Here is a 576,716-nt window from a genome sequence, read left to right as displayed (position 1 = left end):
CTAGGGGGTTGAGCTTTTCCTGGAAAATAACCACAACCAAGGGATGAGTAAAAAAATTCAGTTCCAAAGAGGGAGACTCACAAGAGAACAGATGCATCATCCACCATTCTACCAGATAGCCCTCCGGGTATAATTTAAAAGGTTTTGATTTTTTGAGAGTGCATGTGTGTGTGTGTGTGTCATTTGTTTAAAGCACTGGGCAAAATTTAATTTGCTCCTGGAATTCCAGCTCATCTTATGCATGCTTAAGTTGACATTTTTATCTGGCATGCTTAATTTATAAAACGTGTGTTTGTGTGTGTGTGTGTCTGTGTGTGTGTGTCTGTGTGTGTGTGTGTGTCTGTGTGTGTCTGTGTCTGTGTGTGGATGTGTAAGCATCTTCAAAATGGTTCTTAAACTGCTGTTATAAGCTTAATGTGATATTCAAGGTAACAAAAAAAAACAGGGTGTTTGTTTTAAAGACCTCTGTTAGAAACTGCTTAAGCTTTTTACATATGAATATGTAAACATCTTGAGGATGATTCTTATTATAGAGTCAATGTAAAAAAACTATTACTCTGTTCTACTGCTACTATTAAGAAAACCAGTTTTCAAACTTATTTCCATCAAATCTCACTAGGATACAGGCATTCAGGGGTTAACACTCTGTCTCAGCCCAGAGGAGAAAACAAAAAAACAAAGAGGGGCCACAGCCTGCAGCAGAAATTTTAAAATTTGGGTAGTTAAAAAAATGACCTCAGCCTATTTCATTCTATCATAAATACAATCTGAGATTTAATTCTGTCTTATAATACATGGGTCTATTAACAAATGGCTTTCTATAAGTTGTTTTTATACAAAAAATAATTTTAAGGTTGCTTTCTTTCTGTTTTTTTATACAAATATAAGGCTTTAAGTTAAAAGGTTTTAGGAGTTATTTTCAACAAGAAATAAAAAAAACATAAGGTATTAAGGATACAGTTATTAAAAATACTTTTAAATTAAAAAAAAAAGGATAAAGACAAGCTCCCTTGCAGGATACAGAATACGTTATCATAAAGGTACAGATTAAGTTGTCATAAAAAGATGCTGCTTATAAATGCTTATGTAAGTGATTGAGTTGACTAAAATCCAGCTACATTAAAGGATTTGTAAACTCAAATTTTAATGTACTGATGTTAAACTAAAACTTAATTCTCTAAACTCAAAACAACAAGGCTATCTTTAAAATATTATATTGTTTGTGATAACATTTATAAAAAAACTGTCTTGAAAATGGTTTTTGTTTTGTCAAGATAACTGCCAGAAATTTTTGGTGCTACAGGTTAATCCACAAATTAATGAAGACAACAAGAGTTTTATTTAAACACAGAGCTGCAAGAGGCAGCTGAGCACAGGGAGTGTTGCTGCACTGATGTGAGGGTTAAGACAGATTTATTTATGTAAAGCAAAATTTAAAAAAAGCCAAAGTGCACCCTCCACATAGGATAAAGAAAAAAGAAACTAAAAAATGAGCACTACACTGTAGGTCAAGACCTCCAGTTTTTATTGGAGTGAACAGAACAGAGATCCTACTGCTTTCACATGTCAGGTGGAGGGAAATTTTGGCCTGGGATGACCAGATTGGGCCTGTTATTTTAGGCTCCATTGACTACAGGTTGGTGAGATCCTGTTGTATGTCATGACCCATGTGTTAATGTCAACAATCTGGGATGTGATCCCTTATCAACATCTGAGCCATGATTCTTGGCCACTATGTTTCCTAACTCCATACTTAGTCCCCATAAACATTTACCTGTGTTCTCTGGTGATTTTTGGCAGGGTTTTGACTACTAAGGAAACTGAGTCATAACTAAATAAAAGTTCACTTAAGAGTTTGTTTATGTAAAATTTTCTAGATGACCTCATGAATCTGTTGTCTTGGGTTGATTCTAGCTTTTTAGATGTCTGATTTTGTTTTATATTGTCCTTGTTGAGAAGCCCACTGCCTAAGGGCCACTCCTTCTAAGCCTCTTTGTTGCTTAAATTTGGCCAAAAGGGTCTAGTTGACACTGACTCCCACCTGATCTGCTCATTACTTACCCCCTGACATGGTACCAAAACCAAACAAACAAACAAAACTCCAGAAATCCAGAAAACAGCAAATCCTCAAGATGAGGGGAAAAAAATGGCCAATCAAGAAAGATCTTCAGTCTATGTCCACACCACCCAGAATGTACCCAATCTCATCTGGTCTCAGAAGCTAAGCAGGGTTGGGCTTGGTTAGTACTTGGATGGGAAAAACATCTTCAGAGAAGACTGCTCAGAGACAAGCAGTTTGGAGACAAGGGGGAAATGCCATCAAAGTTCAAATGGAGTCACTCATGCCAGACCTCTCAAAAATAACCAAGGCTGTGCCCTCCTCTATACACTTGGACTCTTACCTTTTGGGTTGGCCCTTGCCAACCAAATGTACTGAATGTACAGTTCACCCATGTACTGAATGTTACAAGAGAGCCATTGTTGGGACCTCTGCACAGCCATACTTTGTATCATGCACCCACCAACAGGTCAGGTTGGGTGTTACATTGGCTCATATACTTCCCAGCTTTGCAAGGTTGCCAGTAAGCAATACTAAAAGTCCCAGAGTAAAGAAAACAATACACCTGGGAAAAGTGGTTATCAGCCTGCAGAAAACTGAAACTAGATCCATACCTATCACCCTGTATGAGTATCAACTCAAAGTGGATTAAAGACCTTAATATCAGACCAGAAACTCCGAAGTTAGTACAAGAAAGAGCAGGGGAAACTCTGGAAGCAATAGGTATAGGCAAAGAACTCCTCAATAGAACTCCAGCAGCCCAGCAACTAAGAGAAAGGATGAACAAATGGGACTACATGAAATTACAAAGCTTCTGCACAACAAAAGAAATGGCCTCTAAACTGAGGAGACCACCCACAGAGTGGGAGAAAATCTTTGCTAACTATACATCAGGCAAAGGACTGATAACCAGAATATACAGGGAGCTCAAAAAAATAAACTCCCCAAAAATCAATGAACCAATAAAGAAGTGGGCAACTGAACTAAACAGAACTTTTTCAAAGGAAGCAATCCAAATGGCAAAAATACACATGAAAAATGCTCACCATCCCTGGCCATAAAGGAAATGCAAATCAATACCACACTAAGATTCTACCTCATTCCTGTTAGAATAGCTATCATCAAAAACACCACCAACAACAAATGTTGGTGAGGATGCAGGGGAAAAAGGAACCCTCACACACTGCTGGTAGGAATGTAAGCTAGTACAACCACTTTGGAAAACAATATGGAGGCTTCTTCAAAACTAAACATAGATCTGCCATATGATCCAGATATCCCACTCCTAGGGATATACCCAAAGGAATGTGACTCAGGTTATTCCAAAGGCATCTGCACACCCATGTTTATTGCAGCACTATTCACAATAGCCAAGGTATGGAAACAGCCAAGATGACCCACTACCAACAAATGAATTAAGAAAATGTGGTATTTATATACAATGGAATTTACTCAGCTACAAAGAAGAGTGATATCTTATCATTTGCAAGTAAATGGATGGAACTGGAGGACATCATCTTAAGCAAAGTTAGCTAGGCTCAGAAAGCCAAAAATCGTATGTTCTCCCTCATATGTGGATTATAACCCTAAAACAAATGCAGTAATATTATTGGATATGGGTCACACACTAAGGGGAGAACATGTACAGGAGGAATAGGGAAAGAGAAGGAAACCTAAAATTTGAAAGTGTTTGATGTGCTCACTGTAGAAGATTGAATAAAGTAATCTTAAAGGCCACTATGGGAAGGGGACCAGGAAGTAGTGAAGAGGTCTGGTAGAGATGAATGAATATGGGTTGCAATACACAAGTACATGGAAGCTATGTTAGGAATCCGTCTGTATAGCTATCTTTATCTCAAACTAGCAAAAATGCTATGTCTTTCTTATTATCTCTTATGCTTTCTCTTCAACAAAATTGGAGAAGAGTGTGGAACAGGTTCTGCCTGGAAGCAAAGGGAGTGATGGGAGAAGGGGGGAGGGGAGAGATATGGCCCAAACAATGTATACACACATGAATAAATGTATAAACAATTAAAAATAAATAAAGATGAGCATGCTAAAAAAATAAAGAAAATAATACAGGTTACATTTGTCATGGAAAGTGGGGCAATGGGTCTTGTCTTGGGAGTATGTTTGATGCTACCCTGTCTGGTTCCCTTAGTATTGCAGCCCATCAGGACCATTATAGAGGCCAAAAAACAGCCACCCATGTAATGATGCTATGAAAATACAAACCCGTAAATCAAGATGATGCTCTTTGACCCTAGGTGGGTCCAAGCGTCAAAGGGGAGAATAATGTAGCATGGAGGAGGGCCAAGAAAAGAAACAAGCAAGTCTGTGTTCTGATAATGTAGCAGGGGAGGGGACAGCATAGCAGGGAGATAGAACTTAAAAAATCTGAACATGAAGAAGGTCACATAGCACTGGGGTTGAAGTAGCCGATAGAGTTACATGAAAACCATATATGGGTTAAACCTTGACTTTTGCTTCTGTAACCTGCTTGCAAGGGTATATAAGGGGAGACCCCTTTGTTTTGGGGCTCAGCCTTTGGATGTGAAACCACTGAGCTGCTGCCAGCACACTAATAAATATTGCTTCCTGAAAAGCCTTGGTGTCCCCTGTCTCTGTTCGAGATTCCCATAACAAGTTCATTAAGGAGACTGGCCTGTAATTTTCTTTTTTTTTTTTGTTGTGTCCCTGTCCATTTTTGGATTGACTGTAATACTGGCTTCATAGAATGAGTTTGGCAGTGTTTCTTGCCTTTCTATTTCATGAAAAAAAAGTTTGAGGAGTGTTGGTGGTATTAGTCCTTTAAATTTCTGGTAGAATTTAGTAGTGAGTCCATCAGGTCGTGGACTCTTCCTTTTAGTGGACTCTTAATTGCTGTTTCAATTTCATTGCTTGTTATACATCTATTTAGGGTATTTATATCCTTTTTGTTCAATTTTGGACGGTCATGTATATCTAGAAATTGGTCCATTTCTTCAAGGTTTTCCAATTTATTTGCATACAGGTTTTCAAAGTAGTTCCTAAACATTCCCTAGATTTCCTTGATGATGTTGTGATCTCCCCTTTTTCATTTCCAATTTTATTAATTTGGGTCTTTTCCTTCCTCATTTTAGTCAGATTTGCTAGGGGTTTATCAATCTTATCTATCTTTTCAAATAACCAGCATATTGTTTTGCTGATTCTTTGGGTTTTTTGTTGTTGTTCTTTGTTTGATTTTTGGTTTCTATTTCATTGATTTTGGCTCATGTTTTTATTATTTCTCTCCTGCTAGTTTTGGATTTAGCTTGTTTTTGTTTTTCTAGGAGTTTGAGGTGTGGCATTAGGTCATTTACTTGAGAACTTTCTATGTTTAATATATGCATTCATGGTTATAAACTTTCCCCTTAGCACTGCCTTTGCTGTGTCCTATAGGTTCTGATTGGTTGTGCTTTATTTTCTGTTAAATTCCAGGAACTTTTTGATTTCTTCCCTTATTTCTCTGATGACTGCACCGATCATGGAGCAATGTGTTCTTCAGTCTCCAGGTGGTTGAGTATTTTCTTCTGTCTCCATTGTTGTTGAGTTCTAGTTTTATTGTATTGTGGTCAGACAGCATGCAGGAAGTTATTTCAATTTTCTTATATTTGTGAAGATTTGTTTTGTGACCTAAAATATGATCTATTTTGGTGAAATTTCCATGCACTGCTGAGAAGAATGCATATTGTGCTGTTGCAGGATGGTATATTCTGTAGCTGTCTGTCAGGTCCATTTGATCTATGGTGTCATTCAATTCTAGAGTTTTTCGTTGATTTTTTTTTGTCTTGATGACATATCTATTGGTGACAGAGGAGTATTGAAGTCTCCCACTACCACTGTGTTGGAGTATCTGTGTTTTTAAGTCCAGAGTGTATGTTTAATGAAGTTGGGTGCACCAACATTGGGTACATATGTGTTAACAATTGTTATTGCTTCCTTATGTATTGTTTCTTTTATTAGTATGAAGTGATCTTCTTGGTCTCTTCTGACTAATTTAGGCTTGAAGCCTACTTTACCTGATATAAATATAGCTACTCCTGCTTGTTTTCTGGGGCCATTCGCTTGGTAAATCTTTTTCCACCCTTTTACCCTTAAGCAATGTTTATTTCTGTCAGTAGGTTAAGTTTCTTGTAAACAAATTGTTGGGTCTTTCTTTTTAAATGAGTTAGGCAATTGACATCTTTTGATAGGGAAGTTGAGGCCATTAACTTTTAGTGTTCATATTGAGAGGTATGTGAAGATTCCTACCATTTAGTTGTTTTTGTTGTGTGAGGGTTTGTGTGTGTGCAACTAATCCTATCTCTGATCACTTGTCTGCTCTTCTCTTGAGATTTAATAATTCCTATCCTTTCATGGCTATGTGTATTTTCATCTTCTAGGTGTAGGATTCCTTTTTAAATCCTCTGAAGTGGTCATGTATTGTTTTAGTTTTTCTTTACCATGGAAGGTTTTTATTCCTCCTTCTATTTTGAATGATAGTTTAGTGTCCTAGCTTTGAAATTGTTTTCTTTCAGTGCTTGAAATATCTCACTCTATACCCTTCTTGCTTTTAAGGCTCCTGTTGAGAAATCTGCTGTTATTTTGACAGGTTTACCTTTATGTTATTGGATTTTTCTCTCTTAGAGCCTTCCACATTCTTCCTTTGTTCTGTGTACTAATTGTCTTAATTATATATAATATAATATTATATATATACATATATATATACACATATATATGTACATATAAAATATGCTATGGAGAGGTTCTATTTTGGTTATGTCTGTTTGGTGTCCTAGAGGCTTTCTGTACCTGGGTGGGCATCTCTTTGTCAAAATTTGGGAAGTTTTTTGCTATTATTTTATTGAATATGTATATATATTGGCAGTACTGGGGCTTGAACTCAGGGCCTTCACTTTGAGCCACTCCACCAGCCAAATTTTTTGCGATAGGTATTTTGGAGATAGGATCTCAAGAACTATTTGCCCAGGATGGCTTCAATCTGTGATCCTCCTGATCTCTACCTCCTGAGTAGCTAGGATTACAGGTGTGATCCACTGGTGCCCAGCTGTTGAATATATTTCTTACACCTTTGGCTTGTACCTCTTCTTCTTCGATGGTCTTTTCATGGAGTCTCAGAGTTCTTGCATATTTCTTTCACAGCTCTTCAGTCTTTTGTCTATGTATTCTTTATTTAATCTTTTATCTTGTATTTGAGCCTTGAAATTCTGTCTTCCACTCATTCTAGTCTGCTGGAGTGGCTTTCAAATGTATTTTTTATTTGACTTAAGGATATTTTTTCTTCCAGGGTTTCTGTTTGATTCTTTTCTTCCTCTTTTTTTTTTTTTTGAGATCTTTTCATATCTTTGTTAAGCTCCTCTTTCACATCTTATACTGACTTCTTCACTTAATTTATCTCTTTTTTTTTTTTTTACAATTTCCTTGGTTTTGTTTAGAAGTTTATCGACATCCTTTTTTATTTCATTTAGTTGTTTCTGTGTTTTCTCGATTTTTTTATCCCTGTTCTCTTGGGATTCATTGAGTTGTTTTTGCGTGTCCTCTGTAAGCTCAACTTTAAGCTCATTAAACATTCTTATCATCATCCTTCTGACCTTAGCAAATGGAGATTCATTCCCTTCACTGTCTATCAAACCCTTGATTGTGTGATTATAGGCCCTTTTAGGAGTCATATTCCCCTGCCTTCTTTTTCTTCTCATGTTTCTAGTTTGAACTTTGCTCATGTGTTGTTGATTAGTTAGTTGGGGGTTTTATTCCAACTGTTATCTTTTCCTTGACTTAATTTTTATGCTTGGGCTAGTTCAGTTGTTATCTAGGTCATTGAATATTTCTGTTTACTGACCTGGATGTATAACTTACAAGTAACATATTCACAGATTCAATGCTGAACCAGTTATTTACATGGTATATAAAACCCTTAGTAATATTATACAGCAGGTATTGGGGAGATAACAGTTACATAGAAATTGAAATTTAAGTACTTAAAATGATGGCATTAGAAAAGAAGATGGGAAGTAGGGAGAATGGGATGAGGAGGAGAAGAGGTATATGAGGTGTGGGAGCTGTGGAGTAATAGGTGCCTAATGTGGGTATAGGTGTACTGGAGGGTGCTGTTGTCAGGAATTGCAGAAGGATAGAAAGGATGGGGGTAATACATAAAGTTGGTATAATAGACTATTTTGTGAATAGTCATTGTAGAGGAGGTAGGGGTAGTGGGGTGGGTGAAGGAGAGGCAGATAAGAAAAGAGAAAGAAGAAAAAGAAGAGAAAGAAAAAAATTAAAAACAATCAGGGGGTAGAAAAGAATATCAAAAAAGGGAGGACTAAGCAAATTGAAATTACAACAGAATAGAAAAAGGAGATAGGTAACAAAAGCAAAAACAAAAGAGAAAAAATTTTAAAAAGAAAGCTAAAATAGAGAATATTTATTTATTTATTTACTTATTTATATAGAAGGGCACTCCCTTCAATTTCTTATCTGGGTGCTATCCCTTCTTGGGGTTGATACACTGGACTGTATGGCAGTTGAAGGTATCCCTCTGTACCCAGAAGGTTTGGGGGTGATCCACTCAAGATGTTTAAGACCAGATTCTTCTTTGGGGGTGGGCTGTGAGGGTCTGCTAATTTCAGTAGGTATGTCCAAAGTGGTCTTGCGAGGAGCTGGTATGTGAGCAGTGATCAGCCTCTTCTACCCACTGGGCAACCTGGGAGCTGGGATTGATCACTTTTCTCTGGGAGCCAGTGATGTTAGTTTTAGCACACTGCCAGTTTCTCCAAGGTGGTCAAATGTGCTATTATTTTCCTCAGACTAGGGGTGACCTGCTCTGCCCCCCAAAGGCTGGATCAGCTCAGTGCTCCACCCCACCTCCACTAGGCAGAGGTGAAATTTTCCCTTCATTTATTAGGTTACCAGTTTTGTCCAGGAGGGGTGCAATCTGCCCACAAGCTGTGCTGGAATATGTGGTTTTCTCCAGAGTGCATGATATGGCATGCTTACCTGGAATGGCTGCACTTTGTCTCAGTGGTTACAGGAGTCAGCAGCCAGGTCACACCTAGCAGGCAAGGAGGAGCAGTCACAGTCAGACCTTCTGTGTCACAAATCTTGGTAGGTGCAGGACAGTCCGGGCACATTCAGAACTTGTTCTGCAGTTCTTTTTGTTGAGTTCTTACTCTTCAGAGAGAAGACAAAAAAAGAGAAAAAAACAGAAGAGGCTACTCTCCAAGCAGGCCAGTGAAGCAGCATGGTCTTCTGGGTTGTTATGTTTTAAAAGATGTTTTAAAGGTCAGTCATTGTACATTATGTACCACCTACATATCAGCAGTATCTTACTTGGTGGAAAAGTCACGTTGCCTAATCCTTGTAGACAGGAATCTGGAGTTTTCTTTCAGGTTGTGAGAATGCAGAGATCCTGGGTCTGTCAGCTATCCACCATCATGGTCCCTCCACCAGCTTTTTGATTTGATACATTTGTCAGATCTTGCTATTGTCTCCTGAGCTGTCAGAGTCCAGAAAAGTATTGCCTATGCTTCTATCTTCAAGTGTTTTCCCCTAGTTAATTTCAAAGTTTCAGAACTTGCATTAAGGTCTTTGATCCATTTTGAGTTGACTTTTTAGAGTGAGAAAGAGGGATTTCATTTAAGTCTTCTACATGTGGATATCCAGTTTTCCCAGTACCATTTTTGAATAGGCTGTCTTTTCCCTAACATGTTTTTGGCATCTTTGTCAAGAATTAGATGGCTGTAACTGTGTGCATCTATTTCTGGGTCCTCTATTCTATTTTATTGGTATACGTAACTGTTTTTATGCTTAGTATGGAAGAGATATCTTTTGAAGGAAGGAAAATCAAATTTTAGACATACTTTAAAACCACAGCAAGCTTCGACTATAGCAATATATGACAATGTATTATATAAAAATATAGGCTGAAAAACATTAAAATGTTTTTAAAAATTAAATGTTAAAAAATCAATTGCTTTTATGTTTTAGAATGAATATTTCTTCTTATTTTTGAGACAAGCTAGCCTGAAACTCTTCATTCCCCTGCCTCAGTCTCCTGGGTGCTGGGATTACAGGCATGCACCACCATGCCTGGCAGAACTGAACATTTACATTCTCTACTCTACTTTTTAATATTTCCACACAAGGGAGCATCCACTTTCCTCTAGTCCCAGATTGAAGCATACTTACATGCAGCCAGGTGCGATGCTCTTTTAAAAATTACAAATACTATCTTTTATTCAAGAATTTCCTAATGTTTAACAGGAGAATTTCCTCTTTCCATTTAATGATTCTTCCTTCCAAAAAATGATTAAATTCATGATATTTTAAATTACAAACTCTCAGCCTAAAACACATAGCAAAACAGATACTCCTGCTCCTTGCCTGATAGTGGGAGGAGCTCCTACACCCATTCCACAAGGGATCTTATTATGATCATGAGACTCCTGTCAGGCTGCTGGGAGAAGACAAAACACATATGATGAAGGGCATTTGCAGGCCAGGTCTCTGAGTCCAAGCAAGGTGTACAGCTGATCCCAGAGAGCAATTTCTGAACTGAGAGTCTGAAAGCAGGCCTCTGTGCCAGGGTGGGTCCTGTGAACTCCTACAGTTGCTGCCTCCTAGCCACCCAGCTAAAGACTTTCCAGAAATCTCACCTGCAAAGAACAATGCTCATATATGAGAGGCAAGGATCAGTCAGTTCCATCCACCCTTCTCCTTCTCACAGACAGCCTCCCTGTTCCATTCATGTTCCCATTCAGACTCCATAGTACCACTCTGTGCTCCACCTAAGACCACTGGAAGCATCTTTATTAGTTCTGAGCATCCATCTCCCAGCTTCTGGGTGTTTGTCTCTAAAAGCTTACACTGGTAACATGGTTCCGAGATTCCTTTTGAACTACTGGAGTACTTTGGCTGCAATCAAGAAAGCTGAAAGTGCTTGGAGTTTATTACTTCACTAAGCCACACACCAAACACCTTCACTGTCACAACACACACAGACACACCCCCACAGACACACACACACACACACACACACACATACACACACACACACAAAGGCATAATAAGAACAGCCTCACACACCTGCAGTCTCTTGAAAAATGGTCAGGGCAAGTGAGAGAGGGTGATTTTTCCAAAGTGATTTCTTCCTTCACTGTCTCCTATGGCCTGTGCTGATGTACCACTCAAGTATTTCAAGAGAGAACTTGGTGCAAGAAATGTAGTTCACTGACTGTCTTGGGCTACTATGTCTTTGTTACCCATCCCAGTACGCACACTGAGGCCGTCCTCATCGCGGGAGGCTCTTAGCCAATGTCAGCTCAGCATTGCTACCAGTGCTTAGAGGATTCCTGCCCAACACCAGATTCCTGAATTCCTGGCAGTTACTCTAAGCTCCCTACCGGCCTGGCCTAGACTCTCAGAGCTGCATTGTAAACTAAGGTTCTTCCTCCACTTTCTAACTGCCCCCTGTTCTTGCACTGCCCACACCTACAGCATGGCCTGAAGGTTCTCTCTAACTCTTCTGTGACCCTCTCCCTTTGTTGCTGTTCACAGATATTTTCTACAATAAATCTCTTGCATTTCTAATTCTGCCTTGAACTCTGTTCCTGGAGGACACAAATCAACACAAATTCCTTTACCTCTGGAGATCCAGAACATAGCCCAAAATTGAGATCTTGTCAGCTTTCTGGTTTCTGTCTTGATTTTACATGTGTAGTGTCTTTTCAATTTCAAAGCCTTGGCATGTACAGAAATATTAAATTAAACTTTCAAGAAGGAGATGATTAATAAATTGTTGTTATTACTGATTGCTATGTTAGGTTTATAAATGATTGCTATAACTTCTGAAAGATCTGGCACCAATTTATATCTATCCATTTCCTACTGAATAGGCAGTGAACTCTATTGAACTATAGATTATTGTTCTTGTTGTTTATTCTTTTTCTAACAAAGAAATCACAGTGCACAGTTGCCAAATGAAGAGACTGGAATAAATTCAGCAAAGAATGCCACCCAGGCATTCAGTATCTATGGGGTTCTTGATTGATTGTAAGCTCTAGCTAAACTTAAGAGCAGGGAATTTAATTTATCAATGTGATATAGGGTGAAAAGAAGGGGACTGATAGAATCAACCAGAAGCAAACCTGGGAATGGATTGAAAGAGCCAAGAAGCCTGTGGTCTCTGAGGGCTACAAAGCAACAAACAGGACTCAACAATCACGTCATGACTGGAAAATCCTGGCCAGAACTGAGCCACCATTGCTGTCATTGCTTACAAAGTAACCTGCCACCATCTCTGTCATTCATGTGTCCAACTGCCTGGGCCCCAGTCAAACAGCTACTGTCTGTCTGCACAAGAAGAGGGAGAAAAGAGATTCATGATCACTTTAAGTGGCAGGAGGATAGGTGTCTCTACTACCAAGACTATAAACAAAAGGGAGAAGGCATTCCTTCAAAGGAGGTTAAAGATATATTATGAAGGTGTTAGGTACTAGAAAGACAAAATTTTTAAATATAAATTCTGTCACACATTTATAGGCCTAAAATCAGCCTTTTTCTATTATTCAAAAACAAATGGAAAATTTTAGCATAGTGGTTCTTAGTCATGGGTGACAGAAGTGTCACCTAGGGAGCTTGTATGAATCTTAGCCCTGATGTCAAAACCCAATCAAATTAAATAAAAATATTGATTGGCCCTGACATGGTGGCATACGTTTGTCATCCCAGCTTGGGAGTATTGCCGTCCAGGTCAGTCCTGGGCAAAAAGCATGGGACCCCGACCCCAAATAACTCAAGCACAAAGGGATGGGAATGTGGCTCAAGTGGTAGAGTGTCTATCTAGCAAGCAAGTGAGGCCCTGAGTTCAAACCCCAGTACTAGAAAAAAAAAAAAATTGGGTGGATGGTGAGACTCAGGTACCAACACTTTTTAAAGTTCCGTCCGTGATTCCGACATGCAAAGTTGAGAACAACTGTGTCAACAGAAAGCCAATACATAAACCAAAACAGTCACTCCCGCTGGGTAGGGGAAGTGGCACTTCTCCCTGGGCCCTGGGGCATCTCTAAGGAGATGGATTGCGAATATACATTTCTTGGCTCCTGTTTTTCTCATGACTTTTCAGTTTTGAATCCCACCACCTTTCTGCTCCTCCCCTATTACCATTCTGGTCCAAGCCGCCTCCATCTCTTGCTTGGATTGTTTTGATAGCTTCCTAACTGTACTTCCTGCTTCTATCCTTGACCCATCCCCCCCAAAAAAATCTTTTCTCAACACAGCAGCAGGAATAATTCTAACACAAGATAAAACAGGTCATGTCCCTCCCCTGTCATGGAATGTATAAAAAGACAAAGAACAAATAAACAAACAAAATCAAAGGATGAATGGAAGAATCACTGGCCTAATCTCTCATTATTCCCTTTAGCAGCCCCACAATGTCCTCAATTGTTTACTAACAAAAGAACCAGGAATGCATGATAAATTAAGTCCTTTTGGGTACAAATGTAGCTAAATCAAACTAGATATCTCAAAGATATTTGTATACTTTGTACATGTGCATTTATGTTGATTAGAAACTCTTTTATGTTGATTCTACAAACTTATTCATAGTAACATTCAAAATATAATAAATCAAGGTCATTAAGGAAATTGCATAGATGCTAACTGATATGAACTTGTTATTTAAAATCTTTTTATAGGGTAACTATGTCACATAACATTATTTTACCCATTGAGTGATAGTGCATAAAGTAAAAACTATTCAGTTAATAAGTAAACCAACAATGAAAAAATTGATAACATAAAAATATTTTATCTGGCATTAAAGCACATTATATAACTTTTTTACAACAAATTACTAATTGTACTGCTTTTAAACTAGTACTAAAAGGAGTGTGCTTTTCCCAGCACCTGTTTATATGAAGGAAAGATATTCTAAACTTTGTCCCTGATAACTTACAAAGTAAAAAATAGATAGGAAAAATAATCCAGACTTCACCTTCTTCAAACAGAGAATTGAACATTCTGTGAATACAATAGACAACAGAGGACAAAGAGCAACACTGTACATTTCTGACAGGCTTACAGCAGGGAAAAGAAATTCCTAGGAAATCCCAACGCACTGCCACATTTATTCTGAGCCAAGGTCAAATTCAGGAGGGAGGTAAATGATACACCCTTAAATACTTCTTGACATTTATTTCTCAGAACAAAGATACAGACTTTCTCTAGACAACACCCCTGAGAACAAGCCCTTATTATGTAAAAAATAGTCTGATATGTGTGCTATGATAAAGCCAAGGGTAAAAAAAATACTACAACCACCAGAGTTTGAGATAAATTGATCCTGGAATAAGTCAAATCCAAAATAAACCTATCTAGAATGTTCCTGTGTCTGTTTTGATCTCAATCTCATTCATTTAAGAGTTTCTGGGATTAACTCTTCAAACTGTCTTTACTGGTTTTCCACTCAATCTAACATGACTGGAAGCAGACAACTTTGGTGTTGTTTACAACACAAAACCACTCTCTATTCTTCAGCAAATTTCCTGGCAATCTTAAGGCAGACTGTTTTTTCATGGGGAAACAGCTCTGCTCAGCAGCGAGATTGAAACAGTGAAACCTCTGAAAGTCAACAGTGTGGCTTGGTGTTAAGTAGCCATTTTAAGGGGATCAATTTGCAATCAATTTTCTGTGAATAAAAAGCCTGAGTAGTTTAATTCAATGAATCATGTAAGTCCAGTAGAATAAAGTGGAAAAATTAAGAAAGAGTCAATTAGCCTGGCACAGGGGCCTCATGCCTGTAATCGTGGCCACTTGGGAGGCCGAGATCAGGTCCAGGCCAGTCAAGGCAAAAAAAAGCTTGCATGACCCCCTTTCAGTGGAAAAAAGCTGGGCATGGTGTATACACTTTTCATCCCACCCATGTTGGGAAGCATAAAATAGGAGGACTGTGGTCCAGGCTGGCCTAGGCAAAAAGTGAGACCCTTTCTCCAAAATAACCAGAGCAAAAAGGGCTGGTATGTGGCTCAAGTAGTAGAGTACCCACCTAGCAAGTGTGAAGCCCTGAGTATCGCCAGAAAAAAAAAAAAAAGTCAATTACACTACTATGGAGGTTGGGGGAGAATGAACGTTTTATATACTGAGTTAGATTTAACTCTTACTGAGTTAAATTAATTGCTAACAAACAGAAATAGAAGAGACACATTGTTCCTTCCAATCTGTTGACTCTAGGGTCCTACTTTGTGGTAAAAGGTGCCTGTCTGCCCTCAGAATGCCCATCACTGCCTAAACACATGATCTAAGAATTCTTGCTCAGGGGATCTTCCCTAACCCGTTATGCTTGAAATAATAATACTTACATGGAAGTAATGAACTTGACCTCCACTTTGCAATAATAACTTTCTTAAGCATAAAGGGAACAGAAAGTTCCACTTTGCCCTCCTGAATTTTATGCTTTACCCAGTGGAAGGAGGAAGTGACTTCAGTTCCTCTAAGTCCTCTTGCTCCCCATTTCTCCAACTTCTTACTACGTCTGTGGAGAGAGTCCTATACCCATCCAGCAAACATTTGTAAGCATTCACTGTGTGTCATGCACTTTGAACAAGTATATATAACCTACCCTGCCAAATTTATAATTAGCTATGTTTCTTTCAAATTTTGTTTCTGACATGTTCCTGCACTTTCAAACCATATTTGCAAGAATTTTTTAAATTTAATTTATATATAACTTGTGCTTAGTGCAAGCCCTTTTGCAAAGTGACTGCCCTATCACCGAGTACTTTCATTAGGTCAGCCAAAGATCACCTTCCAGCTGTATAATTTTGCTGCAATAAAATTCCTGCCCCATTCTTTGTGCTATCTCTCCCCATGCTCTTTTAACTTTTAATATTGCTGAGAAGATATCACGAGAAAACATGGTCCTCCCACCTGATTATCCCCAGGATGGTTTGAAGTATTTGAAATGTTAAAATATCACCAGGATGTGTCTGAGTGATAGATGCTGCAGGAAGCATTTCTATAGAAAAACTCAAATCTCCCATAGCTTAGGCAAGTTTTTTCTATTGTATATTTAAATATCACTCCCATCCTTTCTGCTCTGGTCAACCTTTTAGAAACCCCAATTATCTTCCTTTAATCGCTACCTTCTGCTCCTAAGCTATCCACTTGTCATTATTTTTAATTACTTCTCCTTTTCCTCTAAATCCTGGAGAGTGTGTTCTCCATTTTTCTGCTTCAGAATCTTTTTTATCAGCTCCTCTGGTATTTTTCTCCCAGTCATCCTGGGGTAATGCAAGGTACATGCTGCCTTCATGTTTCCTCCACTCTGCAAGGCGGGGTCACTTATTTCTCCTGATTGTCCTTGGAATCCTCCTCTTGGATTATGATCCAGAGGCTGGGTGATGCAAATATCTGTTTCCTATTCAGTCTGGAGTAAATGCTTTGCAGGGGAAGTCAAGGGCATTCCCAGCAAAGAAATGTCTTTGCACAGCTTCTTCCCAGTGTCAGTGATGCTGCAAACCCTCCAGCTCTCTGTTTTTACCTGTTGTCTGCCAGGTCCCTATGCCAGGTAACAGCTGTGCCTCTAACCACCCCTTTCTTGGTCCTTCTGCCAGTCAAATCAGGCACAAGCCTTACCACCCTGCTGGAGACCTTCCCTGTAGATGCTGTGTGAAACCAGCTGCTTCCCAGCAGAGCTAATTTCAGCTCTCTAGGCTGCAGGAGTGAAGGATAAACCCAACACTGTATTGTATCTGAGCCCATAATCCAGCCAATTCTGGATAGATTGGTGGTGTTCATGAAGTGGCCCAAGGCCTACGCTGACTTGGCCTCCAAATGCAGCTCCCCCTGACATGCTGTGGACATCTCCTCTTAGAAAAGGGGACAGCACTTAGAAACCCTGGAGATTTCTCTTGCCACTAGTCAATGCTGGCCAACAGCTACAAAAAGAAATCCTCCATATATATTTCAAATCCTGTATCCAGTCTGTCAATAACCACCCACTATCACCTAGAAGCCACAATAGAGCCCCATCTTGCAATTGTGTTGGTTCTTTTGGTACAGATGGAAAGTCTCTCCTAAGAACATGTGACAAAGCTGAAAAATCATCTAACCTCTTTCTTTACTCAAGCAATCTTGTCACTTTTTATCTACTTCTGAATCCAACTGAGATGTTGTAGGTACACAATGTACACAAACACATATGATGCTTTGTAATAAAATTCTCACCTTCAGGTTTGAAAAAGAGCCTTGCACATAGACTATTTCACTTGCTCTGCATGAGATCATGTGAGGGAAAAATCATTATCACCTCTAGAATGGATGGCAGCAAGCTCATGGTACCTTTGCAGCTCCCCCACCACCAGCATCCTCTGCCCTGGATGTCCTCTGATAAGTTCTCACTGCTTGAGTTTCCCCAGATTCTGGAAATTTTTCTAGCCTGCCTCCCAAACTTGCTTGCTCAGTCTTGCAGGTTCTCTATTACCAATCCTTCACTTTGCATGGTTGGACAAGGACTGGGCATGTCAGACCTCCCCTGCTTCCTGCCCTGCCCTCTCATGGCCTGCATTTCTGGCTCCTGTCACATTTTGCTCCATGTCCTCAGCTGTGAGCCAGCCCCTTTCACGCCTACTCCAACTCTGAGAACTCAGTCTGGGCAGGTCCCTGGAATCCCCAGTTACCTAGGAGAGGAAGACAAATATAGATGAGGAAATGCAGCCAGAGAAGAGGCAGAATGTACTGTGCATCTGTGCTCTGCCAGGCCAGACAGCCAAAGTCTGAAATTCAGAGAAGTCACCTAAGAGGGTGACCTTCGACTTAGCTTTTTTTAAAATCTCCATTTCCCAACTATAAAAAGGATGTAATGAGAATGCATCCCCCTCTAAAGTTTGGCAAATATTAAACGGAATGGGTATAAGTTATGAGCTAAGCATAATGCTTGGTAAGCTGTCATAAATACTAACTGTCCTTATTACTATTATAAGATCAAAGAGTGAGCTGCAGACTGACTCCTCTTCTTTTCATTTCATTTATAATACCATATAATTATAGAAAGTTAGTATACAGTGGTAGACAGAAATGAACACTAAATGGTTTTTGACCAAATATTGAAAAGTTTAATTAAGAGCTTCCTAGAGTTCAGAAAAATATTATTTGCCCTCGATAAATAATACTTAGCAATTTCTGTTAGAATTTCTGTTTATTAGGCATATGTGATGGGGAGATTTAAAGAAAAGATCACTACCGATTGGTGGGGTGAAACAAATTATATTGGTCTTTGTTGTTATAAAGAAACACACATTATTAAATCCGGTGGTTTTCTCTGTGGACTTGCAATAGCACACTACTGAAAGTATCCTGGGAGGAATTTTTCCCTCTTTCAGGTAAATTTTGGAATCACTACACAGTTCTGGAATCACTGTGCAATTAACACAGGCAATTTTGCAGTAGCTTCCTGGGAAGCTGAGTATGAGCTAAAGGGGAAATTGTATGTGTGCTGGCGCTGGAATTAAAGGTTACTTCACCCCATCAGAGTGTGTGATGCAGATGAAGGCTTTCAAAGCAGCCCACAACACATGTGTAGAAGGTCATAAGGTGATTAATTACATGTGTCCCAATTGGAATCATGTTAGCACGTCCAGTTTTCCTCACTAACATGTCTGTAGAAGATTTTTTATTTGATTTGATGGACAAATTGCCCAAAGTGTTTATTGTGAACCAAAGTCTTTATGAATTTTGACAGATTATCTTTGAGAGTTTCCAGCAGTTGCAGCCTCAGGAGAGGAGACATGTTATGCTCAAATGACACACTTATCTTATACTTTGCAAGATTTTAAGGCATGCATCCAGATTTTCTGGCAAGGAGATAAACTCTGCAGCTCTGAATGGATTCAGATCACCTCTCTATTAAAAAAAGAAGAAGAAGCTTAGTTATGGCTCCTCTGAGTTTACCCATCTCCTGATGGTATGTATTTCATTGTTCCAAGGTTCAGCTGGGTGCAATTTTATCCTGTTCATTCTGACAAGGTCCCTGAAAAGACATAAAATCCACGGCAAATTGAACATTAGGCAAACAAACCTCATCTAAATGAAAGAATAGCTACTCTGGGCCAGCGACACATTCATGAGTTCATTTCATTCTGATTACAATCCTGTCATGTGGGTGCTATGAGAAAGTCCATTTAAAGATGAGAAAACTAAGATTCAAAAAGATTAAATAACTTGCTTAAGGCCAAACTGCAAGTGTGAAGAGGAAGAGGACTTGACCAGACTTCCTGATTGTAGAGTCTTGGCTATCTGCTAACCAGGGCCCAGCCATAACTGCCCTTCGTGTCTGAGTGTGGAATATGCAGAACAATTGCACATTAGGGTCTTGTCCAACCTGGTGCCTCAGCAGTGGACACTCTTGATGGATGATTGCTATCATTCTCAACCCAGAGTAAATGCGCCCTGCTTGGACATGGCCTCTCTGTTACATGGCAGGTTCAGAGTTGTTACAAGCAGAGGACAAGAAAGCTGAGGTAGCTGGTCCTCCGAACATCACTGTTCATGGACAGCTCCTGGGGGCTCTCTGACCTGCTCTGTGCACAAAAGGCCATAGATGCTGTGGTCTGCACAGGAATGGTGACCACCCAAGAGCAGACTTTCACGATCAGAGAGTCTAGGGATTCACTGATGTCCAAGAGAACCTGACGATTTCCTTTGCTACACTCATCTATCCTCAGGTTAAAGACGCATTCTTAAACACAGAGGCTATCTACAGAATACTGGACTTACAATAATACATTGCCAGAAGTGTTCTGGTAAATTCTAGAATCACTGCAGAGTCATCTGTGTGATTAACACAGGCAATTTTGCAGTAGCTTCTTGGGAAGCTGAGTATGGGCTAAAGAGGTGGCCATATGGGAGGTGGCAGTATGGGTGGTGGCCCTGAACACAGGGCTACTTCAGGATCTTCCTGCAGTAAAGAGTTCCCTCAGCGTTCCTGGTCCAGAAGCAGACTTTCAAGACAACCCACCATGCATCCTTCAAGGTTCATCAGGTACTGAGTTACGTGTGTTCCAGCGGAACCATCTCAGCACCTACAGTTTCTCTCAATACCAAGTCTGTAGTAGATTTCCTCCCAGGAGTGTTTGCCTCCAGGTCCTAGGCCAGCTGCTAGGAACAACTGGGACTACTTGCTTCCTTGTTCCCATCTAGGGAGACAAACCGTCTCTTCCCATCAAAAGCACAAAATTCCCCTGCACCTCATTAGCCGAAATTGGAGCATGTGCCCATTCCTGAACCAATCATTATTGACTGTCTGTGGATTGGCTTAGGCCCATTTTCTTAGACCAAGCACTGGTGAGGATGATGCTGTGACTAGGTCAAGACTTAAAGCATTCCCTGAACCAATGGACACTTGAGAAGTGGTTGGTTTAGAAAAGAACAAGGGGAAAAGTGAATGGCAATTGCCGTGGTGCTTCCACTGAACTTAATAACCTTGGAGCAATTTCAAGATTTTTCCAGGCCTTTGCTACTTTTATTTGCATAGACAAACAACCACACCTTCTCAGTCAATATCTCAGGCCCTCGTTTATTTCTGTCACAGCATTTATTACTCGCTCTCATACACTTCTTTATTCACTTAGTTCATTTTCTCCACCAGAAAACAACTCCAAAAGAATAAGACCATTGTCTGTCTGTCTCATGCACTGCTATATCCCTCATCTATAAAGTAATGACTAGAACAGAGTAGATACTAAATCAGTGTTTGCTGAGTGAATGCATGAACTAGTAAACCAGCAATAATGGGGTTTTGCAGCACAAAGTCAAAAGAAAGGTATGTCGAAGCCACTGATGGGTGTCCATTAGTCTCTGGCAGTTCTAGGTAAGACCAAGTGACTGAGAGAGGCCTAAAGAGACAGAAATCCTACTTCCCTGCTCCCCTGGTTCCCAGAATGGAGTGAAGGCAAGATACAACAAATCATCTCATTCCTATTGATCATCTGGGTGAAGTATGGCTAGAGCTAATGTAAGGCAGGATACAAGTGGTTCCTCCTCCTTTCTGAGCAGAGGTAAGTACTTAAAAGTCTTGATAACCCAGACTAGAGAAATAGTCCTAGGGCAGAGGGAATCCAAGTCCCAGAGTGCCACGCAAAAGCCATAAATGTCCTCAGACCACTTCCTTCCTAAAAATGCTAATTTTCATCTAAGCCTAGACAAGATACCAGAGAAATGTAAACAGTGGGCCAGACAAACTGACCACCACGGACACACTGAAGACCACACAGTCTAATGACACTCAACACGCCAGTCATTTCAGATATCCCGCCACTCTAGACAGAATAATCTCATTCAGAATAAGACCTTCTGGGAATGTGCAGACCACACTGGGTAAACCGAGGCTTCAGATAGCAGCAGTGGTCTCCAAATCTCCACACAGGGGTCTAGACGTGGGAATAAGAACTGTCACGAAACACAGCGTGCACACCTTTTGATGCCAGATCTGTCAGTATTCCAGTGAGCACTCTAGATTTCTGCCTGTTCCGCACACATGTCAAGCCTGGCTCAATGCATGCTGCCTGCTCACTGTTACTTTTTCTGGATACAATGCTTTACTTGTTTGGACTTTGTTCCCCAAAACAATGAGCCATTGCTGGCTCTTTGCATCCTCCCCCCAGCCCAGAGTTTTCTAGAACATCACTCTCCAGATTTAGAATTGGTGTCACTAGGGGCACAGAGAACTCTCTGCCTTTCAAAGCAGTACCTGTGCAGTAGGAGACGAGCCACAGCAAGTGCTGGTGACCATGATCCTGGCATTGTAGGAGGTAGATAGTGAGCAGAGTTTCTCCTCCCCAGCTTCCTCGCAAGCAGGCACCATCTGTTTCTGCTGGCACAGCTTGGGCAGAGTATCTACTGCATTTTTCAAGCAGATCCATTATGCTTGTAGTTTGCTGAAATATCTCCAAGATTCTGGCAGTAGACTGAATAATAACAGCCTCAGCTTTTAATGCTAATTTTCCCTTTGCTCCATGGGCTATATGAGAATGCATTAGCTTCCCAAACTGGACTCTTCAACACAAGCACACGCAAATGTTTGCTTTTGAGGGGTTTGGGGAGTTCAGTTGTTGGTTGTTGTTGAGTTTGGGTGGTAGGATTAGAACTGGAGACTGAACTCAAAGCTTTGCCACTTGCTAGATAAGCCCTCTATCATTTGAGCCATGTCCTGAATTCTTTTTGACTTTTGTTTTGTTTTTCAGATAGGATCTTCCACTAACTGTTCACAGACTGGCCTCTGACCTGATCCTTCTACCTCTGCTTCCCATGTAGCTGGGATTATAGTCACGAACCACCTTTCTCAGCCAAATGTTTGTATCTCTTAATATATAGATATGTTTTCCCCATCAATTTTCAGGCTCTTCACCTTTTTTCAGTTTAATCTGCCCCTGTTGAGATCTCTTTCTCATGAACATTTCTTGTGTTGTTTATTGAGGCATAATTTTAGTACCATGAAGTGCACAAACTTAACAGTTTAGCTCAATGATTTTTTTTTTTTTTTTTTTTAGAGTGGTGGCTGCAGTTTGAACTAAGAGTTTCACACTTGCAAAACAGGCACTCTGCATCTTGGGCCACACTGCCAGTCCATTTTTCTCTCGTTATTTTGGAGATAGGCCTCAAGAACAATTTGCCCAGGTTGGCAAACCATGATTCTGCTGATCTCAACCTCCAAGTAGCTAGGATTACAGGCATGAACCACCGGTGGCCTGCCAACAAATTTTAGTATGTGTAAAACTGAGATTTATATCAAGACACAAGAGTATTTATATCACCAGAAAACTCTCCTTTGTGTTCCCTCTCTGTGAATAGATCCTGCCTCAAAGGTAACAATCAATGTAATTTCTAGCATCATAGATGAATTTTGGTCCTAAGTCTCTTTCTTAATTCTTTTTAGGAATAAGGACCCTCAGGCTTCAGGACATTGTGAACTGTTTTCTTTGCCTTCTTTTTTTTAAAACTTCAATTATTCATATTTGCATGCATTGTTTGGGTCATTTCTCCCCCATGTCCCCCACCCCCACCCCCACCCTCTTCCTCCCACCCACCCCCCACTTCCAGGCAGAACCTGTTCTGCCCTTATCTTTAATTTTGTTGAAGAGAAGACATAAGCATAATAAGAAAGACAAAGCGTTTTGCTAGTTGAGTTAAGGATAGCTATACAGAGAGATTCCTAGCATTGCTTCCATGTACAAATGTGTTACAACCCAAGTTGATCTTTGCCTTCTTGTCATAAAAAAAAAAAAATTAAAAGAGAGGGTCCATCCAAATTGTGACAAAAGAGAGATGGGTTAGAGAGGAATCTCCAAATTCTGGTTACTCTGGTCATTTATGGCAGTGGTTCTAGACTGGGGGCTGGTTTTCCCTCATGGAATATGTGAAAATATCTGGAGACAGTTTCAGTTATCACCTCTGGGGTTGAAAATGTGATAGCATTTAGGGTAGAGACCAAGAGACTGCTAGCATCTGAAACACAAAGGACAGAACCCATACCAAAGAACTCTCTAGTCAACAGTGGTAAATGTCAACAGTGTCAAGGTGAAGAAATTCTGATTTAGTAGCTGGCTGCCTTGTAAGAGGGGTGACATAGGGTCTCTTCCTATCATCTTTGAACCTCTTTATTTAGCAAGATGTAGAAAGTGGGCAGGTGGTGTGTAGTCCAAGCATAGGCTTCTCAATCCATTTTCAATGATAGTTACTAGAAATTCCATTCAAAATTTGACATTCTTTCTTTTTATTTCCTCCTTGGTTGCCAGTTTGACTCTTTTCCATGTATCTTTTCAGGGTGCTGTAACAGAGGCTGGGAGAAGGGGTATCAGACAGAGTTAGACTTGCTACAATATTGCCCAGAAGTCTCCATGTGTTACTTATATATGTAAAATGCAATGAACATCAACATTATTATTTGAAGCAAAATATTTCTGTGACTATGAAATAGAGAGTGATTTTAACTGATGGGAATTCCAGGAGAGAAGATGGAATTGAACAAACTGTTTTCTTGACTGTCGACTTCAGCTTTTCCTAAGGAAAGGCTGTTGTTAGCAAGGTCCTTTCTAATAGTGTGTTATTGATTAGGCTCCCAAGGAAATTTGCTAGCGCTGCAATGTAGGTCAGACTCACAATGTGTAAGTGATCACTGATGCTTTTCCCTCTGAAATAACAAATGCTGCAGTCAAGGGCAATGCATTCAATTCCCTCCCCTAGATTTTAAGAGCATCTCTTCAGTCTCATTTTCATTAAGGTATAAATTGTGCAAGTGTGCAAGAAACACAATTAGAAAGAAAAAGCTTACAGAACCAATGACACTTCTGGTTTAGTTCCATTTCATTTAATTGAACAAAAAAATTTTTATAGGAAAAATCCATATTCCCTCCCACCCCTATAGCAAATTCTTTACAAAGTACATCTCCATTATTGGTCATTATTAAGAAATGAGATATTTCATGTAAGCAAACTTTCCAGATAGATGACACTTAATCTTATATGGATGGAAACTGTTAATTTCTTAAAAGCATGGAATTCTCTCCTATTTCACCAGTTGCAATTCTACTCATGCTTTAAGACCACTTCTCTTTCTTCATGAGAAGTTTATTTATTCTCTTTATTCTGACATAATCAGAAATAATCATCATAAGCCCCAAATAAGCATGACTTATTATTTTATTATTTGTTGCAATCGTTGATTTTGTTATTGGAATTTGATTGCTTCTAAAGAATAATACTTGATTGTAGTGGAAAATAATGTATCCTTCAGACGGACAACTGTGCATCCCAGAAAGTCCAGAAAAGAGAGAATGCTAGAGACAAGTGTTGGCTGGACCATCCCAGTATGTCTATGGACTGAACTTTTGTGCCTCCCAAAATTCATCCTTTAGGAGGTCATTAGGTCATGAGGGTGGAACCCTGTTGAATAGGATTAGTGCCATCCTAGAAGACATCCCAAAGAGCTCCCTAGCCTCTTCCACATGTGAGTATGCACTGAGATGTCTATGAACCAGAAAAAGGGGCCTCACCAGACACTGAATCTGCTGGCACCTTGATCTTGGACTTCCCAGCTTCCAGAATGGCCAGAAATCGATGTTGTTAATGCCATCCAATTTAGGTATTTTTGTTGCAGCAGCCCAAACTAAGACATCATTGCTTATGCATCCATTTTACTTTCATACTCATGTACTGTTACCCATTCTACACATTAAAATAAAGTAGAGCCACAGACACTTTTACACACTGGGGTAAGATTACAAGGTAGTTGAGCAGCTTATTGATCAAAATTGAACACAGCATTCCTTACAATCCAGCAATTTTGCTTCCAGTGTAGTCCTAAAAGAAATAAATGCACTTGCTTAGCAAAACTGCTTTACACATTGTTGCACAAATCCTTGTATGAACACATTTTTACTTTCTCTCGGGTAGAGATTCCTTTTGGGAGGAGTAGAATTGCTGAGTTGTTTGGTAAATTTATTTCCAAAGTCTTGAAATAAAACCAGAACAACCTATGCCATCGCTTTATTCATTTATTTATTCATCTTGGGTTTTTTGAGACAGGGTCTTGCTATGTAGCTCAGACTGGGCCTTGAACTCTTGACCTTCTTGTCTCAGCCTCTCAAGTGCTGGGATTATAGACATGAACCAACATGCCAGGCCATAATTTTATTTTGATAAATTGCCATCACCAAGTAATTATAATTATTTTGCAAGTAAGCATAAACTTCCAAAACTAGCTTTTATGATATTCCTGATATTTTAATGTACTGAAATAAGGAATATCTTTGCATTTCATAATGTCTCAAATATTAAGGAATAATTTCTAGGTACATATAAGGTTTTTTTCTTTGATGCTCATTTGTGGTTTGATTAAAAGAGCCTGTAGAATGATTATGTCTCTAAATTACTGTTAACACACTTAACATGTGGAGTTATTTCTCCATCTTTAAAATAATCTTCTAACATGAGGTCTGAAAATCACAGAGTGAATATCTTTCTTCTTTGTTATTTTAGCTGCTGACATTTTTAATTCAATTTAGCAGTGGCCTTATATTTTTAAAGTTAATGAAGTGGATTTCAGGTTCAGTTAGCAGTAATTTAAGATGACAATTCAATCATTAGTGAAGCTAATTATTAAATGGAAAACTCACTGTCATACTCAAGCTCATAATGAAATAAAATCTTGGGTCCAAGTGCAATGCAAAGACAGTGCTGGACTATGTGCAGCTCTTTTAACAAATCAGCACAACAGCGAGGTTGAAGATGACGCTCCTACATACACTAGTATTTTCAGCATGCTCAGCCTTAATATTTAGGTCCACTGTTTGTCAGGATTTTTTTTTCTCTACATCATGTAGCATGTAAAGCACTTCATTCCCAGCATCTCCAGTAGTATTTCTAAATATAAATATCTCCATTATGTTTATCTCATTTATCTGCAGCTCATTTGACAGGTGTAGTAATTGCCATGTTTATTGTAATAAAAATAAACTGGGATTGATGCTGTTAGAAATGTTCTTGCAGCTTCATTTTGGTAAGCAAGTGCATAGATTCCTTTTGGGTATATTCCTGGAGCAATAAACTCATATGTCCCTCAGTCAATACTAACAAGCAAGAATACCTGTAGCATATTCACACATAGAATACTGCTCACCAACAGAAAGCAAGGTGGTGCTGGACACATGAAAGTGTGGATGAACCTCAGACACATTATTCCAAGTGAAAGAAGGGAGACACGAATGGCCACACACCATATGACTCCATCTACATGAAATGTCCAGAAAAGGCACATTCATAAAGACAGAAAGTTATTATTGGCTACCCAGGGTGGGAGATAAGCTTAAAGTGACTGCTAAGGGAACAAGATTCTTACTGGAGTGATGAGAATGTCCTAAAATTAGGAAGTGCTTATGGTTGCATAAGCCTGCAAAAATGCTAAAGTCACTGAGTTATTCAGGTAAACTGGGGAAGCTTATGGTTTATAAATTGTGCCTCAAAAAAGTTGTTTTAGAAAGCTTGAATTTTGAAAATGACTTGGGCCATTATGGATTGGTCGTAGCCAGGCATCAGTACATAAGATTCCTGTTTGTCTTCTCAAAAATTCTAATGCTACATCATCTGGAATTTTAAAGATACAAGCTCACTCTACAAGAAAATAGTAAAACATAATATAAAACATAAATAATCCAATAGCTAATATAACAGGGAGTCTAGGAGTTATTTATAAACTGCTATAACTTTTTCAAACCCCTACCCCACAAGAAACAGAATTATTTCATGAGGATTTTTTTTTAATATGAGGAGTGATTCTTAATATACCTCCTTCTTTACCTTCACAAAGTTCCTTCTCCATCTAGGATCCAGAGAAAATACACACCAGCCACACTTGTCTTGATATCATCCTTCCAAAACCCCCAATGTGTCCCAGCTGCAGTGTCTTTCCAATGGTTGTACCTTGAAAGGCAGCAAAGGACATTGATGAAGTGTGCAGACTCCAGCTCCACACTGCCCGGCTCTCTGCTTGTGTTTAGGTACTGGCTGTGATACTTTAGCTAAATTACCTCACTTCCTGTGCCTCACTTTCCTCCCCTATTATTACGGAATAACTTTACCCACAGAGTTGGGCTGCTAGAGGATAAAATGAATCAGTGTTTGAAAGTATTTAGAAGAACTTTTCATTTATTTTATTTTATTTTTTATAATTGTATGAGCATATCATAATTGCACAGTCGTTACCTTGTGATATTTATATATATCTTACTTAGACTTACCCTCTTCACTGCTCTCCCTCCTCCCCTTTCTTAGAACAATTTCAACAGGTCTCATTCTTCCATTTTCATGTATGGATACCAAATACATCCACCATATTCACCCTTATTCCCCCTTTCCTTGTGTCCACCCGCCTCCCACTGGTCCCCACCTCTGGAAAAGACCTATTTTCCCTCTTTCCCTTCATTTTTTAAAAGTGTATATTGATAATCCAAGGGGTTTTGCCTTGGTATTTCAAGCCTGTATATATCATGCTTTAATCAAATTAACCCCTCTCCTCTGTTACTTACTCTTTCTCTATCATCATGCTCCCATAATATTCAGCAGCTTACAATACAGTGCATTATATTATATTCATATATAGATGCGTTGCTTCAATATTTTTCATTCTGTAACATTTTTTCCCCTCTCAGTTCTCTTTCTATATATATATGTAAAATCTTCCTTTTAGTGTCTACCTGAAATGATCTTTCCAGAAGAGACCTCCTAGCATTCAGAGCTCAAGTCAGACACCCACACCTCAACCTCCTCGTTAAACTATTCTTAAACCCATTCATACAATACACACTTACTAGACACTTGCTCTTGCAAGCTCTATTTGGGGTGCTGAGCACGCATCTGGAAGGAAACAAAACCCCTTGCCCCCAAGGCCTTTACTTTCTAGTGAGTTGAAACAGGTGATGGTTAAAAATCCCAGCAAATACAGCTTGTTGGAAACAATCCTTGCTGTGGAAGAAACAGAGGAGGGAAGGCAAGTACAGGCTCAGGGTGGGGAAAGCAATTTGCCTCATTGCATGGGGTCTTCACATAAACAAGGCGGGCAAAGCAGAGAAAGAGTTAGTCAGAGGTCAAGGGCAAGATTAGAGCTTACCACAGTGAGAAAAGTCAGAGCAGAGGCCCCAGGGACAGAGTGAGCCTGGCCTGTTTGAGGTCATATGAGAGGCCATTGGGCCACAATGAAGGGAGAGGATAGGGTAGTGGAGCTGTGTCAGAGAGGTAAGAAGGGCAGGGTTGGATTACATGGAGCCTCCAGGGCCACTTAAGTGTTTTGCCTCCTTATCTCAGTGATGTGGGGGACAGGGAGTGGCTGATAGACTCAGAAGGCACTCAATTACCCCACCTCCTGACCCCCAGTAATTGTGCAATAACAAATGCATGTTGTTTTAAGTCACTGGCTTGTAGTGATTTGTTACCCACCATAGATAAGGAAGAGAGACCCACAGAAGGGTTTTGAGAGCAGCAATGTGACCTGCCTGTGGCTACAAGGAGAACGGACTAAGAGGGCAGGAACTGGACTGCCAAGTGCCATCAAGAAACCAAGGCAACAATCCAGTAAGAGGCAATGGTGACAAGGGCTGGAGTATATGGTCCTAAAAGCCATCATATTTGCCATCAGATTTTCTCTTCCTCACAGATTTGCTGCCTAAAATGTTCATCTCTTTTTCTTAACCACTAATGCAAGATTTTAATAATAGAAGAAACTGGAGGAGGGGAATATATGAGAACTCTGTACTTTCTGCAAACTTGAAACTGCTCAAACAAAAAAAGTCTGTTAATGAAAACAAAATCATTGTTTCCCCTTTTATTTTTTTTTTTTTGGTGGTGGTACTGGGATTTGAACTCAGGGCAGGTGCTCTACCGCTTGAGCCACACCCCAGCCCATTGTTTCCTGTGTAACTAATACATAGTCAAGGCATCAGAAGACAATGAAGATGATTAAGTCACAACACACTATTTACCAGGATGCATATCCATCACTCTATAGCCACCATTTGTCTTAGCAGAGATGGGAGGAGAGGGATTTTAGTCAATGTATGTCCTTTCTTTGGGACCACAGTGAGAGAACCGAAAGCTTTTCTTTGTCCACCTCTTCTCAGTTGCCTCCTGATCAAAACAATACATTAGCACTGTTTAAGGTGGCATATTTTGAGTTGGTATATTCTGGTCTTCTACAATGTGTTGGTTTTTCCTCTCCCATCATAAATAATTTTTTAATATTTTCTTGTTACTTTTAACACATTAGGGGCAAAAACATCTCATCTTCTAGTCCTGGAGATAGGCTGATGGAGGAAACGAGGAGTCGTCCTCTTGAGACTGTCATGGAGCCAGGTGTGACCTGCATGAAACTGCAGGTCAACCCAGCCTGTTCCATCCGCAGAGAGCGGTGCACTGTGGGCCACATGCGACCTGACACCACAGGCTTGCAGCAAAACTGGCCTCCATGAAGAAGGTGTGGAACATGAATTCACAGCCTTGAGCTCAATGGCTCTTGGAGAAAATCTTGCTCAGATGCCAAAAGGGGCTCCTGAGCTGAAGTTATCACTTCAACTTCATTAGCCTCATTCATACTCTTAACTATGACTTTTCTGAAGGCTGTGCCCTTGGCTGCCACCTTCCGTTTCCTCAAACATGGCCACAGTTGGGCCTCCTGTGATGCTTTAGGAATACCATATTTTTGTTTGGGATACACATGCCTCTGAACTCTCAAATAAGCCTCTGCTTTCTGGGCACTGGCATTCAAATGAAATTCTTGGCACCAGTTCCACAAAGCATCTCGAGATACCTTAATGAATCAGAGACAAATTGGTTGGCAAGGGAAGGGTTGAGACTTTGCAGTTAGGTCTGGGAGAAGCTTTGAATTGTTCATTTGTGGACAACGGACACAGGTAGTCCAGGTGAGATTTCGGGTGAGTGTTGTATAGTTAGACGACAGGAAAAAAAACCTTCCTTTCCCTGGGCTTCCCAGAGGTTCTAACAAAGCAATCCCAGTCCTCATACCTAGGCTTCTTGGGTTTGATACCTGGATGTTTGATATCTGTGACTGGAGAGACACTTGGTTCCATTAGACGGGTTCCTCTGTAACTAGATCAATGTTAAAACTCATATTTTCCTTGTCTAATTCCTCCTCAAAGAAATTCTTCTCACTTCATATGCTTTATGTATTTTCTATAACCTTCCCTTCCCCAACCCACCCCTTAAAGAATGAAACTCCAATGAGGACAGACGCCTTATCTATCGTGTGCACTAGGTCAGTCACTTCATCTAAAGCACATACTGGATGCCACAGTGAGTGAATGAAGAATGAAGAACTGATGAATGGATATAAATATAAGTCAAATCCATTTTTATCATTTGTGCTGTACACAAGACTTTAACACATGATAAATGGGACGTCCAGTGTAATGAAAAGGGCTTTATTTTTAATAGCTGTTGCTGGGATAGCTACCAATTTAGAATGAAAATTAAATAAGATGCTCATATAATAACATATAGTAAGATAAATAGCAGATGGCTGAAGAGTTTAATACCAAAAAAAGAAATCCTAAAAGAACAAAAAGGAAATACAATTTAATTACCTCAGTGTAGAATAAGACTCTCCAAAGAGAGTCCTTAAGTACTTAGTACTTAAAAAAGATTGATAGGTTTGATAACACAAAAATTCCTTAATTTTTATGGAGCAAAATCATCATAAACAAAATTAAAACCGAAATGAGCATGTGTAAAATGTTACAGGGGGCGGTGCAGTAATAGCCTTCACACATAAAGGACACTTATAAATAAACAAAGGGAAAACTCCCCCATGGAGAAATTTGGCTAAAGTATAGGAGGAAAAAATTTATAAGAAGGATGTATAAATATTTAAAAGCATAAATAGTCAACCTACTAGGAATTAAATATATGCAAATTAAAGCACAATAAAATAACATTTTTTATCTATCAACTAGGAATTGATTTCTTTCAATACTCGCTGGTTAACGAATATCACTATTCATTTTGGCTCATGTAAGTGTAAACTGATACATCTCAAGAGATGACTGGGTATGTAGCAAAACCTTTAAAATATCTGTAGCCATTGGCCACCTAATTCTATCTCTCTTAAAGAAATTGTTAGACACACACAAAAGTGAATGTTTATTCAGTGAAATACTAGACCAACATAAAAAATGTATCATTGTGGGAGAAACAATGAGATGTTCTCTCTATAGTACACTGATAAATGGAAAAAAATTATGGAACAGATTAGACAGCACATACACATGTGATAAAAAATGACAGAACTATACACACATATATGTATATATATACACATACATGCAGATACATGCATTGTTCCAATGTCAATATCCTGGCTTTTGATATTGCATTGTGATTATGCAAAATATAACCACTGAGTACCACTGAATGAAGAGTACACAGGACAACCTTTTGCTGTGTTTGTATCTTCCTATTTATAATGGTCTCAAAATTTAAAAAAGTTTTCTCTATACATATATGGCTTAGAAAATAGAGAAATTCAATAAAATGCTAATAGTCATTGGCATAAGTTTATTAGATTTGAGTGATTTTTATTTTCATCACACTTTTAAACTTCCTTTCAATGAGAAAACTGTTTATAATCAGAAAATGTTACATTATTTTAAATAATGTAAAAACCTAAAGATGCCCCAAGAATCAAACCATTTTGAGTATATATATATTTATACATATATGAATATGCATTTATATATATTAAATATACCTATGAGGAAAGATAGATGCATAGATACATGATTGATAGGTGGGTAGATAGAGATGGATAAAAAGATGATAGATGATTAGATAGACAGAGGGATAGAGCTAAAGAGAGAGAGAGAGAGATACTGGAATGAATTATCATAAAAAATGCTTTGGTAATGCAAAGAGTACGGGTATGTAAGAAACAGACAGCATATTAATTAGTGGTTAACCACCATGTAATCAGCTCTTTACATGTAAATCACATCTTATATGTCTATATTATATGTTATATTGTGATCAATTACAGATGTAGATGTCAACACTAATATCACAAAATAGTTTTTTCTCTTCTCCCCCTCCCTTTATCTCAACACCCTTTGCCTCCTTCCCTCTTGTCTTATAGTGACACAGTTTGAAGTGGAATGAATCCCAGTTTCCATCTTGCTTCTCATATTTAGCATCTGTACTGTGGGCAGAACTCTTACCCTTTAACTGTGCCTCAGCGAACTTCTCTGTAAGATAGAAATATTAACATCTACTTACAGAGTGATGTGATTGGGGGAATTAACTGAAGGTTATTTACAAAGTAGTACTAGTAAGTTCCCTTTTTTGAAGACAGAGTCTTGCTACTTACCAGGCTGGCCTGGAACTCATGATCCTCTTGCCTCAGCCTCCCATGCATTAAGAGTATAAGCATGCACTGTCATACCCAACTACCTGTACTTTCTGTTTTTCTTTTTTTTTTTTCTTTCATGTTGATACATGTTCTGCTAAAATTATGATTGTTTCATTCTTTTTTTAATTTATTTATTTATTTTTCTTTTATTATTCATATGTGCATACAAGGCTTGGGTCATTTCTCCCCCCTGCCCCCACCCCCTCCCTTACCACCCACTCCGACCCCTCCCTCTCCCTCCCACACCCTCAATACCCAGCAGAAACTATTTTGCCCTTATTTCTAATTTTGTTGTAGAGAGATTATAAGCAATAATAGGAAGGAACAAGGGTTTTTGCTGGTTGAGATAAGGATAGCTATACAGGGCATTGACTCACATTGATTTCCTGTGCGTGGGTGTTACCTTCTAGGTTAATTCTTTTTGATCTCACCTTTTCTCTAGTTCCTGGTCCCCTTTTCCTATTGGCCTCAGTTGCTTTTAAGGTATCTGCTTTAGTTTCTCTGCGTTAAGGGCAACAAATGCTAGCTAATTTTTTAGGTGTCTTACCTATCCTCACCCCTCCCTTGTGTGCTCTCGCTTTTATCATGTGCTCAAAGTCCAATCCCATTGTTGTGTTTGCCCTTGATCTAATGCCCACATATGAGGGAGAACATACGATTTTTGGTCTTTTGGGCCAGGCTAACCTCACTCAGAATGATGTTCTCCAATTCCATCCACTTACCAGCAAATGATAACATTTTGTTCTTCTTCATGGCTGCATAAAATTCCGTTGTGTATAGATACCACATTTTCTTAATCCATTCGTCAGTGGTGGGGCATCTTGGCTGTTTCCATAACTTGGCTATTGTACATAGTGCCACAATAAACATGGGTGCGCAGGTGCCTCTGGAGTAACCTGTGTCACAGTCTTTTGGGTATATCCCCAAGAGTGGTATTGCTGGATCAAATGGTAGATCGATGTCTAGCTTTTTAAGTAGCCTCCAATTTTTTTTCCAGAGTGGTTGTATTAGTTTACATTCCCACCAACAGTGTAAGAGGGTTCCTTTTTCCCCCGCATCCTCGCCAACACCTGTTGGTGGTGGTGTTGCTGATGATGGCTATTCTAACAGTGGTGAGGTGGAATCTTAGTGTGGTTTTAATTTGCATTTCCTTTATTGCTAGAGATGGTGAGCATTTTTCATGTGTTTTTTGGCCAATTGAATTTCTTCTTTTGAGAAAGTTCTGTTTAGTTCACTTGCCCATTTCTTTATTGGTTCATTAGTTTTGGGAGAATTTAGTTTTTTAAGTTCCCTGTATATTCTGGTTATCAGTCCTTTGTCTGATGTATAGTTGGCAAATATTTTCTCCCACTCTGTGGGTGTTCTCTTCAGTTTAGAGACCATTTCTTTTGATAAACAGAAGCTTTTTAGCTTTATGAGGTCCCATTTATCTATGCTATCTCTTAGTTGCTGTGCTGCTAGGGTTTCATTGAGAAAGTTCTTACCTATACCTACTAACTCCAGAGTATTTCCTACTCTTTCCTGTATCAACTTTAGAGTTTGGGATCTGATATTAAGATCCTTGATCCATTTTGAGTTAATCTTGGTGTAGGGTGATATACATGGATCTAGTTTCAGTTTTTTGCAGACTGCTAACCAGTTTTCCCAGCAGTTTTTGTTGAACAGGCTGCTATTTCTCCATCGTATATTTTTAGCTCCTTTGTCAAAGACAAGTTGGTTATAGTTGTCTGGCTTCATATCTGGGTCCTCTATTCTGTTCCACTGGTCTTCATGTCTGTTTTTGTGCCAGTGCCATGCTGTTTTTATTGTTATTGCTTTGTAATATAGTTTGAAGTCAGGTATTGTGATACCTCCTGCATTGTTCTTTTGACTGAGTATTGTCTTGACTATTCATGGCCTCTTGTGTTTCCACATAAATTTAACAGTAGATTTTTCGATCTCTTTAATGAATGTCATTGGAATTTTGATGGGAATTGCATTAAACATGTAGATTACTTTTGGGAGTATAGACATTTTCACTATGTTGATTCTACCAATCCATGAGCATGGGAGATCTCTCCACTTTCTATAGTCTTCCTCAATCTCTTTCTTCAGAAGTGTATAGTTTTCCTTGTAGAGGTCTTTCACATCTTTTGGTAGGTTTACACCTAGGTATTTGATTTTGTTTTTGAGGCTATTGTAAATGGAATTGTTTTCATACATTCTTTTTCCGTTTGCTCATTGTTAGTGTATAGAAATGCTAATGATTTTTTTATGTTGATTTTATATCCTGCTACCTTGCTATAGCTATTGATGATGTCCAGAAGCTTCTGAGTTGAGGTTTTTGGGTCTTTAAGGTATAGGATCATGTCATCTGCAAATAGGGATATTTTGACAGTTTCTTTACCTATTTGTATTCCTTTTATTCCTTCTTCTTGCCTAACTGCTCTGGCTAGGAATTCCAGTACTATGTTGAATAGGAGTGGAGATAGTGGGCATCCTTGTCTGGTTCCTGATTTTAGAGGGAATGGTTTCAGTTTTTCTCCATTAAGTATAATGCTGGCTGTAGGTTTGTCATATATACCATTTATAATGTTGAGGAACTTTCCTTCTATTCCTAGTTTTCTTAGAGCTTTTATCATGAAATGATGTTGGATCTTATCAAAGGCTTTTTCTGCATCTATTGAGATGATCAAGTGGTTTTTGTCTTTGCTTCTGTTAATGTGGTTTATTACATTTATTGATTTTCGTATGTTGAACCACCCCTGCATCCCTGGGATGAAGCCTACTTGGTCGTGGTGAATAATCTTTTTGATGTGTTGCTGAATTCGGTTTGCCATTATTTTATTGAGGATTTTTGCATCAATGTTCATTAAGGAGAATGGCCTATAGTTCTCCTTTTTGGAGGTGTCTTTGCCTGGTTTTGGGATAAGTGTAATACTGGCTTCATAAAATGTGTTTGGCAGTTTTCCTTCCTTTCTATTTCGTGGAACAGTTTAAGGAGGGTTGATATCAGTTCTTCTTTAAAGGTCTGATAGAATTCAGCAGAGAATCCATCAGGTCCTGGACTTTTCTTTTTGGGGAGACCCTTGATTGCTGCTTCAATTTCATTTTGTGTTATAGGTCTATTCAGGTGATTAATTTCCTCTTGGTTCAGTTTTGGATGATCATATGTATCTACAAATCTGTCCATTTCTTTTAGATTTTCAAATTTATTTGAATATAGGTTCTCAAAGTAGTCTCTGATGATTTCCTGGACTTCCATGGTGTTTGTTGTTATCTCCCCTTTTGCATTTCTAATTCTACTAATTTGGGTTTTTTATCTCCTCATTTTAGTCAGGTTTGCCAGGGGTCTATCAATCTTGTTTATTTTTTCAAAGAACCAACTTTTTGTTTCATTAATTCTTTGTATGGTTTTTTTGGTTTCTATTTCGTTGATCTCAGCTCTTATTTTTATTATTTCTCTCCTTCTATTTGTTTTGGGATTTGCTTGTTCTTGTTTTTCTAGGAGTTTGAGATGTATCATTAGGTCATTGATTTGGGATCTTTCAGTCTTTTTAATATATGCACTCATGGCTATAAACTTTCCTCTCAGAACTGCCTTAGCTGTGTCCCATAGGTTCCGGTAGGTTGTGTTTTCATTTTCATTGACTTCCAGGAACCTTTTAATTTCCTCTTTTATTTCATCAATGATCCATTCTTCATTAAGTAATGAGTTATTTAGTTTCCAGCTGTTTGCATGTTTTTTGTCTTTACTTTTGTTGTTGAGTTCTACTTTTACTGCATTGTGATCAGATAGTATGCACAGCATTATTTCTATTTTCTTATATTTGCTGAGGCTTGCTTTGTGCCCTAGGATATGATCTATTTTGGAGAAGGTTCCATGGGCTGCTGAGAAGAATGTATATTGTGTAGAGGTTGGATGAAATGTTCTGTAGACATCAACTAGGTCCATTTGATCTATTGCGTATTTCAGATCTTGGATTTCTTTGTTGATTTTTTGTTTGGATGACCTATCTATTGATGATAATGGGGTGTTAAAGTCTCCCACAACCACTGTGTTGGCATTAATATATGCTTTTAGGTCTTTCAGGGTATGTTTGATGAAATTGGGTGCATTGACATTGGGTGCATACAGATTGATGATTATTATTTCCTTTTGGTCTATTTCCCCTTTTATTAGTATGGAATGTCCTTCTTTATCTCGTTTGATCAATGTAGGCTTGAAGTCTACTTTGTCAGAGATAAGTATTGCTACTCCTGCCTGTTTTCGGGGGCCATTGGCTTGGTAAATCTTCTTCCAGCCTTTCATCCTAAGCATATGCTTATTTCTATCAGTGAGATGGGTCTCCTGTAAGCAACAAATTGTTGGATCTTCCTTTTTAATCCGTTTTGTCAAACAGTGCCTTTTGAGGGGTGAATTAAGTCTGTTAACATTAAGCGTTAGTACTGATAGGTATGTGGTGATTCCTGCCATTTAGTTATCTTAGTTGTTTGAAGGTTTGATTGTGTGTACCTAAGTTGAGGTTACTCTCTACTGTCTTGCTTTTTCTTTTCCTGTGGTTTGGTGCTGCCTGTCTTTTCATGGTTAAGTTGGGTTTCACTTTCTGTGTGCAGAATCCCTTGAAGAATCTTTTGTAGTGGTGGCTTTGTGGTCACATATTGTTTTAGTTTCTGCTTATCATGGAAGACTTTTATTGCCCCATCTATTTTGAATGATAGTTTTGCTGGGTAGAGTATCCTGGGGTTGAAGTTATTTTCGTTCAATGCCCGGAAGATCTCACCCCACGCTCTTCTTGCTTTTAATGTTTCTGTTGAGAAGTCTGCTGTGATTTTAATGGGTTTACCTTTGTATGTTACTTGTTTTTTCTCTCTTACAGCCTTCAATATTCTTTCCTTAGTTTCTGAACTTGTTGTTTTAATGATGATATGTCGTGGAGTAGTTCTATTTTGATCTGGTCTGTTTGGTGTCCTGGAGGCCTCTTGCATCTGTATGGGAATATCTTTCTCTAGATTTGGGAAATTTTCCGTTATTATTTTGTTGAAAAGATTACGCATTCCCTTCGCTTGCACCTCTTCTCCTTCTTCGATGCCCATGATTCTGAAGTTTGGTCTTTTGATGGAGTCGGTGAGTTCTTGCATTTTCTTTTCACAGGTCTTGAGTTGTTTAATTAATAGTTCTTCAGCTTTTCCTTTAATTACCATTTCATCTTCAAGTTCTGAGATTCTGTCTTCTGTTTATTCTATTCTGGATATTCTATTCTGGATTGGCCTTCCGTTTTGTTTTGCAGTTCTGTTTCGTTCCTTTTTCTGAGGTTTTCCATATCCTGGCTGTTTTCCTCTTTAATGCTGTCAATTTTTGTCCTGAGTTCATTTATCCATTTAGTCATCATGTTCTCTGTTTCACTTTGGTGTTTATACAGTGCTTCTATGGTTTCCTTTATCTTTTGCTTTTTCAAATTCTCTATTTTTGTTGTCTTGGAATTTCTTGAGTGTCTCCTGTACATTTTGGTTAACCCTATCCAGTATCATCTCTATAAAATTCTCATTGAGTACTTGTAGTATGTCTTCTTTTAAATTATTCTTGTGGGCTTCATTGGGTCCTTTGGCATAGTTTATCTTCATTTTATTGGAGTCTGGATCTGAGTTTCTGTTCTCTTCATTCCCCTCTGGTTCCTGTACTAATTTTTTGCTGTGGGGAAACTGGTTTCCCTATTTTTTCTGTCTTCCCGTTATTGTCTTTGGTGTTGTTACTGTCCCTGTACTGTGTGCAATTAAGTATTTTCTAGCTTGTAATAATAACAATGGTAATATTTAGAATGGAAGGGTGAGCTGAGATGGAAAGCAAGAAGTTAAAGAGAAGGGGAAAACAAATATACAGACAAGAGGGAGAAAGCAGAACAAGGTTTCAGATAAGAAAGTTTCAAAGGTATAAACAGGGAGCTTTAGTGTACTAATTGACAGTAAGCTGAACAGACATTAGAGAGACAGAAAGGATTGAAAATCAAAGATAAAAAAATAAAAAATAAGTAAATGAAAGAAATATCTATATATAAAAATGAATTAAAATAAAATGGAAAATAGTAAATTAAAAAAAAAAAAAACCAAAAAGCCTCCAAGTTTATATGCAATGAAGTTTCAGTCTTAATAATTTGGGTGTCCAACTCAGTCTCTAGTCCTGGAGGTGGTGCCTCAGATGTTGTTCTGTAGTTGTCTCATCAAAGGGGATGCATAAAGTAGAACAAAACTATACACACACACACACACAAAAAAAAAAAAAAAAGCCCCACCAAGTGTCCCAAGTTCAAATGCAGTACAGTTTCAGTAAGTTTTTTGGTTTGCAGGTGTAATTTGGTTGTTCTCGTATCAAAGGTAGGGAGAAAAAGAAAAAAAAAGAGTCTGGAGACAGTTCTGAGAATGGTATCTGTGGCTGTGGCTTGCCTGCCTGCTGTTTTCAGCCTGCTGTAGCTGGAGGCATTATTTATGCAGATCTCTGGGGTGAGCTTAGCCCTCACCTGGTCCCACAGGCTTTGTTTGTTCAGAGTTCTCCTGTGCGGGAGCCTCTGCTACAGGCTTTCCCCTTTCCAAGCACTGGGAAAGGTGACACTGCACCTGTGTTCTCAGTCCTGCCTGTTTATTTACAGTTCATGTGGGAGGTGGGACTTCCCCCCTCTCCTGTGGAGTTTTCCTCCCACCGCCACTTTCACAAGTTTTCCTGCTCCTGATTACTGGGCGGTGCTGCTGCTCCTGCCGGCCGCCATGTTTATTTACAGTTCACATGGGAAGTGGGTCTTCCCTCCTCTCCTGTCGAGTTTTCCTCCCTCCACCACTCTCACAAGCTTTCCCACTCCTGGTTGCTTGGCGCGCACCCCTCTCCCACCACAGGCTCTCCGGCCCGCCCGGCTTATTTATTTACAGTCCCGGGAAGGATTCCCTTCCCCCAATCTTCAGCGCTCAGGGCGCCCCACCCTCTTTCCTGCATGTCTTAACTGTTCTTATTGCTTATTACTCAGTTTCTCTTTTTTCCCCGGGTGGAGGTCAGTCTGTCCAGGGGGCTATGCTGCTCTGGCCCAGGCTTGTCTGTGGGAGTACCGCGGTACCACGAAGCTCACCTGGTCTGCATCTTCCCAAGCCGTCTGGGCGCCGGCCACTGGCGGCCCAGGGGCCCTCCTCGTTTCTCTGTTTAACATGAAGTGGAGATTCTCTGCACTGGCTAGAGATGTGGAGGGGTCAAAGTTATGCCTTTTCTCAGTGATTATGCCTGCAAAGTGTGTCTCTGGCGTCTCTCTAAGATTTTACTATAGGAGGCTCGCTTTCTGCTTCCTACCTCTAGCCGCCATCTTGGAATCTTCTCTGTTTTTCTTTTTGTGTGTGTGTGGCGGTACTGGAATTTGAACTCAAGGACTCACACTTGCTACCACTTGAGCCACTCCAGCAGTCCAGTGTTGGGTATGTTAAGATAGGGCCTTGCGAACTGTTTCCCAGGGCTAGTCTCAAATGGCGATCCTGCAGATCTCTGCCTTCCAAGTAGCCAGGATTACAGATGTAAGCCACCATGCCCAGCTATAGGTCCTTAATAGACCTGAATCCCTTCCCTTTTCTTTCTGCATTTACTTTTCATTCTTGGACCTTTCTTTATTGCCAAGTCTTTTTTTTTTTTTTTTCAGAAAATGTAAGAACTAAAATTTTTTAATGTTTTGCATAGGCATAGACTGGGAAACTAATCTTTTTTTTTTTTTTTGCAAAGTCCCATTTTAAGAATTAAGCATCTATAAGGGCTCTTTCCTCTTGAGAGAGGGGGAGAGTGCAGTGGAGGCAGAGGAGACTAACATTTGCTGTCAGCACTAGGAGCCCAGGACTGCGGGGAGAATAGCTTTTCCCAATGAGAAAAAGGCCACTGGAGCTCGTTTTACTGAATTGACAAAGAGTGTATTCCTCTGGACGAAGTCCTCAGCTCTGAAGATTGCTCGGAGCAACTCTACTTCCACAGAAGCACTATTCTCATGTCACTTTTTATGCTGCCTAATGGCATTGCACAATGATTTTAGTAGAAGACAGCTTTTCAAAACAGCATCTTTTCTCACCCAAAAATTCATCCCACATTTCAGGTGGCCTACTTTCAAGCTTTTACATCAGTCAGACTAACACACAGTCTCAGACTTAGCAATTCAGGGAAGGAGAAGTCAGTTGGGGTGAGCAGGCTTGATCTGCTTCTGTGACACAGCATTGCCCTAAATCTTTAGGATTCCTTCACGTCCCAGATTTGCCTCCTGTGTTGTTCCATATGGACACAGATGTTACATTTTGTTATCAGTGTGTGAACAGTCTCTAATCAGAAGATTTCCAAATTTTTTGTGTCCCAGGTGGAAGCATCCAGGCAGGACACATGGGTTTAGTAATGGAGTTTATTAAAAGTTAGGGAGGGGAGTTACAAAGGCCATGGTGGTGCCAGGTAGAAGGTGGAAGCAGAGAGAGCATCTTCCTCTTTCCAAGAGCTTTTAAAACTCCTGCTAATCTACAGGAAGGGAAGAACCTGGTGATTCCTACCCAACAATAACAGATGAGCGGGGAGGGGCACAGCTGGTCCCTGAGGTAGGTGGGAGTGGTTTGAGTTGTCCTTTAGCCAGCGTGTGAATAACCTACATGCATTTGTAGTTGAAAAGAAGGCTCAGGGAAAGAGCCTTGAAATAAGATATCAAGTCACGTATGTTCTAAGAGTCCTGAACATTCCCTAAGTCTTGCCTCAGTTTCACGTGTAGGCTAGCACTTATTTCCAGCCCATGTTTATAATTCTCAGGGAAGTCAACTTATAGTCATTCCTGTTCTTCAAATGAATACGAAGCCTATATCCCATAAACAGCAATATGTGGAAAACACCAGCCTGCCCATCCTACCTGTGACTTTGTGCAGTACACCAGGAAATGTTTAGAATGGTATAGTAATCTCATGCTAAAATAACCCTGCTATGACAACCTCTGCTTCCAAGCTGCAGAGTCTGCCCAGTTTATATCAGTCTCTGTGTTGTTCATCCTTTACCATTTTGGCCTCCAGCCCATGTCTATTTTCTTTTAGCTGTAATCTAAGTGGATGGAATTGATTCAGTAGTCTCATGGGTAGTTCTAATTTTTAAATGTGCACATATTTAGGTAGAATATCCTAGTGTTTCCTTATAGTGGGCATTTGTTTTCCATTTTCTGAGCCTAGTTAGCCTGTCTTCACACCATTCTAGATCTGCCAATACTTCAATAAACTCCTTTTGCATGAAATTTAGCCAGAGACATGGTCCGTTATTTGCAACCAAGAACTCTGAGTGATATGACCTTCAAGTCATTATAATACATATTCAAAATCTAAGATAATGACAATGAAAATATTTGGGGAACTTTAGATAAAGTGAGTACTAATAAAATGTACAATTGAGAGAAAGATGTTTATGAAAAACTGTTGAAAAACAGCGCATACAAAACATAAAAATATATGCAGATATTTACATGTCAAAAAGACTGGAAGGATGTTCATCAAAATATTAATTGACTCCTAATCTTAAGAGACAAACTCACCTGGGATTTTTATTTCTTTTTGCTGTTTTATATTTTCTATAGTCTCTACCACGAATGTGTGTTCCTTTTGCAATATGAAAAAAATGAGAAGTGTTATTTAAGGAATGCATGCTCAAGGGTGAACTTTCAGAATAATTAGGGGTTAGCTACTGATTGAAAACTATGTGCGCAATTAATGAAATGTTATTCCAAGGACCCGCCTTGGTAGCAGCTCTTGAATCTTAATGATACCCCTGGAATACATCACCTATTGTTCCCCAGTCTTCAAAAACTAAACATGGATAAATAGGTCATGTTAACCATGGATCACAAAGATGAGTCATGACATATAATGCCTGCTGCCTAAAGGCTGTAGCTAAACATGTTATCAGTCTACATATAAAATTATCCCCTCATTTTGAGAACCCAAGTATTTTTTTTTAAATAATTAACACATTGGCTTGGCTTTTGACCAGCTATTTGTTCTTGGATCAATTAAAACAACACATTATCATTGCCAGCACACATAACAAAGAAAAACATTAATAAAGGGAATTAACTAAGCTTTAGTTAATTTAGTGCTATGGATAAAATGTCTGTGTCCCTTCAAAATATGTTTGTTGAATTCCCAACAAATTGGGAGTGGGCTCTTTGGAAGGTGATCAGGTCTTGAGGGTTGAGCCCCTCTGAATGGGATTCCTAGTCGTTATAAAAAGAAGCAGGAGAGCTGACTGGCTCTCTTTCCTTCATTTGAGGGAACTATGGGATGCGGGCAGTCTGTCACCCAGAGGAGGGCCCTCCCCAGAAGGTGACCAGACTGGCACATTGCCTTCTGACTCCCGACCTCCAGAACTGTGAAGAGTAAATTTCTCTCGTTAATAAACCACCAAGTCTAACCGCACTTGTTATAGTAGCCCAGGCTGGTGGAGACATTCAGCTACATTGCAATGTCAGAAAAAAATTCCCCTTTTTAATAAAGAAAATTAAAATGTGATTTTTTTTTTTTACATTTCAAAGCTCCTAGTCAAGTTCACACTTTTCCCATTTAAGCAGGGTGTGGTGGCTCACACCTGTCATCCCAACTACACAAGAAGCATGAATAAATAGAAAGGGAGGTCCAGGCCAGCCCAGCATGAAAGCAAGGCCCTATTCAAAAATAACTAAAGCATTAAGAAGGTGAATATGGTTGAGTACTTCCTATACAAAAATGAATACAGAATTTTTAAACTGGTTGAAACCACCATAAGAAATGAACTAATGTAGAAAGAAGAAAAATAAAGATGAACATATTTGGGTTATAATACATGTATATATGGAAGTGCCACAAGGAAACTCCCTGTGTAGCTATCTTAAACAAACAAAAATGTCATTTTTCTTCTTTTTTTTTTCCTTATACAAAATCAGAGAACAGGAGGTCTGAACAGGTCCGGGGTGGGGGGGCATGTTAGTACTGGTGGGAATGGGGAGGAGATGGGGAAAGGCCTGGGAGGGTGAATATAGGGGAAAAGTGTGAACTTGACTAGGAGCTTTGAAATGTAAACTCTGTGTACACATGTACATAAATGAAAAAATGATACTTGTTGAAACTCTTCCAAGAAGGAGGGGAGAGGGGAATAAAGGAGAATGGTGAGGGGGTGCATTCAAGTATGATATATTTGACACATTGTAAGAACTTTTGTAAATGCCACAATGTATCCCCACCCAGCAAAACAATAATTAAAAAAAAAAAAAAAGCATAACTCAAGTGGTACAGTGCCTGCCTAATAAGAGCAAGGCCCTGAGTTCAAATCCCAGTACCACTAAAAAATAAAGCAACAGTAACAAAAACCTTTTTTCATTTATTTTTAAGATTGTACCATTACATAGGCATGGCAGTTTAATCACCTCACATCAATCCCTCTTTTACTACAATTTTTTAGGAACGTGTTTTTTTTTTCTTTTCAATAATTATTGAGCATTGTGTCTGGTTTTGCTTCCAAGCCTGAAGGAAAATGTTTAAGTGTTTAAGGGTATACTTATTCTCCTTGTGTTGGAAATAAAATATCCATAATAATAAAATCTATTGAATACTAATTGGTCATTAAAAACTCAACATCTCTTGAGGGTAGAAATATCATTTCTAGGATTCAGTCCAAGCTCTCTTCTGTATCATCGGTTCTCAAATTTTTTTGTCTTTGGGCCTCTTTATATTTTTAAACATTACCAAGGCCCCCTGAGAGTTTTGTTTGTTTGTTTACATGTGTTATATATCTCGATATTTAAGCATATTTGAAATTAAAACAAAATGTTTAAGTATTTATTGAATACATTTATAAATAATAAATTAGTTATATGTTAGCATACTTTATTTTAAAAAAAAAACCTACACTCCCCCCTAAGAAAGAATGAGTGAGAGAGTAGCATTCCTTTACATTTTTGCTTATCTCTAATGCGTGGGTTAATAGATGACAATTGACCATCCTATCCGCTTCTGCATTCACTCAGCTGCAATATCACACATCGTTGAGCTTCCAGAAAACTCCAGTGAACACCCCTGAGAATATGAGAGTGAAAGGGGCAAAAAATATCTTGGTGATGGTATGAAAATAATTTTTGTTTCATGGAACCCTGACAGGGTCTCTGTGTACTCTCTCCCCATGGTTCCTCAGGCCACAGACTGAGAACCACTGCTCTGCATAAAGCTATGTAAGACATAAATGAATTGATGTCATCTCACAGTTGCTCAGGGACTAAATCAGATATCTAACGCATGGCAATAAATGATTTCTGGGTCAAGGAAAACATTCTTAAGGATGGGGGTCATGGCTCACTCCTGTAATCCCAGCCCTCAGAACCATGAAGGAGGAGGAGCTGAAGTTCAAGGCCAGCCTGGGTTATGTACCAAGATCCTGTCTTAAAAATTAAAAATAAATAATTTTTTTAAAAAAAGGAATACTTTCTCTATGACAATTGTTGGCCTTATATGTCACAACACTGGAGGAGATCACCTTGTACCCTTCACAAGACATAAAGAGCATTGCCTTGCCTTCCCAGTGTCCAGCTAGGCCAGGAATGAGTACTGCAAGTTGGAGAGACCCCTCCCAATGCTCTCCATGTCCATTTGTCCCTAAATAACCAAAAGATCCCAAGTGTCCCTCAGGAAAAGAATAGACTTCCTTCTCTGCACAGACAACCCCAAAGACAGCCCCGGAGGCTGCTTTAACTTTCTCAGGAGCTTTCAGAGAACATTGTCACTGGGTCAAACATACACAAATGATGGGTGGTCATGTGTGATGCACGCTGTACTAACCACTTCATGTATTTTGTTAGTTATGCAAGGAGGACTCTGACCTTCCTCTATCACACATCCCCTGTTAGATGGAAACACTTAGTGGCCATTCTTTACGGCAATAATTGTTTCACAATTCATCATGATCCAACAATCACCTAAGCTACAAGACTGAAATGAAAAAATGAATATAGAAAGTTGAGATGGAAGGAGCCCTTATAACACTCTTCCACTCACACAGCCTATCACAGATCAACTGATGCTCTCCCAGTCGTCCAGAAGTACTAACTGAGGCATTGAGCAATGTGACCAGTGCATACAGGCATGCCCTACTTAATAATGGGGATTATACATGTTGAGCTATATTTTAGCCAGAAACAGTTAAGTTTGTCTGCAAATTATTAACACCAGTTGTACTTGTTACTATAATTACTCAATTTAATTGAATATTCTATAAACTGAAGTATGAGGATAAAAACAAAAGTTTCTATGAAATCAACTTTGGAAAATTACAGTAAGGACAAATCCCTTCAGGATACTATAGTTGAATCATGTGTAGCTATAACAACTTTTGAAGGTAAAATGCTGGCAGGATTTTGTTCTCAACAAAAATTTCTCTACAGAACGTCTTTAGCACCTTGCTTCAGAAGTTGAAGATTATAAGGTTGAGTGTGGTGGTGTATGCCTGTTATACTAGCACTCAGAGGACAGAGACAGGGAGGATAACAACTCTGAGGCCAGTCTGAGCTACATAGTGAATCCAGCAAAGGCTGGATTTGAGAACTTGTCTCCAAAAAGTATTCTTCTAAAAATTATAAATGATTCATAATGGTTAAATTTTCTACAGGAAAGACAAGATGGCACTTCAATCAACAAACTCATACTCCAAGAAAAGAATTTTACCTTATAAGGAAAAAAAATAACAAATGAATGGCCATTTGCATTTCAAATAAATACAAATTTTTTAAGGTATGCATTTAACTTTTTTTTAAAAATGATTTTCCTTTTCAACAAATGTTTGAGCACTTTCTATATGGTCATGGCTCTTGAGCCCAAGGAATATATAAAGAATACATAACTTTCATTTGGAAAAAGTTTCAATCATAAAACAATTAGAAAATGAGCCAAATCAAGTGCTAGTATTGATTGCAGCATTATAAATGACAGTTTATTATAAATGCTATGAAAATTTAGAAAGCTAACACCAACTGTGCTGGAAGACCTAGGAGGAAGTGGGCCATGGGCCAGGTCTTGAGGAATCATGAGGATTGGTCCTTGCTTTGCAAACATGAGAGCAGATGAATTCAGAAAGGTGGCATACTTCACAGTCGCACCATACCCTCCCATTTCTCTAGACATCTAGTTCACCAAAATCTAGTAACTAATAACACACCTTTTGGTTACTGCTTGTTCATTTCCATCTTTGACTTCTCAAATTCCCACTGAAAATTTACTTTCCTGACATTTTCAACAAGATTCCTTTGTCAAATTCCAGAGACCCAACCTTTGGTCATTTTGCATTTGGTATCTTTTTCCTATTTTTCACTGGTATTTTTTAACTGATTGCAAATATATATACACATATATATCTATATATATAAATAGCAGAATGACTATGCTAAAGATTTTATGATGGAAATATTTTAAAAATCACAAACTCTCTCTAGTATATTCTGGTTTAAAAAAAAAAAAAAAAAACCTGTTCCTTGACCCTCATACTTGTTAGGCAGGTGCTCTACCACTTGAACCACTCCATCAGCCGTCATCTTCATGCCTCTATACTCTCCCTCCAGAGTGGGCAAAGACTGACTCCTTCCCTTCTTCCAAAGACAGGTCAAATCTCACCTCCCAGAGATGTTCTACTCATCCCGGTGGTATCAAAGCAGCCCCCTGTCACTGTCCTGTCCCACAGTATCCTTATAACCTGCTAGTCTCCTGAGCACTGTCAGTATCTAATTGTTTGTACTTGCAAAGCCTTTCTTTTTTCCTCTTAGAATTTAAATGTCTGAGAGCAGGGAGCATATCTGTTTTATTTAACAATTCCTACTCAGAGTCTGGCATAGTGTGTGCTATGTCACAGATGTTCAATAAACATTGAATGAATAATAATTATTCAATGTGTATAATTTTTCTAAGAAGTAACCACTTTTAAGTCTTTGGTGAGTATATTTTCAGAATTTTCTTATGAGGGTACATATGTATTTTTTCTTTACCAAAAATATATGAGGATCATACTATATATATTGTTTTGCTATCAATTTTTGCTTCCCTAAAATATCTCATAAACATCCTTCTGTGGTAGAAATTGCTTATCTTCATCTTCATTTGAGTTTAGGAAGATTTCTGATATGTGGAAGCTAACCAATTGTCTATTTTTGAACAGTGATTTTTTTTTAACTAATTCAAATATGTAGAACCTGTTTTCTCAATGTGAAAGTATTGTCTTTTCATTTTGAGACTGCTCATTCATTTACTATAGTCAGTTTCTTATTTTTTACATTATGTCATCTAAGAACTCTTGTTTTCTATTCTTCCTACTTATAAAAATTATTGTAATTCTATTTTAGTATAGCTCTTTTATGTGCTATATCATCTCACTTATTATTTCAACAGGGGAAGGAAAAATTAGTCAGTTTTCCTCTCAAACTGCAAGTTTCTACTAAAACTGCAACCTCTTCTCTACCCAAACAGCAACACTTCACATTGACATTTATTCTGCATGCCTCTATTTATTCTATATTAAGCATTAAATTTTCTTCACATTTCAACACTCTTCTGGAGGCTTTTGACTCTCATACAGTATTCTTCTCCCTTGCCTGGCTTCTCATAAGTATAACAAGGTGAACATCATTTTTATAATAATTTTCCTCCTCATTATGATATGATAAGATACGACCAGTATCGTTATCTTTCTAAATATAGCCAATTTTCCCACTTATGTACTGTATCAATTTATCAATTACCACTTAAGTCAATATCTCTAAGTCTCAGATAAACAATTCATTAACGTTCTTAAACGTTCAATTTAACCCTTTGACATCTCTCTGCTCCAGACTTTCTCCTTTATGACTCTGTTCTCCACATATTTTTAGGTTTTTTAAAATGTCACTTCTATAATTAGAAAGAACACTGAGGTTAGAAAATGTGGTCTTTAAACACCCAAAGGGCAAAAGCAGACATTCCATGAGAACCAAATAGAAACTGAAGCACCAGAAAAAGAATGATGACTTATCTGCATTAAATCCCCCCAGGACATTATTTAAACTGTTGTGAATGTGTTTTATAGGAAGACATGGTAACAGCAAAAACAGATATTCTGCTGTGAACTTTTTCTAGTAAGTAGGTAGCGGCCAATTACAGACAACTAGACAATTGATTATCAATATCAGAGATGTCATTATCCCCAAGAGCATGCAGGATTCTGGCCAATGGGAATGCAAAATGCATTTGGTACAATAGAGCATTGTGCATATTATCCTGTTGAGCAAGGGTGTGTTTGAACTGAGGAAGGTGATGCTTTCACATACCCAAAGGTGATGGGAAAATCACCTACTGTGGAACAAGGAAGACAGTTAAGAAGAAGGAGGCAAAGACTGCTCCCTCCCAAGAAAGCTTCCCTCCACTAAGAAATACTTACTTAGAATTGCTCAAAGGCAGCTTTTCTCTTTTCTGTGTATAACTTCCCCATTTTGACCAACACAAAAAATGTACCTAAAATTTTTGCTTTTTTCAACAGATCTTTTCTCATTAAATACTAAATGTCTACATTTATTCTAATTTTACAGTTAATTATATATGAGTATGATATTTATTCAAGCAGCTACCATTTTTTGAACAGCTACTATGTACCAGACAACAGTGAGCATTATCCACACGCAATATTTCTTTTCCACAGAACAACTACATAAAGCAGGCCTTATCTTGATTCTACAGAGAAAAAAAATAAGGTTTAGGTAAAGTAACTTCCCAAGGCCTCCCAGTTGTTGAGGGACAGAAGAAAAATTGGAACTCGGGTCTGACTTCCAACTGATAGTTTGCATGTTATTCTCTCTTGTTGAGAACAGTGGTATTTTGACAGCATGTAAGCCACGCATTTATTCATTCATTAATGTGCAAATGTAGACTAAGTCCACTTTGTAATCACTGAACCAGTTCAAAACAATTATATATAATCGAGCTGAACTTGTAAGGGCAATATAAAATTTCTGAAGAGTGATTTCTACCTTTGGAATGGATAGTGTACAGATAATGATTCATTGTTATCTGCCTATAATTTTGCCATTTTTCTGTCTGAATCATTTGGCAAGCAGGCAGAAGTTCACACCAAATTTTATTGGTCCCTAGGGCACCTGGAATTTTCCCTTCCCATTGTCCATTGTGGGTTTTAAAAAACATTTTCTCTTCTACTATATCAAAATAGATCGAGCCATGCCCAGCAGTTAAGCACTCTGCAGTAGGCCTGCACTCCTGTGTGCCCATCTGGATGTAGATGAAATTCACAGGCATGGTGTAGAGATACTGCCTTCATTTATAGTTAATTTAATGTGAAAAGTGCTAAGCTACACCCTGTCAAAGGCAGTCCTGTCAAACTGCCTTCTCACAATAGACAGAAACTTTCTTAACCAGCCAAATGATTTTACCACCTACTGGAAAGTCTCTAGTAAAATTATTTCTCTTAGTGATCACAGAGCTGGAGCTCTGAAATGATAGCATAATAACCTGGCAGAAAAATGGTTGCACAAAGTTTGCTTTTATGAAGTAACACAAAAGTAAAACTTCTTCAAACAAAACCATTGCCAAGTTCCCATTATCACCAGTCACAGAAATATTCATAACAACTATTTTCACTAACTTTAAATTGGTAAAATTCCTTTCTCTACTTAGATTAGCTAAACTATTCCTAAATCAGCATTAAACCGTCTATTTAAAAGTTAAATAACAGCCACACTCAGACACGCTAAAAAAGGCATCTCAATTACTTAATGTATTCTATCCTACTCAAATAAAAACCAGGAAAATCATCCTTTTTGCATATTACATTTTTTCAAAGAGCATTTAATGTGGTTACATAAAGAATCACAAGAGGAGGAAATACTTGAGTGTATATCAAATGTTTGTTGAAAAATCAGTTTCACCCTTTTCCCAAATAAAATTAGTAGTGAAACCTACAAATTTATCTGCACGTATTTAATTTTGAGATATTAGGTCAACTCTGGCTAATATGAGCATTCAACAGTGAAAAAATACTAGAAACCACCACTCACCTCTACAAACCCTTCTGATGTGTAAGAATAGAACTGGTCAGGCACCATAAGACACACAAACACAAAACATCCCATCTGCCATCAAGGTGTCCTATGTTAAGTCCAAGAATTCATAGGCATGTGCACTGAAAGTGTCAAGCATATAAAAGAGGCACAGCAAAAATGTCATAAAAAATTAAGTGTTCATATTAGGTGAGGAAAACCAACAAAATACAATAAAAAGGACAGTGCTGGAGCTTTTATTGAGAGTTTAGTACAGTTTCAAAAGATGGAGAGAAGGGTGAAATGAGGAGGCACAACAGGAATATGGGAGAAAATGATAGGTTAGAGAAAACCCTCAGGATACAAAAGGGACAGACATGGGGATGCCAAATGCAAATTAGACACCGTGGGTTCACCCCATACACCAAAAGCAGCTTTGCAGGTTCTCATTTCCCTTTGAATCCCTTAAGGAAGAGGGACAGGCTCTGACTTGTCCTTGAAGAAGTTCACTGCACAAATGGCCAAGATCAACAGTTTGGAGAGAGGACAGACTAGAAGGGAGACACTTGTAATTGCAGAAGTCAAAGGTCTAAGGAACCTGAACCAAGGCAATAACCAAACACATAATCAAAGGAACCACTTACTCTTCTTGTATCTCAGTCTTGTATATAACCAATTTGTTATATACAGACAGAACATTCCATCCCGCAGAACACTGAAACATTACCAATAAAAAGAACTCCATCAACTAAATTCAGGAATTCAAAGCAATGCATACAAATTTTAGGTACAAGGTAGAATGCTTAACAAACTGTTCAGAAATTTAGTTTGAGTATCTCTAAGGATTTTTGATATGAATAATGGTCTAAAACAATGCTAATCTTGATTTGAAAGTGAATTAGAGGTAATTTTTTAAGTAATAAAGTGTGATAACTAAGGTTCAGTATTCATTTTACTATAGTAAAAATTAGAGTTTTGAAAAATCTGGAGCTATTCAAACAAGGCACACGACTTGTCTCTCTCAGCATTGCCATTGCTTTCCTAACAATGTATGTATTTTTAAAGGTAATTAATTTGTATATATGGATTGCTTCCCTCTTCAGGTTATTGTGTGATGTCACAATGTTTGGTAAGACTTAAAGTATAAATATTAAGGTACAGCATGGCCTTAGAAGGGGAAGCCTATTAAACATTTATGCATTAACTATTATACTATATAATACTATATAATATATAACTATTGATTATGTGAAAATGCTGGTTCAGTTTCTATGAGTAAACATATGACATGCTTTGCAATGACATGCTTAGCTTATAATGAACTTGAATTTCAATTTGCTAGTGATTTTTTCAAAGCATGAATAGGAATTATTGTCTCTCCCACACCATATACTTTCAAAACAAGAATAAAAATTCCATAATGGCAACTTTTTTAAAGTGTAAGAATAGGTAAGAATTATATAAAACACGTGTGAAGCAATTTTACTGAGACATTCAAACACGTAAGTAAATACAGATTAACCATATTTTGGATTAGAGCATTGAAACTCGAAAAGACAGCAGTTTTCTACAACATAATATATGAATATAAAACAATACCAAATGAAATTCTAATACTACTTTGGAGAAATGGGGTCCTAAAATAATTCCTTGTTTGTTTGGAAGAATAAACATGAATATTGAAAACTTTCTGAAAAAGGGTGATGTGATAAAATTCTACCAGATTTTAAAATGTATTCCAAGGTTACAAAAATGAAAAAGGTTTGACAAGGCTGCCAGGACAGACATAAAAATCACTGAAGAGCTGGGCATCTGTGTCTCATACCTGCAACTCTAGCAACCTGGGAGGCTAAGATTAGAGAATTGATTTTCCATGCCACCCTGAGCAAATAGTTCTCAAGACCCCATCTCAGTCGATACCGAGGCACAGTGGTATATACCTGTCCCAGCTATATGAGAGCCTGAGATCCAGAGGATCATTGGTTCCAGTCCAGCCCCTGCAAAAAAAAAAAAAAAAAGTTGAGTGTAGTGGCATGTGCCTGTAATCCCACCCACAGTGGAAGCATATAATAGGAGGATCACAGCCAGGCCTGGGAAAAAATCAAGACCCTGTCTCCACAATAACCACAGTGAAAAGGGCCGGAGGCATGGTTCAAGAGGTAGAGCACCTGCCTAGCAAGTGTGAAGCCTTGAGTACTGCCAAGAAGAAAAAAAAAAATCAATGAAGAGCAGAATAAATAAGTGGTTAATGATGAAAAAAGGAGCACTTTGAATCAATGGGAAATGGTAGCTATTTAGTAAGTGTTGCTAGGAAAATGGAGAAAAACTTGTTGTTAAGTAAAAATGTTACCCCTCATTCATACTTACATTCAGAATAAAATCCAGATAAAGTTACAAATATTTCTATGTAATTGTGAGCACACAAGAAGAAAATTCCCCATAATCAAGGTAGGGAAAAACTTTCTAAATATGACATATCCTGGAAAAGGGCAATAAATCTAACTACAGGAAGCCATTTAACATTGACCTGCTAAAATACCAAAAACAAGGTTAAATTTAAAAATGGAGCCAGGGAAAATTATAAAATATAAGGTATTTATTGTTACATGGTAACAATAAATATTACCATAAAAATGAGATACTATTTTTCAAATCTATTAGTCAGGGTCCAAGCAGGGTAATAATGGAGGAGTTTAATAAGTGGACTTTTTACAAAGATATGAACAAGCTAAGAGATATCAGCCCAAATTGGCAAAGGACCCAAGGCTAGCCAGTGCCCAGGAGGGATCCACTTCCCACCCTCAGTCAGTAAGGACAAAGAACAGAAGAGTTACTGGAACCCAAAATGAGTAGAAACCACCAGATGGGAACTGAAGCCTTTGTTAGAAGGATACAGCCCACCCATCAGGATACAGCCTGGCAGAGAGGGACCAGAAGCATAAAGGTCCTGAGCTCCCTCTGCTCTTCTCCACCCATCTCTTGCCAGTGTCTCCAAAGGCTGACACATAAGGAAGCCAGAAGGCAATGAGCCCACTAAGACTCCACAGAGCAGGGAGAGGAAGGGTGGAGTGAATCTGGAGGTAGAAGTGGAAAAGATGTCACTGACAGATATTAAAGTGATTAATATCAGTGCTGAGGAGGGTGTGGAGAACTAGAGATTCAAATACATATTTGTGGCTGTGTAAACATTTCCACCTTTGGAGGTCATGTTGACAACATAAAATGTGAATATCCTGCTATCCAGAAGTTCTGCTTCAAAGGCCCTATCATATGGAAATACATATATGTGTGTGTGTGTGTACATATGCATATACACACATGAATATTTGTCACAGCATTGTTTGTTATAATGCAAACTTTGTAACAACCTAAATACCCATTAATAGGGAATAGATTATATATATTATTCTATTTACAAAATAAAATAATATGCTGACATTAAAGTTGAGTATTTAGGCTTATATCTCTTAATAAGGAAAGATGGTGATAAGCCATTAGGTGACAAAATTAATACAGATGAGCATATATTCACAGAAAATAAATCAAGAAGGACATATACCAAGAGGAAATGAAATTATGGATGACTTTTATTGGTTACTTTTATTTCTATATGTGTTTTCTAAGTTTTCAAACACTAAAATGAATTATTAGTAGTAGTAGTCATCTTAGGAAAAAATTTTAACGTAAAATTAATTCTAACATCAGATATTTTGGTCTCTTTTCAATTTGGCTTCTTACTGGTTTCAAAAGAAAAATGAGCATCCTTTATTAACCAAAAAAACTAGACAGAGTGCTGCATCAGTATAAATGAGGGACTCTGTAATAAAAAGCTTGGGGAATGGAGAAATATAAATATTTATGAGAGAATTGTATTTGGTGAGAAAAGGAGATGTTTTTAATGATAGAAAAAGGTACATTATAGAGTTTCTTCAGCCACAAAAGTGACAGGATCAACAGTCATCTGACTCATCTTTTTTCTCCAGTTTCTACAGTATGTCAACCTCAGAACATGTAGCCCATTATAAATTACAGTCCTGATTTTACATTAATATCAAAATAAAACTAACAAAATTTAAGTTGTCAAGCAGCATGCTGAACATAGTATTATTTGTGTCTTATAGATGAAATGAAGTTTTTTTAAAATCCCTCAATGTCAGTTAGACTAACTAATAGTTCTTAGCTATTTATTAGGGGAAGGCAATTTATCCATAGAGATAATCAGAAAATTAGTCTATGAAATAAAATTATGTCCTATTTTAAAAGCTGCATTTCAGAACACAATTTCTAGCTTCAAGTAAAAAAATGGTAAGACTGATCAAATACAGTTCTGTCTTCTTTCTTCTAGGACTCTACTAGTGATAGTAACAAGAAAGAAAACCAGAGGGAGTCCACTGGCAAAAAGGAGCTTTCTTTTTTTTTTTTTTCCATTTTTCTTTTATTATTCATATGTGCATACAAGGCTTGGGTCATTTCTCCCCCTGCCCCCACCCCCTCCCTTACCACCCACTCCGCCCCCTCCCTCTCCCCGCCTTCCCCAATACCCAGCAGAAACTATTTTGCCCTTATTTCTAATTTTGTTGTACAGAGAGTATAAGCAATAATAGGAAGGAACAAGGGTTTTTGCTGGTTGAGATAAGGATAGCTATACAGGGCATTCACTCACATTGATTTCCTGTGCGTGGGTGTTACCTTCTAGGTTAATTCTTTTTGATCTCACCTTTTCTCTAGTACCTGTTCCCCTTTTCCTATTGGCCTCAGTTGCTTTAAGGTATCTGCTTTAGTTTCTCTGTGTTAAGGGCAACAAATGCTAGCTAGTTTTTTAGGTGTCTCACCTATCCTCACCCCTTCCTTGTGTGCTCTCGCTTTTATCATGTGCTCAAAGTCCAATCCCCTTGTTGTGTTTGCCCTTGATCTAATGTCCACATATGAAGGAGAACATAAGATTTTTGGTCTTTTGGGCCAGGCTAACCTCACTCAGAATGATGTTCTCCAATTCCATCCATTTACCAGCGAATGATAACATTTTGTTCTTCTTCATGGCTGCATAAAATTCCATTGTGTATAGGTACCACATTTTCTTAATCCATTCATCAGTGGTGGGGCATCTTGGCTGTTTCCATAACTTGGCTATTGTGAATAGTGCCGCAATAAACATGGATGTGCAGGTGCCTCTGGAGTAACAGTCTTTTGGGTATATCCCCAAGAGTGGTATTGCTGGGTCAAATGGTAGATTGATGTCCAGCTTTTAAAGTAGCCTCCAAATTTTTTTCCATAGTTGTTGTACTAGTCTACATTCCCACCAACAGTGTAAGAGGGTTCCTTTTTCCCTGCATCCTCGCCAACACCTGTTGGTGGTGGTGTTGCTGATGATGGCTATTCTAACAGGGGTGAGGTGGAATCTTAGCGTGGTTTTAATTTGCATTTCCTTTATTGCTAGAGATGGTGAGCATTTTTTCATGTGTTTTCTGGCCATTTGAATTTCTTCTTTTGAGAAAGTTCTGTTTAGTTCACGTGCCCATTTCTTTATTGGTTCATTAGTTTTGGGAGAATTTAGTTTTTTAAGTTCCCTGTATATTCTGGTTATCAGTCCTTTGTCTGATGTATAGTTGGCAAATATTTTCTCCCACTCTGTGGGTGTTCTCTTCAGTTTAGAGACCATTTCTTTTGATGAACAGAAGCTTTTTAGTTTTATGAGGTCCCATTTATCTATGCTATCTCGTAGTTGCTGTGCTGCTGGGGTTTCATTGAGAAAATTCTTACCTATACCTACTAACTCCAGAGTATTTCCTACTCTTTCTTGTATCAACTTAAGAGTTTGGGGTCTGATATTAAGATCCTTGATCCATTTTGAGTTAATCTTGGTGTAGGGTGATATACATGGATCTAGTTTCAGTTTTTTGCAGACTGCTAACCAGTTTTCCCAGCAGTTTTTGTTGAAGAGGCTGCTATTTCTCCATCGAAAGAGGAGCTTTCAAGGAAATTCTAGAAAAGGAAAGACAGGTGCTAGGGAAGAAAGCTACGAAGAGGTAGCTCTGGAAACAAGAGCACAAAGTTGCCTGATTTCTTGACAGAACTTCAGAAAGACCTAGAAATGGAAAATGAATTGCCTTAGAAACTAGTAATAAAGTATAAAGCTAAAAACAGGAAGATGAATTGCAAGTCACTGTGACAGCCATTTTCCAAAATTGCTCCAATGATCCTTACACTATCATAATCCCTTGTTTGGTTCCCTCCCATATTAAATAAGGCATGGCCCTATGTGACCCATAGAACGTAGGGTTAATGAGTGGTTTCTGAGGTATGGTCTTAAGGCTCCTCCATGTTTTCTTGGCTTGCTCACTCTAGAGAAGCCAGTGGCCATACTGTAAGGATGCCAAAGGCTTCCCAAGAGATCAGGAAAGGAGAGGTTATGGGAGAGTAAGGCAGAAAAACAGATCATATGTGAAACAACAGTAATGTGAACTGAACCCAATCGTGTCAAAAGCAAGCAATGCCAGATATTAGATACAGTGGAGGAATGCCTACACAATATGGAGAGAAAGATGGTGTGGTTATGAACATGGACTCCGGAGTCTGACCACCTGATTTGAATTCCTTGTATTTCCACTTATTAGCTGTTAGACCTTGTTTTAACTACTTTCACCTGCCTCCAGGAAAAAGTCAATGGCCAGAGGCCATCAGAACCATGATGGATAAAACAGAAAGAATGATTAGGACTTCTGGGTCAGATTAGATGAGATGGTTAACAGGAGTAAGGCCCAGCCTGGTGCTGACAGCCACCAGGACAAAGGCCTAGGTCTTCAATCTACCACCTGAAATAGAGGCCAAGAGAACTAAAACTAATTCTGTGGGATAATGGCCAAGAGGGACCAGGAAATCGAAGGGGATCTGTAGCCCCCTCCTCCAAGAGAGAATTGGCATAAAAACCAAACAGCAGGGTAGGACAGGACCAGATTGGCAGATCAGCCACATGAGTGGGAGTTAGATTACAAAGCTGATGTAACACCAGACCAGATGCAGGGACACCAGATGAAGACTGCCTACCCCTCGCTTCCTAGAAAGAAGGTCAGGATTGTCACTTTCAAGACCAGGTCAAATGAACCAAGAGGGATCACCCTATTATATCCACTAATTTATAATGTATGTCTCTTCCCTAAATGATGAGGGTTCCAGAGACAGAGATGCATCTTGTTCATCCTTATACCCAGAGTTGGGACCTGGTCAATGCTTGAGAAATAAAGGAAAGAATGCATATCATATTCATGTATAATTCTATAAGTGAAAGCTGATTTTCAGTGTTAAAGCAAATTACAATGGAGAGTAGGCCTGGAGAATCCTTAATCAGACAAGGCCAGCGAGACTACATAAGTGACCTTAACCTGGCTCAATCGTAAACATAAGCAACACTTAACTTGGGCTATTTTAGATGCCTATATTCAAGAAAAATGAAACTCTGATTAGCTCACCAATCAAAAGCCACCAACTAACTTATAGGTGTATAACTATGCATTTTCCCATAGGACAGATCGAATAAGGCAAGTGTATGACTAACCAATTAATGATTTTTTTTGGCTGCTTCTGCATTTATCCTACAACAGACTTCTCCTTGCCCTCCCCTTAAGAGAACCCCTGAACCATTTCTGGTTTGATACTTCTCCTTGGAGGCTCTATGGCCCTTCCCATTGTGTTTTCTGCCCTTACAATGATTATGCCCCGTCTGGTGGCTGCTGACCACTCCAGCTCATACCCTCTGCAGTGCCTAAAGATGCCTGCCCTGTACAAGGACATGAATGGCTAGCCATTTGCTCTGACCCAGCCCATCAAGATAGCTGAGACTGTCCAAGGTCCCTCAGCGTCTTTGCCTCAGACATGGGATTACTTCCACTGAAGGTGAAACACAAAACTCCAGTTCTCTTGATTTGCCCCTGACTGCCTCTCTTCTTAGGTACACTTGTCTTTCCTTTCACTTTTAGGTATCCAGGCCAAATTCACTACCTGGCAACTTTAGGGAGAGATTTTCTCAGTGACAAGGAAAGTAAGTATCAGAAAGGATGGGCAACTTGTCCTGGGTCATGAAGGTGTCAAAAATAAGATCAAAATGAAACTGTCTCAGACTCAGCAGTCCCTGCATGCCACCAAATCTCCAAAACTCTTTGATCTTCTAGAGCAGGCTCTCTAATTAGCTCACAGCCTGTCCTTCCATCACCAAGCAGATAGAAACAACCCCAGACCCACACCCCGACCTCCAAGTGCACTTTGCTTGCAAGGGAGGAAGCTTTCCTTCCATCAGAAGCTCTCTGCCCTATAAATCCTTGACTACACTTTTGTTTCCTAAGGTCACATCCAAGCACGTCGCAGAAACACTTGAGTTTTTGCATTTATCCTGAAAATATGTCCTTTGCTTCAAGGGGAAAAGCAAAATACCAGGAATTTGAAACAAGTTCAAGGGACAAGCCGGTTTGGAAAGGAGCAAAGTAATGTAATCACGGTAAACTACTTTCAAGGAAACAAGGCTTTGCCGGGTTCATGGTTGTGAGCTAACTAGAACTGGGCACAACACTCATACTTGGGGGAGGACCCTAATTTAATGAATAAATCAAAATTACTTGAACTAACAAATCAGAGCATCAACCTAAGCAGTCACAAGGCCCAGTTTACAGAGTCATTTCTTTCTGTCAATGTAAGCTCAACTACTGAAGTTCATTAACTTATTTTCCAAAGTGTATAAACATCTTTTTTTTTTTTTTCAAGACTGGGGTTTGAACTTGGGGCTTCACGCTTGCTAGGCAGGCACTCATCCTTTTTGCACTGGTCATTTTTGAGATAGAGGCTCACTTTTTGCCCAGGGCCAGCCTGGACTGAGATCCCCCTTTTCGTGCTTCCTGCAGTAGCTGGGATGACAGATGTGTACAACCATGCCCAGATTTTTACTAGTTGAGATGGGGCTTATGAACTTTTTTGGCCAGGCTGGCCTGGAACCACAATCTTACCAATCTCAGCATGCCATATAGCTGAGATGAGAGCTAACCAATAAATTATTATTATTATTATTATTATTATGGCTACTTTTTGCATTCACCCTACACAAGGCTTCTCCTTGTACCACCTTAAAACAGTACCTCTGAATCATTTCTGGTTTGTTACTTTTTTCTTGGAGGCACCATGGTCCCTCCTATCCTAGTTTCTGCCCTTACAATGATCATGGTCCCTCTGGCTGCTACCCATTGCTTATCATTCCAGCTCATACCCTCTGAAGCCTACAGTGCCTAAAGATGCCTGCCCTGTGTACCCTAATGCACAGTTATTGGTTGATATGGGGTCTCATGAACTTTTTTCCCAATTGGCCTTGATCCACAATCCTCCTGATTTCAGTCTCCCAAGTAGCTAGGATTATAGTTGTAAACCACAGGCACCCAACCAAAGTATATAAACATATTTTCCTATACTCTTACTTGCATTATTTCCCATTTTAGAAATAGTCTTTTTTCCCTCAGTATAGCAAAGAGAACCTTAAACTCCTTTCTGAATTATAAAATTTTAAATTGGCAATACCAAGGTTAATGAAATTTTAACACAATGCCTAAATTATCTTAAAATTTAAAAATAAAAGTAACATTTTTTAACATTTTATTAGCATATATTAGTTGTACAGAGGGTTTCATTGTGACATTTATATATATGCTTACGATATACCTCAGTTATGTTCCTCCCCTCCATCATTCTCCCTCATCCCCCTCTCCTCCCTACTTAAAATGATCAAAATCATTTCAAACAGCTTTCATGGTTCTATTTTCATACAAACATCTATTCACCCTCCTTCATCCTCTCCATTCACCCCCTCCAGACACACACTCATCCTCTAACAGAACCTGTTTTACATTCCTGTCCATTTTTTAATTACACAGAGGGTTTTTGCCATGGTATTCACCTGTAAATATGTTGTACTTTAATCAGTCTAACCCACTCTATTACTCTTCCTTACCCTTTATCCCTACCCCTATTATTCCACAGCTTTCAGTGAGTTTTGTTTTAGCTTTTTTTTTTGTGGTACTGGGATTTGAACTCGGGGCCTCACACTTGCCAGGCAGGCGCTCTACCACTTGAGCCACCCCTTCAACCTTGTGCCACTGCCCGGGTCCGCAGGCCCATGAAACCTGGAGAAGGGCTAAGTGGAAAGACAAATGGAAGAAAGTAAGTTCTTTGTAAGGGTCATGAGATTTTTTAAATTTTTGCTATTGCTGTTATAATGTTGGGTTTTCTGTAAATTAAGTGAAAATTGTATTCAGTTGGCAACATATCCTTAGGTAACATATAGCAAAATAAACTTTGTCTTAACAAGGTGAATATTTTCTGAACCCCTGAAAATAGGAACCCCTAGGTTTCTTGGTGTCAGTCCTGGAAGAGCACCAACATCTTCTGCACAGCTATATCCATTCCTAGCGTCCACCCCTCCCTCCTAGAGATTTTGAAACATCTGGCCTGAAACAAAGCAGTCATGTTGCTTTTTAATTGCCTCTTCCAACAGAAGAGTTGGTTTTGGTCTTTAGGATCTTATTCACTTTGAAGAATAACAAATTTTTCGTGACTTAATCATTACTACATGTCCTGTAGTGGGGAAGGGTACTAGTTTGTGATTTTTTAGACTTTTTGCTCTGTTTTTGGTTGTTTTGTATATTTTTACTCACTGAACCTGGATGTTCACTCTTGGCTAGCTTTCAAAATAGGAAGTGTAGAAGCTATGTAATCTTATGGTCAAATAATATCATGTATCTGTAAGAAGACCATAGTTTAGATACAGAGACTAAGAAGTCTGTTGAAAGAATTGTTGAGATTTGGTTTCAGGTATCCTCAAGATAAGAGCTGGAATGACTTTACATGGGGTTTATCGTGGCCAACCACAAAGCTTACTAGTAAGAAAGTATGCCAGATAACAGGTAATCAATCAAAGATATGTGGAAGATATCTTGATCCAGGTAAATGTAAGTGTACCACGCAATTCTTAGCACAGGTTTTTTGCCCAGCAATGCTTGTTACGGGTACTGGCAGATCAGAACCATTTTTTGAGGAGTTTCTCGCTCTCAGGTACTGACCATGAACTTATTCAACCCTAGGAGCAGGTGCCTCTTCCAACGTTGTACACTGGGCACCTCACGAGGGTCTGGAATTTATAGCATCTGTGATTTATCTCTGTATTCTTGGCTCTAGAACCAAATAACAATTTTTCCTTGACAGTTTTTTCAGAGAAATTCTCAATCATCAGCAAGTAATTGTTTGAATTTGATGGCAATCTGACTTCCAAATATCCATTAACAATATGTCAAAGAATGCCTAATTAAATCCCTGGATGACATAAATAGAACTTCTGTACTATTTATTCTGTACCATCAAAGCCTAAAATGACCTTTAAAGAAAATGGGACCCAGTACACCCCTGTTCTAAAGGAGATGAGAGCCAGTAGCTCTATGTAGAACTACTAGGTGTACTTCACAATGTTGTCCTCATCAATCCAGGAGGTAAAAAAGAGCAGGGAAAGATGGAGGGGATGAGCTAGTTTGGATTATAATACATATATACATGGAACTATCACAATGAAACCCCCATATGACTATCTTACACAGACAAAAACAGAGAACAGGAAGGCAAAACAGGTTTTGTTGGGGGTTAGTACCAGGAGTGGGGAGGATATATGGAAAGGGTGAAGGAGGGTGAATGCAGTGGAAATATCATGTAGTCATGTATGAAAATGGAAAAATAAGACCTGTTGAAACTATTCCAGGTATGGGGGGAAGAGGGATAAAGAATGATAGAGGGGATGAATTCAACTATGACGTGTTGTAAGAACTTTGGTAAATGTCACAGTGTACCCCCAGTACAATAATTTGATAATAAAAATGAAAAATAAATAAAAAGAAAGAAAAACTCTTGAAGAGGGGAAAGAAAGGTTTGGATGGTGCTTTCTGCCCCTGGCTGCCCTCAGCTTATCTCAGTTTATCTCACTGATCTTTTCAGACTGCATCCCAGCAACACCAAAACAAGCACTTTACCTCCTGCTCCTCAAGAGTTGGTGGAGCAAACTGATTGCAGCAGCAGCAGCAGGAGCATAGCCTGAGAGCTGGAAATGCAGAATCTCAAATACCTCCCACCCACACAGACCTGCCACATAGGTATCTACATTCTAACAAGATCCTGGTGATCTGCAAACCCAGTCACATTTGAAAGACTTGCTGTATTCCAGCCCATCCCTCCCCCAGCAAGGTTTGAAATAGCTTCTCAGTCAAGCCAAGGACCCAGCTGTGTGTCAGAAGGAGTCCAGACTGACCTTTCTTTAAGCAGCTATAGTCTACCCTAACTCTTTTTATGTCTGCCCAACCTCTAATTAGCCATAATTGCTAATTAGCAGGCTGAAATTAGCACTCTGCCTTGATTTACACTCTGTGAATTCCAAATTCTGCCTCAGAGCACTTGAGAAACTTGCCGGGGCATATTTTTGTTGTCACAGTAATTTAGGTATGCTATAGATAGGACTCAAAGATACTAAATGTCCTGAACTCCATGAGATAGTCCTGCATACAAAGAGAGGACTAACCTTCAATGAAAATTTCAAGTATTTCACTAGACATTCCTATAGGTGGAAAAATCATCTATAATTTAACCTGAGTCCTAAATTTAACCTCATTTCACACATGAACACAAGACAATTTTACAGGAATGCAACTACGTGCAAATCAAGCAGAAAGCAGACTTCATTTTGATCAAAATCTTATCAAGAATTGTTTATGAATTTCCTAAAAAGTCACATTCATAATAGCAACACCAGTCCTGATAATTCAACTGCCAGACTACATTTGCAAGCTTTCTTTTTTGCAACACAAAGTTCTGACTCTTTGTTGTTTTCTGGACCAAGTTACCCAGAATGTATTCCACCATAACCTGGCAGCTGGTGAGAAATGCAGGTTCTCAGGGCCAGCCCCATGCCTACAGTCTTAGGTTTCTGTTACTGTAACACACCTGAACTAAATCAACTCAATAAGAGGAAAGGTTTATTTTGGTTTACACTTTTGGAACTTTCAGTCCATGGTCAGTCTACCTATTACTTTTGTGCCTATGGCAAAGCAGAACATTATGGCAGGAGCTCAGGGCAGAGAAAGAGCAAATCACCTCACACCAGCAGGAAGCAATAGAGAGACAGGAAGGGGCAGGATCTCAATATTCCCTTCAAGGGCACACTCCCCCAGCACCTAACTTCCTCCAACTAGGCTCCACCTCTTAAATGTGCCATCTCTTAACAGCACCAACAACTGGAGACCAAACCTTCAATATGTGGGTCTTTGATGGACATCCAAGATCCAAACTATAGTATACTGAAAGGGCATCTGCTTTTTAGCAACATTCTAGGAGATTTGTAGACAAGAGTTGAGTTTGGGAAGCCCTGTGTAAGGTATTGCCGAATAAAGACCACACCATGTGTGGAAAAGAAAGATTTATTGGAACTAGACCACAGGACAGTCACTCTTTCGGGTTCAGAGTGCAGCAGCTTGGCTGAAATGGGTAGTGGGCTTTATAGGAGGGGCCAAGCCATGGGGGAAGGAGAGAGCCTCTGGTCTCCGATTATCTGTGATCACCAGATGGAACAAGTCGACATGCCTGGCTAGTTGAGTAACTGGAAGTTCCTGAGGTGTTTTTCAAGCAGAGAAACATGCAGGGGAGTTGGGCAAGCAGTCATAAATCAGGGGGTCTGGTTTTGGTGCTAGCCTCAGGAACTTCCGCCTGCCCCAAGAATGCCAGGGACCTAACACCCTGCTTCAGTGTAGTTGTGAGTAAGCATTCTCTACCTAAATAAATATTATCTTTTTATTCCTTTTCTGTTATAAAGCACACTACTTTTTAAATTAGGTTTGTAGGTGGATTATTTTATCAATGAATATGAAGTAAGTAGGTGTAACAATATATTTATTTGAAATAGAGGAAATTGGATGGGACAGGGTTGAGAACCACTTAGTCATGCACTAATCATTTGCCTGGGCATGAATGATCCACTTACTCTCTTTAACTGGCCACAACCTGCAGCCTTGGACCCACCCAAATTATGGTATCACCATTGACTGAACCTCCTGTAGCTGCCATTGATTTACCAGATGGATCCCCTAAATTGTCATGTCAAACCCAATCAAGACCAAATTTCAGGGTTTTTGGAGGTAGAAACTGTCTTTTGGAGACTGAACAGCCTCCTTTTCTGGAAGATCAGATCCATTGTCAAGTTAGACCCACCCTGCTATAAAATTTTCTCCCATACCCATGTAAGTTTCTCAAGCCTTAATAAGCTTTGCAGAACATCCCACCAGAGTGATGAAAAAAGTGCAAACATGATCCAGTTGCTTCAAAATTGGGGATCCTTTTTGAAATGTTCTGAACTTCCAAAAAGTTGCATATACCCACATCCAACTGAATACAAAAATGTATTTCCAAGGCAAACTGTGAATGGTGGGGGTAATTGTGGTTGGCACTGACACTTGTATGATACACAAGAGTATTTATGATATCAACACTCAAAGAATTATTTTACAGAAACTGAATATTGTAATCTTGGTTTGAATTTTGCCACTAGAGAGAGAGTTAAGGACTGAATCATCCAAGATTCAGAAATTATCTAGGGACATCTAATCATTTCCAATATTTGACATTGTGTATATGAAGCATGCTAAAATTATCACGTAGGCAAACTTGGGGAGAATTATATGATGTTAATATATTTATAATACTCATAGCTTTCTTGTGCCTTTCATGTCATTGAAAGAAATGTACCAAACTTACCAGTTGTATTTCCTGGTTAAGCACTTTTCCAAGTCATTTACATGGACACCACATGTAAATTCTTCTTCATTGTGTACTAGAAATAAATTTTTAATCTTTTTTATTGTACTGGGGGTACATGATGACATTTACCAAAGTTCTTCCAATATTTCATAGTTGAATTCACCCCCTCCTTTATTCTTCCTCCCCCCATTCCTGGAACAGTTTCAACTTTTCCATTTGCATACATAAGTACATACTAATTCCACCACATTCACCCTCCTACACCCTTTCCCTATGTCCTCCCCCCTCCCACTAGTGCCAACCTCCAGACAGGACCTGTTTAGAAATAATTTTTTATTCCAACCTTCCTACTCTGAGTCACTACCTCCAGGCTTGTAGTTTAACTAGAAACAGAGCTTGTTCCACAGCATAGCCTAAAGACTTTTTAGATAATAGAGATGAGAAACAGGAATGAGCACTTTAAAAGTGAGAAAACCAGTGCTCAGCCCTGGCTCTGCTAGTCAGCAGCGTGTGATTTCATTGAATACATCAAACCCTGCAAGTCACAGTTTCCACTTCTACAGCAGAAAAGAAGAGGGCGGACCAAATGTCTCTAACTTTCTTTCCAGCTTCACCATTTTGTGATTGTATCTGAAGATCAAATATGCAAATGTGTTCTGTAAGCTGTAAGCAATGTTGTAGCATCTTCAATTCAACCTTGACATTGAATCACTTGACTGTTTTCCAAAATATCTGTCAGTTCTTGGTTATGTACATTCACGGAAGGAAGCAAAGTAGTGCTTGATATTTTGAAGGTAGTATTTTAACTTTTTTACTCTCCTGACAAAAATTAGTTAAATTCTCTGACTAAATGGAGTTCGGAGAGGTAGGTTAGAAACCCCAGTGCAAAGGGCAGGTACAGAATAGGTTAAGAGTTGTTGGTAAACTCGAGGTAGGTGTGGGTCAAGTGGTGGTTCACCTGCTTAGTATCACAAAAAGAAAAAAGCTAACAAAGTTAAAAGTCATTCTTTGGAGTTGAGGGCATGGCTGAAGTGGTAGACTGCCTGCCTAACAAGCACAAGGCCCTGAGTTCAAACCCCATGACCACCAAATAAATAAAGAGTTGGTTAAACTCCTAAATTCTATCAGTTTGAAATCATATCTGTACTGGTTAGGATCTAGCATTTTGTAAAAACTTTCTCACAATTTTGAAATCATATAAAATAGATTGTAGGTGCTTACCAAACAGTCTTTGGCAACTTGACAAAATCTACCAAATGTGAAATGCTCATGACCCTTGATTCAACAGTTCTGCTTCTTCAGCTCTACTCAACAACAGCACTGGCTCATGTACAGAACGATATGTGTACAAGGGTGCTCTCCGTAGGACTGTTAGAGAGAAAAAGGGGAGGTGACATAAATAAATGGCCACAGCAAGCTGGTGGCTCCATGCATCTGGGTTATGAAACACTGTACAATTATTGTGTTAACTTTCTGTTTCAAAATAATTTCAGACTTACAGAAAAGTTGCAATGATAGTGCAACAAATGCCTGTATACTCCTTATGCAGAGTTCCAAAGTTAACATTTCATTATAATTATTCTCTCTCCCCCTCCATCCCTCTGCCTCTCTCTCTCTTTCTTGCTCACTCTCTCTCTCTCTCTCTCTCTCTCTCTCTCTCTCTCTGTGCCTGCACACATGCATGCCCATGCACACACACACTTATTTGTATACATTTGTCATTTATAGCAAAATTTATAAGCATTTTTCCTCTTGGTCCAGGTCCAGACATTTCATTTAATTTCATGTCTCTTGACTCTCCTTTAATCTGTAAGAGTCCCTCTGTCTTTCACGTTCTTGACATTTTTGAAAAGTACAATCCAGTTATTTTATAGAATGCTCAATTTAGGTATGTGTGATAGTTCCCCATGATTAGATATAGATCCATTTTCATTTAAGTACATATATATGTAATAACACGGAAGACCTCCAGAACATTTTGCTAACTGAATAAGGGATCACATTTGTCCTAGTCACAGTAGGAAACGGCTGGTACCCTCAAAGGATTTAACTGAAGTAATTTTAACAAAGAGACTCTTTTCACAGTGTGGACAGGGTTAAAGGAGCAACATGGGGTTGAGAGAAACCACTTGGGATGGGAAAGCAACCAGGGACTGTCAAAAGTGGGAGCTTTGCCAGTCTTAAACTGAAGGAAGGTGAGGAGAGAATAGTTACAGCTGGGACTAAGGATCATTGGCCAGCAGGCAGCAGCTGGAGCCACAGAGAACAGGAGTTGGGACAAAGGGCCAGAGTTAAATCATCCCAACTCCTCTCTTCACCACTCAGCAGTCTCCTACCAGTGCCTTCCATTAGTCAAAGCCAACCAGAGAGGACAAGGGCGCCAAAGGTGACACAGCCCACAGAAGTCAGCTTTCTGTGCCGCACTGCAGAACGGGACAGGTGGAGAACACATCTTGGGCAGAGGACAAATAAAGAACAACCAGGACAGGGACCAAGTTCTGGTGTTCAAGTATGTGAAGTAAGATGTCAGTTGGATTTTTCATCATGGTGCAGACTTTCAGCTGTGGGTTAGGGTTGAAGACGGAAGGCATTAAGAACTACATGTTTTAAGAGCCGACATTAGGCCACCTTCTTCCCCACTGCCTTTAAAGCAACAACACTGCAGAACCAATCATACTACCACCCAGCACCGCATGACCCTTTTCCGGTCTACGGAAAAGAGGGCTGAGAAGCAAAGGGCCACCATCCCCAATATAGAAGTTCGTGGGAAGAGTCTAGTCTCTCCAGTCCCCACTCAGGAGGGGAGTTGCCGTCTCTCCTTAAGATAAAGTAGACAGTCTCCACGGAGGCAGTAAGAGAATAGTTTTGTATTGTAACCTCTGGGGTAATTGCACAAAGAAAAGGTATTTCTTTCTCTATCTGATGTCTCCATGGCCAGCAGATGTAACGATCTGCTCTATGTTACCTGTGTAGAAGGGAGCAGGAGAGATGTGGCGGTTGAGAGTAGGAAGGTACCAGGTGAAAATAAAGTCAGAATTGGCTTAATCCCTTCACTTTCTTGATTTCTGACAATCGTGGAAGGTGGGTTCTTACCTATGTCTGCCAGCCCTAGAGACAGGTAGTTTCAATAAGCACGAAGAACTCTTGGAACCACCACAGTAAAAAATATGGCAGAGGGAAAAGATTAAAGAATTAGAATGGATCCCAACCTTGGCTGGAAACAAAATATAACACAGGGCTACCAATGAGGACCAGCACCAAATGAGGACCAAACATTCTTGGAATAGCAGATACAGCCAACCAAGAAAAAGCTGCACTCACACTGCAGACCCAAGTAGCAAGAGCCACACTCAGGTACAGCCTTCACTGGGGCTGAACTGTATTTAAGGCTGAAATTTTAAAACATTAAGTTAAATACTGAAATGAAACCATTTTAATAACTAAAAATAATAGGAAAGCTATAGAAAAGGGCTGAGAGTTCTTTCAGGAACCTACACACCATCCAACAAAAAAGGGAAGTTTAGCCAGGTGCTAATGGATCACACCTGTAATCCTAGCTACTCAGGAGGCAGAGATCAGGAAGATTAAGGTTCTAAGCCAGGCTGGCAAATAGTTCTCGAGACCCTATCTTGAAAATATCCAACACGAAAAAGGGCTGATAGAGTAGCTCAAGTGGTAGAGCGCCTGCCTAGCAAGCATGAGGCCTTGAGTTCAAACTTCACTACTGCAAAAAATAAATAAATAAAAAGGAAAGTTTAAGCTGGGAATGGTGGGTTGCACCTGCCATTCCAAGCTATGTAGGAGGCTGAGATGGGGAAGGTCATGGTTCAAGGCCAGCCTGAGCAAAAGGAGTTCACAAGATGGCATCTCAATGGAAAAAAGCTGGGCATAGTGGTGTACTTGGGAGAAAGTCATTTAAAAAAAAAATCACTTCATATTTATGTTCCAATGAATTGTGTGCCTCAATAATTGCCTGCATATTTTAAAAGTTAACTATGCACCTAATTATAATACATATAAATAGTCAGAAGTCCACAGTCACACTGTTAATGGTAATTATACATATGAAGGAAAGAGATAATAGAAAGAAGAATTGAAGGTAAATTTTCCTGTCTTCTTTGGCTCTTGAAATTTATAATAGCCTTGTATTTGTGTGTTATTTATAGAATTATGATAAAGAAAAAAACAAGGGTTTTCTTATATCTTCTCTATGAGGCATTGTATGCATCTCAAGCATTGGTAATTTATTGTGATTGTCCAAGGGGAGACCTGCAAAACCCTAATCATAAGGCACAGAAGACATCCATTTAGATTCCTCTCCTTGCCTCCCCCCAGCAATTACAACTTCTGTCATTTCTGTCTTATACCAAGTGCACTCATTCCTTTAATTTGCATTTTCTTTTTACAGATAAGCATGGAATAGTTTCTTAATAATGACTTAGTAGTTTTTGTGTTCTTATGCTTACTATGTTCTTCCTAGGTCCTTTGCATTCCCTGCTTGGTTTTAACATGCCTTCATCTAGGTCACCATCTCCTGTGCAGCCTGTCTGATGTGCTGCTCAGTGAAATCCTGTCTGATGTGCTGCTCAGTGAAATCCTGAAAGCCAAGAGAATATCAGCAGCAGACTGCACCAGAAAACCTTAGCCACTCCCCCGTGTTCCGTCTCCCATGACTTCATCTACTTTCACCTGCTTCCTTTCCTGGCTCGCATCTCATCACACATCTCATGTTTTCCCTGACAGCTGGCAGTGCCACTAAGACAACTCCTAGCATTCCACTCTGTGCTCATCCTATAAATGTTTACAGAGGGCTTGTGGCATGTCAGGGCTAGATTAGGGGTGGGAGTGTTTCAGCTCTGCGGGACACACATTTCAACCATGACACACGTCCCAAGCCAACCAGGTCCTGTCTTCCTCACTTCACATGAAAAGCATCCCTCTAATTCTTAGTAATTTTCAAAAGTGGCTGCCATGGTTGATGCTAGTGGTTAATATTATCTTATTAGAATTTTATATTGATAGGCCAAAAGGAAAAGAAATCCAAGCTACCGTTCATTTTCTTTCTTTTTTTTTTTCCCTAGGATAGCCTCTGTCTCCCGATCATAAAATGTTAACAAAGTGATCATAATTTCATGAGCAGAGAAAGCTGTTAACTGTGACTTTTAAAGGATGTTTAATATAAAACCAGATTGGACATGATTGTGGTCATGGGCCTTGATCCAGAAGGAGGCTGACATGGTTCTTCAAATCCTGTCACAATTGCCACTAAGCACTGAGCAAGTTCAAGTCAGTTTTGTAAGTTGAACTTCTTTGGCACAGAGAGACTCTTGTGGGAGCTGAGTGGGACAAGGAGTTTGCCTTTCTTTTAACTATACTGCTTGGAACTCCATCCTCCCCAGAAGACTGCAAAATAGTTTAGGGACATTAGTTTGAAATAAATGGTCCCAGCACTCTGCTAATTTGTGCTTTTGAACAAAGTTCAAAATTAATCTAGATATGAGCACAACTTTAATTAACTTCTAATTAATCCATCTATCAAAATGAATTTTCTGATAGAATTGTTTTTCTACACTAAATTTCTTTTATTTGAGAAAACTTCAGAGAAAACAGAATTTTAAGGGTTGGAAAAGAAGGGAAATAAATAAACTCTTGACATGAAGAATTTACCTCTGATTCTCACTATGGGGATGGAATCCAATATTGAGTCTGTTGAAAGATATCAGTAGGTCATCTTTAAATTGTGCTTGGGATGAACAGTCTTGCTTTGGTGTTTCAAAATTTCTCATTAGGATGTTTTCTTAACTTTCTGTCTGTCTTTTTTTGTGGTACTGGGATTTGAACTCAGGCTTGTGCTTGCTAGGCAAGCACTCTACCACTTGAGTCATGCCCACAGCCTTTCTTGAATTTTTTTGTTATAAAAAAAGTATCTTTTTACTTTTTTATTAATATATATTACTTACACAAAGCTGTTCTGTTGTGATATTTCCATGCATGCATATAAAGTACCCTGATCAAATTCACCCTCTTGTTCTTAGCAATAAAGTATAAGTAACTGACCCTGCTCTCATGTGGTCTCACAGCTAAAATGAAAGATCTTGTATTTAGGCAGGCTGGAGCTATGGCAAGTGACTTTGATTTGTTGTTTTTAAACTACTGCTCCCTTTGCTTCTTTAAAAATCTGCTCCTTCCCTTCCCCAAGCAGCTGAAGCTGACTTCTTACCCTCCTGTCATTCCCTCCCTCTCAAGTCACATTCCTTTTAAGTATGAACTCACTCAATTCTTGCCCCTCAAGCAACTTCTCGCCAAACTATGCTTTAACAGTATTTCAATCCAGCCAGAACAAAATTCCAAGAGAAAGAATGTGACTGCAAGCCAGAACCTTATCTTTTTATAGAATGGCATATTTAATCCACAGCTATTTGACTTGAACTGGATATACCCAATGTCCTGTGCAAAAGTGCTTTATAAGACAAGTTAATGATAATATCCCTGGGCAAGAAAGCCACGAGGAAATTCCATAGAAAGCAACAAGGTCAAATCCTGCAACAAAGTTAATTTAGCCCACCAAATCACAACACGTAATTGCTAATAGCAGTGAACAAAAGAAAAAAAGCACAAAAGTTAATCCTTAGGCACCATGGAAATATATATAATAAAATATACCAGGAGAATAATGCTTATAAAACTGCTAGCCTTTTCAACACCTATTGCACTTAATCCTCATATGTGTAGTGAAGCATAAAATAGAGGTCTTAGTTGATGTGTAGTTCAAGTTACAAACCTAACCTTCTGCAAAATGAGGCATTTCTGGGCATGGTTTGCATGCCTATAATCCCAGTGCTCAGGAGTCTGAGGCAGAACAGTATGGGCTTCAAAGTGAGACCCCGTCTTGAAAAAGTAAAAATAGTCATTAACAAATATGAATGTCATGTTACCATGGTCATGTAGTTAGTGTCTATAAGTGCTGCTTCTTTGACCCTAGTAAAGAAGCTCCCTAGTTTGATACTACTCATAGCATCACTGATAATAATCCTTAAAATCATAGAAAATTAAATAAGTGGCAAAGGAAGATTGCCCTAATGTTTTAATGTAGAAAGAGTTAAATTCCATAAACGCTAGGCAAGTGCCAGCCAATGGAACTATCATAGCCACATTATAAAATGTTAAAGGAATTGGGTAAAATTAATTTTAATAGTATATTTTATTTAACTCAATATGTCCAAATATAATTTCTTCATGTAATAAATATTTTAAAATGCTAATGAAAAGCCAGCACTGTGACATGAACCTGTAGTTCCAGCTCTTAGGAAGCTAAAACAGGAGGACTGCTTCAGCCTAGGAGTTTAGGGCCACCCTGGGCAACATGGCAAGACCCTGTCTCTTTAAAAAATGTTAATGAGGCCAGGTATAGTGACTCAAGCCTATAATCCTAGCTACTTGGGAAGTGGAGATTGGGAGGATCACAATTTGAGGCCGGCCCTGGCCAAAAAGTTCAGGAGACCACAACTCAATCAACAGTTGGGAGCCTGTCATCCTAATTAAGAAGAGAAGCACAAATAGGAGAGATGCCAAACAAGTGAACTTGGGCACTGAGACCCTATCTCAAAAATAACTATGCAAAGGATTGATAGAATGACTCAAATTAGATAGAGTGTCTGCCTAGCCCTGAGTTTAAACCCCAGTACCACCAAAAAAATGTTCATGAGCCATTTTCCATCTTCTGTTCTTTAATATTTGCTAAGTATTTTATGTTTACACCACATCTTAATTAGGATTGGCCACATTTTGAGTGCTTTACAGCCACATGTGTCTCTTGCCTAATATTGAGCTATAAGTCACTGACCCCAGCACAATCCTAAAAATGATCATGAGATCTTAGCCAAGCCTGAGGCAATAGCTACATGCTACTGCTTTATTAAATGTGCAATCCTGAGGAAGTAGAAAGAAAGCAGAGGGGGGAAAATGGCAGAGAAGAAAGCAGAGTTCTCTGAAAGGGAGTATTACTGACTTGACCTCTGCCAGGAACAAGTACAACTGTTAACTCCATCCTGTACTCCCATCGTCTGAGGTAGATGGAATTGTAGAAGCTCAGCAGGAAGAAGGAAGAATTCCTGGTTAGCTTCCACCTCCTCATATGGACCAGAGAGCACTTCGAAGCATGTTAACTCCCCCACACTTTCAGATCGTGTCTACATGAGGCCAGTCCTGGTCCCACAGCATCTCAAACACTGTAAGAAAAGTTTAGGACAGCAAACATGAAATGCACAGGGACAGGAGACAGGACACTATTGGGATGTGCCCATGGGAAGCCAGTTACCATAGCCTCTGGGAAACAAATGGCCAAGAACTTTACAGATCAACAAAATTAGAGATAAGGGCAAAATAGTTTCTGCCTGGTAATGGGGGTGGGTAGGTAAGGGAGGGGGTCAGGGGAAGGGTGGAGAAATGACCCAAACATTATATGCACATATAAATAAAAGAAAAAAAAACTGAAAAAAAGAGAAAAGAACTTTAAAACAGGAATGTTAGTGAGGATGAGTTAGTGAGGATGGAAAGTGATATATAAGAAATGTCTGATTCAAGTGAGAAAAGGATGCAGAAATGACCGAGAGTTATCATAGAATCTATAGACTAAGTCATATCAAATTAATTTCATGCTATACTTTAAGTCACCAACAGGTATATCACATTACAACATGCCTGGGTCTCTATTCATCCATCACCTGTTTAATATCTAAATCTGATGTACCTTAATTCCTTCCTACACACCAAGACTTGCTCTAGGCACTCCTCAAAGTGAGGTGTACATAAGTGATTGAAAGTCCACCAGACCAATAAGACAACATCCAGAGAACCTTTTCTGGATTCTCCTCTGATCCAATTCTGGTGACTGATTATTGCATTGTTACTTAGTTCTTTACTCTTTTTATTTTATTTTATTTTTTCCCATACTGGGGTTTGAACTCAGGGCCTTGTGCTTGCTAGGCAGGCGCTCTACCACTTGAGTCACTCTACCAGTCCTAATTCTTATTCTTTTTTTTTAATAGCTATATGTGCCTACATTTATTTTTTGTTTGTTTTATTTTTTAAATTATTCATTTATTCACATGTGCATACATTGTTTAGGTCATTTCTCCCCCTCTAATTCTTATCATTTTTTCCTCTGCTTCTCTTGCTGCTAGACAGCAGTCTGCCAGGGTACATCCTCGTGATGCTGGGGCTGCTCTCCCTGCCTCCCTTCTGTTCTTCATTCATATTCCTAATATCTCTGCTTCTCAGAGCATTGTTCTGCCTGGAAATCACACTTGCCTTATTGGTTATTCCAAGCAGAGGTGACCCCTGGACTTCCATTGACTCCTACAACTTGATCTATCCCAAAACAGCTCCACCCTTTCCCCACTGGTCATTTTACTTTAGAAGGACATATGGTCTCCAGGATGCCAGGATTTGATGTTTTGGGTCTTTCCCAGCAGGGGCCCTGGCCCAGGGTTTCTGCTAGCTATCATGTCATTTGCACCTCTTGCTCAGGACAGACACAGTCCTGTGCTGGGTTCACAACTGGAGAGCAGGGCATCTTGTGCAAGTTACCAGCCACCCATGTTCACTCTGGCTTCACTTTTGCTGCCCAGCACATATTCCCCGACACTCTTCCAGAAAGACTTTCTTCTTATCCTTCCATTCTCTGCTTAAATGCTCATCCTGAAGTAGGTTCTTGTTACTGTCTCAAAGCACTTGTCATAATTTATATATCATATACCAATTTGTTTTTATTTATTTGTTTTCCCTTTCATTCTCTAAGCTCTAATAAAGCAAAAATTGCCAACATACATCCACCCCACCTCATAGTGCCAAAATAAATATTTCTCAAGTGAAAAAAGAATGAGTGAAGGACTTATTTATCTATACTAAAAAATCAAGGGAATAACATAGATTAGGGATCAGGTAACATAGTTATATAAACCACTGGTTATGACATTAGAAAGTGGCAGAATTTGGAAAAAACTACAAAAATGTCCACACTTCCTAAAGACCTTCTAATTCAAACTTCAAATATATTCTACTGGCCCGAAAGAACTCACCTGCTTCTACATGTTGCTTATCACCAACTCTGTGGACTTCCAACTCCTACAGCTTGGTAGTAGTTTGTGAACCAGGAATTCATGACCCAATGAACATGGTACTATCTTTAATTCTGATGCAATAGTCTTGTTAGGAAGTTCATAGGAAATCTTTTTCCTTTTTCTTCCAGGTACTGAGAGTTGAACTCAGGGCCTCACACTTGCTAGGCAGGTGCTCTACCACTTGAGCCACTCTACCAGCCCTTTTTTCATTGGTTATTTTTAAGATAGGGTCTCACTTTATGCCTGGAGCTAACCTATACTGCGATCCTATTTATGCTTCCCCATGTAGCTGGTGGATGCCACTGTGCTCAGACATTGACTGAGATGGGGGTCTCATGAACTTCTTGCCCACGGTGGCCTCAAATTGTGATCCTGCTGATCTCTGCCTCCCAAGTAGCTAGGATTATAGGCTTGAGGCACTGCACCTGGCTAATAGGAAATCTTACCTCCAGGACTTCGTGTATGTACTTCCCTCAATTCCTTTCACCTCTGTCCTCCCCAACTCCACTTTGCTAATTCCCACTCACCCTTTGACCTCCGTGGACTATGCTCCACCCACTACTAATTATCCAAAGATACTCCACACTCCTGTTTACCTGTTTGTGTTCACAAAGATGTCCCTTTCTTTATCTCCAAAGCCTAGCATTGTGCTTGGCATAGGATAGAAGCTCAAAATATTTACTGAATGAACAAGTGACCCCACTCTAGAGCTTGCCTGCTGATTGAATCCACTCCACATATGAATTAACGTCTCTAATGCTGTGCTTTCCAAGCTCCATCCTATTCAATGTCTTTATGAATGACTTGGCTGAGGACCAGCTCTGTTCTGACGTGCAAAGCAAGGAAGGAGAGTCAATCAATTTGGGAGGAGATAACAGATTGTGGCTTTGGTAAGAGATTGTGACTATGATGAATGTGGAGTCACGCCTTTTGAAGCCCTGATTTTTTTTTTTTTTTAACATCAAGTCTGAATATTTCTGTGAGCCTCGTGCATGAGGTTTGTAGAAGAGCATTTGTTTACCGGATTCTCTTCTTGGTAGTTTTACAAGCACAGGGCTGGAGCAGCTCCAGCTGTTTCACTTTTATTTTGCCAGAAGTCTGTAAGTGCTATTTAAAAGTAGCATCTCTGACAGGATTCTATAAATCAATCTGTGTGTACCTTTCTCGCCCAAGTTCTCAGCTGATAACACTCTCAGAATACAGCTCCCTCATTTCATGCACACAAATACAGCTAGCTGCTTCTCCTGTTTTTACATTAACTTACTGATTTTTGCTTTGTTCTCGGGCTTGATTCAAGGACTGATCAATATGTCAGGAACTACAAGAAGAGTTAATATAAATGGGGTCACAGAATTCATATATTTTAGATAGGCAAACTTCTAACACGGTCTCTAAAACCCCCAGTGCAATGGTCAGAATACTGGTCTTGCCTAACATACATCAAGTTTGTTGAATGCCTTCCTCCGGGAAACAAGTAACTCGTAGGTTGCTATTTATGCGGCTCTAGGGAACATTATAAAATTTGTGTTATGATACATAGGTAACCTTACTTAGTACAAAAATCAACTGAAACTCATAGCAGACAATGTATGTACCCTTCCTGTCTACTACACCTGTGGCTATCAGCACTTCATGTGTGGATAGTGCAAATCAAGATACACTGAGAGCTGGGGTGTGGCTCAAGTGGTACAGTGCCTGCTTAGCAAGCATGAGGCCCTGAGTTCAAATCCCAGTACCACCAAAAAAAAAAAAATATATGCTACAAGTGCCAAATGCACACTGGATTTTGAAAACTTGTTTAAAAAAAATATATAAAGTATGTCATTAATCATTTTATATTGATTACTTATTGCAATAATAGTATATTGATACATTGGATCAAAAAGATATTATAAAAATTAATTCTATCCGATCATCTATACTTGTATAATATGGCTAGTAAAAAATCTAAATCATGTTTGAGGCATGAATTTGTGGCTTGTGTTATGTTTCTTTTGGACAGTGCTACATTCAGTATTCATTTCTATACTCTGAAAGCAGTTTCTCATGAGCATATGTGATTTTCTCTCCAAAGGCTTTTTCCTGGCACCGGATGCATGATCGCCCCATGCAAAAGAACTCAGAAATGCTGAAGCAGAAGCAGCTCTCAACCAATGATAAAAGAGGAGTTGGAGAATAAAACCCCAGATTCCTTTTTCTTCAGCTGGAATAACCCTAAGGTACATGTTCTACACTGACACCTGGGATTCAACAGCAGGACTGAGCCCTAGCTGCCCATGGTGGTGACTGCCCGATAATACAACCTTGACTAGTTCCATTCCCTCTCTTTTCTCATTCTCTCACTTCCCTTCTGGTGGTTCCTGGTATCACCTCCTTAACTATTTGCACCCAAATCCTTTTAGCTTCTGGAGGAGCACAAACTGAGGGAGTTCTGGAATTATTTTTATCTATTTTTAAAACCTCAGTCTTAGAGAAGTTGAAAAAAATTGTCCAAGGTCATACAGCTAATAAATAGTTAAATATTCCAGCCCAAGTCTTCCTGACCCCAAAGTCCTTGGTCCTGGTGTACTGTCTTGTAGGATTTCCATCCTCAGTGGAATCAGTCACTTTAATAGCGCAGTCAAGAGCTAACTTACCCAGGGACAAGCTAACTTGCTCATGGGACAAGAAAGGAGAACAAAAACTGCTTCTGTACATAGTGGAGTAGCATAGGCAGCTTCTAAGATAATCCCTCAATGCTTTTTACCTTCGAATATTCACACTCTTAGTCCTCTCCTCTTGAACATGGCCTAAAGTTACTGACCCACTTCCAAATTAAAAGAATATGGCAGAGATGATGGGATATCACTTCAAAGATTAGGTTACATAAGGACCATAGTTTCCACCTTGAGTGGTCTTTCTTGTTTGCTTCTGAATCTCACCATGTATCATAGACTAAATTCTGTTCACCTGCCCCAAAATTTGTTTGGTGAAGGCCTAACTCCCAATGTTATTATATTTGGAGAAAAGATCTCTAGGAAGATTATTAAGGTTAAATGAGGTTATAAAGGTGAGACCCTAATCTGATAAGTCTGAAGACTAGAGGTGTGGCTCAGTGGTAGAGCATTTGCTGAGCATGCATGAGGTCCTGAATTTTATCCCCAGGGCCATCAAAAAAAAAAGGAAGAGACACCAGAGAGAGCTTTCTCTGTCAACACTCACACAGAGGAAAAGGTAATATGGGATGCAAGTAGAAGGTAATACTCTACAAGTCAAGCAGAGTGATCCCATCAAACATCAAAGTCACCAACATCTTGATTGTGGACTTCTAGTCATCAGAACTTTGTGTACATAATTGTCTGTTATTTAAACTACAGTATGCTATTTTGTTATGGCAAAATAATACATTGTTATCAGAGAGACCTATAGTGAAGCCTATTTGACAAGAGACCACAGCATATAAACAAGCAAATGAATGAGTTCAGAAGCAGAGCCTCCTCAGTCAGGCCTTCAAATGAGACCAAGCCCTGGCTAGCAGATTGATTGCCTCTCATGAGAGATCTTGAGGCAGAGGTAGCCTGCTAAGCAACATTCAGATTCCTGAGCCACAGAAACTGTGAGAAAATAAATGTTTGTTGTAATAAGTTGCTAAATTTTGCTGTGGTTTGCTAATGTAACAATAGAGAATTAATACATGGAAGCAACAGGGAATGACAAGAGAACAGGTGGGTAAAGTGGCTGACAAGTGTCAACCCCAAATGCTTGTAACTAAAAAAAGAACCAGAGTAGGGACAGGAGAATTCCAGGATGAAGCCCAGTGAAATAAAGATCAGGCAGTCAAGGCAAGGAACAGCTTGCTGGTCAGGTAGAAGGAGACCTTCTTTGTAAATCCCAGAACTAGAGACTGTAACCTGGACTGGCTTTCTACATGCTACGAGGAAGGCTTTGCTTCAAAATATCCATAACCAGGGCTGGTGGAATGACTCAAGTGGTAGAGTACCTGCCTGGGAAGCTTGAGGCCCTGATTTCAAACCCCAGTACCTCCAAAAAATATATCTATAACCAATGGGTAATATGGTGTCTTCTTTTGGGTTACGTCAGAAGCAGATTCACATAAAGAGGCATGTGATTGTAGTTAATTTAGAGGAGATAAAAGAAAGTATCACTAAAGGAGAAGGAAAATGAGGCAAGAAGAGAAGAAAGACAATAAAGAATGTGTTAAGGTGCAAATGATGAATGTGGACTACTGGGGAATGCTGGGAGCCTGGATAGAACATGGGAACTGGGGCATTTAAACTTCAACTCCTATCATTGTTGTGGGAGAGCGTTAATTCCCAGCACCTGTACCTTTGATGACATACAGATGGCAGCAATTAGAAGTTAGACTGTGTGCCTAGATACAGTGAGTGCCATGGGGACAAGAGTGAGACCCCAAGAGCATCTGCTACATACAGAACTCCTGAACCTATAATTATTTAGGAGGCAACTGTGCACAATGTAACTAAATGGAATCACTGAAAATTATTGTTATGGAAACCTATTGACACAAAGCAGTTTTTTCTGCTTTTGAAAAGATATAGATACTGTTCCAATTCAAATGCACTCAGCCTCATTCTTGCTTTAAGTCTAGGTTTGAGTCAGAATCCTTTGAACAGTTACTTAGTTTCTCCAAGCCTTGGTTTTCCTATCTGTAAGATGGACACAATAATTCCTATTACACTAATTAATTGTGACATAAAGTTGTGTAAAAATAGGAAGTAAACAGGTAGATCATCAGTTTTTAAAAGCATTTTAAAATTGTAATGATAATTTGATGGTCACAACTTTGTACACAAAGGATTGCTCAAAGAAAAGTAGTAACACTACTTAAAAGTCAGTATTAGTATACTTAGGATAAAAGGTCACTAATACCTTTAAATACTAAAATACTTATGCTATAAAACAGTATATAGGCAAATATTTCTTGACACCTTCATGTGACAATGTTTAAATAACATTAAAAGTCCACTATTGCTTTCAGGCATACCCAACCAAAATTTTATTATTCCTTCAAGCTTTCTTTTTCTATAAAACTTTCTTTATTAAAGCTGTTATATATAAAAGAAATATACAGTCAAGATGGTAAAAATTTAAATAAGTTCACATTGTTAAATAAAAATGCACTATGAATTGTAAAAAGCAAAATAGATAAGATGGAAAAATAGTGCTCCAAAGTTGGTATTTTTAAATTGTAGAAATCATGCTACCATCCACAAAATTAACCAGTAAATGACCTGGTGGCCCAGAGCACCCGCTTCTTATGACTTTGCTTCTGGAAAACACAGAGCTAGAGACTAAACGAATGAAATTCATGAAAGACATCCAAATAAGCTAAGCAGACTTACTTTGGCCAAAAATAAACAAACACACTCCAAATATCTGAGAAATGAACAGAAATACTGCATGTTCTTGTCCATATCTGAGACCTATCTCATAAAAACAGTTCAAAACCCCTAAAAATCTCTGATAAAACACACATTTTTAAAGTCACATAAAAATGAACCGCACTATCACTGTGATGCATGAAATTAACAATATATGACCAACTTCTACGATCAAAAATATTTATTTTTGACCAGTTTGTTTCAGCCAACTCCCCTGGAGTTCCCAGCAGTCTCACATGAATCTGAGAAATGTTAGTTCTCTTCTGTTTATCAGTGTGCCTGCCATATTGCTAAAAGAAGAAAAACCTGACAAAGATTCCAAGCTCAAACCATCACCAAATAGGGTCTATTGAAAAGGCCCAATCATGGGCAAGCAAGTGGGACGGTTGCGGTAAGTATTTTGGGATTGTTTATGGAAGAAAAGCGTAATAAAAAGACAACAACTAGGCACTAAGAAAGAGACAACCAATACCTCACACTGGACTGTGGTCCAATGGTCTAGGTTTTATCCCCAAAACTAAAAATAAGAAGGTCTGGAGGTTCCAAAAGCAGAGCTTGGAAAAGCAGGCAAAATAGAATGGCTTAGAAGCAAAGTCTGTGATTCATCTTTTCACTAAAGCAAACAAAACAAGAGAGGAAGTCTCATGTGTGTGTGTGTGTGTGTGTGTGTTACTAGGAATTGAAGTCAGGGCCTCTCGCTTGCTAGGCAAGTGCTCTACCACTTGATCAATGCCCCCGTTCTTTTACTTTTAGTTCATTTTTCAAATAGGATCACAATAACTTTGCCTGGGCTGGCCTCAGTCCATGATCCTCTTACCTCTGCCCCCTAAGTAGCTGGAATCACAGGCACATGTCCCCATGCCTGGCCCAAGGAATTGCTAATGTAATCCTAAAAGACTAGGCAAAGTCCACCAGCAGCTTCTGATGCGTATCACATGTATAATCCTGCTGTGGAAAAGGATGGCTTGACGGTAGCACATAACTCAACAGAAATATGGCTTCAGGAAGACCCAATTTTTTTATGTGAATTTTGTATTCATCAGACTTTGATTATTAACCTTTCCTGAGATCTCATCAGTAAGAATGAGAGACACTGACCAGTGAACAGAAATATTCTGGTTTTAGTAGCCTCAATATACAAAACTGTAAGGTCCAACATTGCGTGCCAACTTTCTGCCCAGTTACGGAGTTTTTGGCCACAGCTGAGTTACAGCCCCTGTGCAAGCACATTTAAAGGAATAGGATGCTTATCCTCCACTTTGAGTATCCTTCCCCAAGGCTCAATCCCAGCCTCAGTCTGAAACTCCTTGCCCACTTCACACCTCTGCAAGTATATTCCATGCTTGGATGTCAGTGATGACCGCCAAACTCTAGAATCCAACACTCACATTCTTTCCACATGGTTATAGAACCAACTCTGTTTGGGGAGTTGCTAAGCAGCTTTGTCTCCCTCCTAGAGACCCATGACAAACTGTTAGATGTCTTGATCCAGTTGACTTCCTAGTTGCTAGGGTGGTAAGCTGCACATTGTCTGTGAAGCAACAGCTCTGGTCCAGGCAACAGCTGTGCCATCTTTATTTGAGAAACCCTGTTGCCAAAGGTTTTTGCTAGATGTGAAAACTAGAAGACATTACTAATTTGGCTCAGTGCTTCCCTTGGTCCGAATGATTTTATTTGCAAAGTTTTGATCTAGATTTAGAGAAGGTTACTGCCTTAGTATAAAGTAAGCAATGACCTTATCCGGCAGCCCCATGCCATCATGTCAGAACTTGAGTAAGTGAGGCAAGAGTGTGGACAGAGTGGCTGATTCACATTGTGCTCATTCAGTAGCATCAACAGTGCCAGCCAGGCTAACCGTTTGTTAATAGCAGAGGTCAGTCTGCAGAGTGATTAGTTCTATTTGTTTTGGGTGGTGACAAGGAAAAGCTTCTAGTCAAAATGTATGATTTGTGGCCAAAATATTCATATGATCTTGATGCTGACTACCTTAGTGCAAATGAATAACAGAGAATATAAAAATATTATCCAATTCCTCAGGACTGGATATTATTTTAAACCACTACACAATAACTAGGGAATCGGATAGATGCCTTTAAGTCCAGTTTACCACCTGTGATCTCTTGAGATATTGAGCAAGTCACAAATTCCTGTGAGCTTCAGTTTTATTATTTGTAAAACTGGGATGACTCATTTAACAAGTAGTTATTGAGTGCCTAATATATACCAGTCACTCTTTGATGTGGGGATAGAGAAGGGAAAAAATGCATATAGAAAATTTCAGTTATTATGAAGCTTAGATTTTTCTACTCCTCGAGATTATTTGGAAGAACACAGGCGATAACAAAACACATATAAAGTTATGAGCATATAGTAGTTTCTTAAAGGTTATCTCCCCCAGCTGATCTCTTAATTTGTTTCATAGTGGTAAAAGCTATGGAGAGGGTAGAAGAAAATGTAATATTACACTTCTGACTTGTGTTTGCAAATCAAAAACAATAAACTCACCTAGGTGATCTTGTTCTCAACTTCAGATTGTGACATGCTGGTGAGTTGCAAAATCAATTTAGTAGGCTACGGCCAGCATTTTTCTAAGGAATAAAATGGAAAGGGATGGAATAGAACCAGAACAGGGAGGGACACATGAACTGGAAAGGAACAGAATGGAATAAGAGTGTAGTAAGGTTAAGCCTTGATTCCTGAATTTTCGTTTCAGTTTTAAGTGGGGGTGGGGAAGCACACCAGTGCATTTGTGTGCACACACCCAGGACACCCTTGCATTCTGAGTCAGAATACAGAATGTAGTTCTGACTGTAGATCATAGTTTTTAAAATAAAGAATTTTTCTGCTTTTCCTATAATCCTTAAATACCTAATTTCTTACCTAATGTTTACAGTGATGACTACAATAAGCACATACATAAGAATAACTTCATTGTTTAAGAAAATGAAAAACATTTTGATGCCTAGCAAGCATCAGACCCAAGTTCAAACTCAAGCACCACCAACTAAAAATACATATAATAAAAACATTTTGAAAGTCATTTTCTAATGTCCCTTAGACTATATTTCCCAGAATGTCAAAAACAGAAGTGAAGAGATGGAGGAAGGATAGACATGACATAACTTTTCCAAAGTGACTCTGTCTCAATAACTTCTAAGCTAATACATTCATATGATGTCATTTGAAACTATTATGAACAAAATTAGAAGATGAGACAATAAGATGACATGGAAGGAAGACAAAGTAGATGCATCATTTTGTCTTCCCTCCAACCAATGGGAAAGGTCTTGCCCAACCTTACAGATCAGATGCTGCCCTGATTTTAGTCTAGCCAAGTTGCTAAGTCAACTTAGAGCTACCTTAGCTGGGAAAAGCATTGTGGCTCAAACCCATGACCACATTTTCCCATCAGTTTTATTTTCAGACCACTTGTCCACTATGTGACTAATCCTCTATTGTGAATGAAAGTCTGATCATGAACAACTGGTAGGCATTTATTCTGTAAAGACCAATTGCCTCTAAAAAGCAGGTGTTCCTAATCACGTGCACGTCTTCTCAGAATAACATCCTTCATCTCCAAAGAAAATGCATTGGGAATAAAAAGAAGACAAATACATTGAAACATAACTTTTAAAATACTTCAAAATATTCGTGATATAAAAATGCATAGGAGTCTCTACAAATAAATTAAAAATAGATCTACTAGTGGGTCTACTAATACTATAATTTCAAAATAATGATGAGATTAAATAACTCACTGAATTACCTGTAACATCCGTAATGTGTAATGAAAATAGATGAAACTCTGATTAGTGACAAAGAGAAGTTAATAATACTAGGGTGTTTTACCTACATTCATAATTGAAGAAAATCCTATATTTCAATTAGAGGTAGTGAAAATAGAAAATGTAATTCTTTGTCATATCCAAGAACACAAATTGCTTAAATTCTGCCTGTGCAAAGGATCCATAGATTGCAGATAAAAGACCCATGATTAGAGACAGGAGATGTCTCTAGAGCCCTCTACAATCTCACTGCAATATAACAAAAAAAGACAAACATCTGACATTTAAAAAGACAAATCCTGCCATTTAATTAACAACCAGGCCCCAAACCAAATACATCCTAGTCTTTAAACTTAATGAAATACCAACTCTTGGTCTTTTTAGAAGGTCTGAAAATACTCTACAGGAAAGTATTACCTAAACCAAATGGGACAAAATTCAAATACCATAATCCCCCTAATGCTTAAGTAGTGTTGTATATCCAAGAATCCATCTAATTAGTTACCAAACACAGGGCTGCTTGGGAATCACAGCTAGGTCCATATTCAGGACTGCTACGTATGGCTGTACTGGGTGAGTGCTCCATAACCCTGTAACCAAAAGCAGCAACTCTATCCCCATTCCTAAGGGTGCAGACTGCTGAGCACACTCAGAAAGAGAAATGTTATCTCATTCTCTTTCTACTGTTTCAAGAGGTAATGCTCAAAATACTCAACCTAATCAGAATGGATACTGACTACAGACACTTAGTGTAGCATGACAGTGTATCCTTGCCAAATCTCAACCTTGTACTATTCATGCAAGCATGGGAAGGGTCTTCTAAACAATCTTCATACCTTGACCACTAATTCCACCAATGAAAGTTCATGTCTAACCTATAATGTACTCATTAACAAAGCCTGGAGTACCGACCAGATAAAAATATACACTCATAGTAGTCATTTCTGGAGCATGGTCTTTTGATTAAATGTTAGTCAATTACTTCCAGCAATACTTGGTGTATTTACTTCAATAACCATAGATGCAAATATATATAACACACCACACATTCAGAAATTTTTTTCTCAAGAGTTGCAAACCAAGTACCCAATTGTCATTCCTTTGGGTTTTGCACCTGTCAAACTATTTTTGAATAACAGTCTTTGATACCAGTAATTGGAAGGAATTCAGGGAAATCTTTATCACTGAGTTTGTGTGCTTTGTTTTCCCTCCATTAAATGGTATTTTGCAAGCTTTGGGAAATCCCCAAAGTGTCATGGAGTTTTAAAGGAATGAAATCCAGCAGCAAGATCCTGTCATCCTTTTTATGAAGCATAAAGGGATATAGTTTTTTAAAAGCCTGTCTAGAGAGTCTTAAAAAGGATCAAAGATTAAAACATGGAATTATCACGATGAAAACAGAGATACAGACAAGGATAAAGTTGCTCTTTTAAAGCAATGGCTTTGTGTGAGACGGAAAACGTTAGTACAGCACAATTTAAGCAGCAGACAAATACGATGAATGAGATTTAAAATGGAAGATACTTGGGCATAGATTTCTGTCTTCCTCCTCTGATATCAAAGCAATCTCAGGTGCTCAGACAGTAGTGCCACATTTCACTAGACTAGTGAAATACAGTAAAAAAAAAATCAAAGTCAAGGTTATGTGCATATGTCTGGGATGCAGCTCAGTGGTAGAGTAACTACTCTACCTAGCAAGTATGAGGTCCTGGGTTCCATCCTGAGCACTGAAAACAAATAAATAAAAGATCAAGTGCAGGAAATTCATGAAGGTAAGTACTTATTTAACTCAGGAGTCAAAAAAATCCCAAAATAAACTTTCAAACAACAACTGTATAAAAGCTATAAAAAGAAAACTGGAGGCAGGGCATAGTGGCACATGGCTATAATCCCAGCTACTTAGGAGGCAAAGACAGGAGGATTATGGTTCAAGGCCATAAAGCTAGTGGGAGACCCTATCTGAAAAAGAAACTAAAAGCACAAGGACTACAGGGCTGTGGCTCAAGTGATAGCACACTTGTCTAGCAACATGAGGCCCAGAATTCAATCCTCAGTGTAGGGGGGGAGGGGGCAGGGCAGGGAGTGGCAATTATAAAAAAGAGAAACAAACCAAACTAAATTAGTTCTCATCAAAAAACAATTTTAAATAAAGAATGATTATATCTAATAGCAGATACACTGAATTATGACCAAAACAAAAACAATTAAGAGTTCCAGGACTCAACATATGGTCTCATAATTACAGTAAGAAATACCATTCTGTTTTCTTATGGAACACAGCTATACTATATCTCCCAGCATCCTTTGCAGTATTATGGGACATGTGGCTTGGTTCTGGCAAAATGTGATGAACCTGATAAACCCCAGTTCAGATCTGGGTCACCCAACCATTTATGCATACCTTCACACTTTTTCTTATATCTTCCATGGCCTTAAAAATTGTAGAAGACTTTAAGGTCTGCAGAAAAGTGAAACCATGAGGAACCTGGGTTCCTGAAAAAAATGGATGGACCAAAAACAATGTGAAAAAGTATGGTTTCCTAAGAATGGGGAGATTATGAGTAACTTTTTTTCACTTCTATCCAATTTCCTTTACTTCTAAAAATTCATATGATAAGAAAATATCATAAAAATTCTATTTTATTATCTAGCAAGTTAATAAGTAAAAAGAAAAAAACATGGACTTCTGGAAAAGTGGATTATTTCTGCTTTACTTCAGTAACTCCAGATGGCATGGATTTTTGAGTGCTTATTAACTATATATCCTCAGCACTCAGAATGCGACTAGGAACACTGACAGCATTCAATAAACATAGTTTAAAAGAATGGATGTTTCTGGTGTCCTCAATATTTTGCTTATTGTCAATAGTCTTCTTAAAATGTGACAATCTCAACTAAAGAAAATACTTGACACAAAAAAATACTTCACAGTGTGAAGCACCTTGTGACTATCATCCTCAGTATACACTAATACACTTAGTATTGTATCCCTAGGAACATAGCCAAAGATTCCATTTCAGATTTTTGGTTTTGTTTTTAGAAGGAATGTCACACTGTGGCTCATATTGATCTTCTAATCAACTAAAACCCTCAAGTCTTTTTCACATAATTTGTTGTTAAGGCTGATTTCACTTATTCTGCACTTGTAAAATTGATTCTCTTAACTTCCAAATGCTTGACTTTAAATTGATTCTTGTTAAGTTCTATCTTACATGCTTTGGTCCATTATTGAGGTACATTGAGATGCTCTTGAATTCCTGGTTCTTCCATCTTGTGTATTGCCTATCTCTCCACATATGACTTCTGACAGCTTTATTACTTTCTAAGTCTCCAAAACTGAGGATTATGTTATTAAATGGATACAAGTCAAGATGAGAATGTTGCTAAATGCCATTAGTGATTGCATCCAGGGTAGCACTGATCCCCACATTAATACTCTTGGGGCAAGTATTATAGAATTTTAGATTTGAAAGCAATCATCAATTTCATATAACTCTTAGATTTGCCCCAAGCTTCATAGTCTATTTAACACTTTTATGACCCCCATCTATACAGAGATACTCGTTGTTTTCTTTCAACCTCAATTCTACTTCTTTAGAGAAAAATTCTTCCTTAGAAAACCTACCATACTTTGGAGGGCGCAGTCCTATTTATTTACATTGAGTTCATACCCTGATCTCAGCTGATCAGACTGTGGAGTTACCTAACACAGTACAAACACATCTAAAACTAGGATTCATTCATTCAACAAATATGACTTATTTACACATCATGCACTGTTCAAGGCCCTTGCAATGTATCAAAGATCAAGATAGACAAAGATTCCTACCCTTGTGGAACTTACTTTACAGTAGGTGAAGAAAAAAATATGCTAAATATAATACATAAGTAAATTATGTATTATGATAGAAGGCGATGAATAGGAGAAAGATTAGAATAAGTTAATTGTATTAGGAGTGAGAAATGTAGTTTTTAAAAGATTGGCTAGGTCCTCATTAAGTAGGTGACATTTGAACAAAGACTTGGAGATAAGGCATGACTCATGCAAATTTCTGGGTTAAGAGCATTTGTGCCAAGGAAACTAAAAAGATAAAAATACTAGGGCAAAGGGCAACTGACAACTTCAAGGAACAATAAGAAAACCAATGTGATTGTAGTAAAGGAGAGATTTGGGGGAAAGGTTTATGACTTAACATCAGAGATATAGTGGGAATCATCACAAGGACTCTAACACATACTTTGAAATAAAAGGAAAGTGATTACATGGTTTTGAACAGATGAATGACATGATTTTATTTATATTTTGAAGGGATAGCTTTGCTGCTGTGTCCAAAATAGCAAAGTAAGAACTTTTAGGATGTTACTGAAGTAATCTAAGTGAGAGATGGTGGCTTTGTACCAGGGTAATAGCTTTAAGAAATGATAGTGGCAAGAAATGGCTAAATTCCACATTTATTTTGCAGGTAAGACATTAATTACTTCTTCTTTACTATACAAAATACCTGAGAAAACAACTTAAGGGAGGAAGGATTTATTTTGGTTCACAGTTTCAAAGATTTCAATCTATGGTCACTTGGCTCCCTTGCTTCTGGGACCATGCACAGCAAGGTAAAACATCATGGTGACAAAAGGTCAGGTGATGACAGGAAAACTTCTCATAATGAGTAGGAAGCAGAGACAGAGGAGAAAGGAAACTGCTTAGGGACAAGAGATACCTTTCAAAGACATACACCCAATGATCCTCTTCCTCCAGATAGGCCTAACTCCTAGAAGTCCATTCATGTATGAACTTAGCAATGGGTTAATCCATCAGTGAAGTCAGCTCCCTCGTGGTCCAATTACTTCTCAATAACACCACTAGCTGGGACCAAACCTTCAACACATGAGAATTTGGGAGGCCAATTCTTATGCAAACCATAATAGTAAAGTCAACAGTATTAACTGATGGGCTGCAAATGCTTATAAAAGAAAGAAAGTATTCATGCCAGGGTTGTTTGCCTGTGAAATTGGCAGTCAGAGCTGTCATCAACTGTGACAGAGAAGGAAGGAGATGGAGTAGGTTTGAGGTAGGGAAAAAAGATCAAAAGTTCAGTTTGGGGCAGATTGGAAATACAAGCTAAAGTTTGGGAGATATATCCAGGCTAGTGATGTGTTGGAAGTTCTCAGCATGTACATAGTTTTTAAAGCTGTGAGACTCAATACCATCAAAAAGGATAAGAGCAGAGTCACAGACTGAGGCCTGCAGCATTACAACAATAATAAGTTGAAGAGAAAGAAGAACCAAAAATGAAAACAAGATAGTGTTGTGGCTTGACAGCTAAGAGGAGGAAATACTGAACTAGGCCAAAAGATACTGTTAGATGGAGTTTAAAAAAGGGATTTAGAATTGACACTAGATGTAACTACATGGAAGTCATTGATTCTCTTGTGTTATGTTGTTGTTGTTTTGGCTGTACTGAGGTTTGAACTCAGGGCCTTGCGCTTGCTTGGCAGGTGCTCTATCACTTGAGCCACTCCCTCAGCTCAATCATTGCTCTCTTGATAAGAGTGGTTTCAATGACACCATGGCCTTAAACCTGGCTAGGGTGTTTTGAGGGGAAAGAGGAAATGGAAATAACAATGTCACTGACATGAATGAAACTTTGTTCCAAAGGGGATCAAAGAAAAGGGGCACAAATTATTGTGGATATGTCACCAATAATGTGTTAAGAACTAAGAAATAACAAATGGGAATGATCTAGAGGAGAGGGGAAATGTTAATACACACAAAAGAAAGGATCATTGCTAAAGTGATGCTGGAGAAGGGATGTAAGCTAGTACCCAAGTAGAGAGAACAGCATTAGATAGGCGAAGAGAATACAGAGCAGATTAGTTCAGATGTTGGTAGCTAGGTAGATGTGAGTCTATGAAAGTTCTTTTTTAACTTTTTCTTTTTTTCATTTCTTATTGTTCATTTCATTCTTTGTTTTTTCTACTATTTTTCTCTTATGCATATTATTTACTTTCCTTTTTTTCTCATTTATTCATATGTGCATACATTGTTTGGGGCATTTTTCCCTCCTACCCTCTGCCCACTCCCTCTCCTCTTTTTTAACTTTTTATTTTACTTTTTGTTTTTGAAACAGAGTCTAACTATGTAATCCAGTTTTGCCTTAAACTCATGATCTTCTTGTACCTACTTCCCAAGTTCTGAGATTATAAGTATGCACCATTACACCTCACCCAGTTTGTAAGTCTCTTCTGAATGCTTTCATTTTTTCAGTGAAGACAGAAGCAAGGTTATCAGCTTAGAGTGAAAAATGGGGAAAAATATGTTAAAGCTTTAGAGAAAAAAAGAAGGCACAATAGTCACATAGATTAGGAAGAGAATGAATGAATAAGGCAGTTTTCATTGTAGTTTTGAAAACCTTAATCATGAATTTATAGTGAGACTAGCCAATGGAGTTGTGAATTTTTCTCTAGCCATATTCAGCAAAAAGGTTGAACTAACTACAGTTACAGTTTTGACAATTGAGTATAAGCAAGATGTAGGCAAAGGAGATAAAGATATGCAAGGAAGTTATTATCATGACTGAATGTAAAATTTTACCATGGTAAGGAGAGAGAGGACATCCAGGGATGGGGGACAGGGATGTGCCTAATGCATTGCAGTTTGAAGAAGTTTGAAAGTCCTTGGAACTGGGTGACTGGAGAGAAGAGGGAATGACTTGGAAAATTTTAAGCTTATGATAAGACAGAGATATAAAAAACTGAAATTATGGAAGGTTTGAAGTTATCAAACAAGACAATGTCTAGATGTAACCATGGGAAGAAGCAGCTACGGTAGAGTAGAATACAAGATACTTTGAAGAGAGCAAGTCAAAGAACTAAATGCCAGGGATTTGAAAGAATAAACTTCATATATATTTAATCATTAAGATATAAGTTTCTTACTAAAGACAATAACAGTGAGCTACAGTCTATTAGTGGCAATATAGTTTGATGGCTATAAGTTCAGAGAGGAAGGGATAGGGAAGGAGGTGAGAAATGGTCTAAGCATGACAATAAGGAGGAAAGAGGACACCAGCACAATCCCCTGGGCTTGAAGCAAGAGAGCATTGAGTCTTTTTTTTTTTTAGTAGTTAAAACAAAATTGCTTTATTTTTTTTTATTTTATTGTTTTATTATTCATATGTGCATACAAGGCTTGGGTCATTTCTCCCCCCTGCCCCCACCCCCTCCCTTACCACCCACTCTGCCCCCTCCATCTCCCCCCCACCCCCTCAATACACAGCAGAAACTATTTTGCCCTTATCTCTAATTTTGTTGGAGAGAGTACAAGCAATAATAGGAAGGAACAAGGGTTTTTGCTGGTTGAGATAAGGATAGCTATACAGGGCATTGACTCACATTGATTTCCTGTGCGTGGGTGTTACCTTCTAGGTTAATTCTTTTTGATCTAACCTTTTCTCTAGTTCCTGGTCCCCTTTTCCTATTGCCCTCAGTTGCTTTTAAGGTATCTGCTTTAGTTTCTCTGCATTAAGGGCAACAAATGCTAGCTAATATTTTAGGTGTCTTACCTATCCTCACCCCTCCCTTGTGTGCTCTCGCTTTTATCATGTGCTCAAAGTCCAAACCCATTGTTGTGTTTGTCCACATATGAGGGAGAACATACAATTTTTGGTCTTTTGGGCCAGGCTAACCTCACTCAGAATGATGTTCTCCAATTCCATCCATTTACCAGCGAATGATAACATTTCGTTCTTCTTCATGGCTGCATAAAATTCCATTGTGTATAGATACCACATTTTCTTGATCCATTCATCAGTGGTGGGGCATCTTGGCTTTTTGATAACTGGCTATTGTGAATAGCGCTGCAATAAACATGGGTGTGCAGGTGCCTCTGGAGTAACCTGTGTCACAGTCTTTTGGGTATATCCCCAAGAGTGGTATTGCTGGATCAAATGGTAGATCAATGTTTAGCTTTTTAAGTAGCCTCCAAATTTTTTTCCAGAGTGGTTGTACTAGTTTACATTCCCACCAACGGTGTATGAGGGTTCCTTTTTCCCCGCATCCTCGCCAACACCTGTTGTTGGTGGTGTTGCTGATGATGGCTATTCTAACAGGGGTGAGGTAGAATCTTAGTGTGGTTTTAATTTGCATTTCCTTTATTGCTAGAGATGGTGAGCATTTTTTCATTTGTTTTTTGCCATTTGAATTTCTTTTGAGAAAGTTCTGTTTGGTTCACTTCCCCATTTCTTTATTGGTTCATTAGTTTTGGGAGAATTTAGTTTTTTAAGTTCCCTGTATATTCTGGTTATCAGTCCTTTGTCTGATGTGTAGCTGGCAAATATTTTCTCCCACTCTGTGGGTGTTCTCTTCAGTTTAGAGACCATTTCTTTTGATGAACAGAAGCTTTTAAGTTTTATGAGGTCCCATTCATCTATGCTATCTCTTAGTTGCTGTGCTGCTGGGGTTTCATTGAGAAAGTTCTTGCCTATACCTACTAACTCCAGAGTATTTCCTACTCTTTCCTGTATCAACTTTAAGTTTGTGGTCTGATATTAAGATCCTTGATCCATCATAAAACTAAAAAGCTTCTGTTTTCTTCATTCCTTTCTGGTTCCTGTACTAATTTTTTGCTGTGGGGAAACTGGTTTCCCTGTTTTTTCTGTCTTCCCGTCATTGACTTTGGTGTTGTTACTGTCCCTGTACTGTGTGCAATTAAGTATTTTCTAGCTTGTAATAATAACAATGGTGATACTTAGAATGGAAGGGTGAGCAGAGATGGAAAGCCATAAGTTAAAGAAAAGGGAAAAAGAAATAAACAGACAAGAAGGAGAAAACAGAACAAGGAATCAGACAAGAAAGTTTCAAACGTATAAACAGGGAGCATTAGTGTACTAATCAACTGTAAGCTGAAGAGGCATTAGAGAGACAGAGAGAGGATTGAAAATAAAAAATAAAAAAAAATAAAGATAAGAATAAAAATAAAAAATTAGTAAATGAAAGAAATGTATATATATAAATAAAATGAAAATAGAAAATTTTTTTCAAAAAACCAAAAAACCAAAAAACCTCCAAGTTCAAATGCAATGAAGTTTCAGTCTTAATAATTTGGGTGTCCATCTCAGTCTCCAATCCTGGAGATGGTGCCTCAGATGTTGTTCTGTAGTTGTCTCATCAAAGGGGACGCATAAAGTAGAACAAAGCAACACACACACACAAAAAAAAAAAAAAAAACCCACCAAGTGTCCCAAGTTCAAATGCAATACAGTTTTTGTAAGTTTTTCACCATACAGGTGTAATTCGGTTGTTCTCTTATCAAAGGTAGGGAGAAAAAGAAAAAAAAAAAAAAGAATCTGGAGACAGTTCTGAGAATGGTTATCTGCAGCTGTGGCTTGCCTGCCCACTGCTGTCAGCCTGCTGTTGCTGGAGGTTTTATTTATGCAGATCTCAGGGGTGAGCTTAGCACTCACCTGGCCTGCAGGCTTTGTTTACTCAGAGTTCTCCTGTGCGAGAGCCTCTGCTACAAGCTTTCCCCTTTCCAAGCACACTGGGGAAGGTGACACTGCAGCTGCTTTCTCAGGCCTGCATGTTTATTTACAGTTCATATGGGAAGTGGGTCTTCCCCCTTCTCCTGTGCAGTTTTCCTCCCACTGCCACTTTTACAAGCTTTCCTGCTCCTGATTACTGGGCGGTGCTGCTGCTCCTGCCAGCCGCCATGTTTGTTTACAGTTCACATGAGAAGTGGGTCTTCCCTCCTCTCCTGTGGAGTTTTTCTCCCTCCACCACTCTCACAAGCTTTCCCAGTCCTGGTTGCTGGGCACATGCCCCTGCTCCCACTAGAGCCTCTCTGGCCAGGCCCAGCTTGTTTATCTACAGTCCCGGGAAGGATTTCCTTCCCCCAATATTTGGCGCTCAGTGTGCCCCACCCTCTTTCCCACTTGTCTTTATTGTTCTTATTGCTTATTAGTCAGTTTCTCTTTTTTCCCCAGGTGGAGGTCAGTCTGTCCAGGGGGCTATGCTGCTCTGGCCCAGGCTTGTCTGTGGGAGTACCGCGGTACCACGAAGCTCACCTTGTCTGTGTCTTCCCAAGCTGTCTGGGTGTGGGTGACTGGTGGCCCGGGGGTCCTCCTTGTTTCTCCTTTTAACATGAAGTGGAGATTCTCTGCACTGGCTGGAGGTGTGGAGGGGTCAAAGTTTTGTCTCTTCTTGGTGATTTTGCCTGCAAAGTGTGTCTCCAGCGTCTCTTCAAGATTTCACTATAGAGGCTTGCTTTCTGCTTCCTCCTTCTAGATGCCATCTTGGAATCTCACCAAGCATTGAGTCTTGGTGGTAAGTCTGTGACTGTTCACTGGTATGAAAAGGGGGAACCCAGGGGTTTTTTTTTTTTTTTTTTTAAACATCTGATGATCAGGGATAGAGGCTTGGGAAGGAGGTCTTAGCCCCAGAGAGTGAACCTGCTCTTGATTCCAAGTGGTAGAAATTCTAGGAAGATATGAACTCAGTCCCAGGGCAGACCAGTAAGAACACTAGTACTCCATTTTTTGACCCCTATTGGTAGATGTTTCAGCAATGGACCAAAAAGATCTGCTGTTCTAGAATTTGAACAAGGGGCATGGAGAAACTGGCAAGAGGTATTCAACATGCTATCTGGAAATGTAAACTCACAATCCAGAGATATCACCACTTGGACACAGTGGTTGTGTGTCACATGTGGAAACAGGAGTAGCAGTTAGTTTTTCTAGAAAGAGAGGGAGAGGGTGAATCAGAGCTTGAATAAGAATAACAATGAGAATGAGGAGGAGGTGGAGAAAAAGAAGAGAAAGAGAGAAAGAGAGAGAGAGAGGACACTGTCTTAGTTTCTGATAACTTACTTGTCATTTATTGCCTTTGGATTGTATCAGTGCATTCCTTTCTAAGTGCTCAGAACCATCTGACTAAAAAAACAATTCTCAAGTTTTTCATGAAAAGACTTTAAGTTTACATGTCTTTAGTTTTTAAACTCTATATTTGGTATGATTAGCTATCTCTTGTCTCTCTCAGTCTTCAAAGATTATCCACGAATATTAAATAATCCCATATGAAGAGCCTGTTAGTATCCTAGAATAATTTACCTGAACCTGTAGACAATTTTCTTTTAAATATCTAGGCGCCTTAAATACCTTCATCCTTATCAGCTATCCCAGATAGTTACTCTTTTTACCACATCTGACAATTATTTCACTTAGTAGAGAAGCCAGAAGTACACATGTACACAGCAGTCTTGCTTTCTCTCCACTGTCTGTTAATACTGCATTATGTGCATCAAGCAGCTGTCTTTGTCCTCCTCTGATTATAGCCACCTAACTGATCATTGTCCTTTGTATTCTGTAATACCCAGCTACCACTATTGGAACTTGGCCATGGGGCATCCTTTGACCTTAAAGGCAGTGGAAAAGAGAAAGAAGCCAGATCTGTGTGTGAGGAGACCTGACCCACAGTAAGGTTACTCCCTTGAATGGGAATGACCAGTAATCCAGTGTTGAATATCCAAAGGGCTATGTCTAAGTCATGCTTGATTAGAACTGGTGTCAGTGTTCAAGAATTTCTAAGTATGAGGGTTGTTCTTAGTATCTGAATTCACAAAGCCAGATGTAGTTCCTCCTTCACCATAAATGATGTGGTAGAGAACCAAGAGGAGGCAAGGTCTCAGTCCCAGATAATATGATACAGGCTAAGCAGAGTTGTGGCCTTAATTCCAAAACAAAGGTTCACTCCTGACTCATGAACTGAGGAGATTATTGCTGTGATGATCCTTTCAAACAGAATCCAAGGATGTATATGTGATTTTAGGGCACATGCTTGGTGCCCTCAAGAGAAGAGAAGTACACAAGACCCAATCCCTCATCAAATTGGTCTAGGCTTAGAGTGAAGAAATATTCTAAGGGAAAGTCTGAGTGTTACACTAACAAGCAAGACAGGGGCCCTCTCATAAAGACTGGATCTAGGAGGCAGAGCTAACAATTCAGATGATGCCCTAGCACACGGCACCCAGGTACAACTGATGCATAATAGCTCATGAGCCCCCAGCTACACACACCAAACACCTCCACTGGTAGGGTGGAGGCCCACATACACTTTGTAATGGAAGCAGAAATGACTCAAACTCAGCTTGCTAAATGAAATACACATGTTAGCATCAACAGGTGCTTTACCCATTGTTCATTACAAAGTATGAATTTCATTTGTAAAAAAAAAATCTACTGCCTCCTTAACCTGGATTTCCTTTTATCTCTTCTGGTTGTAGAATCATCACTGTTGATTCTCTAAAAAGTTAAAATCTACATTCTCATTCTTGGGAAAGGGAGTGTAATAGATTCCTGCCATAATGTTCCATTTCTTCACTTTTATGCACCCTAAGGTGAGTTGTTGATATCCTCTTAAGGTTTTTTACACTCCCATGCTCCCATCCAGCTATTTATTGTTGGCCAAGATAGAACAGTTTTCCTCACTTCTTCCTCTATTCCATGAGAAAATGAAGTCAGCACAGTCAAACTGTTTTCAGAAGTTCTAGGTTGCAGGGGAAAACTTCAGATGTCTGAATAAGTAGCCATCTCATTTCTTTTTCTTTATCACTTTGGAAATCTCTTCAAATAATGCCTCACAACTTCTCCATGTCATCTGAGCATGTATATCAGATTCCCACGTCATTATTCCAGAATCATGACAGTATTCCAGAAGGTCTGGTGGCAAAATGAAACAAGACAGGTACAAGCACTAGAAAAACAGACCCCAGCAAAATGTGAGATAATATTTACAACATAATATAAAATGCCAGGTGATCAAGCACTCTAGTTTGCCTGGAACATAAAGGGACTTGCAGGACATGGGACTTCAGGTGCTAAAACTGGGAAAGTCTTAGGCAAACCCAGGTGAGTTGGTCTCTCTAAAATAGTAAACAAACATTGCACCTATCCTCAAAAATCACTAAAAGTTTTCTCTAAATTTCTATTTCCTGGGTTTCAAATAGGATTATATTCCTCTACGATTTTTGCTCAAAACTGAAGTAGGAGACAGCATGAACACCCTGAGTAAATGTCAGGAGAGGACATTTTTGTATACTTCTTTGCCTAATAATCTTCCTCTCATCCCTCGTAATCTCTGTGACATGTAGGTAAGGACTGGTGAGCCTTAATTTTTTTTTTATCAAATCCATTTACTTCTTCCTCTATCAACAAACACCACCCCAGTTCAAGCCATCATCAACAAATGTTTGCCTGGGTTATTTCCATCATCTTCTCCTCTGAGTTTCTTAAACTGTCTGTGATAAAGGGTAGTGGATTTTTATATTTTATATTTTTTATTTTGTTTGCATTTAATTTCCAATCTTTTATGAACCAATGCTTTCATAACAAACAATAAAAGCAAGTTATTTGAGCAATGATCGTAAATTTGAGTCTTACAACAATGTCAAATTTACCATAAACGTCCCTAAACACTTCTTCTCCATTGCTGTGCTTGCTTTGTCATGGGCTGGTAACAAATGGTGTGTGGTCCAGCAGCAGGCAAGGTTAGACCACACTTAGAATAACACTGTTCTAGTGGATATCATCACTCCCACTTCTTCCTCCATTCTTTCTACTAAAAACATTTAGAATGACCTTTTAAAATGTAAATTATCTTATCTCAGCCCTCAGCCCATCAAATAACTGAAGAATAGAAGAATGTTAGGAACACTGACTCAACTCTGGAGTCAGACTACCTGGACTTGAATCTCTGCTCTCCCACTTCCTAGACTTATGTGACCCTGGCCAAGCCACCTAGCAGCTCTGCACTGTAGTTGCCTCATCTAAAAACTTAGAATAGCAGTATCAACTTCATGAAGATGTATAATTATTATACATTAATTTTTATAAAGTTCTTCAAACAGTGTCTAATGCACAGCAAGTATGGATGCTGCCTCTACCATTATTCCTGTTGCCATGGTCCACAACCTCCTACCGTTATAAGTGTTACCTGTCATTGGCATTATTTTTAGTATTATTACTATTAATATGATCTACCAAACCCTCCCTGTTTCTACACACTAATCTTTTGTTTCTGGTAGTGGGGAGTTGTACTGGGGGTTGAACACAGGGCCCTGTACTTGCTGGGCAGGCACTCTGTCACTTAAGCCATGCCCCCAGCCCTTTTTGCTTTGGTTACTTTTGAATAGGGTCTGTTGTTTTTGCCCAGGCTGACCTGTACTGCAATCCTACTATTTATGTCTCCCAAGGAGCTGGATGACAGATGTATACCACCACACCAGCTTTTTACTGGTTAAGATGGGACTCTCAAACTTTTTGCCTGGGCTGTCCTTAATCAGAAATCCTCCCAATCTCCACCTCCCAAGTAGCTTGGATTACAGATATGAGTCAGGTGGGCTTCCAGCCTCATCTTAACAAGCAACATGCCAAGCCAGCCTGGTACCACACAACAAAAGAGAAATACATTAAAGATCATTTGTGGTAGATTAGCCTATTGTTCAGTAAATATCTGCCCCCCTCCTTTCCACCTACAAGGGAGACTGCACTTGGTCACATGATTGATTTAGTGAATAGAATATTACAAATGTGATGTAAGCAGAGGTCTGTGCCATGTGCATTGCCCTTCAGCTTCCGCCATCACCATTAAAAGAAAAGTCCTAAGCAGCCTACTGGCCCCAGAAAATTGAGAGGCACATGGATCAGACCTGAATGGAACCCGTTGGCCTGTAGCCAAGGCAAAGGAAGCCCAGCCTAGTGAGCAGTGTAGCCCTGGCCAAATGCTGTGTAATGGAATTTTGTGTTTGGTTGTCACACAGCAAAAGCTAGCTTTTCACCCTATCTCACATTTTTTCTTTTGCTATTAATTTTAAATTCTGTTCTCAGTCCCACTTCATTGCCAGAAAGCCCTGTTCCTGTGGACCGTGGAATCTTCTGGAGAGAAAGACACTAGAAAGACAGCACATGGATGGCTCCCAGCCCATTCCATGCTTTCAGAACTTGGGGACACTCTCGAAGTTTAACTTTCATGCTTTCAGTACCTTAAGTACACTTTTGAAATTTATAATATACACATTACATTTGTGTGAATAATTATATATACAAGGGCAAAGAAAATGCTCTCCTGCTAGGTGCTATGTAGAGTAAATCCAGAAGCACAGAATTTGGAGACAGTCCTCTAGAAAGAACGAAAGACAGTGAACAATAATGAAATACATCACATCAGTATAGGAACAAGACACAAGGAAACATGCTGAAAACTGTTAAACAACACAGGATAGAAGGAAAGGGGTGAGGAAGTGCAGCAGAGAGGGGTTAGATTGACTTAAGCACAATGCATGTACAAGTAAAACACCAAGGCAAAAATCCCACTGAGCAATGAACAGACACCTAAAAGCGAAGGACAAGAATGTAAAACAGGAACTGGTGGAGTGGCTCAAATAGTAACATGGCTGCCTAACAAGCATGAAGACCTGAGTTCAAATCCCCAGAATTGCCAAAAAAAGAAAAAGAAAGAAAGAAAAAAGAATGTTAAACAAGTCATGCTAAAGGAACAGGATTAATGCAAGGGGGAGGGTAAAAGAAGGAAGTTACGAAGGTGAGTATGGGTGATGTACTTTCTATACAAATATGAATATAGAACATTCAACCCTGTTGAAACTACCATAAGAAGGAGACTAAAGTAGAAGGAAAATAATGAAGCAGATGAACCCATTCAGGTATAATACATATATTAATCCATCCATCCATACACACACATATATGGAAATGTCATAATGAAACCCCCTGTGTAATCATTATAAATAAACAAAAATGTCTTTATTTAAAAATGAAGGCTGAAAGCATGGCTCAAGTGATAGAGCACCTGCCTAATAAGGATAGGGCCCAGAGTTCGAGCCCCAGTACCACTGAAAATGACAGACAGGAAGGTAAAACAGGTCCTGTCAGTGGCTGGTCCCAATGGGAGAGGGGGATATGAGGAAAGGGTGAATGAAGGAGAATATAGAAGAAATATTATGTACTCATGTATGAAAATGGAACAAGGAGAACTGTTGAAACTGTCCTAAGAAGGGGGAGTGGGGAATAAAGGAGAAAAATGGAGAGAATGAATCTAAGTAAGATGTAGTATAAGCACTTTTGGAAATGTTACAATGTATCCTCAGTATAACTATAATATGCTAATAAATAAAAAAGAGAAAAAAAAGTTTAGAATATACACATTATATAAGTGTGTATAATTAATTATGTATACAAAGAGAAATAAAATGCTCTCCCACTGGGTGCTATGTAGAGTAAATCCAGAAGCACAGAATTGGAAGCTAATTCCCTTCCATCACTGAGCATGAACTCAGGCTTCTCTCCTTCCACATATACATAAGCTGAATAAAGAATCTAAGAAACAGAAGGGCGGTGGTCTCCATGCACAAGGGAAGACCTGAAGTTGTTCCTGTCCTCCTAGACAATGTAAAACAGAAACTAAATAACCATAGAGATCATAGATGAAATCCAAAATTAATTCTCACACATGCCAGTGATATTCTAAAGATTCTTACTAATTGGCAACAAGAGTGATGTTTGCTGCAATATTCAAATACTTACACTTGTCTCTTAGAACTTTTTTGTAAATATGTACTCTAGATCATATCACAGAATTGTGACACATTTTGTTCTTCATTTTCCTACAAGGATATAGTAAAATCTTTAAAAGTATGAAGTTGCATCAACTCCTGCGGATGCTTCCTCTGAATGTATGCAAATTGGTGTCTAGACTACTGCAGTGCATTGTTAAATAGCTAGTTAACATCCTTTATGAATGTTATTGTATATCAAGTGCAATGGACCTTTCTTTACTCTAGAAGTTAGGCTATCACTTTAAATAAATTTCATTCCCAGGCATCAAACATGTAACTATTTGGGCAAACATTGTAATGGCTGAACTGAAGATGGAATGCGTCAGTATGGATCTTACTCCTATGTTTTAACCAGGAAATAGCCTGTTAACTTTATCCTTTGTTTTTTACCTTGTGAAAATAATGGCATTTGACATGACTTGCTTCTGAAGTGGAGAAGTAGAAGCTGGGCCATTTGAACATAATACTCTCCCCCCTTTTATAATTCATTGACCTATATGAAATGAATGTTGCAATGGTTTTTTAATATACACTTCAAAGATTTTTTTTCAGCCTGGCTTTTGGCCATGACTAAAGTTCATTGGTTTTATATTTGCTTTGTAAAATATACAAAAATTCCTGCACAAAGGTCAACACCGGGCTTGTGATATAACAACTATATAGCAATCTGTTCAGCAGTCCATAACTGGGAGACATCACTCAATTTACCTTCCCACTGAAAGAGCATGTCAATCCTACAAAACTAAAGCAAGAGCAGAGGGGAGGCTGGCTCCCAAACCCCACTGGTGAGAGTGCAGTAAATTGGGAAGCAACCAATGACATCACATAAAAGGCTAGCAAAACAAAGCTCTAGAGATCAAAACATAACACAGCTCTTTTAGTCGGGTACACAATCCAATTGATTCTGTATATCAGCTTCTAGAGCAAGTGAGATTCCTTCAGTTTTCATGCCTGTACTAGCAAAAAAAAAAAACAAAAACGGAGTTTGAGAATGATGACTTACCAAAAGTCTGCATTTAAATCTCCCATGAAACCCTGAAGAGCCTACATCATTCATCTCACCTCCTCTAAGCATAATTCAGAGATGAATACAGAAATTATGGAAGGGCAGTATAGCTAGTAATGGAATTTACATATTTTAAGGACAAATTCTGTCGGAAAAAAATGTTCATGATGGAAGTTTCCTCTCCACAAATAAAGCACATAAAGTTGAAATGGTTGATTTAAGACACATGTGGAAAAGCTTTCAAGTATGCAGTACAAAATTATCAATCATACTGAAAGCTGAGATTGGTAGTTAGAACAGCCCTTACCAAATTTTGCATTTACATGTGTATGTATATATACTACCTGCTATCCCTAGGCATTGGTTCCAGAAACCCCTACAGTAGCAAAATACATGACACTCAAGCCTCTTATATAAAATGCATAGTATTTGCATGTAGCCTACACATATCCTGTACTGAAAATCACCCCTGAATTGTTTGTCATACCTAATTACTATGTAAATACTTATATTGAATTGTTTCAAGAGTAATGACAAATTCAGTACAGATGTAATTTTTTCCAATTTTTTTTTGCAGTACTGGGGTTTGAAATGAGAGCTTTGTGCTTGTGAGGCAGGTGTTCTACCACTTGAGCCATACCTCTAGCCTCTTTTACTCTGGATATTTTAGAGATAAGGTCTCACTTTTTTGTTCAGGCCAGCCTGAACCACAGTCCTCCTGTTTTAGGTTTCCCTCTGTAACTGGGACACCAGGCACATACCATCTTGTTTTCAGTTGAGATGAGGTGGGTGTGTCTCATGAACTTTTCTGCACAGGCTGACCTGTAACCACAATCCTCCCCCATCTCAGTCTCCCAAGTAACTACAATTGCAGGCTTGGAACACTATTGCCTAGCTCCAAATTTTTTTGATCTGTGTGCAGTTCATTGAATCCATAGACACAGAATCCATGAATATGGAGGGCTGACATATAGCTAGATGATAGATAGACAGATAGATGATAGGTAGAGAAATATGGAAATATGTACATATACATATGAAGTATATCTATATTCATATAGATATAGGAATAGAGAGTTTTATCCTTAGTAAAGTAGTCCTTACATCTAGCAAAGGGAGTATGTGGGTCAATAATTCTTCCATAAAATGAACATTTTGTTGAGCAGTTAATCATGGAAATGAAAGCATCAATACATCATTCCAGAGAATACCCCACTGGGCTGGGTTTTGAGCCAACTGAGTTGTAGCTTCAAGGCCTCCATTGATTGACTGGTAGACTTTGGACAGATCAAGAGCAACTTATATTTACATAGAGATGCACTGTTCATGGAGTGCTTTCATATGCATTACCATGACAGATTGTGTTCTTGTTCAAAATACTCACTGCCAGCTTCCTGTAGCAAACCTCCTCCTCTAAGGAAGACCACACTTTTCTATTCCTTTTCCTTCCTTTCTTTCTTTTTTGCTTGTTTGGGTTTGGTTTGGTTTGGTTTTGTGGTACTGGGATTTGGACCCAGGACCTTGCATTTACTAGGCAGACACTCTACCACTTGGGCTATGACTCCGGCCCCTTTCTACTCCTTTGAGGTCAGACTTAGTCTATAACTTCAACCTGAAGACTTAAGAACCAGTATTTGCTTTGCCATGATCTCTTCATCTCAGCATCTTCCAAATTCATAGCGATGTTCCAAATAGGGGCTGCTCTGTCAGTCTGGTTCCAAAGTAAAGACTTACTCAGGGAGGGCCACACTGGCCCACTGTAGACCACAGCATAAACAAGAAATAAACACTTGCTGCACATCACTGAGATTTGGAAGTAATTTGTTACTGAAGCCTAACAGCCTAAGCTGACTGACACAATCAGATTGACAGCATTTTAGCTTTAACTGAGGTCTCATGCTTAAAGTTACCCAAAGAAATAAGTCTTCCCTCTTCCTGAACTGCTTATGATCTTACACCTACGGTCTTCATTTCCTCATCTACATATTGAAAGAGTCAGGAAAAATTTGCCCCTAAAGTTCCTTCCATCTTTAGCCTTCTCCTGATTCCTCTTTTCAGGCTTGAGCTCTTCAAAGATTGCTTGGCTGACACTGTCATGGTACTGGATATATTTCTTTGAGTGAGATCCAAAATATTTGCACATTATAAAAATTCCATAACTATTCTAGCAAAGTTTTAGAGCATATTGATTTGAACTTCTTGATAGTTTATAAATATGTTACTTGGTTTTCATATATATTTTCAAGCCATCTTTCTGATTAAAATGTAAGTTCTTTGTAAGAAAAGTAGTTTCTTTGTCTTTCTTTTACCTTACTTTTTACCTTGCTAGTGCATGTTTTAATAGTTGTTTAATGAACTTCCCTCTTGGCCAATAAATCATTTTCTTCTTAATGCAAAAATGATAGAAGAACTCACGAGGCCAAGGCAGATAGTGACTTCAAGATGAGCCTGAGATATACAACGAGACCCTGTCTTCAAAAAAACATGGAAGGCAATAAATCTCTTTGATATACCTCCTGTTGAGAGGTGGAGTCTAATTCCTCTCCCACTGAATCTGGGCCAGTCTTAGTGACTCACAGGTGACCAAAAGAAAGCCACAGAAGTGAGTCATGCATACAGTCATGCATCTGAAAGACCTCTGAGGCTAGGTCAGAAAGACATTAGCTTCCACCTTCACTGTAACACTCACTACTGGAGCACCATGTGTAAGAATTGCAGCTCCTCCGCCCACTGTGTTGTGAGTAGGTCCAGGCCACACAAGAGACCACATGATAGGCACTCCAATAGACAGTCCCAGCAGAGCCTATGTTTCAAGTCATCTCAGTCCATGAGCCAGACAGATGCTTGAAGAAAATTCTAGAAAATTCCAGAAATCAGCTATTAATACAACCCCCAGTTGTTTGATTCTTATCATAGATACCACATCTCACAGAGTAAAGATGAGCAATCTGCCACATAATATCAACGGGCATAATAAAATGGCTGCTGTTTTATGCCACTAAATTTTGGGATGGTTATGCAACAACAGTAACTGGAACACACAGTATCTGTAAAAGTCAGCCTGGGCCACAGCATCAACCCACACAACCACAAAGAAATGTGTGCAACCACCTGCTTTCCTGCTTTGTTTATTTTTATTATGGTGTAACCACGTACTGGGGAAAATACCTCCCCAGCAACAGCAATCTAGACGAGGGGGTATTAAAATATCAGGCAGAGATACAATCAAATTATGATCAAGCAATTGTAGCATGAAAAGAGTGGGCACTGATAGAATCTCAGAGGCCATTACTGCACCACACAATTGCAGCATAACAAAAACAGCAGCCGGAGACGCAATCACAAAGACAAGGAGAATCAATAGTGGCTCTAAAGTGCATTACAGGCTATTTTTAAATAAATATGTAATATCTGCTTTAAATTGATTCCAGCTCAGTGTGGAGCAAACTGCTGTAACAATTTTTACCTGGAGGGATGACCTGGAGTATTCACAGCTTGGGGTGAAAAGGTTCTTCTACTTCCACTCGCTCTGTGACATGACGCCATCCTTGATGCTCAGAAACACATTTCACCTTGTGGCTCTCAAAAACTCTGCTCAGGAAAGAAAATCCTACACGTTCAGACTATAACACCTAGAGAGGTAAAAACCAAACTAAATGCTCTGTAATGTCAGTTCTGTTTCCCTAGAAATCCATACAAAGGGAACAATTCACAGTGTTAGGTTTCCTTCTTGGTTGTTTTGTTTGAGTTTGTTTATGTTTGGAAGCAGACATCTTGATAGTTTATATGCACTTAACATAGGCTTCGTGAAATCTCGTGAAAGGTACTATCCTCAGCACCATGAGGATGACAGATATGAAGAGCGTAGTCCTTGCTCTCAGAGGTTATATACTAATAAAGGTGTGATAAGAGAGTCTAAAAGTAACTCTTGTACAAAGTAGATGGTATTAGGAGCGGAAAGCAAGAACTATTTGCTAACAGAGACCTATATCACAAAGTTTAATTTAACTTGAACATTATGTAGTCCAAATCATACTCTGATATTTTAAATCCATGAATATCAATTCACACACACACACACACACACACTCCCATACTTCCCTTCCAAGATGACAGCCTCCTCAGACAAAAGAACCTTGGATTGTATGTTTTTTAAATCCCTCACTTTGTTCTTCAGGCATGTTACTACATAGCAGCACACAATAAATATTAATGGAACTAATGAATCCAGTATATTTGATGTCAAACCTGCCATTGGAGAGTAATAGTCCAAGAGAATTTTGGGTTTGGTGTCCCAGACTTCCCTAACCTACTTCTACTATCTGTTAACCTACTTCTACTTCTGTAATATCTGTTGCCCTTGCTCTCATCTCATCTTCCCACTTCTACAAGCTGCCAATACGGCTTTACTGAAATTTGAAGTGTTGCCTCCAGAACTTTGGAATTTGAGCTTTATCATTAATTTCGTGATTCAAAGGTTTTGTTCTCTGGGCAAGAAAATGGCCTTGCTCTGTGAACTTGAAATCATATGATGGATTTATGACAATATATTTCACCTAAAAATGTCAAGAGTCCTAGCTTCATTAGTCTACTTCAGGCTAAAAACAGTTTTCCACAAGCATGGGGTTCAGTGTCTCCAGCTCTGCAAGGGCCTTTAAATTTTTGAGATCTGATGAAAGATTACCTCTAAAATATGAAATGAAACCTGCAAAACCTGCAAAAAAGTGAAAAGATGGCTAATTAAATGCCTTCAAGGCATAAAATTATACTGCAAAGATGAGTGCACCTCAACTCTTACACAGCTGTGCAGAAGTTATCTTTAATGTGGGCTGTGTGGAAGGGTGTGAGCTGTAAGGATGCAGTGGGAACTGATTTGCCTCTCCAGGCTCGGTTCTCCCACCGGATTTCCCCACCCCCACAGTTTTGCCCTAACAAGGCTTTGATTTTATTCAAACACTCACCTCTTCCCCAAGCAGCCATGTACCTCAGAGGAGTCCTGACCCATGCCATTTTAGAAATAAACCTTATTCAACTAATGGTGACATCACTCCCTTTCCCAGAATTGACGTACAACTCAATTCTGATCAATAGGATATGAAAAAAATTCTACTGGGGATGGGGAGAGGAATTCTAGAGAAATAGTTTTCTCTCCTAATAGAGAGGTGGTCTTGTATGTCTATAGTTTTGTTTTGTTTGTTTGTTTGTTTGTTTTTTCCTGGCTAAACATCATGCCTGTGTCTAGTCTAGAAATTGTGCTGAAGGCTGAGGAAAAACACACACTAATGATGGTGAGTGAAGAGATGGAAGGAACCTGGGTCCTTTACAACACAGTCAAGCCATTGACCCAAACTACCACGAAGCCCATCCTAACCTCTGCGCTTCCTGCTGTAGAAGACACAAGTGTCATCTCTGCTTTGGTTGGTGTATCCTCCTTGTTTATCCATCCTGTAGCTGAACCAAGAAGATGTCTGCCTTTCTGCTCTTCTGATGTCATGTATTTGAGTCGTCTTCAACTCAGAACACCAAAAAGCCTTTTCTACCACTGGCTAGAAGTCACCAAGGATAAGAATCATACTACACTGGTCCCAAGGCAGTTAGTGGTGTCCATTTGACTGAAAGATATTCTTCCTCATATTGTTGCAACACATTCATGTGTGATAATAGCTAAATTCAACCATTTGCCCATTGGATATAATCTGAGGACCACTGGGAAGTTCTACACGTAAAGATATCTCCACTAGAGAGATGCCCCAAACAATGTATGCACATATGAATAAATGAATAAAAAAAGATATCTCTACTAGATTTCCACCATTAAACCCAAGTTAGTGTAACATACTAAGATACCAGTTGCTCCAATGTTAAGTAGTCATCCATGAGCCCACCTGGAACTGTGACCTATGGAACTCTGTGATAATGAGTAGATGTTCATATAAGCCACAAGCTTTATGATAAGTTGTCATCCAACATTAGAAAAGAAATAAAATATAGCTTATGTACAAAAATTTTAATTTTATATATGCAAAATATACAAATACATTAAAAAATTTTTAAGTACAGAAAACTGATAATATATGCAATGGGTCAGTAAACTGCATACACAGGCCACATCAAGCCATGTCTTGTCTTTGTACTGTATACAAGGTAAGAATAGTTTGTACACTTTCAAAATTTGCAAAAATTGCAAAAGAAGAGTATGTGACCAAGGCTTAATATGTCTCACAAAACCATAATATTTGCTACCCGGTCTTTGCAGAACGTCTGTTGAGTCCTGCAATGTAGTATTGGTTATATTTGGATGTGCCTGGATGTCCCTGACAGGTTGTATCACCCACAGGACACATTCTCTGGAGGCTGCCTACGCCACAAAATTGTCTCCTCTGGAAGCCAGTAACTATTCCTGTCTTTTCCCCCTTTAGGCTCAGGGCCACCAGCACTCTGATAGCCATCGTGACTTGCCCAGAGTCTGCCCACATCTGTGTAAGTAGTCTCTTCAATGAACACTAACAATATATCATCTGGAGTGTGACATCTGCTTCCTGCCAGGACCCTGACTGACAGCCACTAAGTTAATTATAGTAGAGAGAAGAGGAACAAGAAGAGGGAAACAGAAAATTTCAACTTGATCTTCAATGTGTCTCTTTCATTTACAGAAGGACTTGGAGCAAAAATGACAAACTGTTAATAATGGCTCATTCTGGGTTTTTTTGGGGAGGAGTCCTTTTTTCCTTTCTGTTTAATTGTTGTGCTAGGTGGGGTACATTGTGGCATTTACAAAAGTTCTTACAATATATCAAATATATCATACTTGAATTTATCCCCTCCACCATTTTCCTTCATCACCTTCTCCCCATTCCAGAAATAGTTTCAACAGGTATCATTTTTCCACTTACATACATGGGTACACAGGATTTGCACCATATTCACCCTCCTACACCCTTTCCCCACCTCCTCCCACTTGTATCAGCCTCCCCAGGCAGGACATTCTGGATGGCAAATCACAAACATATGATTTTTTTTTTGGTATTCATTTATGCTCTAATATTTCAAAATTAAAAGACTTTACCAGCCATACTGATTGATGATTGTTTGTAAAGACTGTCAAAGTCACCTATCTGAATTCAGAATGCCCAATCTACCTCACCGGCTCCCACCTTGCCTGATTGGCAGGTAAATCGCCTAACTACCCACTTCTTCATCATAACCAGCAGCACCAAAATTCTCCACTGCGTGGAGAATTCTGAGTACCACCCAGAGCCACAGAGGCAAGGCCCAGGACGAACTGAGCAAGCACTTCTCCCCGATATGTTTTCTGTGATCCCCCCTCTCCCTGGCCTTCCACAGCCGGCTCTGTGTGCTGTTTGGGGAATGAAGTAATAACCTTTCCCTGCCAGTACTTATAAAATGTCCTGGCTTTATAGGACAGCATCTCCTTCTGCTTTGGGCACAAGTCCAGTTTAAGCAAAGAATCTGGAAAGCATGGAAAAAGACAGTTTTACAACCATTGCACTAGGACGGTGGGAAAGAAAAACTAGGGTCTTCTGAATAAACACCAAAAAAAGGACTACTAACTTGGGTCTGTCTAAATGAAGTTACAAACAGAAAATTCTTGCGTTAATTGTGAAGCTTTACACATATTAGAAGACACACTCCCCTGTACAAACACCCACAGGGGCTATGTCACCACTACGCTACATCTAATGCTATAAAACTCCTCATCATCACTGTCAGGCGGATTGCAGATCATATCGTTTCCCCTCATCTGAATGCTGACTTTCAGGGAATGAGTTACAGATGCTCAGTGATTTTACAAGCACTTCATTTTTTTACAAGCTATGACAAGATTTTTAATCTTTATACAAGAGAAACCAAACCCATGTAAGAATAACCTGTCAGGAATACTTACGGCCTTGTAGTTAACTCTCTCCTGAGTGTGATTTAATCCACAAGGTGCTGCTGACAGTGTGTAATAGAGCCTCGTAAAAGCTACAGGTTAATGCTTCTGACGGTGCCAAAGGAGATGCCATAAAAGGTATGGCGGAGGAAGGAAAAATGATTATTATTTAGCATTTATTAATCCTAGGTGGTATACTGAGCGCTAAAGGACATAGCACACACAGAAGCAGATTACCTCAAAAGTTCCATGCTTTCCTTAATAAAAATGGAAGTGGCTTTTACAGGACTATCTCTAAATAGCAACATGAGAAAGAAATACCTTGACTCCATGGACAAAGGCAGAAAAATACCAAAATAAAAGCCAAAAGGTTTTTGATGAGTATGTCTTTCATCCACAATCTGTCTTCATAATCTTGTGAATCCAGACAGCAAACAGCCTGTGCTTTGCCACCTATTTTGTAAGCTATGTTCTCTTGTCTACAAATTGTCCAGGGCTGATGAGAGTGGAACACTCGTGACAGAAATCTCATGGCCAACCTCTGGTCCTCTACAGGAAGAAATCATGATCCAAACGATGATTTTCTTCATGCTTTCATTTGCATGTATTCATTCAAAATCACAAAGTAATTTAAATTATTCACTGAGCATGTATAAAACGTCTGTGCTTCTGCATTGTCGAGGAATATATAGATCACCGCCATTGCACACAAATCACTCCCCCAGGGCAAGAGCACTGCTTTCTGTTAGAAGGGTAAGTCCCAGGAAATGTGAGTTGCCCTAGGTAGCTTTTCCCTTTTGCAAAGGACAAAGGTCTAAATAGATGGTTAAAGTGAAGATAAGCTTGTACAAGGCAGCACCCTACTTAGAGTATTGGTGTGTGGTTTAATTCCTAGAAACCATTGTAAATGAGATTTGAAAATTATTTTTCAGCATTAAAACATCCCTGGGTTTTATTCCAAAGCCCATGAACTCTTGAAAACACATAATTTGCAGTCTGCTTCCTTATTCTGTGGTTATAGTATTTGAGCCACATGTCAACAGTGTGATAAAATCAAATGGCATTTGTTTACACAGAGGCCACAAATGGATGCCTTGATATGAAAGCAAACATTGTTTGAAAAGCTCTAGCCCGAAGGATTGCCTTTTTCAGTCCTCTTTGAAGAGCTACTTTTAGCACTCCAGCAAATGTGGACATGGGGAAAACTTTTTCATCTGAATAGATAAATAATGGTGTTTAGATCTTCCAGATGCAAGGAAAGTATGTAAGTAGCAGGTTTTCAGCCCATAGGTGGTACTTCAAATGGATGCTATATTTTACTACTCAAGAATTGAACTCTATGACTTAATCTTACCAGCTTACCACCCGAAGATCTGTGTTAGGTTTCTGGCAGCACAAATATGCTTTCCGTGGCAACTGCATAATATCATACAGCTTGAAGAGGGGGAAAATTCGAAAGCCTTTCAGGCCCTATTACTTCATTCAACTATTTTAAAAATCAAACTAAACCAAATTGCTGTATTTTCATTTACAAGTATCTTTTTCTTTTATAGCAACTTTAAAGGATTCATTCAAACAACTTTATATCTTTCATCACCTGTAATTCTGAACAAAAACACCTTTTTTCAGAAAGAACTATAAAGAAAATACCCAGGCATTTTCAGACCACTGATATTGGATATTCTTAAGCAGAATCAAAACTAGCACTAAACAGAAGGTGCAGAACTTGAGTTCTAGCCCTACCTCCCACAGTTAACCTGGTGCCTGACCTTGACAAGTTCACTTTATTCTCTGGGTTTTATTTTTCTCATTTGTAAAAGCAGAAAATTTAAGCCTATCCCCCAGAGTTCTTCCAGTCCTAAATACAGAGATGGACTAAAGCTTGGTGTATCACAGCTCTCAATATAATTAGTTCTAAACTTCTTCCAACCTCATTCCTAAGCATGACAAAGTGTGGGGCGGAGGGTGAGGTCCAACAGTAGGTCAAATGTGAATTTGATTTCCCCTTTCTAATTTGGAAGGAGGCATACTGCTAAGCCACAGAGAAAGTATTTCCTTTTCCCTTCCTCTATCACTTCATACAAGAGTAGACAATAAGCCCAGTTGTAGTTTCTCCAATGGGGTCATTTAAAATAGTAGAAATGAAGAATGATTTAAGAAAATAATTTAAGACCTTCTAAAGTCTTGTAGCTCAATATACTGGCACACTGCAGAAACCACTTTACCTAAAGCATGGTGATATGCTGGCAGCTTTCTAACCTGTCCTTAAAAAGGATGTTGCTGATGGAAGTAAAATATGGTCTCATTTTGGAAAGCTGTTTAGCAGTTTCTTATAAAATCAAACATTTACCATCCTGTCCCTCAGATAGCTTTAGTCATATTTGTTTCACACAAATATGGCAGTAACTTACAGGATACCCCTTCACTTAAAAAGGACTAGCACATGGAGTCTGAAAAAAAAAATTGAAAACAATATTAAGCATCAAACGATGGCAGGGTCACAAACTTATAAATTAAGATTCTTAAAAAAAAAAGAACACAGTAAGCAGCAATCCTTTAGTAGTAAAATAATCAGGAAGAATTAAGAAGGTAAGAAAATGAATTGATAAACTAAATTTTGTTGGGCCAGTATGGGAAACAATCAGTGGTTTCTGTTATCAGGAAGAATTATCCAAGCAAAAAGAAAACCATTAAGCAGATCTATCCTTTCTTTTCTATGATAAAAGGCCCTCCAGAAGGTGAAGCATCCCAGAGAGGAGCTGATGTAGTGAGAAGTCATTAAAAGCAATGCAGCACGAACTGTACACCGTTTATCTTCTAGGGTTCTTTAAACTTTACCTCAGAACATTAAAAGAAACAAAGGAAGTAGTAATGTTCCTGAGTAAGGATAATTCTTTACTTTTCAATAATCATATGCAGAACAATAAACCCCAAGAGGGATAAGAAGGTCAGGATGTTTAACAATTTCTCAGATCTACCAATAACAACACCACAATGTGAAAAAACTCAGATAGCGTCCCAAATGTGCATCTGCGTGCATGCATGTGTATGTGTGTGTGTGTGTGTGTGTGTGTGTGTGTGTCTCAGGGCCTCCCTAATTATCCCAAACTGGCCTGGAACTTAGGATCCTCCTGCCTTAGCTTCCTGTGCTGGAATTACAAGTGTGCGCCACCATACCTGGCAATACCCTAACATTCTACACCCAAGCTACCAATTTTGCATGACATAAACTCCAAACTTTATCCAGTCCACAAAACCCAAAGTCATCTGGCTTTTGTCCACTTCTCTGCTTCTCCACTTCTCCCTACCTCCCAGCTGGTTCCTAGAGCTTCCTTCACTGATTCCAATCTCCAGGCTGTTGCACCAACTCTGCACTGTACCTCCTTCATCCCTGCATACTCTTCTTGTCTTCAGCTCTCAGCCTAAAGGCCATCAACCTGGAGCAGTCCTCTCTAATTACCCAATCTCGAGAAACCCCTTATTCACAAAAAAAAAGTATGTTTGCTGATTTATTTGATTTTTTTTTCTAACTAGTTAGAATGTATGCTCTGTGAAAAGCTAGCAACTTGTCTGTCATGTGCCTGGCACTGTGAAGGAAAAAATTATGCTAACACTTACTAAAATGGTAAGAACTACTTTATTCAAGAGTATTGCAATAATGGTTTAGAATAACAGGAGAGATTAGACTCAACTCCAAATACAGTAAGAGCTAGTGGAGACTGATAGCCAAGGACAGAAAATTACTAAGAGGAACCTGCAAGGGTGGACCTAACAGATCCTAACAGCTGACCAAACAGGATTCTTGCTGAAGGCAGGCTAGAGTGATCAGATATCACCAGTGAAGGCAATTTAGCAGGACTCTTTGGTAAGCCTAGACTGGGCTCAGAATTAAAGAGCTAGATCTGCTGTTTAAATTTTTTTTTTATTATTTCTCTTTTCCATTTCCCATTATACCCATACACACTGGTAAAAATTGGAGTAAATGAGGAAAAAAAGTCAGAGAATAAACTCTCTACACTTTTGCAAAGTAAAAAAAGGAAAATCTTTGTAATTCATGGTAACTTTTGTCATGTATTTTTTTTTTCAGTACTGAGGTTGGACCTACAACCTTACCCACGCCAGGCAAGTGGTCTACTGCTGAGCTACATCCCCAGCCCTTGTTTATTCTTTAGGAATTTAGTGAGCACTCTTATGATGCTCTGGTTACTCTTCCTGGCATAGACAGACAAATCCAAAAGAGAGATAGGGATCTTCAAGTTCAAGGTCATTGTCTACTGATGTTAGTCTACTAAGGTCACTGTCTACTAAGAGTCAGAATTGGGGGAAAGCGAAGGAAAAAAGAGTCAGAGATGGGGAAAGGGCAGAAAAGGAGCCCCACCTGGCAATGAGGTAGGTATAAGACAGCCTCAGAAGAAGAAAACTATAGTGAGAATTTCCCAAACCAAATGCCTACAGGCAGCTGCTGTCTGAAACACTGCCCCGTCTTCCACAAAACTACAGCTCATGATAGGGTTGGTGTTATCCAGTTTCTTGTGGAAGCCAGGAAAGGAGCCAGATTGAGTTAAAGGTCTGTGCAGAGGTTAGACTCAGCGAAGCAGGTAAAGTTGTTCTCCTGGGTTATGGTGATAAACTGGGAATCATGACTGTAAGAAAAACATTTAGTCCAATTGTTGCAGGGTAGATATCAAAGGAAAGAAAATGGCTTAGATGCCCAGGAAGACATCATCTTACCCCTAATTAATTCAGAGGGGTAAGGAGGAAAATGCACCCCGTGTGAATGTGGTGCTGTTACAAAAAGGATGATCTCATATGCTGTGTTGTCATGGCTCCCCTCCAGAAGATGGGTCAAGAGGAGAGAAAAAGTTGGGGCGCTTACATCTAGGGCTGTTCTGAGCATTCTCCCTGCAGGACTTGTATTCTTGGGGGTATGGAGAATAAACTACAAAACTTAAAATTGTATTTGATGATATCTGTGTGTTTTTTAAATTTTTAATGTAATCAATATCTAAGTTTGTCATGATATTTTCCAATAAATAGAAAAAAGAGAAAGATTTCAAATGTTTTGGTTTTATTTCAAGAGTATCAGAACCCCAAGCTAACTTAATGATCCCAAATTCTAAGAGCAGGTAGGCTGACAAAGAAAAGACTTGCTCAACCTAAGAGACCTGATATATGGTGGCAATGATTTACAACACATGCTCATTTAAAAATTGTGCTAATTGGAAGCTTTGCTTCTTCCTTGTGAAAGCAACTAATAGAAGTTGATGACAGCAGAATCAGGCATCAGAACCCCACAAGGAAATTACAGATGTAATGGATACCTCTGGGTGCATATAAGACTTTAAATCTAAATTGAATCTTTATTTAGAAATCAATTTATGTGGGTAGACTCATTGCCCAAGGGTATTTGTTTGCTACTTTATGAATGTTTCAAGCCAGCAATTTTTTTCCTTAGGGCTATAAATGCCTCTGACTAAATAAAATATGAGGATAGATTTGTGTAATAAATATGACTCTGACATTATCTTTTTATTTGTCCATCAAAATGAGCACCCTTTATCTAAAAACAGTTATTTAACTATCAAACTTTTCATTTTATTAAACAAAATTATCCATAAATGATCTATTTCACCTTGTGCCCTCCAAAGGAACTAAAATCTCAAAGAGTGTGAAGTCAACCTGACCCTACTCAGATTTATTTTAACCTCTGTTACATGTAATAAAATGTTTTATGTAATTTATTTTAAAGAAAAAGAAAATTCTCTCTAAAGCTTTAGCAATGTATCTTTTTTTAAACCACATTTTCATATCCTGAGGGAAAAAATAGGGTCATAAATTCAGGCAGACACAGACTGGCTGGGGAGAGGTTGCTTCTAGAACCAGACAGAACCAGGGCAGGGAATGGCCACAGCCTGAGGTCAGCAACAAAACTGTTGGTCACCAATCCACACTAAGATTCCCTAAGAAGGGAGTGAGTTCAGTCTGGTGGATAGACATACCCAAAAGTCTGCAGCAGCATTTTCTCTCACTGTTGGATAGGGAAGTCAAGGAGTGACACCATCACAGACCTATGTAGTCGATCGGATTCATAAAAAGATTCCAGCTAATATCAGAGAGAGAACAGAGTCCACATCTCAGCAAAATAAAAATTTAGGGCAACATTCCTGTCCCAATGAGCTCCTATCTGGAACTAAGAAAGAAATATATCCCCACTAGCAAGACAAATTGGACCTAAAGGGATGCGAGGTACATGACCACTTAGTAGCACACAGCCACCAGTAGGGGTGAGCTTCTAACTGCAGTTCCAGCCATGGTCAGATTAAACCCTATTTTGCATAGTATTATTTAAGTGCACCTCTTGAATTACCTAAGATTTTGCAACCTGCAGAATTTTCAAGATAAAGTGAGAAAAACTCAACTAGCCAGGGGAAAAGTGAGATGGAAATGAGCAATGCAATTGCTACATCAAGCAATAAGGTAATGATGAATAGATAAATGTTTTTACCATAATCACCAGAAATTTTAAATGATACAGTGTTTTATTGCCTCTCCCCCAAACATCAAGGTTTAGTAGCAGGTTTCAAGCTCCATTTTCTCTTTATCATCAAGTTTCATATTTTAGGTTCTCTTTTCCAGCAAAATTTCCTGCTGTGCTGGAGAATTCTTAATTACATTTCATGTTTTCTGCTATCATGGCAGAATATTACAGAAAGTCTTCATGGAGCTGATAAAAGGAATGAAAACCTTTTTCTTTATTTTCCCCAAAGTTTGCATGCAGAGTTGGAAACACAGGTTTCCAACATTTATCTGCTCCACATTTATTCCAGCAAAGTGTCATCCACTGTCAATGAAAAAATCTAGATAGCAAAACTAGAATACAGCAAAGTAAAGAAATGACTAGAGACCAAATTTCCTTCCAAATTCACAGTGGAATTAATTAAAAGTGAAAATTTGAAAATCATAAGAAACTTTAAAAAAAACCCTTTATGATTAAAACTATAGTAAATGTTTGTGACATATTTTGGTAAACAAAAATATCAAAAAACAAATTAAAAGAAACATTCAAAAGCCCAACCCTCAAAGTTAGACAAAGGAAAATGTTTGAGTATGCATTTGCTCAGTCTCTTTTAGGCATATCCATGCACTTTTTATAGTGAGAAATCATAATACACTTAATTTCTTATAAACATTTTTCTCTTCAACACACTGAAAATTTCTTCATGTCACTGAATATTCTTTCACAGCCCTATTTTATTGTCTACTGAGTATTTTAAGAATATATTTTATTTTAATAATCCCCTGTTGCTTAAGATGTACTTGTTTCCAGTTTTTCCTTATTGTGCACAACATTTAATAAATTCATATGTATATACATATATGCCTTTGGGTACAACCACGACTATTTCATTTGGTTATATTCCTTTTTTGTTCGTCTTTCTCCATGCTGGGTGTTGAAAATTAGGGCCTCGTACAGCTAGGCAAACGCTCCCACATTGAACTACATTACCAGCCTTCCTTGGGTTATAGTCATAAAAGTAACATTACTATATTAAGGAATGTGCAGAGTTTAACTTTTTGCTCTGTGCTATCCAATCATTTTCCAAAATGACATACCAACTTATAGTTGCTTTTTCCCTTTAATGTAAATGAGTGTTTATGAATATCACTGATAAGAGTGGTTTTAGTACTTCTAATTATTGGCAAACTGAGAAAGAGAAAGTGGCATCTATTTATACTTGTATTGTTCCAACTCCTGGTTGAGCTGTCGCTTCCTGTTTCTTGGCCATGTAAATTTCCTGATTTGCAAATTGCCTACTTTTGTGCTTTGTCCCATTTTTCTACTGGATTATTCATTTTTTTTCCTCATCAAAAAATAGTTTAGGTAGATTATTAAGCCTTCATAAATAGTAAATTGCAGGTTTCTTATGCAGTTTCTTGCCTAGGTTTAATTATCTTTCTGGTGCTTTTTTACAAACAGAAGATTTTTAAATAGTTAAACCTATCAGTATTTTCTATTGTAATCTTTTAAATAATTTGTATGTTCAGAAAGACTTTTCCCACCCCCTCCCAAGATCATATAACACTTGCCTACATCCTCTTCTTCCTTAATGTTTCATTTTTCACATTTAGTCCATAACCCATCTAGAATTTATGTTGGCATTACAAGATTTTTAAGTTTAGTCCTGTCCATGTACCTAACACTTTATCACACACCTCCTAGTTCTGTGGGTTTTCAAACACCTCTTTAAAACAGTAGACTGCTTCCTCCACACAAAATCTTCTCACATGAGAAGCCACTGAAGGCACTGCAAGTGAAAATGGAGTTATGCCAGCAGACAGAGATGAGATGGTGGGCTCAGAGGAGGGAGTTTTCTGCATCCACCTGCAAGACTACAGAGAAACATTTGCTAATCCTTTATTCCTTCCCCACACCCACTCTCCCACCCCTGATCTCAAATGTCTCTAGAATCATATTGCTTACCTGGCTTGGGCCTGTTGTGATGTTTCTGATCTGTTTTGTTCATCTGTTCACCTATGTTTTTGCCAGACCTTGTTGTTTTAAGTATTATAACTTTAAAATATACTTTCACAACTATACTGATCCCCCCACACACACACACTCTCACACTCCATTCTTTTCCAAGATTCTCTTGTTCATTTATTCTTTCATAAGAATGCTTTAATGAATCTATTAGTCTTATTCACACCAAAGCTACCAGAAAAATTTCGGAAGGATTCCGCCAAATTTATAAATTACTGTGGGGCTAGTTGACACCCTAATTTTGATTTAAAGATGTAATATAACACTTATTTTAAAAATTCCTTATTTCTTTTCCTATATGAATATATTTGGCAGTAGTAGGGTATTAAACTCAGAGCTTGACCATGTGCTCTATTACTTGAGCCATGGACCTTTTGCTTTTAGGATTGATTGATTGATTGATTGATTGATTTCAGATAGGATCTCATCCCTTTGCCCAGGCTGGCCTTGGACTGGGATCTTTCAACATTTACCTCCCAAGTAGCTGGGGTTGCAAGCATGCAATCCAAGCCTGTCAGAGAATTTGTTTTTTGCAGTATTGGGTATTGAATTCAGGACCTCACACTTTATAGAGACGTACTCTTCCACTTGAGCCACACCCAGTCCTCCATATTTCAACTCAGCTTTTCCTTTACCAAAATTTACATTCGTTTCACACATTTCTTATTATGTTTCCAAGTAGATATTTTATATTTGGTTTATTGTTATGATTGGAACCATCATAATACATTTCCCATCTATTTGTTATCTGTTTATAAGAAACTATTGGTTTTTTTAATTGTCTTCCTACTGATTTTTAAATTATTTTGGTTGATTATTTGGAATCAGTAATCAAATCACCATCAAAGAGTAGTCTGGCCCTTTGTCTCTTATTTCTTTTTCAAATCAAATTGCATTAACTAAACACACCAGAAGAATGGTATATTATAGACCTGCTGTCTTACTTGACTCTGACTTTGACAGTTTCTATTAAATATCACATAAACTGCTTGACATGAATGGTCTATAACATATTGATGAGGACATACTTTTCTACCCTAAGTTTAGTTTTTAAAAAATTCTAATGACTGGAAACATGGCTCAAGCAGTAGAATGCCTGCCTCACAAGCATGAAGCCCTAAGTTCAAACCCCAGTACAGTCAAAAAAATTATTTTAAATAGATGATGATTTTTTAATCAAATCCTCTTTCAGCATCAAATTGTTTTTCTCCTTTCAGCTATCAATGTGGATAATTACATTGACATATTTTCTCACATCAAGTAATCTCTGAATTTCTGGAAGTTACTAGTTAAGTATATGTTATTCTTTTAATATAATGCTGAATTTCATTTGCTAGTATTTTATTTAAGAATTCAGTATCTGTGTGTGGAAGAGAAATTAGCCAGTGGCATTAGAGTTTTGATACTCTGTTAGGTTTTAGTATTAATGTTACATTAGCTTCATAAAATGATTTATGAAGCTAAATCTAGTAATACGATTTTTAATAAAGCATATGCTTCTAGGATAAATTGCAAATACTGCTCATTATTAGTAAATGATGAAATTTATTCCATTTATATTGATTAAATTCCATAAGACAAAGTTTCCCCAGCAAGGTTAGGCAATAAATTGTCTTACAGATAATAGCAAAGACTGAATATAGCCAATATAGGCGTTTGCGGGAGTCTCCTATCATAAAAATGAACATTGACTCTAATAGCCAATACTCATATTGATACAATTTATGGGAACAGTATGCTTTAAACAATCATACACTTTTTTTTCCCATTAAAAAAGCTTATTTTATTTATTTTTTATTTTTTTTTTTCTTTTATTATTCATATGTGCATACAAGGCTTGGGTCATTTCTCCCCACTGCCCCCGCCCCCTCCCTTACCACCCACTCCACCCCCTCCCTCTCCCCCCACCCCCTCAATACCCAGCAGAAACTATTTTGCCCTTATTTCTAATTTTGTTGAAGAAAGAGTATAAGCAATAATAGGAAGGAACAAGGGTTTTTGCTGGTTGAGATAAGGGTAGCTATACAGGGAGTTGACTCACATTAATTTCCTGTGCGTGTGTGTTACCTTCTAGGTTAATTCTTTTTGATCTAACCTTTTCTCTAGTTCCTGGTCCCCTTCTCCTATTGGCCTCAGTTGCTTTTAAGGTATCTGCTTTAGTTTCTCTGCGTTGAGGGCAACAAATGCTAGCTAATTTTTTAGGTGTCTTACCTATCCTCACCCCTCCCTTGTGTGCTCTCGCTTTTATCATGTGCTCAAAGTCCAATCATACTCTTATGACTCTTGAAAACAATCTAAGATTCACTGAAAATATACAAGTCACTACGAAGTAAAGTAGTACAATGGCCATGAGCAAACTCAACTCTATTCAGCAAATGTTTCTGTCTAAGTGCTACACAATAGAAACCACTCAGGATACTTATTAAAAGTAAGATTCCTGGGCCCTTTCCTAAATTTAAATTTGGCAGCGTTGTTTTTGTTTTTGTTTTTTGTTTTTCAGTAAGCATCCAGGTCATTTTATCATCAGGTAAGTTAGGAAACACTTGCTATAGGAGATTCAGAAATCAATGGAAGTCTCTAGCAATAAAGAAAATGCAAATTAAAACCACACTAAGATTCCACCTCACCCCTGTTAGAATAGCCATCGGTAGCAACACCACCAACAACAGGTGTTGGCAAGGATGCGGGGGAGAAAGGAATCCTCTTACACTGTTGGTGGGAATGTAAACTAGTACAACCACTCTGGAAAAAAAAATTGGAGGCTACTTAAAAAGCTAAACATCGATCTACCATTTGATCCAGCAATACCACTCTTGGGGATATACCCAAAAGACCGTGACACAGATTACTCCAGAGGCACCTGCACACCCATGTTTATTGCGGCACTATTCACAATAGCCAAATTATGGAAACAGCCAAGATGCCCCACCACTGACGAATGGATTAAGAAAATGTGGTATCTATACACAATGGAATTTTATGCAGCCATGAAGAAGAACGAAATGTTATCATTTGCTGGTAAATGGATGGAATTGGAGAACATCATTCTGAGTGAGGTTAGCCTGGCCCAAAAGACCAAAAATCGTATGTTCTCCCTCATATGTGGACATTATATCAAGGGCAAACACAACAAGGGGATTGGACTTTGAGCACATGATAAAAGCAAGAGCACACAAGGGAGGGGTGAGGATAGGTAAGACACCTAAAAAACTAGCGAGCATTTGTTCCCCTTAATGCAGAGAAACTAAAGCAGATACCTTAAAAGCAACTGAGGCCCATAGGAGAAGGGGACCAGGAACTAGAGAAAAGGTTAGATCAAAAAAAATTAACCTAGAAGGTAACACACACGCACAGGAAATTAATGTGAGTCAACTCCCTGTATAGCTATCCTTATCTCAACCAGCAAAAACCCTTGTTCCTTCCTATTATTGCTTATACTCTTTCTTCAACAAAATTAGAGATAAGGGCAAAATAGTTTCTGCCAGGTATTGAGGGGGTGGGGGGCAGAGGGAGGGGGCGGAGTGGGTGGTAAGGGAGGGGGTGGGGGCAGGGGGGAGAAATGACCCAAGCCTTGTATGCACATATGAATAATAAAACAATAAAAAAAAAAAAAGAAATCAGTGGAAGGTTTCCAATGGCCTCACTGATTCTTGTCCTGTGGGGCCTTGGTCCCTGAGACCTGCACCCAACATTCAAGACTTAGCTTGAGACTGAGCCTCCACAGGAGCCTGAGGCGACATCCCCAAGCCACAGTTTTGGGACCGAGCTCTTCCACTAAGAACAGCAGGGGTGGAAGTTGGGGCACAGCCATCTTATCAGAAGCCCCTGAATTTCTCCTGAGAGGGGCTTGGGAGTACAATCTGGCCATAATCATGAGCAAAGGAACTTGTGAGTTTATTGTGTAGCAGACCCACTCTTTGTGCTTGACTATGAGTTTAAGTGGGATGGCTTTGGGAGACCCATACAGAGAGGCTAATGCCACAAAGTCCAGCTTGTTTTCCAAAATAGATTCAGACAGCCTCATTAAAGAAAATAAAAAGGTAAGCCTTGCCCATACAACAGAATTCTAAAATGTCATACTCAGATGCAGGTGAGAGCAATCACTTGAGTGGTTCCCAGGGAATTTCATTATTTTGGATGGGGAGAATCAAACGTTAGCATAGGAAGGCAAGTGGGAAAACAGAAAGAAAGAGAAATCAGAGCAAGAAAAATTTCAAAGCTGTGAAAGTGAGAGAAGGAACATGGGTCAGAAGAGCCTGGGGGTGGCCCCTGCTGAGAGTAGGGGCCGATGAGAGCAGGCTCAAGAGAGGCATGCTGTTGGCAGGACCCTTCCCAGCTGATGAGACTTTGCTCACTATTCTGTTTTCTGTTCTTCATTTGAGCCTCTCCTGACTAAGAGTGTCAACAGCCTTGGCTTCCAGTCAGGGTGCCTGGAGTTGTTCCCAGGTCGTAGATCTACTCTACCATGTGCTCAGGGTGAAAACTGAATATCCGAAGGCCCACCAAGCTGCAACTTTTCCTTAACCTGACTAACGAGCCAGCTTCCTGTCATCCCAACTACTCCAAATGAATAGGCAGCAGTCTACACTTTGTCTCTCCTAGAGAACAACAGCTCTAGCCAGTTAGGGAGCTGGAGCTGTAGCTCCATCAAGTCAGGATCGGGGAATTGCTTTAGGTGCTGCACAACTGACCACCAATGGACTTAATTGGGGAGCAGGCAATCGTCCCCCTTCGCTGGAGGTCTCAGCTGCTCTAGCCAGGGCAGTAACATTAGGAACAAGCTCAAAAGAGCTTCTCAGAATGTGACCTAAGGATTAGCAGCCACACTAATGCCTGGAAACATGACAGAAATTCAAATTCCTCAGCACATCCCAGACCTACTGAATCAGGAATTCTGTGGGTGGAGCCAGTGGTGAGGGTATTAGCACAGCATCCAGGTAATTCTGATGAGTCCTAATGTTCAGGAGCCAGAGTCATAGGAAGGTCAGATTACTGCCAGATCCTCCTTTCTCTGGCCCTTCTTGGGGAGCTGGCTCCATTAGTCTTGCTTACCTGATTCATGCTGCTTTCTCATCTGAAGAAGGCAAAAGAGGAACCCCTCATGCTCGGTATGTGAGCGCTCCTTTCCTGGCTTCAGGGCCAGATGGGAGCCCCTGAATTCTTGTGTTCCTAGCAAGACCCTCCTTCCTTTCCCCCTCAAAATTCATAGCCTCAACCCCAAATCTTCACTGTGACTACCAACACTAACATTCTCATGCCTTCATTCCTTCATCCAAGGACTCTTACTCTCATACACATCTGTGTACCTCCTTTTCTGAGGTTATCTTTTCCCATTCCCCAACTCCTGACAACACTTTTATGGGTCCTCTGGAATTCATGATCCATCATGACCAAAATCTCTCAAAACCTCAGTCTTCTCTCAACATTTGCCTCAACTTAAGTGGGGACCCACAGACCACTGGGCCTGAAAGAGGTGGGGGCAGGTCTCCTTTATGCTCTTTATTGCCACTTCCAGCCTATCTCCCCAAACCCCTTCCTCCTTCCCAGCTTCGACACTTCTCACACTCCAACATTCTTTCCTCTCCTTACAGTGCCCATCTACCCACCTCCAAGTCACCCTTTAAAGATTTTCCCTCTGCTTTGTACCACTGTCGTACTTCTTCCATATTTACCCTATGATCCTTTCAATAATCAGTTCTCTCAGGTCTTTGTTCTCCATTTCTCCAGTGATCTTTCTTTCCCTTGAGCATTCACTCCCATGGTCACATTGAAGATCTTTAATTACCCAGACCTCATCCCCTTGGTCCTCTCAAGTCTAAGCATTGCAGTGGATCATCACTTCCTGTGTTTATAGCAAATTCTTAGCACTGTTGCACCAGGACTTCAACCCCACCAGAACCTCATCTGTCTTATGTTGTCATTTTCCTTCTTAACCAGTCTAAAACTTGTGGCCTCTCTTTAAATCCTTCCCTTGCAGGTACCCTCAGCTGTCTATCCCTCTCTCACCTCAAGCTCTCAGTGGGGAAAACTGCAATACTGCTTAAGTGTAGCTGTTTGCACCATGATAATTAATCTAGAAATAAATGGGCCCCTAATACAATAAATTATACAATACAATAAATTATATTGTATTTCTCCAGTCCATTCTTTCTCCCACCTTCCAGACAACTGTTTCAGACTTCGTTATCACTCTTCAAATCTCCAGAACTTCCTCTATCATAGCATATTCATTCTCTAACAGTGAGCATACTTTCTATTTCATTAAAAAATAGTAACAGAAAGAAGAGAATTTTTTTTGAGACTGGGTCTTGCTATGTAGCCCAGGCTGGCCTAGAACTTGTAATCTTTCTGCCTTAACCTCCCAAATGATGGGATTATAGACATGGTGGCCCAGAGAAAAGGTAACTTCTAAAGATCTCACCACCACATCTGTTTGTCTTCCTGCATCCATGCTCATATGTTCTGCATCCTCTGCCACTGTAACAGAGGCACAACTGATGTCCACAGTCAAGGTCAGTCCCTTCACACACACACTCAGTCCTATCTCTTCCCACTACTCATGTGCATCACTCCAGCAATCTCCCCTCTATTCTACAAATCAATTTTCCCTGTATCCTGGATCCTTCCCACCAATATTGCAGCATGCTCCCATCTTTTAATATTTTCTCTTAATTTTGCTTGCTCTTCTACTCACTGCTGGTTTCCTTTCTTCTTTACAGCTAGTCTCCTTGAAAGTGTTATCCATATTCACTATATCCATTCCTTGCCTTCCCCTTCCATTTTCTTTGATCAGACTCCAACCAAACTCCAAACCTTCACTACTCTACTGAAACTGTTCTGGTCAAAGTCCATGACGATCAATATTCAGTCTGTATCTTATGTTGACCTAGTCAATGGCTCCTGGGTAAACCACTCCCCATCCCCAGTTCTTGGAAATGCTCTCCCATTTCCTAGAAAGCTCTACAATTATGTTCATATCCTTAGCATAATCACTAAACTCTCTCCATAAAAGTGCCTGAGACTGGGGACTCAGGGCACTTGTCTGCTTGGTAAATCTGCCTGCCTATATGTTTCTTTGGGGTTGTACTGTCACTTTAAGATCACTTCTGCTTTAATAAAATCTACCTTTTGCTTAAATAAATCTTCTCTGTTTAGACTCCTCTGGGTGTCTGTCCCTGAATTCTTTCTTCGATGAGACCAAAGACTTGTCATCCATCTCCCCTGACAGTAAATATTCTTGAAGAAAAATAGTGTTCTTGTCACAAAAATGACTGTGCAAGGTAATGCATTTGCTAATTAGCTAGATTTAACCATTATACAATGTATATGTACTCAAAACATCGGGGTGTACATGGTAAATATATGGGAGTTTATCTGTCAATTTAAAAGTAAACAAACAATTTACAAGGGTTATAAAAGGAAGGAAATGCCTTAAAAAGGTTAAAAAAATAGAAGTTAGCATAAAAAAGAAACTAAAGATAAATTTTAAGCGAGGATTGGTATTGCTGTTTAAAGATAGTAGGGAAAGAGAAAAATGAAAAGAACAAGAATAAGGGGAGCATAAAGGAAACACTCAAATACCCCATGAGCTAGGGGGATGAAAGACGGCCTTCCTCTGAGATTTTGAAGAACAATAAAGTGACCAACACTGAGTATTTTCTTTGAGTCACACACAGTTCAAAGTGCTGTAGATACACTGGTTCAATTAATACTTACACTAACTCTTTGAGGCCATATTCTGTGTTCTTTTACTGTTTGTTTGTTTGTTTGTGGTACTGGGGCTTGAACTCGGGCCTACACGGTGAGCCACTCCACCAGTTCTTTTTGTGATGAGTATTTTCAACATAGGGACTCATGAACTATTTGCCCAGGACTGGCTTCGAACCACAGTCCTCCTGATCTCTGCCTCCTGAGTTGCTAGGGTTACAGGCATGAGTCACCAGTGCCCAGCTGTTTCTGTTTTACAGAAAGCATATCTCATAGAGCTGTAGCAACTTGTCCATGGTCAGACAAGTGACAAATCCCAAGTTTGAATCTAGGCAATCTGGTTCTGGCACTGGGCCGTTAGTCACTTCATGATACCATCTGTGAGAGGATGGATACAGGCACACAGCATATCAGCGTGAACGCTAGGGTAAGCCAGTGGGGAACTCCCCTGGGTCATCCCATTTTTTTCCCTAAAAAGTGAAGTGTTGGTGAGTAGAAATAAAATGTGATCCTCAAGTGTGAGTCATGTAATTTTAAATTTTCTAGCAGCCACATTTAAAACAAAAAGAAACTGGTGAGCCAGGTGTGGTGACTCACACTGTAATCCTACTACTCAGTAGGTAATGAAAAGGAAGGTCATGGTTCAGCCAGTCCAGACAAAAACTTAGCAAGACCTCATCTCAACCAATAAGCTGGGTGTGGTGGTATGCTCCTGTCATCCTAGCTACACAGGAAGCATAAATATGAGGGTCACCGTGGTCTAGGCAGCACTGGTGTAAATGTGACTCTATTCATATGCAACTAAAGCAAAAAAGGCTGGGGGTATGGCTCAGGTGGGAGAGCGCCTGCCTACCAAGGCCAGGAGTTCAAATCCCAGTAGTGCTCGCAAAAAGGAAGAAACTGGTGAAATTCATTGTAATTAAGCCCACTATGTCCAAAATACTATAATTTCAACATATTCAGCATTACAAAGTTGGTTTTAACAATATCATATCAAACATTGAGATAGCTTGCATTTCTTTTTAATATTAAAGTCTTAGAAGTTCGTTGTATACTTTAAACTTGTAGCACATCTCATTTTAGATGGCCATGTTGCTGGAGGCTTGCTAGACCTGTATAGCCAACATGAAGCCCTAAAAAAAAAAAGGATATATATATACCTTACCTACATATATATATATGCGTGTACGTGTGTATATATATATTCATATGTGTGTGTGTGTTGTATGTATACACTTGCTTCTCTGCCTTTGGCTAAGATGGACATATTTCAAGTGCCCAGTTGCCACCATATTGGACAGTGTAGTCATTGGTAGGAGGAGTGAGAGTGAATTGAAGGTGTGGATAGAGATAAGCATTTAGGAAGGAAGGGAAATCTAGAATACCTGTGGTTTTTCTCTCTTGAATAACTGAGAGAAGCAAATAATAGGACTAATAAGCAGAACCAAGTTTACGTTGAAATGTGACATTATAAACCTCTGTAAGTGTGTATGTTTGTATTTGTGCATGTGTTTATGCATGCACACATAATGGATTCAGCTTTCATGACTGGTAAGTCAGCAACTGGCATAATTTAACATCAATAAAGATTTCACATCTCAGTTAGTTTTCACTGCTGTGGCAAAATTAAGTTAAAAGAGGAAACATTTATTTTGGCTCACAGTTTCAGAGGTTTCATTTCATGGTCAGCTGGCTCCGTTGCTTTTAGGTCTGTGGCAAGGCAGAAACATCACGGTAGAGGGCCTGGAAAAGAAAACTGCTCACCCTGTGGTAGCCAGGAAGCAGAGAGAGAAAGAGGAAGGTGCCTGGGAACAAGATATAAGTTTCAAAGATGTGTATCCAGTGACCTACTTCCTCCAACTAGGCCCCACCTTCTAGCTTCCAGTGCCTCCCCAAACTGCCATTAAATTATTAACCCAATGGGTTGATGAGATCAGAGCCCTCATGATCCAATCATTTCCCCAAAGCCCCACCTCTGAATATTGCACTGGAGACTAAGCCTTTAACACATGAGCCTTTGTGGACATTTTAGATCCAAACCACAGCATTTCTCCCTCAGAGCATCTTGGGCCCCGTGTCATAAAATGTAGCCTTTGTTGTGCAGGCACCAGTGGCTCATGCGTGTAATCCTAACTACCCAGGAGGCAGAGATCTGGAAGATTATGGTTCAAAGGCAGACCAAATAGTTCAGTTCATGAGACCTTATTTCAAAAAAAAAAAACCCATCACAAAAAAGGACTGGTGGAGTGGCTCAAGGTGTAGGCCCCAAGTTCAAACCCCAGTACCGCAAAAAAAAAAAGGCCTTTGTTTAGGAGAATTGATGTCTGACCTGATTTCCAATCATACTATGCCCAGTTCTCAGATACAGTCTCCCCTCCAGTGTCAAGCCTCTGACCCTTTTATATCCTTCATCTTCTATTTATTCTCTTGAGCACTCCTTCTGTCTTTCAAAACCCATGGATTAACACACTAATCATAGACTCCCTTTGGCACTGCCCTGCCTGTTACTAGTGTGAACTATGGCCTATAGAATGACACCAGAATTTTTTTTTTATTAGGGTATATTCACTGTACTGTTACAAACATTCATTATGACAACTTCAAATGGGCTTACATCGTACATTGATTAGACCATCCCACCCTCTCTCCCCTGCCCTGCAACCCTTTCTCCACTCCACTTAAAGCACTTGCTAGAGGTTTCATTGTTCTATTTCCTATATGTATATGAAGCCCATCAACCATATTCCCTCACCTTCATCTCCTCCATTCACCCCTGTCATAAGTACTCCCCCCCATACTGTACCTATTTTACAGTCCTGTTTTTCATTATTAATTCCAAAATCAATGCTCAAAGGGTTTTCTCAGTGTATCCTCACTGTGAATATACTTTACTTTGGTCAGTTCAACCCCTTCTATTACTCTCCCTTACCCCTTCCCTCCACCCCACATTATTCAACAGCTTTCAATACATATCCTTGTATCCTCTACCTGCACAGATGTAATGTATTTCGATATTGTTGACTGTCTTTCTCTTTTCCCTTCCCTCCTCCCCTAAGTTCCATAGAGTAGTTTCACTATTACAAACATGTTCTTCATATAAGTTTGTATGTGATCATGTTTGGTTTTTGTGTATATGTTTATCTTTTGGATCTATCTTCCACATAGGAGCAAAAACATGCAGCCTTTCTCTTTCTGAACCTGGCTTACTTCACTTAACATGATGTCCTCCAATTGCATCCATTTACCTTCATACCACATGGTTTCACTCTTCCTTATGGCTGAGTAAAACTCATATATATATGAGTGATATATATATATATATATATATATATATATAATGTGATATATATATATATCACATTTTCTTAATCCATTCATCAGTTGTAGGACATCTGGGTTGTTTCCATAGTTTGGTTATTATAGCACCAGAAATTATCCCACTAAGTACCTACCATTCAGCATCCTATCCCTCTTTTTATTCAATCCCCTCTCTTTATTTAAAGCAGATCATCATTTTAGCAATGTACATTCATTAAAGATCAAGGACCCAAAGAACTATTAATTGCCATTTAGGTTAAGACTCACAGGGCAACTTATCTGGAGGCCAGGAGGTGGGAAGAGAAAGTAAAATGGCTGAGGGAATGTATATCTATAAATACATTTTAAAACTATATAGCAATATAACAGCTATGAAATTGAATCTTCTTCCCTAGGGTAAATAAATAACAGAGTATCATAGACCTTGGCAGGCAGAATAACCCCCTTTCTAAGCTGCAAGATATCATCGTTTGATCAAAAACATAAGATCCTTTCATTTTTCCCACTACAGTAGCGCCTCAATTTCAAAGGCCACTTGCTGCTTCTGATCTGTTATCAGTCAGGCAGACTCAAAACACTGGAAGAAAGGTACTTTAGCAGAAGCTGCTGCCTCCTTTATCCCCAAATGCAGACTTAAGAATCCTATCCTGCTAAAATACTACAGCTCAACACAGAAAGGCAGACATGAGGGTAGAGGAAAATCAACCTCATGATGGGGAGATGCAGAAACTATTGAAATGAGCAGAGATGTCAAATGCAGGTGAGATGTGGAAAGTTACCTAATGTGATTAGAAAAAAAAAAATCCTTTGATTCTAAGTCAGTTGCATTCCTGGGATCAGGATTTCCAAAAGAAAAATAGTAGGATGTTGTTGAAAGGTATAAATATGGCATTACAACTAGGAAGGAATTCAACCATTCATTAATATGTTCAGTTACCTAATTCATGCCAGTCACTGTGCTATCTTTTTTAAAATATAGCATGAGGAAGGAGATGCACAGAGCATCTGACCCACATCCATGGCTACACTCTTGAGTGGGGAAGCATCTCAATACCTGCTTCTTCTACGCTATGGCCTACACTTTTTTTCTTGTTTCCACTGTGTCTTTGCTTGTTTCCATCCTTTCTCCTCCAGCACACTGCCTCCATAGAAACGGGCTATGTTGGTCTCTGAACTGCTTTAGCCAGAAAGAAAAGCCCAACCACACAAACATTTGTTTCCACTTTGTCCACTCTGGGTACATCATAAACGTACACCCTCACTATATTATTTATTTAGGCAAATAAATATAGGCCACCTGAAACATCTCTATCCTCACAATGTTAATTATATTTGCCAAAGCTTGTTAAATTTGCTAAATCATGAGCTCACCAATTTTAAACTACATATTTACTCATATGCCTCATTTCAATGGAACCACAATGTAGCATTCTTCTTATGATTTTTTTCATAAGTACTTAATATTATTCATTCAACCATTTATTCAACAAATGGCAAGCCAGATTTAATCCTGGCACTAGGCTGGCAGTTAAGGGAGCTAAAAAAGGAGGCTAGGAGCTCTATGGTGCATCTGGGCTACATGGTAAGGCCCTGTCTCACTAAACAAAAACCAAAACACAATAAACAAAGGACAATTGGCCAAAGGATAGTTGGAATAGAATGACAATTGGAGTTGATCCAAAGATGAACTATGCAACTAGTTTTGAGGCAGGCTAAGAGAGGAAAAGTTCAGGACTCTTGAAACATGCATGACTTCATATTGTATTTCAGGTTGAACATTCTTCTCTTTCTCTGAGCCTTCTTTTCAATTGTAAATATGCATAGGTTATTCACACCCTGGCCCAACAACAACTCAAACTACCCCCACCTCAGCCCAGGGACCACCTGTGCCCCTCCCCACTCATCAATTATTGGTGATTAGGAATCACCAGATTCTTCCCTTCCCATAAGTTGGTATAGGTTTTAAAAGCACCTGGAAAGAGGAAGATAGTCTCTCTGCTTCCGGCTTCCACCTGGCCCCACCGTGGTCTTTTGTAACATTCTTTCCTTAATCTTTAATAAACTCATTACCTCCCTCACTACTCCATGTGTCCTGCCTGGATGCTTCCATATGGAACACTAAGAATTTGGGAATCTTCTGATCAGAGACTAAACAAGCCTACAGCGTTTTATTTCAGACTTACATTCTTTCTCTTTGTTTCCTGTGTGATAAATAGCCTTGTCCTAGTTTCCTGACAGGACAGCTATAGCTCCTAAAGTCCTTAACTTCCAGAGTGATAAGTGTCTTTTATGTGCTATTGAGAAGACAGGTGGTTGGAGGGAGGGTACAGATGACCGCAAGATGGGGGGAGAGGGAGGGATCTGGTTCTCAGGGGAACCAACTATGTAATTAGAAGGTCGGAACTTTCAGCAATGCACATGGTTGAATCAGCCATGTCTTCCATAGTGATGCTTCCATAAAAACTCTAAAGAGTTCAGGGGGCTTTCAGGTTGGTGAACAAGAACATATCCATATGCTAGGAAGGTGACACACCCCACCTCCCTAGAAATGGAAACTCTTGCACCCAGGACCTTTCTAGACCTTCACCCTATATATCTTCATGTGGTTGTTCCTTTGTATTCTTTAAAATATCCTTTTGAATAAATGTGTACACATAATTAGTTGTCCTGAACTTTTTGAGCCACTCTACCAAATTAGTCAAACCTGAAGAGGGGGTCATAGAACCCCAAACTATAGCCAGATAGTCAGAGTTCTGGAAGTTGAGACTTGGGACTGGGAGTCAAAGTGGGAAAGAATCTTGTGAAACTGAAACTTCAGCCTGCTGGGTCCGACACTGCTTACCTTCAAGTGTCAGAATTAAGTGGTGTGAGAGAACAGCAGTCAGTATCCATCACAAAACTAACTGCTTGCTTGGTGTGTGTAGGAGGGACCCCATACATTGAGTCCCTAAAACGCGCTGTGTTACATGAGTAAGGCAGGAGAAAAAAGAATGAGTTTTCCCTTCTCACCTGGTGAATGAACTAATTTTAGTAGGTTTTTTTAATTGTAAAAGTATTATATGCTCACTGTAGAAATACATGCTAGATCCTCTGGGTTACATGTGCTTTCAGTCCTTTCTATATATGTTATACAAACAGCTGTAACAGTTTTTTATTTTTTGCAGTGCTGGAGATTGAACCCAGAGCCCTGTGCATGCAACCATTTATAATTTTATAGAAAGATTTTCCTACTTTTTATAAAAATAATACACTATACACTTTTTTTAAACTATTTGCATTTTGTCACTTAAAAATATATCATGCCCACCCTTCCAGATCAGTACATTAGATTATACTTGTTCTTGTAAGTGGTTATATCATTTTCATTATAAGTTTATCAAACCATGTTTAACTATTTCTCTACAGGTGAACATTGAGGATGTATTTAAGATTGGGTTATCATCATTTTACTGTAACAAATGTGATTACATCAAACTTCCTTATACACATATGCTTATGAAAAGTAGTTAGGAGCTATATCACAATGATATGTAGCTCCAATGTGGCACATATTTTTATTAACAATATAATTGAGGCACAGATGTCAAGTGTACAATTCAATAGATGTCGACACCTACTGTATACTGAATGACACCCTACCAAGCCACAGAACATCCCATCATCCCATAAGTTCCATTATGCCACTTCCTAGCCAAACCTGCCCCTGCACTGCAGCAACCATTAATCTGATTTTACCTGTTTTATAATTTCCTACAAACAAATCAGAAAGTTCACATCCTTTTTTGTTAGCTCCTTTTGTTTAGCATAATAGTTTTAGTTCTTTCTGTTTTAGTATATGGATATATCATAATATTCATTCTTTTTCAACTATGTAAAAATTTCATAACATATGCAACTATACTTTCCTGGTAAGCATTTGAATGGTGTCTGGTATTGTTTATGACATGAAACCCTTCTTTATTTATCAGCATCTTTTAATCCTTCAAATGTTTTATTTTGTTAGGTACTATCGTTTTCCTTCTCAAAAGATGATAGTAATTCACACTCCCACCAGTGACTTACTGCCGCATCCTCCACCAGGAAGGAACCCTGCATCCTTACCTGGCAGAAGAATAGAAGAACAAGCTGGCTTAACAACTCTGGAGCCCAGGCTGGCCTCCAACTTGAGATCCTCCATTACCAGATTCCACAGTGCTGGTTCACAGGTGTGAACCAGCTGTGTCTGGCATAAAGCCTCCTTTTTAAGGATCTTAGTCCCATCTAGGAGGGGAGGACCCCTCACGAGTTATTCACCTCTTAAAGACCCCAGCTCTTGATGCCATCACATTGCCAACATGTGCATGTTTGGGGGCAGCAGTCAAGCCACAGCATCCACAATACCAGGAATGCCCTCCTCCAGGTACCTGTGGAAAGAGACCGGCTCAGCCCACCACATGTGTACATCCATATGTAAAATAAAACCACCACACTTGCAAGCAGCAGCTCTACTGCTTGAACCATCCCTCTAGTCCATTTTACTTTGGTTATTTTGGAGATGGGATCTAGCAAACCGTTTGTCTGTGCTGGCCTCAAACTGTGATCCTCCTGATCTCAACTTCCCAAGTAGTTAGAATTACAGGCATGAAACACCAGGACCCAGAATTTTCTGTGTGTGTGTCTGTGTGTGTGCACAAAATACAATCTTGAGTAAAGAGAGCAGCTAAGCCTGAAGAGCTCAGCGGCTCTAAGAAGGTAAATGGTTTGGCTCAGCCCCACCATTCCCCACTAGCCCTGTCAGGCCTTCAGGCCTTCTGACCTTCACCACCACACCTTGCCATACTGTTCTCTGAATCTGCTTGTTATTGCCACATTCTCTGACAAATGGGAGGAAAAAAAGGGGCTCGGAGGAAGAGGAGATGAGGAAGGTGATTCACAAATAATCAGGATTCAACGGAAGAATGCTAGGCAATTCTAGATGTTTCTAGAATTCTAAACAGATAATTCTAAAATAGTCTTCATAATTTGTGGACCCCACAACTGACCTAGAAATAAAATTTATAAAAATCTGCTTGATCACAGCTGTGTTAAGAATTAAAACCACAGCCTTTTAAGTAACTATTATTGTTATGAATAAAGAAAAGCCATTTCAAGTCGAGAGGTTAAGAAAAATAGCTATAGGACAAAAATTCCCCAGGAAGACAAGAAGAAGGAAATACTGAAGATAAAAACACAACACATATAAGGTAACAAAGGAAGACAATAGAAAAATAACATAACCTAAACAAACCCAAGATTTTTATTTTTAAGTATAAGACAGGTAAGACTGTGGCAAGATATCCAAACAAAGCATAACAAAATGTGACAAAAACACAAGTCAGGAAATACGAAAGTATAGACATTTTGTTATAATTCTAAGCAAATTTTATTCAATCCAAAGCTAATACAATGTAGAAGTTTATGAAAATAGATAATATTCTAGAAGTTTATGCAGTTGATTCAAAGAGTGGGAAAACTGGGTTGCAAATTATCTCAGTGATAGCGCGCTTAGCATGCACAAAGCCACAGGCTTGATCCCAAGCACTACAAAAAAAAATTTTTTTAATAGAAACTTGAATGAACTAAATACATGAGAAAGTGGAATGATTAGGAATTCCTTCTAAAATAATTAAAAATCTTTGGACCTACTCTATTTTCTAGTAAGATTTTTTTGTTTTTTAAGACTTCATGCTTCTTCCCTTATTTCAACTTATGTCTCTTTTCTTTGCATTTTTGACAAATTTTCAATGTAACTAAATGAAACTTGTACCTTTCCTTTTTACTTAACATCCCACCAGTAAGTATCTTCCTATGGAATTAAAACTCCTTTGTGACCATCTTACTACCTAGGAAACATGGAATCTCATTAATGTGCTAATTTTAGAGTTGGATATAATTAGCTTATTTTTTTGCCTTTACAATTGCTACTCAAGTGAACTTCTCTGTCCATATATTGCCTTCTATTTTTTCAGAAACTTTTCCTCTTTATGTCACTGTATATGAGTATTGTGAAGGCCCTAGCTTGGGAGAACTACTTGCTTTCACAAAAGTGTATGCCTCCTCCACTTGCAGCAATAGTTTGTGAGTTTCCCTCTCAAACTGCACTCTGACTCTGACATCTGAGTAATGTTAGTTGAAGAATCTTGGGTTGATTTCTTAGAAGAACACAGTATCTCGGCTTAATTTAAATCTCTCTAATACTGGTGAAAACTTTCCAAATATGTAGTATTACTTTTCCTTTGTTTTAGATTGTCTTTCCTGTTAATTAGCCCATTTATTTATTACTGAATAATATATATATATATATTATTCACTTTAAGGTGCTTCTAGAGCTGGAGGAGTGGCTCAAATGCTAGAGCATCTTATTTTTAAAGAAAATTTAAAGAATTTTATTTCTATCATGACTGAGTTGTACATCTCCATGTAATAAAATGCATTGAGATTTATCTCCCTGACCCTTAATTTTATCAAAATTTTTCACACTCAGAGATCAGATATTCAACACTAGTTTTCTACATCTTTATGGTTTTTTTTAATAAAACTTGAATTATTTTTCTAATTATAAAAGCCATACATACTCACTGCAGGAAATTTGACAAGGACCAAAAGCTACTTAAGGACACAAATATCCCCATTTCCTTTATTTCACAACTACTTGGTAGAAACTCAGGAAGAATTTAGTATTAGGGAATCGATTCATGATTTTTTATATTAATGTACCAAATAGGATAAGTCTTATGATCTATATGGGTGCCCTTACATAGAATGTAAATAAAAATCAACAGTAGTCCCTATTTTTAGGAAAAAAAAAAAACAGTGCATAGAAAATGGAAATAGGAAAAGTAATAAAGACTCAAGGATACATAAATTAAAATACAGATTATATAAACAATAGAGGAAATAAATAAGACCAAATCTAGTTCTTTGAAAAGACCAACAAACCTGATAAACCACTGGACTAACCAAGAATAAGAGAGAAGATTCAAATTACTACAATCCAGAATGAAAGAAAGAACATGGCTGTTGACTTTACAGAAACAAATAAGACTTTAAGGGAATTCTATAAGCACTTGTATGGTAACAAACTAGATAACCTAAGTAGACAAATTCCTAGGAAAACAGAAATGACAAAACTGACACAAGAAGAAATAGAAAATAGGAGTGAAAGTAGGAGAGATTGAATTAGTAATCAAAAAGTTCCCTACAGAAGGAAAACTGCCAAACACATTTTATGAAGCCAGTATTACACTTATCCCAAAACCAGGCAAAGACACCTCCAAAAAGGAGAACTATAGGCCAATCTCCTTAATGAACATTGATGCAAAAATCCTCAACAAAATAATGGCAAATCGAATTCAGCAACACATCAAAAAGATTATTCACCACGACCTAGTAGGCTTCATCCCAGGGATGTAGGGGTGGTTCAACATATGAAAATCAATAAACGTAATAAACCACATTAACAGAAGCAAAGACAAAAACCACTTGATCATCTCAATAGATGCAGAAAAAGCCTTTGATAAGATCCAACACCATTTCATGATAAAAGCTCTAAGAAAACTAGGAATAGAAGGAAAGTTCCTCAACATTATAAAAGCTATATATGACAAACCTACAGCCAGCATTATACTTAATGGAGAAAAACTGAAACCATTCCCTCTAAAATCAGGAACCAGACAAGGATGCCCACTATCTCCACTCCTATTCAACATAGTACTGGAATTCCTAGCCAGATCAATTAGGCAAGAAGAAGGAATAAAAGGAATACAAATAGGTAAAGAAACTGTCAAAATATCCCTATTTGCAGACGACATGATCCTATACCTTAAAGACCCAAAAAACTCTACTCAGAAGCTTCTAGACATCATCAATAGCTATAGCAAGGTAGCAGGATATAAAATCAACATAGAAAAATCATTAGCATTTCTATACACTAACAATGAGCAAACTGACAAAGAATGTATGAAAACAATTCCATTTACAATAGCCTCAAACAAAATCAAATACCTAGGTGTAAACCTAACAAAAGATGTGAAAGACCTCTACAAGGAAAACTATACACTTCTGAAGAAAGAGATTGAGGAAGACTATAGAAAGTGGAGAGATCTCCCATGCTCATGGATTGGTAACATCAACATAGTAAAAATGTCGATACTCCCCAAAGTAATCTACATGTTTAATGCAATTCCCATCAAAATTCCAATGACATTCATTAAAGAGATTGAAAAATCTACTGTTAAATTTATATGGAAACACAAGAGGCCATGAATAGCCAAGGCAATACTCAGTCAAAAGAACAATGCAGGAGGTATCACAATACCTGACTTCAAACTATATTACAAAGCAATAACAATAAAAACAGCATGGTACTGGCACAAAAACAGACATGAAGACCAGTGGAACAGAATAGAGGATCCAGATATGAAGCCACACAACTATAAGCAACTTATCTTTGACAAAGGAGCTAAAAATATACGATGGAGAAATAGCAGCCTCTTCAACAAAAACTGCTGGGAAAACTGGTTAGCACTCTGCAAAAAACTGAAACTAGATCCATGTATATCACCCTATACCAAGATTAACTCAAAATGGATCAAGGATCTTAATATCAGATCCCAAACTCTTAAGTTGATACAAGAAAGAGTAGGAAATACTCTGGAGTTAGTAGGTATAGGTAAGAATTTTCTCAACGAAACCCCAGCAGCACAGCAACTAAGAGATAGCATAGATAAATGGGACCTCATAAAACTAAAAAGCTTCTGTTCATCAAAAGAAATGGTCTCTAAACTGAAGAGAACACCCACAGAGTGGGAGAAAATATTTGCCAACTATACATCAGACAAAGGACTGATAACCAGAATATACAGGGAACTTAAAAAACTAAATTCTCCCAAAACTAATGAACCAATAAAGAAATGGGCACATGAACTAAACAGAACTTTCTCAAAAGAAGAAATTCAAATGGCCAGAAAACACATGAAAAAATGCTCACCATCTCTAGCAATAAAGGAAATGCAAATTAAAACCACACTAAGATTCCACCTCACCCCTGTTAGAATAGCCATCATCAGCAACACCACCAACAACAGGTGTTGGCGAGGATGCGGGGGAAAAAGGAACCCTCTTACACTGTCGGTGGGAATGTAGACTAGTACAACCACTCTGGAAAAAAAATTTGGAGGCTACTTAAAAAGCTGGACATCGATCTACCATTTGACCCAGCAATACCACTCTTGGGGATATACCCAAAAGACTGTTACTCCAGAGGCACCTGCACATCCATGTTTATTGCGGCACTATTCACAATAGCCAAGTTATGGAAACAGCCAAGATGCCCCACCACTGACGAATGGATTAAGAAAATGTGGTATCTATACACAATGGAATTTTATGCAGCCATGAAGAAGAACGAAATGTTATCATTTGCTGGTAAATGGATGGAATTGGAGAACATCATTCTGAGTGAGGTTAGCCTGGCTCAAAAAACCAAAAATCGTATGTTCTCCCTCATATGTGGACATTAGATCAAGAGCAAACACAACAAGGGGACTGGACTATGAGCACATGATAAAAGCGAGAGCACACAAGGGAGGGGTGAGGATAGGTAAGACACCTAAAAAACTAGCTAGCATTTGTTGCCCTTAACGCAGAGAAACTAAAGCAGATACCTTAAAGCAACTGAGGCCAATAGGAAAAGGGGAACAGATACTAGAGAAAAGGTTAGATCAAAAAGAATTAACCTAGAAGGTAACACCCATGCACAGGAAATCAATGTGAGTCAATGCCCTGTATAGCTATCCTTATCTCAACCAGCAAAAACCCTTGTTCCTTCCTATTATAGCTTATACTCTCTCTACAACAAAATTAGAAATAAGGGCAAAATAGTTTCTACTGGGTATTGGGGGGGAGGGGGAGGGGGTGGAGTGGGTGGTAAGGGAGGGGGTGGGGGCAGGGGGGAGAAATGAACCAAGCCTTGTATGCACATATGAATAATAAAAGAAAAATGAAAAAAAAAAAAAAGTTCCCTACAAAGAATTCCAGGACCAGTGGTTTCCCAGGACTAGATGGTTTGATAAATTCTACCAAACATTTAAAGAAGAAATAACATCATTCACAAACTTCCCCCGCCCCCCCAAAAAAATGGAGCAGCACACAATAAACAGCAGCAAAATAAAATAGAGCAATAATTACTTCCTAATTAACTTGTTCCATGAAGTCATTATAATCCTACTACCAAAATCAGCAACATCACATGAAAATAAAACTATAAACCAACATACTCTTGAATACAGACACAAATATCCTTTATAAAAAAATACCAACTTGAATCATGCTACATACAAAAGGATTATACTGACACAATGACCAGTTCAGATTTACCACAGGAATACAAAGATGTTTCAGCATACAAAAAAAAAATCAGTCAATTACTGCAGTAATAAAGAGAAACCTAAAAAAGAAAAAAAAAAAAAAAAGAGAAACCTAATGGTCAATCAATGTAGAAAAAGCATTTGAAACTCTAGGAAGGGATTTTGGCATCTTCTTTTTTTTTTTTTTTCTTGTGGTGCTAGGGTTTGAACTCAGGGCCTCATACTTGGTAAGTAGATGCTCTACCATTTGAGCCATGCCCCCAGCTCAAATATTTCTTAAATCTTCAGCTGAGCTGACTCAAATGTGGAGTCAGGGTCAAGATGCTCTGCTCTATGTCTGTTCTGCTTTTTGGAGGGAGCGCCTTCCTAAAGATAAACTTGCAAATTTAATTGGAGGTGCCCTGAGCTATTGCTATTAAAAATTTCAAATTGTATTGTGAAATATCTTGACTGTGAACCTGGTAGATTTTATGTTAGAAAACCTCCTTGACCTACATTTTGACTAATCAAATTGCACAATTAATTGCAAGGGAATACCAGGGATTTTTCAGTGTTTTAACTATATACAAAAGAGTGAGCTGTTTGAGGAATTCAATTCACACACAATATGTTAATGGAAAGTTAGTGCTCCATAAAGAATTGGTTGACATATTATCTTCAGCAGTCAATTGCAAGCATATCCAGGAATTGTACAAATGAAAGTAGAAGTTAGAGATACATCTGAAGTCCTTGAATTGAACCTGACATTTAAGACTATAAGATAATATATCATAAACTCATGTTACCAGTATAAGAAAAACAATAAGGAGCCCATAGGAAGTGAAAGAATGTGCCTTCTAGCTCACTATTTCTACCAGTCTCTTCTGATTCCCTAGAATAAATATTAATGTGAATTCTAGAGGACTGTTTCAGGAGAGGAATGTCTTATTCACAGGAGTCAGTACTTAAGGGGACTGACTCAAAATACTCCCTATCTTTATCTCAGACATTGCAAGAAATAATTATGGTTCTGAAATACAAAGAGCCAACATTGGTCTGATAATGAGTCAGCCATCGCCCCAGTGGACTTTAAAGAATTTGTGGAGCTGAGCGTGTGACTTACACCTGTAATCCTAGCTACTAGAGATGTAACAGATTGTGGTTTGAGGCCAGTTAAGGCAAAAAAGTTAGTGGCATCCTATCCCAACCAATGAAAAGCTGGGCATAGTGATGCTACCAGCTACTTGGGAAGCATAAATAGAAAAATCACAATTCACGATGCCCAGAGACCTTATCTCAAAAATAACCAAAAGCAATAAAAAAAAAAGGCTGGAGGCATTTCTCAAGTGATAGAGCATCTACCTACCTAGCAAGCATGAGGCTCTGAGTTCAAGCCCCAGTACCACACACACACACACACACACAAAATGTAGAAAGGAAACTTACCTGGCTTTCATCACCCTATTCATTCATCCTCAAGCACAAGGTCTCATTATAAAAGTATAATGTCCTGATTGTTAGGAGAGATTGCCCAAAAATGCTTGTCAGATTCTCTTCACTTAGTATGTCACTCAGTTGATGCTTACTTGGGAGAAGTTATTGGACAAACAGAACTGTCTTCAGAGGTTATGTAGCTCCTACTTCTATTGATTTTTACTACAAGAATTAGTTGCTATTATAATCTATCATGAGTCAAGATGGATTCCAGCAAATGTGACTGAAGTTCAGGAAACTTGGGTTCCATAAAAGGCCTTAGGAATAGTCCCAGGTCCATGGAGTCCCAACTCACAACAATTCCTGGCTTACCTACTTATTCAAGTGCAATGTTTCGAACATAGTACATTGAATCATAAATCCAAAAGCATTCATCCATTTATTCTTGCACTTACTTATTCTTTTGCTCAATATATATTCATGCCATTAGTAAAAGAGGCAAATCTCCTTAAAGATTAAATTCTGGTGAAGGAAAAAAATATTAAACGAGTAACAAAGACCCTCATATGATGAGGTAGTAGCAGGACGCCTATGGCTCACACTTATAATCCTAGCTACTCAGAAGATAGAGAACAAGAAGTTCCTAGTTAGAAGCCAGCACAGGCAAATAACCTGTGAGACCCTATCTTGAAAATACCCAACACAAAACAGGGGATGAGGTAATGATAAATATTGTGGAAAAAAGTAAGCACGGGAAGGGAGAAAGTGATGGTGTTCTAGTGTGGTGGGTAATGGTCTCTCTAAGAAGTTTGATCTAAGAAGAACAATGAATGAAAAGAGAGAATGGAAAGAAAAATGGGTGTGTATGGGTTAGGAACCTTTATTTTTATTCTTACCCTGGTAAAGGGAGACCTACATAAACACAACAGTTTACTCCCCACTTGAATTCTCCACTTAACTAAGCACCATGATAATAAAGTTATTTTTAGACATTTTTATTAAGGCATAGTTCTCATACGATAATCTGCATATATTGAAATTACACCATTTAATATGCTTTTTCCTATCTATATGCCCATGAAGCCAGCACAATAAACAAGACAATAAACACATCCATCACTCCCAAATGTTTCCCTATGCCTTTATGTTATCCCTTGTGCTTGCCCTGACCAGGCAACCTCATTTCCACTACTAACACTAGTTCACATTTTCTACAATGTTTTTTTGTAAATTCAGTCATACAGTGTATACTCTTTTTTCCAGCTTTTTTAATCAGTATAATTTTTCAGGAACTCACCCTTACAGTATGTATCCATAGTTCCTTTTTTTAGCTGAGTGGTCTTACATTATATAGACAAAAATGTTTATCCATTTTTCTGTTTATGAACATTTGGGGCTATTACAAAAAAGTCAATATGAACATTGGAGCACAACCAATCTTTTTTATTTATTTATTTTTGGCAGTTCTTGGGTTTGAACTCAGGGCCTCACACTTGCTAGGCAGGTGCTCTTATCTCTTGAGCCAATCTGCCAGTCCAACCATAAGTCTTTTTATGGCCATAATGCTTTCTTTCCTCTTGAGAAAATGCCTGTAGTGAAATGGCTCAATTGCATGGCAAATATATGTCTAAAAACTTTTTTAAATGTCAATGTGTTTTCTAGAATGGTTATACCATTTTATAGTCCCACCAGCGACATATGAGAATTCTAATTGTTCTACATTTTAAGCAACACTTAAAAATAGTCAGTATTTTTAATTTTATACATTCTAATTGGCATTTGGTGATATCTTTTTGAAGTTTAATATATATATTTCCCTGATAAGTAATGATATTTAACATCTTTTTATGTACTAATTTGTCATTTGAATATCTTCTTGGGTGAAGGGTGTATCTTCAGCCCACTTTTTAGTTAGATTATTGCTGATTATTGAGTCTTGAAAATTCTTTATGTATCCTGAATACAAGTCATTTATTAGACATATCTTCTATAAATTCTTTCTCTTTCCCAATCTATGGCTATCTGTTTATTCTCTTATTACCTTGGAGGGCAGAAGGTTTTAAGTTTGATGAAATCCAGTTTTATGAATTTTTTCTTTTTTGTTTTTTTTGGCTGTACTGGGGTTTGAACTCAGGGCATCACACTTGCTAGTCAGGTGCTATACCACTTGGGCCACTCCACCAGCCCAAATTTTTCTTTGGTGTTCTTGGTATCATATCTAAGAAATCTTTGTCTAACTTAAGATCACAAAGGCTTTTTTCCTGTGTATTTTCTAGAAGTTTTATAGTTTTATATTTAGGTCTATGATCCATTTTGAGTTAATATGTACATGATGCAAGGTAAGGATCAAAGGTCTTTTCCCTTGTTTTTTTGCTTATGTATAGATCTAACTCTTCTAATATTGTCTGTTGGAACATCTCCTCTCCACTGAATTGCCTTTGCACCTTTTGCAAAAATCAGTTGTCATTGCATCGGAGTCTATGTCTGGACCATCTGTGCTGTCTGTGGATCTATTGTTTAGCTTGATGTCAATGCTATACCACGTTGATTCCTGCCATTTTGTAAGAAGCCTTTGTAAGTTGTGCCAGTCCTCCGCGTTATCATTCTGTTCAAAGTTATTATTTTGAACCAGTTTTCACTAGTTCCAAGTGAATCTCTCTAAAGAGTCAGTTTCTCATGTAAGCACAGTGATTCCAAGTGTGGATATTCCTGTAGCTTGTTGTGTTCCTCTGCAACAAACTCAACCCACCCAACATGTCCTCAGAGCTGGGGCACTGCAAACCCAATTTCCTCTTTGCCACTGGAACCCATTAGGTTCTGCAATACAGGGGATAATTGTGGAGTTGCACTGTGATGGGGAAAGGGACTTGCTCTTCAAGCTGTTTGCTTTCTGCTCTTGTGACCATCACCACAGTACCACATCTTCACCCCAACAGCTCCAGTACCTCCTTGTGGCAGCTGACAAATCTATTTTGCAGTTTTGCTAACACTTGCAAGACCAAATTCATTACATATGCACTTCCACCCAGAGGGACATCAGAACTGAACTCTCCACAAAGAGCTGCATTTTGGTTTCTCTAAGCTTCCAAAGTTTTCCTAATTCCAGTCATTTTCCCTGTGTTTCACTAGTTCTAGGGATAAATGTTTCCCACAGGTGTTACCTCCATGGTATTTAAGAGTTCATTTTGAAATCTAGATGCCAAGTTAGCTTTATACCAAGATGGAAATTCTTCCCAGTATATTCTCTCTACTCTAATAACTCATACACTTTCTGTCCCCTGAGTGGACCCTGGCTGAGAAAACTGATTAGCATCCTAACAGACCAGAAGTTCTCAAACACAGTCTGGGGACCAGCAACATTAGCATGAGATGGGACCTTGCTAGAAATACAAGTTTTGGGACCCTGCACCCAAGACCTACTGAATTGGAAATTGGAGTTAGACCCAGAAATTTTATTTAACAAGCTCTCTTGGTGATTCTGATGCACTCTAAAGCAGAAGAACACACTTAAGTATGTGAGATTTAAGTAAGGAAAATGAGCCTATTGTAATCCAAAGAAGTAGTTGCTTTCCAAAATTTAAAAATATGAATTAACTTAAATGCCTATGAACCCAAAGTCTAATGTGTTAATTCAAAAAAATTGAGTATTAAATGATATAGTTCTCAATTAGTATGAAGGAAGGAAGGGAGGGAAAGAGGGAGGAAATAAAGAGAAGGAAAGAGGAAAAGGAAGGAGGGAAGGAAGGAAAGAAAGGAAAGAAGGGAGAGAAGGAAGGAAGGGAAGGAGGGAGGGAGGGAAGAAGGGAGGGAAGGAAGGAGTGATGGAGGGAGGGAAGGAAAAGGAAGGGAAGGAGTCCCTATCTTAACAGAATATTGAACCTGAAGGTGGACACAGTAATGGAAAGTACCTGGTAGGAAAAGAAGCTGCAGAGATAGACAGCTGAGTAAAGGGAGGCTTGTGCTCTGGATCGTAAGGTTGACGGGGTTTTGGAGTATGTGAAAAGGGTATACCCAGGAATGTAAGAATACATGCCTATTTTAGTGTCAGAAATAGAAAATCCTAACGGGGGGTGTTCCAAAGAACTAAGGAGAAAGAAAAGTACCTGAGAACAGAAGACAAACATGTTCTTTTCCCCCCACTTCCTTCCTTTACCACCTAGACTCTTGGCTCATTTTTGTGCACTCCCAGGCACCTATTGTATCTTGGCCATTGTTGGGAAAAATGGAGGAGAACAGACTTAAAAGCCTGGGGTAGTTTCAAATCCCCACAACTTGTGTGATCAAACTTCCTCCCTCCCTCCTTCCCTCACTCTTAAGACACAACTGTTGTGAGGAAAAAGAATTTAGCCTTCAGGAGTTGATTCCAGAATTCATGATCCTAACTTCAGAACAAGAAATGCCAGAGTTATAGACTATCAAGATTAAAGGTACCTTAAACATGGATCTAAACCAGTAGTTTTTTTTCTTTTTCTTTCCCTTCTTGCAGCACCTGGGATAGAATCCAGGGCCTTGCACATGCTAGGCAAGTGCTCTACCAACTGAGCTGCATCCCCAGCCTGAATTCAGTGATGTTCAATCTTGAGTGTACACTAGCATCATGGGTATATTCTTAAGATTTATTGAAGCTTCATGGTGATCATTGTAATGTATAGAAAATGTTGAGATCCACTGAGTCAAAAAACAACAGAAATCTCCCACCCACTATGGGGCAAGAGTGCAATTCATTGCTGCTCTTCCTTGAATATTTAGTTTTAAGATCATCTATGTCTAACAAGGAGGTATAATTGTGCTTTGAGTTTTTAAGGCTTGGTGTGATGTCTTGAAAAGAGTAGGGCTATTGGTCATATCTTCTAGAATCACCTCTGAGGCTTACTAACCTCAGTTTAGGAACACTTTGCCTCTTGAGAGCCTCAATTTCTTTATCTGCAGAGTTATTGAGGTAATAACCCATGATATATCATTGATTTTACAGTTCATTCTCAAAATCAAATATGACAATATGTACCTTTCCTTTTCCTCTTTATTTAACTTGAAAAGTGACACAAATATTTAGCAGAGATTGAACTTACAGAAAATACACACAGATACAAGCAGGGTGTGAGTCTCACGCCTGGCACTTGTTAACTGCTCTTAGGGAGATTACCTGAGCCTCTTCAAAGAGAATTTCAACCACACTATGGAGAAAGCAAAATCAATAACTTCATGGTTGTTTTGGCAATTAAGTAATTCTTTGAACTATACATCACACCTAGAAATTATTCAAAAAGGGCTACTTTCCTCTTCCCACAGCCATTGAAATGGCTTACTTATTCCACCATATATTCTAAATTAAAGTATTCCTTGGGTCCAATACAAATACAACCTATATTATAAAAAACAGATCACACTAAGGCAAGGTCACTAACAGGAGAGGGAGGGGAAAAGAAGGAAGTTAAGAAGGTGAATATAGTTGATGTACTTCTATACAAAAGTGAATATAGAATTTTTAAACCTGTTGTAATTACCATAAGAAGGGGACTAAGGTAGAAAGGAGAAAAGTAGAGTGGATGAATCAATCTGGGTTATAATACATATATACATGGAAATCTCCCATGAAGCTCCCTGTATAGCTATCTTAAACAAACAAAAATGTCTTTTTTTAATATGAAGGTGAAACAGGTCCTATCTGTGGGTTGGTACCAGTGTGTATGTGAGGGGGGGGAGGATATAAGGACAGGGTGTAGGAGAGTGGGTATGGTGAAAATATAACGTACTCATGTATGAAATGGAAAAATGAAACCTGTTGAAACTATTCCAGGAATGGGGGGAGGGGGGTATAGTAGAATGATGGAGGGGGTAAACTCAACTAGAATATATTGTAAGAAGTTTTGTAAATATAACAATGTACCCCTAGCACAACAATAATAAAAATATTAAATTAAAAAATAAATACGTTAAAGTATTCCAGGAATAAAAAATTAAAGGTTACCTAACATATTATTCACTTTAAGAGTGGACTGTCCAAAAAGAGTCTTGAGCAAATAGAAAGGCATCCTTTTTTTTGGTTAGGATATGTCAATATCACCAATGTGTCTGTTCTAAGTGGATTATTAATTTAATGAAATCTCAATAAAAATAGCAATAGGCTATTTTATTTAGCTAGAGAAATTGATCCCAAAGTTCTTAAGGGATTTTTTTTAAATTTAATAGCCAAGCCAGGCATAGTGGCACACACCTGTAATCTCAACACTTGGGAAGATGAGGCAGGAAGCTTGCAAGTTTGAGGCCAGCCTGGGCTACATAGCAAGACCCTGCATCAAAAAATCAAAAGAAAAAAATAATTGCCAGAAAACATTGAAAAGGACAAGCTCTGAGAAGTGGTCTCTCTCCCAGTCATTAAAGCATTATCCAAAGCCCTAATAATAAGCCCTAAATAAGCAGTGCAGTATTGGGGTATGAATAGATGGGCATACCATGGGATAAAACAAAGTCTAAAAATATGCTGGACTAAGTTTAGAGATCCACTATCCAATCAAAATAAATCAGATATCTATTTGGCATCTTTGGAGTAAGTTTTGTCATTTTCATAAATAGTATTAAGATAAATGAATAACCATTTGGGGAAAAAAGATAAAATTAGATTAATTCCTCAAACACATAGAAGTATAAACTCCAAGTGGATCTGAGATCTTTGTGTAAAAAATAAAATTATACAAACACAAGAGAAAACTTTAAGCAAATTCCTCTTTAACCTGGATGTGAGGGAAAGTTTCTATGACTAAATATCTAGATGTAACAATAAAAGAGAACCCTGATAAATTTGACCACATAAAAATAGAGAATGCTGGCATGGTTAAAAAACAACAACAACAACAACACAAGGCTTGGTGCAGTGTCTCATTCATGTAATCCCAGCTACTCAGGAGGTGGAGATCAAGAGGACTGCAGTTCAAGTTCAGGAAAAAAAGTTAGTGAAGCCCTATCTCAAACAATAAAAAGTTGGGTGTGGCTGTGCTCACCCACCATCCCAGATACAGAGTGGGGTGTAAATAGGAGGATTATGGTACAGACTGGCCTGGGCATAAATGCAAGATTCTATTTGAAAAATAACCAAAGTCAAAAGAGCTCAAGTGGTAGAGCACCTGCCTAACAAGGACAGGGCTCTGAGTTCAAACCCCAACACTCAAAAACATTAAAAAAAAAAAAAACACAATAAGTAAAAAGACAAAAGGCAAAACTGGGAGAAGTATTTGTAACATTTATAACATACACCACAGATGAGGAAATAATGAACCGAACATAGAAAGTTCAGTGAAAGGGGCAAGGAAGCTCTCTCCAGCAATTCTACAGGAGGGCTCTACCCTCATGACCCAAATACCTTTCCGAGGCCCCACCTCCCAACACCACCACAACTAAGGGGTTACAATTTCAACATATGAATTTAGGGAAGAAACAAATATTCAGTCTCCAGAAATAAAAGAAATGCACAATAAAAGAAATACAAATTAGAATAGACTTGAGATACCATTTCTCATCTATCAGACTGGCAAGCATTAAACAGTTTGACCACACACCATTGGTGAAGCTGTGGGAAACGCATGTCCAGGCATTGCTAGTAAAATGCAAAATGAAGGAGGATTTCCCACAAAGGAAGATTTGGCAACACTTAACAAAACTACACATGCAATCCCACTCCTAGGAATTTATCCTGATGATGTAACGCCAATAATATGAATGAATATACATGGTCAAGGTTACTCACTGTGGTATTGTCTGTAATTGCAAACCACTAGTAACTACATAAATGCCTAAGCACAGCTTCGTTAAATAAGCTGTGGCATATTATCGTGATGAGGGGCTGTGAAACTCCACAAAGCTGTAAAAACAATGAAGACAATCGTTATGAAATGTTGTAAATTTATTCCCAGGAGACATTGTTAAGCAAAAACAGTGCTTATGTGTAAAATACAGTGCATTTGGATATAGAGATAAAGCGATATAGCTCTCTTTAAGGAAAACAGAGGAAGCAAGACAACACACATGTATATGTTACCATTCCCAAAAATATAAGACCGCAAAACAAAGATGGGAGGATACGAATGAGGTGGAAGGGATATAGAAGAGAATAACTGCATTTTTGTATAGTTTTGAACTTTGGAAGTATGTTATTTTTAAAAATTACTTTGGAACTGGGAGTATAGCACAGTAGAGGCCCTGAGTTCCATCCTATGTGTTATTTGTTCACATACACACACGCACACACATGCACACACACACACACACAGGCACATACACACACGCACACACACATGCTCAGCAAAGATGGTAAAGGGAAAATTTTTAAAAATCTAAAACCCAAAGCCAATTGAAACAATTACATTTAATAAGAATTATTTATTCAACTGGTCTTATGGCTTGGATACAAAGTATCCCCTAAAAGGCTCATGCATGGAAGGCCTGGTTCCCAGCTGGTGGATCCAATCACTGAGAGGTGCTTGGATCATGGGAACTCTGATCTAATTAATGAATAAATCTTTTGATGGATTTGCTGTGTGATGGCATTGCTGGGAGTGGTAGATAGTAGGAGGTGGGGCCTGCCTGGAGGAGGGGATCACTGCAGGTGTGTATGTGAAGAGTGTATCTTGCCCTGGCCCCTTCCTGTTTCTCTTTGCTTCCTGACTGCCATGAAATGAACATCTTCCCCGCACCATGCCCTTCCTCCATGATGCTCCAGCTTTGCCCAGGGCCTAAAAGTAATGGAGTCAGCTAACCATGAGCCAAAATAAAGCTTTCCTTCTTTAACCTGTTTCTCTCAGGCCTTTATCACAGTAAATAACTAGTACAACTGGTGTGGTAAAAGTAGTTCTAGACCTATTCTGGATAAGTTATACAGTACAGGGATAAATGTGTCCCCTCAAACATAGGATGACAAAAAGTAACAAAGAACCCTGTGGAGATGATTTGGAGGTACAGGGACTGGTGAGCTCATGATTTTTAAAATATGTACACCTACATGTGCATAAAATAACAATGAAAAAAATCCAGCACCCATATCTTCATTTTTAACTCTGTTCCTCACTAAAACAAACCAGGGCTCCTAGAGACGTAGATAGTTCTGGGGCTAAGGAAGGACAGGTACAAGATGAGACTGGAACAGCTTACAAGGAAGTGCTCAGAACAAAATGAGTTCAGCTTGAAAGAATTCCATTGGCCAAATCTATAGTGATATGAGTGCCAAATGTTTAAGGAGTATAATGAACTATAAATCATCAAAAAAAAAAAGTAAACCACTCCATTAATAAACACGTAAATTAAAAATAAGGAAAAGAAGAGGGATCTTGTTTATAGTACAATGTCAATTGCCAAGTAATAAATGTGGAATACAAGAATTAGAAAATCATCATTTTTGCAGTCGTCATAGAGAAGGTACTATGGAGTACTATGCAGCTGTGACAAAGAATGAAGACAATCTTTACAAACTGATAAAAATTTATTTCAAGGATATATTAGTAAGCAAAAATGTTTATGTACAAAATATGATAAATTAGATAAATAGATAGCTGTCTTCGAACAAGACAGGTCAAAGGATACTAAGTCTAGGGAAATATTTAATGAAGGAAGAACACTTTCATAACCTTATGTATCTCCCCACAGATTGCTTATTAGTTGCAAAAGTAAAAAAACAAAAAAAAACTAATCTCAACATAGTAGAGACCTAGGGACAGTACTTGCTGGCTGATCAAGATTAGCATCACTGATGTGTAACAGAGGAACATTGGCCTCCAAGTGACAGCTGAGAGGGACACAAGGTCACTTCAGCAACATTTCAGACTGGAAGGTAGAACCTGAATCTAATCACTAGGAAACATCAGGCAAACCCAAAAGGAGAACCTTTTTCATAAAAGACAAAGAGAGGCCACAAAATGTTCCAGATTAAGGGAGCCACATGTGACAGTTAGTTGTAATACCCTATCTTAGACTGGATTCTGTACTGGAAGTCAGGCTGGGGTGAGAAGAGGAGCTAAACAAGATGTTAGTGGGTCAATAGAAAAAATTATTAGATTACTACCGATTAAAGTGTTGTATCAATATGTAGCTACTGAAGTTTTAACATATTATGGTTAAGTGAGACACTTTCCTTTTTCTTAGGAATTATACACTGTGTATTGACAGGTAAAGAGCCATGATAGATGCAATTAACTCTCAAATAATTCAGAAAACATCTATAAATATCTATATATACATATATAAACATACAAGTGTGTACACACCTATGTGTATGTATATGAACACATGCATACATGCCCCATGTTGTAAGTATATGAACACACACACAGATTCATATCTAAATGCACACATGCACCTACATATACATATTGAGAGGATATATAAAAGTAATAAAGCAAATGGTGTAAAATTTTGCTACCAACAGATGATCTGTGTAAAGAACATACAGGTGTTCTCTGTACTACTTTTAATTCTTGCAACTTTTCAGTACATTTGAAAGTAAAAAGTATTCCAGAGAAACAGAGGGGTTGGAGGTGTAGTTCAGTGGTACAGTGCTTGCCTGGTGTGCACAAAACCCTGGGTTCCATCCCCAGCACCAGAAGGCAAAAAAAAAAAAAGAGTGTGCTATGAACTTCATTAGAAAGACAAAAAAAAAATTTCAGTTAGCCCCAAGTCATATAGGTTAATATTAAAATAAGCTATAAATTCATTTTAATCCAGTCTGAAAAACGTTACAAGTATTTTGCTTAAATGACTTCACTCTTTAATTTAACATTTTTAAGGCCATTCACTGAGTTTAAATAAATTAGCATGCAATGGTTTCATCATTGGCAGGGAGATAAAAGAGAATTGAGAGTATGAGAAAAAAGTAAAGGTAAGGAGAGAGAAAAAGGACAAAAAAAAAACAGGAAGCAGTGGAAGGAAAAACAGAAGGTCGATGAGAAAGAAAATAGGACAGATGGGAAGAATGGGAATTCCCCAAGAAGGGGAATGAGAATGAGGCCAAGTGGGGCATTAAAAGTTATCTCATCTGAAGGATGAATAAGGTGAGCCCTCTTTATTCATAGTTTTGGTAAAAGGGAAAAAATTCTTAATCAGAGAGAGCAATTTTTTATATTTCCCATTGCTTCTGTTTGTTTAATGTCAACTTATTTTATGTAAATGAAAATACAACATGGTTTGCATAATAGTACTCTTTCATACTTGTGCGAGCTCTAAGCACTTCCTTCAGAAATGGATGTGAACTGCAATAGACTGCTGGGCTGAGCAGAGGCTGTGCAGTGTGCGTGGAATTTGTGAGGCTTGCCAGCTATGACTAAAATAGTCTTCTTGCAGTTGTCACTGTGTGCCACTCTTTGAAGCAGTCCCTGAGGAATATTTTTAAACAAGCTTAGATGGAGATTGTCGTGGTATCAGATAACCGCTATTGAACTGTTCTGAGCTTTGAATCAGCCACGTATCCTTTGTGGAAAAAGACAAAACAATCTGTCACAAAAGTGCATGGAAGCTCACAAGACTTTCTCTAATCTCTATGCCCTGGGAATACATATTTATGAATATTTTTAAACACTAGCTTGGTAAACACACACTACAATCTCAGGTTGTTTAAAGATGAACTGCCGACCTTCACAATCACCGTTACTTACTTTGCAGATAATCCTGTGGTTTCCTGACCATCAGTCAAGCCAATAACAGGCTACATTAAAGAAAGAACCAATGTTTATATTTCGACATTTCAATTTATAATTCAGTACAGACATAATTTAAAATAACTGTCTTAACTTGTCTTTAATAGTTACATAATTTCCTTTCAGAATTTTAATTTATGAGTAGGTATAGACATTATTCAAAATAAGTCACAACTTGTGTTACTGTTTATATAATGGTCCATTCCCTAAAATTCTGTCATGATACAGAGAAATCAATGTGGTTATTTAGATGCAATCATGGAGCAAAAAGAAACTCAAGATATCATTTTTTCTCTCATCTAAAATTTATTTTGCTCTTTCAAATCTTATAATAAATCCATACAGTTTACAAAGAAAATTTAAAAGTGCTAACTTAAGGATTAAATGACAATATCACCACAGAGTGATATGTGAAATATTCTTAGGGCACAGAAAGTTTTAAATAAGAGTGAATGATAACTTTACTTGGGTTGACCAAAACCCCTAGAATAAATGGCAACCTCGCTTTTGATGTATAATGGAGCTGCCTTTAATTTCCCAATATGAGCACACACTTGTAGTACAACAGCCCAGAATGTTTCACTCTGAACAAGAGGTAATGCAATTCCAAGAGTGCTCAATCATAAATGGTACCACTATCCTTGTATTCTTTATCTGTGTAGTTTTCATAAGTACCTCCCAGTATTTCTTCTTTAGCCCTCAAACAATATTATATGCATTTTAAAAAGGAGACATGGACCTGAGGCAAAATGAAGTAAAGGTGACTTCTCTAGCAATTGATCTAAGGCTCATTGTGATTCATGAACTTCTAATTCCTGTATTTAAGACACCTGCCATCTTTTCTTGTCACATTTATTTCAAATATTACCCAGATTCATTTAAGAATGAAGAGGGGAGGCAAAGCATGAGAACACAGAAGCATAAAACACTATGCAACTTTAGAGCTGAGAATGAGTTTAAAGATAATGTACCCAACATGGCAAAGGAAAATGAAGGCCAAGAATGTGAAAAGACCTTCCAAATCCTGCATAGCTAGTTGAACATAGGCTCACATGAGAATATGTAGAAAGGAAGCCAAATACACTTGATAAATACATAAGAAAGGGTAAGAAAACAAAGTGTTGGCGAGGTGGGTAAGGAGACAGAATCCCATGGGATCCCTTGGGAGCAGAGTAGTTTGTGGAGCACCTCTCAGAACACACCCTTTCTGTGGTTGTGAGCGGTGCAGCTGATGTGTTGAAGTTGCTCCAACAGCAAAACTACTAAAAATTTTTGTAAACAGGAAATACAGCTTTTAATCAAATGCACAGAGAAAATGTTTTAAATAATGATATATATTCCCTGGTGTTTTTAAAAAAATGAATAAGGAAGTAGAATGGGAAGGAAGGATGGGGACAGAATAACCTATGACCAAGGGTAGAGAGGGAAAACCTTTTTGCCCTCAAAGTGAAAATTCCCTTCTATTTTAAGGAACACTGTCTTACTTTAAAGAACCTCTCCAATGAGTCATTTGGGTTAGATCATATTCTCCTGGGACATTTACTTTCCAAAGAATAATCTTTTAATTCATTGGTAAGAAATGAAGGAATACAGCCTGACAAAGAGGAAGAAGAACCAAACCTTGGAGGGGCGGGGAAGGGGGAAGGCGAGAGAAATGAAAAAATATATATAAAAACCTTAAAAAATGCCCTATCCTAGTCTCATCAGTCTGAAGAGCACAAAAGACTACAGCAGGCAATAAAGATCCCAACATTTTTTTGTGAAGAAAATGACTCACACATGAGTTTTCCAGGGCCAGGGCTTTACTTTGCAGCTTGTCTATAGCTACCGGCCTCACAGAGCCTCTGTTTTGCCTTAACATGGTGTTACTCAAGGGGAGAAAAGTGGACAGCATGGGTACTTGCTGGGTATTGGGGGGGGGGAGAGGGAGGGGGCGGAGTGGGTGGTAAGGGAGGGGGTGGGGGCAGGGGGGAGAAATGAACCAAGCCTTGTATGCACATATGAATAATAAAAGAAAAATGAAAAAAAAAAAAAGAACTTTTTCAGCTTTCAAGGTGAAATCACAATGGTGGTACTTTAAGTTGAGCTGGATAGAGACATACATGAACTGTTGCTGTTTTATTGTGCACTCACTTAAAATGCAAATGATAGTACCAAAAATTACCAATGTCTATACTCCAGATGTTCTTATTATTCAAAAAGGGTTTTTTTTGGCTGCATTTATCCTCTCCTACATATCTCTGAATTTATTCTACCACATAACCCTCTTATGAAAACTCCTACTTGTTTCTTAACTAATTTTGTTTTATATATTTAAAGAGTTAGAATCAAAAAATAAAGTCTTGTTTTCCCAAGTAATGAGGAAAACAGATATTCATTTCCATATCCCCAGAGTCAGTTATGTAAAAATAAATTAGCAACCTAAGTGGCAGACAACCTATTTATGAGGCTACATTGATAGCTTCATAAAACCAGGGACCTGGTTTTCCTCAAGAGCATGTGAGGAGAGGTCTTTGGTAGGACCCTAAAGACTAGAACTAATGTTCTTTGATTGGTAGTCAAATCCCCATAAGAGATTTCTTTATTCAGCCTTGAACCATTGGGAAAACACACATGCAAGAAAGCCCAATTTCTTTCTGGACGAAGGGAAAGTCCTATTGCTGGTCGTAAACCACAGGATGTGGTTCCAAGCAGAGCAAGAATAGACTCATTCCTCATTCATTTACTCAACACATCTATTATCATTTTCTCTGCGTAAGCACCACGCTAAAATGAAAAAGACAGGGTCCCTACCTTCAGAAGTTTAAACTCCAGTAAAAGAGGAAATACACTATCAGCCACTCTATTGATGACTCTGCATTACAAGTGACAGAGCCTTCTCACATTTCACAGGGATTCTAGAAACAGAGTAGCTTGGACACTGATGCAAAATAGTTTGAGTTGCCCTATTTACTAATCCTGTGATGAGCAGCCAATGGCATATCTCAAACCCATCACCTGACACTCAAGGTTATGTATTAGCTCTGTCTATGTTGATTAGGACTGTGTATTACAAGTGACAGAAGTGACTTATTCGTTGGGAATTTACTGGCTCATGTAACTGAATGTTTTTAGGTATAGATTTCAGGCATGACTAGACAGAGCAAAGTCAACAGGCACTGTCTCACTCACAGTGGGGCTTTCCTCTAGATTGATCTCACTCTCAGTTCTCACATGGTGGTAGTAACAAGGCCACCGTAGCTTCAAGCTTGCATGTCACAAGCTTAAGAACTTCTGTGGAAATGTAGCTTTGCCTAACAATTTAAGCAAGAGTCCTAGAACTGATTTCATTTGCTGGGGTCATATTCTCACCTGTAACTATCTTCAGTGACCACGGTGATGGAATATGTTACTTAGCCAGGCCAGTAGATTGTGGGAGGGATGATTCTAGTTTAAAAAAAAAAAGAGGGGGGGACGTCAATCTAAAAGTGGAAAGTGGGCTCAAGCGGTAAAGCGCCTGCCTAGCAAGCATGAGGCCCTGAGTTCAACCCCCAGTACCATCGAAAAAGAAGCAGAAAGGTAAAAGCAGAGATGTCCACAATGCTGAGTATGGAAAGGGCTGAAACAAAGATGAACAGAGGGTGCTCAAGGAATATAATTGTAATAGGATGAGGGAACTTAGAGGCAGGCAGGCAGTGACAGCTTTGTAGAAAAAGTGGCATTCCCAAAGCAGCCATTTTGGAAAAGAAATCTGGCAGTTCCCTGAAATAATTAAACATAATCTTATGACCCAGAAATTCCACTCTTTTGTGGAAACAAAACAAAAGAAAACAAATGTCCACACAAAACCTTGTTCAGTACATGAACATTCACAGGAGTGTTACTCATAAAACCTCAGATTGTAGCAACCCAAAAGTCCATTAAATGAAAAAGCTGGATGAGGAAATGTGGTATATCCACAAAATGAAATATTATTTAGCTATAAAATGGGAATGAAAGTGAATACGTACTATAACATAGAGCTCAAAAACATTACAGTTAAGAGAAAGAAGTCAGCCACAACCTCTTTAAAGAGTCAATTCATACAAAATGTCCAGAATAGGACAAAGGACATAGAAAATAGATTTGTTGTTGCTGAGAGCAGGGGGAAAAAAAAGAATAAGGAACTAAAGGAATAAGGTTTGGTTTTATTGTTGTTTGTTTGTTTGGGATTAGGGGACAGCTGATACTGGGGTTTTGAGCTCAGGGCCTTGCACTTGCTAGGCAAGCACTCTACCATTTGAATCAGGCCCCCAGCCCTTTTTTGCTTTAGTTATTTTTCAAATAGGGTCTCACACTTTGACCAGGGCTAGCTTTGGACCTTGATCCTCTTACCTATGCCTCCATGTACCTGGGATTATAGTCATGTACCACCACACTACACTTACGGGGTTTGCTCTGAGGTGATAGAATGTTCTAAAATTGACTGAGATGATGGTTGCCTGTACTGTGGATATAACAAAAAATATCGAATTGTACATTTTAATAGGCGAATGGCTTGGTATATGAACTACTATTTTATTAAATAACATTGAAAAAACAGGTAGGATTTCAACATGTGTCCTCTCAGCCTCAGTGGATGTGAGACTGGGGAATCAGTAAAAATATAAGGCGCATTATATACCACATTAGTGTTACCTCACTTGCTTTACAAGTATCATGGAGCCCTGTGAGTCTGTAGTGAATGCCATCAAGACTCCCCTTCAGACTAAAAGATCTTCATCTGTAGCTGCAGGGAGGGCGCCTGCAGAGGGCCTCCCACTCAGTCCTCTCTGGGACTGGCCCTCAGCAGCACACAGCTGCTCACCCAAAGCCACGCCTCCACAGCAGGCATCAGTGATAAGATTGCTGTGGGTGTTTGAAGGCTCAGTCCTCTCACTGGACAGCTTAGCAAAGTCATCTATGCTTCAGACCATGCAGTTGGCTGAGGTCTTTGTTGACTGCCTCCCATCTCAACAGCTCACTCTACCTACTCTTGTTTCCTTCTCTTCCCTTCCCACACAGTCTGCCTTCCCCAGACCTCAATCTGCAACCTGTGCGTAGAGGGATATAATTAAAAGACCAGAAGAGTAGATTGAGGGGCAGACTCTAGAGCACCACGATGCCATGCCAAGAACTTTGAGCTCCAGTGGATTATGGGAAAGTCATCATTATAATTTTGTTTGGGGGTAACAGCTCAGGCAATCCAGTAAAAATCTCAACTAGAATAAGACATGGTAAAGGACAGAGATACAAGATAAAAGATCACACCAGGAGTATGGACAAAAGGAAAAGATACGGGAGACCACAGCTGGGACTATGGGAATGTAAATGAAAAGGAGGAAAGAAATTGGGAGACATTGCAAAAGAATCAAGTGAGTTTGATGAGCCATGAGGTGAGAAGAAGACTACAAGATTCCCGCCTTGGAGGTAGCTAATACTGAGAACTGCCTAGTGGGGAGCGTCAGTTAGCTTGACCTGGCCAGTTATTTTAACTGATAAAACAGAATACAACGTATTCAGTCTTGGAGAACCACAAGGCAGAAAAGAGTACCATAAGGAATTACAGAGGTGGTGACTGCAGACAGCACTGCCATCCCTAGGACTGGTAGCCCAAAAGGAAGAGATTGGAATTATTAATATGGAAGTTTGGAGGAGAGATCCCACAGATTTGGGACACAGACCTTGAAGAGTACGTGTTCTCAGCTGCTGCTACTATTTCTTTATTTGGTGAGGCCCCCTAAAACTTGGGATGGGAACTCAGCCAGTCCAAAAACCCCTGAGATGGAGACTCAACCAGTGATACTGGGGACTGGTGGGGGTGGGAGGCATAATAAAGATAGTTTGGGAGTGTTAGGAAAATTGCACATAGGAACTTATCTCCACTACTAGAAAAAACTGCCTGTGTGGGTGAAGAAGCTTTGTGACGGTGCTGCAGCTACAGGATGCAAAGAGGAAAGAGAAGGTTCTCCCCCCACAACCTGACCACCTCCCTCTGGTGCCCCTGATGGGAACAACTTCTGTACAACTGAGTTAGCTGTTTAATTTCCATTATTCTCAATTTTCTCATGTGTGTTCAGGGGAGTTGACATTGGGCCTACCATACAGAATTATTGGACATATTCAATGAAATGATGTATACAGTGAGATTTCAGCAAATAACTTTCCTTACTCATTATTAAAACAGAGAGCAGAGGAGAGGACAAGGAAGTCAAAGTTAACAGTTTTGTTTTTCAAAGGGCAGTCAAGAGTGAATTGTTGGGGCCAAGTTGACTTTCAGTATCTTCTAGACCAGCATTATTTGATGTGGAGAGAGTTGGAAGTGTACATTGGACTTGCCTAAGACATGAAGGCTGAAGTAGCAATAGAACCAATTTGTAGTGAAGCCATGAAACTTAGTTAATATAACTTTTTGGTGGTAATAACCAATTATGCAGGACCAGAAGCAGAAAAAGATGACAAAAGGAAAGACACAAAAACTGTGATCCTCAAATTCTAGCATAATCAGGAAGCACCTAGAGGGCTTGTTCTAACACAGGTTGCAGAGTCCTGCCACAGAAATTCTGACTCAGGTCTGGACAGACCATGGGGCTGAAGAATTTGCTCCCAGCTGATCATGATGCAACTAATCCAAGTACCACACCCAAGTAGCAATGGTCCAGGGCACTCAGAACTGGTTAATATCCAGACTACATTTTTTAAGTGGGGAAAAATTAATATTGAGTATCCATGATTTGCCCAGAATTTCACAGGCCACATTTATTTAATTTAATGAGCTCAACAACCCTAGGAAGTAGATATTATTATCCAGTTTTTCAGAGAAGTTGCAACTCAGCAAGTTGCCCAAAGCCACACAGCTAGTGAGGTAGTAACACTCATGCTGTGACCCAGAGCTGTCCAACTCCAAAGCCAACACGGTATGCCTTTAGCTGCTTTGTTAGCAAAGCCAGGGGTAAGGCAAGACTTGCTGGATAAGAAAAGGCTACCATTCACAATGAGCTTTTCAGAACCATCTAGATGGCAACTGCCAATTTTATCTTTCCAGGCCAGATCCACCTCCTGATAGCCAGTGCTCAGCTTCCTGCCCAGCCTCTCCAACTTCCTCCACAGCTTGTCCTGCTCTGTCAATCTGACCCTCAGCTGACAAGTCAGATATGTGATTCTGCTTCTTTCTGCACACGTCTAATCTGTCAGCAAGTCTCCATGGCTCAGTCACTGAAATAGACCCAGATTCCCAGCCACGTCTCACGCCCTCCACTGCCACCACCCTGACCCAAGTCACAGCATTTCTGGCATTGGTTCTTGCAAGCCCTGCAGTCTCTGCTTCTGCCTCTGCTCCTCTGCAGTTGATATTCCCCTCTGCAGCAGAGTGAGCCTTATGAAATCTAGACAAGATCATGACTCTCTGTTTGAACACCTCCAATGAATCCTCGTGTCACTGAGAAAGGTCCAAGTCCTCAGGACGGCAACCCCATTCTTTCTCCCCTACTGCTCTTCCCCTTCTTCTCTTCTTGTCACCACATGGACCACTTTGCTGTTCCATAACTGCTGAGGGGCACACTATAGTGCTAGGGCCTTTGTAGCCGCTATTCCCTTTGCCTTGGGCACTCCTCCCCTGAGAATCTAAGGTGTGAACTCTCTCCGTGCTCACATTTCACTTTCTATTAAAATGACAAACTCTCTTACTCCCCAGAATTCTGACCTCCCTTTTCTCCATCTTTTTTCTGATTTTTTTTTCATTTCTATCTCAGAAACTTTAGAAAAGACTATGAAATTGACCTGCCTTCTGTGTTTATTATGTATTGTCTGTCTCCCCCTACTTAAAGGTAAGCTCTATGAAAATCAGGACTTTTGACTTTTGCTCACTGTTGTGTATCTACATGTCTAATCTGTGCCATCCAAACAGGAGATACTCAATACTTGTTAAATTAATGAGGATAGAGCTGAGTTCAATGAAAATGAAGAGCAGAAGGGATACAAAGTTAGGACAATGATGTCAGAGAGGCTTTCAGAGCTGGAGTTTGTGGAGGTGGCACTGCTCCTAGGAATGTGACAGTTGAAGGCATGGTTGGGGGGCCATCAGAAGGGGAGTTTGGAAGGGGGTGGACTGGCAGGGAAGACAAAGAGAGTAAAAGCCCAAGATTCAACTTTCTTCAGAAAAGAAACAGAGGGTGAGAGAGAACAGATTTTATTTTCCCTTTGGAAAGTATTATAACTTTAAACAGATATATCATTTCTCAAATCAAAGTTAGGTTTTTTTAACCTTACATATATACCTCAGTAAACAGGACCAGCTTCTGTCCTAAGAGCTCCCATCATTGGTTTGGGCTTCTTCACTGTTTCTCTTTGAACAAGAAGTAAATATGACCTAGAGAGCCACAGAAGATTTTGCATCTATCCCAAGCAGAGCTCCAGGAACTAGGCAGTCAGGATTCCTTGGGAGGCAGAAACAGAAAACCCAACAAAGACTAAGAGGTAGAGCAGGGGCTGGGCAGGAGAAAATGCATTGGCTTTGGGAACATAAAATTGATAGTTGTGTTGATTTCAGGTGTAGCTTGATCTAGCCACATACCCAAAGTCATCAAGAATTAGGTTTTCTTCACCAGTGGGCTCTGTTTTCTTGACTTAGTATTAGATATTGTATAATATTATACAATATATTATTATATTATATATGTATAATTATATATAACTACATATATGTATAATATATAATAATACTTGACTTAGTATTATATATTGGGCTTCCCCCATATATAACCTCCAAAATCTCCAGGGCTTATCTTTTCTCATAGTGGCCACACCATCAGAAAAAAAAAAACCCTTTGACAATCATTCCAAGATAAGTTCTATTCCTGTTTCTCCTTGGCCTGACGTATGTTCTTTCCCCTGAAGCTCCATGCAGGGCATGGCTCCTCTTACTGTCTAGACGTGGGTCTTACACAGGCCCACTCCTGGAGCCAGAAGATGGGTCAGACCCCACACAGACTAACTGGAGAGGGATGATTCCCCAAAACAAAAACTGGGTTTTTATTAGAAAAGGGGAAATGCGTGCCTAGCAGCCTGGAAAAGTATAAGAGTGTCTTCTCAAAAACCTTACTGCTTGTAAAACAATGCTCTTAAGAACCAAAACATTGTTTCTTTGTTTACAAAGTCCATACTTTTACAAGGGTAAGTTATTTTCAACAATTGCCATGGTTGAAGACAAATTTGTTTAATTATCCTAGATACTGCTAAGTCCTGTATTACCTTCCTCTTTAGTGGGTGTCTAATATTTCTGAGAGTCAGTGCTAGACATTAGGTAAATATAGAGGCAAAGCCTTTCTTGACTTCACCCAGCCCTCTATTTAGGGCCCTTTAAATATGTTTTCTTGGACGTTCTATTTCCAGGTCTTCCACCCAACCTGCCTCACGTTCCCCTGGCTTCCTGTTGTCCTGCTTAGTCCTGCTCTCTGAAAGCCTCACGCCCTTCTGTTAGCAGTTACGACTGTAAAACGTCTGCGGAAATGCTTCAGAACAATTGAGAACTTCAGCTCTTACCTCGGAAATCTAGAACCATCTTAGAAGATTCCTCTGTGACTACTCACAATTCTGACCCGACCACTACATGGCCGGAACCCAACCAGAAAACTACAAGTGCAAGCTTAGGGCTTTCGTTGTCCAGAATCGGCTGAGGGATCTTGGCAGCTTACTTGGACCCTACATTTTCTTAGGCAGGAGAGAGCAACTTGCAGATAAATGGTAGCAGAGTAGATGACACTCTCTTAGCTGTTAAGAAAGCCCAGGAGGTGGTGGTTCAGCTGTGGCAGGAGTAAAGGAAGGGGAAGAATCATTTCTCCCAACCAGGTTTTCTGCTCTTTTTTATCTAGAGCCCTATTTTTTTCTCTCATCTATTCATTTATTCCATCAGCAAATATGTTTGGTGTCTATCATGGGCACAAGGCAGGTCTCAAATGATAAAGACCCTATCTTTCCTCTCAGATGTTCAGTCTAACAGGGAGACAGACAGGCCAACACTGGGATGAGCCCAGGAAGGGCAGCAATAGAACTGACAGAGATAAAGGAGAGTGGGAGTGGCAGAGGGGCTCCTAGCCCAGCTCAGCGGCAGTGTGGGTGCAGGTGGCAGTGGGTGTCACGGAAATCTCCCTGGACAAGAGAAAAGTGAGCTGAGTCTTAATGAATGAGTTGTAAAGAAGAGACAGCATAGTAACCAGAAAATGTCCCCAACTGAAAAAGGGCAGCAGGAATCAAGGAAGCTCAAGATGTGACTTGAACTGAGTACAAAGCAGAAACCAGGTTATGTCAAAGTTTTGGGTAAATAAGAAACTTGACGATGCCAGGTGAAGAACTAGCAACACATTCTATGCAAGGTAGTATTATGACTCACACAATTTTCTTATTCTTTTTCTTTTTTTCTGGTGCTGGGTGTTGAAGTCAGGGCATTATGCTTGCTAGACAGGTACTCTACCACTTAAGCCATGCCCCCAACCCTTTTTGCTTTACGTATTTTTCAATAGGATCTGGTCTGGACCAATGATCATCCTATTTACACTTCCCAAGTGACTGGGATGACAGGTACATACCACCACACTCAGCTATGTATTAGTTGAGATGGGGTTTCATGAACTTTTTTTATTCATTTATTCACATGTGCATACACTGTTTGGGTCATTTCTCCCCCATACCCCTAGACCCCACCCTCTCTCCCCCTCCCACCCTCGCTTCCAGGCAGAACCTGTTCTGCCCTTTTCTCTAATTGTGTTGAAGAGAAGACATAAGCATAATAAGGAAGACAAAGCGCTTTTGCTAGTTGAGTTAAGAACAGCTATACAGAGAGATTCCTAGCATTGTTTCCATGTACAAATGTGTTACAACCCAAGTTGCTTCATCTCTAACTGATCTTTACACTGGTTCCTGATCCCCTTCTCATGTTGACCTCTGTCACTTTAAGATTTCTGTATTAGTTCCTCTGGAGTGGGGACATCAAACGCTTTCATGTTTTGGGTTTTCTACCTATCCCTATACCTCCCGTATGTGCTCTCCCTTTGTCATGTGATCCAAGTCCAACCACATTGCTGCATTTGCCCTTGATCTAAAGTCCACATATGAGAGAGAATATATGATTTTTGGTCTTCTGAGCCTGGCTAACCTTGCTCAGAATGATGTTCTCCAGTTCCATCCATTTACCTGCAAATGATAAGATTTCATTCTTCTTCATGGCTGAGTAAAACTCCATTGTGTATAGATACCACATTTTCTTGATCCATTTGTTGGTAGTGGGGCATCTTGGCTGTTTCCATAACTTGGCTATTGTGAATAGTGCTGCAATAAACATGGGTGTGCAGGTGCTTCTGGAGTAACCTGTGTTGCATTCCTTTGGGTTTATCCCCAGGAGTGGGATTGCTGGATCATATGACAGGTCTATGTTTAGATTTTTAAGATGCCTCCAAATTTTTTTCCAGAGTGGTTGCACCAGCTTGCATTCCCACCAGCAGTGTAAGAGGGTTCCTTTTCCCCACATCCTCGCCAACACCTGTTGGTGGTGGTGTTTTTGATGATGGCTATTCTAACAGGGGTGAGGTGGAATCTTAACGTGGTTTTGATTTGCATTTCCTTTATGGCTAGAGATGGTGAGCATTTTTTCATGTGTTTTTTGGCCATTTGAATTTCTTCTTTTGAGAAAGTTCTGTTTAGTTCAGTTGCCCATTTCTTTATTGGTTCATTGATTTTGGGAGAGTTTAGCTTCTTAAGTTCCCTGTGTATTCTGGTTATCAGTCCTTTGTCTGATGTATATCTGTTTTCTCCCACTCTGTGTGTGGTCTCTTCAGTTTAGAGACCATTTCTTTTGTTGTGCAGAAGCTTTTTAATTTTATGAAGTCCCATTTGTCCATTCTTTTTCTTAGTTGCTAGGCTGCTGGGGTTCTATTGAGGAAGTCCTTGCCTATACCTATTAGTTCCAGAGTGTTCCTGCTCCTTCCTGTAGTAACTTCAGAGTTTCGGGTCTGATATTAAGGTCCTTGATCCATTTTGAGTTGATACTAGTATATGGTGATAAACATGGATCTAGTTTCAGTTTCTTGCAGACGGATAACCACTTTTCCCAGCAAATTTTGTTGAAGAGGCTGTCTTTTCTCCATCGTATATTTTTGGCAACTTTGTCAAAAATAAAGTGAGTATAGTTGTGTGGTTTTATATCTGGGTCCTCTATTCTATTCCACTGCTCTTCATGTCTGCTTTTGTGGCAGTACCATGCTGTTTTTATTGCTACTGCTTTGTAATATAGTTTGAAGTCAGGTATTGTGATACCTCCAGCACTGCTCTTTTTGCTGAGTATTGCCTTGGCTATTTGTGATCTCTTGTGTTTCCAAATGAGCTTTAGGGAAGATTTTTCAATCTCTATGGTGAAAGTCATTGGGATTTTGATGGGAATTGCATTAAACATGTAGATTGCTTTTGGTAGTATAGCCATTTTTACCATGTTGATTCTACCAATCCATGAGCATGGAAGAGCTTTCCATCTTTTGTAGTCTTCCTCAATCTCTTTCTTCAGATGTTTGTAGTTCTCCTTGTAGAGTTCATTCACATTCTTTGTTATGTTTACTCCTAGGTATCTGATTTTTTTTTTGAAGCGATTGTGAATGGAATTGTTTCCTTATATTCCTTCTCAGTTTGTTTGTTGTTGGTGTATAGAAAAGCTAATGATTTTTGTAAGCTGATTTTGTATCCTACCACATTGCTGTAGCTGTTTACGATGTCTAGGAGTTTTTGGGTAGAGTTTTTTGGGTCTTTAAGATATAGGATTATGTCATCTGCAAATAGGGATATGTTGACAGTATCTTTACCTATTTGTATTCCTTTTATTTCTTCTTACCTAATTGCTCTGGCTAGGAATTCCAGTACTATGTTGAAAAGGAGTGGGGATATTGGGCAGCCTTGTCTCATTCCTGATTTTAGGGGAAATGGCTTCAGTTTTTCTCCATTAAGTATGATGTTGGCTACAGGTTTGTCATATATAGCCTTTACAATGTTGAGGTACATTACTTCTATTCCTAGTTTTCTTAGAGCTTTTATCATGAAGTGGTGTTGGATCTTGTTGAAGGCTTTTTCTGCATCTATTGAGATGATCAAGTGGTTTTTGTCTTTGCTTCTATGAATGTGCTGTGTTACATTTATAGATTTGCATATGTTGAACCACCCCTGCATTCCTGGGATGAAGCCTACTTGGTCATGGTGAATGATCTTTCTGATGTTGGATTTGGTTTGCCATTATTTTATTGAGGATTTTTGCATCGATGTTCATTAGGGAAATTGGCCTGTAGTTCTCCTTTTTGGAGGTGTCTTTGTCTGGTTTTGGAATGAGAGTAATATTGGCTTCATAACATGAGTTAGGTAGTGTTCCTTCCCTTTCTATTTCATGGAACAGTTTAAGGAGATTTGGTATTAGTTCTTTTTTATATGTCTGATAGAATTCAGCAGAGAATCCATCAGGTCCTGGACTTTTCTTTTTTGGGAGACTATTGCTGCTTCAATTTCATTTTGTGTTATAGATCTATTTATGTGATTAATATTCTTTTGGTTTAGTTTTGGATGGTTGTAATATCTAGAAATTTGTCCATTTCTTCAAGATTTTCAAATTTATTAGAATATACATTCTCCAAGTAGTCTCTGATGATTTCCTAGATTTCCATCATGTTTGTTGTTATCTCCCTTTTTGCATTCCTGATTTTACTGATTTGGGTTTTTTCTCTCTTCATTTTAGTCAGGTTTGCCAGGGGTCTGTCAATCTTGTTTATTTTTTCAAAGAACCATCTTTTTGTTTCATTGACTCTTTGTATGGTTTTTTTGTTACTATTTCATTGATTTCAGCCCTTATTTTTATTATTTCTCTCTTTCTGCTTGTTTTGGGATTTGCTTGTTCTTGTTTTTCTAGGAGTTTGAGATGTAGCATTAGGTCATTGACTTGAGATGTGTGTCCTTTTAATATATGCACTCATGGCTATATGCTTTCCTCTTAGGACTGTCTTTGCTGTGTCCCATAGGTTCCTGTAGGTCATGTTTTCATTTTCATTGACTTCCAAGAACCTTTTAATTACTTCTTTTATTTCATCAGTGACCCACTGATCATTGAGCAATGTGTTGTTCAGCTTCCAATTGTTTGCATGTTTTTTCCTGTTGTTTTTGTTGTTGATTTCTAGTTTTAATGCATTATGATCAGGTAGAATGCATGGGATTACTTCTATTTTATTATATTTGCTGAGGCTTGCTTTGTGCCCTAAGATATGATCAGTTTTGGAGAAAGTTCCATGGGCTGCTGAGAAGAAGTATATTGTGCAGAAGTTGGATGAAATATTCTGTAGACATCAGCTAGGTCCATTTGATCTGTGGTGTGATTTAGTCCTAGAATTTCTTTATTGATTTTCTGTTTGGATGACCTATCTATTGGTGATAAGGGGGTATTAAAGTCTCCCTCTACCACTGTGTTGACGTCTGTGTATGTTTTTAGGTCCTTCAGAGTATGTTTGATGAAATTGGGTGCACTGATGTTGGGTGCATATAGGTTGCTAATTGTTATTTCTTTTTGGTGTATTTCCCCTTTTATTAGTATGGAGTGTCCTTCTTTATCTCATTTGATCAATGTTGGTTTGAAGTCTATTTTGTCTGAGATAAGTATTGCTACCCCTGCCTGTTTTCAGAGGCCATTGGCTTGGTAAATCTTCTTCCAGCCTTTCACCCTCAGCCAGTGCTTATTTTTGTCGATGAGATGGATCTCCTATAGGCAGCAGATGGTTGGATTTTCCTTTTTAATACAGTTTCTTTTGATGAGGGAATTAAGGCCATTAACATTCAGTGTTAGTATTGATAGGTATGTGGTGATTCCTCTCATTTAGTTGTCTTTGTTGTTTAAGGGTTTGATTGTGTGCAGCTGAATCAATGTTGCTCTCTACTTTCTTGCCTTTTCTTCTCCTGTGGTTTGGTACCCCCTGCCCTTTCACGGTTTTGTTTGCTTTCACTTTCTGTGTGCAGAATTCCTTGAAGAATCTTTTGTAGTGGTGGCTTGGTGGTCATATATTGCTTTAGTTTCTGCTTATCATGGAAGAGTTTTATTGCTCCATCTATTTTGAATGATAGTTTTGCTGGGTACAGTATTCTAGGATTGAAGTTACTTTCATTCAGTGCCCAAAATACCTCACTCCATGCTCTTCTTGCTTTTAAGGTTTCCATTGAGAAATCTGCTGTGATTTTGATGGGTTTACCTTTGTATATAATTTGTCTTTTCTCTCTTACAGCCTTCAGTTTTCTTTTTCTATTCTCTGTGGTTGTTGTTTTAATGATAACATGTTGTGGGGTAGTTCTATTTTGGTCAAGTCTGTTTGGTATCCTGGAGGCTTCTTGTACTGAATGGGCATACTTTCCTCTAGATTTGGGAAATTTTCTGTTATTATTTTATTGACTATATTACTAATTCCTTTTGCTTTACCTCTTCTCCTTCTTCAATGCCATGATTCTCAGGTTTGGTCTTTTGATGGAGTCAGTGAGTTCTTGCATATTCCTTTCACAGGAGTTGAGTTATCTGCCTAATAGTTCTTCAGTTTTTCCTTTAATTACCATTTCATCTTCAAGTTCTGAGATTCTGTTTTCTGCTTGTTCTAGTCTGCCGGAGTGGCTTTCCATTTTGTTTTGTATTTCTGTTTCATTCTTTTTTCTGAGGTTTTCCATATCATGGGTCACTTCATTTTTAATATTGTCAATTTTTGACCTTAATTTATTTATCTCTATATTTATGGTGTTTTCTGTTCACTTTGGTGTTTATTTAGGGCTCCTATGATTTCATTTATTTGTTTCTCTGTTTTCTCATATTCTTTATTTTTGTTGTCTTGGAATTTCTTGAGTGCCTCCTGTATGTTTTGGTTGAACATGTCTAGTAACATCTCTATGAAATTCTCATTGATTACTTGCAGAATTTCTTCTTTCAGAGTGTTCTTGTGGTCTTTGTTGGGTTCCTTGGTATAGTTTATCTTTGTTTTGCTGGAGTCTGGATCTGGGTATCCATTTTCTTCATTTCCCTCTGAATCCTGTACTGATTTATTTTTGGGAGGAGAATGGTTTCCATCCCTTTTTCATCTTCCCATGATTCCACTTGGTACTGTTTCTGTCCCTGGTCTATGTGTAATTTAGTATTAGCTAACTTACAGTAGTAAAATTAACAAAACCAAGAAAGATGGAGAAAAAAGAAGAAGAAAAAGAAAGAGGAAAAAAAATGGTGAACCAAAGAAATCAACAGGGAGAGATGGTGGACAATCAAACAACAAACAAGACAAACAAACACTTAAAGAAAAGAAAAAAAAATCTCCAGTTCAGGAACAGTAGAATTTCAGTCCTGGTAGTTCTGATGTTACTCCTTTTCATCTAGTCCTGTTTGTCTGCATCTCATAGGCAGGTTTGCAGCCAGTGTCTGGTGGTGCTGGAGCCCTCCTGTGGCAGATGCCGGCCAGTGTGCTAGTGAGCTGATGGGTGGGTGATGTCCTGACAGGCTTGTGGCCATGGTCTGGTGGGCCTGCAGGGTGGAGGCCTGGTAGGTCAGCTGACGGGTGGTGGCCCACCTGTTCTTTCAGCGTACCATGACATGGAGAAGTCTTCCACTGGCTAGGGGTTCAGGGTGCCAAAGTTTCAGCTCTCCCTGGTGCTTTACCTCAGCCAAAGGTGTCTCCAGCATCTCAGCAAAGTCCCTAATTCAAGAGTGCGTCTGCATCCCAGTCGCCATTTTTGATCCTTTCCTGGTTTCTTGAACTTTTTGCCCTAACTGGCCTGGAACCATGATTCTCCAGATTTCCACCTTCTGAGTAGCTAGAATTACAGGCATGAGCCACCACACCTGGCTTCAGTTTTCATTTTTGATAGAGCAGTCTGGCAGAGCTGTGTAGAGGGTTGTTTTTAAGAGCAGTAAATAAGTCAAGGAGGAAATTAGAAGAATGATTGAACCAACAAAAAATGGCAAGGAAAGATAAAAGGAGATGTATTTGAGAAATATTTAGGAAGTAGAATCAAAATGACTTGGAGATCGATTGAAAGTGGGAGTTGAAAAATGAGTGAAACAGAGACCAGAGTCTGTTTGCCAGCTGGTAACTACAAAAAGCTAGAGTCTGGAAGGAGCCATTTGCCATGGTAAACAAGTCAGAGCAGGACCTGGGACAGTCTGTGTTTTTGGGGTGGCAAAGATGCAAATGCTTCTCTTGGATGACACAGAAGCAATGGAAGGTAGGCATCTTGATGAGATCTATCTAAGAAAGCCACCATGCAGATGACTCTGATTTGATCATTATAGATACTGTATACATATATCAAATTACCACACCATACCCCATAGATATGCACAGTTATTTCATATTTTAAAAGAACAGAAAAGAAGGTAGGTATTAGTGGCACATGCCTATAATCCTAGCTACTTGGGAGGTAGCTACTTGGGAGATGTGGAGGATCACAGTTTGAGCATAGAGTTCATGAGACCCCATCTCAACCAATAGTTGGGCCCAGAGTGGCACATCTCTCATCCCAAGCTACATGGGAAGCTGAGATCGAGAGCTCCAGGCCATCCTGGGCAAAAAAGTTCACAAGACCCCATCTCAATGGAAGAAAAGCTAGGTGCTGTGGCGCAAACCTGTCATCTTAGCTACTGGAAAGGAGGAGATAGGGAGGATTGCAGTTCCAGATCAGTCCAGGCAAAATGTTAGCAAGACCCTGATCTCAATAAACAAGCCAGGTGCAGTGACTTACACCTGTGATCCCAACCACTCAGGAGGCACAGGTGGAAGGATCACAGTTCGAGACCATCTCTAAGCAAAAGCACAAGAACCTATCTGAAAAATAACTTAAGAACAAAAAGGACTGGAGGCATGGCTCAAGTGGCAAAGCAAGTGAACAACCCTGAGTTCAAACCACAGGACTGAAAAACAGAAAAGGAAAGAAGAGAAGATAAAGAAAAGAAAAGAGAAAAAAGTCATCTATGGGAAGAGGAAGCCTTAGAAGTTAGAGACTGGGATGCTGAGCAGCTGGACTAGCAGGGAGTAAGAGAAAATGTGTCACACTCATCACTCTGGAAATCCCCACAGGAGGACTTCCAAAGGACACACAAATGTCCCATGAAAGAACCAGAAGTGGTAACCAAGGTAGACAGTAGCAGCACTAGTGACAAAAACTAAAACTAAAACTTCTATTCTGTGTCTAGCTGGGAAAGACTGAGAAGAGGGAGACTCTTCAGACACTGGAGGTTCCTGGATATTAGACTGGACCTAGTCTTTTAAAACTGAAAAAGATATCATTATCTAAAGATGATAGCCTAAAGTGACTAGAATAGAATGTGCCCAATCTTGTTAAGCAATGGGAGGGGAGCACTATGTCAGTGTTTAGAAAAAAAATAAAGCCAATTCCTTGTTGTCTTGTCCCCTTTGAGTTTGTCCCACCAAATTCATCCCATTCTCTGAAACAGTTACATCAATATCTGGTGCTCCATGTTCATATAAGTCTATTCTTAGTGAAAATAGATGTAGATCTATTTCCTATAATCATCTTGATAATGAAAATTTATTTTGGCTGCCCTTGTCAAATCTATGTAGATCATCATAATTTTTACCTATTAAGTGACTGGTAGAAGTGTCACCAGCTTTGTTGCTTTCTTGTTTGTTTGAGCTTGCATTTGGAATCATCTTCAGTTTCCTTTAGGAACCTGCTGACTACACTTGTTCATAAGGTTCATTTAGTTAAGGTTAGGTATGACAATTTAGAATGCATTTAAATGGTGCAAGTTAACTACAACACATTGATAGCACTGCTCTGGGCCCCTCCTTCATGTAACACACACCGAGTTCTCACTCTTGCCTTGAAACACTTCAAAGACTGTACACAACATGCCAGTCTCTGATGCCAATAAATGTATCCATTATTAGTAAAGTTTGGTTCTAAATCAAAAAAAGGAAGTTAGGTCATTTTCTGCCCACCCACAAAGTGGTCATCTCTCACCATCCTGTGAGTGTGCCCTGCATCTGGAGACCACTACTGGGGTCCACCTTCTGCTCTGTAGTCCCATTCTTGGCTACACCAGGCTCAGGTGGTCCACCAGCACTGCTTGATCTTCACTCTTTCTGTCTTTTCAAGATCCTGCTACCTTGGCTTAGGTCTTAGGAACCCCCAGGGTGCCCTCAGGGAGCCCAGGCTGCCTGGCAACTTCTCCTTTTTAACTCTGGGATACAAAATTCTGCTGACTTTCCCTGGGCAGAGAGAATGAAGAGTGTGGAGAGGGATTTGTCTTTTGCAGCTCTTGAGTCATCCTTTTAAAGGGCACCTAGTGTCTGTCCCTGAAGGAGAAACGAGAAAGCAAGATTAGCCTCTGAGGAGATACTCTCTACCATGTGGAAGACGAAGTCCTTGGTGAGGGCCCAGGAGACAGAACCAAACCAAGGATCTAGTTCCAAGCAATGACTGCTTACTTATTTACTTATTTATTTATTCTTTTTTTTTTATTAATCAAACAGCAGAGATCCTGGTTATGTTGTAAATGACAGAGGGTTGGGCACTGGCAGGAAAGACCTTCTCTTAAACTTTGTTTCCTTAAAAGTTCCTGAATTCTTTTCTGCCTACAGCCTTCTCTATGTCCTCAGCACCTTCCTCCATACTGATATTTCCGTTTGACATCAGCACTTAACTACTCCCTTGAGGTTGTCATATATAATCCTGCTCACCCTAAAACTCCACCATTTCTGTGATCTTTTCTATGCCATCTTTATGCCAGAACTCTGGGATATATGCTATACACTCCAGCTTACCTTCATAGTCTCCCTCCTCATCTATTCCTCTGTTGTCAAGGGCATTTTTATAACCCTCCTTGGGAAATGTATCTTTAATTTCCCATAGGAAGATGTAGCTTTCATTCTGGATCAGATATATGTTTTTTATCTTTCCATGGGTGTACAGTATTTTGGATGATATTATTCATACTTCAGATTTATGTTTGTTTCATACATATAACTCTTTCATACCTTTTTGCGCATACATATAAAAAAGAAATCTGGCATAATAACTAGTGGGAGAATGAAAAGTAAAAGACAATAAATAAATAGCTTTAGAGTTAACACAAATTAGTGGGTATCATTATAATTTTTTTCTATGCACATAATAGTTGTATGAGGAGATACATTGTGACATTTACATATTTGCTTACAATATATCTTTGTTAGATTCACCTCCTTCATCATCCCTCTCGTCTACTCTCCCCCTTCTTAGAACAATTTTAACAGGTTTCATTGTTCTATTTTTATACACATATAGAAAGTACATTCGCCATATTCGCTCTCCTTCACCTCTCTGTTTACCCTCCCCCAGACAAGACCTGTTTTATCTTCCTGTCCTTCATTTTTTTAAGTGTATAATGATTGTTCAAGGGATGTTTGCCTTATAAGTTTTTGGGGTAGGGATCATATGGGATTTGAATTCAAGTCTTCATGTTTGCTAGGCAGGCACTCTATTGATTGAGCTATACCTCAAGTGCAGTAACTTTATAATTTCAAAAGAGGTAAGAATAGCAAAGATTACATATAATTTTGACAAATTCAGTACTTTACCACTTACAAATATATGAATTCTAATCTGTTTTTCCCTTGCTCCCATTTAAGTAACAAATGCTACTTCCATTTTGGTGGTAGCAGATAAATGAATACGAAATAACACTGCGTGAGAAGTATTATATTTAATTAATATTAATTAATTAATTATAATTAATATCATATTTAACTGTAGAAAAATCTGCCAGCGTACCCCATCATTGCTGAAATCCTGTCTCTTGCTCACAAACACCCCCAATCCTGAAACCATAGATTATTTTTTTAATTTGAAAAATTTTTTTTATTGTGAACTAAAGACTTGAAAGTGCAAACACAAGTTGCTAGGTCTGTGTGTGCATTGCAAATGCTATTTTCAAAAATGGGAAATGAAATATTACCTGACCTTATAGAATTCTTTTCTCTCTTTTATTTGGTTTTGTTGTTCCTAGAATTCTTTTCTCCTTCATTTATTTCACCCCCCTCCCCCATTAGAAAAATCTAGCCAAATAAAATCACTGCAAAGTCCTCTGGGCTTTCAAGACGCCATTCACCATTTAAAAGGAGCTGTGTAGTGAGGACTCTGGATACCCCACCATGTCTAGCTACAGAGTGTTGGCTGCTAATGGTTCACAGTGCTCTCTTTGAGAACAGCCCTCAGCCAAACTGGAAGCATCTGACTCATAAGGCTATAGCCTCCAATTCTTACAGGGACAGCCCCCAGCCAATGGCTGACTGACACTAAGGTTCCAAAGGCCTGCCCCTTTGCCTCAGGGGGGTACCTAACTTTGTGGTGTAATTTGTATTTCAAAGTTTCCCCCAAAGGATCAAGCTGCAGGCAGTCTCCAGCTGAGACCCTCCTCACTTAGCTCCTTCCTTACCCTGATCTGCTCCTGACTTCCCTTCCTCTGGGAACACTTTCCAATAAATCATCCAAATAAGAATCCCTGTTCTACACTGTGCTTCTAAGGAATTTGCTTTTAGAGGAGTTTTAAACAAGAGACTTCACCAAAAGAACGATTGCTGCCTAGTCCACCTGAGTTAAACCTCAGTAACTGATACTACTACCCTTCTCAATATTTTATTTGTAAAAATTTACTTAATAGCTATAATTTTAATAACCATGACATTGACATCTATAACATTATTTACTGTCTATATATACTACCTAGATCTGTATCTATCTATAGTAGCAGTTAATGTATAACTTCAGAGGATCATCTGGATCATTCTTTTAAAAAAGAAAAAGAAATGCTACTGGTTTTTGTAAGTGGATTTTGTATTCTGCTACATTGCTGAAGCTGCTTATAGTGTCTTAGAATTTTGGGGTGGAGTTTTTTGGGGTTTGAGGTATAGGATCATGTCATCTGCAAATAGGGAAAGTTTGATTATTTTTTTTTTACCTATTTGTATTTCTTTTATTTCTTCTCCTTGCCTTATTGCTCTGGCTAGGAATTCCAGGACTATGTTGAATAGGACTGAGGAGAGTGGGCATCCTTGTCTCATTCCTGACTTTAGGGGAAATGGTTTCAGTTAGGGAAAGGGAAGGAAACCTAAAACTTGAATGTGGTCAATGTGCTCACTATACAGGAGCAAATATAGTAATCTTAAACTGGCAGAGGCCCCACTACGGGAAGGTGACCAGGAAGTAGTGAAGAGGTCTGGCAGAGATGAACCAATGTGGGTTGTAATACACATGTGCATGGAAGCAATGCTAGGAATCTCTCTGTAGAGCTATCTTTATCTCAAGATAGCAAAAACGCTGTCGTTCTTATTATCTCTTCTGTTTTCTCTTCAACAATATCAGAGAACAAGAGGGCAGAACAGGTTCTGCCTGGAAGAGGTATGTGTGGTGGGGAACAATGTATACACAGGTGAGTAAATGTAAAAGTGATAAAATTAAAAAATAAAGTTTAAAAAGAGCTGGGGGGGTTATGGCACTGATGGCTCATAACTGTAATCTTAGTTATTTGGAAAGTTGAGATCAGTAGAATCACGGTTCAAGGCCAGCAGTCCAGGCACAAAGTTCTCAAAACTTCATGTCAACAGAAAAAAAGGTGGGTATAGTGGCATGTTCCTGCCATCCCAGCTACAGAGGGAGCCTAAAATGAGGATTGTGGTATAGGCTGACCTCGGCAAAAAAGAAAGACTCTGTCTCAAAAATAAACAGAGCAAAAAAGACTGGGGCATGGTTTAAGTGGTAGGGGATATAGCTCAAGTGGTAGAGCATCTGCCTAGCAAGTGCAAGGCCCAGTACTGCCAAATATATATAAATTTTTTAAAAATTTAAAGTGAAAATTTTTATTAATCTCTTTAGAAGCAAGTAGGGTAGAAAAGATGTACCTATTAAAATTATTCTGCTTTGAGTAGCAATTAGCCTGTAAATAAGAGCAAGAATTCTGCCTCTAAGAGTGGATTAAAAAATAGATACCTGAAAATTTTTAGGCAGTGGTAATGGTTTCAGCCTGTGTAGCTTCCGGCTATATGCTAGCTATATGGAACACTTAAAGGTAGTTAGGGTGTTTGGCCACCCAGAGAAAACAGGATGATAATTAATCACCTCAGCCCTGAATGACAGTCTCAATGTTGTTTTAATGGCTCAGCCCTCCTCTGAGCCATCGGGTCCTTTTACAGAAGGAAAGAATATTTGTAGCCAACTCACAATATTTTCTGCTTTAATGGAAAGACTATTCACTCCACAAATATTTACCGAGTTTTTGCTATGTGCCAAGCACTTTGTTAGGTGCTGTATAGAACTGAGAGAAGTAAATAGGCTGTTATGACAGTAGAGTTTTGCATAAAACCCGGAAACTATACTTGGCTTTGGGACATCGTGCTATGGAGGACTTCAGCCCATCTCAGTTTGGAAACAGGTTCACCCTCTCTGCCTTCCTCACTCCTCTTTTGTCCATTCTATTTTTCTCTTGTAGATTACTTCGTTTTACTTTCTTTCTGCCAGACTATAGAGAGATGTCACTTCTTAAAACAGGTGGGTGGCAGCCCAATCCTCTTTCTCCTTTTATTCTGTATTCTATACTTCTAGTCGTTGGCATCCCATTCAAATCCCCTTCCTTGTGCGCTTCCTAGATACAAGAAAATAAGTAGGAACTAGATATTTGCTCTAAAAAGATATGATGGGTTGTCTGGCCAGAGATGAAGAAGGTGTTAGCCTAGATTCAGTGAAAATCACCTGATTACAAGAAAGCCAAACAGTTCTTTTAATATTCATAAACTTGGCAGCTGTCAAAGATGGATCTAGCTCATCGTGAGATAAGTGAACCTAAATGATGGTTTTTTATATTTGTCTGGTGTTATACAGACCATTTACAAAATTCTTGAATATATATGCTCTGATTTCATAATGATCTTGTGAGGTCATCTTGCTACATCAGAGAAAATTGAGGTTCAGGGAGGTTAAGTGGCATGTCTCAAGTCATCTTGTGCTAAGAGAAAAGCCAGAATTTGAACCCATGTCCTGGATTCCATAAAGTGTTTTCTTTCCTATTCACTCCCATTTCAGCCACTACCCAAAACAAACCAATAATAATAACTGTCTTCCAGAAAAGCTAAAGTTTGGCATGCTACCACCTACTCTATGCTCTGTACTGGCCAAATCTTTAGAAGATTAGACATATAATATATGGACAATGACTATATGGACAGTAATTACTTTTAACTACCTGTCTTTCTCCAGTTGGAAGGTAATGATGCTATGAGACACAATATTTTACTGACCAAAATAGTCAGTAAGAATGACCAGAAATGAAACTGGAAAAAAATCATGCAAGCGTATCATGCTAAGATACAAAATATGCTGTTTTTAAAAACACCTCAGTAAGGTACAGGAGGAAGGGCGAGAACCGGTGTGTTGATATATGTTTGGGTCTGTGAGTGAGTGCCTTATTTTGCTATCTGTTCCATGACTTAGCTGTTTTCTCATGTGAATAATGAAGGGGATGGAAATTAATGTTCACAACTTGGACAGGTTGTCAAACTCATCCAGGGAACTTTTTGAGGAAATAGCTGAAAGTATTCATTCATACATAGTTTTATACACTATATCAATATTCATTGATGATACTGTCTAGACCTATTGCTATTGATGACCATTGTCTAGATCTGTTGACTCTTTTTTCAAATGCGACAATTATAATTGTACTTTTTTAGCCAGGAGCTTGTGACTCTTGCCTTTCATCCTTAATTATTCAGGAGGCAGAGATCAGGAGGACCACAGTTTGAGGCCAGGCCGGGTGAATACTTCATGAGACCCTATCTCACAACACAACACAAAAAAGTCCTGGTGGAGGGGTTCAAGTGTAGAGTGCTTGTCTAACAAGCATAAAGCCCTGGGTTCAAACCCTAGCTCAGCAAAAATAATAATAATTTTTTTCACTAATATAGCAACATTTAGTTTTTCTTTTGTCTGAGAAAATTTATATGTGAAAATTGCCAATTTAAGTTTTTCTAGAAAAAGGAAGGAAAACTATATTTTCTCTATTATTGACTATCATTTAAACTGGTAGTCAGTGTTTTTCTTTGTAATTTTAATGACTCAGAAAATAACCAAATATTATGCTACAGACACAGAGATTTAAAACCTGAAAACATTCTAATAACTAAGCAAGGAATAATCAAGATTTTTTTGTTTACTTTTTAGTATTTAATTTCTTGAGTTCCTTTTTTTTTTAATTGGTGGGACTGGGGTTTGAACTTAGGCTCTCAAAGTAGACACTCTACTAGTTGAGCCATACCTCCAGTCCATTTTTCTCTGGTTATTTTGGAGATGGAGGTTTCAGAAACTATTTGCCCTGGGTTGGCCTTGAGCCATGATCCGATCTTAGCCTCCCAAGTAGCTAGGATTATAAGAATGTGAGCCACTGGCACTAGGCACCATACTGCTTTTGTTACTATAGCTTTGTAGTATGTTTTGAAATCAAGAATTGCAATACTTCTAGTAAGTGTTTTTTATGCTATGGATTGCTATTGCTTTGGCTATTCTGTGATCCACATAAATTTTGGGTGTTTTTTCTATTTCTGTGAAGAATGTTATTGGAATTTTAATGGGATTGCATTGAATATGTAGATCCTTTTCAGCAATATAGTCATTTATACAATATTCTACCCATCCATGAACACAGGAAGTCTTTCCTTCTTGTAGTGTCTTCTTCAATTTCTTTCTTCAGTGTTTTATAGTTTCCATTGTAGAAGTCTTTTAATTCCTTGGTTAGGTTTATTCCTAGGTATTTGTTTTTTGAGACTATTGTTAGATTGCTTTCCTGATTTCTTTCTTAGTATGATTGACACTGATATATAGAAAAGCTACTGATTTTTGTGTGTTTATTTTGTATTCCACTTTGCTGAAAGGGTTATCAGATCTAAGAGGTTTTTTAATGAAGTGTTTAGGGCCTTTTATGTATAGGATCATATTGTCTGCAGATAGAGATCATTTGAGCTCTTCTTTTCCTATTTGTATCCCTTTTAATTCTTTGCCTTATCGCTTTAAGAACTCAAGCACAATATTGGGTAAGAGTGGAAAGAGTGAATAACCTTGTCTTGCTCCTGATCTTAGAGGAAATGCTTTCAGGTTTTCCCCATTCAACATGGTGTAGACCATAGGTTTGCCATATGTAGCCTTTATTATGTTGAAGTATGACTCTTACATTCCTCATCTTCTCAGGGCTTTTATGGTGAAGGGATGTTGAGTGTTGTCAAAGGCTTTTTCTTCATCTATTGAGATGATTTTTGTCCTTGATTATATTTATGAGATATATTATGTGTGTTGACTTGTGTATATTGACTCAACCTTGCTTCACTGGAATGAAACCAATTTGATTACAGTGTGTGAACTTCTCAATGTGTTTTTTAATTCAGTTTGCAATTATTTTTTGAGGATTTTTATGATTATCTTATCAGAGAATTTGATATATAGTTTTCTTCTTTGTCATATCCTTATCCAGTTTGGGTATCAGGATAATACTCACATCATAGAATGAGTTTGGAAGCATTACTTCTCTTTCTGTTTTCCAGAATAGTTCAAGGAACATTGATGTTAGTTCTTCTTTAAAAGTGTGGTGGAATTCAGTAATGAATCTATCTGGTCTTAGGCTTTTCTTGGTTGGAAGTCTTTATTATGAGTTCAGTATCATTGCTCATTATAGATTTGTTTAGGTGGTTTATATGCTCTTGGTTCAATTTTGGTACATCATCTATATCTAGAAGTTTACCCATTTCTTCTAGATTTTTCAATTTATTGGAATATGGATTGTCAAAAGATTCCCTAATGACCCTTTGGATTTCAATGGCATCTATTGTAATACCCTCTTTCTCATCTATAATATAATTATTTTATTCTTTTCTCTTTCTTTTGGTTAGTTTAGCTTAGGGCTTGCCAATAATGTTTATCTTTCCAAAGAAACAATTCTTTGTTTCACTGATCTTTATGTTATTCTTTTAGCCCCCATTTCATTAAATTGTGCCGATCTTTATTATTTCATTCTACTAATTTTTGAGTTTGGTCTGTCCTTTTTTTTAAGAGCTTGAGATCCATCATTAGGTTATTTATCTGATAGCTCTCTGATTTTTTTTTTATCATAGGCACTCATAGCTATAAACTTCCCTCTTAGGACTACCTTTGCTGCAACCCAAGCTTCTAGTAAGCTGTGTTCTCATTTTCATTAGATTCTAGGAAGTGTTTGTTTCCTCCCTGATTTCTTCAATGGTCTACTGACCATTCAAAAATGTATTGCTTGATTTCCATGTGTTGTATAATTTATGTAATTTCTCTTACTATTGATTTCTAAAGTTATGATCTGTTAAGATACAAGAAATTATTTCAACTTTTTTGGTATTTGTTAAGACTTGCTTTATAGATTAAAATGTGATCTCTTTTGGAGAAAGTTTCATGGACTGCTGAGAAGAATGTATATTCTACAGCTGTTGGATGGAATATTCTATAGATGTCTGTTAAATCTATTCGATCTATGGTGTAGTTTAACTCTGAAGTTTCTTTGTTGGGTTTTGTTGTGTTGTTGCTGTTTTGGTTTGGATTATCTATATTAATGAGAGTCAAGTATTGAAACCACTCACTATTATTTTATCTGAAACCATCTGTCCCTTTATTTCCAGTTGTGTTTGTTTTATGAAATTAGGTGCACCTACATTTTGTGCATATATATTTACACTTGCTATATCTTCTTGATAGATTATGTCCATTATTAATACATAGTGACTTTCTTTATCCATTCTGACTAATTTTGGCTTGAAATCTGCCTTGTCAAATATGAGCATAGTTACTCTTGCTTGCTTTGAGGTTCCATTTTCTTGCAATACTATTTTCTTTTTCTATTATTATTATCATATTATTATTGCATTTGGGGTACCTTGTGACATTTACAAAAGTTCTTACAATATAGCATAGTTGAATTCACCCCTCCATCATTCAAAAGTAGGTCTTTTGGTTGTACTGGGACTTGAACTAAGGACCTCATGCTTGCTAGGCAGGTGCTCTACCACTTGAGCCACTCCTCCAGCTCTTTCAGTCTGTGTGCATCATTGCCAGTGAGACAAGTTTCTTGTGGACAGCAAAAAGTTGATAGATTCATTGAGTCTTTAGGAATTGCACCACAGTGATGTCCTAATATTTCTCCAATGCTATTCAAAGAACTGAAAAACTTTAAAAGTACACATACAATAAATAGTATGCACAGTAATAACCAAACAAAACAATTCATACTGAACTGTTTTTTCAATTTAAAACTTCATCTAAGAGGTCAAATGAAGAAGGTAAAGAAGGGTGAATATGGTTGATGTATTTTCTATACATGTATGAATATGGAACATTGAAACACATTGAAGTTATTTTAAGAAGAGAAATGAGGTAGAAGGGAGAATAACAGAGGGGATGAGCAAAACTGGGGTATAATGTATAGATAGATAAATAGATAGATAGATAGATAGATAGATAGATAGATAGATTAGATATATGCTGGGCTGGCAGAGAGACTGAAGTGATATAGTGCCTGCCTAGGAAGCATGAGGCCCTGAGTTCAAAACCCAGTATAGCCAAAAACAATAATAACATAAAAGAAAACTTCATCTAAGGTTCATGATATAGCTCACTGGTAGAGTGCTTCCCTACCATGTACAAAGGCCTTTGTTTGATCACCAGTACCACCATTAAAAAAAATCTAAGCCAGAGACAGGCAGACTTTCTATAAAGGGCCAGATAATAAATATCTTAGGCTTTATGAGCCACACAATCTGTATTGTAGTTACTCCATTCTTCAATTGTAGCATGAAAGTACCCATAGACAATAAGAATGTGAATAGAAGTAGCTTGCTGTATACTACAAAAACAGGCAGCAGACTAGATTTAATTTGAGAGTGTTAGTTGGCTTACCTCTAACAAAAACTAAAGCATTTGCATTTCTTTTAAAAATAAATTTTTATTTTAACTTTTTATGTGACAAAATTTCTATCTTATACAAAAGTTGAAAGTATAGCAATAATGAGTTCTCATGTATACCTCACATCTTGAACAGGTATCAGCTCAGGGTCAATGTTGTTTCAGCTGTCTTCTTACACATCTGTCTTCCTCTGAATTGTTTTAAAGCAAATCCTTTCATTTTATTCACAAATATTCATATTCATTTCATCCACAAATATTTCAGTAACAATGTCTAAAACCACACCCAAAATATAATTATCACACCTAACACAATTAGCAATAATTTTAAAAATATTTATATAATTGAATCAAGTGTCTAAGAAGATTCCTCTTCAATTGATTAGTATCGCTTCAGTCCATTACTTAATACATTTCCCCTCTATTTTTCCATCAATACTCAACACATTTCTCAGCAATTGTTCGACAAAGATCTTAGATCATTTGACCTATAGTTTCTCATAGTGTGGATTTTGATTAATAAATCCCAGTTGTGTCATTTAGCATGTTCCTCTGCCCTTTATGTCTTCTGTGAATTGAATGTGAGGTATAGAGACCAGTTTAATTTGATGGTGAGAATATTTATATCGGGGGTCCCATTATTGAGATGTTCGCAACTACTGATGATCATTGCCTAAACCAGCAGACTCATAAAGAATTGAAGGATGGTGATGTTCTAATATTCTTTGCTTACTTACTAGCTATAGCGCTTCTGTAAAGAGAAACTCTTCCTAAATGGCTATATAATTTTTAACAGAGTTGGCAAATGAAAAGTAGGGTGAATTCATGATTTTTTTATTTGCCAGAATTTTTTTTTACTTTTTGTGACTTCCTTTACTTATTTTTAATACATTTTTATTAGGATATATTCATGATACTGGGGGGTTTCATAGTGACAGTTTGGATTAGACTTATATTGAACATTGGTTACATTGCTCCCATTGTCTGCCCCCCTCTGCCCTCTCCCCACCCCACTTAAAGCAATGATTTGCCAGAATTTTTAAATAATGGATTGCTCCTTTACCATCCTCCAAAGGGGATCAATGAATTTCATTTTAATGGGTATCTCCTTAAAGCACAGATGTTCAGACCATGTCACAGCCTACTAACTAAGAAAGTCAAGAAATAGGACCTGGCCTCCACATACTTAAAATTCTTTCTTGGAGATTTCGTTCATTGTTGACTGATTCTGCAGCATGATCTATAGTATGGCTACTGAGAATGGATCAAGTGAATGCTAAATCCATCTGAATACTACCACTCTGGGTCTATAATGTGAAATTAATTATAGATTGCTTCTATTGCTACTATTTGTCTACTCTCTAACATGGCTGATAAAATAGTGTTGACCTCATGTTCTGACAAAAGCCAGACATTCTCAGTAACTTAGCTCTCCTTAAGAGAGCTGAACAGCTGACCAGGGACACTTTAATATTTTACTTAAAGGGTAGAGGTTAGTATCTCCTGAGATACAGAGTTCAGGATGCCCTTGGTGTTCTTCAAACCTCCAATTTCATACTCCCAGAGATCACAGGCATATGAATTAATGTCTGAAATTCACATGTAGAACTGGCTCTTCTATCATGAAGTACCATGAAGGCAATATATGGGGTGGTGTTCAGGAGCCAAGTCAACAAGATATAAGTCATGATGGTTATCTGACCATTGAAATATAAGAAATATATTTATTGGAGTCTAGGACAAATTTATTCAAGTCCTACCTCTCTCACTTATTATGTGACTAGTATAAGTTACCCAATCTCTTTGTGCCTTGGATTTTTGCTTCTATGAAGGAGATAATAATACTAACTATCTCCTTGAGTTAATCCAAGAATTAAATAGGTTTAATACATATAAAGTGCTTAAAGCAGTGTTTTAGTCTTAGATAGCTAAGCACTATTATTATTTGAAGCCAGTAATGTCACCTGTGTGGTAAATGGAAAATCAATAACAGGATGGCTAGGTACAAATATACTATGAATTGTGGCTTTTGAAAAAACTCAGTCATTTTTTAAGGACTCCAAGATCAACAACAGAGTAGGATAAAATTCTCCTTTTCACATTATGGAAGTGGTTGCATGAATATTGAACTGGGGAGTTGTCACAATATTCACAAGTATAGGTAATAAATGGTTCAAACATCTACCACTCCTCTAATTCCACAATTTATATGAGTTCAAAGTCCCCTTTTTCTCCCAACAAAACTTTTTACCATCTCAGACTCCAACCTCTTACTTTTGAAGTGCATGTCATATATCATGTCATACTGACCTAAGCAAGAAATACAGTCTTTTCTTCACTCTGGCAAAGCATTCATGGTATTAATGGAATTTACAGACAGTTTGGAAGGAAGATGAAAAAGCCTTCGGTCAGTGAAAAACACCTCCTTTGATCACATACATACAGCCATACTTGAACTAGCCTTTGACTCAGAAGACTAGAACATTATTCATATTGGATGATGGAAATATTCTAATTTGCATTGTCTGTTTCAGTTACCACTAGCCACATGTGACTTTTGAACACTTAATATATGGCCAGTGTAACTGAGAAATTGAATTTGGCCCTTATTTAATTTTAACATATTTAAATTTAAATAGCCATGTGTGGTTCATGGCTACTTTATTTATAACACAGATACAATTCCTTCCCAGTAGCCTCGTGGATCCTTTACCCCTCTCCTTTACCCCTCAGAATCGCAGGCCCTCTCCAGCTTTCTCACTCTCCTTACCATCTTTTCATATCTTCCCTACTGTCCTTCTACAGTAATGCCTTAGCACCTGCTGATAGCCATGGGATCTCATCCAAAGGGCTCTCTCTTCACTGTGTGATCCTTGGCAAGTTACTTAATTCCTTTATGCCTTGGACTCATTGAGCCTAAAATGGGTTCAATAACAGTAACTATCTCATTGAGTTAATCTGAGTATTAAATAAGTGTATACACATAAAAGTGGAATACATATCCCAAATTGGCTTCTCAAAGGAAAACACTGCCATACCTAAAAGGAATTCTGATGATAGGTGTTAAGAAATAAAATGTTCACCTTATTGCATAATTTTAGGCTGCACTGTCAACTGTAGTAGCAGTTAGCTAAATGTATCTATTTAAATTTAAATTTTAGCTAACAAAATTAAAGCTTGGATCCTCACGTTTCGAGTGGTCAGTAGCCACATGAGTATGGAAGACATAGTAAAGTTTTATTGGGCAGTGACCGAACATTGTTATCTTCTGGAACTCACACAAGAATTGCTTCTGTAGGTCAGAAAACCAATTAAATTTTGGAAGCCAATCAACAGTAAGTTTGGCCCCCTTATCAATCTCACTATATTATTCTTGCCAATCTATATTCTCCCCTTTTACTAGTCCTCTCTGATCTTGACAGTGCAAGTGAAATGTTTTTAATAAATATCAATAAAATATTATAGACCTAATTTATATGTTATCAAGAATACTTCCAAATTTATTTTCTTCTAAGGCTTCCCAGCAGAACAGATTATGTCTTTTCACTAATACTATGTCATATCTGACAAAACAATAAGTATAATCCTATCCATTTTCTGTAGCCATAGCACAGCAAGGCACAATAGATAACTTAATGAGAATTTTTTTTAGTCCTATTTGCTCACAGGTTGACAAAGCCTCATGAGATGGTGACAGGAAGAGATTTCAAGTTCACTATGTGTGTGTGTGTGTGTGTGTGTGTGTGTGTGTTTCTCTCTCTCTCTCTCTCTCTCTCTCTCTCTTTCTGTGTCTGTCTATCTATGTTCATATCCATATATATCTTTTGTCATTATTGTAATAGACAGTAACTTGTCTGGGCAGTTAATGACAATCCTCTCTTTAAGCAGCTATTCCCTTGGGCATCTGCTCACAAGGGAAGTGTTCCCATTATTATCCTATGGAAACTTCCTAATTGACAGAAGCTTATCTAGAAAACACACAGGATTGCTGTGAATATGGTTCTGAGTACTGGCTGCCAGGATACCCCTGTTTTAATCTTGGTAAGAGCATAAATAAAGAGATGTGTACCTGTTGGAGGAAAAGGTGAAAGTAGTCCATCACTGTGAAGAGAGTTTAGGTAGTGCTTGTTTTCATCAGGCATCTCTAATCCTGAAATTTCAGGTCTCTGGGTTCTTTCTCTGCATTGAAGAATATCTTAGGTCGGCTTCCCCAGGAAACACTCTTTACTAACAAGAGCCTTATGGAAGAATGCCCTTGAGAATAACACTTATAGGGGTGTAAGAAAAGCAGAGCTGGGCAGAAAGAGAAACTGAGTTGCCATGAATAGCAGCAGAGTTCTCAGCTGATAGATAACACAGGGTGCTCTGGCATTAAGATAGCCCCTCCAAGTTGCCTTAATGCAGAAAAGAGGACCTGCATTGAACAGTCATGTCACAAGGGCTGTCCTTTGGCTAGTGACAATTCAGAGAAGGATATGAGTTGTCAGTCTCCTAGCAGCTGGGAGAATGAGTACCTACCTCCTGAATGGACAATCCGGGAGGTATGTGCTATGAAGAGGAAAGCCCATCTCACTTCCTATTCCAGGGGCACTATCCACTTCTCTCATGTCTGACTTGCACGACCCAGGAAATGCAATTACAAGGGCCCACAGTAAACCACCTGTCTGGGAGGGGTTCCTGGAATAGACCCTTGATGAGGATTTATGTGAAAATGACTTATTAGGAAAACTTCACAAAACAAACTAGCAAGAAGTGGAAAGGCCAACCAAAGGTATTCATGCAGTCCCACAGCTGGTAATGTCAGCTCAGTTCTGTAGCACAGCTTTAGGGACAGTATAGGCATCTCCCAGGTGTTGTCCCCAGCAGGGAACAAGGCAACTGACATATTTACACCCCCATGTGTACCAATTGTTAGTTATGGACTGCCTTCAGGAGAACTGAAATTCCCAGGCACTTCCAAGTTCCCAAATGTAGAGAAATGGGTTCCAGACTCTTGGGAGCAACCCTTCAACAAAGACACAGATTCTGCCTCTACTGGGAGTAAAACCACACAGGGAACCCCAGTACATTAAAATGGTAAAGTGGGAGCTGGGGGAGAACTCACAGCCCAACATGAACTCATCATTCTCTAATAAACCCACAGGTGGTGTTTCTTAGGTGGGAGGTGAACCCTGTTACTTTAGTTCCTTGTCAGTCAGTGCTCCAATATGAGAAGATAATAAAGTTTATTAATCACTCCTTTTTTACCATGATGAGACATTCTCCTGCAAGAAAATACCTACACACACACACACACACACACACACACACACACTTCTCTTAAGAACAGGTAATAATTTTTAAGTCAGGATAGTTCTAATCCAGATTAATGAAACACAATTATCATTGTTGTGACTAATCTTGGATTTGTCAATTCTTTTTCAGAATACATCACCTTAACTTCAACAACACCATGTATGGTGTTGTTAATTAGAGAATTTATCCTGAATCACATGTGCCAATTTGTATAATATTAGGAAAGTATTGTATTTAGTTCACCCTGTAAGTGTGTACTAGGAATCTTCTCACTGCAGTAACTTCTGAATTGCTTTTTAAAGTAACTTAAAAGAGCTTTTTAGAATGATATTCAAGACAAGTATTTGTGAGGTCATGGCCCCAGTAATAATGGCTGTGTATCTGTACTACGTTTCTTTGCCTGCTTTTAAATGCAAGCTATTTCATCTGATGACTTCTTTCAGCATCCAAGACTTATATTAAGGAGGGTCATTTCAGACTAATATCCCATTCTCAAATAGTATCCTAGTTGAGAGAGCCCCACAAAAGGAGATATATTGTAAGGACTTGGATATTTGACAACTCCCTCTTTTATGGAGGACAATTTGAGGGTACAACCCTTGCTTTATAATGATAAACAAAATGAAAGAAGTCAACATTAACCACACATAAGTGTTAATGAGAATGGAGGGCTTTTGGCCAAGCAAGCAGGCTGCATTAGGATTGCTGTAATAGGCCATCCTTCTACCTTAGAGTTTCCTGTGACTTTACTGATCCTGTCTACAAGGATAATACTAAATGCATTTCTATACACAGCCTAAGGAAAAGGGTTTTTTTCTCTTTCACTATATGACTATTTTGAAGAAATGACTTAGGTATGATATCAAGCAGCAACTTCAATATCACCAAAAATGAAATATTCATTGATTATTTTACTAGTGTTTATTATAATGTACTTGATTAATATAGTATCTACATTAAGCATGCAATTTTGTAAAACATCTAGATGAAAGATCTATATATACTTTTTAAAAACATGATGGTGAAGAATCACAGACCATTTAAACTAAAGGTGTCCAATTTCTATTACTGTCAAAATAAAGTGTACAAAGTATAAGAATAGATTGGCTTAAGTACATATAGACCTGGTCAAGTACATACAACTTAATAATATTTAAGGATTTACAAAGAATACAATCTAACTTGGAAGGTATACAGGATTACCTATAACCTGGGGAGAATTCGATTTTTTTGCTCAATTTCTTTAGCTATTGTTAGAATATTGGTTTTGATTCTAAATATCTTATGATTAAGTTTATAAATTACTATGAAACACATAAAACCTTCTAATAATTGAAACACTGCAGTGAGTTTAGGCAATTTGTCCCTGTTATAATTCAAATTTCTTATCTGCAGATGGGAAAGACACTATGTCGTATTGCCTGTGTTTTATCTGATTTTGATTGGGAATTCAGCTTTGTTTCTTATTCTGTTGAAGACATACTGAAACTAGACAAAAGATCTTTAAGGTAAAGAACAGGAAACAGGTATTGATTTCCTTTATCCAGCCCAGTCTCTTTGTATCTTTTTGTATTGTACTATGATGGATCAGGTGGACAGGCCAGCAAGTGTTTCGCATTTGTACTGATTCAATGGGCTTTGTTAAAAAAAAAAATCAGAGGCATATGCTAGTGAAGAGAAGAATCCTTAAAATCAGATATGGGTCAGTGTGATAAGTACAGAGACATATGTTCCCAAAGTCAGAAAGCCCCAAACCCCCTACCTAATCCCTTATTTAGCACTCTCAGCTCCTCTTACTGCACACACACATACACACACACACACGCAAGCACACGCACACACATACACAACTAAAATAAATACTGACCTTTTAAATTTTATTTATATATTTATTTATTTATTTGGCAGTATTGGGATTTGAACTCAGGGCCTCCTGAGTGCTCTACTACTTGAGTCATGCACCTCACCCTTTTCTGCTGAAATTCTTTTTCAGATAGAGCCTTGTATTTTTGGTTAGGGTCAGCCTTGTTCTGTGATCACCCTACCTATGCCTCCCATGTAGCTCATATAATGAGTGTGTGCCACAAAACCTAGCCTATTGGTTGAGATGGGTTCACACTAATTATTTGCTTGGGCTTTTCTTCCAATCTCAACCTTCTGAGTAGCTGGGATTATAGACATGTACCCCCAGAGCCAGCTCACTTTTCTTAATCTACTATTTCTTTTGGTTACTTCTATCTTTTCTCTGATATGAATGTAGTCATCAAAAGTAGGCTTTTTCACTCTTACTTGTAATCTTCTAAGGAGGTATTTCTCAAAGTGTGACCCACAGAGAATATGTATATCAAGCCATGTACAACACAGACCCTCAATCTATTGAATCATAATCTTAGGGAATCAGAAATTTAGCACAAGAGTCTTTTGGCATATTTAAGTTTGAAAGTCATTGTTGCATGTTGTTTTATGAGACTTACACACTAAATTAAATAAACTAAGAAACAGAGTTATTTGACATTCATATAAAAAAGAAAAATACAAGATTAAAAATTATTGGTACACCAGCTTCCCTAGCCCCAGGAGCAACCCAGCCACCCTCCCTACTCCTTGAAGAAAATCCCTGTTCTTCTCTTTCTCATCAGTGAATTATTTTCAATATAATTAAGCTGTCATTGTCTGAATGTTTGGGAGGAGGGAGCTCAACCTATCCCACTCACCTTTCTATTTCTTCCTGACTTCTCTTTCTTACCCCCTTTAGGAAGGAGAGATGAAATTCAACACATTGAAAAACTAAAAATAATTGCAGTAGAAATCTAACAGTAGAATGCATGGCTCTCAGCCTGATACCACAGGGCGACTGTGCAGGAGGCAACATGTTCTAGCCTTCCTCCATTCCCACTGTGCCATATCTCATGTATTCTTCACCACCTACACCTCTCCTCAACTCATCCAGTCACCTAAAGGAAGTCCCCAAGATGCCAGGTCACCCAAACTTCCTTCTGGAACAGTGCATGTCAAGATCATACCTTTTTATCCCCTTTTCTTCCGATAGAAACTTTTCAGTTATGCCATCTGGGTGAGCAAAACAAATAATAACAACAAAGAAAGCAACAATTTTAAGAAGAAATCATCTCTTTTGCTATTTGCCATCATGTGTATTTTTTTCTTTTTAAAAGAAAAAGTTGAAGCTGGTGCTGGTAGCTCATATCTATAATCCTAGCTACTAAGGAGGCAGAGATCAGGAGGATCACAGTTAGAGTCCAGCCTGGGCAAATAGCTTGAGAGATCCTATCTTGAAAATTCCTAACACTAAAAATGGCTGGTGGAGTGGCTCAAGTGGTAGAGCACTTGTCTAGTGAGTGTGAGGCCCTGAGTTCAAACCCCAGTACCACAAAAAGAAGTGTAAGTTGCATACAATAACATTCACCCATCTTAAGTGGACAGTAACAAAAGGTTTTGTCAATAGGCAACAGAGAAAATATCTCTATGGCCTGATACCTAACACGCTCATCACCACCCCAGAACTTTCCTCCCACTCTTTTGGAGTTAAAACGCACCCTACATCTGACTTCCTAGCTCCCTGACCCCAACCACTGATGTGCCTGCTCCTGGTCTCTGCAGGTGAATTTGCCTGCTGTAGAGTTCCATATAAATGGAATCATATGTTTTTGTGTCTGGCTTTTTCCCCCTCAATATAATGCCTTTGAGGTTCATTCATTTTGTTACATGTAAAGATGTAGCACAGTTCATTTATATTTTCTTGTAGATACATAGTTGGTTTGCTTTCAGTTTAGAGCTATTATGAGCACAACAATTATCACTGTTATATACAATTTCTCTTGGATATTTATAGTCATTCATTTCTTTTTGGTAAATGCTTTGGAAAGGAACCATTGGGTTATGTAAGTTCAACTTTATAAGAAACTACCAAACAATTGTCTAGAGTGATTGTGTCATTTTGTATACCACCAGAAGAGTTTGAGAGTTAAACATTCTCATAGGCAGTATTGTCATTCTTTCCAATTATAGCCACTTGATGAGATGTGTGGTGGTGGTAATCTCGTTATGATTTTAGCTTGAATTTCTCTGATGTCTAATGATACTGTCTTGTCATGTGCCTTTTATTGCCATTTGCATGGCTTCTTTTCTGAAGTACCTGTTCGAATCTTTTGCCTGTTTTAAATGAGTTGCTTGTATTATTGGACATACACAGTATACTTTTGATACTGAACTCAAATGGTTGATTCTAATAGTAGGCATTAGACACAGTAGTCAAGGGTACAGTCTAATTTTGTGTGTGGGAGGTGAAAGTTTACCCCCACACAAGCTTCAAAGTCTTGGAACCTATATTAACATTTCCCATGCAGTATTTTGCCATAGCATAGTGATTAGGCACATAGATTTGAGAGTCATTCATACTGGTCCACATACCGGTTATACCACTTACTATACGTGTGTCATTGGGCAAAGTGCCCAGTGATTCTGTGCCTCAGCGTCCTCTGCTGGAAAATGGGGCAGTGATTACACAGGTGCTCCTCAACTTACAATGGCGTCACATCCTGGTAAACACATAAACATATTATTTAAGTTGAAATGCATTTAATACACTTAATCTAACCACACGTCCCAGCTGATGGACTCAGCCCACTGTAGAGCACTGGTTATCTGCCTGCATGACTGTGTGACTGACTGGGAGCTGTGGCTTCATGCTGCTGGCCAACATGTCAAGAGAGCATCCATCATACCACATGCTGCTAGCAGGAAAAGATCAAAATTCAAAATTTGAAGTATAGTCACCACTAATGCTAATCACTTCTGCATCATTGTAAAGTTGAAAAATCACAAGCTGAACCATTATTGAGATGGGAGATTATCTAATATTTACCTCATAGGATTGCTGTCATATCTAAATGAGGTTATTTAATGTACTTTGAGTAATTCAAATACATGGTGAATTCTCAGTAAATGTTCACTGCTATCAGAATTAAAAACTCTGGGTTTGCTCATTAAAGTGCTCTTCCAACCACATTCTTTGTAGAAACCTCATTAATACAACCTCATCTCTGCACTTCAGGTCTTAGTTCTAGGTTTACAGCTGTACTTTAGACCAGCAATGTCTGGGGACTTATTTTTCTCGTGCTCTCAGGTGGTTTGCAAAACCAATAGCAGAGAAAGAGGTGGTGTAAAGGCAGGTTTCACATGATTGTGTTTAAATTTCCTATCAATTTATACCAATTTGTTCCTTGGAAGTCTAATTATTATGTAATATTTGAGCAGTGTCCTGATGTAACTTAGAGCTCACAAGAATGAAAGAAACTAGACTCAGCAGGAGTCTGGGAGTAACTTTTGACCATCAGATTATTTTATTGCAGGGCAGAAAATTAGTTTCTTCCAAGAAAAACAAAGGAAGTGCAACTTTAACAACTTTTGGCTTTGAACTTCAGAAAGACCTAAAAATTCCTGAAAGCCATATTTAAAAAAGAAGAAAGAATTAAGATATATTGGATTAATAGAATAAAGGACAAAAACCAGATGAGTATCTCACTAGGTGCAGAAAAAGCATTTGAAAAGAACCAACACCCATTTGTATTAAAAACCTTCAAACTAAGATTAGAATTTCCGGAATCTGATAAAGAGCATCTATATACATAAAACTCCCACGTAACATCACACATAATGGTGAAAGACTGAATGCTTTCCTTTTTATTTTATTTTATTTTTTTTTCTTTTTCATAGCTTTATTTAAAAAATTTTTTATGATGCAGATTTGAAAAATATTTTTTATTCTTGTGCTGGGTGGGGGGTACATTGTGGCATTTACAAAAGTTCTTACAATATATCAAGTATATCATACTTGAACTGAATGCTTTCCTTATAAGATGAGGAACAAGACAAGGCTATGCTTTCAACATTTCTATTAAACTTGCATTGAAATTTCTATATCTAGTGCAATAAAATAACTTAAGAAAGGGCTTCTAGATTGGAAAGAAAGAAGTAAATCTGTCAGTGTTGAGGGTGTGGCTCAAGTTATAGAGTGCTTGCTTAGCAAACATAAAACCCTGAGTTCAAACCCCAGTACTGCAAAAACAAACAAAAAAACAAAAAGAAAGAAGCAATAAAACCTGTCTTTTTTTATACGACATAGTCCTAAGATGAAAATTTAAAGAAATTTTACTAGAACTAATAAAAGATGTTAGCAAACATATAAGACAAATACAAAATTTAACTGTATTTCTGTGTAACAGCAATGAATAATCAGAAATTTAAATCATGAAAATAATTCCTTCACAATATCACTAAGAAGAATAAAATACTTGTGAATAAATTTGACATAAGAAATGCAATACTATATACTGAAAACTATAAAACATAATTGAAAGAAATTAAGGAATACCTAAATAAATGGCAAGACATTTCATATTCATGGATTGGAAGACAATATTGTCAAGATGAGTGTTCTCCTCATATTAGTCTATAAATTCAAAGTCATGCCTAGCAAAATCCCACCACAGAGGCTGGAAAAGTGAGTATCTCTGTTAACTTGCCCCCCTGTTTAAGGGCCTGGAGGCAAAGGTACAAACAAAAGTCTCAGCTCCAGCCTATTTTCCTCCTTTCCTGTCACATGGCTCTATCTTACACCAGGAGGAGGTCTCATGTCTCAGAATTTGCAGGTCTATATGTGTGTGTGTGTGTGTGTGTGTGTGTGTGTGTGTGTGTGTGTGTGTATACATTTCAGCCCTTGGGTACAAGTTCCAACCTTTTCTCCCCTTGTGCTCTTACAAACAGCTTCCACTGAGCCACCCCTTCAACCTAGGCCTCTTTCAGGAGGACAGACCCTAGGAAGAATTCCAGGGTCTAGGATAAAGCTTTTTTGGAGTCATTTGGGAAGAGAATTCCACAGTCCTGTTTACCTGGGGCATGGTAGAGAAGCAGAGGTGTGGGCTCCAGATGGGCACATCCACTTGACCCCACTGACTCCTGATAAGGGAGCCAAAGAGGTGACCTCTAAAGCAATGTTTCTCAAACCTTAGTACACAAACAAATCACTGGGGATCTTGTTAAAATGCAGGTTTAGTTGGTCTGAGGTAAGGTCTGGCAGTCTGCATTTCTAACCATCTTCTAGGTGATAATCAGCTATTGCTCTGTGGACAATTCTTTTAGTACGGCTGTGAAACACAAGACCTAGATCAGAGGTCCTGCTAAGCTAGCTGTAAGGGCAGAAGTCAGCTGTGAAATGGGAGAGATCCCTATGGTAGTGGAAGGACTGTTAGGACTTCATCACCTAGGACTGAGCATGTTGGTGATGGTTGATGGAAGTCAGTGAACAGTGTTTGCAATATGGGCTCTTACAGAGTTTATAATCTTTATTTAGACATAAATAATCACATGACTTTATATAATGGAGAATAATAGAAGTAGAAAATAAGACACAGAGGTGACACTGCAGAGGTGGTGATTAACTCTTTTTTGGGAAAACATTTCACAAAGTAACGTCTGAGCATAACATTGAGGGATGCATTGGGCTTCATAAAGAAGAAAAGGGTATTCAAGGTAAAGGGAATAACATATCTGTGGCGGATTCTGTTTTCCCAAGATAGCTGCATCTCTAGTCCCATAAAACCTTCTAGAACTTTCCAGGTACACATACCTCACTCCCCTCCCATTAAGAGGTAAAGTCTGATTCCCTTCTTGAATCTGTGTGGATTTATAGGAATACAATGTGGAGAAATGACACTATGATTTAGGAGGCTAGATTACAAAACACTGTGTATCTTCTGTCTGCTTTTCTTGAGATGCTTGCTTTTGGAACCCAATCATCATGCTGTGAGGAAGCCAAGCAGCCCATGAAAGTTCTGGTGGACAGGAACTGAGGTTCCCGCCCAGGACTTCCACTGAGATCATAGCTGACATTGTGCAGACCACAGAGAAGCCATTTTCACCACACCCTGATGGAATTTCAAATTCACGAGAAAAATAAATGACTGTTGTTATTCAAACCACCAAATTTTGGAGTAGTTTTTAATGTAGCAATAGGTTTCTAAAACAATAGCTAAAGGTAAAGAGGTGTGAAACAGCCTGGTGTTTTAAAAGACGACACAAATAAGGGCATGTTTATGCTTAACTCAGCATTAGAAATAGAAACACAAAAATATGGGACACATTGGGAATGTTGAATTTGTGATGTGGAAGGAAGAAAAATTGGTAAACAAACTACTAATAGTGTAAATGTAATGAAGTTGTACTGTGGGATCAACTGTGTTTGGATTAATTATTATTCATGACTATGCCAGAAAATGTTCTAGATATAAATGTAAACATATTTAGATTACAAAATTTTTGCTGCAATAAAATAAATTCTTGTTGAAAAGAAAATATTAAGGCTTGAGGTACAGCTCAGTAGTAGAGCATTTGCCTGGCACGTGTGAGGCCCTGGGTTCAATACTCATTACCTCAAAAAAAAAGAAAAAGACAAAAGATTAACAATCTTTTATAGGCCAGGTGTAGTGGTTCATGCCTGTGATCCCAGGTACTTGGATCTTAACCCAGGTAAAGTTAGCAGGAAATCCTATCTGAAACGCAAATTAAAAGCAAAAAGAACTGGAGGCATTGCTCAAGTGGTAGAGCCCTAGTCTAAGTGTGAGGCCCTGACTAATTCCCAATGCTACCCACACACAGTGTGGGGTGTGTGTGTGTGTGTGTGTGTGGTACTGTGGCTTGAACCACGAGTCACTCCTCCAGCCCTACTTTTGTTAAGGGTTTTTCGAGATAGGTCTCATGGAACTATTTGCTGGGGCTGGTTTGGAACCGCCATCCTCCTGATCTCTGTCTCCTAAGCAGCTAGGATTACAGATGTGAGCCACCAGTGCCCAGCCAAATCTGCTTTTATATATACTCTGTAGATGCAGCCCAGTTAGACAGTTTCCAAAAGAAATCATTTCAACTTCTTTTACTACCAAAGTGGAAACATGATATAATTTCAGAAACAACAACAACAAAAAACCTACCTGAATTCCTCTATGGGAGAGAAGTCTCTACACTCTTGGGATAAAAGTACATAATTCTAATTTGTCATCAATACCTTTGTTTTTCTCTGTAAACACACATTTCTGAGAACCAACTAAGAGTTTCTGAAAGAGGTAAAATTTATGATTATTCTTTAAAGCTTGACAACCTTATTTCCTATAGGTCTGAGGAGTGTAGGGTGAATGACAGTCAGAGAGGTAAAGATTGAGAAGGCAATGAATTGATACATCAACATGGTTTCCCAGGCTGTATGCCTCCTGAACTTTTTAAAAATTCTTTTGGCCCTAACCTAGTGTGCAGTTGAAAAGCAACATCCTCATGGAGCATGGGAGTTTTTATTACATTTAGGATTTGAGAATGGAAGATTCCTGGAAAGGGTAAATAGCAGGTGACAAATAGCTTTCTTCTCCGCTCAGCTGAGCTGACTTCTCCTGGACTATTGTGCTCAGTTCCTGACACCATACTTTAAGAGAAATGTAAACAAATTAGAGTGTGTTTGGAAAAGAGTGACTTAAATGATGAGAAAACACAAAACTGTCACATGAGGGACTAATGAAGACACGGGAGGTGTTTCCTTCAGGGAGGAGCCATCTCCTGGGGTATGTTAGCAATTTAAAAATAACGAGGGAGCATTCGTGCAGAGTGGTTATTAGCGTTGCTTCATAGGATAGTGAGACAAGGATGGGAAGGCAACTTGGATGAAGACAGTCGATGAACTGTCCAGAGATGCAATTAGACTGGTGGCCTCTGGTACTGGAGACATTCAAGCAAATTTTTTTGGAAAGATATGTAAATCAGATGAGGGTTGGATTGGACATCCTGTAATGATTTCCACTATCACCAGAGCTCTACCCTCCTTAGAGGCTCCCATAGTATCTATCCCCTCTAGGAGTCATCAAGTCTACTCTTGCTTGTGCTTAGAACACAGCCTATTTCTTTCTTTCAACTTATGGCTCTTGTAAGTGACAGAATTTCCAGAAGCCTGCAAAACCTATGAAATCACAGAGGCAACATGTTCTATACCACTGACTAAAGGCCAATGTCATCCCCTGCTGCGCTTTGCCAGTGCCCCCTGTGCAACCCAGCCACTGGCACTGCTGGTGTGACTTCCACTCTGTCAGCTCTCTCAACATGCCAAGGCCTGACTTCTCCCTTTTGGTGTTAAGTTGTGCAACTGCTGTCAAACAGATTTTATGGGCAAATAGCTGTTAGTTCTTAGAGAGTTTTTTCCCTGGGACTTAAGCAAATGTCTGGAGGAGCTGAGTTGGAATAATCAGGAAGACACAAATTTTATGTCTTGCTTAAGATTTTCTGTATCTAGAATGATTTGCTTGTTATCCTTAAGCAATCTGTGCTTCTAGTCTTTTTTTCCATTAAGGTCATTTCTTCTCAGGTCACTTCTTAATTCCTCATTTAAATATTCCTCTCCTCCCTGTTCTAGCACCCTCTCTTTATATCTTAGGTTGAGACACTTTGACTGGAGATATAGCTCTTTATCCTTTCCCCTGGAGAAAGGAGACAGACTTTCCCCTGTCTTCTTCCTCCCCATATGATTCTGTGACTGAAGAGACAGAGGAAAATAAAAATAACAGATGAAAAAGTGTTTTATAGAAGAGGAAGGGGATGTGATATAATTAATTTAAAGTTTTAAACTGGACAGGGTGGCTCACATCTGTAATCTCAGCTACTCAGGAGGCTGAGGCAGGAGGACCCCAAGGTCCAGGCTAGCCTAAGCAACTTTGAGAGAACCCATCTCAAAAGAAAAATTAAGTGCACCTAAAAAAATAATTTTGTTTGATGATTATAAATACTAAATAGACTAACTGAAAGAAATAATGTTGGAATTTAGAAGTGATTGGTCATTTGCCATAGGATTTCACTGACGAAAGTCTAATATATAAATCAGGAAAAAATAGCCAACAGACTACCTGTAATATTTGCAAAAAAAAAATTTGCTAATTACAAGCTTTGAGAGTGAAGAATAAATTGTGACACACACCTGTAATTCCAGCTATGTGGCAGGCAGAGGTGGAAGATCATGGTTCAAGGTCAGCACTGGCAAAAGTTTGCAAGACCCCATCTCAACAAACAAGCCAAGCATGGTGGCTCACATCTGTAAATTCCAGTTAGGTGGGAGAGGAAAGTAGGAGGATTGAGGTCTGAGGTAAAAACCTGAGACCCTATCTGAAAAATAATTGAAATCAAAAAGTACTGGAGGTGTGACTCAGATGGTAGAGTGTTTGCCTACCAAGAGCAAGGCCCTGTGTTCAATCCCCAGTATCACTGAGAGGAGAGAAAGAGAGAGAGAGAGAAGAAAAAAGGAAAGCAAGAAAAAGAAATTGTTCTTGATAAAGCAGTAGAAAATTTTAATTATATTAACATTGTCTTTGCACATGCATAAACTATTGCTACTTCATAACCTAAGTTTAAGTTGTCTGCACTTATCTGTTAAAGATGCAAGCTGAAGTAGCTGCTTTTTTCAGGAAACATCATCTTTATATGAGAGAATGATTGACAAACTGCAATTATGCAGACAAACTACACTTATTTAGCAGTTATTTTCTAAACATAATTACTAACTGGGGGCTTTGACACTTGGTGCCTCTAATGTTGCTACCTTTTCATTTAACCCTGATTTGCATGTTAATCCCAGAGAATCCAAACACATGGCTTGCATACAGGATCATAGTAAGTTCTGGTCAACAGAAAAATATAACAGAATATACAAAAAACAAAAGAGAGCAGAAGAGTCTTTATTGTTCTTCATTCACAAAAGTTGTGCCTGCTTCTGAATATGTGAGTATACCAAAACCCACAGAATTACATACTTGAAATTGGTGAGTCATAGGGTCTGTGAATTATATTTCAATTAATCTGTCATTAAAAAATTGTACACTTCCAGGTAAATGTAGAGGCAAATAAAAGCCAGCCAACAAAATCTTTCTTCATTTGGCATACTTAAAGACATTCCACAGTTTTTCTTTATGGAACCTGCAGAGGGGCCAGCAGTCCTGGACATGATTCTTTAGTGTGTATTCTGAATTTGTAGGAAATAATAAAGAGCTTATTAGTCTTTGAAATGATTGCTGGTATGAATGACATGAAACATTGGCACCCACTTGTTAGAGTTCCATAGCTTGGGACAATGGGAAAGCAGGTAGATTCATTGACTTGGCCCATTCTTATGGGTGACTCTGCTTTATACAAAGCACAGACATGGAGATAAGCAAGGCCCGAACTTTGCCCTCAAGAGCTCACAACAAACAGAGGTCACAGGCTTTTAAACAGTATAGGTCATAAGGACACATGCTGCCATGTCTGACCTGGCAGAGTATTTGCAAGAGCAAGTGGCAAACACAAGCAAGATCATTACACACAGACTTAAGGATGACATGACCTCCCACTTATCAAAGCACTAGGAAGATGAGCAGCTCACACTTCTCATTTTGCTTCAAGCTCTATTCAAGTTGCTTAAATATATTAACTCATTTCATCTTCCCTTTTACCCTGTATAAGAAGGAGTTATTAAAATAAGTCCCATCTGCAGGGGAGGAATCTGAGGCAGTAAGAAGTTAAGCCCCTGGCTCAGAATCATACAGGCAGGATAACAGTAGAGCCAGGATCGTGGATCCAGAAAGCCCAACCCCAAAGTGTCTCTGCTGTGCCCAAGAACACTTCAAAGTGGGCCAGGCTTTTCCACCTTCTGCCTTCGTTTCCTGCTGAGGTTTCCCCAAGCTAAAAGCATTTTTATGTCTTAGACTAATAACATTATATAACAAAGAAAACCTCATCCACAATCTCATTGGTGAACATATCTCTGACTTTTATGTGGATTGCTTTCTCCTTTCTGTTCTGATAGTCTTTTTCAGAGCAGGTCTTCCCTTTCTTACTGGTGTCTAAGGATGCCCATCTGAACCACTTTTCTTTTTTTTCCGATTCCTGTCCTCTGCTTTCTCTTGAGACACTTTACCCATATCTCAGTACCTACTTTCATCTGTATTTTTGGGAAGTTGGATGCACCTGCCTACATTAGGAACTCTTGCAGGGAAGAGTCTGTAGGAACTGCCACAGCTGTAGCATCTTTGATATGCAGAGGGCAGAGTATTAATCATCTACTGCTGTGTAACAAATTACCCTCAAAACTTAGTGACTTGCAAACAACAAACATTTGTTATCTCAACCTTCAAGAGTGGCTTCACTGAGTGTTCCTGGCTCGAGGCCTTTCATGAGGTTGCAGATAAGATGCTAATCAGGTCTTCACTGTCTGAAGGCTTGACTAAGGCAGAAGAATCTGTTTTCTAGCTTGCTCATGTGGATGTTAGCAGGAGATCTTGGTTTCTAGCCACATGGGCCCCCTCCCCCTCATAGGCTGCTCACAATTTGGCAGCCAGTTTCCACTAAAGGGCGAGATGAGAGACAAAGGGAGAACATGAATGTAACCAAGATCAAAACCCCAATGTCTTTTATAGACTAATTTTGGAAGTAACCTATCATCACTTCTCAGCATTATCCAACCTTGGTATAATGTGGGAGGAGAACATAAGGATGTGAACACCAGGAAATAGGGTCATTGGAAGCATCTTAGAGATTGACAACCATGTTTGGGCAGGAGTTAGGGGTCGGAGAGGCAGTCACACTTCTGTGTTCACATTTTAATTTATGCAAGAGGTACCCCTGGACATTTTGCAGTGTATGATATATATACATAAGCATACATGGAAGCCCAGGTTAGCAGTCCCTGACCAAATGGGAAAGTCAAGAGAATTGGTATTCTTTCATGCCCTGTTGGAAATTCATTCATTCATTTATGCAACAAACATTTGTTAGGCACGTATTGTGTGCTGTTGTGTCAGCATTGTACTAGGAACTGAGGTCTTAGTGATAATGGAGCTTCAATTTTCCAACATTAGAGTTACTCTTCTTTAACACTCCAAACATTCTGGCTGACCACAGGGTGCCTACAGCCTTCCTCAACACAAGCCTTAAGCAAAAGATCCTTGTCTGTCTTCCTGTTCTCTCAGCCCTACTCTTTGGTGAACCTGAACCAATAGAATGCTTCTTCTGTGGAGTATAATCCAAAATGCCTGTTCATGGGGTGCCCAACAAGGATGGAAGGCATGTGATCAAGCAGCAGTGGTCTACCAGTTTGATGCTTTCTGTTGAAATCTAGTTCAGGTCCCCAAGAAAGGTCTCTTTTATTTTCTGCCCAAACTGGAAAACCTAATTGTATCTGTACCTTCTCATAAAGTTGATAGTAACAAAGTTAGGATGACTCCTCAAAAACATTCACATTTGCCAATTCTAAGGAGAGATGGGGCAGAATGTAGCCTCTGTATTAAAGTCCAGCAATAAAACATGTAGTAAAGGAGTAGTTCATAATGACAGATTGATGAACCAGAACAGGAAATGTAAGAAAGGGGAACTATTTGTCTTGGAGACTTAAGTTTGAGTCTCAGGGGAGAGGAACTGGGAACATTAAATAAAAATCTATCGTTGTAACATGGACTCATGGTAAAGTATCCTGAAGTTCAAACTCCAGAGCCAAACTACTGTTTCCAAATCCCAGCTCTGCTACTCATTATCTGTAATACTGTGGGCAGGTAACTTATTTCCTTTGTTCCCCAGTGTTCTCATCTGTATAATGGGGTTGATTGAGTAAAACCAACCCATGTGGTGCTTGTGATCTACATATGCAAAGTGCTAAGAACTTTGCTTATCACACAACACAGTAAGTGCTAATTATTTTTATTATTATTGAAGAAATTAGAACAATGTTGATTATGACATCAACTGGAAGAACTCAATCTCACTAATTTAACCAGTATTTATTGAACATATATAGCAATGAATCCCACTTAACAAAATCCCTTTTCTCAAGGTGTGTGTGGTGGGAGAGGGGCTGGTGAAAGAAGGAAGAAAAAGAAGAGACTAAAATAAGTAACTAAAAGTTATGTTGGGTGATGATCTGAGAAGAATAAAGCAGAGGAGTAGTAGGGAGTTCTTGGGAGCAATAGGAGGGAAAGATGTTCTAGAGATAAATAGTAATTACAGAGTCTCGAAGCTGAGGAATGCTTGGTGTGTTCCTTAATAGCAGGACCAGTGGGGCTGGAGAGAGATGAGGATGGGCAGAAATTGAACAAAGTGAGGTCAGAGGGGTCCTGCTTGAGGGTAACAGGGTATGTAGCCCCTGGAAGAACTTTGGTTGTTGCTATAGAATGCAAAGCTACTGGAATTTATTTATTTTGGTGGGACTGGGGTTTGAACTTAGGGCATGGCACTTGCAAAGCAGACTCTAAGCTTGAGCTATGCCTCCGATCCATTTTTGGTGATGGCGTCTCGTGAACTATTTGCCCAGGCTGGCCTTAAACTTTGATCCTTTTGAGCTCAGCTTCCCAAGTAGCTAGGATTACAGGTGTGAACCACTAGTGCTTAGCTGCAACTGGAATTTTTAAGGAGAGACACAATCTAACCTTTTTTTTTTTTTTTTAAACACTCAGACTGCTCTACATGAGTGGTGATGGTGGTGGTGGTGGCAGTGTAGGTGGGTGAAAGGAAGTAGAAAGATCAGGTAGGAAGCTATTATTGAGACATGATGGTAGATTGGACCAGGGCATTAGCAGTGAGGAGGGGAGTGAGAAGGAGTGGACACTTTCAAGAGATGTTTTTGAAAGCAGTCAACAGAATTTGCTGATGAATTGTATGTAAAGTGTAAAACTGAGACGCATCAGGAATACGGAAGTTCTGTGAGGACAGGGATTTTTCTCTCTTATTCAAAATTATATTCCTACTATCTAAACTCAAATAATATTGATTGCCTGGCACTTTATAAACACTTCTAGAATGAGTGGAAAGGGTGACTTTTTTGAACTTAGTAAGTAGTACAGTGGTAAAAATATCTGCAGACAAATGAAGGATGGTGCAACCACAGTTTCAGCAACCAAACACTGAGACCTGTTCCAGTTCTTTCCACATAATGAAAGTTGACATTGCATCCCTGTCTCCAGGTACAATGACCAAGGACCAAAACACAACCTCCATACTGCTGTTAACAGGAGAATTTTGTTATAAAAGATTCATTGTAAATAAACACAAACCAACTGGAGAATATATACCATAGTAGTTTGTTTGAAGAAAAGCATAGGAGGTAAGAGACTGGGGATGCAGCTCAATGGTAGAGCACATATACTTACTTAGCATGAAGGAGGCCCTGTGTTCAATCTCAGCATCAAAAAGCAAACAAAACAAAAAATTTCAAAACACATGGCTTTGATATTCTTGTATTCTTGAAACCTAATCAGTAAAATGAAAATAGTATGCAAAGGTTTATGAGTTATGCACATATATAAGGCAATCTATGAAATGCTCTATTTGGTCATAATCTATGTATTAAAAAGCAAATAGGATGCATCTTACGTCATGTTTCTCTGCTAATATACTGTACCACATCTACTAATATATTGTACCCTGTGCTATATAACTGATAAAGCCAGCACATACTAATTTCTAATCCTGTAATATATAGAGTTTAAGGGTTATAACAGGACCTGTTGACATTCTTAAGTAACACATAGAAGTGCTACACAATTATTCTCTCATTTTTCCTCAGTGCTGATTTACTGAGGCTAGACACGGATACTTGCTTTTGGCAGTTTTCATGGATGTTCAACATAATAGCCAATTCTTTAAGAAGGCATTTGTGAAAGAATTTTTAGTTCTACACATACATATGGCTCTTGACTTGCTCTGGTCATTGCCCCGTGGTGGTCTCAGGGCACTGGGTAGGCTGTTTTTCCTCAGCTAATTATGTACCTGACTAGGTACATCTAAGTGACTTAGATTATCCTAGGTCCCTCCCTTTCCTTAGGGTGGGTGTGAGGGGATCTGTCATCAGCCCTATCTGGCAGGCAACTTTCCTCATACACAGCTCCAAAGTCTCTGCATAGGAGTTTAGGAGCAGTGATAGCACTCAGTTGGAAAGAAGGGCTGCAGGTGGGAGTGGGGGAAATTTCATGGAAGCCGAATTGGCAAAGCATGCATTTAAAACAAAGAATACTGGTCATTTGGGGCCACCCACAGTACAGCTACTATTCCCATACCCTTCAACTGAGCAATGAAGCAGCTGCACACCCCCCCTTTTCCAACCCTTCTCCCCAGTATCCAGGGCTAAATGGCCGGAGTGTTCAGGCAGAGGGCAAGCCAAAAGACAGAAGGACCTTGGCGCTGCTGCATCAGGTGAAGACTCGGGCTTCACCTGGGCCAACCCTCCCAAGGCCAACGGGAAGTTTTCCTACCGTGGTTAGTGGTCAGCAGTGACTTTGCGAAAGCTTAGAGGCGAGTGTGGGTTGGGGTAAAAGGCCTCGCAGTGCCCCACCCCCCCACCTCCCGAGCCTCCTGTACCTTCTTGGGGAAGTCCCCCCACCCCCCCCAGCCGGCGTTTCCCTTTAATGCGCGTGCCCGTCAAGGTCCCCGCGTCCCCTCCCCTCAAGCCGCCCCGTCAGCCTCGGTTTCCCCCACCTCTCCCTGTCCGTGCAGTTCCTTCCCAGTGTGACGTCCCTTCGCCCACGGCCCGGCCCGGACGCGGGACTCAGCTGTCACTTTACTTTTTTGCTCGGGTCCCTTTCCACCTCTTCCCCCGCCCCACCCCCTTCCAGCCCTTGATGGCCCGCAGGACAGCCCGCTCGTGCGCGCGCGCCCCCGCCCCCTCGCGGCCGCGCGCCGGCGGAGGAGGGGCGAAGGGGGCGGGGGGAGCGCGCGGCGCCGCACGGCCGACGTGGGGCTCGCGCTCTCGCGGTCTCTCCCGGGCGGGCGCGCGGGCACGCGCACTGGCGGGCGGGCGCGCGCGCGCGGACGGCCGGGCGGCGGCGACGACGGTGGTGGTGGTGGCGGCGGCGGCTACACTTTCCAGGACTGAGGGGCGGCTACAGCCGCAGCCGCGGGCAGCAGCCTTGGGAGCCGGAGCTGGAACGGCCAGGGGCGGCGGCGTTGGCGGCGCTGAGGGTGAGTCCCGGCGGGAGCGAGCGCGGCGGGGACAGGCGTGGCCGGGCGGTCGGGTGCGTGGTGCGTGGGTCCGGCTCTCGGTGATTAGACGGTCTGCGGGGACACTCGGTTCCCAGACCTCCCCAACCTCCGCCCCCTCACGTCTCGGCAGTCCCATGTTCCCTCCCGCTTAGCTTGAGCCCGCGACCTGCGGACTCCCTCCCTCAGGTACTCGCTTGGGCCGCGCCGGGGTCCCCGCTTCGGGGGCCCCTCACTCGCCGGTGGCTCCCCACTTCTCTAGCCTCCCCTCCACGCCGCGGGTCCCCGCTCGCGCCCTACTTCTCTCCGTTCCCGCCCCCCCCAGCCTCCTGCCCCGTTTCTCGCCTTTTCCACCCCTCCCCCTCCTTCCCCGCTCTGTTCCCCCCCTCGCCTCCTGGTCCCTCTGGCCCTCCTTTACCCCCTTCCGTTCTCGGTTCCCAGTCCTTTTCCACCCTCCCAGCCGCATCCTGGAACTAAGTCTTTGCAAAAGTGCCGGATAAATGTCACGATGCAGAGTGCCTGGCTTGATCCTTTGCTGTTTTCCCTAATTGCATAATTGCTGCACATGGTGTCTTCTCTGGCAAGTGCTGGGGTCCCGCTCCGCCTTCCTCCAGAGGCCCTTGTGGGGTGTGTTGATGTGTGTCCTGGGGTGATGGGTGTTGTCTTGGTCTTTTGTGATGCCTGGTGTTGGTCACAGTTTGGATCCCAAGCCCATTTTACCCCCTCTGGTTTCTTTTCTGCAGCACGCCTCCCCCAACCCCCCCCACCCCCGGTCCGGTCTGATTGGAAACTGGATTCCCCCCTGCCTCCCCCTCTGTCCCCCTCTCCTCTTCTCTCATAATGTTTTGATCTTTTGCCCTTTATCATTTTTAATGAAGATAAAGCGTGGCTTCTTGTGGCTTCCCTTCACCCCCCCCCCCACGACCAACCAGAAATGTCCAATCCATCTTCCCTAAAGGAAATTAAGGCCGTTTTAGAAAGACATCATCCTGTGCTCCATAGCTATTAGACCCATTTGCATGTTTTCAAGACTCACCGTTTTTGTATTGTGTGCTCTTGAGCGTCTCCTCAAATATTTTTATTTTAAAGTACAGAAACAAGCGCTAGGACTTACCCACTGATGAGCTGGCTGTTTGGAAGATTTTAAGCTCCTCTTAGGTTTTAATCCGTGATTCTTTGAAAAGTGCGTTTCTGAAAATTTGATAATTGAGTCTGGATCTTGGGAATTTAAGTATTTACCGTTACTCAGTTTGGATGCTCCTTGGCCATTTGGAGTTCATAATGTGATTTGATGATGAAGATGGAGTGTTTTCATATGTCATACCTTGTTCTGCCGCCCCTAGGATACAGTCACATTCCCCCAAATCAGGTGCTGCACTGTTATTGCCTGCACAAGTTAAAAGCTGGATATTGTTAGATGTTATTTCATTTTACATTGTAGAAAACTTTAGACATGTGAGTAGGAAGACTACAAGACAGATGACAGAATTAAATGTTTTCCTGTTATAAAAACTAAAATGAACACTTGCTTTTACAGTTTTATACCATGAGATATGATTACAAGGCTTATCTGGATAGTAATGTGGACTTAAGGAGTGACTATAGTTGTTTTTATGCCATCAGTAATAGTTACAGCCAAATCATTTCCTTTTTATGGGACAAGTGAGTTCATTCACTATATGTAGTAATTTCTAGGATTGTGATTACAACATAGAGTACAAAGCTAATACAAGCTTATACAATTTGTGTGTTAAAGAAGTAACAATATTTAAACTCTTAAATATAACATGTTTTAAGAAAACCTACCTTACTGTTTTATGTTTAGAAACCAAGTTTTACTTTGAATATGAAGTAAAATATCAGTTTATCTTAACATGTTTGAAACTATCATTGGAGAGTGCTTCTAACTCTGAAATTCATCTTCCTACTACATTTCAAAATTGGATTAGCTATCTAGGAATTAATTTTTAAATACTAATTTGGAAGTAATATTCTAAAAAGTTTTAACAGTAATTTTTATTCATTTGCAGTTTAAAGAGATAAAACACCAATTTTGTACTTATAGCTAATTGAAATGATTCATAGAATACTTTCTAATCATAAAAAGTGGGTGTACTGGATGTAAAATCATTTTGTCCCATATTTTTTCTGTAATCAGACATGAAGAAAATCATGAGAAATTCCTTTTGTTGATATTTGTAAAAGTCATACAAATACTTTTATTTTTAAAAGGTTACTGGCTTCAGATGAGTTTATTGTTTTGGTTAGGATTTGATTGAAATAAGTTGTCTTAGATCAAAAGTGAAATAATTTTTTAAGTTGTGAAACTACAGAAATTATGCTTCTATTGGCATTTTTAATGCTTTTTTTGGGGGGATTTGTTGGGGATGGAACCCAGGCTCCGACATGTGAGGCAAGCAGTTTTCTGCTGAGCTCTATACCCCTATCCCTTTAATAGTATTTTTAGTTCCCTAGTGATAATAATTTTTACTTTAGTCTTCTGATATTCTGGAGTAGCTTATGACATTTCAGTTTCAGATCATAGCTCATTATATTATTGAGTAGTCTTTTAAAATAATTATATAATCATGGTATGATTGGATAGTATGTAAATACACATAAACAAGAATATGGAGATAAATGTGTAGCTTTATAAGTAATGTGATACATAGCTGAAACTCTCAGCACAGTTTATTAAATCATAGTTATTTATTTCATTTAGGTGCCTATATATTTGTCATATAATGGATTGCTTCTGGTTTAAGATGTATAAAATGATTTCTTACTCATTTCACGTTTCTTAAAGTACTGTTGGCAGGATTTTGCTGTATCTGAGCATCTTTACATGAGAAATCCTCTTTTTTCACTCCCTTGCACATCTGCTCTGTCTACATGTAAGCTATCTACATACATGGTTTTAAACTCTTGATGTGTTTTAACTGAAAGAAGTATGATGAAAAAAAATTAAATTCAAGAATGATAATTTAAAAAGTGAAGCAAAAATGGAAAAAAGCCCAAGAAATGTATTTGGATGTTTAGAGGTAAACATGAAACATACTGATAGATAGAAAATTTCAGTATTCTATTAAGTGACTTTAGTGCTCATAAAAGATGTCATAGCTGTGGAGACTGATGCTTTCCATTTACAGAATAAGAAGAATAGCAGTCAGATTTACTGTCAGTGTATTTCAGAGCTATTTGGGCAGGCTTTTTTTTATTTGGCATGGGGGAAGGAAGCTGTTAGAATTGAGGGTGGTGGTGTGTGTGTGTGGAGTTTGAAGGCATTCCGGCATTCAGCATTTTTTCTTGATGCGTTCTCTCTCTTTGAGTCTTCCAGTCTTTTGCAGTCGTTTATTTTGTACTACTTTTTAGTCTGTTTTATTAAAATTGCAGTCTATTAAAGGTTTGTATTACAGAATTGCAAGCTATAAGTAAAATGTTTCATGATGAATATTGCTGTGTCAACCAGCTGTCTTTGTGGAGGAGATTAGAGTAATAAACTATGCTTTATTTGATACTTCTTTCTTTTACCTATTCTTATTCTTGATCATATCAGAATAAGTTTTTTTTCTAGCTTTATTTTGATTAAAAGTACTAAAAAATTATCCTTTTCAGCAACAATTTGTTCATTTTATCTTTTTTAAAGGCATTTTGTGTGTGTGTGTGTTGCTAATGGTATCAACTAAACACAGCTAGTTTTAATTTTTAAAGTGTCTGGAAGGTAGTTGCATAGTGCTCGAAGAGATTATTGTTGACATTGCCATGGTGAACACTAGTCTTGTCTGGGCATCAGTTTTGTTAGTTAAGTTCTGGATTTGTCAGTACACTCTGAGCTAGTTGGGTCATAAGGGATATAGTCACGGTAATCAAATTCAGAAATTGATGATGACAGAATGACAGGGAAAGGGGTTATCCTTTTTCACTTACTGAAATTTTTGTTTTTGCTGTCTAGGCTGTAATAGCTACCTAGGTATCCAGGTATTGAGGAAATTGAATTGGTAATCAGAACTGCTTGGGGAGCATGAACTCAGAGCCAAGAGGATTTCAAAGCCTTGAGGGATATTTCATCCAGACAGGAAAAAAATGAATTCTTCATTGTCACAATAGTCTATCTCTTGTGAAACATGGTTGCTTAGTATATAGCTGGGTCAGTGCCCACACCATTGGATACTTCAGTTTTTATTCCAAATCATGAGGCCTCTGTGTTCTTCTGTTATCACAAAGGTTACTTGAAACAATTTACTGGTTTATAGGATTTCAACTGCAGCCCAGCTCTGAGGAGTTATTCGTTGGGTATGAATGTGTCAGTGTCCCCTCCATTTGCACTGACCTCTCTGATGGCGCTTAGCAAGATGGCTTACTTACTAGCCCAAATTTTCCATTGGGTTCAAAGGGCTTTAGCCCAGTGCCTGGTAGAGATTAGGCTCTTAATCCTTTCCACATTATAAAATTCACCTCCCCGCATTTTGTTGTTGCTAGAGATTGAACCCTAGGCCTTGCCGTGCTGAACGTGCTCTACACTGAGCCACACCTCCAGCTTTAAAGTCACCCTTTTAAGATGTGTAGCTCTGTGGTTTTTAGACTGTTTACACAGTCCTTCATCATCACCCACTCTCTAAAAGGGAAACTTTATACTCTATACTCGTTATCAGTCACTCCCCTTTCTTTCCTCACTCCTGCTCTCTCTCAGTGCTCCCATGGATTAACCTGCTGTGGATATTTCATGTAAATGGACTTGTGTGGTTTGTGGTCCTTTGTGACTGACTTCTTTAACTTAGCATAACAATTTAATGATTCATAATGTAACATGAAAGTACTGTACTTCATTCCTTATGACTGAGTAATACTGTTATGTGGATATACTATTTTTTTTTATTTGTTCATTAGTTAGTGAACATTTTCACTATTGGATACTTCATGAATAATGTTGCTGTCAACATTTTGTGTATAAATTTTGTTGACTGGCTAAAAGACAATTCCGACAATCTCCAAAGGTTACAAAGTTTTGTAAATGACCAACTTCAGTTTTTTTTACTGAATTTTACTTGTTCTATTTTTAGGCTCAGGTTCTTTCCATTCTGGAAGTACCTTACTGTATGTAGTCCTCCACACAGCTGAATAAATGACTTTTGACTCTTAAATCTAGGATCTAAAATGTCCACTGAGGCACAAAGAGTTGATGACAGTCCAAGCACTAGTGGAGGAAGTTCCGATGGAGATCAACGTGAAAGTGTTCAGCAAGAACCAGAAAGAGAGCAAGTTCAGCCCAAGAAAAAGGAGGGAAAAATATCCAGCAAAACAGCTGCTAAATTGTCAACTAGTGCTAAAAGGTACATTAGTTATGGTAACCTTTTAATTTGTTATCAATTTATCATCTTCTGTTCTGGGTTTTTTCTTGTATTTAGTCATTTTTCTGGAACATGGGCTATAAAGTTCATGGAATTTTTTCCTTTAGGATTAACTTTTTTATATAGTCAGTTGTGGCATGACAAGTTATCCAATACATACCCATAGAGGGTTCATGTGTGTTTATATTTTGTTGGGGGAACTCGTACAGAATGTGTGTGTATTAAAACTAATGCAGAATAGAGCTTAAGAATCTATTGAAGTCATTACTGAATGATGTGGTAAAGTGCTAAAGTTAACAAGAAATGGTTCTTGGTCTCATGACGTTAAGCAGTGCGTCAGTCTTGATACAGATTGGCTTTTTCCCTAGAGAATAGACAGACCTGAAGTAGGTTTTTGACTGATTTTTTACTGCCCCTTCAACCTCTTATGATGATTCGCTTGTCATTGGACTTGGAATCAGGTTTGATATTGTTGCATTACAAAATTTGAAAGGTAAATTAAATTAGCTGAGTCTTACCTGATCTTGGGGTTTTATATTCTTACTTTGTTTTTGTGCCTTTTTTTTTTTTTTGGTAGCAAATAGGAATTGTGAATAATAGCAGTCTGTGGGTGTTAACTTTCTTCCCACAACATGTTTTAGGTACAGTGGAATGTCTGCGTGTTGAATGATAGTTTTATTTTCTGTTGTATGATGTAGATTAGGAGGAACTCATTTTGCAAAGATTAGAGACTTTGTTTCCCTGTGATTGACTAAGTATTTATGACCAAGTAACCTCAGTCCTGTTGGTGAGAGACATCGGATTGACGGTGAGTGGTCATCAGTCTGGTCAAGGTACTAAAGTGGTCTGTTCCCCTTCCCAGGGGTGTTGCCCATCCACGACCTTTGTTGAAGGAATTGTGTCCAAGTCAGATAGCCCTGACTACTAAGGCTTTAAACCTCTAAACTGGCACATGCTGGGGTGGGAAAGTGTTCAGTTTTTTCTTTTTTTTTTTTTCTTTTTTTTGGTGGGACTGGGGTTTGAACGCAGGGCTTTGCATTTGCAAGGCAGGTGTTCTACCACTTGTGCCACATCTCTAGTCCTCAGTTTGTTTTTGCTACCACACAAGCTGTCTGATTCTTTTCTTCCCTGGCCACAATGCAAAATGATATGCTTCTGGGAAGTAGGGGTGGGATTAGGATGGATAAGGAAGGGAGGAATAGAAAATACAGATTTTATATTGAAACCTAGTGATTTCATGAGGCAAACTACAGAAGGAAGATATTTTCCTCCTTTTTAGATAGGGGATTAAACCTACTTTAGAGTTAGTGCACTGTGAAGAGTCCAGGATAGTACCTGATTGGCACCCAATAAGAAATGAAACTGTTGCATTGATGAAAGTAAGAAATATCTGTTGAGTTGCTTCCTTGTCAAAAGAATGTCTCCATTGGCAAAAACATTCTTGTGAGTCTGTGACCTTCAAGTTGTGGTTCATGGTTTTCCTCTATAAGCTTCTCAGGTGATTAATGGGTGACAGTGTACGAAATGACTTAGTCATTTACTATGTATTTTAAATATAGAAATGGTACTTTACTGCTAATTTTTTAATTTAAAAAAGTTTAATTATCTTCTTTCTTCTCTTCCTTATCCCAATTCAGTTAATAGTAAAGTTAATTGGTCATTTCTCTTCTCTGTTAAGGTTCTAAGAACTATAGTAAAATTGAGAATCACGAGATCATGGGGACCCAAATGTTTTAAATTTCTCACTGTATCCAAAGAGCCTAGCATGATAGGCTCACAATATTTTTTTATTGGTTGCCTTAGAATCTTGAATTGTAGCGAGTAGATTTTTCTTTTGGGTGTTAGGAGTTCAGTTAGGTTTCTGAGAGTTAATTTTAAAATAAAATTTCAATTTGTACTTTAAAAAATTTAATAATTTTTATTCAGATGAGTAGTTTTTCCTAAATCATGTCATTCTATAAGAGAAGCAGTCGTAGTAAAAAACTTGAACTCAAAGAGACAGGATCTGGGTTTGAATCTAGTTTCTAGGACTTAGTTACTAGCTTTCTGATCTTGAATGCATAATTTAACATCTCTAAGCCTCACTTTTCTCTGTTTTTGCTTTTTTTTTTTCTTTTTTTTTTGAGACAGGGTCTCCCTGTGTAGTCTAGGCTTGTATGGAATTCACTGTGTAGCCCAGACTAGCTTCAAACTTGTGATCCTCCTACCTCAATCTCCAGAGTGCTGGGATTACATCATTCCTGGCTGCCTCAGTTTCCTCTTTTATAAAATGGACATAATGGCACCCTCTTCAGAGGACTGTCATGAGTTCTAAATCTGAGTTTATTTGGCACATAGTAAGCTCTCATAAACACAAGCTGTCAGTTATAGACTTTGTGCCAGTTAAAGTCTACAAGGATGTTTTTAAAGTGCATTTTACCAACTTTGGCAAAATGAAGTATATGTTAATGTCCGAGGACTTACTGCTGCTGCTAAACTAGAAGTACTTAGATGCTATAATTAAATACATTTTATAGTAACTCAGGAAAAGTGCTTTGCACATAGGGGCTCAGTTACTAAGTGAAATATGCTGTAACTGTGGCACTGATAATTGCTATAATAAATGTGGTGTAATTGTTCGATTAATAATTCATCGTAGAAACATTTTTTCTTAAAAAAATCTCAGTTTTGAGGTATTGCAGAACAGTGATACACACGTTAAGTGAGTATTAAAACATTAATACTCATTAATTTTTGTCTTTCAGAGTTGGAAAGGGTTCATCGTTAATGTATTCTTGCCCTTCTTTGGCAAGAGTTTGTTTCTTAAATATTGGGTATGCTTTATCGCAGCCTGTTGTCTTGGTATATCAGGTTACTCTTGTATTTGCAAGTATGTAGTTGGACTGTTATCTTCAGTGACAAATTTAGATGATTTTGATTAAATTGACTAGTCAGTTCAATGAAACATCTATTTTGAGCTCTTCATTGAATTGACTCTGCTGCTGATTTAATGTTGGTACATTGGTAAATGTGAATTTTAAATGACATTTATTTCAAATTAGCTTTGTTCAGAATAGGTATTTTGATGCTATTAGATACTCAGTATATTTCTATATTCTAGAAATAGGTGGAAAGGAGGATTATAGCATGTTACACTGTGAGCTTTTATTGTGTGGGCTTACCCGAGTTTGTTTTCTAAATGAGAATGAAGTAGTATGGCTCATAGTTAACCTTTTGTAATTGCTGTAGTATCTTGATTCTAAATGTACATCTTAGAACTTTTTAATACTTTGAAATCAAGATGCATCTTACAGTTGCTATATATAATTACTTAATTGATAATGTCTCTTAAAATCGGTAGTCTCTTAGAATGGCAGGTGTGAAAGTGTTATCACCACTCAGAATTGCATTCTAGGCTTATGTGCAAGGGCAGTGTGTTTTCTAGTGGCTGCTTTGACATTAAAAATTTAAAAATAAATACTATGATGCTTTCTTGAGAATAAGTTGATTTTTGCAAAGAAGTTGGTTCCGTTGGTTAGAATTGGAGTGTCTAGGTGATTGAGGAATGTAGCTGGTAGGGGAATATAGAAAGTCACCTAGGTGTGATAAAGAGGTTTTTTTTTTTTTTAAAATAACTGCTAAGAACTCACTTTTCTGAATCTCCATGTTTGCATATTCATGTTCTACTTGGCCCTGTATGAGTTAGTGAACTTCTTTAACTCAAGATAGGTGTTTGTGTAATGTACATCTACACTGCTTCATCTTTCTAATCCTTTGATTCATTGTATTGATTTAAAAATGAGTGTTTTATATCTTCTCCATTCTGTGTAGTTTTGGCACCATATTCTTCACTTGTCTGAGTGAATCATGATTCAGTTTGTAATTTGCTCCTGACTTGTCTTAGTAGTATGTGCATTTGCTAGCTTGTATATCATTGTAACCTTTATTTGTGCCATAGTTGCTGATGGTGATTGTGTAGTTGATTCATGTCTAAAAAATTTTGTCTTAAAGGTTCTGGTAAAAGAGTTCTTTTTGTTTGTTTGACTTAGCAGATAATTGCCTTAGTCTTTCACACAACCTGCATAAAATAACTAGCCTTAGTTTCTTATTTTTTAAATGAGCACTGATAAAACAATAATAGAGAGTTCTTTGAGCTGCTTAACAGTCTAAGATCATCATGTGAAAGGTACAACTGTAAGTGTGAATTATTTATACTTTTTCATTTTTCCTCACCCTAAAGGACAGTGCCTAAAATAGCTACCTTCTTTAATCCACATGTCAGGACTGAGAGACTTAATACATACCATGATCACAACTTCTGAGATAGAATTGAATTGCTGTCATTGAAAACAGCAGGACTTCTTGCAAATGTTTAAATAGCTATTCTTAGTATAATCTTTTCTGTCAAGAGAAATACAACCATTCTTAGGTAACAGTGGCTCAAAATATAATATATTGGCTCATTGCTCAGAGCTGTCAAATTTATCAGTAAATTGCCTTTTGTATTGACTAATACAGATTTGGAATTACAGTCATCTGAGAGGATTAGGTTCTGTTGCAGAATTAGGTGACAGGAAATTATGATTATCAGTTTTTTTAACCTTAAAGTAAGATGAATTATTTGAAAATCCCAACAAATATCTTTTATATTAAAAATGGTTTTCAGTTGGGTGCAGTGGTGCACACTGTAATCCCAGCATTTAGGAAGCAGAGGAAGAGGTCTGCTTGGGCTACCTCACCAAACCCTTTCTCGGGGTGGGAGGCGGGGCGAGGTGGGGAAGGTATTCTTTGATAGTTTAAGCATGCTTTTTTGAATGCATCTTCTTTATGTTCTTTTATTTAAAAAAATGTATAAAAGTTACTCATAGCAGAAGTTATGTTTTTCATAGCAAATTAAATAGTACAGGTATTTATTAAATGGAAAGCAGCATTTTTTTGTCCCATCTTCCTCAGTAGTCCCAATTTCATTCCCTTGAAGAAAATTTTTAGTCATAACTATAAATAAGACACGTATTTCTTATTTGTTGATTGCTAAATGATGTCTTTTGACTCCCTGCTTTGAGTTAATAAGATTTAGTTTGTTTACTTGTTCTTCCTTCCTTTTCCCTCCTCCCAGTTAATGATAGTTACATTAAAAAATCATTGGTTGTCTTTATACTATAAAGAATATAGTTAAGCTTTTATTTCTTGTTCCTTCAAATTTCAGCAGTATTTCTTGATTTCCTGCTTTTGTAAAATGGGGACATTAATACTTTCATTCTTTGATCTATTCACTGTTGTCCTCTGTCTACTTTTAGTTGGTTTTTATTAGCTATAATTAATTTCACATCTTCAAAGTTCAAGGTTCACAACATTTACATTATATAGGGACCCACACCTGTCTGTGCTTTGTCTATTAGTAAAATACTAAGAAATTGTGTAATTATAAATACTCAATGCTAGATGAAACAGCGTACTGGAATTAAATTTCCTACAAGTCCATTGTTGTGATTCCTGGGCTATTCAATGTTCAGTAAGTCCTACCGTTTAGGCAAAATAGATCAAATCTCTTCTGCCCCCTCTTAACATCTATTACTTGATTGAACATATGTTTTTTAAGTTTCCTTCATATTTGATACTTTTTTTTTTTTGGGGGGGGGACAGTACTGGAGTTTTGAGTTCAGAATCTCTTGATTGGTAGACAGGTGCCCTACTATTTGAGCCATACCTCCAGCCTTTGACCAATAGCTTTTTTTTTTAAATTATACTCTTCTCCACCCCCTGAATCTTTATTTTTTATTTTTTATTGTTTTTGGTGCTACCAGGGATCAAATCTAGGGTCTTTACATGCTGGGCAAGGTCTCTACAACTGGGTTATAGACCCATCCCCAATCTTTAGCATGTCCTTATACATCCTGTAGCTCCCTTTTGTAGGTTACAACCTGTTTGATTTACACCCTTCTGCCACCCCTGTTCTCTTTGTTGACTGTCCTTCCACCCCTTTGAGATCTTTTAATTTGGGGCCATATTTACTCATGTGCTTGTAAGTACACCATAGAATCTGTATTGAAAGAAAATTATAGTGTGTTAAAGATAAAAGTGATCATAGAGTTTGTCCTAGGACAGGAAACTCAGGCACAGAGAGAGCAGTTGTGAGCGGTGTTTTACCCATAGACCAAATGGCATAGCAGAATTAAAATGAAAGTTTTTTTGCTTTTGATTCTTTAGTGCCTTCCCAACTTCGAATCATATGGATTAGAGAAGTGAAAATTGTGTATCCTTACAGTTTTTTAGGAAGTTGGTAATAATCCTATTGAAAAAGTTCTCTTTATTCTAGCAGTTCCATTTGTTCTCTCTTTTTTGTGGTACTGGGGTTTGAACTCAGGGCCTACACTTTGAGCCACTCTACCAGCCCTTTTTTTGTGTGAGGATTTTTTGAGATAGGGTCTCGCAAACTATTTATCTGGGCTGGTTTTGAACTGCAATCCTCCTGATCTATGCCTTGTGAATAGCTAGGATTATGGGCATGAGCCACTGGCACCGGGCCCATGTGAGAGACAAAGGATTAAAGTTTAGCTGGGGCAAATAGTTCGAGAGACCCTGTTTCTAAAAAATCCAACACAGAGCAGGTCTGGTAGAGTGCCTGCCTAGCAAGCATGAGGCCCTGAGTTCAAACCTCAGTATTGCCAAGAAAAAACAAAACAAAACCAACCAAACAAAAAGAAACCCAAACAAAACAAACAAAGCAAAGAAGAAGATCTTTTGATAATTTTTAAAATTTGATTTAACAAAGCCCAAGTTTAGGAAGGCATGAATGATAAAAAAGTTAAGAAGTTGTTTAATTGTATTCTTAGAAAACAGTGTAGCCCTGTTAGTCTTTATATATGTATATAGGGTGTTAGTTGTATCTAAAAATAAAAGCAGAAAATAACAGGAGAGGGTTCAGGATAGAACTCTGGTAGTGGTTATGGGAGTCCCTAGGTTCAACCTCCTGCATCCCCCTCCCCCCACAAAAAAAAGTTACATGAGGCAGGGCAGGTTTTAAACTATTTCCCTTTTTTGTAGGAAGCTCATGTAATGCCATTAAAATATTCATTTAATATTAGGATAGTTCTTGAAGAAGGAATGGTGTCAAACTTGAAAGCTCCAACATGTTTCACCTTAGGCTTCAGGAAAGAATGTCATATATATTTTGGTAGCAGTTTCAGATATTGGAATGAGATCCTTATATTCCTGTTCTTCATCAATCAGTTGAATCAGTCAGGATGCTTGTGTTGAACTTCATATGATCAGCTTTCCACTCTATGTGGGGTGTTTGAATACAAATAAGAAGTTAGAATGATCCATAAATAATGTGGCAGGTATTTTCAATTTAAACTCGAAATTTTGGTTAGTGCAATTTTTTTTTTTTTATTTAAACTGGAGCCCCCAGCCATAGGGCCTTGCTCTGGGTCTGGCTGCTTGCATGCTTCTAGAGAAAGATGACATAGAGTATATAAAATGGAAAAATGGATTTATTTACAGTTTTAACCCAAACTGGGTAGAGTGCCATTTGCCGTCTTTGCCTTCCCATAGCAGTACTACAATTTATAGAAAGGACAGAGAATCAAAGCCAAGAAGTACGCATACATAGATTTTGCTGTGGGCACCAGTTACCAGAGCTGTAGTTAGGTGCAGGGCTTTTGGGAGAGGGCTATCTCCGCTCACAGAACCATATTCCTTGCAGGGAGCTAGAACTGAAAAAGACAGAAAAAAAAAGAAAATCCTAACTTGAAGGGAGTGCCTTTGCAGTTTGATGAAGTCACAGTGTCATTTCCACAGGACTCAGGGACTGATAGTGGAGGTTCCCTCACCCTTTCTAGGTTCGTCCTCAAAACTGGGGGAATTGTTACTTCATTATTATGTATGATGTCTTCTTATACTGGGTTGATATTTAAATTAAAAAACAATACAGAAGGGAAGTGTTGCTGTTAAAATTCAACATTTTGATAAAATAGATTAAGAATCAAGTTATTTTGACATAACTTTCCTTGTCTTCATTTTAAAGAATTCAGAAGGAACTTGCAGAAATTACGTTGGACCCTCCTCCCAATTGTAGGTAAGTACTTACTGATGTTTATTTGCTTGTATCTTTTGCAGAAGGTACATTTGAACTCTTGGTCTGCTGTGTAACTCTGTTGTAGTCTGACTAATGAGTAAAAACATTGTTGTGATTTGGATTTGAATAACTGGAAGATTGTTGTCTCTGTGAAGAAATGGTATATTTAGCAAGTATGTTTGCAGTGGTAGAGTGAAGTTGCCACAAGTAGTGTAATGCAATAAGATAATGAAATTACAGGGTAACACAATCTTTTCTTGGAATAATGGTGTGGTTAAAATATTTGCTGTTTGAAATTATTCAATTGTTGTCTTGTTAGAAATTGAGTTTTAAAAGTGCAGGAGCAGTAAGCAGTATTTATTTATGGTTTACATTATTTTTTATGGTCATCTGTTGTGACTGAGTGGGAATGGATGATTTGAGGCAATGATGTTAAATATAAAACACTCTATCCCTTTATGGCCACCTCCTTTTCTCTGGTCAGCATTTACTTAGAGGAAATAAAAGTATTTGTCTGGAAATGATTGATATTATACCTGTACATAGAAGAAAAGGAGAGAAAACAACCTCCTACCTTATACTGGTGTAATAGTTGGAAGATGGTTATTTGACTATTTTAAGACATTCCTGTTTTGATATGAGGTCAGTAGTAAAACCAGGTCAACATTGAGTTTTTATAGTTTAAATTGATAGTCTTATGCATTGAATGTGAGAGGGTAGATGAAAATGTTTCTAAGATCGAATACAGGTAGAATTTATTATTTGGTATGATTTCTGATTTTATTGGTCTTATTTTTATGTGAAAACAAAAATAAGCAGCATTAATGAAAGTGAGAATTTTGCAGATGGTTCTGTTGATAGATGGCTAGTTGACAACTGTTTTGTACAGGAAAGTTCTGATAAGGCTTATTATGTTTGTGGTGAATCTAATATGCTTCTTTACATGAGAGTCATGTACAGTAGGTAAACTTGTACTAATAATGTTCAAAGAATGTTTCACTCAAGTAGACTAGAATTTCTTTGTGTTTAAGACCATTGAACGTGACTTTGTCATGCTTGAGACTGTTGTAACAAAGCTGTTTCAGATGCCAAATCATTATTTCATTTTTGGTGGCCAGTTCATACAAGTGAATTGACTTGTGGATAAACTCAGGTTTGAATTAATTTAAAAAATCTCTGTCTCGTAAGATAGTGCTTGTTTTTAATGATGTGACTCTTTAAAAAATATACAATTATATCATGTATTATTTTTTGTAACTAACAACTGAACTGGTAAATGCATAAACTTAATTTGTATGCTTCTTGCGTAAATTTTGACAACAGATTATTGGCAAAATAAACTACTTTGTTTTAATGAGTCTGTTTGAAACTCTTTTTTTGTTTTTGGCGAGACTGGGGTTTACACTCAGCTTTACATTTGCAAAGCAGGTGCTCTACTGCTTGGGGCTCCAGTCCATTTTGCTCTGGTTATTTTGGAGATGGGGGTCTTTCAAACTATTTGCCTGGGCTGGCCTTGAACTGTTATCCTCCTTATCAGAGCCTCCCGAGTAGCTAGGATTATAGGCATGAACCAACAGAGCTTGTTGTTTTTTTGTTTTCTTTTTTGAGACAGAGTGTCACTATGTAGTCCAAGTTGGCCTCAAATACACAATCTTCTTGCTTCACCTTCCTGAGTGCTGGGATTATAGGCATGTACCATCATGCTTAGCTTAAAGCTCAATTTGAGAAATGAAATTCACATATAATACCATGTGACATAAACTGCAGCTTTGCTCTTAGATATTTTCTAATACCTTGGATTGTGTAGTTTAGTTTTGACTTATTAAGACAGTAATTTAAGTAATAATATTTTAATTAAGCCAATTTTGTAAGCATAATGGCTATTTAATAAATTAATTGAACCATAGTTCTATTTAAAGTAAAAGAAGTGCAACTGTGGTATCATCTGAAATTTGGAGGTTTACTTTATCCATTGAGCCTTAGTTAATGATACTGGTTGGTATGAGAGCCTTTTAGAAATAAAGCAATACATACAGTAGCTTTTGATTTTTTTTATGTAGAAGTCAGACATAATAAGCTTTTCAGACAGTTTCAGGAAATATTTGCTTAATTTTTGCTTAATTTTCCTGCTTCTGAAAATTTGCAAGGATGTCCATGTCTGAGGATTGGCTAGCTAAGAATTTTGCTTCAGAAGCTGGGCCTGCAGTGCAGTGGCTTTGGCTCCTTTTGTTCGTTCCAGAATAGTCACTTTGATTGGGTCTTGCAGGTCTCAGGATGGCAAGCAGAGGATCCCTCTGCCTGGATCTTGGTAACTGGTGATTCCTTTTACATTTCCTCTGTCTGTGCTGCTCAGTATAGATGCTTAGTATGCTTGCTAAGTGGATTACTATGGTCTTTGGATTGTTTGGTGTCAAATATTTGATTGTGGTTCATAGTAAATCTGCCCATCTATATTTCAATGAAAGTGTGGTTACTGTCTTTAGAAAGAGAAATTAGAGCATAATTTTAGTTTGGTTTATTTTTGGCCAAAGCTAACAATGCTTTTGTGGTTGATTTTTAAACATTCCATGCTGCCTTTAGGTGTGGTCCATTTGCTATAATGAACTAACTTACAGAAATACAGGAAGTTAAAGCTGTCTGCCTAACAGAAGTAGTCTGAGTCCCTTATGTACGTAATCAGTGCATCCCATTTGACTTCAGAGGAGACCATTTCTTCAGTACTCCCTTTGTGTATTAGCTCCCAGTGCAGTTACCTTTTGCAGCCCTGCCTCTCAGTTCTGTGGACAGTTGTTAGGCTCTGTTATCACAGATAAGGATTATGTTTGAAGGATCATCTGTGAGTTTACTTGTAAGTACAGGCAGTCAGAGTGGAAAAGGATTTTATTATTGACGGACTGGCTGTGTGTGGATCCAAGTAGCTGGGATTACAGGTATGAGTCACTTCATCTGCCTTACTTGTTGAGATGGGTTCTCACTTTTGCCTGAGTTGGCCTCAAACCATGATCTTCCCATCTCTACCTCCTGTGTACCTGGGATTTACAGTTGTGTTCTACCATACCCAGCTTGTTTGTTGACAAGTCTTGCTAACTTTTTGCCAAGGCTGGTCTCAAATCCTGATCTCTACCTCTTGAATAGTTGAGATTACAACATTACAGCTGTAATTTGTTTATTTATTTTTTACTTTATTAAGACACATAAAATATGTTGTACAGGTTGGTTTTAACTCATGGTCCTCCTGCCCCTGCTTCCCTAGTGCTGGGATTACAGCCAGGGCTCACCACCCTCACCTTTAGGTTTTGAATAAACCTAAATTTTATCTTTTTGCTAATAGGGATTAAATTCAGGGACTTGTGCATGCTAAGCATTCACCTACAACTGAGCTTCACCCCCTGTTCTCTTATGTGTTGTTTTAAAAGAGCATCCACAAATGATTTAATAGGCTCAATTTTTCTTCCTATAGGAAATAAATGTTTCTTTGGTTTCTAATTTTTTGTTCTAGAATGGGATAAAGATGAAATAACATGGTTTTAGTTTTGAAGCTGAGTTAAGATTTTCTTCTTTTTTTTTACATGATAATTTAAAGAGTGTTTAAAAACAAAACTTTGTATCTAAGAAAAAATTTCTGTCATAAAGTCATAGTCTGCGGGGTCATTGGTATAGAAAATTACACATTGAAATTTGGTATATGTTTAGAGTATTTCCTGTGAATAGTACAAAATACTTTGCTTGGCCTGTATACTTACGTTGGATAATATAACTCACCCATGACATTTGCAGGGGCTTTATCCTAAGGCCTCTGTAGATCCACACCTGTTTTCATGCCACCAGCTGAGTTAGAGGTGTTGAGCTGTTGCTGGAATTGCACATGCTTAACTGGTAGGTCATTTTCATGCTAAATTCTTAAAGAGCTCTAAATGGTAGAATCACTGCACTTTATAAATGTCTGCTTGTTCTAAAGTCATCAAAAGCTGCGATCCTAAATCTGTGGATATCTGTAAAATGTTCACTCATATTTCCTTGATGCAAGCAGCTGGTAGGCCAGAGAATCTCCAAATTAAAATTAAAGTTTTTATCATGTCAAGTGTTTTGTTCCTCTGCATCACAGAGAAGCTAAGTTCAAATTCTATTAGGTCTGATACTACTAAAGTTTGTAGTAGGTTTATGAACATGGACGGGAATGACAGAGAATCCTTATTACTTTTTGGAAATTGAGACTAAGATAAAATGATTTGTTTGAATTTTATGTTTTCATTTGGGAAACATAAAGAAAATAAGCCAAAAAAGGGGAGTGAGAAGTAATTCAATTATACTAGCAGTTTGCACTTTTTATTTCTAGTATTTCAGAAATCTGTTCATTGAACGTGGCTCTGCTTTATTTTTTTTAAACAGCTTTATTCAGCTATAAAGTGTAAAATTAATTTTATACCTTTAGGTTTTTAGTATATTCAGAGTTGTGTAATTATCATAATTGCTTTTGCATTTTGTTTACACTACAAAGATAACACCATACCTTTTCACAGTTGCAGCAGTCAGTCTACTTTTTGTCCTTTTAGGTTTGTTTTATCTGGGCATTTTGTTTAAATGGAATCACGTAGTATGTGGGTTTTTGTGAAGCATGCTGTTTTATCAGTACCTCATTTTCGTGGCTAAAGAATGTTCCATTTCTATGGTTATGTGGCATTTTATTTATCTACCTCACCAACTGATGGATATTTAGGTTGTTTCCAGTTATGAACTTATGATCAGTGCTGTTACGAACATTCATGTATAAGTTTATGAGTAAACATTTGTTTTAATTTGTTTTGGGCATATACCCATGGGTAGTAAGTCTAATGTTTAACTTTTGGGGGGAGCTGCCAGAATGTATTCTAAAGTGATTGCACTATTTTACTTTCCTATCAGCTGTGTGTGAAGGTTCCAGTTTGTCCACAGCCTTGGTCCTACTTGCTGTTGTCTTTTTGATGATATCCACCCTTGTAAGCATGGAATGGTATTTCATTGTGATTTTGATTTGCATTATCATGACACATAATGATGTTGAGCATCTTTTTGGATGCTTTTCAGCTATTTGTACATTTGTTAAAATCCTCTGTCCATTTTTCATTTGTGTGTGTTCTTATCATTGAGTTGTAGGAGTTCTTTATATATTTTAGGTATAAACCCTATATATCAGATCTGCAATTTTTAGATTTTTTTGTAGTGTTGGGGATTGAATCCAGGGTTTATGTATGTGAGGCAAGTGCTCTACCCCTGAGTTACATCTCTAGCCCCTGGTTTTTTGAGACAGTGTCTTTCTATGTAGTTTAGGTTGGCCTTGAACTCTTGCTCCTCCTTCCTTTACCTCCTGAGTGCTGAGATTATAGGTATGTACCACCATACCCTATGCTTCATTTTACTTTATTTTTGAGACTGCTATGTAGTGGCTGGCCTTGAACTTGGGGTATTCCTGCCTCCATCCCTTGAGTGCTGACATTATAGGAGTGCACCATCAGACCCTGCATAACTTACTTTTGATGAGCTCTGATTTCCCTATTTTTTGTTGCTTCTTGTATGTTTGATGTCATAGCTAAGAAACAGTTTCCTAATTGAAGGTCACAAAGATTTGCATTTGTATTTTTCTTCTAAATTTTACAGCTTTAGCTTTTACATTTTGTTCTCTCATCCTTTTTGAATAAAATTTTCTATGTGGTATGAGGTCGAGGTCTAACTTCATATTTTAGGCTTGTGTATACCCACCACCCAGCACCATGTATGAAAAAGGCTATTTTTCCTGTTGAGTTATCTTGATACCCTTGTGAGAAATCAGTAGATTGAAAATGTGAAGATCCATTCTGAACTCTTTTATTTTCCATTGATCTACATGTGTTCTTATGCCAGAGACACACACACAGTCTTGATTCCTGGAGTTTTGTAATAAACTTTGAGTCAGAAAGTGTAAGTCCTCCAGTTGATTTATTTTTCATTGCCTCCATTCATTATTTCAGGCATTCTCAGTATAGAAGAAGTTGAGACTGGTTAGAAGCTTAGTCACTGTCTCACATTAATGATTATGTGAACTAGTCAGTGGAGGAGAATGTATTTTCCAGATAATAGTAACTGAAAGAGTATATAGGGAAAATCTGTGTGGGGGTTGTATTTCTCGAAACTAGCATAGATCAGGAACTCATTGAGACAGAAATTGGGGACAGTGTCTGTTAAGTGTTAACTGTAGGAAGAGCAGTCAGTACAAAAATCATATTACCATCACTGATTATTTTCCTTTTCTGGTTATTGTAAAATTTGTATAGCAGTTTGAAGCTTTCAAAGATGTCATATTTGATGTCAGTCAGTCTTTCAGTCACTGAAATTCTTGAGGATAAGTGATTTGCTCTGGGTTACATGGCTAAAAAAGGTGTTGCTTGGGGTTACGTGGCTGAAAACAGTAGATTTGGATTTAAACCCTGTTTTTTTGATCTCCGAGCCTTCTTTTTTCCATATGTGACTAGGTTGGGAAAAACATTCAAAATTACATACATGGCTGGCTATTTGTGGTTCAGTTGAAAGGGAAACCACATACACAGATCAACATGTAATCCTTCTAAAATATCATTTGTGCTGTAATTTATATATTTCAGAATTTTTCAAGGCAGTATTTATCTGGAACATTTTGAAGAGTAATTTTTTGAGTATAGTGATTTTCACCATACTCCCTTGTGTGTCTGCTTATGTAGATACATGTGTCACTGTTACCATTAGTGGAACATGTCTAGGTAAATGATTTCTTTATATTTGACAGTTCTTAACTCTGTTTTTGTAGATGTTGCATTTTAATGTCAGGTTGGGTTTCTAGGTCACATTCATCTACAATTCAGTTTAATACTCATTGAGGACTTAATGGTAGATCTATGCTAGGCCAAATGTAAACTACAAAAAGATACCCAGATGGGATTCTTAATCCTGAAGATCTGGTTACAACTAATAAGACATAAAGATGCTTAGAGAACCATGGAAGTAGGACACGCTGTAAGTGAGAATGAAGTAGACTTTGGTAGGTTTCTTTCAGTGAGAGAAAGCTTCTTTTAGGGAAGTAGGTGAACTAGGCTTTGAAGAGTGGCTAGGATTTGGAAGGGTAGAAGGAAGTAGGGATGGCTCTGTGTGAGAGAATGAATGCAAGCAGAAACATGGAGAGAATTCAATAGCTGTAGCTATTCTTGGGACAGTGAGGTCACCAGGTTGGCTTCCTTTCCATGTGAGAGGTAAGGTTTGTTAGTGACTGTCTAGGAAAAGTGTTAAAATTATCATTGCTATAGTTTGCTATTTAAATGTTGGATAAAAGAGAGTGGATTTAAAATATGTGTTGATAAAAACTTGTGTCATAGAAGTTAATTTTATAATGTGTAATATGGAGTGGGAGAAGGAGTTAAAGGAGAAGATAGAGTTAGGGAATGCACCATGAAAGCTGTTGCATGAATACAGATTCTGGGCGTATAGGACCTGGTAATGTGATGCTGGAAATGGAAGAGAAACAAAAGCGGTAGAAGTGGGAGATAGGAGATGTGTTTTTTGGTTTATTTTTTCCCCCTTGGTGGCATGGGGGTCTGAACTCAGGGCCTTATGCTTGCAAGGCAGGTGCTCCACCACTTGAGTCACTCTGCCAACCCAGGGAATGCTTTTGAATGACAGACCTTGTCTATGTCTGTTCTCCCACCACCCCTCCTGCTAGGGGTTGAACTTAGGGTATTGTGCATGCTAGGGAAGTGCTCTACCACTGCTACTACTGGACTACATCCCCAGCCCTATGGTGTGGTTTTGAGAGATGAAGTTAAAGATGTTGAGAATTACTGTGATATCAGTAGACTAGGAGAGTAGTGATACTATTGGAGAAACTAATTTGTCTATATTTCTGGCCTTTGCAAATTGATAATGCTTCCCTTTGAATTTGGCTGTTCAGAAGCTCATAGCCGTTTGCTCACAATTTTAGTAATTAATGGTGTCTTATGGTGAAATGTCCACCCTTTGATTATATTTTATTTTCCCACTTTTTCTTCCATTTTATATCCATATCTTCATTTTGTATTATCATACTATGTAAATTTTTGTAAGTCAGCCCAGAGTCTTTTTGAAGTGAGGTATATACTGAGTATGTATACAGTATGAATAACTGCAAGTTTATGTGAAAGTGTATTGGTTAGCAGAATGCCAGCATGCTTGCTGAGGGTTCATTAACATGATAACATTTAAATACACATTGAGGGACTGGGTTATATAGGATACTGAATTATTCATATCCATCATTCCTTTAGTATAGGTGATTGAGGAATTTTTTTATTCACTGCTGTAAGTTCTTGATTCATTCATTACATTTGGAGTGGTTTTGCATAGACTTTATGAAGACAATAGATGCTGTAAATGACATTGGATATGTACTAAGTGACTATATAGAACAGTTCACAAGAATTGTTTGGAATAGCCTCTGCAGATAGCATATCTGTGGGGTTGGGAGAGAATGAGATAGCATGGTCTTGCTTTACATTCCTTTTGATTGTTTAGAATTTATATTCTTCTTTCTTTACCTTTCATGATTTTTAAGATGTGGTCCTTGATTATTGCCAAGTTGGTGTGTTTGGTTTTTCTTTTGCCTTTACCTTGAGGCTCACTTTTCACCTGGTGCACAGTCATCGCAGAGTCCTAAAGGGCTCATTGCCTGTTCTTTCAGTTGGGGAACTTGATGTGTGATTATTTGCTGTCCTCTGCCTTTACTTCAGAAATGTGTTCTAGGAAGATGTCATCACAAAAATTCCTTGCTTTGTTTCAAAATGTTATTCTAAAAATCTGCCTTTAATCTAGACTTAATATTTATTTGTTAATAAAAATGGAGAATAAGTGCATTTAGTAGCCATTACATGTGGTCTTTTAATAGTGTATTTCCTTTGTCCTGGTCTTTGGTGTCTTAAGAACAACAAGAATGTGTCTGAAAAACATACATGATCACACTGGGATATATTTTATAACAGCTACAGAGCATTTTATTGTTTTTTTTCAGTTTATCTTTTCTTTCTTTATTTTTTATTCATTTATTCACATGTGGATACATTGTTTGGGTCATTTCTCCCCCCGGCCGCCCCCACTCCCTTCCAGGCAGAACCTGTCTGCCCTTATCTCTAATTTTGTTGAAGAGAAGACATAAGCAATAATAAGAAAGACAAAGCTAGTCTTTCTTATTAACTTAACTTTCTTATTAACTTAACTGAACTGCTAGTTCAGTTAAGGATAGCTGTACAGAGAGATTACTAGCATTGCTTCCATGTACAATTGTGTTACAACCCAAGTTGATTCATCTCTGACTGATCTTTATACTGGTTCCTGATCCCCTTCTGGTGTTGACCTCTGCATTTTATTGTTTTGTGTGCTCAGACCTACAACTGGTGGTTATTTCAGATTTATTACCTGAGCATTTTAGATAGACGATGTCATATTACTCTAACATGTAATGTTTTAATTCCTATAGCTCTTTATCTTTTAAGGTATCTTGAAAATTGTAGTCTTTTGCACAAACTATTTCCTTATAGTGATTATTACATTCATTGATTTAAATATTTTTTTATTAACTAAGCATTATTGCAAGTGACAAGTAAAACACTGTTAGTGCATTTGATTTTGAGAACAGTGCAGATTTTGATTTTGCATTTATGTTAACAAAATTTGCTTTTGGACTATTTTTAAAAATACTTGTTTAGAACTGTCAAATTGTGCATACTTTAGGGAAATGTCTTTAAAGGTATATCTAAGTCCTATTTGTGTAGAAGCAGCACATTATTTTAAAATGTCTAATCGAATACAGCAAAAGCCATAAGCTAAAATTCATTTGTATTCTACTAGACTCTTCTCTGCACTCTCACATAGGAAAGATGAGGTCTGTTAATACTTTGAAATGACCAAAAGGAAAGACGGAACACTCATATCAAAGCCAAGGTTTCTGCCTTGACATCTGCCATATCTTTCTTCCTAGAATCCAGCACCCCTTTCCTAACTCTCCACTCTTGTCCAGTCTTCTGACACTTCGTATTACAACTGTTTCACCCACTTGGGCAGGGGCTCTTCTTCAGTTGCTGTGCTTCAAATCTTAGCATTCAGTGATATTATACCTATGGATGAGTAAGTATAATTAATTACAGTAGGGAGATAACAGCTATTGAGCTATTTGAGGCAGTGTGTTAAGTACTTACTAGTATTTTCTTCATGAGTATCAGTTGAGGTAGATTCTGGTTTTGACAGAATTTTAATGGGAAGATAGGCTTAGAGAGATTAAGTAACTTGCCCCAAGGTGGCAGAACTAGGATTTTATCCCTGGTGTACTGACTGCAGAGCTCAGGTGTTCTGAGAGCTTGTTATGCTGTTTCTATTTGCAAAGTGGTTTAGGTGAGTCAATCTAGAGTAGTCTAGTTCTATTGTTCCAGTAGAACTCTCTTTTATCACACAAGTGTTCTATAACTGCATGTTCAGTATAGTAGTCACTAGCCACAGATGGCTGTTTGGTACTTGAAAGGTGGCTAGTCAAGTAACAAAATTTTAATTTAAAGTAATTTAAATTTTAGTAACCATTAATAACTAAATATGCTGGACACCATAGATCTGGAAAAGTGGCTTTATAAGGTTAAACTTATGCTTATAGTGAAGTATTGGGGAAGAGTAAACTGCCAGATTATTTTGACCTTCTTTCCTGCTCTCCCTTCCCCTCCTGGCTGGGGCAAAAAAGTTCACAAGATTCCATTTCAGTTGATAAAAACTAGGTGTGATGGTGTGTACTTCTCATCCCACGTACACATAAATACGAGGATAGTGTTCCAGGCCATTCCAGGAATAAACACAAGACCCTACTTGAAAAATGTTTTTAGCAAGAAGTATTGGAGGTATGGCTGAAATGGTAGGGAGCCTGCCTAGCAAGTGTGAGGCCTTGAGTTCAAATCCTAGCACCACCAAAAATAAAAAAAAATAAGCTACAATTCATATAAATAAGGAAAATTGGAAATACTTATCCATGATCATAAGGTACATTTATAAAGAATCTGAATTATTTTTTCTGAAGAAGAAGTGAAGAGGGCCATGATAGCTGTGTATTAACTACTTTCAGAGTGATAATGTGAGAGAGTTTAAACTTACTCTGTATAATTTATGGAGTAGTACTAACTGCCTTTTTTTTTTTTTTTTTTGGTGGTGCTGGGGTTTGAACTCAGGGCCTCATACTTGCTAGGCAGGCACTTTACCACTTGAGCCACTCTTCCAGCCCTGCTTTTTGTGTTGGGTTTTTTCAGGATAGGTTCTCATGAACTATTTCCCTGGGTGGGCTTCAAACCATAAGCATCCTGATCTCTGCCTTCTGAGTAGCTAGGATTCTAGGTATGAGCTACTGGTACCCTGAAAATGTTACCATATTTACTTTTTTATTTTTTAAATTTTTTTGGTGGTACTGGGGTTTGAACTCAGGGCTTCACGCTTGCTAGGCAGGTGCTCTACTAATTGAGCCACTCTACCAGCCCTACTGCTTTCTTAAAGTTTAAGGGAAACCATTTTCTGCTTGATAAAAGACTTCATTCAGTCAGAGCTGTCCAGAGAAATACTTGGCAACTTCAGGAGGTAATGAGTGCTCAGTCTCTAGAGGAATTAGAAATGTGTCTATTTGCTTATTTCAGAGGGATTTTCAGGTGTCAGGTGAGAAGTCTTACTGGAATAGTGCTCCTAGCTGCTGGTCCCTAGACAAGCATAGCCTATAAATATATATATATATATATATATATTTTTTTTTTTTTTTTTCAGTTTTATCCTGTTACTCATGGATTGTGACTTTTCTTCTTTGCCCTTGTAATTCCTTGGCATGTAACTGATATAGCTTACTGACCTATTTACATCATGTTGTTTATTTGTTGTCAGTTCTGCATCAGGGTTGGTGAGGCTTTTACTTCCTTTTACTCAAAACTTTAACAATTTTTAAGACAGTATATGAAGAATATGAAGAAATTGTCTGGTGTGAGGATAGTGATATAAGTTAATACACAGGAGTTTGATAGGCCCGAAGTTATTACAGGTTGTTGCATGTAGTCAAGAACTAAAACATTAACAGTAATGAAAGGTGAACATAAACTGAGTAAGTCATTTACTACAGATTGCTTGAATATTCATTTGGTCAGTATACACACCATAATTTATAAAACTATTTAACAAATTGTTTAGAATCCTCATGGCTTCCCCTTTCCTCTTGATCCTAGGAAAAAAAAAATACTTGCACTCTTAGAAGCTGGAAAACAAACACACGCGCGAGCGTGCACACACACACACACTCTCTCTCTCTTTTACATCTTTTTTTTATTGGCAGTGCCCACAACAGAACCCAGGGTTTTGCACATGCTGGGCAAGCAAGTGCAGCTATACCCTCTAGTCTGGAATTGAGTATTAGTGAAGAAAATAAATGTCTTGTTGGGAATGCATGTTTTCTGACATAAATGATACATGAACTGAAGAGTTTTAGAATTAAAAGAGAACTCACCGTTTTAAAGATGTGAAATGACAGATTACACTAAGGAAACCACCACTGCTTTTTACATGCACATGTGGACTTTCTCTTTTATTTTATGATTTTTTTTTTTATTGAGACAAAGTCTTGGTAGGTAGTCCAGACTAGTCTCAAATATCACAATCCTTCTGCCTCAGCCTCCCTAATGCTGGGATTGTAGGTGTTTGCCACCATGCTTGATTGTTTATTATTTTAGGGATTCAGAGACATTTATTTTAAAACTTTTGTTCAATCTTAGGAAAAGATGACACCATGTCTGTAGGCATGGGCAAAATTCTGTGACCTATTGTATCAATAGAGTGATCTGAGACCTCTGTCCAAGTGGTGAGTTGGAAGAAGGTGACAGATTTGGGTGTAAGTGCTGTCCGAAGCCAGACCAGGTTTCTGAAGAATGGCAGAATTGTTCATTGCTTACCTATTTCCATTTTGGTGTAATTCTGAAGTTAGCAGGCAAATGAAGCCATCATGTACATCCTTAGAGAGTCTGCATGAGGTGGTGTGCTAATCAGAGCTTACAGGGAAGGGTGAGTTGGTTTTGAAAGAGAATGAGTAAAAAAGTAGAATTGTAAGGTTTGGAAGTCAGACCCCCTTGAGTAAGGCAGGGCAGGATTGGAAGGAGTAATATCATTTCTTTCTGAGTTAACATTGATCTGGCTGAGAAGTGGCTCAAGTGGTTCCTGACTAGCAAGAACACAAGTTAAAAAAACAAAACACTGAGTTAGGATCATGTTCACTCACTTCAGTAAATGCTTTGCAATAGCCTAATTCATAAATAAAATTAAACGGTTCCCGTCCGACTTTACCAACAGTTGGAATTTGAAGTGGGAAAAAGACGTTTATATTTTAAGAGGGGGCAAACAATTTAAACTTATTATCCTGTTGCTTTGGTTTCACATTCTTTAGAAATTTTAGAGTTCAAATAATAGATACTTTGCTTTATGATGATTTCTTAATATATTAGAGCTAAACCTTGTGCGTTTTACTCTTAATTAGAGTAGGTATAGAGCACTGCTGGGTCTGTTAACGGTTTGAACTACCTCCAGGTGGCTTAAGTTACTAATTACCAAAAGAACCTCGTAACTTGGCTTTGTCTAAAAGGTAAGATGGACTCCAAAGGCAATATTACAATTAGCCTACAATATTTAGGAAGTAGACTTCTGCTCCTGATTATCTGCATTAATGGGAAGTTAATAATTCACTCTGAAGTCACTCATGTAAATATGGGGTATTTTAAAAGTACTAAATTATTATGGCATGAAATATGAATCACAGATAGTATTCTGAACACATTGTAATGGAAAGTTAGATCATAATTTGTAGAAGGTGAAAGAATAGATTTTAGCTACCATATTTTAATTTTGGCAAATATTTATTAAATGATTTATAGTATTTATAGTTGATGGAGGCTATTTAAATAGTTCTTCTGGTCCTTGAGCTCACTTTGGTGTGGGTTAGTGGGTTGGTAGCTGACAGAATCTCTGAACAGAGAAATAGAGTTTCACATGGTTTCTGATGTCATCATTCTTCAAGCTTGAAATATTCTTCCATTCCCTAGTTTGACATCATTTTAAGAAGTGAGATGTTTAGAGTGGTGCACAACCAAATGAATATAGTTTTATAATCTGCCAGCTGGGGATTCCTCACTGTGGATTTTGGTTTCTGTCTTCTGGGTGGAAGGTAGTTGGTCATGGATGTTCAGTTGAACCACATGTTCACTCAGTTGGCCACATACATTCAAATTCACCTAGTGACTGACCATGGTCAGCTCTTCAGCTAGAAGTAGAATGTGTATTTTGGTGAGCATACTTTTCTAGGTAAGAGATGAAGTAGGTATACGTTGATATTTATGTGTTTCTGACATTAACTTTAAATTACACATAGGGCTTTTGGGCTTGATGCCTCATGGTCTGCAGGAGGCTTGGGAAGGAGGGGAATCTGTTGCCTTACTGATCCCTAAGAGCTTAGGTTATATATATTTTCTCAGTGCTTCTTAGAATTAAACGTGAATTAGGGTAGGATAGAACAGAAATGTATTTTGCCAAGCTAAAAAATAAGAATTATTATAGGAATAAGAATAGCTTCTGTGTTTGACAAAGCAGCTCATCAGAGATTTAATAGGAAAGCCTATGGATAGGCCCAAAGTGGTATTGGGAGCCTGGGAAATAGCAAAATAAAATTACATTCATGAAAGGATGTGTGAAGTGGTGGAGCGTTCAGAAAACAACTGCCTGTATTGCTAAGTAAAGTGAATAATAAGATAAGTCAAGTAAGGCTGTTTTGAGACCATTATCTATTTAACAGTAAAGAAATACTGTGGCTGTTCAAGTCTCTTAATAAAAGGACATGGTATTTGCCTACACTGTGCATATCCTCCCTAGATTACTATAAATACCTAATATGTAAATACTATGAAATAGTTGTTACACTGTATTATTAAGGGAATAATGATAAAAAAAGTCTACATGTTCAGTACAGGCAGAATGTTTTTCTCCAGATATTTTTGATCCTTGGTTGGTTGAATCCTTGGATGAAGAGCCCACTGATAGGTTGATTGTATATGCTCTGGTGTTCACAGTACTGGAAGAAGTCTGGTGTGGCTGGATTGAAGAGGTGTTGGGGAATGGGCAGGGAAATACCATGTTGCAAAATAAGGTTGGAGCCAAATCAAGCAGAGTTAGGTTTTATGAAGATTGTTCTGGCTGCTCAACTAGAGGGACTTGGGTATAAATCTGGAGGCTGGAGGCTGATGTTTATCCAGGTGACACAGGATGATATTTGGTATTAGGGCCATAGTAGCAAAGATGAAAAGAGGATATAGTTTTGGCATATTTTGAGGGAAATTGATAGGATTTGCTGATGGGTGTGTTAGGGGAAAGGAAGAATCTAGAGATTGGTTTTGAATTTGTTGGGGAAATGGTAGTGCCTATTTTGAGATGGAAGACTTCTGGGGTTTCGTTTGGTGAATAAGACCAAGAGATCTGTTTTGGATGTGTTAATTGTGAAATGTCTGAGATGTCCTGCTGGAGATGTCATGCATGCATGAGTTGGAGAATGAGTTTGGAGCTCAGTGGAAAGCTGGAGATACAAGTTTAAAGTTGTCATCATAGAAGTACTTTAACTTACCAGAATTGATGTTGTATATGAAAATAGTAGAGAGAGAGAAGATGAGTTAAAACCAAACCCTCTTAAACCATAGCATTTAGAGATAGGTGAAGTTGAAGAAACCAGCAGAATTGAAAGAGTTTGCCATCCAGGGGAGAGGAGGGAAACCGGGAGAGACAGAGTACCCAGTACTTAGTAAATACATTTAAAATTCATCATGAATGAAATTGACAAGTCAATAATAAAATGGAAGATGATTGTAATTATACACGGTACTCGCCAGAAAGTAATAAAGACTGTCTGGTTGCACTAAGATTTCAAGAGCAGTTTCTTTTGTATTACCCATTCAACTAGATTCCTTAATTGGGCTCAGGAGGGAACACTTTTCCCTTGGGATGCAGGGTTCTGTGTCTGAATGTTGACCAGTCAGGCTCATAGGCTTAGGAATGATTTTAAGAACTTCCAGGTCCTTTTTTTCCCCCCTGTGGACTGAACACAACTGGCCCTGTACATGTCATTTATAGTCTTTTTTTTTTTTTAACTTTAGTATATTTCTCACTAGTGAAGTAATTGTTGCTGGTAGCATGTCATTTTATATGTGTTTGGCTCTCATCTTGTGAAACACACAGTTGGATGTGGCTATCATATGTTCTTCATTTTTGTCTCTGAGAAAACACCGTCGGGAACATTACATCTGGAGAACAAAGGCTACCTTCAAAGCCAAGTTAGCTTTAGTGTGTTCTAAGTCATTTCCTGTGAGTGTGTGGGCTGTCTCTCTAGCAGAACTCCTGCTCATTTGCTGTGTGAGCAGAGGTGGGAAGCCCTGTATGAAGAGGAAAGTCACAATCATGGCCTTTCCTCGGTTTCTGCCTTTTAGACATCAAGGCCTACCTCAAATGTCACATCCATTCGACAGTGTTTTCTGCTTTCCCTGCACTCATAGCACCTGTTAACTTTGAATTAGTGGCAGTATTGCATGGTGGTTTCTTCTGGAGAGACTGTGTAGGTGACATACTGGATATAACTGGTTTGTCTAGTTAACATAACTTCTCTGTGCCTTAGTTCCTTCATCTGTAAAATCACATTAGGTTTCATGAGGAGGATTATATAAATTAGTATATGTAAAGCACTCACAGTAGTCCCTAGCACATATAGGGCTTAATTGTTAGCGGTTGATGCTCTTATTATTTATAAGGCTTGCTTGTATCTACTTTATTTGTTTGGAGGATCGTGAAGGCATATGATATGAATTATCTTAATAATATGGCATGTTGGCAAATAATAGACACTTAAAATTTTCTTAGATAATTGCTAAGGCAGAGAACTTCTGCATGTTTTATCTTTCTCTAAGAAGGTAGAAATGCATGTGAGTATTTTGTTACTTGAGTATGACTCTAGATTGCTTGTTTGTCAGTATCTGTTGGTAAAGATTTTGCATTTTCATCCGTATGTGAAATTCTCATCACCTGGGCTGATGATAAAAAAAATTCATTAGGAGGTAGCATTTGCTATTTTACCATCAAATTAAATCATTAGTTTTTCATGTTTGCAAAATTCATTAATTGGTATTATATTTATTGTCAGCTATATATATATATTTTTTTTTTCCTGAAAATGTAATCTCAGTATGAGGTACTTCACTTCATTCTGAAGGGTATGTGAATCATACAGGTTTTATGTCTCTTAGCAGGGCCTGCTCCCATCAGTAGTTTAGGATAATGATAGGTTTTGAAAGACATAAGCTTCTATTTAAGTAAAAAAAGTATTCTGTACAAAGTATTTGTAAACAGGGTTTTTAATATATTTAATATTTCTTCAGAAGATGAGATTAAATTTGGTTTATAAATCTCAAAAAAATTTCTTGTAAGTTTTTGAGGGGAAAATGATTAAAAGTTTTTTTTAGTATTTTCCAATTTAGTTTGTGTTTTTATGATGATACAGTTCAAGAAGTGTGAATACAGTCAACGTGTTCACTAAATGTGAATAGTTTGGCATTTTAACTGTGTCCATCCATAAGTTCTCAGTGCTGTAGAGACGTGCAATATGTATAAGATATGCCTCTTATCTTTAGGAGTTTATAATCTTCATTGTTGAAAACAAGGCTACTTACTTGGAGTGATTAGAGAAAAATCTTGGAAAGGATAACAAAGACAGTGTAGAATTGTAGTAAGATAATTCATCTAGAATTTATATTTATTCACTCAAAACCTATGAGCATTTTCTTCTCTTTGGAGTCAAGATCTGCCACTGTGAAATTGAGCAAGTAAGTCCCTTTTCTTCCCTGAACTTGACTATACCTACCTTCTAGGATCAAACATGATAATATATGTGAAAGCTCCCTAAAGCATGACAGCATCATTCAGATAAAAAAAATTATGTTGTTTGGGATAGACCATATGTGTGGTCACAGTTCAAAGGAACAAAAACAGTGAGGGCTGGAATAGTTAGAGAGGTCTCAAACTCAACTATGAAGGGTAGATTGGATTTCCCCCTTTTAAAAAAATATCAGAAAGAAAGGCTGTTTTAAAAATCAGTATATTAGATTAATAAAATGGTTGGAAAAAGAGATATTTTTCAGCAAAATGGAAAAACTCTGAAATCGTGACTTTTTGGAAGATGAAATGTTCTCTACATGGGTATATTTGTTGAACAACAAATTCCTTCAAGTTACCAAATTATTATATTTTATTATTTAAGATAAGATGTATTTTTAAAATGAGATTTACATTTCTGTCCCCTAAATCATAGTATACTGAGTTTAGCATTTTCTTGTTAATTTAGGGCTTCCTTTTGAACTTCAGATATATTGTAATATAACTACTGAGTTACTGAGATATATAGAGTTTTGCTTCATGCCCTCAACACCTGTCATTTAAAAAAATTGAGATATAATTTAAATTCATTAAAAGTCTTTTTTTGGTACTGGAGATTTAACCCAGAACCCTGTGCTTACTAGGCAAGTGCTCTACCACTTGAGTCATGTCCCCATCCCTGTTGTTTTTGTTTTTGAGGTAGAATCTCTCTAATTTTGCCTTGGTTGGCCTCAAACTTGCAATCTTCTTGCTTTTGCCTCCTGAGTAGCATGTACTACCATGCTTGGCTAAATTCATTCTTTCAAAGAGTGCAATTCAGTGTTTTTTAGTGAACAGTGTTCAAAAAGATGTGCAACTATCATCGCTATTATTTCTAAAGCAGTCCTTTTTCTTTCTTTGTTTTTTTAAATTTTCCTTCCTCTCTAGCCTGTGGCAACCACACTAATCAACTTTTTGTCTTTGTAGGTTTGGCTATTCTGGACATTTCATGAAATGTAAATGGTCTCAAACAAGATGACTTAGCGTAATGAAAGCATTCAGTTTTATAATAAAAAATACTAACTAGGTGGAGGTAGAGAGGTTTAAGAAATCCATGAAAGAAGAAAGGTGAAATAAGAGGTAGAGAGAAGAGATAAGATAAAATTCAGAGTCAGGCAAACATTTAGTATCTGTAAGCATGGCATCATGCTGTTTATTGGATCAGAAAACAGAAGAGGTTCTAAAAGGCATGCTGGGAGGTAGCTCACAGGTAGAGTGCTTGCCTAGCATGAGTAAGACCCTGGATTTGATCCCTGGCACCACAAATGAATGAATGAATAATAAAAGGCATGCTGGCTTTTCCTTTGGTTGATTATTTGGACTTTGAATAGAAAGGATAGAATTACAGAATGAACTTAGAAGAAGGAGTTGGAATCAGACCAATCCAGTTTTGGCTAGAACAATTTCAACTTTTATTTCTTTTTTAAAGTGCAGTTTCCCTATCTTCTCAGTTTTCATTTGTTGAGGAATGTAAGTCTTTTGCCTCATGATGTCAGTTTTGTCTGAGTTAGTTTTTGTGTGTTGTAAAGCATCCAGGTTAAAATTTGAAAATAATACAGACTAGGAGAAATAAGAATCTCAATTGTCCTTCATACATTATTGCTTAACATTTAAGCAATAATAATACTTAATAATAATATTAAGGCTAGTTAGCTAAATATCTACATTTTATTAAATGGTAACTAACTCCCCTTTTTCATTTATTCCATTGATAACCAGCCCCCATTTCACTTGTCTATTTATCATTTTTTTAAATTTATTATTGTTTTTGGCAGTACTGGGATTTGAACTCAGGGCCTCATGCAGACACTGTACTTGTTGAGCCACACCACCATCTGGCTAACTAAATTTTAGTTCCTTAGCAAGCAGGTCTTACGGGGCTTCTCTTTTATATTGTTTTGAATCTGTGTTAGTGTCTCCAGCGCTTATGTTCATTACCAGTCGAGTATGGGTAAGCAGTACCCATGAAGTAAGAGGAGACTCTTACTTCAGAGAACAGGATTTTATTCAAACAAATCCACACGGCACTCTCTCACAGATCCTAATGTCCAGTCCTCTGCTATCCCAGCCACCAGGAATTTACTCAGGCCTTCCCCAAGCCTCGCTCACACCGGGCGACCTCTTCTTAGCCGATGAGGGGAGTTCAGCCTAGCTGAGCTCCTGGGAATCCTCAGGGCCCCGACCTCAGTTGCAGGACTGGTCTCACGGTTCACCAGTGACATCCAGTTGTGATGTTGGGAGAAGGAGCACTCTCTCAAGAGGCGGCTGCCTCTGTGTTGGAGCTTTGGTCTCCAGCAATGAGTGGTAGGGAGGCTCGGGTTTCTATGCTTGGTGGTGACCTCATAGTTGGGGTTATAGGTCTAAACCACCTTAGGGTTGGCTCATTTGCATATCTACCTGTCATTCTCTGGCTTGGTTTCTTAGTCCTGACACTAGCCAGTAATTCTTACTACAACAGTTTTCGATACTTAAACACAATACAGTCAATCAGTACAATAGCAGTCTTATATGTGTTCACCACAGCTAGTATAATAGCCAGTTATTCTTTTTCTATTTGTTAAGCAGCCCTGTATACCTCAATGACTTAATAGTATCGTAACTGTTAAACTCTATGTTAGAGAAGGGGGAAATGTTTATTTGGTAAACAGCTAACTTGGATAATACTTGAGATAGGACAATATGTAGTTATGTCCAAGTATGATTACATTAACTATGAATACTCAGTTTTGGTTTTACCATATTATTCTTAAGAAATGATCGAGTTATTTTGTTACAGGCAAAAATCTGTCATTAAATAGTTTTGTGTTTGTGGAGCACAGTAGCACTATTTATGGTGTTAGGGATCCACAGAGTTTAGTATGTGTGCCATGAAAGCTGCAGATGATATCTGACAGAATATTTTGGCATTTTCATTTATAAGCACTATGTATTTATTATAGGGGTGACTTAAATCCTTTGTTTTGTTGAGCAGTGAGTATTTAAACTTACTGGCTAGCCTATTTTCTGTTTGTTAACATTCATTTTTAACTAAGTATTGAGTGAAATTATCTTTCGGGTAGAGTATCTTAGAATTCAGTGAGTATTTTTTGTGGAGTTTTGGAACCCAAAGCTTTATATATGCTAGACAAGCATTCTACCACTGAGCTATAACCCCAACCTGAGTTTTGGGACTTTTAATGATAGAGCATTACATAGATATACTAAATGAAAGTTAATAATAAAACTTGCTAACTAGTCAAATAAATGTTAAAACTTAAGATTTAATTTTATTGTTTCAATTTTATTTTTGCTTAGCTGTCAGTAAAATAAACTCTCCCACTTAAAATTTAGCTGCCACGTATAGCTGCCTATTTAATACTACAGTTTAATGTTTAATACTTCAAAAGTAACAAGTTCCAAATTGAACTCCTGTGTTTTTTCTTCTAAATCATATAACCAACAATCTTTATTCAATCTGTGTTTCCAGTAAAGCCAAAAAGTTTGAAGTCATCCTTGATTCCTTCCTTTCTCTTACTCTGCATTCATTGTGTTATCACTTCCTTTGGTCTTATCTTCAGATTATATCTGGAGTCAGTCACTTCTCACTTCCTTTGTTGTTACTATTCTGGTCTAAGCTATCTTTATTTCTTGATTGAATTATTTCCCCACTCTCAGCAAGTCTCCCTGTTCTGTCCTTCCTTCTATATTGGTTTGCTATTAATATGACAGTGGGATTGATCCTTTTAAAATGAAAGTAAGATGGTTGACTCTTTGGATTTCCATTACAATGACCTATGAAAGTTCTAAGGTCCCACATTATCCCTGATCCTCTTGGTCACTGCTCCTTTTCCACTGTCCTCTTCCCTAGGCTTCCAACTTTGGATCTCTGTGTTGGCAGATTGCTCATTTTCTGAATTGCTGCATGACTTTCTCTCATCTTCAGTATTTACTTAACTGTCACCTTAGTGAGGCCTTCACTCCCTTAGCACACCCTACCTTTTTTTACTCTGCTCTATTTGTTTCTATAGGATGTGACACTCTTAACATTTCCTTCTGTCAGTTATCTGTTACTATGTGTTTTGTATATTCTCTCTCATTTGAATTTGGGTATCCTAAAGGCACTGATAGTTTAAACAGTGCCAGGAATATAAGTGTTCAGTAAATTGCACTGTTAGCGTATATTGGCCACAAAACATTATTAACATCCGAGAAGTGTCCCTCGTTTTCCACTCATACCTTTCAAGCATATATTTATTTATTTACTTATCTGTCTGTCTATCTATCTGCCTATCACAGTGTACTGGAATTTGATCCTGGGACCTCATGTATGCAAGGCAAGTGTTCTGCCACTGAGCTACACCCTAGCTTCCCTGTGAGGGCTTTCAAAGTTGTTTTTTAATATGATTGGCTGTTATTCATACAAAATAAAGTCTATTGCTTAGTAGTCTGTTACATGAAACTTTGTTCCTCAGGTAAAGTGTGAGTTAATAAATTTTTACTTTTCCAGTAGTATGCTACTGTGGAGCAGTCCACAAAGCCAAAATACACATTGAAACCGAAAGACTGTTGAGTTTGTGGAAATATGTTTTAAATTGTCTTTACAACATTTAATTCTTATGAATTAAAATGTTACAGGGATGACAACCTTCACCATTTACTAGAATTGTCAGTTTATACTGTTGACAGTCTGGAGCACTTTGTAGTTAGATTCAGGGTTGTCATATTGAAAATTTTTCTGCTGAGAAAAATTTAACTTATTGCTGTTAAAGTGACATTAGATTAATAAACTGGATAAATAGGCAGATCCTCCAGAATCTTAGAACTTGCCCTAACAGCTTTACTTGAAAGTAGTTGCCATTAAGTAGAAATATCCTAAGGAAGATTTAATAGCTATTGAAATAAGTTAAAGGGAACTACAAAGAAAATTTTCAAAGGACACTGTCTTCAGTTGATGTTTTGGTAAACAGAATTCTTCAGCTGCTAGTCATATGGAAGCAATTGTACACTACTAATCGAGTCATCATTGGTTGAACACCTGTGTGTCAGGTCACATGCTTCATCTTTTATGTTCCCAGTAGTTCTATAATGGCAGATATTACAGTTTTATTTTTCTAAATAAAAATACTTCCTGACTACATGATGGTTTGTGTTGTTATTTTTCGACTTTAGGGTGGTGTGAAAGCAGTGTGCATTCAGTAGAAGCTGTATTTTGAATTTTGAGTTTCGATCTTTTCCTAGGCTAGGGATAGGCATACAGTATTTTTAGTGTTGGTAGCAGAAGCGAGTTGCAGTTGTCAGTCAGCTGTGTGACTGTGATGGGAGGCAGCTGATGGTCTACAGCGTACTGTGTTCTCGGTATGTGATGGTCGCTAGGGTGGGTATAATAAATGCACTTTTGACTTACAGTGTGTGCACATTGTAGGTCAAGCAGCATCTGCATATATGTCCAATCTCTGAGCTTCAGTTTTCCTGTCAGACCTCTCCTTTCCCACCCCATAGCTTATTCCTGATTTTTCATCTTGTATTTTGTACTGTGAATTTTCTCTAAACATCAACATACATTCATTTAAAAATAATGATTATCTAAGAAAATTATTTAGTTGTTAAGAATTATAGTTTTATGGCTCAGCAAAAACATCCCATTAATTGGTAAAGGCATAATCATTTTGGTTTCTTTTTTTTTCAAGCATTAATTAGGCTAATTGAACTTTTGAATACCTTTGCAGTATTTAAAAAACCTGAAATCAGTTATCCACACTAGGATTTCTTTTCCTTGGCCTTAGGGCTTTAGTAATGAAGAATTTCTAATAGTTTTCCAGAAAATAAGTAACTATCATAGGATGCAACAGATTTTGTTTCACTTCATGCCAGTTTAGACAATATTTTACCTTTTATATGAATATCGTGCTTCATGATCTCTTCAGTGTGACCTTGGCATGTTAGCCTCCACTGCATATCAGTGACCCAGCTGGAATGATTTCCCCTTTCTTATAATGGAAACTTTAGACAGTCTGTGCAGCTTTTAATTTATTATTAGGTCAATTAAGTGTGACTGTCTAGGTAGGAAAACTTATCTTGATTTTCAGTGGGGGAAAAATAGATTGTTAAATGAGAAAAACTCTAAAGCATACTTAACTTTTAAAAAAGCAAGACAACACACTTAAGAGGAACTTCCAAGCTGAATAAGCACTATGTAGAAATTTTAACCAACAAAGACTAATCTTTTTTTTTTCTGGTGGTATTTGGGTTTGAAATCAGACGGTGCACTTCCTAGGCAGGTGCTGTACCACTTGAGCCATTCCACCAGCATCCCCCCCTTTTGTTTTGCTTTATTTTCCAGGTAGCATCTCACACTTTTTACCTAAGTTAATCTGGACTGAGATTTTTCTACATTTTCCTGCTTTAGTAATCCCTAGCTACAATTACAGGTTTGATCTACCATGCTTGACTGGTTTGTCAAGATGGGGGTCTTCTCTGTAGCTTTTTTGCCTGGGCTAGCCTAGAATTGGGATGTTCTCAGTCTCAGAGTCCCCAGTAGTTAGCACTGCAGGCATCTACAACCATGCCAAGACTAAATAATCTTAGTAATCATGTTTTTAACCATATGTTGGAAAATTCATATTTGCATATAAAGATAGAGTATATCTAGCTTTGTGTGAATTTCATTTCATTTTATAATATACATCCCTTTCTTATAACAGATTACCTTTTTGTGTAGTTGACTTTTCATTATTGTGTTCATTATTCTCCTTAATGAAGAGTTTTACAGTCAAAGTGGAAGAGGGCCAACTTTTTATTGTTAATGCAACAGCATAATTAACCATACAAGGTTTGCTTATTATAGCTGAGTACCAGAACAATGCTTCAAAGAGGAAAACAAGATTACTAAATAACAGCAGTGTGAGAGGCTGGCCAATTATAATATTGCCTTCTTTGGGTGGTTCTTGAATTTGTAAGCACATGCTTACATGTTGCAGATAATAGGAACTAAAATGTCTAATTTTAATTGCCATTTCTATTACAGTGTTGTAAGGAAAGAATGGAAATTTTGCTGGGATAATTGATTATAGTGGAGAAGTGTAATGTATACTTTCGTTCTAGAAGACTTTGAACTCTTTTATACAAATGAATAGTGTTGAAAAGATACTGAAAGCTCACCTTTTTAAGGTCAAAAGTTTGTGTTTGAGTTTTGCTGAGTCTGATCTGAAGCAGAGTGATACATTGCAATAATTAAATAACATAATAAAAGTTTGGAGTAGGGACAGCACCATGCAGAAAAATGTTAGTCTCATATTTCCTAGGGAGTCCCTGATTTCAGGCACTCTTTGTTTTCTTTGCATGTAAATGAATGCACTTGTATTTCAGGGCTATTTATTATGGTCTAGTAAGTTTGATTAACCAGTATTTAATGCACTGTGGAGATACATACCAAGAAGCTGAGGGGATGTTTGAAAGACATTGAAATTACAGTTTTGCTTACATAAACATGGAGGAAGATAGGTTAAAAATAAAACCCCAAATCCTGAGGACCACTCTATTATCAGGTAAGAGAAAGTATATAGCTAGTAAATAGGCTATACCCTTTTTGGAAAAAGATACAAAGGGATTATTAAATTCTTCCATGTGGTAGACATGCTGAATATGGTCATATTCTAATTTATTTAAATTTCACATCTTTATCCAGCCTTCATTTTACAGTTGGGATTATGAATCAGATTCAAACCTTCATTGTTGCTGAAGGTCATACAAGAGTAAACATGCGATTCAAACTTTAAATCCCATTTTATTTCTGTTAAATGATTGTAAGACATCTGTCTAGCAAGTGCGAGGCTCTGAGTTCAAACCCAAGTACCAACAAAAACAAACTAATTTCTACAAAATTGACTGAATTGGATATTTTAAATTAAATATTACTTCTAAATTTATAAAAAAATATTACAGACCTTAGTTCTTAAATGTAGCAATTCACATAGTAGGGAACATTTGATATTCATAACAGTGGAATGAGTAATTGAAGTCAAGAGAATAATCAGGCATGTTATAGTTTTAAAGAACACTTTCAAATTTCTTACCTAAGCACCTTAAGCCTCTCATTTGATCTGCCAAGTAATGGTTTTGTTTCCTTTTGGCTTTTCTAAAATGAAGAAAATCCATACCTGTTGAAGTTCAAGAACTGTCTTTTGCATATGTATTCACATTCTACTTTCATCTTCCCACCAACTCTCAGATTCATAACAGTTGGGGGCATACTGATAAGTGGATGAAGAATAAATAAAAGGGCGGATCTCAAAAGAGAAGCAGCAGGCGCTAGCTAAATATCTATCCACAGATTATTTTAAACTTAGACTACCGGGTAATTATTAAATAAAAATGAAACACCTCACAAGTATCTTTCCCCAAGAATGATGACAATTCATCTGGATGATTGCCTGATTTGTAGTGGGCATTTAGTCAGTACTTACTAAGTGAATAAATACCACAATGGAGACCCTCTAGACTTAGATTTCTTTTTTTCAAAAAGCCAGTTTCCAAAGAATACAAAAAGAAATTTATGCACTGCTGTAATATTATAAAACTAGACCGACTTTATATTACTCTAATACTGTTTTATTGTTTATTATCTGATACTTAAATAAAAAGTAATCTGGTTATATATAAGTAATATATAACTTATGTCTCTGGGTGTATAATTTTTAAACAGTTTTTGGGCTGGAAAAAGGAAGAATTCTTCCACAGTATAAAAAAGGCATTTCTTTGACAGTGGTGTTGATTTAGAGGATCATTTGTCAAAAGAAATTTCTGCTACAAGAAATTGGCTTATAAAATAATTCTGACATTTACTCCTTTCTTCCTTTCTTTTTTATTAAAGAGAATAATTTATGTTCAGTCATTTGCTCATTCATTTGCAGTTTTCCACTTTGCATTCAGGTAGTAAAGACTAAGTTGTAAAAGTCTAGTGCTGTATTTTAAAATGATACCATTGGCTTGTAAACATCTTGATTTGGTTCTTCATACAGTCCACTGCATATGCAGAGCAAGTACATTTTTGTTTTTAATCTCCAGTTTGTCTAAATTTGGTCTTCATTTCTCACTGTTTCATTTTTTTTGTAGTTGAATACATTTTTCTACCATCAAAAAAGCAGTTACTGGTTTGATAGAGCCCAGCTTCACAGATTTCTATAGATGATTCATTTAGGTGACCATTACTGACAGGCATCTTGATACCATTTTTGAATATGGGATTGATCATTGGGCCACATGGCCAGAAACACTGCATATTCTCATCTGTATTCTCCTTTTCTTTTTCTTTTATTATTCATATGTGCATACAAGGCTTGGGTCATTTCTCCCCCCTGCACCCACCCCCTCCCTTACCACCCACTCCACTCCCTCCCTCTCCCCCCCTACCCCCTCAATACCCAGCAGAAACTATTTTGCCCTTATTTCTAATTTTGTTGTAGAGAGAGTATAAGCTATAATAGGAAGGAACAAGGGTTTTTGCTGGTTGAGATAAGGATAGCTATACAGGGCATTGACTCACATTGATTTCCTGTGCATGTGTGTTACCTTCTAGGTTAATTCTTTTTGATCTCACCTTTTCTCTAGTTCCTGGTCCCCTTTTCCTATTGGCCTCAGTTGCTTTTAAGGTATCTGCTTTAGTTTCTCTGCGTTAAGGGGAACAAATGCTCGCTAGTTTTTTAGGTGTCTTACCTATCCTCACCCCTCCCTTGTGTGCTCTCGCTTTTATCATGTGCTCAAAATCCAATCCCATTGTTGTGATTGCCCTTGATCTAATGTCCACATATGAGGGAGAACATACGATTTTTGGTCTTTTGGGCCAGGCTAACCTCACTCAGAATGATGTTCTCCAATTCCATCCATTTACCAGTGAATGATAACATTTCGTTCTTCTTCATGGCTGCATAAAATCCTATTGTGTGTAGATACCACATTTTCTTAATCCACTAGTCAGTGATGGGGCATCTTGGCTGTTTCCATAACTTGGCTATTGTGCATAGTGCCGCAATAAACATGGGTGTGCAGGTGCCTCTGGAGTAACCTGTGTCAAAGTCTTTTGGGTATATCCCCAAGAGTGGTATTGTTGGATCAAATGGTAGATCAATGTCTAGCTTTTTAAGTAGCCTCCAAATTTTTTTCCAGAGTGGTTGTACTAGTTTACATTCCCACCAACAGTGTAAGAGGGTTCCTTTTCCCCCTGCATCCTCGCCAACACCTGTTGGTGGTGGTGTTGCTGATGATGGCTATTCTAACAGGGGTGAGGTGGAATCTTAGCGTGGTTTTAATTTGCATTTCCTTTATGGCTAGAGATGGTGAGCGTTTTTTCATGTGTTTTTTGGCCATTTGAATTTCTTCTTTTGAGAAAGTTCTGTGTAGTTCACTTGCCCATTTCTTTATTGGTTCATTAGTTTTGGGAGAATTTAGTTTTTTAAGTTCCCTATATATTCTGGTTATCAGTCCTTTGTCTGATGTATAGTTGGCAAATATTTTCTCCCACTCTGTGGGTGTTCTCTTCAGTTTAGAGAGCATTTCTTTTGATGAACAGAAGCTTTTTAGCTTTATGAGGTCCCATTTATCTATGCTATCTCTTAGTTGCTGTGCTGCTGGGGTTTCGTTGAGAAAGTTCTTACCTATACCTACTAACTCCAGAGTATTTCCTACTCTTTCCTGTATCAACTTAAGAGTTTGGGATCTGATATTAAGATCCTTGATCCATTTTGAGTTAATCTTGGTATAGGGTTGGTATATACATGGATCTAGTTTCAGTTTTTTGCAGACTGCTAACCAGTTTTCCCAGCAGTTTTTGTTGAAGAGGCTGCTATTTCTCCATCATGTATTTTTAGCTCCTTTGTCAAAGACAAGTTGGTTATAGTTTTGTGGCTTCATATCTGGGTCCTCTATTCTGTTCCACTGGTCTTCATGTCTGTTTTTATGCCAGTACCATGCTGTTTTTATTGCTACTGCTTTGTAATATAGTTTGAAGTCAGGTATTGTGATACCTCCTGCATTGTTCTTTTGACTGAGTATTGCCTTGGCTATTCGTGGCTTCCTCTGTTTCCATATAAATTTCATGGTAGATTTTTCGATCTCTTTAATGAATGTCATTAGAATTTTGATGGGAATTGCATTAAACATGTAGATAACTGTTGGGAGTATAGACATTTTTACTATGTTGATTCTACCAATCCATGAGCATGGGAGATCTCTCCACTTTCTATAGTCTTCCTCAGTCTCTTTCTTCAGAAGTGTATAGTTTTCCTTGTAGAGGTCTTTCACATCTTTTGGTAGGTTTACACCTAGGTATTTGATTTTTTTTGAGGCTATTGTAAATGGAATTGTTTTCATACATTCTTTGTCAGTTTGCTCATTGTTAGTGTATAGAAATGCTAATGATTTTTCTATGTTGATTTTATACCCTGCTACCTAGCTATAGCTATTCATGGTATCTAGGAGCTTTTGAGTAGAGTTTTTTGGGTCTTTAAAGTATAGGATCATATCCTCTGCAAATAGGGATATTTTGACAGTTTCTTTACCTATTTGTATTCCTTTTATTCCTTCTTCTTGCCTAATTGCTCTGGCTAGGAATTCTAGTACTATGTTGAATAGGAGTGGAGATAGTGGGCATCCTTGTCTGGTTCCTGATTTTAGAGGGAATGGTTTCAGTTTTTCTCCGTTAAGTTTAATGCTGGCTGTAGGTTTGTCATATATAGCTTTTATAATGTTGAGGTACTTTCCTTCTATTCCTAGTTTTCTTGGAGCTTTTATCATGAAATGGTGTTGGATCTTATCAAAGGCTTTTTCTGCATCTATTGAGATGATCAAGTGGTTTTTATCTTTGCTTCTGTTAATGTGGTTTATTACGTTTATTGATTTTCGTATGTTGAACCACACCCCTGCATCCCTGGGATGAAGCCTACTTGGTCGTGGTGAATAATCTTTTTGACGTGTTGTTGAATTCGATTTGCCATTATTTTGTTGAGGATTTTTGCGTCAATGTTCATTAAGGAGATTGGCCTATAGTTCTCCTTTTTGGAGGTATCTTTGCCTGGTTTTGTGTAAGTGTAATACTGGCTTCATAAAATGTAGTAGGCAGTTTTCCTTCCCTTTCTATTTCGTGGAACAGTTTAAGGAGGGTTGGTATCAGTTCTTCATTAAAGGTCTGATAGAATTCAGCAGAGAATCCATCAGGTCCTGGACTTTTCTTTTTGGGGAGACTCTTGATTGCTGCTTCAATTTCATTTTGTGTTATAGATCTATTCAGGTGATTAATTTCCTCTTGGTTCAGTTTTGGATGGTCATATGTTTCTAGAAATCTGTCCATTTATTTAAGATTTTCAATTTTATTTGAATATAGGTTCTTGAAGTAGTCTCTGATGATTTCCTGGACTTCCATGGTGTTTGTTGTTATCTCCCCTTTTGCATTCCTAATTCTACTAATTTGGGTTTTTTCTCTCCTCATTTTAGTCAAGTTTGCCAGTGGTCTATCGATCTTGTTTATTTTTTCAAAGAACCAACTTTTTGTTTCATTAATTCTTTGTATGGTTTTTTTGGTTTCTATTTCATTGATTTCAGCTCTTATTTATTTTAATTATTTCTCTCCTATTTGTTTTGGGATTTGCTTGTTCTTGTTTTTCTAGGAGTTTGAGATGTATCATTAGGTCATTGATTTGGGATCTTTCAGTCTTTTTAATATATGCACTCATGGCTATAAACTTTCCTCTCAGAACTGCCTTAGCTGTGTCCCATAGGTTCCGGTAGGTTGTGTTTTCATTTTCATTGACTTCCAGGAACTTTTTAATTTCCTCTTTTATTTCATCGATGATCCATTCTTCATTAAGTAATGAGTTATTTAGTTTCCAGATGTTTGCATATTTTTTGTCTTTACTTTTGTTGTTGAGTTCTAGTTTTATTGCATTGTGATCAGATAGTACGCATGGTATAATTTCTATTTTCTTATATTTGCTGAGACTTGCTTTGTGCCCTAGGATATGATCTATTTTGGAGAAGGTTCCATGGGCTTCTGAGAAGAATGTATATTGTGTAGAAGTTGGATAAAATGTTCTGTAGACATCAACTAGGTCCATTTGATCTGTTGCATATTTTAGATCTTGGATTTTTTTTATTGATTTTTTGTTTGGATGACCTATCTATTGATGATAATGGGGTGTTAAAGTCTCCCACAACCACTGTGTTGGCGTTTATATATGCTTTTAGGTCTTTCAGGGTATGTTTGATGAAATTGGGTGCATTGACGTTGGGTGCATACAGGTTGATAATTATTATTTCCTTTTGGTCTATTTCCCCTTTTATTAGTATGGAATGTCCTTCTTTATCTCGTTTGATCAATGTAGGTTTGAAGTCTACTTTGTCAGAGATAAGTATTGCTACTCCTGCCTGTTTTCGGGGGCCATTGGCTTGGTAAATCTTCTTCCAGCCTTTCATCCTTAGCCTGTGCTTATTTCTGTCGGTGAGATGGGTCTCCTGTAAGCAAGAAATTGTTGGATCTTCCTTTTTAATCCATTTTGTCAAGCGGTGCCTTTTGATGGGTGAATTAAGTCTGTTGACATTAAGCGTTAGTACTGATAGGTATGTGGTGATTCCTGTCATTTAGTTGTCTTAGTTGTTTGAAGGTTTGATTGTGTGTACCTAAGTTGATGTTACTCTCTACTGTCTTGCTTTTTCTTTTCCTGTGGTTTGCTGCTGCCTGTCTTTTCATGGTTAAGTTGGGTTTCACTTTCTGTGTGCAGAATCCCTTGAAGAATCCTTTGTAGTGGTGTCTTTGTGGTCACATATTGTTTTAGTTTCTGCTTATCATGGAAGACTTTTATTGCTCCATCTATTTTGAATGATAGTTTTGCTGGGTAGAGTATCCTGGGGTTGAAGTTATTTTCATTCAGTGCCCGGAAGATCTCACCCCACGCTCTTCTTGCTTTTAATGTTTCTGTTGAGAAGTCTGCTGTGATATTGATGGGTTTACCTTTGGATGTTACTTGTTTTTTCTCTCTTACAGCCTTCAATATTCTTTCCTTAGTTTCTGAACTTGTTGTTTTAATTATGATATGTCGTGGGGTAGTTCTGTTTTGATCTGGTCTCTTTGGTGTGCTGGAGGCCTCTTGCATCTGTATGGGAATATCTTTCTCTAGATTTGGGAAATTTTCCGTTATTATTTTGTTGAATATATTATGCATTCCCTTTGGTTGCACCTCTTCTCCTTTTTCGATGCCCATGATTCTCAAGTTTGGTCTTTTGATGGAGTCGGTGAGTTCTTGCCTTTTCTTTTCACTGGTCTTGAGTTGTTTAATTAATAGTTCTTCGGTTTTTCCTTTAATTACCATTTCATCTTCAAGTTCTGAGATTCTGTCTTCTGTTTATTCTATTCTGCTGGATTGGCCTTCCGTTTTGTTTTGCAGTTCAGTTTCGTTCTTTTTTCTGAGGTTTTCCATATCCTGGCTGTTTTCCTCTTTAATGTTGTCGATTTTTGTCCTGAGTTCATTTATCTGTTTATTCATCGTGTTCTCTGTTTCACTTTGGTGTTTGTACAGTGCTTCTATGGTTTCCTTTATTTTTTTGCTTTTTCAAATTCTCTATTTTTGTTGTCTTGGAATTTCTTGAGTGTCTCCTGTACATTTTGGTTGACCCTATCCAGTATCATCTCTATAGAATTCTCATTGAGTACTTGTAGTATGTCTTCTTTTAAATTATTCTTGTAGGCTTCATTGGGTCCTTTGGCATAGTTTTTCTTCATTTTGTTGGAGTCTGGATCTGAGTACCTGTTTTCTTCATTCCCCTCTGGTTCCTGTACTAATTTTTTGCTGTGGGAAAACTGGTTTCCCTCTTTTTTTCTGTCTTCCCGTCATTGTCTTTGGTGATGTTACTGTCACTGTACTGTGTGCAATTAAGTATTTTCTAGCTTGTAATAATAACAATGATAATATTTGGAATGGAAGGGTGAGCTGAGATGGAAAGCAAGAAATTAAAGAAATGGGAAAAACAAATACACAGACTGGAGGGAGAAAACAGAACAAGGTATCAGACAAGAAGATTTCAAAGGTATAAACAGGAAGCTTTAGTGTACTAATCTACAGTAAGCTGAACAGACATTAGAGAGACAGAGAGAGGATTGAAAATCAACAATAAAAAGGTAAGAATGAAAGTAAAAAATAAGTAAATGAAAGAAAAATCTATTTATAAAAATATTAAAATAAAATGAAAAATAGAAAATTTAAAAAAAAACCAAAAAACCTCCAAGTTAAAATGCAATCTCCAATCCTGGAGTTCGTGCCTCAGATGTTGTTCTGTAGTTGTCTCATCAAAGGGGACGCATAAACTAGAACAAAACAACACACACACACACACACACACACACCCTCCCCCCCCACCAAGTGTCCCAAGTTCAAATGCAATACAGTTTCAGGTAGTTTTTCAGCATGCGGGTGTAATTCGGTTGTTCTCTCATCCAGGGTAGGGAAAATGTGAAAAAAAAAAAAGAGTCTGGAGACAGTTCTGAGAGTGGTATCTGCGGCTGTGGTTTGCCCGCCTGCTGCTCTCCGCCTGCTGTTGCTGGCAGCGTTATTTATGCAGATCTCTGGGGTGAGCTTAGCTCTCACCTGGCCCCTAAGGCTTTGTTTGTTCAGAGTTCTCCTGTGCGGGAACCTCTGCTACAAGCTTTCGTCTTTCCAAGCACTGGGAAAGGTGACACTGCACCCGCCTGCGTGTTTATTTACAGTTCATGTGGGAGGTGGGTCTTCCCCCCTCTCCTGTGCAGTTTTCCTCCCACCTCCACTTTTGCAAGCTTTCCTGCTCCTGATTACTGGGCGGTGCTGCTGCTCCTGCCGGCCGCCATGTTTGTTTACAGTTCACGTGGGAAGTGGGTTTTCCCTCCTCTCCTGTGGAGTTTTCCTCCCTCCGCCACTCTCACAAGCTTCCCCACTCCTGGTTGCTGGGCGTGCGCCCCGCTCCCGCTGGAGCCTCTCCTGCCCGCCCGGCTTGTTTATTTACAGTTCTGGGAAGGATTTCCTTCCCCCAATCTTTGGTGCTTAGTGCACCCCACCCTCTTTCCTGCATGTCTTATTTGTTCTTATTGCTTATTAGTCAGTTTCTCTTTTTTTGCCCAGGTGGAGGTCAGTCTGTCCAGGGGCTATGCTGCTCTGGCCCAGGCTTGTCTGTGGGAGTACCTCGGTACCGCAAAGCTCACCTGGTCCGCGTCTTCCCAAGCCTTCTGGGTGCTGGCGACTGGCAGCCGGGGGCCCTCCTTGTTTCTCCTTTTAACATGAAGTGGAGATTCTCTGCGCCAGCTGGAGGTGTGGAGGGGTCAAAGTTATGCCTCTTCTCAGTGATTATGCCTGCAAAGTGTGTCTCCAGCGTCTCTCCAAGATTTCACTATAGGAGGCTTGCTTTCTGCTTCCTCACTCTAGCCGCCACCTTGGAATCCCCTCTGTATTGTCCTTTTTAATAAATAAGAAAGGACTTTTTCTGGCATTTTGCTGGGGGTGCATTTTAGCTCTCCAGTATAACCCTTGATTAAGGATGAGTTAAAGGATCAGGTGAAATTTGAAATTGTTCCACAAAAGCTGAGTTCTGCCAGCTAGGTGGGATGTTGAAAATTTAGAACAGTTTGCACAAAAGCATCTTCTGGTCAATTTGCTTATCAGAATCTCATAAAAGAATGTGCAACATGAGACTGGGATGGTGGCTATTGCCTATAATCCCAGCTACTTGGGAGGTAGGGATCAAGAAGGTCATGTTTTGAGGCAACCTGAGCAAAAAGTTAGCGAGAGACCCCATCTCAATAAAAAAAACAGGTATGGTGTTTCATATCTGTAATCCTGGCCATGCAGGAGGCCATAGGTAGGAGAATCACAACCCCAGGCTGGCCCTCTGTGGAAAAATCAGAAAACCCTACCTGAAAATATCTAGGATATAGGAAAAAAGCAAAAAAGGCTGTGAGTGTGGGTGTGGTTCAAGTAGTAGAGTGCCTGCCTAGTAAGCATGGTGAGGCCCTGAGTTCAAACCCCCGCAGTGTTGCAAAAAAAAAAAAAAAAAAAAAAGCAGTACATTATAGAAGTAGCAATATGTAATATTAAAGTTACATGACATCAGAACCACTTTGAGAATTTTTAGGGCAAACATTCTCTCACATGCATTGCATCTTCCTTAACTGGGTAAATTCAACTGTGTGCTCTTAATGTTCTTTACAAAGGGAGAAAGCATAACTTAGTGGAGCATAGTTTAAAGAGTGTAGGAGAGAGGCATCCAGCCATTCCTGTCATTCTGATTAATGACTGTGTGTCCCTGAGTGAGAGATGGAAGTTCTTTCAGTTCTTAATTGTGTTTCATGGTGTGAACAGCTCTCTTCCCTAAGTGTGATTTTAGTCTTTTGTGAACTGGCCAGCTTCTGGTATTGAGCCCATCAGACAGCAAGCTGTTGCAGTAATGGAGAGCACGGGCTGCGTGGCCTTACTGAGGAATAGTACTAACAGGCAAAGAGAGATCAAAGGTGCTTTTGAGCATCGCCAGTTTTTTGCCTTCTACACTGATTTTTAGAACTTAATTGTAGAGTAAGATGTGACTTTGCTGTAATATTACATGAATTAAAGATTGACAAAAATCAGCAAAGTCAAATTGAAACTTTTGAGAACAAATACCTTTGAAAAATGCTAGATATCTAGTAAGATAAGTATAGAGAAATAACTCTAATCAAACAGTTTTCTTCAAAAGCTGCTTATTGTATTTTCCAAATTCTTAAAATTTTGGCTACCCCAAACAAGGGGGTAGCAATGGATTGATTCTGAATAAATACAGTAATATTAACAAAGAGTTGGGATTCCAGTGACTTGAAAATAAAGGTCTGTACATTAATTAAAATTTGGGTCATTTAAATTAAATCTGATAAATAAAAGGCTTTTGTATTAACTCAGAGTTAAAAAATTCTTGAAGGATTGCATAATAGATAAGTTAGGGTGTATGAATAAGATAATGTCAGACCCTAATCTAAGTGACTTGCTTGTTTTATCCTTTTGGTCTGGGGGTATAGATATTGTTCTAGGAGCTTTTTGCATATTAAATACACATTTACTTTTTTCGTGGTACTGGGATTGAACTGAGGATTTCAACTATGCTAGGCAAGTGCTCTTGAGCCACGTCCACAGCCTTCTTGGTTTATTTTGCATTTTGTTTTTGAGATGGGGTCTTGCTAACTTCGTGACTTTGCCTGGGCTGTTAAACTCACAATCTTCCTTTCTCCACCTTCTAAATTTCTGGAATTAGAGGTATGAGCCACTGTACCTGACCTACAACATTGCAAATGAGAAACTAATACATTGGCTGGGCATGGTGGACATGCAATCCCAGCAGTTGGGAGGGTGGTGAGTTCAAAGCCAGCCTGAGCTGCATAGCAAGACTTTATCTCAAAACAAGAGAAAAAGAAACTGCAATACAATCACAATTAGAAACCGGACCAAATCTCACAGCTATGAAGTAGATGAGCTACATTTCAATTTCAGACCCATTCAGTATATGACTCCATTTCTTACAATTTTACTGGGTCCTGTCTTTTAAGTCTTGATTCTCTATTATTCTTTATATAAAGGTTTCATATGCCAACTCCAGTTATTGAAAGTGGCTGCTTTGAGGATTTTGAGACCAAGTCTATATTCAGTGAAAAATTTGTGACTTTTCTCAGAGGTGGTTTTATGAGCATATTGGAGAGTGGTGGCATAACTTTATTTTTAACATATTATCAAACTATATTATAAAAAAAGATGTATTTTGGTGTCAGTCCCCCATAGCTTGTCAGTCTTTATGGGATGGAGTTATATGAAAAATATGTCTGTATTTCCTGTAAAACTGCTGGATACATTGTTTCTTATGATGTTCAGTGCTCCCTTTGTAAGAATTCACATGATAAATTCTTCAGGAATTTACTTTGAGAGAAGTTTTCTTTCCTTAAGATCTGCCATGTTTCCTTGTATCAGCCACTGAGAATTGTATAACTTGTGCTTTATATTTGCTTTGGCTGCAAGGAAGCTTGGAGTTATATTTCATTTTAATTATAGCTACTTTATTAGCTTAGGCTTTTGATGTGGATGATTTCTTCTCTAGTACTATGTGGCAGGAGTTTTTACTCTGTCATTTGTGTATCAGCTTCATGAACTTCAGCTTCATGAGCTTCAGCTCCTGAACCCCTCTGAAGTGATAGGTAAGATTGCTTGTGTGCAGTGAGAATTTAGGGGAGTGTTCTTGACTTTCCCTCAGATTATAAGTGGTTTCCCAGGCCCCCTCCAAAAAAAGATAAAGAACCATTGTTCTATGAGTTGGCTTTTCATTTTATGTTTTGATGGTTTAATTATATAGAATCTCTTACAAGCCTTTGATAACCTCTTTGGCAACACTTGGCCTATAAATCATTTGAATGTATTCAAATCATCATCTTGTCTCAATTTTGTCAAAAAGCTAAAAAGCAGCCTCTGTATAAGTTTAAAAACACGCAGTCTCGGAAAATTAACAGAGTAGTTGATGTCTTCATGGAAATTATGTGCTAATTATGTTTATTATTTTTTTTAAAGGAGCTTGTCTTACCTTAAAAGGAAATAGTAAGTTTTTTGTACTGTGGTTCATTATTAACTTATATTTAGAATTAACATATTTAAACCATAAAACCTATATATGGAAACAGTATATAGTCTCATAGGTAAACACAGTAAGCATTACATAATCCTAATCATCTCTGGTCTATTTCTGTATTAGGAGACATACTCTCCCAAAATATGTAGATAGGGTAGGGTTAACAGCAATTATTTGATATACTGTATATATATATGACGACAAAGTCAACATTTCTTATCTAAAAATCCAAAATATGAAATGTACCAATATGTGGAACTTCAAGTGCTGACTTGATACCTCTAGTGAAAATTGCACACTATACCTCATGTGGTGAGTCAAACTCAGATGCTAAAAATACTGTGGAAAATTTCCTTCAGCATATGATTATAAAGTGTATATGAAAATAAGTGAATTTCATAATAGGTGAATTTCATGTTCAGGCTTGGTTCCTATCCTCAAAATATCTCATGTGTGTAAATATTCTAAAATCTGAAAAGTTTTGAAATACGAACACCTCTGGTCCTAAGCATGTTGGAGAAGGGATTACTCAGCATGTATGTCATTACAGAAAAGTAAAACCAGTGCTGCAAATCTCACCACTCAGGTTAACTTCCACAGCTGTCATTTTAACAATATTATTGTAGTTCTTCAAATGCAAATTATATTAACAGGTATTCTGTATAAATGTGTGTAATCCTAGGGGCGCCATATATTATGTTTGTGATTGTGGAAGGCTTTTTGGCCTAATTGATTATTTCTTTGCAACAAAAAATTGCCGTTGGGGGGAAAAATTGCAAGCTGTAAAAGAGAAAAACCATTCTTCATTAGGTGATATTTAGGTTATATTTAAATTTATAAATTGTATGTACATACATAATTTTCGATTGAAGAGCAGATGACTGAAACACTACTGAGGTGAGGTGATAATGGTGTTTGGGTTTGTGAGTTACATGGTCGTGTAGGTGATCATGTGAGTTGTAGTTCTTTACCCCACACAGAAATCTGTGACAGTGATGGGAGGACTGTGACTTAGAAACCAAGTTGCACACTCATCCAGCTTGTTACTCTACTGTGTATGTGAACAATGATTTGTATGACTGAATCACAGACATTAAAACATAGCTTGCCAACAAAAACAGATTTTCTTAAACCATGTATGATTTATACTCCCATAATAGAAACAAACCAAATACGTTGTATCATCTTATCATTCATTATATTTTACTCTTGCATCTGACTTGTTAACTAGTTTATAAAGAGATTAGTAAGTGAAAGTAGGAGAAAGTAGGTTTGTAGGATGACTTCTACAAGTGTTAGAAGAAATTTTAAAGCAACGCTAATCAATTTGATTAGTTAGAATTGCAAACAAATGCTTAAAGTGTGTGTTGAGTAAAGAAGGGAAGACAAGGGCAAATAATAAACTGGAGAAAAGGTACTCTGTAAGAAAGCCATGGTGGCTGAGATAGGCAGCTGGGCATAGTACACAAACAGTGTTCACAAAGGAGGAAATAAGGTGAGAAAACAGACATGTGGGAAATGTTCACCCTTGCTAGTAACCTAAGAAGTGTGATGTAAAACAACAAGGAATCTTACTGTGCTGCTGAAACTGCTTGTTGGTAGAAGACTGGAAGTGTATCAGCACTGTGCTTCATTAGTGACAAAAATGTTCACTTGTAACTTCTCATTAATTTAATAAAGGGGTCTACTTATGAAACAGCAGAAATGTGAAAGTGATAAATGTCATGCAAAGAGAAATGGCTAAATAAATTATGGTTAATTCATTAGATTGTTATGTATCCAGTAAAAATAAATGAATGGGCTATCTAGTAATATAAGAAAAGGTGCATATAAAAGAATGGGCTGCATAATATGTAATCTATTTCTATAATATATAAATATAAGTATGAAAACTCTTGAAAAAAAGAAAAATCAGCTACTCAGGAAGTGGAGGTAGGAGGATCTGAGGCTGGGCTTTGAGCAAAACTCTGAGACCCTGTCAAATAACTAAAGCCAAAGGGCTGGGGCATGGATTAAGTGGTAGAGTAAGTACAAGGCCCTGAGGTTGCCCTCCCACCCCCCACCCCTAGGTAGATAATTTTGATGAAGGAATGCTGGGTTATCCTGGATTTAGGGAACACTGGTTGCAGCCTGTAGGTGTTTGCAGCACAGTGAAAGTAGATAGAGTAGCCAGTGTTTAATAAGCTGGTCCAGGCTTGTTTGTACAAGTCATTAATATGGAAGTTTAAAAGCCTCTGCCCAGTATGGGGATCAGTCATTAACTAAAATCTAGTATAGTATATTGGCTCAAATTTGTATGTTATAGTTTATCTGACTTTATTAAAATTCCTCTTTGCAAAATTCTGATTCAAGACTTTGTGTTACAGGATGTTATGGTATTACATGGGAGTGGATGGATGTGCTTGTTCCTGACTACAAAGGAGTAACCAAAAAGGACTTACTATAGGAAGCTTGAGTATTGCAGGATGAGGAGAAATTAGAAGAGAGGATGTGAGTGAGAAAAAAAGCTGGAAAGGGTGTGTGTGACCAGACTAGGATTTGGGAGAACCTGTTAGGCTTTTTTTGTATACCTTATGTGTTAGTGTGCCTATGGCTATATTTAGGAGAAACTAGTGTTGTGTAAGTGGTTACTAATGTCATATAATCTGGCCATCTTCAACACATTTTAATAACAATTTATTGTCAGATAGCTCAAGTTAATTGAAGGGGTAGCTTTTATTTAACTGAGTAATTTCCACTAGGTACTTAAATACAGCACAGTGTAAAAGAGGTAAAAAAATAGAGGTTTGCTATTTACTGATAATATACTATCTGAAAAGAAAATTAAAAAGCTAGAGATTTACTGAGGCAGCTAAGGGGAATTGAGAAATTACATGTGTAAGGGGTGGGAGAAAAGGGACATTTTAACATAATTTTGACACTGGTCTAGGTGGAAGATGGCTGTCTTCTACATTTTTCCATTTTATAGGAGTAGGAACTTCTTCTGAACATTTTACCTTTTATTCACATGTGGTGCCTGTGTCTTGATTTTGAGTAGACTTAGCTTCTTTTAGTGTAAATTTTACTGCTAGGAAGTTTCCCAGTAGTTGGAATGAATACCCCAGTAAAGCAGTTTTGGAGAGTAAAACTTGCTTTCCCACACTGGCCTTTTATAGTTAGTTTAGGAAACCGCACTTGCTGTTCATCCCCAGACTGTGAGGGTACTATAGAGATCATTGTCTTTCCTGCTCTGTAGAAGCAAAGCTGGCAGAGTCATGACTACTGCTTTTTTCTTTTCTTATTAATTTCTGGTTACATGGTTCTTTTTAGTATACAGTTGTTTTTAGTGCACTGTAGGAAAGACTTCACTGAAGTTAATAGTACTGTATTTATAATCTCATCACTCTTTTTTTTGGCGGGGTGGGATTGGGGTTTGAACTCAGGGCTTCATGCTTGCATAACAGGCACCACATGAGCCAAATCTCTAGTCCATTTTTCTGTAGTTATTTTGAAGATGGGGTTTCACAAATTATTTGCCTAGACTGGACTGGAACCTCTATCCTCCTGATCTCAACCTGTCAAGTGGTAAGGATTATAGGTGTGAGCCACTGGCACAGGGCTTTATCATTTCTAGTTGTTTATTTTAGCTATTTGTACATCTAAGTAAAATGTTAATACTGCCTTGTCATATTGAATACTTGATTATTTGTGTAACTGTTCTCATTAGTCTTTTATTTTAAAGGATATTCCATAACAAGATACAAGTGTGTATGGGTGTGTTTTTTTCCCCCCCTTTGCGTTTTCTGGAGACCGGGCCATGTTAAGTAGCCCAGATTAATCTTGAACTTCTTATCCTCCTGCCTCAGCCTTCCAAGGTGGCTTGTGTTTTTATTAGTTACATAGCCTGAAGAAACTTTTGTTTCTTTAAAAAAAAAAAAAAGCATAGTAGTCCAAACTATATTCCTGAAGGGTGTGTTATTTAATCAAGAGCATTTTAATTATAGTTATACATTTTAAAAAGCAGAGAAAGTGTGATTTGTTGAGGTCATGACAATTTCTTTGAAAGCAATGAATAAAGCCTCTTTGAAATGATTAGGATATATACATTTTTCACAATACTGTTGGGTTACTAACATGGATGCAGTTTTTCTGAGTGCTCGCTACACTTTAACACAATGTATTAAGTATCTGAGTTTTAGCTTTTCACCTAGAAGATTTTTATCTACTTATCTGCAGGCACATCCAGTTTAATTGAGTATGTGAGTGTGCACTCCTCCTCCCATATAAACTCACTTTCTCCTTACTGTCATTCATATTTCCATTTTATTCTCTCAGAGTTTGCTAGAAGGGCATCTGGTATAGCTGAATAATTGCAGTCTGTTCAGTTCTTACCCTGCCTTCTTATTTTGATGAAGCATCAGATACTGAAATATGGAATCTGTTTATTTAGGTGTTATGGTACCATAAAGTTGGCACCAACTCACTCATCTCTCCATTTTCTGACCTCTGGTCTTAGAAAGAGGGTTCTTTTATGGACCATGTATTCTTTTCCTCTGCATGGATGTGGCTCATGGGAGAAACTTTGTCAATGAGTCCTTCTGAGTTATGGCTTCTCCGAGTGTGTCTCTATCTTTAGGACAGGCTAAGCCAGAACTGTAATGGTCTCAGATTATTATCTAAATGCCATGGAAAATGCCATCCATAGCAGAATATCTTTCTTGGTAATTTTCCCCTACCCAGGTGTTTCCTGTAAAAGCAGGACTAGACCTTCACTGACTCCTTGACTCCGAGACTGTTAAACTGTGAAGTGAGCTTTTGCTCTTCTGTTTCTAAGAGCCAGTCTTATGTGGAAGCCTGAAATGAAGTAACTGTGTTTAGTGTAGGTGGCAAAGGAACTTTTCCCCTAAACCCTAAAGGTTTGATAATTTTTGTCTAAGAAACAAATTGACAGTAGACAGATGAAGAGAAAAGGTTTACAAATTTATTAATGTTCAAGCACTTGGGCATGTCACACAAGGCATGAAACTCAAAAAAGGGTCAGATGTTTGAAGTTTACACATTTTCTTCATAAGGGAGAAGGACGTGGGGGCTGTAGGCAATTTTATCAGAAGGGTAGATGCTCTTTAGCGAAGATGAGTGGGTTCAAAGAACAAACAGTAGCCTGGGACAATTTGCCTGAGGTCTTGTGCTGTCAGCTCTAGTTTTAATTCCTGCTGGTTAATTTTCTAGAAGTTAGATAGTGGAACTTCAGAGAAAGGCCCTTCTCATAATTCAGGAGGGAGATAGGGGTCAGCAACTTGGTGGTGGGAAGGAAAGAGTGCCAGTGAGACCTCACACTTTGGGATATTATTTCCTGAGCCCCAACTTTTGTTAGCTCCACCTTTATCTTGTCTTTTAAATAAGACAACTGTAACATATTAGGACTTTCTTCTGGCTTTTTTTTTTTCTTCTCCTTTTTTTTTTTTTTTGACCATGGTGTATTTGAAGCCAAGCTTACTCATATTTGGACCTGTATACACCAGAATTAATTTTTTATCTGTCTCGCTTTTTAAAAAGCCTTTGGAGAAAATATCTATTTTGTGGGAAAAGAGTACATAGACTGGCATTTGCTTTACCTTTCTTAGTCCTCTAGGATTATGAAATTAATAACTAAAATTTTAAGCACTTCCTACACTTGATGTAATTATGTTCTGTATATTTGCTTTTTAAAATTTACATCTATTTCTCTTGTCTGTTCACAACTGCCATTCCTAGGTGAGCTGGCAGAGTGGCTCAAGAGGTAGGAGTGCCTGCCCTGCAAGTGTGAGGCCCTGAGTTTGAACCTCAGTGCCTCCAAAAAAAAAAAAAAAAATTCCTAGATGAGGTGTTAGAAATAGATTTAAAGAGAATAGGTTAATGCAAAGAGATTGTAGTGCACATCTATGATTGATCTGTATAGTATGAATTAATTGTACTGATAATGGAGTCTAGACAAGCATGGAGCTGGCATTGGAATGCTAGCAGAATGGAGTGGCAACTGAACACTCAGGATTAGAGTATATTATGAGCATAATAAAGAAGACCAAGAATTTACGTGCAATTAGAAAGCCTAGAGCCAAAACAGTAGGTACAATCCTCAAAGGTAAGCAAAGATCACTAGTTAGTAGTAGATGTTTATAGGAAGACACAAAGGTGGAGGTGTCACTATCAGTTGAGAGCAGAATATGAGAGAGCATGAGTCATAGTAATGGAAATGGTTTTGATATAAGTAGGGTTAGCACTGATTGTAAAAAGAAGAAAACTTATACATGTTTTTATCAACTGGCTTTAGTATGGCCTATTAAAATCACCTTAATGTACTGCTTTTCAGTGGTATGATTTTGTATATCTGTTTCATTAATAACTACCTACCAGAATTAGATCACGATGTTGACTATAAGAAATATATTTCTTTTGGGGCCAGACCTGTTGACTCTTACCTATAATCCTAGCTATTCAGGAGACAAAGATTGGGAGAATTTGAGGCCATCAAGGGCAAAAAGTTTGTGAGACCCTGTTTGAACCAATGAAGGCTGGGTGTGGTGGCATGCTTTTGGCCCAGGTGCAGGTTGTGTAAGTAGGGGATCTTGGTTCAGGCTGGCCTGGTCATAAGTGCAGGATACTATTCGAAAAGGGCTGGAGGTATGTTGAGACCCTGAATCCAAACCCCATTACCACCAGAGGGAAAAACATTTCTCTCTCTCTCTCTCTCTCTCTCTCTCTCTCTTTCTCTCTCTTCTGGTATGATTTTACAAAAATTGATCTAATCCATAGAAGGAGAAGGTATTTGTCATAATGTTTATACTTATGTGAAATAAAAACAAGCACAAGGCCCTGAGTTCAAACCACAATACTGTCTTAAAAAAGAGATTTAAAATAAAAGTTTTTCTTTGACATAAAGTCCTTGGCAGTTTATTTCTTTAAGGTGACTAATTTTATACAGGTGAAATTATTTTTACATGAAAATTTCAGTGGCAAAATAAGTTACAAAGTCACTTTAGATTGTGAAAAATACATGGAACAGGGCATGTATGTTACCAACCAGTACTTCTGTGGGATTTCTTCCTTACTTGTTTGTGGTGGTAGGGCTGGAACCCAAGGCCTTGGTTATGGTAGACAAGCACTCTACCACTGAGCTACATTCCCAGTTCCTTGGACTCCTGATTTAATTATGTAAAAGTCACCAAAGGACTATTCCTTCTTTCCATGTCCCACAGGGGTCGCCTTGCTGTCATTGGTGTTCTTGTGCTCATTTTTATAAAGTTTTATATAAGTTATCTTTCAGGCATGGTTTGACAGGTTAATATTTTCCCTCTTTCTCTGAATATTAAGTGAAAATGCTACATTGTTACTGTATCCTTTGTTCTTAAAACAAAACAAAACAGTATTTTAAAAAATCATGCCTCAATTCTGTAATTTTTCTTAGAGTAGAATTTAGGACCAAAGTCTCTATTTTTAAAGGGCTGTATGTAATGTGGACAAATTACCTTAACATTTTAACTACTTTGTGGAATTGTTTGATGAGTCAGTATATTCAAAGAGATTTCTGTAGTCTGAGTTCCTCAAAGGAAGAATTTCTGTTGAAGATTAGAGTTTTCTCAATTTAGAAACAGAATTCACTGGTTTTGTAAATTCTTTCTGCTTTACAGTGTTGACAAGACTTATGGATGCAAAATATGTTTTAAATTAAATCGGCAGCCTGCAAAATCCCACTTAAGTTCATTAAATATATTTGTCTTGAATTCTTCTCACCAAAAATATCTTTTCTGTGATTTAAAGAGTATTTTAGAGTTGAATCTGCCCTTTCTTGTTTGTTTTTTCAGTTCATCACAGTGGAGTCCTATGTGTGAAATATTGTTAGGTTAAAAATTGCTTATCTGTGTGTGTTTTAAAATATCTGACTTACAAAGGAATTTCTAACGTATTAATCCTTTTTTCTTCAATGATGCATTATAAATAAATAAGCATGATTGATTATAATTCAATGTAACAATTATTATTCAGTCCATCTATTATATATGTTTACAGTGCTATATATATATATATATATATATATATATATATATATATATATATATATTTGAATTGACAAACAGGTATAAATGATCAGACTGTGCCAAATTATAACTTGAATTGTTTTCAGTCAGCCAAGAATATTTCATATTGTAGTTTTAATTTAAAAAATAAAAGTGAAAACTCAGAAAACTAAATGTAAAGTATGAAAATGATAGAGTTCTTTAATTCAATTATGTTTGAAAATGTACTTCTTTGGAAGATAAATACAATATTGCATGTGTGATAGATCTAAGTAACTTACTAGAATAATACTAGATAAACAACTTAAGGTGTGAAAATCCATTTAAAACCTTAGGAGTTATCTATCTCTACTCACAATTTCTTATTTACATCATAAATTGTTTTCTTGATTTCACGGAATTGTTTATCTATGTTATCTTGTATCTAGCTGAATTTCTTATGATCACAATTTTTTAATTCCTTTGCAGGTAATTACTAAATTTCCTTTGCATTCAGTTAACTAGAGAATTGTGCTCATTTGGTATTATTATGTTTTTAGCTTTTCCTTGTTTCTTGTTTCTCTACATTGTTACCTATACATCTGATGGAAATGTCTCTTCTTCTAGTTGTGTGAGTGTCTTTCATTGGAAAAGTCTTTGACCTGTAGATGGGTCCTTTGGTGTTTGTTGAATAGGGTACATTGACTTTGGTGCCAGTAAGTACAGATGTCTCTATGTACTGTCTTCAGCTGCAATCAACTCCAGTTTGCCTGTGAGTGCTGCAGAGGTCTAGGTTGCCACTAGTCTGTAGCAGTAGTGGCATGGCTTCCTGTAGTTGGGGCTCCAGACTGGTATATACATTAAGAGTGTGTGTAGCTGGACACTTAGCTTGTTTTCTAAGTATACAGAAGAGAAGAACTTTGTACTTAGGAAAAGCAGGCAGGGGGTTGGTGTTGTAGAATAGGGATGTACCTTCTGTACCAGCTCCTCCTCTTTCTAAGAACAATTAACTTTTAGGTGAGAAGTAGAGGTGTATTTTTTTCCTGAGGCAGAATAGGAGATTGGTGTACAACAGTGCCTACTAACTCTGCCATTAATGAACTAATTCTCAAACCATTGGAAAAGTTGGGAATTTTGATATCTAGTTGAGTTTGTGAGCAAAAAACTTAGATATCTTTTATTTAAGAAATCATTTTCTCAGGGGTTAGTTTATAAAATCTGATGTTTATATATGAAAGCCATATGTCAGGATGGCATATTTAACTACACAAAGATCTTTACTGTTTGGGTTGAACTTCTTGCATAATTAGTTAACTTGTTGAGTACAATTCTGAAGAGAATCTGTCTGTAACAGTGGTTTTGACTTTGGCATAATTGATAATTTTGCTGTTTTGATAGTGACAGACTACCAGATTTGGCTACTTCTTGAGTTTCTTTTTGGAACACGATAATAAGGTCGTGGCAGCATAGTGTTTTATTTTAATAATAGTAGGGACGGGCTCATTAATTTAAGAGCTGTAATGCTTATGTATGTGTTTAAAAAGAAGAGAGTTCTTGGAACATAGCTCTGCTTAACTTTGGGGAGCATATTTACTTGTCAATAGATCCTTTCCATCATTCTGATTTTTAGACTATTTTGATGAAAGCTTAAAAGATGAGTTTAAAACCCTGATTGTATTAGTATTACAGAGTTTACTTCATAGCCTCTGGATAAGATATTTTGATTTGATTGCTGTGTTGGCACTCTACCACTTGAGCCTTGTCCCTCCTGCCCATTTCCTTTTAGTTATTTTTCAGGTAGGGTCTCACTAATTTTCTTTCCTGGGGCTGGCCTTGAACTGTGATCCTCCCAATTTCCACCCCCAGGATAGTTGGGATTACAGACATGCACTACCACACCTGGCTCTCATTTCTTACATTAAATGTGAACTTAATAGAGTGGAGGTATGTCAAATAGTATCCATTTTTGAAGTTTTGATAAATACTAATTGCCCTTATTTATTTACTGATATAAAATAATAATTATAACATCTAACTTGTGTTAAATGCTGGTAAGGACTTGGGCTGTATATGGATCATTTGGTTTAATCTTCAGAACCTTTTGAGGGAGCTGTTACTAATATCCCCTTCAGGAACATCTGAGTGTCTACTGTGTGCAAAGCATTGTGCTAGGCAGGGAGACTGTTGTGATGAACAAAACTATTGTCAATGTCCACATTTTAGAAGAAAAGACATAGTTAGCAAGTACCTATTAAACTGAGATTGTGAGAAAGGTTACGAAGAGAGATTCCATCTGTTCCAAAAGCATATCACCTGGGGTGTGGAGAGAGAAGGCCAGAAAGAAATTATCTTTGTTTTTTGTTTGATTTCCTTTTTCTTTTTGTTTCTCTCCTCTCTTCCCATCCCTTCCCCCCCTCTCTCCTCTCTTCCCCTCAGGATCCTTCTACCTCAGCCTCCCGAGTACTGGGATTACAGATGTGCCCCACCATGCCCATCAGGAAATTATTTTTGAAAAATACCTTTGGAGCCTATATTGAGTAGCCAAAATGGGAAGGGACTTGCTTTAGGCAGAAGAGGCAGCTTGAGGGATGCCCTTGAGGTGGAAAAAAAAAAGGTGGATATGTTCTAGTAGCCTCATTGTGACTGGAAATCCTGAGATGTCTGTAGTAGATCGGCTCAAAGTAAGGTGAGATCCTAGAGTGTGTCTGGCAGAGTTAAAGATTTAGTTCTTTTTCTTAAGAGTGAGGGGAAGCCTTTGAAATGTTGGTAGTAGAGGAGTCCCAAATGAATATACATTTTTAAACAGCACCACCATGCCTATTGTGCAAATAATGGGTTTGTAATGTGTGAAGTTTTCTATTGTCCTTTATAGTTTCAGCGTTCTTATTGTCAGTTTCATAGGTGAATGTGCTTAAATTGTTTAACTGAAAATAAATAAATGAAAACTTAAGAAAGGAGAAACCCATAATCATAAGATTGGGGACAGGGTAGAAAAGGGTGACTTGGGACAAAAAGGATACCATGCTTAGAATGTCCAGTCCCTTTTTGTCACAGTGTTGGGAAGACTGAATGTGTATTTGAAGCAGAGTATGTTGCCCTGCAGATCCTAATTCATTTAAAGGCTGGCGGAATGGCTTAAATGTGGAGTGCTTGCCTAGCAAGTTCAAGGCCCTGAGTTCAAACCCCTAGTACCACAAGAAAAGAACAGTTATTATTTCATAGCATAGGATACTATTTTACATTGTAAGCATTTGCATTTATGTAAAAATTAATTTTTATTTGTAATATTTACTGAGATTTTGAGATTACTTCATTGTATATAAAAGAATTGTCAAAGAAGAAGCCGTAATTCTTCATAGTAGCAATAACTTTTTTTGTACCTGCCTAAGGAAAAGACAGGGAGCTTTTCTTACTCTTTCATTCTTAAAACAAACCAGCAACAATAACAACCAATAAAAATGAAAAAAGCAAAAGTGACCTAATTTAAGCAGTTGCAGTTTTCTAAGCAAACAAAGGCTTTGGTGAACGTGCTCTGACAGTAGACATTGCGACTGTATTATTTGTCCTTTCTTAATAATGCCTGGCATCATCAGATTAATTAACTCAGCATAAGGCCTGATCAGATTTAACCATGGTTGGCAGCTTACACTAGAAGAATATTAATGTGATGGAATAAAGTCAGTTTTTAAATAAGCTGCATTAAACACAGAAATGAAATATATCAAAAGTGTTCATTATTTTATACCAGCATGTAAAACTGTTTATACAGTAGCCTTTTCAAATCCATTCTGATTTATATTTTCAAAGATTGGCTAATGCCAAAAGCTAGACATGTTGATAATAAGATTTTGCTTTGATAATTGATGGTGTGGATTTCAGACAGGCTTTAAAGGTCAGCGTTTTTATCTACATACTGTATTTACTCTGTACACCTTTCAGGTTATCTCCCCTATCTTAAGAACTAGAGCCAAAACCACCCCTTACTTTTCCTTGTGTCAGTGGAAGTTTTTATACCAAAATAAGTCATTATAATTATTTCCCCCCGCCTTTTAAAAAAAAATGTTAATAAGTGATACATAAGAAAGAGCCTTTAATTAGGATGTTGTGAATTAATTTTTATTTTGCTATTAGCTATAGCTCGGATCTTAGGGTTTAATTAGATTAATTTACTAAATGTTTCGAAAATGCTATATGGAGGCTGTTAATGAGATGTCATTCTACATTAGTGACCAAAACAGTAAAGATATAGGTCCTGTTCAGAGTGTTTTGTTGTGCTCAGAGTCCATTGACTTTGGCTGTTCAGAAATAATCATAACAAAACAGTCTGAATGCTCAACCGTGTTGCATAAAGTTTGTGTGTACTGTTTTTGTACTCTGCTTTTAGATAATTTTCTAAAACTGTTGAGCTAATAAAAAAGTAAATATTCAAATATTAGCCAGTGTAGTGTTATCATTTGAGATTAAGATAACAATATAACAGGTGAGTGGAAAAAGTATGCAAATAATACAGATCACTCTCATCTTCTGAGAAAAGAATGACTGTGTTTTAGAGAGCAGTTTTCCAAGTAAACATGGATTAAAATGCACTTAAATACCTTATATGTTAACACATAATCGAATCATATGCATGTATGAATAATGCATGTTAAATTCTCATACTACTTGGGATTTGTTTTAGTACAGTGTCATGACTATAGTGTGTACCAGAAAGTTAAGAAATACATTTAATTGGAAAAAGAAGCAATTCCTGTCATTTTAAGGTATAGTCCCCCATAACAGCTCTTTATTGTAAGACAATATAATTTTTTTAGACGTTTGATAAGTCCCTGCATATATGAAATTAAGTAATTTACTTAGCCTGTTTTAAACTGTAATCTTTCATAAGAGTTTAAAGTATTCCATATCCGAGAAGTTATTTTGAATAGTTTTAAGTGCTTTTAGTAAACATGTCTATTTAGCTGTCCCCATAGCCTTTTAAAAAATGTATACTTTGTCTAAGTCATGTTATATGTTCATAGAAATGTTTGTTGAATTGAACTAAATTCTTCTTAAATGTAGCATTCAAAAGGTACTGAGCAATTGTGCAACTACCTTAAATTGTAAATAGTAACCTGATGATCAGTATTAATTAATGAAATATGAGGTTAGTTTAGAATAATAAAAAGAATTGATTTATGTTAACATTGAGCAGGAAAATTTATATAATTACTACAAAGACTAATTTGTCTAAACCCCAGTAGTATAGAGCCAGATACAGAAAATATTAGGTATTATTTGAGACTTATTTACAGTATTATTCAAGCAAATATTTGTGTGTCATTCTCTGGTGTCTTGGATATGTTGTGATTAATTTTTAATACATTAAATTGTCATATCTTTACTATTACTAGAATTTATATACATTTTACCAATCAAGTTGTCTTTAACTTGATCGGTTACACTGTGACCAAAGGTCATCGTGTAAAGGTAAGAGAGTTGGATAGAATAATCGTATTTAACATATTTTATTATAAACATGGCTTTAAGACAGTTGTCATATTTTGTTTTTGGTGGTTTTTTTGAGATAGGGTTTCACTGTGTAGCGCAGGCTGGCCTCCAACTTGAGATCCTCCAATATCTGCCTCCCGAGTGCTGGGGTTAAAGGTGTGTATCACCGTCGTGACCTAGAACAGCTGCTAATTTTTGTAATTGTACCATTGTTTAATTTTGAGGTCATTGACAGATTCAATTCAGTAAGAGAAGTGTGATTTTAGGAAATGCTTTTGCCGTTTTCTGCAGTGCCTCCACCACACCATTACTGGATGCTTGAAATCAATTAGTAGTAGACATTGCCTTTCATTCACCTGTTAGAAGGCTATCAATGCAAATAAACCTGGGAGACACATTCTACGTTCTACATTAATGTACAAACCACCAAGTTATTTTCTTAGGAGAGAACATTCTGAGATGGGTATATAGCATAGGTACGTTGTGGGTACCAAAGATTAATAATCTATCTTAAAATTTTGCAGAGGGAATGAAGTCCCTTAAATAGTTTAGGGGAGGTTTTTATTGACCCTCTTCATCTCTTTTTTGGTATTCAGAATTGCACCTTTAAGTGCTTATTATTCATGGTGATATTCCCCTACCCTCCACCCCCAAGTACTGGGAACTGAACTGAGGGTCTTGTGCATGTTAGGCAAGTGCTCTACCACTTGAGTCATGCCTGAGCCTTTTTGCTTTTAGTTTGTTTTACAGAGAGGGTTCTCTAAAACTTTGCTCAGGCTGGCCTAGAGCAACACTTTTCCTACCTCCTGCATAGCTAGGTCCACAGACATGCACTACCACACCTGGCTTGTTTTTGAGATAGGATCTCACTAATCCTCCCACCCGAGCCCAGCTGTGCTCCTCCTATCTCTCTCTGCCTCCTGAGTAGTTTGGGTTCCAGGCATACACCACCATGCCCTGTAGCGCTAATATTCTTTGGGAAACACAGTTTCCGTTTCCTCAACAGGGAAGTACTGACAGGATCAGGATCACAGTGCCACTTTATCTGGGGTATTTTTAGGGATGGAACCACACTTGGGCCCACAGTGACCCTTCTTTGTTCACATTTTGCACTTTTTTTTGTAGGTGTAGTTGGCAGTTGACAGTGTTGAGGTTGCTTTTCACTTGGCAAATCTTTTAACCCAGCAGCAACTCTGATGACCCAGTTGTCTTACCACTCAGAAGTAGTCACCAAAAATGGCATCTTTTTTTATCTTAGCTGAGGACAATTATGGAAAGTGCCACTCTTGTCATAATTGTCCTAATGTAGTGCTTACCTCACTAAATATTTGTTGAGTAAAGGAGTAAATACTAGAGACTGCTTCTTACTCTTGTCTGTTTTTACTGATTCTGTTTTTCTTCACTAATACTGCCTTTTCTCATTTCATATTTAGAATTTTAGAGGGTGCCCAGAATACTATAGAATGGGTGGTATACACAATAGACATTAATTTCTCAACAGTTGTAAAGACTGGGAGGTCGAAGATGAAAGTTGTGGCAGATCTGGTGTTCACTGAGAGACTGCTTCCAAGTGTGCAGGCAACCACTTTCTTGATGTATCCTCACTTGGCTGAGAAAGAATGTGTGTTTCTTTTCTTACCAGGGCATTAAGCCCTTTATGAGAGTCCCACCCATGATCTCCTATACCTCAGTCACCTCTTAGTGATCCCACTTACAAATACTATAATACTGAGGATTTCGTTTCAACTTATGAGTTGTTTGTTGGGGAGGGGGTGGACATGACAAGCATTCAGTTCATAGCATTGGGGTAACCAGAGAACAGATTTCTCATACCAACTGTTACCAAGATCTCAGCTTCTCTTCTGCTCGACTTTGAGTAGGTTGCCTTTCACTAGGGTTCAGTGTGACTTGGGTAAATGGCTTTCCTGATCCAGAGCTTGAAAAATCAATCGTTTATGGGCAGGCAAGGATTATTGTGACTGACCATTAGTAGAGTTTAGATGGAAAAATGTAGAAAGAAAATGTGGTCAATCCTGAGTTGATAATTATGGAAACTAAATAAGAAGGGTCTGTTGTTCTCTTCTGAGAATGCACTTGAAATTTTTATAATGTAAAGTTGAAAAGGAAAGAATAAGCAACAGAGATACTAGCTCAGACCCCGCTTCATACACCACTTTGTTATTTTGGCTGGCATTCCTGGCACACATATCTTACTATAATGTAAAAAGAAAACTTCCTTGAGCAAATACCAGCTTATAGTTTTGCCATTTCCAGATACAGTTTTTCAAATGTGATATATGAATGTTAAATAGAAAATAAGCAACTTGGGAAAATACTGTTACAGGTATCACTTTAAAATACCAGATTATGTCACTATAGGTAAACAAGGATGCATTTTCAGGTTTTTACTGCATTTTAAAATTATTTTTGTTTTTGCTTTTTATACTTTTAAACATACATTCTGAGAAATGGAAATCTTAAATGCTGTTTAGTTTTAAATGTTCAAGTGTTTCTTATTCTTTAGTTGAACTTAAATTGCAAAAGTATAGTGGCATTTCATTATCAATATGTAATAAGTTTAAACTTTCTATTGTAGAAACCAGCGTTCTGTGATTCTTTTTCTTATTGTGACATAAATTTTCTTTAAAATACATACTTTTCTGTAAAGATTGTTAGATTTATGATTTCTCTGTTCCTCTTTCTCTTCCCTTATCCTCTCCTCCCTCCCCTCCCCTCTTTTCCCTCCCCTCTCTTCCCTCCCCTCTCCTCCTCTCCCCTCCCTCATGTATTCAAATTGACTAAAGAGGAGGACTCCTTTAAAAATACTTCTAAAGCCAGGCCTGGTGCTTATGCCTGTAATCTAAAAGCAAGACCTAGTCTAAAAACATGGGAAAAAACCTAACCCAGACATTTTTAAAGAAAGACTTAGAAAAGGACTAATGTGATGATATTGGGTCAGTAATTAAACCATTCAATAATATTTTGGGATTTGAACTCAGGACTTCACACTTGTTAGCCAGGTGCTTTATCATTTGAGCCACTCTGCCAATCCTGTTTTTTTTTTTTTTTGAGATAGGGTCTCACAAACTATTTTCAAAAACTGCTGACCTCCTGTTTCTGCTTCCCTGATAGCTATGATTACAGGTGTGAGCCACAGGTGCCCAGCTTCAATAATGTGTTTTTTAAAATACAAAGGTTTATGCATGGGAATTATTTGTCACACAAAATGCAAATATATGTTTATAGAGTTAAGTGATTAGGTTGTTAACTATAAAGTAGCTTGTTGCTACTATATGTTTTATTTTGTTAGGTCAGTGACTCAAATGAGGGGGCACTTAAATTAGATTCTGCGCCATTCTTGAAGTTAATCTGGCTACCTCGGTCCTAAGGTTTGCTGTCTTTACTAGAATATATCAGTGTTTCTCAGATTTTGGTGTGTGTAAGAATCACCTGGGGATCTTATAAAAAACGTAGACATTGTTTTAGTTAAATCTGCATTTCTAGTAAGTTTCTAGATGATGCCAGTGCAGGACTGAGACCACTCTGAATAGCAGAAGATGAGATTATTGCAGTTTTCATTTAGATTTTAAAACTTCAGATAAAATATGATTGTACATATATCTATATCTGTATCTATCTATATATATAATTTCCCCACTCCTAAGTTTTTTTTTTTATTTCTCCAGCAAAACCCTTGCACAGCTATAACAGTTCAATTCTGTGCTTCCAGGAATCTTCTCTGGTGACCCCAGCTCACACTGACTTCTTTTTTTGAATTTCTATCATACCCAATGAGTGCCATATAGCTTATTACCTAAAGTCTGAGATATTTTTCAAGTTGGAAGTATGCTAGAGATAAACTAGTCATCTGTGCATTTTATAAATGATAGAAAACTTGTGATTATATTAGTCCACAGCATAGCCCAAACCAAGCCTGTCACATAATTTCATATAGAGCTCAGCCAGAGTAGTGTGAAAGGAGCCATAGACAATGCCATTGAGTGTGCCTGTGTTCCACATAACTTTACCAAAGATCATCTTCAGGCCTAGTTTGGTTTATGGGCTCGAGTTTGTTGAACCCCTGTTCTAGAGTCATGCTAACAGTTGTCTATAATTTTTCCTCCTTGTATTTTTTGTTGTTGTTTTGTTTTAAACTATTTAATTTGTTATTTTTTTGAGTGTATGGTACTGGGGGCTGAACTCAGGGCCTTATGCTTGCTAGGCAGGCACTATATATCACTTGAGCTATCCCTCTAGGCCCTCCCCCCCCCCTTTTTTTGTGGTACTGGGGCTTGAACTCAGGGCGTTGAGCCACTCTGCCAGCCCTATTTTTGTAAAAGGTTTTTCAAGATAGGATTTCATGGAACTATTTGCCTGGGCTGGCTTCGAACTGTGATCCTCCTGATCTCTGCCTCCTGAGTAGCTAGGATTACAGGTGTGAGCCACTGTTGCCTAGCTATCCCCAATTTTTTGAGGATTATTTTGAGATAGGCTCTCACTATATAGCCCAGGCTGGCCTCAAACTTGCAATCCTTTTGACTCAGCCTCCCAGGTATTGGGATTATAGTGTACCACCATGCTACTAGTTTCTTGGTGTTGGTTTTAGAATAATACATAGATAATAATGATAACTACTGTTACTTTTTATTTAGAAGTAACATCAAAGGAAGTACAGTTCATTTTTTCTTGTTAGGTGTAAATTGTCCTGTTTAGTTGAACTTTATAAGCCACATAGTAATGTTGGAGAATTGAGAAATACTACTCTCAGTAATACGGGTGTTCTAAGAAAAATAATCTGTAAAATAGACACATTGTGCACAAATGAGGATGATGCCTTTCCAGTGACCTGTGTGGCCCTTCTATTCTAAAAAATTGTTTTTCTTACATTCCTAATAGTTAGAAGGAAGTGTCAGAATCATAAGTTATTACAAAAGAGAGAAGTAGAACTCAGTAACTGTTAATCATATTTCTGTCACTGTGTCAGAATACCTGAGAAAATCAATTTAAAGGATGAACAATTTATGTTGGCTTACAATTTCAGAAGTTTCAGTCCAATTGTCACTGTTGGTCTGTGCCACATTAGAACATGATGGCAGGTAGGGTGTGGTTGAACAAAGCTGTTCAACCCTTGGAGGCTAGAAAGCAAAATGAGAGGGAGGGAGCAAAATGGAAACCTGTACTAGAAACCCAGCCGACCACTGAGATAGTTAAAAAAAAAAAACAAAACTAATTGAAATATCTTTTCATTTTATAACAGTAATTGAGAATCAACTACTTTGTGTGCGCTAGTCTAATTCTAAAGCAATTTATTCTTTTATCCTGAGCAAGTCATTTGACTGTCAGTTTCCTGAACAGCTGATATATATGCCCAGGAAGTAAGGTAGACTCTATGGAAAGATACACAATTCTCTACTTAAACCTACTAACAAATGTTAATTTGTGGCTTTTATCTAAAGAGCAGTATTAGTTCAGTAAGCATTCTACTCTACTCTCCAATGTATTTATTATATTTTAGAAATGGTATACACCTGAGTGTTAAACAGCTTTATCTGTCAACAGAGATAAAAATGGTCTCATTTAGATTATAGGTATCAGTAGGGTTCTAATCAGAACAAATCGAAGAGGTGAATGAATTATGTGGTTACAGCCATTTCATTTATATACTATAAACAGTATATAAGATATTACTTAGTGGCACTGTTTTGTAATTTATGGCCAGACATAGACATATTTTCCTAACTGAAGTGCTCCTGGTTGGGTCTTCGCAGAGTACTATTCTTCCATGTGGAATGCCAAGTAAACGACCCATAGATACCTAGAAAGGTCTCTCACTGTCACTGTGTTGGGGTCTATCTGTGCTTTTAAGTCCAGTAGTTTTTTTTAGTGTAGTTGTGTACACTGATGTTTAGCACATACATGTTAAGAATTGTTATTTCCTCTTGATGAATTGCTTCTTTTATTAATGTGAAGTGATCGTCATTGTTTCTTCTGACTGAATTTAGTCTGAAGTCTACTTTGTCAGATATAAATATAACTACTCTTGTCTTTTTGGGGGTCCATTTGCTTGGAAAATCTTTTTCACACTTTCATTATAAGCCAGTGTTTGTTTTCTTAGTGTGATGTGTTTCTTGCAAGCCACAAATGGTCAGGTAGCTGATTGATTTAACTAAGGAAAATTGACACATTTCTTCAAAATGTTTATAGGATCTTTCTGTTTAATAATTTTTTAAAAATTCTAGGCTTTATATTGCAAGAAAGGCAGCAGAAAAACTGACATTTGGAATATCACGATGCTTACAATTTAAAGAATTAAACATTTCTGTCTGCCCTTCTCTTTTTTGAATCATTCTTTTCTTTTTAATAGGTGATTTCAAGTCTCTCCAGCATTTTTTTTTTGGCAGTACTGGGATTTGAACTCAGACCTTTGCATTTGCTAAGCAGGTTCTCTGTTACTTGAGCCAGGCCTCCAGCATTCTTCAGCATTTTTAAACTTTTTAAAAAGGACAGAGGTAAGTTTAGTACAGTGGCTCATGCCTGTAATCCTAGTTACTTGGGAAGCTGCAGTGTGTCTCAAATAGTAGAGCCTAGCAAGCATGAAGCCCTGAGTACCACCGAGAAAGGACAGAGACAAGCATGTATTGTATATTATATGTAAGATAGTAACAAATCAGATTATACAATTATGACTAGGTTACTATTCAATTAATACACATTTTAAAAAATATATTCATCAGTGAGTTATGATTTATTAGAGAGAAACACTTCCCAAAACTTATAGGGGAAGAAAGTATTAAATTGCCAGTGTATCTGTGTAAATAACAATCCGCCCATACATTGCCATTTTGGTTTTTTGTTTGCTTGCTTGTTTTGTGAGATGGGATCTTTCTGTGTAGTCCAGGTAGACCTTGAACTAGTGATCTTCCTGCCCTCAGCCTCCCAAGTCCTGGGATTGCAGGCATGTACCACCATGCCTGGCTCCATGCATTGTCTTATATATAATTTTGAGTATTATTTCAAGATTGCATCTTTTCAAGGATTTCATTTGTTTAAAAAATATTTTCATGAGAAACGTGATTGTGTGTTAATTTTAAGAAGCCAGTTTACGGTAAGAGAAATTTCTGGTTGAAATGGTACGTTCCTGTAATCCCAGCATTAGGAGGCTGAGGCAGGAGGAGCTCCAGTTTGAGGACAGCTTGCACTACATAGGTGAGACATTGTCTCAGTGGACCACCATCAACAACAAAAGCACAAGCAAGAGAGAGAAACTGATAGCCTTTTACTTTAAAGGGAGTAAAAGATTTGTAAGTCGTGACCTCTCATTTTAAACTGTAAAACAAAGTTGTATTATGGTTAATCCAAATTGACCGTCTTAACCCAGTTGAACAAAACTGATTTTACAAACTTTTTAATCTTCCTAAGTAAACAGGAAGGGGTTGGGCTTAATGTTTTTCTTGCTCTTTTTCTGCCTTGGTCCTGATGATCTCTTTAGTCTACTATGTACCTAGCTGCTCTCCCAGGTTATAGGCGAACACAGTCTCCTTAAATGTTTTAATTTTCTCCACAGAGATGTTTATGTGTTAACTTTGGTCATACATTATAATGCTCTTCATTTTATAGCTTTTTATGTATTGCTGACAATGTACCAGACAGTAGTAACATGTTTAATTCTTAAAACAACCCAAAATTTATCTTTTTTTTTTCACAAATTTTTTTTTTTTTATAGAGTTACAGAGCATAGCCAAGATCTCCTGAATCTGGCAGCACTGGTAGTTTCTACCCACTGGTAGACTCAGAGAGTAGCTTTCTTTGGAGAACCAGACTTGTCACACAACCCTAGCAGTAGTCATACGTGAAAGTCTCCTTTCCTGGGTGGGGGACAGGACAGATTTTATTTGGGTTGTCACACATTTAGTTCAGAGATACTCGGTGCAAAGACCTGCATTGTTATACTTGCTATTGTTATAACCATCTTTCTCTCCTTAATTCCTCACATCCAATGTTAAGTACTACTAACACCGTGTTTCACTTCTTGTTCCTTCTTCCCTGTGCTTGTTGGCAGTTTAAGCTGCATCATCTCCTGTAAGTAGTCCCACACCGCTCTTCATGCCTCTTACATTTTACTCCCCTTTAGTTGTTCTTCACTCTTCACAGGTTGTGATCTTGAATAGCTTTTTTTTTTTTTGTAATAACCCTATTAAGATATAGTTCACATACTATACAGTTTACCCATTGAAGGTACAGAATTCATTTGGTACATTCACAGTGTTATGCAGCCATCACTTCTAAAAGAAACTCTGTATTTATTACCAAGTCACTCCTATTCCCCTGCTTCACCAACCCTAGGCATTTACCAATTTACTTTCTATCTCTATAGATTTATCTGTTTTGGACATTTCATAAAAATGGAGTCATGCAACATATTTTTTTGTGACTAGCATCTTTTAAATTACATATTTCAAAGTTCACTGAACAGTCCAGGAGGTTCCTTTTTGCCCTAGGTATAGCCCAGGGACTAACAGCACAGGATGTCTTTCTGGTTGTTCCTCAGAAGGTACAGAATAGTCTGTACTTGTGAGTAGTTTTCTGGACCACCATTATGGTTTTATCTGGGATTTCTTTTCCTATCCCCACCACTACCCTGCTTCCAGCTGTTAAGATTCTGGCTAGTCTGTGTTCATACTTTTCAGCCTCTACTAATTCCTAACTGTTAGTTTCCTAGGTTGGTGGTAACAAATTGCCACAAACTGGGTGGCTTAAACAATCAATGTTAGCAGGGTCATGCTCCTTCTGAATCCTGTAAGTAGAATCTTTCCTTAATTCCTCTAGCTTCTAGTGCTTGCCAATAGTCTCTGCCTCTGAATTTACATGAGCATCTTCCCTCATGTGTCAATCTTTACATGGTGTTCATGTATGTATCTTCTTATCTCTTGTTCCTCCTACCTAACTGGGGCCGATTGGAGATGCAGAAAGGACAAATAATAGACAAACATGCATAAAGTTGGGTCCAGGTGTGCTGGGTGCTCGGATGGACAGCCTCGTTGCTTCTTTTCTCTGCTATTCTCTTCTTTAACTTCGCTTCTTTTCTGTATTCTTTAAAACCTTACTTCTAAAGTCTTTCTTCTTCTTTGTTCTTTAAAACCTTACTTCTAAAGCCTTTCTTCTTTTCTGTTCTTTAAAGTCTCTTTCCTTAGACTTGCACTGTCCCATGTTTTCCTTAATCTCTTAAAGTCTTGGCCCTCAGACCTGCACTGTTCTATGTTCCCTTTAATCTCTCTTAAAATCTTGTTCCTCAGACTTGCACTGTCCCATGTTCTTTTTAGCTTTTCTTTAGTGTAGCATTTCTAAAGCCTATGTATAAAGTTCTTGGTTCAGAAAGCTGCTCTGATGGAGTCACACAACAGCCAGCAGTAGCAGCCTCAGCAGCAGCCTCACAAGCGGCCTGTAGCCAGCCAATCAACCAATTAATCCTCCACCAAACCTCAACCAATCCTTTAATCAAAATCCCCTGTCCTTTAGCAAGTCTTTTATATCCAGTGGTAAACAAGGAGGTAGAGCAACAGTTCTCAGGGAGGGGCGTGACATTGTAACAAGAGAAACCTGTATTCCTACTTCTTTCTCTGAATGTAAACAATTTAGGAAAAGCAGCTGAGCTGCATTTGTCTCCTGCTCTCTTCTGCAGCTGGGGCCATGCCAAACTCAGCCTGTAGATCATTGAGCACAACTGTGTTTATGTCATGTTCTTATAGGCTTCTTGTAATCCACTCCCCACAATCTTACAAGGTCATCAGTCATAGTGGATTAGGGTTCACTCTGATGACCTTAATTTTACATCTGCAGTGACCCTGTTTCCAAATAAGGTCACACTCACAGATTTTGGAGAGGGATTAGGTCTTCAGTTGGGGTGGGGGGTGGTGCACAGGAAGGACACAATTCAACCCATCATGCTAGCTGATTACTCTTTTGTTTTCCATAATGCTCCAGAGCATTGCTGGCTGTCTGATCCAAAGAAAGCCTGGCTTCTTAGAAGGGGTAGTATCCTGGCAGTCTTTGAAGCTTGCTTGGCCTCTGTCCTAGTACTATTGCAGTGTGCGCCTGGAGCTGGGAGTGATGTCCTGCCTGGATCTGCCTTACGCAGCAAGAGTGTGTGAGAGGGAGAGAGAGAGAGAGAGTGTGTGTGTGTATGTATAGAGGGGTCAGAAGCTGATCTTACCACCTGGTCCACTCTTCCTACTAGTGGGACTTGGCAAAATGGGCACTGCCTGCCTGGGATTGTGGGAAGTGATACATGCTGGTGTTCACCAGCTGCTGAATCCACCAAAAATAGCTCTTCCACCCTAGTAATCTGTGGGAGTGGAGAACTGTCACTCAGCTGAGGGGACAACTGAAACAGCTCTCCTTAACACAAAGCTGTAGAAGGAATGGTACAGCCTCTGACTTGAATGCCAGGGCTTCCTACTGGAGTTTGAGTTTCTCAAGATTTTGTTGCATAAATGTTTTACAGTTTGTTGTAAGCTTTTTGATTAATCTCCAGAGACTGTGACTCATTGTCTTTACTGAAAATTTTGCTAGTTCAATAAGTTTTGGGTAGGGAAGGAGGTTTTTTCCAACTCTGCATTCTGCCATTCTAGAAATCCTGCCCCTGTTTAAAGCACCAGCTTCAAGGGCAGGGATTGGGATTACCTGTGTCTCTTCAGGAAATCTAGGCCATGAGAGGATGATTCCATTAATCCTGATGTTATTTTCCAATATAGTTAATAATTAAAATTTTTATAGTCCTTTGTCTAAAGATTAAAATTGTTTCTTAATTTAATAGTCTTTTTGCACTTATAGCCAAAACATTCTTAGTAACATTGCATTTCAATAAGTACAGTTTTCTTAAAATAGTTAAAAATTACATTATATAAGTTAAGTGTTTATTTAGCTGGAAAGTGGAAATTTTCATAATGGACTTACAGCACATCTCTTTCATGAGTATTTTACTTAAGGTAAATGTCACCATCTTGGTTGCAGCTTTTCTAACTTAGTTGAAAGAGACAGCATGGTATCTTGAAAGTTTTTAAACAATTCTAAAGGTATTTTATGTATTTTTGCCGTTGTTGGTTTTAGCTAAGCCGAGCACTGTAGTTAGAAATGTCCACAACTGGAAACTGTTAGAAATCTCTCTTATTTTACCCAGACTGAAGTGCTGCTTTTCAGATATGATCACCTTGTGACTTCATTAATTTTGAGGAATAATCACAAGGTGTTTTGTGCTTTTTCTCTAAAGTTTCACAGGCTGTATTTTATTTTAACTACCTTTCTGTTTTCATTTATTACTGACCTTTTATTAGAATTTTGGAAATGGTTTGAACCTTAGATTTTACTTGCCATTTTGATGAATTAATTGAGTACCTACTGGTTATGTAATTTGCTAATCCTTGCAATTTAATGTTATATATCTAATTGTAAAGACAAGAACAAAACCATACCATTTAAAAAAATCCATAAGGATTAGGTAGTCTTTTCCCCCCCCAGAAAGTGTTAGGAAATGCTATGTCTTTTTCTCTATAATTTTTTATAGTAATTGTTTTGACTAGCATTAATTTGGCAGCTATTTCAAATAGTTGAATTTTAGGCTTGACTTAGCCATGGAGACCTAAGAATTTTGTATTTTTTTCCTAATAGACAAGCAATTCTTGTTGCTTCTCAACATTTGTGGTTCAGTAAAACATAACCAACTTATTTGTTGGTGAGTAGTTAATATAAGTAATCCTTTGAATCCATGAATCAGAAGTTTTCCTACATCAAACTGGGCACTGGTGACTCACACCTTTAATCTTGGCTGTTCAGGAAGCAGAGATGAGGAGGATCAAGGTTCAAAACCAGTCCAGGAAATAGTTTGAGAGACCCTATCTTGAAAATACCCAACACACACATACAAAGAAATTTTCCTACATTGACATTTATCAGGTTACTTGGGAGGTGGAGATTGTGGTTAGAGGCCAACCTGGGCAAAGTTAGTGAGACCCCCATCTCAACCAATAAAGGTGGGATGTGATGGTATGCAGCAGTAATTCCAGCTATATGGGAAGTGTAAGTATGTGGGCCCAACCAAAAATATCAGACCCTATCCAAAAAATAACTAAAGCATAAAGGACTGGGGGTGTGTGACTCAATCAGTAGAGAGTGCTTCCCTAGCAAACTGAAGTTCTGAGTTCAAACCCCAGTACCAAACAGCAACAACAACAAAAGATTTATTAGGTTTTAACAAGTAACGATTTATGTTGCTTATTGCTATACAGCATTTGGGAAGTTTATCATATATTCCTTCCACTTGGATAGCTTGCCAAATTGCTCTTACTAAGTTTTCTAGAATAAAAATTATCAAGACGTTTGCATTTCTCTGGAGGAAATGTTTTGGATCTTGTATTTCAGACTTTCAGATTGGATATATTCAACCTGTATAGAAGCTTTCTATATATACAAGTAGAGTATACCTTATCTGAAATGCCAGAACCAGAAACGTTTCAGATTTCACAGTTCTCTGATTTTGGAATATTTGCATATACTTTACAGGAAGGAATATAAGATAACCTTTCCTGAATGCCAGAGTTCCATTTTTTTCTTGTTTCAGTAAACTTCTGTCCTTTTCTCAGTTTAAGCTCCGTCTTCTCTGTGAAGACAAATCTCTTACTCGTCTGTGCTTCCATAGTGCTTTTGCACCTGCCTCTCTTGGTATAAGTATTATTTGTCCATACCATGACTGAATATTGATCTTCTTGAAGGTGAAAATTGTGATGTACTTCTTCACTTCTCCAGGGCCTTAAATGAACCTTAAAATGTTGTTTAGAATAAATGGATGAAAGGATGCCATAGGCCATCATCTGTTCAGACAACAGTGGACTTAAAAAGACCCAAACTTCTTTGTGACTTATGAAGGGAGTTAAAGAGGGGATGCGACTCCTGTGCTGTGATTAAGATCTGACTGACCAGCTCCTGTGTTCTCTGTGCTTCTCTTTTTCCTAGCAGCCACCCCTGACCATGTCCCTGCTTATTAGCTGAAAGACCAAAGGTGGAATAGAAAATGAAGTTCACATCTTTCAATCTTGTCACTTGTTGACAAATTCCTTACGTTTTAGGTGCAAAGAAGAATAAAAATAAAGTTAGGTTTATTTGTGTTGCATCATTATTCTGCCTACTGTTATCACAGACAATGATTTATATGTAATCGACCAGCACTGCAGGAAAGGAGAGCAGTTATAAGCTTGGTATGGTGGCACATATCACCCCATCCAACACTTGGGAGCTGACAGGAGGGATGTAATTTTGAGGACAGCCTAGGATACATAGTGAGATCCTATCTTAAAATATCAAAACAGAAAAGTAGTTAGGAAATAATTCTTCAAGTTTTTAAGATTATTTTCACATCTTTCTTTGGAGGGAAAGAAAAAAAAAGGACCTAAGTGAATTCTCATTTTTTTTTGTTGTTGTTATTTTGTTAAATTTTGTATTTTATAATGAATAGTGGAATTTGGTTCATTCATGAGTTACAGGAAGTGGAACATATGATAAAGACTGTGGTTTTATGTCTGTGCAACAAACCACATTGGAACTGAAATGAAACTATAAATATTTTAACACCAATTGCTTTCTGCCACTAACCAGGACTAGTCCTAATAAAATCTAGATAATGTGGATACAAAGCAAATGGAAAGTAGGGTAGGATATGTCCTTATTTAGTATCAAGAAACCTGAAGCAGTTTTGAATGTGCTAGGCATGTGTTAGTTTTGATCACTAAGAATAATAATTATTAGATTGTTACCCTTCAGAATAGGAGTAGCACAGTATAATTTTTTTCTTTACAGGCAAGGATTTAGATTTAATAAAAAGATGTATATTTTATCTTGTAGATATTCTTGGGACAATAATATAGCAAATAAAAATACTCAGTTTGTAAGCTCATTCCACAGTTTACATATTAGTTTGATGCAGGGGTGGAGGAGAGAGATTGTCTTACCAAATTACTCAATTGTGAGGCGTATACAAAATCTTTTAAAGTTTTTTTCTTAAATAATGGTGACTAATAAAACTCTGTTGTTAGGATTTGAACACTTTTACACCCTGTAATGTTGTACAGAGAACTAATGTTCTCCTATTTAATGGAAAAGCCTAAGTAATTCTCATTGTTTTCTTGGATATTGGGTGAGGGGAGGACTGGATTTCTTGGATTTTTAAGTCCATACCGATAGACTTACAAACTTAGACTTTATTCAAAGGAGTCAGAATGTGTACACTTGTGTTTCCCTAAGTAGCTATGAAATTCTTGAGTTTTATTTGTTCATTCATTTCCCAGCATGTAAAACTTGAATGCTTTGTTACAATGAATTTCTAATTACTCCATATCATCAAGTCTAATAAAGGACAGATTCAAAGATTTTCCATAAGTCTTTTAATGGCAGATAAAGTTTAATCTGTAGTATAGAACCTGATATGCTATCCGTTTCCTCCATTTATTTATTGTACTTCACAAATGTGAAACTCTTTAAGCAGGAAGAGTACTTCGTATAAGCCAATACAGGTAGGAGCGTTATTGTACTTACAGCTAAGTTTGTTTGTGGCTGCATTTTAGTTTGGAGACTGTGGCCTGGAAGTTATTTTAGAGTTGCTTTTTCTAGTCTTAAATATAATAAAGGTATATACCTGCATTTTCTCTTTCCCTTTGGCAAAGCAAGTGCAGCTGCTTAGTAAAGTGCTCATTGTCTCTTCTTGCCATATGTACCACAGAAACAACGAGTAGTGAATGCTTGATGGTTAGATAGTCCTTAAGTACAAAGATGGGCTGGGGATGGCACAACAGTTAGAATTACAGTCCTGTTGAAGTAATGGGAAATCAGTGATGACCTAAAATAAGAGAATGCATTCTGGTAAAGTATATGTTAAGAATTATAAAACATGAGTTAGACTCTACCTTGGTTTTTTTGTTTTTTTTTTTTAAATCCTCAACTCTAGGGAAAACTCAATAAAATTTTGTAGACTACTGAAGCCTTTTACAGGTCTGAAAAAAGTATTGTAAACCTTCTCACAAAGCTCAGACAAAACTTCTGTACATAAGACTTGTGATGGTTTAGCAATTTGTGAAGATCAAGTTTTTCAGGATTTTGATTTCATGAAATGTTCTAGATTTATTTCAGTATCAGTTATAAGATGGTAGAAATATAGATAGAAAAATAGTTTTCTTGTTTCAACAATAATTACTATATGCAGTAACTCATTTCTTATTACCACCATAAACTTAGAACAGTCATCATAATACAGGTATGGAAGAAATCAAATTTTTTATGATCTAATAAATTATGCAACATTTCTGAATAATTTGGTAAATAAAAATAAGGCGTATTAGTAATATTGACAGGCAGATGTCCTAATTGCAAAATGAAAGGCTAGGTTAGAAATTCTGTAAAGTGCCTTTTACCTCTGAGTCTTTGAGTCCGTGAATTAGACTCCTGTCATTTAGCTAACATGCCTTCCTCTCAACAGTTTTTGCATATGCATCAATTAAACTGAATATAACATTCATACTTATGCACTTCCTCATTCCTGTTGGCTCTTATTTGCTAAAGTAGATGGCTTCTATGTTTCTCAGCTTTTTTTCAGTATAATAAAAATTCCTAAGATAATCAACTTAAAGAGTTGATTAAAACTTTTCTTAAAAAGAGAACAGATTTCTTTTTTTTCTTCTTTTGGTTCACAGTTTGAGAGGCTCAAGTCCATGACTCAGCTGGCTGTATTGTTTTTGACTTGTGGCCAGGCAGTATAGCATGGTGAGGAGCATGTGTTGAATAAGCCTACTCACTTCATGGTGGCTGGGAAGCAAAGAGAGAAAGAGATGGCCAGGACTCCAATATCTTATTCAAAGGCACATCCCCAATGACCTAACTCCTTTCTACTGTGCCATACTTCCTAAAGGTTCTACCTCTTGCCAGTAATTTCCCAGGCTAAGGACCATGCCTTTAACACATGGGTCTTTGGAGGACGTTTAAGATCCAAACTATAAATTTCTTTCAGGAATGTGACAAAATATTTTTTAATGAAAGTTTAGTGATGTGAAAATTTAACATAGGAATTCATTAACATGAATTTTTGTATTTGATAATGTCAAGCACTACTAATAGCTTAAAGCAAAAAAAAAAATTCTTATGTTGAAAAGTCAAATCAAAGAGACAAATATTTATGAAGCCTCTAACATGAGCATGGCTCCTGTGTCAGGATAGGCTTTAAGAAATGTCAGTTGAATGAATAGTCAGCACATTTTATGAGGGGCTGTGGGGTGAACTACATATAATTTTCTGTTTGTAGTTTGCATTGAATTTGCTAAAAGAAGTTTAATGCAGTGCTTATTTTTTTACCAAAGTAATAAGACAGACTAATAGGCAGAATACTGATCTGGAGGTAGATGGGGAAAAGAGCAGATTCTTTGCCAAATGGCTCTAAATGAGTTCAGGAAATTTAAATATCAGACTTTGACGCAAACTAATTAGAAGCAACAGCTAATTGAAGCCAGTAGCTCAGAGGGCTGTGTGCACTACCACTGGTACAAATGCTAGAAGGTGGCATAGTTGTCCTTATTGCTGGCCAGGAGGTTCTTCATCAAGGGTTAGCCACAGTTATTCACATCTACAGTTCCTCCTGGTTGTCAGCAGAGCCTAGCCTTAGGTGACAAAGGATTTCCCAAGAAATTTCCCCATCACCTTCACTGTCTGTGATATTGGTGAAATTTGTAGTCACCTTTCTAAATATATTTTAGTGATCTGAAAGCTTTACCATGCTAGAAAAATGGAGAGATCTTCTATTTGGGAAAAATAAAACTTATTGTAAAACATTCTGCTTTTGCATTAAGTAGTAGCTTATGTTAGAACATTGCCCATAAAAACACTCAGGAATCTTGTTCATAATTTATGTGATAAACTACCCCATAAATCCTAAACAAACACTGTAGAAGTCAGCCTTTCCTCAGTTACCCAGAATGGAGACTGTGGCCTAAAATACTCAGAAATCAGAAATGATTTTAAAAGTAAAGTGTTTATAAACAAATTTAAATAAATTTTCTCAGTGAGTGTGTACTTCTAAGCTGAACTTCATACACAGCTTTAAATATTATAATTCTAATTACATAGCCCATTCATCTCTATTATGCTTCTGAGCTTTTGGTTTATTTTTTCTGGTGGTACTGGTTTTGAACTCAGAGCCTCATACTTGCCAGGCAAATGCTCTACCACTTGAGCCACTCCACCAGCTTGCTTCTGAGCTTTTGGAAATGGAACTTTGAAAGATATCATCCCTTACTGTGCAGAAGAAAAATTGAAAAATTAAGAATCCTTAAAAGTAATGTATGCTGGTTAGCTTGCATTTATCCTATGGGAGGTAGGTAATAACTGTCTTTAAACCCCTAATGCTTTATTTTTTGGAATTAGCATATATTAATAATACAATGGAATTTCATTGTGATAATTCCATACATGTGTACTTTGAATAAATTCATTCCTCCTTTTTAATTCCTATTCCCTCTGCTTCCTCTTCTCCTGTTTTTAAAACAGTTTGGTGGGTTTCATTATGCCATCTGTGTCTGTCTGTCTCTTTGTTCCTCTCCTCCTCTCTCTCTGACTCCTCCCTTCCTCCATACATACATACACACTATATATTATATATATATACTTTAAAACAAACTTGGCATAGTGGTACACACCTGTAAACCTAGCACTTGGGAAGTTGAGGCAGGAGGAGCAAGAGTTTGATGCCTGCTTAAGCTATATAGTAAGACTGGATCTCACTCACAAAAACAAAACAAAAATCAAACAAAACTTTGACACATGATAAGTACAAGAGAGATTATCTAGATAGAGTCTTATAGTTCACATTACTTGTTGAAAAGTACAGAAAAATACTAAGAAAAGGGAGTTGAGTGTTTCCTGATTGAGTCACTTGAATTTTGATAAGGCAGAGTGCCTTCCCTGGAGGTGTATAGAGAGAATCTAGGTGAGTCCTTGTTATCTAGCAGCAGCTTTATGCATTGGCATTAGACTAGATAAATTCTGGGATAAATGAGTTAGGATTCTAAAATGCTCTTAACTTCCCAGTTGTATTTGTTTTCATAATTATTTCTAAGATCAAGCCAAATTTAGTAACATAGGTTCATTTGAGGGTATTTTGTTTTCCTTAAAGAGTTTATCTCTTCTTTCTCATTAAGAATCATAAGAGCTGGAAGTAGTGGTATGTGTTTGTAATTCCAGCTTTTCAGGAAGTAGAGATTGGAAGGTCAAGGTTTGCGGCCAGCCCAGGCAAAAAGTTAGGGAGGTCCCATCTTAAAAAACAAGCAGGTGTAGTGGTATATTTTTGTAATTTCAGCGATGCAGGTAGGAAGATTGTGGTTCAAGGCTGGCCTTGGCAAATCATGAGAACTTATCTGAAAAATAACATCAAGCAAAGACCAAGAAGGGCTAGGGAGTAGGTGCTGGAGGCATGGCTCTAATGGTAAAAGCTATGAGTTCAAATTCTAAGAATCATTAGAAAGGATTTAATATTATTGAAAAATGTTAGAATGACATTCTTATACCAGTGAATCATTTCTAATTATCCTTTTATGATTCTGTAACATTTACATATTTTATTCCTAGAAAATCATTGCCAAACCCAGTATTGTGAAACTTTTGCTTTAAAAGTTTTATAGTTTTTAAGTAAGTAATGGGGGAAAGGAGCGGGGAGGGGGTTAATTTGATTAAAGCATGATATATATAGACCTGAAGTACCAAGGTAAAACCCCCTTGGACTGTCAATATGTACTTAATTTTAAAAAATGAAGGGCAGGAGGAAAAAAATCTTTTATGGGGCTGGGTATCAGTGGGAGGAGGATGGGCACAAGGAAAGGGGAAATGAGGGCGAATATGGTGGACATATTCATATGGAATGAAACTTGTTGAAATTGTTCTAAGAAGGGGGAAGAGGGGAAGAAGGAGAATGATGGAAAGGGTAAATCCAACTAAGATATATTTTAAATACATAAAGTTTACAGTGTATCCCCCTGTTGTTATATGCTAATAAAATCATTTTTAAAAAAAGGGGAAAAAAGAATTTTATAGTTTTAAGTGTGTGGCCCCAAGTCCAAAGTCCAGTACCAAAACCAAAACATAACTAAACAACAAAAAATGAGTTTTATAGTCTTAAGTCTTAATGTTATTTTTTCTGTCCAGGATTCATATTACATTCATGCATCCTGCCTCTTTAGGCTCTTCTGGACTATGACAGTTAATTCAGACGTTCCTTGTTTTTGATGACACTGATAGTTTTGAGGCACGTTGGATCAGGTGTTTTGTTGAGTGTCCGTCCCTCATTTGGGATTTATCTCAAAATTCTCAAGATTAGATTGGGTTATAGTTTTGGGGGAAAATGACTCCAGAGATAAAGTGCCATTTCACCTTATTATATTCAGGATATGTTTAATCATCATAACTTGTTAGTGATGCTAACTTTGGTCACATGGTGTAGATAGATGGTCAGGTTTCCCCCCATTATAAACTATCTGAAGTCCTATGTGGAATTCACATGTAAGGAGTAAAGAGTTCAGTTCCACCTCATGTATTTTAATACGGCGTATTGTCATTTTTGTTCAGCTGTGTATTTTTATTTCCTTTGTTGAGACTTCTTTGGCCTATGGATGGATTGATTTGTAAGTATTTGGAGATTTTCCTATTGATTATTGATTTCTACTTTGATTCCCATATAGTACAGAATGCAAAATTCTTAAAAATTTGTTTTATGCTCAAGATGGAGCATATCTTGTGACTCTTGAATTGTTCTGCACATGCCAGTTAGACCGTGGTGGGTCATTACTTGTTCAGTTCTCTTCTTGTTTTTCTGTCCAGTTCTTTTGTCAAGTGCTAATTGTAGAGTATCAATATGCCCTACAACTGTAGATTTGTCTGTTTTTCCTCTCTCTAATTTTTTGGTGAATACACAATTAAGATTGGTTATGTTTTCCTATTGTAATATCCCTATTTGTCTTTAGTTATTTTCTTTACTGTGAACCTACCATGTCTGGTATTAATATAGGCACTCTTGCTTTTAATTTTTCGAAAATTAATGTTTGCGTATCTTTTTCCAACCTTTTACTGTATTGTTTTGGATTTCAAAAGTAAATCAAAGCTAAGTTCCGTTCTTACATGTTGTCAAGAAGTTCTGTTCATCTAGTAAATGGGGGAGTGCAGAAATTCAAATATATGCTTGATACATTGTAAGAACCTTTGTAAATGTAGTTGTCACATTATATCCCCACCCAGCACAATGATAAAGGGAAAAAAAAGTTTTGTCAAATTCTTTCAGTTAATGTCAGGATACATATGTGAGTAATTGATACAAGTTATTTTTGAAATGTAGCTAATGGAATAGTTGTGAAGCAAGGTAGGAATAGATAAGTCAGTCCTTTAGTCATTTAACATGCCTAAAGGTATTTATTGAACAGCACATAGGTGCCAGGTTCAAGTGCTGGACATACAGTAAAGAACAAGGAACACTGAGCACAACAAAGCTGACTTGGACTTTACATTGAAGTGGAAAAAGAAGTAAGTAAAAAAATAAGCTGCAACTTCTGTGGGAAGGTGATAAATGTTGCAGCAAAGCCAAGCTGGGAAGGGAGGGCAGAGATAAGGTACTGCCAGGATGGGGGTGGGGGTGTGTGTGATATGGGAGCTTGTATTTCAGATAATGTGATCAAAGAAAACTTATGTCTCTGATAAAGTGACATTTAAACAGAGCCCTGAAGATGGTGAAGATGCAAGCAGTGCTAGTTTCTGTGGTTAGAAGAGGGTTGCAGGGAAGAAAAAACATACACTTGACATGTTGAGAGGAACTGATGGGAGACCTGTAGCTGCAAAAGAGTGAGCTGTAGGGAGAGTGACAGGAGATGAATTCAGTGGGGAAGCAGTGGGATGGGGTCAGGCCATGATGAGTCCTGAAGGATATTGCAAGCACTGGTTTATGTGAGATGAGAAGTCCCTGAGAATGTTGACACTCTGTCAGAATTATCTGTCATTTGATAATTTTTTGTACTTGTTTGTTGCTGACAGGAGGAAGGTGGACATTTAATGCAATTGCATTTTAAATTTATATCTATCTCTCTGTCTATCATAGAATCATTTTATGTATTTGTATATATTTATTTTTGGCAGTACTGAGTTTGAACTCAGGGCTTTGTGCTTGGAAGGCAGGTGCTCTATCCTCTTGAGCCACATTTCCAGCCTAAATTATATTTTTAAAAGATGAAGTTGAACCAGATAATTTCAAAGGTATTTTTCTATTTCTACAGTTCTGTTTCTTTACCTTACATGGATTATTACTAATTGATTTTTAACTTTTAGATGTATGGAAAATGTTGTGGAATAGTCACATTTGCTAATGCTTTTACTGTATTTTTGGTCAATTTCAGTGCTTTATTATTTTTGTCTAAGGTTCAAATTCAGATCATAACTTTAAATCTCATTTTCTTTCACCTGTGTCATTTGCTAAATTAAAAGTTTCCATTGTTGTGGTATTTGTCCTCATAGACAGCTGCACATTAATTTGATTCTTTATTGTAGAAAAGATAGTTTCTGTCCTTATCTAAGAGTTGACCTAAATCGAAATGTACACTATCATTCAATAGCAAGATATTTGTGTTACAGTAATAAAAACCTGTACTTATCTTTTTTAAAACAAACAAATAAGATTTCCTCATTTGCTCTATCCTAGTAAAACCTAAATAGTGTTTTTGGAGTATTTTTGTTTTTTGAGGTTATGGGAAGACTTTCAGGAACTCCTTTTTTTCTGTCTCTGTTTGCTGAGTCCTCCAGACCTCTTTCTCCATCACTAATGATGGGGTGTCGCTACTTGTTTGTAAATGCCCTTCACCTATCTGTGCTGCCTACACATAGGAAAGTACATAGAAAGCCCATTGAAATATTCATGCTTCACCCTTTCTTAATGACCAAAAATTTAAAACAAAACATGGTAAATGAAAATATTATCATGAAAAGATACTTTATCTGTGAAGTACCTTTTAACTCATGTAGAATGACTTTTGGAAAATAGGGATACAATTTGAATAAGAATGCACACAAGGAAATATTACAAACATTCAGTAAACTGTATTAGCATATTTTGTTGCTAATTAAAGATCACTGCTGTAGTATACTTTTCTTTCTGCTCAGGTCATATTTTCAAACCTCCAGGAGAAGCTTTTTAATGTGTTTTTCTGGTCAGGAGCACATTCTGTCACAGGTTCTGAAAAAATGCAATTAACTTTGTACTTCAAGCTGGGAGATGTGCTAATGAGATGTGAGTTATCCAGATTAGCTGCCTTTTTAAAATTCAGCTAATTTTTTTAGTTTCTTTGACTGTCCATAGAGATTCTTATGATACAATATAGATTTTTATTGCATGCAAATTTGAGAGAAACTACATTTTGGGCATTAAAAGTGTGTCAAATACCATAGTAAGTATACATGTAAATGAGTACCATTTCTATAAAATAAGGTTATAACTGGATATCATGGACTGAATAATTTATAAAGATTAAGATTTCTTTCAGTTCATGGCTCTGGAGGTCTGAGGTGGAGTGGAGCATATCTGGTGAGAACCTTCTTTCTGGCACAGACTGCAGAAAGTTTTGCAGGGTATTACATGGCGAGGCAGAGCAAGTTTAATAGCTTTAGTCTCTTCCTTTTATCAAGGAACTATTCAGTCATGGAGGTCCCACCCTCAGCATCTTATCTTGGCCTAACTACCTTCTAAACTCCCCCACACCATTAATATGGAATTGCAAGGAATAAATTCTCAATGCAAGAGTTCTGTGGGATAACTCCACACTTTCCAACTTGACTATAATCCCAGCATTCCACAGGCTGAGACTGGAGGATTGCCAGTTCCAGTCCAGCCTGCCCAGATATATCTAGATCCTGTCTCGAAAAGGAAAAACAAAGAATTCTGGGGACTATACCAGTAATTTGTTTTCAGTTGTATGTGTTAACCAGGCATCTTTATTTCTCCTTCACATTGTTTTGATAGGGCCATTTTATGGTTTTTAAATATATTTTCTGACATATTCAGTGAATCTTGTTGATGGAAGAGAGAAGAATTTTACCATTATTTTATTGGCTCTTGTCAATTCTAATAGTGGGCAAAAATGTAGATACTGTTGCTATTAAAGATGAAGCAAAAGAAAATTTTGGAGAGATTGAACTCTGGCTTTCAGTGGTCTATTCTGTTTTTTTTCCCTTCTTCTCTATAATACAGATTCAAAGACCAGGATTTATTTTGATCAAATCACAGAAATATTGGGCATTTTGGGGTAGATTTATAATATAATAAAACTGTAATATGATTTCTTGGATAAGGAGATTAATATAGCCCATCATTTCATGATAATGTTAGCAGATGTCATACACAGATATCGTTGTATAGTCAAAAATTTGGGATACAGAGAATTAAATTAAAACGGATCCATTTACTGCTGGACTTTCAGAAATATCTATACTAATGTTCATTGAAATGGATATGGTATAATGCCTTCTTTAAAAATTCACTTTGGAAGGCTGGGCCTGGTGGTGCATCACTATTATCCCAGCTCATGGGAGGCAGAGAGAGGAAGATCATGAGTTTGAGGCTAACCTGGTCTTTTTTGAGACCCTGTCTCAAGAAAAAATTACTTCAGCATGAAATCCTTTTATGTGGAGTACCTGTCGAACCTCTCACAGATTAGAAAAATGTTGACTTTTGAACCAATTTAGAACAGTGCTTTAAAAAGCCAAATATTTGTTTGTAATATAAATTGGTGATTGGGTCAACCACAAATTTTTAAACATTATATTTGAAGACTCTACATGCCAACTCTGAGCCAGCTCCTTGATAAATTTGTTATGTACCTAAACATAAGAAAAATTTTTACAAATGAAGCTTATTGTGTAGAGAAAACATCGTGTGTCTAATCAATGTGAGTCAATGCCCTGTATAGCTATCCTTATCTCAACCAGCAAAACCCCTTGTTCCTTCCTATTATTGCTTATACTCTCTCTACAACAAAATTAGAGATAAGGGCAAAATAGTTTCTGCTGGGTATTGAGGGGGGGAGCGGGAGGGGGTGGAGTGGGTGGTAAGGGAGGGGGTGGGGGCAGGGGGGAGAAATAAACCAAGCCTTGTATGCACATATGAATAATAAAAGAAAAATGGAAAAAAAAATAAAAAAAAAAAATAAAAAGCAGTATGTTCATTAGAAATGCATCCGTCCATTTGCCCATGACATATAATTAATAAAATCAACCAATTAACCAGGCATGAAAGGAAAATAACCTTTATGGTTTATAATATTTTGCAATTCCTGTTCAGATACCTGAAATGGAGAAAAAAAATGGAACATTTTTATAAATTTAAGAATCATTTTGTTTTTAAATATATAGAAAGTGTTTTTGTTTTAAACCAGATGAATTTGCTAATAATCTTATTCAGACATTGATTTGCATGTGACTTCTTTTAAATAAAACAAAGACTTAAAGCTTTGTTTTTAAACAGTTGCCCAATAGTAGTAGCCACAATATTGAAATTCATAAAACACTAACATCAGTGGAATTTTACTCAGCCACAAAGAATGAAAATTTGTCATTTGCAAGTAAATGGATGGAACTGGAGAATACCATCTTAAGTGAAGTTAGCCAGGCTCAGAAGACCAAAAATTGCATGTTCTCCTTCATATGCAGATTATAGACCCAAAACAAATGCAGTGATATTATTAGACATGGGTCACACGCTAAGGGGAGAACACACACGGGAGAAATAGGGAAAAGGAAGGAAACCTAAAACTTGAATGTGGTTCATGTGCTCGCTGTAGAGGAGCAAATACAGTAACTTTAAACTGGCTGAGGCCACTATGGGAAGGTGACCAGGAAGTAGTAAAGAGGTCTGGCAGAGATGAACCAGTGTGGGTTGTAATATACATGTGCATGGAAGCAATGCTAGGAATCTCTCTATATAGCTATCTTTATCTCAAAATAGCAAAAACATTATGTCTTTCTTATTATCTCTTCTGTTTTCTCTTCAACAATATTGGAGAACAAGAGGGTGGAACAGGTTCTGCCTGGAACGTTGGAGGGGGGGTGGACAGACGGAGACAGATGACAATGTGAGTAAATGTAAAAACGATAAAATAAAAAACACGAATGCTAAATTTTGTCACCATAGCCTGATGTAGTTTATTCTTTTAAGTTTCTTTAACATTGTTGTAATATTTTACTTGTTAATAGAAGCTAGTAGTTCACATTTTAAAATTTTACAAAATTAACATTCAGCTTTTATATTATAGTTTTGAAATCAATTTACTACTGTGTTTTTGGTTCAGGCTTCATGAGGTAAAATTGTACTTTAAAAATAAAAAAAGAAAAAAAAAAGGAAGAAACAAAAAAGCATGGAGGTGAGGAATAGTTGCAGTGAACTGTAGTCCTTCTCATGTGTTACTTCTTGTGAAATAAATCAGGATTCTGGTTCTATAAGTTTTATAAGAGTAAAAGCTGTAATAATTTCCAGATACCTGTAGGCAAATGAAGTTAAAAAGTTTGGTGGGAAAGTATATTTAAAGACCCGTTAATGCTCAGTCATGGTTTCTTCAGTCACGTAATAGTAAAAGTCTTTCAGAAAGTGTCCTGAACTAGCAGTACAGAAACACTGTAGGGACAAAACATCTGAAATTTCCAATCACCGCCTCATTTAAACATATTGGCCTTTGTATTATGTTTAGGCCATTGTAAATTATCTTGACTGTGAAATTGTAGCAAGTTCACAAGGCGTGTCAGCCTAGATATTACATAGCTGTAAGCAGTTGGATTTAAATAAGTGATAGCAAAATCCAATAAAGAACTTTTGGCCCAGTGTGGTTGTGCACTCCTGGGAGCTGAGGGAGAATGGGGAGGCTGAGGCATGAAGATCATGAGTTTGAGGCCAGTCTGTACTAATAAAAAGCAAGACCCCCATCTCAAAACACAAAAAGAGCTTTTGAGAAAGGAGTGGCTGATTATGCTTTTTTATTGTGTGTTTGGGCTTTAGGCTATTACTGTTTGGGCTCAGACTCATTGTATCAACCATTTTTAATCTCTTTTTGTTTGCTAGATAAGAATAGGGCTACTTACTACCTTACGTTGATATTTCTAATATTGGCTGCTGAAATACTATGTAGCAGAAAGGATCCAGCAGTCTCCACATCCATGCAAATGGTAGTTTAGTTCATGTGCATTGCTGGTAGTTATTAATCGTGATATGGCATCAGCGTCTAGCTAAGTAGTAGTATTATTATTTTGGTTTTGTGGTTCTGGAGATTGAACCCAGTGCTTTACCCATGCTATGCAACTACAACCAAACTATATCCTCAGCCCTTGTTTTTTGTTTTAATTTAATTAAAAAAAATTTTTTTTAAGTCTGTGTCTTGCTATGTACTCTGGGCTATTCTCAAACACAGACCTGTGCCACCATGCCTGCCTACCTAATACTTTCGACAGTATCTTTTGGTTCAATCACTTAGGCGTTTAGTCATTGTTAATTGAACCCTGTTTTTGTGCCATATTCTTTGTTGGGCACCGGGTGTATAACAGTACACAATACAAAGTCCTTGTCTTTAAGGAGTGTATAATCTGAGAAGGCTGACTTTGAAGAGGTAGTTACAAATGTGTTCAGCAAAGATTATCATTGAGAAATGCCAAGTGCTTTGGGATGATTTCACATGGGTGTCTAACTTGGACTAGGGGTTCAGTGATAACTTTACTGATGAGGAACTTTTTAAGTAGAGTCTTGAATATTTAGAAGCTAGCAGTACTACTTAAGGTAGATGTAGGGAACAGGAGTCCCTTTAGGATAGTGGGACCAGCATGCATCAGACCTGGAATATGAGAAGAAGCTCAACTGAGACTATTGTAAGTGGGTCGTAGAGAATGGAGGGAGGAACAGTTGCATAACTTAAATTTAGAAAGATTGATAGAAGGTAGATTGTGCAATGTGTTTGAAGCTATGTGGAGCATTGAAAACTTTATCTGAAATACAGAGAAAATAATCAAAGATAATGAGGGTAAAATAATTAGATTTGTATATTTAAAGGCTTCATAAATATCCTGAGCTCCACTGGGTTGGAGTAAAACAGAAATGGGTGTTGGAACATCATCTAGAAGGCTATTTCTGTGGCTTAGCTGAGCGAAGCAATACTTGAATAGAGAAGTAGGCAGATGGAGAGCTATTTGGGAGATACAGTGAACAAGACTTGGTAACTACAAGAAGAGATGACTACGTATTTCTTCCTGGTGTTGCCATGTATTAACTAGATCAGTGAGACCACAAATGTTTGTTGGTAAACTTCGAAAGGTTGAATGTGTGGGCGTATAATGTGTACATCTTAGGATCAAATTGTACAGTCTTAACAGGGTCATTAAAAACACAGCAAAATCGAACATGTGTTAGCAATTCTAAAACTACTTCATGTATATTCTAAGATTGAACAAATAAATTCTGGTTATTAACTTCAGAAGTTAAATTTTAGTCAGATAAAGGTGCTACCAGTAAAGAAAGTGGGAAGCTATGATGATCTTTGGATTGCATTCGGTTTGGGAGGATCCGTATGCATGACTGGGGACAGATAGAGGATTGTATGGATGTGTATTCATTGTATATTTCTTACCTCTGTTCATGAGGGAACTTAGAGGCAATGATACCGTAGCTCCAGCAAGTACCCCTAGTGCCAGATCTTGGTTTTCTTAGTGCCAGGTACCCACTAATAAAAGGAACCAGGGCTCCTTGGAAAAATGTCTTATCCCAAGATTACAGGGCAGTGGAGGTACAGAGTAAAAGTGCCACAAAGTTGGAGAATGTTTAAAAAATAATGTGAATTTTTGTTAAAAGAACATAGGTTGGGAGTGTTGCTCAGTGGTAGAGAAAAAATAGGCTGGGAGTATTTCTCAGTGGTGGAGCACATGCTTAGCATGCAGAAAGCCCCAAGTTCAATTCCCAGCACATAACACCCCCAAAACTGAAAGAGTCAACTTTAAGGAGCTCTTCGAACAATAGTAGTAATTGACTTTAATCCATAGAATAAAAAGAACTATCCAGATACAAATATATAAATAAATGAGAGAAAAGAAAGCTCTTTCTTGCTATAAAATCCAATTCATAAATTTAGGAGGAACACTAAGTAAAGGAAACCACCATTTGAAAAAAAAAAACCGGACTAATAATTTGTTTCAGCAGGAGATATTAGTTAGTAGACAAGAGTGTGATTATAAACAGGATATTGACATAGTTACAAAGTATGTCACTAAAAGATACATAATACAGTAGTGACCCTTTTATCTGTAGGGGATATGTTCCAAGACCTTCAGTGAGTACCTAAACTTACGGATAGTGCCAAACCCTAGATATACCATTAGCGTGTACTTTCTGATAAGATATGCTGGGAACAGAACAGCACTTTGGTATTCATGACAAAAATGCATACTCCAGATTTAATCATAGAAAACCCAAACAGAGGACCATGGAACAAATTAACTGTCTAGTATTCTTTAAAAGTATGAAAATTATAAAAGAAGAACTTGGAAGCTATGCTACTTTAAAGGACACTAGACTTGATGCTAAATTCAGTGTGGGTGCCTGGATGGAAACTAGACCAGAAAAAGGATGCTAGTAGGACAAGTGACAAAGTTGGAGTAAGTTCTGCAGGTAGAGAAAATCATTGTTTATTTCCTGACTTTGACAGCTATCTATGATGTTAGCATTTGGGGAAGATGGGTTTAGAGCATGTGGTAATTCCTTATAAAATACTTTGTACTAATTTATAGCTTTTTAAAATCCTGAAATTATTTCAGAATTCAAAATTCAGAAAAACCCTAAAACCTCACATTTAATTTTTTTTTCATTTTAATGGGGTAGGAGAAAATGGTACAGTGGAGTTGGTTTGCTAAATTAGAATTTATATATTTCATTTAGAATTATATCCCTGAATATTTACCTCATTTGGGGATTTTTTTTTTACAGTATTCCCATTCTCAAATACTTTCTTGGGAATTAGGTGTATTTAATCTGTGGTGTGTTTGTGTGTATTTTTAAAATATATTAATTGTGCTCCCAGAAATGGTTTAATTTTAACCTGACTTGAAGTCAAAGTGATTAATTTTGTTTGTTTCAGTGTATTTTAAATTGTTGGGGAAAATGGAAATATTTATAGAGAAAAAAATTAGTATGAAAAGAGGGAAACCATTTCAAATCTCTAAATATTTGATAATACTGTTAATTTTCTGTTGTTAGTTTTCATTTAACACATGGGTAGTTGAAGCCTAGAATGTGTTTTGCCAGGGCCACATAGTTACCATGTATTGGAGGTAACATCCAAGCCTCCAATTTTGGAGCCAGGCTCCAAAATTTCCCACAGTACTGTAATGAATAAAGGATGTACACATTGTGCTGAATATTTGAAGAACAGTTGCTCCTTTTAAAAAATGCTTCTTTTTGTCTGTTAATCATATTTTCAGAGCATAAGATTTTCAGTGTTTATTTACAATAAGTTTTTTTTTCTAAAATGCAAAGCATGTATAAACTGGTTTTGGACAAATGTGGAAAAATAATTTGCATCTTTTTTTTCCATTTTTTTTTGTGAAATGATTGCAAATGCCTGTCATGCTCTTGAAAAATTACATGTGAAATATAAACATTTAATGTTATCAAAATAATTATAGGTTGCCATTATAAAACACACAATCACTCCCATATTCCTTAAAATAAAAGTAAAAAAGTACATAGGTACACTAAAATATGTGTTTTAAAATGTTAAACAGAAATTCTAAAAAGATCCATGAAAAGTAATATTTTTTGGACACAAAAATGCTGCATGGGTACATGATGGGAAATGTAAAAACCAAAATGAGATCTCTAATTCTGGAGACCTTTCTTGGCCTGCACTGGAAGTAAATTTCCTTGTGTAGTCTGTAAGTAAGTCAAAACAGGCAAGACTGAATGCTAGGAATAGAAGATGTGTTTGTTAACCCTGTTCATTACTGAGAGAGACGTGAAATGGATGGTCATGGTACCATTATAGTTAATGATATTTAGGATCTTTACACAAACCTTTCTTTCATCTTTATCCAGGTAGTACACATATCCCCCCCCCCACACACACATTATGTTTCCTACAATTCTTTTGTATGAGCTTTTCTTTCAATGAGTCTGCCCCCCACCCCCCACCAGGAGTAAGATAGCAGTGATGAAAGGAGAAAGAGTTTTCTCTCCTTTTGAAATTCTTCTGACTCTAAAATTCAGTAATATAAGATTACTTTTACTGACAAAGATGAATGTTTCTTTTAAAACACAGACCATGTTTCCAATATGTATATGAACACAGAGTCTTAGAGACCTTGCATTGTAAGGATGTGAGTCATACTAATACCCTAAAATTTCATTTTTTATCCAACTGCAGCATTAAATACTGGAAGTGGGGCTTGACACCTACAGACCAGAATGGAAAGCAGTCTTACTTGGTGGTGATGTTAGTTGTACTGATGGTGAACTTTTATAGAACATGGTCTGTATGACAGAAACTACTTTAAGTGATTGACACATATGAACTCCTTTAATCATTGCAATCTCAAGTATTAACCTTTCCACATTTTATGGATGAGGAAACTGAAGCATAATTAGATAACTTACCTGGAGCCATGCTGTTGAGATTCTATTTGAGAATGTTGTAGATCTCATTTTGGATTTATGAGCCCCAGTAGTTTATTTATATTTTGTTTAAGCATAGTTTCCTTATACCTCAGTTATAACAACTACGTTTAAGACTCTTAATCATCTGAAAGCTATGAACAGAAATTGAAGGCAGCATTTTTAAAACTCTGTGACTCCCATAGATTCCTCTTACCTGTGTAAGCTAAATTCTAAAGCATAGTCTTTTCCCTTCCCCTTTCCACGTCTCTAAAAATGCCTTAAACAGTTTTCATAGTGTAGTCATTGTTCAAACTATTTGTTTGCAAAGGCATCTGGCTAATTTTTCCTCGTGAATTTTTAAAAAATATTTTATCTTAATTCTCAAAAGGAGTTAACGAGATGGTATAAAAATTAATGAAGAAACCAAATCGCAAAGGACTTTACGATTATATAATGATGTATATACAGTTCTATATGTAAATCTATAATTGGGAATATGGAAAATAAAAATGAACTTCCAGACTTTTGCCTAAGCCTTAGGTGTTTTAAAAAATTATTGTTTATGTAGAAGACTTTGAGTTTGAAATTCCAATTTTGGTATGTTAATAGAGGAGAAAAGTGTTGACAAAAATGTCTATTTTCTTTATGCATTATGTGGTTCTTTGTTTTAGCTGATGTAATTACATATGCAGTTTAGCACAGGAAGTTTGATGGTAAAAGCTCTTCCAGAAATAAAAATGTCCTCTTTATTGCATTATAAACATTTTACCTTAATCTCTGTGGGATTTTATGACTCTTGTGGTCACAGACTAAATTTTAACACAATTTAAATCATGTCTTTGGTTATAGAACGCAGATACATTCTATAGTGTAACTATATTTATTTATAATCAGCTTTATTATTTATTCATGTATATATATTTTTAAATTCCTAACCTTGTACCTGACACCAAGAATACAGACTAATATTTGGAAATAATGTGAATGTAAGTTTATATGTAGTTTTGACCTGAATTAATCAGGTGAATTTGGTAGGAATGGAGGGGTAAATAAGCACTAATGGTATAATTTTTAAACCATTTTCTGTACTTCATACGTCTGGAAAACTATAGCAGATTGCTAGTTCAGGACAAATAATACAAAGAGGTATATTTCTCTTGTTATTACTGTTACTGTGCTGGAAGAGCGCTTATGCTTTTTTTTGACACAACAAACTATTAAAAAATTATTCTACATTGGGTTTTTAATGTTTTATATTAGAACCTTAAATATTAGTGGTAAGTGTGTGAATACATGCATGTAAAATAACTTTTCCTTTAAAACATTTCTTAGGGTACCTGAGGGTATTAATATTCATGTTCATGAAACATTAAATGACATGGAAATATACTTAATGACTTAGTGTTAAAAAGCAAAATTCAAGACTAGTAACATACTCAGATTTTTAAAAATATTTCTGAAGTGAACACGTCTATTACTTTTTAAGTAAACTTACAAGTATGACACATGTACAAAAAAGTGCACTATCTTAACTGAACAGCTTGAAGAATTCTCAAGTGAACACAACTGTGCAACCAGCGCTTAGCTTATAAAAAGAACATTGCCAGTATCCTCTCATGCTTCCTTCTAAGCACTGCCTCCTGTGCTTTCCAAAGAGCTGGTGTCTGGACTTCTAGCACTACTAAGTTTTGACTGTTTTTGGACTATCTGTAAGTGGGACTGTACAGTATGTACTCTCTTGTATCTGACTACTTCCTTTTTTTTTTTTTTTTTTTTTTGCGGTACTGGGGCTTGAACTCAGGGCCTTCACTTTGAGCCACTCTACCAGCCCTATTTTTGTGAAGGGTTTTTCAAAATAGGGTCTTGCAAAACTGTTTGCCCAGGATGGCTTCAAATCGCCATCCTCCTCATCTCTGTCTCCTGAGTAGCTAGGATTACAGTGTGTAGCATCTGAGTTCTTGTGCTTAATATTGTTCGTGAGATTCATTTATATTTTGTGTAGTCATTCTTTCTTACTGCTATGTAGCATCTGTGACTATATCATAATTCATTCATTCTGTATTCATGGGCACTTGGATAATTTCCAGTTTGGACTAATAACATTTACTGCTTGTATAATTTAAAATGGAATTAAGAAACTAGAGATACTAAGTCTGTTTGTCAAGTGAACAACTTTTAAGTTGGCAAACAATTTACTGTGCTGATTATTAAACAGTTTTCTACTTTGAAGTGCTTTTTTCATGCATTTTTAATTATACAAAATGGGCTTTATCATGACATGTTCATACATGTTTATAATATGTATTAATCATATTAATCCCTCCATTACGCTCTCGTCTCCTTTTTCCTCTTCCTGCTGATCCTGTTTCTCATCCCAAGGAGTCCCCCTTCTACTTTCATGATCTTATTTTTTTAAAAATCTAGATTGTGCATATGAGAGAAAACATGCAGTATTTGTCTTTCTGAGTCTGGCTTAATTTGCTTATCACGATAATCTCTAACTCTACCCACTTTCCTTTAAATGACTTAATTTTGTTCTTTATGGTGAATAAAACTCCATTGGGTATCTATATCACATTTTCTTCATTCATCCATTGATGAGCATCTGGACTGATTCTAAAATTTGGCTATTATGAATAGTGTTGCAGTAAACACAGGTGTGCAGGTATCTCTATTGTATTCTGACTTAGATTCCTTTGGCATACACCCAGAAGTGACATAGCTGGATCATATAGTAGTTCTAGTTTTAGGTTTTTGAGGAGCCTCCATACTGATTTCCATAGTGCCTGGACTCATTTGCATTCCACCAACAGTGTGAGGGTTCCTTTTTTCCTTACATCTTCACAGGCATTTGTTAATTGTTTTATTGAGGATGGCCATTCTCATTGGCATAAGATCTCAGTGTAAGAATCTAAGTGTAGTTTTGATTTGTATTTCCCCGATGGCTGAAGATGCTGAACTTTTTTTTTTTAATGATTTATTGGCCATTTGTACTTCTTTTGAGAACTGTGTTCAATTAATTTGGCAGTTGTTGATTGGATTATTTGTTCTTTAGATGATTCATTTTTGCATTCTTTATATGTTTTGAGTATTAATCTTATGCCAGATGAATATCTGGCAAAGGTTTTCTCCATTTTGTAGCTGTCTCTTCACTCTTGTAATTATTTCCTTTGATGTAGTCCCACTTGTCATTTTTTGCTGTTCTTTCCTGAGCTACTTTTGTCCTATTCAGAAAGTCATTGCCTGTGCCTATATCTTAAAGTGTCTTCCCCTTATAGTTTCAAATTTTCAGATCTTATATTTAAAGACTTTCATCTGATGCTTTTTTGTTTTAGTCCTGAGTTATAAAGTCAGGTTTGGGGGTGTGTTAATCATGCTATTGATTGTGCTTTTTTGTTTTTCTTCAAATATAAGTAGTTTGATACCTGATTCAGAGATCTCTTACTGGTATCTTTGTCATTTTACAACAGGGATAGCCAACTTACTCTCCTGTTTCATACTGAAAGACTTGAAAACCTCCCCTAAAACTTGTCCAGAGGTCACATACTGGGCAACCCATGCTGTCTGTTATTAGAGGAACCAAAAAGCTCATGTGAAAAATAGAGACACAAAAATCCTTGTACTTTAGTGCTACATTAATGTAATTTTGGCAGATTTTATGTAATGTCTTAGAGTTATTTATTTATTTATTGCCATAGATTTGAACTCAGAGCCCCACACTTGCTAGGCAGGCTCTCTCTACCCTTTGAGCCACACACCAAATCACTTTAGAAATTTAAAAAATTGAAACATAATTGAATGTAGTCACTTCCACTCCTATTTCCATTCCCACTGTCTGCTTTCCTAAGGGACTCCCTGGCAAGATATGAGGGGATACATGGAGACATTGAAAATGAAAGCATGGATGTTAGTGAGATAGCATGGGGTAAGTTAAGTGATAATGAGTGAAGAAAGGTCAAAGGGAGGACTATAGATGCACCCTTTATTGGAGACAGCCTTCATAGTTGGCTCCTAAGCAAATTATTGAAATGTGATTTTAGTACATTTAAAACATAGACTTCTGTAGTTTTTAAAAGCTGTCTGTTAAAGAAAAAAAATGAATTGTCTATTATCTTTATTCCACAGTCCTTTAGACTTTCCACATTGTTTGCTAATGGGTCTCTTCCTCTAGACTGAGCTCCTTGAGGGTGGGTATTGTGATATTAAGTTTTGTATACTTAACACATAAGTGGTCAATAAAAATTTGATGAGTGAATTAATGAGAGAAGTTTTATTTTGGAAAAAATAAAACTTTGGAAAAACTTTGGAAAAAAGTTTGGGGGAAGAAGGAAAAACACCCTGCATATTAAAAAAAAGAAAAACCTGCCTATTAAAGGTGCTACTGCTCTGAATTCAGCTCTGGACTTTTCCCCAGGAATGCAGTCTTGAATGATGGAAGCAGCATCTCATGAGGTTCTGGAAGAGGAGAGTTTTGCACTTATGTGGATTATTACAGGTCCATCTGCACACATTCATATAGATGTAGATCATTTCTAACTAGGGATTAACCAGTAATGACTACATCAGAATACCTGTCTAAAAATGCGCTTAGAATTGCACCTGACCTTTATAAGCTGAGAATAATTGTGTGGTTGTAGCAAACAGCAATACACTGGTAAGGGTTAGGTCCATACCATCTTAATGACTACATTGTTCTTCCTTTGGACACCTGGTATTACCCTATTGGCTATTGAGATTTAGGACAAGTTAATGACAATATTTTACAGAGTTGAGCAGCTTTTAATACTAGAGATCTCAATACTAGAGATCTACTAAATCCAGTATAACATTATTCTATGTTTATCATTTTGTTATGTCATTGCCATATGCTGCCTGAAAAATAACATTGTAACATTTTTATGGTTTTGATTGCAGCAATTAATACAAAACAACATTTTGAGTTGCTTTTATATACACTAAAAAGGAACTTCAATGCCATCTCTCAGTAGTACTAATTACGATTTTACTTATTTACTTACTTATTCGTTTATTTATTTATTGATGGTACTGGGCTTTGAATTCAGGGCTTCATGCATACTAGGCAGGTGCTGTACCTCTTGAACCAGGCCTCTAATCCTTTTTGCTGTGGTTTCTTGCATTTTGCTTAGGCTGGCCTGGTCACAATCCTTTTATTTTACCCTTTCCACCATCATTGGGCTAGCAGGTGTGCAACACTGTGCTCAATTTTTTCCCATGGAGGTGGGGGGGTCTCACAAACATTTTTTCCCAGACTGGCCTCTTAACTGTGATCCTCCCAATCTCAGCCTCCTCAGCTAGGATTATAGTGTGAGACACTGGCACCTGGGCATTTACTTACAACTTTAATTGCCATGGAAGACAGTGGGTGTAAGAAGATTCATTGACATTTAAAAATAAAATTCCAGACATTAAACATTAGAAAGCACTAGATAGTTATGTCAGATGTTTAAATTGTCTCTAAAATATTCTTCATAATCCTTTCCTCAGCAGTTGCTGTGATATATTTGATTAGTATATAGACAATATTTTAATTGCTAAAATATTTTTGTCCTTTTCACTTTTGTACTTCAGGTTAGCAGAGCCTCAGGCACTGCTTGAATTAGGGGAGTAATAAATGGACACTAGACTTCAGAGGGGAAAGCAAAACATCTCCCCAACAGTAGCCAGCAGCCACTAATGGTTTTCAACTGCTGATGATCTAATTGATCATTGGTGCTGTAAGAGAAAGCAGTTCAATGTTACTCATTTGTTTTCTATTGGGATATATTCTACTCCCTTGTTATTTTTAACTCTCACTAACTCTGGGTTTCCCTTTCCTTAAAAGGCAGTTTCTAATGTGTTTCTTTTAAAGCTAATAATTAATAGTGAAAGAAAAACTCGTGGCCTATTGAGTTTCAACAAGTCTTTTGTAAGACACAGAAAAATAGTATTCTTTATTTGATTAAAATAAATACCCAGCAATAGGAAAATTTATCCTACATTTGTTTAATACTTTCAGTTAAGTTGTTAAAATCTAGAGTAGTAAAACTTTAGAACCTTTCATCTACACCTGAACCATCAGGTCTAGATGTTGCTTTCAGATACTATGACCACATCATCAAACTGATGTTGAACACTGACATTTTCCTACCTATCAAGGCATACTGCAGTGAAATGTACTTAGCTGTCAGAGGACAGAAAAGAATCCACTAGTCTCTGGTACTGTTTTGAGTGATAGCCAGTGAAGTTTTTGCTGTACAAGTGTTTCTGCTTACAAAGGCATTCACTATTTCACTGAAGCCCCTGTTATCGTTTAAATACTCCCTAAACTGGTCTTAGTAGTGTTTTTCCTTAACATTACTAAAATTAACAATTTATTCATAATATTAGAAAAATATGGAACTTTCCTGCATTTTCAGTATGTTTCTTTTACTTACAGAAACATACTTATAACTCATAGAGTTATGAACTATAGGAAAAATGCTTTAATTCCTTATTATATTTTTGAAAATTTTGTCAGTATCTGGAAACTTCTCATTTAGCCTTCTTTCTGACAGAGAAAACTAATTTACACTCAAGACTACATTTAGATATCTTACTACTATTGGTATTATAATACAAAATGAAGGAGCCTTTGTCTCTTAAAATGGTACCTTGTTCTGATGGCCCTTAAATACTTAGGGTAATACAGTAGGTTTTTGAATGGTATCTAGTGTCTTTTTCTTTTTTAGCCATGCCACTTCCTTCTCTTTAGGCCCTTCCCATACCCCAGCCTCTTCCTTCTAACATTAAGAATATCCCATAAGACGAAAAAGTTTGTTGCTGAAGATGCCACCTAGAACAGGGAAGCTTAATTTTGACTTTGAAAGTAAGCTAGTAATGAGCCCAAAGCTAGACAATTGCCAGACTTTCAAGTACTGAAAAGTTTTTTTGAGAACTTCCAAAGCTGAGTTTTTACATAACAAAGAACATGGTTGGAGGATTAACTATACCAGTATGATACGAGAAGAATTACTCTGAATATCATGAAAAACACAGTGTCCCTCTCAGGTCTAGGAGGGTTGAGGTATATAGATTTAGAGTAGATGAGGGTAGTGTGGAGATGCTGCCCATGTCCTAAGGCACAACTGAGTCCCCTCAGTCTCCCTGGCATTTGTACTAGAGGTAAAAGAAGATAGAATCATCAGAAAAGCCAAAGAGTAAATCCCTGAAATTTCAGTTTGGTGCTTAGTTTTTCCAGGGGTGGCCTACAAAAGCCAGAAGCCTTTCAGGAAGTCCTATTTGGGACAAGTGCTGATGCACAGATGACATGCACTAGAATTTCGGGTGCCCAGGGTTCTTGAGCCTGCTCTGAGAATGAAAGCACAGGCGGACTCCAGCAGCAGAGGTTGGAAAGATTTTATTTGTAGAGAAGGGAAAGACTGCATGGTGGGGGAATGCAAGGGGTCCCATGGGTCAAGTTGGAGATTGGGTTTTTATAGTCTTTTTGTATATTGCCTGAGGGCAGCAATGTCTCTCAGATGTGGACAGAGGTATCCTGGGAAGGAGAGGTGTCTTCCTTGACCACTTACCAACTTTTGGGACCTCCTGTAGTCTGTCGTTCAATCGCCCCTCTCAGTGGTCGCCCTAACTGCTGTTAAGGATAGGGACAACAAAGTCTATCCAGTAACTTCTTCCTGCTGACGGGGCGATGAAGGGGCCGGCAGCATCAGAGCTGACTACAAGAGGGGTTTTCAAGGGGACCACGATAGTAGGTTGTTTTCATCTCCATCAGAGACATTTGTAGTTTGATAGATTCTAGGTGAAAAGAAACAAACTTGATAAGTAAGTTTAAAATGTAAGGCCCAAACACAAGCAAGAGAATAATGGCAGCTATAGGCCCAGAAAGGGTTAGGAACCAAGTCCTGGAGGGGAGCCAGGATTTTATTAGGTCCCATCCCTATGTAGAAACCTGAGTTTTAAGAGACTGCTCTCAAAGCCATTTAGCCTGTTGGAGAATGTAATCTGCATGTTCCTCTACAATGCCTGAAGTATTTATGTATGTGCAACAGGAAGTATTGGCCATGGCACATACCCCTCCTTGTTTAGCCAAAAGAAAATCTAGGGCCAGGTGGTGGTCTATTACCATACAGGCAAGGGACGACAAAGACCTTTGCATGTTCTTAATGGCAAGGCCTACCTGGTCTGAGGTGCCCTCTTCTACTTTGGTTAGGTTTTTTGCAGTTACATGATTGGCAACCACTCCATAGCTGATTCCAGTTAGGGCTGTAACTAATACTGCTATCCCTAAAACTATTAGAGTAACCGCTCTTTTATCCCTATGGGAAGCTGTCCTGTTGTAGTTAGCATTTCCCTTTCCTTCCAGATGGCTGCATGAGCATACAGGATCAGGAAGGCATACTTAGAATCTGTATAGATGTTGACTCTCTGTTCTTTTGAGAGTCTTATGGCTTCTGTTAGGGGCACTAATTTTGCCAACTGAGCACTTGTATTAGGAGAAAGAGGACCTGATTTGAGGATGCCAAATTCTGTTACAACCGCAAATCCTGCATGTTTGACACCATTTTTGACAAAGGAACTGCTGTCAGTGTATAATTCTAGATTGGGGTGTTTTTTAAAGGCTGATCAGTTAAGTCAGGTCGGGCAGCATAATTTTCCATAAGCACCGCCTCACACGAGTGTTCAGGATTTCCCTCTGCCTCTGGAAGAAGGGATATAGCATTTAGGCTCTGACAGGTCCTTAAAATTATTTCTGTCCCTCCCAGAATCTGGGTCTGGTATTTAAGTAGAAGGCTGTCAGATAGCCAAAGTCCTCCTTTTGAGTTTAAAATTCCCCCTAGGTCGTGTGGGGTATAAACTGTTAGAGACCAGTTTAGGATAAGTTTCTGAGCTTCAGGTACTAGAAGGCTTACTGTAGCCACTGCTCTAAGATGTCCTGGCCATCCCTTGGCTACCTGATCTAATTCTTTACTTAAGTACCCCACTGGCTGGGGAGTGATGCCCAGGAGCTGAGTCACCACTCCCAAGGGCAGTCCTCCCTTCTCATAGACATATAATTGAAAATTGTCTTGTACTGGGAGATCCAGTGCTGGAGCTGTCATAAGGGCCTTTTTTAACTAGTGGAATGCATTTTCTGACTTGTCACCCCATTCAATAAAGGGCTGGGGATCCTTTTTTGCTTCCTTAAGGATTTGCTATAAGGGCCTGGGTAGGTCTGTATATATCAGGATCCAAATTCTACAGTATCCTGTAACACCTCCCCCCACCCCAAAAGGCCCTCAATTGCTTTAGAGTTTTAGGTAGAGGAAATGTCAGGATTGGGTTGATTCTGTCTTCTCCTAGAGCCCTCATTTCTTTCTCCAGGACAAGACCTAAATATGTAACCCTAGACTGACACAATTTGGCTTTTTCTTTAGAGATTTTATATCCTCTATCTGCTAAGAAGTTTAGTAAGGATTTAGTGGCTCATGAAATGACAGGCTCAGCTGGTCCTCAGAACAGGAGGTCATCTACATATTGTAGCAGAGTAGCTTGTGGATATGCCACTCCGCCAACTTTTGGGTTAGAGCTAACCCAAAGAGGTAGGGGCTGTCTCTGAATTCCTCGGGGAGGGCTGTCCAGGTGACCTGTCTGGACTTTCTTGTGGGGTCCTCAAAGGCAAAGATAGGTTGACTTTCAGGATGTAAGGGAATACAAAAGAAGGCATGCTTTAAGTCCAGGACAGAGTAGTAAGCAGTACCTGGAGGTATTTGGGCTAAAAGCATATAGGGATTTGGAACGACAGGATGGAGAGGCACAACTGCTTCATTGACAAGGTGGAGATCCTGGACTAACCTCCATTTGTTAAGTCCCTTCCTGTATTATATGGGCTGGAGCATTCTTTCAGCAGTCCCTGTCTCTTTAAGTCTTTGATTATGGGAATTAGCCCTTCCTTAACTTCTTGCTTTAAAGGATATTGTTTTTGATGGGGAAACCAGAAGGGGTCCTTGAGATGAATTAGGACTGGTACTGCTGTTCGTGCTCATCCCACGGAATGCCCATCTGTTCACACTGTAGGGTCTACTTGTTCCTCTATTAGGGGCAAGCAAAAGTACTCTCCTGGGGGTAAAAGCTGTACCTCCAATTTAGATAGAAGGTCTCACCCTCACAGAGGAGTAGGGGTTTCTGGGACAATTAAAAAGGAGTGATAGAAATGGAAATCTCCTCAAGAGCAGGCTAAAGGCTGAGTGAAATAACACTCTAGGGGCTGGCCGATATGCCCTGAATAGTAATTTTCCTGGAGGACCTGGGTCTGGAATAGAAAAGAATAGCTGAGATGCTGGCTCCAGTATCGATAAGGAGGCTGACCTTGTGCTTTTCAATAGTAAGTATAATCCTGGGCTCTTCTGCTTTTACAGTGGTTACAGAGCCTGGATGGGAGGTCCTAGGACCCATCATTGGGTGGGAGGTTCTGGCCTCGGTTCCCCTGGAAACCAGGGACAGTGTCCCTTCCGATGTTTTCCCCTACAAATGGGGTAGGGTCCCGGAGGTGTCTTTCTCCGGGGGCACTCCCTCCTAAAATGGCCTGCCTGTCCACATTGAAAGCAAGTCCTCGGGTTTGGACTTAGCCTCGGGAACCCTCTCTGAGAGCTGCTATCAGAACCTCCTGCCATTTATCCTTTCTCTTTTCCTTCTCCAGGTCTTTTCTTTTTCTAAGTCCCTATTATAGTATACAGATGTGGCTACCTGGACCAGTTGGTCCAGATTTCTGCGTCCTTCAGCCACAAGTTTTTGAAGCTTTTTATGGCTATCTGGGGCTGACTGTGTTAGAAATTTATCTTTTAGGGACAATTTTCTCTTACTGTGACTCTGGTACAATGTTGGTATGCTTTTGTAGAGCATCCTTAAGTCTCTGTAGGAAAGCTGCTGGAGTTTCTAAGGGTCCTTGCTGTACAGCCGTGACTTGGGAGTAATTAAGAGGTTTTACCTTGGCTCTCTTTAGACCCTCAAGAATGCAGTGGATGAAATAGTTGTAGCTCCTTTCATCCTGGTCTTTTTCAGGGTCCCATTTAGGGTCATACCTAAGTACTGCCTGATCTCCTGTTGGAATTGGGAATTGAGATTCCCTTTTCCCTATCCATTGTCTTTGTCTTTCTTCTGCCTCCCCCTCTTCCTCCTGTGAGGACCCAGTCTGAGATAGACCTGTAGGGCCACATTTATCTAAGTGATAATTGTTCCCAGCTTTGGTTGCATGATCTAGTACCTGCTGTTTCTCCAGAGCAGTAAGGTCTGAGATAGAAACAGCATTACATCTTTCCATCTTAGTTCAAAGTTTTGGCTGACTTCTAAATGCCTGGATGTACTGATGTGGTTTTTCTGTGTAATTTCCTAAATCCTTTTTTATTTCTTTAAGTTCACTCACTCTAAAAGGAACATGAGCCTTATCCCCTCCAGCAGTTAACTGGAACGGGTAGAGTCCTGTGTGACAATGTCTGGTGCATGAGGTAGCTGGGTAAGGGGGAAGAGGGAGAGCTGATGGAGCATCAGATGGGTTCTTTGGTTCCTCAAGGGAGATGGATCACTGTCTGGGTATCTAGCCTGCATTTGTTCAGCCATTCTGGGTAGTCTTCTATGAAAAAGAACAGTTGAACATATGGAACTTCGGTCTACTTTCCCTCCTTTTTACAGAACATATCTAATTGAAGAATGGTGTTATAATTAATGCTCCCTCCTCTGGCCATCTTTCTTCATCTCCCAGAGGGTACTATGGCCAGGCATGGGTGCAGTAAAACTTGAGTTGGTTTTGCCAAAGACTTTCTGTATCAAGATCTTTCCAATGTTTTAATAAGCAGGCAAGAGGGGATCCTTCCTTGATCTTTGAGGCTTGATTCCCCATCTAGAAATGGAAACAAGGGAAAATTGGTCACCTTAACAGAAGTTTCTCCTTTTACCTAGGCATCTCCAGATGAGGATAAACTCTACATGGGAGAGGGCATCCCTCTCATCCTTGCTCTCCTGCCACTGCCGTCTGTGGCTAAGGTCATGGAGGATTTCTAGGTATTCCAAGTGCAGCCACCCCACCGAAATGACCCCTGACCAATTTCTTATCTATTTTGACTTGCCTGTTTGCCCTGCAACCCAGGTACCTGGCTCTCCTCTACCAGCTGAAGGCTTGTAATTTAAAAATAACTCTTATCAAAGTAACCAAGATGGCTTGCATGGCCAGAGGGAGGACTCCTGCAGAGCTGTGGATGGGGACTCCTGATGAAGTAGACTCCTGTCCCCCTATATATCCTGTGAGGAGGCATGTATGCTTTATATGAAAAGAGAGAGTGTCTGAAGGCTTTTCCTGCGTTAAGGGGGAAAGAGGAAGAAGACCATGAGGTGTCTGCCTTTTAACTATTTTTTCCCCCCTGAGGGCAGACTGCAGAACCTGTTTAACCAGTTGACCTGATGCTTGACAAGACAGTTAAGCCCAAGTTGGAGACTAGCACTTTTTGGTGCCTGCAGGGATTTTCCCCAAACTCCCTGAAGAAGGAAGCCCACTGCTGTTTAGAGCAAAGTGGGAAGGGGGACACTCATCCTGAACTATTTGGGAAAAGGAAAGGAGAGACTGAGGATTGGGGGAAACGAGAGTTTCCAGGCTCAACGCACAAGGGATTCTTGGTCACACTGCTGTCCATGTCATTCCTACCTGAGGCCAGTACTGGAGCACTGGAAGGAAGGGGTGACCTCCACTCTTGGGCTATGGAAATCATGAAAGAAGTGTTAAGAGATCTGATTGTTTGTTTGTCTCAGACATGGCTGGAGGGGTCCGAGACTTAGCCACCTTTGGAGCCTCAGGGCAGGTCAAGAAGTTGCATCTCCAGCCTTCAGGTGACACCAGGGAGTGCCCCGGCCCAGTCATCCTTATTGCTTGAGTAGAAACTATCCTTTCCATTGGCTGTTTTTGGACCTCCTCCTAAGCAGATCGGATCTTGAAAAAGAGAGAGTTTAAGGAGCGAGGGAGCTGAGAGTTGAGAGGGAAGAAAGCCTCGGTGCACTAAGATCTGCCTCCACTCACATAGCATCGGCAGGCCGGTATAAGCCCCCAGCCGGCCCCCATGTTCTCTTTGGTTGCCTGCTTTACAGCTGTAATGGGCTTGGAGCTTTTCCTCAGTTTCCCAAGGGAGAAACCCTCCTTAATGAGAGACAGAGAGAAGAAGGTTGGCCTGAGACATCCACCTTTGCTAGGCCATGGTTGGGGGCTGTCCTGGAGAAGAGACTCCATCAGCATGCCAGATGGTCATGGTCACATTCCTAGGCAGCCTTTCCCAGTTTGGCACAACCTATACTGACCTTGGTTCAGAATAAATGTCCCTTTGTGCGTTGCCAAATATGATGCACAGATGACATGCGCTGGAATATATGAGGATAGGAAAGACAACCCAAAAAACTAGATAGCATTTGTTGCCCTCAACACAGAGAAACTAAAGCAGATACTTTAAAGCAACTGAGGCCAATAGGAGAAGGGAACCAGAAACTAGAGAAAAGGTCAGTTCTAGAAGAATTAATTTAGAAGGTAACATACATGCACAGGAAAGCAATGCAAGTCAACTCCCTGTATAGCTATCCTTATCTCAACTAGCAAAAACCCTTGGTCCTTCCTATTATTGGTTATACTCTCTCTTCAACAAAATTAGAGATAAGGGCAAAATAGTTTCTTCCTGGTAGTGAGGAGGTTGGGAGGAGAGGGAGGGAGCAGGGGGATAGGAAGGGAGCAGAGGGAAGTGGGGAGAAATGATCCAAACATTGTATGCACATATGAATAAAAGAAAAAAAAAGAAAAAAATTTAAAACTTTTTGCACATCATAGATTGTGACTAGCCTGTTTATAGCTATTATTTTAGAAAATTTTAAATTGTAAAAGTTACTGTCACAGTTCTCATAGATATTAAAACCTCTGACCTGTGTAAGTTCTATTGTGTGAATATTACGACATGTCCTTTTCCTATACCATTATCCCAAAAGATAAAAAATAGCATACTATCATTCATGTCTCTGTTTACTTACCATACAAAACAATGTATGTAATGTATAATACTCTTCTATACTTACATTAAGAACAATTACAGCTTTTAATCTCAGCTACTAGGGAAGCAAAGATAGGAGGATTATGGCTGGAAACCAGACTACAAAAAAAGTTAGCAAGACCCTACCCCTTGCATACACCTGCAATCCCAGCTAGGTAAAAGCCATGGGTAGGAAGTTTGTGGTCCAAGGTTGGCCAGGGCAAAAAGCATGAGATCCTATCTGAAAAATAACTAAAGGCATAAAGGACTGAATGTGTGGTTTGAGTGTTAGAACACTTACATAGCAAGTTCAAGGCCCTGAGCTCCAACCCCAATTCTGCCAAAAAAGGAAAAAGAAAAATTAGAGCTTTTAGGTAAACAAGCCAGATTTTCTGAATTGTATTAGATATATTGGTATCTCCTGAAGTTTTTATTTTGTGGAGGAGGCTACCAGCTATCCACTGATTGAATTGGTTACTTTATTAAAGCTGGAAATATAGATATGATGGATGTAACAGTCAGATAGGAGGCTGGGGCTTGGAAAAACAGGAGATGCAGTTAGTACCAGGGGCCTTGGTACTAACTTGGTGTAGCAATAAAGTAGGTAAACCTGTGGATTGTCCTCAGGACCAGGCTAAGGAAGAAAGTTAGGAATATAATGAAATGAGATGATCAAGCATTTGAGCCAGTCAGGAACCCCCTGAGCTACAGGACAAGAAAGAGTTATTGGTAACAAAAAGGAAATCTTGTTGCTAGTTCATAATGAACCCCATTGTTGAGGAGAATAAATCTACAGTAAGGCTGGTGTTAGGTTAGTGAAAAAATAATATGAGGTTAGGACTAAGGCTTCATACTGATGTCAGTCAATAATGATACATTCTGACACTAGCTATACATTTTTTTTCTATGTTTTCTGAAAACTCTTCTCCAGAATTTACTTAAGTCAATTATTTCATCTCTTTCTACACACTAAAGGTGTTGTTTACTTTACCTTCTCATCTTTGTTTTGAATACCCATATAAAATTTTATTTATTCCGTATCAGGTGTCCTTTACTTTGTAAAATATTTTTCCTGAGACTATTCTTTAAAAAAAACTCACATTAACTCCAAGTAGCTTTGGGTGGAAGAAGAGAAACATTAAAATATCTGTTATCAATCAGAATAGGATAAATTGTGCCGCATAACACACAGCATCAAAATTTCAGTTATTGAGCACAAGAACAATTTGCCTCCCAGCACACAGATAAACTATGTATGTATGTGGGCAGTTGTCTTGGGCTATTGATTTCCGTTTTGGTAGTTAAAAGTAATCTAGTCTGCTTGATTTTATGGCATCACATATGATGAGAAGGGAGAAAATGGAGAGTTTTACCCTGACAGTTAAGTCCTTCTGTGGGCCAGAGGGAATAGGGAACCAGAATGGGTAAGTAGTAAGTCTTAGCACATATTTCTTGGGCCACAAAAAATTTGTGTGCTGGCTACTGATTTCCGAGAAGCAAGAAATTATAATGATATTTGTTACCCTAAATGCTTTCTCCTTCCTACCTGTCATCTGATAACTTTAATTCTGGTCACTTTATTTTTTTCTTCTACAGGGCTGGTTATCATTTACTGAATTCTGAGGATGGCAGTGCCTAGAGATGTGTATTTATGTATGTGTAAGTGTGTGTGTGTGTGTGTGTATGCACATAAATGAGATTATAAGCACATTCATAAAAATATTTAAGTGTTTGAGTTCTTTTCACCTCCGTTTAGTACCTCATATGTCAGACAGATTTAGGATTTTCAAAATGTCCTGCTGCCTTAGTTGTATGTGTGGAATTACATTTCTAAGAGGATTTGAGGAGTTTGGGAGTTCATTAAAGCCATTCTCTGTAAAAGCTCTCAATCAGAAGCTACTGTTTCAGAAAGTAAATTTGTTGAATGGAGAAATCATTAAAAGAACTAGAGAAAGTTTGGCAAATGGTTTGACTCTAGTAACACTATGCGACTCAATGTATAACATCTACATTTATGTATAAATTCCTCTTTAGAAATTTTTAAATCTTCAAAGATAGACGGAAATCTATATTGAAGGGAAGAAGAAAACAGCAGAACCACTTGAAAAAATACTTACACACTCCAGGTAGCCTTTCATTGTTCCATCACTGTTTTGAATTAGCTATTGATTTTTTAAAAGTTAGACCTTTGTTTATTAAAATATCCATATGGTATATGATAATGTAGGCATTCTGCCTTTTAAAAATGGCTTAGAGTAAAAGCAAATATAGTGTGAGTTGTTTTTAAGCTTTATATGATAATTCACAAAACCAATGGAGATGATTCACAGTGATGTTTAAGCATTCATTAAGTAAACCCTGCTAGTAAAATTAGTCTAGAAACATCAAGTACATTTGTCATAATGAAATGTTCTTCATAACAAGCCTCTTTAAAAGAAGTGGTGAAAGTTAGATTCTCATAGCTCCATGAGATACTAATAAGTACTTGCAAAAAAAAATCTGAAATAACAGTTGAGACGTCTATGATTTTAAAAAATGTGTCAGAATCAATATACTCATTCTGTCAAATTGTGTGGCTAAAACCAATCATGCTTTTTTGTTTTGCTTATATCCATCTCTTTTATTTAAAAGTCGTTGCCAGAATACTAGGGAACATAGCTAGTAAGTATTAGAAACAAAATTTGAACTTTCATTTGTGTTCTTTTCACTGTATTCTGCTATTTCTGAGATTTAGAGTTGGGATAGGGGCAGGGACCATGATCTGATGCCATCACTTTCTCAGCTATTCAGCATCATGGTGAGCTTTACTTTTCTTTCATTGCAGCTTTTCATTGACTCTGGACAAGTGGCCTTTTTTCTGTTTTTTTGCCAGTGTCCTTATGCTCTTTTAAGCTCAAGATACTTTTGGATGTTCTTTAGAGAGCCTTAGAACCATTTTATGTGAAATCATGTTTTTGAATACAAAGTAGGTTTTAAATATCTTAATAATTTTATACAAATTTAACTTTATATATAGTAGACCCATATTATTGAGAATAAGCCCATGAAAAATGAATTTACTAACATCTAGAACCAGAGTAAATTGTGAAAAATGAAACTTAAAATTAGAAAAATGTTGATTTTAGTTTAATTTAAAAATATTGTATTGTTATACTGCAAACTGTTTTGTAATGAAATGAACAGCAAAAACTTTATTGGCATAATTTTGGTATATTTAATAGCATATTAATTACTTACTAAATATTTGACTTTACAGTATGATAGCAGTCATTTTTAGACACAAAAAAAATAAGGTTCTTCAGTTTTTCTAAGGGCGTCTCTTAGTCCTTTCATATCACACAAATCATCCTGAAAACTTACTCTGTCGTCATTGTTAATTTTGTACTTATCAGAAGGTTTCATGTGATCCCAGCAGTTCTCCATCATCCCTTTGTTTTCATGAAATATTTTGAGTGACTTCCAGTTTTTAATTTATAATTGAAGTGAATTTTCTTTTATTCATTGAGAAACCAGTTTCTTTGAAATGATGTATGGATAGATAGATACATACATACATACACTGCTGTTATACAGAGAAATAACATTTGAGTTATTTCTAATTTTGTAAGTTTGTTAGAACTCACTAACATTTTCATTTCGTGATATTTGTTTCTGTATTTTCTTAAAAACATTTTTATTAGTGCAAGTTATTTGTACAAGGGTGTTTCATTGTATTTACAACGTGCTATATATTGTTTATTAACTGTGGGAACTAATATGGATTAACATTTTAACACAATTAATTTCAATTAGTTTCTTTTACTTATTTGTATCATTATGTATCGTTCTCACTGCATAAAAATTATAATCCCAGTTTAGAACCAGCTAGATGGAGTGACAAAGATAAAGATGATGATGCTTCTGCCTGTGACAGTGTTAATGGCTGCCATCAGTGATGCTCTAACTCTGTGCTTATAAGCAGTTCATATAGTAATCCTTCCCTTGACCTAGCAGGATCAGCGTTAATCATACGACTTCATTCATAAAGAAATTGAGGAAATTCATACAGCTGATAAGTGTCTTAGGAGTTAATTACTAACTTGTGTTCTCTACACTATCTTTGGTATGAAGATATATTCACTTTTGCATTTTCTCTTCTAAATTAAATTACGGTTTTTGGTGCATATAAAGTAAAATTCATAAAAAATTGATTTGCCTAAAGTTGTAGGAATACTTTCCTAGGTTTATATACAATGAGTAAAAACTGTTTCTTCCTCCTGGTTGTTACTGAGAGGTATTTCACAATACATGGTGTGCTTCAGCAGATTCAAGTCATAATGGAATGGAAGATGTGGAATTGATGAAATTGGGTTCTCCCAAAAACCAGTCGTAAAATTAAGTAATGTTTTTAAAAGTTGCTTGACTGAATGAAGTACATCCAATGCTAATTTAGCTTATTATTTTCAAAGAGAATATAAACCTGTAATTGCTACTGGAATTGCAGTTATTTTACAACATATATTTTTATAAAACCCATTACTCTAAAATACCAGTTTTAGTATATGCATGAATCAAATGAAGGAAATTAAGATTCATGTTGAGTTTTATCCCTTATTCCAGATCCTCAGGATCAGAAGTATTTCAGATTTCAGGTTTTTTTGGATCTTGGAAAATTTCCATAGACTTTGTTGGTTGAGCAGCCCTTATCAAAAATCTGAAGTGCTCTGAAATCTAAAACTTTTTGAGCATCATGTCAGAATTCAAAAAGTTTCTGATTTTGAAGCATTTCAGATTTCATATTTTTATACTAGAGGTATTCAACCTGTATTTTACAATTTTCTATAACTGTAAATTGTGCAATTTCATACTCTCAGCTTATCTTGTAATGAATTTTCATTTGTTGAAAAGTTTTCTCATTCAAAGAATAGCTTTGATTTGGCCCTTGCTCAAAGACTCTGTTTGTATTATTTAAAAAAAAAATTTCTTAGCATTAAACAGTATATGAGGAAGGAGCCCAGGATTAGCCTGTTTGTCAGGCACACAGACCTTTGTATCCTAGAAATAATGGCCTTCCTGAATAATGCCTCCTGGGATCAGTAAAACTTAAGAGAGAGAGAGAGAGAGAGAGAGAGAGAGAGTGTGTGTGTGTGTATGTGTTATAATCACTTTATTGCTTTGTTTTTTTACTCTTATCTCTAGCATACAGGATTAAACAGTGATACTTGTCCTGTGTGTAGCCATAAGGTGTCACTGAATTGTTTTTCATTGTTTTTAAATATTTTGGTTTCTTATATTCTCTCCTAAGAAAATTGATGAGATTGCACTCTTTTTTTAAGCTGCCAGTTTCTTACAAGTTATTTCACATACATATCATCTTGGTTTTGGTATATCATGTCCCCAAATGACTCACTCTACTGTTATTTCTCACTCAGCGTGTTTCAAAACTACCAAAACTACTGAGGCATGAAGCATGCTCTTTGGATCTGCTCTTAGGAACATGGGAATTGCCATTTTGAAGCCAGTCATCCAGCCATTATGTCTGTTTCCTGCTTTGAACACATTTCTGCCTACCATTAGAGACAGGCATTAAGGTCCTACTTAATGCCTACTTGAGCAATAAGGTACTGAAGGGAGAAATTTCATTTTGATTGCATCCAGTGATCTTTTTATGTCCCAGAGCATGAAGACTGATTTTTTTTTTTTTTAATAATTCTGGCCTAGTAATTGTAGCATATTCATATTTACATAGGTCATTAAGCCAAGCTTTTGTAGAGGGGAATTTTCACTTACTACTTTAGGTTAATTTTATGTGATCTTTAAAAAACTTGTAAAATTTTTTAGATACATTATATCTGTCATCTCTATATATACTAAACTCGCCATGTGGGAAATGGAAAATGCAACCCCTTCCCTGGGCTATTTCAAAGCTGTGAAAATTGCTCAAAAGCTACATTAGCACAGTCACCAGAACACATTTCTACAATATTTTGATTTTTGTTTCTCCATGTTTTTACCAAAAACAGGGTTTTGTGGTTTCCTTTTGTTTTATTGGCTCTAATGATCTTGCTTCTTTCATTCTTTTCTTATTTTGTCCACATTCTTTGTGAAAAGACTTTTCTCACTTTTTTTTTTTTTTTTTGGTGAAATGACTTTTCTCTATAGACCTTTTCTGTCTTCAAGTTTGCCATTTTAAGTCTCAATTTTCCTGTGGTACCCTAATGAGGCCCTGTTCAAAGTGAGTGCAGTAGACACCAATCCTGGCCACCTAGCAGCTTAGAGTGGAAACATAAAATGTTAATATGCTTAACATTAGGAATGGTAATTTAAAAAATGTTGACTAGTTAAATTTAAAACAAAGTAAACTCTATTATAGAAGTTGTAAATTAGGAGTAAGAAATGTGCTGGTGTTGTATTAGTCTTTATATTATTACAAGAAATAATCAAATTCGTGATAGTTAAAACTTTCTAAATGATTTTACCATATTTTCATAGGATTAGCGTGAAAGGGAGGATGGACGAATGTGTTCTGTGAAATAGTGAGAATACTGGGCATTGTCAGAATTGCATTTTAATGTTTAAGGACCTGTGATGGAGATGGAGGAAGTCATAAGCTTCAGCAGGAGTAGAGGTGGTATTCCTGGATTCATATGAATACAAAATTGCTATCTGGAGAGGAGAAGACAAAATAACCTCTGTGGGAGTGTCCACGAGGAAGATGACTTGAGTGGAGCTTAAGAGGAGTGGAAGTAAAAGTAGAAAAGAAAAATACGAGGCTGCTGCTTACAAAATAAAATAAAAATGAGTTACTAATTAGATTTTGAGTGACTAGCATTTTTTATATATAAGGAGGAGTCTATAGCCTATTACAAACTTTTGGGTTGTTTTTTTGTTTTGTTTTGAGACTGTGTTATTGCCCATACTGGCTCAAGTGAACCTTTTGCCTCAGCCTCCACTGCATCCAGCCTGTGTGCACATTTTAATGGATGTTTTCTGATGTGGGTATTAAACCCCATACCCTACATCATTATGGATATTTATATTTTTCACTGTGTCATTGTTTGTTTCCTTATATTTTCTCAACTACTTGTATTTTCAGAGTAGGATGTTTTCTGTGAAGACAATGATTTTGTTGTTTAAATTGTTGGCTTGCACATGACATAAGAGCTGCTTTTCATTTAGTAGGATATGGGAGGGATTAAGGCCAAAAAGAAAGAATTATTGTGGAAGTATATTCAGGTGAGGAAGCACACTTAGCAAGCCTTCAGCTTTAAAGCAGACATAGTAGTTTATATAAAGATGGAAATGACTTGAGAATAACTAAAGAGTGAAGACTTGTGAATAATATAGTTTTGTGACATAAGGGAACTTTCTTGGGTTGTGATAATGTTCAGTACTTTGATCGGAGTGCTCATTTACATGGATGTGTTTCTTAAAAATCATTGAGTTCTGCTTTGGAATTAATAATGAAAGACAGGACTGTAAAATAGGTACAGTGTGGGGGGTTACTTGTAAGAGGGGGAGAGGGTGAATGGAGATGAAGGTGAGGGGATATCGTTGATGGGTTTCATATATATGTATATGAAATAAAATGCAACCTCTTGCATTTGCTTTAATTGGGTCAGGGAGGGGTTTGTGGGGGGTGGGATGGTGGGGGTGATCTAAACAATGTAAGGCTTTTCAGAATTGTCATAATGAATTCCTCCTGTACAACAAATATACCCTAATAAAAATGGTAAAAATATATAAGATATATGAGAAACTGCAATTAAAATAAAATGGTCGCACTTTCCAAAACTCTTAATGTAAATATATTATTTTTATTGATAGAAAAAGCAACAAGAAATTTGGAATATGATTTATTAGAAATCATATTGGAATAGCTTTATAAGAAACTTGGAATATGATTTTATCATTTTTTCTAAAATACTAAAATGCCTGAGGAATTTTAAAAAATCATTGAGGTTGTAAAGTATAAATAAAACTTAATATTTTACTGCATGTTAGTTGTAAAGTATAAATAAAACTTAATATTTTACTGCATGTTAATTATATCTCAAATTTTTAGTACAGAAAAAACCACTAGAATTCTAATGGGTGCTTCAGACTGAGATACAGTTTTTCTTCTTATTATTTCTACTACATATATACCTAGTATCATCTTTGTTCTTTAAAGTGATATCCTAGGAAGAGAAACTATGTTTCATTTATAACCATCAAGAGCTGAGATTTCCCAACACTAACCTGTTTCAGATTCCTGTTGTTGCTTCTGCACTATTAGTTGGAGTCAGCAGGGAGTTAACAGCACTCAATTTAACCTTGCTCTTTGTATTCTGTTTTGATTTTTTTCTTTTTTACCTATTTAACTTTCTTACATGGTTCTCCATTTTAAAGATCATGCATGCGCTGTGGTGTCTATACAGTGAAAAGGTTATAGTGCAGATAAGCACACAATAAAAGCACATTTAAAGACAGGGTGATGCTCTAAGAACTATTTTTCTGGGAGCATAGAGGGAAGCATTGACTATGAAAAATCACTGAACAAGAGAAAAATTGAGTAAGCTTACACTTACTGTTATCTTTATGTGACAATTATAGACCTGTTTAAAATATATAACGGCATAAGACTGGATTAATTGTAGGTTGTGTGTTCAGATAGTGGGGCAGATCAGACTCATGCTTACAACTGAAACTGAAGTTTTGGGTGCCAGGCCCAAATTCCCTGGGATTCAACATGCCAGGTGTGGCCACCCATATGCCAAATAGAGACACAGTGAAGGGCAGAGAAAGGAGATTTAATACACGGTCTGTGACACACAGTGGGAAGAGGCAGAGTAAGCTATCTTCAGGGTGTAGACATGAGCTGTAGGTTTAAATAGATGAAGAACTGGAGGCAGAAGACAAAGGTATACATAGTTAAACAGTCCCAGACACATGTGTGGTCTGGTTGATCATTATTTCAGTTTTTCTAAGAGAGATTCCAGAATTGTTACCTGCATTCATTTTTACCTGGCAAGAGGTCCATCCTGAGGAGGTTCTACTGTTGGGGGTAGTTTCAGTACCTTATTATGACGATGTTATCATTTCTGTCTTTCCTGGAATCCAAGGTGATTGCAAAGTGACTATAGAGAGAATGGTTTAGAGCAAAGACAGAGATACAAAATAAAGGAGAGAAACCATGCTTTTCTACTGCTTTTAGTTTATTCATGGGCCTCAGTAAGGAGTTGGTTGCATTTCAAGTAAGGAGTTGTTTGCATTTCAGCAAAAGCAGTTAAGGCACCCATTAAACAGATAGCCATCACAGAGGAGGCTTCTCACAGAAGCACTTCCTCTTTGTCCCCACATTAAAAATGTAGAATCTTCTGACCTGAGAATAATATATCTACTACTAAGCTCTCAATTCTCCTTTCTTACTGATCCTCCTCCCTCTTTTGACCCTTTATCCTATAAATACGCTAAACAGTCTTTAGCCACAGGATGGGAAGAACAGGTAATTGAAGTTGCCTAAACCCCAGATACAGCCTTTTCACTTTCCTCCCTTACTTGGAAACAATCTTTTTGTAACAGGTCTCCATGGAGCTCTGCAGATGAGTTGATGGAGACCGGATCCCACTTTATGTAGCTGTGTGCCTCAACTGCATAATTCTATTGTGGTGTGGATTATACTCTAAAATATGCATGTGAATCTCAAACTGCTTTGTCTTCCGAACTGTGATAACATACAGACCATCTTGACAAATCCCTATCCTCTGTAGGGGCCAGCAAGTCAAACCCATGTTTCTTATATTGTTTATGTAAACTGATGATAGCACGTTTATGTTTATAAGAAACAGTTATTTATCAGTAGCTCTCAATGTGCTATTAATTTCATGATCACCTTTCATTAATCATTATAAATGAATTGGCTTTTGTTTTTCAGTTGACATTTACTTTTGTCCCACCCTCTGCCCCCCACCCCCTTTTTGAGGTGTTTGGGGTGAAACCCAGGGCTTCACATGTGCTAAGTAAATAGTCTGCCACTGAGCTACACCCCCAACCCTACTTACCTTCTTAAAAAAGTACGTTAATTAAGAAATTCATCATAAAAATTAATATGGGAATAGGGCAAAAAGCACAAATGTGAATTCAACTGAAACTTTGAAGACTCTGTACTAAACAAAGGTAGATAATTGATACTTTAACTAAAAATACTTGTTTGGCAGACTTAAATTTTTACTTGAGAGAAGAATAACAATACTTGTCTTCTGTGACAAATCTGTATGACTTCCTTTAACTATTTAGGTTTCAGTAGCAGTGATTTGTGCTAACACTGTGTTGGCCCATATGTGAAAGTCTACAGTATTTGTTATTGATGGTAAGATTAATAAATTCAGCCTTCATTGCCCCTGCTCTCCTAGCTAGAAAAAGTACTCTAATATTTTTTCCCTAATGAATGTTTTTAAATAATCTTATTATAAATCTGTCTGTTGATATCTTTTGTATTTATCTTCTCACATTAAAAACAACCAGAAAATTATATGTCTAGCTTACTTCTATAGCTTAAGGTTAAGGTGTAGATTATCACTGGATTCAAATCAGATGGTCGATAGGATTTGTAGGGAAATGTGTATTCATGTATTTCTGATAGCAGTGAGAAAAACTATTTTCCCCTCCCCCTTCTTTATTTCTATATATGTATGTATATATGTCTGTATGGTCATACTGAGGATTGAATTCAGGGCCTCGTGTTTGCTAGGCAAGTGACCTACCAATTAAGTCATGCTCCAAGGCCTGTTTGCTTTTAGTTTATTTTTCAAACAGTGTCCTCAGCCAACTTTGCTCTAGCCAGCCAACCACCTACCTGGATCTTTCTACCTCTGTTTGCCAAGTACATGGATCCACTGGTACTGTCTTGCTTTAGAGATAGGATCTTGCTAACTTTCACCAAGCCTGGGCTCAAACAGGGATCCTCCTGTATGAGTATGGTAAGATTACAAGCATGCATACCACACCCACCCTTTATTGCCTATGTGTTTTTTGTTTTTAGTATTAAGAAACAAGGTCTCACTATGTTGTCCAGACTGTCCTTGAAATCTTAGACTCAGACAATCCCACTGCCTAAGCCTCCCAATAGCTGGAACTACTGGTATATGCCAAAAAAAAAAAAAAAGGCCTAAAATCCTCCCAAAATCTATAGATCTTATTGTCTAAGAAGAAATAAAAATGTCTGCAGATCATAAGCCATTGGTTAGTTGATACAAATGTCTCAGAGGAAGATAGGCTAAAGGTATTCTTTTCTTTTTTTTTCCCTATCAGTGTAAATTACTTGTGCAAAGTGGTCTCTGTGATATTTCCATACATGCATATAATGCATTTTGATCAAATTCATCCTCTCTAGTACTCTTTTTTTTTTTAATTTCCCCCCTTCCCTCCCAGGTAGGTTGGTTTTTTTTTTTTCTTTTCCTCCTTCAAAATAGGATTGAACTTGTTTGGGAAAATAACTCTTAAGGTGATGAGTATCCCTTAGGGCCTTTGTTACTCTGCTCCACCTTCCTAACAGTACCCTGACCTGAATTCACTTGCCCTCCTGAATTATACTAAAATCGGTCAAGAAATGGCAAATTACTTATTAAAAGTTACTGTATGACATCTTACAAATACCATCTAGATGTACCTACTGATTTTTTTTTCTATCAGTGAGAATTCCTTTCATAGTTCATTCTCTTTGGGAGCATGGTTTCACAAAACTCTAAGTTTCATCCATACTGACTTATTTTTAGAAAAAAAAATGAAGTTTTTGTTTTGTTTTTTGGTATAGTGTTAACAGTATGGATTTATTAGGTGCCAGTTTCCCAGTCCTTTAGGCCAGTGTGACCTGGAGAGTAGAGAAAGATGTAGACTTAAAAAAGTTGGGGTTAGGGTAGGTGGCTGCCAGTCACATGTGTTGGTTATTGTTCATAGTCTTAGGATCCTTCTCCATTCTCAAGTTCTTTACCCATCCTGGGAATAGCTTATTCTGACATACCCATTAAAAAACAAAACAGCTGTTTTTATTGTTAGGACCCAGAATCCTATTCCCCCGAGAGACCGAGAGACAGAGAGCCAGGCGTGAATGCAATCAACAAAGCAGAGTTTATTGGGCTGGCTAGCCAGGGTCGAGGTCCCACACGGACACGCAGGACCGGTTAGGAAAACACGACCCTGAGCCTCTTTAGGGGAAATCTTATATAGACCGCGGTGGCATGCATATTTTCGTTATCAACATTGGGCAAGCAGGCAGAGCACATCTTGCGCGTACCTCACATCTTGCACGTACTTGTACCCCCCGCTCACATTCCCCACATTCTATATGCCCTAACTGAGCCCTGCCGCATTGCTTATCTTATCTACATGGGGTGTTTGGTACTGGTTTCTCCAACAAGGGGGTTGGGGCCCGCTGAGACCTCCTATTCCTTTCATTCCCCCCTTTTCTTACGGCCTAAATTGAGGAATCATTCTCAAGGGGATGAAGAGCCTGATATTGTTGGCGGAGAACCAGAAGTTGGATAGTATTAATTCGACTTTTGACAAAAGTCATAAGTCGGTTTAGAATCCAGGGTCCTACGGTAACAAGTAATAGGATGATTATTATTGGCCCTGCCAATGCAGATAAAAGGGTAGCCAACCATGGGGACTGGTTAAACCAAGACTCGAACCAGCTTTCCCCGGCCTCTTTTTCTCGTTTTCTTTGTTCCAGGCTCTTTCGAAGTTTAGACATGGAGTCACGAACAACTCCGGTATGGTCAGCGTAACAACATTCTTCCCCTAGAGCAACACATAGTCCCCCCTTTTGGAGGAACAACAAGTCCAGACCTCGTCGGTTTTGAAGTACTACCTCAGACAGGGAAGTGAGGGATTTTTCTAGGTGGCTAATGGAGGTTTCTATTCTCCCTATATCTTCGTCTATGGCTGCACGCAGCAAAGACATCCCTTTCTGCTGGGTGGCCAAAGAAGCTATGCTGGTTCCTGCTCCCGCTAACCCTAGGCTGAGTAGGGTAGCAATAGTTACTGTGGAAATAGGTTCTCTCTTTTTCCTTTTTTCAACCATTTTTGTATTCCAGTATGAATATAGACTCTCTTCCGAATGATAGAGGATGCGGGGCAGCACAGTCACTATAACACAGAATTCTTTAGAGCTGTTAAACACCTTAGTTGATAGGCACAGGGTGAGTCCAGACCGCAAGCATAGCCACCACCCATTGTCCTTTGGAATTACCCATTTAATAGCATTTTCCCAGGTAGAACTGGCGTTAATAACAGTACATAAGTCCCGTCTGTTCTTTGGCACTTTTCCTAAGCAGGTTCCTTGGCCGCTTACCTGCTGTATGGTCAGACCTCTCTTACGGTCTCCCCAGGAACATTGAGTAGGGTTTTCCTCAGATGAGGTATCGTGAGTGGTGTTTAGCCCTATTGCCTCATAGAATGGGGGCCTCACATCATAACATAACCAACAGGAGTTAGTCCTGTTAGGGTTGGTGTGGTTTAACGTCAGGAAGGCAGCACCCACTAGCTCCCAGAGGGGGTCTTTAGATCCGGTCATGAGACTGGGCCTCACCAGGGGAGGGCTAGTTTCTGATGGTCTTGGAGTTGTAACATTAGCCCGGGCTATGGTTGAGGGAAGGTGATGAGCTGTGGAAGGTCGGGGAGGTGGCTTTACATAGGGTGGCCTAAGTACCTTATTAGGGCCTATTGTTAGAGTAGAGACTGGTTGTTGCACACGCCGCAAAGTAAAAAGGGCTCCTGGATGATTTGTTTTGTAGAGTCTGACTCCCCAGGATTTACCCAATTCCCAATTTGTTGCCTTTTTTCCTAAATCAGTGAAATTTATCATAATGGGATTACAATTGGGGGGAGTTGGGCATCCCTTATTTATAGGTCTAGGTTGGTGGTATGTAATGCCAGATTGAGAGACTCTACTTAATTGAATAAGGTCCCCCTGTTTGGGGGGTGGCCACCATATATCCCCTGAGCTCTCACAACCCCATGACTTACAATAATAGTCTGCGATTCCTCCACATTTTTTTCTGTGGTTGGGTTGGGGAGCGGGGCAGACATAGAAGTAACTTTGGCGCAAATCCCATTGTCCCCTGCCAGTGAATAAGGCCCTTAAGTCAAAGTATAATTCTGGGAACCAGGTGCTGGGAGGGGTCACCTTGGAGGTCTGGTTAAGAATGTCTCCTGTGGATATATCTACAATCATCCAGGTCAGGTTAAAAGGTTGATGTGGATTTGTATGCCCCCAGCAAGTGGTGGACAGGGTTAGAAAAAGGAATAAAGTTACCGAGGTCCAGTATGAAGTTTGAATTTGAAAAAATTTTCCTTGTGGTGGGACACCCTTCTTGTTGGCAGGAAGCCTTTCTTCATAGCTACCGGATCTGCCGGTCTGATGTGGGTGTAGTGGACCCAGGTGATAATCCCATTCTAGGAGGGCTGCGGAGCATCTGGAGTGTTCTCGTTTTTCGGAGCATCCCGTATCAGCCGGAGCTTGAGTGGGTTTGTTGGATGCTTCCGTGCGGACCAATTTTCCTGTTTTTTCTCCGGAGGGTGAGCCCGTCTTACATGGGAATGGTGTACCCATGCTGCAATCCCGTCGACCTTGAGGGCGGTAGGGGTAGTAAACAGTACAACATAAGGTCCTTTCCATCTAGGCTCTAGGGTTTTGGACTGATGCCTTTTAACCCATACCATGTCACCCGGGACTATGCCATGTTCCGGAGCCGGGTCCCTCTTAACAGCGTGGTATGCTTGAATTAAGGGCCAAATCCGTTGTTGCACTTTAGCTAAAGCCTGCAACATGGTCAGGTAATTTGGGGCCAGATCACCTAGTTCTGGGCTTAAGGTCCTCTGAATGATGGGGGGTGGAGCCCCATACAGGATCTCAAAGGGAGTTAGCCCATGGACGTAGGGGGAGTTCCGGACTCGGAAGATGGCCAAGGGAAGGAGCGTCACCCAATCACCGCCAGTCTCCAGGGCCAATTTGGCTAAAGTCTCCTTTAGTGTCCTATTCATCCTTTCTACTTGCCCTGAGCTCTGGGGGTTATATTCACAATGTAGCTTCCAATTGGCCCCCATAGTCTGGGCTAGTCCCTGCAGGACTTTACTAACAAAAGCTGGACCGTTATCTGACCCAATTGCCTCGGGCACCCCATATCTGGGTATGATTTCCTCTAGCAAAGCCTTTGCCACTACCTGACTCGTCTCCTTCTTTGTAGGAAAAGCCTCCACCCAGCCTGAAAAGGTATCTATGAATACCAGCAAATATTTGTACCCAAACTTTCCCGGTTTTACCTCAGTAAAATCCACTTCCCAACTTCTTCCCGGAGCCCTCCCCCGTTCCTGAGTACCTGTATGGTGCCCCTCCCTTCGTCCTGGTTTCATGATTGTGCAGCTGGCACAATCTTCCACAATTTGGCGGACTGCTATGGTCTGGTTCGGAAATCGGAGCTGCGCAGATGTCAACAAGTCTAGTAATTTTCTCCGCCCCAAATGGGTGGACTTATGTAAGTTAGCCAACAGGAATCGTCCGAGTTTTTCAGGCAGAATTAACTTGCCTTCCAAGTCGCTTTTCCATCCGTCTTCCCCTTCTCTAAAGGGGGAGTGGGCTCTCATCCAAGTGAAATCCTCTGTGGAGTATTCTGGTGGGGGGGGGGTAGCGGAGGGAGCTCTGGGACCGGCACGTCTATCGCCGCAACCGTGGAAGGTTGCCCTGTCTCCATGGGAGGACTCACCATTGCTACTCTCTTTGCTTCTTGATCTGCTCTGTTGTTACCGACAGCTTCCGGCGTCTTGGCAGACTGGTGGCCTGGGACATACATCACTCCCACTGCCTTCGGTTTTTCCACTGCCATTAATAGACGCTGGACTTCGGCTAGGTTCTTTAGATGTTTTCCTTCTGCTGTGCGGAATCCTCTTTCGCGATAGATGGCCCCGTGGACATGGATGGTACCGAAAGCATAGCGGCTATCGGTGTAGATATTGACTCGCTTTCCTTTTGCCCTCTCCAGGGCCTCTGCCAAGGCAATTAATTCCGCTTTTTTGGGCTGATGTTCCGGGTGGGAGGGCGCTGCTCCATACCGTATTTCCTTCTTGGTCGACTACAGCTGCCCCTGCCCTTCGGGCTCCATCTTGGAAAAAACTGCTTCCATCCATGTACCAGTTTAATTTGCAGCCGGACAGGGGGGTATCCTTTAGGTCAGCCCGTACCTGTGTAACTTCGGAGAGGAATTCTTTGCAGTTATGGACAGGTGTCTGCAGTTCCGGGTTAGGCAATAAGGTGGTAGGGTTCAGGATTATGGGATCTGTGAATGTGATCCGAGGGGAATCCAACAAGAGCCCCTGGTAGTGGGTGAGCCTGGCATTCGTCATCCATTTCCCAGGGGGTTGTTTAAGGATTCCCTCCACCGGGTGAGGGGCCGTTACCCAGAGGGCCTGTCCAAAGGTTAGTTTATCGGCTTCTCTCACCAGCACGGCAATGGCCGCTATGATGCGGAGGCAGGGGGGCCATCCTGCCGCTACTGCGTCTAATTTCTTGGAAAAGTATGCCACTGGTCTCTTCCAGGGACCTAGCTGTTGGGTCAAGACTCCTTTGGCTACCCCCTTTTTCTCATCTACAAACAGAGTGAATGGTCTTGTAGGATCTGGCAAGGCTAAGGCAGGGGCCTGCAAAAGAGCGTCTTTTAGCTGATCAAAGGCCTGTTGTTCTCTCTCTCCCCAACTCCAATCTGGAGCTTCTTTGGTGGCCTCATATAGGGGTCTGGCTATTTCCGCAAATCCTGGAATCCAGAGTCTACAGAACCCCGCGGAGCCCAGGAATTCTCTCACCCCCCTAGTGGATGTCGGGGATGGGATAGCCAGAATAGTCTGTTTCATGGCATCAGTCAGCCATCTTGCCCCATCTGCAATCCGATAACCCAAATATGTCACTGACCTTTTACAGATGTGAGTTTTCTTGGCACTTGCCCGATACCCCAGCTCACCTAATTCCGTTAGCAGGTGTTCAGTAGCCTTGATGCACTCCTCTAGGGTTTCTGCCGCTAACAGTAAGTCATCAACATACTGTAATAGAGTGACTCGTGGGTGGCTCCGACGAAAAGGTTTCAGGTCCTGGCTCAGGGCCTCATTAAACAGGGTGGGAGAGTTTTTAAATCCTTGCGGCAGTCTGGTCCAAGTGAGCTGTCCGGATTGGCCCCCATCTTCTTGCCATTCGAAAGCAAATAGCGGCTGACTAATTTCTGACAATGGAATGCTGAAGAAAGCATCTTTCAAATTAAGGGTTGTATACCATACTTGCGAGGGGGGTAGGTGGCTGAGCAAGGTATAGGGATTCGGAACGGTGGGATGAATGTCCTCCGTCCGCTCGTTTACCTTTCGTAGGTCTTGCACAGGCCTATAGTCCCCGCTTCCCGGCTTTCGGACGGGGAGCAGAGGAGTATTCCAGGCAGACTGACAAGGCCGCAGTACTCCTTCCTTTATTAGCCTGTGGATATGAGGGGCTGTGCCTCTTCGGGCCTCCTCAGGCATAGGATACTGTTTCACCCGAATGGGGAGAGCAGAAGCCTTCAATTGTATAACTACGGGCGGGAGGTGTTTGGCGAGGCCGGTTCCCGCAGTCTCTGCACAGGCCGTGGGAAATCTTTTTACCCAATGAGTCATGTCCCCTCCTGGTTCCTGTTGACTCTCAAACAGACGATGCTCGTCAGCCAATGATAGGGACAAGACATGAATTGGGCTCCCTTCTCGATCAGTCACAATTATTCCATTTGGTTCAAAATGGATATGGGCCCCTATTTTGGTGAGTAGGTCCCGTCCGAGCAGGGGAGCGGGGCTCTCAGGGATGACCAAGAAGGAGTGTGTGACCTGGTGTTTTCCTAAGTTCACCTTTCTTTTGGTAGTCCATGTACATAACTGCGTACTGGTGGCCCCCTGAACAACACTTGTTTGTGCCTTGTTCAAAGGTCCATGTGCCTTGTTTAAAACCGAATATTGGGCGCCGGTATCCACCATGAACCCCATCGGCTTCCCCTCCACATGCATTGTTACCCAGGACTCGGGGAGGGGGTCTGAGCCCCGTCTCCTTCAGTCCTCTTCTCTGGCTAGGAGGACTCTGGCCTGCTCTACTGCTCGTTCCCTTTCCCTGTTTTCCCCTGGTCTCCTTCCAAACCCTCTTCTTCCCTTTAACTTAGGACATTCTCTCTTCCAATGCCCCGTTTCCTTACAGTAAAAACAGTGTTCCTTATCCGGGGTCCTGGCGTGGCCCCCTCCCCTGGGTTGGTCCCGGACATCCGCTAGGAAAATACGAGCCATTTCTCTCTGTTGCTTTCGGTTTTCCTTAGCCTGGAACTCCCGGTCCTCCTTTCTCAATTTCTCCTGGGCCTCCCTGTCTTCCTTTCTCTGTCTTTCCTCCCTTTCTTCTAGAGTTTCCCTAGCGGTAAAGACCTTTTCCGCTACCTGCAGCATTTCCCTTATAGTCATCTCCCCTAAGTTTTCCTGTTTATTGAGTTTTCTCCTAATGTCTGGAGCTGCCTGATTAATGAATGAGAGTACCACAGCAGACTGGTGGAGGTCCACCTCAGGGTCAATAGGGGTGTACTGACGGTATGCCTCATAGAGGCGCTCTAAGAAACCGGCCGGGCTTTCGTTTTCCCTTTGAACAACTGCTTTCACTTTTGCAAAATTGGTGGGCCTTCTAGCGGCCGCTTGGAGACCGGCCATAAGAGTCTGGCGGTAGATCCGAAGATGCTCCCTACCTTCTACGGTCCCGAAATCCCAATCAGGGCGGAGTAGGGGAAAAGCCTCGTCTATGGCCGGTTGGAGAGTTGTGGGTCTCCCATTATCCCCCAAGACGTTCTTCCTCGCTTCGTTGAGGATGCGCTCTCGTTCCTCCGTCGTAAAAAGAGTATTGAGCAGCTGATGACAGTCATCCCAAGTGGGACGGTGTGTATGCATGATGGACTCCAAGAGATCTATGAGACACTTGGGGTCTTCAGAAAAGGGCGGGTTCTGCGTCCTCCAGTTATATAGATCACTGGAGGAGAAGGGCCAGTACTGAAACTGTTGCCCTCCTCCCGGTCCCCCTTGGCCCACCATCCGGACTGGAAGTGTAGGGAAAGTTTCCTCCCCCTGTGTTGATGAGGGGGGCCCGTCTTCCCCCTCCCTTTCCCGGATCCCTCGGGGGCGAAGTCTTCGACCCATTCCTCCTCCTGCTGCCAGTCCTGTTGAGGAGGATGAGGAAATTTCCTCCTCCGGGGCACTGGCTTGGCCAGGGGGAGTCACGTATGGAGGCGGCCGATCTTCCTCTGCCCCTGCGAGGGATGGGTAAAGGGGGGAACTCTCTGGTAAGACCGGAGATGGTGAAGGAGATGCCCTAATTTGAGGACCGGTCAAGGTGGGAAGAGGAAGTTTTTCCTCCTCCTTTATGACCAAGGCGGGCGTGACTGGGGTTTTAGCCCCGGAGGCCGAACTGGAGGGGTGGGTCAGAAAAACTGTTAACCAAGGGGGAGGGTTCCTCACCAGATCCTCCCAAACCAAAATGTAAGGAACTTGGTCTGGATGGCCTCGATTGTCTGGCTGAAAAATGACTGCTTTAACCTTAGTGATCAGGTCTAGGGAGAGGGAACCTTGAATGGGCCACCCGACTCCAAAGGTGGGCCACTCTGCAGAACAAAAGGTGTCGAACTTACCTTTCTTGATGACCAGACCCGCATTTAAGGCCCTTTCTTTAACTTCTGAAAAGTGAGAAAGGATCAGAGACTTTGGGGTTGTTTGTCCCTGTCCCATTGTGGAAGGAGACTCAAACACCAAGAGAGATAGAACAAAAAGGGTAAAGGCAACAATAATTCCACACGCACACAATATTCTCCAGCACTCGCTCGGACCGGTCCTTCTCTCACACTGGTGCGCACCCCATTCAACCTCCTCACCGTCCAACTGGGATATCAGGCCGAAAGGCGTCCACTTGACGGGTGGTCGGTCGACTAGCTCAATTAGTTCTTCACCTGGCGCCAGGGTTCCTAAAATGCTCGAGCCCAAATGAGAGGAAAGCCTCTCCCAATAGGACCCTGTGGTCCTCCTTGCGAGATTCCCAGAATGAATCTCCCTGGGGATTGGCCGAATCCCCGCCGCGGCCCAAATGGAACACTCAAGTTCCTCCAAATGAGGGTCTGGGATCCCCTCCCAACGCCTAGGACTTGGGATCGCCCCTGCTTTCTCGCAGGCAGGTTCTGTCTCTCGAGAAAATGAAATCTCGGTGGAACCTCCAAATGTTAGGACCCGGAATCCTATTCCCCCGAGAGACAGAGAGCCAGGCGTGAATGCAATCAACAAAGCAGAGTTTATTGGGCTGGCTAGCCAGGGTCGAGGTCCCACACGGACACGCAGGACCGGTTAGGAAAACACGACCCTGAGCCTCTTTAGGGGAAATCTTATATAGACCGCGGTGGCATGCATATTTTCGTTATCAACATTGGGCAAGCAGGCAGAGCACATCTTGCGCGTACCTCACATCTTGCACGTACTTCACATCTTGCATGTACCCCCCGCTCACATTCCCCACATTCTATATGCCCTAACTGAGCCCTGCCGCATTGCTTATCTTATCTACATGGGGTGTTTGGTACTGGTTTCTCCAACAAGGGGGTTGGGGCCCGCTGAGACCTCCTATTCCTTTCATTATTTTGACAGGTTATCATTTATACTTATCACTGGCCCTTTACTGGGATCAACAGCTTAATTGTTGATAGCTTATGAGCCTATCAATAGCATATTTAGGACAGAAGTTGGTATTTGTATTTTTAAATGATCCCAAATTTTTATTTGGGGCAAAATAGTGTTCATGGTACATAATACACTATTTTACGTTTACTACTCCTAACCACATTCAACATTACCTTAAACTGAAAAATCACAGTATTGATTCTGGGCTTCATTGTATATAGATTGTTAAGGTCCATAATTTGAACAGCATTTAGGCTTATGAATACAGGTCCTTAAACAAATAATGTTTGAAAGTATATCCTGTGCCTTTCCCTAGTTTATACACTTAAAAGCATGTATAAAGGGCCAGACATGACAGGGAATGGCTTGTTGTTGTTAGTGTTATTGCAGGAGGTGAGAAGCAATAGGGATAATCAATCCATGGTAAGGAGTTCCTACTTTAACTGAAGGCAAAGAAGAGCAATTGAAGTGTTTTAAGTAACAGTAACACTGCTAGGTTGGATTTTAAGAAATACTGGAAGAACTTGAAAAAAGAAATTGAAGGAAGAAAAGAAGAATAATTAGAATGTTACTGCATTAATGTGGATGAGGTATAGAGGGGAAGGATAAGGGACTCGGTTTTGATTTAGGCAATGTGTGGATAATGAATGATTTTTTTTTGAGAGGAAGATCAGATAGGCAGTTGTACATACAGGTTGGCAAACTTGGAGGAAATATCAGGATTGGGATACAGATTTGAAAGTTCTACAAATGATGACTTAGTATAAGGAAGTAGATAAAATCAACAACTATATGGAATGAGGAAGAGGCCAATTGACTTTTAAGATAAGAGGAAGATTAAGGGCTTCTAATTATTTCCCCTTATCATTGAAAAGAAAAGCTTTTTTAACATATAGCATTTATTTATTTAGAAACAGTATCTTACCATGTAGCCCAGGCAGGCCTCAAACTTAGGATCCTCCTGCCTCAGCCTCCTGAATGCTGAGATTACAGGCCTAAAAAATATATGTATTTTTGAAGGGACATTAATTATAATTTCTAAAATACCTGCCCTGTTCCAACATAGATTTCGATAGTTTCAAAAGTTTTCTGCTAACCCATCTGGCCTAATTGATTCTTGTGATTAGATGTCTTATTAGTAAATCTTTTTCATGCTGTTTATACCATTTGACTTGAGTTATAGCTATTATTTGTACCTTCCATACCTGCTTGCAAGCAGTTTTAGAATCATATTCTTTCAGTAGCTTTTCTGCAAAGGAATCGCTTTCTATTTTAGCCCGGTATTCAGTATTTTTGTTGTTGTATAATACCTGATATGTATAGCAGTTCTTATCTATCATTTTCACTTGTATATGTATAATATACATTTCAGATATATATTATGGTGAAATTGGTGTTTGTGGACCAGTCTGTGAACCTAACCAATATTGATTATTGATTATTTCATTGGAGGGGGGGATATATTATTTTTCTTATTTTGAAGAAATTTGGAGTTATAGCTTGCTTGTAAATTAGGAGCTTAAATGTTTTCTACTAGATCCCTATCTAGTCCAGTCTAACACCATTAAAGTTTGATTGCATATACTTATATTGTAAGACTTTTTTTTTTTATTGGTGCTGGGAATTGAACCCTAGAGTCTTGCACATGTTGGTAAGTTCTCTACTGAACTACTGTTGTAGAACGTTTTTACTATACTATTGTACTAGTATGATACAGTCATCGGCAAGTGAAAGGAAAGCAGTGTATGAATGCATTTTTTTCTCATGAGAAAATTTCAGTTTCATGTCAGAAAACTAATGAATTAAATCCATAGTTTGTCTAAGATATCTTACATTAGAGAAAGGGAAAACATGTCTATATTGGAAAGTTAGCCCCTTCCACAGTTATATATTTTTTTAAAAAATCTAATATAACCGTAATTCTTAGAGTGATTAAGATTAATGATAATCTTCAGAATAATGAAAGATGGGATTCTAATGGTGTTTGTGAATTGCTTCTAACAATGAGTCTAATTAATCCTTTTCATGATGTTTGTATTAAATTGTCCTTTGATCTGAGTTTCATTTATCATTTATGCATTCACTTCCTATTTGAAAACAGTTGTTTAAGAATCAAGTTATTTTCATTGGCTTTGTTGTTAAAGAATCACTTCATTTCTGATTAGAAGCAACATAGAAGCGATTGCAACATAGAAGCAATCGCTTCCTGGCTACCCTGAGCAGTGTTTTATCATTTGATGCTGGGATTCAGTATCCCCTTAAAGCATTTCTTTTCTGCCTGCTTTGTGGTCTCCCTAGTTTAGATCCCTCATATAGCAGCTGCTTGAAAAAACTTCTGCCATCTCTTTCTGTAGTGTTAATAGCATTTCACATGGCACCAAGGATGATAAATTGGCAAGACTCCAAGGGCTGCACTGTAATCCTGCTTTGTCATTTAATGTTAAATGTATCTCACAGCCTACAGAAGAAACTGCTTGAGAATCAGATAGGATCCTTTGCAGAGGCAAATTTCACTTTCATATGCAAGATTAGGCTTTGTTTTTGATGAGTTTCAGGGCAAATACTAACAATATTTCAGAAAGCAGCATTCTTTATAATGTCTTTTCAACTCATCAATTCATTTTCTCAAACCTTTGACTCCAGAGATGCATTTTCTGATTTGTATTTGGGCTGAAATCTACCCCCTCAAAGCAAGTGGAAATTTACTGGTTTAGTCCTTAAACTCTGCTCCATCAGCATACATTTTAAAATGTATCAAAATATATATAATCTGACCTTGTAAAGTTTAAAAAATAGTTTTCCTTGACATTGGAGTTAGTTTGGGGGCCAGTCATAACTTCTTTCTGCTTGGGGTCCTAGCCAGTGTTTATAGGGACATGGACTTAAAAGAAACTTTACTTATTAGGACTTGTTATAAAAACTTGGAGAAAACATCTCAGAGTGCTAAACAGAAAGAAATTAGATCTATCAATATGTTACTTCAATTTTATAAGTTATATTCATGCCTCAACTTAATAATGAGGCCACTGTCTTAAGATATGTGTCCTTGGATGAGCCTGCCATTGTGCGCATATCATAGCATGTAGTCATATAAGCCTAACTAGTATGGGTCAGTCACTCGGTGTGGCTTCTGTTAGAAGGAGATGATTACCATTCTGAAGGCTGCTGCCAGCATAACATGGCCTACTATTTACAATATTGCTGTTTTTTTTAAAGTGGGAGTATGTGCTAAAATAATGATAAATAGTATAGTATAATAAATACACAAACCTTTAAAATAGTTGTTTGTTATCAAGTACTATGTACTCTACAAAATTGTATCCTTTTGTATGACTGGCAGCACATTAGGTTTGTTTATACCAGCATCAGTACAAATACATAGCCCTTTAATGTCCATTGCACTACAGTGTTACCATGGCTGGAACATCATTAGTCAATAGAAATTTTTTTTAGTTCCAGTATAATCTATGAGACTACTGCTGTATGTGCGAGCTCATTTATTTATAAATGATTATATGGCATATGACTGTTTAATAGAGTTAAGATGCCATAGTCATAGTTTTAACGATTCTAAGAGTAAGCTTAATTTTGGTTATTATTTAATCAATACTTAAATAATTGAGTAACAACAAAAAGTCTTGCCTGTTAATTTACTTAATGAAGTCCGCAAGACTTCCTGAAAGTGCTCCTAACCTAAGCAAAATTACCCAGTTTTAATTTTATGTATCTTATCTATAGATAAGATCTGTGTTGAGGCAGAATGAATAATTAAATGACACTCCATCAGCACAAAGGATAAGAAGAAAATCAAGAGCATGAAAAATCTACATGTTGTAGCAGCTTGCCCTGAATGTTTGAGAATTGACTGTCCTAAATGTTTCCCATCTTTAGGTCAGTATCAGTGTTGTTGCCAAATTGATCATTGGGTTTCTAAGTGTTTCTCATTAGTAATTTTCTAATAAATGAGAACAATCAATTAAGGAATGTTGCCATAGTCATTTAATGACTTGAAGAACTTGAGTTAAAAACATCACAATCCAAAATTGTTACTCAAATGGTTATTTAGAGAAACAAAGTAAAACAACTTCCAGTGACTTTTCAGAAATTAACTGCTAAAATATTATTTAATAATTAGCAGATAACTCATACCAATTTGCCCAAATCATTTAGTATTTCTTTTTTAAAAGGTGTTTAATTTTTTGTGGTGCTTCAGGTCAAACCCAGGTCTCCTGTATGCAAAACATATGCTTTCTACTGAGCTACATCTTCAGCCCCTAAATGAGGTTTTACTATGTTATTTTCATAGTCATTATTGAAATCCTACAACAGTTTCGTTTTGTGGAGAAGGAGATGGCTTGTATGGGGACCTAAAGCAATTTTAGAAGAAGACTATCTTTTGCCAAAGATTTGCCATTTTTCCCTTTGATTTGCTGTGTACATAGGCATTTTGTAGTTTGGTGTAGCCTTCTTTAAAGGGGTGGAAGTGAGGGTGCTTTAAGCCAGGGGTCAGGATGATCATCCTTTAGTTCATCTTTTTCTGTGTCTTTACCATCCCTAATTATTATTATTATTATTATTATTTGCTTTTGCTATTAGGTACTGTTATTTTCAACACTCAGCAGTTGTATTGGCTATTACAGTTAAAAATAAATCAAGATAAATTGCAATTGTGGAAAGAGGTTCCAGTTTTTGTTATTCTTGATTTGATAACAGCGTGCCTAGAATTGTCTTTTAAGGAAACCTCAAAATAAAGTTATTTTAAGGAAACCTCAGCCATTTGGACACATAAAACCATGTATTTCCTTTAGAAAGACTTTTAGTGGGAGGAGTAGCCAAGAAAGAAGATAGAAAGTAGTTATTGAAAGAGTGAGCTTCAAATGAGTGAAATGTAACTGTGTGCCTACATTTTTCCAAACCACGCAGTAATACTCAGATGTCTAAGAAAAATCACTGAATATTTTTCAAGGAAATAAAAGCTGTACAGATTGTGCTTCATTACTGTTCTTTGCAGTCTTGATTCATAAATATTTTATGGAGTAAATACTGTGAGATTAGTAAATAAAGACTCCTTATAGTGTTTAAACAATATTTCTCAATATTTGCCTATTCCCATAATTGCATTGTAATTATTTTTTACCTTTGACAGTAAAATATGTAGCATAGTTTGTATGTAGAATTCTCACTGCTAGTCTGTTTGAAAATACTGGTGTTCAGGGATATGCTCATTAACAATATTTGTTAATTCATTCGCATACATCTGCTTGTAGTCATAAAAAAGCAAAGCCATTTGAAAATCTGATGGCAGTATGGTGTTACCTTACAAATGGATTTTTACTAAATTGTGCATTAATTTAAAAGAAAAATCTAAGGAATATTAAAGCTTTTGCCAGTATCTTATAAATAGAACATTTTATTGCAAAGCTTCTTGTTAGTACTCTAATGTTAATGAAAAATTTCAGATTATTGTATACTTCAGAAAACAGCGTTTAACATATTATCAGTTTCTACTCCATTTATTTAAATAGAGCTAAATGGAAATATACTAATAAAGCAAAGATTAGAGTTGGTAGATTATTTTCATCAGTTTTGATATCTTTGTATGTTTTACTTAATTGTCCACAAATTGACTCACTATAAAACAAAAAAAATTAAGATTGTGTGATATTTCCTCATAAGGTTACTCTTTTGTCTTCTTTAACCCATTTCTTTAACACTAAACAGAGCCTTTCTTTTCTAACACAAGAAAAGAAATCACTTCTTTTATGAAAGTTATTCAGCAGATAACCTATTAAATGTACTTCATATATTTACTTAAGTATTCACTGACTTCAACTTACTTACTTACTTTGAAAACTCTGGTATTTTAAACCATGCTCCTTCATAAGCAAGAGAAATTTTTCCTCTTTTGAAACACATTTCCAGTCTCAGCTTTTTAAACTGAAAACATTATATATACTTTTAGTGTTATAGAACTGAAATTTTTATATAAAACCTTAAAAATACAGTTTATAATTTAATTAGATGCCTAATTCATGCTTTTAGTATCAAATACTTTAAAGGTACAGGATTTTTTCCTTTGCAACTTTTAAGCATTCTAAGTATGTTTGTTTGCCAGAATATGAGCTGTTGAATGAACAACTGAAAAAACAGAAAACAAAGCCTTTGTGGTTTTCCTAACCAAATATATTTCTTCTGTTCCTTGCATTTAGCTAATTAGAGGTTCATTGGACGTAACACATATCTACTAAAATTAATTTGCTTCTAGGCAGACAGAAAAAAAAAAAGGCTCAGAAGAGTATGTAAAAGTCTTAGAATAGACTAAAGAAAAAGTGGAAATTTGGTATATGATAAAGGTTAGAAATTCTTAGTGGGTTATAGTTTAAGAACTTAAATCTCCAAAAAAATCTTCAACATTCTTCAATAGTTTGATTGTTAGTAATAATATTGTGATTTTAAAAAATTTAAGCTGTTAATATATATACAAGAGAGATGTTATTGGAAACCAAGATACTTCATGTAAGAGCAGGTTACAAATGTAAAATCAAAAAAATTAAGGGAAAAAATTCTGCAATGTTAAAATTGAATTGGTATTATCATATCAATGCACAATGTTTTGGAAACATCTTTCTTGTTCGTTCATCAAGAGACCAGAAGCAGTGATATCCCAGGGACAATGAGTAGTGTACTTTGTGTCTAGCTCTTGTTGTTTAACAGCCAGTCCCACTATAAGAAACCAAGACTCCCCAGAGATGCTGATGCAGATATGAGAAGAAAAAGTATAAAGTGACCCTACAGATATCTTGTGCCGAATAGTAAGGAAGCATTCAGTGACCAATGATATCTAGCAGAAGAGCAATAAGAGTTCAAACATAGGAAAGTTTAAAATTGAAAAGGACAGTGACTGTAACTGATTCAACATAGAGAAGAAAAAAAAATCATTTCTTTGTAGACCTTGTGCCCGGAATCCTGTTAATTGTCAGTATTTATAACTCTGTTGAAAGTAGAAAATTAGATACTTTTAATGTGGCTTCATTAAAAATACTCTGTATCATAAGTAATCATTTCATCACTTCTTTTTCTAAGGGTAGACAGAACCCATCTATTTGAAAACTTAAAGCATGTATTTATTTGCTATCAATACACCCTGGCTTTCTTCACAGTTCTTTAAATAATACATTTGTCCCCATGAAAATTCTTCCACTTCTGTGTGAATAATTCTTTTGTTCATTTTCTCTGTCTGACTCTAGCTCTCTCTTTCTCATGTTCTCTGGCTCTCTCTTGCTCTCCTTCTTGCTATGCACCAGCTCTACAGTTTGAGCCATGTCCCCCTTTCCTTGTGTGAATAATTCTAATTAGAATGCTTCTACAAGTACGTAGCCAAAGTAAGCTCTCTGAGAACTAAAATTTTTTTTGTGAGCACAAAGTAATTCTCAAGCCAGAGACAGTGGGTGAGGTGTGTATAGAGGGGGCAGTGCTAGGGGCTGGGGGCACGTTGGCAGTGGTAACTGGGTTAGGCATTGAGAGACTTTGAGAACCAGTGAGCCATGTGGATATCCTGGAATCACCATGAGGTAGGTAAAAGAAAGTTGAATAACGAGGTAGTTGGACATGAAGTTCATCTGCTTCTGATTTTAATAGGACTGACATTAAGTATGTGGAAATTTGCTAGTTTAAACTGTAGGATACAGGCATCCCAATTATTTCTTTAAATAGTTAGAGTTGGGTGGGTTGGACACAGTTTTAGGATCTTGAAGGCACAGGAAGTCAAAGGAGAGCATATGTATAATGCCTCAGAAGTCCTGTCTTGAATCATACCAAATACTATATCTAGCATAATGGTTTATAGTGGGTTCTTAATTGTGGGTGAATGGGTGTTATGATTGGAATGATCTAATCTAATAATCTGTTCATATATCGGTGATGTAATCAGGTAAAACCAATGTGAGCTGCCAGTGGTCACTTAAGAATAAAACTAGAAACAGTCCTAAGAGTAAATAAAAAGGACAAATAATTGTATAACTGCACTTATGTATGCGTTGTCTAGAATAGCCAAATTCATCAAAATAAAAAGTAGAATATTGGTTGTTAGGGTAGAGGAAAGGAACATATGAAGAGTTATTTAACAGGTACAGAGTTTCTGTTTGGAGTTGATAAAAAGGGTTTTGGAAAAAGATGAAACTGTGCAACTTTGTAAATGTATTTCATAACATGGAAGTCTACATTTTAAAATAGTTATGGTAAATGTAATATATGTTTTATCACAATGAAAATTATTACATATTTTACCATAATGAAAAAACAAAATAAACAAAGTACCATGAATAAAATCCCCTTGTGTGCAGGGGTTATATTCTAAAACTCCCAGTGGATGGCTGAACCTGTGGGTAGTGCCAAACTCTACATACTATGCTTTTACCATAACCATACCTTTCTATAGTAAAGTTTATAAATTAGGCACAGTAAGAAATTCACAGAAATGAATACTAAAATAGAACAATCGCAACAATATACTGCAATAAAAATTATATGAATGTGATTTCTGTCTTTTGAAAGAGTTAGATAAATGTCAGTATTTTTCCAACCAAGGTTGAACATAGGTAACTGAAACCATGGATAAAAGGGGGAACTCCTGTAAATAAAATGCTGCAGACTATTGGCAGCATGCCAAAACTACTGTGTGCCAGAGCTATACAGCAAGCTCTGTATACAACCTTACAGCAATAAATCCCCACCTGTACATGATGAGAGCTAAGTGAAAGCTGCCTAAGTTACAAAACCTTAATCCTGGATCCACCTGGACTGGCCTTACCAAGCTTGGTATCCAAGAGTACCTGTTTATTGAAGTTAGGTCACACATAGACTGTAGATTTAAGAAAGTGGAGGGAATGTTCTAAGAGCTAGAATATTAATCAACTTATAAAGAGGAAAAGTTTGTTTTGACTCACAGGTACTGAAGTTTGAATTCATGGTCATTGGCTGTGTTGCTTTGGGTCTGTGGTATTACAGTACATCTTTCAGTAGCTTACAGTAGAGGAAGCTAAGAGAGACAGGGAGAGAGAAGGAATATCCCCTTCAAGTGCATACCCGAGCCGTTCTTTCTTCCAGTAGACCCACCTCCTGAAGGTTCCAGAACCTCCCAACAGCACCACAGGCTGGCCACCAACCTTTAACACTTGGACCTTTGAGGGACATGCAAGATCCAAACTATAACACTGAAGATATTCTAGAGTTTGCTGGTGCTATTGGGGAAGTTCTAGAAATCATTGATTCTCCAGGTGCTGGATCAGCATCAGTATCACCTGAGCATTTGTTAGAACTGTTAAATTGTCAGGTCCCACCCTGTACTTACTGAATCAGAAGGCCTGAGTGTGAGGTATCCGTCCTCTGTTTTATTAAGCCCTTCAGTAAATCTGATGTATGATAATGTTTGGAAACCACTATTTTTTAGATGCATGGTAGAAGTTTAAGAAGAGGAACAAACGTATGTGAGACAAGAACTTGATTAGTTTTATGGGATATTTAATGCTTTTGAGCAGGGGTCGGTAAACTATAGCTAATGGCCCAAATCTGGTCTCACATCTGTTTTTGTTCAGCCTATGAGCTAAGAATGGCTTTAGCAATTTTTTAATGGTTGACAAAAGGTAAGAATATTTCCTGACAGATGAAAATAGTAGTATTTTCATCTTAAAATCTAAAATCACATTTTAGTATCCTTAAATTAAGTTGTATGTCACATTCACATTCATTCATTTATATATTGTCACTGGTTACTTTGGTACTACAAAGTAAGAGTTGAGTAATTGTAATAGAAACACTCAAAGCTGAAAATCTTTATAGCCTTTTATAGGAAAAATTTCCTAACACCTGCCCATAGCGCATTAAAATGTAAAGAGCTTGGTGACCAATAAAGGGACAATATGAAGAATTTAATACCCATCCTCTCTAGGAAGAGGATGGGCTTGCTTGCTTCCTCCCTTCCTCCTTCCCTTCCTTCCTCCCTCCCTTCCTCCCTCCCTTTCTCTGTGTGTGGTGGGAATGGAACCCAGGTCCTTGGCAATGCTAGCCAAATACTATACCACTTGAGCCATGCTCCTTTTTCACTCCTTTTTGTTTTTGAGACAGAGTGTCACTGCTACCTTTGCCTGGACTGACCTTGAACTCATGATCCTCCTGCCTCAACTCCCAAGTACTGGGATCACAGGCATGCACGACCATACCCTCCTCTAACCATGTCTCTTTGAGGCAGCATTCCAGAGCCTAAAATGCCATACTTTAGGATAAAGGAGGAAGATGGACAGCTAGTGTCTTTCTGTTTTATAAGTTTTTGTTTCAGGGAGGTTAAAAGTACTTAATTTGTTTGAAACATGCAGGTAGGTTAAACAACCTTAAAATAGTATGTCTGTAAGTTATCCAAGCTGAGAGGTGTTCTACAACAGTAATCATTCTGTATTTGGGTGAGGAGAATAAAATTAATTTCTCTGACTAGAAAACTTGTAAGCTTAGTCATCTCTCTAACTTGCTGAATCTTCACTTTGATTCTTCTTTCCCTCATCCAGATTTTAGAAGTTTTCCTTTTAAGTGTTGCTGGGGATTGAACCCTCACCTTGGACATGCTAGGCAAGTACTCTATCATTAAGCCACACACCTAGCTCTACCTCTTTTTTTAATTTCTTTGTTTATAAAGGTGAATCCAGAATAATCTTCAACTTCTAATGCCAAGAAGTGCCTGAGTTTTAAGTTTTCTTTCTGTTGCTTGAGTTCCTTGTTTATCTATACAACTAAAAGAGCAAATCTGGAAGTGATGTAAATCCACATTTCAGAGTGAAGGGGAAGACTTGCAAAGTAAAATTTGTGTGCGTGTTTCCAAGTTGATTATAGCTTTACAAAGTGAAAGTGAATTAATGACACCAAGTTTCATGCAGTTGATTAAATTACCTTCTTTACTGTCAGATTAATTATCCAATTTTTATTGGTAAATTTGGGAAATTCTCCTATATCATTATTTTAACAGTGAATGCTCAAATTTATCATTATTTCTATATTTTGAAGAATAGTTCATTACTGTGCTTTTTTAGGACCTTCATGTGTTTCCATTATTTAGTCATTTTATAAATGATCATGCTGTAGTTCCATGGTATACAAATGCCAGGTAAAATAGTTTCTTAAACATTTACAAAATATGCAAAGCATTAGTTTTTGTGGGAGACTACACAGGAATTGGAATGCCTTATTTTCATCCTGAAGCTTACACGTATGGAAATAAAATAGGAAATTCAGACCCTATGGAAGGTGGTGTATCAAATAAGTATTAATAACTTATCATTGGCAAATTTCTCTTTGTTAACTTTGAAAAAATTGTGAACAGTAACATTTAGAAAAGTGAAAAATATCAGTGTATTAGTGTAATAAATTATTACGAGGTGAACAGCTGTTTACCACCACTCAGGTGAAGACATAGGTCATTGCCAACCACCCTACCTCCCCATCCCCAGAAGCCTTCCACATTCCCTTTCCCAGTCACAGCTGCTCTCTTCACAAAGGTAACAACTGCTGGACTTCCGATAATCACTTCCCGGCTTTTTGTCATAGTTTTCCCTCTCAGTGTGCATTCCTAAATTTTGTAATATTTACCTGTTTTTTAAAGAACACACATGGACTCATTCACACTATGTATTTTAACATCTGACTTTTTTTTATTGAGTAGTAAGTTTTTAAGATTCATCCATGGTATATGGAGCTGTGATTTGTTCATTTTCCTTGCTTTATGTATTCCATTTAGAAATACAACTCATTTTATTTATCCATTCTACTGTTGATCAATATTTAAATATTATGGTTTCTTTAAGGTCGTGATTCCAGGAGATGTTTCCTTTTCAATTGTTTGATTTTGTAAATATTTTCATTCAGTTGAAGATATGTTTATTAAACATACCTATTCTCTTGTGTGGAGTGAAAAATACACAATTAATTCGTACGTAATTATTTCTGGAATAATAAATACTAAAGTTTTTTTCCTCAGTCTTTTTATTGCTAGGATTCATAGCCATTTCTCACATTATTGGTTTATATTATTTAATTGAGCATTGAAGAAACTTGGAAAATAGGATTCTTTAACATCATCTGATCTTTCCAAACAGTTGCTGTGTTTGTAGTCTCAGATTTCATCATGTTGGTCTTTCTGCTCTTTCCAGCTTTGAGAATGGAGGGCCTAAGAACTCAGTTTTTAGGAGAGACATCATAGTGATAGTCATACTTGTGATGGGAAAAGTTAGAAGGCAAATTTACTTTCTCCATGAATACTTTTAGAGAGCTCAGTATACGCTAACAAGAATATATATTCAAGGGATATATGCTGAAGTGAACATTTCATACTACCTGAGTTTTGTCAAAATGATATTTCACAGGTATTTTTATTTTGTATTTCCTTGCCAGTCTTCTGAAAAGCATTAGAAGTGCTATCTTTCTTCCAGCAGTTTTTGCAAAATTCAGAGGGCAGAGTGTTTTATAGCAGAGCCTTCACATATGGTGCATCCTACTTCTTTAAGCCTGAAATTAAGTCCCAGAAATACAAACTTCATGAATCAAATGCTTTATTCAATGTTAATGTAATTTTGAAGAAACTGGTAGAATATAAACTAATGATGACCATAATCAAAACAAGAATTGTGATGTTATCAACTACTGCTTATTGATTTGCTTTACTGTGTTCCAGGTACTCTGCTAAGTATGTTACCTGACACTTTCTAATTCTCAAAACTCGTAGGTAAATATTGTTGCTTCCATTTTTTTAGATGATAAAACCAGGGCTCGGAGAAAATTCATTTGGTCAAGATCAGGTTATCCATGAAGGGAGGAAAAAGTGGTATTTTATTTGAGCTTTGCTCTGATGGGTTCCAAAAATCTGTGTTCTTAATTACTATATTTCTGCCTGTCCTTTTTCATCCTCCAAACAATGTTGTCTTTAGTTCTTCTGGCCCTAGGACATAGCCAGAGAAGCCCATTAACTGGAACTGACTTCCATTATACATCCGTTTTTATTTTATTTCTACTTGATTAATTACACTGTATTATTTGAAAGGAATATAAATATAGAACAACAGTAGGACATTACAAAATAACTTTCAAGTAATGTCCTAAGCAGAGCAGAGATTCTATTTACTAATCACATGCCCTCAGTTATGTTTACCTGTGGAAACATACCAGCAATTTGGTAAGAGTAATTTTTAGTCAGAATGGTCTTCAAATTTTCTATTTTCACTAAAAATTGGTGGCCACTCCCCCAAAATGAGTACTAAATGAGTGTCACAGTTGATAAAGTTTAGAAAATACTTTAAGATCTTTAATCCAGGGGCTGATAATTCAGCTTTTTAAAAAAAGAACTATTTTAGCCACATGCCACGAGGAGTTTTAGCTGTCTTTAGTTTGCAAATAATTTACAAACAATATAAATTGCCTACTTTTCATTCTATGAAAAAATTATCTGACATTTGTCTCTAGGCATCTAGCCATAATATCATCAGGATTAGAATATCAGAAGTATGTGATTTTAAATATAGCAATAATACAAAGGCCCATTTTGATTTCAGTAACTTTTCAGAATGTCTGTCATCTGATTCTGCTTCAGAGTCCTTGTGGTTGTGATCCTCACTTGTGGGGTCATAATGAGCCTACAGCTTAGATGCCTGTTTGAACACCAAAACTGGAGAAGTGTTTGGACCCCAGCCTGAGTACAGCCTGAGTTCAGTCGCCCTTGATATACCTCAAGCTCTATAGACTGCAGACTGCTTAAGGAGGAGGGTAGATGGCAGCCTCAGGTACTGACTGGATGCTACTTTTAGAAAGTGAGTAGCAGGCTGATTTGCCTAGAAGGTGTGGGTCATGCTAAGCAAATGGTTTATACATAGAATCAAAGTAACAAATTTGTTTCATAAAATTAGTCAAGATAAAAGCTTAATGAAACTAAAATTAATTTGACTTCTTGAATAAGTGTAATTATTTTTGCGGTTTTCACTTAACTTGTGTTTTACAGTACCTGATCTAAGCATTCAGAGAAATACCCATAGGCAGAATTTCACAGATGTTGCAGTGATTATATGAAGCAGATGAAAATTGGATGGACACCTTTCAAACATTTTTAGTTTCACTTTTCTAGGTTCTAGTAAAATGACTCTTTTGCCATCAATTGCTAGTGCCTTATTTCTAAATTTGGCCTTGTGTTTTGTTCATTTGTTTGTAAATTATTACTGTGAAATGACGTAATACTATATTGAAAGGTTCTTTGTTAAGGGCAGGAAGGGGTTCAGTGACTCACATTGGGAGGTGAAGATTGGGAGGATCACAGTTTGAGGCCAGCCCAAGCAAAAAGTTAGTGACCCCATCTTCAACAAACAAATTTGATATTGTGACTTGTCACTGTAATCTCATCTGTGTGGAAGGCTATAGGTAGGATTGTGGGTTCGTGGCCTACCCACACAAGACCCTATCTGAAAAATAAGGCAAAAAGGTCTGGAGGTATGGCTCAAGTGGTAGAGCACCTGCTTAACAAGTACAAAGCCCTGAGTTCAAATCCCAGCATCACAGAAAGAAATGTTTGTTTCTTTTTGAATATACATATTTGATTTTTTTATGGACTGATGTTGCAGCCACATAACATAATTCTGTTGGCATATTGAACTGCTCTATAATTATATGAGACGAAGGATAGTAGAGACTTTAAAAACAAAGAGAACAAAGACAAAGCACTTTCTGCTTTTATCTAAGAGGAAGACTCAGCAGCATCAGTAACCAAAAAAGTGGGTCATTGCTTCATCTATCATTATTGCTTCTGTGTGTCTCTTTCCTCCTGCCTTCTCTCCACTGCAGCCATGGACAGGAGTTAGATACATGGTACTAATGGCTATAATCCTCAAACAGAACTGCCTGCTCCCATCTCTTGACACTTTTCCTTTCTAAGAGAATGGTATCAGAGATTGCAACTACACAGAATAATAAGTTTATTTATAACTGAGAAGCAATGAGATTTTGTTTGTTGGAATCACTTGAGAAATACTTGCATTGATATTTTTTGAACATTGACTTTTTATATAACTACAGTAAGATTTGATGCCAGAGTTTAGAAGTATTCCCCCTCTCTTTCCACTTATTTCTACAACATGACTTCCATTTACCAAAAATAAATGCCCATATCAATGGCGAGTTTCTGTAACAGGTAGTAATCACTTAGACATCTTACTCAGAGCCCATAGATTCTTACCATTATTCTTTATCAGATAACCTAATTGTCCCTACAATAACAGAGATTAGGGGCTATAAGTTCATTTTATTATTTGGTGAATATATCACTTGAGTAACTCTTAGAAATACAGTAACAGATTAAGACATTTCTACTATTTTTAAAGTTCTTTTTTATGATTTTTGTTTATGGCCCACGTACTTTCTTTTGCATAGATTTTTTTGTTGAAATCAGCATTCTTTGTAATTTAAAAATGATTTTGATGCTTTGTGTTTAAAATGATTGCCGTCTGTAGCATGCAAATATATGCCAAGCTTAATATGTCTGTGCTCTAAACTCCTATGGCAACATGCAGAGACTTAGCTTTAATTTTCCATCATTCTTCTGTACTGTTAAACTATATTATGCAGTTGTAGTTATACTGAATACAAGGCAATCTGAGGTACAAGTAGTCCACCAGTCCATTTCCCATTATTCTTTTCAGTTTAGCTACTTCATTAGCCTTATGAAATGTGGATTATATACTTTGATTCAGGTGCATACTTTTTTTTTTCTGATGCTGAAATAAAGCTAGGACTTAATTGACAGCTGATGCCGCTATAATCAGTGACATTTTAAAAAATTCATTATAGCAACAGTTTCCTATACAGTATCCTTGAGTCCATATGGAATCCAGATGGGAAGTCATGCAAGACTCCTGTGTTTGAATTCCAAATCTGTCTCTTAGCTTTCTAAACTTGAGTAAGACATCTAACCCCTCTAAGCCTTGGTACCTTTTTTCTTTTTCTTTTCTTCTTCTTCTTCTTCTTTTTTTTTTTTTTCCCATAGTATGGAGGTAATGGCGTTTAATAGAAGTTATGGGAAAAGTTACAAACAGCCATGATGGGCCAGGTATGAGGTGAAAGCAGAGAGAGAAAAAACAAGGATTCTTTTTTGTGAGTGATATGCTTGCCTCAGGCAGTTTTAAGAATGAAATGAGGTTAGGTAAAATAACTCTCAGTTATTAGTGCCTTCCTTTATTCTCGAAGTCACAGAGCTTGTGAAGTAACAGCATTCAGAGCTCTTCTAACACAAGTGATGTTTTAAAGCTGGACACATCATCTGTTATTACCACTTAGTAAGGCATCTCAGTGTGCTCAGAGCCATGACTTCTCACCTAACTCTTCCCCATACACACAGGGAACAGGTTCAATCCGCAGTCCTGCAAGAAAAAAAACAAAAGAGTTTTGTTGTTTTGTTTTATTTTTCACTTTTCCTCACCATAAATTCTGTTGGTACTTCCCTCAAGATTCTTAGAAAGTCAGTAAGAGTCAGGGGAAAGTAAAACAGAAGAATCAAGGGATTTTCAGGCTTTCACGGGTGACTGAGGTCAATGAAGTAAGAAGCAACAGCAGTCTGGGAAGCCTTAGGCAAGTTCATTTCTCATAATTTTCGTTTTATTTATTGTTAACCTTTATTTAGGGACTTACACAATCACTAATCTTCTTCATTATAGGGCATTTATAAATTTGCATAACACTCCTTTTGGAGACATTTTTATTCCCAATGCCCATCTAGATCAGAATGACAAATTTCACAACAGTGTTCTGATTCCATGAGTTGGCCTCTCAAAAGAATCAGCTTTTGTATAGAAAAGTTAAAATCTCAGCCTCTTTTAATTATGCCTTTTTTCAGTGAAGATCTCAGTTAGAATCCATACATATGTTTGTTAAAGAATATGAGTGGGCTGAGGTGTAGCTCACTAGTAGAGTATATGCCTAGCAGCCTGAAGCCTTGGTTTCCATCTCCAGTACCACAGAAGAACAAGTAAATAAAAATAAATAAATGAATAAAGACAACCTGAGTTATAAACTGGGTCTCTTAAAAGTATTGTTGTATGGTTTTACATTGACTGCCTAGAAGGCAGAACCAAAAAGTAAAGGAGAATTTAGACCTTTTCCAGGTCATCCAGTTCATAAAGATTTACTAATGGATATTCTGACTCCCTTTATTTCTTTTAATACCTTCTGTTTTTGATTTCCTTTTTTGTTTCTTCCTTTTTTGTACAGATACTGCAGCCTATGGGAAAGATAGGTGAGGTGAAAGTAGTTCAGAATCTGGCTGTTACATACTACTTATGTGACCTCAGACTGATACATTAATTCTTTGACCAAACTTCTATTTTCTTATATGTAAAATGACATAAACAATACCTACTTCATGAGGTTGTTGGCAGACATGAGAATATAGACTTAAAGAACTCATGGCATGTAGAAGTTTTACATATCTAGTTGAAACTATAGAGAGTAACAGGTATCTGGTAATGAGTTCAAATAAATAATTTAGTAATTTATGGGTTGCTAAGGTAAAAGCTTTTGGTTAAAGAGGAGTTTGAAAATAGTAGTTAAAGTGAGTTTTCTAAAAGATCATCCATGGAGCTAGTTTAAGGCCTGTCTTCTGTGAACATGATAATTGAGTTTACTGTAAGGAAGATGGAATAAGGAAACAATTCTCCTGCCACCCTAAAGAGAATTTGTATGCCCAGAGGCTGGCATGTCCAGTCTTGTTGGAGAAAGTGCTTTAAATTTAGCTAGCAGTACTTGAAACTTCCCTGATTATGAATTGCTCCCTAAACTGAGCTGTAGAGTATTAATTTAATTCACTATTCTCTCTTGGCATAGCTTCTTTATAAAGTCACTGCCCTGGGGTAGGGGGAGAGGGTCAGCAGGAAAACCCATTCCAAATCTTTAACCATATTTAGCAGTATTTTCAGTTCTTGATCTATTTTCTTCTCAAATTCCCCAGCTATCTTGGAAGAATTTTTCTCTTCAATTTCATATGTTAAAGATACTCTGCAAAGGATATCATTAAGATGACTAGTTTATTCTCTCTTTTTCTCTGGAGAACCTTGACTTTAACCTAATTTTTAGAATGGCTTGAAAAAGAATACTTGACCATTTAGCTCTACACCCTTCCACCTTTCTCCTTCCAAAATTAACCTGTCACATTTTTTTGGTTTCTTTTTTGAGAAAGAACTTAAACATTGAGGTGAGACCTGAGATAATTTAGTATAATGGAAACACCTGGAGTTTGGTAGCCATACAGCTGTTTAGCTCTAGTTCTATGACCTTAGCTAGCATCTCAGGGTCCAAATATAAAATGATGTCTTGACATCTGGATGAGTTTGGCAGCCTCTTTTTTGAAAAATTCTGAATTTTCTGTTTTGGAGATGCTTAAATATAACACATAAGTGTTAACCCCCATGTTTAACTTATCATCTTCCACTACCATATTTCCTCTATCTCCTGTATCCTTCTACCTTCTTTTTTCTCTTTTCTTTTGAGACAGGGTCTCACTATGCAGCCCAGGCTAGTCTAGAACTTGCTTTGTATTCCCATCTGGACTAGATCAAGATCTTACTGCCTCAGCCTCCTGAGTGCAGGGATTACAGGTGTATGTTACCACGCTCAGCTTTGGTTAGTTGTTCTATCAATGTATGTATATGGAGTATTTTAGTAAAAATCCCAGTCTTCATGCTATTCCCTTCCTAAACTTCATTGTATATCTCAAATAAAATCTAAAAAGTTGAAGTCTTTTATCTTTCCCTTCTCTTACCCCTTTTGGAAAGAATTGCAAATAATACAGGAAACAAAAAATTCTACTTTCCAAAGAGATTCAATTCTATAATCATCTTTAATTTGAAGTTTATGGAAAACCCGGTTGGCATTTAACCTTCTGAAATTAAAAGCATGTGTATTTGTACTTTTATTGGTGGGACGTGGGATGATACCATTTTTTAAATTTTTGAAATGTCTGGCCCAGAGATTGGAAGGTAAGTAAAGAATATGTCAGGTTTTCACCTAATTCTGTGGCCCTGCATAAAGTCAAGTACCATATGTAGAAAACACCACAACTTTGACAAAGAATCTGTAAAGATATAATACCATATTATGTGTGTCTTTATAGCATAAAACTGAGCTAATTCTTCCAATTCTGTATTTAGAAGTCAGGGTCATTGAGAAATAGACTATCAATACTTTACTTACATTTTTAGAAAAGAATAATTTAAATTCATTTACTTAGAATTAACTGTGATCTAATTGTGGCCTCAAGGTCAAGTTATCAGTCTCATGTATCTGTAAATAAATAAAACTTCTCTCCTTTTTTGTGCTAATGAAATGTTTGCAAAAGTTGGTCATTTAGTATTGTTTTGGGTTAGATACTTTATTTGTCAAAAAGTGGATATAACTTACCTGGAAAAATCATTAAATATAGGTTATACTAAGCATCTAATCCTCAAACTATGTACTGCAGCTTTGGTTCTGCAACAGTTTTTCTCAATGGAGCATTGGCTACAAGTTTAAAACTGTTGTATATGTGCAAATATGGGAAAAATGCCACATCTATTACATGTCCAACTCTGATGGCTGGCTATTGGAGGCCATACATCTTTATGCTAAGATATACAGGATATAACTTAGAAGTGGACTTTTGCCAATATAGCATTGAAGTTGCAAATTGGAAGCAGAGTTTCCAAAACTATGAAAGCCATTCACTGGAGTACTACCCTGCAGGGCCTCAAGGGCTATACGTAAAAGTCCACAAGAAGCTATCAGCTTTACCAGTACTGTAGTTTTGTTTTGTTTTTTCTCTGGAGCACACTTGTTTCTTAGAGTATACTTGTCAGTTTTTGTTGTTTTACTTTACAAGGTATACTATAAAACATGAACTAATGCACAGACTTATTTTAGCCTTTGACAACTTTCTCTGGATGGTTATAAGTAATGCTGTCAGAAGTCAGTAATGGTTTTTACATGATTTGGAGAATGGGCCCCTGTGTTTGGAATAAGGTTTACTTTCTATTTTTATAGGAAGTTATTAGGTGGGAGTGGCCTCAGTACCCAAAGCAAATCAGTGACTATTATATCGTTTGTTATGTGTGTGGGTTTCATCATACTTCATAATCGAGGAGGATGTTTTTGATGGTGTATTTTTTGGGCCACACATTGGCTTTTCTTTCTCAGGAGTAATGAAAAGTGAGTTGTGAGGTATCACCTCTTCTCTTTCCACTACATGCCTGAGGAAAAATATAAATAGATGTCTGTAAAAGAGTCAGGGTGCTGTGCACCTATAGCACTTACAGACATTCAAAACAATGTCACTAAAGCAGGGAAAATCATGAGAGAGAGTTATACAGTTGACTGTTAGAAAACAGATAGTAGATTTCTATGACTATGATGTAACACTGAACCAAAATAAATCTGGTTAATAAAGTACCTACAAAATAAGTATTGTTAGGATATAAGAATCCTTGGGTAGAACTTTCTAGAAGTAGCCTTTTATGGCCACTCTCTGATTAACATGCTCTTACCTGATTAAAAAAATAAAAAGATCACACATGGTTTATTCTTTTGGTGAAATCTGTCCCTGCACATACTTTCCCTCTGACTATGTAAAGCTATGGATGATATAACTCAAGTCTTGTTTTCCATCTCTATTTGGTGAGGTTGGGTTTACTTGGTCTTTATTTTGAAGCTTGGCATTTCTCTCTGAAGTACCAGTTCTGCTAGTGAGACTTGGTTTGAGTGTGAATCCACTCAAACCTCTGGGTTCAGCTTCCACGTCTGTGTGCTAGTGATGATACTGCACAGCGCAGTAGGTTACAGAAAGAACTGAATGAACTTACGTGTATACACAGGAGGGTGTTTCCAGTGAAATTTTGAAGTTATGGTTTTATTTCTTTTGGGTTTTAGTATAAAGTTGTTAAACACAATTAAAAAGTAGGGATCAGTTCTCTGAAAACATAATTGGAACTTATGTTAAGAAAGAAATGATTCTTTGTGTAGAATATTTTGTTCGGTTAAAGTTTTTTTCTCTCTCTACAGCATTTAAACAGAAGTTTTAACCTGTAGACTATGCCCTATATTTTTTCTCTTTTCTTTATTTTTCACATACTTGCTCACATACTTGACACAGTATGCTCACATACTTGACACAGATCTGTGTCATGAGGAGTAAGAGAACTTAACTGGCCTGTAGTGTAGCACACTCATAAGCTAATGAGAATTGTATGTTATGAATAGCTAATAAACAGTGTAGTTCATTGTAGAGATTGAGGTTGAATAATATGTATACTACTTTTGGTTTTTCCTTGCAATAAACCTATGAGGTAAGTTACAATATGTATTATACGCTCTTATTTTTGGTCTTTTTTGTTTGTTTGAGACAGGGTCTCACTATATAGTCCATGCTGGCCTGGAACTCAGGATCCTCCTTTCCTTGGCCTCCCAAGTGCTGGGATTACAGGTGTGTGCCATTATGCATGGCTTATATCCTCTTAAGTGATGAGAAAACTGAAGTATAAGAGATAGTTTGAATGCTTCTCATTGTACCACGTGGAAGTGTATGTAGATAAGATAAAAGCAGGAAACATCAAAGGTGTCCTATTTAATAGGCATTTGTAATTAAGTGCAGGGTGTGGACCAGTAGTACGCAGTTATGTCTGGTGTAGTGTTAACAGTAAAGAGACCTATGGTGGTACTTGTGTAACAATTGTGGATGAGATGTGACACCAAAGAAAATGAAAAGCTCTTAGAAACAAAAAGCCATTTCTTCCTTCCTTTTTTTTTTTTTTACTTTTTTAAAACCTTCTCCCCACCTCTTCCCTGAACTGGGATATAGTAATTTTTAAAAGTTCAGTGAACAAATTTAAAAAAAAAGTGGTCTCTGCAGAGCACCATGTAATGTGCTGTGAAAGATCAAGTGCATATATTTCACATGACAGAGCAGACACACAAGGACAGGGCAAAGTAGTGTCTGTTCTAGGTTGGAGAAAACCAGGATCTAGGCAGCACATTGTTCTTTCATTGAGGCTGTAGTTGGGTCCTCTCTGCTAAAGGTCCAGAAGCAGGGTGGCTCATGAGAGGGAGTAGCCTAGAGTTGAAAGGATTGGACCCTGGCTCTGTGTGCCTCAAATCTGCTGGCCTTTGTTAGAGCCATCTCGACTATGGGGGAGAAAGGCAAACCTGTTTTACTGCTTGTCCTTTGGCGGTTACCTGCCTATGAGTAAAATGAAGCAACACTTATGTGCTTTCCTGGGGATAGTGTCTGTTCATTATTGAGGACCTCCTAAGAGCAGTTGGGAAGTTTAGGGGTTGAGATCAAATTTATATTTGCTAAATTAAGCATTAAAAATTTTAATATCATAGGTTAGAAGTACTATAGTAGTTTCATCATCTGTAATAGAAGTGTCCTAGTAGAATTCTGGATAGTGATATCTTGGGTTAACTATTTCAGTTCCTTATGGTTCATTTCCTTCAGTAGAAGGAAGATTCAGAGCATGAAAAGTAAGTACTTAGTGCAGTACCCCCTGCCTTCTAAGGGTCAGTGAGTGTTAGCTGTAGTTTGAATTATTATGTAGAATGTTTTCATCAATTTATAAAATTTTTTGACAGATCTTTATTAACATTGATTATTAAAATTAATAGTTTCAGTTGGAGCAAAAGTGAAATAGAGTTGCATATACATAGAGTCAGAGTTGCATATATATAGAGGGGGGAGAAGAAGTAACTATGCTGACTGGTCATAAAATTAGTTGCTATGATAATTAAGATGATTGTGCAAACAACACTTTTAGATGCCAATATGGACTTCATACATAGCCAGCTTGTGTTCAAGGAGTGACAGGCTCCCTGGAGATGGATCATACCATAGTACATAGATCATACCATAGTATATGTAAGAGTTGACCTTTGTTGATTAAGTTCATTGTAATTACTTTTTTCTATTTTCACTATTTTGAATTTTTTTTGCTGTGTTTTAAAAGAAAATATTGTGCATGTTAAAAATCTTTTTACCTTATATAAGTGCATATTTTCACACCAGGTCACTTTGGAAAGGTAAAGTTACATTTTGTGGTAGTGGCAGCAGCAGGGATAAATTGTAATCCTATCTGTGCAAGAGGCGTAGGTAGGCTAATCAAGGTCTGAGGTTGGCAAATAAACAAATACCACACATTAGCTAGATGTGGTGCTGTCACAGCACTGGGGAGGTTGGGTAGGAGAATTGCAAGTTCAGGACCTGCTTGGGCTGCATAGTAAGATCATGTCTCCAAAAATAAAAACACCTTGAGTAGTACTTTAGAGATTATCTTTTCATAAAGTCCATTATTTTTAGCATCTGTGAGTTCTTTAACTAGAAAGTTATTTTATTAGCATTGTTACTACATAAGGTTGTATCTATTTTTTAACTCTATGCATATATATAAACTATTGTAAAATATATCAAGCCAAGCTTCCCTAGACTATGACTCCCTAGATGCCTTAGGATTGCCACAGAGAATAGTATTCTGCTGGAGATTTAAGTAGCTGGGATCTCAGTCATCATGTTGATCTTTTAGGGTAGGGTAGTAGGAAAGATCTTCTTCTTCTTCCCTCCTCCCCTCCTCCTCCTCCTCACTCCTTCCTCCTCCCTTTTCTTCTCTCCTCTTCCTTCTGGTCTTTCTTCTCCTTCTTCTTCTTTTTCTTTTCCCCCTCCCTCCTCCCTTTCTCCTCCTCCCTTTCCTCTCCTCACTTCCTCTTCTCCCTCCTCCCTCCTCCTCCTCCTTCGTGCCCACTTGTAGGTACTGTTACCAAAAGAAACACAAAGAAAGTGCCATCTTTTGAGGAACTCGCTGTGACCTTACATTGAATTTCCTGGTGACACAATCTTGGATTTCCAATCCCTACAACTATGAACAATAAAATTCTATTGCTTATAAATTAGCCTGATGTATTTTGTTACAAATGGAGTAAGAGGGTGCTTGATGTATGTACAAGACCCGAAGACCTTCATGATCTTGGAGGCTATTCAAAAGATGTTAGGTTACTAAAGTTGCCAAATACATTCAGCAGTTGAAGAAGCATATATGATATTTCTGGCCAATCACATATTTTGAATACCCTTTATTTCTCCAATATAATTTATTACTAGCATTTCTTCTGCTTATGGAACAGCCTTCTTTTGTAAATTCAGGTAAAGACATTAGATGCAGGTGATGATGCTAGATTGCTTTTCCTTTTCTTTGGTATGCTATCCAGCCACACCTAAAATAGTAATTCCTGATTTGGTCCTCTAAATGCCAGCTTGCACACAGAGCAGCATTGTATTGTCTGTATCAGTAGTTTTTTCAATTGCAGTTCTGATCTGTCAGTGAATTGTGGAATTAAATCAATGGGAACAGCATCTTTGCCATCACAGGGTGGGGTGGGATTAGAGTATATTGCTTGTTGTATATTGCTTTTTGAATCATGTGTGTATATGTCATTGGGTACTGATGTACAATGGGTCATGAAGAAAAGCGTTTGAAAATCAGTAGTATTTGAACATAAATTACAGATGGTGAATAATTATAAACTTAGTTCTAAGATTATAATGGATTGGAAATTTATGACTTCTTAGGAGTTAGTTCAATAAATAAAACTATTCTGTATTTCTGAAATTACATATTCTTTTGTGGTGCTGGGATTGAACCCTCATGCATGCTAGGCAAGCACTCTACCACTGACCCACACCCTAAACTCTGTTTTTTTGTTTTGTTTTTTAAGGTGGTCCTGGGGTTTGACCTCAGGGCCTTCAGCTTGCTAGGCAGGTGCTCTAGCACTTGAACCACACCCCTGGCCCTCTGAAATTGTATTATTCTTGTATGGAGTTGTCAGGAAAGATAGTTAACTGAAAGTTTTGTTTGTTGAAAAGCCATTCTTAAGCTAGGCATTCTATCAACAACAAGACTATTTTATGGAGGTGTTACAAATTGCTGTTAGGTCAGATCTTTCATGTTATTTTATGGGTAGACTCCCTGAATCTTTAGAACAATGGAGATGTGATGTGATGTGGTGATCACAGCAGTTATGATCTAGTCTTTCTGCTTTTCTCCTTCATAAATGTTGTTTTTCTAATTGACTTGTAATAACTCCCAAGCTTTCTGTCTCTGTCTATGCAGATATTTCTAAGCTAGAGAGGATTTACCATTCCTTCACCTTCAGAATATACTCTTTCAGTTATTCTACCTGGACAGTGATGAGCTGTCCACATGTAGCACACCTTCTCTTAGAAAACATCTCCCTTGGGTTTAACACAGTAGTGCCTAGGATGCTGAAATAATGCAGGGAAATGCATCATCAAAACATCAAGGAAGCTCTTCATAAGTCATGGGGTTTGGTTGAGAATTTGTTTTGTTTTATAGCAGCCCTGAAGAGATTATTTCCATTTGCCTGTGAGTATAGTCTTGAAAGAACCCAATCAAGATTGTGAGCTCTGTGAGAGCAGGCACATGCCTCTTTTCCTGAACATTATATCATGGCCTTTGTGCCTGGATTATCTTTGGAGTATTAGGTGCTGGATAAATATTTGTTGAATGAATGAATCATTAATTTCACTGATATTTGCTTCTCTCACGGTATCTTCCCAGAGGATTTGTATTACATGGAACCACATGAGGTGGGGAAACTCTTCCTTGCCTCCCTCTTGCTCAGGTTTGCAGAAGCCAGAGCACTTCCCAGTGGTCAGATTTGCCTAGGTGCTGACAAATTCCTCCTTCTGGAAGGCTACTAAGGCTGGGCATTTAATTATAAGAATAAACACCATTTTTTAGGAATTTAGATGGAGGCAGATGCTTAAGGGAGGGAGTTCATGATGATGAAAAATTAGAGCTAGTAGTTCTCATTTAGTGTAGAATTTACAACTTGATAACCTACATTATTATTATTTACTAGTTTCAGTTTTCTATAAATGTAAGCTCTTTGAGGGCAGAATCTATGTCTATTCATATTTGTAACAGATAGCATCTGATATAGCACATTATACAAAGTAGGAATATAGGAAATGCTTAATAAATGGATTGCATTGCCAGAAGGAACACTATAAATGTTTACTGAGATTTCTCTTTAGTAAAATGAAAGCATTGAACTAGGAAGTTTCTAAGAAAGTTCCTCATCATGTGAGTGACATCATGTTCTTAAGATGTACACATAATTTAAAATTCATATGAGGTTCTTTTATATAGGTGCTGGAAATGAAGTTAAAGTGGAAACACTCAAGTAAGTCAGTAGATAACCACTTCTAATTAACAATGCCACATAATCTGTCCGTGACTATTTCTGGGATCTGTATTGTAAGGAAACAATGTTCATTCATAGTATAACTTCGTACTCTTCACCATCTATACCAGAACTGCTTACAAAGATGCACAAATATTCACTGAGTGAATCACAGTATATCAGTTAATATATATACTTGAAGGTTTAGTTTCAATCCTGTTTCTTTCATGAAGTTTTTTCCTTGATATTCCACTTCTCTTAGAAAAGCAGTAATCTTCACATGTATATTTTTTCTGTGTTTTTAGTTAGGCCCACAGAACCCCCGACCAGGTGTTGACTACTCAGGAATAGAGTACATTTGAAGAGGATATGAAGAAGTGTTTTCAGACTTGTAAGAAAAAGGCCATGTGGAACATGTAGAAGAGGTAGCATTCTTTATTTTATTTTCAAATACTTAAGGGAAAAAGTTAGAAGAAGCAAGATTTGACTTTAGTATTAGGAAGAACTTTACTGAAAGTTTGAACTGTATGCAGGAGACATAAGCCATGTCTGTTCTGTGCCCTGGTAGTGCTTACACATCATGTAATAATTATGTAGGGTGTTTCTCTGTTAGCTTCTAGAGCAGTTAAATGATCTGATAATCTGTAATTCTTGAGTGTAACAAAATACTTGAGCTCACTGCCACCAGTTCAGTATCGCCACAATTAATTGTCACAAGAAGCCAAAAATCCTTGCTTGTTTATGAAACTTTAAAACTACTGAGCAGGTAAACAAACATATCAATTATTGATACCTATGAAGGTATCCACCAAGTCTTTTAGCCCTGTGTAGGAAAAGAAAGATCCAGGCAGCTGCTTCAAATACTTGTGGGTTATCAGGTAGAAGACAGATTTGACTTGTTCTGTTTTCCAAAAAACAGGATATGAACTAGTAGGAGAAAGGTGTGGGAAGGCAGAGTTTTCACCCAAGGGGATATTATCAACTAGAGGAGACTAGAAATAGGCTAGTTTAGTAGAGGCTGTTTGCTTGGATTTCTTTCCAGAAGGTGATGTGCAATGAGTTGTCAGGAGTGTTCAGTGAGGGTCTAGGCAAGATGACATTTCAAATTCCTTCCTATCTTAAGATGTTCTAGTCACCAAGATTTAGGTATCTGTTTAGCTGTTCTCCAAATCCTTATATTTGACAAGTAAGTGAACATACTTCAAATGGGGCAAATTAGTATGTTAATTCTTAAAGACTTGATTTTTCTGTTTCTGCTTATATAACAAAGGGTCATAGGTTTACAGTTCTTGTTTAAAATACTAGTTCTATATTAAGGAACCACAACATTAAAAAGTCAAAGCTTTCAAGTCTATGAAACTGTACTTGTTGCCTAACTACACATAGAACCATTTGATAGCTAGTTTTGTAACTAAAGTCAGTTTATTCAGGTTCTAAATCTGCAGTTCTCTTGGAAGTCTAGTCCATTAGCAGTGCAAAGTAAAGGCAATTTTTTAAAAAATCTTTACTTGGAATTACCGTACATTTTTCATTATTTATCTTAGTAATAGTAAGAATGTGAAACTAGACCTCTGCTGTTTCATTTTTCTTATCTAAACATACAAAATATTCTGTCAAGAGTTAATATAGCAGTGTCTGTTTTTGACATAACCCTTGTTTCAGTGGTTCACAATGGTTTAATTTCTTCTCAGGATGAGAAAGTATTTGCTAGCTGAGGCTAGAGTTCTTGGCCTTTTTTTTTTTTTTTAAACTTATAAACTTTAAATTACTTTGTAATACACCAATGGTCTAATCTGTATAGTAGGTACACAGCCAGTATATATATTCATTTCCAAGTAAATTGTTATAATAGGTACTAGGTGCTTAAAATGCATATCTTAAACTGGAATATAAGCTGTTAACACTTTTTCAAAAGTTAAGAAGTTTTCGTGATACTCATAAATGTTTTCAGTGAGAATATGGAAATAAATCCTACACCCTTGATCAGTACTAGTAGGATATGGTGCCATCTATCAGCAGAGTAAAGACCCTACCTTAGCAATGAGGTGCAGAAAATATTACCTCCACTCCCACCCTTTCATCCTCAGGGAGGGTCATTTTTTCTGACTTACTTTGTTACTGAGTCTGGTCTTTGACCTCTTAAATAGTGGGAAAGGACCCTACTGAGAATTTTGAGAGTGAATGGATATTTTTATGGATTTCCCTTTTATATTTTTATTACTAACTAATTTGGAAGACAAGTAATGTTTATTAAGTTTATTTCATTCTTCAGTTATTTATTCTTCTACACTGTATAGAAAATACCAAATTCTATAAAACATAAATCTTTAAGGAACTTTTTTCTGTATTCAACCATATAAGCCAAAGAAATAAAAGAAAAAACTAAAACTAAATAATTTGTAGTACAATATTAATGAAAAGGTAGACGCTTGCAGTTAGTTTATTAAGGTATAAATACGCTTTCCTAACTGGAGTCATTTATCTATAGTCAGCCATTAATGAAGCTGATAGCTGGGATGTCTATTCTCATAAGAGAGCATGTATGTAGCTTTCGTGAGTGGAGAGAAAATATTAACTGACCTGAATACTTTGATTTTCCTTAATTGATGCTGAATTTGATAGCTTTTTCTTTGACTATCTAGGGTAACATACAGAAAATTTAATCCTACTGTTTAAGATTAATGATCATTCTTTTTTAGAATCTTTTGCAAATTGTACCATTAATGAAAGTTCCTCTGCTGCAGGCAAAATATTTCATTTAAGAATGAAAAAGCAAATTGAGCTAATATGTCTTGTATGAGGTTTATAGTTAAGTATGTAAAATGATGTCAATTTTATCTCAGCTGGAGATAAGGTATTTTGATAGATATGAGATATTAAAACAATGAGGAAGTTTAGAAAAGTATAACTGTCAGTTTTATAAAAATAAGGCAGTATGACTTATAATTGGCAATTTCTTCTACCCCTGTAATTTGGTAGATGTTCTAAGCCAAGTAATTTTTTGTATCATCAAGTCGTCTAATAATAGCATCAGTTCTTTCAGAAGTAATGAGTGGGTAATTAGGGTGAAATAAACAACTCATTCTTTTCTACTTTACCATATTTATAGCATTTGACTAAGGAAAATTTAAATCATATAAAAGTAGGAAGTTGGTGTAGTAAGAACTATCTTCCTATCACATTTATCAACACAGGCAGTCATATTTTTAACTATACCTTAAAGAAAACCAAACAAACAGTCTACTTTCCCGCAGGTTTTAAAGCAAATCCAAGACATCAGATCATATCCTTGTAAGTATAAATAGGGATCAGATTTTGCCTTATTTCTTTCAGTGTGTCTAATGCCATTGGGACAACTTTCTATTGCAGAGAGGAAGTAGGAACAACTGGGATCTCAACTGTTCCTAATAGCGTTAAGTGGACCTAAGTACTTGATCAGGTCATTTAACTTTCCTTCCTCCCTGCTTCATTGTCTTTGAAGAGATTCAATTAATTGTCTCTAAAATCCCATCTATCTTTAAAATTCATAGTTTAAAAAGTGTGATTTCCAGTTTTCACTGTGACAGGTAAAGAGCTTGGAGGTCATCATTCAACACCAATCAACAAGTAAACAACAAGTAAAAAAGTAGAGCAAATTGAAAATTTGACAACTAATCTGTTGAGGAAGTTAGGTTACTAGGTAAACCAATACATAATTATAAACTACAGGAGCAGAACTCTCCACAGCAGTCAGTGCTGGGGTAGGAAAACCTGGACAACCCAATAAGTTGTTGCAGCTCTTAGAGTTAAAAACTTCAGGAGTGACTAATGATGGTGGGGCCCCATTAGTTTGTGAGTTTTACCTCCAGCAGGAAAGGAACCATTTTGAAATACACTTTAAAGTATTGTATTCTTCTTTCCAAGGTCTGCTCTCAAGAGAAACTATTTTACCAGAGCCTAAACTATTGGGGTTTTGTCAGAGGTTAGCATACCAAAGGGAAGGGAAATGCCCATTTCTAGCCCACTCTAGCCATTCAGTCTCAGCTAATGGATGCTGAAGGAGACAGAATCACTTTTCAAGTTCACAAATCAAGAGCACAGTTCAACTGAAGACTGAGATCCAATCAATAGGACTACAGTATGCTCCCCCATACCTCCCAGTACCTTACCAGGTTGCCATTAAAGGCCTGTTTACAGAAGTTCCTTTTACCCAGTAAATCATGTCCAACTATCAAGAAAAAATTACAAAGCATTCTAAAAGGTGAATAACACAGTTTGAAGAGACAGAGCAAGTAACAGAACCAGACTCTGGCAGAGATACTGGACTTATATTAGGAATTTAAAACAACTATGATTAAAATGCTAAGGGATCTAGGATGATGACATGTAAGAACAGATGACCAGTGTTAGCAAAGAGAAATTCTAAGGAGGAACCGAAAAGAAATGATAGAGATGAAAAACACTGAAAGAAATGAAGGATGCCTTTGATGGGCTCATTTGTAGACTTGAAGCAGCTGAAGAAATTAGGGCTGTTTCAACAGAAACTTGCAAAATGGAAAACCAAGAGAAAAAGGACTTAAAGAAACTGAACAGAATACTCAGTCATTGGGACAATTACAAAAGATAGGAATACCAGAAGAAGAAGAAAGAGAAAAGAAGAAATATTTGAAGCAGTGACAGAAAGTTACCCCCAAAGTTAATATCAGACACCACACCACACCACAGATCCAGAAAGCACTAAGCAGGATAAAATGAAAAACCTTGAAAGAAGCCGGAAGGGGGAAAAAAACCTTACTTTATAGAATGGAAAACATAAGAATTATATCCACATTTTTCCTCAAACCACACAAATAAGAACGGAGCATAAAATATTTAAAGTGTTGAGGACAATAAACCCCATCCTAGAATCCTGTAACCTGTAAAGTTATCCTTGAAAAGTAAGGGAGGGGCGAGAAGTGTAGCTTAGTGGTAGAACACTTGGACTCCATCCCTAGCACTGTTCTCCCTAACCACAAGTCCCCCAAAGAGAAAGAGAGAGAAATTAAGACTTTCTCAGGTGAACAAGGGGAATTTGCCAGCAGGCCTGCCTGGCAATAAAAGAAGTTCTTCAGAGAGAAGGAAAAGGATATAAATTAGAAACTCAGATCTATGTAAAGGAAGAGACTTGCAGATGAAGTACAAGTAAAATAAAAAACGCTTATTTTTGTATTTTTAATCGACCTAACCAACAGTACTTTGTACTAAAAATAGCAACAATGCATTAAGTTATGTGTGTATGTATATGTGATAACAGGAACAAGAGAGAAGAGTTAGGATTATTTTGTTATTCATACTACCTGTGAAATGGTATATATTTGTTTAAAATATATGTATTTGAAAACGGATTTGGGTTATAAATGTATATTGCAAAGTTTAGAACAACCACTAGAACACATGGACACCCATAAGTATGATACACGTGTTAAGATAGGAGAGAAAATGGAATCACATTAAATGTTCAATTAAAATAAAAAAAGGCTAAGCCTGGTGGTCCACTCCTATAATCCCAGTGCAGGAGACTGAGGCAGGAGTTTGAGGGCAGTCTGGGCTGCATAGCAAATTCCAGGCCAGCCTGGGCTACATAATAAGCTCTTGTCTCAAAAACAGAACAAAACAAAAAACCAGAAAGTAGAGAAAGAGTGGAAGGTAAAAATAGAAACAAAGAACATGGACAACAAATAGAAAATAATATATGTACATATGAATCCAACTGTATCAACAGTCACTTTGAAAGGAAATATCTTAAATACACCAATTAAATGACAGAGATTGTTATTTTGGATCAAAAGCAAGACCTAATTATATGTTATCTGCAGGAAACTCAATTTAAAACTACATACAGATTAAAAATAAATGACTAAGAAAGTTACACCATGCTAGCACTAATAAAAAGAAAATATGAGTACCTATATTAATTTCAGAATAACGGACTTCATAGCAAGGAAGGTTATCAGGGATCAAGAACTGCATTGCATAGTGATAAAAGGGTCAGTTCTCCAAGAACTGATAGAACTATGAGGAGAATTAAATGAACTGGCTTAGTAAAGTCAAAATGTAAATACTTCTCTGTCAGAAAGAACAAATCAGGCAGAAAATAAGTAAGGACATAGTTGAACTCTTAACTGCACCATCAGTCAGCTGATTATAATGAAAATCTATTGACTAATTCATCCAGCAACAATAGAAAACACATTCCTCTTAAGTACACATAAAACATTCACCAAAACAGACTACATTCTGGGCCATAAAACACATTTTACGTAGTTTAAAAGAATAGAATTTATACTGTGTCTGCTTTCAGGTCTTAATGAATTAAACTAGAAATCAAAAACAGAGAGCTAAAAAAATCCCAAAATAAGTGAAGATTAAACCATGCAATCCTAAACAATAATACATGGGCCAAAGAAGAAATCTCAAGAGAAATTTAAAAATATTTTGAATATATGAAAATGTAAAGTTATCAAAAATAGATGGGATGTAGTAACCGTTAATGGTACCAAAAGCATGTTCTTTGAAAAGATCTATAAAACTCAAGTACCTATGCAGGCTAAGAACAAAAGAGAGAAGACACAAAATACTAACATCAAAAAGAAAAGAGAGGATGTCACTACAAATACCATGGGCACTAAAAGGATAATAAAAGAATGCTATGAGCCAGGTGCTGGTTGCTCACAGCTGTAATCCTAGCTACTCTGGAGGCAGAGATCAGGAGGATTGTGGTTTGAGGCCAGCCCCCCCAGCAAAATAACTTGTGAGAACCTAGCTCGAAAAATACCCAACACAAAAAGGCGCTGGCAGAGTGACTCAAGTGGGAGAGCACCTGCCTTGCAAGCATGAGGCCTTGAGTTCAAACCCTAGTATCACCCCCCCAAAATACTGTGAACAAATCTGTGCCCCAGACTTTAATGACCTATTTGAAATGGACCCATTCTTGAAAAACATCTGCCAAAACTTATATATGAAGAAATACACAGCCTGAATAGGCTTATATGTGCTAAAAGGAACTGAATCAGTAACTGATAACCTAAGGGAATTCTCCTAAACACCTAAAACTTACACCAGTTCCCAAGTAGAAAAAGAAAAAAAAAGGAAAGAGGAAATACGTTCTAACTTGTTCTGTGAGGTCAGTCAATATCACCAATACCAAAAACATTGCAAAGAAACTCCTAAGCAATAAAACCCTCATGAATATGGTTGCAGAACCCTCAATAACATTAACCAATCAAACCCATCAATATATAAAGATAATAATTCACTATGACCAAATGAGATTTATCTGAGTGTGCAAGGTTGGTTCAGCATTCAAAAATCAATTAATGTAATCCATCCCACCAACAAGCTATAGAAGAAAAGTCATGTGAGCATATCAATAAATGTAGAAATCCATTTAACAAAATCCAACATTTATTTATAATAAAAATTCAACCAAGTAGGAAATAGAGGGGAGCTTCCTCCACTAAAGAAAGAGTGATCACAAAAAACCTGCTGCTAACATCATACTCAATGACAAGAAACTAGCAGCTTTTTTGCTAAGATCAGAAACAAAGCAAGATTCTGCCTGGAAGCAAGGGGGGCAGGAGGAGAAGGGGAAGAGATGGCCCAAATAGTATATGCACATATGAATAAATGAATAAATAAACCCAGAAAAAGGAAAACAAGTAAATTTCTAATTTTACCCCTCCTTTACATTATACTGGAATTCCTAGCTAACACAATAAGGCAAAGAAAACAAAAATGTTTACTAATTGGGATGGTAGTATGATTGTTGTGTAGAAAATCTAAAAGAATTGATTAAAAAAATTATCTCCCAGAACCGATAAAGTCATACATAGCAAAGTGGCAGGACACAAAATTAGCAAACAAACAACTGTTTTCAATATACCAGCCATAAAAAGTGGAATTTAAGATTATAACACAATGCTATTTATATTGCTACCCTAGGAATTGAAATATTTAGGTATAAAACTGACAAAATATGTGCAACATCTAATATGAGACAGACTATAAAGGTCTGGTCTTTTTTTAAAAAAATTAAAATTCTAAATTAATGGAGAGATATTCCATTTTCTTGGGACTATACATTTTTAAAAAATGAAGGACAGGAATGTAAAACCAGTCCTGTTGGAGGGTGAGTATTAGTGGGAGGAGGAGGGGGAAGAGTTTAAAGGAGGGGTGAGTATTTTGATATACTTTATTGACTTGTGTGAAAATAGAACAATGAAACCAGTTAAAATGGTTTTAAGTAGGGGCAGACAAGGATGATGGTGGGAGTGAACCAAAACAAGATAAATTGTAAGCATATATGGAAATGCCACAATGAAACCCTCTGAACAACTAGCATATGCTAATAAAAATGTTAAATTTAAAAAAAAAGAAAGAAAGAATGCAGATCCTAGATTCAGACTTCCTGAACTAGAATCACCTAGCTGTGTGACCTAGGGCAAATTACATAACCTTAATTTCTCTTTGCTTTATGCCATGTGTCTGGGGTGATAAAAATACCTATCTCATAGGACAGTTACAGAGGTTAAATGAGTTTCATTTGTGTAAACAGTGTCTGGTTCACATTAAGCATTTAAATCATTGATGGTGTTTACTTCATCCTGTCGTTAATAGTTTACAAGATTCTGTAACATCAGAACCAAGTATAAAGCTAATTAGAGAATTGAGTGGATATAGATTTGGCAAGGCATCTTAAAAATGTACGGGTAATTCTGCTGCAGCTATCCACAGACCTCACTTTGAGACACTGCAGATTAGTAAAGAGCCAATGGAGGCTTTATGATAGTGGAATAAGATAGGACAACTAATCTCTTAGGAAAGTTAATCCAATTGATATCCTTACAGAGACTTGGAAGTTGGAGGGTAGAAATTAAAGTTTTGAGATGGGTGTGTGGGGTATGACAACGGCAATTTTGGCAAGCTTTGATGTAAAACACCACTTTGAGATTTTTGAGCCTGATTGACTCAAAGAATGCTGGTACCACTAAAAGAACAAGAGCAATTCAGAAAGGTGAGCGTGTTTACTGACGATTTGTTTTGCTTAATATGATTGAGGGCTGCGCAGGGACATAACCAGCAGGCTATTAAAAGGTGTTGAAACCTGAAGGTTTCTTCAGGAGGACAGTAGAGAACCAATAGCCTGCCTAAAAGAATGGTTCCCACCAACCAGCCTTCCACACAAGAATTCCCCACTTACAGTATCTGAGGTACTGACCTTAAGATTGAGGTGCTTGACATTGTGTATAACTCTGTCATTTTTTTATGTTTACTGACATTATGATAACTTTTCCAGAGTTTGCCTTTTTGTTGTTTTTCATCTTACCATTTATTAAAGAATCACTTAGTTTTGTTGCCTTTCAAGGCTAAGTTAGCATTCAGCCTAAGATCAGTCAGGAAATCTTTCCTGTTACTTTGTATCCACTACTGTGTTTATCATGTGATTAATATGCTACGACTCAGCTATGCTTAACATTTCACATCTGTATGGGGACTTCTTGTTACTTTTCCTCCTGTTCTTTTTTCACATGTTTCATGTGGGTGTTTGATGAGCTGTGGGAAACAAGTAGATTCTTTATCTTTTAATGAAGAAAACTTACTTTGGTATTTTAATTTTTATATTCATATTCTATATTCTCAGAGGAGACATTAAGTCCATTTATACTATTTTAGTAGAGGATATACTTTTTTTTTCCCTAGATTGCTCCTGTTTCTCTTCCCTCTGTCTTTGCTGGCACAAATAAATTACCTCAAGAATAAATTTTTTCTTACATAAGGATAGAAAGTCAAAATCTGGTCATTAAAACTTAAACAATTGCCATCATGCCTGAAGAAAAAATCTTAATTTGTTTGAGGCTAGGAAGAAAAATCCCAGAATATATAATTTATTAGTGACCTAGAAAGAATCTAGCTGAATTCTCAGTGTTCAAAGATGTTTTAATATGATACTTTATATCATATCATATAAGAATTAAATCCATTGTATAAATGCTGGGAGAAGGATATTTAATAGAGCGTTATAAATTAAAGAAGAGTTTTGTATACTAATAGGCCGTTAATATATTTCTAAAACCTTGTGAAGCATAGTAAAAGCAATCTGTGAATACGATCCACTCTTCTCTTTTACTACTTTAAATAGAATTGGGTTTTCTTTAAAATTCTTTGAAAGAAAGTAGTCTTTCTTTTGAATGATAAGATGTTTTGTTGTTACAGCCATCACCAACAATGAACATATGAATAAAGGTAACACTGTGTCTGGTTTTCTAGAAACTTTAGTGTCCTTAAAAAAAAAAAAAAAGAAACAAACTTAGGCGTCCTCATTATCACTACTCAGTTGATAAGCAGATACAAAGCATACATGTGTTCATAGACCCCATCAAGTATTGAAATGACACTGATATTTGCCTGTGCTCTGGAAAAACATTTTTTGAGTTTAGAGTAAAACCTCTTAATCTGCCCAAGCACTTTAAGGGCCAATGCTTATTCAACTTGGATAGGCTGATAATATTTTTCAAGAGTTTCACAGCAATGCCATCTCTTCTCCCCTCCCCTCCTCTCCTCTCCCTTCTTTTCTTTCCCACCTCCCATCCCTAATCTTTCACTTACTCTGTGTTGCTGTCAAGTATGTAAAGTGTAGGGAAGTGTAGGAAATGTGAGTGAGTATGTAAGGGAAAACAGAACAAAAAGGAAAGTAACCTGATTTTTCATTGCTTAAACTATGGATTTTTTTTTCTTTTTTCTTTTTTGCTGTATCAATGTGATACAAAATTCCAAAACACATAAAACCTGGGTCTGCTTTGTTTGAAGCAGGAATACAAAGACAATCCCTCCTCACTAATACACTTCCTCCTCCTCTGAATAAGGGTAGGGAGCTACAGGGCAGGTTTACATGCCTTCTAGGAACACTGAAAGTCATTAATGTGCATTGAAGAGTAATGCTTTGTTATGATGTATAATTTGAGTCTAATGTAAGGGGAAGCTGAATTTTTGTGTAAGCTTGGTACGTGCATGCATGCTATTAGAACGCATAAATTAAGGGGGATGAGGATATAGCTCAGTGGTAGAGTGCCTGCCTAGCAAATACAAGGCCCTGGGTTTGATCCCTAGCACTCCAAAAGAAAGAAAGAAAAGAAAGTGTAATTAATAGGTTTAAACTTTGAAAAGCCAGAACGTCACAATGTTTTCCTCCTAAGGTTTGTACCTTTTCTCAAGAAAAGATACAGTTGCCAGTTTTTGTTGGTTTTGGAAAATGGCATGAGGATAGTAGATTATACTTACTATGAATAGATTTTAATCATGAAGGATTCTCTGATGCTTCTTAAGCTGTAGTGTATATCCACTATTTTCCTATCTTTTTCTTAGATAACATGAAATAAAAGTTACATTTAATGCAAGTTATATATAATAAAGTTTACAGATTTATCATTTCTGACATACATTTAGATCTTGAGATCTTTTTAATTAAGTAAGATTTAATTAATCTTACTTTAATTGTAGTAAGATTAAATTGAAATACACATATTTGTTAGTGTCTGAAAAACACTATTTGTATTATTACCCACTATATGTAGAAATATCTTTCTGTTCTCAGTATCCATTCGAATTACTAACTTCAGTGAGCTAAAGGTTAATCAGAAGATTATGATGTGAGATCACTAAATAAGCTCTTGCAAACAACTCATTGTATCAACCATCTTTAAAGCTAATAATTTAACTGAAAAGCATATAACCACAATCCCAAGATGTTGATAAATGCTCTGCAGCTATACACAGAAGTCAGCTTTGCAGTAATTTCTGTAAAACATTTCCTTTGTTTTATCACATCTAATATTATATCATAAGCAGTGTCAAATTGTGAAATGATATGTGTAGAGAAGGGCAATAGATTGTCATAATTTAGGACAGTTCCTTTTAAATTAATTAGTACTTTAAAATAATGGGCTGATAAAGTGCAAATTACTGTTTATTTCTCTAAACATTCTTCATGTTTAATAGGCAAAAAGTGAAATAAAGGGAAGGCCAAAAATTATAACAAATTATCTCACCATTTAAAATACATTTTTATAAAACAAAATTATTTACATTAGACTTTAAATGGACTTTTACACCAGATGATGGTTTTTAATTTTTCTAGTATGTAGAAGACTTTCTTCATTAAGTGATTGCATATATCAGTATATCAGTTATATATTTCATTGATAAAGTGCTACTATAAATCTCTACAATGTTAATATTTTTAGTACTTAGGAATGATGCTTGTAATTTTTCTCCTCATTTAGTAGTGATTTTGTCAATCTTGAAGTATTTCATATTCAATTAAAACTTTAGTATTTTTAAAAGTACAGTCACCCCAGTCCTACACTGGTATATTTACATTGTGGATCCATTTCCAGGTAATGGTAACACACTTCTGTTAACAATTTCTTTTGCAGTTGATAATGAAATTAATAGGTCTTATATGTGGTCCTATAAGAATAGACATTGTTTGATATTGTAATGAAATGATTCTTGATTATAATGCAACCAAATCTATTACACCCAAACTTGTAGCTTTTGGTACCTTTGACAAGTACTCTGCTCAGATATGTGCTAAGATACTAATTAATGGAAGCTAAAAATATGGCTTTTGGTGGTATTGTTGTACTAGATATTTTTTACTCAATAAATAACTGTAAAATGTCAGTTCCTATATGCCAATAAGGCCCTGGGGTCTTTGCAGTGCAACATGAGTATCATGAGTGTGTCTTTCCCAACTAAACTGCCTTGTTATAGTTTCCTTGTTTATAAACAAATAGCGTAATTTCATGGCAATAAATAAAAACATCTCAAGTTTATACCATTAAAAAGAAAACACTGAGAAAGTGAACTGATCAAGTCCTTTTATGTGATGCTGCAGTCCTGCTTTATGTGTAGTTCTAGATAAATAGTGATAGATTCTGAAATGTTATGATCGAGTATTTTAATGCAGGTGAACACTCTGGGCCTATGTCAACAGTGAGTGTATATGATTTTTGAGCATAATCTGGCACTGTGAATTGGTGGTTTTGTTTTTTAATTGATGAAGATTTATATGGGCTGATGACTTTTTATTAGTTATATTGAAAATACCACATAATTTTAGGAACCAAGAATACAGATCATCTTTATGGCTTTTTTTTTTTAAGGTCTGAATGAAGTTTGAGGTTTGTTTAATATTCCCAAGTTATCAGCCCAAAGGAGAGACAGATCTAACAGAAGTAGAATAAATGAAAAACTTGGCCTATCAGTGGGCTTCTTTTGTAAATTCACAACCATTGAAAAAAGCTGATTAATAGAAGCATATCATGACTTGCTTTTTTATGAGATGTAAAATAAGGGAATACATAATGGCTAATAATGGTAAGATTTTTAAACTACCTTGCTTTTGAGGAAAAAAGAGACTTTCCTTTCTCATGTGTGTTTAAAATACATTCATAGCATGTTATACTATTTGCAATGTATTAAAAATCATTTTATCGGGACATACAAACAGACTTCCAACAGTCTTCACTGTCTGAACATTGAGCACAGTACTACTACTGTTTGAGTGCAAGTTAATGCTTTTGAGACCAGCAGATACACTTAACAAAATGACATAATTGTGCACCACCTCTGCTAAATCAGACGAAACACAAACAAAAACATACTCCAAAATGTTCCAAAGAGGTTTCTGCTATATTGTGTATATCTCCTACCCCACTTCATTTTTATAGCTCTTAGCTTTCATTTTAATGAGTGTTTTAATATGAGTATATAGAAGATACACTTTATAATTTCTCTCTCCAAATACACATAAATATACAAATTTGTATATTAGGTGATATTACAAATTTGTACAAATATTACAAATTTGTAAATTTGGTAATAGCATAAAAATTGAAAAGCATAAGGATATACAAGTAAGATCAGGAAACACTGGTACATTGGGATATGTGTTTGAACAAGTAGTTGCAATTGAAATATGAGAGAGAAGAAAAAGCTACACAAAAGGACATCTTCCAGTTTAAAACTGTATTAGCTCCACTTTCTCCCTTATCTCTCTTTGAAGCAGTTTTTTTCATCTGGTGAAAAATAAAGCATTTGCACATAGTATGTTACATTATTGAAAAGCATTTTATCAGTATAAATCAATGTGTCATTTGCATATCCAGATTCATGGAATTAAAGTACTGTTGAGCTAAGATTCAGTATCTTGAAAGCAGTCTTGATTTGTGGCTACTTATGTTACTTGCCCAAAATTTATGTAAATTCTCCTTACAGTTTTTGTGGTAGCTGGAATTAAGTTATTTCTAATAAATAAGCCAAATAGTGCTTTTCAATTAAACCAAATCTAGTCAAGTTTTAAACTTTATTATTAATTTTAATGTAAGTTTTAAATCAGTAAAAATGGTCATGATGGTAGGAGAAGGAAGGTATTAGTAGAATCAACCATGAGTCTAGTACTACATTGCTAGATATGTGTACACAATAGTAATTGCTAGACATAATGCTTATAATAATCTATAAGGTAAACATTGTTAAACCTAATTTACAGAATAAAAGCTTGGAAACAAAAATTAAGTTACCTGAGCTTAGTTATATGACTCACATATTCAGGAAGTGGCTATTTTGATTACTTGCTTTTCATCCTGTTGATGAAAGATACCTGCATATATAGGATCATAAGGATAGCTGAATACACAGCACCTGCTGAGATGGGCAGAAGTTTATTAGTCATATATACTTACAGCTCAGAGGAGGAGGACACTACACATCACAGGGCCACACATAGGTTGCATTTGGGAATAAGAGTATTACAGGGCCTGTGTCCCTTGGTTCCCACAGAAAGATGCAATGGCCTCTGTTGAGCTCTTAAGCAGCTAACTAAACTCTGCTGCTCAAGGATGCACAGGAACTGCACCTGGCCCTTTGATAAGGAGAGTGGTTTAGTTAGGGCCCCTTGTCCTCAGGACCAGAGTGGGGCGGGCATGGAACTTGTAGTTAGGTCATTCTAGGCCTTGCCAGTTTTACCAGATGTCAAGCTAGCACATAATTTTTAAACCTTAATTTTGGGCTTTAACCACATTGACTGAACTCAGGTTCTGAGTATGGACATTCTGACACCAGTGTCCATGTTCTTTCCACAGTTCTATGGTATTTCTTCCATTTGCTGAGAATCATGTTAACATTTTATTAGTAAATATGAGTAGCATCTTATTTTCTGGGTATTTGTGAGTCCTGCTTTGTTAAGAATTCATAAACTAAAGCATCTGTTGTGTTCTCATAAAAAAATCAGAAGTTCATTTGGAAGATAATTTGAGGACTTGTATTTCCTTCAAAGAAAATCTGAGTATAAGTCCTAATTCTATCTTGATTTAGAGTTTTCTTTCACAGAGATAAATTTTTTTTTCTTTTGCACATTCTACCTCCCCTCCCCAAGACAAAATTTTGTTTCCCCAGATTTCATGATACTTTTATTAGAAATGTTTTTACTTCCTTCCCAGCCATGAAACTGGCATACCACAGTTCTGTGATGCTCCTCTGCCTGCGCAGCTGACTGTTCTATATGACACCTTTTCTTTTTTTTTTTTTTTTGTTTTTTTTGTTTTTTCTACATGACACCTTTTCAACTGCTGCTGCACACTGCTACCTCCAGCCCATCTTTTATCTCAGTTAGGAAACGCTTCACAAAGTACTTTGCATAATGTGGGCTAGGTACTATAAGAGATGTTTCTTAAAAACATAAGAGATGTTTTCTACTAATCAGAGTTATATTAAGGACAACAAAAGTTGTATAACAAGGTAAATCAGTACACGTAGAACCCATGTTCCTTATGCAGGCCCACAAGACCATTCATGAGCTGTTCCATGCTGTGTTTCTCATGCAAAACACTTACTACCTGTGTTACTTTTCTAAGGTATTTAATCTCTGCCATAGTTTACTAGTATGTAAAATAGAAATGTTTCAATAGATTAGGTTATTGTGAGAGTTAAATGTGTTAATACATGTAAAGTGCTAATTATAAGAATCTCTCCCACGCAGTGAGCACCAGTAAACACAATGTTTACAGTACTGGTGAAGTTTCCATCTTCATCATTAAAAATGCAAGAAGTAAATCATAAGTACTATAGAAGTTCAGAAAGCAGAGAAATCCCTGAGACCCAGACCACCATGAAAGCCTTCCATGCATACAGTGAACTGAACAGCCTTGCTTGTTTCCCTCACATAGGCACTCTATCTTCCTATTTTGTACTTCTACACCCTTTTGGTTCTTCTCACCGTACTGGACTTGATTTTTCTTATAGTCCTGCATCTCTGCAGCCTGTACAAACATGAAACAATACAGATTCCCTTAAAGCATTGTTAACTTGATTCAGATGAAAGCCAGAAACAGATTCCAGGCAGGCTTCTGAAAGCATATGTAAGGCACACATCTGGGAAGATCCAGGAATTCAGGTTGTCTGGAGAAAATACTTTCTCATGCTAAAGTAAGACAAGACTAAACTGAGAGAGTCCTTAGTTTGGAGGGGCTTAGGGTGGCAGAAATAAAACTGAGCTTCATTCCTTAGACAGTTCAGTAGTGTGGAGAAAGTTTGAGCAAAGGACTGGCAGAAGTGGTACTCTAAGTTAAATCATACATTTCTGTCTTTTTCTGTGCTGTTAAAATTCATTGAACCTAAATTTGGAACAGTTTGAATTAAAAGAGACAAATGTTCTCAAATTATGTGTCAGACACTTTTCCTACTTGGACAATTTTGAGCTTTTATATTAGTTGGTACTGTGTAAATTTTATAGCATTGTGACAGGAAGTTGATGACAGGTTCTTAGTCATGTATTCTTTTCTTGAGTAATAAAGTATTTAAATTTTGCCTTTCATTATATCTTATGAATAATGAGTTTGATATATTCTAGAAATATTTGCTAAATTAGATATTGCTACCCACATACAAATGGAAAAGAGAAATTTATGGTAATTCGTAAACTGAATTTGGTTTCAGCTGTACTAGGATTGACAGCATAAAAGAATCAGAATGTAGATTTACCACCATAGATACAAATTTTCTAATAACTATCTCTCAATATTCTTATAAGATGAGTAGCCTCTTTGCAAACATGTTTGAAAACTTACCATGCTAAATACAAGTTAACTATTGTCTTTATGTTCAGGAGGGCATGAATATTATTAGGTTTGCCCCAAAATAGTTGAGTGTTAGATTACCTTCATCAAGAACATAATCTGAGATTATAAAATTTTGAATAAGAACTCGTTTATGCTGAGAAATAGGTTGCTCAAAATAAATGTTTTGTTTTCTTAACACTGAGTTGATGTTTTGTGCTTTTTGTGTGATTTTTTTTAAAGCTATTATTTATATAACATACTTCTCTGGAAACATGAGACTGTTCTCTCATGAATATTCCTCAATTACACTGCAGAAGGGAACCAAGGGCCTGAATTCCCTCTTAATTGGTCATAACATTATTACTGGGCAGATGCCAAGAATCCAAGGGAGTCTGGAGTATTTGTCGTAGCACCTGTACAAGGAGATACTGCCAAACTCAGAGGTACTCTCCCTCCAATTCTGAACTACAGAATTATACTAGAATCTTCCTGGACAGAGGTAGATCTGGGAAATGAAATTAGAATTTTAAGTGAGTTCTAGGACCCAAAGAAATTGAGACAATCTCAGAAATCTTTGATGAATTATACACACAATTACAGTGAATCTTCCTTCTCCAGCCTATCTCTAGCAGCTGTCTTCATCCCTCCCTTCAAGGGGTTTGGAACTATTATCAGTGACACTAGGTTTTGAAAATGGAAAGCTATACCTTCACTTTAGTGTGTTTAAGTAGTTTAATTGCTTCAGCCAAAATGTGTTGTATTTTCCAGCCCATTACCTAGTCCAGATTTATAACTAAAGTACCATAGTGCTTTCAAAGACGAGCCTATTTTGTGTTTAATCTTCACAATGTAAACTTCTGTGGTCATGAAACCTGTTGATATTGATGGTTCATCTGAGTGAGTTGCCATTGGAGCCAGAGAAACTGTATTTATTAATTCTAGACAATCTTTTTAAAATAAATGCCTAATAAAATATAAAGTATTAACCTGCATTATCTCCATGTTATCATTTACACCTCAAAGTTTATAAACAGATCCAGATTCATAGTATGTGAATAGAACTCTTTGAGCATCAAAAGAGAAAATTGTGAAAGAGAGAATTGTGTTCCTTTGTAGAAAGGAAGTGGTCACAGATCGTGCCAGCCAGGTAAGTCAGCCAGTGCTTTGAAATATAGAGCCATTAGGTGAGATACTGAGATAAAGGATAAAATAAGATCAACCTAAATGTTTCAGTATAATTTGTGTACTGCTTAGAAATTTTACTTTTAGGGGAATAGTTTTCAGATTTGAAATAACAGTGAAGAGCTGAGTTACTGTTTGTAACTGTTTGTTTGTTTTTTTTTTTTTTTTGGTTTTTGGTTTTTGGTTGTTTTTTGAGGGAGTCCTGGAGGCATTTCCTGCCAGTTCATCCTCACAGGATTTTTTTCCTGCTCTTCGTAGATAGAACTTGCTCTTGTGACTCCCAGCAGTGTAGCTGGATATTTAAATCCTGAGAGACTTGCTTACTCTAGGCAGGTCAGTGGTCTGCTCAAACAAGTACAGGAAACTTGAAGCACCTGGAGACTATTTTAAAATCTCCTGCCACTGTTTTAGTTAGAAGTATAAAGAGAATGGACTGTTTGGATACTGAGTTCTAGTGTAAAAGTGCTTGGGGTTGGGGGTCGGGTAAAAAGCGGTTAGGGTGAATTTCAGACCACCCAAGTCATTTGACCTGGTGCTGTGTCAAATGGGCATTCTGAAACATCAGACGAAAACTGATACCCATTCTGGTGTTTGCAGGCAGCTTTTGTGCCTGTCGAGTGAATTGGAATTGCTGGAATTCTATCCATCCACTTGATCATGGGTTGAAGAATTGAGGAATGAAAGTTTTGTGTAGGGAGGCTGTGCTACCATGTTTGAGGAGGCATTCAAAGGACTGTAGTGAGGAGAAGCGCAAACTTCATTAGAGGAGCCACTGACATGGTCTGATGTGGCTAGAACAGGCGCCCACATTGTTAATAGGCAGCATTAGTTCTATTGCATATTTGATATAGCTTTGTTGTTATTTTTGAAAGGCAGTTATTGTACAACATTGAGGCAATATTATGAGGTAAAGATGTCCTGCTTTTTAATTACTAAGAGCAGTGACAGAAAATAAAACTCCACTTGTAACCTTCAAAACACATTTATAGTTGTTGGACATTTCGTATTTGTTTAAGTACCTCAAGAATGTTACTGTGACACACTGCTTCATGGTTTAAATTCAAGTTACCAGTGTTCATATGGTTGGTTATAAATTTAGATTTTATATTCTTAATTATAACTTTGGGTTTAAATGTGGTCTATGCAATGTTTGTTACACAATACCTGTCTAGGAGTAAAACAACATAAATGCATTTTGAAAGTAAAGACCTGGAGAATTGTTATATTCATTAAATATTAGTAATAATAGGACTAGGAATGTTGACTAAACAAGAAGTTGGGGTGAAATCAGGCAGAACTGAATTTGTGTTGTTTATACTGAACTAAATAAAGAGAAGTTTTAACGAACTATAGAAGGATACCAAAATAATTATAAACTTTACTGTAAAAAATTGAATCCCACAATTTTGAATCCTAATAAAAGGAATGTGTGGTTTCTTATGACAGAAAATGACATTATTGCTTTTTATTTAGCCTTATGATAAATTGTAAGTATTAAAACAATTCATCAGATATATATTACGTGCATTCCTGACTAAACTCCCTCATAATAACAACAACAGTGTTTCCCAGTTTTCTGCGCCCTCTGGCCCCACCATAATTTTGCTTCCTGGCTATTATCTCCACATGGCCATTAATGGGCCAGGTTCCTTTGCTCTTCCCATTCATTCTATCTCTGTGTGGATGATCTCATCTTTGCCTATGGTTTCACTTACCACTCTGCAGATTACATAGGAATGACCTCTTAAATGTCATAAAGGCACTATAGACAGTCAAGTCTCTTAGCTTCTCCAAACAGAACCTGAAACAGAGGGCCAAATGCTGTCACTTACTATTGAATAAAATTCCAACAAGTAGAATAAGGAACAAGGAAAATGTAGTTTGGTAGGGGGAAAAACCAGTACATGGAAAAGTTGTTGAGTTGTCTGCCACTTCTCAAATCTATAGGATTTTCCTAAGACTGTGTGGTGAGGGGAGAAAGAAGAGAGAATTTTGCCACTAGTTTCTCATTGACCAGAGATTCACCCTACAGTGTTTTAATTACCCTTTTGTCCCCCATATAACTCCATGGGATATTGTGCAAGTGAGGATGCAAAGTAGTATCAACATGAATTCTGTAGAATGAAAGGCAAGGCAGGAGCATGACACTATCAGATTATACATACTGTGTGAAGTTGATGCTGTGAGACAACTGGAATAAGACATGGTGTGGTTGAGAGAATCTATATCCCATGTAACACTCATCCATGCCTTACATAATAACTAGTTTCAGTACTACAAGGTGTTTTTCCTAGAGTAAGATGCCCTCCTTTCTTCTCTGGGATCAGAAGTAAAAGTGTAATCAGTAATTGAATCTCCTTTAAGGTAGATCCTTGCCATAATCTCTGAAGGACTTAAGGCAAAAGAGTTAGAGACTCAAACTAAAGCACTTTCTACTACAACTGAGCCTGAGATTGTAATTGATACTCATCTCCTTCTTTCACCCATTCTAAATTTCTTTCATCAGTGGCTAGTTTTTTGCCAGTATGAATTATATCCCTCAAATGTCTGAAATGTCTGAGCCCTTAGTCACCGTACTCTTCCTGAGCCATAATTGTTGAAATTTCATGTTGCTGTTACTGCTGGCTATGGAACCACCAAAAGATGACACATTCTTTGCTTAACATGGTTATCGCTTTAACAGTCACCTGACTTCTTTTTTCTACTGGCTTTCTGGCACGAGGAAAGCAAGGTATCTAGGCAGTAATCAGAACTTCAAATTTAGTGAAACTTACATGTCCACTGGAAGTGGGAGTCAGGGCCTATAACTGGTAATGACTAATTGTTGTTACATCTCTCTACTATTAAAAACACAATTTTGCAAGTGGTTCAGTCCTGCATTCATCCTAAAGTTCCTGGACCTAAGTATTTTGATTGTTGGTAACACAGCACTATGTACTGGCCATAGCTTCTATATAGACATCACATCTGGGTGGTATTACTCCAATTCTCTAGAAGGTTGTGTTCAAGATAGCTCTTTAGCTGATTTTTAAAAAAAAAAAGACCATTCTACCTATCTTTCATGTCACCTGTTCCTTTGTAGATGAAATACATCTAAGGGATTCTAAGATGATATGCCCATTGTTGTACTTCCTAGTTACAGAATGGGTCCCTTGGCCTAAGGTAATGTTTGGCAGGATGTCATGTTGACAGATGTTTATCTTATAAGCTCTGGGATGGTAGTGATAGCAAAGGTATTGAAAGCTGGAAACCAAATACATGTCCAGAGTAGGTATTCTATAAAGACAAATCATTGTCACCATACTGCCACCTCCACCCCAGTGTCATCAATCTTAGATCTGGTTACTGACTGGTCTCTTTGAGTAAAGGTGCCATATCAAAGGCATGACATCATTCTCTATTGTTGGCACGTTAGGCATTTAGCAAGAGCTTTTTCAACACTAGTGAAAGGAACCATCTCATTTACTCTATTATGGGCCCATTGTGTCAATTCTGTAGTGGCCTAAGTGGGAGACTGGCTGACAGCCATAGAATGAGTCATCCATCCACCTCATTGTTGACACTTAACAGCATATCATTTTGTGCATGCTTCCCGGTAGGCACTAATGTAAGATACAAATATCCATCTGATTTGTTCCTAGTCCTCTTTAATTGTTGTCTTTTATGCCTGATCACATAACCAAACCATTCATCACTGCCCAGCCGTCAGGGTAACCTATAGCTCAAGCTATTTCTCTCTCCATTTGAAATGGATGACCAGGTACACTTCCAGTTGTTCTTACCTGCCAGACTTCCTTTACCAGAGTTCTTTAGGTCTCCTTTTGAATAAAGCTGCATTACAATAGCAATTGATTTTGGACTGGGTCTGAATTCCTTTTTCTCTGTCATTTGGTCATACCAGAGAATGATATGGGGATCTGGGTTATCTGTAAATGTAATTTATTCATGCCTTCTAAATGTGCCTGTGCCTAATACCACTATGCCATTTCTATCATATAGAAAGCTGGTTTTGAACCCATCTAACCCTGTAACTTAATGAGTGCTTACAGTCATTTATTGACTCATAGTCAGTTGTGCAGAATCTCCTCAGACCCTATAACATACTAGTTATAGTGTTTTTTGTTTTTTTTTTAAACAAAAAGTTGTTGTCTTCCATGGAACCCCAGTCATTTCATTGTGACTTCTCTTATCCTTGCCAGAGAAAACACAGCATCCTTATCCATCAAGTATAGGTCTTCTATCCTTATATTACATCCACTAATCGCAGATGTACCATAGCCTGAACCTATTACACAGTCTTTTCTTTTGCTCTTAGTCATCCTTCTGAGTCTCTGACAAATGGGTCAGAATAGTATTATAAAGTATGGAATATTCAGCCTCCAGAATACATAGAAGCCTACCCTTTTCTGGACAGTAGATATGGAGAGATGCAACAACTTCTTTAATAGAGAATATTCCCTGCATGCTTCAGAGCCATGTAGTTCTCATAAAACTTAAGCAGTATGCCATCCCCTTTAATGTTAGTGAAGTACCTGGAGTATGTATTTTACTAAGCTGTCTAGAGTACTTTCCATTCCTTGCTCATCAAATCCCGTTAGTATACTGCTGTCGGTATAGTGGAATTGAAAATGATCTATTCCAGGGCTAGGTAATATGCTATCACTGCCATTGTGAAGGTAATCTGCTTTTGATTCTCCCCACTGATAGAGACTGAGAAGAAAGCATCACCACATCAGTAGCTAAGCATAAATGCCAAATATTACTTTAACACCATATTAGGCATGATAGCTGTTATTGGGGCTTCCACCAGTTTCAGATTACCATTATCAATTATCATCTCCTCCCTTTCCCTCCCTCCTCTCTCTTCCTCCTCCTCTTCCTCCTCTCTCTTCCTCCTCCTCTCCCTTCTCCTCCCCTCATGGAAGAATCAGAAAGAATTTAGGATTAGGACCACCACTTCTTTGCATCTTTGAGTCTTTGATAGAGGTGCTAATCTCTGCAATTTTTCCCACTCTGTGTAGTGTTGCTTTAATTTACTTATCTTGGTCGGGCATAATAGGTAGTGGGAGAATGTTTCAGGGTCTTAAATTTGGTCCTTCTTAGAAAATAACACTTATACCCCATCTCAAAGAGGTGGTGCAAGGGTTTCCCAGTTATACACTAGAAGACTGGGGAAATAACTCCAAGTTAGATCTGCAGATCCATTGCAACCATCATGAGAGAAACTTGAACCAAAACCTCATTAATTATTTGGCCTCTGTAAACCCACACTCTGGTCCTTCTGGTACCCTAGTGTTGGTGTAGTTTACTGTTCTATTGTAGTAGTTTTCAAAATATCTGGATTTCCCCCTTCTCTTATACCCATGCAAAGAATTTCTTTGCTTTCTCTCTCATCTTACACAGGCTGTTTCCTGTCTGACCTATTTCTTCCTCCCCTCCTTTCTTAGGTATTATCTGACTTCTCTGACTTGGTCAAATCAGCCACATTATTGCACCTTGTGTGTGTGTCTGTCTGTCATGTGTCTATGTCTCTTTGTCTCTCTCGGTATTCCATTAGTATGGAAATTAGAAAATTAATGTTTTCTAATATTAAATTAATATTTTCTAATTTTTAAGTTTAAATTTAATGCCAGTCTTTACATAAGTTCCCTGAGGGTTCTGTCATTACCCATCTTGTGCATCTCTCTATCCCTCCCTTGGTACTTGGGCCACAAATTAAGCAGTTAGAACTATTTATGGGATAGATGGTTAAATGATGAAAGGAAGTCAAAGAAAAGCATTTTACCCCAACATCAAAATCCCTGTTCACTCTATCTCATCAGTTCTAAGACGCCTTTATTTTCCATATTTCAGCATACCCAATATTAGTCATTCCAAGTCAGCTAGCTGTTATTTATTGCCTGTGAATGCACAAAACCTTACAAAAACAAGGTCAACAGCCTGGAAGGAAATTCTAGAATGAGCACCAGAACAATATTACAAGATATAGTACATCAACAATACTCTATCACACAAAGGACTATGATTTGTGAAAAAACTTCCATGTCTGAGCCGAAAAGTGATTCAGAAAGAGTTGAACTCTGAGTACCAGTGGCTCACTTCTATAATCCTAGCTACTTGGGAGGTTGAGATCAGGAGGCTCGAGGTTCAAGGCTAGCCTGGGTCAATAGTTCATGAGACCTCCATCTCCAAAAGAACTGGAGCAAAAGGGACTGGAGGTATGGCTCAAGTGGTAGAGTGTGAAACCCTGAGTTCAAACCCCAGACCCACTAAAAAGTAAAAGAGATGCTGAATGTAAGTTTTAGTAAAACATTTTTTGCTCCCCTAATCCTTTTTGTGTGTGTGTGTGTTTAGTTCTGATATTATCAAATTCACTGTTAAAGTTACCAAGAGATAAGTATAAAATAATTTTATGTGATAAGAAATCAGTCTTAAAATAGACTGTTTAATTTGGATGGTTGTCTTGAGCAGCTTAAAGACATATAGTCTTCTGTGTGGATTAGAAAACATCACTCCTTTCTCCAGGCTCAACAACCATGCAACTGCATGTAAGGGATGCATGAACAGAGCCCATGCTAGAGTCTAACTTCACCATATGTATGCCCTTGGGTAGGGGAACCAGCACTACCTCGTGTGGTAACTTCAGTTATCCTTAAAGTAGTATGTTTTCTAATGTCTTAGAAGTTGGAACAGACCATTACATACAGTTTTAGATATTGCTGACCTGTCTTTGAATGATATGACTTGGAAAACTGACTATATAGCATAATGATTATCAAATCAGTATTCAGAGGAATAAGTTCTGTTTTTAAAAATTGTTCTCCTTAATCTAAGGTAGACTTTTTTCTGATGGATAAGCCTATTGTGGAGAAATTTTTATCTGTGAATATCAGGTGTTTCTTGGTAGACAGGAAGTCTAGCAGAATTTAATTTTGAATGGGCTTGTCCAGGTCAGTGACCTCATAATCTTTGTAGAATGAAGCTCTGGCTCCAAAACATTCCAGTTTCACCCCTAAGAACTTTGGTCAATATCTAAAAGTCATACCTACCTTTGATACTTGATGTAGATCTTTATTTCTTAAGTCTTTGGCAGTGTTTTTATTTGGCCATATATTCTACTTTTCACATTGATGGTATCAAAATTTTAATTTTTATAACCTTACTTTGCCCAACAGCAATAAACTATATCAGATAGTAAGCTATATAACTTACCTGTATAATGGAGATTTTAGATGTAATTAGGAATAGACTACTAAATTAATATTAATATTTTCTAATGTGTAACCTAACATAAGGATTCTAATAGGAAATTAATCAAGAATGATACTAGTTCCTATTATGAAAACATGTACACTTATGGTAGTTAGCATTAAATACCTGGATTCCAAATTCCTTCTGTCTGAAATAAATTTCTCTCATGGATTAGAAGAGATGTAATTCATTGTAATTGGGAAGATGAGGGCTGGTTGAGTGGCTCAAGTGGTAGGGTGACTGCCTAGCAAGCGTGAGGTCCTGAGTTCAACCCCCAGTATCACCAAAAAATAAAAAAATTAAAAAATTGGAAGATGATATAATTTATAACCAAATGTACCATCTATTTTGTATGAAATACTTTTTCCTGTTTATGATTCATTTCTCTGTCCTTCCACCATCATTGTAGTATAGACAGAAAAGTGTACTTTATAGTACCCTTCCTGTAAATTTCTGTCCAGGAGCATAATTATAAGAGACTGGAGGGAATCTGTAACTCAGGAGATCAGGAGAGTAAGTCAGGCAGATCCACTATTTGTGCCACTTTGTGGGAAAAGCAGAGTCTGGAGTTTAGTGCATAGCTCCTCGTATTTACTTATTCCTGCATCTCTTCTGAAGAGGTTACCACAGACTTAAATTTGCTGATTTTTCTTTAGTTTTTAGAAATGTGATCTCATTAATCATCCAGAAGTATCCATAGGATTCTTGCTTAATTGCCCAAAGGTATCCTGTGTTGTGCCATTATAAAATGCATTAGTAGAAAGAGTTTAAATGGAGAGATTCAGGGTGACTATTATGGAGTTCCAGAATATCAGTTGGAATAACCTTTCATTTTCTGTTGTAATTATGTGTGTTGCCCCTAAAGTAATGACAACAGTCATCTTGTAGGAGTGAAAACATTTTGTAAATGTAAGGGTTCATGGGGGATTTTTATTGTTAGCCACATTCTTAGGTAACAAACTGCTTACCTGGATTTCTTAAAATTTCTTTGGGAAAAAAACCCCAGCACATCCTTGTTTTTATTGATCATTTCATCAACATTTAGTGTCAAATTATAAAATTGTCAGAAGTAAATAAAATACAAATGTTTGCTTCTCATCTTCAACTCTAATTTTAAAAGTTTGGATGGGATGAAATGAGAAGCAGTGGAACTTCGTGAAGTTTTTGTGGTATCTCAGTGTGTTTACTCTTTTCACCACTGCCCCTTACGAGTAATTAAAAGGCCATTATCCTTATTTTTTTTATCCTGATTGGGAAAACCATTACCTGATTCGATCTAATCTTTTCAACATTTAACTAAACCTAAAATTCTAATGACAGATCCAGTAATACCACAGTTTATTTTTCCTGGGGGACTAAAGGGCAGACAGAATTAGTCATACATCATGGTTAATCAGTTCTAAGAGTTTATCTCATATGAGTAACTAAATAATCCAGTAAGCAGTGAATAGCTCAAAGGGGATAAGTTACAAAGCTGGCTAACAGTGAAATTTCCCATTTTTCACTGGCAGGAACCCCAGCCCCATAAAGGGGAAGGTCCCACCAGTGTGAAGGTCCCACAGAGGGGCCCCTCCCCTAGTGAGGAAATGTACCCCTGAAGAGGAGTCTTCCTGGCCACTGGGCCCACTGCTACCCTGCCACGTGAGTACAGCAAGAGTTTTGAGAACCTCAGCAATTTTTTTCTTTTCTTGGTGGCCGTGCATCTGATGTGATAACTGGTTAGGCCATCTATCTTCCTGTTTATCCCTTTAAACATTTTAGAAAGGTGCCAGAAAACCTCCTTTTATCACCTTGTTTCTTTTCTGCAAATTCAAAAGAAAGAATCTGTTTGGCTAAAAGGTTAGGACTGTTGGTTAAGGCTCAGTTAAGTGTGATTAGTGAAGCAGTGTGTACCTGTGTGGAGCAGTGCTAGTCATTAGAACTTTCCTGTAGTGATGGAAAGGTTTTATGTATGTGCTTTCCAAAATAGTAACCACTATCCAATACTTGAAATACAGCTATAGTTCAAGTGAAGAGTTTATTCTTTAATTTCAATTTAATTTACCACATGTGGTTTGTGGCTACTAATACTAGTACTTTCTCTGCATTTATTGCTGTGTGCCTGAGATATTCACTCTCTTTGGACATTTTTACAGATGTACCACCTTGCCTTATTTCTTTAACATCTAAGAAAATGTTGCCTTGTGTTAATAATTGCATATGATTTTCTAAGGTAAAGGAAATACTTAAATTAGTAATTTTCATTTCAAGGGGTGAAAGTGTAGCTCGCAAACACAATGCCCTGAGTTCAAATCCCAGTCCTGTCAAAAATTTTTTTTCATTTCAAAATTTATTCACCCATACTAACCTAGCATAGTTGTAGTTGCTTTATGATACTAACATTTAGTCAATCTTAAAAATCACAATAGTTCTTTAAATATCCTGTCTTTATTTTCTGTTTTGCATGTTTTAATTTGCAACTTCTATTGATATATATAAATTACAGACATTAAAATAAGTTCCATTTTATCCCCTTTTAATGATGTAATACAATATCCTACATTAGTGTAGTATGTGCAGTACTATTACCAGAATTTTAAATTTAGTACTCACTAATTGAACTTATTATAAGTTTCAAAGTTTGGTTCTGGTAGGTGATTACTGAAATTACAGATTAATTAAAAATTTAATTTTACCTGCTGAAAGCAAATGCCCTTCCACTGTTTGGCTATTATTAAAAGTTGTTTATATCATAAAATGTTAGTAACAGAAACTGCATGGAATATGTGGGAACTGTATGCCATTTTTTTAATTCTTCTATAAGTCTGCAACTTCTAAAATCTAAACGTTTGTTTTTAAATCCATCCATTTGTATTAGTAACAATATATTCTCAAATTCTCGATTTATTTTGGCTTTTTATGGTGAGCCAGACAAAACATTACATCATTCACCTATTTTTAAAAAGAAGGTTGGTATAATAATGGATTTAAAAGGAAGTTAAATAACACATACCCAAAATATTAACAAAAGAAAAGTCAAGACTTCTTCAAGTCATGCTTTCTCTCCTTATATAATCAATTCTCATTTAAAAAATTTATAAACATTAGGAGATTAGAAGTGAGGTATGTAAACCTATAATTTGGGACTATTTAAAACCCATGTATGCCTTTCTGTGTTTGGAAAGGAACTCGTTGAATATCCTAATAAATGATAAATCAAGATAGTACACATAAACCTCTTTATAAAACAAACACTGAATAAATTTGCCATTATAGATTTTCCTGATCCTCTGTAACCAGTTTTGTCTTCTGGAACAAAATACTACTGCTTTCTATTGAAGATGTATTTGCACATTGGCACAGGAAGCATGATGCCTTGATGAGGGAGGAACTCCTTCCAGAGCTTATAATGGTGATGGTTACCTCTTAAGGTAGACACACATCTGAAAGTTAACAATGTCTGCTATAAAAATAACTACAGTGTACTTTAATGTTCTCTTTAGTTACAAAGTAGAGGCCCAACATTTCTGAGGTATTTACAAATTGTGTAAAATTAGAATGCTAAGTGCAGGTATTTAACTTGTTAGAACCATAAACTACTAAGGTTTAAAGAGAAAGCTAAGAGACATGTTTTATTTTGTTTTTTTTTTAAAAAATTTTTATGAGGATATATTCATTATATGGTAGGGGGTAGGGAATTCATAGTGACAAATTCAATTAGGCTTATATTGTACATTAGTTACATTGTCCCCTTCCTATCTCCCCAACATTAGACCTTTATCTCTCTCTCTCTTTTTTTTTTGGTGGGACTAGGGTTTGGCCTCAGGACTTCATGCTTGCAAAGCAGGCACTTTACCACTTGAGCCATACCACCAGTCCTTTACTTTCTTCAGTTTTGTTTTTTTATAAACTAACAAATTTTTAGATGCTCATATTAGCTAGTCTTTAATTTTAATACTTTGTAAAATAATTTAAAATTTTAATAGTATTTAGGTATAATAATATACTTATCTTGTACCATGTGTTTGTTAGTTATTAACTTATAGCAGAATCTATTTAAAAGAGCTTATTATTTTAGAACAAGAAAGAGTGATTTATTTTAAAGGACACTACTCATAAGGACATCCATATTTTAGAAACTCATAGTTGGGTCAGATCTTTTAAGATGTCGCATATCCAATCGCTTTCCATCCACTTGCTGAAATATGATTTAAGTCTCATGTTCTGCCTTATGTCTTGAGTCTCATCAGAACACTGAATCTAAAATTCTGGAATAAATGGCCAGAAAGCCTAAGACAACACAGTTGTAGGCTACAGGATGTTAGCAAGCAAATGTAAGGGAAATGAGCATTCTTCACAGTAGCTTCTCTTACAGTACAAGAAAGGTCACCTCATAAACTAGATTACACAGACTGTACTCTACCCTGCCAGTGGAACAGTCCAACTGCTCTTTTCTGTCTGCATGTGATATGTAGGTATGCTTATGTAAGAAGTAATACTGTGAAAATGCACCTAGTGTAATGACTTTTAAGACTGTTCTTGAATAAGGAACATACAAATGCACACACTAAAATAAAACACTAGTGCAAATTTGAGTCTATCTGAAGTTGAATTGAACTCAGATTCTGAACTCTGCACACAAAGTGTTAGAAACTTGGGTTTTGGTTTTTGTTTTCCCCATTTAGTATATGTTTTGCAGTATGCTTTGGCTTCTTTAAAGGTATGTCTATGATTCTGAGAATTCACTGAGGCCAAGTGTAAGGAATTGATATCTAAGCAGTTGGAAAACTCACTAGGGTCTTCCTATCTAACCTAGCCTTTGTATGACAAGAACGGCTTGATCTGGGTGTTCTTCTCTCTTCTTTTTGAGAAACCAGAAAGTTTTGATTTCCAAAGGCTTCCCAACATGCAAAGTAGTATAAAGCAGAACTGTCAACAGAGCTGTTATTAAACTATTTGACTATACAACTTAGCTGTCAATAGGAAATGCTCTTTGTGTCTATCAAATAAGTAAAATAAATGTTATTAAATCAGAAAGGTAACCATAAATTGCCCATATTTTGTATACATTCAGACTTGATCAATCATATTCTATCTCTTTGTTTGGCAAGTAGTGGTTTAAACTAGATTTCTATTTGGCTTTAATTTTCCACTTTAATTGCATGAGTAGACATATTTAAACTAAACACAAATCTGTAGTCACAAATTACTAACCTCTATTATAGTTTCAAAGCCTGCCAAATGCTTTTTGATTTTTAAGGAAGCAAATGTACCCATGGGAAATTCTATTAGGGGACTATTCTTTGGCTCTTAAGAGTATTGGTCTTGAAACTTATTTTTCACTATTTTGTAGCTAATACAAGAAAATGAATTTTTTCTTTCATAAACATACTGCTCATTGACAAGACAGATGTAGATAAGAGATGAAAAACTCTAGGATTAAAACATAATTGATACACATAGTTGAGTTATACCCCAAATTAGTTCATAGTCATTAAAATCTGCTTAATTAATAATTTAGCTCTTCTTCAACTTATGAGAAAATGAGTGGTAAAATAACCATAACCTTTTTACAAATGCACACATCTTTATGAAACAGCATTTAACTACCCAAAATACAAAGAAGAGTAGAAGCAAATTGTGTTGTACACTAGGAGAGCTCTATAAACCCACCCAGGACCTCTGTAACCCTTCTGTTGCTCTGAGGTATGACACACCAACTCAGCATGTGAGCAAATTATTCATGCCTTAGGCCATATTACAGTTTTAGAAAAGTTTCTGGAGAAGGTCCACCAGCTGTATGGCAGCTATACAACATACTGCAATAGCAGTATGGACAGCTATTTTCCCTGTCTTAATTATGTATTTCTCAGAACTTTTATGATCTATAAAACCACAGGCCTGAATGAAACCCACTTTTCTCAGCACATACTTTCTATATACTGAATTCATGTATTTGTATCCACTTTTAAATGTTGAAAAGGAGAACAAACAGAAAGTTTACTTTATACCAAACAGTTTTAAGGTTTTTTTCCCTCCCTTAATTTCAAGTCCTTTGAGTTTGGGTAGGGGTCAAGCACTTGTCTGCACTTTCCAGATAAAGAAGCCCTAGCCGAGCACTGGTGGCTCACACCTATAATCATAGCCACTCAGGAGGCAGAGATTAGGAGGATCGTGGTTCAAAGCAAACCTGGGCAAATAGTTCACAAGACCCTATCTCAAAAAACCATCACAAAAAAGAGCTGGTGGGGTGCTCAAGGCGTAGGCCCTGAGATCAAGCCCCAGTACACACAAACACACAAAAAAAAAAAAAAGAAGAAGAAGAAGAATCCCTTACAGGCAATTGACAACAACTATCACAGAGCATGGCAGGGCCAAACAACAGCAATAGGGTGTGTGACCCTCCTAGAAGTTATTTTTATTATTTGGACCAGATGTAACTGGCTGCCTCTTGGAGGTCCTATGACATACAGTTTGAGTTAGTATGCAAGCTAGAGATATAAGAGAATGAATTTTAAGAAACACTGGAGTTGAATTTAGAAGACATGGTTCATGTCTCAGCTAAATCACAACTACCTTACTGACCTTGTAGAAATCATGGGGTTTTTGTGGTGGTGGTTGTTTGGCCATCTTTTTTCCTTACCATTCAAAATGTTTATTACTGAGTTGGTATAAACTTAGTACTCACTCAAATCCTGATTCTACAACATCTGTTCTCAGTTTCCTTATGTGGGAAATGGTACCTACCTCACGGGTTATAGATAAGGTTCTTTCTTAGCATGATTTTTGGTGTATAATAAGCTCTCTACAGATGGGAGCAGCAATAGCAGGTATACTATGTATTGATTTATGATCAGAGGAAATAAAATAGATAAATATGGATCTATCAGGTAAAAGGTTACAAACTCAATGAGCATCACTTCAACTTCTTTGGTAATTATAGAAAGGAGACATTATTTCCATCTGGGTTGTCATGGGAGCATTCTTGAAGGAGGTAGGTTTTGAGGTTGTTCTTAATAATCAGAGTAAAATCTAGACATGCCAAATCTAGAGAGAGTGAAAGTACTAAAGGACAGTCCAGGGAGAAACAAAATCATGAAGAAAATTAAATGCGTTATTACTTAGCTGTTGTATTGATTTCAAGAAATCAGGTACCTAGTAATCATACTTACAGGGCAGCCACAAAGCAGATGTTTTATTAACATTGTGTGTGTTCTTTGCACCATTCTGTGACAATTAGCCCAGCTCTGACTGAGATTTCTTAGGTAGCTTTGATTCAAACATCATCTTTTGGTTATTAAGTTGAAACTGACTAGCGAATGGATATGAAGCCTTAGAGTTTTTCCACAGCATGAGAGTGGAATCTTATTCTTGATTCTTGACTCAGATATTTGAAAAACTAAATAAGGATTTTTATTAATACCACAAAATTATAAATTTGTAATAGTCGAATCATTGAAATAGGTACTTACTCATATACCATAGCATAATACTCTAGCAATTTTTTATTTAACAGTAGTCTCATTTCTTTTTGAAGGCTTTTTTAACATAAATAAAATATCATAACTTATATTTATAAAATATTTTAGTTGATGGAATAAGCCACAAAGTCTCATTTTTTTACTAGACATCCAAGATAGCTCTCTGATATTACACAAATATATAATCTATTTTCCATGATTATGTTATTGTATGTTAGATACATTTTGTTATGGGTTAACATATTCTGCTTGAAATGTGATTACATTTTATATTTTAAAAACTCAGAACTACTACAATGAAACTGTTACTTCAAGAGTAATACCAACTATATGTTGTGATATTTATACCAAATATGATTTTCATCTATTGTATAGGGTTTTCTGAAATTATAACAAACTGTAATTTCGTCTAGCTCTGGTTGTGTTGTAGATTTGGGAATAAGAAGAAGTGATTTGTCATAAATATCCCACTATGGAATTTATTTGAAATGCATTGTGACATTTTTAATAATGCAATATTAGCATCATTCAGTATGAAATACTGTATTGTTATGCAGCATAATTTAAAAATGTCTCCCTGATGCTGTCACTGTCTTATATTAATTTTAACTTTATGTCTTCACTGTCTTAACATTTTTTGTACTTTATGTGCTGCTTATTCTTAATATTGCTAAGAATTGTATATGAATATACGCCTTTGTTACTAGTGTATAGCTAGGATAAAGAATATACATTACCATTTTGGAAATGAAGTAGTACTTTCAAGCTGTTGGTGTTGAATAGGATATTTACTAGGATCTTAAAAATCCTAATTCTTCTTATGGGGTAACAGATTTCAGAAATTATGAAATTTACTTCACAAGCCCAGTGAATCTCTGCTTTGTCCTCCGTTGACAGTTGTTATCAATCTGCACATGTATATGATAATATGTGATGAAAAAAGTATAGCTTCTCACACCTTTTTTTCACTATGCATGATGAACCCTGCATGTGTATGTTTCTACACCCAACCTCAAGGAACTTTACAGTCCTTGCCATACTCCTGTTGATGGATTAGGGGCAGGACAAGACTTAAGTTGACACCTGAGCACTTAAGGTTTAGGAAAGAATGAGAGTAGGTGTAGGCTAGATTTCAGTGTGGAAAAATTGCTTTTGATGTTCTCACATCTTTTTTTCCATTTCTCATCTCTTCTACTCTTGATTTTCTTCCACTTCTGATCAAAGAGTTCTTTTACAGTATTAAGGTAACTTTGCTGTCAAGGCCACTGTAGCATTCTTACATCAGGCAAGTTACTTAATCTCTCTGTGCCTCAGTTTTCTTGCCTATAAAATTAGCATTGTGTGTAATAGTACCCCATCTCAGTAAGAATTTAAAGTGTATATAACAGCACCTGCCATACAGTAGGCATTATAGAAGTGTTAGCAGCAGTGATACAGCATTTGCAAATTAGATGGTTAAGGGCATGTGTGGAGGAGATCTTGTATACACACCTGAAGGGGCTCACTGAATGTTGCATTAATGAAGGTCCTGCCATTTGTTATAAGTGCCCCTTACATGGAATTGCCTTTCTATCCTTTTACCCCTTACAGACTTTAATTCCTTCAGCATACATCCTAGTAAGGGTGCTAAGAGGAAAAAGATGATGACTAACCAAATCATGCTGAAATGAAGATGATTAAAGGCCCCATCCTAGAAGGATTTTCTGTTTAAATCATATTAGTTGGTAGAATTCTGGGCAACTCAGAGTTCAGAACAGGAAAGCAGCCTATAACTGGTTACCCAAATCAGTTTAACTTCATACCATACTGTAAGTCATGAGAAGTTTAAAGCTCAGCTTCTACCAAATATTGATTCCTAGTAACTAGGAGTAGTTATGGCCAACACCTCCAACTTCCATAGCACATTGAGGTTATGGGACCCTCTTGCCAGTGATTTCAGATAGCCTTACATCCTGGGTCCCCAGGTTCCAAAAGAGGGCCTCCAGGTAGCTTCTTGAACAAATGAGGTGCTCTCTCCCCTCCCTGTAATTTCTGTACACTGTTTGTCTGACTTTTTAAAAATAGTATTTAAACTGCTTATTATTTCTCCTTCATTACTATCTTGTAACTGTTGCCTACTTCATTATGTATGTTTCAAATTGAACCTGTCTTAAGTTTATTCCAATATAGTTCTAAGTTCCATTCATGCTTAGTGATTGTCATTTATTATAACATAGTGTGGTTCTCCACTTTCCTCTCCAAGAAATTAGAGGGATCAATGCTTGACATTTTCATTAAGCCAGTTTAATTACTACGTTAAAATCATGATGTTCTTGATAAATGAAAATGTATAGAGAATAGGAACTGTGCCATCAGGCTTCATTTCAAAACAACATGTTTTGCATATTACTGTTGTGGCTGCTTCACACCTCGAGTGGTCATAAAACACTGACCTTCCTTTAGCCAGAAAATCAACAACACCAACAGAAGACCAGCCTGGTAACAGCACAAGTGAACAGTCGTCTAATAGCAATGAGAATTGTCTTTGAAGGATAAGGAATCTGACAACTAAATCTAGAATATTCAAAAAGTATGTAATTTGTGGTAAATTAGCTGTTTAATCCATACATAAGTGCATTTACTCTTTTTTCCAGTGTCTTATATTCAGATATTTAAGCCAGTATTTAACTTAAACAATACTAAAACCCATAGCTTACCTTCAGTGGAAATACCTTAAACTGTGGTGTGATTGCAGTGTGCTAGAATAATTCTTCTCTACAGCAGTGAGCCAATCTAGATATAGCAATCATTACCTACTGACCAAAAAATTTAGATTTATTTTTAGGGCCTTCCAAACATACAATACTATTCTAGAACCTAGTAAGGATAGCGATACCAGACAGGTAGGTAGATAAGTCGGTAGATAGGTAGTAAGTAGATCTATATGTATAGATATACATGTATAAGAATTTATCTAGGAATTTTATTGTATTGTGTTGGAAAATACTGAGTAATTTCTGCTTACATCCACAGTGAACCAAATTGACAGTAGCCTTAAGTCAAAATTTAACAATAGTATACTTATTTCTTTAAAACGTAAAATAAATAGTTATGAGAGGCAGAATTGGAATGGTGAGAAAGTACTTTTCCAGTTGGCCTTGGTGGCTCATATCTGTAATCCCAGGTACTCGGGACACAGAGATCCAGAGGATTGGAGTTCAAGGTCAGCCTGGACAAAAAGTTAATGAGACCTCATTTCAATCAATAAGCTAGGTGTGGTGGCACACACTTATCATCTCAGCTGTACAGCTATACAGCTGAGATTGCAGTCTGAGGCTGACGTTTCACTACTAAAGGTATGCCAAATGATTACTGATAGTACAAAACAAACATTAAAATTTAGAATCACATACATTTATTTTAATTTATATTAGGAAAATACATAACTAGCACATCAAAGTCATGATTTTATTTTTTTAGTAGAGGTTAAACTTAGGTATTTAACTTTTAGAAAAGGACTTCAATAGTTATTTCTTTAAAGGTAATGAAATATTAAATGAAGATTAAAGAAAACATTAAATGAAGAATACTACAGTTAATACCTGAACAGGCAAGTACATATACAAGTGACATGTGGAAAACATTGGCCTAGAATGTTCCTGTCTCATAGTCAGTTGTCTACAGAGCAGTGTCTTACAGAGTCTTAATGATCCCTCCTTTGTAATGAAAACTTAGGAGGGTTACCTTTCGCATAATAGCGAGCTCATTATAAACTGCTTCAGAATAGCAGTTAATCCCCAGTCATGTGTCCTTATTTCTCTTATGACAGTGTATTTACTTGCCAGCTCTTTTGCAATGAGAAAAACTTTTTAGTTTACTGTTACGTGTTGACAAAATGAATGTACAACAGCAATTATTTTTCTTAGTGTTTTGAAGGAGGTGGGGAGTTTGAACTCAGCCTCATGCTTGCTAAGCAAGTGCACTTGCCAAGCAGGTGCTCTCCCACTTGAGCCACACCCCCAGCTAAATGATATCATAGAGAAAAGTTTGAGATAAAACTTCAACAGTGTCATTCTCTAGAAAAATTAGGTGTTCAGAAAGTAAAGTTGGCTACAAGGAATATGTAAATGCCTTGTTAATGAAAATGTATGCTCCATTGAGATTTCAAAGTAACTAATGATCAGGTAACATAAAATTATATTACATGTATTTATATTATTTGAATATGACCTCATGAGATACCTCAGGTTTCTTTTCTCGGCTTTTGAACTTTCAAGTATGTTTTCCCCATTGTGGTTGTGTTTTATAATAACAAGTTCAAAGCCTAAGATTTGTGCTTTGGGAAAGTTTTTACTATTTAATCTTCTAATTTTAATTTGAGAAACTACAACCAGAGATAATGGGTTTTTTGGAATCTACCTGACTTGGTTTAAAAATACTGATCTTTGCTTTTTTTCTCTAGTTTTGGCTAATGGAGCCTCAGTCATAAAAACTAAATGTGGGCTTCATAATTCTTACTTCATTGGATCAAATTCAAGATTCATATGGAATACCATAAGGGCTTATCAAATTGCTGAGTAGAATAAATAGATGTTATTATTAGTTTTATTTTCACCAGTCTATAGTTGATACATAACTATGGTGATGTAACTGAAGGAAAGTGAAGAAGCCGAAAAGAGACATACTGAGAAAGAATCAGTGACCTTCATAAGCAGCAGGTCTTTATTAGGGAGAGGAGACCTGAGAGAGACCCTCAGCCATCAGAGTAATACTCTGAGAGGGGCGAGAGCACGCCTTTCTTACAGGCTGGGGATTTTAAATATCCTGTGCTGGAACAGGGATGTTGGAGGGGTGTGGGCCATTAGGTAAAATGGTTGGGAAGGTGGGGGAGAAGGTGCTGGACATCAGTTGGAAGGTCACTGGGGTTGGGCAGGTATGCATGGTGTTGTCTCAGCATTTCAGCAATTCCAGCATTTGCATTGTTTCAGTTTTTCCCGACATTGCGGCAGTAACCCCACCATTTAAAGCCTCACCATACTTTTTTCTCCTACTGCTTTTCTCTTGACTTAAGTTGATAACACACAGTGTAGCAGGTTTTTTGCTTCCTCTATTTAAATTTATTTCACCAATTATAAGTTTTCAAAGAGTAGTTGTGTGGCATAGTGTCAAAAACAAACCAACAAGTTACTAAGTCAGACACATTGAGAAAATGGGAAGGTGGTCTTAAAGTAAAATAAGAGCACAACACCTTGGAGACATTTGGTTTGGTGATATTTTGAGCATTTTCTCAAAATAAATTCCTCATAGCAGCCACCAGGAAATAGTTGTTGAAATCTGCTTAGTTGGGGAAGTAATGAAAATAAAATGGAGAAGAAATAACTAAATTCCTAATCATAAAAAAATCCTGGATTCAAGTTCTGCTCTAGTTTCATAAACTTGGGCATGGTACCTATCAGTACGTATGAAACAAACGGGGTAGGAGCAAGGACAGAACAAACAATTAACAAACGAACAAAAACTAATACAGTAAAAATCTGCCAGTTGATCTTAAAATCAGATTATGAAGATCTCCAAAAGACTGAAGACTGAAAATTTACATCTCAGCCCTGGAGGTGACTAGCTGCGTATGTGTTCTTGAACAAGTCATGCATGTCTTGATTTTTCTCATCTCTAAACTGACCATGAAAAAAATCCATCTCACAGAATGTGAGGATGAAGTTAATGCATTGTGTGTTGATGCCTGGTATATTGTTAGTATTTACTAAATAAGCTGTTTCTATTTTTAATGAATCTTTATGGATCTTCAATGCCTCCATGAAGCAACCTGGGTTTTCTTCGTTGGTTGGTTGGTGGTTTGGTTGTTTCTTTTCAGGTTGGAGTCTCATTGTGGTGCCCAGTCTCAAGTTCCTGGCTGGGCTCAAGCGATCCTTCTTTTTCAGCCCTCCGAGTATTGGGGCTACAGGTGCATGCTCCATGCCCTGGAGGGAGTTGTTAGATGCTCACCAAAATTTCTTTGAGCTCAGTCTTAGTTGGGCTGCTAAAACAAAGTGCTGTAGACTGAGTTACCTTGTAAACATTAGAAATTTATTTCTCATGGTTCTGGAGGCTAAGAGTCAGAGATCAGGGTGCTGATAATGGCCCGTTTCTGGAGAGGAATGTATTCCTGATTGCAAGCTGCCTTCTTATCCTTGTATCCTCAGATGACAGAAAGAGGATAAGAGTGCTTTGGGGGGTCCTTTTGTAAAAGCACTAATCCCATTTGTGAGGGGTAATTACCTCCCAAGGACCTTACCTCCCAAAACTATCACATTGGGTGGGTGTTAGGATGTCAACACATGAATTTGGATGAGAGTGGACATAAACATTCAGTCCACACCAGCCCCTAATATTGTGTGCCAGTCACCTTATAGAGACAAGATAACAGTTAAAGAATGGATGTTGTTATTTTTTAAGCTCACCTAGGAATTCCTGAGTTACCTAGCAAATAAAGAGAAAAAAATGATTCATTAAGTTAAATAAGGCACTAGTAAAATATGTTTTTTATTCACATTATGACTTTACATTTATAGCAAAACCATTACACATCTGTGCCATCTTTTCCCTTTTGATGTTCTCTTCTGCCTAGTAAGAACTTTGTATATTGTACTCTCAGGATGATCAAGAAACTCAGTAATAACTTAATGCAAAGTTGGACCTGTCAAGTTGACATGCAATTCACTGGCAGAGGAAAAGCTATATTTTATAAAGCACATGTCAGGTCTGACTTCTCCTTAATATTACACATGATTAAACAAGTTCCAAGAGAACTGATTCACTCCATTTTTCAATTAAGGATTCTGCCTATGGAAGAGGAAAATACAATCTATTACCAACTTGAGTTTTTGTATTTGAAGTCCTCTGATTTCTAAAACAAACACAAATTCTATTTGCCTTAATTTTCACAACCTTTCTGTACATATAAATCTTGAATATGGTCCCTTCTGGCAGATGGGAAAACTTGAATATATTTCAGTAATATGGCTATACTTACCAGTGATCAAATATGGAGGAACAACTAATATGATAAGAATATACCAATAGATCTTAAAATTAGATTATAAAGATCTCCAGAGAGGTATTGCTGCTGTTCTCCACCTTTCCCTTTCTGGCTTGCAGACATCCCCATGTGACTACTGCCCTTCTTGCTCCCTGGGAACCTCAACTTCTAGGGAAGTGAGAGCTCTCTGTTTATACAAAAGTTACATATCCTGCCCTTTTTGTCCATGAGATCTGATTTCATGGGCAAGTGGCACAACACCATATATGCCAGAATGTTTGGCTTACCAGAAAGGAGGAACTATGTCTGTTCTCCACAGACACTTACATGTAGGGCTTAAGGTTTTGGTTTGTTTGGTTGTTTTCTTTTCCCCTTCAAGTTGTTATTTTAAACATTTCATCCATAGCATCTCTTAATGGAAATTGAAAATTTAAATAGATATGTCTTAAGTGGAAAAATCTAATTTGGCTGATCATTTCTGAGATTACTTTAAGTCTACATGATTTAGTTTAAATTTTCATATTTGGTCTAATAGTTGAGCTTAAGAACCACATTTGATACCACAGTTGATATTCTGAGCAGATAATACACAGGGGAAAAAACAAAACTAACCAAAATTGTTCTTAACAGAAATGTGAAGGAAAATAAGTTCATACTTTCTCCTTCAGCCTTTGAAAACCATGAGGAATTGTTTTTATAGAGATATGTTTTGAGCTTGAATTTCAGTCCTTGAAGTTAGTATGTGAGGACAAACTGCTAGCAAATAAAGATCAGTTCAGGATCAGTAACTGCATGGAAGGAGACAGGACAGTGTGTGGTCCCCTAGGAGAGGAGAGCCCTCTGACTGCCAGCCATGTACTCACGGGAAAGCACAGCAAGCCAGCCTCAGAGCAGCCTCTGAGGTTAGTGGGTGTTCTGCAGGATCTAATTCATAGGTGAATACAAGGGGACTCACTGGGAAACCATTCAGGTTGATGGTGCTGGAGCAGTTGCCACCTCATAAACCCTCTAGGCAAACAGAAGCTTTCTCCCAAAACATGCTAATCAGAGTAGAAACCAAATTGTATTAGTATGGGACAATAGGGGAAAAGAAAGAGAAAGTCTAGACAATAAGCAGACAAAAACAATAGAGGATGCAATCCCACAAAGTGGAAACCATATTTTGTTTTATGTTGTTAATATTATTTCTCTAATCACTTTGCCAAAACAACAAAGAAGAAAGTTTTCAGATCATGAAGTTGGAAAAACTATCTTGGACTGTCCCTTACAAAGTACAAGAAAATTTGTAAAAGTGAATTTTATATAAGAAAAAATAAGCAGGGCTAGGGACATGGTTTAAGTGGCTGCCGAGTAAACAGAAAGCCCTGAGTTCAAAACCTCAGTACCTCAGAAAAAAAAGAAAAGAAAAAGCAAAATAATATTCCTACAGTGAAATGTCCCAAAAGATGCACAAAATAACGAGGCACCTGTGGCTCCTGCCTATATTCCTAGCTACTCAGGAGACAGAGATCAGGAGGATCTCAGTTCAAAGCCAGCCCGTTCAAACAGTTCTCAAGACCCTATCTTGAAAAATCCCATCACAAAAATAGGACTGGTGGAGTGGCTCAAGGTGTAGGCCCTGAATTAAAACCCTAGTACCACCAAAAAAAAAAAAAAAGATGAAAATTATAGTTACTTCAAAACAAAATTTAAAAGTTTTTCTTTTTAAATGATAGGGGATAGGAAAGAAACATAAATCATTGTTCTGTGAGATAATTGGCAGAGATTTGTGAGTTGTGGGGCTAAAAAGACCCATGGTGTCCTGTCAGCTCACAACCCTTTCACCTAGATTTCACATCTGACTGGCATTTGCACTGTAGATCTTATTGGCCCTTTGGATTTGGCATGCTTCTTTTGTGACTCAGCTCCGAAATCCATTGACTTCTTTCCTTGCCTCTGTCATTGCCTACATCATCTTATACCTGATTACCAAGAGCCGTCTCACTGGTCTCATGTTGACAGTCTCAGCCCCCTCTTGCTGCTGTTATAGTGATTTTTTTTTTTTAAGTGAAATCTGTTCATGTTCAAGCAAATCTGTCAGATTCCTGTCAGAGATTTCCTCAGGGCAAATCCACCTTAAAAGTACCACATAAAGGTCCTTTTTTGGGGGAAGGTGGAGGGTAGCACTGGGGCTTGAACTCAGGACCTTATACTTGCTGTTCAGGAGCTATTACTGCTTGAGCCACTCCAACAGCCCTAAATGGTAATTTAACTCTTTAACCTCACCATTTGACCCCAGTATCACAGGGTTTAGTTTTCTAAATGAACCACCCCCTTCTCTTCTACTTCCTGGGTTTTGCCTATTCTTGCCCTTCCTGTGCTTCTCACTCCATTTTCCACTTTCCCTTTATCTTGGGTACTCCCTGCTTACTCCTCTTGAAGATAACACTTGTCACCGTGCACTGTAATTGCCTATTAACTTGTCTTCCCCCAATATATAGTAAACTCCATAAGAGTCACAGATGTGTCTTAACCATAGTATCCCTAGGACTTAGCATCTGAGTGTTTCTTTGAATGGATAAATTAATGTCCTCTATTCGATTTTAATAAAAAGACTCTTAATTTTATTCAATACATTGGAATTTTATAAAGCTAGGACACAACTGATCTTTGGGAGCAATATCATACCCGTTCTTATTTGATAAGATTCCCTAAAAAGCTGAATGATTACATACTCTCTTGAAACTATGAAATAAAAGTTGTTTCTAAAGTACTTAAATTTTGCCTAAGGACAGATGGTTAAGCCTCAGAAACCCACAAATATATCTGTTGTACATATTGTGAATGCAAAACTTTCTCTTCCCAAGTTTTGGTTTTAGATGTAATGTATAAAATTCCAATTAGCACCCTTGTTCTGTAACCCACCATTGATATGGACAGCCTTTAAATCTACCTTTGTACTTTCATGTGTAGGATCTTAATGTTTGTGAATGCTGGCACCAATTTGAGGAAAGAGAAGTATTACACTTTAAACCTTTCTGTCACTACTCGGTGTTTATATTCTTTGAATATTCTTTTGTACCCTTTTGGTCACCACCCACTTTGTAGAGACCTGGATACACTGTTCTCTGTCTTTTCATCTGTTTGTCCCATATCTGGTCCACATCCATCTCTGGTCTTTTCTTCCAATGAGGTCCTTCCTTAGGAGTGATCTCATAATTATCTTTTGTTTCCCCCATTTCTCTCTCCTTTATCATCAGGGGTTTGTGGTGAGCAGCCTTTTATCACTGCCTGATCTGAGAACTGATGCTGTTCAAGCTTTCTTGATATTTTAAAATATTTCTATTAGCATATATTAATTATACAGACTAGTAGGTTTCAATATGATGTCTGCATACATGCATATAATGTACTTTGATCATATTCATCCTTGATATTTTTATAGCATCAGAAAATCTAGTCAAACAATCTCATCTAGATTTTTCTGTTCTTGATATATTTCAGTTTTCCTGTTCCTCCTATCTGGAGGTAAGCCTATCTCAGACCTTTTGTCTCTAAAAATGTTTTTATAGTTGAAGTCCTTTAGCAAGATTCTCCAAAAGAGTATCCCATTCTTTTTTCAGTCTTCTTTTAATGTGTTTCTCTTGGTCTAGATTTACAACTGCATTATTAATATGCAGCATGGTTAAATTGAATAAAAGGTGTTTCTTGAAATCCTAATGAATAAACCAAAACTTAAGTCATTTGGGTTATGGAGGATCAGAAGTGTGCCAAGATGTGTTTGGCAGAGTTTGTATTTTATGCATGATTACCTGTAAAAGGGAAACAGGTCTCCATTGTTTTATGCTGGACTTCTCAGTAAGATACACAACTCTTGCTGGTGGAGTGGCTTAAGTGGTAGAGCGCCTGCCTAGCAAGTGTGAGGCTCTTGAGTTCAAGTCCCAGTACCACCAAAAAAAAAAAGAAGATATGTAACTCTCCAAAATCCATAAATCCATGTGAGCTTAGGATATAAATATATGTGCAGGTCTTTAATCTTTTTCCTGGCCTTAAGATGTTTGTGGTAAAAGGAAAAACACATTGATAACTGATTATTTTAAGGAAAATATACTAATATCTCTTAATATCAAAACTATGGAAAAATTGTTTCATACCATAAGAAACATAACAGAGCCACTGAGTCTGCAAGCAGAGCATTAGGGGTGAACCTGTGAGTACTTCCAGTGTATCTACAACAGACTGAACCTTTTAAGACTAAGGAATAGTTCTGTTTCTTCATCAGTGTTAGTTTTGCCTTTCTATTAGCTAACAAGTGGGATTATCACCTGTCTCTTGAGAATTTTGTTGTTTTCGAAATTTAAGAAATAGAGTTGGTGTTTTGACAACTTGAGTATTTTTTTTTTAACACTAAGAGTTCTGTGGACAGTAACACTGAATACAGTGCTGTGCTAAATGCCCGAAGATCAGTGATGTTGGCGGTATAACACTACTAAAAGGTACTGGCCCCCAATTTAAATTTAATGACTCTAAATGGTTTACTTTCAGTTTTGCCATATTGTGTTTAGTGAATGATTGTTTGTTACTTCCATCCTGTGCAACATAAAAACTGTCATATGAGTTGCTACTACTAGCACCAGACATAAAGCTATAAGAGAACTCAAATTGGATTAGGGCACCATTTTAACGGATAAGTACCAGAGTTTAATATTTCCAGTTTGAGTATCGATTTAACACTGGAAGCTTTAAACTCCTTGTTTGTTTTATTGAAAATACTTTCATTCAGGTGTGTTGGCTCATGTCTGTAATCCTGCACTTGGGAGGCGGAGGAGGGTGGGAATTTGAGGCCAGACTGGGCTATACAGAAAACCTTTTTCTCAAATGATATATTTTAATGTTATGCTGCTGAATGAAAGAGATGTAATCATTAGCAAAATTGTCATTTTAAAAATTACAGTGTGAATGCTTAACATGATCTGGTCATAAACAGTATAATTGTGTTTGCAGTGAATAAATTGTTACCCTAAAATAGAAAGAACTCTTACTTGAATTTGGACAGAATTTCCCTTGATATTTTGTAAACCCTTAGGCAGCTGTGAAAATACAACAATAATAATTACTCTTCACAGAGAAAGTAATATATTATTCACTAATACAATTTTAGGAGCTTTTGTATGATTAGTTTTTGGAATGGAAAAATGCAACTGTGGAAGTCGAAATATTTCCCAAGCTAATACCTAAATGTTCTGCATATGTGTTATAGAGGTTTTTAGTTCATTGTTTTAAAAAGTTATTTGGAATTACTTCCTTTTACCATCTTTCTCATTATCCCATCCCTCCTTCTCTCGATCTCTCATTTCTACACACACACACACACACACACACACACACACACACACACACACACACACACACACACACACACACACACACAGAGAGAGAGAGATACACTTGTTTATTTCTTTACCGTATCTGTTATCTTCCTTTCCAGGAAATAAGTTCCATGGAATGCAACTTTGCTAAATCTGCAGCACATAATAACAGTGCCTCACACATAGAAGGAGCTTAGAGCACATTAAAAAATGAATAAGTACAATAATTTCATTTTGCATGTTTTTCTTTTAACATATTTTGAGGATTTCTTTGTGTAATTAAAGAGTTAAAAAACATTTTAAGTAGAAATCATGGCACACTAAAGTGTAGGCTTGCATTTAAATATAAATCAAATCTGATGATGTTTAAGTAAGTCCATGTTTGTTCAACTAAGATTTTGAATGACAGTTTGTATTTTGTATTTTGTTCAACCAGTTTTGTTCAGGAAAAAATAAATTAAAGGACCAAAACTTTATAGCTCCTAATGAAAAACACTTTTGAAACTGAAAACTAGTCATTCATTATGCAGTGTAAGGAAAATTGCAGACATGCGTATTCATGAGCAGTACAGCTAAACACAGTACAATATGACCACTCCAGCTACCCTTCCAGGTATAGGTAGCCTCAAGCAAGGCTGGGTAACTAACTTGCTGAAACAAAAGCACCTGAATCCTTTGGTGGAGAGCAATTAGAAGTCACAAATACCCTTAAAATAGCTCAATTAGTGTTCTCATTATTTTAGCTACCAGTTTACTAATTGTATGTATTACTTTCCAGAAATGTATGTAAAGCTGATGCCTTCTGCTTTGGGGTCTATTACATAAAATAAGAACCCTGAAATTGGGTAATTTTCAATCTTTTTTTGTCTTTACCCTGCAGCCTTACCCAGCTTCAGATTTTATCTAAACAAAATTGGATTTTGTACTCATCAAGGCTTAAACTGAAATAGGAGGAAAAAAATTAAATTCTGTCAACTTTTTAAAAAAATGTAAATTATAAATCTGTCCTGCCACATTTTTGTGGTCCCAAACAGCTTTTACTCCTACTTTTACTTCCTATGTCTTGTCTTCTCTTTCTATCATTTTCCCCTCTCTCTTCTTCCTTATTTTCTTGTGTCTGTGTACGTCCAAGACTTAAAGAGGTGAATGATCAGATATATAGGAATCCTGGAGCAACTGCTGCCTTGTCAGTTCACTACTTTCAAGTTTCTCATCAAACCTCACTCTTGTTATCATTTCCCATGATACACTGATCTTCACGGGTACACATTTAACAAGTGAATATACAAGAAAAAAAAAGACACTTTAAAAAGTGGTTTTTAACAACTATCAGTAATGTTATCATATTGGAGCTAATGACAGTGATTAGTTCTGTGCTGCTTAGTAGTAGAAAATTGCAGGAATGAACATCTGGACAATTAGGACTGTGACCTGGTCTACAGGATTGATAAGTGACCATTGACCAAATCCTAACTATTTCTTGGATTTTTATATTATTTCTGTTGAGTATTCAGTTGACACATTAGCTTCAAGAAAAACCTTTAGTAACACAGCTCCTCCATTGTCACTAGATAAGGAGAGGGAGAGGGGTATGTTTGGGAAGGTATTTTGAGTTCCTAAAATACCATGCTATGACATTGGATGCCTTTGGCGTCCCTATATTCAGTCTTATTCTACATACATTTTTACACAAGTTAGTACAATTTTTTTATAAAAAAACTAACATGTCATCGATGGGGCTGATGATCTGGGGAGGAAAGGACCAAGCATATTGCACTTGGTCAGTTTAACCTAAGTGTGTATCAAAACAGGACCTAGTCGAAATGTCTCCCACACTTCTCACTTCCCCCACAAAAAAGCAAGTAACTTCACGTTTTGACGTGGTACTACCACAGCTGTTAAGCACTATCATTATTACTAGAACTAATATACAGCTAATGTGAAACACTTGACGTATTTGGGGAACATCTCCATAAGGAAAATGGATAAGTAATCATATGTACTTAATCACATACTTCCATCTAAACTTTAAATATATTGTTCAAGCTGTATGTACAGAATTTCCATTAAAGAAACCCAAGGAAGACAATGGCATTCTTAGGATCATCTTGTTCTCCTTTTTTTTCCTCCAGTAATACGGGGTTGAACTTAGACTCTTGCACTTGCTAGGTAGGTGCTCTAACACTTGAATCACACCTCAGCCCATTTTGCTTTAGCTATTTTTCAAATAGAGTTTCACATTTATGCCCAGGTGGCCTGGACTTCATTCCTTCTATTTATGCTTCCCATAGTAGCTGGGATGGCAGGCACATACCACCATGCTTAGCTTTTTCTGTTGAGATGGGGTCTCATGAACTTTTTGCCCAAACTGGCCTGAAAATCACAGTCTTTCTGATCTCAGCCTCCCACATAGCTGGGATGATAAGCACACACCACTGCACTCAACTCTTGGTTGAGAAGGGGTCTCATTAACTTTTTCCTCAGGCTGGCCTCTAATTGTGATCTTCCTTATCTCTGCCTCCCAGGCATAAGCCATTGGCACCCAGCTCAATTTCTTAAAGTTACAAAGTTAGAACAGTACATTTCCATATACCCTTTACCCAGATACTCAACTTAGACATTTTTGGTTCTTTGGAAGTTTCAGGGTTTGAACTCAAGGCCTTGCGCTTGCTAGGGAGGTGCTCTTTCACTTGAGAAATGCCCCCAGCCCTTTTTGCTTTTAAGTATTTTTTTGAATAGGGTCTCATATTTGTGCCTGGTCTATCCTAGACCTGATCTCCCTGTTTACACCTCCCTGTAGCTGGGATCGTAGATGAGTACCACCACATCCAGCTTTTTATTGGTTGATATGAGGGGGTCTCACTAACTGTTTGCCCTGGGCTGGCCTTGATCTGCAGTCCTCCCAATTTCTGCCTCCCTAGTAATTAGGATTATAGGTGTGAGCCACCTTGCCTGATTTAAGTTTTTATTTTACTTTTTTTTTGGTTTTGTTTTGTTTTAAGAAAGTTGCCTGAAGAGACATGGGTATTGCTATGGTTTGAATAGGTTTTTCCCCTCTGAAACCCTTAGCAAAATTTAATCACCATTGTGAGATGTTAAGAGGTGGGACTGGGTAGGCTCTGCCTTCATGAATGGATTAATTCATTCATGTGATTCATGAGTTAATGGATTATTTTTAGAGGGAGAGCCTGCAATAAAAGCCAATTTGGCTAGGTCTCTGAAGCACTCTGTCTCTTCCCACAGGATGTCCCACCTTGGGACTCTGCCACCAGCCCTTATGAGCCAAAATAAATCTTCCTTTATAATTTACCCAATCTGTGGTATTGTATTAGCAACAGAATATGGATTGACATCTACTAAATGTACATGGGATCCTGGAGCAGAAAAGGAACTTTTGGTAAGAACTAAGGAACTCGCAGTAAAGTATGGATACTATTTAATCACTGATTGTAACAAATAAATCACACTAATGTAAGATGTGAAGAATGGGAGAATTGGGTGTGAAGTATCTAAGAACAGTGTTTCTGTAGATCTAGAACTTTTTTAACAATTGTTTAAAGTTTTATTTATTTTGTTCTATACTAGAGACCAAACCCAGGGCCTTGCACATCTGTTAGACAAGTACTTTACCACTGAACTAATCCCCAACTCAAAAAATTTATTTTTAAAGATATTCCCTTAAAAAAAAGCATTATTCAGTATCTGCTCTGTCCTCAGCACTTTTTAGTCTACTTTACAAGTATCAGTTCTTTGTAAAGCCATAAATTCAGTCAGAATATGTTCTTGGAATATCTGTTGTGTTCAGGCACCATTTCAGCTGCCTAGGATACAAAGATGAGGACTGCCACCCTATAAAAGGCAAGTGACAACATGCAGTCATTCCTGTTTGGATTTGATCATCTTTTTACCTGTTGTGTGCAAAGAATCATCTATAAGTAAGGCCCACAAAAAAATGGAGACAAGCCAGAGAACAAAAGAATCACAAAAATAGAAAATAAAATTCACTTTAAAACCAAAAAAATTGCAAATTGCATAGAAAAGGATAAAGATTTCTACATCCTTAACTTTCTAGGGCTGTACTAAAAGACTTATTAGAAGGGCACTGACAAAATGGTGTTTTGAACAGAAATTAGGAAAATTTAATAAAATATGAACATTAGGAAAAACTTCCTAGTGTAAGAAAATTCATACATACTTTAAAGTTGTGTTTTGTTGGAGTTCTAAAAACAGATTTTTGAAAAGTGATACAGAGATAATTGATGACTACCAACTCTTGAGATAAGTGGGGTACTCTTTGATTTGAAATGGTTTTAGATCCTGACAGTGTTTTCATATGGAATATCAATGATCATTTTGTAATCTTAATGCATAAATATGACAGATTCGCTTTCGAGTTTCGATCCTCCCAAAAGGAAATCCACCAAAGCAAAGAAGCCCAGCTGGCATAAGCACTTGACAGAATCAATAGACATCAGTATGCTCTATCCTCAACCTTTTGTTTCAGCCTTAACATTTTTATCCTTCCAAATGCTATTCTACCTGGTCCGCCTGCATCAAATGAATAATAGCTTTTCAATAACAATAAAAACAGCATGGTACTGGCACAAAAACAGACATGAAGACCAGTGGAACAGAATAGAGGATCCAGATATGAAGCCACACAACTATGAGCAACTTATCTTTGACAAAGGAGCTAAAAATATACGATGGAGAAATAGCAGCCTCTTCAACAAAAACTGCTGGGAAAACTGGTTAGCAGTCTGCAAAAAACTGAAACTAGATCCATGTATATCACCCTATACCAAGATTAACTCAAAATGGATCAAGGATCTTAATATCAGACCCCAAACTCTTAAGTTGATACAAGAAAGAGTAGGAAATACTCTGGAGTTAGTAGGTATAGGTAAGAACTTTCTCAATGAAACCCCAGCAGCACAGCAACTACGAGATAGCATAGATAAATGGGACCTCATAAAACTAAAAAGCTTCTGTTCATCAAAAGAAATGGTCTCTAAACTGAAGAGAACACCCACAGAGTGGGAGAAAATATTTGCCAATTATACATCAGACAAAGGACTGATAACCAGAATATACAGGGAACTTAAAAAACTAAATTCTCCCAAAACTAATGAGCCAATAAAGAAATGGGCATGTGAACTAAACAGAACTTTCTCAAAAGAAGAAATTCAAATGGCCAGAAAACACATGAAAAAATGCTCACCATCTCTAGCAATAAAGGAAATGCAAATTAAAACCACACTAAGATTCCACCTCACCCCTGTTAGAATAGCCATCATCAGCAACACCACCAACAGGTGTTGGCGAGGATGCGGGGAAAAAGGAACCCTCTTACACTGTTGGTGGGAATGTAGACTAGTACAACCACTCTGGAAAAAAATTTGGAGGCTACTTAAAAAGCTGGACATCGATCTACCATTTGATCCAGCAATACCACTCTTGAGGATATACCCAAAAGACTGTTACTCCAGAGGCACCTGCACATCCATGTTTATTGCGGCACTATTCACAATAGCCAAGTTATGGAAACAGCCAAGATGCTCCAGCACTGACAAATGGATTAAGAAAATGTGGTATCTATACACAATGGAATTTTATGCAGCCATGAAGAAGAACGAAATGTTATCATTCGCTGGTAAATGGATGGAATTGGAGAACATCATTCTGAGTGAGGTTAGCCTGGCCCAAAAGACCAAAAATCGTATGTTCTCCCTGATATGTGGACATTAGATCAAGGGCAAACACAACAAGTGGATTGGACTATGAGCACATGATAAAAGCGAGAGCACACAAGGGAGGGGTGAGGATAGGTAAGACACCTAAAAAACTAGCTAGCATTTGTTGCCCTTAATGCAGAGAAACTAAAGCAGATACCTTAAAGCAACTGAGGCCAATAGGAAAAGGGGACCAGGAACTAGAGAAAAAGTTAGATCAAAAAGAATTAACCTAGAAGGTAACACCCACGCACAGGAAATCAATGTGAGTCAATGCCCTGTATAGCTATCCTTATCTCAACCAGCAAAACCCCTTGTTCCTTCCTATTATTGCTTATACTCTCTCTACAACAAAATTAGAGATAAGGGCAAAATAGTTTCTGCTGGGTATTGAGGGGTGGGAGCGGGAGGGGGTGGAGTGGGTGGTAAGGGAGGGGGTGGGGGCAGGGGGGAGAAATGAACCAAGCCTTGTATGCACATATGAATAATAAAAGAAAAATGAAAAAAAAAGAATAATAGCTTTTTTATAAGTAGTGGTAATTTTTTCTGCATGTAGACAGTAAGAGTGGCCATCTTAAAAATTGTTTTAGGAACTAAAACAATTTCTTTTTATTTGAACTAATTACTTAGTGCTTTCAGAGGTTTGCTTTTCATATACTACATATACTGTCGTCACACTATGTCCTTAGTGTTTGTTTCAGTTTATAAAGAGCACAGTTAGCCTTTTTAATGCTTGGTTCAGTCACAATTAGAACTCCCCTAATGGTAGGGATTGCTCGTTCCAAGGCTGAAAAGGTGTTTTTAATTATTCATTCCTTGGCTTATTTCTTACAGCAGCCTCAGCTGTGCTTTATTATTGAAAGGTTAATGCAAACTGAGAAGTGGATAAATTAAATCTACTTGGCAGCCAACAACCTAACGTATTAGCACATGCTGCAAGATGAGGAAGGATAGTGTATGTTCTCTCCACCATTGCAGTACTGCCAAAGGCAAACCCCTCCAAATCCCTCAAACATAGCCCATGTAGACAGGAATCATTAAGGGATACTACAAACTGATGGTTCTTAAAAAGCAGACCTGTAAAATTTGTGTTTGTTTTGCTTACAAAGAGAGAACGCCAAGGCCAAAATCTGAAATAGCTACTGTAGAAAATCGATGTAGATACCATGACTAACGAACTTTGTATAACATTAAATCACCAAGTTGAGTGCTAAAAGTCACTTCTATAAATATTTTACATGGGCAAACTATAAAATCTCCCATAAATCTGAGGTATAATAGACCATCCTTAGACATCTAAGCTGTTAAATAGTAGATGGAGACAGGGTATTTCATTTTAAGGAAAATAGATTTTGTGAGTATACCAAAGGCCAAAAAGTAAACTTCTTAGTGTTTATTTTGATAACATTCCTTTCCACTAAACTGTTCTGTGTGACTGGTCTCTTAAAAACTCACTTCCAGCTGGGGCAACACTTCTACTAAGAGCCTCTTATTGCTCATTTGAGGACCTTCCATCCTTTCTCTGTGGAGCAAAGTAGATAGATAAACCTAGGTGGTGCTGCCCATCCTGTTTTTACTCCTTTTGACCAAAACCCCACCTATATTCTTGATCCTTACTAGTGAAGGGAACAAGAAAGGAGATGAGATGAGATCTGTGCAGGACTTGGAAGGTAAGTTCAAGGTCAACCTCAGCTACATAATAAGATCCTGTCTTAAAAGAAACCCAAAATAACCTACAAACCTGATTTCATGAAAGCACAGTGAGTTATTAGAAAATCCAGGTTTATGAAATTAATAGTTATTTTTGTTGTTTTGGTTACATTTTTTGTTTCTTTGCTTTTTGCTGATTTGAAGATTGAACTCAGGACCCTACCTTTGCTAGGCAAGCACTCTGTCACTTGAGCCACACTCCTGTCCTTTTACTTTTCAGATAGAATCACACACGTAACTTTGCTCAGGCTGTTCTCAAACTAAGATCCTCCTTTCTCAGCCTTCTGAGTAGCTGGTATAATAGGAATGAGCCACTGTATCTGGCTTATTTTGAGATGAGGTCTCACTAGCTTTTGCCTGTGCTGGTCTCAAACCTGGATCCTCCTTTCTCTACTTCCTGAGTAACTAGAGTTACCGGTGTGACCCACCACACCCAGCCCTTAAAGACTTAAGGAGGAAAAAGTAAGTGGGGAAATCTCATTTGAGAACAAAAATTCTGTCGCACACAGTTGTAGTAAGGGTAAAAAGAAGACAATGCATATCAAAATGCTTTGTCAGCTCTATAAACCTATCCAGAGATTAACTAACTTGCTAACTAACTAACTAAATTTAGTTAGCTAAATTATTAAGTGTTTAGGACATAGATTTATTTTCTTATCTGTGTTTTGGCACCTGTTTATAATGTCAGCCAGTTCTGATCTAATAAACAGTAACGTAGGGAATTACATTTAGTTTATTGCCAGTCTATCACAGTCTTCCATTTTTCCTTCTTCTAGTCTACGCTAAGCCTCACTGTCAGTGGTGTGTAGAAAGATAACTTTGAATACTTATCTGAGCTTCAAACTCAGTTCCACCATTCACTGTCTAACTGTTGCCAAACCTCTGAACTTATTTAGCCCTTTATTTTAGATATCATTTTAAGTTTACAGAGTAGCAATAATTTGAAGGACATAGGTTAATAGTAATAGTTATTATTTTTAAAAAATCAACTCTTTGTCAGACACTGCACTTGACATATATAAATAGAAAGTATCTGATTTTTAGGACACCCCTGCAAAATAAATAATGGGTTGTTTTGTTTTGTTTTGTTTTTTACAGACAAGAAAACTGAGACTCTGAGAGGTAGAAAAAGTGCCTGTACAGTATCTGGCACATAGAAGATACTCAGTAAATGGTAGATTTTTTATCACATGGATTTCATGTGTGTTCCCTACTTAGAGCCTCCCAGTCAGCGCCTGTCATTCATAAATGTACACAGTCATCTGCACCCCAGTCATCTGGAAGTCTTGTTTAAAATGTACATTCTGGTCCTGTAGAATGTGCCTTAATGCTACTGCTCTCGGGACCATACCTGGAGGCCCTCAGTGACTCCATAGGCTGACTGGCTCTACACAGTGGTTCCGGGTGAAATTACATCCTGAATAATTTGGTTTTGTTTGGGATTCTGAATTTTTTTCTGTAAGCTCCCGAAGTACTACAAACATTTTTTTAAACAGTAGACTCCCTTTTTTACAAAGGACATTTGAAGAAACCATGCTGTTGGTGTGCACATGCAAGTACACACAGTGGGGTTTCTGTTGTTGAACCTCAGGTGAGGAGGAAGCAGAGAACTCAATGGCCTCCAACGCCTTGGTGAAACCCTGCAGCCCTAGAAACAGATTTCTAAACTATCTTTCCACTTGCTCTTGATAATTCAGGTCCTACTCCATCTACCCTAGCCATTCTGGTGTCTTCCCTGTTTTTTCCAACAGGCACATGACTTTCTTCCTCCTTATTTTTGTTTTTGTTTTTCCCCTGAAGTGCCTACAACCTGTTGTGTTGAAAATCTACTTTATCTTGATGTTGTGTTTGTTTGTTTGTTTGTTTTTTAGGCAGGGTCTCACTCTGTAGTCCAGGCTGGTCTCGCACTCACTATCTTCTTGCCTCAGTCTCCTGAGTGCGGGGAGTAAAGGTGTGCACCCCTGTTCCCAGTTTCTGCTTTATCTTTCTAACCTAGCTTAGTTGCCACCCCTTTTATGATGCTTTCCCCCAGAAGGGCTGCTGTTCATGTCAGAACCACCCGTGGGACTTACTCATACCGTATGCTTACCCTGAAAGTCTAATGTTTGTCATTGCTGAGGTGAGACGTGGTACTGCTGTGGTATAAGGCAGGGCTCCCATAGTGGCATCTTGCCTTCACTCTCAATGCCTACATGGGATGCCCTTTAGGGGTCTTCACTGTTCTTGCCCTGTCACAGTACAGTGTCCTGTGAATGATAGGCACTGAGGACAATAAATCTCAGCACCCTATGGTCCTATGGGGATCTTGATCTCCTGAAGTTACCATACAGAAATTTTTGATTAGGCCAGCTAACCTTCACCTCTTATTAACAAATATCAATATCTTTCTCTTTGTGTGTGTCGGGGGGGAGTGGTATTGGGGTTTGAACTCAGGCACTCTACCACTAAGCCACAACTCCAGCACTGTCTTTTAGTGCTGAGTTACTATTTACAGGGTCTGTTTTAGCCACTGAGGATCTTTTTTTACCCTACACCACTAATATTTAGTCTTTCTTTTCCTAAACTTAAAAAAAAAAGTGTATATAAGCCACTGTTAAAGAATATATTCAACTTTGTTCTGGTACTGTCTCAGATATGTTACAGGATGAAACATGTGAAACTGATACCATTCTTTTTCTGAATTATAAATCAAGAAAAGTGAACCTTACCAGTCATCTTGTATGAACTCAGCATTTAATGAGGAGAATATAGGAGATGGAGGGGAATATTAGCATGCCAGGAATCCACAAGGGAAATTAGAACACTTAAAGAGAAACTTTTCCTCTTTCCATGTATGGAGTCCTGCATTCAAGGGAAAGATGAGCTTCAGGACCCTAATCCAGTCTTAATAGTTCCTCACTTAGCCTGATTTTAATAACAATATAAAGGATAAACTTGTGTATCCCTTACTGGTAGGCCAGGCATTATTTTAAGCACTTTCCATATTTTAGCTTATTTAATGTTCATGTTAGCTCTGAGATAGCTACTCTTTCAGAGATGAGGGAACTGAAACATTAAGAGGTTTAATAACTTATGCTAGGTTATAACGTAAGTGGAAGTGCTGGGATTCAGACCTGGTTGTCAAGATCTGTAGCACATTTTATTTACCTCTAACGCTGTACAGTAGATGACTGTCTTACTGAAGACATGTGTGTGTTATTCTTCAGCAGACTTTTATGAAGTTTTTTTTTTGGGGGGGAGTTCATTTTTGCCCCAGCCCTCTGGTTGACTTATCTTCCACCTCTGTGCCAACATTGTACTTGGTGGAAGAGCACAGTGATGTTATGTTGAAACCAGATGGCAGCATCAGGATACAAAAAAAAAATGCATGCATGTGAAGCACACAGAAGTTGTAGACTATCATAACTAGCCTTGTAAGTAAGTTAAGTTGCTACCCCAGGAAACTTGCTTACCATATTCCTGTCCAAGAAATAAAGATGTCTTCAGCCAATAAAAAGCACATTGGGCATCTTGCAGGTATTTAACCTACCTTGGAAACAAATTGCCATGACAGGGTCTCTAGGTACTAATTACAGATCTTTACTGTCCTAAGAATCCTTATTTGTTCTAAAATCTGCCTCCTCTTAACCCTTAAAGGATTGATGGGCTATAAATGTTAGAAAGTGATAATGTTACGATTAGAATGATACCAGGGAGCTTTACGTTCTGTCATGTATGAATGGTAACATTTTGAGAACTGAATTTTTTTTTTTTTAGGAATTTTGGCTTCTTGGAAACTGGACCAGGCATTTGCTCTCCTGTCAAAAACTTATTTACACTGCAGATAAGATCAGCACACATTAAAGCTCTACAGCCTTCCTGTCTAACACATGTGGGGGATTAAATAATAAATATTAGTTGTCGCATTGTCTAGCTTACAAACCAAAGTAGTTCTTACAGATGCCATGGTCTCAGTGAGAATCCTTCTCCATAACTCATACATGGCATGTAGTTTACTCACTGAACTTACTTCCCTAGGGGAAAGAAGTACTGTGATTATTAAATTTTATTACACAAAATTTTATGTGTAAAATCTTCTTTTCCTCCTGTTTCTTCCTTGTTGCTAAGTTATTGACAGTATTAACAAAGGGTATCAACAAAGTAGATTAATTACAGTAGTGACTTCACATAAGATTTGGTGAATAGGACCTACAGTCAACTATAATCATTTTTTTTATTTTTGTGCATCAAATCTGGAAAGTATAATCAAAGTAAATAGCCTTCCCAGTCATTAAACACTCATGGACCATAAAATATAATTTTTATTATTTTCATGGAATTCTTCAAGAGAATTAGAACTAGACACTTATGGACTAGAAAGAAGCCTTATAAAGGAGAAAAGATTAATGGCCCAGTTCTACTTGGAGCTTAGTGTACAAAATGAGTCTTTTCTACCAGCACTATTATATCCTGACTTCCTAAGCTGTTTTGGTAGACTTTGGTGGCATTGTGGGGTTTTTTGTTTTGATACTCATTACTGAATACAATTTTAGGAAACCTCAGGAGCCTTTCTCCATTTATTCTCGCAGGTGCTACAGTCATAGACTGTTTCTCAACACATTGGGCACTGCCTTTTCACTAAGAGGGTAGAGCTCTTTATTCCTGTGATCCACATGTTTCTTCTTTTGCGCTTTCCCCACTATCAGTGGTTTCATGCATATCTGGTTTTCTAATGCTTATATTTGCACAGAGTGTTAACCTCATCAAAAGGAGAATTTAGGGGTAGAGAATATGGTCTGGAGGAGGATGCATTCATGTTCAGACCTAAAGGTCAAATAGAATTGTCAGTTACAGAGCATCTTATCCATAAGTCAGGAGAAAGCAAGAAAGAGCCCAGCTCCCTTGGTATTTCTAGTAATTCCAGTATGGTTGGGAAATACAGTTAGAGAAGAGGGGAGTGGCAAAGCATGAGACGGAGATATGAGCTGGAACCAAATCTTTATAGAAGACTGTGTGCTACAAAGGAATTTGAGCTTGATATTTAAGATACTAAGAAGCTAGGGAAAGCAGGCAAGTAAAACATCCCACTTCAGAGTTTCTTGAAATTGCCCTATCTGCATCTTAGAAGATGGATTAGAAGCAGAGAAACCACAAAGGATATTAGTTCCATAATCTGACAGAGAGCTGATAGACAGATCTGTAGACAGATTACAGAGATACTATGAGGATTTGGGTAACTTAGAGGAGAGGAGGAGGCAAAGTCAAGGATGCCTCTCAGGTTTCTGACCAGACTAGAAATGCCATCAATGTTTGGTGTAGGAAATTGTCAAAGGTGGATAATGAGATACTCAGAATGAAGAAAAAGAAAAAAGGCAGACATGGAAAAGGTATAATTGAAAAGAACAGATAAATTATAGAGTATGCCCTAATTAGAGGGAGACTCTTGGAGAGATACCGAGGGAACTGAGTTTTTCAAGAATCAGTGTGTGGCAGCTAGTAATAATTCTACTGCAATGAAAATAAAAAGCACTGTTGGATTCACAGCAAGTCAGTCCACAGCTTTGAGAACACTAAAAACATTTTCTCCCTTGAATTCCCCACTCCTATATATTTTTTCTCATTTTAATTGTATAGTTTTATAGTGTTTTCCTTTTTAAACTTTTTTACTGTCCTTATCTGTTGCAACTGATCTGAACCATGCCTTCATATTTTCTTTTTTTATTGAAACAATTATTTTGTTGCTTGGATACACAAGACAAATTTATGCCACTAGGGGAGAGGCTGTGGATGATTCATATTTCCAATTGCGGTGAAGTGCCCACTTGGTCTTTATAACATCAAGCCCACCGGTGAACTAGGCTCTCTATCAGAATCAGACGGAACTTAGCATCTCTATCCTTTCTGTTCCTCTCAGGATGCTTTCAGACAGCAACTGCTTTCTTAATTAAATGATAGAGATCCTTGGGAAGATCAGGAGCCAGTCCTTTGGACTTAAGGATTCTTAAGATTTTATTGCCTGTCACAAAACGTACTTGTGCAACTCCATGTGAGTCCCTGAGGATGACACCGATTTGGGAGGGAGTCAGGCCCTGCTTGGCCAGTTTGTAAATCTGCTCCTTCATGTCATCAGACATCAGCTTCAGCCAGGTGGGGACGCTCCGGCAATAGGGCAGGACTTGAACCGGCCCTTCCCGGGAGCGTGCATGCAACCCATGATGGCAGTGGTCTGGCAGCAAAAAGAGAGCAAGGTTGGATCCCTCATATTTTCTTTTAATAAGAAGAGACTACCCTTTCCTTCCAAAGCTCGGTGTTCCTGCACCTAACTTCCAAAGCACCTTTTGAACCTAAGTGGATCGCATCATTTGAGTGGGAATAGTGTGCCTTTCTGCTAGAAGGTTACTTCAGTTAGAATCTGATATATAAGCAGGAATTACTAGTGCTTCTGAAAAACTCCTCACACTGTCTTCTCACTGTCCTATCTCTGTCAAGTCCATATCAGCCCCTTGCCTTGAGGAACATCTCTATTAAGTTGGACCTGCAGGAACTGAATGCACTTACTCTTCAGACAAAATACCTATCCACACTCAACCAACAGCAGATCAGAACTATTCAGGGGAAAAATTATGTTGCTCTAAACATGGAAAGACATTTTTCCCTGTTGTTATTCCCTAAGTAATACAGTTGTAGAATTTACAGTTAGGCATAGTAAATAATCCAGAGATTATTTAAAGTATCTAGGAAAATATGTGTAGGTTTGTTGTTATACTGAACCATTTTATATAAAAGACTTGAGAATCCACAGATTTTGGTATCCAAGAGGTTCTGGCACCAATCCCTTTGTGTGTAACAAATGATTATACTGCCTACCTGATCAGTCTCACTCACACACACACACACACACACACACACACACACACACAGCAGCTGTACAAGTATGCTTGAATTTCTAAACATTACTAAAATAACCCAGTGCCTGCAGTCTTGATGTTAAACACTCTGTTTACTGTCAAATTAGATCTCCTAAGTATAGCAGCTATGGATTCTGATGATTTCTCAAGTTCTGCCCTACCTAAATATACATCATTATTACTTTTTTAATGCACAGGTCTTGCTAGCCTGTCTTCTAATCCTAGGATCCTGAAATCCTTCTTGTAAGATCACTTGTTAATTAACCTTTTGAGTGTGTTTGTGAGCTTCCATTTTATTGACAGTGCACAACAACAACCACTAAAACAGAAACATTTGTAGATTTCCTATTTGGGCTCTTACAGGCTCCATTTTCCAGGCTTTATTAGTACAGTTCTACTAAAAAATTCACTATTGAGGTTGTGTTCTAATTACTCCATTTTGCAGATTGAGGGATGGCACATTTGCTCAGGGCCATAATAGATTTTAAATGGTAAGGCTCAGATTCAGATGAGCAAGTCTAAGACCAGAGCCTGTTCATGTTCTTTCCCATTGTTCTATACTGCAAGTGTCCTCTGCCACCAAGCTTTATTTGCTCTTCTTAAGGGAAAAGTGATAAAAATATACAACAAGGGCTAGAGAGCATGGCTTAAGTGGTAGAGTGCCTGCCTAGCAAGTGCAAGGCCTTGGTTCAAGCTCCAATATTATCCTTAAAAAAAAGAAAGAGGTTGGGATATAGCTCAGTGGTAGAGTACATACATGCCTAGCATGCATGAGGCCTTCCTTGGATTAAATCCCCAAGATACCCTGGCAGGAAAAAAATTAAAAATTTTTTAAAAATTAAAAATATATATATATAAATAATTTAATCTTCACTTCTTTGATCCAAGTATAGTATATACAAGTCCATTCTTCTGGTTTGTGTAGATCCAAATAATTTTTGCTATATTAAGAAACAGTTTGGTCAGTCTGCGCTACTAGAGACTCGGGACCTGTGCTGTCCAATGCAGTAGCTACTGGCCAGTCGGAGCTATTTAGATTTAAATTCTTTAAAATCGAATGAAATTGTAATTTCAGCTTTGCTCTCACCAGCTTCATTTCAGATCCTTAAAGGCCATGTGGCTAGTGACTGCTGTGTTAAATAAGGATAAACTGAACTAGAAAATTACCATTATCACATGACTTTTATTGGACAGCACTTCTCCAGCACAGTATTATGGAATAGAAATGTAATATAAGCCATATGGATAATATGGTAAAAAGAAGTAGGTAAATTTCACTATATTTTAGCCCAGTGTATCCCAGATATTACCATCTGAACATGTAATTATTAATGAAATACTTCACTTTTCTTCGTATTAAGTCTTCAGAATTCAGTGTATATTTTACATTAACAGCACATCACTGTTGACTAGAGTCACATTATAAATGCTCAATAGCCACATAGGCACCACATGATACGACACAGTTCTAAACTTTCACACTAAGGGTTCATCTGGAACCACATGATACGACACAGTTCTAAACTTTCACACTAAGGGTTCATCTGGAACATGACAAATAGGAGTTAGGCAGAGGGCTATATAGTTCAAGAACCACTGCTATAAACTTTACAGTGCAGATATATACCCTTTTTTTTTTTTTGACTATACTCAGGTTTGAACTCAGGGTTTCACACTTGCTAGGCAGGCACTCTACCACTTGAGCCATGTCTCCAGCCCCAAGCCCTACCATTTCTAAGATGATAGAGGAAGACAGATTGCTAAAATTCAGTCTGTATAGAATGGAGATGATACTAGATTCACATACATTTTAAAACATCAATCTGTTTTTAAGATGGTGTGTTGCTACTAGCTAAATATTTCTAAAAAAGACACACCTTCGCAGCATAAACCAACACAGAGGGTAATATTAGCTGTGTTGCTTTAGTCCACTGTTAATAACTGCATAGACAGCTGACTGAATTCATTGAACAATAAAATTTGGAGTTCTGATTTAGAGACAGATAAAACTTGAAATGAGCGCAAATTAAGTTTTAAATTACCAGCCTTCAGTGCTTGGAGCATAGCTCAAATGCTAGAGCACTTGCCCAACATGCACAAGGCCCTGAGTTCAACCTAGTACCACCAAAAATAAAAGTCTGCGGACACTGTCCTCCTTGCTGAGGTATCTTTTGTCTTCTACTTCTGAGTCCCTTCCTTGACAGAACTATTTGGGGACTACTTATTTAGCCTACATTATAAACTGTGGTTACCATTCTCAGTAGATTATCTTAACAGTTTCTCAAAGTGACTCAGGGAAATTATATCTTCCTTATTTGGGATATGTTTGTATACATTGTTTTATTCATAGCCACATACTCTCTTGAATTTTTTAACTTGAGTTTCTTCATCTACCTTGAAATAATGTTGTAACTAAACCTATAATTTACTTTTAAGCTCTTTCTTCTGATAAACTTATCTATTCATATTGGGTCTAATTATAGCTCAGGATGTAAGCATGTGTATTATTCATCTGAATAAGTGAGCTTGTCTGGCAGCAAAAGGCTGTTGTTACCAAAGCTTTCTTGTCATCAGGGCAGACTCTATCCTGTCTGTGCCTCATAGCCACATTCAGGATGATTTGATTCATCTTTTTTTTTTTTTAATACAGCAGACCCTTGGTATCCATGGGTATATGGTTCCAAGGAGACTGCTGTTGAGGAAAAACCATGATGCTCAGTATGCATAGAGTTCAGTACTGTGTGCAAAAGATGCTGGATTCATCTTTCCATAACACCACCAACTTCTGCTAAACACATCTCACATTTTCACTTTATCAGTTAAACTTAGTATATTCCCTGTTAGTTTGCTTTGGGGGCACTATTTGCTTTTGGGGAGGCATGTATTCCTAAAATTAAGGGCAGGGAATCACTCAGCAGATTACATAATGATTTAAACGCAACTGATAGTAATGCTGGGCTGACTGAGAACTTCTCATCAAGTGAGCTGTGAAAAGCACATTCAGGAATTTAAAATGTTTGGTTTTGAATTTCTTTTCATTTTTTTATGTATTTTTTGGTGGCAGATGGCCAAAATCATGTGTAATTAATCTGCAGATACGGTGGAATGACTTTCAGAGAAATCAAACACTTGAAATGAAAAACAAAGCAGAGCTCACTTTTATCTCTACATCTATTTCCCTCCATCTCCACACTCCACTTACCTCGTGTTCCATGCACATTCACTATCATAAATTTAAGTATATCTTTCCAGTGCATTCCTTTGCATTGCTGGGAATGGAACTCAGCGTATTGTACATGTAAGCAAGCACTCTACCATTGAACTACATCCCTAGCCCTACAGTCCGTTTCTTAAAAGACTTTGACATAGATGTTTACCTATAAACATTGCATTTGCGTAGTAGGATGACCTGGGTTTTGTTTGGTTAGTTTTTTTATTTTGGCATGTGGTGCTAGGGTTCAAATCAGACCCTTGCATGTTACGCAAGTGCTCTACCACTGAGCTAAACCTTCAGCCCTGGCTCAGTTTTTAATTTATACAGTAAGTTCACACTGTACGCTACAACATGCTTTTCTCACATAGCATTTTCATAGACTTTTTTAACATAATTTTTCTTTATGTAAAAATTTAATATATACAGAAGACCATTAAGAACATATCTAATGCCATGTAAATAGGTTAGAAACAGGTCATTCCATAACTAGAACCACTGATTTGTGTGCTGCCCCTCCAACTTCTGTACCCACCCAGCAAGCCACTCTTCCAAACTTTTTTCTTACATAACTTCTTGCCTTACCCCATATTTATGTGTCCCTCAACCATATACTCTCTTATTTGCTTGTTTTTAAGCTTTGTAGACAGTACCATATTGAATACATTCTTTTTAGATTTGCTTTGTTATTCCATGTATTCTTAGGATTTAGTAATTACATTCTATGTTTTTTACTGCCGTGTAGTGAAATTGAGTAAATTTATCCATTTTCTGTCAGCAAACATTGTGTTGCTTTCAATTTTGCTATCACAAATAGTTCTTCCACCAGCACTCTCATACATGTCTTCTGATACACACAGATGAAAGTTTCTGTGGGGTAAATACTAGGTGTGTACTTCCTGTGTTGTAAAATAGTATCTTCAACTTAAATAAGTGCACCTTCTTTTTTAATACATGTTTTACTTTTAATTGATACAGTAATATACATATTTATGGGGAACATTGTGACATTTTGGTACTTGTGTACTATGTATAGTACTAAGATCACAGTAATAGACATATCTATTAACTGAGATATTTGTCATTTCTTTTTGTTGGGAGCATTCAAAAATCCACTCTGCTAGCTCTATTGAAATACTCAGTTATTTTCAACTATAGTTATCCTACTGTGCTATATGTAGTATAGGAGAAGTTGTTCCATTTATCTATCTGCACCCCTGTATGCACTAACCATCTTCTCTCCACTCTTTACCACACCGTTCCCAGGCTCCAGTAACTATTCTACTCTCTACTTCTGTGAGATCAACTTTTTTAGCTTCCACATATGAGTGAGAACATGCCTGATTTATTTCATTTAGCATAATGTCCTTCCGTTCCATCCATGAAACTGAAATGACAGAATTTCCTTCTTTATAACCTTCCTGTAGTGTTATTTTTTTCTTTTTTATTAATGCATATTAATTGTAATAAGAGGTTTTGTTGTGATTATTTCCAAGGGTGTATGTAATGTACTTTGATCAAATTCATCACCTCTTTACTCTTTCTATTCCCTTCCCTCCCTTTTAAAATAATTTAATGGGTTTCAGTTTATTTTCATACATGCATATGAATACATTTTCCAATACTGTTGGCATACTGAAGTGATCTAATATCCAGCTACTTTGTTGAACTCTTTTACGAAGTTTAATAAGTTGTATATAAATTTGGGGGGGAGGGTTTCCTGTAAACATAAATACTGTAAATACTAACAGTTTTATTATTTCCATCTCAAACCTTGTACCTTTTTTGCCTTGTATTTTTCATACTTTAGTGAATGTGATCTCTAATACAGTAGTCATTAAAGTGAAAAAAGCAAGCATCTTTGCTGTTCCTCAGTGTAAAGGAAGTGCTCCTAATATTTTACTACTGAATATAATAGTTGCTGTGATGTCTTGGAGCAGATGTCCTTTATCAGGTTAAAGAAGTTTACTTCTATTTGTATTTTGCTAAGAGAACTTTTTGTTTGATTTTTAAATTATGAATGGCTATTACAGCTTATTAAAGGCTTAGTATGGTGACCCATGCCTATAATTCTAGCACTCTGGAGGTTCAGATGGGAGAATTGCCACTTTGAGGCCTGCCTGGGCCACATAGCAGGACCCATTTTGGGGGGAGGGAAGCCTATTACTAAGTCTTTTCTCTGCAGCCATTGAGGTTATCATTTTATTTTCTACTTTAAAATATTATAAGGTAAAATTTTCCTGTTCGACCATCCTTGTATTCTTGGAATAATCTCAACTTGGTTATGATAAATTTTCTTGTAATATGTTACTCAGTAATGAAATGTTGTAGATAAAAGCTAATTTCAAAATAAGAAAAAAGCTAAATTTTCATGACAATAAAATCTTTGCCAAGCACTTTAATAAAATTGCCCATATTGCTACAGGGTATGAGGGTTTCTAGCTATTAGATGTAGGTAATAGCTTAATGAAGCAGAAACACCACTGGAAACCTTTCAAACCCAGGACCTTGCACATGCTAGGCAAGTGCTTTACTACTGACCTAAACCTCCAGTCTCTGGAAAGCTAACTTCTTGTCTCCTTTGCCCTGCTGTTCACCTGAGAGAACTAATACAATTCACTTGACTCATTTCTTGACTCATTCATTGACTTTTTATTTTCCTCAGTAAATTTCTCTGAGATTCAGAGTCATATGTTGGCTACTTATAGCCATGTGACTTCAGTTGCTTTGCTATTAACCTACATTATGTATTTACTAGGCACTTAGGACAATGCACAAGAAGTTACTTAAGGAATTTCTATTTTAGAGAGAGACAGAAGAATTGATGATTCGTTTTTAAATACAAAAGGATATAGCTTATCTACAGACCCTGGTGGTTATGCTATAGGGTTGCATTGGGGCACAAGGGAATCTTTAGAGTGAGTGAAAAAAAGGAAGAGAATTCTGATTGGATATGGTAGTTAAGCTGAGTCTTCTGAATGATGGTCATCGATTGAGCATCCCAAACCTTATCTGTGTTTTCAGTTGTTAGCAAAGTGTCTAGACTAGTTGTTCCCCAGTGCCCTTTCTAGCTTTGAAATTTTATCTTTTTGACCCTAGGTCCATATCACCCTTTTCAAGACTCCACAAATAATTTCATATTTAATCAATCGGTGCTCCTGCATCTGCCTGTGGTTCTTGGAATCTTTTGTTCTATAGGCTTAGAGTCATGAGGGGCATAACAGAATCTTCTTGTTGCTGTTTAATTAAGCAATACCAGCGTAAGTCACGTAAGGAATAAGGTGATAATGATGTGTGAATCATAAATAGAATTAACCTGGTTATGTTTTTACAGAATTGCTCAGTTTTTTGCTACCATAAATAGATTTTTTAAATTCCAAACTTTATGTAACTTCTAAGCACATTTCATTTGTATGTCTTATTTCAGTGCTGGACCCAAAGGAGACAACATTTATGAATGGAGGTCAACTATATTGGGACCCCCAGGATCTGTCTATGAAGGAGGGGTGTTCTTTCTTGACATTACCTTTTCACCAGACTATCCGTTTAAACCCCCTAAGGTCAGTATGAAGTATTCACCCATTTTTAGCAATATGTATTATTACATGTGCATATATATATTTTTTTACATATACATATCTAAGAATATGTATCTGTCTGTTGTGTTAGCATAGTCAACTCACCAAGGCTGCTAATGTATAAGAGGAAACAGAGCATGAAAAGTTATAGATTGATCCCTTGCCCAAGCTTTTTACTTACATTTCATTACTTTTTCTCATCCTTTCTCATTGTCTCCTTTCTGTGGTGTATGTTGCAATGTAACAGAAAACATATTTTATGGGTAGAAATGGGGTATTGAGATTGGACCAGGACCAGCCCAAAGAGCCAGAGCCAAGTTCAAGAGCTAGACTTAAGGACAGAATAAACCTCACAAGGCAGGTTTATAGTATCAGCTATGAAGCTGTGACTTTTGATTGCCTCCACCATTCAGCTCCCCACGTGAAGCACATATGCACTAGAACAGAAAATATGACCAATAGAGACTTAGAAATCATACCAAGAAATATTTATGGGGCTGAAGGTATAGCCCCATAGTACAAGCTTAGTATGCACATGGCTCTGGGTTCAATCCCTAGCACTCAAAAAAAAGTTTTATAATAACCCATTAATAAAGCTGGTTAATTAATGAAAAGTCATTGACTTTTTTACATCCATGTTTAAAGGAAGAACAAGAGTGCAGTGAAAGCAGAACAGAAGAACTTTCAGTTATTTAAGATGAGATTATATGCTTTGAGAAGCTTCACATTCCTGTCTATTGCCTATAAGTCAGTCATTTGACTGTTTTAAAACTATCATCTCCACTAGCATTTGTTCCTCTGGCAGAGGAAAAGACCCTGAGGATGCTGGCTGTATATGTTAGTCACCAGAAAGGAGTTCTAATCTGTCTCATACTTAACTTCTCAATGCGAACATAAAACTTCATTGAGTTGTAGGTTGGAGTAAACAATTTTAAAAAGCAAGATCGAGACCTGACCTTCAACATGACTTTCTAGAATTCCTTCCACCTTTTTTCCCCCTCTGCCTTCCTTTCTTCCTTCAGTTCCATTGATATTTGGATAGTGGACACCAAACCAAACAGCAGTAACTACAGTTACCCTTATTGACTGATGAGGAAATCAGCTCAGATAAAATAAGTAACTTCCCCAGAATTATGCAACAACCTACTGTGGCATCAGGAGTTGAACCTAGAAAGTCAGATCCCCAAATTCTTGCTCCTTACTGAATTATACAATATTTTTATCCAAACTGACAGAGGTGGTGGTACTGGTTACCACCTAGAACTTACATTTAGTAAGTTTTCCATGATAGCACCATAGTAAACCTAATACGTATTTTCTCTTTTGCTGGGTGAGAACCTTTTTATCTTTTGTTCTACTTTTGACCAGCCCTTAAGTCATCTGGAATATCTGCTGCTGTCCTAGTAATGTGGAGACCTTTCTCTTGACAGCCTCTGCAGTGAAGGATGTGAAGAGTAAGTGGAGGGAAAACAGATCAGGTAGTTGTGCTGCTTATAAAATTGGTATGGCCTGTTCAGTGAAGTGGACATTTTAGAAAATGTGTGAACTTATTCACATTGTGCATGACAATTTTATAGATTAAACAAGGCTAAAATAGAGAGCTAATAAGTTGGATAAAGAAGTTAGTTGGAATGGAAGCTCTGATGGAATGGATGGGTGAGCCAAAACTAACAGGATAGAATCTATATGGCTAAATAAATATGCAGTATTTCACTGGGAATCAGAAAAAAAATCACAATGCAAGATAGGAAAGGTATGCCTCCTCTGTTTTCATGTAAAGAGAATTTTAGGGCTCTTGACTTACCAAAAACTGGGAACTTGAGGTTCTTGTACCCATAAGGAGACATATTTAGAAGAGCAGTACCTATAACTCTGAGCTAATCATGTTGTGTCTGAAATGCCTTATTCACTTCTGGACTCTTCACTTTGGGAAGAACAAAAAGGAATGCCCTGTACTGGGCATCAACTATGCTAACTCATTTCTTCTCTAATAAAAGGAACATCACAGCTTTACTATGGTGTTCCCCTTTCACAGATGGGAAACTCAGATGAGGCTTAGAAAGTTTTAAAAGAAAATACCACCAGGAATCTACTGAGTGACTGACCATGTACTTTCCACCTAATTATACACAGTCATCCTGGAGAGACTTACTAGTAAAAATAGGCATGAAAGAAAGGAATGTGGTATCTGTCCTCGGGAGTGCCAGAGACTGTGGTGTAGATTAGGGTTAGACTTTATTTTGAATGGCTAGATGGGACAAAAATGGTAAAGGGGTGGGAGGAGTGTCACAGGGAAGTAGATTTCTATTCTTTATGAGGAAAATCTGACCTACCCTTGAACAACCCACTTTAGAATAATTCTATTTCTGGGACTTCTTCCCTTTATTTATAGTATTCAAGGAAAAGCTGAATTATTATTGGGAATATTACCAGAAAAAAAACAAATAAACTTAATAATCCTCACTGAGTGTGAATCCTCATTAGACAACCTCTAAGGAAAAAGAAAAATCAAAGTCTGGGAACTGGAATCACAATTTAAAGGTACCCTTAATAGAAACCTGTTTTTCAGTGAATTATCATCCCTAATTAATCAGTTTTAGAACTGGATTTGGTAAGCAGATAACCTTACTCTAGAGAGAAAGCTGCTAACCAAAACAAGACTTTTTTTTATCATTAATAGTTTTGAAATACCATATCCATGCCTTTCTAGTCTGCTACCACACATAGTCCACATTCGGAGTTGTCTAGTTATTTTCTCTGCTGCCGTCACCTTCTCCTTTTTTGCAAATCAGCCATGCATTTTGATTTATGAAACATTCCCCGGTGCACTGAACAATAAACCAGGGAAGCCATAGATGTCAGAGAAAATTACTGATGAGAGTAAAGGCTCACAGATAACCAATCAGACTTATCTGGTAAGTCTGACTGATTATCTGTGTAAATATTCATAGCATAAAATTAGCCCATAGCATGACTGGATTCATGATTTCTTCAAATTCTCATAGTTGGAACTCTTAACCACCACTTTTAAACAGTATGCACTGTGGAGCAGAAATACAGCCTATAGGTCAGTGGAGTGATTGAAATTCCTTTTCTTACTATAGGAACTTTTTGGGATGAGGGCTTCATCAATTTGAATACCACATACTCCAAAATCAGAGTGCTTAACCACTGTATATATTGTAAATATATGTTTAATATTATGATCAGATATCTATTCATAAAACACGATTGCTTTGTATTCCTGGGGATTGCATTTTCTTACTCATATTATGAATACTTCTATGTTCAAAATCTACATTTCTTATTTTAAAAGTTTAATGTATTTTAATCTTCCAGTCTACATGTTTGTTACAGAATAAAAACCAATTGCAGGGAATGAGAAGGGGAAAATATTACTTAAGATTTAATCCCCCCAAACTAACTATTCATGCCATTTTGGTGTATCTCTTTTGAGATTTTTGTTATCTGTATATATATTATACACATACAAGTATGCATACACACACATTCCTTTTCCCAGAATTGGGCTCCTACTCTCCATGACTTCATAATTACTCTTTTACCTAACATTGTATTTTCCCCCAACAGTACATATTATTCCAGTAAATATAGAATTGTATTATAATTATAGAGGCTATATAATCTTCCATTGTATAAATACACTAAAATTTGATCAGTTTCCTGTGGCTGAAGATTTAGGTTTTATCAATACTTGTTATCATCAGTGATGTGATGGACATCCTTATAGTTACATATTTTATATACTTGTATGATTATTTGTTGTCATGATATTTGTGTGTAAAAGAGTTTGCACATATCTGTAGAGTTTTTGATAAAGGTTGGCAAATTACCCTCCAGAAACATAGTATCAGTTCACATCATAACCATCAACATATGTTGCGATAGAACTTCCCTACACTATCCTCAGATTAGAGGATTCTGGAGCCTTCCCACCTCCAACCACAGTACTGAAGTTTTTTTAACTCAACCTCATGCTTGTGAGGCAGGTGCTCCACCACTTGAGCCACCGCCCCCAGCCTTCTGAGTCTTTTTTATCTCTACCAGTCTAATGTATGAAAAGTAATACCTCATGATCGTTTTAATTTACATTAATTCAACCACCAGTGAGATGCATGTGAATAACTTTCATTTTCATGTATACTGTTGTCCGGTTATTTTTCCTTGTGAAACTATTTTTTCCTGAAAGTCCCACACCAAATAAAATTAACGTGTATACTTGAATAATTCAGAAATGTAATAATGAGGTATGCTATACTTGTGTGTGTATATTAGCAAAAACAGTGTGAAGATAATTGTGATACCCTGCCTCTAATGTTTTGTGTTCCAGAAATTCTCATGACATACTTCCTAACTAAGGAGTCATGTTAGTTAGGTAACAGGTCAGATATTTGTTCTTACAGTAGAAATGCAAAGCGGTCTTTAATTTGGCTATTTTTGCTTTCTTGTGGATCTGGACCTTGTATACAAAATAATTGAGCATTCTAGACCAATTTAAGATGATGTTAATAGGAGAGTTAAGCATGTTTGTCATTTAGTTTTAGTTTTTTAAATTTATTTTTAGTATCTCAAGCAACCTGTGCACAAATCAGGCATGTTGTGTCAGTGTTCATATCTATTACTAGAAAACACCAAGAAAGTAAAAAAATTACACATACACATAAGTATCTGTGTAAAAGAAGTTAAGAATAATACCATACAGCTTTAATATAGTTTCATTACGATTTTATCAAGTAGGTCTTAAAATAAATCTTTAAAGAATAATCCAGAGAATATCTCACATTTTATGAGAGTCAGCAGTGTGTCCTGCAGCTTCATCCTAAACTAGGTAATTGTTAGGCGCTCATTTTTATTGTTGCCCTGCTGCTGCTCAGAGAAAAAAGCTGAGTGTGTCTCTCAAAGTTTTCAAAAAAAGCAGTGATTTACATGTGTATACTCACCTACCCACTCATTTACTCCAGCTCTGAATAGAGAACACACAGTTATCATGGAATAACATGAATTAACTTGTTTTAACTGGAGTTCATACATTCATTTAAAATTTGGTCATGGATAAAGTCCTTTTATATGTGTTTAATTGCTTATTTGACATCTCCAGTTGAATGTCTAATACTTATCTTAAATTTAACAAGTCTAAAACATGATTACATACCTTCAGCCCACTTAGACCGGACCTTTGCAAAGGATGTTCTTCTACAGAGAAGTTATGTGAACAAGAGACTAGGTTAAGACATTCAGAGGTTTGGGAAGTGAGGAACTTGTTTGAAATTGGGACCCAGAAAAGATGACAACTCAGAGGTGACTTTTCCAAGAAAAAATTCTCAGATTTACACTGGTGACACCATCTGCATATAGGGGTTTTCTGAAGAAAGGAGGAATAGGTTATCTCTTCAACTCGAAGTCTTTGGTATCCCAGATATGAAAGGTAAGTGACCTACTCATTAGTCCCAGAAAACAATGAACACTGGAAACTCTGGGTAGAAAGACCATGAGTCACACAAATGAGTAGTCTTTTTAAAATTTATTTTTATTAGTGTTTATTAATTGTACAAATAATGGGTTTAATATGACATTTTTGTAAATGTATCTAATGTACTTAGATCATACTCACTTCCCTCCTACTCCTCCTGGTCCCGTTCCTTTTCCCAAGGAATTGGAAGGAAAGTCATGTAAAGAGGAAAATCTTCTTTAAAACTAAGTCAAAGAAGCTTCAGATTTGGCATTTTTTTAACCTTATAGAAAGGCCCTTCATGGAACCAGATCAAGATATGGAACAGATACCCAATGTTGGTTGTCTATAAATTTTAAAATAAATCATATTTTATTGTCCACTTGAGAAATGGGAGAGGAAATAATATTCCACATATAATAACATAATTATAATATTCTCCATTTAAATGTATACCTGCTTGGATAGATGTGTGTAATGCTAGTCATTTTGTTCAAACCTAGATGGAGTAGTCAGGTCTGAGTTCATTTTTAAGACTGCTCACTAAATATCAGTCCCTTTATGGCAAGTGATCAAGTTGCCTTTATCTCCCTCCCCCATCCTCTACCTTAGAGTTTGAGCTGTATCTCTTGATAAGGCAGCAGTCTTTTTAGATACTTGCTCAAACAAGTCCATGGAAAATGAGGCAGGGAGAAGGGAATGTTCTCAGCTCCCAGCTAGCCAAGATCAGTGTCAGTATATAATTATCATTTGTCACTGAGTTAGAGAAAAGATATGACCAACCAGCCTTTTGTAGGTATTACACCTTGTATAAAATAAAGAGAAACAAAGTCAAAAGTAAAGGTGGTAAATAAAATTGATCTAGGACTCATATGGATATGCTGTTCTAAGCTATCAGGTACATTTTTGTTATAGTATTAATATGTGAAGCAATTAGGCTAGCAGAGACCTACCACATTTTCTTATAAGGTGACTGCATTTTGAAATCTCTGTTTTAAGGCTAATTTAAAAGCAGATGTGTCCTAAGTAAGATAAACCTTACGAATATGGATACAGGGAGAATAATTAAGAGTTAATGCAATGTAGTCCAGGCCAGGAAAGAATTAAGGCTAAGCCGTGAGAGTAAAAACAAAAGCAGTAATACATGAATTCTTTTTTCATTTCTTTATTCAGTGCATATATACCATGCAGCAGTTTAGGTACCAAACATAAAGAGGTGAGTAAGAGAATGCCTCTTGAATATCAAGATATGATAAAACGGGAGCTGATGGAGTGGCTGAAGCAGTAGGACAGCAGTCCTAGCAAGGGTGAGGGCCCCAGTACCGCAAAAAAAAAAAAAAAAAAAGATAGAACAGGGTTTTGGCAGAATTGGCATTTTGATTGAGATAATTATGTTTTGTGTCGGGTGTCCTTTCCCTTGTGATAAACAAAAATGTCTCCAAATGCTGCCAGACATCCTCTGAAAGAGGAAGAGGGAGGTCATACCTGGTTGAGCACTCTATCTTAGCAGCAGTGTCCATATCTACTAGCAACTAATTAGAGGCATTTATGAGGACTCTGGTTTCTGATCTGAATAATGAGGTGAGAGTGTGTTGCCTGTGAGGGACTTACAGGACATCTAGGTGGGAAATGTTCAGAAATGTTTCAGCTGGCAGCTTTACAGGTCTGGGGTTAGGTGAATGTTGTGAGCTACTAGAAATATGAGACAATTTCCCTATCATGGGCATATAGCTATGCTATACTCCCAACTTCATTGACTGGCCTTTTCCCTGCATCCCTACGAGCCCTGTGTTGCCTCAGATCTGTTATCTCTAGCAGCCCAATGGCAGGGAAACAACATGTAATTGTAATTTTTCTTACTGAAAAGAAACCTGTGCTCCAGGACCTCTTCATACTCTCCAAACTTGCAATTTAGATGACATCAAATTCTTTTGTATTTTCTATTTTATTTTCATCATAGAAAGAGAAGATTTAACAATCTGCACACAGAATAAGCAAATAATTGGCATCTTAAATACAAGTTCAAATAATACTCAGTACATAGGCCAAATTTTGCAAAGATAACTATATAATCTAAGAATTAAATATCTTCTCCTATTGATATTTCCTTTTAATATGAACATGCTCCCTTTCTGTGTCATTTTTATAAACTTCAAACTTTAAAGTCATATCATAGAAGCTAAAATGCGTGTGCTTATTTGTAAAGCCAGACTTAAGAATGTGCAGACTTTCTTTGCTGACATCTAGTTACATTGCACAACTGTTATTTCTTAGCTTTATTTAAACAGAAAATTACTGAAAAAAGTGTAGTAGAATAGAAAAATAAATTATGACATATTCATATAATGAAATAAGTAACAATGAAATAGACATAGAAGAATTTGCAATATGACTACCAAAAATATATCAAAAGAAAAAAGCCACAAGAGTACTGAAGTATATAGATGTATGATTCCATTTACATAAATTCAAAAAACAGAAAGAAAAAACAGGAAAAACTAATGTATAAACCAGGCATGTTGGCACAGGCCTGTAATCTCAGCACTCAGGAGGCTGAGGTAGGAAGATCATGTCTTCAAGGCCAGCCTTGGCTACAGAGTGAGTTTAAGGCCAGCCCAGACTGTGTAACAAAACCCTGTCTCAAACTTGACACCCCCCACATACACCAAAAAAAATAATAATGTGTAGAAGTAGGAGTCACAAGGGAGATTCTGGGGTGCTAGCTATATTCTGTGTCTTATTGTAGGCAGTAATTAGGTACATTAATTTTGTAAAAATTTATCAAGTTATATGCTGACTTGTACACTTTCCTTTATATATATTTCAGCTTTTCAGTAATCCCCATTTTAAAAAGCTCTGTATGATTATATTTAGGCAAGGTCATAGCCATCTTATGAAAATTGCTGCTTTTAACCTAAATGTCAGTCTTTTTTTTTTCCTGTTAAATATCTATTATTTTTTATCGCATATAAGATCTTTTGATTCACTTTTGACCAGTAGATTAGCTATCTATCCGGCTATTTATGTTATCCATAGCTTTGATAAGCAGCTCTTTTATGTCTACTCAAACCACTGGTAAAATACTGAAAAAGGGCTAGTCACTAATCATCCCCCTATAGGGCTGTTTTGTGTCAACTTAATTTATTTGGTGCTATGGTTTGAATGTACCCACCAAAATTTAGGCTGAAATTTAATCCCCATTGTGAGATATTTAAGAGGGTAGAAACTTAACCAGGTATGGTATTTGGAAGTGAGACCTTTGAGAGATAATTAAGATTAAGTAAGGCCATAAGGGTAGGGAACTAATCCAGTGAGAAGTGTGGCTTTATAAAACAAGGAAGAAAGACAATGTGAGTGAAGGTGTGAGCCTTCACCAGATGAAGCCCCTGAACCTCCCAGTCTCCAAAACCATGAAAATATAAATTTTTCTTTATAAATTCCCCTATCGCAGATGTTTTGTCACAGCAGCAGAAAACAGACTAAGACATTTGATCATTTAGCCAGACTGTTAAAATTGCTGTCAAGCCTATTTTGCATCTGTCACACTGGAATGCCATTCAGCCTGGAATTCTCTGTGCCTCTAAGGATGTACTCAGAATGAAGCTTGCAACAGCCCAGTTTTCTTTTGGACCATACTGTTTACAATCTATTTGCTCATAAATAATAGTTCCCCATAAAACTTGAACAACTGCCAGGCTGGTTCATTTGTTTTGGCATTAGGCCAGTGCCATTGACAGAAATAAAGAAAGACTTCTGAGACTTTGATTGCATGTATATCTGATCAGTAAAGGAAGAAGCTGTTAGTGGGTGTAAACAAAGAATGGTGTGATCACCTCAGCAGTGTGACTGGTGGCATTGCACCAATATGCAAGAAGAATCTGCAGGTGCCAGTGTGTACAGTGTGACTTAAGTCTTTGAAAAGACCTTATCATTTACTATGCTGGAGTTCAGATGTGCCATGGCTGCTTCATTCCCCAAATCTGTAATTTTAATAAACTGTATTGAAAAGGAAATGGAGTCATGCATGACATAATCTGTATTTGGTGTTTCCATGCTTAATCCTGTTATCACAATATTGTTTTTGAGCTACTAACAAGTAACCTGCTTTAGTAATCCTTTCTAGAACTTTGTTTAAAATCATATAATTCTCCTTGTTAACAAAATAACGTAGAACTTAATATAATTGAGTTGAACTGTTAACTCAATTGATTGACTTGTCTTCTCTTTGCCATCTGTTAACTTGTACTACCATCTACTGCAAGCAGTCATTCTCTTCTTTAGGCTGCCCATTCTTGCTTGAAAATGTTTTACTTTAACATTTTTCTTCTAATCCTCATTTCTGGATCTGTCTAAACCCATGAAATGACTTTAATGACAGGATTTTAAGGCAATTCAAAAGTAGAAATAAGAGAAAGCAAGAAGAGAGCCCTTGAATCAAAAAAGGCCAAGACCTGAAGAATGGTAGCAGTACTTCTTAGAGGAAAGTAATCCTGGCTGGAAGCACACATGGAGAGAGGACTGCAAGTCTGGGATCTTTTCAGGGCATCTTGTCCTTGGAGAACTAGGACCCTGCCTAGGTAGGCAGATATGCTACCTGTAGGAGTTTAGAGATTTATCCTACCATCAGTAGAGACGTGGACAAATTTGCAAGCTGGAAAGATTACCCTTGAGGTAATATGGAGCATGAGGTTGGGGAGGAGAGACCGAAGAAAAACGGTGTCATGACAGAAGCTGCTTCAGTAATACTATCCAGCACAGATGAATGCCTGAACTGGACTATTGGCAAGGAGAATGGACAAGTAGAGAGCAAGGAAATGGGGTATCGCTTCATGTTAATCACCGTGTTTCTTGACATATGTACTAATATTACTGCGATGTTTTTTCTGAAAATCTAAGTTGGTTATACATAACCGTTACATTGTGCCAGTCAGTATGACTGCATTTTTTTTTTATGGCACTGGTGTTTGGACCCAGGGCCTTCTACTTGTGCATTATCCCACATAAGCCACATTTCCTGTGTTTCTCGGAGCACAGGTATGCACCACCAAGCCTGGCTTGTTTCTTGAGATTGGGTCTCACTAGCTTTTTGCCTGGGCTGGCCTTGAGCATGATCCTTCCACTCTCTGCCTCCCAAGTAGCTTGGATTACAGATACCAGCCACCATGCTTGGACAAAATTTTATGTAGACATATGAAACTGTTCATCTTCATCTTGGTGAACAGTTTTTTTTGTTTTTGTTTTTGTTTTTTTGGAGAAAGGGGAAAGATAAGCAGCAAATCCTGAGTCCATGAGTTTTACAACTTCAAAATGATTTCAGGGAAAAAAATAAATATTGGTATTTGTGCACATAAGATAGAGTAGATTTGGCAAAGTGTTAAGCAGTTTAATAAAAACTGAAGAAATAAAAAGAAAACACAGTGAACTACATTTGAGCATGCTGAAGAGTTTCCTTCAGCATGCTCAAATGTATATGCCCAATATTCCACTACTGTTTGAATAAATCAGTAGTAGCAGGGAAGGCTCTCTTAAGGAAATACTGTTTAGGTGGTGCAGGACAAAAGAAACTTTCAGTAGGGAGAAAAGAGAATAAAGCTTACCAAGATGCAGAGTGACCATTTTGAAATAGGGAAATGTAGGCCTTTTCTCCCTATCAGAAATATACACCCTCTCTTCCTAGGAATTAGATTAATGTAGATATATTAAAATAACAAGACACCTGAAGTTATAATACATATATGAATAAAAATTAACAGGAAGTAACCATATTAATATTTCTTAAGAGTGTGCTCCTTTAAGTCATTCTGCTTCAGAAAAGATACTAGAGTTCAAATACAGGTAGAAATTTAGACAGTTTTAGTATCTTGAATACTAAATACATTGACTTCCTTACCATATTTCTAGATCCAGGGTTAAAGGCACCTTTTTTTTTTTTTTTTGAGAGATTCTGTGAAGTAACCAATAAAGGCAAAAATATTTAAATATATGCATACACACACTTGTATATCAGGGCAATTGTATTGTTTGCTTGTGAAAATACTCAAAAGCATTTTCTTTCTTTCTTTTTTTTTTTTCTTTTTTTTCCATTTATTCACACATGCATACATTGTTTGGGTCATTTCTCCACCCTGCCTCCCCCTCCCCACTCCGTTCCAGGCAGGTCCTGTTCTGCCCTTATCATTAATTTTGTTGAAGAAATGACATAAACATAATAAGAAAGACAAAGCATTTTTGCTAGTTGAGTTAAGGACAGCTATACAGAGAGATTCCTACTACTGCTTTCATGTACCCATGTGTTACGACCCATGTTGATTCAACTCTTAACTCAATGATGTTTACATTGGTTCCTGATCCCCTGCTCATGATAACCTCTGTTGTTTTAAGGTTTCTGTATTAGTTCCTCTGGAGTGGGGACATCAAATGCTTTCATGTTTTGGGTTTTCTGCCTATTTCTATATCTCCCGTGTGTGCTCTCCCCTTGTCATGTGATCCAAGTCCAACCACATTACTGCATTTGCCCTAGATCTAATGTCTGCATATGAGGGAGAACATACGATTTTTGGTATTCTGAGCCTGGCTGACCTCGCTCAGAATAATGTTCTCCAGTTCCATCCATTTACCTGCAAATGATAAGAGTTCATTCTTCTTCATGGCTGAGTACAATTCCATTGTGTACAAGTACCACATTTTCTTGATCCATTCATCAGTAGTGGGGCATCTTGGTTGTTTCCATGACTTGGCTATTATAAATAGTGCTGCAATAAACATGGGTGTGCAGGTGCCTCTGTAGTAACCTGTGTTGCATTCCTTTGGGTTTATCCCCAGGAGTGGGATTGCTGGATCATATGGCAGGTCTATGTTTAGATTTTTAAGAAGTCTCCAAATATTTTTCCAGAGTAGTTGCACCAGCTTGCATTCCCACCAGCAGTGGATTAGGGTTCCTTTTCCCCCACATCCTTGCCAACACCTGTTGTTAGTGTTGTTTTTGATGATGGCTATTCTAACAGGGGTAAGGTGGAATCTTAGTGTGGTTTAGATTTGCATTTCCTTTATGGCCAGAGATGGTGAGTGTTTTTTCATGTGTTTTTTGGCCATTTGAATTTCTTCTTTTGAGAAAGTTCTGTTTAATTCAGTTGCCTATTTCTTAATTGATTCATTGATTTTAGGAGAGTTTAGTTTCTTATGTTCCCTGTATATTCTGGTTATCAGTCTCTTGTCTGATGTATAGCTGGCAAATATTTTCTCCCACTCTGTGGGTGGTCTTTTCAGTTTAGAGACCATTTCTTTTGTGCAGAAGCTTCAAAAGCATTTTCTTAAAGCAATTCATAAAAACTTGAGTTCCTGCAATTACTTCAGCAAAATGGCATTATCATGAACAAATCTGCAGGACAAATTTGTGAGGGGAGATAGGTTTTTATCTTCCTCAGATACTATTAAGAGAAAAAGGAAAGTTTAATAATTCTATGGCAAAAAAAAAAAACTTACAGTGGCAGTTGTCTAGCCAAAAATATCATGTTCCTTCTCTGACCTTAGGGCATTATAGCAGTAAACAGTGTTTGAGAAAATACTGTTACTGCACTAAAGGAAGACAACTCAAACTGAAGATGTAACTCTTCAAAAACTTACAGGGCTGGGGATGTCGCTCAGTAGTAGAGTACCTATTTAGCATGCATGAGACCCTGGGCTTAATCGCAAGCCCTGCCCAAAAAATTTTAATAATTAAAATAATAATAACAAATTTGGACAAAGTGTTAGGCTTATTCTTGTGTCTTCTATTATTACCTACTTTCATGAGTTGAGTTTTGTGGCAACTGGGGGATATGATTACTTCTAACCAGGCCTAAAATATTCCATCTTGTGCCTATAAAGTAATGACAGAAGTTTTAAGTACATACATGAAAAATTTATTAACTAATTGAGAATTTTACCCCACCACCTTACTATGGTTTATTAGTTTTTGTTTGCTTAGTACTGGGGTTTGAACTCAGGGCCTTTACCTTGAGCCACTCCACCAGCCCTTTTTTGGGTTGGGTTTTTTTGATAGTGTCTTGTACACAGCCCGGGCTGGCTTCAAACCACAATCCTCCTGATCTCTGCCTCCTGAGTAGCTAGGATTACAGGTGTAAGCTACCGGTACCTGGCGATTTATTAGTTTTATTTAAAAAAGAAAAAAAAGAGGTTGCTCTTTTCCTTTAATGCATACAGCACTATATAGTTCTAACCAAAGAGAGAGGGAGAGAGAGAGCCAAAACACCATACAGCCTCTTGAAGAAAAGTGAATTCTGCTAATATTGTCAGAGAAAAGGTACATGAATCTTCTGGAGACAGAGAAGTGTAGTTTGTTAGTCATTTCTACCTAGACATCTCAGAGTTTTTAATTCTTTGTACTGTTTATTTGAAGTAGACACAATGTAATGCCTACTTACAGAACTTTCTATCAGCTCTGCCTTCTAATTCAATTTATGAAAGATTCTTAACCCCAGTGCTACCACTAATGGTGTAATGTAAGACTTTGAAAATCGCCCTAAATCAAAATTTGAATAGCAAAGCACATTTCTGTTTAGAAATTGGGCACATCTGTCAGTTGACACCCCCAAACTCCAGCCCCTCAAAAAAGGCACTAACCTAATGATTGGAACCTCAGAAGTTGTTAATGAGTTGTCTCTTTTAATTATGGGTATGGCCTCTTTAAAATGTAAGTATTCTGATCCAAGGTGATTGATTCCCTCTCCAAGGGACCAACTAATGCCTTCAGGAAAGTAGCAACTTTGAAGAAAATCTGGCATGCCTAAGGTTTTCGGGGGACAGGGGATACCCATTTCCTTTGGCTGCCTGCATGTTAAAAAAATGTAAATACGATGTATTTTTCCAGTTAATTTGTTTATTGAACAGGTACATGTTGACATTCTGTTCTCCTGTAGAAGGGATAAAAATCAGTATCAGAGGTATTTTTGTCCATAAAGTCCTTATATAAATTTGTTGTTCTTGTAAATTAACATCTTTGCTAGCCTGAATATAATTCAGATCTAAAATCTTTAGCTATATACACAGTTACTAGTTTTGTAAAATGATGTCAACTCTATTTATAAAAAAGCCACATGCAGTGCATTGTTGGCTTTCAAAAGGTAATATTTGTTGTTATATTGCAACAGCCAATTTTCTGCAATACAAAAATGAAGAAAAAAAAAAAAGCAGCCTGGAGTGTGTATTTAGGATACTACTTCAGATTTCTTTGAGGCAGAGGAGATTCCAGCAGCAGGAATAATACATTTAAAAAAATGGAAGTCATCTCCCCCAACCCCAGCAGTTCTAAATTGTTGCTATTCATCTCCCCCACCTCTCCCTACCCTGAATTCAATGGGAAAATTAATCTATTTTTTAGGACAGTTGTGTTACAGAAAGTACTGGAGGAGAAAAAAGAAAAGCTAAACCCAAAAGAGCAGGCCTTGGAACCCCTGGAATGTGAATGAAGCAAGACAACTTAGAAGGAGAAAACAAGACTAGAGAAGTAGTTTCAGACATGGCCATGGTAGCAGAGATTAGATTGTGGAAAAGTGAATAATATGAAAGGAACAGAAAAAGAGAAAAGAGATTGCTCGAATCAAAGTTAAGGCATGAACATGTAAGAAAGAAACCAAACTCATGTAGCTGTCACTAAACAAAAATAAAATTAAAGGTATCCCTCATACTAAATTTGTTAATTTTCCTTCAGTAAAACTAACAAATAATTCTTAAATACTTGCCTGTAATGGCTATGTTGGTGAATAGTCCTTGAGTTCTTCACATGCATTCAGGACCAAATTCTATCTTTTTTGGTGAAAAGGGAAACTTAACATCCATCATTTTAAGAAGACCTTGACCTAGGGAGTCATAATGCTTATCTTGGGTCTTCTCTTACACATGTGCTGTCTTCCTTTCCCTCTTTCATCTTCTCACCAGGTGGGCTTCAGGAAATGATGAGGCCATGACCAGAATTAGTTTTTCAATCATTTCTGGTTGTTCTTTGCATGCAGTGCACGGTTCCTCCATATCTGCTTCAGATTGTGGATTGAGTTGTGTTATCTTTTCTCCATCCCCTCACACACACCCCCCCTTTGCTTTTGTTTTCATCTATATTCATTTCTCTCTTGGTTTGGTTACCTGTTAAGACAGTATATAAAAGTTTCTATGGTGTCAGTCACATAAAATTCATTGTGTGGAATTAAGTTGATGGCATCTACCTCAAAGGGTGTGTTCTTCAAGAGGCTAGTTTAAGAAGGAACGTTGTGTAACCATCCTATTACATATTTCTGAAATACCCTTTCATCATAGCATTGCCCTAATCAAAAGCTACAGGATATGAGATATTATCATTCATATCACCCCCTCATTCTTCCAGTCAGACTTTTTTTATTGTTAGCATACTATAGTTGTACAGGAGGTACATTGTGCATTTGCATATGTGCTTGCAATATATCTTAATTAAATTTACCTCTTCCTTGTTTCTCCTTTATCCCTCCCCCTTTAGAGAAGGTTTAGTTGTTCTATTTTCATACATCAATACAAAATACTTTCACCTTTTTTGCCCTCCACCATTTCTTTATGTCTTCCCTTTACTTTTTTCATTTACCTTCCCCTTCCCACTAGTGCCCTCCCCGTAACATGACCTGTTTTACCTTCCTGTCCTTCATTGTTTAGATGTCTGTCTGTTGTTCAGTGGGAATTTTGCCTTGGTATTTTACCTATAAATATATTGTGCTTAAGTCAGTCTAGACCCCTCCACTATTCTTCCTCACTCTTTTACTCCATCCTGTGGTGTTCAGCAGTTTTCAATGTGTTTTGTTGTGTCTTGTTTCTACACAGATATAATGTATTTCATTATTATTCACTTTCTGCTATTTTGACTTTCTTTTCATCCTCCCTTAGTCTCTTCTAACAGTCTCACTTTTGGAAATATGTTTCTCTATATATATAGATAGATAGTATAGTTACATACATATACAATACATGTATACAATACACAATAATGCTTATATTTGTATTGGATCTATATTCCACATATGAGAGAAAGCATGTGATCTTTGTCTTTTTGAACCTGACTAACTTCACTTAAGATGATGTTCTCCAGTTCCATCCATTTACCTGCAAACAGCAAAATTTCTTTCTTTTTTATGGACAAATAAAATTCCATTGTATATGAATACCACATTTTCTTAATCCATTCATCAGTTATAAGATATATGGACTGTTTCCTTAGCTTGGCCATTGTGAATAATGCTGCAATAAACATTGGTGTACAAGTGTCTTTATTGTATCCTGACTTATATTCCCTTAGGTATATGCTTAGAAGTGGTATCACTGGTTCTGTTTTTTAGTTTTTTGAGGAGCCTCCATACTGTTTTCCATAGTGGTTGTGCTAATTTACATTCCTACCAACAGTGTATGAAAGTTCCTTTTTCCCCTGCATTCTTAGCAACATTTCTTGTTGTTTATCCTGTTGTTTGTCCTCTTGATGATAGCCATTCTAACAAGAATGAGATGGAATCCTAACATGGTTTTGATTTGCATTTCCTTTATGGCCAGGGACACATTTCTTCATGTGTGGTTTTTTTGTGGGTTTTTTGGCCATTTGTACTTCTTTTGAAAGTTTTCTGTTCAGTTCATTTGCCCATTTCTTCATTGGATCATTGATTCTTTGGGAGTTTATAGTTTTACGAGCTTCCTGTATATTCTGGTTATTAATCCCTTGTAAGATGTATAGTTGGCAAAGGTTTTCTCCCATTCTGTGGGCTGTCTCTTAAGCCTGGTGACATTTGCTTTGCTGTGCAGAAGATTTTTAGTTTCATGTAGTCCCATTTGTCAACCCTTTCTCTTTGTTGCTGAGCCACTGGGGTTCTATTTAGGAAGTTGGTGCCTATGCCTATGAGTTCTATGTATCCCCTACTCTTTCCTGTACTAGTTTCAAAGTTCAGATCTTATATTAAGGTCCTTGAATACCACTTTGAGTTGATACTTGTACAGGGTGAAAGACATGGGTCTGGTTTCAGTTTTCTACATACAGATAGATGTATAGTTTTCCCAGCAATATTTGTTGAAAAGTTGTCTTTTCTCCATCAGATGTTTTGGGTGCCTTTGTCAAAAATCCAGTGGCTATAGCTACGTGAATTTATGTCTGGGTCCTCTATTCTGTTCCATTGGTCTTCATGTTTGTTTTTGTGCCAGTACCATTCAACAATGAATGTCAAGTCTAGGACTTCTCTTTTTTGGGAAAACCTTTTTTTTGCTCCTTCAGTTTTACTTGTTTCCATTTATTTCATGTTTTCCCTTATAACTTCTTTACGTACTTTTGGAGTTGACTCAGTAATGATCATTTGAGTTCCTTTGAGCCTGTCTGTTATTTTATCTGTAAAATGGGAGAATAATAGTATCCACCTCATAGAGTGACTAAGATTAAATTGTTTGATAAATGCAAGTCACTTAGAACAGTATCTAACACATTTAACATTGAATAATTGTTAATAATTTTTATTTTCATCATTTTGGTTACATCTCTCTATAATACATATAGTATTTTAAACTCCCTGGTATAAACATAGAGAAGTAGTATCATTATCCTCTAGTGTACATACAGAGTTTTGAAACTCTAATGATACTTATGAATTCTCAAAGGATGAGACTTACAAAGAAGGTCTCTTCTATGTGTTACATAGTATTTATCAAAAGAATGGGTATTCAGCCAACTGTATAATTGCTTTAAGTTTATTTTATCATTAAAAGAATTAGTCATTGTTTTATTTTAGACTGTGCTAAAATATCTGTACTATTGTGGGCTTTATGAAAAACAAATTGTCACTTCTAACTAGTCATGACAGATACTTTGTATTATGTTGTATATTACTGGACTACTAATCTCTTTTAAGATAAATAATTGCCATTTCATATGCCTACAAACATAAAATTTATTACTTCTTTCCTGAAAGATGACAGAATCCTGTATATTACTTCCATTTTTATCTGTAAATATGCTACATCTTATAGAATTACCTTGGGCAGTGTGAGATGTAATGTAAATGTAGACAAATAAAAAGAGGGCATGTTCCTTCTGTTTATGTTTATGCCATTGTCTTTAAAAGCAAGTGTCATATGGTCAGTCATTTACTGTATACTTTACGTAGAATCATTATCACAGCTGTTGTGCTTCTTTATTAATTGCTGTTATGTATGTGACACTTTCGCAAGTAAAAACCAGAAATGAATCATCTTGCCTAAGAGATGTAGGTTCACTGGGGATCTATTGTCTTCTTGGTATAGTGCTAATTAAAAAAATAAGTTTTATTAGATTAAAACAGCCCCACATAATGGTTGGAAGTACAGTGTTCAGGAGTGACTATTAGTATCTGATTTGGGGGCACTGATGGTGCTGGTGGGAAAATTAAGAAAACTGTGTTCTGCATGAATGTTTAAGTGATTGTTTGAGTAGCTGCTTAAGTTTAGATATCAGGTCGTCTTCATTTCCACCTCAGTTGTTTGGGGTTCAGTGGTTTTTAATCCACAGTGATTATGTTACTGGAAATTTTGACCCAAACCATAAAAACTTACTTGTAGAAAACTCATAGCCAGCTTTTTAAAAAACTAATTATTTTAAATTGTTGTTTTGCTTTTAAAGATTTGTTAAAATCTAAGCCTTCAAATGATAAATTTGTATTCTTAGAGCTTTATTATGTTTCTGATCTTCTTTCTCTCTTTTTTTTTTTAACTGATTAAAACTATATGCATGCTTATCAGGCCTTGATTAAGCTGGTTTCAGGCCACTGTGTCTTTACCAGATAGTATCTTGTTCAAAATAAAGTGATTGACATACATAAGAGCTGTGTGTGAAGATTTGAATGTAAGTCACCTCTTTTTCCTAACAAATACATTTTTACCTTTTATTTTGGCATATATAGTACAACCTCATCTCAAGCTAATGTTATCCCTGTGAAGAAGCAAAAGCAAAACATTCCACAGCCCTAGGCACATGGGACTTCTACAGAAAAATAAACGATGTACGTGAAAAATGAACTCACACTCAAAGATGACCACTTTACCACTGAGCCATATCCCCAGTCCCCAAATCAGTCAGATTTTTTTTTTCTCAGACTGGTCTCCAACTCCTGGCTCAAGTGATGTTCCTGTTTCAACTTCCCAGATAGCTGGAACTATAGGTGTGCACCACTACATCCAGCAGAAGGTCTTTTATTATTTAATCATTTAAATTGTACTTGAAAGCTTTAAAATAGTAGCTCTGTCATAAGGCGTCATCTAGCATATAGCATTCATAGCTGGGTAGGTGTCATCTTTAAGCATTATGATTTCTAGGTGATGGTAAATTTAAAATTCTTTGCTGCCAGTTATTCATGGGCCAAATATATTTTCATTGTTTTTTGGGAGAAGGTAGGGGTTTTTGTTAGTCAGGTGTATATTTCATAGGTATACATATTTTTTGGTATTTGCGATTCTCATTAATGATGGATTTTTCCAATTTTTATTGTGTCACTATTATACTTAAAAATCTTAGGACTGGAGGTGTAGGTCAGTGGCAGAGCACTGGCCTGGTATGTGTGAGGCCCTGGGTTTTATCCCTAGACTTGTAAAACATACAAAAAGCATTTAGGGCATGCTATTTATTAGCATAGCACTCTTAAATCTGTTTTAAGAAAAGCATATGGCTGCCGTTGATGGTGCACACCTGTAATCCCAGCACTCGTTTGGCTGAGGCAGGAGGAGTTTGTTCGAGTTAGTGCTGGCTACAGAGCTGGGAAAGAAAGAAGTAAAAGAACACTTGAAATCTCAACGATGAGTGTGACACTAATTTTTTTTTTTAATGTATACTAACTATTCATTTAAACTACAGTTTCATAGTGAGCCTAAAGCAAAAATCCATTTCAATGATGTTAACCATGCTATTTTGGGACCTTTGTTACAGATTCATGGCAGAGAGACTCCAAATATTTCCTTTTTGGGTCTCCATGGAAAAGTATTGTTAAGAAGATTGTCTTCCTTATTTCTTGCAGATCTTATTATACTTCCTCAGTAAAGTCGCAGTACCATTTATCCAGATCTTTTTAAATAACCTGTTTACACATAGCCTCCATTAAAAAATTATTTAAAAATCTTGGGGGACTACAGGTGTGACTTAGTGGTAGAGAACTTGCCTGGCATGCACGAAGCACTTTTCTCAGACCCAGACTGCAAAAGTACTTTCATGATCATTTTTAATGCCATTGTCACAACTAGTTTTCCAGCTCTGTGATGCTTGTTTACTTTTAAAATATTTTTCCAGATTAGTTTGGCGGAAAGACTTTATTTTCTTCTCTGCACTTGTACCTCACATGATCTCTGTCCCCTTATAAAACCACTCCACCTATATATGAAGTGTGGTCTGTACCTTGGAACAAGGAATAACATAAAGAGAACACATTATAATCCAGGTGATAGCCTGTTATATGAACACATTCCTTCTCAAATAATTCTGTAACTAGGGGGTGGGCAAGGGGAAGGGAGAGTGATAAGATTCCTGCTGGGCCCCAGGCTTGGTGTGAGAATTGTTTCTGTCCTTCAGTCTTCACAGCTCCCACAGCTGCTACTCTCACAGATGAGTACACGAAGCCTCCCAGATGCTAAGTGATTCATCCAGAATCAGGATTCCAAACTAGCAAACTCTCAAACCCATATCTTTCCACTATCAACTCTTGCATCTTGGAACTAGAAGGGGGCTTAAAAATAATCTAGTTTAAGTCTCTTGTTTAGGAGGAGATAGTGACCTATCCAAGATCAGACACTGTTTAGGTTTTTTTTGCATTTTTGTTTTATATGGTATACTATATGGTAACTACCATAAAGAATTGTTAACTCTAAAATTATTTTTTAAGAAGAGGTGACATACAGAAATACCTTCATTTTAAAGTATTTTTTTAAATTATGAAACAAGTAGGTAATGCTTACATGTGTATTAATTTCCTATTGGTGCTGTAACAAATTATCACAAACTTGGTAGCTTAAAACAGTATTAATTTTTTATCTTACAGTTCTGGAGATTAGAAGACTAAAATTAAGACACAAACATGGCTGAGTTCTCTGCATGAATCTACTTTCTTGCCTTTTCTAGCTTCTAGGGACCATCTCTATTCCTTGGCTCATGACCCCTTCCTCACATCACCTATCACATCTCTGTTGCTGATAATTCAGGAAATTTACCCAATCTCATGATCCTTGACCCAATCACAAGTTCTTTTACCATGTAAGGTAACATTCATAGGTTCTAGAAGTGGACACTTAACATGTCTATGTGAGTTTTTGTATATCACACAAAAATTAAAACCTTTCTCATCCAGGAGCATCTAGGAATTACACCATTCTAGATAAACAGACTGTCATTATATGCAAATCCATTTTAGTTTCCTTATTTATGGAAAATGTTCTAAAAGGCATTCTCCTAAAGAGTGATGGTTATTATCGTTGTAAATACCAATTATTGAGACATGCTTAAAATACAACTATAAATGCAAATGTCGGTGTAAGTTGTTTGATACAGAGAATTCACTGAGTATTGCCTGAAACTGGAATTTGCTTTATGGTCACTTCTTGTCATTTTGTTTCTTTGTCAGGAATGTGAAGAAAAGGCTATACAACTGCCCAGCCCAAGCAAGATAAGGGGATGGGCTTTCTGAAAAATTGAGTCAAAGATCAGAGCAGTCTTCTCTAGGGAGAGAAGGAAAGAGGGTACTTTCTTAGCCTTTAAAAGTCTTCTTCTGGCAGTTGCTGATCCTTTGCTATTTGTCAATATTCAAAGCACCATTTCTGATTTCTGGATCACTAATGTCAAAGGACTGCAGACAGTCCCTTACCTGTTTGCATGTAATCTCTCTCATTTCCCCTGTTTGTTGGAAGGATCTGGAAGAAAATGCTGGTTGTCCCAAAACTTTTACTAGTGAGTTTTTGCCTTGATTGTGGAACACATTTGCTGATATGACTAGGCCACATGTTTTTTATGTTCTCTTTCACATTTAAATAGAATTTAGCAAAAATAAAAATGTTATAATGAGTGCTTATTAGATTCTTACTATCATTTACTATTGGTTTAATTTTTACATAATCTCCTGAAATAATAATCTTTTTATTGCATACTGACTTTAGTTTTCTTTTTTCTTATTTTTATTTTTCCATTTTTATTATGATATATTCATTGTGCAGGGGAGATTCATTGCAACAATTCTGAATAACCTTACATTGTACAATTTTACATTTTAAACTCCCACCAAATCCCTCCCTGCGCCACTTAAAGCAATTGGAAGAGGTTTCATCACTGTTTCATATATGTATACGGAGCCTGTCAACCACACTCCCTCACCTTTATCTGTTCCATTCACCCTCCCCCAATGACTCACCCCCATATATACTTAACAGTCCTGTCTTTCATTGATTCCAAAGTCAATGTTCAAAGGGGTTTCTCCAAGTACCCCACTATGAGTACACTTTCCTTTGACATTTCAGCCCCTTCCATTACTGTCCTGTACTCCTTCCCTCCCACCCCCATTATCAACAGTTTTCAATACATATTGTTACATCCTCTACCTACATAGATGTAATGTATTTCAGTATTGTTTACTATCATTCTCTTTTTCTTTACCTCCTCCCTAAGTTCCATAGAGTAGTTCCAATTATTACAAACATGTTCTACGTATAAGTTTGTGTGTGATCATGTTTGTTTTGTATATGTGTTTATTTTTCGGATATGTCTTCCACATGTAAGAGAAAACATGTGGCTTTTGTCTTTCTGAACCTGGCTTACTTCGCTTAATATGGTGTTCTCCAATTGCATCCATTTACCTTCAAACCACGTGGTTTCATTCTTTCTTATGGCTGAATAAAACTCCTTTCTGTGTGCATGTATGTATGTATATATACATATATACATTTTCTTAATCTGTTCATCAGTTGTAGGGTATCTGGGTTGTTTCCATAGCTTAGCTATTATAAGCATTGCTGCAGTAAACATATGTACAAGTGTTTCTATTGTATCCTGACTTACATTCCTTCGGACATATGCCCAGGAATGGTATCATTGGATCATATGGCGTTTTATTTTTAGTCTTTTAAGGAATCTCCATGTTGCTTTCCATGATGGTTATACTAATTTACATTCCCAAAAACAGTGTATAGGGTTCCTGTTTTGCTGCACCCTCATCAGCATTTGCTATTGTTTGTCTTCTTGATGATGGCCATTCTAACTGGGTTGAGATGAAATCTTAGTGTAGTTTTGATTTTCATTTCTTTTAGGGCCAGAAAAGTTGAACACTTCTTCATATATTTATTAGCCATTTGTACCTCTTCCTTTGAAAATTTCCTGTTCGATTCATATGCCCCTTTCTTCTTTGGGTTGTTGATTCTTTGGGAGTTGAGTTTTTTGAGTTCCCTGTAGATTCTGGCTATTAGTGCCTTAGCAGATGAATAGTTGGCAAAGATTTTCTCACATTCTGTGGACAGTCTCTTAATTCTAGTGTCTTTCTTTTGCTGTACAGAAGCCTTTTAGTTTGATATAGTCCCATTTGTTCACTCTTTCTCTTAGTTTAGTTGCTGAGCCATTGGAGTTCGATTTAGGAAGTTGTTGCCTATGCCTGTATGTTTGAATATATTTCCTACTACTTTCTGTACTTGTTTCAAAGTTTCAGGCCTTATATTAAGGTCCTTAATTTACTTTGCGTTGGTATTTGTACAGGTGAGAGACATGGCTCTAGTTTCAGTTTTCTGCATGCAGATAGCCAGCTTTCCCAGCAACATTCGTTGAAGAGGCTGTCTTCTCCATTGTATATTTTGGGCACCTTTGTCAAAAATGAGGTGGATGCAGCTGCATGGATTCATATCTGGACCTTCTATTCTGTTCCACTGGTTTTCATGTCTGTTTTTGTGCCAGTACCATGCTGTTTTTACTTCTATGGCTCTGTTGTATAGATTGAAGTCAGGAATTGTGACACTTCCAGCGTTGGTCTTTTTGCTCAGTATTGCCTCAGCTATTAAGATCTTTTGTGCTTACATATGAATTTTAGGGTTAACTTTTCAATCTCTGGGATAAATGTCTTGGAATTTTGATGGGGATTGTATTGAACATGTAGAGAGCTTTTGGTAATATATCCATTTTCACAATATTGATTCTGCCAATCTATGAGCATGGGAGATCTTTCCATCTTCTGTGGTCTTCTTTGATTTCTTTCTTCAGTGGTTTATAGTTTTCATTGTAAAGGCCTTTCATTTCCTTTGTTAAGTTTATTTCCAGGTATTTTATTTTTTGAGGCACTTATAAATGGAATTGTTTCCTATGTCATTTTTCAGTCTGCTTATTGTTATATAGAAAGGCTACTGATTTTTGTAAATTGACTTTGTATCCTGCTACTTACTGAAGGTGTTTATGCTGTCTAGGAGTTTTTTGATGGAGTTTTTTGGGTCTTTTAAGTGTGAATCATCTGCAAATAGAAATAGTTTGACTTCTTCCTCTCCTATTTGAACTCCTTTTATTTCTTCTTCCTGTCTTATCACTGTGACAAGGAATTCCAAGACTGTGTTAAAGAAGAGTGGAGAAAATGGATACCTTTGTCTCATTCCTGACTTTAGAGGATATGGTTTCAGTTTTTCCCCATTCACATGTTGGCTAAAGGCTTGTCATACATAGCCTTTATTTTATTGAGGTACATTCCTTCTATTCCTGGTTTCATCAGAGCTTTTAATAATCTATAGAAAACATTGACTTTTGGGGTCAGCAAAATTGTGTGCAAATACTGGCTTCCCCACCAGCACATGTGGAACCTCAGATCAGTTCAAACACTCTGTACCTCACTTTTAGTTTCTTAAACACTGTTTACCTCAGTTTCTTCATTTTTTAAGGTGGCTGTAATAATACTTCCCTCATTGAGTTGTGTCAACTTAGAGTAACCAGTTAATACCTGACAGCCTTTAAAAATACTATTATGTAAGCCACTCATCGTGTACATTGGATCATAAAACTTTTATCACTTAAAGAACTAGGCAGTCTAACTTCTGTGGAAGTTTGTATATCACTGGGTATTCTCTGTTTCATTAACTTCTATTCAGGTCCTTATTCTTCCATGAGGTTTACTCTATTCTTTTGAAACTATATATGTCTCTTGTGTTGCTGGTTTGGCTAAATCACAGATTTTGATATTAGCAGCCCAGTATTTGCATTGTCATTTAGCTATAAATGATTTTTTCTTTGCATTATTTGCAAATGTGTTTTTCAGTTTCTAGACATACATGGAGTATCTTTTCATGTATAAATTCTGACCTTGTGTTATAGTCCTAAAATATCAATTCTTTGAAATAGCTTAAGCTTCGTTTGTGACTAACATACAATCAATTTTTATAAATATTATATGCTTCAAAAGAATGTGTATTCTTTAATTGTCAAATGTAGAATTTTATATTCATCTGATCCTTTGATTTTATGTATTTGGTGGTTCAAATTTTCAGTATCCTTACTAATTTTTGGTTTAATTAACCTATCTGTTACTGTCTTGAAATGTCTCTCCATAATTGTAGATAGGTCATTTTCTCCTTATCCTGCCAATCTGTAATTTTGACTATATTGTTTGGTATAACAGATTCAGGTCGCTGATGAATGATTCATTTTTTCATAGTGCAGAGACCGTCTTTATTCCTAATAGTGCTTTTTGCCTTGAACATACATCTGATCTGAAAGTACTCTTTTTAGTTAATGTTTGCGTAGTATACCTGTCCATGATTTAGAATTTTCTTGGGAGACATTTTTTTCCCCAATCCGGAGCACAGGCTTTTCCCTGACAAGTTTCTTTGTTGCCTCTCCTATAATGCATGTCTTTTCAAGTCTGTCCATTTACTGAAAGACTAGATACTTAAGTGCTGTGATCTATGTAAAGGTTCTTATTTCAAACCCCTTGCCACGTACAGGCCTCAGGTTTCAACCACTTTTGTCCTTGAGGGCATCAAAATTAAAACCTTCATTTTATAAGGCTGACTTCCATCCTTTATGCCTCTCCATCTTCTCCAAACCCACCCCTGACAGTGCCACTGTCAGCTCATGTGCTTACTGTAATTTTTGGTTTTCAGTTTGGGCCTCTGAGGATTCCCCTTGCAGAATCAGCTATGCATTTTAAAGAATGTTGGTTATGTATTCCTCAATGTTGCTAGGCATTTAAGATAGGTATGTAGGGAAAGATATCAATGTTATTTGGTCTGGCATAGTGCTAGAAAGTTGGTTCTGGAGTCCTGATCTAGCCTGCATGGTGATATTCATCAGCTTGGAAGACTTTGGGTCTGTGAGATTTGACATCATGTAAATTATACACATCTGATGGTGAATGCCCTTGGTGGTGTGGCAAAACCTACAAAGACCTGAAGTTTTTCCTGGTTCAAAGCTATTTTAAGCTTAGGGTGCCAAAGGGTGGTCTTCAGAATACCAAGGTTTTTTTTACATTTCAACTTACAAATTAGAGGCCATTTATAATCATAATCTTAATAAGCTGCATTAAAATCTTGTTATATAAGACTTAACATAACCAAAACTGATTTTTTCAAAATTATACATAAGCAAAATATAGTGGTGATCTTGCTGTCATAGGGAAAAAGTAAGCTTCACTAATATTGCATTCAAAATAAAAAATTTTTAAAAATGTATAATTTAATAAGGAATAAACCTGTAAATTATAAGTAGTACAGTATTACTAGTATAACGAATTGACATGTAGTTCTATAAATAAGGCATATATTTACATACATGTCCTAGTTCATGTTTTAAAATCATCTTATAGAATAATTTTTTTATTAGTTATACTCATGAACATTCCTATAATTGCATCAGGAGTAAATTAAGCCTGGCATAGTGGTACACACCTGTAATCCCAACACTCAGAGGATCTCAAGGTCAAGGTCAGCCTCAACTACATAGCAAGACCCTGTCTCAAAAAAAAGCAAACCAAAAAAGAAAAAAAAAAGAGTTCCCAGACAATTAAGACTCTTCACTAGAAGCAGAATGTTCTGGTTTTGCTGTTGGAGTTTAAGCACCTAAGGAAAATTCAAGTGTATTTTAACCAGTGACCTAGAATATTTTGCCTATTTTTCCAGGTTACCTTCCGAACAAGAATCTATCACTGTAACATTAATAGCCAAGGCGTGATCTGTCTGGACATCCTAAAGGACAACTGGAGCCCAGCACTAACCATCTCTAAAGTCCTCCTCTCCATCTGCTCACTTCTTACAGACTGCAACCCTGGTAAGAGGCCCTGAATCTACTCTCCCTCTGACTTAGTTATGGGATCCTAGAACTTGTTTCTGTTGCTAGCACCACCACTACTGTTATTATTGTGGTTGTTGATTTTCACTTTCCATAGAACGTAATGGGATTGTTTTGTTTTGTAAATTGGGTCTTTTCAGTCCTTCTAACACCTATTTTCAAAAAAAGGAAAAGGCATAATGCGATAAAAATGAATGAAAATCATTTTAGATTAGAAAATGAAGAATGCATGAAATTATCTTGCCAAATAATAATACAAACTCAAATTGAATAACTTAATCTTTAGTTAGATGCCTGCTTAACGATGTTAATTTGAGAAATGAGGGCTATTAAAATCTGTTAACAACTAGGTAGCACCGTACAGATGTGACTTGTGGTATCTTAACAACCACGTGTCCTGACAACTATAAGAACAAAAAAAACTGACCAAGTGGTCCTAAAAGAAGAAATACTACTTCCCAGGAAAATTGAAGTCTGTAGCCAGAACTTAGGACTCTAACACATGTGACTACATATTCTTTGACCAGTTTCTTTCAAGTAAAAGAAAAACCAACTGTTGATTTTTTGCATTTTTGGATTTATTTTAGAAAGTACAGAAATCCAGAGGATAGGGTTTTTAATGTTCTCAATGGATTCTGTCTCCCATGTTTAGGGACATGCTTGCTACTTTTCCAGTAATTTAAGAACTTATTTTAGTTAATAAAAAAAAGAATAGTAAATTTTCAATGTATTTAAAATGTTTTAAAGTAACAATTCTATTTTAACACCAAATGGAAATAATAATCATGTAAGATCATAATAAAATATTTTTAAATAGTGAAGGCCAACAATGCTATATACTAAGTTAAAGTTGATTTTGTTCTTTCAATCCCATTTATATCTGTGACTGTGTATAACCTTCATTTAGGTGTAATGTTACTAGAAGGCTTTCTTTTTTGTTTCTTTTTGTTTGTTTGTTTGTTTGTTTGTTTCATTTTGTTTTATGATTTGAGGCCAATACCCTGATCACCTGAATGTGAGAGTCTGTTCTCAGTATAGGTACCCTGCTTAAAAGAATGGTGTCATTCCTCTAATGCCTTCTCTCAGTGAAAACTAGCACTCAGTGAAATAATGCTTTTGGAAAAGAGGGGTTGTGTTAGTTAGTTAGTTTTTGGTTGGTTGTTTTCGCTGTGTCTCAGAAAATTATAGATACATTGTACATAAAAATAAAAATCACTCCTGACTAAAGCAAAATTCCATAAATTAAAGAAATACATTTCAAGAGCAGGACATGGTAGTATACACCTATAGTCCCAGCACTAAAGAGGTTGAGGTAAAAGGATTGGGAATTCAAGGCCAGCTAGGTTACAGATGGAGACCCAGTCTCAGGCATATACAGAGAGCGAGAGAGAGACAGGCAGACAGACAGACAGACAGACAGACAGGGTCTCACTGTGTAGCTCAGTCTAGCCTCAAACTGTCCTTCCACCTCACCCTCCCAAATGCCACCATAGTCAGCTAGATTCTAAACAACTCAAAAAGTCCATTTCTCAGCTGGGAGTGTGGCTCAAGTTGTAAAGTGCTTCCCTAGCAAGTATGAGGCCCTGTCAAACTCCAGTACCACAAAAAAAAAAAAAAAAAAGAAGAGAGAGAAAGAGACAAAAGGTCCATTCCTTTTGTTTAATGGACTTATTTCACACTGTTATCTGGTACATTTTCAACCTCTATAGGTTTTTTCTACTTAGATTTAAGTTGAACTTCAGTCTAGCCTCTCTTCAAATTATCACAAATATAAATTTGGTAGAATATGAGTAAATAAAATTATCCTGCACTGAGTTTGTTGAGTTATTTAAACACCAGAAATGCTGTCACATCAAAAGTAGGCCCTGCATGGTGATACATACTTAAACAGCTTTAAAAATGGAATCACTGTTATCCCTATATGAACTAATTTTTTATTTTTTTCATACTTTTCTCATAATCTACATTAGTCTCCTTCAAGAATTTTGAGGGGACTAAGCATGGTGGGACACACCTGTAATCTGAGTTACTTAGGAGGTAGAGATCAGGAGGATCACAATTTAGGCCAGCCAGGACAAAAGTTTGTGAGACTCCCATCTCAACCAACAAACGTGGTAGGGTGTGCCTCTGATCCCAGATATATGGAGGATTTCAGTCTGAGGCCAGCCCTGGGCAAAAGTATGAGACCCTATCAGAAAAATAACCAAAGCAAAAAGAGGTGGGGGTATGGCTTGAGTAGTAGAACGCCTGCCTGGCAAGCTCAAGGCTCTGACTTTCAGACCTCACAGCCACCCAAAAAAATTGCGGGTCCATTAAAAAACAAATGTTTCCGGGCATTATGGCACACATCTATAATTCTAGCACTTTGGAGGCTGAGGCCAGAGGACTGTGAACTTGAAGCCAGCAGGCGTGGATTTAAAAGTCAGGTCCAACAGGTCTTCTGTTGGTTGTGTGACCTTGAACTGGTCACTTAACTTTCCTCACCACTCAGTTTCTAACAAAGAATGGGGGTATTACCAGCCCTACATAATCAATGCGTTCCTGAAAGTTTAAAGTGAGATCTTGTATGTGAAAACCTGTTTTCACCATTTTTTCTCCCAGAATATTCATGGCACCAAATGGGCATACAATAGTTGACTGATAAATACCCATTCAGTTGAATTTAGTTGAGAGAAGACAGTACTAAATAATCTCTAACACCAGCACATTGCACTTACACTCCTGAATTAGGAGTGCCTATTGTATTATCACTTGAAGTGAAGTCTCAGTTGGTAGGTGTCTGGATCAAACCCAGTTGATATGTACACACCAGTAATCATTCTGTTCTCAGTGCAGTGATCTGGGTGGATCTAACTGGTGGCCTTATTAAACCATCACTTAATCATGGTGTTGGCTGATACAGCACTCTTACTTGTCAGGGATTACCAGACTGCCAGGGATTGGCTGTGGCACACAGCCAAGAACAGTGGCAGCATGGAGGAATAGTGGAGGATGAAAAGCTCCAGTGATTAGCACCAATCTCCCAGATTCTCTGGGGTTAGCACTGTTTGGGGAATAGGATTTAGTTTGGATTGCCCAAGTTGAGAAAAATTTCCATTTTTCATGGAATGCTGTTATTTATAAATACTGTCTTTTCAAGTCTTGCAGCATATATAAATTTTAAGTTCTGTTTGTTTCATCTTTCTGTTTGTTTCATCTTTCAAGGTTTATTTTTGGCTGTTTTGTGAATTTGTTTTTTTAAAATTAGGTCTCAGATGTTTTGTTATATTCCTTATATAAAACCTGTTTGTTTAGAATTATTTAAAATGTGCTTACATTGTGGTCTTTAACCTGTAAGTAGTGCTTTACCTCATGCAAAATCACTGTACATGGAGCACTGACACAAGATGAAATGAGATCGGCAGTTTCCCATATTCGGTGCTCCATTTACAGGATAAATGGCATTTTATTAATCTCCATTCTTCTTTCCCATCAACTAGTAAAGTATTGTTGGCTTGTTAAGTATTGTGGGCTTGTTTTATTCTAAACACATTTCTAATACTGTATCAATAAAAATTTCCAGAACATGTATGCCTCTTTTAAGATAATTGGAAATTTAAGGAAAAAATAGGTACTCTTTAAAATTATTTGCCAGAAAATTTTAAGCATGATAATGGAACTGTGATTGTGAAATTTTTATGTCCTTATCGTTTAGAGATACATAGTGAGCTGTTTGCAAATAAACTTTTTGGTCTCTGAAATTTGCCTCAAAGTAGTCCGGAAAGATTGTAGGTGGGTAGAGCTGTAAAAGATACCAAGACTGATCTATACAGTTGTTGAATCCGAGTGACTCGGACATGAGGGTTCATATTAGTCTTTCTACCTTGAATATGTTAGAAATTTTCGAAAGTAAAGATCTTTTTGTTTTAAATTTCCAGAGATTTGGCTCTCTCATGCTCTGGGGGTAATGACTTGGTCTCCAGTTCTGGCCCTGTTTATGTCTTTACCATATCATCTGACTTCAGACTGTTAGGCTGCCTCATGGTGCAGCGGGAGGGGGTGGAGTGGGTGGTAAGGGAGGGGGTGGGGGCAGGGGGGAGAAATAAACCAAGCCTTGTATGCACATATGAATAGTAAAAGAAAAATGAAAAAAAAAAATCAAATGATTAATTCTCCCCATTCTAAAAAAAATTTTTAGGTGACAAGAAAAAATAATTATGCAAGAATTACGTATTTTAAGTCAGAGATTTTTCCTGTCCCTCTCCTTCAGTAACCTCTCACAGATTTTGTTAGTGTTAGGAGGTTGTTTTGGGGGGTTTTGTTGTTTTGTTTTGTTTTTTTTTTTTTTTTTTTTTTGGTTTTTTTTTTTCGGGGGGGTGGTTCTTTTTTGTTCTGGCAACCAGATAACAGCTCTGATTTAATGCTTAATCACAGTCACTGCATTAACCATCTTACAATTTACATATGTGCTAATAATGTATGCTTCTTTCCTGTAGTTTATCCATGCTTTTCTAAACAACCTTGAGTTACTCTGTTTCTGGTATAATTATTTTATCGAGCAAATTTACTTTCTTGCAAATTGTTTGAGTCTTGCTTGGCAAATGAGTTGCAAAAATGAGAACTCTACTTTGTGGTAGGCTGAAGGACCACATATCATAGGTACCCTGCACTCAAAACCAAATATTTATAGCTTCTTTCCAGAGAGACATAACTGTCGGGCTTTGCTAAGTGGTTTTGTTCCAACAAGACTTTTTTTTTTTTTTTTTTTTTTTTAGTCTATTGTGTAGCTGCTCAGTTCTGTTGTGTTTCTCCACACAACAGAAAGATTTCAGATGTTATTCTCAGGTTGGGATTTACCACAGCTGTGTTTTTCTGCCATTTACCTAGAAGGAGGGTTAGAGTGTAGCTCAGTGGTAGAGCATGTGCTTAGCATGCATGAGGCCCTGGGTTTAATATGCAGTATCAAAAAAATCTAGAAATAATGAGATTATTAAGTAGCTGGCAGTTCTCTTAGTTCTTCACCATCAGAACTCTAAATGCTGTTTCTTTGGTTAATTTATTCTACAATTTCAGTTTCTGTTCCCAATTAGTCTATCTGTCATGTGGTTTTTTGTTAGTGCGTTAAGTTTATTAGTGCAAAGTAAAATCATTCTAGTGGAACTTACTGTCAGAGTCAGTAACATAGAATGGATTTTACTTTGTGAAAATTTTAAAAGTAGATATATTTTGAAATTTGATAACTGTAAAAGGCACTCCAGGATGTTGACTGCCCATCCTATACTTAGAAGTATCTCTACATGTAGAGACCATGGGGTAACCTGATCTTCTCCTGAGCCAGAGACCTCTTCTCTACCTCAGGACAGTTGCCCCATGGCTATCATATTCCCCTTCTAGGGCAGCCTTTCAGAGGGGTACTGCCTTCTGAGATAACTGACACCACTGCCCAACACTGAGGAGGCCCCTTTGTGATTACACTGACTTCCCCTCACCCCAGGGCTAGGGATCAAACCTAGGGCCTCACACATGCTTCCAAACACTCTATGTGCACACACATGCACACGCGCGCACACACACACACACATACACACTCTGACTTTTAAAGAACTTTATGTCTGGAGGATTTGTTAATGAAGCTATTCTTTTACTTTGTTAGTAGGTGTCAGATGTCCTCAGGGACCAGGTTTAAACAGTGTTTGAACAGTTTGAAGGATAACACTTCTTAGCCTACAAACAGACACAGCCAAAGCAGCATGAACAACTGGTTTGTACTTGTGTTCTCACATCAGCTTGTCCATTGCTACCTTCTAACTACTGCCTCTTTCAGGAATTTTTAATAGAAAAAGTAGTATAACCCATCATCTTTCCCAGCATATATCAGAGCATCATATAAAGCTGTACTTCTCAGCCTTTGTGACTTCACACCCAGCCAGTCTTTCTTACTCATTTTGACCTGTATCCTTTAGTCCAGGGGACTCATGTTTTGCTTTTCTTCTTTGAGTTTGTAGTATAAAAACAGTTGACCTCTATGTATTCAGAGTTCCTGTGCACAAAGTTCACCTGCACCCCAGTCTGATTTGTCTCCACCTTCAAACCTGAAGTATGTCCCCTTTCTCAAAAAGAATCACAGGCTGAAGCCAATGGCAAAGGAAGTAGACCAGCACTTTAGTCTTTTTAGGGGGAGCTTTGTGATGTGTCCTTAGTTATTCCTCATCCTTGAACCTTTTCCCACTAGCAGGTCTCTGCTCAGCATCTCTAGTCTTCTGATTTTCCTACTATTTCCTCTCTTTTCTTGTCCTTATTGGTCACCTGCTGCTCTCTCTCAACTCTTAATTTCTTTTATACTTTCTTGCACCCAGTAAGATGTTTTAAAACAGATGGAAAACCAAACTATATTTTTTATTTACTTTCATTTTAGAAAAACTTTACTTATTATCTCAATAACCAATTGATGTAGCATATAGCATCTATTATCCTAGTATAATCCTGGAATATCCTGTTTCACCTCTTATGCCAAGTTTGGGGCTCTTGTTCTCCTGGTAACTGGTCACCTCTCAAGAGGAATATAATGTCAATCTGACAATGTGGCTGAACACTGTGCATAAGTTACAGTTCTTGCCAGGCTCAGTCAGTACAAACCTTCTTAATGTCATGGCCTCTTTCCCCAGTTAAACAGGTTGTTGTTGTTTTGTTGTTTTTATCTAGTTTGGAAAATACACTAAATATAAAATCCTATGTTCTGTAAGTAGAACTGCCAAAGCAGTATCATGCATATAGCATAATAATCTCTTTTTGATGTTGCGAACTTCTTTGTCCTGGATAGCAAGGTCTTATATGAAAACATGCAAGTTGATCCATAGTGTGAGATGGTTTTATGTTGCTTAGCTTTATGCTGTTGCCCTAATCTTCACTGCATTTATGCCTGACTTCTCTAAGTCATAATGACATGCCTTGTATACATCTTCTCAGATGCCCCTTTTCTTTGCATGCCCTTTGCAGATCATGAACACAATACAAGGTTATGCCTTGCTGTGTTAAAAAGATTTAAGTCAGAGAAGTCAAATTATACTGAATTTTGAAACCATCAGAAAAACTGAAGTCTTGACCCAGCTCTCTCTCTAACTAGCTGATGACCTTGGATAAAAAGATGCCTTCATATGTAAATTGAAGACTTGAAGACTGTACTTCTGGCCCTATCTTGCAGGATATATGGAGAGATATATATATAATGAGAAAATGGTGTTAGGTAGACCTTAATAAATACTTTGAAAGCTATGAGTATCATTATATGGAATGTACTCAACTGAAGGCCCATATTAGCTGTGTGAGGTGTGATGAACTGGCCTTTGAGATGCCTTTTTTGAAAAAAAGAAGTTTTGTTTCCTGTGTAATATCTTCAAATGATTTCGTAGTTTTTTGAGTTTGGAGTTTTCATATGTGATGGAATATATTTTCTGAAAGAAAATGAGTAGGAAGAATGAATTATAATTTATATTTAATAATTTCAATTTGCTTTAGACTCCTATCTTTTCCTCTAGGTCATTTAAATATTTAACATTACCCCTGTCAGCTTTACAACTGAAGTCTTCATTCTGAGCACCCATAATGCACATACTCTGTCCCCTCATGCAGCTCCATCTGGCTTCCATCTGCAGAACTTTCCAGCAAACCACAGCATTCCAAGTCCAAGTCTTTTTAAACCTAGACTGCTACCCAAGTATTCATTTGCTCTCGTTCTTGCCTTATATAAGAAGGGTGTCTAAGGCCTAAAAGACAACTTAAAATATTGTCAGGGTCAATGCCTGGGATGTGGCTCAGAGGTAGGGTGCTTGCCTAACATGTACAAATCCCCAGCACCACCACCACCCCCAGAAAATATCAGGCTATTACATTGGATGTCATACTCCAAGGAGGTCATTGCCTGTGAATAATTGAAATATCAGTGAAACTTCACTTATTAAAAGCTAGGTTTAAGCAAATGTAATTGCTAGACTACATATACTTTATTATCTGGGTTGTTCATTATGTTTTTTGCAATATGTCAATGTGGACTTCTGTTTCTGGCCATGAAGCAATAACAGGAACCAGATTTACACTCTTACCATAAGCCACTAGAAAACTCAAGTCCTGGAAAGCCAGGACTGCAGTCCTGAGAGAAGAGAAATACGACTGCAAAGCTCACTGCCTCAAGGCAGTCTGTACTATAGACAGAAAGAACTAAAGGAGTCCAGTATTCTTACAGTAGAAACTTGGAAAGACCAAGATGGGTAGTGCTAGGGGACCGAAACACAGGGAAGAGAAGCTACACAGAGAACACTGCAGAAATCCGAAAAACTATTCCCTTGGGTCTGGTTAAGTTGGCATGTACTCCTCAGGTACTGCCTTGTTAGTGGGAAAAAATTAGTTCTAGACTCTACAGAAGCTCCACCTTAACAAAGTTTAAAGCAAGCCTTGATAGGATAAATGATTCCTAAATAATATTTGTTAGAATAAACTACAGTATTCTTTAAGGAAATAAACACAAAACAATGTAAAAGGATCATTCAACATCCAGTAAAATGTTACCAGCCACTTAAAAAGCAGGAAAATAGAATTTATAACCATGAGAATATAAATAAAAATAGGAAAGGCTAAAGTTAAATTTAGGATTATAGTTTCTAATTGATATTTTCATATTTACCCAGTTCTTAATGTCATGAAATACAAATGCATTAAGGATTGACTGGCATTTTTTTTTTCTTTTCTTTTTTCTCCTGCAAATCAGAGAACTGGAGGGTGGAACAGGTCCTGCGTGGGGGGTGGATAGCATTGGGAGGGGCAGGTGGTGGGGAAAGGTGTAGGAGGGTGAATGTGGTGCAGATACTGAGTATACACATATATAAATGTAAACATGATACCTGTTAACTATTTCAGGAATGGGGGAGGGGAATAAAGGACAATCATGGAGGGGGTGAATTCAGGTATGATATATTTGACACTTTGTAAGAACTTTTGTAAATGCCACAATGTACCCCCATCTACAACAACAATAAAAACAAAAAGCAAATAAGAACATTATGCTAAATAGTACAGTTTTTGAAAGAATCAGTAGTTAAATAATTAAAAGTACTTACATTTGCCACTCTTTAAAATTGAATAATAAAATGTCTAAATAATAATACTAAAAAAGAAAATTTGTATAGATCATACAGAGAATACACATATATCACTTACCCAGCTTCCACCAAAATTAATATTTTATATAATTTTCCATAATTATTAGAATCAGTATCTATTCTCAAGATTCTAATAGAAGTCCATTAGTTTTCCACAACTGGGTTACTTTTTTCCACCCCAGGATCCATTCAGAATCATACATTGTTATCTTTGTGGTTTTTTTCTACAGTAGTCTTCTACAATCTATAATAATTCTTGAGTGCCTTTGTCATTTATCATCTTGACATTTTTGAAGCACACTGATTAGTTGTTTTGCTGCATGTCTCTCAGATTTGTCTGGTGTTTTCACAATCTTGGACTAAAGTTAGGTGTTTTTGTCAAGGCAACCAGAAAAATGACATGTCTTTTCAGTGCATCATGTCATGTTTTATAATGTTGAGGGGATTCACTACTTATCGTGTCAATGTTGATCAATAGTAAAGAGATTTCTGCTAAGAAAAAAAAAAGAAAGAATTGACTGGTGTGTCTTTGGCTTACCTATCACCAAAATTATAAATGTTAAGCTGGACAGAAACTTAGGTTGGCTGTGCAAAGCCCTGTACTATTCAAACTTAAAGTAAGTTATTGTTACCTTGGCTGTGTTATAAGAGGTCTCTATACCTTCTGTGGTTTCACAGCATCAACCTGTGTCCTTTCTCTCTAGTTGCTGATGGCTCACTTATAAACTTAAAAGTTTCTAAAGAAGTTCTTCTGTTTCATGAATAATTAAAATGTTTATATTTAACTGCTTTCTTGTACTGTGTTGAATTTATAGAGAATTAGAAAATAAAAATAACACATTTCAGCCAGGTGTGATGTTACCCTAGCACTCAGGAGACTGAAGCAGGAGGATCACTGACACTTACTTGAAGCTACATAGGGAGACTCTTCCTCAAAAAATAAAATAGTAGTGCACACCTGTGATCCCAGCTACCCAGAAGGCAAAGGCAGGGTGATTGTGAGCTTGAGGCCAGCTAAGGAAAAATTAGCAGACTCTATCTCAAAAACAAAATAAAAATAAAAGAATTGAGAATATAGTTCAAGTGGTGGAGTACTTGCCTAGTATGTGTGGAGGCTCTGGGTTCAATCCCCTGTACCACTAGAAAATAAATAAATAAAGTTCAGAACTAAAGGGAAAATTAATTTTCCTTTTCTTCGAGAAGTTTTAGTAAAATTGAGAAGTACTGCTGTCACAAGATAATTCCCTGAGGTCCACTCAGGAGAAAAGGAAAAACCAGGCATTATCCTCCATCTAAGCATCTGGAAAAAGTATGATCTTCTTGTTTGTTTTGTGGTCTTCGTGGTAGATAATTAGAATATTTCTGACAAGTTTAAAATTCTGTTTTTAAATGTATACTGAGTACTTATTTAAACAAATCATCCCAGTAGTATACATTGCCATTGTAGTAATCACCAGAAGATAGGGAAAAAAAATTGACACCAAGAAGAATGTTCTGGGGACTTGACATTTCTTCTTAAATGTTCTGTAGTCTAACAGTCTTTAAATAGTTACAGAGGCAGTGGGTGTTGTACAATTTAGGTAGCCAAATAAGTGATAGCATTATTATCCCCATGCCATATCCCACCCCCTGAAAATCTGTTTACAATGTAGACTTTCTGATTGTGGCCCTGTAGATGAAAATTGAGTCCAAAATGTCATATCTTAGCTGTGCTTCCACATGACCACAGTTGGATTCTCACGAGTCACCACTTTCTGATTTCACTATCCATGAAAATGAATGTTAATTACTGTGGGAAGAAACTTAGACCAAGGTGTTAGTAGTTTTCAGTTACCACCAAAGTATAGAGGCTGCAGTTGGTGTGGCACCAGAACTGAAGCAGATCCATAGACAGCACCTAGTAGACCCTTGGTCACTCTCAGGGTCATCAGTGAATTCAGGAGAAGACAAATATCTTAGAAGCCAAAATGTTGCCCTTCATGCATCATCATCCAGGCTAGGTATATATCCCCAGCATCACAAAAAATAATGCTAATAATTATCACCCAACAACAATTTGAATGTATTTAATTCCTCCGAACTACATGCTTAAAAGTGTTTTAAATGGTAAAAGTTCATATTTTTACACACACACACACACACACACACACACACACACATATGGAGTCATAAATAATCCTTAGGGACACCAAACAGCTTTCCCTAAAGGTTAACTTGTTGAACTTTATCAAACTCTGATTCAGGATCTAGGCCAGGGAAGGAAAGAAGGGGTAGTTAAAAATAAATAAATTCTCAGGTCATAATCCTTGATTTTAAAGAAAGACTGACAGGAAACAAATCGGCACTGGAAAATGAAAGTCAAGGCCAGAACTTTTGCTCACCATGAGAGCCAAAATGGAGCGATTGAAAATCTTCTTAAGTGATTTGTTCACCAGTCAAATCTATTGTGGCTTACACTCACATGCACATTACACACTTACAGTGTCTTCAAGGAGCACAATTTTAATTTGGAAGTTAGTTTTGGCCTCCGTAGAGTGAACTAGAAGAAACTGCCTTTGTAGTTCTGAAATACCTCATCGCCTTTTATATTGAATTTTTTTGGAGGAGTGATACTGGGGTTTGAACTCAGGGCTTCACAGTTGGTAGGCAGGTGCTCTACCACTTGAGCCACTCCACCCACTACCCCAGAGCCTTTTGCAGAGGCAAGGAGTTATACATAAATGTTCTCTGCATTTATTCTGTGTAGGTTCTTTTCTCTCTGTTTAGTGAAATACTGAGCTGAATTGAAATCCGGTGATTCTAAGGTGCCAGTATCTTTTCCAAGGTATCTCAGATAATAGAGTAACTTGCTCTTGGCAATTAACGTACCCCACAAGTCTATCTTAAAGGAATGTTCGGGAGCAAGCAATCTTTTCAAATTGTTCATCTAGCTCAGTCTTTCAATGGCATTCCACTTAATATATTTCTACTCACAGATATTATTCTCACAAATTTCTGAATATAAAATAACTTTCCTGTTCACCATTAGTCACTTAGAATTGCCCTATTAATAGATAACCATTGCGATTGTTATTAATTACTGTAATTTTAGAGCACTCAATTCAACAGATACTTATTTTTAGTGGTAGAAGTTGAAAGGAACTGTACTAGGCACTGCATGCAGGCAGGGTATTCTGCAGAGGCTGCTGTCAGTACTATCCTATGGGAGCTACTTCTCCAGCCACTTCCTGTCTGATGGAGGGTGAATGATAGATAAGGGCAGCACTAAAATAGTATGTTGCCTTATTGGAGCCCAGAGATGATGTGATTAGAATGGCTGGGAGCAGCTAGTAGAGGGTTGTCCTGGGGTAAAAGGAAAAAGAAATGTGAAGGTGAGTGTGAAAAGGATAGCTGGCTGGAGAGCTTTGCTTCTTGAGAGAGAATGAGGAAGTGTAAAACATGGTTTGTTATAACTGGCCCCAGGGAAAGCAGCTCTTAGGGTGTGCTGTGAACTGAGGTGGGACATGCACACCCCAGAATGAATATATCTAAGCCTTCGTGATCAGTAATGTGACCGTATTTGGAGATAGTTCCTATAAAGAGGTCATAAGGTTGAATGACATAAGGGTGGCATCTAGATGAAAAGATGAGCAGCCTTAAAAGACGCAGGGGCTGAGGTGTCACTCAGGGTTAAAGCGCTGCCTGGTATGGTATGCACAGGGCCCTGGGTTTAATCCCCAACACTACCAGAGTTTGCTCATTCTCTCTCGCTCTCTCACCAGAAACCTTTCTGTTGTCCATGCTGCCTGGTCTGTGGTATTCTGTGCGGTAGCCCAAGGAGACTAATACAGTGTGTATTGAAAGTGTCAGCCAACATGTGACTAAAAGCACTCTGCATGCTGTATCATGGACAAGAAAGAGGATTGTGGTTTGAACAGTTCCACAGTTGAAGAAATGGGTAGATGAAGGAGATGTGCATTGCTACTCTACAGCTCAGTCTCTTTGTACAGTCAGGAATTCCAGTTCTTTCATTATGAGTGACTAGGTCAATTTTTTCTTCTGTAATAGCCTCTTCTACACATTGTACTTTGGAACTCTTAAGATTGTAAAATTTTGTGGCATCTTATACTTGGAGCTGACCTCAGCTTTTCATCAGTTTTTACCCCATGAATGCAAGTACTGTCTGAAATACTCCTCAACTACTATTCAAAGTTCTGAACATGCAGATATGGCCATAAGTCATTCAGAAAAATATTGACCTCTACATTGACTAAAATTCCAAATCCTGTTTTTCACCATTCACTGCTGTTTTCAGCCTGTCTTGACAACTACCAGCACACTTATAAAAAAAATTAATTTTGAAAAAATGTATTAATAACTTCTATATAACATTTTAAATATCTTTTGAATTTTGGTAAACATTTTCTTGTCAATTTTTAATCCCCTTGAGTATTCACTATAGATTTCTGTAGATAAAAGTTGATGATTTGAAGGGGAAGATGAGAGAAAATGTCCTTTATCAGCCATAAAGTTAGCCTGTGACCTACTTAAATAAGATAACAAAATTAATAAATGACTTCATACTTCTAATGTTAAGGAAACAAAATGTTGTACATTGTCTTCTCATAACATGATAGAAACATTTGGTAACACCCTAATAAAACAAAATGCCATGTCAAGAATCAATTATAATAAACTTTGTACCTTTAAAAAAAAAATCACGTCAAAAAAGCATAGCTTGTGGGCATGTGGTGAAGCAGTTCCCCATCACAGACAGTGACTCTAGTTTCACTCCCCATCTGTCTATATCTCACTATACTGATAGCCATAACTGCAGGGCCTTTTTTCTGTTGCTGAATGAGCTGAAGTAGACTCACATTAATCACCCAAAATTGGACACTTGTTTCTGAAGAATTTGGTTTGGTTTTCTAAATGCATTATACATATTCCCACATATATATATTTGTTTGTTTTTGCGGTACTGGGGATTGAGCCCAGGGCCTACTTGAGCCATGCTTCCTGCCCTTTCATGTTTCTTGTTTGTTCCTTTGGTTTTTGGCAGTGTTGGGGTTTGAACTTAGGGCCTCATGGTGGCTAGGCACATGCTCTACTACCACACCCTCAGCCCGTCTCTTATGTTTTTATCTTGCTTTTGAGATAGGATCTTCTGGAACTTGAGATCCTCCTGCCTCCACTTCCCAAATAGCTGGGATTACAGGCATAGGCTACCACTCCCAGTCTATATTCATTTTTCCAATTATTGACAATCATTCATTGGATTTTTTTTTAGACATAAAGAGGTGTTTTTCAAAAGCTGTAACTATCTAATAAATGAATTTTTGTATCAGTAAACTTGAAGGATACAAAATTCAAGATACAAAGGTTTGGACATTTCTATATACAAATCACAACCTAGCTAAAAATGAAAAGAAGAAAACAGTCCCATTGGCAACAGGATAAAAAAATACTTAGAAATAAATGTAACCAAGAAGGTAAAAGATCTGAATACTGAAAACTGTAAATGTTAATGAAAGAATCTGAAAGGGACATGAGTATAAGGAAAGACATCCTATACTATGGATCAAAAGAATTAATGTTAAAATTTCCATAGTACAAAGTATGCAGATAGTTTTAAGGAGATTTGAGACAATTAAAGAAAAAAACTTACAGAATAACCACAAAGCCTGCAAGTATAGAAAAAAATCAAGCAAAGGCTAGGTATGTCATGAACACATAAAATATATGTAAACAATAGTCTATAATTCACTACTATAAAATATAAGCAGCCCTATTATTAAAGTTTAGTATTTTTGCACACAAACATGGCAGTCAAAAATGTAAACAAACAAAGATGTAATGTTAAATATTACCTGAATAAAATTAACTACCACACAAACTGAACCATTGTATAATTACCCAGCCACTTCCTGTTGCTGTGTATCTACTCACAACACTGTGTGACTGTAGCCATCTCTGTGTGAGCAGTTCATCTCTCTAGTACATTGTGTATGGAATAAAATGTGGTCTCTGAGGGTTGGCATACTTTTCACCATGTATTTAAATATATAAAATATGTTAATATCTGTTTGTGTTGTTGGTAAGACTTCCAGACTAATAGCAGGCTATTAGTTAAGTTTTGAGGGTATCAAAAATTATATACAGATTTTTGAAAGTGGATTTGAGAAGGGTATTCCCATTTTCCTCAAGGGTCATCTCTATCTAACTCAATGCAGTCTATCAAAATTCCAGTGGCATTCTTCACAGAGACAGAAAAAAATAATCCTAAAATCACATGGAACCACAAAAGAGTCCAAATAGCCTCATTAATTCTGAGGAATAAAAAACAATTAGAGACATGGCACCTTCTGATTTTAAAATACATTGCAGGGACTGGGGGGCAGGAGTGTACTAGTGAAAAGAGTTTACCTAGCTTGTGTGAGGCCCTGGGTTCAATCTCCACCACCACAAAACAAACTGTAAACTGTAAAAATTGTATTACAGTGCTGTTATGAGCAAAACAGTTGATACTAGCATGGGAAAAAAAAGACATGTAGAGCAGAATAGAAAGTCCAGAAATCAAACATGTATGGTGAACTGATTTTGACAAGGGCACCAAGAAGACACAATAGGATAGTCTCTTCAGTAAGGTCTTGGGAAAACTGGATTTCCACATGGATGCAAAAGAACAAAATTGGACCTTCATCTTATGTCCTTCACAAAAACCTGCTCAAATTAGATAAAATAAAAGATCTGAAACGATGAATTCCTAGGAGAAAACAGAAAACGTTCCTTAACACTGGCTTTGACAATGATTTCTTGGATGTCACACCAAAGGTCAGGGCATAGAAACAAAATAAATGAGGCTACATCAAACTGAAAACCTTCTGCACCTCAAAGGAAACAACCAACAAAATTAAAAGGCAACCTGCAGATAGGAGAGAATAATTTGCAAGCCATATATCTGACAAGGAGACAGTATTCAAGATCTACTAAAAAAAAAATACTAAGCAACTCAATAGTAAGAAAAAATATAACCTGCTGGGCATGCTAGTGCACACCTGTAATCACAGCTCTCAGGCTCACAGGAAGCTGAGACAGAAGGATCAAGAGGGCTACATAGTGAAACCCTGTCTTAAAAGTAAAAAAAAGATCAAATACATAGAGACAGAGAATGAGGAAATAGTCAAAGGATGCAAAGTAGCAAATATATCCAACAAACAAGTTAAAAGGTCTAATGTACACCATGAGACCTATAGTTAATAGTTTACTGTATTCAGGATTTTTGGTAAATGCAATTATAGCTGCTTTTGAGGGGATGGGTAACTGTATGAAGTAATGGATGTGTTCATTTGTTTCTAGCATTCATTCTATATACATATAATATTTCATAACACATTGTGTATCTTCAGTATATACAATAGTGGTCTTTTTTAAATGTTTGACCTATTTTGTCAAGTCAGAAGTAAACATGAAAAGAAAGCATATTAGAATTGTTAATATGGCATCAATGTTAAAAAAAAAAAAAAAAACCACTGATTGTGGGTTTCAAATAAAACCAGTATCATATATATTCATTAAGTTTATTTGAGGCTACTGGGTCACCCTTAAAACATGTAATACAAATTTATGGTTAATAATTGTACCCTTTTTTGCCAAGTATGATGGCGTACACCTAGAATCCTAGAACCCGGAAGGCTGAACCAGGAGAATTGAGAGTTCAAAGCCATCTTGGGCTACAAAGCAAGACACTGTCTCAAAAGAAAAAAAAAGAATTGTACACTTTTTGCCACTCATTTGGCTTAGCCATGTGTATTTTAGGAATCTAGTATTTCTTTCTCTGTCCCATCAAATGGGGATTTTAACTTAAAAAAAAAACCCTACAGAGTTTTAAAGCGAATGTGGGCATTTTGTGATTCAGAAATAGTGCACAGAATTGGTGTATTCCACAGAATTATTCCTTTCTTTACCCATCAGTTATGTAACCCACACATTTGATGAGATTCAACTTCCCATGTGCTCATTTTTCCACACATAAGGAGCATAACAGATATATCTATAACTTTTTCCAGTGGTAATATCTTCATTCTTTATTGGCAGGTTACTCTGTCACTGTATTTCTCTACTTTGTTGTCCACAAACCAGGTTTAACTAGCCTTCCTTGGAGTTTATGGCGCTCTGACAAATTCCATTAGAAAATCAATCTAGCTTTTTGTCTTGACATCAACACATTAGGTCACTCTGAGTCCAAGAAAAGCATGTCAAAAGGGCTGTCTTACTGCATTTCTCATTGTTGTTTTCTGTTTGGTATCTCTTGAAGGTCATTTTATAGATCCTTTTATCAAAGGCATGTCAACAATAGTAGCTGGGCAAGGGTTGGTCCTGCTTGATGAGATATGTCCTCCAAAATCACTAATGGCTTGATGCCCTGACGAAACCTGATTGCCAAAATACTTCACTGTGATTTCAGGCTAGTCTCAGATTTACCATGCCTAATATGCACATTCTTTCTCTGACCTCAACAGTACATTGGCTTAATGCCTCTTACTCCGCAAATACAGGGTAAAAGCTCATATAAATGCAAGCATGGCAAACAGTGTTTCACCTTATTCTGCTTCTCCTTTGCCTCTCAGTTATATACCTAGAACAAACACATACAGGCATGTCTATTGTTATATTCATACATCTTTTCAGTTTGATATTCAGTTCTCAGACTTACATAAAAGTTAAGTCTGGTTTTAAATGAGTCCAGACTATGATGTTTGAATTATCCTGAAATCAAACAACCTCCAAGAAAAGGTATTTTATGTCTGCATATTTTCCCTAAAATAGACTTTCCTTGTGGTTAAGTTGTAGAATGTCATTCTTAATCTAATTTGTGGTAAATTGGAGGTGGGTGAGAGGGATGACCTGTACTAAGTTTTTGGATATTGCATAGTCTTAGCTTCCATTAGCTAGATATTTTCTCTCCAGAGAGAGTTTCGGTACTACTCTTTACTAAATCCGTTTGTCTAAGTGTTATTTTTTTTATCAGTTCTAATGGTAAAATCAAATTTCATAGGCATTTCCATCTACTAAAAATTGTAATATGGTTGGTCCAATAAATCACAAGAAAACTATTGTCTTAACACGTTTGCTATATGTGAGTGTGGGATGAACACTAGACCTTAGTTTTAACAGATTAAAATAACCAGCTAATGAAATTAAGCCACTAAAATTTTATTCTTACATTATCCCTACAGAAATAATGGTTCATTTTTATTTTAGTTTATAACTTCATTATAAATTGAGATTTGACTTGTCAGTAAAATCATATGCCTTTTAAGGAATTCAGGTGCATTTGATTAAGCATATAGCATCACTCCTAGGGACAAGCAATCCCAAAGAGCCATTGGGCATGGAAGGTATTAAACATACTAGTTTTTCTGCCTTGTAATCACCTTCACAATGACCTGCCACCTCAAACACCCACGCACCCACATACACACTAGATTACCTAGGGCCATTCTGTGTCAGGAAGACAGTCAAGAGACTTGAATTTAGTAAAAATGAGAATTAGATTTAAATTACTAAGCTAATTTTCATTTCTGATTTTAATCAAAATTTAAATATTTGCCTCTAGAAATAAAAAGTAGTCATATTTAATACCACCACCCGCCATGACTAATTTATACGTTCTTTCTTATTTTCCTCTTCCCTTACTTCACTCTCCTTCCTTTCTTCCTCTTTCTCTCCTTCCTCCACCCTGCCTTCCTCTGTATTAAGGACACAAATACATCTGCATGTCACTCCAATAAGTTTTTAAAAGTCCAGTTAAATTATTGAGGGTGGAGAGTGTGCTCAGTGTATGTGTCCATGGTTTTGATCTCAGCACCACTACTGACACTACAGTAGCTTCACTTCGTGTATATTGAAGTAAACTCTTAGGTTAAATGCCATTTAATTCTTTTGTTATACTTATAGGAATAATTAACTAATACTTATTTTTCACTGATTTTTTTCTGATTATCCTAGACTGGTTAGGTAATTTAAAAATGTAAAGCTCTGTAGGTACATACTGGACCTAATTTATTTGTTTTTATTTTTTATTATTGTTGTTGTGCTAGGTGGGGGTACACTGTAGCATTTACAAAGGTTCTTACGGTATGTCAAATATATGATACTTGAATTCACCTCCTCCATTGCTCTCTTTCATCCCCCCCCAGCCCCATGATTCCTGGAATAGTTTCAACAGGTATCATTTTTGCATTTACATACATGTGTATACATTATTTGCACAATATTCACCATCCTACAACCTTTCCCCATCACCTACCCCTCCCACTAGTACCAAAACCCTCCACCCCACGGCAGAACCTATTCCACCCTCCTGTTCTCCAATTTTATGGAAGAAAAAGCATAAAACATAATAAGTTACAAATATGAAGACAGTCCTTGTTAATGTAGGTAGATAGTTAGATGTGTTATCACTTAGAGGCCAAGAGGCCTTTTACTCTGCCTTTGTTAATATGGACCTGTAAGTGACTCCCAGTGTGCTCAGCAGGTCATACTGTTCTCTTCAATGTTTTTCACTCTGAAGCTTTTAACTTCTTTATCTGAATTGCATTCTTTTAAGAATTCAGTACATTTCAAATTGATAATTTAAGGATATAAGCAAGAATCCTCACTGAAAGTATTTTATAAATGAAATATTGTCAAGTAGATAAAATTAAAAGGGGCATCCCTTTTATTAATATTTGCCACAAATAGTTATTGAGGTGTATGTACATTTTCCATAGGGGTACATTTCTTGTTTGATTTTTTTTTCCCCCTGGACCTAAGTAAGATAATACAACATGTGTAAGTGCCAAAATTTTGCTTTTATTCTATCTCACAAAAATGGAGCAAAACTTAACAAGCCTAGAGGGTTGATTTAACCTTGCAGATTTATTTATCTGTATATGATATATATAGATAACAATCATTCCTAAAAATAGACAAACAGCTACTATGTTCATGTATGAAGAATAAATCCAGAAAACATTTTAGGACAAGTGATACTTCTTTTGCAAGTGAAAAATGTGATTGTTCATACATATGTAAATGCGTTCTCATTTAGGGCAGCAGGTACTTACACTTCATGGCCTCTTCTTTTTTTTTTTCCCTTCCCCGCCCCCCCACCCCTCCCCCACTCCAAATGCAGTCCTAGTCATATAATTGCTATGCAGATCTAGTCAGCATATTTACACAAGGAACAAATGTAGCCAATTATAGAAAAATAGGTGGAAATCTATCAGGAAGGAGGGTAAATTAAACTTCCTAAGGCTGCTATAAAAATAACTACTTTATAACTTAAATATGGTTCTGTAATTTAGTGCTGACTTTCAATTTTATCACCAAATTTCAGTCTCCAAAAAATACTTCAAATGAGGCTTTACATTTGGGAAGCTGTGACTGTGTCCACCATATACATATTTTAAAATTAGGGCCTCAGCTTGTCCCATTTCACGTGGAATTAAGAGTGGCCTTTGCATTCCAAAAAGAACTCTATGAGGGGTTTTTGGGTGTAGATTAGTGGTAGAGGGCCTTCTTTGCATATGCAAACCCCTAGCACCAAAAAAAAAAAATTCTCTGATTTGACTATTCTGATTTGACTTACTCAAGATTGTATGGGCATCATCCACAGAATAGAAAGCATGCTCCTTCCTACCCATGGTCTACATGATCACAAACAAGAAATCAGTGTTCTGTTTTTTTTTTTTTTAGCTTTAGGTTTTTATTTGCAAGTTGAGAATCACTCTAGTAAGCAAAAGGATGCTCACTGATAATATATTTCATTCAGGATTTCAAATTAGACTTTCAAACTAGATTATCAGTCATTATTTTAGTCTTAATGCCTTGCCTTTGTATCTATTAAATAAAAAATTACTAGATCACAAGGCAAGGTTCCATATCTGAGGTTCCATATCTGATAGAATGTCAGAACTTATGAAATCAGTGTTCTGTAACCCATTTTCTTATCTCTAGTGACGTATCTTGGAGAAAGAATTAAAGTAGTTTGAATATGAATGTTAAAATGTAATTTTTTTTCCTTAGGGCTCTAACAAGACCCTTTTATTTATTTTTTTTCTTTTATTCATATGTACATACAATGTTTGGGTCATTTCTCCCCCCCTTCCCCCACCCCCTCCCTTAACCCCCCCAACCCCTCACTACCAGGCAGAAACTATAAATGTAATTTTAAAAGCCAAAGCACATTCAGGTGACTGAGGCAGGAGAATCACAAGTTTCAGACCAGCCAGGGTTATATAGTAAGACCCTGCTTCAAAAAAAAAAAAACCAAAAACCAAAGCGCCAAATAATCATCATCAAGGTCAGATTTCCTTCCGTGAAGGCTGCCTAGCACAGTTAGTTACGTGAGAAATAATGGTGGAAACCAAGTTAATGAGAGGGAATGGTGCTGTTTTGCACCAGGCAATGTACTGGGTACCTTTCAGTGGCAGCGTGGATGGCTTTCAGCTGTGTGATTTGAAGAACACAAAATTCCTGCTTGTCAGAAAACAGGACTAAACTATGTATATATACACCCTCTCCTTTGTTTCCATTTTATGATAAGCTTCATTTTTTTTGTTTGTTTTTTTGCTAAATGTGGCCTTCTTTATAGTTCTCTTTGAAAACACACTTTTCTTCTGGAAAAGATGGTACATTATGATATAAATTGAGGTATATGGACAGTTCTTTAGGAAAAGAGTATCTGTGTCAGAAAGGGAATATAAAAGAAGAATTGGCTAAATGGGGAGGGAGGAGGGGCAGCCGGATGCAAACTGGATGTCCCCTTCTTTTTACAGAGCTGCTCTGCAGTCATTTGGAGGGAAGCCCAACTTTTGAGTTAACTGCATTCTTATAAAGAGTGAGATACTTATAGAGTTTGGTTGTATGGCCTTGTCCCAGAATAGTCCTGGCATTTTCTTTTAAGTAAGAGAGGTTTGTACGTGGGCTGAGAATTGTTAAGGTAAGAAAGCTCAGCAGGTTACAGAGGCCAGGGCAACAGGATTTGTTGAATATAATCAGAGACCTACTTGGGAAAATAGCAGGAAGCAGAGGACTGGGCTTTCCATCCTAGAATGGTTATAGGTTATAGGGGTCATCTGGCTAGAGAGAAGTTGCTCAGTGCTAAAAAGGTTTAGAATCAAGTGTAATGTGATTAGAAAAATCACATTACAATAAGCAATTTAGTCCTTTTATTTTTCCCTCTCATGTGAAACAAGGTATTTCTGCCTGAATAGTTCAGCTTTCTTTTAAAGGAGCTAATGGGACTGCAGATTATTTTAATAACTGCTTCTTTCCTCCCTACTGTGCTCTAAGACATCTACCCTCGCATGCAATCAGTGGTTCCATTTACTTCTTCCTCAGAGATTGGAGTGTCTAGAGAAGAACAGAATGACCATGTAACCTGACTAAATTGTTGTCCAGAGTTCTTGTTCCCGAGGTTCTGGAGATGAAACCACTGCATGTGGATGCATTGTGTGAACACACAGACTGGTCCTTCCTACTTGTGAATAAAGCCTCTTGCCGTGCATTCCCTCTTTAAACAATGCTTTCATACTGCTCTTAGTCTTCTCTTGCATTACTGTGTTTGCCTATTTCCAAACCCCTTACCTCCAGAAACAGTGAAAACCAAAGAGGACAAAATATTAGAAAAGTCCCTACTGGAAATAGCAGAATGATGAGATGGTAGACATAGTCAGTAAAGAGCATCTGAGACATCAGGTTGTTGTCAGAAATACTTTTTTACACATAGTAGGCCTTGTCATTGGAAAGCTCACTGGGGTGAGTGGGGTAAAGAATTTTTAAAGAGGAAAGTTACATGACCAAGTTTGTATTTTTAGATACTAAAAATGCATTACAGGAGCAGTGAACATTATTTACTTATTTCATGGTACTAGTGGGTTAGCCTTCCTGTCATCCCAATTAAAATAGTCCCCATTTTCTGCTAACAGAAAAATAGAAAACAAGTTGTTAATTTGCCACCTCTAATATATTAGGATTTGTTTAAACATAGTTCTTTACCTCACTAGGCAATATAGTTAAGAGTTTGAATCCACTTGACTGAGGGAGGAGTAGGAAAGAAGCAGTGTATATGAACGAAGTTTGGTTTGGTATGGTACAATATGTTGTCTAGAGAGTGAAAACAATAGTAGGTTCAAGTTCAGGCCAGGAAGTCAGTAAAACAGGAGAATACTGAATGCAGACTAAATGTAAGAATCTTTATAACATAAGAACTGAAGCCTTTAGGAACTAAAAGAAAAAGATTGCAGAGGAGTTGAAGACAGAGTAAGAGGTCAGTTTAGGAAATGGATCATATGGTCTCTTATAGACTTGAAACAGATAGCTAAATATTAAACTCTAAAAAGTGAGACCATGCCTGACAAAATGCTTATTACCACTTCAAGTCTGTGGCTTGGAGATTTGCTGATCCTATAGGTATAAATGTCATTTAGGGCCAAGCATGAGAAGGATGAAGGATTACTAGTCAGGAAACTGTCACCACCCACGAACTAAATTCATCCTGATCAGTGGGCCTAATTACTTACTAATTCAATTAATAGTTATTACATGGCCATCTGCAGTGTCCCAGACAGTTTGCTGGTTTTGTGGTATAAGACTGAAAGAGAAACGCTACTTACCCCAAAGAAAAGGAGGGAGTTGACAAGTATACAAGGATAAGTAAGTGCCCTCCTTGATAGAAGTTACAGTTGGTTCCAGGTTTAGCAGAAGGTTCAGCAACTTCCCCTTGGAGGAGACAAGAGCAAGGCCTCAGCCCACAACAAAGCCCACACCTTTAGCAGACAGTCTTTCCTCCATATAGACACATCCGTGGCTGCCTGAACCAGATTTCCAGCAATCTTGGGGCAGGCAGGCTGTTCTAGCAACCTGACACCACTGAGGCTCTGGCCCAGCTGTGGCTCTTACTCAGGGTATTTATATCTCTGGGCTCTAGTCCAGACACCAGATGCTGTGAAGACTGTGGACATAAGTGATGGTACTTAGGGCATGGCTGCTGTGTGCATGACCCCTTTCACAACCACTTCCTGTCTATCTCCTGGTCACTAGAGAGAGATGTGAGCAGAAAAGTACATCTGATGACTGTAGGTTTAAGAGTAGTTTTTATCTTGAAGAAAGTTTGCACATTATAATTATTAGATTACTTTGATTTTTATGTTTTCATCAGAGGCAGAAGTAAAAGGAAGAAAGAATCAGGATAGTCTGTTTCTTACAGCCAGTGACCATGAGGGAAATAATCCAATTAGAGAGTGTATATGTTCCACAGTTGGCAAGCACAAATGTTTGTTTAAAGAAATAGGCATGAGCTCTTCTCCCTTTAATATCTAGCATTCACTGTGACTGGGAGTTGGCTCACAGTGGTAGAGAGTGTGAGCTTTGGGTCTGTGCAGTCCTGGGTTTGATCCTCAAAAATAAAACTCTAGCATCCATAGTTATTGTCAGTAAAAATATATATTGCTATTAAGAATGTAAAATGGTGCATCCACTTTAAAACAGCACTTTGACAGTTACTCATATGGTGAAACATAGCTACCAGTGATCAAGAAATGCTGAAACTAGATATGCTCAAGAGAAATGAAAGTGTATGTCCACATTATGCAGGCCAGGCATGGTGGCACACAGCTGTAATCCCAGCACTCAGGAAACTGAGGCAGGAGGATTGCAAGTTTGAAGCCAGCCTGAGCTACTTAGACTCGGGACCCAAAAAAATTACATTCAAATGTTGTTAGGACCAAAAAAGTGAAAATAGCCCATTTGGCTATTGTTAGTGATTAGATAAACCCGTTTAATTTTGTCAGTTTTCTGTCATTGTGACAAAATACCTGAGATAAATCAATTTAAGAAGAATAAAGGCTTATTTTGGCTCACAGTTTCAGGGGGTTCAGTCCATGGTCACTTGGCTCTGTTGCTGTGGGCCTGTGGCAGCATAGAACATCATGGTGGGAACTTACGGCAGTGGAGTCCTCTTCATCTAATCAGCAGCCAAGAAGCAAAGAGAGACAGAAGGGAGCTTACACCCTACCTGCTAAAGGTTCTGTCATCTCCTAGTAATGCCACAGGCTGGTGACAAAGCCTTCAGTGCATTGGCCTTTGGGGGACATGTAAGATCCAAACTATAAGGGTGGTATATTTACAAAATAATATAAAGGAATGAAGTATTGATGCATGCCACAAATGGATGAACCTTGAAAATGTGCTTTGTAAAAGAAATTAACCATAAAAAATGTGTATTATGATTCCATTTGTATGAAATGTCCAGAATAGGCAAATCTGTAGAGACAGAAATAGATTAATGGGTTCCTAGAGCTAGGGCTGGAGGATTTGGGAGCAGTAGAGGTGATTGCTAACAGGTTTGCTCTGGGAAGATAGAAGTACTCTGAAGTCAGTTATGTAATGGCTGCACAACCCTGAGTATACTAAAATTCCTTGAAGTACGTACTTTAAACAGGTGAATTGTGCATCAGTGTGTGGGTTATCTCAATAAGGCCATTTCAAAACAAAAATTATAATTCTGATATTTTGAAATCTTTGACAGTTTTCTGGACTACTTGATCCAGCCTCAACCCTTTGCTATGGTATTTGGGGAAAGTAATGTCTGGATCTCTGGTGTCTTAAGTCCTCTACTTGTAAGGACATTTTCTGAGAATTCATTAGGAATTATTGCTTAACTAAGCCTGGAATTGCAGTTCAATAGCTTCTCAGCAGGAATGCACCATCTGTGCTGTTATTTACATGAGTCTATTCTAACAGAACACTTTGTTTCAAAACACATAGATTTAATGTATATAGGCTTATAGGATGATTCTTTTAAGATTTGTTAAAATATTTTATGATGTGTGTATTTTAGGTTATAGCCATGTGTTTTTGCTGTTTGCTGAACAGTCTCTAATCAAAAGACATTAATTTGGAGTGGTTTTAGTTTTCTCTTGATACTGCTTTATGCCATGTTTTGTTGAATCTCACTTTTCTGTCCTGTAACTATCTAACAGATCTTACAGCATTCTGTTCTCTTTCAACTAATCTGGTCCATTTTAAACTCCTGTCTTATACCTAAGTCGAATCTAATTTCCTCCCTCCACTCTATTGGGGTGGAACGTAGTGTGGCTCTCAGATACCTATTTTCTTTTCTCTTTTTATGGCCTAACCCCTTATGACTGAGGGCTAGGTAATGGGTGAGAATGTTCTTTACGTAATTTCCCATGATTACCATCTTTCCTGCATCTTTGACCAACATTGTCTTGCTATCCAAGTGATAGGGCCACAATTCTGCTTCACATTGTGTAATTTGGAGCTCACTTCCCAGGTTCCTGATTGTCAGGACCTATCCCTGACTTAACCTCCTTCACCAACCCTCTCCCCTGGAGTGTACTAACAAATGCTTAACAGCTGGCTAGGGACAAGAAGGAGGTAGTGGAATGTGCATATGTGCATACTTGTGTTTATTATATATGTTCCTGGCATAAAGAATGGGCAGTATACAATCTACAGATAATAATAAAATAGGCAATAGTGCCTGTTATTATTAGTGCAGGTTTCATATGGCCAAATGATGCTAACAGAAAACCCATTGATTTTTGCCACTCTTTTATCTGCATTCGCCCTGTGGTTGCAGCTGACAAATGAGTATAATTCTGACACGAATGTTGAGTGATATTTGCATTTAAAAAGTGAAACAGAGAAGGATATTGGAATTTGACTTGTCGCTTAATGTCATGAGCACCTTCTTTTGCTAATCAAATACAGTGGTCCATCCCTCTTATCCACAGTTTTGCTTTCTGCCGTTTCAGTTACCTGCAGTCAACCACAGTCTGAAATAGAAAATTCCAGAAATAAACATCTCATAAGTTTTAAATTGCATGCCATTCTGACTAGCATGATGTAACCTTGTGAATCACCCCTGCCCAGCACATCCTCACTGTATACACCCCCAGCCCCTTAGCAGCTCAGTATCACATCAGCTGTGTCAGTATCACCAAGCTTATGTTTAAGGAACTCTTGTTTTGCTTACAAATGGCCTTAAACCACAAGAATAGTGATGCAAAGAAGGCATCAGGGCATAAAATATGAAAGGTCAGATTAACTCTTAATTCTGGTGCTGTGTGGCAGCACTATAGGGCAGACAGGAAAAAAATAGTGCACATCAGATTCAGTACTATCCATCCACTGCAGGTGAGGGAGGACTACCATAATAGTTTTCAAATACTAGAAGAAGCTGGGCGTGGTGGTTCAGGCCTGTAATCTCAGCACTCCGGAAGCTGAGGCAGGAAGATCATGAGTTCTAGGGCAGCCTGTGATACATAGCAAGACCTGTCCCAAAGCAAACAAAAAAATACTGGAGGAATATGTCCTCCAATTTTTATGCTGCTCACAATGTAAAGACAACCCATATAATACACCTTTAAGTTTAATCTGCATTGTTAGCATTTTATTCATCACTTCCTAGAGTCTAGGACAATCAGCCAAACAATGAATCAAGGCCTGATTTGTAGCATTGGCCAAGTGCAAGCCACCAGTCCAACCCTTATCGAATACTTAGTTAGGACAGGATGCACAGTATCACACTGTTCTTCCACTCTACAAACAGGGCAGGCATAGAAGAGCATAGATGACAGTAGTTATGAAAGGCAGTACAGTGATCATGTGGTGGTCAGTTTTAAGTCTTTGTTGCTTTTAGGGGTTTTTTTGGGGTTTTTAAAATATTTTTATTAGCATATATTAGTTTTTTTAGGTGGTTTTATTGTGACACATATTGTTTCCTGTGTTTCTAATACCAGTTATATAATTGTAAGTTTATATGATTTAATTTTTAATAATGGATATGTCTAAATTCCTAAAAATTTAAAAGTGCCTGGCAAGTAGGTTCAAGAGCACTACTACCTCTCTCACACAGCATTCTTCTAGGAGTCTCTTTGCCACTGGTATCCCCTTACCCTGTTGGGCTGCCTTCTTGATAGAATACTGACAAAACAGCAAGAGTAGTACAGGCTGCTTCCTTGCTATTCTCTCTTCTTCGCTAATCAAGGGCAATGGGTGGGTCAGAGCCTAGGCAGCTTGTATTGGGTTAAATCTGCAGCCAGAGATGGTATTCAAGAGTTTCCTTCTGGCAGGCATACCTAGTCTGTACTAAGAGGTTGCTTTGTACCCTCCCCACATAGCTTAGGGAGAGAATAAGGCACCCCCACAATAGCATACACTACATCCCCCAGGCAGTGGCTTCACTCCTCTCTTTCCCATGTTTTATGAAAGGCTCCTGGAGCTGTCTTCCTCCTAATTAGTCCTAAGGGAGCTATTAATGTCACTACAGTTTGGAATACTCATACCTCTTTTAACACCCCTAACTGTACTCTAGAGTGACAGCACATTTTGCTAAACTTGTATGCCATTCTATTTAGTATTCTCAATTTTGAATCTAGTTTTATAATGTATACCATTTGATTTTAATCAGGGGAAGGGTCATTTTCTCCCTGTTATCATTGGATCTCAGATATCTCCAGAGGCCATGTGATGAAGACTTGGTTCCCAGCATGTGTCCCTGTTGGGAGGTGGTAGAAACTTTAGGAGGCAGGGCCTAGTTTAAGTAAATAGGTCACTGGGGCATGCCCTTGAAAGATACACTGAGACCCAAAGCACATTTCTCTCTCATTTCTTTCCTGGCTGCCATGAGTTCAGCGGACACCTCTACCACTTCCTCCATGATGCACTATGCTGCCACAGACCCAACACAATAGGACCAAGCTATGATGTTGGCAATAATGGCGCCGATAGGTTTCAGTTCTTACTGCACCCTTAAGCTTCCGTTTCCCAGGGTCACAGTCCTGCCTCAAGTCTAGCTTGAATCCTCCTTCTGCCCCAACCTCCAATCAGCATGAACCATAAGATCCTAACTAATCAGATCATGCTGAATCTCACTGAGGGGTATTTAAGCCTCTCCCCTCTCCCCTCTCTCCTCTCCCCTCTCCCCTCTCCCCTTTCCCACCCAGCAATAAAGAATCTCTTAGCCAGATCACTTCTCTCCACGTGGTCATTTTGGGCCTACATTTCCAACATATTAACTAAAGGCTCCAAAACTGTGAGCCAAAGTTAATTTTTTTTTCTTGTAAGTTGTTTTTCTATGGGTTTTTGTCACAGTAATGGAAAGCTAAATCACTCAATGAAACACACAGACACATGTAAAACACACAAATACACCTTTTTAAAATACTTAATCGTTGGGCTTGAGTTAAACTAAAGTTAGTAGTGTGGTTTCTCCACATTTCAAAATATAAAACTCCAACCTCGTCCTAACTACTTGATCTTTTACTAGCAGACCTAGAGGAATTCCAGTATTCCTGAGAGTCCTCCTTCCCTGGGGTGAAATACCTTTCATTGCTCTTTTTTTTTTTTTTCCTCAACACTGGGGTTTGAACTCAGGGCCTCACATTTGCTAGGCAGGCGCTCCACTTGAGCCACTCCAGCAGCCCTAATTGCTCCAAGTCTTAATTTCATCAAGATGAAGGTTCTTTCCACAGGAAGGAAAAGAATAGGGCACAGGAAGGGCTTATTATCAAAACCTGTGATAAAGCTATCATAAAAACAGGAGTGAATTCAACACACAATTTATCTGGGGCTCCTGGTGGCGTAGCTCAGTGGTGTCAAGCTTTTGCCTAGGATGTGTGAGGTACTGGCACTCTGGGGATGTAAAGAGAAATTAGTCTTCTGAAAAAAATACCATGCGCAGAATCGGGTCCAGAGAGTATAGCAGTCTCGCAGATGATAAGGCTAGCATTTCTCATAAAAGTTACCATAAAGGAGAATGTAAATACAGGAGAGTGTTTCTAAAACACAGTGAATGGTGAGGGCCTTCATAAGCATGACATCAAACCAGAAAGTATTAATGAAAGACTATACTTTCACCCCTTAAAAGTTTCAGATTTATATAGCAAGAGATATTATAAAACTGGGTTAAAGAACAAATGATATACAAGAAGAAAATATTTTTTCCACACATAACAGATGAGCAGTATTTTCCTTACTGGTGCACAGAATTTATTTTGACTGAACGTTGAATAGCCTGTGTTAAAATCAGTGAACAGCCTAAGGCAAAGTTGAATGTTCCCATCACAAAATGAACTTCTGAGGTACATGAATGAGTATGAAATTTTATTTTTAAGAATATAAGTAATATTACAATTTTATTATCAAACTTTCAATATAGTTTTAAATTTTGTCATTATGATACAGTAATATAATTTCTCAAATTATATAGCAATATAATTTCTCAGCTCAATTTCTCAGCCAGCTGCTAGGTGGCTCCTCTGCACATTTGCGATATTTAACTAGAGGCTTATTTTTAGCTGATGAAAACCATGTGTTTGGGGGCTGTGTAAGCCAGTTTGGGTTACTGGTAATGGAGGTGTGATATTGGGTCAAAAATCTTTTCTTTTTCTCATATTGTGACAGAAAGGTAAAGACTTCTCACTTCTAGACTTAGAGTTTGTCTGGTGGTGATGATGCAGTGTCACTGACACTACTCCACAAACTGAAGCTTTTGTGCAGTGCTTAAAGAAAATGCTTCCTGATAGTTAAGAAGCAGGTGTAAGGGTTTTTGCTCTAACTGGGGGTGTGGCTCAAGTAAACACAAGGCCATGAGTTCAAACCCCAGTACCACCAAAGAGATTTTTATTCTGATATTTTTGCATTCTCTCACTACTTTACACAACTGTTGGATGTGCTACTTTCTCTGCCATTGGTGGTTAGCAAGTCCTTTTCTGTTGGTATTAGTGCCCACATAGATGCTAGTACAACCTGCTTTATTCCTGCGTCCTTTCAATACAAAGTAGTTGCTGTCCTTCTCCCTTTGAACACTTGTGTGAATATACACATGGACAGGGTCACGTGTTATCTTTCCCTTGTGTGTTGTGAAGTTTATCATTAGCCTTAAGAGGTTTGCGGTCTCAAGTTAGGTTTTAAATGCTTACCGATATTTAAAAGTTAGTATTCAGATATTAGCAATAAATTCAAGTGATGATGATATGCTTGCTAGATATTATGATAAACCAGTATGATCTTTGATCTCCACAAGGTCAGTAAAGTAAAAAATAGCATTGAAGCTGGCATTTGGCTATTCGGTCTTCTGAAGTCTAAAACAGATTTTTATCTACTGAGATCAAAGCTGACTTTCAGTACTTTCTTAATATATATACTATATCTAGTGCTCCTTCATACTAGTAAAGAAAAAAGTGCACAAAAGGACATGAGCAAACAACTTGCAAAAGAGCTACAAATGGTGAACAAACATCAGAAGATGTTAAACCTCAGGAGACATCAAGTTAAGTGCAGGTACATTTTTCTCTGTTACCTTGGCAAAAAAGAGTCTAAAGGTGATAGTTTAGTATTGGGGAGAATGTCCAGAAAGATGGCCCAAAAGGCCAGTTTGGCAATATTTTGACTCAAGTTCAAAATGTGCACCCTCTAGTCCTGCATTGTCACTTAATCATCCTCTAGAAGTACTCAAAAATGTTCTCAAAGATTTATAAAAGATTGTAACAGTAGCTCTAACAGCAAAAATAAATAAATAAATAAGTGGAACTGTTACAAGAATGGAAAAACTAATGCTAATTATGCAAAGGAATACTCTGTAGTTAATAAAAATAATTACTTTGATCTATATGTACTGTCTCCAAAACACAATTACAGTATATTGTTACAGAAGAAAATTCAAGTTGCAAAATATCTATCATGGGATTCCTGTTTGATTTAAATATAATAAATAATGGAAAAGTATGGGATGTGTCAAACCATTGATAATGATTACCTCAAATGGAAGGAAGGGATATTAGCTTGGAAGGAAGAAGGTAATAGTTTTTTAACTTCAGACATGCTTTATTGTTTGAATTTATTATAATGTACATCTGTTAGTTTTTTTTGTTGTCCAACCACAGCAAACCTCCAGTGATTTGATATGTGGCTAATCATAGAGGTAATGGAGCAGCTAGAGAAGCAGCACATTGTAGTCATGAAAATCCACGAAGTGCCAGTGTATCAACAACCAGTTCCGATAATTAAATAATAATGATTAGATCAGAAAGAATCACCACTGTCACTGTCTCTGACTCTCTAATATTCCATTTATCCCTATACCAACTTCTGAGATGAAATTTATTTATAATTTTAGTGTTGCAGAGGAGTAACTGTAGTTTTAGCTTGTATGTGTTTCTTTACTTATATTCTTCTGTCCATCCATCCTTGCAGTAAATAAAGGGTTAACAAGAAGGCTATAGAGATGGCATACTAAGTCCCAAGACAGGAACTTACTTAACAGTGGTTTCCCAGTACCCAGGACAAAGTAAGAACTCAGTAAATATTTGCTGAATGACTATATGGGCTCCAGTCCAACGGGAAATATGGACCAATAAACAGATAGCTAAAAGGCAATATTAACAGTGCATTGTTAAAAGTGTGAGGCACTTTAACTTACTAGGAAACACCTAGAAGACATTCCAGAGTGGGCTGCACTGGAGCTCCGTTCCCCTGTTGAAATACTACTCACACTTAATGCTTTTCCTCCTCCATCCTCACTCTGCTTCCTTCCAACATTAACAGCAGTTCCCAGTGCAGGAATATGGTTTTAGGTGGAGCATTAATGTCTGGTCATTCTCCTGACTCAGTTTGTTAGTTCAGAAATGCAGATGGGCCTTTACTGTGTTTCACAAATACAGGTTCTATTTAATGAATCACTTCTCTTGAGTGATGAAGACTTAAGCTAATGAGGGTACCCATGTTTCACCCTAGGCTTTGTACTCTAGATTCCCAGAAATTGAAGCAAGTTAATTTGTTTCAAAGGCAGAGAAATGTGACACAGGTTTCACTTTGGGTCTTTTTGACCCTACAGTCATTACTTAGTCTCAGCTGAGAGACCACATGTTTTTGAAGCGGCTTGACCAGTTCCCAGGTATTTTGTGTCCACATTCAGTATTGCTGGTTTAAATCATCTTGAGTCCTGGCTATGCTAATTGAAGTGGCAGAGTTTCTATTTCAGCATTTGGGAGAGTGAGGGATAATAATCACAAAGAGTAAGGCAGAGAAGCAGAAGTTCTGAACAAGCCCATATGCCAGGTAGTCTGTTAATTTTTTTGTGATATAAGCAAATGTAGGAAACTGGCTTTCTCTCTAGAGTAATTACATAACTTAGCACAATTCCAAGAAAACTTACTCAAAGTCTTGTTTGGTGGGCATCTGCAAGTTTTGCCATCTACATTAGAAGATCAGTTAAAACATGGGGTCCCTGTTAAGCCTTTAGTCCTGAGGTCTAACAGTATCTATAAAGTCTCCCAGTCTTCCTTAGTTATGTATTATCAGACCACATATTTCCATTCTCTCCCTTTTTCATATTTAACATTAGCTTTTGCTTTGTACTTTCTCCCCCTGTGATTCCTTTTTATCTACCTTTTAAAATAAACCCAAGTTCTCAACATCAAATATAAGAGAAATAATGGAATTATAGAATTGGAGGGAACTGGGTGAATTCTGGGATCTCCAGGAACCTAAGTTTCCTTTTATTCATATCTTTGATTTTTTTCATTAAACACTGATGGTAGGAAACCATCCTCCCCAGCACCCTATAATTTAGGTCATTGCCTCTGGCTCCACGCTCTGCTCCATGTGGATAACTGACTTATCCTGCTTCTCCTTTCCCCTTGTCAGCTCCCTCAGTGAATGTGGTAAATCATGTGAGCACTTTCTAACACTTGTCAACATTTTTGTAATAATGAGCTATGTGGATTTTGATTGAAGGAAGTAGACCATCTCACTCACTTCGTTTGCTCCTTGACTGTGTTCTGCCAATGCTCTCAATGTTCCCTCACAGCAGGTATTAAGAGTCTGAGAGCCACCACTGCTGTGGTGCTAATCCAAAGGAAAGGGGTTGCCCAGGTCTTCTGAACCTCTTCCCATATCTCATCCAGGACCCTGGTGTCACCCTCCCTCAGTCCACCTGTACTTTCTCAGTGAAATATGTGCTTGAAGATGAGAACAGCAACATAAGTGTGTGGTGGGGCCATGGAGAGCGAATGAGATTTGTGAAGAAATATAACAAGTTATCTATAAACACAGATGACTCTTCAGGCAAGTTGTATGAAATGACATTCCAGGCTAGAACAGCAGCTTCTTGCCCCGAGCAAGGGCCAGCTTTCTGGCACCTTGTCTGAAGAGGTACGCTGTGTTTACTGACTCCTAACTCTGCTTCCCTTGCAGCCGACCCTCTGGTGGGCAGCATTGCCACACAGTACATGACCAACAGAGCGGAGCACGACCGGATGGCCAGACAGTGGACCAAGCGGTACGCCACATAGGGGCCTGCTGTCTGCGCCCCTGCCGGACCTGTGCAAGCACACTCACCAAGTGCATCAACCCTACCCACCCCTCCAGACCTCCGTTCTTATTTTCCTATTTTTATTAAATTTTGAACTGTTTTGTGACGGTATGTCATTATCCTTCCTTCTTCCCCTCTCCCCCTTTCTCCCTAGTTTTATTTCCTTTTTGATTTCTGTTAACTTGAAAGATTTGAGATATTTTTCCCCCACCTCATTGTGGATGGGAACTTTTGTTTTCAGTGCAAACAATGTTGAATCTGTAATAGTAAGAGCTTTCTTACAAAGCTTTGTATTACGTGTTGTTTTGGGTTTTGTTGTTGTTTTATTTTGATTTTTTTTCCTTTTATGTGATCTTCAGGAAAACATGTTCAAAATTATATCTCGTTTCTACTTAAATGTAGTGTTTAGGGTTAATTTTTTGTACTGAAGTCTTTATTGGTGGGTGCATGCTACTGGGAACAAGATTTTGTACAAAAGCTTCAATCAGAATCACTGTGCATTACTGAGACTCTGTTTATCACTAGCCTTCTGTCCCCCACACAGAAGACTGTTGCATTGAACAAAATAATATGTATTTTGATTTACTTAAAGTGCTTGTAAATTTCTTAGGGACCTGCCACTTTTGACTGTGGATCAGTTGATGTACACTTGTATTATTAAAGCGCTCAATAAATCACTGTGGCTGATAAATTCACTTCTGGTAACTGGGAGCTTGCTTTGTGTCCTAGTGGCAGTGAGGCTTGACTAGTACGACTACCCCTTCCAGCGTACTTCTCATCTCAAACCCCTAGAGTTTCTTTGAGGTAGAGTTGTTTAGCATGTGGGAAATCTCCAGTTGTCAAAGGCTTGATGATTTTATGGTTGCTTTAGGAGATGGCTTTCATTTTACATTTGACTGTACATCCTTACTCTTACAACCTTCTTTACTCAACAGTTATAATGAGGCCTCACAAATAGCTTCTAGTCAAAGTGCAGTCTGAGCTGATCATTGTGCTCAACCATGTCACCTTTATTTCTTCGTTTTGCTCTGAAAATTTTATGGTGATTGTCATCCAACCTTGTTTTGTTTTCCCTTTAATTTTGTGTCGGTCATGGTCACACATCCTATGACAGGGTACATCTGCCTGGCTTGATCTTCAGGCTGAGGACTGGCAGAGTGGCTCAAGTGGTAGAGTGCCTGCCTACCAAGGATGAGGCCCTGAGTTCAAGCTCCAGTACCACAAAAAAAAAAAAAAGATCTTGAGCCTGGTTCAGTGTGCAGACAGGAGGCAGAGGAAATGGGTGGGTGGCTTTCACACTGGCTTGCTCATTGTTGCTCATGCTCTTTGGGTTATACGCACATTGGAAACCTCTGCTTCCACCAAGCAGTTATAGGCCATCCTACAATTTGGTTTAAGTTAAGTAACCACTGATATCTTTACTGCTAAGTAGGATTTACAAATATGTTACTCTTGAATAGTTCACATTTTAAATGTCTGATTTTTTAAAACTACATTAAAATGTAGTTTTTGTTATTTTTCAGTGGTCAAAAAGGAATCCTGAAGAAAATATATCTGAATATTGAAAACACTGCTTTTAAACCCAAGTGCTTGGAGATATTTTTTCTCTTTTTAATAATGATATTACCATCCCTTTTATTTGAAAGCCTGTTCAACACAGCAGAACTCTGGTCTTTGTTGAAACTAATCAAACTCTGCAGTTGTAGCAGGAGCCACAGACAGTTCATAAATGAGTGGGCATATGCTTGTTCCAATATAACTTTATCAGAAGAAGCAGTAGCCACATTTGTCTCATGGTTTGTAGACAGCAGGGTGGAGAGTCAGATAACTGTCATCTCTTTCTTGAATATAAAATGCATTTAATTAGTATAATACATGACAGATTTTCTTTGGCAGTGAGCAACTTTACTGTAGTTAAGAACCATTTCCTTTTAGCTTTTGATTTCTTTTACTTCACCCATGGTAGACATACAGATAACTAGATAGGTAGCTTGGTAGATAAATGGTAGGTAGGTAGGTAGATAGAGAGGTTGGTCAATCAATCAATCAATAGATTCTTTTTTGGGGAGGTGGTACCAGGGCTTGAAGTCAGGGCCTACACCTTGAGCCACTCCGCCAGCCCTATTTTTGTGAAGGTTTTTTGAGATAGGGTCTTGCAAACTGTTTGTTGGCTTCAAACCGCAATCCTCCTAATCTCTGCTTTCTGAGCAGCTAGTATTACAGACGTGAGCCACCGGTGCCCAACTGATAGATTCTTTTTGTGAGAGATTCAGGCTGTATCTGTTGGTAATGAAACAATATTAAAAGTCCCCTACTGATGAAATTTATTGAAATTAATTTTTTTTAATTTTTCTATTGTGCTGGATGGAGGTACATTGTGTTTACAAAAGTTCTTACAATATATCAAATATATTATACTTGAATTCACCCCCTGCCATCATTCTCCTTTATCCCCTATCTGTCTTTATCCCCCCACTCCTGGAATAGTTTCACCAGGTATCATTTTTCCATTTACATGCATGTATACACAGGATTTGCACCAAATTCACCCTCCTACACCCTTCACCGACCTCCCACAGGTGACAATTGGTTTTATGCCAATCTGTGATGTGAAGGAGCTATAAAACTTCCTCCCTGTCTTTATGAACTCCAAATACTTGGTGACTAACAAACTTACTCTGCTTTTGAAATGTAAAAGTGAGGGAAACTCCAGAGAGACCAAGCAAGCTCTTGGTAGAGCCTATGAGGTCTGCATGCCAGATCACATGGTAACTTCACTTGAACTCTGTAACCACAGCAGGCCACACAATGCCAAGAAACCTTCAAAAATGCTTGTAAAATAAGATTTAGAAGTAGTTTGCACTCAGAAAGCTAAGTAGTTTTGCTAAAAGATTATGGGAATAACATTCCTAAAATTCAAAAATTATTCTGTACCCTAATACCAAATTTTCCACTTCAGTTATTACCACTAACAGTGTTTTGTAACTTTCTAGTTAAATAAAATGTTGACAGATCCTTGATTGAAGCAAGACTATTGGTCATTGAGAAAATAGTGTGAGGTGATACCTGTCAACCTTACTTAAACCATTCAAAAGGTTGTAGCCTTAATTTATCAACAGACTGCAAATAAACAAGATATTCATGTATTCTTCTATAGGAATCCATTAACGATAGCAGTGGTGGAGATAGCAGGCCCTTGCTTATTCCAAGTTTAGGAAATGCTATGGTTTGTATTGTTTGAATATAAAATGTCCCCCACAAAGTGTTGAACACTTGGTTCTCACCTGGTAGCCCTATCTTGGGAAGTTCTGAAACCTTCAGGGGGGACGAGCTGTACGAAGTAGATCACACAGGATGTGTCTCAGAACTGGATCTTGTTCCAGGCCCCTGCCTGTCTCTCTGCCTCCTCCTCACATACTCCCTCCGCCATGACATTCTGCCTCACCATGGGCCCAGAACCAACAGAGCCAAAGACTATGGACTGAGGTCTCGAAAGCCAGGAACAAATAAATCCTTCCTCTTTGAAATTATCAGGTATTTTGTCACAGCGACAAGAAAAGTAACATATACAGCTGGAATGTATCTTGCAAAGTTCTTGTGTCAAAAACTGAATCCTGAATGAAACAGTGTTAAGAGGTGGGATTTTTATCTGACCTCATGAAAGGATTACTTTTGTCACCACATGATGTGTTCCTGATTTGAAAAACAAAAAGTTCAGCCCCTCCTTCATCCTTCTCACCCCCCAATGCCCTCCTCTCTTCTGCCTTCACCACATGCAGGCCCCTTACCATTAAACTTCCAGGTTCCAAAACTGTTAAGAATTAAATGTCCGTTCTTTTTGAGTTATCCAGTCTCAGGTATATTCTGTCAGCACAAAACAGACTTAACACAGGAAAAAACAAGTTCCTCATGGAATACTGGTTTAGGAATTAGGAAGAAAGGAAGTATTTATTTCTAAGAAACTGGGTAGCTGGCAATGAAAAGTGGCCTAACAGCTTTAGCCTTTATTTGGGGTGAAGGTGGCCTTAAACCACATGAAGTTATCAAAGGGCCAATGTGAGATTCCCACTCAAGCATGAAACACCAGCACTCTTACCATCAACTACAAGACCACATATACCTTTCTTCCACCTACAGGGCCATCCTGTAACAATAAATTGTCACAACTGAGTCTTAGAGTCAGGTAGTGTATCGTACAATTTCTAGTGGTGGAGTTTTGCCATCTTCAATAACTGAGGGGGGAATGTTTGAAGAAAGGGTGGACCTGGTATTCAATGAAGACCAAACAATGTCAATCACTTTCTAAGCTTACAGGCCCCACACAAACATTTGACCTGCCTGGGGGAAGCATTTCATCTCAATACTGCAACAAAAGGGATATTAGCTGGGCACAGTGGTGCACACCTGTAGTCCCAGCTACTCAGGAGGCTGACACAGGAGGAGTTATTGAGCCCAGAAGCTTGACAACATAGCAAAACCCTGCCTCAAAAACAAAGCAGATGGTTAATTACTTTTAGATGTGACAACTTGTAAATGTCATGTCTTTACAAAGATTGATGTTCATAATACTGAAAACAGTTGAAATTCCACAAAAAAGATCTACCAGAGGATTCCAACCTTGTCACTGTCAAAATACTCTGGGCAGAGCTCTGGTTGGTGGACACTCAAGCCAACGAGCACACCGTATATGTAAGCTAGTCGTAGGGTTGTCCTCAGACCAGGGAGGGGCTAAGAGCAGCATGGCCTCTCTATAGTTCAGATCTTGAATGCCCCCCAGAAGTCCATGTGTGGAAGACTTGGTTCCCAGGGTGGTGCTGTTGGGGAGGTGGGGAGCCTTTAGGAGGAGGGACGTTGTAGGAGAACCTGGGGTCTCTGGGGTGCACCCTTGAAAGGTATAGTGGGACCCTGACCCCTTCCTCATCTTCTTTTGCTTCCTGGCCATGAAGTGAGCGGTTTGATCTGCCCCCAACCCCTCCACCGTGATGTCCTGCCTCATGAGAGTCCCAAAGCAATGGGGTCACTTGGGCCAGAACCTCTAAAACTGTGAGCCAAGGTAAACCTCCTCTCTTTATAAGTGAATTATCTCAGGTATTTCATTGTAGCAATGAAAAGCTGACATGGTCCTAGGACCACGCATTTCCCCCACATTCTTCCCCGGCAAGACACTTTTCACTCTCGCCTCCTCCCGTGAACACTGGTAATACGGGCTAGGGTTATCTTAAAACAAAAGCGCCATGTCTCAGGCCCCCCGCAGCCTTGTAGAAACCCCAACTGTTGGTCAGCAAGTTTTCATACTAGGAGCGAACTTCAGCACGACACCGCAGACAGTCCACAGGACTGGTTGGGCCCACAGAAAAGTCTTCCTTAATATTTAACTTGATGTACAATCATCTCTTCAGAAGAGAGGTGCACTCCTCCCACCCTATGACCTTCACACCCAGCCCTTTTCACTCATCCCCTGGTTCTTTCTTGGTTTTTTGAGACAGAGTCTATGTAGCCCAAGATAGCCTAAAACTCTCTACCTTCTGCCTCTGCTTCCCGAGAGCTGGGATTATAGGCATGAACCACCACACCTGGCTTACTCTCTGGTTCTAAAAGCCAGTGAGGGATTTAAGCTACCTGCAACCTCCTTTATGTCACCAAACATGACTTTTGCTGTGTACACATTTCTGTAAATGAGTGGTGTAAGACATAATGGGCCTTTGAGATTTTTTTTTTAAAGAAACATTCCAGAGTTTTAAAATTCCCTCACAGGATCCACACATGAAAATGGAGATGATACTGTAAATACTGATCTCTCTTACAGTTTATAAATCCACATAGTCAAAGTGAGAGCCAACCCAAACTCCTCTGGACCACCCAGTATGAGGCTTGTTATTGCTGGTTACAGAAAAAGCCTTACCCACTAACCTTGGCCTCTTTGGGAGACATATGACCCCCAAATTTCACTCTTGGATTATCTCTACTCCACTGAACAGTGCCCTCTTCTCAGAGTTGATGGGGACATTTAGCCCTGAGGAATTCTGCCAAGCCCTGCTACAGAAAAACAGCACATGGAGAAAACCAAGCAGGATTCTCCTTACTCCCTAGTACACAGGGGCAGTGAGAGGTCTCACTCAGGGACAATCACTCCTGGGCTGAAAATGCCCACAGGTAAGACGATAGCGTTAACTGACTGCTCAGTCCCCACCTTGAAACTACTGAGGAAAAGATAAAGGAAGATGGTCACCACCATGAATCTTGAAAAGCTTTGATCCCCAGCCTGCATTCCAACAGCTGACTGTTCACCACCAAACAGCTCGCAAGAACTGATCTGAGGACTCACAGCAACTTATGGACAGCTACTAGAAGCACAAGAACTCCAGATGTGGATGACTCCCTGAGAGACTCCCATTCCCTTCAGCAACAAAGGAGCAAATGACTTCAAATTCAAGCATGACTGTGCATTTTTCCTGAAATGTAAAAACATATGTTCATATGAAAGAACCCCAAACTCCCATATGTTCTTAGTGTGTGTAATAAAACACCAGGATGCACTTGTCAGTCCAGATTTGGGTAGCTGGATTTGGGGGATTTTTTTTAAATATATATTTTATATAAATATATATATTATAAATTTATATTTTATGTACAAAATATATTTTTTAAAAATAGATCTGAAAGAAAAATTGTTTTTTAGCTTATATAAAAATTACTTTTCAGTCAGGCATCGGTGGTTTATGCCTATAGCTACTTAGGAGGCAGAGATCATGAGGATCAGGGTTCAAAGCCACCCCAGGCAAAGTTCACGAGAGCCTATCCCAAAAGTACCCAGCACAAAAGAAGGAATGACGGAGTAGCTCAAGTGGTAAGAGTGCCTGCCTAGCAAGCATGTGAGGCCCTGAGTTCAAACCCCAGTGTGCCAAAAAATGGTTTTTTTCATATGACAAAATTTATATAGAATGAGTATTATTCCATACAGGTATGGGAGGGCCCTCCTCCCCTGGGAATGCATCCACCAAGGCCCTAGATTCATCTTGACCTTCCTCAGCTGCCTACCTGTTTCCTGAAAGGTTGTACATAGCCCTTTTTTCCCCTGTGGCCTATAAAACTGTAAACCCTTAAGAGACTACTGTAAATGAAAAAAAAAATTTTTAATAGGTTTATATAAAGATGCTACCTTGCTCAGCACTACAAAATAACCCAAGGACTATATGTATTAACGCCTCCCAAAAAAAAAAAATTTGTAAGCAATTTATATCCTGTGTAGCTTCTCCCATGAACAAATCAAGCCTTTTCCCTCCCCCTTGGGTTGGGCTGCCTGGTGACCTGCTCTGGTCACAGATAGCTGAAAGTGATCCTCCAGTCTCCAGCCTTGGCCTCCAGAGCCTTGTGCACTTCACCACTTTGTGGGCTCCTTCCCCACCCTGAGAGGAAGCACCAGGCCATCTCATTAGAAGGTGAGAACCCAGATGGAAAAGAGCCAAGAGGATCCAGCAATCCCTGCACGTACGGCCAACACCAGAGCCACTGCCCAATCTGCAGCAGGTGGCAGTGGAGATTGGATGTACTGGCTGCTTGAGTCTTCAGCTTGTTAGCAATAATACGTGGTATTGATTTGAGCCACCGAGTCTCAAGAGATTAGTTACACAGATATAACTGGTTGACACACTTCCTTACTGCTGGGCATAACCAGGGGATCAGAGAGCACATCCCAGGTCCCATTCTGTGAAATGAGCTGCTCAACTCCACCCCTCCTTACTCTTTCCTGTGATCTGGGGTGTAGACATGGTGCTGGTGGGTCAGTGTGACCCTATTGACAAGGCAACACCCAAGAATATGGAGCAAGAAGACAAAGTTGAAGTCAGGCACAGTGGCTACCCAGGGGCAGAGATCAGGAGGATCATGGCTCAAAGCCAGCCCAGGCAAATAGTTCAATGAAAACCTATCTTGAAAACAACCAACACCAAAAAAAGGGCTGGTGGAGTATCTTAAGTGATAGAGTGCCTGACTAGCAACAGTGAGGCCCTAAATTCAAAGCCCAGTTACTCAAAAAAAAAAAAAGTTGAGTTTTGGGCATGGAGTACATCCAGGTAGAAGTGTCTGGCTACTAGATACACTTCTCTACAGTCAAGAAAGCTTGACATCCAGGATCACAGATAGGAAAATAGGAAGCATCCCAACATGGAAAGGATTGTGACAGTGGACAGTAGGAGACCACTAGAGAGAATGAGAAAAGGCCAGACCCAAGCCTTACCTCACTGACTTGCCACCTGTCTTGCCCAGGATCTCCAGAATCAAACCCACAAGCTCTTACATATACCAGGTAAGTGCTCTACCACTGAGCTACACTCCTGGCCCACAGCGTTTATTTTTAAATAATATATGTATACTACTGAGTGAAAAAAAGATTGCCACTGGTAGATGCCATGTTCTGAGGAGTTTGGGGAAGACAGTAACTGGAAGTACTAATGGAATCAACAGCAGAAGTGAATACAAAGTAAAGCTCACCTGAGGGAAACTAGAGGTGAGACCCATCCACAGGGTTCCTCCTTCCTGTGGCCCAAGTGCTGCCTTAGAATACAAAGGGGTGGAGCCTACTCCTGGACACCTGGACACCACCAGGCTTTCCTGTGACAAAAATCAATTTGGTCTTCTCTCCACCTTTGCTGTGCCTGAACTTCTGCCCAGTGAATATACACACCAGCTTTCTGAGGGTGGTTGTCTTCTGGCTGGAGCAAACGCAACCAAAACACAAAGGAAATGTTTCCATTTTACCTCTGCCACTCGATTTCTTCTTAATAGAAATAAAAAGCCAGTAAGTGTGACACCTGTGCTTGACTACACCGATGTGTATACACATTTCTATGACTGCACACTGTGATGTTCTCAACTGAATTTTTCTATATGTAAAAATGGTTCCAAATTAAAAGAAAATGTTAGAAACACATCTAAAGTGAGCTTTACATATGTGTGACACATTTCAGTCAAGTTAGGATTTTTTTTTTTACAATGAATGTGTATTGCTTTGTAAGCAGAAGAAAAGTAGAAAGAAAACAGCGGTGAGATTTGGAATGGGTAGACAGCAGAGGGAGAAAAGTTTCAGGAAGTGTTGCTTTCTAAGGAGAGAGTGATTGGGGTAGTGTTTGAGAAAGATGTTTGGTCAAAGGAGAGGCTTGAAAACAGAAGGGACTAAGAGCCTGCTCTTGATGAAAATGGCCTGGAGAGAAAGAGGCATGGGACTATGGTGTACTACCGAGACTGAGACCACAGGTATCACTTGGAGCTTGTGAGAAATGCTCCCGGGCCCCTGGGCCAGACCCGCGATCAGAGTCCGTTTTCCAAGCTCCCCAGGCAGCTCACAGGCACTGGGATGGAGCATCAGAAGCAGGCAACCCCTGTGTGTGCATGTGTGTGTGTTGGTGGGGTGGGGGTGCTGGTGCACAGGCTGGGAACTTTGTGGATTGACAAAAGAAAAGACGGAGGCAAAGATGAGGAAGGAACTGAGCAAGAGGTGCACCCTGAGATCCATCCTGGTGGTGCAAGTCCAGAGTGAAGGAAGGATGAAAGGCAGGATTCCTGATAAAACAAAGGCAGTCTGGGTGAATGCATGGCCCCGGGGGCCAGTCTTTGACCGCATGCACGGCAGACAGGTTATTACCATCAGAACGCTCTGATCGAGGACATGCTATCCACAAGAGCCAGACGTGGTGCAGTTTGGATGTGTGTGCCACTGTTGAAGATGGAGGGCTCTGTCTTCAGCTATGACGTGAAGCCTGAGAAGAAGGGGAAAAGAAGAGTCACCAACACGCTGACCAGGCCAGATTCTTCACATCTTGTTCTTCTCTAAGCCCCAGGACAAGGCCTGTAAGACAGGCACAGTCAGCTCCCAGTTTTGGGTAAGGAAACACAGCCAGAAAGGTTATGTAACTTACCCCAGGTCACCCAGCTAGAAAGAGTGACCTTGTCAGGACTCAAACCCCCCAGGGTTCCACAGCCTTCCTCTCACACCCTCCCAGTCACTCCCTGTGAGAAGCTTGTGCACACAGGTGCACTTGGCCTGCTCACACCTTCCACGGTTCTGGACACGTTTTGTTTAACTAATAAAGTAACAGGACGCCGTGGGCAGAACATTCTTGGGTGGAGTTGTGAGTTACTGAAGGCAGAGGTTTGCCTTCAGATAAGAAATGACAGCATTTCTTATCTGTAGATTTAAAGAAAAACCCTTGGCTTTCCAATTGGAAGAAAACTTCTTCTAGTGTTACTAACATAAAAGGCTGAGGTTCTAGAGAACTGAAAGTCCCATGCCTTTGGGCAATAAAAATAGATTTCTGAGGCAAAGCATTTGGGGCTGCTTTTTCGTCTTTGTTGGCTCATTTTCACTTTGTGATTAATGAATACAAAGGGCAATCTACTGTGACAAAATCCTGTATCTATGCTTATTACTACATTGCCACCATCATTATCTCCATAACAACTACTCTGTCTCCCCATTGAAGCCAAGACCTCCAAAACTACCCATGGTGAATATTCTCCACTGTGTAATATTATCTCCAGCACACAGCCACGGAAACCGAACCCAGACGTTTGAACAGATCCAAGCTCGTGTACCTGCTAAGTGGCAGAGCCAGGTCTCAAGGCCAAGTTGAGTGGCTGTGAAACCCACGCAGAACGCACTGTGCAGTGTCACATCACTTCCCAGTCCACGCAAACTCAATACACATCATTATGGATTTACTAATTGCCAAATTAGGGAAATGACTGAGTTTATGCAACCAAGACCTTGATGAACCTGAGGCACACTCAGTCTCAGTGTCAAGTGGGCCTCACTAAAGCAGCTCTTCTGGGTTCCATAGCCCTGAAAGACAAAGCTAGGGACACAAAACAGGAGGAAGTGAGCCCGATCCTCCAGTTTGGTGTTTGGAAGAAACAGCACAAATCAGCTCCTGCAGGCCTGGAGACCCTTGTGCACTGGGGGAGCCAGACATGGATTTCTTCTTCCTACCAGCAGTAGCTTTCTTCATTAGTCTTTTTTTTTTTTTTTTGTCTTTTCCTCCTCACAGTTCCCGCAGAAAAATTTTCAGTCATCTTATAACTGTATTCGGTGGAAAAGTAATGTTTATTCTATTCCCAACCAATTTGGGCAGAACACATTTCTATTCCATAAAATAAGGCATTGATACGGTTGTGAGTCAGAATTGCAGCCACACTCCTTGTTATGGTTGTGTTTCAGGCTGGATGAAATTAAAACATCACTCCTCTTTCTTGCCTGTGGATTCACTTGAGTTGCCCTCATTAGGCAGAACTGGTGCTGCGGGGAGAAATGCCTAGCTTCAGAATAAAGACCGCATAAATCCGACCTCATTCAGTTCTATAGCCCCAAAACAAGATCCCAGGTGAACATCAGAATTAAGCATTTCTCTCTCTTCCTCTTCTCTCATTTTCCTCCCCTTCCCTTCCCTCCCCCTCCTCCTCCCCCTCCGCCTCCTCCCCCTCCTTTCTCTCTCTCATGCACTCAAGATACATTGGCTGCCTGCCTCTGTAGACCATTTACAGTTGCAGGACATCACAGAGATAAGACAAAGGTCATCCTATAAGGAGCCACTTCTGCCTGATACGATGTACTCTTGTCCTCAAGTAAGTGGAAATGGTTCCAGGTCTGCCAATACGGTTCCCCACACCAAAAGGAAGCACAGGCAAGAGAGCCACAAGGAATCAGACAAGCCAGAACATAGGTAACTTGCCTAACCTCCCTGACACCTGGGTACCTCTCTACAAATAGGGATTAAAAACACCCACTTGGCAAGAGGTGTAGCTCAGTGGTAGGGCGCTCACCTAGCATGTTTCAGGCTCTCAGTTCCATCCCCAGCACTGCCAAAAAAAATAACTCACCCACATTATGAGGTCAAATTTAAAGTGCCTGTCAAGCAGCAGGTACTTTCTTTGCCTTCCCTAATTCTTATTCTGACAAGATTTATTGATCACCGAGTATGCGCCAGCCAAAATCTCCGTTAGGAGCCAGTGGTAGTTAGTGGCTGGGTCTGCCCTGTGTTTACAGAAATGTAAAAAGGCTAAACTGTAATTAAAAGAGGATGAGAAAGGAAAGAAAATGAGTTAAGCCGGGGTCAGGGTAGAACACTGAGTCAGTGGGGATTAAAAGTTGTTCCCACAGTTATGTAATTGTGGTGAGCTTTGTTTAGAGACAGTCGTGCACTGTGTAAGGATGTTTTAGTCCTCCATAGATGAGATGCGATGGTCCCTAAAGATTATAATGGAGCGGAGAAATTCTTGTTGCCTTCCTCTTGTGCTCGTGGAACTGATGGTATAAACACCCCTGATGAGAGGGCTTCAAAGCACAGCGCCGTTGTGTTCCCACCGTCTGCAGTGCTCGGGACAGTAGTGTGCTGTCTGAGTTTGCAGCCTCAGGTACTAACGGTGTGCCACATGGCCTCGGTGTGCACGTGTCTGGACCTTCCAAGTGTGTGTGGGTTCATCCTATGATCTTCACACGACAAAAATCACCTAACAACGCTTTTCCCAGAATGTATCCACACTGCTAAACCACATGCGAGTGTGTTTCACCCACCACCATTCCACCTTCGGGTCTCTAGAAGGGGGAAGCAGTGACAGCAGTCCCCAGTAGGAAGGGGCAGTTCAGTTACTAAAAAGAACCACAGACAACACTTGCTACCACCAGTCTTAGCATTGTATGAATTTTAACACTTTGTATGCAACTACTCTATTTTCAAACACTAGAAGCTTCCAACCATCAAATACACACACCCAGAATTCTCTCCAGCAAACAGAGGACAACTAGGCAACCGCCCTAAAGTACATCTCTGTCTTTTGAAAATAAACCAAAATTAGCTCATAAAAGATGCAAGACCTCCAAGAGCTCACCAGTGCCTGGCGTGCCATCGCCCACCAGACAGGCCTAGTCACATGTGGTCCTCACTTTCAGTCTGCTGCAAAAAAATGGCCCCATGGAGCCCTGGGCATGGGAGTCCCCAGAGTCCTCACTGAAGGAGGGTGGGGCTGGGAAGTCAGGGGGATCTGTTCCAGCCTGGTCAGCCTTGGGTTGACTGGCCTTCAGGCCTCTGCGTTTTATGTTTCACTCCAATGAAATGTGATACGTGAGGTCATTCTCTAATCCTCTGACCTGTGGTGCTGTCTGCACAGTGGTTAGACCCCTCTCCCCTCCCAAGCCCCTACAGGCCACAGCCTTTCTCTGTTCCCACCCCTCGAAAGGCCTGAAATCCTCAGGCCAGGGTGCCTTCAGAGCTTCTGATGACATTTCTGAAAATGTCCTCTATCCCCTGGAGCTCCATAGGGTGCTCCCAACCACCAGGGATAAGAAAGTGATTGGGGTGGTACACTGACACTTATCTCAGTGGCTATATGCTTGTGATTATCGTGTGATTTGTGTTTTTTATGTGTTTTTTGTGTTATGTTTCCGTTAACTTTCTGATGCCTTATGATACTGGTTTTCTACTTATGGTATGAGCTTTAAAAATAAGAGCTAAAAGCAAATAAACAGAAATAAAAGTGGCATATTATTCAAGAGAATAAAAACAATTTCAAAAATGACTGAACTGGGTGTGGTGGTACATGTCTATAATCCCTGCTACTCAGGAGGCTGACACAGGAGGATCGATGGAGTCAGCCTGGGCAGTAAGTCATCATCTCAAATAAAACAACAAAAGTGACCACTCACGGAGGAAGCACCATGGGTCTGTCAAGGTGCTGCTCTTCTGGCTTCGTGTGATTGGAGGACTGTCCCCTCCATGGGGGACTCACCACCACCATGACCCGAGGAGGCTTTCTTGGTAACTCCTTTTAATAATTAGCATGTTAGCCTAGTCTCAAATTCCTTAGTCTTTTTTTTTTTTTTGTCTCATCCCTAATTTGGACAGGACCCCACATCAACAACTGAACATTTTTAAAAACCATTTCTAGAAGCTAACCACTGCATCATCGATCTACGTGTGGTTTGGTAATCGCCATGGTTTAAAGTGTCCTCTCGAATATTCAGGTATTGCCAATGATATTTTTGAGATGGAGTTCTTGAGAGAAATAGGTTGTGAGGGTGGATCCCTGGGAAGCAGAATTAAGGACCCTTTAAAAGAAGCTTCTCAAAGCTGTCAGTAGGCTTGTCCTTCCACCCTCTGCCATGTGACACTCACTAGAACAAATGCTGGCACCTGCATCCTGACTGTCCCCAGCCTCCAGAACTGTGAAAAATAAAGCTCTGTTCTTTATGAATGGCCCAGTGTAGGGTATTTTGTTATGGCAGCACAGACAGGCCACGGTGGTAACTGAGCTCTTTCTCACAATGGCAACTCTGAGGCAGCATTCACCCTGTGCTGCCTTCCTCGCTTCAGGACACCACTGATCACGGGGCTTATTCATGCTGGCGTAGAGAAGTCATAGTCCACACTCCTGGCCTGGGGCCCATGCCAGTTGTGTGGCTTTGTCCACCCCCTCTCTGTGCTTGGTTTCCTCATCTGTCACATGCCACAAAGTGCTGTTGTGAGGATCTGTGGAGACTGTCTATGACAAAGGGCTTTGACACTGTGAACACAAGAGGTATTTACCAAATTTTTGTTGAGAACATCCTAGGTGTATGTGTTAATGATGGGAATATAGACATGCATACCCACCCCCCTTTTTGAGACAGGGTCTTGCTATGTAGCTGCTCTCTAACTCACTACATAGCCCAGGCTGATCCTTCTGCCTCAGCTTCCCAAGTGCTGGGATTAAAGGTGTGTACTGCCACACCTGCCTTAAAATCACAAGTCAACAAGATCATAGCTGTCAAAAACAATTACCAAACAAAGATTTTCATATAGTGAACACAATAGAGTCAAATTAAATAAAAAGCTAGCATGTTCTGGTACGGAGGAGCCTCTGCAGGCTGGAGGAGGGTCAGGAAGGTTCCTGGACCTCAGGACATAGAAGCAATGGAGGAGTCAATGTCGGTCCAGAGGCCACTGTGAGCGAAGGTACTGGGCTGGGCAAGGCCAAGCCTGTGCAGAAGCCATGAGAATCCCAGGATAGCAGGAATGGGGGAGAAGCAAGATGAGGCCTGGCTCGTTCTGTGCACGACAGGTTTGAGGCCGCCTGGACTGCAGGTGGAGAGTCTGCTTGCAGAAGAGGCTGCATTACATCAATGAAGATACTCGGGCAGGAGCTAGGATGGGGGTTGGGGGCTGGTGCTGCACTCAGCCAGGATGGGCGCAAAGGAAACCAGGAAGGGCCTCTGCTCGGGGTCTGATGGAACTCAGGGAGGGGGCTCTGAGAAAAACAGGACAGGCTGGAGGTGGGGGCGTGGGAAGATGTGAATGGTGACATGTCATGGGTTGGGGGGCTTCAGTGAGTGCCTTTCAATTCATTCAGTTAAAAACAACTTACTCAGACTTTGGTGTGCCCTCACCCCTCAATGTGCACATCCCCTGTGGGCCAAGTCCTGTTTCTGCTAAGGAAGAAAAGTGAGTCTAAGAAAAGTTCATTAACTGGTGACTGTCCTACAACTGGGGATTGTGGAACTGGAATTCAAATCCAGGCCTTGAGACTCCCAAACCTACGAAGTTTAGTCAGGGTCACATTTAATAACAATGCAAGAGATTTCTTGAAGTTCTTTTCATTTGTTGTAAATTTTTTAAGCATACAATAAAATGCATAGGTCTTAGATGCTGGGTTGGGTGAATTTTGACAATTACGAACTCCTGTGTAACCAGGACCCAAAACAAGATGTAGAACATTTCATTCATCCCAGAAAATCCCTTTATGCTGCTTTGTTGTCAATTCTTCCTGGTGCCCCAAGGAACATGTTCGATTTATGTCTTCTTGGATTGGTTTGCTGTTCTAGAAGAAGCAATTGCGTAATATGTTCGTAATATTTTAAAGATATCAGTGTACCATTCCCTTTGAGCTTTCTGAGAGCCTGGCCTTCTGGCTGGTGCACCTGAGGTGTGCCCTTGCCTGAGAGGAAACAACTTGACAACGGAAGGAAAGCCAGGAGAAACACCGACATGCTGCAGACTTGCCTCACAGGATGACTGGCGAGCTAACTTTTCAACACAGAGTTTCTGAACCACGTTTTAGACAATGGCATTTTTCCCCCTTTTCAGTGCAATAACCTTTTATCCAAAAGCACACTAAATATGCTATACATAGTGATAGTTTGACATCCAGTCAGGCAAATGCACGTTCAGCAATTTAATTGACACAACAGTGTCCTGTCAAGGATTGACCCATGCGTCATGTTTGTGTGCACCCTGTGTGCCAGGCAGGATGAATGAACAGGGAAGGAACTCCTTCTACAGCTCTCACACTGTCCATTCTCAGGCACTCTTGCATTCCGCCTTGGATTTTTCCCTAACAATGTTTATCTGTAGATAATTTGAAACAGAGTTTGAGGGACAAATAGTTAGGAGCCCAAGGATTGAAAAATGAGTGAAGAAAACATGAAGAAAGAAGAATGAACCTCCTAAAGTATCCCTCCCTTCCTCCCTCCCAGGCCTCTTCCATCAGCTACTCTTGCTCCATTGGTGAATGCAAATACCTTTGTTACAGAACATTGTATACACAAACTAGATTTCTCTGCTTTCATTTTGTTGATCATTACTTGTGTAAACTTATTTTCCTTGTTCCACTGATAGAGTTTTCGACCTGTGGAAACTGTATGGATCTCAGGGATTGGGGAAAGATGCATTGTTAACTTTGCCCCCTAAAATTAATGGAAAAATTGTATTTTCATCAAATGGCTTCTACCTTAGTGACAAGATGTTCTGGAATGAATTGTTTGGTAATCAGGAATAGGTGGCATTACGCTTCTGATTTCCAAAGATGGGACTGTGCACCACTGACATGGTTTCACTCCGGGTGTCTCCTGCAGCACATCAGGTGAAGACTCAAATGAGAACAACCCAGACTGAAAGGGACCATGGACAGTGGCCCCTTGACCCTGCAAGGGTGGGAAGGAAAGAGGAGAAAGAGACTAAGGCTCTGACAAGAGAAGAGAGATAAAGCCAGGCGAACAATGGATCTGGACACTGGTTGCTCTGTGCCAACCTGGGCACTGGCCACACTGAGGGCATTCATGTGAGGCCAGAGGTTTTACCCTCCATTCCATGTGGAAGGGGCTCCCCCCTGGAGCTGCTGGGCCTGACATGTTTGAGGCCTTGAGTTTCATCCTTAGCACCACATACAAAAAAATTATTTCCTGGAAACCTGGGGAAAGTTAATGTCCTTGAGGAATTGCTCACTGTGTTTGATATGAGGACAGTATTGGGTTATCTGGGGTTTTGGGAGTTGCTGTTTTCTGTTTTTCTGTGTGCTGCTGGGGATCAAACTCAGGGCCTCACACATGCTAAGCAGGCGGTCTACCACTGAGCTACACCCCAGAACCTGTTTCCTAAAAGAGCTGTCACATGTGCATTCTGGAACATCTGCCAGTGAAGTGATGAAACCTAGGATTTGCTTCAGACCGGCACAGTGGGGGAGGGGGTGGGGAGCTGGGGAAACACACTGTGGCAGTCATTGTTGACCCAAGCAACAGAAACACAGACACTCATCATACTATCTTGTCTAGTTTTGATATGTTTCCTTAGAATAATATCTAGGAAAGGAGGGAGAGGAACGGAAGCCCAGAAGTGAAAGTGATGTCCTTACATCTGGGGAGAAGTGAGGCAGGCAGGCCATGCAGGAGACTGCCTCAGCCTTGAGCTGGACCTGGCATAGAGGAAGGGAGGGAGAATGGAGAGACCAAAGGCTTCTAGGAAGAGGGGACGGCTCCGCAAAGACCTGGAGACATGCTCGGGGCACTGCACATTTGAGCGCCAGGACATGGAGGACATGGAGCCAACATTGGGAAACAGCTGGGGCCCTGTGTGAAGAGCTCTGGGCTAGTCACCAATGGAGCTGGGTTCTGGAAGCCACTGTGAACAATGGGGCAGTCTGGTTGGGTTTTTTTGTTTTGTTTTGTTTTTTTGAGGTACTGGGTTATGAACACTCAGGGCCTCATGCCTGCTAGGCAGGTGCTCTACCACTTAAGCCACTTCACCAGCCCTTTTTTGTGTTGGTTATTTTTGAGATAGGATCTGAAGCACTACTTTCCTGAGCTGGCCTCAAACTGCAATCCTCCTGATCTCTGCCTCCTGAGTAGCTAGGATTACAGGTGTGAGTCACCAGCGCCCAGCCAATGCAGCAGTTTTGAGCAGGGAGATTAGCCTATCAAGCAGCTGGACAGGGACAAGCCTGGGACTGGGTGTCTTGGAGGCTGACCTCCAGCAGAAGCCCTGTCCCTCTTCTGTCCCTGTACCTGAAACCTATGAAACACCATTACTCTTGAACCACCAGAGTAAAACAGATAACAGCCAGAGAAACTCAGCAAAGGGCAAGATTTACACTGCTTAAGAAAAATGAGGGACAGCAACTAAGGACCCTCAGGAGCAGTTCTGGAGTGAGAGTGGAGAGAGTACAAGACAGGGGAGGGAAGGGAGGGGAGGGGAGGGAAGGGGCAGGGAAGAGAGGAAAGTTGCAGGGAAGGGAGGGGAGGAGGGAGAGGAAGAGAAAGGGGAGGCAAGGAGAGGAGAGGCAGCTAATTTTGCTCCTTGAGTAAAACACTGGCTCCTTCAGAGCCACGGGCTGGTGGCCAACCACAGGGCAAGCACAAGGCCTGGAAGTCAGGGTGTGTTCCAGGCAAAAACTCCCCAGTGGAAATCTTACCTCTGGATTCTGTTTAAAAATAAATCTGATGAGAGTTCCTCTTGTTTTGATTTCTACTATTTATATACTTAGGATTCATTTGCTACCTGTTTCTAAAAAGAATTGAAGGACTCTGCTGATGATATTTGCAAATTTTCTTGAGATATGCTTAGATTTTGAAACCAGCCCTGGAAAAATAATTTGCTGTTAATTTATGTCTAGCATTATTGTGATATGTTCACAAAGACCTGAATCATGATGATAGAGAGAAAGAGATGAAGGGAGAAATTATTTTTCCATCTGCATTTTACCTGGCTTGAAAAAAGTCTGTGGCTAAGAACTTGAGGCAATGAACACAGATAAGCATTCTAGCTCATGACATGATGCTAAAAGGAGGCTTTGCTTTACTGTGATACCGATTTGCCAATTTTATGCTTTTCTTTCTAGTGTTTGAACGGGAGTGACACCTCCCTTTCCCCTTTGGTTTGAAGAAGCAGGTGTCTCTCTGTGCATAGGATCTCACTGAAAGTGACAGTCCTTCTGTGACCTCCAGGCCTCCAGGGCTGGGTTATCACAGCCTTTTCCAAGTTCTGCAGATTTGAAAATGCAGCCTTTGTCTCAGGGCCCAGGTCAGGAGGACCTGGGATTTGGACACAACTTCCTGGCTGGTGAGGGCTTGGAGCTGTTACTTAACCTCTGAGTTTCTGAGGACTGAATGAGAAAATTCACCAGCCTTGGCCCGTGGTGACCACTGTAATGCCGTCTATGGAGGTCATTACTATTCATCACAGTTACTGCCAGCATTATTATTTTATGGGCATAATGAATGCTAATGCAAGCTCTAGCCAGAATTTGGCAAGGCCACAATAAAACCAGAAACTGTGCACCTGAGGCTTGCAAAATGCTGTGGCTGGTAGTGCCTCCCCCTGCTCCTCTCCCAACTTTCAGAAAAAAAGCTCTCAAGGAGTAGGTAATTCACTGCTGGGGACTGACAGACCCAGAGATTTTTTGGGTTTTTTTCTCAGTCACCTTAGGCCTTTTTGTCTTTTGGGACATGCCCAAAGAGGGCCTGGAAGGATCCTAGAGCAAGGAGGTGATCTTCACCTGAGAAAAAGACCAAGTGGGTGAGTGTAAAGCTTCTTGCTAAGGGGAGGTTGGAGAGGTGGGTGGCAGTTTTTGTAGTGGTCGGGGGAGGAAGTGCAGCTGGGTCAATAAGGGAAGTGCTAGTCCTCCTTATATCCCAGGTGGGTGCAAAGACTTAACCAGCCTTCTGCCTGCCCCTGCCCCCCTCCCCATACGTTGAGAGTCCCAAATGCACTGGAGCACTGTAACTGGGGAGAACAGGGTTTTAGGGAAAGTACAGGGGCCCAGGCAAAGGGTCCCTGGTCAGGGGAGACTCATGTCCCTCATTGCCCTGGGCAATCCCATTATCTAGTCCACTCTAAACTGGTGCTGCTTGGAGAAAATTCCAGGGCCTTAAACTCTGAATTGGCTGTGTCTCTCAGAGCTAAAGGGAAAGGCCAGGAGGAGGCTGCCTTTCCACTTTAAGTCATTTCAGGAAGGAAGGCAATGGCCCAATAAGGTTCTCTTAAAAGAGAGACAGAGGTGGGGTGACAAGACTGAAACACAGTTCACTCCCTCTTGTTTAAAACACCATGCCTAAATTGCCATCAGGCAGAAATGTGGAAGGAAAAAGGGAAAAGGCCCATGTGGTAGGGGTGGAGTCGTGAGGCTGTGGGTATTAGGGCCTCTTCAGCAAGCCTCCCCACACCTCTCCCCGGAAAGTGACTTTATCCACTTCCAGCTCTGATGAGTGCAAAGAAACAGGGCTGTAACCCTTTTAGGGAGTGAGGGAAAATGTTTTGTGTAGGTCATTTGACTACAAACCAGAATTCACCAGATAACTTTATACCATTTCCATAAATGTTTATTGACTTAGATGGTCAGGTTTTGAATTTCTATGACACATTTTCGTAAGCAAGAACAAAGCACATTTCTTTGATTTAAAAAAATCCCTGTGAAGTAAAATCCAGAAGGTACTATCATCCCTTAAAATAAAATCTCCAAGGAAAATGCTTCTGTGTTTCTCTCTGCCCCACCAAGATATATGTTTGCATGCTGTAAGAAATCCTTTCGGTCACAAAAGAGTCCCCTGATAATTGTTAGGGACACTTTAATTTTATTATGGGAGGCTGCTTTATTAACTTCTGAACGGCTGGAATTCAGCTTTGAAGCTGTAACTTCTTAAACCCTACTTTCTCTATTTAAACATCAGTCTCAAAATAATAGTTTTAAATATTTAAAAGATCAGAAGAAATGTTTAAATCCCTCTTTAAGACAGGGACAATCCCCCTCATCAGATGCCCAACACTATAAAGGACTTCTTATCTTTTCATTATAAAAATTAATTTATTAGATGCCATTCCACTCTAGTGAACAATTTAGAAAGTGTAGAATCTTCCTCTTGTGGGTACCAGAGGAACAAAAAGCTTAGTAGAAGTTGCTGTGGTCACAATCAGGAAATACTAAGGCGGGGGTGGGGGGTGGGTAATTTTGAGTGTGGGAGGATGAGATCTGGAAGATTCCAGTATGGGACCAGCCTGGAAAGAAAGTTTTGAGATTCTATCTCAAAGGAAAAAAGCTGGGCATGGTAGTGAGGGGCCATCATCCCAGTGACAGTCCAGCCAGCCTGCGCCAAAAATGAGACCATATCTCAAAAATAACCGGAGCGAAAAAGGCAAAATCCTAAGTCAAACACCAGTACAGAGAGAAGGTTTTTTGGTAATTGATATATATATATATATATATATAAAATTATAATTCATATACCATAAAATTCACCTTCTTCATGCTCATGAAGTCATGCAACAACCACCAGCAGCTCTTCCCAGAACATTACCCATTAGCATCCCTTCCCACCCCCATCCTCAGCCTCTGGCAACCACTGATCTATTTTCTGCCTCTATGAGTTTGTTGATTGGCATTTCATGTAAAGGACCACACAATTCTTTCATGTTTTTAGGGTTCATCCACAATACACCACACTTTATTTAGCTTTCATCAGCTGATGGACACTTGACTTGTTTCTCCTTTCCAGCTATTGTGAGTACTGCGTCTATGAACAGTCATATACAAGTCTGTGTGGACAGATGTTTTCGGGTCTACTGAGTACATATCTAGGAGTGGCATTGGTAGGTCCTATGCTAAATGAAATTTTAACATTTTTTTTTAAGAGTCAGTGTTCCTCTATCTAGCCAGACTGCCCTCAAACTCTCAATCCTTCTGCCTCAGTCTCCCAAGTTCTGGGATTACAGGTGTACCACCAGGCCTGGCTCCGTTAAACTTTTTGGTTCACATTTATACACATTTTATATCTCCTCCAGCAATGAATGGAGGATCTAATTCCCCACGCCCGGGCAGCCCTTATTTTGATTCTAGGCATCCCAGTGAGTGCAAAGTGGTACCTCATGGTGTAAGGGGAGTGGCAACTCTAATCATCTATAAAGGTTTCCAAAGGCAATGCAACTGTTTTTCCCAGAAGTCCAAATACTTGCCGCTTCATTGTTGCATGTCCTGAAATTTATTTCTAACTCCTTTACTGTAGCAATGCAAGATGTGTCATCCGTGTGTTAGAATGTGAGTAGTGACTGAGTAAGGAACAGGAATGAGTCAAGCCTGAATATTGCCTGCTACACTCCAAAGATGGCAGTCCCATCTAAATACAGCTTTTTTGGGGCTCCAACTGCCCCACAGACTGGCAGCTGTGGCTGTCCTTAGGTGACCAGCACTCTCCATTCAGCTGGCAGGGGCCAGCATCAGATCACAGGGCCCATCTTCACCCCCAACTGAGACCAGCATCCACCAGCCTTGGCTTAGAGCTTCAGACATCTGTTCGGGGTAATGGGGGAGAAAGGCAGAACTCAAATGGTTACCATGGATTTGTTGACCCTTGGTGGAGAGAACTCAAAGAGGTCTTTTATCTACACAAGTTTTTTTCAGGGGGAGTGGGGGTGGGACTGGGATTTGAACTCAGCTGGTCCTCTGCTGCTTGAGCCACACCTCCAGTCCATTTTGCTGTGGTTATTTTTGAGAATGAGTCTGGAGAACTAGTTCCCTGAGCTGGCCTGCAACCTTGATCCTCCCAATCCTCCTTATCTTAGCCTTCCAAATTGCTAGGATTATAGACATGAGATATTGATATTGTACAGGTGCTTGAAGCCAATAGTGAAACGGATTCTGAGTGTTGTTGGCACAAGCTTGCTTTGGTGGCCAGAGACTCAAATCACCTTCTCAATTTACTCAGAGTGGAGAGACTGTAATTGGGCAACGTCGCGGAGATCCCATGCCCTCTCTTTTTCCTCCTTTTATGGTGGGGTATTTCTGGTCATGGCAGCTGGCGGGTGTGTCATTTAGCATGCAAATTAGGTTATAATGAAATTAGAGATTAATGGTCCCTCTGGTAGCCATCTTAGATCCTACTGTTTCAGCTAACCCACCTGAAGAGAGACTCCTGGCCTGCAGGCATCCTGTCCTCCAGACAGGATTAGGGCGGGGTAAAAATTCAGCTAGTCAACCCACGGTACTTACAAACTACTTTTGCTAAAAGCACCGACTCCTTACTTGGCCCTGAAAATGCCCAAAAGATAACTAAAAGTAGGAGAAAAGCTTAACATCCCTGCCTCCATTTTGAGTCTGTCTCTGCTCTCAGCCATTCTCTCTCTGCAGCCACCTTGGAACCCAGGAAGGACAGGACTGACTGATGGATAACATCTTTATGATGAGAGCTGAAACTATCCCCAAGGAAATAATCAGCAGAGCCTCACAGGACAGACCACCCCCAAATGAGGACAATTACCTATAATGAGAAGGCTGCACCCTGGAGCAGGAGTTATCATCTCATGGGAACCAGATTATTCCCCTCAAGTGATGGCAGTGATATCAACTTGTCTGGAACACTTGGCAGAACCAAGACTGAGATAATGGTCAACCAGGTCACACTTTGCCTGAGACTATTTAATTATGCCTACCTCTCTCCCCCACCCCAGTTCTTCCTCTATTTAAACCTAAAGCTATGTCAGTACCCGAAGATAAGCTGAGGTGCTTACTTTGACTCTTTTTGCGGCATGCTCCTGTTGTGTAATAAAACCCCTTTTCCATGCCCTTCACTTCTTCTCAGCTCTTTATTTGGTGCATTGGAACAAGTGGCTGACCTGACACATTGAGCCCCTTGAGTTGGGCCTGTGACTCTGGTTACTACAGTCCTTTCACCCATGGCAAGTTTAGGGATTGAGCTTTTCTGATCTCTGGGCTTTTTCTGGTTCTATATCTCCTTCTGACACCAAAAACTCCAAGACTGAAGGCCTTCCTGAAGATGTGCCCTATAGCACACAGCAATGCAAACTCGTTTTTTAACAGGACTAATATTGAATACCCTTACATCAGAAATTCATGGGCACAGAAAAGAACCATATTTGTCTCTAAATGTAAGTAAATTAGCTCTTACACATTTTTCTGCTAAAGGTAAAAATCTCAATCTTGCTAATTCAAAACAACAATGAGTTCCAAGTTTAAGAATCACATTCTCTTGGGTAATTGCTCTGCAGTTGCTGGGAGGTTGTGTACAGTCTTGCCTGCCGTGTCCTCACGGGCCTCTATGAGTATGACTTGCCTTGGTGTGTGTTGGTTTCTGGTTTCTGATGTCCCTGTCCTGTAAGGGTCAGGCTTATGCCTTCCTTGGCCCAGGCATGAGGCCAATGCTGGTCACCAGGCTTCTGAGGCTCCACCCAGCCCAGCACCTAAGACACTGCTAGCTGATGCAGACTTCTCTGGAAGGGTGGAGTGTCCAGGCTGAGCTCTGGAGAGCCAGGCATTCCAGCTCCACTCTCAAGTCCTGGTCTCTCTGAGAAATTCACCCTTCCCCTCCATCCACCCTGTGGAAAGGGTACTGAAACGGCATCACAGAACATGGGCATTGCTCAGAGCCCCTGTCTGGAAGCTCTGGTCCCATCTGATGAAAGTCTTCCTTCTCTTCCAGCTAGGAAAGGAGGTCTAGAGACCAGTGGTTCTCAAAGTGTACTCTCTGGAGAGCAGCTGTAGCTTTGCCTGAGGCCTCGTGAGGCTCGTGCTTTAGCTCCATCCTTGCTGTTCCTGATCTAGCCAGAGTTTGAGAACCATCTCCACTTCCAGCCTTCCATATCTGCCTTGTCTAGCTCTTGATGTTCTAAATGAAGTCAGGGGCTGGGTACGGTGGTGCACACTGTGATCCCAGCTCCTCAGGAGGCAGAGGTAGGAGGATCACCCTCCAGGGTTGACCCCAGGCAAAAACACAAGCCCCATCTGAAAACTAACTAAAACCAAAAGGACTGGTGGCATGGCTCAGGTGAGAGAGTGCCTATCTAGCAAGTACAGGGCCCTGAGTTCAATCCCTGGAACTGCTAGTCTTAAGCACCAGGCTTTGAAAACTTCTCTCTGAGGGCAGAGAAGGCTGCCTTTCTGCCCAAGACAGACATACAATTAGCTACTTGTGTTTGAAGTGTCCAGTTGGACAAGTTATAACTGCACATGCATGGGAAACCTAGGCCACATTGAAGATTCTCTGTGGCCAAGATTTCCTATTCCTGTTTGTCAGGATTTTGCCTCTGGTTACTAGTCTCTCTTCTCAGGGCAGGATGAGCCTCAGCTTAATCTGGTTTTCATGGTGAGCCCCTGGGAAGGGAGGAGCTGCCAGGACAGTCAGCCCCTTGGGCAGTAATTGTCACTGCGGTTCTCTCCACACCCCTATGTAAGAGGAAAGACTGGTTTCTTAACACCATGCTGGGAACTGGTGTACCAGCATGAACAAGAAAGCATCCTGATTCCTGAGGAATCGGTGTGTTTATCATCCACCACTGGGTGTGCCTCCGAGGGTGTGCTAAGCAAAGAGAGGAAAGCCCTCTCCCTGCGGGAGAAAGAGAAAGTCTGGTCTTGAACCTGGGACCTGGAGGACTGTCTGATGGATAGAGTCCTGGCAGAGAGAGCAGTCAAGCCAAGCTGGCAGCTTGAGCAGGGAGAACCCAGCCACAAGGCCACCCTCCCCTCCAGCACCTACAAGTGAACAGGTCAGCTTTCGACTTCCTCTGACTCATTATTTAATTCCTGCTGGGCTGACTCTGTTTGTAACGCTGCTCTTTTGAGTTCAGCTTGCAGGTTTGTAAGCATGAATGCCACAGCTCGGTATGTCATACATGTCACATGTATTTCGTTTTTCTAAATCAGATTATTTAATCAGCTCATTGCCCCACCTCAACCACCAGAGTGGAAAAGCCTAATGTCAGTCTCAGAGGAGACTGTGCCCCTCCCCCACTGCTCCTGGGGGTCTTGGGAGGGAACTGAGGGTATGACCCGATCCAGAACAGGCATCGGGGACCCTCTGGTTTCTGGACCTCTCTGACAGTTGGCTGTCGCTGTCAGGGTCAAGACAGTCCTAGAATATGGCAGATTCATGTCCTAACCATGCTTGGGTAGCAGGAAGCTGACTGAGGCTGGGTGTCCCAGTGCTTTGGGTAGAGCAGGGCGTCTCTCCAGGGACCCTGGCAGGGAATGGGTGTGGACTCTTGCCCAGTCTCTGTCCCCAAGCCGGTCCTTCCACCATGACCGCATCCCCTTCCTTCTGGGCAGAGCCTCTTAGCCTCTCCCTACAGTCACCTCTCCTGGGCTACCTCTCAGTGTTTTCTGAGGAACGAATGCCCCCTGTCATTCCACCTCGGTTAGCACTGGGGTCCAGCACAGGGAATCTGTCCCCATCTCTGTGTGTCCCTCCAGAGAACGAGGTTGAGTTGCTGTGACACGGCCTTTCTGGGTTCTCACTGTCTTTCTTAGGACAGGAACTCTGGTAGGCAGAGCAGCCTCCCCAGGACTGGGATGGATCGTCCACCTCTGAAAGGCCGTGACTACTTGCAGGGTGTCTGCTCCCATCTCAGGCCTCTGCTGGCCCACCCTGCCCTGGCTGCACACCTCGGGGCCTCTGTATAACCAGGAGAGGAGTCATTGTCCCCAGCTGAAGAGGACCTGGACAAAGATTTATTCTCAGCCAAGACACTACTGAGGGTCTCTGGCCCCAGAATCCCCCATGCTCCTAAGATGGGGATCTGCCTCCTCCCCCAGATCAGACGGGGAGACCCCAAGTGTACCTCCATGTAGCTGCAGAATCCCACGTAGGGAGAGAACCAAAAAAACTGCCCATTATTCAGTTGAATCAGAGAACTAAAACCCATCTTTGACTGTTATTCGGGCCCCTCTCTGTTTTCCTCCAAGTAGACAGTCAGGTTGAAAGATGCCATCTATGCTATTCTAGAAGGGTTCTCAAAAAAATCCACCATTAAAAAGGGCTGGTAGAGTAACTCCAGTGGTAGAAAGTCTGAGGCCCTGAGTTCAAACCCCAGTACTGAAAAAAATAAAAGTAAATATTAAACCCTAGTTAATGATGTGCCTGCTGAAGTGTTTGGGGAATGTTGAGAAATTGCTAATATCTACAATTTTCTTTGAAAAACATCTTAAAAGAAGACAGGTGAACAGAGGCAAGGCTTCCTCTGTGTCAAAGCAAGTGTAGCAATATGTTAAATGTGGGCTCTGGGTTTGGGGTTTCCAGGTGCCCCTGAACAGTTGTTTCTGTGTGGTTGAAATTTTTCATAACTCATCTCACATGGCAGCATTGGACTCAGTTGCACCAGGCCCTTATCGTGCGTAGCTATGGAGAGACATGACACCTTCCCAAGCAACTGTATCTGCTTCCACTGGCTCTGCACGGATATTAAAAATAAAACTTTAGGGCAAGAGCTGAGCCTGCTGGATCATTCTTGTCCATTCTTTCCCTCAGTTTGCTGCTTTCATGGAAACCAGGGCAAACTGGAAAGCCATGGAAATTGTCTCCCTGGCTGTCAAGCCCCCCCATAGATGTGTGGCGTAGCGTGTTGACAGAGGCTGTGAGGTGTAGGGACAAACCAGGGAGCACTGGAGGCCTGCAAATTCAGACAGACAGCCCCAAGGACCCACCTGGCCCAAGACCCCTGCCTAAGCAACTGGGAGCCGCTCTTGAATTGCTCATGGCTGAGACGGTGGCACAGAACTATCATCTGTTCTTGGACAGCAGCCACTATGGAAGACCAATGGCCTGTCTTCCAAATTACTCCCTTTAAAATAAAAATAAAGCAGAGACACTTGTCCCACGTGCCACATGGGGAAATGAACATGGTCATTGCTCTGGCTCCTTGGGTCATTTTGTTTCTATTTTTATTTTATTTCATTTTGTTTCTATTTTTACAGTCCTGTTTCCTTTAAAGCTTTTCCAGATTGACAGATCAGCCCCTAATGCCAGCAGGGAGGCCGGAAAAAGGTGTCTGAGTGGAGAAGCCTGGAGTGCCACATGCGGAAGAATGGCTGTCGCTGCACTGCAGCCCTTCCTGGGAAGCTGACAAACAAAAGGAGGCTGTGGACTGGAAAAAAATACACACACACAACTCCATAGGAGGTGTCCTTTGGGGGGCTGCTTCCTTCTCGTTTTCTCTAGTGACATTGAGCAATGGTTTCTTATGGAGCCTGCAAAGGCAGCACTGAGAGAGAAACTAGATTTGACTCTGTCCAGCACAGATATTGTGAGTACGTGCAATACAGCAGACAGAGGACAGAGGCGACCAAGACAGAGCTGTCCTCGAAGGTGCAGCCCGGTCAGGAGCAGAAGGAGAGACCCCGGGAGGAGAGGGCAGCAGTTAGTGAGCTGCTTCCACAGTGCTGCACCGCACACCACCCAAAACTTGCTCTCTCGCTCGTGTGTCTGCAGGGTGGCCTGGGGTTGGCACCAGACTGGCTTTGCTAGGTGGCTCCAGTTGGCACCCAGGCCTTGCTGGGAGTGGCTCCTCACTGTGGGGCCCAGGCCTGCTCCATGTTGGTTCACTGGGGCATTTCCTCTCATGGAGACACTGAGGCAGGAGAGGGCCACCCACCCACACAGGCCACCTCACCTCTGCCATCACTTCTGCCAACAGCCATTGACAGGAACAAGGCACATGGCCCAGCCCAAAGTCAAGGACTCTACCTCTTATGAGGGACTGAGAAATTCAGTCTGCCATGAAAGGGCCTGCCAGCAGAGGGGGGCCATGGGCCAGCAGCACAGAGTTGGAAAAGGGAGCCATGTGAGGAGAACCAGTCACCCTGTGTGAGGAGGCTGGACCCCACCCATAGGTGCTCAAATGTGGAGGAAGCACTGTTTATGAGCATCCCTTGCTGCTTTCACTGTGGGCCAGCAGGCCAAAGGCTCTGGCAAGTCCTTCCAGAAACAACCAGAAGCTTCGCTTAACTTGATCTTTCCCAAGCTCCCATCACTTCAGGTCTCACCCTCTGGAGTAACACTACTACAGTTGGACAGAATTTGCTTTCAGCAGGGCTGGATTGGACCACAGGGTGCGCACAAGAGAGAGACTGCAGAGCAAGGTGGAGCCTGCACGTGGCTCTCGAGACAAAGTAAGGAGATCAAACTCACCTTCCTAGACAGTGGGCACCTTGAGAGGTTTAAGAAGAGTGACGCCATAGGAAGTGTCTTTCTGCCTACTCCACCCCTTGGTTCACAGAAATGTTCTATAAACATGTTTTTAATAGGGCTTCCTGAGAACTAAAATTTGGAATAAGTCATGGTTTAAGGTTATGTTTGCAAAACGTTAGACATTTGTATATTATGATCTTGCTCGTCTACACCACCTATGCTCTGAGCAGTTCTTTAAAATGGACTTGCTGCTAGCATCTATGTTAAAAGTATAACACACTCACACACACACACTCACACACACACAGAGTTGCTAAAGATTGAACCCAGGCCCTTGCACGTGCTAAGCACATGCTTTGCCACTGAGTCACTCCCCAGCAACTGAAATGTATTTTAAAGAGCACTGTGGTAGAAAGCCACTACCTACCCATAAATTGTTTTGCTATTCTTCCTTTCAGCATGTGCCATCTAATCCTCCTTTGGAGTGTGGGCTGGACGTAGTAGCGGTGAGTCATTTCTAGAGAATAGAATGAAACAAAAGTGAGATTTCACTTCCTCTGTCTTGAGTCACCCCTGAGGAAGGTGACTGTCTTGTCTTCAGCAGCCCCACGTGGGCGCATGCTGGAGCACGGAGGCCCCCTGCCAGCAGTGAGGGAAGGAGCTGAGGCCACCTCAGCGGGCCTTCAGATACCCGTGGCTCTGGCTCCGTCTTCTCCACAGTCTTAAGATGGGCTCCAAGCCAGAGTCCCCAACTGTGTCACCTCCCAGACTCCTAACCCTAGAAACGAATGGAGCTAATATCTTACTACCTCCTCTAACAAAAGGGCCATAATCAGGAACAACAGGCATTTATTTCTCACAGTTCTGGGGGTGGGAGTTCAAGGTCAAGGTACCACCAGATGCAGTGTGTTGAGGGCTACTTCTTGACCCCTGTCTTTCACTGACCTCACCTGGTAGAAGGGGTGGGCATGACATCCGTTTGTGAGTTAGGGCAGACCCTATGACATAATCACTTACCAAAAGCCGCACGTTGAGGTTAGGATTTGAACATAGCAATGGGTTGGAGTGGGGTGGGGGGACAGGACGGGGGGTGGGGAAAGCATTCAATCTATTTCAGCTAGTAAACGTGAAGTTGCTAAGTTTCAGGGTTATTTTGTCACACAGCCATGTATAACATAAGGACGTGTAACACTAGGTGGAAAACAAGCACCATTTGCCACAAATAGAAAATATCCAGAAAATATAAAACCTACACAGCATTCGTTTTAGTAGCCACTTGACTACCAAGATTCTGAATCTAGCCAACCCTCTTTTTTTTTTTTTTTCTGCACTGAGGATCAAATCCAGAGCCCCATAGTGGATAAGCCCTTTATTGCCAAGTCACATCCCTAACACTCTCTCTCCTTTTTTTTTTGGTGGGACTGGGGGTTGAACTCAAGGCTTTGTGCTTGCAAAGCTGGCTCTCTACCGTTTCAACCACACCTGCAGTCCATTTTGCTCTGGTTATTTTGGAAATGGGGTCTCCTGAACTATTTGCCTGGTCTGGCCTCGAACCTCAGTCCTTTGATCTCAGCCTCCCAGATGTGTAATCCTAGGATTATAGGCGTGGGCCACTGGGGTCTAACTTAAACCCTCTCTTAAGAACATACATTAGGCCAAGAACTGTGGCTCACACTTGTGATCCCAGCTACTACAGAGGTAAAGACTGGAGAATTGTGGTCAGGCCAAAAATTAGCAAGATCTGATCTCAATAAACAAGCTGCATCTGATAGTACACTCCTGCAATCCCAGTACCTGGGAGAGGCACAGGTAGGAAGATCAGGGTCCAAAACTGGCCCTGAGGAAAAAGCATGAGACTCTATCTGAAAAATAACCTAAAAACCAAAACAGCTGAGGGTGTAGCTCAAGTGGTAGAGCACCTGCCTAACAAGCACAAGGTCCTGAGTTCAAACTCCAGTACTACAAATATATATATATAATATATATATGTAATATATATTATATATACTATATATATGTAATATATATAGTATATATATGTTATATATATTATATATACTATATATGTAATATATAGTATATATATGTTATATATATTATATATACTATATATGTAATATATATAGTATATATGTTATATATATTATATATACTATATATGTAATATATATAGTATATATAATATATATATTAGTATATATATTAGTATATTATATGTATTAGTGTGTATTAAAAACATACTAGGTCAGGCCAGGTGTGGTACTGTACACCTGTAATCCCAGCACTCAGGAAGAGGAAGCAGAAGGTTTTTGAGTTCGCTAGCTCAATGGACCCTGCTCAGCAACGAAAACAAAGTACTTATGTATGCAGCAATGTGAGTGAACCTCAGACACCAGCACTGTAGGATCCACTTTACACGAGCTGTCCAGAGGAGGCAAACACAGACTTGGAAGCAGGAAGCAGGTCAGCGGTTGGAAATTGAGGGAACTTTGGAGTATGATGGAAGTCTTCTAAAACTGGGTAATAGTGATGGTTGTGTATACTTACTAAAATTCACCTAAATGTATACTTTAAATGGGTGAATAGCATGGTATGGAAATTCTATCTCAAACGAAGATGCTAAAACAAGAAGAAGGGAAAAGTGAAAGCACATTCCTAAAACCAGCACCTCACCCAGCACTGGTGTTGGGCTCACCAGACTTTAGGAAGCTGTAGTTCAGAATGTCCCCTCCTGCTGGTGTTCTCTGTCCTGGGCTAGTCCCCACGCCCAGAGGCACTGGCATTTGTGGCAACCCAGCCTTGCAGAACCAAGCACTGACTTCTGCTGTGTTTCTGGCTGGAGGCACCAGGAAGCACCTACCTCCAGCTCTTCTGAGGACTTGGGGGCAGAGAGCCCTGGGAAGTCCCTGGGGAAGCAGAGGAAGTGACTGTTGGGCTTATAGAGCATTTTCTACAGTAGGCCTCAACTTGGGGAAAACACTCACTCAATGCTTGTGGTCCTTCCTTTGCCATGGGACTTTGAGGTTCTTTTCACTGAAGTCCCCTGCCCCTCCATCTGAGGCTGGGCCATGTGGCTGTCTTCGCCAGTCCAGTGTCAGCATGAAGGCTCAGTAAGGGCTGTCTGCACTTATTCTTGGAGGGACAGCCCAGGAGCACAGCTGAGGTCTGGGATGGGGGCCCACGTCCTCCTGGTGAGCAGTGAGCTCTTAGGAGAGAAGGTCAGTGTGGGGACACAGGGGAGAGCTGGTTGGAGCAGGTGAAGTGACACTCAAGACTGGGAAGGGGCCAAGGTCTCACCCTGCTCACAAGTCAGCCTGATGTGACAGTGGACACAGACGCCTGTGGCACACACAAGGAATAACTCATGATTCCTAGCAGCACTGTTGTCCTGGGGACCATGTGACAGCTTGGAAGAGCAAGTTCTGACCTCTCTAGGTCCACTGCTGTCTCAGCAGGTGGCTTCCTGCTTTGCCCTGGGTCCCCTCCAGTCCACTTAGCAGCACACAGATCAGGCTGCGCCACCCAACTCTCCTCCTCCCCCAGCCGGCCGCACTGCCTCTTCTTGGAGCTCTTTCCCTGGTCAGTCCTTTCTCTCAAGTTCAATGTCACTTCCTGGGGAATGCCATTAACTGTTAAATGTGGACCCCCCACAGAGCCAGCCCCTTTCCCTCATGGCACCCACCACATGTCTGAGCTCATTAGCTATTTCTTCCATTTGTCCTCAAGTCACCACTGGAAAGTAAGTTCCCCGGAAGGCAGAGACCCTGGCTGCGTGGCTTCAAAGTGTTGTCTGGTAGCTGGCACCCAGGAGTTTCTCAGTAAATATTTGTGTAATCCAGAATTATATTTTCCAAAGAATGGTCTATGCTAGCTGACCTTTGGTCAAATAAATCTACCAATCACAAATTCCCTGAGAAAAGATTCATTTTAGCTGGGCCATGGTGGCTCACGCCTGTAATCCTAGCTACCTGGGAGGCAGAGATGAGGAGGATCATGGTTCAAAGCCAGCTCAGGCAAATAGTTTGTGAGACCCTTTCTCGAAAATACCCAGCACAAAATAGGGCTGGTGAAGTGGCTCAAGTGGTAGAGTGTCTGCCTACGAAGTGTGAGGCCCTGAGTTCAAACCCCAGTACTTCCAAGGAAAAAAAGGCCTATTTTAATCATTTCCTGTGGTCCTGGTGTTTTGGAAGGCTTATTCCAGAAAGCATCCTATATAGGTCGGAGAGTTTTTGATGGCCTCTGGACTGTTTAAATGATAAAAGCTCTAATGAGGCTTTAAAAGTTAAAAAAATTAAAAACAGGGAAATTTTTCCCAGGAGCTGTTGAAATACACATTCCTTTTTATATTTCCTCAGCTCTCCGAGCTAACAGCTGTGTGGTAAAGCCTCCCTTGGTATCATCACATTGGGGAACTCTCCTGGAGTTAGTGTCTAACGCATCTCATTTGTAAGCAATACTGACTATTCCCAAATGACACAACTCTGGCTTGCACACTACTGTTAATAATGAATAAATGAGTATCTGAGTTGTTGGGTGATGACTAATAGTAATGGTTTCTTTTCATGTGTAAAGTGCTCTCAGAAGTAACTCTGATAGGCATCCACCTGGATTTCCTTTCCTTTCCTTTCATTTTGACAGGGTCTTGCTGTCTAGCTTAACCTGGCCTCCGACTAGTGATTCTCCTGCCTCAGCCTCCTGAGTGCTGGAATTACAGGCATGTACACTGTGTCCAGCCTGACTTTTTTCTACAATGCCTCATGTCAAAGAAAGACTACTCCCGTTCACTTCATTAGATGTTAAGCTATGCATATATTGATGTTGCTTTTGCTTTCTTTTTTCCAATTTTTATTATCGTGTTATTGTTGTACTGGGGGATACATTGTGACATTTACAGAAGTTCTTCCAATTTATCCGAGTTGAATCCACCCCCTCCACCATTCTCCTTTATCTCCCCTCCCCCCAACCCTGGAATAGTTTCAACTGGTCTCGTTTTTCCATTTACAACATGAGTACAGAATATTTCCACCATCTTCACCCTCCTCCATCCTTTCCTTACATGCTTTTGCTTTCTTGATTTAGAAAAATAGTGGATATAATGGGCACAGCCCCTTTTTCTTCATCCTTTCTTCTAGCCTTGAATGCGCTCTCAACAGCATTGCCAATTTTGTCAGTCTTTTGAGAAGCAGCTGCTTAAGTGAGATTACTGTCTTAACATTTTATTATGGGATATTCCTGTGGGAGGGAAATGGGGAGGGAGCTGAACAAAACTGGAGAGCCCTCACGGAGTCAAGTGAAGAGGAGAAGGAGGGAGAGAGGTTGAGTGGAAGAGTGTTAGACTGTGCTATGGTGGAAGTGAAGGCCAGCAGGGTGTTGAAAGCACAGCTGGTGCCAGGTCTACAGGAACAGATCAGCCCTGGTTGACCCTTGGTTGATGGAAATTGTGGCTTTAGCAAATCACTGCAAAAGGTGTTGGACAGCCACAGCTGGCGCCCTCAGCCAGTTGCACCCTTGGAGCTGGCAGTCATCTTTCCATGGTCACATTGAACCACTACAGAGTGAACTTGCTCTGCTATGCTTGCTCTAGAGACGAACAAGCTCCCAATTGTCTGTGCCCTCGTCCCCTTTCTATTACTTGCTGCCCATTGCATTCCAACAGCCATATCCTTCTCCAGGCAAAGGCCAGCCTCCCCCCTGCACCTCCCTCCTGCCTCCTCCTCCCTGTCTCTTCTCTCCCTCTCCTCCCTTCCATTTCTCACTCAGAGTGGCTCAACTCTGGCTCTCAAGGTCCCAGCTTCACCCCAAGTTGAAGTGGCTTATCAAGTTGTTTTCCCAAAATATGAAGAATCTCTCCCTAAGAGAAATTCAGGTGCCAGATGGTAAGATAACACTGGAGCTCATTGTACACACACACAGGTGCACACACACACACGCACATTCACACGCACACGTGTACACACTACGTTGTTCTCTAGAATAGATTACTGTTCTACTTCCCTGGCATGTGAAGTGCTCTAGACTGAGACCATATCTGTTGTGTGTAATTTAATTATATTACTAATTATTTCACACCTATAGCAAAACATCTATAATAAAATCCGGGAGCGTGCCACCTGGATTTAACACTTTACCATGTTTGCTTTGAGTGTTATTTTAAGAAACAAATTATTATAGGTAATAATAATTAGAATAGTGTATGTGCCAGACTTCACATGTATTAACCCCTTTATTTTTATTTGTTTACTTATTTGGTTTTTGGAGACAGAGTCTCACGACATACCTCACACTGACCTTGAACCCATGATTCTCCTGTCTCAGCCGCCTGTATGCTGAAATTACAAGTGTGAGCCACCATTTCTGGCTCTGTATTAACCCTTTAAACCTCATAAAACTTGTGAAGTACATACTAACATTGCCTCTATTTACAGGCAAGAAACCTAGCTCACAGAGATGGTAACTTGCCCAAAATTACACAGCGACAAAGTGTAAGATGCAGGATTTGAACCCAGGCAGACTAGATTAAATGCAGTTTTTTAATTTCATTTTGTTTATTCATATGCTCAGAATATAATGATAATACACATTTGTTGAAAGAATGAATGAAGTTATTCATTTAGGGTGTAAACAAATGAATGACTATCTGGATACTGGGAGTATCCGGCTCAGTGAGACAAACAAATTGATTTTATGAAATGACCCAAGCTGTCAATGTCATAAATTTTCTATTGAGATGCTATTTATTATCTTGGGTCCTAACATATTTTTAACTTCCCTTGTCTTGTGGCTTTCTTCCAGGAAGAGGCACGGCTGTATTTAAATTCTCTGCTGCAGCATGACAACTTCTCCCAACACAACTACAAGTGGCCCCATGGTCCCTTGCATTGGGGTTCAGAACATGATAAGGATGGACAGCTCATACCCCATGGCATCCAGGATCTCAGTGGACACCTGGAAGCTAGGCTGGCACTTGTAGGAGGTTCATTCACTTTCTGCCTGGAGTTGATGCTGGTGGTAGCCTGGCCACTGTCAACCTGGGCTTCCTACTGACAAGAAGGTCCAAGGACAAGTGACCAGGCAGACAGAGAATCAAGCAGATGCCATCTTGCCTTCTGTGACCTCCTATGTCACACAGTGTCACCTGTCCCTTACTCTGGGTGAAGCAGCTCTGAAGCTCTGTCTGGGTTCGAGGAAGGAGCACAGAGCCTGCCTCTAGATGAGGGTAAGGCAATGCACCTTGCAGATGGCTGGTGGGTGAGAAGACATAATGACCAGCACAGAGCCTGCCAGCCAAAAGGGAGGTTGAAGCCGGGCACCAGTGGCTCACACCTGTAATCCTAGCTACTTGGGAGTCTGAGATAAGGAGGATCGCAGTTCAAAGGCCAGCCTAGGCAAGTAGTTTGGGAGACCTCATCTCCAAAATAACCAGAGCAAAATGGGCTGGAGGTGTGGCTCCAGCAATACAGTGACTACTTTGCAAGCATGAAGTCCTGAGTTCAAACCCCAGTCCCACAAAAAAATTTTTAAAAATGCTAAAATAGAAATTGAATCTAACCAACCACGGGTATGGACAGTGTACCTACTGTGAAAGCAGAAGGGGAGCATGGGGGACCTCACCCCACAGTGGTACAACTAGTGCCTCTATCTCTCTGCCTGTTGGAACACTGAGTCCACAGGCAGCCCTAGTAATCTAGCCACGCCTCCTTCCCCCAAGCTTCTGTATGACAGGGGCCAGGCCCTTCCCTCCTCGCCGCCTTGAGAACCCACAATCTGCCGATCACTCAGGGGCCTGGGGTCCATCAGCACCAGCTTCACCCACAGGTGCATCAATAAACTGTAACTCAGAGCAGATTTGGCAAAGGGCAGGTGCAGAGAAAGACCTGGTGCTCAGCTACTTTATATTTCTGGATTGCAGTGGACGTAATTCCTGCCTTGAAGAAATAATGGTAATATCCTATTTGACAGTTTAAAGGGCTTATTCTTTAAATAAGGAAAGTATCTACTTCCCAGAAGTGAGTAAGAAAACATAACAAGGTGCAAACTTCTCTTGAAGAGACAGTGATGGTGCGTCCAGGAACCCCGTGTGTGCTCTGGCTGTCACCTGAGGAACCCCATGTGCTCTGGCTGTCACCTGAGGAAGTGCTAAGTGTGCCCAGGTGAGCGTCTAGGTGGACAAACACCTCCGTCCTCGTCTGGAGCTGTGGGTAGAGGAAGAGAAGATGGCTCTGTTTGTGGGCATCTTTGCTTCTTTGTTACTGAAGCAAACAAGCCTTTCTCTCATTTCCTGTACTGCTTGGTTTCCATGTGGCTACATAAATAACTTTGTGGGTTTGACCATCATTTTTCTAAGGGACGAGTTAAATTTAAGTTCTCTAATTTAATCATCCTGAGATGATCTTCCTACCTCAGTTTAATAAAGGAAATTAAAATGTGTTTTCTTTTCGTTAGTATCCTCAGCTGCCATCTGCTTAAAAAAATGTGGATATACTGAACCACTGGAAAGTATGAGAAACAGATCATGTTTACAAAGAAGTTTCTCTCTTTTGCAAAAGCATGTGAATAAAAATTTAAAATCCCCATGAGGGGAAAAAAATCTGCAAGAAGTTTTAGTTGAAAGAGATTTCATTTCATAGCAAGAGCCAGGAATGTAAAATGACCTCTCTAAACACAAACCCACAGCTTTCTGGTAATTGTGTTATTTTTAAGACAAATAAGATATTTTTTAAAATTTATTGTTTTCCAGAAACTCTTTTTGCAGTCTTTCCGGTAGCAGTCAAGGGGACCAAATTCATGCCACCTGTTCCCATTGGTTTTCAGTCTTACATATCTGGAAAAATCACTCTAGTTGTTCTCCTATAAAGATTTTTTGGAACCATAGATACTAATTTTATATTAACATGAATTATTTTTGAGTAAGGGGCATTTTCTTCATCAAGGAAAACACACACTGAGTTTTAAAACAGCTTTATTGAGATTTAATTAGCATACTTTGCAAATGTACTTATTTAGTCTGTGAAATTCAGTTTTCAGGTCTACTATCCACAGAGTTGTGCATCATCACCTTAATTTACTTTTAGAATATTTTTGTCTAACTCAAAAAATCACTAGCTGGGTATGGTGGCTCAAGCCTGTAATCCCAGCTATTTAAGAGACAGAGATCAGGATTAATTTGGGTTAGAGGCCACTGGGGCCAAAAGTTAATGAGACCCCATCTCAACAAATTAGTCAGGTGTGGTGGTTCACTCTGTGATCCCAGCTACTAAAGAGACATTCATCAGTCGATAAATGCTTGAGTTCTTTCAACTTTTTATTATGAATAATACGGCCAAAAACATTCACAGCCAAGTTTGTGCAGGTGTATATTTTCAGGTGGGTATTTGGGTATATTTTCTCTTGGGTATATAATAAAATTGATGGCTATATGGTGATTTGATATTTAAATTTTTGGGTCTCCACTAAACTGTTTTCCACAGTGGTGGAACCATTTTACATTTCCAGATTCCTCCATGTGTTCACCAATGCTTGTTATTGTATGGGTTTTTTTGGGGGGGAAGGGACTGTGAAGTGGTATCTCATTGTGGTTTTGATTTGCATTTCCCTAACAACCAGTGATGTTTTGCATTTTCTCACAGACTTATTTATCTTATTTGGAAAAAATGTGTACTTAAAATACTTTGCCCATTTTAAAATTATTATTATTAATTATTTTGGAAACAAGGTCTTGCTGTGTAGCCCAGGCTGGCCTGGGACTGTCTCAGCTTCCTGAGTGCTAGGATTACAAGTGGACGCTTCCATGCCTGGATTCAATTATTTTTTTAATTATTGAGTTGCAAGGGCTCTTTCTATATTCTGGAAACAAGTCCTTATCAGACATATGGTTTGCAAGTATTTCACCCATACTGTAGGATATCATTCTACTTTACTGATAATATTCTTGCCTGTACAAAGCTTTTTAATTCTATGTGGTCCAATTCATCTGTTTCCTTTTAATCTTTGTTTTGGTGCCATATCTAAGAAAAGTCACAAAAATTACCTCTGTTTTCTTCTAAGCATTTTATAGTTCTAGCCTCTTACATTTGGATTTCCAGTTCATTCGTGTTCACTTTTATATGGTGCACAGGAGGGAGTCCAGTTGCATTTTTTGTATCAGTATATTGAGGTGTGCCAACACCATTTGTTTGAAAAAGTCTTCTTTCTCCCATTGCTGTGGTTTGGGAGACCAAACCTTGCGATGCTGATGTTCTCTCCACCGTGATGTTCAGTAGTCACTGCAGCCATGGTTCAAACGGGCCCGGGGTAGCTCTAGCCAACAGCTGACCCTGGTGTCCACGTGGAGGGACACAGGATGCAAGAACTGTGGGGTCATTGGCAGCTTCCACCAAGATTTCAAAGGAAAGCCTGGGAGGCTAGGCAGAAGTTTGCTGCAGGATTGGAATCACCACAGAGAGACCCCAGTGGGGTGATCCCTGGAGGAGGCTTAGGAGTGGGGACCCCAGATAGGCAGAGCAAACAGCCAGTGTATCTTGACAGTCTTAGAAAGGTGTATAAATCATTGTGTAGCCTGAGAGTGGCCACAGGGACTACCACCATCAAAACAGTAGGACAGAAGCTGTTTGAGGCCTTGAGAACACACCCTTCACCTCAATGCACACAGACACCAGGACTTCACGTCTGGGCTGGGGGGTTTCTGGGCTGGGGGTTTTCTTTGGGTCCATTACTCCTTTCTCTTTGCCTTTTGGAAAGGTAATGTATACCCTGGGCCTGTGCCACCACTATATATTTGAAGTAGATAACTTATTTTAATCTCTCTCTCTCTTTTTTTTTTTTTGGCCATATGGGGTTTGAACTCAGGGCCTCATGCTTGCTAGGCAGGTGCTCTACCACTTGCACCACACTCCCAGCCCTTAGATAACTTATTTTGATTTGGTTTTACAGGTTCACAACTTCAAGGACACTGCCTAGAGTCTCAGGTGAGACTTTGGACTTTTGAATTAATTGAAGAACAATGTAAGACTTTGGGACTACTGGAGATAGATGACTGTAGTTTGCATTGTGAGAAGGATGTGAACCTTGGGGACCAAGGGAGAAATGCTGTGGTTTGAGTGTGTCCCTCAGGGTTCATGTGTTAAAATTTAATTCCCACTGTGAGATATTAAGAAGGTAGAAATTTAATACAACTATGTTGTCTAGAAGTGGGGCCTTTGGGAAGTGATTAGGACAAAGTCATCAGGACAGACTCCCGCAATTGGATACTGGTGGCTTTATAAGAGGAGGAAGCAGACAATACCCTCTGATACCCTACACCTCCCAGGGCTCTGCCAGCAAGCAGGCCATCAGCAGATGCAGGCCTCCAAGCCTGGACCTCCAGAGCCATGAACCAACGTAAATTTATTTTTGTTAAAATTTGCAGTCTGTGATTAATATACCCACTAAATTACATTGGCACCCTTGTTGAAAATCACCTGATGATAAATGTTGAGGCTTATTTTTGAATTCTCGATTCTTTTCCATCAATGTATATTAGTACTGCACTGTATCGATTACTGTAAACTTGGAGCAAGTTTTGAAATCAAGAAATGTGAATCATCCAACTTTCATCTATTCTGGATCCGTTGTGTGAATTTTAGAATCAGCTTATGAAATTCTGCAATAAATCAGTTGAGATTTTGCCAGAGATTGCATTAAATGTGTAAAACAGTGTGGGAGTACTGTCATCATCGTGCTACTGAATCTTGCGAACCATTAGACTATTCTGATGCATCTTTAATTGCTTTCAATAATATTTTATAGTTTCCAGTGTATAAGTTATGCATTTTTAGATTAAATTTGTGCCTATTTTATTCATCTTGATGCTATTGTCAATGGAGTTGTTTTCTTAATTTCATCTTCGGAGTGTTCATTTTCAGTGCATAGACATAAAATTGACTTTTGCATATTCATCTTGTGTTCTGTAGTTTTGATGGATTGTTTGTTAGTTCTAACAGATTTTTAGTGGATTCCATCAGATTTTCTACATACAAGATCATGTCATCTGAAAATAGAGATTGTTTTAATTATCCCTGTCTAATATGGATGCTTTATTCTATTCATAGTGTGTATTACGTTAAATGATTTCTGACTATAAACTCACCTTACAATTCCTTGTGTTGACCCCCCTTGCTCGTGGTGTATAATTGTCTTTATATGTTGCTGTACTTTGTTTGCTAGTATTTTGTTGAGAATTTTTGTGTCTGTATTCATAAAGGATATTGGTCTTTTCTTTTGTTATGTCTTTGTCTGATTTTTATATCAGGGCCTCAGAGAATGAGTTGGGAAATATTCCCTCTTCTTGGAAGAATTTATGAAGAACTATCATTATTGCTCTGGTATTATCTATTTCTGACAGAATTTATCAATGAAGACAATTGGACTTGGGGTTTCCTTTACGGGAAGTTTTAAAATTACTAATTTGATCTCTTTGCTTGATATAAGTTTATTACAATTTTCTACTTCTTTAATCAGTTTCAGTGGTTTATGCCTTCCTAGGAATTTGTCCATTTTATTTAAATTATCTACTTTTGGCACATCCAATTTGTAGAATTCCCTCACAATCCTCTGCATTTCTGTAAAGTCAGTAGTGATGTTCCCTCTTTCTTTTCTGCTTCTAATAAATTGTGTCGTCTCTCTTTTACCTTGACCCATCTTGCTAAAGCTTTGCCAGTTTTGTTTATCTTCAAATAGCTGGCTTTTGATTCTTTATTTTCTCTATTGTTTTTCTGTTCTCTTTTTTGTTAATTTGCACTCTAATCTTTATTTTTTTATTCTTTTAACTTGCTTAGTTTGCTCTTCTTTTTTGAGTATCTGAAGATAAAAATTTAGATTATTGAATACTTTCTTCTTTCCTAATATGGTCATTGACACCTATAAAATTCCCCCAAAGTAGTACTTTAACTGCAATTTAGAAGTTTGAGTTTGCTGTGTCTTCATTTTCACTCATCTCAAAATGTTGTCTGATTTCCTTTTGATTTTTGTGCCTGATGAAATGTATTGTTGAACCCCTCTGACTTTTTTATTTGCTTGTAATTTCCAAGTTCAGAATTTCTATTTTATTGTTTTTAACAGTTTTTCTTGAATGATACACAATTTTTCTTTTTTCTGTATTGCTAGGGATCCACCACATAGTTTTCTGCATGTTAAGCAAGCGTTTTGCCAACTGAACTACACTCTCAGCCCCTGAGACTTTCCTTGATGAGACATTGTCATTGTGCCATCCTCTGATTCTTTGAGCATGCTTTTCTTTTGTTCTTTGAACATTGCACAATAACTGGTTTTGAAGAGTTTGTCTGCTAGGCCTTCTATCTTTCTAGACTCCTTCAAAGGCAGTTTCCATTGCTTGCCTTTTTCTTGTGTATAGATCACATGTTCATTTTTTTTTAGGTTCTTGGGTTTGTTTGTTTGCATATCTTGCCATTTTTGTTGAATACTGAACATCCTAAAGAATATTTTGTAGCAACTGTGGATACTGAGAGCACACCTGGAGGTGGTTGCTGTCTGCAAGAGTTTGGTTCAGTGATTTGACTAACACCAAGCTGTGTTCCCCTACAGTGTGCAGCCTCAAAATTCTCTCACCTTTTTATTGTTAGCCTGGTCCCTGGGGCTAGGAATCGCTAGCCACTTGTTGGTCTAAGGCTTTGCTCATCTATTTTGATGTTTATACTGCTTTACTGGTGCATTTGTGAGTGGGTTGGCCGTTGGTAACCCACTTCTTTGGGCACATTCTAGCATCTTCTGTGATCTCCTCCTCTCTAATGGCTCCCTGGGAAGGTACATCCTTGGACATGCACAGTCTTTCAGACAATTGAAGGAAACTGTGCTGTTATGTTAATACTTGGGTTCCTAGAAGCTGCCCTGGATCAGAGTAACTTGTTTGCATTCAGTGTTTGATCAGAGGCTGTGTTTAAGCCCTTGAGTCAGTTGGCTTCCCTGTGTTACAGGGTCTGTTTGAGACTTGGGGGATGCTTTGAGGTCTGCTCCATGTCCTGCTAAGATGGTTCCCAAGTGGGCACATCCCCCACCCCTGAGGCCACTGGGATCCCAGCACAGCTCTCCTTGGCCACCTTTCTTTCTCTTTCTCGTGTGTGTGTGTGTGTGTGTGTGTGTGTGTGTGTGTGTGTGTGTGTGTGTATTGATTGTGCAAAGGGATTTCATTGTATTATTTCCATTCATGCATATACTATACTCTGATCATATTTTCCCCCCCTCTATTAATCTCCCTCCTGCCTCCCTCTTCCTGACTTTTGTTTTGCAATTTTATGGGTTCTATCATGTCATTTTCATATTTGCATATAATGTTCTTCAATCATATTCACTCCCCATCACCTTCTCCTTTCACCCTCCCCCTTCTCACAGTTTCTCTCCCCTAAACAATCCCCCTTTTATATTAATGTCATAGATGATAGATAGATAGATAGATAGACAGACAGTTAGACAGACAGATTCTGCAAATGAGAGAAAACATTCAATATTTGTCTTTTTGAGTTTGGTTTATTTCTCTTAACATGATGATTTCCTTTTCCATCCATTTTCCTGCAAATGACTTAATTTCATTCTTCTTTATGGCTGAATAATATACTCCGTTGTATATATTTCAAGAAAATATCATTGGGTACCTGTGCTGGTTCCATAGCTTGGCTATTGTGAACAGTGCTGCTATACACATGGGTGCACAGGTGTCTCTACTGTAGTCTGACTTATACTCCTTCGGGCATGTGTCCAGGAGTGGTGTAGCAGGATCATATGGAATCTGTTTTTAGTTTTGAGGAGCCTCCATACTGATTTCCATAATGGCTGCACTAATTTACATTCCCAACCAAAGTGTGGGGGTTCCTTTTTCTGTGCATCCTCGCCAGCATTTGCTGTTGTTTGTTTTCTTGATGGTAGCCATTCTGAGTGCAGTCAGATGAAATTTCAATGTAGTTTTGATTTGCATTTCTTTTATGACTAAATATTTGAATATTTCTTCATGTACTTATTGGTAATTTGCATTTTTTTGAGGACTGTCCAATTCATTTGCCCATTTATCAATTGGATTATCTGTTCTTTTGGTGTTTAATTTTTTGAGCTCTTTATTTATTCTAGTATTAATCCCTTGACAGATGAATAGCTGGCAAAGATTTCCTTTCATTCTGTCAGCTTTCTCTTCATTCTGGTGGTTATTTCCTTTGATGTGCACAGCTTTTTAATTTCTTTTAATAGGCACTCAGAAATGTTTTTATTCAGGAGCACAAGAAAGGATGAACAGATCAACACAATCCCAATGCACCGCAAGAGAGTAGAGCTTGTGTTCTAAATATGAAATAATTATGTACGTCCAATTTTATGAAATGCCTCTTGGTAGCCTTAAAATTACAGGTAATTTTTGTACCAAGATACAAAAACAATCACAAGCCTTGGTCTTTGTATACATTCACAATGAAATCTACCCAAGGTCTGTTTAAAGTTACTATGGTAATTTCATACAAAGGGTAGAAATAGAGAGCTATAATGGAGCTACAGATGGAGGTTTAGCCAGAGAGCAGCTTTTTAATTTAATGTTGGAGAAAAAGACAGCTTCTTCAACAAATGATATTGAGAAAACTGGATATCCACATGTAAAAGACTGAAACTAGATCCCTATCTCTTACCCTGCACAAAAATAATTCAAAATGGATCAAAGGTCTTAATGAAAGACTTGAAACTTTAAAACTACTTCAGGAAAACACTGGACAACACAGGCCTATGAAATGAGTTTCTGAATAGGTTTCCTTGTCCATCTCTTTCCTGCCTCTTTCTATTAAACTTGAGGCAGCCCTACTGTTTTGCTCATACCAGAGCTGCCTACCAGCTTCCTCTTCATTACTGTTCTCCCAAATCCCATTGTTTTCCCTAGCACTTCTTAGCATGAATTTCTTCACTCTATTTCCTTGGAAGTCAGTCCCCTGAGCACAGCTGCTGAGCTCATATGGTTTGCCCTCTCCTAGGGCAGAACTCTGCACCAACTGCAAGGAGCTGGGGTGAGGGACCCACTTCTCCCAGCATCACAATTGCTCCTTCCCCAAAGTGTGTACTTTGGGTGAGGGTGGCTAGTCCTCTGTGTCAAGGAATCTCCACCCTCCTAGTGAGGATCTGGGAGAGTGGGGACCCAGCCTGCTTCACTTTGAGTGGATCTTGTACCCTATAAGCAAGCGCAGTTAAGGTGGGGACAGGGAGACCGGTCCTCTTGGCTGTACTACCTAGAATGGAGTTTCTGTAACACTCAGCTGGGGGAAGTGGCCTGCTGCTCTGGGGAGACCATAGCTTCAGCCTGGGAGCTGGAGAAACAGCTCACCTGCAGAGGAGAAGGCCAGTGTGGTAACACTGCCGTAACTCAGCACTTCCTGACAAGGAAGGAAACAGGATGTAGCTCACAGGCCACAGACTCTCACTCTTCTCACCAAGGTTTCATAGATTTTCTTCAATGACTTTTTCTCCGTTTCCTGTAAGATCCTTTGAACAATTTCCAGGGACTTTATGACTTTTTAAAATAATTTTCTGCAATAGTTGTTTTTCTGCAGAGAGATCTGTTGAGCTCCTTACTCCTTTATTCTGAAAGTCCTGCCCTAGGTGGATTCTTCTATCTTGATATTTAATTGGATCAATGAGACCTTGACTGTTCCACTGGGAAGGATTGAAAGCTAAGAAATTCACTAGGGGCTGAGAGAACTTATGGCTGTCCAACAGTTTTGTTTTTTTTTTTTTTTTTGTATTTCAACCAGGTATTTTATTGGTCTGGCAAATGCAAAATATACAAATTTCTTGAAGGCATCCCCTGTTTGAAAGCTAGCACAGCTTCATCCCAGGTCATTAATTCAGACAAATATACAGAACACAGAGAAGTCAAAAATCACACATAAAAGGCCCCCAAATCAATGAACAATTAAACCTAATCTAGACTGCTTTCTATTTTTTAGGCTCCCTTATACATATTAAATAAATAAATAGCACATCTGCTATCAAAATAATAAAAAAATAAATTTCAAGTATTACAAATGAAAATATCATTGGTGTGGTTCAAACAGTTTTTCTTCTCCCCCAAAGAGAAGAGCTTTTTTGCCCATGGTCAATGGAGAGGGGGAGAATCACCCAAAAACAAATATGCAAAGTTAAAAACATTGGTCCCTGTTTTGTTTTGTGGGGATGAGAAGGAAACCAGTAGAAGCAAAAGTTCCATGACTGCAGCTCAGAACCCCCTCCCCCAATGCCTCCTCAAAATCAGGTCACTGCTTTTCCCCAGACCTTACTGATGTGCTCTCTACCCTTACCAAACTGAAGCCTTGTGCTAAGCAAAGAATTCTTTACTCATGCATTGATTTTAGGTCATCACACCCTCATCCAGCCCCTGCCTGTCTCAGACTTGAGAGTTTACGTTCAAAGACTTGGCTCTGAAAACTAGAGAGGAAGAGGTCAGAAAGTGGCCCCTAAGAAAACAACCTCAAAGGCAAAACCACAGATCTCATAATAGGACCAGCCTGTTTTTTTTTTTTTTTAATTTTATTATTCATATGTGCATACAAAGCTTGGGTCATTTCTCCCCCCTGCCCCCACCCCCCTCCCTTACCACCCACTCCGCCCCCTCCCTCTCCCCGCCACCCCCTCAATACCTAGCAGAAACTATTTTGCCCTTATTTCTAATTTTGTGTCCAACAGTTTTTTAATGCAAACTCCGATTGTCTCTTAAAATTTCAGTAATGTCATACATTTGCTCTTCTCCATCCTCCAACGTTACCACACAGAATGCTGACAGCTCACTTTCATTTTATATCACAAATATGTGACATACAGTATTTTTGAGTTGGAAGGAGACATCAGAAAAATGAGGACATAAGTCCTAAGAGGAAAGGACTTGCTATTCTAGTTTTCCAATTTTTGCATGAAATAAGAAATGGTAATCAAACAACAAATAATGTGTCTAAAATGGTATTTTCAAATCAAGTACTGTTTCTGGGTAGCACAAATTATTCATAACTCAGCAGTGTCACTGCAAGCTTTATGTTCTCCAAAGAATGAATTTTCTTTCCTGAGACACTGGGTCCCAGACAAACAGCTGAATTAAGACATTCTCTCACATCTCAGATCAGCAACAATGTTGAAATTCAGTTCAAATACAATTTGAAATCTAAAGGCCCTCAAATGTAACATGTTTAGATAAGAAGATAATTTTCTACTTAAAACAGTTATCCTGTCAGTTCTGTTTAAAAAAACTAATCATATTTAGGAAATATTTGAGAATGATAAAGACACAATATTTAATACTCCATGCCATGCTTTTCCCACTGAGATAGTAATGCCTAAGCCTGATAAGTTGTGAATTAATTTTTGTAAAAATTGAAATAATTGTAATGGTGTACTTTTAATTTCTATTCACAGAGCTGCCAAGTTTTTAACCTACATAAGAGTGTGGTATGTAGATGTCACAATAGTTTTTTGAAGATATTGTAATAATTTGTCCATTTCCATGGTCATGTGCTTCTCAGCCACATTTTGCAAACCATTTAGAAGAGTATTCTAGAAAACTGGAGAAAACAAAGCTGTAAGCTCTGGGCTACAAGAAGACTAAATGATTTTTCAAGAGCTCAAAAGCCAGGCTCTCAGCTTCTTGTGGATGGCCTTTCACTTGTGCCTCATGTGCCCAAATGACACATGAGAATGCAAGATAAGCAAAAAGGCATTTAATAATAGCAAGGTCACTTGGGGACTTTTTAGTCTGTAGGATTTCAGAGCCCTTTTCTAGATTTTATCTGATTACAATCCTGTGGCGCAGAAAGTAACAATGGTGGTACGGCAGTAGTAAGTCTGGTAACACCTCATTTGGGGATGAGGACACTGGTTCTTCCCAGGGCTCACTGATTTCAGCAGCATCACACAGTCAGGGAGCAGGAGAAGCAGTGTGAACCCAAGCCTTTCCAAGCAAACTTATGTACTAGACGCAGAGTGAAGGTCAATGAACCATGACACTCAGCTACCAAGGTGGTGCCAGGGGTGACAGGGCCTTGCCCTCAGGGATTATGTGCCCACTCCTGCCCTTCACTTGCTTTCCTTTTACACACGGGGTCTGCTCCACCACTAAGACTTGATTCAACTTTGACATTGAAAATAGGACGGCTAGGTGTGCTGGTGCACCTCATGGGGTAATCCCAGTCCTTGGGAGACCAAGTCCTTGGGTGGACAGTAAGTCCAAGGCAGCCTGGGCTACGTAGTGAGACCCTGCCTCAAAAAAAGAAAAAGAATGCCAGTCATGCTGGCACAAGCCTATAATCCCAGCACTTGAGAGGCTGGTGCTGGAGGGTCAAAAGTTGGAAGCCAGCTTGGAACACACAGCAAAACAAACAAGAATAGGACAAGTTCTCTTAAGGGCCACCAATATTTTTGCCCTTGAGTCAGTTATTTAACTTCCCTATGCCTTGGTTTTCACTTTAAAAAACAAAACCAAAAAACTTTCCAGGGAGGGAGAAGGGAGAGGAACAAGGGAATATAATGGTTGCTCAAAATACATGAATTTTCACATGAAACCCCCCTGTGCTGCCAATGAATCCTAAATGAAAAAAAAAAAAAGAAACAAAACTTCTACCTTCAGTTTGATATAGCAAAGGCCAGCTTACTACATAATACAATGAAACTTGAAAGACTGATGAGCGACGTATGGCACTTCTAGACACCTTTGCTCAAGCATGTTTATATAACAAATATTTTTATATCTTCATAGATGGACTACATCACAGCACATTAAGGACCTAGTTGCAGCAAGCGTTTCCCATGGACTAAATGTGTGTCCAGTTTTTGTCAATGTAGCATATCTTGTATGAAAAGTAGCTCCCTTAGACATTGTCTACACTTAACATCACATAAATTAAGGATGAATGAAGGCAAGGAGGACAAGAGCGGACATAAACTAAGAATTTCCCCATGTAGCTTCATTCTGCAATTTGATTCCCCTCTTTCTCCCATGAAGACAATCATTTCTTTCCTTGACATTGAACTGAACATGGAGACAGGGCTAGGATGGTGGCTGAAGTGATAGAGCATTTACCTAGCATCCATGAGGCCCTGGGTTCAATCCCCAGTATGACAAAAACAAAAGTAGGAAGGTCAGGAGAGGGTCGTAACTGGGAGGGTGCTTCAGTTCTCTACTGCTGCACAGCAAACCATCCCCAAAGCGTAAAGACTTACCAACAGTGTTGTATTGCTTCTTACTGTTCTGTGCTCCCATCTGGAGCCACCATTGTGACTCTCAGCAGCTGTTGACAGGGGCACCTTTGTTATCCACATGGCTTCTGCACAGCATGGTGGAACTGGGGTTCTAACATGGCAAAAGCAGAGACCAGCAGGCCTCTCAAGGGCTAAGTGGCACAGTGTCACTTCTGCATTCTACTGGGGAATACAAGACACAAGAGTCAACTCAGATTGCTCTACCTCTTGGCAGGAGGAGGGATGTGCTCATTGAAGACTGGAAGTGACTATTGGAGACAACTCACCACAAAGGAGTTAAAAAATAGGAGCCTTTTGACTTCTGTTTGGACATCTCAGACCTACAGAGAAACGTGGATGTGTGTCAGCCTTCTGTCATTATGACAAGATACCTAAGAAAAAACAAAAAAAAGGAGGAAGGATTTCTTTTGGCTCATGGTTTTAGAGGTTTCAGTGCATGGTCAGCAGACTCCATTGCTTTTAGACCTGCAGCAAGAGAGAAACATCACGGTGGAAGGGTATGACAGAGGCAAGTTGCTCACCACATGACAGTCAGAAAGCAGAGAGCCAAAGAGGAAAGGTCCAAGGACAAGATAAATCCTTCAAAGGCGTGCCCCTAGACACCCATTTTCTCTAAGTAGGCTCCACTTCCTAATAGCCCATTCGACTATGAACTCATCAATGGATTAATCCATTGATAAGCTTAGCACCCTCATGATTTAGTCACCTCTCAATAACACCACCAGCTGGGGACCAAACTTTCAACACATGAGCCTTTCTGGGGGAGGGGGAACACATCACATCTAAACCACAACAGTGGGTGAGGTAAAAGAATCAGTATGGGTTTGCACCAGTTCTGAAGAGTCCAATTCAGTGGTCCTAGGCTGGAAATTCAACAGGACAGACATATCCACATTCCCACTCCCTCACCTCTAGGGAGGAAATAGAAAACTGAGGCAGGATCACAGAAGTGGAGGGGCTGAGGCCTGAACTGTGTCCCTCTCAAAATGTCTATACTGAAGTCCTAACCTGTAGAACCACGGAATGTGACTGTATTCGGAGGTAAGGTCTTCAAAGAGATCATTAAGTTAACAAGGCTGTTGAAGTGGGCCCTGAACCAGTCAGACTGGTGTCCTTACAAGAAGAGGAGCTGAGGACACACAGAGAAACAGCCATGCAAAGAAGGCAGTGAGAGGGTGGCCATCTGCAAGCCAAGGACAAGAGGCCTCAGGGGAAACCAAATCTGCCAACAGCTTGACTGGGATTTCCAGCGTGCAGAATGTGAGAAGTGAGTTTCTGTTGCTTAAGCCACTTGTGTGGTATTTTGCGGGGGAGCCAGAGGGGACTAATACCGACAGGGAAAGCCTAAGATTGAAGGGCCCAGGAAACCAAGATTCACATGGGAATGCGAAGAAAGGCCTGAAACACCACCAGAATTTCTCAGAGACTTGCCGTATCAAAGGTGCCCAGAGCTGGCTTGGGGTGTGGTGATATGTACCTGGGGCTCTTGGCCAGAAAGGTAGGTGTGCAAGATAATCCTCCAGATAAAGGTCACACAACCTGGAGACAGTCCTGGGTGTGTCTCAATGATCCCTCTCTATTTTCGTAGAAATAGTGATTAGAGGCTGGGCGTGGTGGCTCACACCTGTAATCCCAGCTACTTGGGAGGTAGAGAGGCCAGTCCAGGCAAAAAGTTATCCAGACCCCAATCTCAACAAATAAGCTAGGTGTGTTGGAGCATGCCTGTCATTCCAGTTATGCAGGAGGTGAAAGTCAGAGGAGCTAAATCCGAAGACTCTTGAGGAAAAATGTGAGACCCTATCTGAAAAATAACTGAAGCAAAAAAGGGTTAGAGGTGTAACCCAAGTGGGAGAGTGCTTGGTTAGCATATGCAAAGCCCTCAATTCAAATCCCAGTACTGCAAAAGAGAAAAGAAAGTGATTAGTTTTCAACATTTAAAAATAAGGAGGCTTTATCCTTTAAAATGAAGATATTTGGCTTCTCTAAAAAAATCAAAAGACCCCATGTCCCTTGAACAGTCAGGGGCTGGGACTTGGTTTTGCATTTGCATGTGCATTGTCAGCCTGAGTGCTGTGAACAACAGGTGGGAAAAATAGACAAGCACATTCTCTCAAAGTGCAGCACTTTGGAAGTCTTTATGGTAATTTATGTCTGGTCATGACAGTAAAGAGTGTGATTCACCCGCTGACTTTGTTCATTGTGATTTACAGTGGAGCAACTTACATAATTAGCTGCATCCAGAAGTGGTGGGAGCTTCCAATATCCCAGGTAGGGTGTTTAAAGGGTTTTTGTGATCTTAAACTGAGTTTTTATAGTTGTTTCTATTTCCGGATGACACTGGAAGTAGCTTGAAGGGTCCGTATGTGTTCAAATTACTTCTCACTTGACACTCTTAGGTACACATTGGCAGCTCCTAAGTTCCTTGATCAGTGTCTTGAAAAATCTCATTTTAATTTACACATCAAACAAGAGAGGGCCTGCTTACTCTCGCTGGGGGAGCCTTGATTGAATTTCTAGGCTTTTGAGACACAACATTCCCAGTTTGTTCGTGTTCCTTATACAGAATACCTGAGACAGAATCAGCAACAGAATTCTGTTCAGATCTGGTTTGCCTTTCTTCCAAGCACTTTGCATATTTTAAAGAGGATTCTCCCTGATCCCAGGTTAAAGTAGACACTTAGACAAGCTGCAGTCCCTGCCTTGGTCCCCAGAGACTTTATCTCCATTTGAAGAGCTGATACTACAGAAGGCTGGTGCTGGCTGTTCACACCTCCCAACCGGGCTTTATGGGAGCACACCAGAGTCTATATTTATAATCCTTATACTTAGTGACCTCCTTGCAGTCACACTACGGAGACTGGCTTTTCTCCTCTAGTCAGTCTAGTCCAAGATCAATGATGTGACAAAAATTGTTGTCTGTCTGCCACCTTCTGGAAGTCTTGCAGACTCGCCTGCAGTCAGGAATCCATGGGGTCTTATGCCACAGTGCACCTGTGCCCATAAAAGCCACATTGAGCATTTGGAGAGACCTCACCATGTGCCAAGGTTTTGGGTGGGCTGAATCATCCAACTGTCACCTCCGTTCACTGGAGTAAATACTCTTATTACACCCGCTTACAGGTCAGGAAACTGAGGCACAGTGGAAAATAACAAAGCTGGTTGTTGAAACCAGCAGGCAGCCTCACCCTACAGACCTAAAGCCATACATGTCTTTAAATGAATTGCTTATATACGTAGCTATGCAAATGGCCAGTTTGACCCAAAAAAAGCATTTCCAATGACTCACAGAATCGCAGAAAGATAAAATTTAAATCAATGGGAGGATAAATTGGGCAGCAGGAAATGAGGACAAGAAAGGTGGAGTGGAATCAGCAGCGATCTCTGTGCAGAGCCAGGGTGTTGTGGCCACTTCAGGGCCAGTGAACTATCAGCATTTCTATCTCTCTCACATTTTATATCCAAATATTTATCATAGGAATCTAATTATGATGAAAGGTCCATCCCCTACCTCTCTCTTTGTCCTCTCAATCCTGTTAGCACTGGGAACAGGAATTTCTACTTCTCTGAGGTCCTAGAATTTCTACCTCCTCAGCCACGCCCTGTGACTCAGCTGATTAGGGAGAGGTGGGACCTGTCCCATTGCCCACGTGTCTCTGCAGGGCTCCCCTGCACAGTGCACTCTCTCCTTGGGCTTTTCTGGGAGTTGATTAACTGCCAGACTCCTCCCTGCAGGGCAGGCCCTATCTCTCATGAGCCTGAAGTCCTTCAGCTGTTCTAAGTGGGTGAGGTTCAATTCACTGGGCCCTTGTGGGGCTGGGGATGTCACTCAGTGACAGAGCACTTGCCCAGCTCGGGTTTGATCCCCAGCACCACAAAAAGGGCAGTTGTGGGGCACCCATTTTGGCTTCAGATCCAGCTTTTTCAGTAACAAAGTTGATGTTTTGGTCCCTAACTGATGTATAGCTTCTTAAATATGATAACTCAGAATCTGGAAGGAAAGGGGTGATTTTTTTTTTAATTCTTTAAATTCTCCAGTGATAACTCGTTTTCTCACAAACATTTCTATTCTTAAAATAAGGGATCTTCTGGAGCTATATCAGTTAGGAAAATTTGTGATCGCAAGTAACCAAATCACTGGCCCCAAATGGCTGCATGAGATTGGGTTTTCTGAGAAGCAGAGGCCAAGACAGCATTAGATGGGTAAACCATTCGCTGGAGCAATGCTGGTGAAAGCTGAAAAGGAGGTGGCTGGGGAAAGTGGGGAGAGCCTTCAGAGCATGATGCTGGCCTGTGAAGGGAAGAAAGGGGACAAAGGAGGACAGAGAACGTCTCTGGCTGCAGTGTACAGCCAGCCAAGTTCTGGCCAAGACCAGTGGGGAGTCCTTCACACAGTGCTGCCATTGATGGATCCCCACATGGCGCAGCAATGAGCCTGCAGTGGCTTTTTGGCCAGGAGCAGCTTGTTAGAAGTGTGGCCTCAGCATCAGTGGAGGGGCAGATCCAAAAGAGAGGAACAAGGCTGTCCATTATACTCTCTGCAGCAGGAGATCTGAGCAGTGACCAAGGCAGGTTTGATCTCCCTTAAAATAATAAGTTCTAATTAGGTAGAACTACAGGCATGAGGAGTGGTGTCCAGCTAAGCTTCAGGCATGTCCTCACAGTCTGGTAATGACCAGCTGTCACCTCTGCTGTCAGCAAGGAGAAAGATAGACTGGCAGCATCTTTAGGAAGAAAATAAAAACCTCACAGAAGTATTACAGAAGCCATTTCTTCTTTCTCACTGACCAGAACTAAGCCATGTGGCCACTGCTGGAAGAGGGCTAGAGAGAAAGGAGTTAGGGAAGGGTGTTGGGTTAGTTACCATGATTGTGTGCCCACCACAGAGGTCCAACACTGGTCCAGAGGACGGCCACAATGCTAGTATTTCAGGCCCACACAGATGCCCTGGTGTGCTCTGTTGAGGGCTCCTAGAATGCGTGCTAATGTCACAGTCTGAAGCAGCATATCATTCACATTATATAGTACATTTTTCCCTCCCAGAAAAGTATTTAAAATTTTTTTGGAGGGCTGAAGCTAAGTAATTGGAAAGGAAATGATTTTTTTTTTTTCTTTTTTGCCAACCATCTCAGGTACTTTTACTTGTGTCTTGTCTAAACTTTTCAATGACCTTGTGTGTGTGGTGGATGTTATTTTAGGCTTTGAGGTTTTTTTCTCTCTGTCTACACTACTCTTCCCTCTTGTGGCAGCCACAGGATTTGAACTATGGATGCCAGCTCCATTGGGTGGTCCTCATTAAGTCAGAGTACTCTCATCCCTTTGGCAGTCATTGGTGCAGAAATGGACTTGAGACCAATTTAGCTCAATGGGATCTAGAGGAAGTTTGCATGGGCTTCTGGAAATTTTTTTCTTGGGCTAGAGAAAGGCCACAGGGAGAGGTTGTTTCTGTCTTTAGCAGGTATGAACAAGAAAACCAGGAATCCTGATTGCTTCTAGGTGCCATCGTGGGACCCTGAAGGGAGCTCCATGTAATGAAGCAACACTGTAGACAGCAGCCCAACCTGCATCCTCAAGGACATCACTGAGTTGCTGAAACAAAATCCCTGAAGGCTTCATAATGTGCAGATGCCTAGGTATAAGAGCCCATCCATTTCTTGACTGTTAAAGCCACTATATTTGAATTTTCTGCTACACTGAAAGCATCCTAACTGATCCAGGTGTCAGTCCCATTTTACAGAAGAGAAACCAATGTCTAGAGGGATGAAATAACTGGCCCAAGGTCACAGAGCCAGTGCATCAGAGCTGGGTTTGGAACCAAGGTGACTGTTGGCTCCACACCCTGCAATTAATCTGGCTGTTCACTGGGAGAGCTGACTCATGTGTTTCAAGATTATAAGAACAGCTCAGACATGTTCAACTTCCTAAGAAACTGGCATTGGACTTTTCACACTTCCTCTCTGAGTTCAGAGCTGGGCCATTTCCTGTGTAACACAGATATCCAAAACATCAAAAGACTTCACAAATCACTGTAATACCAAACCAGGCAGATTTATTACTGGTTTGCAGGATGGCATCAGTATTTTTCTCCATTTTTTAAAGCAGACAGTAATGATGAAAGAGTATTAAACAAATATATGTCAAGTAGTGGCTTCCAATTTTCTCTTATCACAGCTGACAACTGTCCTATACTTTGTGGGAAGTGTGGGTGAGAAGAGGCACTAAATTGTCAGCAGATTTTCATAGCACGGACAAAAAGACTATGCATGCAACAGTGCGATGACCAAATACAAGACCTTTTTCTAGGGCAATGCAAAATCTCAGCATTGGACAGAATCTGGAGGCAAGCTGCTCTAGTCTTCTACCACAGCAGGTAGGTGTTCCTTTCAGATTGTCCCCTGACAGTCATCCAGTTTTTCCTTGAAAATGCTGAGCACATGAAGAGAGGAGGGAGTCTTTTCCCTTCTCATTGCTAGGGGAAGTTCCTCATATTGCACTAACTTCATACTTACATTTTGTTATAAGCAAAGTTATTGTTCTTCAGAGTAGAAGTAGAACAGATACCAGCTTTTTCTTTTTCCTTTATTATTCATATGTGCATACAAGGCTTGGGTCATTTCTCTCCCCTACCCCCACCCCCTCCCTTACCACCCACTCCGCCCCCTCCCTCTCCCCCCACCCCCTCAATACCCAGCAGAAACTATTTTGCCCTTATTTCTAATTTTGTTGTAGAGAGAGTATAAGCAATAATAGGAAGGAACAAGGGTTTTTGCTGATTGAGATAAGGATAGCTATACAGGGAGTTGACTCACATTAATTTCCTGTGCGTGTGTGTTACCTTCTAGGTTAATTCTTTTTGATCTAACCTTTTCTCTAGTTCCTGGTCCCCTTTTCCTATTGGCCTCAGTTACTTTTAAGGTATCTGCTTTAGTTTCTCTGCGTTAGGGCAACAAATGCTAGCTAGATTTTTAGGTGTCTTACCTATCCTCACCCCTCCCTTGTGTGCTCTTGCTTTTATCATGTGCTCAAAGTCCAATCCCATTGTTGTGTTTGCCCTTGATCTAATGTCCACATAGGAGAGAGAACATACGATTTTTGGTCTTTTGGGGCAGGCTAACCTCACTCAGAATGATGTTCTCCAATTCCATCCATTTACCAGCGAATGATAACATTTCATTCTTCTTCATGGCTGCATAAAATTCCATTGTGTATAGATACCACATTTTCTTAATCCATTCGTCAGTGGTGGGGCATCTTGGCTGTTTCCATAACTTGGCTATTGTGAATAGTGCCGCAATAAACATGGGTGTGCAGGTGCCTCTGGAGTAACCTGTGTCACAGTCTTTTGGGTATATCCCCAAGAGTGGTATTGCTGGATCAAATGGTAGATCAATGTCTAGCTTTTCAAGTAGCCTCCAAATTTTTTTCCAGAGTGGTTGTGCTAGTTTACATTCCCACTAACGGTGTAAGAGGGTTCCTTTTTCCCCTCCGGATACCAGCTTGATTAAAAAAAAAAAATGGTGGCAAATTATCTGTTACTGTGTTCTGTTCCCAAAAGAGATATTCTGATGAGCCACCAGTAAGAGATATGTTCCTAAGGGGTGACCACATTTACTGTTATGGCTTACATCTGAATGCTACAGGTATGGTCGCCAGCCTGTGGCACTGTTGGGAGGTGATGCAACCTTTAGGAGGGAGGGCCTAGTGGAATGAAATAAGACCACTGGAGACATGACATTAAAGGGGACAGTGGGACCCTGGCCTCTTCCTGTCTCTCTGCTTCGCAGAAACCCACGCCCCCATGATGTTCTGCCTTACCACAGGCCCACAACAATGGGGCCAAATGACCATGGACTGAAACTCATGAAGCTATGAGCAAAATAACTCATTCCTTTTTTAAGCTGATTTTCTCAGGTATTTTGTCACAGTGAATGGAAAGCCAACTAACACACCTTCTTTTTTTTTTATATTTCTTTTATTCATATGTGGATACAATGTTAGGGTCACCAGTCCCCCCTTCCCCCCACCCCCTTCCTTTCCCCACACCCCTAACACCTTCTTAACCCGTCATCCCCTAACACACTTTGGATAGAATAGAACACACATCCTATCTATGAATTTGATGTAGCCCAAGAGAGAGAAAGAATAACTTCAAGTGTTTGTGTAGCTCAAAGGTGACCTTTGAAAAGGAAGATGGCTTCACTTTTAAATTTTTTTTTTCAAAAAAGCACACTTGTTTAGCTTTAACAGTAAGGTAGTATGACAAAGATAATAATGAAAAATAGCAGTCTTCTACCACACCCTCTGAATCTTTTTGCATCTCGTTTCCCAGAGGCAAAATCTAGCTATTTTGTCTGATGTTTATACTTACATTTCTAAGTAATGTGTTGATACTGTTATTTCTTGGCTTTTCAATTTTAGAGATCATCCCATTTCTTTCTATTATAGAAAATTAAGATGTAGCATGGTTTCACCTCCTTTTCCTACTCCTTGGTGCACCCCTTACTTCCTACCTCCACTTACCAACTCTCCTCTCCCAGCTTCTCAATATAGTTATACCATAATTTTTGGCTGGGTCAACATTTTACTGTTTATGTTCTGATGATGATGTAAATCTTGCTCACAGCTGCGCTGTGCAATGAAATCCAGAAAGAACAAAGAGGCATGACCTGACCTCAATAATAGAGTTTGACTGGGATGTGAGGTGCCAAAGCCTTCCCTGGTTTGTTCAAGACCAAATCACAGACCCAGGAAAAGCCACCACTGGGGTTACTTGCTCTGTGTCTGCTTGGGTCAAGGCAGGACCAATTCCGCAAGTATCAAGCAAGACTTTCCTTCCTAAAGATATGAAGATGTGAACATCTTGCACAGTGGACAAAGAGATGAAAAGAAGGGTGAGCCCAGGGCAGCAGAACAAAGCCATCAATCAGCCAACCTCTGTTGGTGTGGGAATCTCTCTGAGGAGGAGTTTTGTCCTTTTCTAAAGGACTCTGGGATCAGTCCAATGAAACATGCTTACTAAATACTTTTTACCCTCTAATTACCCATAGCCTTTGGTGATTCATATTGAATTGATGCTGTAGGGTACCCAAGGATCAGCCACTGATGGAAGCCATGCAACTTCCAGTTTTCTCTGCTTCTCAGCTGTCCTTCCAATCCCCTGCCAGGTCATTTCTGGTAATGGCCCTGACTGCTGCCATCTTGCCTTGCTGCTTGTCTGCCCTGCCTAATGGAGAGGGCATCTATCTGCCCTCCTTTGGACACCACAGTCAAGCTGATTTTGTTTTTAAGATAAATGTTGCTTTTCCAAAGATTAGAAATCCAAATTTCTACCATATACAACAGGACCAGTCTTTAAGACTTGCTCATTTGTTAAATTTCCCCCATATGTGTGTGTAAAATGGGATAACACCTATTTGTTCGTTTTTATTTCTGCCCTAAGAAAGTCTCATTCTTACTGAGATTTTTCCCCCCAGTGCTTGGGGACCAAACCCAGGGCCTCTTGCTTCATGATGACCGCTGAGCCACACTTCCAACCCCTCACTGAGTTCGTTTTTTTTTTTTTTTTTTGGAGGTACTGGAGTTTGGACTCAGGGCCTTACACTTGCCAGGCAGGTGCTCCACTACTTGAGTCACTCCACCAGCCCCTTTGTGTGCTGGGTATTTTTGAGATAGTCTCACAGACTATTTGACTGAGCTGGCTCGGAACCGAGAGCCTCTTGGTTTTTGTCTCCTGAATAGTTAGGATTACAGGCCTGAGCCACCAGTGCCCAGCCTTGTTGAGTTTTTATAGCCCCTTGAGAGGAAACTATAAACCTATAGGGATTTCATTAAAAATTCTACCCTAATGATTTTTCTTTCTTTGTTTCATGGTTTTGTTCAGTTTTTGTTTCTTTGTTTTGTCTTAATTTTTTTTTTTTTTTTTTAGCTGAGGTCTTGCAATATTCCCTACAAGGTGACCTGGAATTCCTGGGCTCAAGCAATCCTTGGGCCTGATCTCCCCAGTGCTGGGACTACAGTTGTGCACCACCGTGTCTGGTTTCAGGATTTTTCAACCTGAATAAAATGAAACAAACCAGGGAAAACCCCATTGATTTCCTGCCCCCCCCCCACCATGGAAATATTTAAATTACTTTTAAAAAAAGCAGATACCTAAGTGTCCTTTTTCATTTTCAAAGGATCAGCTTCAGTTTCTAATCGACCGAAGTCCACCTCCAAAACTCACAGTGACACTCCTAAGCAGCCTCATTGAACATGGTTCCAATTTAGGAACTTTCTTTTATGAGTCTGTAAACTTTTCACGATTCGGTTATGCAAAGGAAGGTAGAGCGCTGTCTTCCACGGAGAGAAGTCATAAATGGATGTGAAAAAAGTCATTTGAGCCATTGAAGCTGTTTACTGACAAAGCTGACCTTCCTCTTGTCTCACTGGATATTAATACACCTCTACTTGGTCATAGCTGTCAGATTTAAAGCTTGTCCTTTGCAAATAATTGGGCTTGATCAAAACTTGCCCACTAGCAGAGGTGATCAAAGGCTCCATTTTAGATGCAATTTTAGGCCAGAACACTACAGTACAGTTTTGCAGCCTGCAAAAAGGCTTTGATATTTAAAAATTGATCCATTAAACAAATGTGTGTGATAAGCAATAGTAGCAAGTATTTGCTGAGTGCTTAACTCTGAGTCAGATCCTACTTGTGTGTGTTAACACATTGGGTCCAACGCAATTCATCCTCTGAAGCTGACGTATTGTCAACATGTCTGTCCCTTCTGACAGAAAGTGGCTAAGCAGGGACTTGAACCTCAGGGACCAGGTGCGAGGAACTATACGCTTAACCACAGTAATACAATCCTGCTGTCTTCCCAGCCCACATCCTATCTTACAGGCCACAGAGCTAGTGAAAGACACAGAAAAGAGTTAAAACTCAGGTCTTTCAATCCAAGTCTGTGCCCCCCAACATTTACTTCTTTTGTCATCCTACATACCCAGGCAAAGCTAGGACCATCAGGTTTGTCTTTTGAAAGGCTAGAGCTAGGTTGTACATACCTCTGGAACAAATCATAAGGGGTTGCTGAAAATAGCTTAAAAAATATTTTTTTAAACTAAAATTGATGTAATTCCAGCACTCAGGAGACTGAGGCAGGAGGATCATGAGTCAAAGGCCAGACTGGGTAACACAGTGAGACTCTGTTTCAAAGATAAGGGCTGGAGGCATGGCTCAAATGGTATGGTGCCTGCCTAACAAGTGTGAAGCCCTGAGTTCAAACCTCACTACCGCCAATAAATGAATAATAAAAACAAAAATCGATATAAAAGCTCACAATGAGTAAAATGTCAAAATTTTAAATAAAAGTAGGCCAAGTCCCATCCCAATTTTTTTTTTTCAAGCTCTTTCCCAGTTCTGCCAGTTCTTATTGATTCCAGATCCTTCATGGCTTGGTCTTGAAGTACTTGAAAGTCTTGAGCTATAAATCATTTTTTCCAGATATATTCACATTTAGTTTATCAGGTGTGAAAGAATTAAGTTTTATAAAAATCACCAGCCAGGCTCCAGTGGCTCATGCCTGTAATCCTACTTATGTGGGAGGCTGAGATCAAGAGGATTTTGGTTCAAGGCTAGCCAGGGCAAATAGTTCCTGAGACCCCATCTCCAAAATAACCAGAGGAAAATGGACTGGAGGTGTGGCTTCAATGGTAGAATGCCTGCTTTGCAAGTGCAAAATCCTGAGTGTTCAAACTCTAGTCCCACCAAAAAAAAAAAAAAAAAGTGAATTGCCAGAATTGGACAAAGGGCTTGAAAAGGAATTTGGAGTAAGACTAAGCCAGCCTTTTTTTTTGGCTGCACTGGGATTTGAACTCAGGGGCTCACACTTGCAAGGAAGGCATTCTTAATGCTTGAGCCATTCCACCAGCCCTCTAAGCCTACCTTTATTTAAATTTTTGATATCCTATTCACTGTGAGACTTGTATTTTAATTGCTAAAAATATTTTGATTCAATTTTTTGGACAAGCCCTTAAATTTTGTTTAGATTTAATACAAGACCTAGAAACCAGTAGAGACAAACCATTTTCAAAACCAGAGGAGCAACCCTAATATGAAGTGCCCCCTGGCATGGAAGGAAGACAGCAAGACAGGCAGGGCAGGTCACCTGCTTGACACATACTTGCTCAACAGCTCTGTGAGGGAAAATGCTGATGTCTCAGAGGAGTTTGATAAACTGCCCAATGCCAAACAGCTACTGAGTGGTGAGCCTGGTTTTGAATCTGATTTTTCCCTACATTGCCACACCCTGGGCAATGGCCACTTTCTGGGAGAACCCAGGAGTAAACAGAATAGTGTGAAGGGGGTTACTAGACTATGCAATCTGTGCCAGGAATTCCATTTTGTCACTCCTTGATGATTAAAAACCAAGAGACAATTATGCTGTCCAGGTGTAAACACTAGAGAACAGAGGCCATTCAGAGCCTCTCCCAGTGGAGGCAGGAGGAAGCCTCTGACCTGTTCTAGTTTTTTTACTTCCCTTTGGCAGGGAGAATGGAGGCCATGCTTGAGCTGTAGAAGCCTGGAATGAGGACAGGTTGAGCTGCCAAATCACCAGGTGTGAGCAGTCACCTTGGAGAGCCACTTGACCTGCAGTGGACTTCCTGTGACTTCTTCTATGACTTGTACAACCTTTCCTAACACCCTAAGCTAAGCCTAGTACATTCTCCTTTTGCAGATGCAAGATGTTCCTGCTGAATTCTTACCAAGGCTGAATGGAGCCCAAAATAATGAAGTTTGAATTCGAATTGTCTGAAAAAGCATCTAATATATTTGTGTGGCTATGGACCCCCTTCCCCTTTGGTGCATGGAAAGGAAATACAAGTGTTAAGAGGGTGGAGTGATAGAGAAGGGAAAGGAAAAAAATGGTTCCACATTATCAAGTCCTGGCAACTCAACTTCCATTAACTTATTTAGTCATCACAACAACTCCAAGGAGATAATTACAGTCACATTTTTACTACAGAACAAACTAAGACACAAGGAGGTTCCCAAGGATACACAGCTGGTGGGTAGCAGTTCAGGAATTAGAATCTAGGTCTACCTAAATGCTTAACTCATCAGCTAGAGATACAGAAAGAGAGGAGAAAAAGAACTCCTACTCAGCTCCTCTCTGCCCCTTCTTACCTGCTGTGGCCAGTTAACAAGGGATAAAAGTGGTGCTCAAGCAGCCACCGCCCACCAAGCAGGGGCATCACCCCGCCGTTGCCAGTTGGTCCTGGCAGTGAGACAGAGTCCACCTGTGGTTGTTCAGGCTGCACAGAGGCGAGGGGAGGTGTTGTGGGAAGAGTCTGACTTGAGTCAAAGTTCCAAATTTGAGACCTAACTTAGTCCCTTTTGGTCTGAGACCTTAGGCAGTCAGTTAACTGGTTCAAGTCTCAATTCTCTAAGTTTAAAACAGGGCTACTGTAGCACAGATGAGAAACCCTGTGTTGTATGTAAGCTCAGACTCATCCCAGTCTGACTTGAAACCCCCCTGGGGGGACATTTTCAGATGCTGCCCTGCCAGGGTTGTGGCATGGATAGACAGGTGTGAGAAATAGCCTTCCAACGAGAGGCTAACGCACAGAATGAGACTGTGCTCTCTGTCGCAATCATTTTCTAAACACAACTTGTGCAAAACTCACGTCTTCAACTGTGAAGATCTTCTGAGCCTAAGGCCCACCTCATCGTACCTCCCTTCTTGTTATATTTCTCTCACAGAATCTGAGAATGGTGATGGGACTAGGCGAGAAGTCCCTCACACACCACAGGGGTTCTAAGACTGCCCATTTTTGTGCCTTTGTACCCTCAGCCACAGAGGCCCCACTCTTCCCTCTGAAGCTCCCCAGCCCAGGAAGGGAGCTAAGCTCAGTATACTGTAATTAGCAATTAAACATCATGTATTTACAGAGATCAAGTCATCACCATATTATGTAATAGTAAATACATGAAATGGTTGCCTTTGGGTTAAAAATAGTTCAACCTAATATATTTTATCAGTTAACAGATTCCAGGAAGGAATGTTCTCTCAGTAACTTAGCATTTCTTTCCCCGTTCCTCCTTGCTTTCCTTTTTTCTTTAAAAACATCGTGTGTGTGAGCAAAAAAGATGGAAGATGAAGTAAAAATACTTAAATAATAAGTGTAATTTTTTGCATGTCTGCTATATGGAACTCAGCAAAGTATTTGAAGCAGGAAAAGGTGAACAACCATAGCACTTACTCTTTTCTTAGGGAGAAAAGACATAAAAAGAAGACTGTTGAGCAGTATATATTAAATAATCTGAAAAAATATGAGAAAGTAAAATTATGCACCACCCCCGAGCAAATCCCACTCTGATCTATAATAGAACTAGAGATATTTAATTATGTGATAAAGGTCCTACTCTTTGGATTTTATTATTGTGTATTATTCCCCTTAGAAACAAATTATTGGCCAATTACAAATGTATTGAAGCATAAAATGCTTTATTAAGGCTGTGATTAGTCAAGTGTGGTTCGGAAAGATGCTTTCACATTGATGGGCTCGTTTTCACTGCGTTTAACTTTAACTCCATGGCTTTTCTACTCTATGCAAGTGATTAGCATATCTTCATACTTAATGGCAGTTGTTGGATCTATTACGTATTTAAGTCCTTGGCTATGACGGCGTAATTAGATCCCTGGGTGCTTTAAAGGAGAGGAGATAAAACAACAAAGGTGTGCGAATTGGCCCAGAAGGATATTTCCCGTCACAGCACCCACAGAGAGTATCCAGCAGGCACCTAAGAAATGCAGGTGTTAATGATGGGGTCTTTTCCTTTGCTTTTCTCTTTTTTTTTTTGTAGAACTAGGGTTTGAACTCAGGGTTTCATGCTTGCAAAACAGGCGCCAGGCACTCTACCATGTGAGCCACACCTCCAGTCCATTTTGCTCTGGTGATTTTGGAGATGAGGTCTCGTCTGCCTGGGCTGGCCTTGAACCACAATCCTCCAGATCTCAGCCTCCCAGTAGCTAGGATTACAGGCATGAGTGAGTCACTGGCAGTGATGGAGGTCTCATGGTGGGTGATACTGAATTCACCCATCCTAGCTGTAAGTCATCATAGCAGGATTTTAAATATAAGTTGATGACTCAGAGGTTAAAATTAGTAAGGTAGGTTTTCTATAAAGATTTTCCTATGGGTGGGGAAGATGGCTCACTCCATCTTGGCAGCCACTTTCCTCATGGCCACCAGGACCTGGCTCAGCAACTGTCCCTTCCTCTTGGCATGGATGGGTGTCCTCATCCTTTTCTTGATGAACTCGAGGCTCTATTTGTCTTTGGTGACCTTGAGCGTCACCTCTTCTGTGGGACAAAGCCACCATATCTGTTAGGATTCTATCCTGCAAGAACTTGGTGTGTTTTGTGTGGCACCCATGGTGCCGGCTGTGCATCACTTGCTCTGTTCTTGGTCACCTCGTGGCCCTTGCTGAGTTCATGGTGGTGAGAAGCCATGGCTGCTGCTCTTCAGTAGCTGCTGAGGTGGAAGGACAAATAATGGGGTAGTTTTACTCAAGCTGTTATAAGAACCTGGTCATGAACATCCAGAGTAGGGAAAGCAAGTTTAAGCCTAGACTCAATTACTAATGGGAAAAGAAGGAAGAAAGAAACTAAATGACATCATTAGTGATGATAGACTAGAGGAAGTGAAGCCCTTGGTTACCTGCTATAAATAAATGGTCATTAAACCTATGAGGTGTGGAAGATTGAAGCCCCATTTGGCACTGAGCAGAAAAGTGGCCCACAGGGTCTGAGACCCCAGCTATGATATTGTGACTCCCACTGTTCCATAGCTTTGCAGAGCTGTCCCCATTTCATACCCTTTTGGATCTTTTCTTTCTTTTTTTTTTCCCCCCAAGCAATTTAAAAATCCCACAAGTATTCTAAATTAAATTCTCTCAGGCAAAATTCAAACTCGATCTTCTTCATTGCTCATTTTCAAAGTTTCATAGCACTAAGTAATATTTTCTATTTGCATGAAAAATGTTTTTAAACAAAGCAGATTTAAAATGCGCACAAGTCAGAATGAACAAAGGTGTGATGTTTTATCATTAAAAAGATAATTAAGCTGGATGTGGTGACTCATATCTATAATCCCAGCTACTTGGGAGGCAGAGATTGGGAGGATAGCTGTTCAAGGTCAGCCCAGACCAAAAGTTTGAGAGATCCCATCTCAACTAATAAGAACCTGGGTAAGCAGGAAGGCATAAAATAGGAAGATCACAGTTCAGGCCAATCCAGGCATAAATGTGAGACCCCATCTGAAAACTAGCTAGAGCAAAAAGGATGGGAGTGTGGCTCCAATGGTAGAGCACCTGCCTAATTAATACAGGGTCCTAAGTTCAAACCCTAGTACCACACACACACACACACACACACTCTAAAACAATTGTAACTAACCGTAGTTCCAGCTACTCAGGAGGCCAAGACAGGAGGATTGCTTGAATCCATGAGTTCAAGACCAACTGGGCAATACAGCAAGATTTTTCTCAAGCTAATAATAATTAGAAGCAACAAAATAGTAGAGATAAAATGAAAGACTCTTGTAACCAATTTAACCTTCCTCCCCTTCCTCCCAAGGCATACAGGATCACTAACCTCACCTGTCCTTGTCGTTCTTGCTCAGAACTTCTACTGCTTGCACTGCATGTGTATCCCAAGCAGTGTGCAACATGACTGTGTTACTGCTTTACCCTTTCCATGTCTGTGTGCCCTTTTGCACAGCTGTTTCCATGCGCACTGAGCTCCTGCCGCACAGGCACACAGGTGTGAGATTGCATGGGCCCCACTGTGGCCTGCGAAGTAAGGCTTTTTGATCCCCACACATCCGATGGGATTTTAACTTTCATTTTCCTCATAACTACGGGGTTAGCACACCCAACTGAGGACGTCGGCCATTCAGCATTCTCAGATAGATGTGTCCTCTCTGTCCTGTTCTTTGCTATTGTCTTATGGGGCTGTCTTTTTCTTATTAATTTAAAGTTCTCTGTACATTTGCAATATAATCTGTTTTATTGGTTGCAAATATCTTAGTCATCAGTTCTTTAATTTTTTTACAGTGTTTGCAGATGTTTTTAATTTTGATGAGCTCAACTGTGAACACTTTTCTTTCTCTCTTTCTTTTTTGTGAGATGGGGTCAAGCTGGCCTGGAACCCAAGATTCCCCTGCCTCAGCCTCCAGAGTGCTGAGATTACACTTTATCCAGTTTGTAGTTTGACTTTTTTTGTGTCATTGCTAAGAGATCCTTAACTGTTACAATAAAAATATTGGGAAGTTTGGTTTTTCTCACACAGATCTTCAGTTCCATCGAGAGCTCTCCCCTGCCCCTCAAACAGTAGGCAAGGTGGAGCCCGAATTTTATTTTATTTTTTCTATTTGGATAGCCAGCTGTCCCAAATCCTAATTTGTAGGGCCATCGCTTCACAGCCCAAGATATAACCGTGTCTAGGATGGTTTCTGGCCCTTATCAGTCCATTTTTTGCTTGTTTGTTTCCTAACTTTTCCATTCGGTTCATCAAAACACTGCCAGGATCCTATGGTGGTATCCTGAAGTGGCTGTTTGACTTTATCAATATTTTCATGGACAGTGGTAACTTTTGCTTTTTGCTTGAGGAAATGGCACTGATGAAGGTAGGGACTGCACATCTCTTTGGGTAAAGTTTAATAACTGTTAAACAAAACAAGGAATTAGGACAGGAGGTTTGGGAGTGTGGGAGAAACAATGTACTAGACCTGGTCTATTGGCATAGTAATTCATCCAACCTTCTCAGTAGCACTATGACATGAGGTTTACGTGTTCCCATTTTACAGTTGGGAAGCAAGAGATCCAGGGATGTTCAGTCACTTACTCAAGGGCCCACAGTGAGTCAATCACAGACTTGGGAGTAATAACAGCCTGTCTGTCTCCAAAAGAATGCGTGCATCCATAACTGAAATCCCACAACAGTCCTGCAAAGTAGGAATTATCCTATTTCTTTTCATAGCAGTCTTTATTCATCACACATTTCTCCCCCTAACCTCTTCATAATGTATCCACCACCCCCTCAAAGCCCCAAGGCCCCCTCCCCATTCCTTTCTGTCACTCACACTACTATAACAATTCTATCACTTGGCCCATCTTTGAGTCTCATGTTTTTTGTGGGACTGCTCTGTGTGTGTGTGTTATTAGGATTGTTTTATTTGAGCTACGGTGCAATAGAAAATGTGTGCTTACCATGCACAAAGTCCTGGGTTCGAGCCCCAGTACAGACTGGGGGGTATTTTCTTGTGTTAATTTGTTGGACGTCAATTTAATTCCTAGCTCAGCCAGAGAACCTAGGAAGGTACAGGGAAACCACTTCTCCCTCCCCTAGAGGGTTTGTTTTTACCACTGGGCCTTCACTGTTAACCCCAGTGTCGTACCCATCAGGTGCAATGGAATTCTGCACAAAGGTTTAAAACCATAGTGATAGTTGCTTGCTTGGGAATCATCTCTACTTCAGAAACTTGTAGCTGAAGCCCTACTTCTATGACCACTGCATCTGGTTGGAAAAACTAAGTTGAGGTGAAGAGGAAAAAAGGAATAGTTGTCATGCCCTCTCCTCTTCGGAAAGAATTGCATCATCACAGCGACATCTTCCCATATCAGCTCTCCCTAAATCTACCAAAGAAACCAGAATCCATCTAGTAGGGACCTCCCTTGGCCTCCTGCATGTAAAGTGTGAGTACACACTCTACTGTTTTTCAGATGAGGAGTCTGAGCCACAGAGAAGGCAAGCAACTTCCCAAAGTTGCACTGCTGTAAGATATAATACCAGGGCTGTAGCTGAGCAATACGCCTTCGGGTGTATAGGTAAGAAAATCAGCTCCTGCGCCTGCCCCTCAGACCCAGAGCAGACGCAGCGCCCTGTGTGGGACTTGACTGGCAGAGGGTGATGACTGAGCCCCCAGGAGCCCTCAGACAGATGCCCTTGTACACCAACAGCCTGCCACCTGTATACAGAAGCTTTGAGTAGGACTTGACCCTAGGTTGGTCTGGCTCCCAACCTGTGTGTTCTCTTTCTCCTTCATCAGGACCTATAAACTGTCAGACTATCTGAGAAAAGGACTCCAAAGCCCTTCCCATTTCAACCCACCCATGGAAGAACCAGTAGGTGACAACAAAGGGTTATTTACACACAGATGTATTTGTTTTATTTAGCTGTATCTTTGGTAAATTCATGTTTGAGCCACAATGCCTACTAAGTAATGAAATCTATTCATTTGGGGAAAAAAAAATAAAATACACACAGCTGGACCTCTCAGGAGAGGAATAGAGTTCTCTGCATACTCAAGCTTGGAGTTAATTTTAACTTTATGAATTACTAGTAAGTGGACCAGAGTGGTCCATAAAAATGAAAGTCGATGAAAAGAGCTGCATTTTTGGATGAGCTCACAGCCACCAGAGACCTCACTGGGAGAACCACGCCCTTAAACAAAAAGAAAAGGCAGGCCGTGTTGGCGTTCTTTGAATTCCCAACAGAAATCCTAGCGTGGGAAAATTCAAGTGCGTTTATTACCACTGCATACATGAGCTATTTCCCATTCTGTCCAGATGGAGGCACTTTTCTGAGCTCTCGACAGAAGCTTATCTAAGCACAAAAGCCAGACACAAATCTGAAATGACTGCAACACCCCCCCCCCCCGCCGCCCCGCCAAACCTAGAAAGAGATAATCCAAAGTGGAACTGGAAGAGGCTCCAAGGACTAGAATCGAATTATCCTACAGGAAAAGATATAACGTTGTTATAACTGTGTGAAACACGCTCACAGGCCTGGAGACAGACAGCTTGATTGAAGTTCTAGGGAGAAAAATGGATTCCATATGTCTTAAATCCAGATAGTGTTCTCAAAAGACCAAGCTTAATAGCTGAATGAAGTAAGGAACAAAACAATGCCCTTTAGGGAGGAACAGAGAACCCCATACCTGTGACTGTCTACTCAGCACTTATGACTTTTCTGGACTCAGCAGAGATTGGCTCACACTCCACCAAGTGAAGACGTTTTCTGCCCATGTTTCTTTTCTACCTGGCCTCATGTCAGCCTCCTTCACTCATTTCTTGATTCCAGTACCTGTTCTTCAAGCAATCCTTTCATGAGAAAGACAGCAAAATGGTGGATTTTTGGGCAAAGAGTTGACAATTCGATTTGCTTTTTGGAGAGGAGATCCCCTCCTCTTTCCACGGTCCCCACTGTGACCAAGAGAGGAGCATGCAGCACCTGGCTTTGCTACTTCAAAGTTCTGTGACCCCAGAGTCAGTCCCTCTGTGCTTGGACTGAGCAGCACAGATTTCTTGTCCATAATAAATAGCCTGTTTTCTAGTTCTCAGTTTGCTGCTATTGATTTTCCTCTGTTTGCCTTTTCCAGCTGGGTTTGAGTCCCAGCTGTGTTCTCAACAATACCTCAACTTGATGGGGCTTGGCACTGTCTCTTTTAGTCACTGGTATGTGATGAATAAAGCTTATAAAAGCCACTTCCTTGAAAACTGTGTGCACAATCTTATTCCACAGGCAAAAGCCCTTTCCTGTCCTCGTCTGTAGCAGACCTACCTACCCAGAGTTTCAAACTGTCTTTTATAAAAGAGCCTAAAATTGATTCCTGGCAATTAATGCAAAAACTAGACATTTCTTTCTTTCTTTCTTTCTTTTTTTTCTGGTGGCACTGGAGTTTGAACTCAAGGCTTCATGCTTGCTAGGCAGTTGCTCTACTGCTTGAGCCCCTCCACCGGCCATTTTTTTATGATGGATTTTTTGAGATAGGGTCTCTTGAACTATCTGCCCAGGTCTGACTTTGAACCACAATCCTCCTGATCTCTGCCTCCTGAGTATCTAGGATTACAAGGATGAGCACCAGTGCTGGGTGAAAATTTGACATTTCTACTAGTCAGAAAAGAGTTCTTCTTTGACTTTTCCTCATCCCCTGGCCTCCAGTCTTACCAAAGGTAAAAGAGAAGTAAAGTCTAATTCATCCTAATTAATGTGAGCAACCAGCAGTTTTACTGTTTTAGCCAAAGAAACTACCCCAACCCCCCACCATTAAATAGTAAATAGGCAAAATAAAGAACTGATGTGTCTTGCCAAATTCACTCACCATAATTTCATGGTAGTCTCTGGCTGACACGGCATAACCGAACTTTAACATGACAAAAGATTTGAAAAGTCATATAGGCCAACCATCCAAATGGTGTTTGAATGGCCTTTGTTGTACCAGCGGCTGCCAAAACCTGGAACCACAGCAGAACAATTGGAGGCATTTGTCCAAAGTAAATTTGGCTTCACCTGTGCAATACTCTGAAGCAGCAGCCCTGGGGTGGACCTGTACTTTATTTATCTTTTTTAAATAGTACCCAGGTGATCCTGGATTGGATAATTACCTGACAGTGCCATGATGTTGGGCACATGAACTGGAAAGTGTTAAACACCTTTTCTTGGACATCCCTAGCACCTGGTCCTTTCTGCCTTCCAAAGAAGCCAAATTGAGGCAGCATTGACTGCTGGAAAATTCTTCTTCAGTCTCCATGGAAATGTGTCTCCTTACAACTTCCTGCTTCTGACTCTACACCCCGGAAGCAACACAGAAGTCACCTACTAGTGACTGCAGAGGTATGAAAATGGCGCTCATGGATCTCCTGAGCTCTCTTTTCCAAACCTCCCAGTCTATCAATTCCCAGGTCCAGTTCTGACCTTCTCCTCAGTAGGAATGGACCTGACTTTGGACTTTAGAACTCAGTAAGCCTCAATTCTAATATAAGCTCTTCCTCTTACTGTGTGGTGGGTGGCATGGCACTCAGCCTTCATGACCCTCCACTTGGTCATCCCTACACTGAACATGGTGCTGACCACACGATTGGTTGTAGGACCAGCATAGGGGTCTCCAACTCAGTCCCTGTGCACTTCCTGCTTTATCCAACTGTTCCTGGAATGCAGGGTTTAAATTACCACCATTGGATGGAAATGTAATGTGAGCCACCTGCAATTTTTTAAATTGAATTATATATGTGGATAGTTTAATGTAACATGATTACATTAATGAGCAACAGAAACAAGTGACAATCATCTTAATAATATGTCCTATTCAATTCAATATATATAAAATACCATTCAACATACAATCAACAATGAGATAGTTTACATTCTTTTTTTCACCTGATGTCATCAAAATCTGGTATGTATTTTAATCTTATGACACACCTCAATTAGATTAGCCTCTTGTCAAGCTTGAACAGTGCAGGTTCAGCACTGTATTTCTTTCTACAACACAGGATAGGAGGAAAAGAGCAAGGAAGGGAGGGAGGGCTACAGTAGAGAGGGGAGTAATTTGACTTCAGTACAAAGCATGTATAGGTATAATACCAAAGCAGAAATCCCACCGAGCAATGAACAGACACTTAAACAATGATGGACAAGAATGAAAACCAGGTCACACTAAGGGGAGGGTGTTAACAGGAGGGGGAGGGTAAAAGAAAGAGGTAAAGCAGGTGAATATGGGTGATGTACTTTCTATTACAAGAATGAATATAAAATTTGTAAACCTGTTGACATCATCATAAGATAGAAAGGAGAAAAATGGAGGGGAGGAACCAATTTAGGATATAATACATATATACAAGAAAATGTCATAATGAAAAGTCCCTGTGTAGCTATCTCAAACAAACAAAAATTCTTTTTTCAAAAATAAAGGGCAGCAAGGTAAAACAGGTCGTGTTTGGGGGTTGGTGCTAGTGGGAGCAGGAGGATATGGAAAGGGTGTAGGAGGGTGACTATGGTGGAAATCTATGCATTCATGAAAAAATGAGACCCGCTGAAACTATTCTGAGAAGGGAGGCAAGAGACAAAAGAGACTGATGGAGGGGGTGAATTTAACTAAGATATACTGTAAGCACTTTTGAAAATGCCACAATGTACTCCCTGCACAACTCTAATATGATAATAAAAATATAATTTTAAAAAATAATAGCTTCCCTCTCCTAGGGAGGGTAAAATCATCACCCCAACAAAGAAGACACACTTTAAAAGTATGTGACTTTTGCCCATTTCTTCATTGGGCCATTGATTCTTTGAGAGTTTAGTCTTTTGAGATCTCTGTATATTCTGGTTATCAGTCCCTTGTCTGATGTGGAGCTAGTAAAGATTTTCTCCCATTCTGTGGGTGGCCTCTTCAGTCTGGTGTCCATTTCCTTTGCTGTGCAGAAGCTTTTTGGTTTCATGCAGTCCCATTTGTCAATCCTTTCTCTTAATTGCTGAGCTACTATTAGAGTTCTAGTCATAAAGTTATTACCTATGAAAAAAATAAAGAGATGGATATGTTTCTAGGCAGTTTTTGCACCTTTCCTCTCTCAGGAGCTTCACTCCCGCTTCCTCCAGCCTTAAAGTTTCTCAGTGTTCAAATAGTAAGATCAGATCAAAACACAGTTCTGATCACAGTCCAAGTTCAGTCACTTGTCCAGCGCTGACCGTAGGCTAAGAGCTAGAGTTCACACTCCTCAGAGAGTGTGAATCTGCACCCACAGAATTATAAAATCAAGGCAGAATCATTTTGCACTCACAGAGTAAATATACTGAGGAATTCCTCTTGGAGACTGTTTGGTTGCTATGAAAAGTCCTACCCTACTTCGGCCACGTTCCCAGTTTGTTAGCCCATCAGCCCTCCGAATGTCTCCTACGAATCAAGTCGTTCTCTGGCTACGTTGGGAGTGCATAATTCAAGTAAGTGACAGGATACGGACAAAGATGGCAGATGCCTTGAGGGAGGCGTCCCCAGGAGGAAACACCTAACATCCCACATCCCCACCCAGGCCCAAGATGTGTTTAGAACAAAATCTCACACAAAGCTTTGGAATTTCAGGAGGAATGGGACCAGGGTTGGGCTGGTCACACCTAAGCCAATGGTTCTCAAGTCCTTTTGTATATTAGGATCACTTGGGAAAGTTCTAGAAACCCCAGTGTCTAGATGGCACCCCAAATTAATTTAAATCAAAATGTCTGGGGTAGAACCCAGACGTCACTGGTATGGTTTGAAACTCCCCCAGGGAATTCTGATGGGGCTAGGGGTGAGGACCAGGGATGCTGAGTAGGTGCTCCCAAAGTCACATTTATACAAGCCACCTGGGGGTCTTGTTAGAGCGAGGTATCTGAGGGGCAGGTGGGGCCAGGGGTCTGTATTTTCCTCTGGATGCAGATGCTGTTGGTTCAGAAAGTAGCAAGATCTCAATTTCAGAGGGAGCTTTGCTCACTGTCAGGTGTCAGCATCTTCAGAGGCTGAAAAGTTAACCTCCAGCTAAAGACAAGAGCAGGTGTGGAGAGAGGACCCAGCAAAGCTGAAGCGCAAAAGATAGGTGGGATTTCACAAGATGAAAGGGCAGGTGTGCCCTCAACAGGAAAACAACCACGGCTTGTCCCCGTAGAGAGAAAACAAAAACAAAATTACAGATGTTTGGAGGGAAAACATCTGACTAGGAAAGTATGTGTGGAACTCTAACTTGCTCCTGACAGCCATAGGGCTTTTTGACTTGAAGTGTTTTCTGGAAACATCTGGGGACTTATCTGTGTAAATACTTAGCTAAAGATAGAAACAGACCCAGGCAGTTATGCATTGAGGGCTCTGCAAATGCAGGACTTTGGGATGTGAATACAGAGCAGATAAATAGAGCCTGCTGGATTTGGGGAGGTACTGAAGTTCTGACTTTAGCTAATGGTCCTGGGGTAAGGTGGAGTGGAGACACTGTCAAACTTAGAGTAGCCAAAAATATTGCACATCTCCCCTTCTGGAAAAAGAATGATGGTGCAACACCACCACTGTGAACCAAGTCTAAAGACCTTGACTCACAAGTCCCAACAATTTAGCAGGTCACTGTCATGAAACCAAACGTCTTTTCTCCCTCCCCACCTCCCACTCCCCAAGTCCCAAGAGTATCTCAGGGACCCTGGCTTTGTGCACCTCAGGATTAAGAATCTGGGCACACTAACCACAGCTCACTGCCCCACGCTGCACTCCTGAGATTACAAGGCCAGTGGAAGTTTCCCATAAAGGTGTTCACTCACCTCCCACTCGTGCTTGCCTCCTTCTTCTGCCCTGCAGTTGATTAAGCATAAATTCTGAAGTTCTGACTTTGTGGTAACTTGGCATGGCAATCATCTGAACTCCATTCCTGAATTTGGGAAATTCCCACGGCTATGGTCTGAATATGTGTGTCACTCCAAAATTCTTAGGTTCAACCTACCCCCCAAGATGGTAGGATTAAGGGATGAGGACTTTGGGAAGTGATCAGGTTATGAGGGCTCCACTCTCATGGGAGGATTAGTGCCACATGGGCTTGAAAGAGACTTTTTGCTTCTTCCACCACATGAGGATCCAGCAAAAAGGCCCTGCCTATGCAGAACAGGCCCTTACCACATACCAAATCTACCAACACCTTGATCCTCGACTCTCAGCAAAAGTATGAGAAATACATTTCTGTTGTTTATAAATTACCCAGCCTAAGGTATTTTGTTATAGCAGCCAGAACGGACTAAGGCATATGTTTGGGAATCAGTAGGGCCAAATGCCCATTGCAAAAGTCAAAGGACAGATTTCTCCTCCACTCCCGTCTCAGACACAAGTGTGTTAACATGGGTGGCAAATCGAATGCTACCACCCAGGGCCGTGACTTGAGAATCAAAGAAGGCAAAGAAACAGAGGGAGGAAAACAGCCTTTCAATGAAACACCAGTGAGGGGTTCTCCCTGAGGAGGAGAGAGCTAGAGCAATCAGCTGTTTCCATCCACACAAAGGGGGACTCTGGGGAGCAGATACATTCTTGTCCTGGGTCCTTTATTTTGGATTTAAAATGGTCCAACTTAAAGTGCCTTTAGTAGGGAGACTGAAAGGCACTGAGAGTATCATGGGTGAACATCTATGTGAGATGCAGTTGGAAGGCATACCCCAAAGAGGAACTGGGTTGATGACATCCAAAAGCAGAGAAAAGAGGGCATGCTGCCCTGAGGAAGTGGAAGCAGAAGGTGGGGATTCTGTCCCCAAGAGGCGGTGTTTATGGCACCAAGCCCAGGACACCCTGACACTGCTAATGAAACCAACACTTGTCACATTCTTTTGTTTTCTGCCTCCCAGGAGCTCCTCAAGGGCAAAGTGTTATTGATGATGTTTGTACTGCAGCACCTGCAGAGTGCCTGGACCTGAAAGTCAGTTCTCAAGAAATGTTTGCTAAGTTTAATTGCAATGGCACACAGCTCCTATGACCGCAAAGTAGCCCAGTGCCTTGGGACTTAGCAAAGGGTAATGGCAGTACAGTGTTCTTCTAATAAAAGGCACGTGTAGAAAGGCAGCTGAGGGGACTCACCCTGCAGATCCTTTCTACTCCATTTTCAACACCAAAACAAGGACAGAAAACTCTACATGGCTGAAGCCCCAGGTCCGAGAGGTGGCAACAGAGGTGAGGATAGCAGGATTTGTGCCCTGGTATAGAAGACAAGGGAGCACAGTGTTGGGGGAGGGACAAGCAAAAGAGGAAACAGAGGGCTGGAGGCATGGCTCAAGGGGTAGAGTGTCTGTCTGGCAAGTGCAAGGCCCTGAGTTCAAGCCCCAGTATTGCCAAGAAAAGAAAGAAAACAATTGCAGTGAAATTGAATTCATGTCGGTTATGACATTTGCACATTTAAGTAAGATTGCAGGTGTAGATGTAAACACAAACAGATCTCAATTCTCTTTAGCACTGATCCTTTATCTGGGTGTGTGGGCCCCATCAGGCATGCTGCCTGGTTTTACACAGCTACAGCTGAGGACATAGATGGTCATGATGGTTTTCCCAGGCAGATAGTTGACCACTGAGGCTCAGATGGGGTCCAGAGCTAGGTCACACCTGACTTTGAGCAAGAAGAGGTACAGGATGGTGGCATAGGAAACAAAGGGGAGTCTACTGGAATTTGGGAAACTTTTCCTAGTTAGTATGGAAGAAGCCACCAGGAAGGCAGTGAGAAGCACTCAGGGGCCACCAAGACTAAGGGTGAGAATTAGACATACACTAAGTGTTCAGCACATGGAAGTGCTCTGGGAGATGGGGACCACCACTTGAGACAGACTCTTAGTCTTTCACTAAAGTCGACTTTATAATTTCCTTGGCTTTCTTGGAGTTTTTCAAATATTCTTATTTTTTAAATAATTTCAATTTATAGAAAAGCTGCAAGAATGGCCCAATAATTCATCAGTTGCTATATTTTCTCTATCATTTTGCATATTTCTTTCTTTTTTGGTTTTTTGAAATAGGATCTTGCTACCTTGGCCCAGGGTGGCCTCAAACTTGGGATCCTCTTGCCTCAGCCTCTGGAGTGCTGGGATTATAGGTGAGTAACACCATACCCCAACATAAGCATTTTTAAAAATTATTTGAGAGTTGACTCCGTGGTCCCTGAATACTTCCACACAACCTTCCTGAGAACAAAGACATTACAATACCCAGGGTTAGGAAACTGACATGGTACAAATTTTGCATTACATTTTGCCAGTTTTCCCAGGACCCTCCCCTGGAACTCTCCATGATGACACAGAAGGTTGTTGAGTGCCTAAGAATATGTCCAGTGTGATTTAAAAAGTCAATTTTTAATTTTGGTTAATTTTAAATAGCCAAGGTCTCAAATGGCTAACGAACTGACACAGTGGACGGGCAGCTTTCCAGAGAATTCCCCACCTCACCTTGTTCCGTCCTCCTGGGTTTTCAATAATGTTGAAACTTGGGGTGCTCTAAGGACAGTGCTTCTTTCTCAGGTCTCAGCTGCACCTCTCTCCCGCCCCTCCCCACCCCCCACCCCCCAGGTTATCAGGTGTGTTTTGCTCAGCCAGTAGGTGTTTTCTTTACAAGAAGTTGCTTTGTTTAAAAGCTGTGCAGTGTCAGGAAACATGGAAGGTTGAGCCCAGGGCTCCCTCCTGCCTGCCCAGCTCCTCCTTGCCTAGGCCCTGCTGTCCTCAAGGTCTGCCAGCCCCACCAGCATCTGCAGTTAGCAGATCTGAGCTGTGGCTACCTGCATTTTGGGCCTAATGCCATGCACTCAGGCTGAATTACAACTCCCTGCTGTGTGAACTTTCCACTTTGGAAAGAAGCAAGGAGTCACAGCTTGACATGGGGCAAGTAAGACAGCACCTGGTCCCTGTGCACTGGTAAGAGGGCCATAAATTTGGCTCCAGAGTGGCTGCTCTCTTTTGGCCCCGTGGCTGGCAAAAGTCACCTCTGAAACCCTGAAGCCCTCCATGTGTATGTGTATTTTCAAATGACCTTTTTATATGTGATTATTGTGACAATAATATACACCTGACATGAGTTTCCTCTCTTAACCTCTTACCTAAGAAAGGTCCATGTGCTATAATGAATGAACCGGTATTGATACATGATCAACTGAAGTCCACACTTCACTCAGGTTCCTTTTACTTTCACCTATGTCCTTTTCCTGCCCCAGGATTCCACACCCGTTCATCTTAGGCTCCTCTGGGCTATGACAGTCCCCCAAGTTTTCTTTGGCTTTGATGGCCTTTTTGAGGAGCACCCCTCTGTTTAGGATTTGTCTCATGATTAGTTTGGAGTTCTGTACTTGACATGAAGACCATCGAGGTCACCTCATAACAAGGGTGCATAGTACCAACATGACTTGCTATTTGTCATTGTGACTCCTGGTTTGTGGTACTGTTTCTTGGATTTCTCTGCTGTTGTCACTTTTTGCTCCCTTTTATAATGTACCTCTTAAAAGTGTCCACTATATGCAAATGGGTGGGGAGTTGTACTTCGTACCCCAGGGGCAAAGTACTTCCCCTGGAAGGTTTGTCTAGTCTCTATTTATTCAGTCATCTGTTCATATTAGCACAGGCTGTAGTATTTTTGTATTTTGGACTTTAATCCAGTGCTGTATTTTCTTGCTCCAATTGTCCCAGCTTTGGGTCTTGGGAGTTCTTTGAGACACTCCCATCATTGAGGGGTTGTTTTAGTTTGGGGACTTTCTTAGTTTCTGGCATTAGAAGAAGTTACAGGCTTTTCTTGTGTATTTCCTGCCCCAGCCATAGACACAGACACCTCTCTAAGGAGCCCTGGTTCCTTTCATAGAGGAGTGGTTTTAGAAACCAAGATCTGATTATAAGACGTACTTATTACACATGGAGGTCAGAGACCTGCTCAGCTGACAGAACAAGGCAATGTATGCATCCTAACTCTAAATATTTCTACATGTAATTATCAATTACTCTTAATTGAAAGATAAATTTCTACTGATGTCTACACAGACTATTCTAACCTCCTGCTCCAAAAACCTAGCACCATCCCCTATTTTCTTAATTGTTCCAATCCAGTAGACAATACAGCAGTAAAAGAATTGTTAAATCCTACTCCACAGAAACAGTTTTTACCATGAACTAGAGCGCAATGCTTACACAGATGCTTTTGCCTTTAGTCTTAGACAACACTCATTTCCAAAGTGACTAGAACAGCATTTTCCTACCCAGTCCCTTCAGTGAGCTTTTTTCATGTCTGTAACACAGTTGGGTTAGTCACATTCTACACTGCATTCTGGTATTCCCCTGGTATTTTCCAACCTCTTCAGTGATTTTTCAGTTTACAGCACACATTAAGGTTTATTCTTTGTGCTGTAAAGTTCTGTGGATTTTGACAAATGCAAAGTGTCATGTATCCATCACTACAGGATCTACATTCTCCTAGTGGCTCCCAAATCCGTATTTGTTTTTTTGTTTTGTTTTGTTTTTTGAGAAAGAGTCTCACTATGTAGCCCAGACTGGCCTTGAACTTGAGCTCTTGCTTCAGCCTTCTGAGTATTGGAATTAAAGGCATGTGCCACCACCAAAATTGTTCTGGTTCTCTTGTAGTGAGCAACAGGAAAAAAAAAAAAACCAGATCCACCTGGGCTCCATGGCCTGTAATCCTAATTATCGGGAGATGAAGATCATCATTTGAAGGAAGCCTGGGAAAAAAGTTGGCCAGACCCCTTCTCAATCAATAAAAAGCTGGGTGTGGTGGCATACACCTGTCATTCCAGCTACGCAGGAAGCATAGAAAGGAAGATCGCCATCAGCTGACTGGACAGAAGTGCAAGACCCTAATCAAAAAATACCTAATACAAAAAGCCTAGAGGTATGGCTCAAGTGGTTGAACGCCTGCTAGGCAAGCACAAAGCCCTGAGTCCAAACCCATATCTCTACAAAAAAAAGAAAAAAAACACAGATTCATTGCAAGCCCAACAGGTTTCTTTCCTCCATAGCTCTAATTTTCTTACTTTTCCTTTTGTTATTCTTTGAAGAAGAGTCTGACTTTCGGTACACTTTTAAAATACAGTGGTATATCTCTTCTGGATGGAGACTCCTGGATTTGAAAGAACCTCTGACATTTTGACATCCTTGCTCTGCTTTATTTTGCTCTGCATTACTCTTCCCCTAGCAACCATGGGATAGAGTCAAGCATTTGGAGTTAACAAGTACAATGAGCTATAACTCTTTCACCTGAAGTTAAAGGAGCAAAAAGTTTCCTGATAATATTGCAAGTTAATTTCCACAGTGTGGTCCAAAGATAGGCCCATTTATCCATCTCAGCCATGATGGAGAGAAGCAAGTGAACAAATAGTGCTACGTGCCCTCTGTGTGCCAAGCCACTATGCAGTATACTGTCAGAAAAAAGAAGAAAGGAGGAGGAGGAGGAGGAGGAGAAGAAAGGAAGAAGAGGAATAAGGAGAAGGAGTGGTAGCTATTTAGGCAAAAAGAAAATGATGTCTTTCCTGAGTGTCCATTTACCCCAACTTGCTGTGCAACTTTCCAAAGCTAATGAAATATTAAATGGGCTTTGTGGAGGCAAAAGGCTGATTAATGTTTGGTTTGATTTTTCTTGTAACTGGCAAGCAAAAGTACAGAGCTGAAGTTTGGGAATTGTCATTCAGAGCCCCAGGGAAGCACGACTGGACTTGAGAGGGGCTTGGGGACCTGGGCACACTTGGCCCTGAACTTCACAGCAGAGGGAGTTATAATTCTCCTCCAGACCAGGCCACCGCATGACTGTGTCTGTGTTTGTGGGAAGCCCTTCACCCTCGCTGGATCTCGGAACACTGTATTTTTCACATATGGCTGCCATGGCTTTCAAAGGCAGTTCACATTTGGTAAGATTCTAGAACCTGGGCTTTTCAGGTTGTTGAAAAACAACATGCTTTTTCTATACTCACTCTCACAACCTCAGTACTTCCAGAACTCTTCATATCTGATGCTGTCTTCCTGGTGTCACCATCAGATCCACAAAGGAAGGGCTCAGTCACACATGACTGCCCCCACTTCAGATGTCAAGTTCAAGTCAGGTTGTCACTGTCTGGCTGTGAATCAGACATTCCCACCAGCTGCTCCTCACTTTTGACCGTTTGCTAGAACAGCTCACAGAACTCAGGAAAACACATACTCAGGTTTACTGGTTTATTATAAAAAAAGATATCACAAAGGATGCCAATGAACATAGGGCAAGGTATGGAAGGGTCCAACTCCTAGGAGCTTCTGTCCCCATGAAGTTGTGGTGTGTCACCTTCCAGCATGGGGGTGTGTCACCAACCTGGAAGTTCTCTGGACCCTATCTTTTTTATGCAGGATTCAGTAAGTATAAACGGAATATTAGCCCTTGCTGGAGGATGAGGTGGTAAGGCTGAATGTTCCAAGCTTCTAATAATGACTTAGTCTTTCTAGTGACCAACCCCCATCCAGAAGCCCACCAGGAGTAGTCTTTTATGACAATAGTTGCTTCTACCATCCAGGAAATTTCAAAGGATGTAGGAGGTCTATGCCAGGAATCAGGGACAGAGATCAAACACATGTTTTTTGTATTGTTTAATGTCATATCCTTTATACATGATTGATGACAATAATCAGTAACTAATTACATCAGTCTTATGTATACTGTGTGATACATAGATCATGGGCTGACTGGTAAGACGGCACTTGGCCTTAATATTTCTGAACAGCACCAAACCAAACTCTATTGTTCTCCTTCAGGGTATGGGGGAAGTTTGAAGAGTCCAAGCTTGGCTGAGCCAAGCCCACCTCAACATAGGGGGTCTAGGAATTCAAATTCTTGTCATGTCCATAAATACAGTTAGATATTCTGATTGCCATATCATGATCAAATGGGTAAAAAAAAATTAGATAAGGCATCTCTAAAACAATGAAAATGCCTTCTTTTTTGTTTGTTTTTTAGTATATTATTGTTGTACTGGGGATATGTTGTAACATTTACAAAAGTTCTTACAACATATTGTTGAATTCGCCCCCTCCAATATTCTCTTTATCCCATCCCCCCATTCGTGGAATAGTTTCAATAGGTCTCATTTTTCCATTTTCGTACATGAGTACATAGTATTTCCACCATATTTACCCTCACACACCCTTTCCTTATAACCTCCCACTCCCACTGGTACCAAACCCCCAGACAGGACCTGTTTTACCTTCCTGTTCTTCATTAAAAAAAAAAAAAAAGACTTTTTTGTTTGTTTAAGATAGAGCGTTTCATTGTGAAATTGTGACCTTCATATGGTGATGTCAAGAAATACCTTCTAATTGGTAAGTGTTTCCACATATCAGAAGGAATGATTGTAATTGTAATTGTAATTGTAGTGATGATGGTTGTCACGTCAGAATTCAAGAGGAGCACAGTGATGCCTCACATTCAACACCATCTTAAAATGATTAAACAAGTGGTGCAGAACAGAAAAGAACATTGAACTCCTTGTGATAAACACAGAAGCAGGCAGAGGCAAAATCAAACACATTTGTAGACCATCCACAAATATGTGAAGTAACAGAGTAAGAAAAAAAGAGTCAGAATGAATGGGAATGTAAAAGCTTGCCTAAAAGTATACAAAGTAAAAAATAATCCACTGCCAGTACTCACTCCTGGATTAGTTTGGCTATGATCCACCATTAAGAATCAGATCATTGGTGAGGTCAGAAATCCTGAGTCTTGTAGGCTCTGTTCACAGCCAAGTTCCAGTTCCACCACTCACTGCTGAGGGACCCACAACAGCTCACTTCTCTGAGTCTTTGTTTCCTTTTTATAAATGTCCAAAGCAGAGTTGTTGTGAAGATTAAATGAGATAATATGTCAGGTATTTCATTTAATAAATGTCAACTGGAGAAAGTACTTGGTTTGTGATCTAAGAAAGGAAAACTTCACCTAGCTCCTAGTAAAAGTCTTCAAGTGAACTGAAGATAAATTTTTTGAACTATATTGCAAATCTCTTCCTCAGATGAGTGACTGAGACCTCAAGGGACAGACAGTCAGGACTGCAGAGTGTAAACTAGTGAGTAGACAGGCACAACTCTCCTTCCTTGCCCTCAGAAGGGCGGAAATCTTTGACACATCTTGGCCTGTTGTCAAAGTTAGGCCCAGGGCTCACCCAAGCCTCTGGGTCAATCAGCCAAACCCAGCTCCAGCGGGCACTCCATCAAGTCCTTCTGATGACCAGAAACAAGAGGACAGTGTGCTTGATGACAGGCTATTGTCAAGGCTTTGTTCCAGTACTTGCTAAAGTCCCAACATAGAAGTAATATTTAAAACTACCCAGCTTGCTGTGGTGTGGCTCAAGTGGTAGAAAGTTTTCTTGGCAAGCACAAGGACCTGAGTCAGAATTCCAGAAAAAAGATTAAAGAAAAAGTTTTTAAAAACCACCTAGCTTGAAGTGCTTTGTATGGTGACCTAGAAAACTAATATACACTGTGTGAAGATTATTTTGTGCTACATTTTAATAATTTTTTAGAACTATGATTAATAGTTTCCCGGGACTCTCCCTTCACTAGTCAACTGAGGGTTGATAAATTTTTCTGTTTTATTTCCTTCATTATATTTCAATTGTGCAGTCTCTAAGAACCATATTTGATCTCAGGGGTAGGTACCTGATGACGGGTAAATGAAAACATTCATCTCAAGTTGCCTTTTTTCAACCAAAACCTTGACTGAGATTCTACTAAAGGTCAGATAGCATGCCAGGAACCAGAGATAGAAAGATAAAATATGGCACAGTCCTTGTTCTAAAAATATTTGATTCTGGGGCTGAAAACAGAGAGTTCCAAAACTCTCCAGCTTAGACTTTAGCATACATCAGACTCACCTGGAGGGCCTGTGAAAACCCGTATGGCTGGACCCAACCCAGAGTGGCTAATTCAGAACAGGGCCCAAGAGTTTGTGCTTCTAGGAAGTTCCCAGGTGCTGCTGCTGTGGTTGGGGTACACACTGCTCTGGGAGGATGGGTTCAAGAGTGAGTGACCTCAGAAGGAAAGAGCACTGGCACCACAGCGGGTTGGGGGCAGCAGGAGCTGGGTTTTGAAGGACAAGAAAGGTTATCAGAAATAGGTATTGAGATTATTCTAAGCAGTGTTCTGTTCTGTAGGCCCTGTAGTTTGACACATGGTCATTTCTCCTCTTACCCTCCAAACTGTCACAGAACAGAATGGAAATCAGTTCTCTGAGCACTGGGGAGCCATTAGAGATTTCTGACAAGGAGTTTCATGCTCAAATCTGTGATTTTAACAAATTAGTCTGGTAGCATTGTGTAAAACTGGATTAGGGAGAGAACACGAGTTGAGAAGAGATCAGGACCCTGTCACAGAGGCATGAACCTGAGATAAAAGCCAAAATTAAGAGAGCGGATAAAGAGCATAGAGCAGTGTATCAGTTGCGCTGCTATAACAAATTACCATAGACTGTGTGGGTTAAACAACAAATTCTTCTCACAGTTTTGGAGGCTGGAAGACTGAAAGCAGGATTCTAGCCAGCATGCTTGGACTCTGGTGAGGATTCCTTTCCAGATCTCAATGCTCACCTCCAGGTATTCTCACGTGATGGAAAGCAGGCTCGCTCTCTAGCTTCTTCTTAGAAGGGCACTAATCACACTCGTGAGGGCTCTACCTTCATGACCTAATCACCGCCCAATAATTCGTGACCTCACCTCCTCACCTCACAATGAAGAATAGATTTAAACATAGGAGTTTTGGGGGATACAAATATTCAATCCCTAACAGGTGGATTAAAGGGTTAGCTATAAAAGACAATTGATCAGTGGGCTTGCTGATCCAGTTGGGGGTGAGCAGGTAACCCTCGCTTACAAAGAATTGTACTCATTTCTCCCAGTGCTGTATTTGAGTCAAGGACAACTGATTTCCTTTTCATGAATGAAGCCTATTTAAGTTTAGCATCCCTCCCAGATGCTAGCTGGACAGGAAGTGAAGAGGAAAACTGGAGTGAATCAGACAGCACTCCTTTCCTTTGGAATTCCCCATCAGATTCCAGGTGGGGAGACAGAGATTAGAGGTAGGCTGACCTCGAAGGCTCCCTTCAATGGAGTCAGAGACGGAGTTCCTCAGTTGCCTAGTTCTGGGTTGTCCTGCCTTTTGGACCATTCTCCTCAGCCTTCTCTGCAGGTTCTTTGTCCTTTATCCAGTCATCGCCTGTTGACACTCTTCAGGGATCTTCCTCTTCATGTGGAACACTTTCTCCCCAGGTAAATCCACTTACTGTCACTGCTTCATATCTGCTGATGAATCTCAGTTTCCTAACAATACTTTGAGGCTCTCAAAGTATTGAATATCTGAGTGCTTACTTCAAATAGACCTTTAAGGTCTGGGATGTGGCTCAAGTAGGAGAGCACCTACCTAGCAAACCCAAGGGCCTGAATTCAAACCCCAGTACCACCAAAAGAAAAAATGAAAAGATTGATCATCAAATAGACCTTCCAAGGGTGTATCAGCCAGCTTTTGACACTACAAGGCCTTATGGGTATACAATAAGCATTTATTGCTCAAGTGGCTGAGATGCCTGGCTACCCAGTCTTGCTGGCCTTGGCTGAGCTCGTCCACATGCTTGGGGTCAGCTGGTGTTGGCTGATGTAGCTGGCCTTGGCTTGGCTTGATGAGTGGGGCAAGTGTTCTGTTCCATGCATCTCTCATCCTCCAACAGTCTAGCCTGGGCATGTCCTTCTGGCCATGGCAGAAGCACAAGACCTCAAGTGGAAACATGCAAGACCTCCCGAGATCAAGGCTGAATCTGGCAATCAGCATTTCCACCACATTCTACTGGCCAAAGTCATGAAGTCAGC

At 38.6% G+C, this 576,716-nt stretch overlaps 1 protein-coding gene, 1 long non-coding RNA gene, 1 other non-coding gene and 1 pseudogene across 5 annotated transcripts; 3 read left to right on the top strand and 1 right to left on the bottom strand.

The window, feature by feature from the left end:
• The first annotated feature begins 205,885 nt into the window (after positions 1-205,885).
• On the top strand, positions 205,886-491,804 carry Ube2e2 (ubiquitin conjugating enzyme E2 E2). Of its 3 annotated transcripts, none has more exons than XM_074043822.1 (6): positions 205,886-206,052; positions 211,217-211,400; positions 219,424-219,474; positions 428,695-428,827; positions 456,441-456,588; positions 469,502-476,835. In XM_074043822.1, exons 2-6 carry the CDS (start codon positions 211,225-211,227, stop codon positions 469,549-469,551), a joined length of 558 nt encoding a protein of 185 aa, XP_073899923.1. In that variant the 5' UTR covers positions 205,886-206,052; positions 211,217-211,224; the 3' UTR covers positions 469,552-476,835. The 3 variants fall into 3 exon arrangements, with proteins under 3 accessions (XP_073899923.1, XP_073899921.1, XP_073899922.1); XM_074043820.1 differs by lacking the exon at positions 469,502-476,835 and adding an exon at positions 490,992-491,804 and having other exon boundaries at positions 205,888-206,052; XM_074043821.1 differs by lacking the exons at positions 205,886-206,052; positions 469,502-476,835 and adding exons at positions 206,105-206,259; positions 490,992-491,804.
• On the bottom strand, positions 420,910-421,362 carry LOC109689876 (small ribosomal subunit protein uS15 pseudogene; annotated as a pseudogene).
• On the top strand, positions 443,020-443,152 carry LOC141413194 (small nucleolar RNA SNORA67). The gene has a single exon (XR_012438003.1). It is a non-coding gene; the product is annotated as a small nucleolar RNA SNORA67 (small nucleolar RNA).
• Positions 491,805-541,685: 49,881 nt separating the features above from the next.
• Positions 541,686-550,660, top strand: LOC141411334 (uncharacterized). The gene is made up of 4 exons (XR_012436101.1): positions 541,686-541,832; positions 542,776-542,833; positions 546,059-546,932; positions 550,488-550,660. It is a non-coding gene; the product is annotated as an uncharacterized lncRNA (long non-coding RNA).
• Positions 550,661-576,716: the final 26,056 nt, after the last annotated feature.

Source organism: Castor canadensis, chromosome 10 (assembly GCF_047511655.1).
Source record: "Castor canadensis chromosome 10, mCasCan1.hap1v2, whole genome shotgun sequence".
Taxonomy (NCBI): Eukaryota; Metazoa; Chordata; class Mammalia; order Rodentia; family Castoridae; genus Castor; species Castor canadensis.
The sequence above is the reverse complement of the archived record's forward strand: the minus strand, read 5'-3'. Positions and strand labels throughout refer to the sequence as shown.

Coding starts and splice junctions, on each gene's coding strand:
- Ube2e2 (XM_074043820.1), top strand. CDS start 211,225: ATGTCCACTGAGGCACAAAGAGTTGATGACAGTCCAAGCACTAGTGGA. Junction 211,401..219,423: donor TTGTCAACTAGTGCTAAAAG/GTACATTAGTTA, acceptor TTCATTTTAAAG/AATTCAGAAGGAACTTGCAG. Junction 456,589..490,991: donor TCTTACAGACTGCAACCCTG/GTAAGAGGCCCT, acceptor CTTCCCTTGCAG/CCGACCCTCTGGTGGGCAGC.